This window comes from Rhinolophus ferrumequinum, chromosome 2 (assembly GCF_004115265.2).
Source record: "Rhinolophus ferrumequinum isolate MPI-CBG mRhiFer1 chromosome 2, mRhiFer1_v1.p, whole genome shotgun sequence".
Classification (NCBI taxonomy): Eukaryota; Metazoa; Chordata; class Mammalia; order Chiroptera; family Rhinolophidae; genus Rhinolophus; species Rhinolophus ferrumequinum.
In genome coordinates, this window is record NC_046285.1 from 70,233,142 (window position 1) to 70,809,857 (window position 576,716).

At 39.4% G+C, this 576,716-nt stretch overlaps 4 protein-coding genes and 1 non-coding gene across 6 annotated transcripts; 2 read left to right on the forward strand and 3 right to left on the reverse strand.

The window, feature by feature from the left end:
* The first annotated feature begins 3,978 nt into the window (after positions 1-3,978).
* On the forward strand, positions 3,979-20,096 carry TNFSF10 (TNF superfamily member 10). The gene is made up of 6 exons (XM_033088690.1): positions 3,979-4,120; positions 4,350-4,525; positions 7,590-7,715; positions 10,526-10,568; positions 16,365-16,466; positions 18,089-20,096. The coding sequence occupies exons 2-6, from the start codon at positions 4,394-4,396 to the stop codon at positions 18,538-18,540; spliced, it is 855 nt and encodes a 284-aa protein (XP_032944581.1). The 5' UTR covers positions 3,979-4,120; positions 4,350-4,393; the 3' UTR covers positions 18,541-20,096.
* A 37,287-nt stretch (positions 20,097-57,383) lies between these two features.
* Positions 57,384-60,766, forward strand: GHSR (growth hormone secretagogue receptor). Its single transcript, XM_033089514.1, has 2 exons — positions 57,384-58,222; positions 60,437-60,766. Exons 1-2 carry the CDS (start codon positions 57,427-57,429, stop codon positions 60,739-60,741), a joined length of 1,101 nt encoding a protein of 366 aa, XP_032945405.1. The 5' UTR covers positions 57,384-57,426; the 3' UTR covers positions 60,742-60,766.
* Positions 60,767-85,278: 24,512 nt separating this feature from the next.
* Positions 85,279-405,815, reverse strand: FNDC3B (fibronectin type III domain containing 3B). Of its 2 annotated transcripts, none has more exons than XM_033130828.1 (26): positions 405,607-405,815; positions 338,240-338,378; positions 314,766-314,841; positions 235,504-235,580; positions 218,956-219,202; positions 215,615-215,905; positions 182,366-182,424; positions 173,569-173,720; positions 170,819-170,878; positions 162,815-162,953; positions 159,413-159,466; positions 145,134-145,258; positions 143,763-143,937; positions 141,826-141,912; positions 140,526-140,664; positions 138,559-138,630; positions 136,457-136,575; positions 134,597-134,702; positions 133,510-133,682; positions 131,216-131,329; positions 130,736-130,885; positions 125,815-126,095; positions 114,223-114,435; positions 100,984-101,150; positions 98,252-98,379; positions 85,279-88,835 (listed from the first exon to the last, which is right to left on the reverse strand). In XM_033130828.1, the coding sequence occupies exons 2-26, from the start codon at positions 338,348-338,350 to the stop codon at positions 88,524-88,526; spliced, it is 3,627 nt and encodes a 1,208-aa protein (XP_032986719.1). In that variant the 5' UTR covers positions 338,351-338,378; positions 405,607-405,815; the 3' UTR covers positions 85,279-88,523. The 2 variants fall into 2 exon arrangements, with proteins under 2 accessions (XP_032986719.1, XP_032986728.1); XM_033130837.1 differs by lacking the exon at positions 405,607-405,815 and adding an exon at positions 404,739-404,923.
* Positions 307,033-307,137, reverse strand: LOC117014853 (U6 spliceosomal RNA). The gene has a single exon (XR_004421626.1). It is a non-coding gene; the product is annotated as a U6 spliceosomal RNA (small nuclear RNA).
* A 129,797-nt stretch (positions 405,816-535,612) lies between the features above and the next one.
* TMEM212 (transmembrane protein 212) lies at positions 535,613-548,704 on the reverse strand. Its single transcript, XM_033121494.1, is given in 4 exon segments — positions 535,613-538,198; positions 539,657-539,716; positions 548,547-548,602; positions 548,605-548,704. Coding segments are annotated over 4 exon segments (621 nt in total). The 3' UTR covers positions 535,613-537,793.
* Positions 548,705-576,716: the final 28,012 nt, after the last annotated feature.

Sequence of the window (576,716 nt, forward strand, 5' to 3'; positions counted from 1 at the left end):
GGGACACATATACATTCAGACCTTAGCAATGACTTTGAGGGAGCCGCCTTCAGGTGAAACCAAACTGAGGCAGAGTGTTTAAAAGAAAGCCTGAGCGGATGACACTGTGGATTTCCAGGGTCAAGCACCGAGGACACCTGCCTTACATCCAGTCTAGATGTACTGATATGTGAGCTAATCACCCCCTGTTTGAAGTGGACATTGATCTTTCACTTTGGATGGCCAGCATGCAACCTCTTTCCTATGTTAGGAGTTCCCCACTTTGTGAACAGCCCACTTCTCACCAGAGAAGCTGAAAATATTAGATGTTCACGTTCCCATTCTCCATTGAAGTTAAGGTACAACATAATCTAGGCTCCATCAAACAGATATTTAAACACACACATAAATGAGAATCTAATAATAAATCATGAAGTTCCCCGAAGTGGCAAGAGAGGTTGATCATTTCTGTTCTGCAGGTTTTGGCCAGTGACCACTGTGTTCAGTTCTCAGAAACAGCAATGTAAGGGGTTCTCAGTAGTAGCATCCAACATCAGGTGTGAGTGACGCCTGTGGTGTGTGTATCCGGTGGTAGCAGCAGTTATGTTGCTAGAAGAAAAAGTCTTTACAGATCTTCATAGGACCCTGGCAGTAGCAATAGCTTCTGCTTTCCCATTAAAGGCAAATGGAACCAACCCTTTGCAAAATTAAATGTGGAAAACAATGGATCTTTAAAAGAAATTCCCAGGTAGGCAGGTAAGACCTTATAGACCATGGTAAAGGACTGAGATTTTGTTTGAGGACAAAGGGGAGATTTTGGCAAGTGTTAAGCAATGGAGGGTAATGATCTTATTCATATCTAGTACAGCTTGGCAAGTTCTCCCTAGCACAGGGGAACAAGATTCCTCCTTCCCAGACCTATGAGAGGGCTACGGAGGCCTGGAGAGCTGTTTCTCTTGGACTTCACATTCACAAAGGACCTCAAGTGGAACATTTCAAGTCATCTCCATATAAAGTTAGACATTCAGTCCTTTGATTTCTTCTATGTTAAAAGCATTAATTTACTACAATTATCATTTAAAATATATTACAATTTGTGAAACCCTATTTGTAGCCTTTTCTTCATATTTTAGTACATTTGGAACCTCAAAAGATAGAGATGGCAGGACCTCCCCTGACTTCTGCAACCCTGTAAGCACCCTTACCCCTCACCTTCTCTGCTGATCTGATCACAAGTTAGGCCTCTTCATCCTTCATATTCCAGACTCTCATTTTTCTCCTGACCCTCACGGTCTCAATGTTGACTTCCTGCACATTTCACAGTGCTTTGTAAGTATTTCCTTTACCTGAAGACCCAGAATGGGTTGGCTCCCCACCCGAGTATGGCAGTTGAGAAGTGGGAAGGATATCTCAACTTCAGGGGTCACTCCTGCGGAGCAAGTGGTCCCAGCCAAACACCAATCTCTGCAGCCTGGCGCACCAGAGCCAGAAATAGGAGCCCCTCCAACATCTGGCTGTGAAAACCAGCAGGGATGCCATCAGTCCTGGTGAGACAGAAGGCTGTTGGAAAACCCAGGCATCCTCTTAAAGGCCCATGTGCAGACTCACTCACTCACTGGCACTTACACTGGGCTCCCACAGAGAGACAGCAGCTCAGGAGGTGCCAGAGACATATAGGGAGAAACTGAATTGTGTGGCTTAGGGAGAGGACTGGAGGGACAGCTGCCATTTTCCCTGCATTGAGCCCTCTTCCCACACAGATGGCAGGCAAGCACCATCTCTCCTGTGTTGAGCTTTCACCCCGACACGGGAAAATATAAAAGTGCATCAGCTTCGTGAACTCTACTTGCTCCACCCTGATGACTTCCTGAGACCCTGCTGCACCCAACTCATGCGTCACCAGAGGCTCTTTCAGCAGCAGGCAGCCAGCCTTGGCCCAGGCTGCAGTCTTTCTTAAAAAACACTCAAAGGTCCACAGCCCCAGGCAGGCAGCTGCTGGCATCGGAGTGCCCTGTGACTTTTGCTAACTGGCCCCACACTCAGCACTGGTGCCAAATCTGAATCTGCATTTACCTGGTGAATACCACTCACTCCACCTTGGTGACTCCCTGAGATGCCACCTCACCCAATTCGTGTGTGGCTCTTTCAACAGCTGAGTGTTACGGGTAGCTGATAGGCTGTGGCAGGCCTTGGGGTGCCCTGTGCCTTTTGCTGAGCCCTGGCCTGGCACTGGTGGCAGCCAGCCTCAGTTTGCAACATGACATCTCCCACGCACCTCCAGATCCAGCACAGGGAGCTATGAACCATGGATCACTTTATATCTCTTACCAGGTCATCTCTGGCGGGTCACAGGCAGCAGCTGATTATGGCCAGCAACAGAGCCCCTCCCACGAGGCTCCAGAACCAAAACACTCAATGGCCAGCTTCAGACCACAACAAGTGACTAGCCCCACAAGTGGCACACCCAAAGGGTGGTATTGGCAGGCACCAGAGCCTAATGGGGCAAATCCTGCTCTGTGGGATCAGCCCCTGCACAGCAGCTCACACATTGTGGTCATGGTCAATCCTCACAGCAAGTCAGCCTGAGGGTCAATCTGACCCCCGATGTGCTAACAGTTCAAGGCTCAACTACAACAGGAGGGCACACACAACCCACACAAGGGACACTCTTGAAGCACCCAAATCAGGTGATCAGAGAGAAGGTGCCACTGGGCCCCACAGGACACCTACTACATAAGGCCACCCTGCCGGGACTGGGAGATGCAGCAGATGTATCTAATACATAGAAACAAACACAGGGAAGCAGACAAAATGAGGAAACGAAGAAATGTGTCCCAAATGGAAAAACAGGAGAAAACTCCAGAAAAAGAACTAAACAACATGGAAGCAAGCAATCTATAAGATTCAGAATTCAAAACCCTGGTTATAAGGAACTTAGTGAGAACTTCAACAAAAGGATAGTAAGCATAAAAAAGGACATAAAACCATAACTATACTACAAGGCTATAGTAATCCATACAGCATGGTGCTGGCATCACAACAGACACATAGATCAATGGAACAGAATGGAGAGCCCAGAAATGAACCCACAACTATATGGTCATCTAATCTATGACAAAAGAGGCAAGAATACACAATGGAGTAAAAACTAAAAAAAAATCTATTACATAAATGGTGTTGGGGAAACATGGAGATACATGCAAAAAAATGAAACTGGACTACCTTCTTACACCATATACAGCAATAAACTAAAAATGCATTAAAGACTTAAATGTAAGACCCAAAAGCATAAAACTCCTAGAAGAAAACAAAGGCAGTAAACTCTCTGACATTGCCCTTAGTAATATTTTTACTGGTATATATCCTCGGACAGGGGAAACAAAGGAAAAACAAACAAATAGGGCTACATCAAACTAAAAAGGTTTTGCACAGCAAAGGAATTCATCGACAAAACGAAAAGACAACCTACTGAATGGGAAAAGATATTCAGCAATGATATCCAATAAGGGGTTAATATCCAAAATTTATTTTAAAAACTCAATACAACTCAACACCAAAAAAACAAACAATCGAATTAAAAAGATGGGTAGAGGACCTAAAGACACATTTCTCCAAAGAGGAATTACAGATGGCCAATAGACATATGAAAAGATGATCAATGTCACTAATCATCAGAGAAATGCAAATAAAAACCACAATGAGATATCACCTCATACGTGTCAGAATGGCTATCATCAATAAATCAACAAACAACAAGAGCTGGCAAGGATGTGGAGAAAAGGCAACCCTTGTGCATTGTTGGTGGGATTGGAAATTGGTGCAGCGCCTATGGAAATTAGTATGGAGGTTCCTTAAAAAATTAAAAATAGAAGTACCATATGATGCAGCAATTTCACTTCTGCACTTGAGACTCACTAGAGCACTATTTACAATAGCCAATACATGGAAACATAATTATCCGTTTGCACTGAGCTGCTGAGTGTGAGTCATGGAGCGATGACAAGGCATGAGTTTTCAATGAAGACTGCATAGATCTGCAGTCTGTCCAGCTTGCTGGAAAGAGATACCCCACGGGAGCCTAAGAATTGGCAGTCCCTGGGCAAAGGACCATCCACAGGACCCAACAGTCCCTAAGCCACGGGTAAGGAGCTGTTTGATTTAAACCTCACATAGCCCTTCAGGTTTCAAAGACTTTTTCAAGGTGTGTTTACCTCCTTTTACTGTGACATTGGTGTAGAAGGGGGCAGGGTTTCTTTTAGCACTTCTGCTAGTGATCGCCTGGCTGCTCCAGCCTATTTCACTTTCATGTTTGCTGAAATGAAATTAACATTGAGCTCCTCCTCCCTTCTAATCGTGTGATTTCCGAGCAGTAACTTGCTGCCTGGCAGACTGCAGCAGCTGACCAGACAGGACCATGGCTTCAATGCTGTCCTCGGGGGGTCCCAGTCTCGGGCTGACCTGCGTGCTCATGCTGATCTTCACAGTGCTGCTGCAGTCCCTCGGCATGGCCGTGACTTACGTGTACTTAACCAACGAGCTGAAGCAGGTCGGTACAATGCTCGCAGGGAAGACAGAGGCTGTCAGCACCCCCAGGATTAACTGCTTCTCCTTTGCCTCTCTATTTGCTCCTCTTTCAAGACTTTATGGAGGAAGAAAACGTTCCTTTTCTCTGCCTGTGGACCCTAACTGCTAATGCATATGGTTACTGAGGACTTTACAAAAGTGTAAGTGCCAGGGATTGTGTGAACAAAGGGCAGTTACAGAACTGGTCCCACTAGTTACTAGCAGATCCAGGAAGCAAAACTCCTGAGATAGTTTTTTGTCTTCAACAGTATATGTATTTTGTAATATTAGCAATTGCTGCCATTCATTGAGTACTTTCTGCTAAATACTTTCTAAGTCTTACTTAACTCTAATTCTTAGGGGTGAGAGTAGTTGCATTAGGCAGAACTGTGTCTGCTTTTGCTCACCAGTTCACCTATGGGGCTGGCCCATGGCTCCCACATAGTAGGTGTTCACTAAATACTTGTTGAATGAAGTATGTTGGCTAACCTTCATAAATGTGGTGGTACCACTAGCACACAGGGAGCAGGGTAGAGTCGGAGCTCAACACAAAGCCAGGCTCTTAAACACTGACAACAATGCTCTTGTTTTATGTTTCAAATGTGGGCAATCCCAGTGGATTTCCAGACAGATATTGCAGGAAACTAGATTTGGTCTTTGCACAGACAGAAATGCTCTTTACACACTGCTTGCCTATCCTCAGGCTTCAGGGCTCTTCCTCCCATCTTCCTTTTAAGTATGTAAATTATTAGGTAGAACACCTTTGCATAGACACGTCAGACTTTCAAAAGTTAGCAGGTAGAATTTTACAATATGAACTAAAATCCGACAGCAATTCTTGGAATATCATCAGGTTTCTTTTTCCTCTAAGACATGGGCTGGGGACAAATCAGATCTTTGAAATATGGTTTGGTTTTAGGTCTGTGACATTTCTGTGTTGACAATAGTGAGAATATAAAGGACTAGCATTCTGTCTATTCCTTGGACACAGGCAGGTAATGGGGAAAGTCTGTAGTATAGTGCTTATCAGGTGGACTCAGAATCTTACTGTTCATTATAAAATAATTGAAAATAAAACTACCCTTCTATGCCTGTGGATGATCTAGGTACGAATCCAGGCACATTGGACAGAAAAAAAACTTAGTGCCATTTTAGCTTGTGTGTTTCTCAACCATACAAAACCTTTGGAACTATGAATACGAAATTGCTGAAAATAAACCAACTCAGCTTTTGGCTTCTCATATATATTTTGACTAATTGCATATTATAGAGAACTGTGAGCTGGATAGAACTTTGGACAACGCCCCTTTTATAGATAAGGAGACTAGAGACCTTCAGGGAAATGCCTTAGCTCACACAGGGCTTTGGAAACAGAGTGGGAGCCACGTCTTTACCTGGCACCTGGGTAACGCTCATAGCTCTACAGCAGGGTGTCCTTAGCATTAATCATATTTGCACTTTATAATTCACACTGCTTCCTGCTACATTAGGATAAGGCAATGTCAAATCTGCCAGCTGGCTAAGAAATGCAAGACTAAAAGCCTCAGAAAAATATGATTGCACAAGAGCCACAGCACGTTTGCTAGATAAGTTCTCATATTTCTAAATCATATGCAATCGAGTTTCTTCTTTGGAAAGCCTTTCCAGCTCCCATGTAAACTACAGATGCAAATAGATGTCTGTAATAGAAGGATATAGGGTGGACAGGCGCAAAGAAATGCTGTTTAATTTCATTGCCAGTGATATCTCAACTCAGGTGGCCCAGCTGTCACCCCCACTATATCTACGAGGAGAATATTTTAGTCTTCTAATTAAATAAAGAAAATAAACGTATAAAAGTAAATGAATGTTCTATCCAGAGTGTGTGGAGTTAATTAACCCAGGTTTATATTTTTGTACTTGAGGGACCTTGATCAAATGTCCCAGGGGCACATGCTGAATACAGAACCATATGACTCTGGCTGAGATTGTCTTTCTACAAGAAACTGCAGGTCGTATTTCAGTTTCATTCTTCTTTTGTGCTTTGGCATTTCCCTAAGTTCAAATAGCACATAAACATGTGCCATTTTTCCACTTATTTTCCCCAGGGGAAGGCAATTAAGTAGGTTTGTCCAATGGAACAATCCATCTTCTTAACCCTAGTTATTTAACAATGAAAACAAAAAAAAAATATAAATTTTGACCTTGCATTGCCTTCCTGTTTTTCTTTGTAAGAATAACTTTTCTGGATGGGGTGTGTGTGTGTGTGTGTGTGTGTGTTTAAAATTAGCAAGAACTTTGTTGACAATACAATGGTCTGTCCGTTATAAATATTTGTTCTCAGTCAGGAGGAGTTAGCCAAACTTCAAATGGTCTTTCAAATCACTGCAGGTAAATCCCTAGCTAGTGTGGACATTTAATGAGGCAGTGTTCAGATTTCTAGTGGCAAGGGGTCCAGACTTTGCCATCCAAGAGAAGTAGAGATCATAGCAGTAACTAAAGTGTCCTCAGGCAGCCAAAGCTCAGATCAAGGAATTACCCGGACCCCAAAGGGTTTGGCTATTTTCTTTTATTTAGGATCCTTAAATTTAGTTTTTAATTTAATTTTTATTAAAATATATTGGGGTTAGGATCCTTAAATTTAAACAGACTCTGCTGCCTACTTTGTATCTAGATGGGTTTCCAGCTTTCAAATGGGATCCACACTGTGTCAAAACTAGATCACCTCAACAATCACAGTGAACCAGCTCAAAACTCAAATGAAGAACAGACACAGAAGAGAAGCAGCAACTTGTTGAGAGACACACAGCTGGTTAATGGCAGAGGCCGTCAAGGGCATTGTGACTCAGGTGCCTGGCTCATACATGTAACATTTCCACCATATCCAACCGTTTACTTTTATTCAGAGGACAAAGGACAGCCTGCTTACTTCTATTGCAGCCATGAGCTTATCCAAGTTGCCAAAATTTCTCTGAATCTGTCATCAGTTTCTGTAGTTTTAACTTCTAAATAAACAAATATAAAAAGCGCTTGTGCATAATATTGTGTTCTATTCCATCTTATCTTAGCTGCGCGACAAGTACTCCAAAAATGGCATTGCTTGTCTCTTAAATGAAGATGTCAGCTCTTGGGACCCCAATGATGAAGAGAATCTAAACAACCTCTGCTTGCAAATAAAGTGGCAACTACGAAAGGTAGGTGGTCTACAGGGGACTTCCCCAGCCAGCTTAGAAGGTAGGAGGAAAAGGAATATTTAAGATCATCAGGTCTAGACTCCTTATTTTGCAAAAGAGGAAACTGAGGCCCAGAATGTTTAAGTGATTTTCACCAAATTCACACAACTAGAAAAAGGTAAAACAGCACCAAAAAGTGGGTCATAGTTGAGTCCTGGTCTAGAGTCCGTGCCTCTGCTATAGAGAGCCTCCCGATCTAGTCTAACCTTTTATTTTACATTGTGGAAACTGAGGCACAGACAGAGCAATATGTTTCAAGGTCACACAACAATAAAGGATGTGTGTGACGTTTTTTTATTCTGAAGACAAAAGAGGTTAACTAATAGTGTTTTATATTCTTCCCACATGTTGATCTCTGTAAATATATATTTATTTTTGTATGCATATAGAGATGAAGAAAGAGGAAAGGAAGAGGGAAGAGATACTTTGAGAAATTGAAGGTGATGACATCTCAATTTATAGTTAGTAAATTATAATATTTACTAACAAATTATAATATTGTCTGTTTATGGAAGGTGCTTTAAAAGGATCTCTAGCAGAAACATTACATTAGCTCACAGTTTATTTCACTAAATATGATTATATAATTTAACTTTCAGCAATGTGACATGTCAAATTAAATTTTCTCTCTCGGGCTGCTTCCTTCTTTGTAAGATGGCACTTAATAATATTTACCTTCTGCCTACCCAGAAAGGTTAGATGAGAACACAGACATGAAAATGTTCTGTAAACAAGGAAGTCCCATCAGGCTTTGTAAAAACATTGAGGACATTCCCAGGATAAGAGGAAGATGTGTTTATAAAGATACGATAGTAAGTCCACTGTTTGGTGCTCAGTCTCATTTTCCATTAAAACAGTGTTACATTGGTTAGGGACCTGATTAATAAGCCTAAACAGTCCTCACAGTACAGCCCAGATGTCACCTATGATGCTATTTCTATGAGAAATGAAACCAGACTTCTATGTGGGAGTCCTAGACACACATCTGCACCATGGCCACCCTGGAAGCATGGCCTGGGCAGGGCACCCACTGCGCATATGCTGTACTTAAGCAGCTGTGACTCCATCACTCCAAGTGACAAGGACCGCAGGAAGGGTCCTAAAGAACCTAAGGAACAGGACTCCACAGTCCCTGGGGTTAAGGGGGTGGCAAACCTGCAGGTGGCAGGAGAAACTCAGAACGAGGGTAGACATCTGGAGACTGAGCAGCTGGGTGGGAGGCTGGGGCTGGGGGTGGGGAGATAAGGCAAGTAGTGGGGACGGAATTTGTATCGCTCTTTCCTGTGATTCTTCCTCTCCCTCCCATTCTCACATCCTGCCACTAACTACACAGAGCAGCTGGGAGAGGATACAGACGGGTGGGCGAGAGTATAGTGGGAAAAGAATTCCCCATTTTTTCCGGTCACCATTAACTGAAGAGACCATTTTCAGTAAACATCTTATACTCATTGCATGTATTATCTCATTTAATTCTTACAACAGCTCTGTGAGGAAGGAATCATTATCTTCCTCCTTTTTTATTTTTACATAGATGAAGAAGTTAAAGTTCACATTAGTTAAGTAACTTGAGAAAAGTTTCCCAGAGCTAATAAATGACAGATTTGAATACAGGCCATCTGATTATACTGTAATTATTCTTATATTCTTCCTCCCACACTGTAGGAATTACCCTTCTCTCTTTCCTGCTGATTCTCCTTCCTTCTTTTCTGCCCAAGAATGAGAGAGAGAGAAAAAGAGAGAAAAAGAGAAAAAGAGAGAAAAAGAGAGAGAGAGAGAGAGAGAATGCTGAGTCCATCTCTTGCTTTCCCTCCCCATACACCAATGCTCATTGGACTACAGTTCAGTTATCTGGAATCAGGACTTGAAGTGGGTGGAGAAGCAGAGAGCTTATGCTTTGGGATGGGAGTACAGAAGAAGGGAGTTTCTGGTACAGAAGAAGGGAGTTTCTGGTAGATGCAAAATTAACAACAGTGACAGGAAAGGAAGGCAGTGATAGTCAAAGCCCCTGGGGGTGACAGAACTGAATGGAGAGGAGTTTAGAAGCCCTGGATGAACCAAGACAGGGTCTGCCCATTTAATAGAAAGGCTCAGTTTTCACTCCTTCTTTTGTTTTTTACCGCTGGTTCATACAAAGAGGGTGATACTAGATGTTTAGTAAAGATATGGGAACTTGGTACAATAGCTTCATGTTAAGAATGCCTCAGCCACATTTTCAGAAATACGAAAATGACAGGGTATGGCCAGGTCACACCGTGACGGGCTGTGTGTGTCTGTGGACATCACGAGATAGAGGAAATGAGTCTTACATCTTGAGGCTTGGGTCTGCCCAATAATTTAAAACCCCTGGAGTCTATTACACAGTGCACTTATCTACACACTTGCATGCAGACACACACACACCCCAGACAGAGAAAGTGAAGTGACATGTCTGACACATCCATCAGCCCAAGGATGCCTGGGGAACATTAGGCTGACGGCTCCTTCCTTCTGTGCGGTTCCACGTGTGATCTTTTAGACGTTATCCAGAAACAGAACTTTCTCAGACAGAGGACCATTCTTTGGTCACCATGTGGGGATGGTTGCCTCAGTTTTCACCCTCACTCTCAACCTGTCCTACACAAACTCTGTGTTTGAACAACTCAAAGCTTCCTAGGTTGATATCTTACATAGACATTTTCTATTAGACATCAGCAAAAAAGAGCCATAGACATTCTACAGTCAGTTTACAAATCTTAGGAAAATTAACAAACTTTATTCAATACTATTTGCAGATGATTTTGAGAACCTTTGAGGAAACCATTTCTACAGTTCCAGGTAGTATTTTTGTTGTTGTTATTTTAATTTTCTACTATCAACTTCATGACAGGGTGAATAATCTTCCGTCTCTTTCTCTCTGCTCCCATCCACACAACCTACCTACCTCTGACCTCCTTTCTGCTCAGTGTCTTAAGCTACTTGGTTCTATTTCCCTCTTTGCATTGGTAGCTAGAAAGCTCAGAACCAAGTCTGTGGCCCACCTATGGCCAGGACTTTATTTCAGCTGAATCTTATTTTTCCAATATGGATTTTCCTTTTATTTTTTTATTTCCTTTTATTTCAATTTCTTCAATTAGTTATTTTTCACCGAGAGTTGTGAATAAACCAGCTAAACCCTTTTTAGAACATGGCTGGAAGTAAGATAAGTAAGGGCTCCGAGGTTACCTGCCTTCTCTGCTTCTGACCACCAGCGGGGTCTATGCCTGTCTTTACGCAGAAGCCCCTTGCCCCATCCTCCCTTTCCTAAGAACGCTTCTACACATAATGATGCTCATCCTGTGGTCCCCGTGCCACACGCATCTTCCTGTTCTCGGTCAGCAGCCTGTTCTTGACCCACATCTGCCTTCGGTGCTGTTGCCCAGGCTGGCTTCTTTGGGCCTCCATCTGGCTTCTTTCATTTCTGCCTTTTCACATAACTGGCTCCTTCTCATCCAACATCCTCATTACCTAGTTGTCAGAGCTTCATTGGATACCTTTCTAAGTAAGTTCCCCCACACCCTGTTATTTCTATCACACTTACCATGTTCATTTCCATATATACATATACATATATATATATATATATATGTATATGCACACACACATATATGTAAAATCTGTGTTGTCTGATGCCTTACTGGATTAGACATCCACAAGGACAGAAAACATATCTGCTTCTCTCACCTCTCTAGACCTAGCACCTAACCCTATGCCTCAAGCCCAGGAGAACCCCCAGCCTTATCTGCACCACCTTCAGGGTATATGTGTTCGTGTGCATGTGTGGATGTATGTATTTTGATTGATTGAGATGAAATTCACTTAACATACAATTAGCCATTTTAAAGTGCACAATTCAGTGACAATTGGTACACTTACAATGTTGTGTCAACACCTTCTATCTCTACATAGAAGGGTCTTAACGCATACTTCTGATTGAATCAACAAGTAAATAAAATTACTGAATTAAATTGGCTACTTCTTTGCGTTTGTTTCACAAGAGCCCCATTTTTCCATACCAAAGGCCATACAGTCCTGAGTACATATACCGGAGACTTACAGTCCTGAGGCACACCAGCCGCAGAGAGGAAACAGTTTTATATATGGGGGTGCCAAAAAAATGTGTACACATTTTAAGAGATGCTATCTATGTATTACTTTTCAAAGTTGAATTGAATTACGGTAGCAATGTGTAGTACGACAGTCACTCAAAAGATGGCATTAATCAAATGGATGCTAGCGTCACCATGAGACAGGCAGGACAAAGAAAATGGTGGAAGCTTGGTTGTCTGAGGAACGCAAGACCATTTTGAAGGTATTTGAAATTCGAGAACATTCTCCTGACGTAACACCCCTTGCCTTCTACCGGTGGGAAACCTTAAAGGATGTGGTGTACAGTAGAAAACCCGTTACAATGGCGGTACCTCAGGATAAAATTGAAATGGTATGCGCAGCAATACAAGTGGACACTTTGGTCAATGTTGCTTAAGCAGTAGTTTGCTGTAATCAAAAGTGTCTGGACGCTGACGGCAATCACTTTGAGCACCTCTTGTAACTGCAGAAGTCAAACGTGACTTGTATCCATCTTTTGTTGTCAATATATATTGAGTATTAAAATTTTAATACAGTTCTTTTCTTTCTTAAAATATGTATACATTTTTTTTAGGCATCCTCTGTATATGATTAGTGATGTCTTCTTCCTACTTCTCAGCTATCCTTTTCCAACACAATAAGCTTTCTCATTACTTACAACTCCCATTTTCCTTTATTAAATATGAAAGACAGAGTCTAAGCATTCTTTCTGATCATTTTCTGAAATGCAAATTGGTAGTGAGAGTGGTAAACACGCCACTTCTTCTGATGAGATACACCAGATCCATAGTCCACAGGAGATGCATATACTAGCTTCAGTGTTGGGAAAACCGTCTTTTTTATTCACCCCAACAAGGTGTATAAGTCATGTACTTCTCAGTACCAAGATGCATCCATGATACACAAATATGTATTTTTGCAAGTTTCTTTTCTGGGAAGTGTTTGCTACAGTCATTTGGAAATTTCCTCTCTTGAGAATTTGCTTCCAAATCTAGATTTTCCCATATCCTTGCAATGACTTGAAATGCAAGACATTTATAATTGGATTTCATTATTGAAATTCAAGAAAAAACAAAGTGCTAAGGTCTGGGGCACACAAGGCATTATGAATTATTTAACAATGGAGGTTAAAAGTAAATGGACACATCGACCTTGAAAGCAGAGCATCTGAGAGTAATATGTAATTGACAATGCATCCCCATGCCATGTTTGGTCTTCAGTACCATATAAATGCCCATCCATCCTGAATAAGTCACAATTAATACCAGATTAGGAGAGATGGGAAGAGATTCTCATTTCCCATTCAATTTTCCCCTATGGAATTTTATCACCTCCTTTTAGCTCTGTCTACTATTAGCCTAGATTAGGGCCTACTGTTCTCAGTCCTGATCAATTATAAGAGCCTGGTAACTTGCAGGTCTCCAGGCCTCTCACCTACTATCCAACAAACCTTACTGTGAAAGATAGGTTAGCCTAAAGCACAAAACATATCTCTTTGCTTCCCTGACCACACCTTTCAGAGTCTTTGCGCATCCTGTAAAATCCATATCTCTTAGCATAATATTCAAATCCTCTATATTTTGTCTCATTATTCAAGCCTGAAACAGAATTCTACTCATGCCTGTGTCCCAGGAATGCTTTGTGCATCCTACGTTGGTCCTTTGCCCATCTCTTCTCTCCCCGAGCCAGCCCAATCTCATCCTGTTCGGATAATTATCCTTGCACCTCAAACACTCTCTTGCATTTATTTCTTTATAATTCTTTTTCCTTGCCCCTAGAAGAGTGTCTGGCATAGATGTGATGGGCACTTTGGTTTATTGGAGTAAGTGATGAAAGGGCCTTAGCACAAACTCTCCCCTGACCTCAGTCCTCCAATGAATGAGAAGCTTTCGCTCCTTTGATTAGCCAGCACCCTTTGCTTCTATTTCTCATAGGTAAATTTTCACTTTCTAATTCATATCTTTCCTAAAAGACCATTTAAGTCCCTTGAGGACTCGGTATAACCAGTGATTACTCTTTGCTGCCCCCGTAGATGTAGTGCAGTGCCTTGTCCATGGCAATATTTGTTTGAGGAAACAATATAATTTATCTTAAAAACTAATGTAAGGATACTTGGGAAGTTTGAGCTATTTTTTTAAATTCAAATTTATTGGGGTAACAAGTGTTAGTAAAGTTAAATAGATTTCAGGTGTACGATTCTGTAACACATCATCTGTATATCACATTGTGTGTTCACCACCCAGAGTCAGCTCTCCTTCCATCACCATATATTTGATCCCCCTTACCCTCACCTCCTACCCCTTTCCCCCTTAACCCTCTGGTAACCACTAAACTATTGTCTGTGTCTATGAGTTTTTGTTTCTCATTTGTTTGTCTTGTTCTTTTGTTTTCAGTTTTATGTACTACGTATCAGTGAAATCATATGGTTCTCTGCTTTTTCTGTCTGACTTATTTCGCTTAGCATAATTATCTCAAGATCCATCCATGTTGTCACAAATGGTACTATTTCATCTGTTCTTATGGCCGAATAGTATTCCATTGTGTATATGTACCACAACTTCTTTATCCATTCATTTATCGAAGGACACTTTGGTTGTTTCCATGTCTTGGCCACCGTAAATAAAGCTGCAATGAACATTGGAGCACATATGTCTTTATGGATAAATGTTTTTAGATTTTTTTAGGTAGATACCCAGGAGAGGGATTGCTGGGTCATATGGTAATTCTATTCTTAATTTTTTGAGGAACCTCCACACTGCCTTCCATAACAGCTGCACCAATCTGCATTCCCACCAACAGTGGATGAGGGTTCCTTTTTCTCCACAGCCTCTCCAATGCTTGTTACTATTTGTCTTGTTGATGATAGCCATTCTGACTGGGGTGAGGTGATATCTCATTGTGGTTTTTATTTGCATTTCTCTGATGATTAGTGATGTTGAGCATTTTTTCATATGTCTATTTGCCATTTGTATGTCCTCTTTGGAGAAATGTCTCTTCAGGTCCTCTGCCCAGTTTTTAATTGGATTCTTTATTTTTATGTTTTTGAGGTGTATGTGATCCTTATATATTTTGGATATTAGCCCCTTATCGGAGGTGTTGTTTGCAAAAATCTTCTCCTATTGGTTGGTTGTCTCTTTATTTTGTCGATGGTTTCTTTTGCTGTGCAGAAGCCTTTTAGCTTGATATAGTGCCATTCTTTTATTTCAGCTTTTATTTCCCTTGCCTTTGGAGTCAAATTCATAAAATGCTCTTTGAACCCAAGGTCCATAAGTTTGTTTTCTTCTATGCAGTTTATTGTTTCAGGTCTTATGTTTAGGTCTTTGATCCATTTTGAATTAATTTTGGTACATGGTGACAGCAGTCCAGTTTCATTCTTTTGCACATGGCTTTCCAATTCTCCCAGCACCACTTATTGAAGAGGCTGTCTTTTCTCCATTGTATGTTTTTTGGTTTCTTTGTCAAAAATTACCTATCCATATTTATGTGGATTTATTTCTGGGTTCTCAATTCTACTCCATTGGTCTGTGTGTTTGTTTTTCTGTCAATACCATACTGTTTTGATTATTGTTGCCCTGTGGTACAAGCTGAAGTCAGGGAGTGTGATACCTCCAACATTGTTCTTTTTTCTCAGGATTGTTTTGGCTATTAGGGGTCTTTTATGGTTCCATACAAATCTGATGATTTTTTGTTCTATTTATTTAAAAAATGCCATTGGGACTTTGATGGGAATGCATTAAATCTGTATATTGCTTTGGGTAAAATGTCCACTTTAACTATTTTGATTCTTCCAATCCATGTACTGAGCTAATTTTTTTAAAAGAGTAATTTATTGAATTTGTATTTTTAAAGGTTGCTCCAAAATACTTTGATGGAGGTCAATAAATGTTATTTATTCTGATCTAGTGAATCAGTGATTTATATGCTCATATACTGATTATTGTGATCAGCATGTCAATTTGTGTTCCTTTTGGGAAGTGGGAGGGAATGACTGATGGATACGTTTGTAGCGTCTATGGACAATGTTATCACTGCTACTCCTTTAGAATCAGCAGTAGCTTGCAAAAAGAACAATTGAGATGATGAAATTGGTATCACTGTTTCTATATATATAACTCAAAGTGGAAATTTGCCAATACCTGGTTATTTGTTCACTTTAAATGACTCAGCAAAATTATTAGAAGTCCACAGTTTTGTTTGTTTGTTTGGGTATTTTTGGAAAGGGCCAAAATTTTTACTTTGTTATATTTACCATAATTACCTCTGAGATGCTGATAAATTATAACCCAAGTGACTCCTTAGTCTTCCCATCTAAAGTACTTTTCAAATTAAACATAAATTGAAGTAGACTGATCATCATACTAAAATGTAGGCTGCTTTTATGAAAACCCAAATAATCAACTTTCAAAGCCCAATGTGCTCACAATGCCTGACTGACAACAGCTGAGAACAGCAAAATATTTGATCGGTAGTTTAAGTGCTGATGATTCTTTGTGATTTCTCGTTTAGAAAAACAGCGAAATCTTCTCCACACAATAGACAAAGTACCTCAGAGAGTAGCAGCTCACATAACGGGGACCAGTCGAAGAAGAGGCCTATTACCAACTCCAAGTAAGAAAAACGACAAATATATATATGGTTTAAAGGCAATGGAAGAATTTGTTCCAAATAATTTATTCTTTTAATTTGTACCTGAAATGTTTATACAGCTCTCTACAAAATGCAGAGTGGTAATCAGATCTCAGACTGACTCTTTCCAGAAGCAAGATTACAAGGCAAATAGCTCAATTACTGCCCTGGCATAATAGGCCTGAGGAAAATTATAAAGTGGGAGAACTTTGTCTTTGAGTTTCCCATGCCCCTATTTTTGCATTTTTCTTCTTCTTTAAGGTGATTTCACTCTCTCACTTCTATCAAATCTTCCTCCCCATTCAAAGATTCTAAATCATTTACTTTCACCAAAAGTCACTAAGCACTCCTTGTGGCATTTATATTAGGTTGAACCAGAGGAAGTTGCCAATATTTGACTATTTTTTACTTATAGAAATGTCAGTTTCAAATAGTTTAACCAAATATGTTAAACCTGATTTTTAACTGTAGAACAGCTGTCCATAGAGTGCTGTTGTTAAGTGCCTGGGTCTTACAGTCTAAATACCCAGTTGGAATCCCAGCTCCTCCTTAACTAGATATATGTTTTGAACAAATTACTTAACCAAATCAAGCTTCAGTTTCTTCATATGAAAAGTAGAGATAATTTTTAACTCATAAAACGGTAAATATTAACACATGCAAAATTCCTAGTATCTTGTAAGCACTCAATAAGTAGTCACTTCTATTATTATGAAAGATTTTATCTGAAGTTAAAAAGTTTCAGTTAACGGATGAAAAGGTTACTGGAGGTTTTCTTGGAGAGGGGGCACTGTTTTGTTTCTGGGCAGTTGCCTCCTGGTATTCCTGAGCTCATGTTTTACAAATGATTAACATGTCTGCCTATGAATGAGACTATTATTATGATATTACTGTTCACAAATCATCAACAAATATGATAGTTGTTTTAAACTCTTGCAAAACAAAATTTTGTTTCAATCATGGAGATGAGCCCAACGTTTAAAAAGAATATAGTTTGGTAGGGCCCTTTCTCATTCAGTCTCTAGGAGTTAAAGATCTAAGGATCTTAAGATCCTTAAATCTGGGATCTCTTTGCCAAACCAGGTTCCCCGTTCTACTATTGTGAACCAGAGATGCCTTGTGTTTGGATGATGCCTTTGACTCCGGATTGCTGAGAAAGACCAAGAGGGGACTCAAAGAGACCCAAAGGAATGGAAAGGAGTTCTGAGCTCTGGGCTTAAGAAAGTAGATATGTTTCTTTTGGTTTCTTTATACATTTTTCATTTGAGCTCACCAGCCGGGAAGGGAGGCCAGGGTTCCGGACAGAAGTTCTGCACAGGAGTAAAGATTGCCATCTGAGTGCGAGTATGACAGATGTGGCATTAAGTGGTGGACAAAGTACAGAAAGATAAGGAACTCCCAGCAGGTCACAGTAATACAGAAGCCTTCAGATTTCTATGTGACCAGAATTTAGAACCCTTGTAAGATTAAAGGAACAAGAAGTTTTATATTTGATTGAAATCCTTAGTAATCCCAACCAAAAACTAGGCTAGCAACAGCTACTGGGAAAATCCTTGTTTGCTACCAACTCACTTCTGTTCATTTTCTCTTGAAACTTCATTTAGGCTCCAAAAGTGGAAAAGCTTTGGGCCAGAAAATAAACACCTGGGAGTCATCACGAAAAGGACATTCATTCTTGAATAATTTGCACCTGAGGAATGGAGAGCTGATTATCCAAAAAAACGGGCTTTATTACATCTATTCCCAAACATACTTTCGCTTTCAGGAACCTGAGGACATTCTCGAAAGAGTTTCAAGAGAAGAGAACAGAAGGAGAAACAAACAAATGGTACAATATATTTACAAAGTCACAAGCTATCCTGACCCTATACTGCTGATGAAAAGTGCTAGAAATAGTTGTTGGTCGAAAGATTCAGAATATGGACTCTATTCCATCTATCAAGGTGGAATATTTGAGCTTAAAGAAGATGACAAAATTTTTGTATCCGTAACTAATGAGAGAATGATTGACATGGACCAAGAAGCCAGTTTTTTCGGGGCCTTTTTAATTGGCTAAATGATCTGCAAAGAAAAAAACAGTTCCCTCAAAGTGACCTGTCACTTCAGGGTCATCTGCTCGTAAGGCAACACGGGCAAAGCCGCGGTGAACACATTTTTGTTCACCTTTTTTGTTGCATTTTGTTCTGCAACACACATTTTTAAAATATCTCTGAAAAGTAACCAACTTATTCCCCAAAAATGAAATTGCTAAAAGACCTTTCAGGGTTCTACCTGATAAAAGTTTGCTAACAGAAATCAAGATTCTCACTTTTCAAATGCTTGTGTAGCAATTAACATCTTCTGTATCATCCATTCTTATGGGGATTCCAGAAGAAAGAGGAAAAATCCATCTCTTAGGTAGTCACAAATCACATTGGTAGCTCCCAGATTGCCATAAGGCACAACGTTCCCAAAGTTGAAAGAAAGGGACACCACGAAAAGGTCATGGTCTTGGGAGGCAACTCTCTGTCGATATGTGCAGTGTGAAAAGGAAGTTTGCATTGTGTAGGACTTCACAGGAGTTGCCTCATACAACTGGATTTGGTGGAAATAAGAAAATTCCACTAGAAATAATATCATTTTGTTAAAAAAAAAAAAAAAAAGTTGCAGTTATGTTCCGTTAAAAAGGCACTGTTTCTAATGGTTTGTGCTACCAAAAGTCAAGCTGCCCAAAAGCACTGAAGATATATATATATGTATATATGTATATAGATAAATATATATTGTTGTTGTTGTTTTTTACTGAAGCTATTTTTGATTAAGGACTTTATAACTAGTGATTTGTTAATCAGAAATCAGGGAATGTGGTCTCAGGTGAGGGGGAGAAATGGAAAAGTGTAAATAACAAATATGGGTAAATCAGCAGAAAAGAGCCAAATAAAGTCCCAGCCCACGTCCACTGCCAAATGTCAATATCTAGAATATTGGCTTAAGGTTGTACCATTTATTTGCTCCTGCCAGAAGAACAGTAATTACTTTTACCTTCCAAAATCATGACATAAAACATTTCATGTCATCATTTAATCTAAGAAGTTGGAGAAAAATATCATGTTTCCCGAAAAATAAGACCTAACCAGAAAATAAACCCTAGCATGGTTTTTTTCAGGATGACATCCCCTGACTATAAGCCCTAATGAGTCTTTTGGAGCAAAAATTAATATAAGAACCGATCTTATTTTTGGAGAAATATGGTAGTAGTTGGATTATTTGTCTAATCTCTTTTAATCTTTATTCCTAAACACAGCATAATTTATACTCTTTCGTTGTATGCTCAAATTTTCATTTAAATGTGTTCTGATCAAATAGGTTTTTTTCAAAAAAGCTCATTCAAATTTAAATTTACAACACTCTATTTTTTCCATAACTGTAATCAAGTACTTACATATGAACAAATTGACTTGTTATTCTGTTTTTTTAAAGCCTGTCTTCTCTCACTAGAATATAAATCCTGTGATAGAGAGAACATTTAGTCCTGTTACATCTGTATCCCCAGTACCTGGAATAATACCTGCACATAGTACTGATACAAAATATATTTGTAAATAAATAACTGAATGAAAGAAAAAAATGGAATGAAGGGAGGGAGGGAAGGGGAGGAGAGGGAGGGAGGGAGGGAGGGAGGGGGAGAGAGAGAGAGAGAGAGAGAAAAGGAAGGAAGGAAGGAAGGAAGGAAGGAAGGAAGGAAGGAAGGAAGGAAGGAAGGAAGGAAAGAAAGAAAGAAAGAAAGAAAGAAAGAAAGAAAGAAAGAAAGAAAGAAAGAAAGAAAGAAAGAAAGAAAGAAAAGAAAGAAAGGACACCTAGTTACATGGAAAAAACAAATATCCTGCCTTACTCCTTACCATGAAGACACTGGAGAATTTCAAAAACAATCTCAAAGTGTCTGAGAAGACCTTTTAAATCAAGATTTAAAACCCAAAGAAAAAGATTGAAATGTTTGATGAAATATAACTTACGGATCTAAGAGAGAATTAAATTTCACTCTATACTCTTTTATTAAAAATTGTAAATGTTACTTTTTCAATAAAATGACAGTATGTTAAAATATGTAAGCTTTGTTTAGCTAGTACTCACATTTGTTTTATTGTATCAAGATTGGTAAAAATGGGAAAAATGACTTCTAATCTCTTTTTCACAATATCTTTTATCTGACATATCTTACAGAAAGAAGAAATAAATTGTTCACTTTTTATTTCATATGATAAAAATACCACTCCTTTCTCTTAATGTTAATGCCTTTTTTATGGGTTGAACTGTGTCCTCCAAAAAAGTGTGCTGAAATCCCACTTCCTGGTACCTCAAAATGTGACCTCATTTGGAAATAGGGCTGTTGCAGATGTAATTAGTTAAGATGAAGCCATAGTGGAATAGGGTGGGCCTTTCCCACAACATGACTGCTATTCTTATCAAAAGACGCCAAATTAGAGACAGAGACACACAGTAGCACTGGGGGGGGGGGGGCTAATACAGCTTTTCATACCATGTTCAAGAAGTCTTTTTTTTTTTTTACTGATATCATGTAAATGTCACCATATATAGTTTTACTAACAGCTTTAAAGATTGACCTTTCATAGTTTGATAGTGTTATTCAACTGTAATTTAATTCATGTGTCATGTAAGATAGGCATGTAATTTTAGTTTTACTAAATCAGTAGCCAGTTGTCCAACATTGTTCATTGGACAGTCCGCTTTTCCCCCCACTGATCTGAATATCTCTTTTATCATATACCAAGCTCCCATGGGTATGTTTCTGTACTCACTTTTTTCCCCCTATTGATATAGTTGTCCATCCTTGCACCCATACCATCCATTTTCTTTTTCTTAAATTCTAGTGTAATACACATAACATAAAACTTGCCATTTTAACCATTTTGAACGTACAATTTTGTGGCATTAACTACATTTACATTGTTGTGCAACCAATCACTACTATCAAACTCCAGAACTTTTTCATCTCCCCAAACTAAACCTTCATACCCAGTGAACAGTTACTCCTCATTTTCTTCTCTTCCCCCAGCCCCTAGTAGCCATCGTTACTTTGTTTCTCTGTAAATTTGTCTAGGGAAATGCTCAGTGCAGCCATGAAGGCATGGCTACCCCCTTGATTCCAGACGAGTAGAGCCACTGGTATGTGATTTCAGACCAGGAGAGCTGCAGGCACGCAAATGCAACCCATGAGAACTGCTGTCTGGACTGCCCCCAGCAAAGCTATGGGGGTGGAGGTACCCCACTGTGCCTAGAAGGTGAAACGCTCACTCCAGTGGGCCTGGCAGGCAGGATCCAGTTAAATATTATTCTCAAGCCTTAAGAATTGATGTTTGTCCTGTTGGGTTTGGGCTTGCTGGGAAACTATTGCCCATTTTTTCTTATTTCTCCCTTATGGAATGGGAGGATTTACCTTATGCCTGTCCCACCAGTGTATTTTGGAAGTACATAATTTGTTTGATTTCACAGGTTCACAGGTGAAGAGCAATTTGTCTCACAATGATTGGTAGCTGGAGTCTCACCCATATTTGATTTAGATATTTACATGAGACTTTGGATTTTAGACTTTTGAGTTGATGCTGGGACAAGTTGAGCTTTTGAGGACTATTGGGATGAATGAATGTATTTTGCATGCAAGAAGGACACGAATTTGGGGGGAGGGGAATAATGCGATGGTTTGAATATTTGTGTTCCCCCAAAATTTATATATTGAAATCCTAATGTCCTTTGTGATGGTATCAGGAGGTGGGGCCTTTGAGAAGTGATTAGATCATGATGGCTCCACCCTCATGAATGAGATTATGCCCTTATAAAAGAGGTTCAGGAAAGCTTTCATGCCCCTTTTGCCCTGTGAGGGTCTTCAAGCCAAAAATAGGGGTCTCACTTGATTATGCTTGTACCCTGATTTTGATTTCCAGCCTCCAGAATTGTGAGAAATAAATTTATGTTATTTGTAAGCCATCCAGTCTATGGTGTTTTGTTATAGTAGCCTGAATGGACTAAGACACTCTCTAATCAAAAGGCATAGAGTGGTTGAATGGATTTAAAAAAATAAGTCCCAGAAATATGTTGTGTATAAGACTCACTTTAGATTTAAAGACACACATAGACTGAAAGTAAAGGGGTAGAAAAAGATATTCCATGCAAATGGTAACCAAAAAACAGCAGGCATGGCTATACATATATCAGATAAAATAGACTTTAAGTGGAAAACTGTGTCTAGAGACAAACAAGGTCATATATAATGATAAAAGAGTTGATTCAACAGGAAGATATAACAATTATAAATATGTATGTGCCCAACATCAGAGCACTTAAATATATAAAGCAAATATCTACAGATCTAAAGAGAAAAATTAACAGCAATACAATAATAATATGGACTTTAATATCCCACTTACAATAATGGAGAGAACACCTAGATAGATATCAATAAAGAAACAACTGAGTTGAACAGCACTATCTACCAAAAAGACCTAACTGACATAAGTAGAACTTTCCACCCAACAGCAGAAGAATACACATTCTTCTCAAGTGCACATGGAACATTTTCCAGGATGGATCACGTTTGATAACAAAACAAGTCTTTAATTTTTAAAAATTGAAATCATGTCAATTATGTTTTTTCTAATCACAACAGAATGAAACTAGAAATGAATAACAGCAAGAGAATGAGATAATTCACAAATATGTGGAAACGAAGCAACATAGTCTTGAACAACTACTGAGTTAAAGAGGAAATCAAAAGGAAATTTAAAAAGTACTTTTAGACAAGTTAAAATGAAAACACAAGATACCAAAAACAAAAATGGAGTTTGGAAGCACCTCCAACCTCATTTTATGAGGCCAGCATCACCCTAATAACAAAACCAGACAAAGATACCATAAGAAAAGAAAACCATAGGGCAATATTCCTGATGAACATAGATGCAAAATCCTCAGTAAATTACTAGGAAATTGAATCCAACTGTGTATTAAAAGTATTAGACACCCTGACTAAGTACCATTTATCCCAGGAACGCGAGGGCAGTTCAACATAAAAAAAATCCATCAACATAATATACCACATTAATCGAAGGGAAAGCCTACATGATTATTTCACTTGTCACAGAAAAAGCATTTGACAAAACCAATGCTCTCTAACAATAAAAATATCCAGAAAACTGGAAATAGGAGTAAATTTCCTTAATATAATAAAGGACATGCATGAAAAATCTACAGCTCATGTGATACTCAAAGCTGAAAAACTACAAACTTTCCCCTTAAACTCAGGAACGTGGTGAGGGTGCCCACTTTCATCCCTGCAATTCAACGTTGTACAGGAAGCTCTAGCTGGAGCAATAAAAGGAGAAAAAAGACATCCAAATTAGAAAGGAAGAAGTAAAACTACCTCTATTTACAGATGACATGATTCTATATTTAGAAAATCCTAAAGAATCTGCCCCAAATAAACCTATTAGAGCTATTTAACAAATTCAGCAAAGTTGCAGGTGTCATGCAAGGTGTCCGGCGGGGTCTCTGCTCCCACTCCCCACATAAGAACGCATGGTATGGTGATGCCAAAAAGGAACACCCATGGAGCCATAAGCAGGGGAGTCATATCTCTGTACTCTCGCTGGCGGCTGGGTTGGAGAAACAGGAAACAGGAGCCGCACAATTCTCAACCCTCACTGCGCCGCTTGCAGGCTCAGCCACCATCTTCTTGCTAGTCCCCACTTTCTGCTAGCCTAGCCACGGCAGTTATATTAGTGCCCAATGGCTCACTGGTTACAGCTGACGGCCAACTAGCCACAGCTGATGGCCATGCAATCACAGTTGATGGCCATTTACTACCTGAGCCAGCACCTTTCTATGTGAGGCCGAGAGCCTGGAAACTGCTTTCTGGGGCTCTGTCCCCACAGCAGGGTACAAGATCAACAAACAAAAATCAGTTGTTTGTGTACACCAGCAAAGATCAATCTGTAAAGAAAATTCATGTTGTTCATGACGAGTAAAATGTAGAAATGTATAAAGAAAAATTTAAAAATCAATAATCCTTCCATTCTCCTCCCACCGTGAAGTATCCAATGTTAAAATGAGGTGTCCTTTTACATTTTTCTTCCTGCTCATACAAACATATATACTCCAGCTTCATTAACTTTCCTTCTTTTCTTCTTATAAATGAAAATATATATTATAATCATGTATGTATACATTACATATTATATATATACACACACTCATGTGTGTGTATTTGTATGCGTATATGTGTATAAAATTCAGCAACTCATTGATTTAATAGCATGTAGACCTTTTTCCAGGTCAAAACATTCAGGTCTAATTGATTCTTTTTAAATACTGCATAGTATCTTATTGAATGACTAGATCCTAATTTATTACACCATTAGTTTGTTCCCACTTGTTTGTCCTACAAATAATACTACAATAAATAGTACTTAGTCTTTCATCCTTATATTCTAAATTGGGCCCTAAATTGGGATTTCTGGGCCAATTTAACATTTTTGATGTTAAAAATAACTGTTTATGTCTTGCACCAGACCACTCCATTCATGTGTATTACCCCAGTAGTTTGTGATCCTGAATAAAAAAACTTAAAATGTGAAAAAAAAAAATAAAAAAAAAAACTGTTTACTTTCTTAACCTTTTGCAGCAGCTCACACTATCAGCAACAGGGAAAAAGAAAACCCTGTTCTCGTATCATTTCCGGAAGGGGATATTTACTTTTCTTCTTGTTTTCCAACCTGATATGTGAAAACACTATGTAATTGGTGTGTTCACCATCGACATTCATTATTGTGGTCAGGAAAGGGGGTGTAGACACAGTGGTTCCTTAAGCTCTATGCTTATCGGTATCTGCTGAGGAGCATTTAGAAACGCTCAGGCCTTGGCTTCACCACAGATCTACTAAATCAGAATCTTTGGAGTAGGGCCCAGGAATCTTTTTGTGTTTGTGTTGTGATTTTCCCAAGTGATTCTGATACAGCTAGCTGGGCACAGACCCACTGCCAGGCAACTGAAAATCATGGAAAGAGCCTATCTAGAATTGAGAAAACTAAATTTCAAAAACTATGATTTATGAATTGTTTGAGAAAGCAGTGTACCCAGATCATCATTATAGTTAGAAATTCAAAAATACAATTCACATGCAACATTGTAACTGCATGAATTGTTTAAAACAAGGGATGCCTGTGTGTTCCTTTCTCTGCTTTGGAGATGAACTTCAAGATACAGGAGGCAACTATGAAGTGGATATGTCAGAAGGACAATTTTCTGGCCAACTGTGAATCCCTTCTGAAAGGGCACAAATACTAAATATCTGGCTTTTTAAAAATGAAATAAGATCAAGGGAGTTCTGGCCCATCATTGCTGGACCGTGTTTCATGAGACCTCCTCGCTTAAAGAATAGAGAAAAAAAACAACTCGGCTATTTCAGTTTTTATTAGGATGGATCTAGGCAGAGCAAGGGATTTTTGATGACAATGACCCCTGAGGAGAGGCCAACTCAGCCATTTGACAGGTGCCTTGGCAGGCTTGAGAAGCAAGGTGGAAGGCAATGCTGTTCTCCTTGAGGCCAGAAGTGGCTGTCTTATTGTCATATACCGCGAGCAGCCACCAGGTGGCGAAGCGCCCTTACTTTCCTCAGAGCCCAGAGTGCTTTAAAGGTGGAAGAGAATAAATTACTTCAAATTCTCATTCTCTATCTGGATAAAGCAAGAGTGAGGGGGAATGATTTACATCTGGAGTAGCCAGAGCTTCAGACCGAAGATAATCAAGGTCTTGTATCAAATATATGTCCTGACTGAGCTCTTATGAGCTCCACCGCTGAGGTGGGGTGCAGGGGGCAAGGATAACTTCAGTGGTTATGCTGTAGCCTCTCTGTGTCTCAGACAATAGCACCCACCTTGCAGGGGGTTAGGGAGTTGTAAGGAAATGCTTAATATATGTGAAGTGCTGAGACATTCCCTGGAAAGTTCTACATACTCAGTACGCTTCTTTTTTTAAATGAAAAATCAAAATTAAGAAAACTCTGGTGTTATAACCTCAGTTTAATTGCTTTTATGCTGAGTTCTATTTCCAATTCCTGTTTGTTCTTATAATTCCCTACAAAGTCATATCTATGTCAAAACTGAAAATGGCTAGTTAAAATAGATATGTAAGTACAACACAGGGTTCAAACACTTCCTGTTTTGAGAAAAAAATCATTGCTCACCCGCTCCCCAAGTTTATAAAACAGATAAATTCAGAGATTGCAAAAGAGTCTTTATTGTAAAACTAGATTCATCACAGACTTCCTTAAAATGTGTTTCCTTTTTTCCCTAAGAATTTGATTCACATTATTAAATTCAATTTGCTCCTGACTGCTCTGTGAAGTGAGATGAGATAACTTGGGGTCTTTGGGATAAATTGTGAAGCTGACTTGGCTTCTGCATCATTTGGTTCCCTTTTTTGTAGGTTTTCCCCTTCTCTACAAGCTCCCTATACTGCCTGCTGTCCACCCTGTGTGTGTGTGTATATGGTGTGTGGTGTGTTTGTGTGTGTGTGTGTGTGTGTGTGTGTGTGTGTCAGTCTCCTCCAGGAGGGGTACCAGCAATGGATGAAAATTGAGAGGAAATAAAATACATCCTCTCCCCCACCCCAAGATGCTCATCGCAGGACTGGGAAGTGAGAAGTGACCTGGATTTGGCATTGTTTACACTTGGGCAGGCTTCCGGCTGGGGAAAACTTTCACTCTAGGGAGATAACAATATGGAACGGCAAGAGTAACCGTTTGTTGAAAACTTCCTCTCTTGCATGTTCACTTAATCCCCACAAAAACTTCTAAGGATGGGGATAACCATCCATTTATATATGAAAAAAACTGACGTCACTGGGGCCGAACTTTACGCTTGTCTGATTCCACAGCTCAAATGTGGAGCCACTGCTGGGTGGAATTCGTCAGAACAGAAATAAGGGGTTAGGTGACAACAAGCATTTCAATGTCTTTTGGGTACAGGGAACAACATAAACTCTACCAGCTCAGCTACAAATAGAACCTACTTCCACAATACTCGTCCCCCTAATCATAAAAAAGTCCTTTAATATTATCTCTTAGAAAACAGGCAGTACGATGTACAAGCGTATACATTGGCATCAGATAGATCTGTATTAGAAGTTTTTTTCACCATTTATAACAAGAGGGATTTGGGGAAAATACTGCCTCTCTGAGCCTCGATTTCCTAACTTATAAAATGAGGATGTTAATTAGGTACTTAAGAGTTTTCATAAGGAATCAATGAGTTAACATGTGTCACCCAAATTTACAGCAGGGGCCTCATGGCCCAGTCTCAGCCTCCATATCATATTCAACTGAGAACGATTCAATATCCAAACGTAAACAGAAGTGATTTCAATTTTTATACGCATCTCTCACAGAATACTATGCCGGAACTAACTCCAAACCCATGGCAACATCTCTCAAAATCCTTTTCCTTTGCTATTTTGCCCATCCCAGAGCTCTCCCAAAGCACTGCTCCCATTCCCAAAACAAACTTTCCCTGGAAACCTGAGCTTATTTTCTTCCTTGCACTCCTTTTTCCTCCCATCTCTAGTCTTTCTTCTCTATCCAAAGGAAAATTTAGCATTTTTACCACGTACCCATTTCCAACTCTATCCCTTTCTGCTCTTTGCCACGATTCTGAATCATAAAAGCCAGCAAAGGGATGGAGAAGGACTGAGACCTAATGGCCAAAACCAGAATGTTCTTACTAGTATCATTTTAAAATAGTTGTAATGCATATGACAGCTACTTGCATATTACCTAATATAAGAGCAAGTATTCACATAATAAGTTTTCTTTCCTCTTATGTTACTGATTTGTAAATTTTGGATACCCTTCTCTCAGCAACGTACCTATAGAAATGTTTGTTTTCCCTTAAGATTCCATTAGGAGCAATCTTCTATAAAATCATATTCCTTCATGTGACACCGCGGAAAAAAAAGTCCAGACTAGAAAGCAAACAGAAGGACTCCTGGACAACTCACTAGTTTGTCCTTGACCTGTCGGCACATTCTTGGTCATGTAGTACTGTCCATCTTATTGCAAGACACTTAGCATCCTCAGCCTTCAGGCACTGGGTACCTGCGGTTATTGCTTCCTCGGATGACTTTGTTCCATAAGAGTGGGCTTTTGTCCATCATAGGCCTCTTGCCTTAGTGAGTAATTTAAGGATATGTTTATCTGCACAGAATCTGCTACTCTTTGGAATGTTTCTTATTTTAGAGATTGCCTTTTTTCTTAAATAACAGTAAGGGTCATGGTTTTTGTTGACAATCTAAAATATCTTGGAAGTGATGGCAACTGTCTTAGCCCATTTTTGTTGCTGTGACAAAATACACAGATTGAGTAGCTTATAAACAACAGAAATTTATATCTCACAGTCTGAAGGCTGAGAAGTCCCAGATCAAAGTGTCAGCAGGTCACGTTCTTGTGAGGGCCCTCGTTCTGGTGAACACAGGACCTTCTCTCTATGTCCTAAATGGTGGAAGGGATCTTTCTGGGCCTCTTTTTTATGAAAGCCCCCCACCTCTTAATACCATATCTCTGGAGGTTAGAATTTCAACATAAGAATTTGGGCAGGGGGTGGGGGCACATGCAAATATTCAGACCATAGCAGCTAGATACAGAGAGCCTTGGTGAAAAGCTTTACATGTGAAACTTATTTTCCTCACAAAGCACATAACCAGACCCTGCAGTCTTTAGACTTACTAACTTTTATCATTAACTAAACATTTGAGATTAACAGAATTTTGTGTATTTGCATCTTCTCTCATTTTGCTTTGTTTGTTTTTGTCACAGATTTTTCTGTCTCATTAGTCATTTTCGAGACAAGACTTTGGTTCTATTAATCATTCCAATTGTTTTTCTTTTAATTCTCTATTTCATCGTTTCTTCCCTAATCTATACATTTTCTGTCCTTTGCTTTTTTTTTTTATGACTTTTTCCACCTTTTGAATTGAATAGTTAGCTCATTTCCTTTCAATATTACTCTTTAGGGAGATGAATTCAATTCTGTAATTTTCCTTTAAATGTTATTTTAACTGTTTACCATACATTTTGAACATATAGTAATGTCTTTATCAATGAGTGCTAAATTTTATATTACCTGCTTTATGATTTACTCTTAAAATGAAGGGTTAGATCAGAGGTTATTTATGAAATACATGAAAGTTTTAAGTGATTCTTTTTCTATTGACTTGTAAATAGATTGCAGTGAATGAAAAAAATTCCCTATGATTTTTATTATTTCAAATTTATTGATGCCTCTTTTGTGGGATGGTATCAAATTAAATTTTGTGAATGCTCAAAAATTTAAAACGTACTTAGAGTTATGTGTGTATACAAATTTTATTATGTAGGTATATGAATTTCACCTCAATTTTTAGAAGTATGTATATTCATTATGCTTTCTTGATCTTTTATTCCTTTAACGAATATATAACAACCCTGCTCGTCCTTTACATTCCCTTTAGTTTGGTAAGTTTGATGCCTCAGATTTGTTTTGTTTCATATTTTCCTGTTACATTTTCCTTTCCCTTATTTTCAGCTTTTCTTTATGTACTTATTTTTAATACTTTTTTATAAATTATATATTACTGAAACTTGTTTTGCTATTAATCTGAGAATCTCTTTTAATTAGTTAAACCAATTTATATTTATTGTAACCACTCTAATATTGAGACCTATTTATGTATATTTAATTCTTGATTTCTTTCTACCATGCTTTGTTTTGTTCCTTTTTTTGGATAGTTAACTTCCATTCAATGGTTAAAATTATTTTCTAATAGTTTTAGAGCTATAAACTCTATCTTTTTTATGTCTGGTGGTTAGCTCTAATTTATAAGACCAATAATTATGTTTATTTCTCAATCTAAGTTTAAATGTTATTAATCCCTAAATCTTATCCACCCACTCCCCAATAAGTTAAGAATTTTAGTCAGATTTTCTCATTTTCCACTGCACCATCTCTATATTGATACCATCTGGAGTTTCAGTACTAGATTATTTGATTTTGTTGTTGCTGTCATTGGGCCATTACTTATTTAGACTTTGAAAAATTTTTTAATTCAGTTTTTAATTATAGTTGACATATAATATTAGTTTTAGGTGTACAACATAGTGATTATACTTTTATATTAAACTTTAATAAATTGTTTATTCCTGCCAGCCCGAACAATGGATTTCTCCAGCTAAACTCCTGCCCTGATCATACACAAATGCCTTGGGCTGGCACTCTGATTTCTTACCCTGCAGTATTGAGGGGGTGCAAGGTAAATGGCCCTATGAGAGAGCTATTTTCCAAATCGGTCCATCATCTGTGGTCCCTTGCCCTATCCTGCTCCAGATCACATTCTCTGATTGTATTCGCCCACCTCAGATACAACACCGTCCTATAACTGTAAGAGTGTTTCACCTGAACATGGCTGATATCCAATTCTCTATCACCCCGGTGACACCACCAGTTGTTGGCATCAGAACTGAATCAGAAGGGAGGGTCCAATGGCCTGTGTTAGTTGCCATCTTATCTAAAAGCAGAAATTGTAAACCTGTGTTATGTTCGTCACAGGGTTATTAGTGGAAGCAAAAGAGATTTTATGTGTATATATATATATATGAAAGTTCTTTAAGACTGTTACATAAATGCTCATTATGTATTATTATGGAATATTTTTCTCTAAGGTTTTAAATGGACAAACTTGGAGAAAAGAAAAAAGTTAACTAGGTTATTATGACAATGTGGCATTATTTTCAGCTGGCAGACTTTGAGGTGAGTGGCATACTCATTATTGGAATAGAAAAAGCCTTTTCACTTCCTTCCTCCCCTATTTAAAATTCTGATATGAATTTTTCAAACACAATGGACTAAAAACATAAAATGTTTGAAGGAATGGGGACCAGTGGAAGGATCAAAAGTCAATGTGAATTCATTTTTCTCTCCTACATTGCACTGACAACAAACTTAATATAAAAAATTAGTATACATATTACTTGTACTTAAAGATGAATATTGAGTTCATTAGGAAGATGATAGCTAAGTCTTCCTCTCATTATTATGCTGGTCCTTTCTGGTAGAGGTTTTCCTTAAACCTGAAAATACAGGGACTAGCTGCAAAAGAGTCTGAGGAGAATAACGTCCTCACAGATCCAAGATGGCAGGGTAGATAAACGTTGTGCTTGCCTCATCCTGTGAATATATCGAAATTACAACCAAATTACAGAACAATCAACCTGGAGAACGATCTGAAGTCTAGCTGAACAGAAATTTTATAACTAAGAATATAAAGAAGAAGCCACGTCGAGACTGGTAGGAGGGGCAGAGATGCAAAACAGACCAGACCCAAACCTCCATGTGGGAGAAAAAAATTGGGAGATATCTCAGCTGTGGAAGTTCCCCTCCCCCACCCTCACCTCCCACCTCCCCGTAGGAGTGAGGAACCTAGCCCCACACCAGGCTCCCCAGCCTAGAGTACTGGTGCTGGGGAGAGGAGCCCCCACAACATCTGGCTGTGGAAAACAGTGGGGATTCTGACCATCCAGGTGGGACGGAAGGCTGAAGGAAACCCAGACATCCCCTTAAAGGGCCTGCACTTGCTTCCAGGCACTCACCCTGAGCTCTAATGCAGGGAGAGTCACTTGGGGAGGTGTTGGAAGCATACAGGAGGCAGACTGAGGTGTATGGCTTCTATGCAAAGGCTGGAAGACGGTCGTTATTTCCCGTGTGTGAGATCCTGCTCCCATGCAGCCAGCAGGCAGGTGCCGTCTTTCCTGTGTTGAGCCCACCCCCAATGGCAAAATCTGATTTTGATTGGCTGGTGATCTTCATTCTGACCCACCCACCCAATTCCCCTAATGCTGGAGGCACTTTCTCACAAGCAGCCAGTCCCATCCACATTGTACTCTTTCTTGGAAAACTATCAGTCTGTGGGCCCCAGGAAGGCAGCAACTGGCCTCAGTGTGCTCTGAGAATCTTGCTGAGAGCTTCTGGCTCAGCATTGGCACCAAACCAGAATCTATATTAACCTAGTGATCACAACTTTTCCCACTTGTGATTCCCTGAAACTGTCTCACCCAATTTGCATACTGAATGAGGCTTTATCAGTAATTGAAACTTAAGGAAGCTGGCAGGTGGCAGCAAGTCTTGGGATGTCCTGGCTTTTTGCAGAGCTACCCCAGGCCTGGTACTGGTGGCAGCCATCCTTGCTTAGCATCATGGCCTCTTCCATTTGCCTCCAGGATTGCTTTGTAGCTCCTACCAGGTAGTTCCTGGCTGGTTATACTGAGTGGGTGACCTGGTCCTGCACCAGAGCCCCACTGAAGAGGTCTCAGAACTAACATACTTGGAGGTTGGCTTCAGACCACAGCAGAACACCACCCAATTAGACCCACAAGCAGTACACACAAATGGTGGTCTCAATGGGCACCAGAGCCCACTAGGGTAAATACCACTCAGTGGGGTAAGCCCTCCACACAGCAGCCTGTAAGCTGTGGATGAGGTCAAACCCCACAGCCAATCAACCTGAAGGTCAATCCCACCCACTGACATGCAAATAGTAATCAAAGCTCAACTATAACAGGAGGGCACACACAATCCATACAAGGGACAATCCTGGAGCACCTGGAACAGCTGACCAAGAACTGTCCCACTGGGCTGCACAGGGCACCTAGTACATAAGGTGACCTGGCCAAGACTGGGAGACAAAGCAGACCTACCTAATACATAGAAACAAACAGAGAGACAGCCAAAATGAGGAAACAAAGAAACACATCCCAAATGAGAGAACAGGAGAAAACTCCATAAAAACAACTAAATGAAATGGAGGTAAGCAACCTACCAGATACAGAGTTCAAAACACCAGTTATAAGGATGCTCAAGGAACTTAGTGAGAACTTCAACAAAGAGATAGCAAGCATAAAAAAAGACATAGAAACTATAAAACAGAATCATTCAGAAGTGAAAAATACAGTAACTGAAATGAAGAATGCACTAGAAGAAATCACCAGCAGACTAGAGGAAGCAGAGGATTAAATCAGCGATTTGGAAGATGAGGTAGCAGAAAACATGCAATCAGAACAGCAAAAAGAAAAAAAGAACCCCCCCCTTCAAAAAATGAGGAGAGTTTAAGAGACCTCTGGGACAACATCAAACATCATAGAGGTACCAGAAAAAGAAGAGAAGAAGCAAGGAATTGAAAACCTATTTGAAGCAATAATGACTGAAAACTTCCCTAACCTGCAAAGGAAATAAACATACAAGTCCAGGAAGTACAGAGAGTCCCAAACAGGATGAATCCAAATAGGCCCACATCTAGACACATTATAATTAAAATAGCAAGGGTTAACAAAGACAGAATCCTAAAAGCAGCAAGAGAACTTATAGCTGCAAGTACCTAGTAACTTAATAAGGGAGCTTCCATAAGATTGTCAGATAATTTCCCAACAGAAAGTTTGCAGGCCAGAAGGGATTGGCAGGAAATATTCAACACAATGAAAAAGCATGGACCCACAACCAAAAGTACTCTACCCAGCAAGGATATCACTTTGAATCACAGGATAAAGAGCTTCCCAGAGAAGAAAAAGCTGAAGGAGTTCATCATCACCAAACCAGTAGTACAAGGAATGTTAGAGGAACTTCTTTAAGATGAAAAAAAAATTAAAATATGAATAATAAAATGGAAATAGCTACATATTTATCAACAATTACTTTCAAATCAAAGGATTAAATGCTCCAATCAAAAACATAAGGTAGCTGAATGGATAAGAAAACAAGACCCTTACATATGCTGCCTACAAGAGACTCACTTCAGATTGAAAGACACATACAATGTCTTCAGAAAGACTGAAAGTAAAGGGATAAAAAAAAAATTCATGAATATGGAAATAAACAAACAAAAAACCAAAATAAAGCTGGGGTAGCAATACTTATACCAGACAAAGTAGACTTTAATACAAAGGCTATAGCAAGAGACAAAGAAGGATCCAGTAATCCCACTTCTGAGTATTTATCCAAAGAAACTCAAGGGAATGTATGCATCAATATGTTCCTTGCAGCATTATTTACAATGACCAATATATGGAGGCAGCCTGGGTATCCATCAGTGGATGAATGGATAAAGAGTATATGGTATATATATACAATGGAATATTGCTCAGCCATGGATGGGAGAGGGTTCTTGCCATCTGTGGACCTAGATGGTCCTGAAGGGTATTGTGCTGAGTGGAGTATGACAGAAAGACAGATGCAATGTAATTTTGCTTATATGTGTGTGGAATCTAAAGAACAAAATAAACAAGCAAAACAGAAACAAACTCATAGATACAGAGATTTGATGGTTGCCAGATGGGAGGGGCTGTGAGGGGCAGGGTAAAAAGTGGAAGAGATTAAGAAGCACATATTAGTTGTTACAAAGTAGTCATAGGAATGTAGGGTATCATGTAAGGAATACAGTCAATAATATTGTAATAACTATGTATGGTGTCAGATGGGTCCTAGATTTATGAGGGTAACAGAGGGGAGAGGAGTTGGGGGACAGGGTAAAAAAAGTGAAGGGATTAAGAAGTACAAATTGATAGTTACAAAATAGTCATGGGAATGTAAAGTAAAGCATAGGAAATACAGTCAATGATATGGTAATAACTCCAATAAGATGGTTACTAGACTAGTCAGGGGGATCACTTCTTAAACTACATAACTGTCTAACCACTATGCTGTACACCTGAAGTTAATACAAAATAACACTGAATGTCAACTTTAATTAAAATTTTTAAAAAGGGTCAAAGGGAATAAGAGGTTCAAATTTCCAGGTATAAAACAAGTAAGTCATTGGGGATGTTATGTAGAGCATGGGGAATATAGTCAAATATTGTGATAGCATGGTACAGTGTCAGATGGCTGCTGGACTTATCATGGTGATCACTTCTTTAAGTATATAAATATTGATTAACTATGGTATATACATGGAAGTGATATGTTGCATGTCAGCTATATTTTTTAATAAAAATCTTTTTAAAATAGTAATGGGGGATATAAACTATAACATAAAAAATATAGTCAATAATATTGTAATGACTAGATACAGTGTCAGATGAGTACTAGATTTATTGGGGTGATCACTTTGTAAGTTATATAAATGTCTAATCACTATGTTGTATACTGGAAACTAAATAATATGTCAACTGTAACTGAAAAATAAAATAATTTTAAAAATAAAAATAAAACAATTTTTAAAAAGCTGAGCAATGGTTTGTTTATATCTACCTTTTTGGTAATAATTATTGTACTTAACTTTTAAAATATATGATTATATGTTTCATTCTGCAGATTATTTCACTAAATAAATAAAAGAACATACTATATTCTCTTTAATTTTTCATGAATTACCACTAAAAGAAATACAGGCACTCTATCATTCCTTGGGGTATTATACAGCATGATTTTCTGTATTCTTTATACCAAGGAGATAATTATTTTTATTATTCTTTGTGACAATACAATATGAAGTCATAATCACTACAGTTGGGGGACTCTAAAATGTGTCCAAACAAAAAGGAACAAAAACAAGAATTTGATACACACAGCATTAGAGAAGAGGTTTTAAAACAATTTAAAATATTTCTGCTGTTGAAGATGGGGCATTAAGAGCAGAACTGCTTTACATAAAACTTGTTCTCATGTTTTGCTTTGATAATTAAAGAATGCTGAATTAAATAACAACAAAATGCCTGAAAATCTGAGTGAAACAATCACAAAAACTCAAATTGTCTCATAATAATTTTTCTAAATTTATTAAGAACCTGATGATTTTAATACAATCTTTGGTGTAAATTTTTAGAGATTGTACTTTAGATCATAGGCAGTTAAATCAATCTAAATTCTAATTTGTCCAGGATATGTGAAACATCCTGGCTTATTCATTAACTTTTTTGATATTTTAAAATAAGTCTGCACCCGTACAGTCATCATAGATTCCATAATATCATTTACCAATGCCTAGTATATATACTATCTCAGAGCGAGATCAGTGCAGTAGAAACATCATGCTGTTTTTTCTTAACCTGTTTAGACTAGTGGAGACACCCAGATGCAACCTGCCTAAGGCAATTTATTAGTGAGTCTTCCAGTTGGTGATTTCAGCAGCATTTTACAGATCAATTCAATTGGCACCAATAACAAAATGCTTGCGGTAGGGTGATTCCAGACTTGGTTAAGTTAGTGGCTGACTGCCATCATTGAGGACCTAGGTTCTCTTCATTCCTCTGCTGTGCTTTGCTCCTAACACTGGCTTTTGACCTCAGGTTTGCAGGACGGCTGCCACAGCCTCACGCTCTCCCTAAAGGCTCCCTTACATCCCTTTGTAAGACAGAAAAAGTCCACACTCAACTGTTCAGGGAGATAGACATGCCTATTCCTAAATCATTTGCTGGCAAGGAAAATGGAATTTCTATCATTAGCTTAGATTAATTAAGATTATCCTCCCTAGGGCTGGGGAAAGATCCAACCTTTTCCAAAGTATGCAGTCTCTTGATAGCTGAACAGATTCAAGGTTCTGTTCACAGAAAGATGAGTGGATGGAACGGCTGCAAGGTGGGTGGTCAACAGTGCTATATTGCGTCAGAGGAAGAGCCTGAAAGGAATTAGCTCCCAAAGCAAGGCTGTTGCCTGGTGGTAGGAGAATAAATGTTAAAGAATAACTGGGCAATACTATTCTTTTTTCTCTGATCTAGTATGGCAGTCTCAGTGCCTTTACACGGAAAGGTTAATGACTGTGATTATATCTCTTAAACGAGACAAGAAATTTGCTACATGGATGAGCCAGTGGTTCAGTGTTACATTTGTAACTAAAAAAAATTGGGGAGGAAACATAATTAAATCAATTAGGATACTTGCAGCTCCATTTACAAAAACTCTGTGACAGGCTTACCCTGTCACAGATGAATAGGAAAATTCATCTTTCATCATAGGAAGCCCAGAGGTGAGGCAGGCTCCAGGGCTGGTTAATTTAGCTTTTTCCATCTCTTGGCCCTGCCTTCCCTAGTGTTGGCTTCACCCTCAGGTTGGTGGCTGTAGTCATTCCAGGTGTCACAGCTAGTCAAGGCCAGGCCAAAGGGGGCAGAACAACCGCGGCACACTGGGAACCGGAAGACTTTCACCAGATGCCTCTCAGTATGCTTCCTCTCCTGTTTCCCTGGTGAGAGTTAGGTCAGGTGTGCATTCCTGAGTCCATCACTGCCTGGATGACTGACTTAATAAACATCTAATGAGAACTCTGATTGCAAGTTTGTTTTCATTGTGATTGGGATAATCACTATCCCCTTACCTCTACAATTTCAGTTAATTTAGATCAGAGGTAAGCAAATTAATCTGGCTCAATACATGTTTTTGTAAATAAAGTTTTATTGGAACACAGCCTTTTCCATTTCTTTATGTATTGCTAATGGCTGCTTTCATGCTACAATGACAGATTTGAATAGTTGTGACAGAAACCATATAGCTTGCAAAGCCTAAAATATTTTCTATCTGATTCTTTACAGAAAAAGTTTGCCCACTCTGATCTGCAGTACTTTTTTTTATTTGCTTTAAACTATCTTCTGAAAATGGCAGCTTTTAATTTTATTATTCTAGGAAGGAATGTGTGAAGATTAATTTTGTATGTCAACTTGACTGGCCACAGAGTGCCCAGATAAACATTTTTTCTGAGTATGTCTGTGAGGGTGTTTCCAGATGAGATTAACATTTGCATTGGTGGACTCAGTCAAGCCAATTGCCTTCCCCAATGTGGGTGGGTAACATCCAATCCATTCAGGGTCTGAATAGAACAAAAGGCAGAGGAAAGAGGAATTCACCCCTTTTTCCCTGTCTCACTGTTGAACTGGAACATCTCATCTCCTCTTCTCCTTCCCTCAGACCCAGACTGGGGTTTATAACATTAGCTCCCCTGGTTCTCAGGAATATGTATATTGGCTCTTTGGAGAATCTATTACAGAGCAAAACCTATGGACATCATGTCCATGTTTGTACGATTAGATATGTTCTACACATTTCCCTTGTGATTTTCCAAAAGTGAAGAAACCTAATCTATACATGAGATACCTATATAAAGTCACTGCCTTTCCCAACAGATTCATTGTGTTTATACAGTGTTCAGCCAGCAGTGTGCCGGACAGTTTGTACTGATTTACAAGAGCTAACTGCTGATGTTGCTTTCAAACTCTTGTCTTCAGTGACCTTAGTAGTGTGAAATTGACCACGGTGGGAGAAGTTACACCACAGAAAGTGGCAACATTACAAATAGAGGTCGTTGGGTTTTGGGTTTTTTTTCCCCCTGAAGATCTAGATGTTAAACATTTACCAGCCCACCATGGCTTCAGCAATTATTAGTACATTTTACATACCTATCTCTGTTATATAACCAAATGACAGAGCATGTCCATGTGTGGTCAGAGCATTTCAAGAGATCCTGGAAACACATGTAAGCCATTGTGGGCCTAAAATCAACGGAGGACCATTTGAAGGGTTTTAAGCAAGGGAGTGGTCAGGATGATATTTGCATTTTCAAAGGATCACTGGCTGCAGATGACACATGGATTGGGGAATGGGAAGAATAAACGGAACAGTCCTTTGGCTATTGCAGCAGTTCTGGTGGTAGATTATGGAGGCTTGGACAAGGGCATTAGCAGAGGAAATGGTATCTGGAACCACATCTGAACCAACTGGATTTCCCATGAAACACTTAAACTGCCTTCAAGAAGCGTATAATGTAATTGAAGAGGCAGCTCACAGGTATAAAAATCACAAAAACTGTGTATAATTAGGTAGTAAACTGAAAAGTTCAAACTCTGAGGGACATAGGAATAGAGAGCACGGAATGGGTCAGAACTCGAAGGGTTAAGATTTGAGAGAGAGGCCAGAGACAAGAGGTGGCAAGAGGGAGGACAGTGAGGGGAGGGGCCTACACAGCAGAGATGGCACATGGGGGATAAGAACCAATCTTGTTGGATATGCAAGGCAGGTATGCCAAATTATGAAAACTCAAGAAGACCAGCGTTTGAAAGACTCGGTGTAAGATTAAATGAGATTTAAATGATTTAATGAGCCATTGAAAATGGCTTCACACAGGAAGGATACAAGATGAAAGCAAGATTTAAAGAAGTTTAGTTTTACTAAACTCTTGTGGTTAATTAGACTGAGGAGGACTTGCTGCCTGTGTGGTGGTTGAGTGGGGACTGAACTTAGATGGTGGCCATTAGTAATGGAGATAAGGGACAATATTAGGAATATCCAACAGGTTGAAGACGATGAGTTTGCTTTAGACATACAATGAACTTGGAATGATGATGACTTCTCCAATAATAAACGTTCAGTAGGCAATAGAAACTGGATGGTTTTATTTGTATTCCTCTGCATTGTCTGCAATCCCATATTGCCTTTCTTTATTAGTGTTCCCCAAAGAAATGCTCATGATTTGTACAAAGGAAAAATTCTGCTTTCTAAAGAACCTGGCAAGACTTTGCAGAATGAAAGAATTTGGTACATTATCTTAACCTCGTATTAAATAATAATTTGACATAATAAAACTGAATTGCCCAAACAGTCAGATTTGTTTGTACTCTTTACCAGTTTTGATAAGTAATTACTGATTTTTAGGAAATGTGAAGTGTAAGGAGAACCCTACTTTCATGAGCTTGGTGAGATAAAACATAATTTACAGTATCCAGTCTCCATTAAATTTATATTATAATCTATAACAAAACAGCTTGAGGGTGTATTGTTCATTTTCATAGAGAAATTCACACACTCGTCTCTCATTTATAAATCTTCTCTATTTAATGACTCACCCTCCACTGTGCCTTTTCATCAGAGATGTAAGTAGTCTTTATCACTCCATTCTCCTACCTCTCAACTCACCTGAAATAAACTACCACCAAAATACCAATACAATATTTTGTAGAATAATCTCATATTTCAATGAGCCAAACACACTACAAGTGGCAAACACCACAAAAACAATGTCTTTGCTACAGAGATTAGCTTCAGAGAGGACAACTGCTGAAGGCATCTGCTAAGTGGGATTTTTAATTTATTGGAATGTGTTTTAACTTTATCAATAAAGTGCAATTGCTGTGTACCATCTGTTGAAGTTTTGAAACTGCCTTACATATGTAGAACAGGATTTAACAATCATATCCATTAAAATGGATAACTACTTTTTACTAACTTTTCTTCTTTCCATTTATTTTCCAAGGCTTTCAGAATCATTACAAGATAAATTGGCAAGAAAAAACACAATCTCAATGTCAAAGGAATAACTCAAGAACAACAACCAAACACCCCGATTAAAAAATGGGGAATAGACATTTCTCCAAAGAAGATGTACAAACAGCCAATAAACACATGAAAAGATGTTCATCATCACTAATCTTTAGGGAAATGCACATCAAAACCACAATGAGATACCACTTCATACTCATTAGGATAGCTATTACAAAACAGAAAAACAAACAAACAAAAAGAGTAAGTGTTGGCAAGGAAGTAGAGAAGTTGGCAACCTTGTGCACTGCTGGTGGGAATGTAAAATAGTGCAACTGCCATGGAAAACCATATGGCAGTTTCTCAAAAAATTAAAAATAGAATTACCATGTGATCCAGCAATTCCTCTTCTGGGCATACTCCTAAAAGAATTGAAACCAGGGACTCTAACAGACATTTCTATACCAATGTTCAGAGCGGCATTATTTACAATAGCTAAAAAGGTAGAAGTAACTAAAGTGTCCATTGATGGATGAACAAATCAGCAAAATGTGGTATATACATACAATGGAATATTATTCAGACTTAAAGAGAAAGGAAATTCTAGCACATGTTACAACAGAGATGAACCTTGAGGATATTATGCTAAATGAAATAACCTAGTCATAAAAGAACAAATTTGGATGAATGATTACACTGATGTGAGGTACCTAAAGTAGAGTAGTCAGATTCATAGGGACAGAAAGCAGATGATGGCTGCCAGTAAGTGGGGGAGTGGAGTGAGCAGTCATTATTTAATGGGTATGGAGTTTTAGTTTAGGAAGATGAAAACATTGCTGGAGATGGATGATGGTGATGTTTACACAACAGTAAGAATGCACTTAATGCCGCTGAACTGGACACTCAAAATGGTTCTATTTTACCAAAATAAAAAAAAAGAGTCAAAGAGACCCAGAGGAGAAGTCTGATGACTGGAAGAACCTAATTAATGGCTTAAACTTGATCCAAATTAGTTGAATTCTGCATCACTGTGTATGTTCACCTCACCAGAGCTTTCCTTCCAGTCAAGATTCAGATAGGGTGCAATTCCCCAAATGTGGAAGGGAGTTCAGATAATATATAAACAAACAAACAAAATGAAATAACAATAAGGGAAATAGTAAATAAACTATGTTTGAATAATACAAAGAAATATTAAGCAACAGTTAAAATACTTTTGATTAGTGCTTAATGAGAAAGACTGTGATACTTGATTTAAAATGATATACAAATGCATATGCAACATGAATTCCATTTATTTTTCATATACATATATATGAAAAATAATATATCTATGAGTATGTGTGGCTGGGCAAGGATTCTGGGCTCTTCTTCAGCCCTTTGTTTTTCTTCTCTCTATGCCTGGTCAGATGGGTAGCTAAAATCACACTGTGAGAATGATTCAACATTAGAGACAGAAATAGAAATGATTTCTGCTAGATATCCACACTGAAAGATCTGAAAGACCCAAGCCCAAGATCCTTAGTCACCTTTCTAGAATAAAGCAAGGGAAAAAAGGTTTCCCTGTTTTAAACACAAAATGGTTGCATGGAAAGTACATACTTGGAACAATTGACTCTGAGAAAGAAGACTACTTTCCTTGAGAAAGTAGTGACTACAATAAGATCTGAGTGACACAGAGGGGTTAACCTGGTAGAACAATGGGGGCTGTAGTAGGACTTTCCAGAGAAAGGAATCAGCTGTGGCCCAGAGCCAAGAACAAGTGTATGCCAGTTCTTTTCAAGAAACTACATGGTGTGCATGCAGTGTGATGAAGCCAGAAATATAAGTAGGGCCAAGCCAGTGGCCTTTTAAGTCGTCTTTTATAGGTCATCTTAAGATTGTGTGTCTTTTTTTCTCTAAAAGCAGGGAGAGCCACTGAATCGTTTTAGTGGGCTGGTGGGGGCATTGGGCAGTGTGACCTGATCAAATTGCTTAATGCAAAGATTACTCTGCCTGCAATGTCAAGTATAGATTGTTAAGGTTCAGAGTGGAAAGGACACCAGTTAAAAGATGGTGGTGACAAATTTGATATGGGTAGTGAAAAAGAATGAGAGGGAGGTAGGAAAGATAACATCTTGGTCTTTTGCTTGCACAGCTGGCTCGGTGTTGGTGTCATTACTGAGGCAGGGAACACATCATAAGATCATAGTTTAGTTTGGAATATGGTGATTTTTATGATCCACCCAGATCACAACTTTAGTTTAAGGTGATTTTTAGGTGCTTTAGAGACATACAAATGAAGATGGTAAATAGTTTCTAATCATTTTAGAGCTCAGAGGAGACATCATGTTTAGACTTATCTGTGGAGAGGTGGAAAAGGAATTCAAAGGCATATAAATGAGATCACCTAATGAGATTATAGGGTGAGGAAAAGAGGACTTGGGACTGAGTCAGAAGGAACTCGAATGTTTAAAGTCTAGGTCGGGAGTGGGGGGAGCCTTTAAACGAGAAGACAAGGATTCATCAGAGAAGTAGGAAATTAAAATAAAAAAGCAGAACAATGCTATGTCACAAAAGCCAAGGGAAGAAAGAGTGTCTCAGAAAAGAAAACAAAGTCCACCGTGCTGAATACTTCTGAGAAGTGAAGTGAGATGAAGACTGAAAAGAATTTAGCAACATGAGAGTCACTGGTGACTTGAGCAAGAGTTGTTTTGGTCAAGGGATGGAGATGGAAGTAACATTAGAATGGGCTGAAGGTTCAGTAGGTTTTGCAATGAGAAGGAAGAGACAAAGAAAGGGAATAGATGTCGACTGAATAAGGGAACAGAGCTTTTTGTTTATTTTCTAATTGGAGAATCTTGAGTATACTTAAAAGCAGAGGGGAAGGATCCAGCCATTTGAGGGAGAGTGTAGGTATACAGAGCAGGCATAATAGATAATGTAAGCGTTCTAAAAAGTGGGAGAAGGTGGGTTCCACACAAAAGTAAAGGAATTGGCCTCAGAAAGGGAAAAGAACACCTCTAGTGAAGTGACAGGGAGAGAGGATAGCATAGAACGCAGTAAAGGTAACAAATTTTAGTTTGGGAAGCTGAGAGTTCATGTCTTGTGGCTTCTATTTTCCAAGAATAACAGGCTAAGTTTTCGATTGGTTATGAAGAGGAAGATGGGAAGTATGATTGAAAGTTTGAGAAATGTGAAATTCATTTACAGTTGTTGCCAAGAATGGCAGAGAGGAAATTGACTGAGGAAATGTAGTAAGATTTCTAAACAGTGTTGTTGGAGTCCTGCTTGAAACCAGTGATTATACATGTAGGGAGGAACCAATCTTTCCTCTGTCTGGATGTTCTTCAACAACCTTAGGTTGCTTGGATATAAGCAAAGGAGAGAGGATTTCTGAGTTCATTCAGCATTGGCATTTTACCAGACGGGTGAGAGGAGAAAATAAAGGAGTAAGAAGGGGGTTTAGGATATTGATGAGAGTGTTATTGAAATAATCATGCATAAAATTCAAGCTGCAAAGGCAGGAAAATGAAAACGCCTGGTGGATTAGGAGAAAGTAAGAGGTCAATGGACGGGAAGTACCAAATTTACCCTCAAAAGTTAGAGAATGTGTATATCAAAATACTATAATTGAAACTGAAGTCCAAAATAATGTATTAAAAGATATATATGTAAAAGTTGATGTAATAGATAAAACAAAATTGGCACAATGTTTGTAACAGTTGAAGCTGGAGGATGGGTGAATACGGTTTCATTATATAAGAAGAACTTACAAAAAACAGAGACAGTGCAAGGAACAAAAGAAACTTCCCCTAAAATTATAATTAATATTTCCAGAGCACTATGAGATGATATTGCATCCATGAAATAAGAATGGGAACCAGAAAAAAAAAAGAAAAAAAAAACCAAAGGCTCTGTTATGAGGTCCAATATATGAATTATAAAAGTTTCAAAGAGGAGAACAGAGAAAGTGGAGAGGTAGGTAAACAACAAAGAAATAATTCAATAAAATTTCCCAGAATGGATGCACATAAATTAAAAAGCCAAAATATCATGAAGCACAATGAAGGAAGACCCACACCAAGGCACATGTTGGGAAATTTTGATATACTGGAAACAAAGAGAAGATCCATTGATCTAACCATCTTTTCTCAATCCTTTAGCTTCTTCGTATCCTCTCTTCTCTCAGCTTAAACTATTTAATTAATTCCTTGGATAGAACCTCCATATCTTTGCCCCTCTCACGCTTTCTCATTTGTTCTGAGCAAAATCATAACCTTGGTTAATTTAAATTTTCCTTCCACTCCATTTCTGCAGTAGTGTAGCTGAAAATAAAGATGGGAAAACAAACAGTTGTGTTGACTGGTGTCATTTCAGATTCATGATCATTAAACTCAAGTGGGCCCTTACTGCTGCCCAGTCATCAGACGATATTACCCTCATGCATTTACTTTCCCACTTTCCTAGATAATTATTTCATACTTGCATCTCTCTCCTCCATCCTCCAACACCTCCTCATCCACCCATTCTCAGTTGTTGCCCTTGCTTTCTATATTGCTGAATAAACTAAAAGAATTTCCACAAGCCTGACCCACCACACCAAAGCACCCTCCTAAATCTGTGCTCACATATTCTGCATTCTCTCCTATTACTGGGAATGAACTAGCCAAGCGCCCCCTAAGTCTATCCCTTTTGCTTCAGCACTAGATCCGATCCTTTTTAGGAACAGTTTCAGTTATTCTCTACCACACTTTCAAGTTTTCCCCTTTAAGCTGTAGTATTCCCCACAGCACACAACCTACCGTTATTTCTCACACCTTTTAAAAGAAACTCTTTGGACTCCATACCCTCCTCTAGCTACCACCCCATTGGTCTTCTTTCCTTTATAATAAAACTCTGAAAAGTTGTCTGTAAATTTTCTTTCATGCTCACTTGAGCTAAATGGATTTACCCCCAACACGCCACCAGGATCATTAATTAACAATTGCTACCATGTTGCTAAATACAACGGTCAATTCTCATCTTCTCACATGGAAATACCTGATATAGTTGATCACTCTTTCTTCCTTGATATATACTTTTGTTACTTATCTTTTAGAACATCATACTCTCCTAGTTGTAATTCTACTCCCCTGACTGCCTATGCGTATCTGTTGCTGGTTTTTTTCTCATGACTATGACCTCCAAATGTTGGAGGGCTCCAAATCACAGGGCCCTTGGACCTCTTCTCTTTTCTAGCTACACTCACTTTTTGGTTTTCTCAACTGGCGTCCTGATTTTAGATGCTACTTATTGCTGACCACTCCGAAATTTTTATCTCTAGCCTTGACTCCATATCAGTATATCCAACTGCCTTCTTAAGATATCTGCATAAATTACTAACAAGTTTCTCTAATTTAACACATCTAAACCTAAGCTCTTAATCTGCATGTTAAAACTGTTCCACTTCTAATCTTTCCTATATATGTTAATGGAAAACCCATACTTTTCAGTTGCATAAGCCAAATGATATGTATACCTGGTACATAAACATAATCTATAGGCTCTACTTTCCACAAGTCCACATTCAATTATTTCTTACCTCTTCCATGTACACTATGGTCCAAGCCACCAACATCTCTTGTCACCATAATCTCTTGCCTAGATTTTAAAATAGCTTCCTAAATGGCCTCCGTGCCTCTGCCCTTGCCTCCCTTAAGTCTATTGTCTAAACAACAATCAAACTGATAATATTACAACAAAAGTCAGATCATGTGTCTCTTCTTCCCCAAAACTGCAGTGACTTTCCAACTCCATCAGAGTGAAAGCAAAATCATAACTGTGATCTTTAAGACCCTTCACAATTTGGTTCCTTTATCTCTCTCCTAACTCACCTCCTACAATTCTCCCACTCAATCGCTCCACCCCACCACACTGGCCTCCTTTCTGTCCCTTCAATGAGCCAGGCACTATTCTGCTGTATGAGGAAGGGTTTGATCAAAAAAGAACCACTGGAATATGCGATGTATTTTAGGAATTTGACTTTATGCATTATAGGTCCCCGGATAAACATTTACAAATGTTTGTTGCTTCTGGTGCAAGTTCTGCAGTCAGCAGGGCAGGAAATTGGGAAGAAAATACAGACATAAAGTGGGGAAGACTAAGTACAATATAGACCCTTGAGAAGGATCTGGAATCAATGAGGTAGTGGAACCCATTCATCTGTCTTCAGAAGCTGAGCTGTCTCTCACCACTTCCACATTCCACCTTCAATGCTATAAGTGACCTGCAGAAATAAATGCTCTTTCTCATATAGCTAAACATGCACCTGGCCTAGAAATTGGATAAATTGAAGGATATCCAGCAGGAGTTGGAAAAACTACGGTCTTGGTTGTTGCCCCGTGTCAACAAAGGTGAGCCAACAGATCTGTGACAACTGCATGAGCTGCAAAGCACCTAACCCTACAACAACTTTCTGAGAATAAAAATGGCTGCTGAGAAAAAGATCCAAAATGGCACAGTAGATAAGCACTGTGCCTGCTTCCTTCTGTGAATGCATTACCACATAATAGACACTCAATAAATATTTGTGGATAACTTAATGAATCTTAAAAGCCTTAGGATAAAAATAAATAAATAATATACAAGTGACCAGGAATTAGAATAGTATTGCATTTAAAAAATTCAATGGAAGAATTGTTTTAAAATTCTGAGGGTAAATAATATCTAAATTAGAAGTGCATAGATAAACTCTCAACAAATTGTCATGGTAGTGGGCCGGCCCAGTGGCTCAGGCGGTTGGAGCTCCATGCTCCTAACTCCGAAGGCTGCCGGTTCGATTCCCACATGGGCCAGTGGGCTGTCAACCACAAGGTTGCCAGTTCAATTCCTCGAGTCCCGCGAGGGATGGTGGGCAGCGCCCCCTGCAACTAAAGATTGAACATGGCACCTTGCGCTGAGCTGCCACTGAGCTCCCAGATGGCTCAGTTTGTTGGAGCATGTCCTTTCAACCACAAGGTTGCCGGTTCGACTTCCGCAAGGGATGGTGGGCTGCGCCCCCTGCAACTAGCAATGGCAAATGGACATGGAGCTGAGCTGCGCCCTCCACAACTAAGACTGAAAGGACAACAACTTGAAGCTGAACAGCACCCTCCACAACTAAGATTGAAAGGACAACAGCTTGACTTGGAAAAAAGTCCTGGAAGTACATACTGTTGCCCAATAAAGTCCTGTTCCCCTTCCCCAATAAAAAAAAATCTTAAAAAAAAAAATTGTCACGGTTGAATAAAGATAGTTTAGATATAAAAGGTTCTTAATAATTTACCTGTCATATATCTTTTCTCAGAAAGTTACTGGAGAATGTACTCCTTTCAAACAAAAACAAACTAAGAAAGAGGGAAACTCAGGATAATAATGGAGAACCAGGACAACAATCTGTGCTGTCCCAGACAGCAGTAGTCCAGATGGAAGCAGGAGAGTGGAAGACTTCAGAAAAGATGTCTCCAAGAAAGAGATGAAATTCATAAAATAACCTGTTGTGTTAGGAGAACTCGTAGTATTTATATAGACACTAGGGAAACCATCCAATGAGGTGGTTATAACACAAAGGAAAACAGAAAGTGGTCCAATAAAGGAGAATGTTATCACAGTATACTACATGGTTTGGATTAAATAATATCTACATCAGCATTAAATGTGAGTCCTTGATGAGAGATCAAATCCAAAATTACAGTATATTTGCAAGATGAAAAAGGTGTGTGTGTGTGTGTGTGTCCCTGCATAAAGATGACGCATGGGTTGAGAGTATAAGGAGCTAAATACTTTTCTTTCATAACAGTGTGTCAATAGATAACACATAAACCAGTATGAACATGGCTTAATAAACTTTGTATAACTATTTAAAGTTATAAACGTATATGTAACTTTGACAAATTTTAATAAATTTTGGTGTTACTCAGATTTGAAATGACTAAGCTGAAAGTAATAATGTTTAACATCAGATGTAAAACTAATTGTATGAGTACCAATGGAAAATATGGAAATTTCCAGTGGACTATCTATGGTGAAAAATTGGAAGAGATGGATATCAGGGAAATAATGTTTGAGTTTTAAAGAAATACATATCACTTCTATAATCACAAAAGCATAAAGATTTTTAAATGAGTTTCTAAACTGTATAATTATTTAATTATTCATAGTGATTACTTGTGATAAAAGCCCATTTGCTAATTAGAAAAAGATTTTTAGGTGCCTGAATGCTAAAGACTAACTTTTTTCTAGAAATATAATTTTTCTCCTCCTCTCTTGATGTACTTAATATTAAATCTGGATTCTTACAGCCTGCTCATCTGGAAAGAGTGAAACATATTCCTTAGTGTGAAATATGTGCACAATATTATTTAAATGAGGCTACATGATGTGGCAGAAAGAGTACAAACGATGAAGCCAAATACATTAGTACATTATGTACAAAGCTTGAATAGAACATTAAAATAAATGATTTGGGTTTTTTTAAAGGCACACTGTAGCACTCAAATTTTCTTATGAGCCTTCTTATGTGTCCTATGTTTACATATGTGATTTTAAATGCAAAATAAATATAATCAAATAAGTAAATTTTTTATTTTTTTTAAGTACTCTAATACTTGCAAGACTCTGCACTAGTTTTTATGGGTTATTTAAAGAAAAAAATATTCCTGCTCTCAAATTACTTAGTCTAGATAGGAAATATGGCTGAGATGGCAAATTGTTTACCCAAATCTAGAACTATGGGAGTGATAATTTGCCCTGCTACAAAAGCGTATTTCTAGTAGAGATCCAAGATGGCAAAGTAGATAAACACTGGGCCTGCATCCTTCCATGAACAGATTAAAATTATAACTAAATAATAGAACAGTCAACCTAGAGAACGATCTGAAGTTTAGCCGAACAGAAGTTCTACGACTAAAAATATAAAGAAGCCACGTCCAGACTGGTAGGAGCAGAGGAGATGTGGAAGAGGCCCCAATTCTCCATCTGCCACTTGAAAATCAGGAGGGATATCTCAGCTGTGGATGTTCCCCCCGGAGGAGCGAGGGACCCCGGCCCCCTCACACCAGGCTCCCCAGCCCAGAGTACTGGTGCCAGGAAGAGGAGCCCCCACAATATATGGCGGTGAGAAAGAGTGAGCATTCCACTGTCCGGGGGGGACGGAAGGCTGCGGCAAACCCAGACATGCTGTGAAATGGCCGGCGCACAGACTTACTCGCTTGCAGGCACTCACCTTGGGCTCCAGCGTAGGGACAATGACTCGGGAGGCATCGAAGACATTCAGGGCTTGTGGGCAGACTGAGGTATGTGGCCTCTGACAGAGGACAGTTGGCATCATCCAAGTGTGAGGCCTTCCTCCGTGCAGCCAGGAGGCGGGCGCCATATTTCCTGTGTTGAGCCCACCCCCCCACGTCCTAATCTGAATCTGGTTGGTCTGATTAGCCCTGCTGCTCCACCTTGCTGACTCATTAGGGCCCCACCTGACCCAACTCCCACACCGCTGGAGGCACTTTCTTCCCTAGCAGCTAGCCCAACCCACATTGCACTCTTTCTTGAAAAACTATCAGAGTTTGGCAGGCCCCTGGTGGGCGGTGAGTAGCCTAGGTGTGCTCTGAGACTTCTGCTGAGTAGCTCCAGGCTCAGCACCAAATCAGAATTTACATTAACCTGGTGACCACAACTTTTCCCACTCTATTGACTTCCTGAGACCTTTGCATACCACAAGGTTCTATCAGAGGTTCAACCTGAAGGGAGCAGGCAGGTGGCTGCAGGCCTTGGGGTGTCCAGGCCCAGTACTGGTGACAGCCATCCTCGGTTAACACCATGGCCTTTCCCACATCCTCCAGGTTTAGCACAGGTAGCGAACAACTGTGGATTGTTTGGTAGCTCTTACCAGGTAGTCCCTGAACAGTCACAGGCAGTGGTTGACCTGGGCCTGCACTGAAGCCCTTCCCAAGCAGCCTCAGAACCAACACACTGGGAGGGTGCTTTCAGACGACAGCAGAACATCACCCAATTAGCCCCACAATGAGCACACACAAAGGGCACCAGAGCCTGCTGGGGCGAATCCCACTTAGTGGGGTTTAAAAAGGGGGGAGGAGGGAAAGTGAAGGTGAATAAGAGGTCCAAATTTCTAGGTATAAAACAAATTAGTCATGCAGATGTAATGTACAGCATGGGGAATATAGTCAATAATATTGTGATAGCATAGTATGGTGTCAGATGGCTGCTGGACTTATGTGATTACCTCTTTAGGTACATAAATGTTGAATAACTATGGTGTACCCCTGAAACTAACATAATGTTATCTATATTTTTATTTTTTTAAAAGATTTTATTGGGGAAGGGGAACAGTACTTTATTGGAGAATAGTGTGTACTTCCAGGATTTTTTCCAAGTCAAGTTGTTGTACTTTCAATCATAGTTGTGGAGGGCGCAGTTCAGCTCCAGGTCCAGTTGCCGTTGTTAGTTGCAGGGGGCGCTGCCCACCATCCCTTGTGGGACTTGAGGAATTGATATAGTCAAATGAAAAGTTTAAGAATAATATAAAAATATCATTACAGTTTAATAAAAGAATAAATGGCACATAGTATAAAATTCATTGAAAGGCACAACTAAAGCATGGCAAGACAGTATATAGTGAGTGATAAAGTGTTGAGTTTGGATTCTGAAAATACATACAGAAATTTTATGTAAGACAAAGGAGTCACCTCAAATTAGGGAAAAAGTGAAGTTTATAATAAATGAGGTTGAAACAACTGCATAACTATTCAGAAAAATATAAAATTGGATTCATGTACCACGATAAATTGCAAATGGATCAGAAATATAAATGTTAAAAAAAAAAATAAAAGCACAAAATAATAGAACAAAACATGGACGAATTCCTTCATAACTCAGCAATGAATAAAGCCTTTATAAACATCACTAAAAACCCAGGCATAATAACAAAAAAGACTGACAAATTTGATGACACAAATTTTTTTTAACTTTTGCACACCAAAAATGAACTCATAAGCAATATTTAAAAGACAAATGAACAGCTGGGGAAAATATTTTAAATTTATATTATTTAAAAGAGAGATCTCCCCAACAATAAAACAGCTCCTGAAAATCAATTTTAAATAGAACAATAACCCAATAGAAAAATGGGCAAAAATCATAGCCCAGTAGTTTACACAAAAAGGCCCTTAAACATATGTAAAAATGTGCAATCTCACCCTGATAAAAGAATATAATTGTAAAGCATACTGAAAAACCATTTTCACCTAACAAATTGGCTTATATTCAAGAATTGACAACACTGTTGAAGAGGTTGGAAGAACCAGGCACTCTCATCCTTTGTTAATGGAGATACAATTTGGTACAACGTTATAGAGAGGATTGTGGCAATAGGACAAAACTACAGATACTTTTACCCTGTGATTCAACAATCCCACTTCTAAGAAAATAATGTAATGTTATGCCTGTCATTTTATACTACATTTTTATATGTATTTTCAGAGCCCAGAATCAACACTCAGGCACTACACTGGTATGTGGCCTCTTCATATATAGCTTTCTTTGCGTCATTCAGTGAATTGTATGTATCATGTTCCATTTCTTCTTTTGTTAAACAGTAATTTTATTTACATGTTATTCTGTAATATACCTGTAGATATCTAAAGTGACATATGCAGCATGACATAGAACAGTAAAAGATTATTAAAACACACAAACAAATAAAAGCAATAAAACATTGATCGAATGAAACTAAGGTACATGTCCATAATGGAAACTGTGGAACTTTCTCAAGGTGGAGTACTATAAAACCACTTAAGAAAAGAATGTTGATATGGGAAAATTCCAGGATATAATGTTATGCTGAAAAATGAAGGTAATGGACAGTGTATATAGTATACTATTTTTTATACTATTTTTTATCTCTCCTCTCCTCTCCTCCCTTCCCTTCCCCTCCCCCTCCCCCTCCCCCTCCCTCCCTCCTCTCTCTCTCTCTCTTTTCTCTCTCTCTCTCTTTCTCTCTCTCTCTCTCTCTCTCTCTCTCTCTCTCTCTCTCTCTCTCTCTCTCTCTCTCTCTCTCTCGACAGAAACATACAGATGAAGGATAAACCGGGAGCTAATTTTTAAAAATGGTATCTACTGGGGAATATGAAAAAGGAGTAACATTTTCCTGAATATTATTTGGTTTAAAGTTTTAAATTTAGGACCTTGCTTTATTTTAAAGTTTTAACTATCAAATCATATAAATGTTTTATATACAGTTGACCCCTGAAAAAGACGGGGGTCAGGGGTGTCAACCGCCCCTCCCCCCAAGTCGAAAACGCCCTGTAACTTAAGTGGGCCCAGGGCATATGCACATTCCCACTGGTCAGATGACCCTTGAACACCGCAGGTTTGGACTGGACCAGGTCAGGTGAAAAAAATCCCATGTATAAGTGGTCCCGTGCAGTTCGAATCCCCATTGTTGAAGGGTCAGCTGTATTCGAAAATAAATTTAAAATAATCCCTAAAATTGGAAGTAGCTGAAATAAATCTAACCATACATCATTGGTAACATAACCACACATAAAAAAAAAAAAAGCATTATTTCAAGTAATTTTAGAACACAGTAGTTGCACACACTTAGTGGGACTAACAAGAACTGCAAGAAAAATCTCAAACTTTGTCAAGTTTACTATTAGTGGTAATGCTGATGTTATGAATTTGAAGTCATTTAATGTATATTATAATTTGAATAATTATGTTTATATTGTTAGATGGATGTTCAGTATAAATTTAAAATCAAATAATTGGAAAATGAATTCCAGTATCTATATAAATGTATGACTTCCTGTTTGATATGGAAATAATTTCAAACTTAAAGAAAAGTTGGAAGAATAGTACAAAAAAATCATTTCACCTTTTTCCTAGGTTCACTTATTATTAACATTTTACTCCAATTGCTTTTATCATTTGTTCTATTTATCTACCCATAAACAGCGTAATTTTCCTGAAACGGGTGTATAAATCTTCATTGAGTATGTATTTTTAAGAATAAGAATACTTTCTTTCACATAGTTACCAACTTCAGTAAACTTAACATTGATTCAATACTACTACCTAATCTTCCATCCATATTCTAATTTTGTCAATTGACTCAGTACTGCCCTTTATAGAAGTTTTTCTCCTCCAGTTCGCGGTCCAGTCTAGGATCAGGAATTACAGTTAATTGTTATGTCTCTTCATTCTCCTTTAGTCTGGAACATTTTCTCAGTCTTTGACATTTTTTGAAGAATTTAAAAATAGATTATTCGTCATTTTGAGTTTGTCTGATGGTTCCTTGTGATTAGGTTGGGGTTCTACGTTGCTAACTAGAATACTAGCTAAGTGACGTGTGTCCTTCCCAGAGTATCACATTGGTGATGTTAATTTTGATCACTTGCTGAGGATGTGTTTGATCTATCTACTGTACTGTCGTCGTCGTCATCATCATCGTCATCAGATTTAAAAAAGAACATGTATCCTGGCTCTGGCCACAGGATCTAGTCCATGACGTTCCAGGGGCAATAACCACCTCTACCGCCCAAATTAGGTGTCTGAACGCTACAAGATACCAGAGATTCTTGGGGAAAATGGCTGTTCTCCCATCTAGAGTAGAGAATTTACAAGATGAGCTAGGGGTATCTTATTGTGCCACAAAGCAAAGACGTTCTCAGTATCTAATTGAGTCATGTCAAAAGACTCTGGCGCCAGCTTGAAGGAGATCCCTGTAGCCAAAGGTAGGACAATTCGGGCATGAAAAAGAAAAGATGATCATAATTGGCTGGTATACATTGACTATGTAAAAATCTATGAATCCGTAATACTCCCTACACCATACTACTCCCTACACCAAGGACAGGCCGAGCTGGGTTCTTTGATTCCAATGTGCTTTGTGCCCTTTTTCTGAACAGTGAGCATGTTTTGCTGCATCTGACAGAACTCAGCTTCCGAGATCCAGCTCAGATGCCACTCCCTCTAAGAAACCTTCCCCCAAACCTCTATGTAATTCATTGTTTTTCCACATTTCAGCAGAACTCATTGTACATGCCTCCTACTGTACTGCAATGGCTAGTTTAACCGTAGTTTTCTTTCTAGACTAAGTTTATATATATAGGAACTGTCTGGGTGTCGTCTATTTCCAGTGCCTCGCACATACTTATACACCGTTTTATAGATTATATAATATCATGTGTTTTGAATAAATGGATCAATTTCAATAGTATTCCCTGTTTCTTCTTCATCACACAATACAGATTTGTCTATATTTTAGAAAATTTTGAAGGCAGTTCAAATAGCTGGCTATTTTAGTCAGTATGCCACATATTTATCACACTAGGTATTTAAAAAAGATTTTTTCCCTCACCTATCAGCCATTGCTTTGCCTCTGAGTAGACTCCAATTATGTCGCACCATCTTTTCCTGATTCTTATTAAACAATAGCTTCCTACAATATTTTTACTTATTCCAGTCTGTTTTCTCCTCCTAAAGATCTTTCTGCATACATAAATCTACTGATAACGTAGGATGGGAAGTGTTAAAATCAAAATTTGTTAGTAACTCATGGCTTGACTTAGTTGTAATCTTTTTAAAAATAGTAGTTTGAAGTACATTTTCTTTTAAAGTCGGTTTCTTCCAACATCTGCAACACACCAGTGGTCACCTATGTAGCATGTTGCCCAGTAGGTTGTCTGTATCAAACCTCCCTCAGGCAGTCTCTCATTAGGTGTGGAGTATTCCATGCACGTGTGCATACTTCCAGCCTTGTGTCTTTGTGAAGTTTTAAGTATTAGCAATTCTGATGGTAGACATGATGTAAGCCATCTGTCAAAGGCATGTGCAAACCCACTAAAATGCTTCCGGAAAGTCCTCTGTCATACACAGTGAATGGATTCTCATTTAGGCCAGGGGCAGGTGAGCGCGGATAGGCGCGGTCAGCGCAGCCGCTTATCGCGGGTCTGTGCGTGAGAGGAATCTCCCAGGCTTCCTCGTGGAGCAGAATTCACCGGCCGAGGCGCAAGTGGAAAAAGTTCAGAACCGCGGCACCGCAGCTCCGGGAGAGCTGCGCGGCGCGGTAGCGGGTCGCTGGCCGCGGTGCTGAACGCTCTCCCGAGCTGCCCCCAGGTTGACCGTCCGGTGGCCAGGAGGGTTGGAGCGCTCGCCGGCAGCCGCCAGTCTCACGTATTCGGTCGTCGACTACTGGTTCCGGGCAGGGTACGCACAGGATACATGCAGGGGAGTCACCTGGCGAGTATACGGACGACCTCCGACCAATTCCCAGCAGGCGCAGCTCCTGCCACTCAACAGAAAGCCAATAACAGCAACGCGGCCTATATTTATTTATTGAGTGCTCACTCTATCCCCGACCCTTGACAACCACTCCCACTGGTCCTCACAACATCGTTGAAATTTAAAGCAAGAAGGTTGATAACCTTGCCCAAATGAACACAGCTACCGAATGGGTGATCTCCCTCAATCATGCCTCAAAAAATGTTTACTGTGCACCCTCGACGTGCCAGCCTAACAGCCTCTGCTCCTCCTCCTCTGCGGCTCCACCCTCCTCCCACCACGCTCCTTGCCTTGTGCCACTCCTTCCTTTCTCCGTCCAGGTTTGCATCGGAAAAAGTAATCTACACAGCTCACCCCTACCACCGCGGCGCTGGGGCTGTACAAAGGGCTGGGGTTCAGAGCAGAGTTAGGTACACATTTTGCCTTTTCGGGCTCAAAAGTCAAAATTGGTGGGAGATCCGAGTCAAGTCCCAGACTCCCCAATTGCTGTGTGACCTTGAACAAGTGGCCACAAGTCTCTGAATCTGTTTCTCCTCCCAACACATTGATAGGTAATACCGTTAAGACCGCGTGCAGCTCTTCCCAGATGTGCACCACTCTCCTCTCCCGTCAAAACACAAACACTAGGTCTCTCTTTTTTTTTTTACTTCGTACCCCCCATTTCCAAGCCCGGTTGGGCACGCTCGCTTCTTCTCCCCACCAGGTCCATAGCCAACTCTACCCCTTGTTGAGAAAAAACTCAGGTCCCATCAACTGAAGGCGTTCTCCTCGCCTCCCCCACCGTCCCCGCCCCCACCCGGGTGTGACCTGCGCTTCTGGGCCACACAAGCCAGTCAGCGTCCAACGCTGGGGAGAGAGAGCTCCACGCGCTCCCGCTTCTCAGTGCCGGGTGTTCGTGGTCCCCATGAGTCGGGACGCTTTGGGAAGAGCAAGATGCTGCTGGAGTGAGAACGCGAAGGTGAGGCACGGCAGCTTCGGTGACAGGTACGTGTGTAGGGGCTGCCTAGAGGCTGGGTTGGGAAGGAGACTTTGGGGGAGAGGATGAGGGGAAGGGGGGATTCCAGAAAAAGCGGTGGATCACTCTGTTGTTCTCACCGTGTGTGTGTGTGTGTGTGTGTGTGTGTCCCTGCTTTCCTCTCTCCCCTCCCCAGTCTCTCAATGTCACCTTCTACCTCGGCTTCTGCTTCTCACTTCCCTCTTTCCTCTCCAAGCATCTTCCCTACGCACCCGCGCCCGCTCCTCCCTCGCACTCTCTCGGCGCCTAAGGAGACCATCTCGGGGACCAGCCCTGTCCATCTTTCAGCGCGATCGCATCACAGAGCTAGTTAAGTTGAACCTGCAGCATGTGGAACGCGACGCCGAGTGACGAGCCAGGGCTCAACCTCACGCTGCCGGACCTGGACTGGGACGCTCCCGCCGACAACGACTCTCTGGTGGACGAGCTGCTGCCTCTCTTTCCTGCGCCGCTGCTGGCGGGCGTCACCGCCACCTGCGTGGCGCTCTTCGTGGTGGGCATCGCGGGCAACCTGCTCACCATGCTAGTGGTGTCGCGTTTCCGCGAACTGCGCACCACCACAAACCTCTATCTATCCAGCATGGCCTTCTCCGACCTCCTCATCTTCCTCTGCATGCCCCTGGACCTCGTCCGCCTCTGGCAGTACCGGCCCTGGAACTTCGGCGACCTGCTCTGCAAACTCTTCCAGTTCGTCAGCGAGAGTTGCACCTACGCCACGGTGCTCTCCATCACCGCACTGAGCGTCGAGCGCTACTTCGCCATCTGCTTCCCGCTGCGGGCCAAGGTGGTGGTCACCAAAGGCCGGGTGAAGCTGGTTATCCTGGTCATCTGGGCGGTGGCCTTCTGCAGCGCCGGGCCCATCTTCGTGCTGGTCGGCGTGGAGCACGAGAACGGCACTGACCCTCGGGACACCAACGAGTGCCGCGCCACCGAGTTCGCCGTGCGCTCCGGACTGCTCACCGTCATGGTGTGGGTGTCCAGCGTCTTTTTCTTCCTGCCTGTCTTCTGCCTCACTGTGCTCTACAGCCTAATCGGCAGGAAGCTGTGGCGCAGGAAACGCGGCGAGGCGGCGGTGGGCGCCTCGCTCAGAGACCAGAACCACAAACAAACCGTCAAAATGCTGGGTGGGTCTCCGCGCGCCCTCGAGCTTTAGCTCCCCGGTGCCCTCCTCTCCCCATGCATTTCCACCTTCTCCCTGAGTCTCTACCTCTCTTTCCTGTTTCTCTCGGTCTCTGTCTCTCTGTACATCTGTCTCTCAATCATTCTCTCCTGTTTCTGTCTTGAGGTCTCCCTTTGGTCTCCAAGTTCTCTGTCCTGTGCGCGTCCCTGTCCTCTAGTTTCTTTCTTTCTTTCTTTTTTCTTTTTACTTTTTTTGCTTTCTTGTTTATCTATCTGTTTCTCTCCCTCCTCCCTCCCTTCCCGCCCCCCCCCCCCCCCCCCCCCCGTCTCTCACACCCCCAACTTAGTCACAGTCTTGACTCTCTCTTTTGGTGTCTGTCTCTTTGTGTCTCTTTCTTCCTATCTTGCCTTTCTCTCTTTCATGGAAAAAAGCCCGGCTTGTGTATTTCCCTAAAATGAATTTTATGTCAGCCCAGAAACTTTGCTTCAAAACTGGAATATTTCATAAAAATTTATTGTGGTCTTTACATGTTAAAGGTGAGGTTAAGCTTCCTGCCTCAAGTAGAATTTGTGGATAGCTAAGTTACACTAAGAAAAGCAAGCATTACATCTAGAAAGTATTCCGTGGTAAATTTTACCAAAAACATGATCAATTTGGATAATTCTGCCAGAAATGAGTTATTTTTCTTCCACTGTTGTGATTTGCTTTATGCCCTGCATTTTTTCAAATAATTGAATCAATTCTGTTTGTACAGTTGCTGCTGTTTGTACAGCTTTACGAGGAAGTCAGTGACAAATCAATGCTGGAGTCTCCATTTGTTTTCATGATTACGTATCTCTCCAGGTAGAAAAGACTAACACAATCTAGGATAAGGTAGGATAGGCATGCTTCCAGCATGAGAGAGGGAGACTTTGGGGAAGCTGACAAGACTTACCGTCTCCCCCAAATGGCCCTTCAGAGAACATTTGGGTGCAGTGTCATGACTAGAGTGTCCTGAATATGTACTGCATGAATTCAACTTCTTTAAGTATTCGTTCGTGTTTGGTACAAGTGAAACAATACAAGCAAAATTTTAACTCTACTTGCTTTTTCAAAAAGAAAGTCTGTGCTTTTTGTTATTTGGATATTATAGTCAACATTGTATGCTTATTTGCATATTTAATGCTCTTAGAAAGCATTCCAAGATGATTTTGTATTTGTAATTTTACAATTTCTAGAATTCTGTATATTAAAGTGATAGTTTATTCAAGGAGTGCCAAAATTTTTCAATTTTTAGACCAGTGATTCTCACAATATGATTCATAGAGTGTAAACCTTCAGAGAACTCTAATAATCACGTGGCTACTGTGGCAGTCAGTTGCTACTATGCAACTTAGTTTTGAAAATAAGTTTAATAATTTCGCCTAACTTTATTTTTAAGCCATTAATTATCCTCATTAGTGCCTTAACATTACTATTAATTTTCTTTTGCTTTGACAGTTTGAAGGGCATCACTAAAGTAGTACAAGGACTAAAATATTTTCTGTTATTTTTCCTCTGATTTCTGAATTTTAAAAACTGAATCTAGAATTTCAGAAGTCTTGAAAAAAATTACTTCACGTGCACGCAATGAAGGCTTAGATAGATGATAATTAATTTTAGTTGTTTTTATACTTTACTGTGTCCATTGTAAGTGGCAAAGATCATCCACCTCATTGTCTCAATCCTGCTTGCATATTCAATCCTCTGTGAAATTTTAAAAAGGAAAAAAGAAAAGAGAAAAGCAGGTGTCCTGGTTTCCTTCCTAGAGATTTTAGTTTAGTGAATTTATATCACATTCAAGGAATCTGTACCCCAGGGAATGCTGACACCTAGCTATGGTTGAGTATAACCACTTTATCTCATATGTGTTTGGTTGTGTCTAACACATGCTATAAAACAGTAGACAATTGTGAATAAATGGCCTAGTCACTTGAGTCAATATGTCAATCCAATCTCAAAATAAGTCAAATAGTTATTAAATAGAAATGACTGGAAGCTCAGTAAAAATGGTTGAACTGTTGATCCAGACAGACTCAATCTTGGTGAAAATGTAGGAATGGAAAAGAGCAGAACATAATGTTTCTCTGAAGTGACTGGTCACACCACACATAATCAAAACAAAACTGCATCTCCAAATAGAATGTGATTTGCTATGACATTCCTTGAACTGATGCTCTCTCTCCCATTGTTCTTTCAGCTGTAGTGGTGTTTGCTTTCATCCTCTGCTGGCTGCCTTTCCACGTTGGGCGATACTTATTTTCCAAGTCCTTCGAGCCTGGCTCCCTGGAGATTGCTCAGATCAGCCAATACTGCAACCTCGTGTCCTTCGTCCTCTTCTACCTCAGTGCTGCCATCAACCCTATTCTGTACAACATCATGTCCAAGAAGTACCGGGTGGCGGTGTTCAAACTTCTGGGATTTGAACCCTTCCCCCAGAGGAAGCTCTCCACTCTGAAGGATGAAAGTTCTCGGGCCTGGACAGAATCTAGCATTAATACATGACCAAGCACATTGCTGAGCAAAGTCATCACTTATTGTTCAAAAATGGAAGCCATAGCACAGCAGAACTTGGGAGGACGTTGAAGGTTAATTTTGGAATTGGGGACACATAGGTCTGGAAAGAGTTGGGGGGGAAGAAAAGAGAAATTGTAGTGTGTGAGAAGTTTAATTTGATTGAACACTCATGAGTGCTCTCATACACTCGTTCTGCGTATTCATTGCCTGTAATTTTGTATTCTGCTGTTGGTGCTAGCAAGAGCTTTGCAATTCAGAGAAAGGAGGAGATGCAGAGAGGGCAATTAGGGCACTTCTTACTGGATAAATACTTAATCTGACTTACTTTTTCATAATGATAAGAAACTTTGATTAAAAGAATGACATTAACATTAAAAATTTTAAACATGACTTTTAAAAACTAGAAGTTTTCATATAGCTCTAGATCAAGAGATCTCTATCTGTCCAAGAGAAATATGATGCAACATAAGTGATCAAGAAAAGTATTAATGAGAATTATTTTATATTCTTTGTTCCTAAAAAGTCTTTGAAATTTTGTTCTTTTTTTACCTTAACAGTGCACCTTAATTTGGACATTGTTTTCATCAGTAATACTTGATGAATTTAGATTTCATAAAATTTGCAGATGAAAAAGTAGATTCATAAATCTAAGTTGTTCAAACACACTTAAGAGTTTTTTGAAAACCAAAGCTACAAGTTTTAAAATTTTAAATGAATTGAAATTACAAATTTAGTTCAAGTTGCACTAGTCACTAGTCATTTCAAATATTCAATGGCCAAATGTGGCTAGTCATTACTATTTTGACAGTGCAGCTCTAGAGTATATGTAAAATTATTGTTAATCTTATAAAACTGTTTAAAAATAAACACTTATTCCCGCAAATGTTTTTATAGCAAAATAAGCTTCATAGAGTTTTAGCGTGGTAAATCCCCCAAATCACACCTAAATGCCCTATTTCTTCAAACTTGTAAGAAAATCGATATTGAAAATAAAATGCATTTTTAAATTAGATTGAATGACATGCAATATTATTCAGGAAATGAAACTTTATACAAATTATAGAAAAATCACTGACTGCCTTATCTGGCTTAACAAAAACACTTAAGCCAACCATAAGGCTTGATTTGTGGATAAAGGAATAATTGATAACTTACTCTGAAAAGCTTATAGGAATTTATGAACATAGAAATTTTTCAAATGGTGAAGAATTCAGAATCTCTTAAATGCTACTGCTTGTTGATATTCAAAACTTCTTTTAATCTTACAACCATTTATTTCAAAGTGCCTATGCCATGTCCTATCTCCAAATTAGATTTTCTGTTTACATTCCACTGCTCATCTTATAGATGTTTACTTGGATTTCCAGTCTCCCTCTTAATCATAATAATGAATGATTACATAACTTCAACTGAATATTGTATGTTTTGGTTACAAATCTAAAGTTTTCACTTATATTGACATTGCTCCCTGTATAGTAAAGTTATTGCATATCGAATATGTTATTCCAAAAGTGATTTCTTCATAGTTCTATGCAATACTAAGTCATATAAGCAATTGCTACATGATGTTACTGGTTCACCTATGGAACTGATTGAGTCATTTAGGGAAATTACGACCATGACTGATTTCTTTCCCCCACCAAAAGTAAAAAATATTATGCTGAAGTAATTGATTATTCATCTTAGAAACATGAAAACATAATCATAATTAGAATGGTTTCTCTAGAGAAATATTTCCAAAATCCATTCTGACACTAAAACTGTCCTACCAATTTAGTCTAAATGCAGAACTTTAGCAAATTGATCATTCAGTTAATTCTTGGGAGTGCATCAATATTTCATAAAAATACACTGATTTATTTAAACCCATGGGACACTAATTAGGTCAGTCAGCATTATTGTCCTAAATAGATCCCAGTAAATCCCAAAGAGTATTTCAGTTTCCTGATACCTTTAAGTTTTCGTCTACAAATATATTTTACTTGAGAGAAAACAAGCAAAAAAGGGTTGACTTCCATCACACAGTTGATTGCCTTGAAGAAAAACAAACCTAACTTTTAATTAGCTGCTTACCTAGTTCAATGGTCCCCCTTTTCTTGTGGGTTCATGTCTGTAGTCTCAGCCTAAGTCACAGGGAAGAGTTTATATATCAAGGACCACCATTGTCCTTCGCTGCTGTTAATCTGGGACGCAGAATATATGTTCGGAGAAAGGGACTTTTAATTTGTCTTCTTATACCATTGCATTTTTATTGTTTGTAACTTCATTGTATCATCGTACTCCATAAATTATTTAAGACTCAGGGAAAAGAAGAACTTACCCTAAGGAAAATAGTTTCTAAAAGCCCACCATTTCACAAACATTTAATGCCTGATATGTTCTAAACTCCAGAGATTAAAAAGACCAAGGATTTTATCCATAGGGAGCTTCTGGTCACTTATGTGTTGTGCTGCAGGAAGTGATTAATAAATATAGTAAGTTATGAAGTTAACCTCTCCAGGCATCACTGCATCCAACTGTCCTCCAGCATTTTAGGGGCGGTTCATCTCCCTGTAGTCCTGTGAATTTGGCTAAAAAATAGATTTAAAATGGGCTGTCTGTACACAAACCAGTCAAATGTGTAGATGCAATTAGTGGGTCTGTCAGTGGTCAGTACATTCACGGCATTCTTCGTTCTTCGTTAATGTAAGGAAAGTCAATGACTTGGCTTCATTTTCAGTCTGTGTTTCCATTTTCCTGGTTATCCAGCTTTGAGATTTCTGTCCTCACACCTTACAATAAGTCACAGAATCAAGGGTTGTATCATTTTCATTATAGGAAGTGATGATTGTATGAGTAACAACTTTTAAATAATTGTTTAAAGAAAACGTTCATTTCCATGAATTATTTAAAATTGGCAGTTTTGTGGCAAGGATACTTAGAAACATTTCTAGTGTCTGGCCAGACCTGGGAAATCTTTCTTTATAGTCAACTCTTTATTTCAATGAAAGTTGTTGTGATGAGATTTGAATTGAAATTTCAGCTTTTTCACGCTAATGCTTTTATTAAGAAACTGAAATCAGTACACATAATTATGAGTTCAACGTTGACAATTTTAGCCATATTTTTTTTTTTTTTGCTGTTTTTCACTTATTCACATACTTGAATTTAACATTTGAAAAAACAACTGTTAGACTTTTTGCAAGACTGGTGACAACACTCTCTTTTCTTTTAAAAAACTGTGTACACCTTTGAAATGTGACACACATATTTACGTGTATCAAAATTTCTTGTCACAGTGTCTAAGTGAATAGAATAGAGCTTTCTTCCATCAGAAACACTGTATGGAGTATAAATAATGTTGTTAAAAGAAAGATAATGTAGTTCATGGTTCATTATCTAATGATCCTCCTATGATCCCATTACAATTCAAATTGCAACACTAGCCAGGAAATACACGACTGAAAATTAACTAGGTAATTAGTGATGGTATTAATTCAGTGAATTGAAATTATATATATATATGTATATTTATCCAGAGAATGAACTGCAAGTCAAAATCAACAAAAGGCAATGTGCTGGTGATAAACACCAACTGCTTTAAACCCACATCTTTTATTCATTCACATTAAATAAATTCAGTCATGTTAATTCTTGGCAATAATATAAGTTAGAAGCAGGTAATGGAAAGAGTTTGGATGAGGCTTATTTTGTGTTTTCCCTTTTGAATGCAAATTCTTGCAGGGTATCAGAGGCTAGACATTTTGTTTGAGAGAATCATCAACCTTAAAAAAAAAAGCTGTCATGCCTATGTCCCTCCCAATTAATTCCGATTAATATTTTATGCTGCTGGAATTCCAATTAATATTTTATGCTGTGACACAGTATACCCTTTGCTCAAGGGATTACTGACTTCCCTCAAAACTGGCAAACCATTAAAGAAAGCCCTCCAAAAGCATGCCTCACGTAAATCCACCAAAATGTTTACCAATGTCCTTTCCAGAAGAATTCCTCTTCCCTTAACCCCACTCCAGAGAAAGTATTTGGAAAGAATAGTTTGGAAGATTTTCTGTGATTTTAACATCTCAAATCCAAACATTTCTCTGGCTCAAACAACAAAAATATTTTTTTTTTCACTTTTGGCGTTATAGGTTTAGTGTACTAGAGAGCATTTGCTCATATAAATATATCCAAACAGCACAGTTTCCTATTTTACTGATACCTGCTGTATTCTAAGTCTGTGTAGAATTTACTACTTGGTTGATTTGTGTTGTTACAATGTGTCATAAATGTCAGTAAAGATATTCTGATATGTGATTTGTTTTTAAAGGTTTTTGTGAACATCAGAGAGTTTACTGTAGCTCTCCTGTACCTGTCCTATGAAATCAGGCATTAGTTTTCTTTCCTGTGTGTGTCCTTAACCAAACAATTGCTTAATAAATACCTTTTTAAAGCCTGTATCCAATTTCTTCCACTTACAGTTATAAATCTTGGTATCTGGGATATTTTACTTCTACTTCTGTCTTAATTTCAGTTGTATTTTGTCCTTTTACTTTTGGAAACACATATTTTGCAACTATACGGAGGTGTTTGTTGTAGTGGATTTTATTTCCCCAAGGGCTCCAATGTTTAATAATGATTAAGCCATTTCTATAAGTATTAAGAAGAGTTAGGGACCCTACCATGGGCTGTGATCCCACACTCTCTGTCTCTTACAGCCTGCTGCCCTCAGAGCCCAGACTGTTGCAGTCTCCATGGTGTTACACTCATGTGTGTCCCAAAGACCACAAGCTGTTTGAGTCAAGGGAAGGATTCCTATGCTTCTTGAAGTAGCAGCCACTCACTGAAGTTGGTGGGACAAAATGAAAGTTTGAAGACAGGATTATGCATCCCCTGGGTATTAGCTTCCAGACATATGGACTACAGGGGCCAATGAAATTTAAAGCGAAAATTGGAGGACCACTATAGGTGTTCAACTTTTATTGGCTAATTAAGGGACTTTAAAATACCCTACTATCTATGATCATCAACATTTCAACTTACAAAGAACATTAAACTAAAAAAAAAGTAGTAAAGACATAATCTTGTAAAAAGGATTGTCACGGTGTGAAAGTGCAATGTATTCTACATACCACAAAATCATAGGTTGTTAACATGAGTTAATTACCATTGGGAAGGAGTACCTAAAAATGTATCCTTGGCAATTAATAATTAGCATTACACTAAAGTAATCCGAAGAAGCAAGTTCTGGGATTTGTTTTCATTGATCTGCTGAGGCCCTTTCCAACATCTTCTGATCCTTTCTCTCTCCTTCAACTCTGCGCCCACGAGTGCCCATCACATTCTTTCAGCACCCCCCTTCCCCCCCACACACACACTCACATGGCAGACTCCGGGTCTGACTCTAAGGTCAAAAGAGAAGAGGCCCGCAGGTCTGCCTGGGACTTGGTGAGTCTCGCATTCTGAGGTCAGTGTAAAAATGTTGGTTGCTCTTAACTTCCTGGCTCATAATTCATCATCAGTTCCTGATTGTCATTCAAGGTATTTTCGCTGTAAGCATCTTAGCATAAACATCTTTGCTGCAAGCAGTCTCATCGCAAACACTTCCAGTAGTTACTAACGGGTCCTAACGATGCTTTCGCTGTTAGATAAAGTAACTGGTTGACAGTTTGGTTTACACTTGGCAAACTTAATATATTTCAACTAGTTGTCAGTTGGTTTCGTTTCTGCATTGATGAGCTTCTCACAGTACCCACATTTTTATATAATACAAATCTTAGTCTTATAATGGTCTAGATCAGGGGTGTCAAAACTGTGGCCTGCGGGCCAACTGCGGTCCACAATCCATTGTTAATTGGCCCACAGCAAATTCCAAAAATATATTTAGTTTACTTAAATAAACCAGGTGAGGCACTACGTACTTCACCTCGAGTGACTGGCCCGGCTGTTTGTGTATTTTACCGCAGATGGCCCTTGGTAAAAAACGTTGAAAAAAGTTTGGACACCCCTGGTCTAGATAGTGATGAGTAGGCGTGGTTGCCTTAAAATAATGGATGATAACAACTATGTTTGTAAAGCCAGATTGTAAAGCTACGTGTAAAGCCAGATTGCATACTACACTAGAAAATGACAACTATCAGTTTTTGCAAATCTTTCCTTGAGCACAGTCATCCCTCCCACGTGTCAAAATCAAAAGTTTACCAAGCTATGGTGAATATAATCAAGACAGCTACTACTTCTCAACAGTCTTCAAGACCATTAATGATCAATTCTTAATTGGAAACTCAAACCGCTTTGAATGAAGGAAAACATTGTAGTGAAAAAGTGCAATGTTGAATGAGGAGACCAATTAACAGCAAAAAGTGTATAATAATGTGAACAAAAGACTTTGAAACAATGTATTTTCATGTTTCAAGATAGTTTTTCAAATTTTGTTATTAGTTTTTCATGTTTCAGTATGTCTTCCTTAATGTCCCTCTTTTTGTTGTTATTATTTTATCTCTTTTACGGTGAAATTGCCTATGGCCAATTAGTTGTGTGGTGAAAATGTTTGCAGGGAAAATGGTTACATCAAAAATATTGGACATGCCTGCCTTCATAGTCTGCTTCCTTCAGGGGGCAATCAAATTAATTCTAAATCAGTACACATCTCCTAAGGAAGAGTTTGGCAATATGCATTAAACGCACATGAACTGCGTTTATGAACTACATATCCTTTGCTCCAGTAATTTCACATCAAGACTTAATTATGGAGTAACACAAAGATTTATCTGTAATGGTGCTCATTGCATCTTATTTATAATTGTGAAAACTTGAAAAACCCAAATATTGCTGAATAGGGAATTAGTTACATAAATTCCACAAAAGATAATAGTTACGCAGCACTGTGATAAGGGTTTTCACCTCATTTTCTCATATAGTTTTCCCAGCACACCTAGAAGGAGGTTCTATTCTTATCCCTATGGGGATGGGGGCGGGGGGAGTAACAGAGATGAGAGTTTTGTCACATGGTCAGTCAATGGCAGAGCTGGAATTTGACCTCAGACCAGTTAGGTTCCGTTGCTCTCACTTTCCCTATTCTAGAGCATGCAGGCATTAAAATTGATATTGTAGGAAAATTTTAACAGTGAGAGTAAATGCTTACCTGATATTAGTAAGTTAAAAAAAAGCATAATATCCCATCTTATAAAGAAAAAAATATTGTTCACAGAGCAAAAGAACTGAAAAGATAGAGCATATACAAGTATTAACACTATTTCTCTGGTCTGTGGAAATGTTTTCCTCTATTTTCTGTCTCGGGAGATTTCCATTTAGTCTCGGGAGACAGGAGCAAGAGTTGCATATCAGATAAACGTCAATGTCACCTGAATTCTGTGGTTTCAACGGCTTGTGTGACACCCTCCACCCCCCTTTATCAGTTTCTTGCTTCCCCTATCTTTTTCTATCTCTGTATCTGTCCCAAAGAGCTTCAAGATGTGAAGCGCTGATAGGTAAAACTAGGGAGGCGGAGAGGGTGAGGGAGAGGGAGAGGTCAGCAGTGTGACACTATGTAGGGAGTCAGTGGTGTGGCACGTACAGCCCTTCTGCAGCGAAACCAGCCTTTTAAAGATGGAATTTTGTAAGGGAGGCTGTATACCGGTCTTGGCCCGCTCTGAGCACTAGATTCTTGACTCCGATGGACTCATCTTCAGTCTTGGTCGTCTCAGTTTCTGGGCACTTGACCACTTCAGCCACTCAGTCTATGCTTACAAGCTAGACAGCAGTATGGCCAGGAATTGCTCCTCCTCCGAAATCTTGCATTTAAACATCCCATTCTGTGACCACAACTTCTACCATTCAGGTCTCTCAGTCGTTATTCCCTTCACGTAGAAGTTCTTCAGCCTTTTTACTTTCTCCCTGTCAACCAGTCCCCACCCATCTCCAATCCGTGCTCCTCACATCAGCAACTTTCTAGTGAATGTTCTCAAGTTATATGCCTGCTTTCCACCATGTCCCCGGCTCTGGGTCAATGCCGTTATCCTCCTTCCTGGCTTCCTGCCCAGGTGCTGGAGGATGATGGAGAAACATCTCATAGCAATAAGCACTCAGTGACTCCAAATATTTAAGGTGAACAAACTCTCCTGATCGGTCACACTCTGCGGCAATGTGTCCTGAGCTCTCTTATTCTCCAAAGAATCTATTCCAAACTTTCTTCTCAAACCATGTCAGCGCCTCAGCAGATACCCTTACTTCAGAAAGGAAGAAACCATTATTGAGAAGCGTCTGAGCTTGTTGCTCCATATGGAAAAGGTCCCATGGAGCTGCGTACATCCCGCCCCGTTGCTCCTCCTCTCATGTCACAGCGGGAGAAGTGCCCTCCTGAACAAAACCATTGTCTCCACCAGTGCTCGGCTTCCTTTCTCTTCCCACCTCCTATGATTACCCTCTCTCTCCTGAAGCTTCATTTCCTCCCCTTCCTGCCATGAGCATTTAAGCCTGCTCAGGACTTTCCACCATAATAAGTCTTAACTCCTGCTATGGACTGAATTGTGTTTCCTTAAAATTTATGTTGAATCTCTAACCCCCAGTGTGATGTATTGGAGATAGGGACTTTACGATAGGATTAGTGCCCTTATTACACCAGAGTGCTCTCTCTCTCTCTCTCTCTCTCTCTCTCTCTCTCTCTCTCTCTCTCTCTCTCTCTCCCCCACCTCCCTCCCTCCCTCCGCCCACCACATGGGGACACAGACAGAAGGCAGTCATCTACAAACCAGAAAGAGAGCTCTTACCAGAAATCAACCATGCTGCACCTTGATCTTAGACTTCCGGCTTCTATAACTATGAGAAATAAATTGCTGTGGTTTAAGTTACTCAGCCTACTGTGTTTTGTATGGCAGCGTGGGCGGACCAAGACAACCCCACAGTGCCCTCCAGCTGCCACCCTAGCTCTCTCTTCCCTTTACAGCCAACCCTATTGAAGTGTGCAGTTTCCACTTTCTCGCATTCCCCTTCTTGACTAACCCACTGACATCAAACGAGTATCACACTCATAGTGCTGAAAAAGTCTCAGTAAGGTTACGCGGCCAGCACTGCACTAGGACCAACTCGGTCTGTGCAATGGGAAAACAAATGCTGAATGAGTAAGTGCCTGATACTACTTAACTCGGAGGTGTGCGCTAGGGTGGAGAAGTGCTGGCGGGTGCTGTGAGAGCCCCTTTCATTTACCCAGCCTGGTCTTGGGCATGAGACTGATAATGACGCCCTTGCAGAATGACATTTACACCATAATATGAAGGATGAGTGGGGAGCTGATCAGATTGCTGAAGAGAGGAGTGCAATTCCGTGTATAAAGAAGCAAAGGGAAAAGGTCTGAGTTAGGAAGGAGCATGATGTATTTGAGGAGGTGAAAGGAGGTCACTGGGCTGGAGCCGAGTGGACAGGAGAAAGAGTGGCCCAAGGTGGACACTGCCTGAGACGTAAGCAGAGCCTCACAAGCCCTGCCAGGGACTTTGATCATTATCCTTAGAGCAATGTAGAGGCAGTGAAGTGTTTGGCATGGAAGAACAATGAGGTAGCATTTGCATTTAAAGAAGACCACTCAGTCTGCTGGTGGAGAGGGAGCAGGGTTGAAGGAGATGGAGTGAATATCAGGAAACTTATCTTCAATATAATTAAGTATTTCTCAAAGGGAGAAACATCTTTGAGATGATGTGCAGTATTTTTTTTCCCACACACGTTGAGACTGACAGCTTGGGCAATGGAGCCGATTCAGTGGCCTGTGCTTGGCTACACAAGGCCTTAGTATAGAAAGGGCCACGTCCTAGCATGCTGAAGACAAACTGGCAGAAGGAAGATGCCGCCTGACCTCCGGGCTGCGAGTCTATCTTGTGTTGGCATCGTCGAGTCTCTGGCCATCCATATTCCATCCCCACCATGGCAACTACCCTGGGAATCAGCACAACAGATGGTGGGGCACAGATTGGAATATGGAAATAAACGCATTTGCACTTTGTTTTCAGGGCCTCCATCAGCCAGCACGTGAATGTCAAGCCCTAGAGTCTTAGCTGACTCCAGATCCTCCATCAATTAGGAGCCCTGAAGGAGACATCTGAATGCCTTGTTTATTCATGGAGAGTATTTCTTCTCTCTCTCTCTCTCTCTCTCTCTCTCTCTCTCTCTCTCTCTCTCTCTCTCTCTCTGTCTCTCTTCCCCCCTGTTTAAGACGAGCTGGAGAAGGACATCCTTCAGGCTATGGGCTGGTACCAAATCACATAATATCCATCCTCCATCCTTCATCTCAATGAGCAAGTGCTACTCGCCTCCTTAAGAATGAAGTCCAAACTTTTGTGCTGGGATTCAAGACTGCTCAGTCAGATCTGCTCAGATGTCTACAGTATCTTCATTGTTCTCCTACATGCCTCAGAACTGCTGTATGGTCCCTCTATAGGCTCTTCATTTACTTCTTTCTTTTTTTTTTTTCATGCTTTCATTCAACAAATATTTATTGAGCACCTACTATGTACCTAGATAATAGGGATAAAGTAGTGAACAGAGCAAAACTCCTGCCTTCATAGCATTTACATTCTGGTGAGAGAGAGAGATAATAAATATAATTTTGATCATCTTTATGTTTGTGTATTTTTGAAAAAACTATTTAAAATTCACTGTAAATTGTACCATTTGAAAAACCACCATGATGAACATTTTGTGACCAATTTCCTAGACATTGCTCTATACATACATTGAGTATGTATGTATGGGCTATACATTTCTCTATACCTCTCCCCCACACAAGCAAAAACACACATTTATATCAATAGGATAAAATATACACTGGCTTGTTTTGAACTTAAGAAAGTATTAAGGAAATCTTTCCATGCTACTGAGTAGTCATAGAGATCATCTTTTTAATGTTTGCATATTATTTTATTAAATGTGTTGACTATAATTTATTTACCCTTCTCTAATGGCCTTCGTGTTATTTTCCTTCCTTCTCTGTTTTTCCAGCCTGAAAGGCCCTTTCATTCATTAACAGATATTCCCTTACATGAGTTGAACACTCAGTTGCTTCAGCGGTCTGCTCAAACATCAGAAAATCTTCCCTGAACAGCCTATGCAATCAATACAGCCCTGATCCCCCTTACCCTATTCTATTTCCCTTCAAAGCACTGACCTGAAGCAACTGACGGTTCAAGTTATATATGACTCTGGTAATGAACGAAAAAGGCCATTTCAGACTAGGAAAATATGAAAGACCACAGATCTGGTTGTGGACGAGCTGAGAGAAAACAGAGGAGCTCTGATTCTCAGCCTGGAGTTTCTTCTGCCACATCCTTCTTGCTAAAAGGAGAAAATTTGTCTCCATCCGTAATAGTTTGCTGTCTTTCAATTCGGATCTAGATAGTATTTCTCAACATGCAATGTGCATATGAATCACCTGGGGGGATCTTGCTAAAACTTGCTAAAACACCTGGGGGGATCTTGCAGACTTCTCATTCAGTGGATCTGGAGTGAGGTCGGAGAGTCTGCATTTCTAGCAAGACCCCAGATGCTGCCGATGCTTCCAACGCTGCCAGGCCATGGGTCACTGTCGGAGTTGCAAGAATCTAGAAGTTCATAGATAGCTAAAGTTTTAGAAAGATATCCCAAACTACAATTGCATTGCCTGCTCTGAGCAAATTACTTGTTCTACCATCAAAATTCTACCAAGAAAACATTTCCTTTAGTTTCTATTGTCTTCCCATCCTCGGAGCCAAGGCCAGCACCACGCTCTACTTTCATCCTTTCTACCTTCCCCACTGCCTCTTGGTCTGCATCACCGCGTCTATACCCAAGCCTGCTCTCTCTCTGCTGAAGTGATTCTTTGGGCTTCTATCCCTGCATCGGGGTGTTGCCCCTCTGTGTCCTCTGCAAGGTGCTCACTGACAATGACATCTTTATCTAAAGCCATGGGTCTCAATCCGGGGCTCACGGTAGATTACCTGGGAAGACTGTAAAAAACAGGGAGGGCAGGGTCACATACCAGACCAATTAAATAAAAGTTTCTATAGGGAGTGCCCAAGCACTTTCCCCGGTGATTCTAATATGCAGCCAGGATTGAGAACCACCAAGTTCTAGATGGATCACAAACCTCTCACCTTAGTTCCCTACATGAGCTTGTTTATATTTTTAACAGCTTTATTGAGAGGTATGAGAAATACACAATCAACTGCACATAAAAGTTTGATAAATATTGATATATGTATATGCTCATGAAATCTTCATCACAAAGACAATGAACATAAGTGTCACTCCCAAAAGTTTCATCAGGGTCCTTTGTTATCCCCTTCCTCCTTTGCCCCACACCCCTGGCCCCAGGTGACCATTGATCTACTCTCTGTTACTATTGAGTTGTTTGGATTTTTCTAGAATATTCTGTAAATGGGTTTAATAGAAATTTAAGTTTTCCATAGATGGAATCATATAGTATCTACTTTTTGTCCTGCCTCCTTTCAATAAGCATAATCATTTTGAGATTCATCTGTTTTGCTGTGTGTATCTACAGTTCATTTTTTTTTTATTGCTGCATAATTCTCCACTGCATGTATCTAATTCAATTTGTATCTCTCTTCATCTGTTCATGGATGTTTGGGTTGTGTCCAGTTTGGGTTATTCCAAATAAGGCCACTTTGAGCATCAGGTACAAGTCTTTGTATGGACATATGCTTTCATTACTCATGGGTAAATATCTAGCAGTGGAATGGCTGGGTGGTAAGACAGGTATGCTTATCTTTTTAAGCAACTGCCAAACTGTTTTCTAAAGTAGTTGCAATGTTTTCTATTCCTGAGCAGTGCACAAGAGTCCTTGCCTGACTTGGCATGATCAGTCTTAGGGGTAGCGTGTGAGACCAAGAGAGGCATGAAGGAGGAATCTGGGGCTCAGAGACATGCAATAATTGTCTTCCAATCAAACCGCTGGTAAGTGGTCAAGTCCACGGATATAGGTGTGTGCAAACCCAGAGCCAGTGCTCATAAGACCCTTTGTGCCCCTCCGCCAGCTTTGTAGTATGAGACAAACTCCGGAGGTACCCAACAGAGCTCATCAAAGCCACGCTTCTCCATGAGGTGCTTTTCCATGAGTGCCAAAGACAAGGAAGTCTTGGTCTCTTGTACACTCTAGCTCTTACTGGAAGAGACCAAAGGCCAGAAACCAGCTTTGTGTCCCTGAGTTCCTATTGTCATCTCTTGGCGCCATTCCCTCCAATCACCAGAGGTAAAACGTTTTCCATGCAACTTACCAATGGCCACAACCTCTGGGAGACAGTCCAGAGCAGAGGTGAGCACAGCACCTCACTCAGGGGGCCCTTTCAGGAGAAAGGGTTGCCACTCTGGCAGGAAGTATAATTGTGAGTAGTCATGATGAGAACAGAGACGTTTGGCCCTGTATATTTTCTATCAAAAAAGCTACTTTCAAAAAATAGAGAAGTGCTCCTTTCTGCCTCCTACTTTTTCTTCCAAAAATGAAAGTAAATTACTCCATTTGCCACTGTATTTAGGACCATTTCCACAGCAAGAATTCATGCATAACAGTCAGATTAATTGACTTTGCTACATATTTTGAGAGTATATCGATTACTTAATTGTTAAGGAAAAAAGAAAATTCAAGAATTGGAAAATCTGCATGCTACCTGTTTACAAAAGGCTTACCATATAACACCATGAATGTACTAATTTCCATTGAATTATACACTTAATTAATTTTATGTTATGTGAATTTTACCTCCATGAAAAAATGCTTACCAATACGTAATACTTTTCCTAGGAGATAACTGCAAAATTCTCAACATACAAGAAGATGGCTATAATTCAATCTGCATAGAAGACATGTTTTAGGGCATCCCCTATGCCTTGAGCAGAGGGGGGACTATTCCCACCAAAGACCCTTCTCAAAAAACTGGCCTCAGGCCGGCCCGGTGGCTCAGGCGGTTAGAGCTCCGTGCTCCTCACTCCGAAGGCTGCCAGTTCGATTCCCACATGGGCCAGTGGGCTCTGAACCACAAGGTTGCCAGTTCAATCCCTCAAGTCCCGCAAGGGATGGTGGGCTCCGCCCCCTGCAACTAAGATTGAACACGGCACCTTGAGCTGAGCTGCCGCTGAGCTCCCGGATGGCTCAGTTGGTTGGAGTGCATCCTCTCAACCACAAGGTTGCCAGTTCGATTCCCGCAAGGGATGGTGGGCTGTGCCCCTGCAATTAGCAATGGCAACTGGACCTGGAGCTGAGCTGCGCCCAACACAACTAAGACTGAAAGGACAACAACTTGACTTGGAAAACAGGCCTGGAAGGACACACTGTTCCCCAACAAAGTCCTGTTCCCCTTCCCCAATAAAATCTTAAAAAAAAAAAAAAAAACTGGCCTAGGTAGCCCCATTTTTATACTATGGGAATCAGTTTTTTTCTAGCCACAGGTGATTGAACCAGAGATAATTATTTGACCCAAGCATAGTACATTCATAGGAAGATGAGTTGGGCCAATCTCTTGAGATTTTGAACTAATACACTCGGAAACCAAGATGAGTTGGTATTGAGCACTGGACTTTTCATATGATATGGAGTCAGGGCTAATTTTAAAGCAAATTAAACTATATACAAGCCAAGTCACGAGGGGCCAGAGTTATGAGTAAGCAGAGAAACTGGGGCGGGTGGAAGAGAGAGAGAGAGAGAGAGAGAGAGAGAGAGAGAGAGAGAGAGGAGAAGAAAAAGAAGAAGGAAGGAAGAGGAGGGGTGTGGGGGCGGGGCAAGGGATGCCCTCCTTCGGATGAGTTCCGTAGTTCTATTTTGTGGGAGTCCTGGCTGCACTGAAGTTCCTGTGCCCATGAGATTGCCCACTGCATTGTTATTGTGCAATGCAAGAGGGTATATCTGATTCTAAAAGCCAAAACACATTCATAAAGATAGGTTGGAGTTTTCCTTCGTGTCTTCTAAAATTGGGTTCATTTCTATACGAGCACTTGCATTTCTCGTGCACTTTAAGGGGACATTAAACAATCCTAAAGTCATGTCTCGTGCTCGCTTTGGAAGGCCAAAGAGAGCTAGCCTTGGCTCTGAGTATACTGTAAAAGCGCTGGGTTCTACTGTTGGTTCTGCCACTGAATGCCTCAATTTTCTGGTTTGTTAAATGGGATTGATAAGACCAGATTTAATGTTTCTCAGGATTCATATGATGATCCAATGAAATGATGGGTAAAAGCATCTCATAAATTATAATTTGGAATGACAACATAGAGGAATTGTAGAATATGACCAGAGGAACGGGTGTATGGTGAGGGGTGGGTGGATTTCTCTGAGCAAACGACGGAGTCATTAAAGTTCACCTTTTGTCAAAGTCAGTGACGTAGTTGTCATTTTCCTTCGTGAATCTCCCAGGAGTACTACGTTGGGATCGACTTCATTTTTCTGGTCCCCTCAGTGTCTAGCAAGATGCCTTGTACCTCAAGATACATTTGCTTAAGCAAATGTATCGAATGAAGTTGATCAGCAATGCCTGTGAGACTCAGCAGGTCTACTTGTGCAGCACGATAGTAACCCTAGGAGAAAGGTTGATCGTAACTAGCAGCAGAATCCAGGTTCCATACAGAAAACATGGACTGACTTGGGTCATCCTTCCCGAGAACCACGATGGGTGGTACTGAGAATGGGGCATGGAGAACAGGTGAATCACAAGTTTGTCTGCAGTGATTTCTATGACTGCAAAGAAAAAGCGTCAACCAGAATGACCCGTTTAAACCAAGGTATGCCCAGGTCAGTTTTTTCCCCCATGACTCCCCAGCCCTGCAGGATAATGTCTGCATTCCTCAACGAAGTGTAGTCTCCCATGACCTGAAGACTCTTAATCAATTCTTGTGCTGCATTTTCTCCCTTCCAGTCTCCTATTTGCCACCCTCAAAATTGAATGCTGGTAATTTCTCTATGAATATCTCCTTCCTTTGAGAGAAGCTCTCCTTCCCTTGCTGGGCTCTGCCTTTCAAGAACTTTAATGCCAAAGAGAATGGGATAAACACCATTTATTAATCCACTCACTCACTCACTCACTCACTCACTCATTCAATGTTTGCTGAGTGTTCACTTATTCTTTAAAACACATCTCTGATACTACTTATTAATTCATCACTGACACCACCTCCTCAACTCCAATGACGGGTCCTTTCTCTAGGCTACTAGAGTACAAATATCCCGCTCATTTCTCTCTCACTATATTTATCACACATGTTAAATATATGTTAAATATTAGAGTATAAACCCACATGGTCAGGGCCTTTCCTCTCTAACTTTTTCTCTGTACTTAAAACAGTGTTTGACAGAATGAAAGTGCTCCATACATATTTGTGGAATGATTTAGGGAACACATAATAGAGAAATCATGATTTTTAAATGGTGTAATAGTGCTAGAAGTATCTCTGTTGAGGTTTGTGTGGCACAATCTTACAACAGACTGACTGACTTACAGTGGCTTGTCATGACTATTACATCCTAAATCTCATAGAGAAGGGAGGCTCCAGTTTCATCTCTTAATTAAAAAATATCATTGCTACCTACGTCATCCCTTTCACAGTGCTCTCACGCTGTATCTCTTATCTGTCCCACAATAAGTAGGATTTCTCCTTACAATGCTAGTGAAGCCTGACCGTTCTACAAGATGACGTGACTTGTTGAGGGTAATACTTGTTGAGGGTAACAAAAGAATCAGGATTAGAACCTGGGATTAGTGCCTGATTGTTATGAAAGATGCTTGTCATTTACGGATCAGTTTTATTGATTTTCACCCCTAAGGAAGGTACTTAGGAAAAATATGTCTGGGTACCAGCCCACAGGAGCAAAATCCAAGGAGAAAAGAGCTAGAGTTGATGTCAGTCTGCCATGCCATCCTTTTCTCTTTATTCCCTGTAACCCCTCTCCTGTCCACCAGGAAGGAACAGAAAGCTGCTTCAATTGTGCAGTGATGTGTTTCCGTTCAAATGCACTCAAATTTATAAATGTTGATGGATACTTCAATCCAAAACCCTGGGCTAGGTGCTGTGGGAAACAAAAAGATGAGTGGGGCATTCTCTGTCGTAGTGGATAATTAGATAAACTAAAAGAATTCATATGGCAAGCATTATTCATATATTTTTACATAAATTTACTTATTCAGTAAAGATTTACTTAGTGACCACTATTATCCAGGCAGTGTTCAAAGTACTAGAGATACAGTGGACAAAGTTTGCGCTCTGTGGTACTTCCATGTTATTGAAGAAGAATTAGTATAGATAAACCTTTATCTGTCTTGAGGAAGCTACCCAAGAAACAGCCAGCGATGGCCGAGCAGGATTCAAACCTCAGCAGTATGATTCCAGACCCTAGTTCTTAGCCACCATCCTACTCTACGCAAAACCCGCAGTTCCTGAAACTGGAAACCTGGTGTCCAGGACCCAAGGACATCTTTGCAGAATTGGAAACAAAACATGACTGACATCATCATCAATAAAATAGATCAATCAGAACTAACCTCCAGAATTCACAGTATTTGTGACAGTCTGTACCCCAATTTTCAGCTGGTGAAGTAATAAACGTCAAATAATAAAATATGAGACTTGCAATAGTGTGTGACAGTTCCCCAGAACCTATTCCTTGTATGATTAGCAAATGATGTATGTTTGCTATTTCACAATAACATCTCACTACTCTAACAGCCTGTTTGTAAATCTGCTGTCATCTTGGGAGGCACAGGACAGCAAGTGACAGATTGGAGAAGGAGAGAGAAACAATAAGATTTGGAAACGTGGTGAGAAGGAACTAGATGCCTTGTTTTCTTAATTCAGTAGTAACAACTCAGCTCTTTAGAATGCGAGAGGAAAACAGGTCGCAGCACAGGCCCCGTGATCGTGGCGTGGCTTAGATTTCAATTCGGACAGGATTTGTGACTTCACTGAATGGTGCTAATGAAACACAGGGCACACTGACTCATTTCTGCTTGACATTTAATTTGCTGTATGATTCCTAGCCATGTTATGCTGCCTGTTGATAGCTGTTTGCAGGATGGAGAGATCATTCAAAAAGATTCCTTACTGTTTAAAGAAGTGGTGATACTGCGGGGGGAAAAAAGAAAAAGAACTACGCTCTGTACACGTTTAAACTTTCAATTCTATTTAATTCATGATTCAATCATTATAGTCATGTATGTGCCCAATGTCTACTGTGATGTTGGCTTTTTTAAGTTTAATACGCCTGGCAAAAATCCAGACGAGAAATATGAAGACGGGTAAGTCCTGGTTAATACGTATAAAAGGAAGACTTCCCCTGCCCCTCAAAGCCTAGAAATGGAAGGATTTTTGACTTGCCCAAGCATAAAAAGTATAGGTTGTGATTGGCTGATTGTATTGAAGATTTACTTGGCAATAATGTGATAAAAGTTTTAATAACCATTGCTATGTTTTAGCAATGTTGGACAATAATACATTAGGTATATTTACTAGAAAGTGGAAGAGAGAACACAGAGCTGAGAAGACGGCATCAATCTAAGAAGTAGGTAAAATATTTGTTCAGCATATGCTCTGAGGTAGAAACTGCGTTAGGTATAGGGGATATACAAAGAGAAATATCAGGGAGAATGCAGCAGGTAAGAGCTGGGCTCCAGAGTCTGCCAAACTAGGCGTTTGAAGCCTACTTCTTTTGCTCTGTGATGCTGTACTGATTATAGTTGCTGCATAACAAAATATCCTAAAACTTGTTGTAAAGCAACAGCCATTTCATTTTGCTATTGATCTTGTAGGTCAGAACTTCAGGAAGGGCTGAGCTGGGCAGTTCTTGCTTGGAGTCTCTCAGGAGTTTGCAGTCAAATGTTGGCTGGGGCTGCAAGCATCTGAAGTTCCATTAGGTTGAGCCAGATATGAGAGCAAGATGGCTCTCTTGCACAGATGGCCGCTGATGCTCCAGCATGACGGTCTTTGGGATGGCAAAATTCTTACATGGTGGTTGTCTTCTGCCAGAGCAAATGTTCCAATGGAAGCTGGAGGTAGATTCACGGCATTTTATAACAAAGCCTTGGAAGTCACACAGTCATTTCAGCCATACTCTATTGGTAGAAGCAGTCATGACCCAATGAGGAGTATTCCATTGGGAAATTAGACTCTGTCCTTTGACGGGGCAGTGGCAAAGCCACATTGTAGATGGGAGATATGGTTGCAGCCATCTTTCTAAAATAAAACCTGTCACAGTGGCCTTGGGAAAGTCACCTTTTTAAAGCTCAGCTTCCCTGTCTGTTAAATAAAAATTACAATATCCTATAAAGGATTGTTGTGATGATTAAAATAAATAGTGCTTATAAGAGGCTTAGTCCCATGCTGGAACTCAGAAAGTGCTTAATCAATGTTTGCTATTAACACAGAGTCCTGGAACCTACTCTAGCTTCCACTTTGCAGGATTAGGATACAAAATCATGTCACATCCCTTTGTAACCTTCAAATTTTAAGTGCTTCTAACCCCCTCCTGCATATCCTTGAGAGATCCTCTCCTCTGGGTCTGATCTCCTGTGATAATATCAAAATTCTCATTAAGTTCTGGTCATTCACGTCCTTGGGTCATTTTTTTTGCTAGAGAAAATTACTTATTGGGCATCTCTACAAGGCTGCTCAGCCCTTCTTAAGGCATTTTCTCCATTCTACACCTTGTCTTCTCTACTTACGTTCCAAGCCATCCCCCCAGGCCTTTCATTCTCTAAAGATGACTCACTCCTTCTCTTACTGAAGGAATAGGGGCCCCTCCAAACAGCAAGTTTACCATCGCCTGTCCTTCATTCCCACACTTAGCTCCATCTGCACTTCCTTCTCATCTTATGTCTCAAACTAAAGACACATGTCTTCTGGTTTCTAAGGCTAGGTCCTAGAGTTGTGCACACTCAGTCCTCAGTTCTCATTCTGTGCATCTCCTATGGAACCTCGCCAACACTGATTACACCTTTTGTCTCTTCAATTGCTTCCTCTAGATTAGCACCGCCCTTTGAGTCTATCAACTGCCAAAACCTTCCTTAATTTTCTAAATCAAAAACCAACCCACCAACAACACCCTTCCTTCAATCTTGCTGCCCTGTCAAGCTACCGTACTCTCCTTTTCTTCACCATGGCCTCATTAGGTCCTCAGCAGTGGTCATGCTTCATCCCTTGTAATCTGTCTACTGCTCCATCTTTGTAGAAACTATTCTTTCATAGGCCTCCTGATTGTTATAAGCCACTGAGTTTTGAGGTGGCTTGTTACACAGTACTAGCTGACTAATACGGTGGTGAAACCAGGCTCTTGACCGTGTATGACTGCATGGCTGAGTCTTCCCATGTGAGCAGGTCATGAAGAGTAAGCCAAGTGCATTACTGCAGGAACTTTGACTTTCAAGTGAAGGAGTCTAACAGAATATTTAGAAGAGTTTTGTTGTTGCTTTTATTCTGAGCCTTACATTGTGGAGTATTGTGGTTAGAGAGAATGGGGCAGGATTTTAAAAGAGAATTAATCACTTAGGAAGCTTCTTCAAAACACACGTGCTCATCTTCTCCTTTCTCCCAGCTCCTTCTCATTTGTTTCCTGGCATGAACTTAGTTAGGGATGTTTGAAGTCTCTCTCTGCATCCTTGTTGAGATCCAGAAAAATCTTCAATTTTTCACAGGAAGAAACCGAGGCCTGGAGGGGCCAAAATCCCCTGGAGTTGACTTGCTTAAGGTTTCAAACCTGCTAAATGCCAGGATTTTGTACTCACTTGCATGCCTTGCCCAAGTTACTTTAGCACCTCGTGCTTCAAGGGGATCCTATATTCACCTCAAAGGGTTGTTATGAGGCATAAATGAGATAACACATGTCGAGTGCTTGACATGCTGCAAGGGCTCACTAGTAAGTGCTTTAATTCTGCACCAGTTTTGATTTTAATAATAATTTAAAAAACTATAGCTTTTCTCAGCTCAGTGTATATTGCTTGAAAGGTAAAAAACAAAAACACACAAAGAAACAGGCCAAATCTGAATGAATTCCCAGCACAAAAATCTTTGAGGTTGTTGTGCATTTTGCACCTTGTATATCCTACTTTAAATTTGCCCCCTTTGCAACATAAAATAGGTCTTAAGTGCTAACCTTCTGGTCTCTGGTGTTAGAAGCCCGAGTGCAACTAGCTTAAACACAAAGGGGCGTAAGGAAACCAGGGAAGGGGTCTCAGAGAACCTAAGGACAAAAAAACTGGGCCTCGGTGGCCAAGACATGGAAACCAAAGTGTCCTTTGATAGATGAATGGATAAAGATGATGTAGTATATATACACAATGGAATACTAGTCTGTCATAAGAAAAGATGGAATAGTGCCATTTGCGACAACATGGATGGATCTGGAGATTATTATGTTAAGCGAAATAAATCAGACAGAAAAAGTCAAGAATCATGATATGTAGTCTATAAAACTGAATGCAAACGCCCCAGCCAACAAGGACAGCTACTATTCATGTCTGTTGAAAACCACCATTCCACAACAAGACCTACAGTTGCCAGGTCTTTCAAATTTCAGTAGACTCTGGATTTCCAGTACAGGGGTACCTCGGTTTTCGAACGTAATCCACGAGTTCTAAAATGTTCGAAAACAGCCGACAGGTAGGCCTCAGGATCTTGCACTCAACAGAAGCCGTGTGACATGTTCCACTTCTGAGTCGTGTTCGAAAACCAAAGCATTTACTTCCGGATTTACGATGTTCATAAACCAAAATGTTCGTCAACGAAGACGTTCGAAAACCGAGGTAATACTGTATTTTGTGTGCAAATTCCACATTGTAAACTATTATTTCAATTTTAAAAAAATCACAAAAACACCAAAATAACACACCTATGGCAAAAGACCATGGTTTGTAACAGCAAGAGTATTATGGATCATGTCACTGCTATTGTGAACTTTTCCTACCAAGTCAGTCAAACGAGTTCAATGCAACAAACTCTTATTTTAGCTTCTAGTCTGTGCCAGATGCTATATGCTGCAGTTGCAGAGATGCTATATACTGCAGAGTTGAATGAAACTCGTTGCACAGGCGTACATTACTTCCCCCCAATGGGGGAGGTGGGAAATTTTTTTAGTCACCACCCTGAATAAATGGTACCTGTACACAGATTTGTTAGTTTTAATTAGCCCAAGTCAGGATATGCTGAGAGGTGTTTAAAAGGATGGTTTTGCAGTCTGTATGTTTAGGGAAGTGTGTGTGTATGCATAGTGACTAGGGGTAGGAAGGAGAGAAAGTAAAAGTTGTATAAATCCTTCTGGGGCAGAGTGACGGTCAACTTCTGACCTATAGAAAAGCACTGGAGATGGAATCCCGTGGAAGCTTCTTTTCTAGTTTATTCATTCGTACGGGAGAGCACGGCCTCTAGTTGCTTCCTGAGAGAAGGTGCATGGGAAGCAAATTTGGGACATCTCACATTTTGAAAAATGTCTTCATAATCCTTTACACTTGCTTGAGAGTAAGCAGGTGAGAAATCTTTTTTTTTTCAAAATCTTGATGTACTTGCCTCACTGATTTCTAGCTTCCAGTATTGCTATTGAGAAGTAGAAAGCTATTCTGATTTCTAATCCTTCCACGTAACCAGTTTTTCTATGGTTTCAGGAACCTCTCTTGATCCTATTGTTTTGAAATCTTAAGATGGTGTGTACCTTAGCAGAGGTCCTAGTTTCATCCACTGTTTTGAGCACCTTCATGCCCTTTTATTCTGCAAACTCATGTTTGATGATTTCCTCTCCTACATTTTCTGTTCTTTCTGGAGATCCTATTACTTGGATATTGAATATCCTGGTCTGATCCTAGTCTTTATCTTTTTTTCCCGTTGTTTTGGGTTCTTCTCTTAATTCCATCTTCCAACCCTTCTACTGAGTTTTTAATTTCTGAGAATATTTCCATTTTTCAAGTGTTCCATTTCAATAGCATTCTATCCTAGTCTACAGATGACTTGTCTTTTCTCATCTTTCTGGAGATAAGATAGTTTTCCGAAGTTTCTTTCCCCTTAGCCTCTGATTTTCCCAAGTTGTTGGCTTTGGACTTTTCATGAGTTGTCAGGTGACCCTTGGTAAAGACGGAGGACGAACAGCTGACAGAGGTTGTTGACTGAGAGTTTCACTTAGGGCAGCGGTTGTACAATGAAACCACTTGGGGAGCTTGAAAAAACACTGATGCTGCAGTTTTTTATTTTGCAGTTATCCATTTTATTGTCGTAGGGTGGTGTGATCTGGGTATAGAGAGTTTGAAAAGCTCCCCAGGTGGTATCACTGTGCAGCGAAGGCTGAGAAGTCCTACCAAAGAAAGGGTGCTCTGGCCGAACCACTTCATTGAAGGTCTTTAGATCTTTCTTTTTGGCCCATGAGGCTCTTCAGGTAAGACTCTTCCTAATATCCTCTCGTATCTTATGTTCCCTTAAATCCTTTTTTGATATCGTACTTTCACTCTCAACTGTGGGTAGTATCTCCCAGTCCCGGACTTTCTATTTTACCCTCTCCTGAGGATAAATGTGTACCTTCTGCGGGAGTGAAGGGGTAGTTGTCCAGCTGAAAAAAAATGGGGAGGTATTTTATGGATTTAACAGCATTTTAAACAGCTTTCAACCGATGCTATTTCAGGGTCCTCTCCTCCTTCACCATCACTTCGAAATGACATGCTTACGTTCGTTTTTGAGTCTTCCAAGTATTCTGCATGTAAATCGTGCTGGTGCTTACTTCCCCCTGATAAATGAGAATAATTAGAATTCGGCTTTCTTCAGTTAGGTTTCCAAAATTCTGCTGCTAATAACTTCTCTCTCATTCTTCCTAGTGTTGAGGGGAGTTGTAACTTAAAACAAAAATTTCTTCACTATATTTTAGATGGAGTGTCAGGAGCATGAAAAATTTGATGTGTTCAATTTGTCATTTTTACCCATAAGAATGGTTATCATTCTTTATATAAGAAAGTGAGCTCTGAATTATACACAATTAGTTTCTCCATACATTTTCCCCCCAGAAATAAAAAATTGAAGCTAGGAGGGATTCCTAGCAAAACAATCTAAACATAATGATGAAACGATAGCCACAGTAGGAACACGACGCTTTATTGCTGTTGTTGTTGAATGAGACCTGAAAGAGGGAAGAAGGTCAAAACTGTGAATTCGTCATCCGGAGAATCCAGATGCTGGGTAACCAGACGTATAGACCTGGGCTCCTGAGATTTGGCATAGTAGATAAAATTTAGGCAGAGGTACATTATTTACACAGACTCTGACAGAAAAAACTAGCAGCCTGTGTGTCTATATGGTCCAGAATCACATTTCAATTGGTCTATATGGGGAAATCTCGATTTTTCGCTTCTTTTGAAACACAGTGATTGTAGAACCTCAATTGGCAGGACCTGGGCTATAGCTGCCCCTCTCGATGGCACAGCAACCATCGTGTACTATGCCACCTGCCTGGTCTCTAAATGCATTTGAATTTGCAATTTCTGGCATGTGGTTTAAGTTTTAAATTTAAAAAGTAACAACAACAACAACAAGCAATCCGTTCGTTCCATGGCAGAAGAACCCTACTTAAGTCAGAAAGAATTAAAACATTTATTGGGCATAAATATATTACATATACACTACAGATACAGTTAGGTATTACATATAGCATAGTATTTGCAAAATCTATACATTAAAATTGATATGGCAGTTTTAATACAATGTATATGAAATAGTCTAAAATTTACAATACAGGAAAACATGATTATTTTTTTTTTTCTCCTAAAGTTGAAAAGCTTGGAATGTATGTCCAACAGTGAGGTAAAACATTTTGTCTTTCAATTTAAAGAATTGTGCAAGGATAACATTCAAACACATTCAATTAGGGCACTTTTCAATTTGACAGGAATACTGAATTACTGTAGCCAACAAAACACAGTTAGAAAATACCAACATTTCAAGTTGATAAGAACAAGGCAGATAATATGAAAAAAATCTTTTAAAAAAGTTTTCTTTTTGAATTTCGTTAAGGACAAAGGGCAGTTTGTTTCATACGACTGGAATTTCTTGTGCTAGGGATGAGTCTGACATACAGAGCATCAGAAAGCCACTCACTCATTCCTACATACCGCAACAGGGAAAAGAGATAAGGTTAATATAACACTTTATTTTATTGTTCACGTGTAATGGCGATTTATAGAGTTATATGTCAATATCACATATACATATTTGTGATAGAAAACAGTGCCAGATAGAGTAATAATTTGACTGAAGGGATTATAATGAATACCAAATAAAGGAGAGCAATAAAATAAAGTGCCACCAGCTAGTGCTTTGCACACTTCAGCTTCCTGGTGCTTAAATCTGGTCGTACGAAAAATCTCAGAAAGATCAAATATTCATAGCAATTTTGGCCTAAACTATTACTTCATTTAAAAAACCTCAACCAATTCAGAGAATTTCTTTATAGCAGCAGTTCTAAAGTGTTTCCAAAAGGGACTTCCTTTTTTCTACAAACAGGGTTCTTATACTCAGTTGAATCCTCATTGCTTAAAAAAATGCCTTTTCCCCAAAACACCTGCATGCAATTGTATCAGAAAATGCAGATGCAACGTTCGAGTGGGTCATAATACACATTTAAATAGAGGGATAAGTTTTGGGAGGCCGGAACTTTGGCAAAAATATATTTACCTTGATGCCATCAGTTTGCAAGACTAATTAAACTAATTATTATAGTCAGTAACAAAATACAGAACTCTCTAGTATTTACTACGTCAATATAGGCACACAGAATGATTCATTGATCTTAGCACTTTCTTTAAGAGATGATTATGGTTTTTTGGGTACATGTAAACGTTTCAATCACTGATAATGGATTTTTTATTTTTTTGGCATTTAATGCACTAGATGCTCTTATCTTTTAAAAACACAAGAAAATGTCAAAAGATTGATAATACTACAGATGTTGCAAAGAAACAAGACTGACCTAAAATTACAAAAGTATAAAACACAAAAAAATAACATGCTACAAGGGAAAATTAGTACATAAGTACATTTAAAAAAATTTTACAATAAATAAAGATTGCACTGTAATTGGCATTTAAAGTACTGTATGCAGAATATAGTATAAATAAACCCAAAACAAAATAATGTTGGTTTCCCCATGACTTTGGTATGGGAATATTGTAAGCTAGTACAGGATACTGCATCTTAAGACAACATAGACCAAGCACAAAATAGCTATGATCAAGAAAAACCAAGTAGCAAAAATATACAAAAACAGAAGCAGGGGGATACACTGTGTCTGTTGCACCCTTTTGGAATATATTTGCACCTCCAACTCTTAAATGTCCCTGAGGTACGCGAACATTATGGACTTCATATAAATAATCCAATGACTTTGGGTTAAAATTGATTATCTCATATGACTCAAAATAAACATGCGAGAGTAACACTTTACACTCCAATAGCACCTGTTAATCAAGGATCTCAAAGCACTTACGAACATTAGAATCCCCATTTTATTTTATTTTATTTTTAATGCATGGGAAAACTGAGGCACAGAGAGGTAAAGTGACGTGTCCAGGTCACGCAGCAAGTTAGTGACAGATCCAGGGAAAGAATCTACGCTCCTTGACCCCCCAAACACTGTACTTCCCACCAAATACCACCCCCTCTCCACACATGGCCAAGGCAACCCCACAAAAATAGGAACTACAAATTTAGATGTTTCTCTTTTGGGTTTTACCAATTTTCATCTGCTGTTAGAGTAGTATTATGTGCACTGAGTTAAGGTATTGAAATTCAATCACTTCATAGATACCTCAAAGAACAGCCTAAAGGCAAATCTTTCAAAAATAATGAGCTGACGTATAAGAAGATTGCTCACAATTAGGGAAATTATGGACAATGGGCAGAGGCACTAAACTGTCACCAGTTCTCGTCATATAATTCTGGTCAAACATAACAGAATATAATAACAATAGTGATTAGATTAGAAGTAGTTATTTACAAAGACAAACAAACAAGTTAAAGCAGCTTTTAAAATAGCTGAACAAAGAAACAACTAACTATTGCACAATGCCCTCTTAAAGTTACTGCTATGAATTGACGTGGTAAAATCTACAATGCTCCATAATTTATAGGTGCATTTTGGTTACTTGATTTCTTAGACAGGCAGCTCATAGTGTTAAAATCATAAGAAATACAGATCATTAAAACATTTTATATTAAAGTACACATGTTGATTTAAAGGAGCTAAATGTTACATAACTGAGTGACAGTATGGTTGTTTAGGGCAGCCTTATCTGAGTGAACACATCTTCTGGATGTTGTTGTCGTCGTGTGGTACGTAATACTCTGAACAAAACTGAAATCCTCGCCCTGTAACTACACACACTGTGATTCATGTTCACAGGAATAGATAGATGGTCAAGACGTAAGAAGTGACTGGTGAATATAAATTATTAATGTGTAGCATGGAAAAAAAAATCAAAGGCTTGCAAAAGACATCAGTGAAAACAGAATAAAGGCAGATCTGAAAACGTAAAAATAAAAAAAAAACACAAGTAAGCTATATTTTGGTATCTGGTTTGCTTTTCTTCTTTTTTTCTTTTTTCTTTTAAAAAAAAAAATCCAGTTTAATCTCTTCCTAGTTTTGCATTTCAAAAAGGTGCACCAAAACACTGATATTTTTTTCCTAGCTAAATCTGTAAAACAAAGTATATAAATCAAAGAACAAAAGGGCTTAAAAAGGGGATTATCTGAATAAATGTGTGTATTAAAATGTGTAGCATTAATTAAATTCATACCTCTAGTCTTGTTGGGTTTGTTTACTTCATTAAGAAGTACTGTAATATAAAGGCAAATAAAATGGACAAAGTCGCAAAGCCAACCACAATGAGGGCTGCAAACTGTTCATCAGTAGGCATCATGCTCTTCATTTTGGGATCATGTAATGTCCCCATGTCCCCTGTAAGCATGACGTCACTTCGTTGTAACACAAAAGCTGCAGAGGGGCTGAAAGCTCCGCATAGCTCCTGAGAGGTGTCTAAACAGCGACGACACGCACACACGCGGAACCTGTAGTCTGTGTTGGTCTGGAGGCCTGAGATTTGGAATGTGGCTTCTTCTCCCTTGTACACCTTCAAGAGGAGGAAAAGTCCTGGTCAATTACTTTATAATACTGCTGTCTCTAAAGTAATAATCATAGAGCATCAGGAGACTTGTGGATCTGGCTTGCTTTAAACCAACTCCATCACATCAAAAATTACACAGGAACGCATTTCTCTGAATCTGTATTTCATCCATGGAAAAGGTATTCCAACCCACTCTGAATAAAACATAATACAAAATTCAGTACCTTTGGCACTGACAGAAGACAGAAAGCACTGACTAGCATTGCAGTTGACGTAAGTAATCAAGATGCATCTAGCTAAATTTTAATAATAATTTAGGCTATAAATCAGAAGATGATAGAATCCTTACAAAGGGCTCTATGATCTTGGTTCACAGAACAAATTAAGATTTTTTAATTGAAACAATTAAAAACAATATATTGCAAAGTTTCAGTTGATTTTTTTTGACAATTGGATATACCATGTAACAGTACTCCATCAAGATATCACACTTCTACCCCTAATAAGAAACACTATTCTAACTTCTAATTCTGTTTTAATTAGTTTTGCCTGTTCTAGAAGTTCATGTAAATGGAATAAAAGAGTATGTACTCTCTTGCGCCTATGAGATTCATCCATGTTATTGATTCAGTAGTTTCTACTTGTATTGTGGAGTGGTATTCCATTATATGCCTATATCTCAGTTTATCAATTTTCTTTTTGATAGGTATTTGTGTTGTTTCCAGTTTGGAGCTTTAAAAAGACTGTTACGAAAACTTTTATACAAATTTTTCAGGACATAAGTTTTATGCTTCTTGGGCAATGCCTTGGAGTAGAAGTGCTGGGCCATAAGGAAAGTCTGTATTTAACTTCATGAGAAACAGTTTTCCCAAGAGATTGAATCACTCTGAAATCCTGCCAGCAAAGTTTTAGAGTTCCAGTTGCTCCACACATTGTCACCAACATTTGTTATTGTCAAGTCTTTTATAGTGGAACCATTCTAGTAGGTGAAAATGGTACCTCATTTGCATTTCGTTGATGTCTGACGATGTTTCTCACCTTTTCATGTGCTTATTGGTCATTAATACACCTTCTTTTGTGAAGAATATGTTCAAGTCTTTTGCCTATTTTTAATTTGTTTGCTTTTATTAATTTGTAGGAGCTCTTTATATAATCTGGATATAAGTCCTTTGTCAGATAGAGGTTGTGAATACTTTCTCCCAGTTTTATGGCTTGACTAATCATTTCTTGAGAAATTGTTGATGTAGTCCAATGTATCATAAATTATTACTTGAGTAATTCAATGGTCTATCTTAAGTGTTTCCTCCCTTTATGATCAATCTGTTTTTTTCCACTAAGGATCTGGGATGTTTTCTTCCCCTTTGTTAATTCTAATATAATTACCATGAGGCTTACTATTATAGGTACTTGAGAACTACCAGTTTACTCAGACAGAGATTACTACCCCTGAGTTGACTGAAGCTAATATGAGTCTTTGAGGGAGGGGAGGTCTCACAGATTCTTCTATCAAAGTGATACTGATCCTCAAAACTTAGAGGAAATGATACTTAGATTAAAATTACATAAACATTTATAGCTTACATTAGAGTCAGTGAATAGCGATAGGAAAAAACTAGCTGGAATTCAAACAAATCAGTTCGGAGATTGGCTGATAAGAAAACAAGAAAGTAAGTGAACCCTTTCTGTTTCTGGCATTGAGTTAGCACCTGTAAAGGTCTCAAAACATGTCTACGTAATAATTGCACAGTAGAAGTTGGCTATAATTATTACAACTTAGAACTTAAAACAACTCCAAATATATTCTTAAAATACAGCAATTAAAAGTGATAAATATGGCCATTGTCAACCTAGCAATAGGCCACCTTAGTAAAGCTGTCAATTTTGCCCATTAATACAAATCCCACAGAAAATAAAAAGAATATTTCCAACAATCTCAACTTTGTCTGAAACACTAACCAGCTATAGAGAATTAGTGGGATGTAAAGCCTGGTGTGTCAACTTCTACCAAGAAGCAGGGCATTCCACCAGTGAATGGAAGTGCACTGGCCACACATTTAGTGTTCGGCAAATTGACAGACAGCAAAAGGATCTCGTAGCTTAGAAAAGGGACCAGACTTCCAATGTTTACCCGAACCATAGCCTTTTTCTTAAGATTTTTCCTCCCTCATTTTCAAAACTTATAAGAAGACTTTAAGTGTTTTATTTATTGTACTTTTGTTTATTGACTAAACCCCAAGAAAATAATTCTGTTTCTCATACTTTTCCAGATTCATCTTGCTTCTGTTATTCCCCTTTGTACGATTTTAATAAGCACATTCCTCTTGGCGAGTTACCCGTTTCTTTAAAGATTGTGGCATGTGCCTTAGCAACTGGAGTCACAGACAGAACTGGGCAGGAGCAACGAAGAATGAAAGAAACTAAGAATGAAAGAAAATCCCTGGCACTACGGAGAAGCCACTCCTTTCTCACTTCCCACTGTTCCAACAATGACTTACATGAATATTTTTAAGATGAGCTCCGTTGTCATGTTGCTGGCCCTGACCCACACATTCAAGAGTTCAGACTATATGATCATGGAACAGTCTGAATTATTTCCCAACATGGGGGTGGTCTCAGGAAAGCAAAGGCATACATTTTTAAAAAAGATATCTTTTAATTGTGACTATTCTTTACTTCCTTAATTTCTTCAATTTAAATGCTCAAGTCGGTATTTTCTGAGACAAGCCTTTTCTTGGAACCCACTGGGACCATTTATGGAGCAATGATTTGCACCCCATGCAACCAGTATGCCAGTTTGATAATGCAGATCCCTCCACAGTTGCCATGTGAGCTTTGGTTTCGCGATCTGCAGTGCTCCTTGTATACAATTCATTCTGATTCTGTGGTAGTGATTAATATTGGGATGTTTATCGAACTGGAGAAAAGCTGCCATCTAAGCTTTAGCTGCAAGGTTTTCTGATACTCCTTTCATTGATTCTTTTGGGTTCCTCACCTCTGGAAATATTTGTTTACGCTTATCAAAGTGTGATCTATTATAGCTGTCGGAGCTCTTCTTTTCCTTTCTGTAACCCGAGGAACCGGGTCTGGTCTGAGTGGCCATTGAGAAGCAGTGGGCAGCTTCTTCTCAAGCACAGGAACTGGAATCAGAATCCCAGGTCTAAGTCCTTGCTCTGCCATTTCCTAGGTTTATGAACTTGGGCGACTAACAGCTTTGTGCCCTACTTTTCTCATCTTTAACATGGATGGCACAATAACAGCACCTAACCTAACTCCAAGGACAATTGAGGATTAAAGAAGAAATGTGGAAAACGCTGTGTGAAAGGAATATAAAGTTGAGATAAATCAACTTTACCAAATTTAATCCTCCTGATTACTCTGTCAGGGGATGTTTACTTCCATTGTAGAGATGAAGAAACTGAGGATCAGAGAAGTTGTTCATTTCTGAAGGTCTCATAACAACTAAGGGGAGTGGTGGACCACAGAGGAGATCCCACTGTTAACCCCAACACCTGTGCTCACCACCGGGGTTGCCCCAGCTCTGCTCGCGTCATCCCTATGGGTAGGGAGTAATGCCACCACCACCCGTCCTCCATTTCAGTCCTCATAGAATGAGTACAGCCTGACACGGGGTCCAGTTTTCTTGGCTTCTGACTTTGTCTTTCTACATAGCCCCAGGATTTCTCTGGTGTGTTCATTAAACACCTTTCAGATCACCCCACCTTGGGTTCTGCTGCCCCAGAAGGAAAGCACTGCCCACCCCACCCCACCCCCCGCCCCACCCACTCAGTTTGTGCCAAGACAAGACCTGGGCAGCATTTTTGTGATGTGGCCTCTGAATGTCTGCCAGCAAAACAATGACCTCGCAGCAGAAAACCATTTAATAACCTATCCCCACGCGTTTTAGAGACTTTGGGATACAAATACTCATTCAATATCTATTTAAATGATTTCTATAGTTTCCATAGTTTGCATGACTAGATCCCTTTAAAAAAGTTGGCCCAACAGTATATTTAATTTCCCAGAGTTCCAATTCATGGAATCTTGAACAGAGACTTTCCATATTAATTTTGATGGCATTTGTCAACTCTAACTCCTTAGAGTGAAGATCTCTGAACATGTACTGTGAAAGCAATGGAATGGTACTTTGCTTGTACCATTTGGCAAAAGGTTAGTGAAGGAAAATGAGTATCTAGCTGAAGGGAACTTCCTTAATGATAACTCCAATCAAAAGTGAGGCTTTAATGTGTAAATGTTTTTCTTTTGGCCATTCTTTTGTTTTAATTAGAACAGCTTCCGTCTTTTATGAACATTGCCAATACAATGTCAACATTACTTTTTCAAAAGAAATATTTATGATAAATATGTTGTGTGTGGGGCTGTGGTATTATCTCCACAGCAACTATGGCCCAAACAAAGCAGATGTTCAGCGAATGTGCTCTAATTAGAACCCTCACACGCTCCACAGCAGATACTCTTACACCATCCACACTGTCCGAAAAGAACGTTAAGTATTAGAACACACAAACCACCGAGGTGACAGAATTCAGTACAGGCACAGCCATCATTGTAAGAAATGGAATCATTATGTTGTTTTCAATGTATTGATAGAAACTACGGCGTTTCTAACCTATTTTAGAAATAGTCATGCTTACTACGCCCTTTGGATTAATTCTTAGCTAAGGAAAAATGGAAACAATCCCAGTATCCCATGTCCTGAGGATTCTCATTCCTGAGGTTTGAGACACTGATGTGTTTTTGTGTAAATGGTCACAGATGGGATCCCGTCACAAGGTCAGCAGGCCTGCAGCACCGCTATGCGTGCACCGCGGCGCCTGTCCACAGAACTGCGCAGCTCTCCGCAGCAGGGCAGCGGCAGGGCCTCCGCGCCCTCTGTTTTCACTCATTTTGACACAGGCACCATTATAGGCTTTTCCTCCTGTGTCAACCCAATTTAAAAGGCACAGCTCTATGTAAGATTTTCCTTATTGAAGTCACCCATCATAATATCGCAATAAGTATATAAGCAATATTATTTTCGCAAAGACTATTTCTGTGCTTGATTTGATATACAATATATTTCAAAGTAATTTTGACATGTTTATTCCAAATGGGAGGATTTAAAGTAATACCCGATAACTGAACGGAAGACTCCGTGACCCTGAATTCAGAATCACATGCTGTGTGGTTGAAATCCTTCAAACCGAGAGCCTCCTGGGGCAGGTCGCTAGAGGCTTGTATCTGGACAGTGCCTGCCGGGCTTTACTGCTGCCGCTCCACTCCCAACCCACAAAGGCAACCAGAACTGCACGGTGCTATCATTCACACAGCGCTTTCTCATGACTAAAGGATCATGATATAGGGTGATGTTCACAGTAACCCTGAGTTAGAAGATTAGTGTCCCCACTTTTACAAGACAGCCGAAGCTCAGCTAGGTGAATGAATTCCTTCAATATCATGTGACGATGCAGGGCAGACCTGACCCCTCACCTCTTCACCCCACCCCTGGCTCAGGAGGGAATCCACGAACCTGCAGGCCTCATCTGCAGAGGGGCCAAGGCTGGGCAGGCATCGTGTCTCTGAGCCAAAGAGCACAAGCAAGGGTAGTTACTGAAGTGCTTCTTGGGGGTGTGCTGTTTTCACCCCAAGGGCCCTAAGCACTGAGAGCACTGCCCACGCCATTCTGTTATATGCAGGCATCCCTCACAGTGCAAACTAAGTACATAACAGCTTCTCCATAAACCCGGGGCCCTATACCTGGACTCCATGACATTGAATAAAAATTTGTTTCATAAGAAATTTTAAATAAAATTTGCATGAGGATTTTTCTGGTGGAAGGGGTCATGACCTTTGCCAGACACTTAAAGGGACCTGTAAACCTAAAGAAAAATTAATAATCAATAAAATAAATGATGGCTTTTAAATATCATCTATTCTTATTTTGCTTTGGGTTTGACCCTTTAATCATGGAGAAAGAAAAAACTGTGCAATGAGACAGTCATCGCCTCACTGTTTAATTTCGTTAGGGAACTGAATGGAAAGCCATTAAAAATAGGTTGGCGCCAAGACTTTAAAATAGTTCTGTCAAGAGAAGGTCTTTCCTCACAGCACCTTATGTGATACCATGAAGAACAATACACATCCAGTACGATATTCTAAAAATGATACTAAATAAAAAAATACTTATAGAGATGCCATCAAATTAAATATGGAGGTCTATAAATTTTTCAGATGCTTCAAAGGTCTTAATGTAACAAATATGAACACCAAGAATATTAACAATTTGTCACAAATTCTGACTCCTAATAGGTAATAATTTTTTGCAATTTGTTACCTCTTTCTCATCTTCAATGTTTATATATTTTTTATAAAAATTACTGCTTTCTGAACAGGGAGATGAATATGAATCATTTCACTTTACATTCTTATACATGTAATTTTTTTGTATAAAAAAATTGGTCACCCACATATTCATACAATTCTCATTCTTTTCAAGAATACTTTACAATTAATACGGATTCAAAAGAAGTTTTAAGCTTCTTGAAAAAAGCTTGTGCTTGGAATGTCTATTAAGTGGCAGAAAAGCCAAATCAATATATGCATGCATCCTAATGCAAAGTATAATTTTAGGTGAGGATTTAATATGAGTTAATAGATCGTTTCATAATTAAAACCAGCTGCTCACCCTATATCATGATACCTGATCGAAAGAAAGCTAATTAGCTAGAACCAAGGCAAAGCTAACGTCAATGTTGCAAGTAAAACATCAGAAAAGGCTTTGGGCCATGCTATAGGCTGCTGTAAAAATAAGCTTGGGAAGCAGAATGCCACACCCTCCTATTATCGGTGATTTTTTTTCACCCAAGTAACAAACATCACTTCTAAATCCACCCAATGCTGAAGTTTACTCCTATCTTGTCTTACTGCAAGTAGAAATAACCCTGTTCCTTTTCAACAGCCTCTTTCATGCAACAAGAAACATTTCCTGAGTGCCTAGCTATGTGCCAGTCCTGGGAAAATAAAGACGAGTAACCCAAGCTCACACACGAGTGGGTTCTGCCTGATTAGTGCTGTGACTGAGCTCGCTAAGAGCCTGTAACCCTGCAGTGGGCTATGCTCAGTGATGATTACCTCTCATTTTCTTTTGCTTTGCCTCTATGACAAAGCCTATGCCTGGACTATAATTATTTCAACCATTACTCCGCACACATAATATAAATAGCTTTCATTCCCTCTCTTGTGTCCAGAACAAGTGAATGAAATACTCAAAACATCATGTTTAACTTAATGTTTACTGAATAGAGGGAAGCAAAAAACTCAGTACAAATTGTCCCTGACTCAACAGTGGCTTTTCATGTACCACTACGCACCTTAATCATTTCTTGGTAAATGTTGGAAAGACCTGGTTATGTGAAGAATGTTGACCCCTATCTACCCTGCCTGCCCCGCAGTACTGTGTTTTCACCTATTTTTAACAAGAAACTCTTGTTTGCAACTTTTTACAATAAGAAATATATTCTGGGGCACATATGGGGTTACATATGGGGTTATGTATTATATTAGCATTTATATTTTCATGGGTCTGAATATACAACATTAAACAAACACTTGATTCAAAACAGCCCACTTTTCAATAAAATCTAGATTACTGAATGGACTGACCTATATTTTGGCAATGCCTGACATGTATAGATACTGACCAAATAATGCTGCTTTTTAAATGTAAAACAGCAATCACTGTGCTTTGACAAGCTTAACATTTTTTCCAAGAATAAGTGGAAAAGCATGAGACGTGGAAAAAAAGGATTTTAAGAATACAATGATGAATATGCAATAGATGTACTGTTTGGAAATGAATTATTGTTAAGTGTCAAGTAATATGTTGTGAAATTTTGTAACATTTCATCTTTTAACCATTTTTACATTGCTATGGAACAGGACAATGCTACTGGTGTTGAAGATGACGAAATCTAGTGGGAAAATCCTCCGCTCTCTGAGCTGAGACCCTGAAGCCAATCATCTCTTTCTAATAAGCTGGAACAATTATATATGTTAAATTATTTACTTTGAAATGGGATATATTGCATAAGATGAGATTGGAAAGTGAAAGAAAACAATATTTTTTTACTCTTATTTAAGAGGAATGATGGAAACTTTGGTGACATCATCCAGTGATGTTAATCAAAAATGATAGATGTCATAGGTGAAATACAGTTTTTGCAAAGTGAGCTTAAAACCATTCATTCTTTTATCTGACACTTCATATTAAAGTACGGTGAAACGTACCAAAATTTCCTTTGATTCATTTTATACATTCTTATTTGGAAGTATTCGTTATTATTATATAAGGAACATCAACCAGCAATTTGTCAAAAACTCTGAATCACATTATTTTCTACTTGTTTTCTGTATCTGGAGACTCAAGAGCTGAATAAAGAGTCATGAATTAGGCTAATGTTTCGGAAGACAGGTGGCCATTTATCTTCAACCTTCTAAGTTTGATATAAATGGATGCCTCTATTAAAAGTGCTGACACGGAATGGGCCTCAGTCTTCCTAACAGAGTAACAGTGTCATATCCTGATGTCACATAAACAGTTATTAAGTTCCTGGGAACATTACAGAAACCTACAGAGTATCTGAATCTTTAATCGCCAGTGATTGATACTGTGTGGCTTTGGAAAAAAATCAAGGATCAAAAGGGGTATGGAAAATGATTAAAACCAAATTCTTTATCGGACTGTCTTCTGATTACATTCTCTTTTGCATGGGTTTATCATGTGCTCTGCACAGCCTTGCTACTCAAATTATGGTCCATGAACTGGCAACACCATCTTCACCTGGGAGCCTGAACCCTCACCCCAGACGTACTGAGTCAGAATCTGCATTTTAACAGATTGCCATGTACATTAAAGCAGGACAAGCAGTGACCTGGAGCTTCTGAATCACAGGCCTCAAGAGCTGACAGGTCATACATATCCTTCTTGATCCTTCCATTATCACGTCCATTAAAAAAGCTGACAGGACATTAGGCTTTAGTAGTTGGGTCAAGACTACGTCCCTTCTATAGTAAAACCACTGGCACTCCACTTTTCAATTACATACATACAGAGTTTGATATCTGCAAACATCACTGCCACTATCAAATACAAATACAGAACTTAGAAACTCTTTATAAGACAAGATTATGCTTGAAATCTGAAAATTTAAGATGAACACCAACCACCAAGTAACAAAATAAAATGTACACTAGGGCTTACATACCCTAAAGAACTAGGTAATGGGTGCATGTTAGGCAGTTTCCACGACTGATTTTAAGAAAAAATTTAGCTCCCTGGTCACTAAATCGTTCATGGCAACAGGCAGAGGCGAGGAGACAGCCTGATTCTGATAAGCCAGGCACGTGTCATGCACGCTGGTTCTCACCTGTTTGTACTCAGATTCTCTTCCAACCAATACCTGGAGGATGTAGTTGACAGGGTCGCCTTTCATTGGTGGTACCGTCTCCCATAAAATTTCACATGAATTTCCTTCCATCTGTGTTACTCGGGGTGCTGAAATACAAATCCACACATCTAAGGTCAAAATGGAAAGTATCACATTAACAGTCGATATTTTAGTGATATTAGAGAGAGTGACAGAGTGCCTGAGCCTGCCCTGAGAGGGGCGTTTATTTGCCTCGCCTCCTATTAAACCAGCAGGGTGCCCTCCCTACACACAGAGAACACTCCATGACTAGAATGTCATTGCTGAAAAATCCTTTGTTCATTATCCTATTAATAACTGCTTGGCCTGGATCGAGTTTTTGTCGTATTTTCAATGGCTACTGAGCACCTTCTATGATTAGGCCCAGAGCTAGGTACTTTGGGGAATGCAAAAATAGGTATAATACACCCAGCTTTCAAGGAAATTAAGATCTAACTGAAGGAAGGGGAGAGTAAAGTATGAGACAAACACAAAAAATAATGGAAGGCAGATTAAGATGAGAGGTACAAATAAAATGTTTTGGAGTTCCAGGGGAGTAAAACTCACACTGTGTCAGAGTTTAAGGAAAGTTTTAGGAGCAGGTGACATTTGAAGTAAGTCCCAGAGAATGGGCAGCACTGAAAGCCTTTAAAATTAAGTTATCGTATATTTGTATTTTTTAGTGTATTTTTCACCTATGAGACTCATCATTCTGATTTGAAGTTAAATTGTATTAGTTTGTAGCAAAGCACCTAACAGAATTTTAAAATATTTTCTCATAGCTTATGCTACATCTCTACAGCTTAATTCAAGATTTATTTTTCTATTTTGTAACTAGAATATGTAACTGCTCTCTCTGAACCCCCTTATTCTTTAGTTGCTAGCTACATGAAATTAATTCTTTAGAGAAAATTGTTTCTACTTGTAATTCTGTACAATACTGCTTCAGAGAAACAAAGATTTTCTTTAAAAAAAAAAAAGTTGGAATTAGTTGGCCAAAATGCCAAATAATTTATGGAAAAAGTAAATAAGAAATCTAATCAGACGAAACAGTCCTCCAGCTAAGACAACACTTTCCTGAATCTGAGAGGAAGACTTGATCATGTGGCCACGTGAGGAAACTGTCCTGAAGTAAATGTACATGAAACGCAAGAGCCATCACTCAGTGTTCTGCTTTCCACAATATGAATTTTCCCAACAATCACTTTGAGAGGCAAAATTAGTGCCGGAAACACCCTTGAGGTTTGCTAACTGGTAAAGTGGCACACTTCCCTGTCACCACACACCTGTAGATCACAGAGTGCTCGGGAATCCCTTGTGTTACAGCTGAAAGGCAAAGCGGGACCAAAGAACTGGGGTATTTACTTCCCATGTGACCCAGCAGGACTTCGCACGTATCCATCCATTTATACTAGTTTCTTAGTCACAAGAAGAAGCAACTGCCAAAGAGAAGCTCTGGACTGCTGAGGGGCAGGGCAGTGGGGAATGTACTTACCATAAAATGCCCTACAAGGAACTATGGGAAACTTTCACGGCATCCAAGCTAGACTCAGCCCCAGGTCCTGGAGTCCCCTCACCGTGACTCCTATAATGAATGAATTCTGTGCTCTGGTGGGAGCGACATAGCTCCTCCACGTGGAAGCAGGGAGTCAGGTGGCCTTGCTCCTGGGGCCGCACACATATAGGGCCTTTTTTTACAGGTTGTGCTCACAGCCCTAGCCACCCAAATAACATAGCAAACCCTCACTTTTACCCACGTAAAACCTGGTTCAGGCGGGCTACTTGTCTATCCATCAGCCTCAGCGTCATTCTGGGCAGCAGCTGTCCAGCCCCTCAAGGGCAGTGGTAGGGACCCACACAAGAATCACACTGCTGGGGAGAGTGGGGGCAGGCTCAGGAGTCCGTGCTGGGGCTGGGCCTAGGCCAGAGGCTGGGTGGGAAGGGCCGAGCCAGCGTCAGCCTGTGGCTGTCTGCTCTGCCTCATGAGCCGGCTGTGCAGAAGGCATGATGCTGTGGCTGGAAACGGGAGAGATGAGGGCTCAGCAGACCCATCCACTGGAGTGGCTTTTGCTTACTGCCTGATCCCAGGAAGGAGGCAGAGAATAAACTGGTCACTGACAAACCACAAGATGAATTCTCAGGGAGAGAAGAACAGGCCACTGCTGCAGCTCGCCCCAGGGCTCTCTCCACGGTGAGAGCTGAGGCCAGGGGAACAGGCTGCTGCAGGGGCCGACATCAGCCTCGAATCTCTAGGCACCAAGGGCATTCAGAGATGAATGCCAACCTCTGCTCCTCCTGAATGTGTTTGAGAAGGAATGTTTGCAAAACTCCTGTGGTAAACTGTCATTAAGTGCTGCATCAGGAATTCACCCTCATTTCTCACCAAAGTTTGTCACTCTGGTCTGTTTCTTTTCCTTGTCCATCTACCTGCTGGTTTTTACAAATTATTTGTAATAATCCTTTATACATACTTGAGAAAAGTCTTTATTGTCGGCCCTCTCCGTGAAGGCCCCTCTTTTCCTCCCAACATCCGTCTTCCAACTTTCCCTTTTAGAAAGTTCTTTTGATTCTATCTTGCTGATATTACAGCTACTAGAAGAGTATAGTCAGAGTGAGCACTGTACTTTCTCTTCTAAGTTCCAACATCTCCTTACTCTCACAGAAAACTATGCCAGCATACGCTGTCTACAAACCTTTGATAGTGGGAGGGACACTCTTAGTTGTGCTGAAGGTATAGGTTTCTGAGAAGGGCCCTTCCCCAGCCTCGCTCGCTGCCTGGATTCGGAAAGAGTAGCATGTGAATTCAGTCAGTCTCTGGACCTTGTAGGTGTGGCTGGGTCCTCTGTAGATGGAGATAAACCTAGAGGAAGGAGCAGAATCCATTAGCCACCTGCCTTTGTATTACTGACAAGAAATTATTATGATACAAACTAGTGGAGCAGATCAGGCCAATGTGGTAAATGCTTTTCATACAGTCTGAATTAATAGTCAACCAGTTGCTATGTTATAGTTAAGCTTAATGTCTAATATATTGTTACATAAAAGGCAAACACAAATTTAAGCACATATAAAGCTTACAATAAGATCCCTTTAATTATGCTCTAGATTCTAGAATTATCAGTTGTTCATGCTTTTATTTACTAATAAAAAAAGAAATTTCAAGTTTTTCATAATGATAATATCTATCGAATATGATCCTGTTAACCTACCTTCTACTACTGCGTTTCCCCGAAAATAAGACCTAGCCGGACAATCAGCTCTAATGTGGCTTTTGGAGCAAAAATTAAGACCCGGTCTTATAGTAAAGTAAGACTGGGTATTATATTATATTATATTATAATTATATTATACTATACCCAGTCTTACAGTAAAATAAGACCAGACTTATATTAATTTTTGCTCCAAAAGACGCTTTAGAGCTGACTGTCCAGTTAGGTCTTATTTTTGGGGAAACACGGTATGTACTAGGCAATAAAGTTAATGTTAACTGGGCACCTGAGAAATACAATATCCTCTTTATTTGATTTTTTAAATTACTGAGGTTTAGCTAGAAAATTCTTAAATTTTAACCTTCATCTTCCCAAGAGCTTTCAAAGCTCCTTTCCCAAACCAGTACGACGACATTTAGGATTATAAATTTTGACAAAATATGTAAAAAGAAAAAAAGACTTTGCTCAGAATCATCTATCAGGTTAATCAAAATAAGAGGAAAAATAACACAGATGGGCTATTTCAGTTCAGACGAGTGGCTTCTGGATCCTTCTCTCATCTGAACCAAGACAAAATATTTGTACTTCTCTAATTAATATTTCCATGAGACATAAGCATAGAAGGCATGAGATTAAAAAATAAGGCCTTACATTTCAACTCTTTCCCCCCAGGATCTTGAAAAATCAATATTTTCACAATGAAACTAGATTAGGTATAACTATAATATACTGCCATTATTTGTCTTTTCTTGGTTAATCGTAAAATTTTGGAAATAATTTTCCGTAAGTTATCCAGGATCTTTAGTAGATTCAGGAGATGCATACTGTTGGTCCAGGAACACTTTGTGTAGTTGGTCCAGAACCACTACACAAGTGAATCCAACCACTGCCTTGTTCCTAGAAAGGCCACACGGTTCTTCCAGTTTCCACTGCTTTGTCACAGTATTTGAGGACAATTCACTGTCGTTAGCTATGGTGCGAAGTAGATCAGTGACAGAAAAAAAAATCAAAATGTCTGACTCTTAGGCTGCTTTGGCCTAAGGGGTAGGCAGAAGTCATGAATTCATTTAGCAGACATTTCTTGAACATCTGCTGTGTGCTAGGCTCTGTGGATTCAAAGCTGAATAAGATCTAATCCCTGTGGGTTAGTTGGTCCCGTGTGTGGGCAGCTCCTCCATGTGCTAGAGAACAGTCTGGATGGACAGATATAGATTAAACAACCTGTGTTTTTTTTTAAACAAACCCTGTCAGAGTCAATACTTATTTTAAAATATCCATGCATTCATCAGCCTTTGCTATCAAGTTCCTGAGCCACAGCCATTTCACCTATTAAATGTTCCTCTGCTTTGCTGTATAAGGAAGCACGTTTTATTAAAGGCTGAACATTCTTAATTTCAGGGAAAGCCAGAGTCCATGCTGAAACCCACAAATACCATGGCAACCTATTTAGCGCTCTAGACACATCACTACCTTAATGAAAATACCCTTGCCAATGCTAAAGGCAAACAGTTATTTATTAACTCAGCCTCACCTGAGCCAGAATCTCTAACTGGAGTAATTGCCCTTCATTAGACCACAAAACGGAAGTCATGGTGTGAGAAGTAAAACTTCCCCACAAACTTACAATAAAGCCCGGTTTTTATAGGAGTTTGGAGAGGACGACTAGCAACAGCACGGTCGCCCTGCCATGCCCTGCTGTAAGGAGAGTTATGTCCTTCCGAAACTAAGCTCAGTGTATCTGTGGTGGGCAGTGGGACACGCATGTCTCTGACTGGTGTCGTTTAGCCCACTGTCTGCTCCGGAAATAATAAATCATGACCGGCTTGCTGCTCTGATGGACGCCATCACCGCTTAGCCTGACCTTCCTACCCCCGGAAAAAGAATGGGAAGAAATTCTGAAGGGGAAGGACAGTTCTCTCTTCTTTTGTTCTCAACCTGTGTATGGAAGTAGCTAAAACAGATGGTGGCTCATTCCTGTGTCACATCATTTAACAGGTACAGAGAAACAAGTGCAGGGAAGATGAAGATGACGGGTATGACAGGCTCTCTCCTGAGTGCCAGGGTGTGGGGCTGGGGAGGCGAGACACCAGGAATCCCAAGAGTGTGGGGATTCACATTCCAAGATAGCCAAGGATCAACACTGTCAATCTCACACTAACGGCCCTCCCAGAGAAACAGAGGTGCTGTCATCGTGGGCCTATGTCCTAAGGGAGACACACGGATTAGAAGGAGCAGAGCAATGAAGCAAGACGGTTGTACCCACTGCCTTCTCACCCCACGGGGAGCCATGACAGGCAGAGGTAGCAAGCTTGCACTTTGTTTAAAAGTTCATACTTTTCTCACTTTAAAAGTTTCCCTTAGCCTCGTTCGTCTTAAGGAAATAAAGAGCTAACAGCGGAAAGAGAACTGCAAGAATGACATTGTGGGATATAAGAGATGAGAAAGACTTGGTATGAATACGGTTTAATATGGAAATGACTTACTGTATTATTTCTAATTTCATGCTATTTTAATGTTTTAACAAAGAAATTTATTAAACGCAATAGTAGAAAGATTCTAGCTAAACTCTACCAATAAGTCAGTTTATCAAATAAAATCCTCCATAAAATCTCACCCGACAACTTTAGGCTTCTGAAAATATGATCTTCATATGATTACCAGCCAGTTTGGCACTTTCAGTCTAATTTTAAGGGTTTTATTTTTGAAAAATTGTACGAGGTAACACTGGTGGGATGTTTCTCCCACACCCATCTAGGTACTGGGTACGTTCTCCGTAATGCAGGTTCTGTGACCGGCATGGGCACTGCAGACTAGGAGGTACCAGCAACTTACTTAGCTAGTCTCTTTGGGCCTCTTTTCTCCTCTGTGAGATGAGGAAAATGACAGAACTTATCTCACTGAGCTGTGGTGAAGTTGAAATGGGTTAATAAAAGGAAAGCGCTTAGAACAGTCCTGACCTGTAATAGTCACTCACTACGTGTTAGTTATAATCATTTTTACAATGCTGAGAAGATGGGATTTTAAAAAAGAAACTCGACTCTCCCTCCTGAGAGAGCTTCTACATCACTGTCTTTTCTCCTAGGTAGAGGGTCAGCTGTGTGCTGAGAGCCGGCCTCTCTTCATTCGCTGTGGGTTCCATCTCACACTGGGCACCGTCAGTGAAGGCTGGGCTTCTTGTTCAGTAGCCTGGTGGAATTCAGTGAGCTAGCTCATGAAACATTCCCTCCACAGAGTAGGCCTCAGATAAATATCCTGGATCCTAAATTTCCTTCTGCATATGTTGACAGTAACTTCTGGTTCAAACAATAAAGGCCAATCAAAACAAAATAAAACGCAGGTGAGTCAACACCAAAAGAATACAATCCCTCTTTTACCCTAATTTTGTAATTATTTTCCATCACTCCAAGAAGCAGGAGAAGAAAGAAATCTTTTTTTCAAAGCCACTGATTTATGCCAGTTGCACGGTGGCCTCTCCTGGAGGCATCACAGGCTAACATACCCTGTGGCTAGAAGCACTCGGGGACAGATTAAAAATATTCATCAAATATTTGTTTTACAAATTTGTTTAATTTTTTTCTCTCTCTTAAACCTTTTTCTTTCTTTTTTTTTTAAGACCAACTTCATTTTAAAATTCATTAATAAGTAAGCCAGAGGCTTTTGGTGATAGAATTAAACACGCTACAGGTCCTAAGACACAATGATTGAAGACTCATTTCAAATGGAACCAAGGATTCAGAGCTTAAAGCATGGTTTTGCCCTGCAGCCCTGCAGCTTTTCTGACACCTCTCTCCCCCTCCTATCTGGAGTACCCAGGCTCAGCGCTTGGACCACGGGCTCATGCATCACAGACCCTGGGACAGCAGTCACCTCCAGAGGCTGGCAGGAATGCTGTCGTCCTGAGGTCCTGACCCACGCTTACTACCTTGGTGTTCACTGCCCAAGCCTGGGAAGGGACAAGATCCGGAGTAAGAAAAAATCCACTGGAAATGTGGAACACACAGAACAGGTGGGTGCCTAACCCGCAAAAGATGGTAACCAACAACTCTCAAAGAGACATCTAACCCTTGAATTCTGAAGGTGGGTGTGGCCCAGCCAACAAGGGATACACTAATGGGGAGAGATCAGCTTTCCTCCGAGGCCACTCCCATCTGTGCCTCCTGGGAGACAGGACCACCCTGCCCTTCTCCCCCCACCTCCCTCCAGACACCACTGGTGGGAAGTGGTGGGGCACAGGGACCTGGACCCAGGAAGACAGGGCATAAATCTCAGCTCTGCCCCTTACTGCCAAATCACTCGCCCTTGCTAAATGTCAGTTTCTTCCATTTGCAAAACAGAAAGTGTCCACGTCATGGGTTGTTTCAAGAGTCAAATCTGGAAATGTGGGTAAAAACCCCAGAACTGAGCCCAACACATAGTACGAGTTCGATACAGGGTATCCAATGCCTCCAGACTGTCCCACCAGTGGCACAGGTCACCTCTCAGGGATTCCAGGCAGGCCACCTTGCCCTGAGGACCCCTGTGGTTCTCAACTCCTGCCTCAGTAGGCCTCTCTCCAGGTTACTGGGCCATTACCGGCTCACATCCAGCAGGAACAGGTCCATCTGAATTTATTCTGCCACATCTGCTGTGGCCTGTGGTAGACATACAGCTCACTCCAAAATAAGTTAATCTAATTTGGTGACTTGGGAGTAAAAAAGGAAATGTTCACTCTGTTATTTTTATTATATTAATGTTTCTGTGTTATAAAAACGCAAAGAAGGAATATGTGTGTAACAGGTGGCATGGTTCCTAGAATGAAGTACGTGCGCAATAAAGTCACCAAGTAATTTCTCAGTTCAGGCTGAGGCATTATGTAGCCACAGCTGGTATCACAGCTCTTTGGCAGTGCCTCTAAGGGGTCTTCTATTCCATCCACAATCCCTGCTGCCCATGACCCAGGGCTCTGGTGAAGGCCAAGTAAGAGGACAGGTCTGGAAACATCTGTGGGTCTCCACTGTGGTGCTGCCCCCTTGGCGTGGGGACCAAAGGGTCAGTGGGTAATAACAATCTTTCAGTCAGCAGACTTGAGTTTGAGTTCAGGTTCAACTGCCTGGTCATCCTGGGCTCTGTAGCCAGGGAAGCTGTACCCTCCTCTGTAAATGGGATGATAATGGTCCCTACCCTTCAGGAGGTTATTGTGATCAAATGGGATAATGCAGGGAGAACCCATGACAAGATGCCTAGCACTTGTTATGAGTAAGACAGCACCAAGGTTCATGAATGATTTACCCTGTTTCTCAATGCTGGAGAGGCCTGAAGGCGGTCCCCAGAATGCATCCTCACTTACAATCCCTGAGGCTTTCCTGCGTTGGGGAGGAAGCCTCCCCATCCACCCTGTCTTGGTGAGCCCAGGCCAGGAACTGCTGCTCAAAACAGATGGAAATGAGAGCAGCTGGTTCTATGCAAGTGCTGCTCATTAAGGGAAATTTGGGCATTTTTACTTAGGGAAAGGAAAAATGGAGAGAAGAGCTCTCTGGTACAAAAAAATATTTTCTTGGAAGGAAAAACATAAACAAGGCAGAAGGTTGGCTGGGTCATCGAAAGTTTACAGTGTAAATGAATTCTTTTGTGGCTCTGTCTCTGACTTGCCTCAGTGTTGACTATAATGTCTTCTTGAAACTAAATACTCGGATGGTGACAAGCACACAAGGGTTTTAATGTTGGCAATTTATCAGTGATTTTAAAAAAGGCGTTCTATGTATCTGTGAATAGAAAATGATTCTGCTTATTCTGCTTGCCTGTCAGAGTACTTACTCCATGAGGGGTGCAAAGACCTTGGCCACAATGCAGAGTCCGTTACCTTCACCGTGAACTTGGACAAGCTGATAACTCCACAGGCTGAGTTTCCACACACCTAGGATAATACTGTCTTGTTCATCTGGCAGAAATTTTTATGGGACCCAAAGGGAAGGACCAATTCTACGACTTCTTATTAAATATATATTCCAAGGGCAAAACAACAGATTCTTGACACTTTCAAGAAATCGAGGGGGTGGCTATACTTTTAACCTCAGTATGTGAGGCTTTATCATTCTGAAAGATGACTTTTTTGCACTGAAGTGCAACTGAAGGAAGAAATCCAGACATGTTACATCTTTAAACGTTTCTTTATTTTAAATCATTTTAGAGGAAAATGATGATGTATAAAGAATTTTAAAATGTGTTTCTTCAAAAACAGTTTTGTTTCAAAAGATATATATCCAAGCATGCTCTGGACAGCTTACATCTTAAATTTGCAGTGGAAAATACGAGATAATGTTAACAGTGTTTTCTGTTTGCTACCTTACGATCCCTAGGCCATTACAGGCTAACGACAGCCCATTAATATCAACTCAAAACGATCCAACCTGCTGACCTAAAATGGCCTGTAGTGAACTAAAAGCTGCAAGTGGCACGCTTCAAAACACGTTTCACAACAACCGCTGTTAGTCAGCTCAGCTCAGCTCTACTCCTTGACATGTCATTGCCTTTATTTTTCTTCTCAGTTTCCCTGGGCTCCTCCATGGACTCTGCGTGTGTGTGTGTGTGTGTGTGTGTGTGTGTGTGTGTGAATTTCCTACGTTAGTAATGTTTGGGAATGGAGGCTGTTCAAAACAGGAACGAATGGGATGTGCCTCAATCCCCCAGGAACACCGAGTCCTGTCATGTCTATGCAGAGGCAGATGGCATCCTGTGGGGACGCCCGAGGCAGGGACGGCGCATTTCCTAAACTGGTTGTCATGTTAATGAGAGTCCCTGGTTGAAGACTGAGCACAAACGTGCCCAGAGCGATTTCAAAAGGCCAATGAGAAAAGGAGTTAAGTTCCTCCGCCACGTCCACAGTGGCATGTGGACCTTTTGGCTCCTGAGTGATCAGGCTACAATACTTGGTCGTTATGTTCCTTTCTAAGAAATAAAATATCACAGTAGCTACTGATGAATCTCTTTACGTAGACTAAAAGAAAATGCCTATTTTCAATTTCATTTTTGTTCAAACTGTACTTAAGTTATTGATATATTAAAATGAGATTTATTTATATTCAAAGAAAGGATGACCAGAACCTCTGAAGGCTGCCTAAGAACCTTGAAACCTCCGATTCTCCTTCTTTGTTTCAAATACATGCAATGAGTCTCATCTTCTTAGATGCTCTTCCTAGTCTTCCAAATTTGTTTGCCTATCTCTATTTTAGTAGCCTTGCCTCTATCTGACCCGGTTCGGGAAAAATGGTGAGGAAAATGCAATCACATTTCTTCTGGTTATTTATTTTTAGATAGATAGAAATTCCATTTTCAAACAGAAGAGGAACCTGTAATCTGAATTCTACTTCTGGTCCAATTAAGATGTCAAATAGTTCATTCACTACCCCTCTCCTCTGCCTGTGCCTAGATGTTTCATCCTGAAATTGATTAAGCTGGCTATACTCTTTATTTTGTAGGCTGAATTTTTATGCTCCTTTTTCTAAGAAATAAAAATGCTTTCCCCCCATTAATCAGGAACTGGAGACAGACATCATTAGCTCCATTTTGCAGAGGGAGAAACTAAGGCAAAAAGAAATGATGGGACATGAGACCCTGGTTGAAAATGACAATTGCCTTCTGGTGACTGGTGACTGAAGGTAATATAAAAATGCCATTTATCCAACAAGGGTGATTATGTGAATGAGGGACGATTCCAGAGAAGCAAAGGAAATCCATCCTGAGGGTCTCCTGTGGGCCCTGAGCCAGCTGCCTTACATCTGTTTCATGTAATTCAGCACCAAGCCCTGAGAAACAGAAGCAGGAGTCTGTTCTGTAATAGGTGCACCTTAAGAAAGTTCACTCCTCCCATCGTGCTCTCACACACCCGGGCCACTTTTATTAGTTGCCTCGTGTTTATTTTTTCGGGGTTTATTTATGCAGATTGTGTCTGTCCCTCTCTAACAGGCAGTCATGTACACGTTACAAAGGCCCTGCAATTTCGCTGGCTGAAGGGAAAAGTGTCACGGCACAAGGGCCGAGTTAAATGAGAGCATGTGGTAATTATCCACTCTATTAAAGCTCTCTTCCCTCGCCCCGTTTTGCTGGAGCCTTATTTTAAAATACATGGTCTGTCTGACTAACCCTGAACAACAGATTAACCATAAATGCATTCCTGGAACTTAAGTTCCTCTTGCCTCAGTGCTGTGTACTATTATCGGGAACATGGACCATGGGGGTCAGGACGAGAATCAGCATCAGCTCAAATTTTGTTAGGGCAGCACAACATTTCATTTCAATCACACACACACATGCATCTTCAAAACCATCAGGACAGCCTTACAACCTTCAAATCCATGAGCCGACCTTGTTATTCTCATCCCTATATTAGGTTAACGCGGCATTATGCGGCATTATGAAAATGTTTACTTTGGGAATATATTTTCCTTGCATACACAGAAACTGAAGACGTTCAGATCTGTCTTAGAGCTGCTAAAAGTAACACCCGTAATCTCTCTGTGGCCAAACTCATATAATTTTTGTTTTTCTGTTGAGGTTAAACATTCTCTTGTGCTGTGTGCTCATTGTTTCATGTTAATTTATTTTCTCAGAAAGATGAGCTCCTTATAGGCAGGCCACATACCCATAAGACCTAGCACACTGTAGTAATTCCAGAAAAAATTATGATTGAGTGATTAGAATCTAATTGCTAGGGATAAACTTAATCCTGTAAATATAAAGCTTTGAGGCTGCTGCATAAATATACAGTCAGTTACTAGGAATCTGAACGTCTGCGAAACAAATGTCCTGCTCAAGGGGGAAAAATGTTCAACAAAGGAAGCCCAGGTGATCTGTTTGAATTCTAGGCTGATTTCGTTTGAGGCAGGGATTTGGACAAGATGGCCTTTGGGATCCTTACTATTGCTGTGAAACAGTCCCAAACTTAAAAAAGAGCCATGTGTGTAAAAAAAGTACCAGGACAGAAAGAGGCATCATTTACTTGGATAAAGACCTAGACCCGTTTCTGTGCTTCAGAGATCGCATCCTTGATTTCCATCCATTTCTGAGTCCCCATCACTCATCTCCATCCTGAGGCTCTCTTGCGTGAGATTGTTAAAATTAGGACCCTAAATTTTAAGACTCACCCAACCTGTTACCTTCTCTCAGAAGCCTTCTCTGTTCATTGAATTTTAAGCGTACAATAGATGCCATTCTTCTTTCCTTCCTCCTTTGCTGTGACTCTGTGCACAGCGTCAATCTTTAAGCCTTCCACATCATGATGTGCTTGAATGTATCTGTGTCTTCCACTCATATCCCACCATGTGAGCTCCTTAAAGGCAGGGATTTACCTTGGACATCTTTGCCTATCCAAGACTTAAGCATCGCTTTTCTTTGCATATATAAAACTCCTAATAATCATACGTTGAAATCAAGTCAATTGATCAAAAACAATGTTTTTTTTCACCTAATTGGTGGAAGGCTTTAAAAGTAGAAATCCTATCATCACTGAAAATATTTCATTTTTTATTTAAGAACTAAATAACGTTGATAAAAGCTCTCGATGCCTGGCGCTTTGTAGGGGCTCAATAAATAGAAGTTTCCTTTAGAACGTTTGAAAATGTATTATTTGCCAAACATTATACTTAGAAATCTCTGAGTCATTTCAGCTTTTTCATCGAGGGGTATATAAATAAACATAATAAAGCAGGACATCACAGATGCAAAACCCTAGGTTGTTTTGGATGCTTAAGGAAATTTAGTAATTTTCTTATTGTTTTTTCACTTGTAAAAAGCAGAAGAAAATATGAAAGAGAAAAGAGATAATACGTCATAATCATTTACAAGAGATTATTTTTTTGGTAAAGGATTTAACTCACAGTCTTTTGCATACATTGTTTCTTTAAGGTAAAAAAAAAGTTGGGAAGGACCTGAGTTCACATACTCAATACCTGAGTGGCCAAAATTGACTCAACTCTTTAACAATTACCAAATGTGGAGTTACTAATCTTCATTGTGCTTCTGTTGCAAAATATGTTTTAAGACTCAGATTACTTGCATAGCTGGCTAAGACAGCTGTATAACTCAGACATCAGCAGCTCTACTTTTAAATGCCCACAGTAACTGGGGGTTGGATCAATTCAAACTACAATTAAATCTTTCTCTGGTTCTCACCTTGACCACAAGCAGGACATATAATATTTGTGCCATTCCATAATAAAAACTTATTAGTGGTTAATGAAATCAACGCATATGCTAAAGAGTATGTGCACTTGTTCCAAAACCCACAACCAGAAACCACTCTAGCACAACAAGTTCAATGAAAAAGACAAGTGCCACTTTGGAAGAAGACATTGTTCCTTTCAACTGAACAGGATGGGTTCAAGTCCTAAAGAACCTCCAGGCGATTAGAATTGGCAAAGACTACGCTAATAATCAGTATTTTGATGTACCCAACTCAAATGATCTCTGCCTGATCCTCATGAGTCAAGACCCAAAGTTAAAGGCTTGGATTCATAGGGCCACTCACCACAAGAGTTGTTTTAAGATGCTAAGGAAGGTCATCTTCAACTCAAATTAGGCCACGTTTCATTGTATTAAATCCCAGGAAAATTATGCCACAAATAGAATGAGAATTTATTATGCTCTGTATTTCCATCACGTTAATAACATTCTGAGAGCACTGACAAATCTAATTTTAAAAAGATAAATTTGGACTCTCACTTGTAAAATTAAGAGAAATACTGTTCCTAATGGTAAGTTTTCTTAAATTGCCACTGAAATTTAGGCAAGTCATTTATTTGATTAACAAGGGCAGCCTTGAGTGCTTTTTTTGGAGGAAAGAGCACATATTGATTACTAGATTCTGCACTATTTTCTGTCTGGCATATTTAAATGTCTCAGGACAGTATACTCATTTGGAGCTTTTGTCTGACTATTGGCACAGCTCTCCTGTGCCAATACAGGTGGAGGCCCCGCCCAGGGCAGGGCTAGAGCAAGATGGAGAGGGCTGGTTTGGGGCAGAGCTGTCACTCTCCCCACATTCCTGGAGGGAACAGTGGACGCAGCTGCACAGGCAGTCAGGAGGCACCAGTTCTGATCCCAATTCTGCCACCAACGCCAACGTTTCTGGGCTTCATTTTTTCTAAAACATACAACTAGAAGACATTCTTTAAGAAAGGTTCTCTCTACCACCAATGGAAGCCAAAAGCCCAGGAGAAAAACATAAAGGCTTGTTTACAAGTTTCTCCCATGCTAGCTTTACGTATTATCATGATTTCTGTTAGTCCATAATCCCTATTCTTGCTAGCCCAGAGGAGTCCCCGGCCAGTCAAACGAGGGTGTGAATATACATCCAAAGGCACAAAGTACAGCACGATGAACAATCTTATTATCTGTGGGTATACAGTTATCTCCAATGAACCTACCAAAAGAAGCCTTGATTTTTCTGTGCTTTCTATTCCAGGACTAGTTTCCAACAGGACAATCAGTTTTTGCTCTTTTGTAGTCAAACTACTGGGTTTGACAGGTCCTTCAATATCAGGTTCAAATGTCACTTGTTTCAAAAAGCCATTCTTGATCTTTGCAACCAGATAGGTCTCTGTTTCCTTCAAACTCCTAAAGCACTTTTCTTCTATGTCTGCCTTCTCCATACTCCCACCAGAGCTCTTTTATCCAACGGCACAAATGTTCTGTGACAATTTGTGGGTTGATATTATGCTCCTGGAGGCAGGGCCTTGTTTTTTTCTTGATCCACTGAAGGCCCACCTCAAACAGTGCCATCTACACAGCAGGATCTCACTGCACAGGAATGAATCAAAGCACTCGAGTACAGAGAGGGGGATGGACATTAGACTGGGCTTTCTGCGCTACCTAAAACCAGTTCTGTGTGTAAAGGCACAGGATACCACAATGCATAAGGGGGAAATGACAGAAATACTCCTACACTAACATTGGTTTGTGTCTGAGCAGGGATGTCACAGGGAAGTAGTAGCATGTGTCTGTTCCAACGGGCTGTTCTGCTTTTATGGTGAGTTCCACCTCCTTCACCTGATTCTCTGATTTACACTTCTGTAACAACATTCTGTCATCATTAACTTTTGCTCCACATCTGAATTATTCTTAAATACAGTTCAGCTGCCCATCATATGATTGGCTAGTTTCAGAAGAAATGAATCTAGGTTGAATAAATACTACGTGAAAGTCAGGATTTGATTTCTGTGGCCAAGAGTGTTTTCCTGGGCATGGAGTCTTATGAAGAATCACCTATTCGCTCTGGTTAATTTGGTACTGCATTGCCCACAGTTACAAAGTACAGTCCTCGTCCGTGTATTACTACAGCTATTTCAGACTGGTAAACATGTTTGTCCTGATGGTTACTGAATATTTAAAGAGATAACATCTCTTTCTGAGTCTTATTTCCCTCTGCACTCGGGACTAATATAATGCTATTACATCGTGTAGATTTGAGTTTAGCAGTTTTCGTTTTAGACAATTTCTCTGTATTATCTGGCTTTATGAAAGAAAAAAAACAAACACATACATTATTATCACATGTAGGGAAATCAGGATCTTTAGAATGTTTAAAGTTTAGATATTCCAAATGAAAAATAAAGGCTTACAACTTTGGGCATAAAAATGCAGGAAATCTTTCAACAAAGAAGAGTGTTTTAGAGGATAAATAAACACGTAGGATTCCATCCCAAAGCCAAAGGCAGAGCGTTTCCCTGTGCACCCTCACCCCCATCGTACCTCTTGTTTCTGTCCTCCAGCTGTAGCGTGTATACCATGTCATCAGCAGCATGTGTCTTAGCATTACTGTCTCCCCATTTCAGCTTCAGGCTCTGAGGCCCGGCTGCAGCACATTCAAGCCTAGGAGGCAAGGGTGGTAATGGCCGAGTTTTTGTTTTAATGAACTGACTAAATGGTCCAGCTCCAATTTCATTTATGGCCTGAATTCTGATCCTGGAAAAAAATACAAACACTACAGGTTAAAGAAGCAGTGATTCCTCAATTGAAATAAACATTGTGTGGAATCTGTCTTACTTACCCCTAAAGCAATAGCATGGACTAAAGAAAAACAAAATATTCAAGACAAATAGAGAACTTGGCATCTCAGAGGACAGATTATATTCTACGTCCAAAAAAAATAAAATAGCAAAAATAAAGCACATTAGCAATATATCACTTAGATATCCTAAGATATCTTTAATTAAAAAAAAAAAAGCTATTGTCTGCAGGAAGACATCCTAACGATAGGCTTTTATATTTTATTCTAGCCATCCTTTAGCTGCCTCAAAGTCAGTTGTGGAAGTAAGTAGGCTATAAAGAATAAATGAAACAGAGAACAAACGAGTCTTCTTCAGAATTCAAAAACAAAGGATATCAGCTCTTCAGCAGGGCATTTCTCCTTCCCCTTTCTCCCACCTCACCCGACAATCTCTGCTAATCCTTAACCAGAGCTGGGTGCAGACACTGCTGGTAACAGGATATGATGCAGATGTGCAGTAATCTTCACTGGATGTTTTTTTATGTGCAGTGTTGGGGTAAGAACAATTCATCCTCATCCTCAACACCTTTTCCCGTAGTGACTGAATATTCTTGAAACTCGTTTCCTCCTGTCATTCCGTGGCCTGCACATGTTTGCTGAGGCCTTCCTCCTTACTTCTCATATAACATAAGCAGTTCTCTCCATAGCCTCAGACATTTCCACACCTTCACTTGTTGTAAGACCAAGCCCAGGTCTACATCTCCTCCATCTTTTCATGTCCCGTTACTAGACCTCCGGGGGACCCTCCACCCAGACCCCTTGCTAGGGGTCTTACCTCACAGGCATCTTACCAAGATGACTGGGCAGTGGGGTGTCACATTTAAAACTTGATTTGAATTTGAAACAGTGTCTTAAAACACATGATAATAAATATTCAAAGAGATAAATTCTTAGGAAACATCAGCTTAAAATATTCTAATAATTTAGGTTTATACACTTCTCATTTACAACACTTATTGCTTACACTTAAAAAGAAAATATCATTTAAATATTATGTAGCTAAATTCATCTGTAGCCTCAAATTAGCCTTAATTCTTCAAATTTAAATATTACATAATTAAGCAAGCCAACATAATATGCTTGTAGATTAAGAAGAAGAAGAAAGAACCCTGATTAACTGCAGGTGAGATGGAGGGAGCACACTTCACCCTGTCTTTCCCACTGAATGAAGCTATTAAACCTGGACGAAACAAATGGAGCAGCTATTCAAGAACCCTGAAAAGTAAGTGCTGGGGAAGAATTTAAACTATCACCAAGCTAGCAGTGAGTTTACCTTTTCCCTCCATTGTCCCCCAGACTGGACTCAATGTAGCCTGAAATCCAGGAGCAGATCTCTGCATAAACAGAGTTCTAGGAGAAGCCTGGCTCAAAGGTAGAGAAAGTGGTATCTAATGCTCAGAATGAACAGGGAAAATCCTCATTCCTCTTTTTCTTTTCTGCATTCTCATTCCCTAGCCCTTAGCCAATTTCATCCTATTAACAGCCTAAAAAAGAAGAAAAAAATCATATAATTGTACCAATTGATACAGAAAAAGCATCTGATGAAATCTAACATATATTCATATAAAAATTCTCAGCAACTAGGGATAGATGGGAAAATTCTCAACATGAAAAGTGCATCGAAGGAAATACCTACCGCTGTATTATACATTATACTTAATGATGAAAGACTAAAGGATTTCTTTTTAATTGGTAACAAGGCAAGGATGTCTATTCTCACCAACTCTTCTTCAATATTATGTACTAGAAGTCCTAGACAGTGGGGGCGGGGGGAAGTATAGAGATAGGAAAAAAAGAAATAAAACAGACTACAAGACACTGCTGAAAACATTAAAGACCCAAATAAAAAGAGATATACTGTACTCATGAATTAGAAGACTATATGCAGAAAAAAAAAATCAATTCTCCCCTAATTAAGATATAGATATAAAATGATTCTAATAAAATTCCAGCAAGATTCTTTGAGTAGATATACATAAGTTGATTCTAAATCTTATATGGAAAGGCAAAGGAACTAAAATTGCTAAAATGAATTTGAAAAATAAGAATAAAGTTGGAAGAATCACACTACCTGATTTAGGACTTAACTATAAAGCTACAGTAATCAAGACAGTGTGGTAACTGGTAGAGAGACAGACACATAGATCAATAGAACAGAATAGAACTCCAGAAATAGATCCACACAAATATGGCCAATTGATTTTTGACAAATGTGCAAAAGTAATTCAATGGAGAAAGAATAGTCTTTTTAACACATTGTGTTAAAACAATTGGACATCAATAGGGAAAAAAATAAATCTCAACCTAAACCTCCTATCTTATTCTAAACTTAGAATGGATCACAGATCTAAATGTAAAATATAAAACTTTTAAGAAGAAAACAGGAGAAAATACTTGTTACCTAAAATTAGGTAAAGCGTTTTTAGATAGGATATAAAAAACATGATTCATAAAAGAAAAAAACTGAAAAATTGGACTTCATAAAAATTAAAAACTTTCACACTGTTAGGAGAAGGAAGACAAGCTACAGACTGGGAGAAAATATGTGCAAATTATAAACCTGACAAAATGAATTGTATCCAGAATGTATAAAGACCTCTATAACTCAACAGTAAGAAAACAAACAACACAATTTAAAAATGGGCAAAAGACTGAAACAGACATTCCACTAAAGAGGATATACATATGGCAAGTAAGCACACAAACAGATATTCAACATCACTAGCCATTAGAAAATACAAATTGAAACTACAGTGAGACACTACTATATCTTTATTCAAATGGCTAAAATAAAAAATACTTATTACCATACTGGCTGGGATAAGGAGCAACTAAAACTCTCATGTTTTGCTGATGGGAATACAAAGTGGTATAGATGCATTGGAAAACAGTTTTCTTATAAAGTGTCTTACAAAATTTGGCATACACTTATCATAAGACCTAACAATCGCACCTCTTGGTCTTTATTCTAGAGAAATTAAAATTATGTTCCCACAAAACCTGCACACTCCTGTTTACAACAGCTCTAGTCACAACCATCTATACAACTGGATGAGTATCTGCCTCCTAGTTTAGAATAGAGCAAATACTCATCTCTGATAAACTACAGCAAAATTCCATTAAAGAGCCTTACTTTTCCCAGACTCTATTATTCTAGAGGCTACATCAGGTCTCTTGCAGACAATGCAAGTCTCTCAGTATGATACGGAAAGACTAGAATAAACTCATTCCCTATCTCCTAACATGAGTCTTATAAAATATGTTTATGGTACTAACACAAGAACATTTTCCTATGGTTGGAAAATAAGACATTTTTCTGCAACTGGAGAAGAAAAATCTTTTTAAAAGGTAGAAATTACAACCCTTTTTGCCTTCTTAGGAAAAGGGGATTAAGCCAGACAGTAAGTCTCAGTCTTCCTTCAATGGTCTAACAAGCTTCCTCACCTACAAGGTTTACATTTACGTCTTTCTAGTGTCCAGACTGCCATTCCCTCCCTTTACTCTATGCACAGGTAGTGCTTCCATCTGCTCGTCCAGAGTCCTCCAGAGTCAAGCTCACCGTGCATCCAGGTTTTGCTCTGTGCAGCCCAAACACCCTTAGCTACTTTATAAACAAAAGGAAGTGAGGCAATGGGTTGCTTGAGATTGTTGTTCTGTTCAAGGAAAAAACAAACAAACAAAGATCTAAATCATAAGAATTAAAAAATATTTTATGAAATCTAAGTATTGAAACGCAAAAATAAATACAGATTTAGTATTTGATTTCTTTTGTCATTCCATTTATTTCCTCAAAGCCTCTACAGTACTTTGATAAGTACTGGGTTCCTTCCATTTGTAGCTCCCGGGCTCTCTGACCTGTTGCCGAGAAGTATTTGGGAGGCACAGTCTTTGCCTTAAATACACACGGCAAGAACACCATAGCAGCGTTTTCACTTCCTGTACAGTGAAGCTTCTTTGGGAATACTGTTCATCACTTTGGTGACCTTGGGGAAATTATGGAATACCTTTAAGTCACAGTTTTCTTAACTATGAAATGGGGATAGTAGTCTCTTTGCTGCATTTACGAACAGGATTACTTAATTAAGGAATGTGGAAAGCACGTTCTATTTTTTTAAATGTTTTATACTCCACCATACAACCAGAAAAGAATTCAAGGTAGCCAAAAGCACAGCGGTGAACTTTAAAGGGCTCATTTATGGCCATATTATTCTCTTGGCTTCTTTCGAGGCCATCATTCCTCTCTCACAGTGAAGAACACGTGCTGGGCATACACACACACACGAATGTCTCTGTTTTAGTTGCACCATTACCACCACCTCACTTTATAACTTGAATTAATTTGCTGATACCAGCTATGCTTTCCCTTCCTTGAAATTATGGCCAGGGACCCAGCAATGGCATCAAGGACTGGCTGGCTTCTTTTTAAACCATCCACAGTAGGTGAGGATGAGAGAAAGAGCTCTGCAACAGACGAAAAGGCCAACAGTGACGACCAATGACCATCGCAACAAATAGCAAGGAAAACTTGCTCTGGCCAAGAACCTGTGCTATGGAGTAGGGACCTGTATTGTCTCTTGCCTTTGGATATGAGGAACCGGCAGTTCAACTCAGAGAGAGGTTAAATAACTCAACCTAACTGATACAGTGGCTATGAGGTGTTGAAGTCTAGGTTTGATATGAACAACCTTATCTCTAATTTCTAACCTGACTCCATGAGGTAGGAATTACTTGTTTTATAAGTGAAAGGACTATGGCCGGCTGAGTTCCGTCATTTACACTGATCTACATAGTGGATTCAGGGCAGATCTGGGTGTGAATCTCATCATTTTAGGCTCCAAGTCTTTGTGCATTCTGGCATACCATACTCTCCGAACATAACTTGGACCACACATGGCTTTTACTCCAACCAAAAGATAATTTTAATTCTAACCACACTTTCAGTTCAATAACGATTACCTTTTGCCAGTGAAATAGACATTTAAAACAGTCACAAATTTATTTTCACATTATTTAACTTTTGGCCTTGAAATCATTATCCAGATTTTAAAATACTCACTTCAACTTAGCCTTCATTTTTACAAAAACCCATTTTGTTTCAGTAAAAATGCATGGAAAACAGTTTCCATGTAGCTAATGCACTGAACTAATGTTATTAGGTGGGTGCAAAAGTAATTGTGGTTTTTGCAATTATTTTTAACCTTTTAAGTCGCAATTACTTTTGTACCAACCTAATAATTAGTTCCAATGATGAAGTAATACTCAAAACTGAAATAGAACTGAGGAACTCATAAGATGCAAATAGGCCATGTCTTCCTGCATTCTGGTAAACATATTAGGAAGTCTGAACATAGAAGGCTGAGCAAACTGAACAAGGACTAAGGTCATTACTATTTGTTTTATTTTGGGGAGAAAAATGCAGTGTGTGAAAATAATTTAATTCCAGTGAGAGCTCACCTGGGAATAATGAACAAAACAAACGCTAACCTGAAGAACACGTCTAAGAATTCACCTCAGAAAAAACTGCTTTTCAAGTTTGATTAAGTTAATTAATGTCTATCCACATCCAAACTTGAGAAGTTTTCTCTTGGCCGAAGTAACATGTTAATCTTCAAATTTAAATAGGATCTGCAGGGCATTTCTGTTTGTTTGTTTGTTTTTAACATGCATTGCATACCAGTTTCTGAAATCTTAAGCTCTACAAATTAAGTATAAGGGAAATGGAATTTTGCTTTCCAGTTTAGGGAAGTGCTGTAACTCTGGGAAACTATCTTGGTCAGACTGATGTGCAAACTCTCTGTAAGTGCCCAGGAGTCTGCAATATCCATCAATACACTGATAATACTGATTAAATAAATCAAATTGAGAAACATATTCTTTATTAGTTTTTATTGAAAACCGACTATTAAAATATCTACTGTCTAGGGGCCGGCTCAGTGGCTCAAGCGGTTGGAGCTCCACGCTCCTACCTCCGAAGGCTGCCGGTTCGATTCCCACATGGACCAGTGGGCTCTCAACCACAAGGTTGCCAGTTCGATTCCTCCAGTCCCGCAAGGGATGGGGGGCAGTGCCCCCTGCAACTAAGATTGAAGACGGCACCTTGACCTGAGCTGCTGCTGAGCTCCTGGATGGCTTAGTTGGTTGGAGCACGCGTCCTCTCAACCACAAGGTTGCCGGTTCGACTCCCACGAGGGATGGTGGACTGCGCCCCCTGCAACTAGCAACGGCAACTGGACCTGGAGCTGAGCTGCGCCCTCCACAACTAAGACTGAAAGGACAACTTGATGCTGAATGGCACCCTCCACATCTAAGACTGAAAGGACAACAACTTGACTTGGAAAAAAGTCTTGGAAGTACACACTGTTCCCCAATAAAGTCCCGTTCCCCTTCTCCAATAAAAATCTCTACTGTCTAATTCCAAATGCCAAATACATTCCTGCTTCAGAAGATCATAGGCTGCCATAATGCGCCTTAGACACACACACACAAGATCAAATTTCTGACATTATATGTATTAAAAAAAGCATGACTTTTAAAACAAACCTTCCTCAAGTGGGGAAGGTGACTTCTCTGTCAGGATTAGCCATTCAAGTACTCAGGATGTCTCAAATGTAGGTTTGGGGTCGGGGGAGATAGCGTTCCTTCCCCCATGAAGGGTTGCGTAGGAGAGGCCTAAGCAGCAAAAGATGGGCTTTTTGTACCCCTCACCCACCACCAATCTACCATCTAATTAAGAAGAACATGAAGAAAGAGAATAATCACTATATAAATTCTGAAGGAATATAAAACCGTAGCTTTAACCCAGACATCTCTTTGGGGGAAAAGAATATGTTCAGAGTGAAGTTACTCAGGGAAGGCTCCTAGACGGGTAACCTGAGCTGGCTGACGTTCAGCCCCACCACCAACCAAGCTGCTTCTCCTGACAGCTCCTTGGATACTGTGTCACCACGCTGTTTCCAGGCACTTAGACTTGCTATTATTTTTTACATGCCCTGCTCTGACAAGGAAAAAAACCTTAAATGTCTCCCATTGCTTAAAGGATAATGCCAGATTTCTAGACACTTCCACCTATAATCTGGTCACAACCCAATGTCCAGCTCACGTCTTCCCTACCCAACAATTTACTGAGTGCTTACTTATAGTGTGCCAGGTTCCATACTTAGTGCCTGAAATCTTATCTGAAACACACAATAACCCTACTAGATAGTTGAAGTTCTTATCCTCATTTTACAGATCAGAAAACTAAGGCACACAGAGCCTAATTGACTTGCAGAGGTCACAGAGATAAGTGAGGGAGCCAGGATTGAAGTCAAGGCTGTTGGACTCCAGTGTGCTACTTCGGAACTACTCAGAATTTGTCTAATAAAGCCTGCCTCATCTTGTTAGGATGAAATGATTGATGACTCACTTGACAGGCTAATGTAGTGCTTGACATAGAGTCAGGACTCAATAAATGTTATTTTCATCCTCATTTTACCTAGCAAAAAGAGTATAAAGGAGCATAACAAATAAATCTACCTTTAGTTGTTTGCCAGCTCAGTATGAGTCAGACATATAATGAGGTTGCCAAAAAAAAAAAAAGTAATCTAAGGCAACCTTACTAAACTAACTGCTCCCTTTGGAGAACAAGTAAGGTGACAGCTTTGCTCTTCTCTGAGCCAGCCAGCCAGCCAGACCATTCCTGGAGGTTTGGGCACCATTCATCAAAGAGGCCATCAGGAAAGAGAATCCACCCAATGAAGAGGGTGAAGGAGGTTACAGAAAACCCATGCTACTGAGGACATATCTGAACGAAGTGAGGATGCTTAAGTAGGAGACAGCCAACACTGGAAGATACTGATGACCAGGTACCCTCTGGGGCCCTCTACACCACAGGCTGCAGGAGTGGGGCTCAGACTTCTTTATTTCACAAAAGCGTTCCTTCCAGGTGATTCTTATATAATTAACATTCAAGAATCAATGCGCTAGGCCAGAGGCTCTCAGACTTCAACATGCACCACCATCTCCTGCAGGGCTACTTAAAGCACAGAATGCCACTCCACCTCTTCGAGTTTCTGTCTCGGTAGGTCTAGAGTAGGGCCTATTATTTTGCATTTTAGCAAGTTGCTAGGTGCTGCTGGCGTTGCTGGCCCAGGAATCATTTGACAACCACTGCTGTAGAGGAAGGCCCAGGATCAACTGTATAGATTTTAGATACACAGAGGTTTTCACAAAATAGTTATTCACAGGTGGAATGCCTAGTGATGAGAGACTGGGACCACTGCCCCAGGACTGGAGATGCTCAAGCCAGGGCACTGGGAAGGGACAACACCATGTGACCTAGTTTCTCTCAGCTTGCAAAGACTACACGACCCTGTGTGGCTGGAAGCATGGAAAGGAGAGCTATGTCTGTTATCAATAACATTGTTCTCCCTCCTCAAACCAAAACATAAACTCAGTTTCAAACTCAGTTCTAAGCGTAAAGGTAATGCCTTTAAAAAGAGCATTGGCATTCCAAATTCCATACAGGGCGTCAGAAGCCAATGGGTATGTTTGCAAGCACCGATGGCGATGCAATGGATCCATTAAAAAACCCTCTTGCATCGGTAGGTTTGCTAGAGAGCCAAACACATTTCTGTTCCCACAAGACAGAGAAAGAAAATACTCAGTGTGAGAATAATTTGTAACTGCTGAAAGTTCAACAAAAAAATTCACCAAAGAAACAAGTCCTTTATCGGAGCCCCGAGGACTGCTTAAAATACTGCATTCCATATTTTTATTTAGAACATCATGATCTGTTCTCTGTATGTTTTAACCAACTTAGGGGTCAGAAAAACGTGAGGTAAAGGTTGACTGCACCCAAATTATACCTTTAGTTCCTTGAAATATTCATCTTGTGTTTCACTATAATTATTGCAATTGTGTTTTGGAAACAAAAGAACAAGCCTGTGGTTGACCAGAGTTCTACTACAGAGCACCCAATCATAGAAACTAGTATAAAGTTGCATAAAGATGATCTTAAACATGAATATTAATCTTAGTATCTTAACTATGAAACATCTGATTTATTTACTGATTGATCAGCAAAGACTTAGGCTAACTTTTTTTTTTCTGGGGGGCGGGCAAGAACACACAATATGACTAGAGCCAAAAAATCTGTCTTTTCTAAAGGTGTGCAATTTTCATTTGACTGTATGTTGACTGATAAAAGTCAGCATTCCTCCAATATCATCCTCCTGTTATCCTTCAAGTTGACAATCATGTAAGCCACCTTTATGGTAGGCACAATGTCAGGAAGAAGTGAAATTCCTCAGCGAACACCTTTCCCTAAGAGCCCTTTGATGATTTCTGATCCGAGTGTTCAGAGGACTGAGCTGAGAATCTGAGTCCACTCTGGGGTAGACATGGGTGTGAATCAGTGTGGACACAAAGCCTTTCAGTGAGTCTCTGAACCAGTGTGGCTTCTTCAGAGGTTTTCTAGCCTGAGAGATCAAGGTCAGGCAAAATTCAGGGCATCTGGTCCTTTGGAAACAGCTGGGGGATGCTGGTCATCCGTCATTTCCGCCCAGAGATGAGACCTCATGGTCAGGTTTCCTTAGAGTTTCAGGACTGCGGAAATTCCCTGAGGTCAAGGTCTGGGTTCAATAATCTCTGGATTTCCTCAGCACCTGACTGAGTGCTCTGGAACAATGGGCACTGAGCATTTGGGTAGCCCAAGAGCGAAGACTGCCTTTCTGAGATTGACTTAAAAGGCTAAAACGGAGAGAATGCCCTTGGCCTGCCTCCTCATCTATTTAAGTTATGCTCCTCTTTATTCTGCTTCTATTTCAAATCCCACTTAGAACCCTCTTTCCCGTTCGGAACCCCAAGTCTTCTCTGAAACGTCAACAGGACTGCGTACAGTGTTATTTTCAGCCTGTGATGTTACAATAACGTATCATCTTAGGTTCCTGTGTAAATGTCCCTCAACTCTGTGAGTGCTCTCAGGGCAAGAATAGTGTTTGTCACTGTTTTATAGACCCACAGTGTCCAGAACTGTGCCCCGAAGAGATTTCTTAAAAGAATAAAAGATTAGAAAACACAAAAACATTGTCATTGTTTTGAAAAGCAAAATGAATATACTTATATAAATTATTCACAAAAGATCTGGTGAGAGAAGAAAATAGTCGAGATAATATGATATGGCAGGATGGAACTTTTGTATTTTGTAACTGATTAGTGGATTCTTTCTTCAGCTTCTGGGGATAAAAATGGTAGCATACCAGACCACCCAACTAGAAAGCACTGCAGAGAAAAAATAAGTGAAGTAATGACTCTTTTTCCAGTAGCAAGTTATCTGCGTGCCCTTCACTCTGCCCCCACCCCCCGCCCCACCCCAGGAAGAACTCGTTTTGTTGGATGGTTGTCTTGATGATGATGAAAATTACAACACATGTTTACTGTGCACTTGATATATACTGCTGGGCTCTATGTAAGCATTTCATGTTAATTGGTTTACTGTTTACAACAATCTCCTGAGGCGAGCAATCTTGTTCTCCCCACTTACGGAAGAGGACACTGAGACAAAGAGAAGTTCAGTAACTTGCCTAAAGACACAGCTGATGACCTGAATGTGAATCTATGCTCTCCTTCACCTGCTCAAGAAACCATTCAATCCGACCAAGGGAGATGCCTGGACTGGGAACCCCTGAATAACCACAGGCGGTTCCTCTACTTCTCGAATGCTGAGTGTAATCGTTATTTTGAGCGAATTATGGCAATGTGGGGACAGAGCTAAATGATTTGAAATTTTAAAAGGCCATGGTGAAGAAAACGATGTGTGAGAAGAGGAAGGGGAGGTGGCTGGCTCCCCACAGGCACACTGGGAAAGAAAGAACACAGACGTTAATGGAGGTTTGCTTGGTGGTGTGTGAAACTTCTTTTCTGGCCCCTTGTGAAATCCTGAGTAAAAGCAACATCACCATTTTTTTTGTAACACTGTGTTTGCTTTTGGGGCATCAGAAAAATAGCAGAGGTGGGCAAGGACAAGGTGAGGACATAGGCTGTACACAGAAGGATGAGTCACAGTAAAAAAACAAAGAAAAGTGGTTACCAAGAAGGAGCAACTGATTTACAGGGGGAGGTGAAATTGTATAAATTTCTAACCGACTCAAAGTATAAAGCAATACAAGTCTTAAAGCTATATTTGCATTTAGCACTCTTAAATATGTTAATTAAAAATGGCTAGAAATCACTCATCTGCCCTCCAGAACCGAAAGGGTGTGTAGCCGCAGTGCTGATATGTCCACCCAGCTTTATTTCTCTTTCCCTTTACTCACCGGTAGGTGGTTTCTGGAAGGAGCTCTTTCAGAATGTGGGTGGTGGTATTGCCCACGGTGATGCTAGCGTCTCCAAGATCAATATTGTAAGCAAGGATTTCAGATCCATTATTGCACGGCTCTTCCCAGTTCAATACAAGGCACACAGAAGGTGAGTCAGGGTGGGCATGGAGGGTCTCCTCTTCCAGGACACAGAGAGTGGAGACAGGGTCTGGGGCAGATGCTGGCGTCTGGCAAAGGACAAGATCACTGTACGGTCCTGCTCCAGCTTGATTGACAGCCTAAAGGACAACAGTAAGACAAAGGACACATGACCCCATTGTATATTCTAATGCCTCCATGTTAGGTGTTGTTAAATAAATCTAAACTAATATACAATTTACTCTAGAAACAGGTAGAAATAAATCCTAGAAAAATGTTCACTTTAATCTAATGACCACTTTCCAAAATTGACCACTTGCCAATCACATCTTGTCCGTTAATAAAGTCAAAGACAATAACATTGCCATCATCACCTTTTATGGCAAACAATTGTACAATAACTCTATTTATATTGGCATGACCCACTGCAGGTTACATACTGTCTCATGCGATCTTCCCAATAACCCTGTGAGGCAGACAGTAAATAGCAAGATTTCTTATCTGCCTCTCACAGATGAGGGGACTCCAAGTCAGATTAAATAACTCATGCCCCAGGTGTAGAGGCAAAGCAGGGACTGGAATTCAGTAATCTGACTTTTAACTCTAGTGCTGCCCTGGACAAGCAATAGGAATCTTTTCTCTTTTAGAAAAGATCTCTAGTGTTTTCCATGGGAATGATGAACTCATATCTGAAATCAATTCTCAGTCCTGTCTTGACTTTACCTGAGGGCAATAGCTGACACCTTCATCACTCATCGCTCTTTCAAATGCTCCTTCACTTGGTCTCCAGGAGCCATACTCTTGTTTCTACTTACCTGCTGCTTCTTCTCAATCACCTTTGCTGGTTGCTACTCATCACCCACATCTCTCAACACTGGAGGGCACCCAGAGCTTGGACATCTCTTCTTTTCTGTCTCTTCTAAACTCTTGAAGACCTCATCTGGTCTCAGGAGGTAAACAACATTTATATCCTGCTTCCAAATTTATTTGTGTAGCTTGGACCTCTGCCTTGAATGTCAGCCTAATGTATCCAGCTGCCTTTTGGGTGTCTCCACTTGCGAGTCAAACAGGCATCTCAAACTCAAGTGTCCACACAGCTCCTCACCTCCACCCCATCTCTCTTCACCAAAAACCTCACTGTACTTCCTGTAGTTGTCCCCATTCTTCAGGTTGTTCAAATCATATCCCTGCATCATCACTGGACATCTTCCCTTCACACCTCTATCCAGGCCATTACCCTATCCTGTACCACCCTCGTCTAATTACACTCACTGTCGTCTAGTCACTGTAATGATCTCCTAACTGGTGTCTATGTTAGTCCTCGCCCCATTGTCGCTATTCACAGCAAGTGATTGAGAGTGACTCTCCTCAAATCCCTTCAATGGCCTCCAACCGTATTCAGAATAAACTCTGAAGTCCTTACAACAGCTCACAAGATCCTGTCTGATCTGCTCACCACCACCACCCTCCCCAAAAACCCATCACCATTCTGACTTCATCACCCACTTGTCTTCCCCACTGACTCTGCTCCAGCCACACAGGTTTCTTTGACATTCCACAGGGACACAAAGTTTGCTCCTATCTCAGAGCCTTTGCACTTGCTGCCCCTTCTGTTCAGAAAGCTTTTCCCCAGACTTCTGCACAGCTCACTCGAGCAGCTCCTACAGGCCTTCTTTCAAGTGCTACCTTTTCAGTGAGCTCTCTCTGAACACCAGATTAAAACTTGCAGTCACCCACCTCTAGCCCCCTCTAACTCTCATTTCCTATTTCCCTTCTTTGTTTTATTAGTCACCATAGCATTTGTCACCAACACAGTATAAATTTCATTTAATTACTGTCCTGATTAAAATGTAAGTCCCATAAGGGCAAATTCCATATCTGTTTGGTTCATGGTTGTAGTCCTAAAAAATAGAATACCTGATACAGAGTACATATTCAATAAATGTTATTAAAAAATTTTTTCCTTATAAAGAGAAAAACATTTGTGAATGGTACCAAAGTGAATGTATTCTAAAACTTAGTTCTCATTTACTTCATAGGAGAGCTTATGAGGACAAATTAAAACAAAAACAAAAACAAACAAAAAAAACTTGTTCAAAACAAAAAACAAAACTTGCAATATCTGTGCATTACTCTTAATTTCAAAGAAACAAACTAATAGCATTCATTTGCTATTAAATCACTTTTGAAACTTTACTTAATATTCTGTCATATCTAGTCCCATTTCATGATAATACTTCAACTTTCTGATAGGTAAAATTTTAATGCTACAATTTATTTTAACAGCATATATTTAGAGATTTTATTTCTGGACAGAAATTTATCATGGAGCAGAAAAGTAAGACCTAGTGGAGCTCAATGTTCATATTGACTAAGGCTTTCTATCACCATAAAATAGAAGAAAAAGAACAGCTTTTAGAGTTGGAGCTTAGTTCAAACCTTGATTCCTTTATTACTACCTGTGGTCTTAGGCAAATTAATATCTCAGAACCTGTTTCCTAGATGTAAAATGGGGACAGTAACACCTAATTTATAGGATTATTGTAAAGATTAAATTGATTAACATGTAAAATCCTGGCAGAGTATCAGTTCAACAGTCAGTGTTTCACGTCTCTCCTTCCCATAGGGAAAAGCAAGAACAAAATAGCATTTTCCCCAACTGAAAAAACAAAAACCAAGACTTGTAAAATTTTGAATTAATTTTAGATTTACAGAAAAGTTGCAAAAATAGTACAGAGAAATTTCTGTACATCTCTTACCTTGCTTTCCCTAATATTAACACTTTACAAAACGAAACAATGATCAAAACCAGGGAATTAACATTAGTACAACTGTACTAATTAATTATATAGAGACCTGATTAAAATCTTACCAATTTCTCCAATAATGCTGTTTTTCTATTGTACGATCCCACTTTCTTTTATTAGCTTCATTCTATGGGAATTGTTTTCTTGATCTATACCACTTATTATTACCAGTTTTCAAAGTAAACAACTCAGAAGCATCTTTTGCTAAATAAAAGTATGCCTACAACATACAATATGCCTCATGTGAACAGAATTACTTTGGCATTTGTTAATTAAAATATTCCTAAGGAAGAATATAAAACTTCAAAAATTCCTGAGTAAAACAAGCTATGTTTCGCCCAATTTTTATAAAACGTAGCATAGCTATGATAGTGTTTAATCTTTAAGGCACCAGTATTCAAAAGAATATTTGGGTTTAACCTGACTCTGTAGTAATGTCAAATGAAAATAATTCATATTTGGCTCACAGGTACCAAGAAATCAATGTAGGCTGAGGAGACACTTTTCCAGCAGTACTTCTTTAGCATAGCGATGGTGGCTTTGAAAATACTATCCCCTTCACAGAGTCTGACTCATTTTAAGACAAAGAATTATAGACATTTGAAAATGTTTTCTACTTCTTGTCAAAACAGGGAGGCAGGTTCTATTTTTACCAATGCAGCTTTTAAAATGCAGTTTGGAGAAGTCAATGCTAAGTGACAACATATACTCCGAAAGAAAAAGAGCAAGAACGTTTTAAGGAGAGACCAAAACTCGAAAAGCCTAAGTTCTTTCCTGTGGTGGCAGACAGTTCTTTATTTATATCCTGCCTGGTTCCAAAAACAGGAGAGTGGCATATAATTTAACCTTTTCCCCATGACTCAGCATCTCTATTATAAAGATCAGATAACGTGCTGTGACCCTGACTCATTGACAAAGGGTTAATTATGTCCTAGGTGCTCCACTCAAGAAGGAAGTGTATAATAAAAAAGAGTTTATTCAGAAATGGTTACGATAAAGTAGGCTTCAGAATTTAACAGACAAGCTTCAATTGATCTGGAAAATTAACTTATGAAGGGAATGTTTTCTCCAAAGAGGCCAGAGACACTGATTTTGCTGGACTTGTCATAAGCAATTCGATCTGACTTAAATCAGGTGAAAACCTAAATCTGGCATCTTTGCTTCTTTGTCTATTTAAATCTAATGTGTGTGACGCCAGAATTGTTCTTCAAGGTCAAGAATCACATCTCACTAATCTTTGTATCTCTCCTCTTGATCGTCCCCGGTCATGCTTTGATTCTGGCACAGTAGCGCTCAAGAAAACCGTTACTGAACAAAAGGAAAGAAATGGACGAAGAACCCTGTTTCTCAGGACAATAAAAAGGAGAAAAAATAATTTACCCAAGCCAACAAAGTAAAAGTAAACCCACAACTGTTGTCACTCTCAGGGTTGGGCTAGAAGCCAACTGTTCTTGACGTTATTCTATTTGGACTCCCAAGTGGAAGCTCACAGATAACCAGCCTCGTTAACCGTCACTGCGAAGCGGGAGATGGGTCCAGGAATCTAATGCAGACTAGTCCAAATTAATGTTTCTTCCTGGCCCCACTTAAAGGCGGGCATATAAGCTTTCTGTCTTTTGCCAGTGCTAAGTGGCTTTCCCACTGCAAGGTGCATCTCAGAGGAATTCAGACAGAAAGAATCTTCCCTAAGGAGCTGTGACACCTTTGCCTTGGAGTCAGTCATTTAGTTAGTGAATTGATAAACAAGCAAGATGTAAGGGTGGTGAGCAGGAGAATTTCTTGTATTTCAGGGCCTGCTCGAGAAGCAGAAATTAACTGTAAAATACCACAGCAATTACATTTATTTTTCTTTAGAAGGACTCTTTTCCCACATCATCTTTCTTAGTGGCATCCATCATGAGCCTGTGAGTGAGTTTGCCCAAAAGTCTTCCATGGGACACCAGTGTTTGTAAGTCTGAGTAACGCCAACCTACCTGTAGTCTACAGCAATACTGGGCAGCAGGCAACAGAGCCCTGATTTCAAAGCCGGTGTCGGTCCCATGATAAATGAGTTCTAAGGACTCTTCATCTTCTCCCCATTCCAACCTGTACTCTGAGATGTCAGCACCGGAGCTTTCAGGACTCTGGAAAGCACAGATTCGGGTAGTTAATTTCACTGAGAAGAAAATACTCTGATGTTTGTGTTCAACCAACCAAACTGGAAAAGAGAACACCATGCCCCAGGAAATTTCAAATAGATTAAAAAAAAAAAAAATGCATGAAAGAGATACTCAATTTTGACTAGTGGTAAAAATTTCCACAACTCTGAATGATATAAGCCAGTGCCAAGGGAGATTAATGTGTAAAAATCACCCATCTGTGAATTGTGGCTTTGTAGGTTCCTCCTGACTTGCACTGAGTGGCAGATAAAGCAGAAGGAACAGAAATCGATGCAGAACATGTGCCTGACTTACCTCCCAGCTCACCAGGACACATCCATCAGGTGAAAAAGAAATACAAGGTGCTTTGCATTGTCCAGGAGGCCCGGCAGCAGTGGTGATTTCTGAGACATCAGAATAGGGGCCATACTGAAAGAGAAGAACATGCACATCCTCGTATGTATGTGGACACACACGTGTGTATGTGATCGTGCGTATACAAGCTTATAACCAATAAGGGCTAGGCTAACACCATCGTCAATGCAACAGATGCAAAAATATTACCTAGTGGCATTTTCACTTTCACATGAATGTGCGTAAGGTTTTCTTCCTACACAATTTCCCCGAGTGGTAAATGTCTACTATATATGTATATTCTTTTTATTCAAATGGATTAGAAAGCTGGTTTACTAAAACATTTTTCCTGTACTGTGACATCAGAAAACAAAAATATGCTGAGTCTTAACACAACAGGCATTCTGTTTTAACATTTCGCATAGGACATCAAAGAACACTAAGTCTGAGGTACACTGCAGTTTAATTTGCCATACATAAAAATACACTCAAAATTGTTGATTATCAAATTCTGAGCATTTCTTCTAGTTATTGCAAGTTGACATTTTGAAAATTAATGCTCCTGTTAATGTGTTCTCAGCATGTCCCACCATCTCAACTTTCTGAAGGTTTATACTGTACTCCTGTTTTCTTTACATTATTACCATCAGTGACCGCACCACTGAGGGCCAACTGCAACTGGAGAATGAAAACATTTCGAGAGAATCATAATCACCCATTTCACACAGGAATATGTGATACTTCAGTGTTGGGGCAAAGAGTAAAATAAAATAAATTCCAGGCTAATGAAGTACATGACTATGTTTTTCAAAAATGGGGAAAAAAACATTAAAAAAACCCCCAACCTCTCACATTTTTCCAACACAACTTGTAAATATGCTGGGGCGGGGGTGGGAGGTTGGGATGGGAGAGAAACTCTCTGAAATGAAACTCTCTGAAGGTGGCTAAAAGTCAAATAAATGGTTAACTTCCAACATAACAGGAATAAACCAAGACTAAAGCTAGTTCTTTACATCATAAATTAGTTAAAGGTGAGACAAAGTAAAACTCAAATCAGCACAGTTACATCATTTTATGGCAGAGATCCCTTGAAAAGCTGATGGGGAAAAGGCCAAAACAAAAGTACGATCAAGTTTCTGCAGCATCTGCAGCCGTCACCATCCATCCTCTTTTTATTTATATAGTTATATTTGGATGCATAGGCCTCCTTATCTTCTCATCAATACATTTTTACTGTTTACTTTCACGTTGTTGATTTTTGGTAATGTAGATAGTTGTGTTGTGTCTGAAATGCCTTCCTAATGGGGAATGAGAAGAAATCCAGCTCCCGCTAAAAGCTGGCGATCCTACTTCAGGCCAGATGTTTTCAGTCAGTGGTGGCTAGCATGAAATGGACTAAAGCACATTTCACTTCTGAAAGACTTTAACAAGTCTACCGAGAATGAGAAAAAGGTCACCGTCAACATCGTGTCATTGTTAGTTGCGCTTTCTTATTTTAAAATTTTTCATCAATTAATTACACATATTTATTTGCATGGAATTTATCTATATAAATCACTAGCACTTTGCGGGGACTTGAGCAGCAGTCTGCTGTACCGATACCCTTCTGCCTTCTTTTATATTTCTGCCCATCTGTGACACACCAAAAAGCCCTACAGTTTCTGGGTCACCTTGTTCTCATTATGAATCTCTCCCAAATCCACAGCACTCTGCAATTTAAAATAACAATAACAGCAGCAACAACTAACACCTTTGTGGATATCATACAGACACATACTTTCACTCTCTGATAACCCACCATGACAACTCTAAATGGAGCAGTAGAAGGGTCAGAGAGTTCTAGTCTTCACTTGAAATAAAACAAAAATAACGTGGCCTCACTAGCCATTATCCCACTTCAGTTTTAAAAACTGATCTAAGACATTACGGGGTAATTTAGACAATATGAGAAAAGAATATTATTGTAGTCCTAATTTCCTATAGCTGATAAAAGAGTCAATGAGTGAATAGGAAATTATTTTGAAAACCACCAAAACTATCTAAAGGGTGATGCTCTTATTAATCTTGAACTCTATCTTAACAGAATGATATGAGGACATAAGAAACAAAGTTTTCAGTGCTGGGAACATAAAATCACAATATATCAATTCAGAAAGAAGATTTTATGTACATTCTTTAATGCCTGTCAAGGTTGGCCAGAGACTGCTGAGGATTTTCAGGAGGGTGGAAAGGAAGTGCTAGGAGCTTATACTCACCCCTCCATCGTTCAGAGCCCTCACTCTGAAGCGATACACAGTTCCGGGAAGCAGGTTGCCCACAGTGCACTGGAGCTCTGGCCCGTGGTACACTTCTGAGGCTACGTCCTCGGGTTCTGTCATCTCCACGCTGTACTCCGAGACCTCACAGCCGCTTTCTGAGGCAGGGACATCTAGGAGTGGAGAACGTTTGTCAGCACATCATGTTTGTGTTTCCAGATGACAAAAATCACAGCTGACTTTCCACAAGGTTTGCAAAACACCATGTAGGTGGCCCCTCTTCTGTATCTTTCTTATAAAAGAACCCACACCCCACCCCCAAAAAGAAAAGAGATACAAAAGAAGTTTCTGAATGATGTTCCCCATACTTTCCAAAGCAAGTACATTTAAGTACATTTAATCATGTTAATGATTTAAAAACAATAGAACCACTAAGGCAAATTTCTTTACAATCTAAGACAAGGGAAGGGAAGAAACTGAGGGAAATCTCTTTAACTTGAAACCAAAGGTCAGGATAAATCAAGATAAATGACCCAAAGTTGGCACAGTATTTTATTATATTTTAGACACAGTGGTGGGGGAAAAAGTCTAATAGAGTTCTGCAGGTTTACATTTGCAATTTTACATGCTGGGAATTGCTGACACAAGAAATGCTAATACACCTTGAATCAATGCTGTAAAGCACCGGAACCCACAGAGGACAAAGCAGCAAAGACGAGGGGGAATTAGATGTTACCTCACAAACCATTTTCTCGGTTTAATCTCTAAACTGAGCACAACTTTCATGAGTCAAGTTGAAAATTTCTTGAAAAAGACTTGCTGCTCTGGCACATTTTGTAGAAAAGTGCCCTCCAGAGGGTAGGGCTGAGCCACATGTGTGGCCCTGCCAGGAACAGGAGGAAGAGCAACAGCGAGTGGGAGAACACAAACCCAAGCCAACGTACATTAAAAAGAACACGGACATTTTCAACAGGAAAAACAACGGTTTTCAGAAGGAAGACTTCCAACTTAATTACAAAGCATTACATCTTCAACTCCATCTCCAATTGTCCAAACTGTCCATGTCAATGGGAAGATGTACACTCACCCCACTCTAAGTGGACTTCTTTGTGCCTTGGTCTACCCAGGACCCTCGGTGGCCGACATGCACCTGGCGCAATGCTTAGTGTGCGGACAGGGAGACTCTCGGAGCACTGCGGAAGAAACACCGGAAAGAACCAGCTCAGTTATGGGAATTTATTAGACCTCTACATACCAGACTAATTCTACCACGTTACCGTAAATGCTACCAAAAGGGGGTTACACATTGCATGTGCACACATGATTTCTTATGCAATGAGGTAGAGGTGTAGGTGTAGGTGTGTGTGTGTGTGTGTGTGTGTGTGTGTGTAAGTGTGGACATATAATGCATATGGCACTGGTAAAAATAATTATATCTGAAATCAGACTTGTAGACATGAGTGTTCTGTATCCTAAGCACACAGTTATTTTCCTTTACACCACAATTAGACCCTTCATGAGGACAGAAGAGGACACAAAACAACAGCTGGATGAAAATTTTAAATGGTATCATAAATAGCCAACCATCCACATACAGAGCAGAAAAAGCAAATAAAGTCAATATTAATCAACCGAGTCTGACATTAACCAGCAGGTTCAATTAATGCTAAAATAAGCAGGCCTTCTTTTTGCAGGAACTGGTTGTATAAAGCTGGTGGTTTGGAAGTTGAACCCCTTTGGAGTCAGGAGACAACCAGGCTGAGCGATGCAGCGCCACTGAACTCATTCTCCCCGAGGAGAGGTGCTACGGAGACGTGCTCTGAGCAGCACTGTCTGTGTCGCCGCGAGCAGCGCCTCACGCACAAGAGGTATCGCTGACATTCTGTGGCGTTGGTGTGGATATACCCACCCTGGGAGGCGCTCCCGAGAGCTCCGGCCTGCATAAAGATGGTCAACTGGACCTCCTGTCCACAAGGAGTCTATCCGTATGGGCAGTGCAAACACCACAGTACCACTTATTTTAAGACAATGCTGGCAGTGGCCTGACTGGCAAAATTCAGCACCAAATGGCAGGCATTTGCTTGAAAAGTCAACTCAGCACAGAGTTACGAGCCAGCATATCTCTCAATCTCTCTCGCTCAATATTATGGTTTCAAATGCTAATGTTAAACATCTATACAATGAAAATGTCTTTTTGCTATCTTGGCCCTCACTCAGTTTCTGAACATAAGTTAAAGTCATTTAGATAACACTATCTCACTTCTAGAGCACTTCTTGTGTATTTACGAGGTTATTTTGAGCCTCTGAGACAACTGTGTGGCTGAAACCAAGGCTCTTAACATGTTAACTGGCTGATCTAAGGTCACATAAATAGAAAACAAGAAATCGGCTGCTGCTCACAGATGTGCTAGTTGGGCACTGCACAACTGCAGGAGGTACCACTCAGCTCAGTCAACATAAATGCATACGATTTTTACAATGACTTCCCAGCAGGTGGCAGTAAAGTAACTTGCGTAAAGTGTGTCTCAAAGTTGCCAGATGTGGTAACGGCAGAGCTCTGCAGGAAATCCTATCTTTTTTACTCTGAATGTTATGCTTTTCTATCACTGCAGTAACTGACGTTCCTCTCATTTAGCTAATACAGATTCCAGACAACACTCATTTTCAAATGTCATGTATGATCACACCAAAGTCTTCTAATAAAATAACAAGGGACAAATGTACCTGAAAATACCACAGTTCAGTTGAGAATCATTCTGGGTCTATCTCTATCTTTTATGCCCCCTAAAGCACAATTCAAAAAATGCTAGTTTTCATTTCCTGGTGTATACCATGGCAAGTGTCATTGTCGTGATACATTTTGAAACAGCAATGTTACTCTCATGTTATAGATAGGTTGTCTGAATTTGACCAAAGCTGTTTACTTTTACACCAAAATCAAACCAACCTGACTGTGTCCACCAGTACTGATGCAGCATGCTCGGAGTTTGTACAAAGTGCCTGGTTTCAAGTGGCTGAAAGTGTGTTCTGTAGCCGATCCACTGTATGCCACTTCCCACTGACTAGCTGTTAAAACAAGACAGACCAGTGTATGAGTTTATGCCTTTTGTAAAAACGCAACAGTATCCACCACTGATTAAAAAAAGCTCTAAGTGGTTTCCATGAAAACCAGCATCTCCTGTTCTTTTTCTTTTTAAATAGCCAAAGGGCTCTCTTTCCATTTCCTGTACAAAGTTAAATATTAAAATAACATGGAGTCATTTTTAATACTTAGTACTTCTGCTGGCTAGACTACTTAATGTCACTATTATTACATTTTCTGACTACGAGGCGGGGATGCTATAAACCACACAAAATCTGTAGTTGGCATAGGGAGAATGTTGAAACGAGACAGAGGACAGAGTCGGGCAATGGTGAAATGGTTCTAGTATGAGGAGGCCTCAGGGGCCAGCCGGGCATGGGGACGCTGCTCAACCATGAGGTTTCTGGTCAGTCTTGGGCTCTACTGAAGAGGCTTGTCCTGCTATTATCTGCCTGGAGGTTGCAGTGAGTAAAACCCTCCCATTACTGAGTCCTTTGGGTAAAGGCCTTCTGTCTTCATGGAGCCCCGCATAAAAGACAGAAGTGCCTGGGAATGTAACAGATTAAAGGTGAAACACTCGGTGTGTGACCCAGTTATCTGACGACTTCTTGGGATTAAAGAAAGTACACTGGGCCACTGGAGGGGTCTGAGTGCGGAATGAAACTGATGCCACCAGGGGAAAAGCATGTAGGCTGCTTCAACCCACTGGTTACCTCACAAATCTGGGCTGCTAGGATGTTTCTTCCTCCTGTTTTGCTCTCACTAATACTATGCTTCCAGTTGACTATTTTACAAAAGTCTTTTACTCCATGAAGTTATTTTAGGGAAAATATTTTTACCTATTCCATAACATTTTACTAAAGTAACTGCCACAAATTCCTTCAGCTGCTTATAAGTTAGATTTACAATTAAGTTACATGTACGAGGGCCATGGGAGAAAGGATTTATTATAGACAGTCATCCTGACATTAATGAATAGAAAGTCATGAAAATTCAAAATATACTTAGGTTTTCACAATGAGCCACTACACAAACATGCCTTCTTTCCTGGGTAGGTTTTCTAGTGCAGTAAAAACCTATGTTTTATGTTAAGAACAGCTGTGCCCATCTCAAAGAATTCTCATGTTTTTAGCTTTAAAAAAGACCTGATTGACATGAAAAACAAAATATCACAGGTGGCCATTGTGGTACAAAATAAAAGGCAAGCCACACACCTGCACTGCTAGTTTGTAAAGTTACTATTAACTCTTTCTTTACCATATGTATGTATCATTTTATATTAAGTTAATGATTACAAGGATTATTAAAATAATGAGATAAGTCATTTTAAAAATTCTGATGACTACACTTTTTTCTATTAAAGCCTAATGAATTTTATTAGAAAGATCTAAGAATTTTTGAAAAGGCATTCTTTAACAAATTTGATATCCAACATGTGTCCTACTTTAATCCACAATATGGCAAGTAATGAATAAATAATCTGACTCAGAACTCACAACAAAGATGGAAACATTTTCTAAACTTGTTGTAAGAGTGTGACGCTTGTCACTAGCCCATATAAATACATTTTGTTTGTCAACACTGTTCATGTGAATTTGTAAATTACCAAACATCTGCTACCTCCACCTTATCCTTTCTGCTGATTGCTTTTGACATTCTCTTTGCTTACAAGAATTTCCAGAAAAAGTGTGCCAAGAGAGAAGAAAAACTTAATCATTCTATTAATTAGGACCTCTGGTTTAAAGAAATAACAAAAAATTTAAAAACACAGTAAAAATGTACATTGCAAGCACACTCTGTCCCTGATGCTGTATTTGAAAAAACTGTCACTATGTGAGGAAGGTTTGTTTATTGTGACAGCTCTATCATTAGAATTAATGATTGCCTACTATTACGATACAGATGTTTATCATATTAGAAAATGGGCTTGCTACTGGATTTGAATAAACAATGTCCAAAAACTTTACCTTCAGAATTTCCATCAGTAATCTCCAGCAAGTATTTGAGTATTTCCGAACCACCATTGTCCTTTGGAGGATCTAGAAAATAAGCAGATGTCATATTAATTATAAAAAGGTATTGATTTTTATTGGTAAATATCACTGGAACACATGAAATCATATAACATTATACTATCTGCATTCTGGATTTAACCAAAAGGCATAATAATATAGTATTTCACCCAATTCCTTTGTTGAAAAACAAAAGAAACAAACAGAAACACCAAAAAACCTCAACACTATCAAATTATTCAAAGTTCTTAGAGACTGAAATGTCAGAGTTAGCATTTATTTACTGAAACATGAGGAAAAACTCAAAATATAAATTGATTTTTCTAACAGTTATATTAATAAATTTACTTTGAGAATTCTGAAACCTGGTCTTTAATATTTCGTGATTTTTTTTCTATATAAGATGAAATATTTATATATTCCTTTTTAAATTTCACTTATATAATCACTGACCAGATTCTTTTGAGAGATGGTGAATGAAGGAAAGAGAAATGCAAAATTTGACAAAATAAATAATACCTCCAAATGCAATACATCTGATTCATCACAGTTTGCTACTAAGCGAACGCTACATCCCCAGTGAAACACAGAACACTGGAGTTGTGGATCAAAGAGAACATGCACTAAAGAGGGTCTGAGGAGGAGGTTCCAGCTAATGACCAGAGTCCTGCGGCATGCTGGGGATTTAGTCACTGGTAACTCTGTGCCGGCAGGAGTTTTCTGAGCAGAAAAATATCTTGGTTTATAATTTTGCAAGACTTCGCAGAATTTCCCTCTATTATCAGTGAGCCACCTCTGTTATTTTCTATATACCCTCAGATGACTCGTATAGATTTAGGAACTTCCCCCCTCTCCTTTCACCTGGTATTTCCATTAATGTATATATACTTCAGTAAGAAATTTAAAACAATAATTATAAAGTTAAACATTACAGCATATGGCTAATGAAAGTAAATATTCAGTGTTAAGAGAACTTTCTAGGATTTTTCTGAGAAAAAAGCTTTACAGTCTGGCAAAAAGCACATCTAGATTGCATAGTTTCTCTTAATCATATCCATCTTCCAGGGAAATACATGTCCTAACAATTCTGTCTCAAAATTAGGTAACTTGAAACAGTTATATGTCTCAGTGGTTGGTGTCTCCAATAATTATTCAACAGTGTTTTAAATTCCCTTTACCTTACTTGGCTGCCAGGTAAAATCTTATTTTGAATTTCTACTTTTATTTTTGCTTTTTGGGTAGCTAATATTATTATATGATATTAGTGATGATTGTATACATAACAGTTTTACATATAATCACCGATGTTTACTAACATTCTAATGGCATTCACTTCATTGAAATAATACACGTGGCAGAGTGAGACACAATATCCTTCTATCAGATACCTCCAAACACCATATGCTGAACTTCAGTATGAAACATTTCTCAAGTTCAAGACTTCTGGTTATACACAAACAATAACAAAAACTAAAGTGTTTCTAATTCATTTTAATTTAAACAGTCTATATGCCAAAATTTACTTAGGATGACGTACCTAAATTTTTAAATTTATTTTCAATATTAACCTTATGAGTCAATTTTCTTACATTAAATATGACTACTTTCCTTAAAGGAAAGCGATTGAAGAATGAAATATACATTCAGAGATTATTACCTTCAAATCAACAACACGTTAAAAATATAGGAGGAAAACCATGTAATACAGGAAAATCATAAAATGAGATGGTCTTAAAATTGTCCATTTTATCTATATGTAGAATTCTCTGGATGTTTCTCAGATGTATATTCCAAATGTATAAAACCCTCGCAAATAATACTGTTCTTTTATTTTTTATTTTGGTTTGTCATTACTGAATTTAATACATTTTAAAAATCTGTCAAAAAAAAAAAAAAAAAGAAGCAACAGTAGCAAAACATACCCCATTTGACGCTAAAGCCATGAGACGTCACTGGTCCTTTAATGAGGGGTCTTGTAGGAGGTCCAGGCCTGTCAGGACTTGTTGTACACACCAAAACTTCACTCGGACAACTTTTCCCTTCCATATTAGAAGCAGTCAGCTGTAACACAACCGGGAAAACATTAACATGCTATAGACCTTAGGTATTAAATCAATGCTGACTTTTTAACACGGCAAGATCAAGGCATGCATCAACTCACACAGACAGACACACATACACACTTTATCTTGAATTGCTGATTTATGCGTTTCTTTATTAAGTATTAATTTTCTGTATTGTTGGCTATTAACAATTAATAAAAAAATGAAGTGGGTTTTAGCTAAGGACATTTTTACCCTTTCAAGAAGACATAAAACAAAACCAGTATATTACCACCTTGTTCTTACTATTTTGTGAAAGGAAAACATGGAAGATTAAAAGAACTTCATTCATTTAAGAGTAGGATAATGCCACCTGGTGGAGAAATGCTAGCAGTATAGCTGTGTTCTCATAGCCAGGGTAGAATAACAAGGGTTTTTTAAAAAATACTGAAAAACTATCATTTTCCTCAAAAAGTCACCAACTCCACTTGATAATTTGACAGCTGTTCATGGAGTGACTACTACATGCCAAGTAACACCATCTGGCCCCTAAATCAGAGACGGGAGGGTGGAACCTTCTCTCCCCAAATGCACGCCATCCCACTGGAAAACGCAGGGCAGTGCACAGGATCAGAAGCAGTGCTGCAGCATACTGTTTTTTCTCTCTTAATGATTGCCAAGCACTGCTTTTGGCTACACCATGAAGTCTACGGTGACATTATGGTGGTGGTTAATGACCAAAGCAAAGCCTAAGTGGGGAGGGAGTGGTAACCAAAGAAAAGCAAAAATGGCCGAGGGAAAAATAAATGGGCACAAGAGCAAAGGAACATGGAGAGTAAAAGAGAAATCTGATTAAAAGGAGAAGCATCAAAGAGAAAGGTGTGAAATGCAGATGAAGGACAGGTGAACTAGGCGTTTTGGTTTGGGTCTTCCCAGGAGAGGCCATCTGGCCATGCTGTAATACAATTTATTACAGCACATTACGACAGTTTTCTCTCTCAAAAGTGGATTTTAAAATTAAAGAATGGTGTGCATTTTATAAATGTTACTTTAAAAATGTAAATGCATTGAACTTAAAAGTAATTTTTTTAACCTGCCGAGTCAATCTGAAACAGCAAATGGGTGAAACATAAAACAGCTTCTTTTTAAAGCAGTTCTGGTACCCAAATGGCTGACTCACCCTGAATTTATACTGTGTGCTTCTTTTGAGATTTTTCACAGTACAGGTTAAATCCTCTCCAGTGTATTTTGGGTGGAAAAGGTTATCCTGAAAAGGCAAAGCCAGAAAGAAATATCAGTACCACAAAGTCTGGGCATTAAATACCTTTGTATGTAGGATTTTTATATTGCTTCTTTCCATCATCACCAGTGGGCCAGAGGTCTGGCAGCTACTGCAAAAAAGAGTGTCAGAAGCCCATGGTGCTGAAGATAGCACGCTAGCTTTCAATAAGAATTTAACTCGATTACACTGTAACTTCTCCTGGGTCTGTTCAACCTTTCTGTGAAGCTAATACTAATTTAAATGAGAACAATGCTCTCTGAGAGAATGTAAATTTACTTTGGAATAGACGCCACCATATGCTTTTCTCAAGAGCAAACTTTTCCTGATTACTCAGTAAGCATTTTAAACAAAGAACTTAACCAGCCAGTAGTACTATGTGACGAAGCAGTACATACTTATAAAAAATTGTATATAATATTGTCATGACAAAAGCTTCTTGCACGGAGGTCTTCACTGTCAAGCTGCAATGTGCTCTGCAATAAACTGGGGCTGAGATTTCTGACCAACAGTGTCCTCTTCTGGCCAAGGGAGGAAGGGCAGCTTGGATAGGGAAGGCATGATCCTCTAAGAGGATAAATGTCCACTAAAAGCTGAATGTACAGAATTCATTCAGTAGTATTCCCATCCATCCGTCCGTCCATCCATCCAACATCCAATATTACCGAGCACCTTCCATATATCAAGCTCTCTTTTCTACACCCCACGTGTCCAACACTGCCTGAGAACCAAGTCTTACCCAAAGAAATTTACATGCCAGTTGGAGGAAGTGATTAAAAATAAATAAATAAAACCACCTGTGTGTAAATATGAAGCATGTCATATGTTGTTAAGTGTTATGACAAAAAAATTAAGCTAGGTAAAAGGATAGGATTGCGGACCTAGTAAGGTGCTGCTTTCTGTAGCCGTGCAGATTAAATAAAGCAGCCAATGTGGCTTTTTAAATTAAATACTATGAAAAATTCAGTTCATTGGGCCCACAGCCATATTTCAAGTGCTCAACAGTCATGTGTGATTAGGCACCACAATGTGTATTGGACAGCACAAACGATAGAACATTTCCATCATCACGGAAAGTTCGATCAGACAGCGCTGTTTTCCTGTGGTCAGGGAGAGGTGCTCCAAAGAGGTGACCTTTGAGAAAAGACCTGAAGGAAGCAAGGGAAGTGAGTCAAAGAAACATGGAAATCCAGGTGCAAGGCTTAGGAACTGCAAAGGCCCTGAGGCCAGGGAATGCCTGGTGTGTTCGGCAGACTTCAGGGGCAGGAACAGAGGCAGCAAAGACTCAAATACCGTGGGACCTCGTAGGCATTGTAAGAGCTCAGGCTTCTACTGTGGGAGAGAGGAAGGCACCGAGGTGGGAAGGGTGAGCACAGCACTAACACGATCATGTTTTATCTAACAGGACCACTCAGGCTCTGTGTGGAGAACAGACTCTAGTGTAATAAGGGTGTAGGCAGGGGAAATAATTAAGACACCCTCACGATAATCCAGGGGCAAGATGACGGTGGCTTGTGAAAGCGTAGTCGCTAGGGAGCTGCTGAGAAGCAGGGCAGTTTCTGAATACTTTCAGAAGGAAGATGTAAAAGGATTCGCTGACTGTTTATACATGGGGTCAAGGATGACTCCAACAGTTTCTGGTTCCCCAAATGACAAGTTTGGGATGGCATTTAGTGGGACGGGAAAGACTGGGAAGGACAGGTGATTGCTGGTGGCAGTGGCTGAAATGACGAGTTTGGTTTTGAATTTATGTAGCGAATCTAATTTGCTGTCTTGTAGTTATGACAATACTGATTTATACAGAAGACACGCAAGAGTAGAAAACCAGCAGAACTTACGTTTTCGTCCTCCTGGATTTCCAAGGTGTAGGTGACCACTTCCTCAGGGGAACAGCCTTCTGGTTTATTCCACTGCAACGTGACCCATGTGACCCCAGCTCGAACAAGTCTTGGGGCAGAGGGCATTTGCGGAATGTTTCCTAATGTGTAGCACACCACCTCTTGGCTATAACCGCTGTGGAGGAATAAATGCAGTGAGGCATATGTTTAGGAGCACGTGAGTAGCCTCAGCGTTTTAAAACAGGAAGAATAACCCTGCCTACTGCACAGCTTGCTTGGGTTGGAAAGTCTGGGGCCTGACAGGTTCAGATAGTCTCTACAATCTTCGATTTGCAATGCCCGCCTTTAGTCTGCTACTAAAAAAAAGCATACCACGTCACAGGACAATATATTTAAGAATTAATTTTACCCCAAAGACCCAGCATAAAGCTAAACATGGTGCAATGTTTACCAAGTTATGAGCCACAGCCACTAAGGAGCCTTCATATAAATGTAAGCACAAGTGATGTCTGTCAATAAAATAAACATTTTACAAATATGTATAGTGCAATTCTTCAAAAGTTTGGGGGAGCTTCCAATCATTTACAAATCCTTGAATCATAGAAGCCTCTAACATCATGACTTTTTCAACCAGTGGACTCTCAAAATACAATGGCTACCATGAGTGGGGAGGGAGCGCTGTAAAACCTTACAATGCTAAGGATCGTTTAGGACGGAAGAACAGTTGGGGACCAATGAATGATGTGCTGAACCTTTACGAAGATTTCAATAAGCAGTGATAAAAGAAAAAAAATGTTCCCCTTAATCAAGTTACCCAGGAAGTGTAAATGCAAATAAATACAGTCTTTTCAAAGCACCTTTAATCCACTGACACTTCACTGTACACCTGATCTTGTCTTTCTCCTGCGACCCCCAAGCTATGGAGTCCTAGACAGGCCAGATTTCCTCCAATCCTGGGAGTATCTGCCCTCAGCTTGACAACCATGGCTGGCCCAGCACCCCTTTCTTTGTATCAGGAAATACATATAATTGAAAAAGGCAACAGAAAAAGTAGTTTGCTAAAGTGATGAAAGAAAAAGGCACATGATCTGAGAAAATAAAGCTCCAAAAGGGATTCCTTTCAAAGTCTCACTGTCACCTTCATCTTGGTTCTCAGAGACCCTTGGTGGGGTCTCTGCATTACAGCTTGCAACACTGCAGAGAGGCCACATGGCAGCACATGTCCCCATCAGAGGGGGCACCCTACCCTCTGATTAAGATTCCCTCGGAAAATCTCAAATTGGTTCAGTGTGGAGGCAGCAGGCGTCCTCTCACCTTCCAGCAACATGAGAGAAAAACTCAGAATCGCCACACAACTGAGAACCATCATACCTGGTGCCGATGTCATTCCGAGCAGCCAGCCTGAACGTGTACCCCATTGCCGGACAAAGCTTTGTCAACTTGCAGTGCTTCTGGCTCCCAAAGAAGCACTGTCTGAAACCACTGTTTCTTTTTCCCTAAAAGAAAAGTGAAACAATGCACATAATTTTTTTTTAATAACCATAAAAAAATGAAGGGGCATTTTGAATAATTGCTTAATTTCCCAATTTGGATGAACAAAACCAAGAGAAGGAAAGCTTCTAGGGAAGTGTTCGTGTTGCACGTAACAGTGCTCTACAATGATGACGTGTCACCCGTAACGTACTGAATAATATTCTGTAACCGAGACAAGTAATGCACTGAACCTGTGGTTTTGCTAAAGTGGTTTCAGTTAACAAAATCAAAAAGGTCCTCTCAGGCACAAGGCAATGCACAATTTCTAAGATCTTCCTCACTTGGGCTGATCAAACTGCCTAATCTGATCAACTGAGAATAAGTCTGCAGCCAGGGGGATGCTGGCTCTGGAAATGCACAGCCTTTTCTAAGCACCCGAGGGCCAGTCCGCGCGGCTTAGCGTGCCATAGAAAGCCCTCCCCAGCCTTGTCGCTCCTCTCCTGCCTTGCAGCAGCCACCAATCCCCACATATGTACATTCCAGCGATGGTGAGCTGTTTGTTCACTGATCCCTAAATATTGGTCACATGCCTTTGAATCATCTTGTCCCCATCTGCTTTCCTCATAACAGTGCTCGGGATAGTCTGGGAGCTCAATCAATGCTTGCAGAGTTGAAATGAATGTCTGATAAGCACTTGGAACATCGGTTGAATTCATTTATATGTATTACAGCTACTCTTAAGTGTCTTATGAGACTGGAAATATATTTTTAATGCCTTCGTAGCCTTACATGATGCTTCAAATTCCTTGAAGTAATAAGTAAACACTCTGGTGGGTTCTCTCAATAGACCTATGAGTGAGAAAAAACTTAACTGTGCTGTGCCATGCTCAGAGGCATGAAATACTCTCATCAGCAGTGTGCCAGAACGAATATTTCATATCCATAATCCACAGTATTTTATCTATTTTCATGCAAAGAAAACCACATGCTAACACTGAATGTATCCTAGCATTCTAATCAGATGGTTGTGCCCAGGGCCCTGAGAAGTATGTTTGAAGTTCTCGATTTATTTTATAAAGAAAGAAGAAAGCACATTTTTTTCTCCTAAGCGAAATTAAACATTTCCTTCCTTTAAGCAGGCCTCCAAACGCTTACCACTAAAACACGTTCCAGGTGAAGTTTAATTAAAACTAAAATAAACACACAACTAGCCTGAAGCATCACTAGGGTGAACAGATGAAAAACAATCGTGCCACTTTCATCCTCAAACTAACCCTTTCCCACCCTCTCCGCCCAAGCAAGGTGGTGCCCTTTGCAGGAAGGGAACAAAGTGCTAATAGTATTTAAGATTCAAAGATCATTTTATCAAGAATTCAGGGTAATTCAGGTGTAAACAGTAAAGCATAACATTTCTCAGCTGCTACTGGAGTGAAGTCATTATGCCCTTCTGCTTACTTTAACCTTGAGTATTAAGGGTGCTGCAGACAATTTATTCATAGAAACGCCGTTTATACATACATTTGCATAATTACATCCAGTGTCTGATTACACTCTATGCACGCCCTGGTATGTTTTGTATCCATTTCAGGCTGTAGCGTGATCTACCTTCTTCCTCCTCTATTTCTGAGCTCAGAGTAAACAGAGCAAGAAAGGCACATCCTGCCGCCACGGAAGCCTCATCCCTTCCAAACCCGAGGTTGGCTCCCCTTCAATGCCTCATTTTTCCTATTTCTTTGTTTGGTCTCCTTTGCCCATTTCTGGTGCTTAGAACTACAGCCAGTAAATAAAAGTCAGTCTGTTCCTTACTAGGTTGATTTGCTTTAATATGGTGAAAACCAGACTGTCTGATTTAAATGAGAAAAAAGAGTGGGGAGGCATCAGTGATGAGAACTAGACTTTTCTTTTCAAAGGCCATAGCAATTGGGTTCACTAAAGAATTGGGGGAAAAGGCACTCTGTAACCTTTTAAGACACTTTCCTATGTTGCTAACATTTTTATTTTAATTTCTACTTCAGTATCAATAACACTTGCTAAGCATGCCAAATTTTCCATCGTAACACCTTCCAAGAGGTACTATTTTGTGCATGGTCCTTAACATGAAGAAAGACCCAAAGTTGCTGGAACCTTAGACTCAAGTTTTCGAAACAGTATCTATAGAGTCAGAAGAGGTAAGAGTACAAATCATTCACAAAGTTAAAGAAGTATAGGCTTATTAGTGAATTTTTAGAAGTCACTGAGAATAAAGCAAAAACAAGGGAAAGGAGGTTACAATATTTCAGACATGAGAGAAGTTTTTGAGTAAAAGGAAATATTCATGTATGACATGGAGTTTAACATAAAAGGGTCATCTAGGAGGAAGACAATAACATTTATAAAAGTCACTGCAAGGCAAAGTGATCTACAGCTGAGAAGTAAGCAAATGAGGAAGGAGAATGCCGTGGCTCCAGCTATCGCGGCTCACAAGTCACCCTGGTCTCCTACGACAGACTTCCAGGCTCTCGAATGGCCTGGAGCTTAGGCATCAGAACACGGGCATGTTCAAAGGTACAGAGGATATGGAGAATCTCTTGTAAAGCAAGAGGGAGCCAGGTTGCAAACAGCATTTATAAATAAAATATCCAGTTCTTGTTGACAGAAATGGACAGGATTACAAAAAAAAAAAAAAAGACAATGCTTTAGAAGATCGGAAGAGTCAGACAAACTGACAGACAAATGTTTTGTCATTGCTTATAAGAAATTAAATATGTCCAAGCCGTTACTGTCGGTAGAGTTTTACAGGTGGCAAATCGTAGCTTCCGTATTTTATAGGTAGCATGGCTCCAAATGATTCTGAGAGGTTATAATCTGTGGCAGGTTCTCTCTTCTAATAAAATCTAATTTAAACTACACAGGATTACTGAGTTATACTAGCTTTACTTGGAAAGGAAACTTACTTGCCACTTGTGGTGTGTCACACAGAGGAGAGTTAAGAGTGAGGGTCTCCAAAGACCTATGAATTGGCTGGTCCCCCAGGGAAGAGCTGGGGCATGGAGGCCCAGTAGCACCCTGATTCTCTGTCCATCGGCAGATCAGGTGTGCAGCGTGAGAGCAATCAGGACAGACCCTCCCTAAGATGAGCACCTGAGTGCCTGTTCTCCAGGGGAAGAAAACTTCACCCCAATTACAGAAAGAGGTGAAAGGAGGCTCCAAGCCCACCACCTTGATCATTCTGGAGCAGACACAGCCACTCGGCTATATCTGACATGAAGCAATATTAACACCCAGCCATGTTCTGCCAGGATCCACCAGCCAAAAAAGGGCAGACTTTCAGGGTTCCATGGCTTGTTTCCATTTCATAACCTTGGGCACGCCCAAGCACATCAAGTTCATTCAAGGACAAAGCTAATCTTTACTAGAATGTGAAGAAATCTCAGAGGACAAATTCACTGTGTGTTGATAAACCTCATGGTATTCACTCTGGCGTGAGGTGAGGCATTACAAACCTGGGTTGCTTCCCTCTTCAGTGGAGTGTTCCTCTTCTCACTGGACTGAATTCATGGTTCTAGTTAATCTACTGTCCTCCCATACCCAGACCGAGCCTGAGAAGCCCAGGTCAGCACCCTGGGCCTTAAGACTAATGGAACTGTTTTCCAACCAGGGCCCAGGGTGCTTGGCCCGTCTCCACTTCGGGTCAAAACTGCTCTCCAGGAAAGCACTGGATTTGCCAGCAAGCTGGCTCGTGTACATAGAATATATTAGATGAGTCCTTTTTCAGTGCCGGGCTCCCCAGTTTTGCCTCTGTCTCTTCTTACCACTGAACAAAAACACACGGCATGTTACCTACATTGTAGACCCCACTGGGTCAGTTATTCTCCACTCCCTTCAGCATGCCTACGGCAGCCCAGTCCCCTGTGCCACTGAAACGCCATTCATTTACCACAGAGTTCACCTGGCCTAGGCTGGACATCACATTTAGCTGATCCTTGGTGAGCGAGCACCTCTTTTCAGTTCTAGATTCACATACTAAAGGGAGTTACCGTCTTTGGGGGTAGAGTCCTAGCCTTCTAACACTTAGAAGACTGCACACTGTATCAGCATTTGCCTCTCTGTTGCTCCATTTTCATCCTCACTCACTTAGAAGGGTCACTCATTTGGTTACAAGTCTAATAATAATGAGTCCAGATGTTCTTCTGCGTCCTACAAGGTTCCTGCTCAATTCTGAAGAATGTCAATAATCTCCAACTTTTGCCAGATTGTGAAAGGGCCCAATCTTGGAAATGTGGGGTTAGAGAAGGAAGCTTGGAGGATTATGTACAAAATGTAGACTTATGTAGCTACATAGCAGGAATGACTCAGTCTTGGAAACATTTTTCAAGATGTATCAGTAACCTCACAGAAAAAGACATTAACTTTATCAATCATTATTTCATTACTTAAAATGATATTTGGAGTTCAATTATAACTATAAAAGGTCTTAAATATTTTGAGGAACATAGACTCTATTTTCCTATTTAATTTTCTGCCCTTTTATTACCTACCTGAATACAGTAGAACCTCAGTTTTCAAACGTCTCCATTGACAAACATTTCGGTTTACGAACACTGTAAATTTTATGGATCTATGGTACAATTAGATAGCAAAATTCACGCTAAATTTGCAGTTTTAGGGGTTGATTTTAAAGGTCTAGAAAGGATAAATCCATTTTGCATTACTTTCTATGGGAAAACCGTGCCTCGGTTTTCAAACGTTTCAGAACTCAAACGGAATTCCGGAACGGATTATTTTCGAAAACCGAGGTACCACTGTATTTTCCCATTTCTTTCTAAGCTATAGTTCAATGAAAACTAGCTATTAAATAAAATTATAACATATTTCTTAATTATCCTCCCCATCCCAAATTAAATACTTTGCTGACCTCCTATGAGTCACCCAAAGGAGTAGGACACATGATCCCACTTTTCAAGTGCAACATGAGGCGAAGGCATTAGTTGGCAGGAATACTGTTTATTTCATGGGTTCCCTCCTCTATCACTAAGGGAGCAGGTCATGATCTCTTCCATCTGTTAACTGAGGAGCACAGTGCCAAACAGCATGCCCTGCTGGCTGGTGGAGCTGCACTGGGTACAAGGTCTGACTTCTGCCTGACCACTGCATTTCTGGGTACACATCTGTCTTCCTTCTCCCTCTACCCAGAACACTGAGCAGAGAAGCAAGTAGGAAAAAGAGTTATGCTGTACTTTCAAAGTCCATGACCTCGTTATCTAACAATCTTATGGCACAGTCCCTCAAACACACCACATGTGCTATACAAAGATAAAGGCAAAAAGATTTATTAGTGGTTTCTTATGACTAAGAGAGTCAAGAGAAGCCTTATGACACATGGTGGTGACTTGAAACACATCCAAAAATTCTTTGATCCCCTACCACCGAGGAGCAAAATCTATGGCCCTTTCCCTTGAATGTGGTGTGCTTGTGACTCACCTGTAACTCACTGAACGGGTGGAAATTAAGCTGACTTCCAAGGCCAGGTCTACAATGGTGATGAAGCTTCTGTTTCTCCCACCCCACTCCCCACCCCCCGCAACACTCCCTTTTGTATTTCTGACCCCCTAATGGCCGCCATGCTGTGAGGGAGGCCCGGTGATACCCCCCCAGGCTGCCGGTGAACCCTACACTTGTGAGTGAGACCCCATCAGAAGATTTGAACCCTCAATGAGCCCTCCCCGCTGAAGCTCCAGCAATCGTGGAACCCAGACAAGCCACCACTCCCCCAGGATCCTGTTCAAATTTTCACCCAGAATCCAGGAGCATAAGAAATGGACTATATTAAGCTATTAAGTTTTGAAGTAATTTGTTATGAAATATTACTCTCATCTATTTTGATGTCCACATATGTCTACAGTATAAAGTTTTCCAGTAAGCTTTTAAATACCTCCACCAGGACGTAAGGAAATGGAAGTGGGCATTCTCGTACACCAATGTTTGACGTACACCTGAATAAAGACTTCTATTTTATACATGCACTGACTTAGTACATGCCTTTCCTCTAAAAGCCATCCAACTAAGGCCTCTCTGCAGAGATTTTTAAAACTTATTTTTGTAGAAGATAAAAATGGAACCAGATTCCTCGATGACAAAGATCAACCAAAATTGTAAACCAACAGCAATACTGTTACTTCATCTTACAGAGATACATTTTCAATGGAATTAAGATTTTTAATAATGCTATCCCCCAAATTGTAGAGAACAGTGGGGAGATTTTTAAATACAAACATGCAACAGTCTTTTGGAGGTGGTGTAGGTACGGCATAGCTTAAAGCCCCAGGAGTGAACAAATTGAAAAACCTTTCAAAGTACCTCCACTTGTCACTCTCTTTTCGGTATCTATCTATAAACACATAATGGAATCAAGTTCCAGGGGAGAAATCAAGTTACAGGTAGGTATGACTATTTGAACACTGGTATCTAGTATATAAAAGGAATTTGATTTGCTTCATACAACCCAACTAATTTTTAATGTTAAAATATGTTTAAAAGTAACTGTTAATTTGTAAAACTACGTAACCAAAAAGACTGAAAACAGTTGTGTGTTTTTTTTTCAAGTCAGTTTTCCTTCTTTATTAACTTGTATATCTTTATAAAGCTGCCCTTAGGTACTTGGGTACATGAATCAACTAAATGGGTTGCTTCCCTGTTAAGGAACTTCACACATCCATGGCCACCTGTACACATGAGTTACACCTCCTCTAATTAATTCAGACTACAGTATTTTTCTGCCAGGAGTAATTCTGGAGACTGTGGGGAATGTGGTTGCTCCAGCTAATATTTCCAATTACCCTGGCATTAACAACCCTGGAAGCTGGTATTTCCAAAACTGGCACGAATAGATGAAGTTGGCTGATATTTCAATTGCCTTCAAATTAACAGATTGGAAACAATCCTTCCTGTTCCTCTTCCTGTTTCAAGAAAACGAGAATGGCCAACACAAGGGTGCCAGAATTCACGGTGAACTGGCTTGGTTCCCTTTGGTCATGTGCTTTGTACTCAGTTCCTGACTTTTCCTTGTTCTAGGTTGACCTCCTTCTCGTCTAGGTTCTTTCACAGCCACACCTGCTGCTTTCCCGATCTGCTCTTACTAGGCTTGATCACCGCCTACTAAGTAAGTTACATGAATGTGGTTATCAGTTGTTATGTGCTTATGGCCCTTGGCTGCTGGATCCAGACATGCGCTGAGCAATTCTGGGCAGGGCACTCTCTGTAACAACATAGTTCAACCTGTCAGAAATGGCAACGATAAATCAAATAAAAAAATAAAGTTGCACTGGCCAACTGAACTACTGCCAGGCTCAAAGATTTAGTCTGCTAGTACGTCTATATTTAGAAGTTGTTCCAGCACTGGCCGACCCTCGGCAACATCAAAGATAAATGTTGGCTTGAGAAATAAAAGAGCATGTATGTGCAGCACAACCATATATAAGGGGCTCATAACAGGGAGGTGGAGACACTCCACATCTGGGTGGATTCGAAAGTTCCTTGTGCCAAACTTCACTTTCTCTGCAGTGATGCCTCTTTCATTTTACTGAGCACTTGGGCACAGAGGAACTTTCAAAGGTAAGAAAAGGGGGTGGGATAGTTTGTGGTCACGGGTTACTAAATACTGCATGCATTTTAGTACACTTGTTTTGTCTATTAGTGGGCGAGGCTTAACTACCTGAAATAGCTAAGGATGATCATTAGATCTTCTGACTTAAAACAAACATAATTTCCCCATATATACCTCCAAATATGGAGGTGCATTGGATGTCAAGTGCTTTGATAAGATCATCGTGTTGAGACTGTCCCAGGGAAGGGAAAGGAAAGGAGCAAGGTGGTGATTTTAGAACAGGCAGCCTGTGCTGTTCACAAGTGAACCAGGAGATGGATGGGCTCAGTTCATCCAGACAGTCAAGGCCCAAGGCTGCTGCCTTCCAGCTGGTAACCAACAAGCAGGACACACGTGAGGTGATAAATTGGGTACCAAGGATCAAGGCGAGTATTTGTAATTTAGCCTCAGCTGGAAGCTCTCCACAAAGTCTGCTGCCCAAACACATAGCTCCATCCTGCCCACATGTGACAAATGGTAAAATGCAGGGAGAGAACGTGCTTCAGTTGTGCAGATGTCTGGGGCTGAGGTCCCTTAGAGAGAGGGCTCCTTTTAACTCAGCTCTGCCTTTGGTACCTATGGACATCTCTGAGTTATTAAATCCTTCCTGGCCTTGATTCCTTCAAAAGGAGCTATAGCCGAGGAAGCTATTCCCATTGCTCTCTGAAAACACTCTTGGACATGGCAATCTGTGAGGTGGCAACACACTGCCACTGTCTGGTCACTAATTCAACTTAAGGCGCTTGTATGTATGAAAGATGGTTTCAGACAGACAGAGAGTCACACGAACCTGAGACCCCCCCACGCCCTGCTCTCCAATCTCCATGAAGGCACTCCTTGAGAATAACCAAAAGAGCACGTGGCCTGGGCAGGGGGCACCTTTCCCCTACGATTTTAGCCAGGCATTGGCGATGGGCTGGAGAATGGAAACTGGCCTCCCTGGTATTCTCCACTGGAAAAGCATACTATGCCACCTAAGGTGGCGTGGCACCTCAGAGAAAACGTCAGCTCCATTGTCAGAGAGGCTCTCCTCCGCCATCCTATGAGACCCTGTCAGTCACTCTGCTTGCTGATGCTCCAGTTCTCTCCAAAAACAGTGGCTGTCTAACTAGAAAAGCCATGTGCAAATTCACTTGGGCAGAAAGCATTCCGAAAGACATCAACACTAACTATTCAATACCTAAGTTAAACAGTTATCTGATTAGCAAACTAGTTACCAAGTAGCTCCTCAATCCCTAAAATGAGCCAGGTTGGCTCCTCCTGAACTAGATGGCGAGGAGGTTTCTGCAACAGCGCTGTCGAGCATGGCCAGGGGCTCATGGCTTCTACCTGCTGCTGGTCTGTGCTGCTCTCTCTAGTTCAAATGATGCTCCCCTTGATTTCTGTAGCATTTATTTTATTCTTAGTCCACTGTGTTTTACAGTTGTGTTGGCTCATTAGTCACCAGGAAAGCGAGATGTGAAATTGCTTTGTGGGCTAGCTGAGTCAGATGTGAGGCAGATTCTTAGGAACTCCACGAGTCACATTCCCACAAAGCTATTTTTCTGGTTCTTTCCTATGTTCCCAACGTGTCATGTCGGGAAACTAAGCTAATGGCAAAGGAACATCTATATATAGCACTGACGTCCGTTTTTGTTTGGCCCAAACCAGAGACACTAATCCCAGGGTTCCTGTTTAAGCTCCTGACAGAAGAATGTCATATTCCTTGCATACAACGCTTCTAATCGTTAGCTTTTTCTACCCCAGATCTTAATGTGTTTAGGTGACACGAAGTAATCATTACACGGCATCATCTATTGCCCAAGTTATTTCATTCAATCTTAACATACCTGTGAGACAGATGACACTATTTTTCAAGAGGAGAAGCTGAGGCTTGGGGGTTAAATTACTTGCTGGACTAGAGACCAGAGACTACCAATCCAGGTGTCTCTAGGGGAGCACCATGTCACTGATACACATCATCCGTATGAAGCCATGCCAGATACACAGCAAGACCTCAGGACACGTGCATGTCCCGAGTAACTAGGTGACCAGCACCAGTCACTATTTCTATACACCACAATTCAAAGCCGTATCGAAGAGTAGAGCTCACCAAGTTTCCATAAAACCTTCCTTTATGGAATTTATGTTTTCTAAAATGGAAAAGAAAATTCCTATTTGACAATGAAGTTGGCTCTTTTACTCCAGTTTTCAAAGAAAAGGCCAGCTCACCATCCCTTAAAACAGACTGGGCAAGCATTTACATGTAAGTCAATCCAAGGTTTCCTAATCCTTTTCCGTAGAAGCCTATCTCTACCCTAGAGACCGCTATATCCTTAATCCTTCCTTCTTAGCTTCTTCTAGAGAAACATTCCCATGTCTACTAGATAACCTCTGTGTCATCAAGCAGAGAAGCAAGAGGGGTCAGCTTAGCTCAGAAGGGTGACCAAGAGTGGGACAGAGCAGGCCAAAGAGAGTGGCTCAGGGTGGCACCCGGGTTAATGAATTTAAGCACTATCCCCACAAGAAATCAAACATCTCAGCATTGCTATTAAAATGTTAACAAGATTTTTTCCTATTCATAATTCTGGATTAAACTAAACTCAATTCATGAAAGTTTGTTTTTTTTTTTTAATCAGCATGAGGTGTAACACTCAAATCTCACAGAAGAAAGAAACCATTACAAGACTTCAGACCTGCTTTCTGCCAGCCATCAGAACAACTATGATTTGTAAATTAAACATGGGGGCAAGGGCACATGGCGATCAGAAAGGCATTAAAATGTAATGATGACTCAGCCGACAGTTGAGTAGAAAACTGCCTTAAAAATGCCCCCTGTGTTGCTGCTCATAATGGGAGTTTCCTGGAGGAGCAAACAGTGGCTGAAGAGCTGCAAAATGCAAGACCAGTTTGCGGCTCCAAGGTTCTACACACTACAACTCATGTGAGTCACCACAACAAGGGGACACGGCCAGCAAAGGCCACACCTGATCTGTTTGAGGGGAAAATTGAAACTGACAGTCACAGCTGAAAAGCGAGTGACACTGGTGCCTCCCGTTTTTAGATGCGCGTTAGCATCCGTCACCGTTACTTCCCGCACTGATTTACACAGTAAGGGACTGCCTAGTTACAATTATGAACAGAGAAAAGCAGGCAGCCAACGCTCTTGAAGAACTGTCAGTGAATGACTTGCAAGTGAATTCTATGAAGTGGATGTGACATCAGTGACAATGAATTTAGGACAGATAGTGTATCAACTTCCCACTGTGCTGGAACGTTTCTGTTTTCTGTTCCCCATTAGGGTCACCTCTGCCTTCCAAGACCTTAGCTATTGATTAAGAGGGCGCTCCCCAAGGTCATCTCAGCAGAGCACTGCCAATCACTGCAGCAACAAAGCCAGGTACCTACTGGCCTCTGCTGCTGCTCTTTCATTCATGCAGTTCTCCTTCTAAGGGGTTTGACAGCTGGATTTGATGCCTATGCTTTTATTTTACCGACACTTGCAAAATTTTACACTAATTGTTTTATTGGAATGGTGATTAAACACTGAACAAAAGAATAAAGGATCCCAGAAACACTAAGCAGTGCTCTTATACTGTATTTAAAAAAAAAAAAATGGAGACACTCAGACCTGAGTAGTGGCATACAGATGGAGGGCATCACCTTGCCCAAGCTGTAATTCTCAGACCAGGTGTCAGAGCAGAAACAGGCAGAGTGCTACTCACGAACACAACCTCCTCTGAGACTCTGAGTGGTACATGTCTCCCTCTCAGGGAACGATCTGCTCTTCTGTGCACCCCACAATCTTGACGCCCTTTAAGTTTGTTTCTACAGCCTCCTGGACAACAGAGCGGCTATGGGCGTATGGCTGGCACAGATGTCCTGGGAGAGGAGAGCTCTGGCTCTGGAGACGGTAGGGAGTGTGGGAGTGTGATCCCAGCGAAACACCCCCTCCCATTCTCCACTAGGACAGGTCTGGAAACAGTCCCCGGTACCAGGTACACCTGGCTTCTGAAAACAGCCAGCAGTAGGTTAAAGGAATAGCCAGAGAAGCTCATGTGCTCACATGTCCTGCAGGTCTGATGTTCTCTGTTCATACATTTGTTTTTCTTCCATGAAAATAAGGTCTGAATAGCATGGGAATATGAGATCAAAAACCACCCCAAGTGAGCAGCCCCCACGAGGCCTGCTGATCCCCAATTAAGCCCCAAATTTAGAAATGCAGACTGCCAGACTGTATTGTCAGGAACCCTACTTCTGAAATGATAGGATGGGCAGAAATGAATTAATTACAAGCGTATTCTCATTGCCAGGAAACCCAATGGTACCATTTTAAAAATCTTTTTAGGGAGACTGGAAAGGAGGGAGGTGAAACATAAATCAAAGGAGCTACTGGATGGAACAATCTGAGAAGCACATAGCTAAGTTTGTTTCATTTATGTCTATTCAAAAGTATAAAAGGATAGCAAGACATTAGCTATTTATGGTGTTCTTTCAATTGTCCCTGCTTGCACAGGGCACTTCACAGAGTTTGGGGTTCAGAAGTTTCTCTAGAAGGAGAATATTATGCCATAGAATGTAAAAGATTCCTGTGTCAGCAAAAGGCCTATGGTAAGTGAGCGTCAATTAAATCTGGAATCTCCAGTAAAGCTCATCAGAGCTAATACCAACCGGAATTAGAAGGTGGGAGAGAAAAAAGTGGAGAGGGGAAGGCAGAGGAATTATGGGAACAAGGAAAACACGGAAGAAGAGCAGGGGAAAGACAGAGGAAAGCCAAAAACAGACCATGTAATATTTTGTGGTCAGTAGTCCATACTGGGTCCTCTGGATTATAACTGCTCATCAGACATAACTTCTCCATTTCATCTGAGGGTGTAGTGTATTTTCTCCCAGCATCATGCCAGGCAGGACACTTCCAATTCAGATTCAAAAGGAAAGGAGGCCAAACACTGAGTCACCATCACCGTTTCCTGTAGCACCTGGGTTTTCCTTGGAGGTTTCCCATTCAAGTACTCAATTTCTCTGACCTTACTTATGAGGCACAGGGGACACACACACACACACACACACACACACACACACACACACACACAGCTTGAGAGGATACCTGACATGAAAATAAGCTTCCTCATTACTGGTAAACTATCTCGATAGAAAACCTCAAGATATGAGAAAAAAACATCAGGTCAGTGCAACAAAGCCACACACTTATAAACAGACCTCCATTCAACTTGCACTCATCCTTAGGGAGGAAGAGGAGATGGGAAGATCTTAACTATGTGCTCACAGGTCGGCCAGGTTCCTTTCCAACTTTCTTGACTGCCTATAAAAATCTCTTTCCACAAGGGCCATCGAGGTGGTTTCACTTTCCAATCAACCCACCTTAAAATGAAATTCACCTAATCTGTAAAATGTACTGGTTATGTCTGCGATTTCAGCAATCCATACATAAGAACTATTCATGGGGATCCTAAGAACAAAAGATCGTTGTCTGTGGTTAACTTGCAACTCTAGCTGTTCAGATGCAACCCAGATGGGAAAACATGCTTCTGCAGAAAGTGACGAAGGCCCCCTTTTTCACATCAAAATTTCATCATGAGAGTTTCATCAATTTTCATTTTATATTTGGTTAAAATATGTTTTCCACACTTGACAAGTTATTTTACGCCAAAGCCTATGTTCCGAATCTTTCAGTCTCCCTGAATTTAAGTCGCAAAAACTAGGTAACTTGCATTTCTCTCAAATTCCACCTTTCCTATTCTTAAAATCCTTAGTCTGTTTGTTCAGTCACAGAAAGATAGAATAAAGCAGGGGTAAATGAATGAACAGAATTAAGATCTATTAGGTACAAAAAGTACAATTGCTTTGAGCAACAAAAGACCTCTGCATTAAGTGTTTCCTGCCTGAGATTCAGTTTGCAGCATGAGCAAAACCCCAAAATGCACTGGGTCACATTCAGCAGCGTCACCTTGAGATAATGAGAGTCCACCATGGATAACGTTCCAAGGGTCTCTGCTGACAAAAACCACAAAGGGGACACTGCTATAGGATGTTCTAACCCACAGGGCAATCACACATGAATAGAGTGAGACCTCAGGTACTGCTCTACTCCCCCACAGAGAATACCCAACTACACAACACCAAAGTGCATGCGTAGCATCCAAAAAGGAAAAACAAATTGTGCCTCCCAAGCCACAGAGTGGTTTACCTTATCAAAACCCTCTACACAAGATGGCCCTGGGCAGTCAAGATGATAAAGCAATCTATCTTTAATACTAATTTAATGGCTGGCTAGACACTAGGGACTCTAAAAATTTAAGACCCTGTTTTTTCTTTCAGTAGTATTTCTTGCAAATAAGTCAAGCAAATATGTTTTAATGTACAATTCATTAAACTACTTTAATCCATCTTCATTTTTCAAAGTCAATAGCTATTGGTTTAAATTTTTCTCTACTTACATTCTTTTTTCCATATGCTTAGCACATCTTAAAAAAGAATAAAAGAATAACATGGTATTTGCTCAGGAATTTTATTTGGAAATAATGTTTTAGATGGATGAATATGAAAATATGCTTACCTCATCCCATTCTAAAAGGTAGTTGGTGATTTTTGAACCATTGTCAATTGGTGCCTAAAAAATAATAATGAAAAGAGATTAGAGAAAGTTGTTCACAGACCAAAGTTAGGAGCTACTCACTTGGTTCAAATATGCTTATGCCAATGCTATGCAATATATAACCCTGGATAGCTCCTGCATTTCCTTGGTCAAACATTATCACAAACAATTTTAATACAATTCAACTGTAAAGAGAGCCCCCACTATTAATAAATCATCTCCACCAACAGCCAAACCTGCCTTCCACACCACCTCTACCTTTACACACACATGGTCCCCTACTTCCTCTGGGGATAAAACTTTTAAGAGGTAATTTTAAGTTCAAAAGTAGAGGAGAAAAAAAGGCAGCTGAGAAATACAGGCACTGCTTGGGGTCTGGTGGGAGAGAGCTAACCCAGCTAGGTTCAGTCAAGAATCTTTATTTTTGTGGGGCCGGCCTGGTGGCTCAGGTGGTTAGAGCTCCATGTTCCTAACTCCAAAGGCTGCCAGTTCGATTCCCACATGGGTCAGTAGGCTCTCAACCACAAGGTTGCCAGCTTGACTCCCGCAAGGGATGGTGGGCTCTGCCCCCTGCAACTAGCAATGGCAACTGGACCTGGAGCTGAGCTGCGCCCTCCACAATTAAGACTGAAAGGACAACAACTTGAAGCTGAACGGCACCCTCCACAACTGAGATTGAAAGTACAATACTTGACTTGGAAAAAAGTCCTGGAAGTACACACTGTTCCCCAATAAAGTCCTGTTCTCCTTCCCCAGTAAAATCTTTTTTTTTTTTTAAAAGAATCTTTATTTTTGTAACTTGTCCCATCAGTTTTTTTTTTAAGTTCTTAAAATTAGAAAGTCTTCCGTGGTGTTAAGAGTCCCCCTTTTAAACAAAAATGAAGAAAAATGGGATCCTCTGGCTAGATTACCAGGGACTGTTAGCTCTTTACACGTTAGCAAAAAAGAAGTTTCGTTTGCTTTCTTTATAAAAGCATGCTGAGATGTTTCACTGAGAAAAAAGGCTCTGGACAATGGGTAGGGGAGTGAAGAACTTTGGAGAAGAGTGCTCTGCAGGATTAGAGCTCTCAGAAGGGAGGAAAGCAGTGTGGTCCCTCACAGACTACTGCAGTAAGATTGGGGGAGACACAGAGATGGAGGGGGAATGTAAGGGAGAGGGAGAGCAAGAGGAACATATGCAAATCAACTACTGAACTATGAATTATTACTCCTCCCTGGCCTTATAGGAAGCATTCAGTAAATAGCAGCTGTTGTTTTATTACTGTTAATAAAATGTATCATCAGGGGCTCAGACAATATTAGTTAAATTCATAAAGAAACTCTTTTTCTTCTCCTTTCCTTCCATCTTCCTTCTGAGTCATATAATCTTGAGTCCCCAGACCCAGATTTCAGGTGAATGTTATATGTTCTACAGAACTGTAATTTCAGACTTCTGTGGGCTCAATTGGAGAGACAGGATAGGGACACATTTAAAGTTCTAAATAAGAGATACAGGCAAAGTTTTAGATAAGAACTCACTTCTAAGAAAAGAATGACCTTTCCAATGGCTCAGAAACCTCTAGAGAAATTGTTCTTCAGTAGTTTCTTCTACGATATCCCGTCCTACCACCAAGCCCCTAATTCCCTGAAGGTGGAAACAGTGCCATTGGCTTTTGTTTCCCCCTGTCTACTGCTGTTGACGCACAAGAAGACTTCAGGAGAGCCTGAGCTCTGTCTGGGTCTCTGCAGATTCAGGGACAAGTGGCAGCCAGAGAGAGCATGGTCCCCTGTCCTCATGCCCAGCTGGAGCACTGTGATCAGCAAATCTAGTCTTAGGACAGTTACATAAAAACTCATCTAAATTCAGAACTTTCAAGTTTGTGCATGATTGAATGAAACGAGTATGTTTCTGATTCACAATTAAATAAAAGGAGAAAGAAAATGTGAAACATTTTCCTCCTAATAAAAAAACGTGTTTGTCCCCCACCCCACCCCCCGGCCCCAAGTTGCTGGTCTGCCTGAGACCTGAACTTCATTTAAGTTCTAAGTAGAGTATGTATCAGTGATTCCCAACTTTAGGTTTATAAGACCCCGGGGTCCTGCTGGTATTCTTTAGAAGATTTCTGATATTTTCCAAACAAAATAAATTTTAATTCTTTCCTTAATTAGAGGTATATTTACATATACATATATGTAAATATAGAACACATTTAAAAATGGATGCATACGCTTGAAGGAATTTACAATGATGACCAGTTGGGTGTTAAAACTCTGAAAAGGTGGGGAATCACTGACCTGGATTATCCCTGGAAGCCAGGAAGGAAAATAAAATAGTTCAGATTCTAAGCCAGTTCAAACTTTGCCTTTGTCCAAACAGCCCACTTAGTGTCGGCATTGGCCATGAGAAGGCAGCTGCCCACAGGAGAGGGTCTTTCAGAGAAGCCCATGCCTTGTTGCTAACCACTATTCCCAATTGTTTTTATCAACTTCCTAGATAAATTTGACCCTCTGATACAGGAACAAAAAGACAAAATACTTCTTCACCAATAATGGATCTCCCTGGCCATCTTATTTCGTTCACACATCAGTGTTTACCCCAAATGCCATAAATGTTTATTATCTCTATTTCTACAAATTTTACATTTTAAACTGTATTTTAAAATATCCATATACATAAGTAATTACTATAGAGATTGATAACATAATCTACTATTTCTTTGCACAACTCACACACAAGTATGACTAATAAGCTAATAATACTAAGAAGCGAATAATAATAATAATGTTAAGGATCTCTCTTTGGCAAGAGTTATTTGTAGCCAGTAAATTATATTTCATGAAAACTACTATATAATTCAGACTTTTAAAAGTAATTAGAAATCCTGACTGATCTAAGGCCTAAATAGTAAAAATTAATGAAATAGTAAAAATTAATGAATTAATGAATGTTTGAGAACACCAAACATTCTAGGCAGTTTTAAAATGTTAAACATTTCAGAGGCACCACAAAAAGAAGCCAACAGAGGCATGAACCTACTCTATCCCTAACTTTTAATAAAAACTTTTTTACAAATTTTTGTTGAAATGAATTAAACCATTAGAAAGCGACGAAATTCAAGTATCTTAAGTATTTATATCATTTATGAGGTTTTGCACATGATCCTTTGAGATTTACCCAATTCCCCTGCAAAGTGAGCTAAGACTTGGTTTGCAGTTCCCTCTCCCACCCCTTTTTATAGACATGATAACTTTTGATAACGTAACACTTGCTTCGCATAGTTACTATGTAGAAAACCAAACACCACTGACAAACTGAAATAGTGCTGAATAAATGTTTCAATGGCTACAGACTGCAGACCATTCCAGATGAGCTGAGCTACTCACCTTCCACTGCAAGGTTAGTGAACTTTTGCTCCTGTGTGCCAGCTTCGGTGGGAAAGGGCTGTCGGGTGCGCAGCTGTGGGTGGTGAAGCTAACTGGCTCAGAGCAGGATCCCTTTACGGAATTGTACATAGCATACACCCTGAAAACAAAATAACAAGCACAGTCAATGGCAGAGGCCCATGACAGAGACAGGGTTTCTATCTCAGCTTTCCTCCAGGGCTTTCCCGAGAGGAACACAATCCCATCGGCAGTACATACCACGACTCTTGTTCTCTGCTGGTCTTGTCTTGACCTAACTATGGAGAATCATCCCAGCACGGAATGTGTTTTCTCCTTCTGTTCACAGTAAGAACCACCCAGCCCCATTCAAGACAGGCAGGGTCTACGTAGATGACTGAAAAAGACTATGCTAAATAAGAAAGTATCCTTAATCCCCAGAAAGGTCTCCAAATATGCATTCTAAAAACCAACAAAACACTCTCCAGTTGACTTTGTCTGGAGAAAGGCTACAAGTAAAGAGTTGGGTGAAAAGGGACAAGAAGCAGTGATGGGCTTCAGAGACTGGAGAGGCAGCACTGATGTACAAACAACAGGGACGTCTTTGAACGGTTATAATATAGGTGGAAATATGGATGTTTCATACAGAGAGACATGGTTGCTACTGCCGACTGCATCTCTCTCCAATTCAACAAAAACAATATTCAGGTACCGTTTCTCCATGTGAACATTTAATTCTAGCACCTGTGTCAAGATTAGATATGTACTCTGCACATTAAAACGCCTGGCTCGACGCTGAACATATGTGCCCGGTATCTCCAGAGAAGCTGTGAAGAAAAAGCACGTAACGTGCTACTATAAAACTACTCTCCTTTCAAACAGCATAAAATAGGATTATGCTGATTTTTATCATCTCCTTTCTACTTTTCCCTTTTTTTTTTTTACATTGGGCATTTAAAAAATTTTTAAACATACTCTTTTAAAATGATAAAGAAATTTTTACTGCCTAAAAAAAGATGCAAGGATTAAGCTATTCAGAGTTGGAAAATACTTATCAAGCCCTTAATTCTTATAACAAACTTTTATGAATTCCCATTAAAGACGGACGAAAACTCAGACCAGAGAGGTGAATTAAATTTCCCAATGTTACACAGCTAGAAAGTTGGATCCACTGCACTCAGCTGTGGAAGTCTAACTGTACTGCCTGCTCTGCTTTACTGATCTGGCAATCAGTGTTTCTCTAAACACTCACAATCCATTTCCCCTCACCCAATGAACCTAAACAACACCTAAAGATAACATTATGGAAAATAGGTTCTAATTAGGTGTGTGATTTGCAAAGTCTTTTTCTCCTCAAAGTCCGTTACAAAAGATTTACAGAGGCCACGCAAGTCAAAAGTACTAATAGACGTTATTAGTAAAATCCTAAAAGGTAAAATACTACATGTTTACTAGATATTTGACTTATTTGCCTTATGGGAGGACAGACACCGTGACACTGGTCCAAACAAAGGATGCTTTTCATAAGGATGCTCTCCACCCACGCTGATAAAATAAGTGCTCCTTTTGCACTCACTATAAGTAGACACATGATAATAGAAAACTGAATGGTAAATTTGACAAGATCATTTCCATGTATCAGGATCGGTTCCCTGGGAGTAAGTTACTGAAAATGAATCACACAGAATGTTCCAGACAAGGATAGGGTTCCAGCCTGAACTTTAGTAAGATCAGAATTCTCCAACTGTTGGCTGATAGGTTGCATCTGACACAAGATATTAGGGAGCCGAGGGACACAATATATAGTGTTTTTAAATATTAGAGCCAAATTAAACGATATAGGCAATGATCATCATAAAAGAGACAAGTAGAAAATATGCACTCCTCATGAAAGGCCATGCCGCTATCTATGAAATCCTTGCACGTAAAAACTGAACATGTATCTGATGAAGCCTCTTCACAACTTTACAATAAACACAGAGAACATGTAAAGCAACACTTCAGGGATGCAATCAGCCTAATTCACAGTGCAGAAAATTCTACAGGAACCCCCTCAAAAAAAGAAAGAAAAAAGAGATGGAGGGGAAACCTATAGATTAAAAGAAATTTGCAAGATATCAGCCAGACAGAACATTCACACCATAGTTGAATTCCAATTACAACAAACTGAAAAAACAAAACCTTCATTTTTAGGACAGCTGAAGAAATGAGAACAGTCTCTGGGTTTTAAAAAAGAAATTCATCATTTTTGTTTGTTCTGGATGGGCATGTGTTAATAGTAATGTGGCTTACAGGTGAAATAATATGATGTCTAGACTTAATTTCACAGTAACTGTGGGGTGGTGGAGGGGAGGACACCAAGGAAATAAGAAGTTGGGTAATGGGTATATGACAGTTCATTGAATCACTGTCTGTTTTTGACTACATCCGAAATAAAAAGTTAAAATAAAAATTAAGCCAATGCTGAAAACAATCCCGGAAATATCTCATTTAAAAAAAAGAACCTCTTGCTTCTCTTATAACTAGAAGTCCTAGAAACACCCAGCTGCATATCTGCTTGGTAGTGATCATAAAAAGTCAAGAGCAGCTCCCCCTGTAGATGGGAGCAGCTCACCATGCCCTGCTATCTCCTAGGCACTGAGTGAGATAGCTTTTCGGCTGCCTTTTACCTAAGGAACTTTACTCACTTAGGTTCCCAGTAGGTATTTCAGTTTGCATCACGAGGCATTTGATTACACTCTTGCAGACCAGTTCCTAAACGTTCACAAAAACAGGTGACACCCCAAATCCATGAAATCATAAAGCAGAGGGAAGGGAGGCAGGGAAAGGGCCTGCAGAGTACTATCCGAATGCCGTTAGTTATCTGGGGAGATTTAGACTCAGTCAAGTTTGTCCTTTCTTGAGATTCTCGGAGTCAGAAAGCCATACTTATTAGGCCAGAGAAACGCGATGATGGAAGCTCCTGGCAGTCAGGTTGGGAGGATGCCAGGAGAGATAAAAAAACCTTCTGGCAAAAGTAAAACCGTGAGGTAGTTGAAGATGGACAGTTACATGGGCCACAAGGAGTAATTTTCCTTGTCATTAAACTCAAAGTATGTTATAGTTCATTTAAATCAGGAGTCAGTGTTTTGCCCTTGTAAATGTCTGTCCGCAAAGGAAACAAGATCCATTTTATATGACAACAAAAATGTGCTGCATACAGTACCTAACATTTGACATATTTAACTATCTCATGATTACATCTGTCAATTAAAACTGTTCAGTAAACACACAGCAACTAATGGTAACAATCAGCTCCGTTTTTACCAATAACTTTTCCATAAAAGAAAATTCTGGTTGATGTTGTATTTTCAAGAATGTTGCAATCATGTTTTCACATGATGGTCATGTGTTTTCCCTAAATAGCATCAGCGGATAGAAAGATTTGTGGAGCAGGATCAGTTTCTTAAGTGAAATAAATCTGCAAGCAGTTCAGTTCTTTTTACATTTACCCGAGGAAAGAATACATTTTTCTAACAATATAATCAGTCTTGTGTTGCGTTTTCACATTTGTTTCCGTTTAAATACCAACTAAATTCTTATGAAACAGGTGCTCTCAGAATTTCAGAAATTTGCTCCCAACTTTTGCCAGCACATCTGTAACAGACTAGGAACTACAATTGCTGGTCAGTAATATCTTTTTCATAACTCTGCACTGAGCTGGTCAACCATATTTTTGGAAATGCTTCATCACATAATTTTTCTGGGAAATGTTATTACATGATATCATCTCTGGGCAACTTCTTTGCCAATTGTTTATGCCAACGACTGGAAAACTGCTTCAAATTTTATCATGAACTTGCCATCCATTCCACTCAAATTCCTGATTATCCTATCATTGATAAAAATGTAACTTCTTGACTCCCACAGGAAAATGGCTATTTCAATGCCCGTATTAATTATAAAATCAGCAATTAAAAAAGGAATATGATTTTCTTTGCGTATTTCTGTAAGTATTTATTGGTATAAATAAGTGAATGTATATGTTTATATATATAAACTTACATACTTTTGGGTATTATAAAATAATGTTTACTTATTTATATATACGTAAGTATTAGATTTTTCTCATTTTTTTCTTCTCAACATAGACACACATATACATACAATCTCTCGTGTACATGCGCGTGCACACCCGCGAGATTTTGTATTGGTGGTTTTATGCAATACGTAACACAATGCCCTATATGAAAGCACTAAAAAAATATACTTTGAAAATCTCAATTGATTCCTTTTAAAAATTCAAACATTAAACCAAAAAGAGCAATCTGTGTAAGGAGTGAGTAACAAATATAAAAGTAATGACTTTAATAAAAAATCTAACCCAAGACCCAACACCTAAATTTTGCAAATCAACCTAATAGAGGAGTATTATTTTCCTCAATCACTAGGAGAAAAAAAACACAACAATAATGTTTGAATAGATGTGTAAGCTATGGCACACAAAAATTCATAGCAAAAAGTAAGGAAAAAATTTCTTTAAACCTGTAATGTCTCAGGGTATAATTTTCCATGTGGAATTTGGCCTAAATGACATGGCAAGTGCCAATCTAAACAGCCACAGGCACACACATGACCTGTAGCACTATATCAAAAATGCCACTGGTCTCTTACTAAATTATTCCCATAACAATGAGGTGATGGCAAGAAGAAGTCAAGAGCTGTTCTTGCCTAGAAACGGATGTCAAGCACCAGACAGCTCAATGACAGGACTCCATGATTAAGAGCCAGCTGCTTTTAAAAAACGGTTTACACATATGATTTGTAAACTCAGACAATACTCATTAACATGAGGGAGGTAAAAGTTGAAAATGAAGAAAAACATTATATAAAGGTATCAAGAAATCAGTGTGAAGGGGATGGAATCAGAACAGCAAAATCAAAAGCAACAAGAAATGTTAAGAACAGAAGGCTCAATTGAGACTCCAGTAGATGATTTGAGAAAGAAACCTTTCACTATACTGGAGAGAGATTTGAACAGAGACTTCTGCAGGTCTTAATCAAAATGTGCAACATTAAGAACTGGAAAGAAAATGTAGCCTGTTTGACACTGCTAAAATAAATATGTCCATTTTCATCATTGGCTCTACAAACATCCACTGGGCAACACTTTCTAACTTGGTAATTCATAAACAAATGGAAATGGCAACGAACATAACTGCTCATTTTGCACCTGTACAGTAATAGAATTTTTTGTAGCTTCTGTTATGGATATTTAGTGAGGAAATTATTTCCACACAGCCTTTTGAGGCCTTATAGGTGACTATTACATTTAAAACTGTATTTGAAACTACTGTGTTTGATAAAAGCTTACATTCCTGGAACTAAGGTTTGAGAATATTAATCCAACTGCATCATAAAAAGAGATGTTGCTTTTTTTCCCCCAGCACCAAATATGGTATAACTTTATCCCAATAAGAAAGTGAGTGATATGATCAAACTATACACAGGTTCAAAGAACCTGCATCATGAAATGCTTTTTTTTTATTTTCCAAGTGTGGAAAACTTGCAATAGCATTGGAAAAATAAAACTAAACAAACAAAAATAACGTTTATACCCTTTACAGGTTTATACTAGATTTGCACATATTTCATTTGCTCTCCTCCCATCTTTCCGAGGCTGGCATCATCATCATCTTCATTTTATGAACGAGACAACAGCCTTCAGATGTTCAAATGGCTTGCCTGAGCAGCTTTACTAAGTGACCGAGCCATTAGCCCCAAGTTCCAAGCTCTTTCCATTATGTACCATGGTGTCTTGCCAAAGCAATTCAAGGCAGAGAAAGCTAAATTTAAGTATGAGTTGGAAGTGTTAAGATTCTTCTCTACTTTGAGAAATGAAAGACTGTAGAGAAAAAGAGAATGAATGATCTATATGTACTGTGGAATAGGCAGGGCGAAAAAAACTACAATTTAGACTGTAGACGTTTTTCTTACGAGAGACTTTTTTAAAATACTAGAAGAGATCACAGATTTTCTATCTTTCTGGCAGGCAGAAAGCTAGACCACATAATCGCTGGTGGTGCCTCAGGCTATGTAGGTGTGGTACTGCACGTGTCCTACATGCCACAGTGTGGGGTCCCAGATGTGTCAGGAGAGAATCTGGATCCAAGGCCTCTAGATGGTAACCACCTAATGCTTCTATTCCTTTTGAGGAATCCATTAATTTTTTTCTTTTATGTGCCCAGAAGTTTGGGGTATTCATAAGACATCGCAGTAAAAAAAAATGATAAGTAGTTGTTCTCAAGATTTACCCCTCCCACGAAGGGTTAAAAGGAAATGAAGGGAAACAGCAGACGAGATGGTAAATAAAGGGCCAACTCTTTATGACATTTAAATTTGTTTAAGAAGATATTGTCAGCTCATGAATGAGCAGGAAATTAATAAAGTAAACCTTCAGTAAAGCAATAACAATAAACCGTTAAAAGATGTTGAAAAAAGGAAACATATGTTAACAATGATTAATGGAGAACATTTGCATGGGTCCCTATATAGTGTTACATTTTCTGGTTCCTTGTTAAAACGACAATTTGACAGAATGATTAAACTATTTATTTCTATTTTCATCTCAGCTTCACAAATTATACAAACTTTTTGTATACGAAAAGTTCAATATGTTTGGGGTAAAGCTAATTGACTCAAAATCCAAAAGTTTTGATTTAAACAGGAAGAGATAGTTGCAAAGAGTTCATCTAAAAACTATAATAGCTACGCAGATGTACCCTTTATGACTGAATATAAAACACCTTGCTCTTTTACGCATTGCTTTCAACTTAGTATTAAGCACTTGAGCAGCAAAAAAGATACTATAACCTGAGCACATCCCTACATTCCTACGTTTCTTACTGAGAAAATTGTGGCATAAGGATTCTGCCGTTGACCAAAGTTAAAACAGTCAGTTCATGGCAAAACCACACTAGAACTCAAGCCTCCTGATAATTAATATATACTCTTCCTGTTAGGCAAGCCTGATTCCACCCCATCACAAAGAAACATGTGGTGTGAATTAACCTTTGGAAAGTATAATAAAGGATGTGTGCTTAATGCGTGTAACTTTATTACATAATTATTATGTACACATATATAACTGAAGAAAGGAGAGAGAATGCTGCTGTGTATCCTATTAGACAAATTTATGGTCAATTTAAAAATTAAGTAAAATAAAATACTTAATATTAAGGTTTTTTAAATGTTATGGATCACATTCACATAGCTGCTTATTTGCGAAATGGACGGATGGATGTATCTTTAAATAACCAAATAAGCTCGGTAAATATCCAGATAATATTGTCTTCTTCACAGGTCTGTTGTTGGCTGGGTTTCTTCCTAAGATTAGCTCTACATTCCAGAGTAGTCACAGTAGAGATTCCAAAAAATTACAGTAAGATTTCAGACTACATATCAGACTGTACAGGTTCATTGTTTTGCTAAATTGGGTTATGCTTATCAGAGATCATTTGGTATCCGTATTTCTTTATTTCAAAACCAATTGTTTTTTAAGGTCCAAAGGTGTTCTTGCAAGATGGGAAGGACTTAGTCATTTGGGCTGAACATACAGTTTCCACTTATGGTCTAGAATAAACACCTGACATACCCAGGGTAAAAAATTCATTTGTTTTATAGAAAGAAAATATTACATACTAAACCACACAATCAAGTAGATCTTAGAAGACTATATAAAATAAAAATTACTAATTAAAAATAATTTTTTAAAATATCGTTCAGTGTACTGTCTACGTTTCTATTACCAAAAGCACTTCTGTGTCCTCCCAACCACTGTGCTCTTGAGTGCAGAACAGAACTGCCTTCAAGAATAAATGAATGGCCAATGAGCCAATGGACCATGATATCGCAACTTAAAGTTAGGCAAACGCCATTAACCAAAAACTTTTAAAAGGGGCACATGATTTATTTTTAGGAACCTGAATTCTCCACTACAGGGTAGCTAGCTCTCATATCCCAACTCACCTCACATGATAATCGGTTGCTGGTCTAAGATCTTTCACGTTACATTCTAATTCTTCTCCACTGCAAAGAAAAATCATTCATTAGTCAATGGTACCAGTTTCAAAAGTAAAACAGGATTTTGATTTGGGTCTCACTGTCATGTACCAACAATAACTCAAGAACTATTACGTCCGATTTCACAGTAAGACAGAAATAAACTTTCCTATTTGACCTTTCTGGACTAGAAAATTAGATTCCTTTTAGTTATGCCATCGTAAATCTGGAAAATGGGAAGGTTAACTTACTAATAAAACTCCATAGGGTCTTATCACTTCTTCAAAGTAAATACATAAAAATACAGAAGTAAATAAGCAAGAAAATTAAATAGATGGGTAAATGTAAATGTAAGTAACTAATTGTACCAGCTGTCAACTGACGGTAACTCCCAGACTTACCTTGGCAGGAACCCCAATTATCTTAACTTCTCAGTTCTCTTGCAGAAATCTCAATTTGCTTCCCTCACATAACAATAACAACAAATAGCTCTCTTATATAAAATGCAAACATTAATATGATCAGAAATTGCAACTGAACCTCAACTTAATCGTAAGGAAAGAACTAACATAAAATAAGGAATGTTCCATTAAATTTGTTTAAAGGAAAGGGGGTGTGGGGACATGACTGTGTTCTTAAAAAATGTCCGTGTTATAAAAGACAAGAATACTGTGGAAGTGTTTCAAATTGAGAAGGCTACAGAGACCTGAAAACTAAAGGCAATATTTGACCCTGGACAGGCTCAGATCCTAGAGGGTAAGGAAAATGCTGTAACAGATATTATTTTGATCAACTGACAAAACCAGAATATGGATGATGTAGTAGATAAAAGTATTCTATTAATGTCAATTTATGAAGTTGGTACTCAATTGTGGCTATTTAAGAAAATATCCTTATTCTTAGGAAATACACTGAAGTATAATAGTTAGTGGTAAAGGGCCATTATACACAAAACTAGTGGGAAAAATACAGATTGAAAAGAGAAAAAGGAAGAAAGAAGAGCTCAAACAGTAAAGCTTATAGAGTAAAAAGTTAACAGGAGAATCTGGGGAAAGGGTACATACACATGTCCTTGATCTTTTCATTTTTGCAAAGTTTTATAAGTTTAAAACTATTTCAAATAAAAAAAAAATTTTTTTAAGTTGTGATCTGGAGGCCCATATCCACACCTTGTCGGCAGCGCTGTTGTTTGTTTACCTGCACTGCATCTTTAAAGGTTTTTTAATTTGCTAAATTAGTTTTACTATTAGGAAACTTTATATAATCTAGATTTCCAGCATTTCTTGAAAAAAAATCCAAAGAATCAGCAAATCGAGGCCTGCATGCCCTTCTGGCAACAACCCATTTTAGGTGAGCACAGATCCCTTTCAGATGGAGACGGGGACTTTCCCATTTACCTCACTCCCAACTTTTGCTTTTCTCACTGATGTTACCTGCCTGGCCCCCTGGCACTTGAGACTCTAGCTCTTGTCCCCAGCAGTTACCTGGCATTGATAGAATCCATTTGTTTCTTGGTGGGTCTGGAGGAAATGGCGCTCTGTATTTCTTTAAAGTCTCTATCAATTCTGACTTTTCAAAATAGAACCAAATGGCTGTGAGCCAGAGTATGGAGTTAAGCTTTTATTATAAGTCCAGTGGGGAATCACTGGAGTGACACAGTCTGACTTATATTTGCATGGCGTGACGGCTCGACTGTAGGAGAGCAAGAGTGGATGCTGGAAGGCCCTGAGAGAAGGGACAACAGAAGCACTACAGGCAGGGGCCGCGAGAGGAGTGAGCGGCTAACAGACTTCTTCCCCATCTCTTTCCCTTTTTCTTTGTCAAGAAGGCATGTCTCCGGAGCAAATTAAGAATAAGCAACAGGGCTGGGGAGATAGAAAGTCTGCCGTGCTGATGCAGCAGCGGAATGGGGCAGAAAACTAGCCTCTCTGGCAGAGGAAGAGGTGGGATTTGTGTGACCACATTATGTTGGGCTTCATAGTCCCAGGGGCCCTTCACAGTCGGGGGGAGGGGGTGAAACAAGTAGTTAAAACAAGGCTGACTCTGATTTCCTGCTCTGAAAATCTGAGCACTCACCACAATTACAAAGAAGAAAAGACTTGACCCTAAAATTTTTTAAATCACATTTAGAACCTGGCTATAAATCATTTGAAGAGTTAATACCTAGGAGTCCATAAAGCAGAAGGGATAATCCCTTACTTTGTGTGTTAAACTTCTGACCATTTAAGAAAGCCTTGGCAAGAAATGCGTTAGTAATCTTTACTACAGGCTGGAAAACTATTGTAGAGAATTAGAGTGAAACTCTTATTTCGTGTAACTATGAAACCATATTGTAAAATTTTTAAAAATAAGACTAGTAGAAAGTCTGAATCTAAAAAGGGGTAATCACATGAGGGCATAATGTATGCAGAAACTAACACTCATGCTCATATTTTGCCCCGATAGACATTAATGGAAAATTTTCACTAAACTGACAAGCTAACAAAACAAAGTGACATATTTCACCAACACTGAGCAGCCCTATAATAGTCATTTCTGATTGATTAATTACTCTGGACAAAATTAACTCTTGACATTCTAATTATCACTAATTCTTAAAATGAACAACTTTAAGGAAAATTTGCAAAGCCTTTAAATTTTCTTTCTTTTCTATTTTCCTTAATGACTCCAATTTCCCAGTGTAGAAGCAGAGAAAGACATATGAAAATATACACAACCTGTAAATTATCTTGTATTTTCCATCTCGTCCTTTGTCTGATAAGGCAACCTCATAACTGTAGGGGAAGGAAAGACCACTGTGGGGTCCGCATGAAAGTCCAACAGGGGGAGCCCAGGACAACACAACTGCTCTTGCCTGAATATTGGAAACCTGAGGAAGAAAAAGATGGACAAAGTATTCAAATCCATTCCACATAGGTCAAACACTACTTGTTCCAATAACATTTTTGTGATTATTAGCAGTGGCATAAAAGTCAGAGTTAATTCAAGGTAAGCAATTTTATTTTAATTACAGTAAACAAAAGCATCCTATATGGCGCTCTTTTGTCAAGTCCTAATGTCCAAAATATAACTCCTGCAACATCTGTCCTCATAACACAAACTTTCATCCAAGTCCCGTACAATTCAGACCCAGTCCGACAATCTGTCATGTATGGCAGTTTTTTTTAAAGGTACAAAGTTGAATGTGACATTTCAATGCTCAAGAGGCCCATCACATTATGGAAGGAGTCGTACCCACAGGTAATTTCTGGTAGCCTCCAAGCCTTGCTTTGCGTAGAATTATCCTGTAAAGCTAATACAGTAAGTCCTCACTTAACATCATGAATAGGTTCTGAGACTTGAAGTGAACCGACATAAAATGAAACAAATTTTACCATACGCTAATTGATATGTAAATAAGAATTAAGTTCCTAAGGCATTTCATCAACGTTATAAAGGAATAATGTTGAGTGAACCAATGTTATTTAAGGACCTGCTGTACCTTACATATCACGCTCCTTTTAAGTCCTGTGGGCTTCCAGGAAACTCCAGCGATGGGGGAGTGGAACCAAGGCCCAGGCTGATGGGGTAGAAACATGTGTGGAGGTGAACAGTCTCACCTCTCCAAGCTCTGCTTTTTATCTTTTCAGTTTAACCTCCACTTCAAACTTCATTTGAACACAGCGCTCTGGAACTCTTAGGATCTCTCTGAGGCATGTTCTGCACTATCGTCCAGCCATCCTCCGCCCCAGCTGCACACAGCTGTCACCACTCACTCACAGACCTAAGCGGGCTTCCTTTCCTTCCATCTCAAGTCCTCACTCTAATGGTGTTTCCTGGGGCACCTGCCCACATCACACCATTTGCTCCCAAATCTTTTAGAGTATGTTTCTCGAGAAACCCAACCTACTGTAGGACCTAATTCATTAAAATATCTCTATGAACAGAGTTTTAATGTTCCAATTTTCTAAATGTTATTTTGTTGCTCTCTGGATAACATATTAAAAACTAAGAGTTAATATAGACACTAAAGCTTAATGTTCATAAAGACTTTATAGCTACAGAGTGTTAGGCTGGCGATGGCGATATGTAAACTGTTCAGTCTTTATCTTTTTTTTTCCTCCCGTTTTTGTCACTACCTGATTTATATAAAGAGTATTAACATGTAATATAAAATCATTCAAAAGCATGAACAATACATATGAACATGAATGTTGAGTCTCCGTTTTGTCTGTCATTCATTCCATTTTTAGCCAGAGAATCTTCCTGTCTTTTCTGCTTTGTATAGATACAGCATCATGATATATTTACCCAACCATTTAATCAAACTTCTACTCATCCTTCAAGACCACAGCCAGCCTCACTATCCCCAAGTAGCCTTCCCTGAAATATTCCACCCGTCATCATCCCTCTGTTCTACAGAAACTTGCTCATATCGCTAACATTGCTAATCATGTTTATGGCATTTTCCTACCGCCCCACTGAACTGTGGGACTTCCCAAGGACAGGGCCCAAATCATAGTCAACTGTGAGTAGTGGTTGCTTAGGAAATGTTTGTTAAATAAAAAACAAAAAATCAAAGGGAATAAGATAGTCTGAGTTTCTGACACAGGTGACAGTGGAGGGTGCCAAGCATTACACGTCTTTGAGACACTGCTACAGAATCAAACTGGACCCTTCTGGCTACGGCTCTAGACTAGCAGTCACTCGTCTACTGTACACCTCCTGTGCCACACGGCTATGACACCCCTTCAGGACGCCGTCCCCTCTCACACCCATGACGTTGCTTTTGACTTTCCTGCTTCCTTGGCTTTAACCCACTTCTTTTAGACCCAGTTCAAATGCTGCCTTTGCATATTATTTTAATCATCATACCTCACCCTGTGAGGGGCTGTGAACAGAGAAGATTAAGACATGGTCTCTACCTCAAGGAGCAGCAGCCTGGTGGAGACAGGCAGATGCGTGAGGCACTGCACAGAGAGGCACTGAGCACGTAGGGCCCCCATGGCGGTAGACACGCTGAGCACGTAGGGCCCCACAGTGCTGGAGACCAGGCAAGGTTTCTGTGCCGTCCTGCCCGAGCCCTGCTCAGAATCAATCGCTATTTTCTTCGTGCTCTGCCTACATTTTGCTAGTACCTGCATTTGGCGCTTTTTTCACTATACTGTGCTTTTCTTGGTTATTGGTGTGTTCCTCTGACTACATTTTAAGACAGCATTTCTATCACACACACTGGTGTTATCTGCTGAATTCCTTCACACACCATCCATGTGCAATCTTGAGGCACTAGGTATTATCTTTGATTTTTAACTTAAAAAGAGATATTTTGCAATGCAGAGTTCAGTTTCTAGTTTTAAAGGAGGCTGTCTAGGTACGGGGAAACATTCAGCTGAGGTGATAAATGGCTGCTTTGCACAATTCCATAAACACAGTGTGTAGTAATACCGATTCTATGAATGATGGTGTGAAATAACATCACGTCTCAAAATAGCTCAGTCAATGCTAACACTTTAGATACTGACAAAGTATCCACAAATGCACAATCCATTAACCTATCTTTTTCATCAGCTATTAAAAATTTACCTTTATCTTTTCGGACTTGGTTAAATGATTACTTAACTGAATAAGTGACGTGGAACATTTAAAGCATCAACTAAAATAATGTTTACTTTTTCCTTAGATTCCCTGAGCAAGCCTTAAGGAGGCAAACTGTCACCTGAACACCGATCTCTGCAAATGCATTCTTCTGATAGGACAGCCTACCAGAACTGCACTTGGGAGAACTCAGCATCGTTTTCAAAGGACAGCGGCTTCTGGGAATTCTGTCCTCAAGCTGAGCAGCCAGACTGCTACCTAGATTACTACCATGCTTATGGGGCCAAACCCCTTCCTGTGCTCCCTCCCTGCCTCTCTTTCACTGATTCCTGGGCCTCAGGTTTCCTTGCTTTATTGGAAGCCTGAGAGAAAGAGGGCTTTGTCTCTGTTAGAACTTGGAACTCACTCCCATTTCAAGGCTGATGCCAGGAAATTACATGGTGCTTTTCAAGAGAATGTCATGACAAAGGGAATCCTCAGAACTTGATGCTTTTCCTCTAAGTGTCCAGGGAGGTGATACCCTTAAGGAGAGATTCAGAACTCGAGGAACTCTGGCTCGATTCACGCCGATTTCAGAGCAACAGCCGTCTTACACAAACTTCACCTTGCAAGGCTCTCTCTCTCCATGGTGAAACTTTCTCACCAGCAGTGACCAATGCACTGAACTGGGGCACAGCTAATCTGATCATCACAATGTGTGCCATAGCTGATACCCAAAAAAGACATCTAGAAGCCATAAAACGAACTGATTTGCTGATGTTTCATTTTTCTACCGTAAATAGAAATCAGTCTCCTTTGTAATGGTGATTAACTGGTAATTTCTAATTACAGAATTATAGGACAAGACCCAATTTGACATTTGTCTTGGAACTAGTGATATGAGTCTGTTGTGTAGGTTACTAGTGTAAACCTGCATAGAAATTGCTTAAATTAAACTGCTTTGAAGTATCTTTTTTTCCTTTTCTTTTGTTTTTAAAGATTTTATTGGGGAAGGGGAACAGGACTTTTATTGGGGAATAGTGTGTACTTCCAGGACTTTTTTCCAAGTCAAATTGTTGTCCTTTCAATCTTAGTTGTGGAGGGTGATGTTCAGCTTCAAGTTGCTGTCCTTTCAGTCTTAGTTGTGGAGGGTGCAGCTCAGCTCCAGGGCCAGTTGCCATTGCTAGTTGCAGGGGGCACAGCCCACCATCCCTCGTGGGAGTCGAACCAGCAACCTTGTGGTTGAGAGCCCACGCTCCAACCAACTGAGCCATCCGGGAGCTCAGTGGCAGCTCAGCTCAAGGTGCTGTGTTCAATCTTAGTTGCAGAGGGGAGCCCACCATCCCTTGCGGGACTCGTGGAATTGAACTGGCAACCTTGTGGTTGAGAGCCCACTGGCCCATGTGGGAATCGAACAGACAGCCTTCGGAGTTAGGAGCATGGAGCTCTAACCGCCTGAGCCACCGGGCCAGCCCTGCTTTGACGTATCTTGAAGGACTCATAAAACCACTGTCTACTTCTAAATGATTACATACTGATTAGAAATCATTCTTGTCTATGTTTTATTAAATATAGATTCCAACTTGAGAACAGTTATTACTTAAATGCATATACACATATCCAGAGAGTGCCAAAAAATGTATACATGTTTTAAGAAAGGAAAAATCTGTATAAAATTGTAGTGTTCAATATATACCGATAACAAAAGATGAATACAAGTCACGTTTGACTTCTGCAATTATAAGAGATGCTCTATGTGGTTACCATCAGCATAATTTTAATAGCTTTTTTCCTTTCTTAAAATGTGTATACATTTCTTTTTGTCACCCTCTGTATGTGTGTATATATATATGTGTGTGTGTGTATATATATGTATATATATATACATCTATATATATCTATCTATATATATATATTTAAAAATGATAGGACTGCCTTATCTTGTAGCTATTTGATATATAATCCTCAGCTCTCTTTCTCCTTGTCCCCTCTCTCCTGTTCATCCCAGACTACATTATATGCAAATGATATTATATGGATCAAAACCACCATTTACTCTCATTAAGTTAGTAAATTGTTAGTCTCATGCTTAAAAATATTTCTATGCAAGTTAGCATCTAAATTTGGTCTGCTCTTTGGATTTAACTATGTGGGTGGCCTGCTGATCTAATTAGGAAGTACGTTAAGGAAATATTACCATAAAAATACTGGCTTCACTTCAAAAGTATCATGAAAAATAACACAAGGCAATATTAAAAAGGAAAAGGTCAAAGACATCATTATTCAAATAAAATGGATACTCAAATCTAGGAACTTCACAATCGTCTGTTTCTATAATTCTTTAAGTGCAAACCTTTTTCCAGACACACTGCTGTTTATCTTTCAAGGAATCACTTCTTGCAGGGACAGTTGTTGCTCTTAGGTCAGTTTCCTCACTTCTGGAACCGACAAATCAATTGTTTCTACAAGCTAAACATTAGCAGATGGAAACAATGCAGAACCACAATTCCAGGTTTCATTTATTTACATCCTGAAAATAAACAGCCCAGCAGTACGGGGGAGACTTCACCTAGCACCACCATCAGAGCAGATGAAACCACATTAGGTTGGAGGTGGCTAGTACTAATAGAGGTTAATTCCTACACCACTTAAAATAATATCAAGTTTATATCTCTGATACAGTGGCAGCTGCATGAGTACAGACCAAGGCACCTAATTTTTATAGAGTCCCAGAAGAAATACCTAGTATATTTGATCCTGTTTACTCAGTGACTACGTACTTAGATCCTTATAGTTATCTAGGTTTCTGAAAAGTAAATGAATTGCTTAATTCTGGATGCCCAAAGTTCTAGAAAGATGACTGAAATCTATGAGTCCTCAATATTGTTTCTTCACCTAAAACACATCCACTGTAAAATCTCAAAGAAAAACATATGCGTTTTATTTAGAGGTGTTACCAGATGTGGCTGAAAGAAAAAAAAAGAAGAAGAACAATAATCCTTTATACAATTGTGTGAACTTTCTGCAGCTCTTCTTTCCCTGTAAGATGGCTGAACAACACTCGTTCTCATTTCAGAATGCCGCAGGGAGTTTCACTTGTGCCTTATGATACATTACAAACTATAGAGATATTCCATTCCAAGTACTCAATATATAGTACATAAGTTACCTGTTGGTCCCATGTGGTATTTATTGTCCTATCTTTCAAAGATGAGGATACCTAGGTTCCGGAAGGTTATGTAACTTAGGTCACACAGACCGTTAATGGCCACTCTGGGTCCCAGGCCAGGGAACCAGATTGCAAAGCCGGGGCCCTCCCCTCGGGCCGCTGCCTTGCACTCTGGCACCTGGCTGTCTCCACATTCCAACCTGGCTGAGCCTCAGCTGCTGCTGGCCAGCCTTTGGGCACTTTTCTCACCTGCCAGAAGCCAGTTGCGGCCACTGCAGTCTGAGACACACGTATTTAGCAAATATTTGTTAAGGGTTCACGAAGTGCCAAGGACAGTACTAGGTGTGAGGGGCACAAAGATAAATAAGACACAATCATGAATAAGTACTTCAGACAGAGAAAGGTGAGGAAAGTAAGGAAGAGGAAAGAAGGGAGGAAGGAAGGGAGGAAGGAAGGGAGAAAAAACTACCTGGACCAGGAAGGATGAGTGGACTGTCCCCATGCCGAGAAGATGTATGTGGGGACCAGGGGACAGTTTGGTGAGCAGAATAATGACCACCCACCCCCACCCCCGCAAGGTGTCCACATCCTATCCCTGTAACCTGTGCATATGTAACCTGTATGTAACCTGTAAGGTAAAAGGGGCTCTGCAGGTGTGACTAAGGTAAGGGTCTCTGCAGGTGGAGCAGAGAGTAACCTGGAGCCCCTTGGCAGGCCCCATGGAATAACAAGGGTCTTTATAAGTGAAAGAGGGGGGCAAGACAGCCAGAGAAGGAGACATGAGGCGGAAAGGGACCACGAGCCAAGGAAGGCAGGCAGCCTTTACAAAATACTGGCAAAGGCCAGGGATCAGGCTCACCCCCGAGCCTCCAGGAAGCCTTGATTTTAGTCGAGTGACACAGACCCATTTGGGACTTTCTGACCTCTTAGATGACAATCTTGCCACATTTCACCTAACATCACCCTTGTTTACTCTGGTCTGAAAATTATAAAGAATAAGTGCTTAATAAATGCTGGATCAAGGAAAGGACCAACGCATTTCAACATTGCTTTTATCTTGCTAGAGCCACAAGGTCCTCAGAAACATACCTGAGTAAAGAAATGACTAGGAATAACTCAAGACAAACGCGTGTGTGTGTGTGTGTGTGTGTGTGTGTGTGTGTGTGTGTGTGTGTGGTAACTACATCTGGGACAGTCAGCTAAACCTGTTCCTCTGCCTTCTCTCTCTGATTATGACCTCAGGGATTTTTGTTCTTTCTGCTGTACTGTAAATGTAAGCATTTCCTATGATTCTGCCCTCAAGTCCTGTCTAATCTCACCCTATGCTGCCCCGCCCAAAGCTATCATCCACTCCTAAGACTTGAACTGTCATTCCCATGCACTCACTCATCCCCAGCCCCTCTCTCCACAGCAACGATCTACCAGACACTTGCAACGGCCCACTGTGTTTATCCTGGATGCCCTGATAGTAAAACAAACTCCTCATGTCTAAGAATCTCACCGAAGATACAAAAAGGACACAGACATGAACCTATTCTAGAGGAACTCACAGATTACTGGGAAAGACACAAAAACAAGTAAATGGAGTATGGTGTATTAAACGCATGCAGGGCACCCTGCAGCTGGGGGGAGTACAAGTGGTACCAAGGACTGCGCAGAGTTTCCCACCTGATGGGCGGGGACAGCACATGGAGCCATCTTAGAGGAATCGACTTCTGAAAGGACCCATCTAGGCCTGAAGGCCCAGTTATCATGACACCCGATTCTAATAGGTTATAACTAGAATGGCTCTAGTAGCCACTCTCTCCTTGCCACACCTGATGCCCCCACCCTAATTCTGATTCCCATAGCCCTTCTCCACCGTTACAGTAACAGATTCCTGACACGTGTCTCCCTGGGTCCATCCTCTTACTGCAACGCATTTGCCAACTGTTTGATCATCCCGAAAGCACGGCTACGATTACCTAACTTCTTTGCTCAAAAACTCTCAATGGCAACCTGCTCCGTAGCAGATTAAGCACAGACTCCCCAACCCAACAGCAACACCCGACTTCTTTACAAGGGCCCTATTGTGCCCCTCGACCAACACACCTCATGCTTTCAGGTTTTGTCAAACTCAACTATGTACCCTGAGGTATGTTTGGACTCTTCTGTTAAAAAGCCTCAGTATTTCAAACACATGAAGAATCAAGGTTTTCCAATTCAGCTAGAAAACACTCCCAAGAACTTGGCTCTCTAATCTCAGATGAAAGGCTGAATCAACATTTCGAATTTTTTCACTTGAATTTCAAAGCACCTGGCAAAATGAAGCTTAAAAACCTCGTAACATCACCACTCCAACCAATTTTTTTTCTCCCCGATACACTCAATATTTTGGACTTATTTTTTCTCAGCTAATATTTAAGTATGTTTTTTTCTTTGAAATTTACATGGAAAAAATACTTGGAATTATTGAGGTTTTCAAAAAATATTACTACATTTACACAGGTAAAAGAAAACCATTCTGTAGACCTTGGCGGAGGGGTAGGGGGGTATGTATCCTTGGAAGTTGTGAAGAATACGTAATTGCATTCAGAATATCTAAATACAGAGGACATTTCAGAGGATTATGACTAAACAGAAGACTATTGTTCTATATTTTCATACTCCATTAATAGCAGTACGATTTCACAGTTTATGAATAATCTGCAATGGGAAGGGGCCCTTTTGCTTACCTACTATGTAGTGAAAGAAAAGCACACTTGAAATACTTAAGAAAGTGTCATTTATGCGGAGAAATCCAGAAGACATACCTGTGGTTTCTCTATTCCCGAAAGAATGTCTTGCACCCTCTTTATTTCCAACTCATACTCTGCATGGAAAAAATGGGGGAGGGGGAAGAAAAACAGTTAATACCATTAGAAGCCAGTAAGACCATCAAGTGTCTCTCCCAAGACTGTTCACAAGGGCTGTCATTCAGTCACTTACTTGCCTGCTACCATGAACTTCCGGTACCACAAACATGAGAATGAAAATCAGGAAAGAGATTCGTTGGGGCAGGGATTTCACCGTGATTGCGCTAAGTTGCCACTTTATTGATTTACACAGTCACAAGGTTGTCCAGGTGAACCCTGAGTTCCACCTAACAATTCAACTCACACCAGGGAACAGCAGGCCCTAAGGAGGAGATGGGGAGACCAGTGCAGTTAGAAGCTGAGAGCCGTGAGCGATGAGGGTGAAGAGATGGGGGTTCCATTCACGCAGGGCTGTGCAGTCAGGCTTTCGAGAGCCGTGTTCATCCTCAGTTCTGTGCACAAGCACGGGAGTGTTTAAGTGGACGGACTGACACGATATCATTTTGAATTTAAAAGGATCTGCATGGCTTCTGCATGAAGGAAGAGCAAAAGCAGAGAGACCACTCAGCACACTACTGCAGCGCTTCAGGTGAAGGGTAGAGCTGGCCGGGGCTAGGAATGGCAGTCAACATGGTGAGAAGAGGACTGGCACAGATGCTGAAGCGCTGGACAGGACAGGCATTGGTGAGGAATAAGGATCAAGGATCGAGGCTCAGCCTTCGTTTTGGGCTTGATCAACTGCATAGATGATGGTGTCTTTTAATAAGATGGGGAAAGGGGCAGGTTTGGGGGCGGGGCAAGAATTGTTGTAAGACATGAAAAGTGCTTGGAGTAGGGAGGATGGGGTGGGAAGTGTGGCTAAAAAAAAAAAGATAAATGACAGAACTTAAATTTAGGCATCTGTTCTGTTAGAAGAAACGTGTGACTATCACAACCTGCTTGATGGAATCTAATTTTCAGTTTACAGATTTAACTGTTAAACCTAATTTATAAGCTAAATGCGAGAGATAATGTGATTATCGAGACATATGTCCTTGCCCTCAAGGTAGTTCATGTCTAGTGGGAGGAAAAGGAAAGCAAACGGGCAGTGACAATGCGGTTGGTGCTGCGGTCACGGCAAGGCAAAAGACAGGAGTCTGTAAGCTCCCCAGGAGCCGCCATCTAGCTGAGCTCTGTGGACAGACAGGCATTTGGAGGTGAAGGGAGAAGCAGAACTTGGCAGTGAGAGGTCTTACACCCAGCTCGTCACAGGGCTGATCATTCTCATTGCTCAGGTCTAATCTTAGCCACCTTTTCAAAGAATCCCACCTCTACCCCCACCCCGTGAACCAGCCTCACTCCAGTCATTCTCACATCCTACTTATTTCCCATCAGTTATCAAAATCTCAAAGTTAATTCTCTTATTTATTGGTTCCCTTGTTTATTACTTGTCTTTCCTACTCAAATGCAAGCTTCAAGGAAGGCCGAGTTACTACAGGTCTGGAGTAGGCACATTTGCCTGTAAATCACCAGAATAAGTATTTTATTTAATTATTTTTATTAAAGTGGAGTTGACATTTTAATTTCAGATACATAATATAGTGATTCCACATTTATATACTTTACGAAGTATCACCACGATAAGTCTACTACCCATCTCTGTTACTGCACAAAGTTATTATATCATTATCTGCATTCCCGGTGCTGTGTATTACATCCCCGTGACTTATTTATCACTTGAAGTCTGTACCTCTTAATCCCCTTCACCTTTTCTGCCTAGATAGTAAATATTGTAAACTTTGCAGGCTAAAAGTCTTTGTTTTTATAGCCATTTAAAAATGTAACAACCATCTTTGCTTGTGGAGCATCCAGGGACAGGCCGCAGAGCGGGCTGCAGGCTGCTGAGCGCTACTTTCTGTAGGACACGCTCACCACTCAGCCCAGCGCACCCAGCACAGTTCCTTCATTATTAGAGCTCAACAGATACCGGTTGTCTAAATAAATAAACCAAGCCCATAGACCTTAAACTTTAAGATCAGTTTTGCATTTTTTCCCATTACATTGTTTAGTAGAACAGTTTACCTTTATTTTGATGAGGAAAAGAAATAAGCTGGTGGCAACATCACATTTTTTTTAAATAACAACTAAAAAAATCATTTACATTTAAAAGATCAAATGCCACACACTCATATATAATCGTATTTATGTTAAGAAATAGATAATGGGGTATACCCAAAAGTCAAAAGTGTACATACCCTTACATTTTTGGGAAGCTCCTACTAAGAAAACCATAAATACTGTGTGTATATCTTAGAAGTTAATTGTCAGTAAAAACAAGCAAACAAACTAACAAAAAGAAAACCATAAGTTGCAATAAATGAACTGGCTCAGTTATTAAAGACAAAACTTTCTCAATTCCCCATTTCCAGAATATGAAAGAGCCTACAGTTTCACACACCCACACAGCTAGATACATTCAAACAGCTAGAGGAGGTCACTGTTTCCTTCTGCCATAACGGATACACGGCAAGTGTCTTAGAAGGACAAGAAGCCAGACTCTGTCTTTGACATAATAAAGGTTTGGATGAGGTTTAGATTATCACCAATTTAACAAAGACAGAAGGGAAAACTTAAAGAGCTCTGCAAAGGAAGAATCCTCAGGATATGTACTAAAGAGAGGGCATGAAAGGAGGGGAAAAAAATCAGAGACGCCTTCCCCTAGCCAGCTTTCAAACACAGATGACAGAAGAAATGGCTATGCATTTGACATAAAAAATGAAAGAAAAAAAAAATAGGAAAGGAGGCTGGATTAGGAGGGGGGAAAAATCTGTTTAAAACTGAAAAGAATGGGTTTCAGGTAAGAGCCAGAAATACAAGTGAAAGGTCCTGACTGAGATAAGAAGAACTTCCAAAGAGGGCATGACCGTCCTTGTCTGTCTGTCTTACTGTAATAATGACACTTTCTGAGCACCTAGGTATATGCTAGTTAATGCTCCATTGTCTTGCTAATTTTTTGCCACTTCCCTTGCGAGATGGACATTCTCTGCTCCATTTTCCAGTACTAGGCAAGACTGAAGTCTATTGTACATCACAGTTATCCTCTCTGGTACTGAGCACAACATCTGCTGTTGTCTTTGTTGACAGGAAGGAAACAAATAAGGAAACTGAGGCTCAGAAAACTGATGTGTTTTCCCCAGGACCACACGCCTAGGACATGGTCCCAAAGCAAGTGGAACCGTTGACGGCATCATGAAAAACAAGGCGAGACCTGGGAGTCACAAGGGAGAGAATGTGGAGACAGAAGAGCAGAGGGTTGGGACCCGTGGGCTCTTTGATGGAGGTGGATGGGAGAAAGCGAAGGCAGCAGCACAGACCCTCTCAGTCCCATGACAGGGTTTGTGTTGTTGGCTTTTTTCCCTAACCTCTGAAAAAGCTGTCAAATTGATGCAGCAAGGGCCTTTGGATCTGGGGAAATGGAATGTAAGAAAAGGAAGAATAAGAAAATTGGGTCACAAATGGAGCCAAACAAAGGATTCTGAGACATCAAAGGTAAAAAGGGCAGGGTGTGGGGAGAGGAAAGGTAGTAACAGGAAAATCACTACCCTATTATCTCAGGAGAAATGCCGTAGCAAAGCCAGACTGGATTCATTTTCTTCTTGCAAGGTTCAAAATTGTGAATATGGAAAGAGAAGAGAAAAATGTATTCACATCACATTTATTCATTAATGCTTTTCCATTTGTGCTGCCACAGACTAAGGAAAAAAAACGTAAATAAATGCCAGGCACACGAATTGCACACACAAGAGTGAAAATAAAATCTGCTTGAGCTAAAGTGACTTACCACACATAAAGTAAACTCTGGTATGAAAGCTAACAGTCTGGTATGAAAATGCCAAATTTCACAAGTCTGCTACCTAAATAACTAAGTTAACTCACACATTGGCCTACCTCTCCTCACACAAGATTTCATTGCCTCGGAGTAGTATATGAATTATGAGCCCCCTTTTCATAAAACTGCTTTGGAGCCCTACTATACAGATGAATTTTCTACTTGCTCACATACTTTTTTATTCTCTGTCTCTCTCACACTCATATACACACATACCATATTGTGAGAGAGGAGAAAAATAATAGCTAATCCCCTCACAAAAATTAACAAAACAAAAAAGAACAGTTCGGATCATTTGCCTTTTGGATAGCTCTTATATCAAGTTAAAAAGGAAACTGTTTGTTTTTGTTTCCCCTCCCTTTAAGAAATTGGTGTGTGACAACTGAATAAGAGATTGTCCTAAAAAAGGCAGAAACGCAAGGTTCAGGTGCAAGGTGGTAGGGCAGGGTTCTCTTCCTTCGTTATCAGGCCTGCCTTCTCCCCTCTGGACTGCAGCACGTCAATTAATCCAGAGGCAAATCTTACAGCAGGCCAACTGTGCATTTTCTTCACGGACCGAAGCTGCCATAGGGTAAGCACACAGATTAAAACCCTGTTTCCACCTTCTTTAATTTTGTTTGCGCCTACCGCTGAAGTGGATGGACGTGACACCCCACCTTTTACATCGCTACCTTCTTATTAATAACATTTAAAGCCCCCCCCCCCCCCGCAGTGAAGATTGTGCTGATCAGTAAAAAGGGATTACAGGGCACTCTCTGGACAGCGCTCCAGAGAAGGGCATTTTGTTTTGCAGAGAGCAGCACATTTGGGGGTAGGTAATTTCTTGAAAAGGAGTTAAGGAAGCCTCTAGTTTCAACATGCCCCAGTGGGTTGAGAACCACCCTATTTGGAAATGCTAAAAATGGGGAACAGGTTATTCAGCTCAGGGACTTATGCCTTTCTTTCCCCTAAAAGCAAATCCCCTCCTAAGAACTAAAGCATTTTTTGCAAAGGAAAGGTTAAAATAAAAATACACAAGCAAATACATTTTCTTGTTAAAATAACAAAACAAAACAAAACAAAAAACCATACCCATAGAGGGAATATGTGTCATGTGGAATTTAAACTTTCCACAAATAATGGTTTTGATGTTTGCTCCAAAAAGAACCGTTACGTTCAAACTGTTTGAATAACTGTAAGATCTAAACTAATTAGAATATCCCCCTTTATAAACACAATTTACTTCTTTGGTTTGTTTCACATTTTTTCCTTCTTAGAAAAGAAATACAGCTAGATACTTAGCTGCTAGCTATAGAATGTATTTACGGCTGTAACAGCCCCTTCATTCCAGTGGGATGACATCAGCATTATTTCTCTGTAAACCTTCTGTCTAGTTCTCATCCACAGGGCTCATTTACAGATATGCCCGGCATAACATAATATGCTTCCTCAGATTTGCCAAGGAGCTGACTTAGCTAATCTCTTTAACAAATTATGTATAATAAACTAGGGGCGTGCAGAATATGCACCTTCTAGTCATGCCCATTCTGGGGATAACAGGCTTAAAATCAATAGCAAACACTCGATATAAAAATGAAATAGACAGAAATAAATACTTTGGGATGAAAAAGAAAAATATGACTCAATAATAACCTAGAGAGCTAGTCAGTGCCTACAAATGCTGATAAGTATGAACAGGGATGAAGGGAGACAGCTTAAGATTGCTTGTTGAATTGCTCTTCCAATCAAAACAGTAAATCAGCTATCTTCAAGTATTAGGTATGCTGGGGAAAAAAGAGGAATGAATACATACATACAAAGGTAGGATTAATTACCTAAGAACCTCCATTTAGTGATTATGATCCACAGTTGATTACGTTAATATTTAATAAAATATTAAAAATGTATAAAATCACAAGGAATAAATGTGCAAAATATAAGAGCAATGCAGTTCTTCCCGAAGATACATATTGCAAAAACATCTTTAGATGTGAATCATCCTGATGTTAAAAATGCAAAGACAAACACCTCTAGCCATTGAGCTTGTGGTCCATTTAGCTTGTGGTAAGTGGTCACTCTATTTGAAATTCTGAAAAACAGCCAAGGGAATACCAGGCTCTCAACACTAACAAGAAAGGAGCAGGCAGGTGAACATATGTTGTGGGAGGCTGCCTTCCAGGCTAGGAAAATATTTTCAAGAGCAGCTTGGATTCCACACAAATTCTGGAAGCTTAAAGAAAAAAGAGGAGAGATGAATTCCTTTTGCAGGTGGAGCGCAGGGCTGGACAGGAGGGATGGCCAGAGAATGTAAATGGCATAAGGGGGCCTGATTTCCTCTGAGCTTTTGTTGCTATTTCTGGAATTCAATAGAAAGAATGCTCTTCTTTCCTGACCCAAGATTTGAGCAAAGTCCTACCAGGAACTTCACATTCATCCACCCACAGGCAAAATGGGTCCCTTTAGGCAGAAGCTATACAGCACTCTAGGTAATAAGAGGGACAAAACAGCAGTGCTAGGTCTGGATTCGTAAGGAAAAGGGAAGGCGCCAGATATGATACCCTTGTTTACTGCCAGGTCAACTCCGAGTTTCCGTCCCAGCCACCTTCTGTGATGCCAACTAAACTAGATCCTACCTGAAATGCTAGGAGATTCTCTATTCATTTCCGTCAAATTCCCTAAGAAAAATACTTATGTTTACTTCATAAGACAAAAATCATATATGTGCATGAAACTGGACAAAAAGCAGCTAGTATTTTTAAGAACATCAAATTAAACAGGGATGAAAAACCCACAAAAACGGATAAAGTATTAGGTAGATATGCTTGCCTGGCAAGCTTGACTCTAGCACCAGTCTTTCCTTTCCTGCCTTCTGCACGTTTGAACCACTTTACTGGCTAGCTGAGCCCTAACCTGTGCCAGATATAGCTCTTTTATTTTCGGGGAAGGCTCAACTCCATGATTATGCAGCAAAAGCTGGTACCCTCCCTGGGTGTGTAACAGGAAGGCAATCGTTTTAAACACAGGATAGAACGACTTACAAAGGTAATTCAAGTTTATACATTTCTTTCTGCACTGGCATCTATAAACATTTCCACAAAATGTTTTTTCATTAAGACTTGGCATGTCACAACGAAAACTTTTCAAGTAGCACAGTCAACATTTTTGCAAGACTGTGTCAACTGACAGGCAGAATCTAGAGAGTACAATTTTGTAACACATGAAGACTGAAAGACAATTTTAATATCTATACCACCTAGACAGCAAGGTTTGAATAGTTTTTACACCCACACTTTCTTAAGCGATAGCTCATATGACTAAATTACATGCACTTGGGGATGATTATAGCCAAATAATCTACGTCTATGGCCAAAGAACCCAGTGAAACTCATCAGCTGATATGGGGATCAAATCCAGAGCTCACTTCATGTGTTCCAAATAACTCACCTCAGTCCTAGCATATGTAAAAGTCGTTACTATACACGATCCAACCTACCTCTCCCAGGAAATCTGCAAAGGTTAATGTGAGGAAAGACTCAAATGCATATGGCCGACAGGCAGGTAATGTCAATGAGTAAAAGAAGGCGGGCATATCAGGCAAAAGGGAAGGGTAAGGACTGTGGAAAACTGAAAAAGCCCTCACCCTATCTAAAGAGAACAGCTGCTATGTAGTCAATCCATTATTGATAGGCAGGATCATGGATCTAAGGTTTACAGGTATTGCTATTTTTCCAGAGAATTTGGAAATGAAAGTTTTTTTTGGAATTTCCTGATTTGTAATTATTTTTATACCTATAGAAAAGTGAAGTAGTACCATGAACACCCATATGCCATTCACCTGGAATGACCTATGGTTAACGCTTTGCTATACTTGCACGCTTGCATTTTCTCTCTATATAAACACACACACTTCTTTTCAGAACCATTTGAAAGGAAATTGTTGACCTTATGACACTTCACCCCAAAACTACAGCACGCCTTTTCCTAAGAATAAGGACCTTCTTGTTCATAGCCACAATAACATCACAACCACGAGATTTAACACTGATAGAAAAACATCTAATCTACATGCCATATTCAAATTTCCCCATATTCCAATGCCTTTGCTTTTCCCCCCAATCCAGGAGCCAAGTAAGGAACACATGTTGCATTAGTTGTCAGGTTTCATTAGTCTCCTTTAATCTAGAACAGAAATCTCCTATATTTTTTGTCTTCTAAGGTTGCTATTTTTGAAGAGTCTGGACCAGTTTTCTCACAACATATACCGCTCTCTGGATTGTGGGGCTATTTCCTCATAATTAAACTCAGGCTACAAATTTTTGGCAAGGATTCTCTACAGCCGTACTTCCCATTCCGTGACACGAGGAAGTGCGTAGGGCCAGTTTGAACCTTTTGGTGCTGCTTAGCACTTAAGACCACTGGTTGCAGTGTTCTGTAACATACTTCTCTGTTGTCAGAGTACCTTCTCTCCCTTTCGCCTCGCGGTAATAGTAAACAGTGATGATCTTTGCCAGAAGATACTATTATAGTACTGGTTGCAAGGTGGTGATGTTCCTAATTCTATCATTCCTTCTATGTTAACCAGTCCTTCTCCCACTTTATTAACTCATGGATTTTCATTTTTAAGTTCAATAAAATTTGTAATACTCCAGTCCGTCATTCTCTGGGATGCTAACATAGTCCCAAATGTAGCCATTGAGAAGCCCTTTAAGTTGTTTTCTGTGCCCCTTTGTCTACTTCCTTGAGACTTCTATTTTAAACAGCCGTTAAATATTCTGGTTTAAGATAACTTGGCCAACAGTGAGAAGATGTGCAGCCCACGGGTGAGAGATTTTAGTAACATACAGTAGAATTTATCCAAAATTTTTGGATTTGTCAAAGCCACAATTACCCAAGGATTTTCTTATTTAAGTATGACTAGAGGAAAACAAAACATCTAAATAGTTCTGGTTTCTATATCTTTTAGAAATTAAAAGTTAAAACAAAGCAAACCAATAACCCAAGAGCCATCTTAAATGACATTTTAAAACATAGCAAACCTGAACTCTAGAAACTTAAACATGAACCATGGTAAACTTTAAGTAGAAAAACATAAAACACATTTGGCTCTTCTTGGATTGTGTAATTTCTGCTCACAATTTAATCTGGCCATGTTTCATTTCTTATTCTTCCTAATCAACATTTCTCTTTTAAAAAACAACAACAGATAATCAAAAGAGACAGCACCATCTGCTGCTCCAATCCAGAAAAGAAAATGGACTGTATGCTAAATGCATCAAACTGAGAAATAAACTAAAATGAAAAGTTAAATTGGGCCACCGAGCAGGAAATGTTTACATGGAGATGCTATCTATGAGAGATTTTTCTCCAGAATTGGGACCACTCTCTGAGGACCAGAAGCCCTCTACTCTCTTAAAGTTTTTTCATTTTATTCTCCTAAATATCTGTGGTAGAACAGACATCCCACAAAGCCAGAGTAAAAGTGAAAGAAGTCATGAGCTGTTTTCAAGCAAACTATATCACAGTCATATGCACTGATCTTGCTGTCTCATTCAAAGCCTTTTATAAAACTAAATTATTTGGAATTTAAATTACTCAGTTTTCTGCATAAAATAAAGGACTCTTTTGAGCCATGTAGTTGGCATCTCTGTTGTCCAAATGGGCTGCCCATGTTGTTCAAAATATGACAGTCATAGGTCTGAAGTCTTTGCGTGTGTATTTTAAAAATGCAGTTACCAGCTCTATACCTTACCAGCCACATTTCAAAGTCTGCAGGTGACAAATCAGTCTCACCTGGTCTCATTCTCCTAACAGCTGAGGTACACAACCACTGGGCTAAGGCAAGCTCATGGCGGGGTAAGAACAGGAACATGAGCAAAAGCAGCCATTCAGATCATGAACCAAACTGGACAAGAAATAAAAATGCACAAGAGAAAGTATCAAAGATGGCAAAGGAAAAAATAGAAGAGATGCGCCCCCTGCCAAGGGAGGAATGAATGACAGATAAAAAGATTCAAAATATGGCTCTTAGCAGTTACATTGACAACTTCTCATCTAGGTAACTGACTCTTAAAATAATCTTAGAGATTATAACGATAACATTTATATTATGAAAATAAAATGTAGAAGAATAATCTGTGACAGACAAAGCTGAAGTGACCCAAAGGTGGAAGAACTATACAAAGTGTATACACACAAGCCTTTCCCTCCCGTCCTGGTCTGGCTGACTCTTCTCAGCCTTCGTGCCTCTCATGGGAGACGGATCCTTCCAGGCCGGGTTGCCTCTATCACCCACATGAAACGGTGCTCTTTGTAGGATCTCCCCTAATAGCCCATCCTCTTCTCTATATTTAAGTATTTATCCCACTGCATGTTCCTGTTCACATCCTCCACCTCTCCCCAAATGCTCAAGGTCGGCTTCAGGAGTACAGAAATCGTGTTTGTGCTGAGGGTCTTTGATTTCCCAGTGCCAAGCGCAATGCTCGGCACTGGAACATTTACTGGGTCAATGACGGAATCATTGCTCAGAGAAACACTACCCACAAACGTACACATTTTGCTTTCATGTTCTGAATATGACCAGAACACGATCGACACCGTGGTGGAGAGAGTTATAAGGCAAGACACCTGGATTGATCACAATACTACATTTCAAACACATGATGATAAAACTGTGTTCAAAATCTATAGATCTATGTTTTGCGTAGGAAACCAGTATATACGTAAAATAAATAAATTCAGTAAGAATCCTAACTTTGGTGTGGATTAGAAGTATTTCTGCAGCCAAAGCTAACAGTCTGCCTTGCAAAAACTCAGTAAAGACATCACACTTGCTGTGATGATAAAAATGCAACTAGTAAGCACGTTACTAATTAAGCAATTGAGAATTCCTGATCTTACTCTGGACAGTATCCTGGAGAAAATGGAGCATTTTTACCTACTAGTGGTTACTTTTTAATGCGCCCCGTACTAATCTTATTTTAGAACATGAAATCAGAATGCACAAAGTTGTTTTTAGAGGCTAAAACGCCTTGCTTTTGTTTAGCCAAGTTACTGGTAGCTGTTTTCCAGCTTTCCTGTTCCACAATAGGTTTTTTGTGTGCACAAATCATGCATCTCTAAAGAACCATTTGAGATGACTCTATTATGCCTTGTTAGCAATTAATTACTCAGCCAAGTAGGAAAGTTTGACCTGCAATAGTATTTGCAAGTGTCCCTTTTTGCAATCCTAATTCATACTTCCAATTGCCCTGACTACCCTTTCTCCTTTCTGCCGTGGAGGATGTGACCGTCTGTTGCCTTTCTTCCCATAATTAACAGTCCTCCAACTGCAACCCCACTGAACGAAAAGGTCAGCATTTTCCATTGAGGAATCTCATTCTCTGCATCGCTCTCTATCCCAGGCCCACAAAGTCCTACTTGGCTCCATTGGGGACGCAGTCTTTATGGCTCGCCACCTGTGTAACCAGCAGGCTACTAGCAGTTTGGTGCTCTGAGAGAAACACTGCCATTGGCCCCAACTTTAACTTCCAAGCAAGAGTCTATTGACTCTTGAGCAAAAGATTCATATAGATTTCTTTGATCCTGCTGGCAATAAGCAATTCAACTCACTCATTCCTGCTGAAACTTTCCCAATAAACTCCCAAACAATCCTCTACAAGGAACAGTTGAACAAAAAGATGTTCTAAGAGATAGAAACCGGAATAGAAATAGAAACAGTTCCATCTTATTCCTCGGCAGTAAAGGAAGTTATCTTTTCACTTGCAAATTCACTGTAAGGAATGAAAACAGGTGAATTTCAGGTTTTAAAGAAGGAAGGTATGATTTTTTTTTTATTAATGTGTCCATTACGACACGATTTTATTGAAATATTTTGAATACCCAGAGCAATTCAAAGAATTATAAACTATAAGAATATCATTTATCATTAGGTAGCCTCTAAAAATCCATGTATTGAAGCCCGAATCCCCTCAGAATCTGACTGTCTTTCATAAGGTCTTTTCAGAGGTAATTAAGTTAAAATGAGGTCATCAGGGTGGGCCTAGCCCAATATGACTAATTTATTTTTTAAAAGGATGAAATTTGGGCACAGACACATACAGAGGGAAGATGATGTGAAGACACAGGGAAAAGACAGCGATTTACATACAGGTCAAGGAGAGAGACCTGGAATGGATCCTTCCCTCACAGCCCTCAGAAGGAACCGAACCTGCAGACACTTTGATCCCAGACTTCTGGTCTCCAGAACTGTGAGACAATAAATATGTGTTTAAGCCATGCAGCTTATGGTACTTTGTTATAGCAGCCCTAGTAATCTAATACGTGTATCATACATATGCAAATATATATTTGGTTATTATTTTACCCGTTTACTAGATATGGATCCTGCAAACTGAAGGCTTTAAGAATTTGGTCAAGATCACATGGGCAAATCTAAAAGAACCCAGTATTTACCCGAAGGCTTCTGATTCCCACTCTATTTATTTTTGGAGGACTTTGAAAACCTTCTCTCATCCTGCCATCTCCTATGTCTAAGAGGAACAAGGAAAGGGTGAGGAGAACAATTTTATTTATGAGAGATAAACAAATCTATCAGCTTGAAGGGCTAGCTAGATCACTTGGTTCAGTACAAAATAATTACACTGGAAGTTAAAATGTGTTTATACTACTGCTTCCCTAAGAGGTCGTATCCAATTACAGAAGGCCAATTTAGAAGTACAAAAAGAAGCTACTGAAAATCATTTGAAAAGCTGATCCAAAAAAAGACCGTTTCCTATGATAATTCTACAGACTATTTTGTGCCAATGCATCAGTAACACAATTTCTCCTCCCGCCCCACGTATAGAAATATATCATTCAGGATGTTTTGAGACTAGAACACTATTATGCAGTAATTGTTTCCAAAACACATGTTATGGTATTTTTGCAGCTGACTGTGGCTTCAGAGAAGCAGCACATTGATAGTTCCAAAAGAACAGAGACTATGTTGGCCCATAATCTACAGCTGTTTGCTGTGCGGCACCACCTGAAATATCTGTGTGTTGTTTTCTTCCCCGTCAGCTAGGACAGAGTGTATCCACACTACTCAACTTATTTATGGCTCCAGCTGTTTTGCTATATTTTCAGACACTCCGCATTCGCTCGAAGTAGAGCAGCCATTTTTCTGAAGTCTTTCAGGAAGAATGAAGAAGTGCTTGTCTGTAGAGTGGACACCAATTCTGTCCTTAGATAAACTAACATCCACTCAAGTCTAAATCAATATCTTTGTATTGGTAGAATGAAGTTCCTAATTTGACCTTCTTAATAGCCACTGAGCAAAAGTCTCACAAATATGTTCCTTTGTGGAGGAAACAGCAATCTACCAAAGAATGTGTGGCCCAGGGCTGTGTTTCTAAGGAGGCTAACAGTTGCTCTGTGCGCCCTGAAGGCCCTCAGAGAAGAGGGCCTGGAGGGTGGGGGCTGTGATTAGGTAGCAGAGCAGGTGAAGGCAGCTGGTCTAGGTGACTTGTCTGGCAGCATGCACGACACAGGACTTTCTAACAGAATGGACACAGAAAGAGCTGAGGAAACTGATTCAAGAGTTTCGTTAAAGCAGCAAGGGGTTGAACTATTTAGTTGTAATTACTGTGCACTAGTCTTCAACGTAATGAAATTACACTGCATCATTAGTATTACTGCGAACTAGTCTTCATTTCAATATTTGGAATGAAATGTAAGTCTTATTCTCTCTTCCGCATCTACTGAGATTCTCGTAAGTATATTATTAAATAGTGGTTACTAAAACACAATTGAGTAAGAATATGCATGACCAGAATTATAAATGATGCCATCTGAGTGAGTGGCCACTCACCACGTACAACAATTAGAGTGTCACATTTGACCAATGGTATATTCCAGCAGGATAAAGTGAAATAAACTAGAGAAAAGGCAAATCGGCTTTGTACAGATTGGGGTTTATAGCTACCTAAGATTGTGAAATTATAAGCATTCCATCTGCTCACCAGCTGTGGTCCCTAATCCTCTTTAATAACTTCAGCCTGCATGACTCCATGAGAATCCCGGCTTCTTCCAAATTTCACTTTACATTAGTTGCCAGGATTGATTTTTAGACACCAGTCTCCAGTAAAAGCAGCATAAAGTTGATTTCACTGGCAGGTGTTAATTTTCAGACGAGTGAAAGGAAGTGGGGAGGGAGACTAAGAATGGGAAGAAAGAAGTTAAAGAGGTTCCAATATCATCATATTGAGGTTTTAGGATTCTATTGTCTCTAGCAAAATCCAAAGGCTCAAATAAAGAACATTCACCTGAAATGTGAAATTAAAAATTCCTGAAAACAAATTATGTCAAGTGTGTCTAGAATGAGGTTATGTCTTCTGCAGTCGTCAGTCCTTTTCCCCACTGTAATCCACAACCTCTGCCTTTTAGTCACCAACCAGACACAGCGTCCTGGTGCTGTGAACTGTTCCCCATTGTCACAGAGCTCAGCCACTTTTTCCTTAAGGTACTTAAGAGGCAGTTTCTAGGTAGGTTCCATACAGGTGGTCACGATAGGTGAGGTCAGCAGTAGAAAAGATGTTCTACCAAAAAAAATACCCAAATTTTATTCAAGTTACAAGCAGGACTCATGGAACTATGTTTTTTTACTTTTAAACTCTGAAATATCTTTCCATTCCCCCACCCCACTCTCATATAGTCGTTATGTAGAAAGAGAAAAAATGATTCCTTTAGGACTCTTGAGCTTGATGACAACATGATTTCCAAGCAATCACAGGCTTATAATATCTCCTGTATCATATCTTTATAATATTTCTAGTTCAGACTGCTGAAATCTTTTGAGAAAACACTGGAATCAGAGGTCTCTGCTTAAACCTAGTGGTGATCTGGACCCAAGGGACAATATCCTAACGGCTAGGATTGGTTTCCTATTCAGATGTCTTCTAGTAGCAGAACAGTCTTACCTCCTAGGCTACATATCACATAGACTTCCTTTCCTAGAATGCTATTATTAAAGTGCTCTCTGAGCTAAGAAGGTGGAGTCCATCCTTATTTCAATATACTATCTGGTGGAGAAATGCTTTCATATGTAGAAGGAGTCTCCATTACAAGTTCTCAAAGTAGAACCTGTTGTTCTCTCATTCTGTTAACACTTGGAAGGCGATGAATCCCCATTTTTATTTCGAGCACAGATGAAGTTTAGTTAACTTAAGAACTCCCTCCTAAGAACATGGTGGATGACCAGTGGATGTGGCCCTGACTGAAAAAGCCAAGAGGGGACAACAAGCCAACAGTCCCCTGTGCCAGTACAAAGGGGTCAGAAAGTCAGGTTCCACGACATTTCCCTACAATCAGAAAAGAATATGCTCAGTCATCTTTCAACCGAATAAGAGCATAGAAACTACTCTGAATGCCAAAAGTGCTGAGTAATACAAAAGTTATTTTATGATTTTTTTTAAAGATGCTTTAATAAAAGTGCTGTTGTCTGAAAAACATCCCCAAAGTATAGGAGAAATCAATAGTTTAAAACAAAAGGTAGAATCAGTTTCCATATTAAAATCCTGTTTTAGTAGCCGAAAACGTTTTTATTGCCATGCAGTCAAGAGTACCTGAGTGAAGTTTTAATTCCTGTAAATTACATGAAACTCAATGTGAATTAGACAGCGGAAAATATGAAGTCCAGGGTCTAAGAGTGAGAGCTAAAGGTAGCAGAAATAATAACGACTGCCAAAAGGGACGCTACAATGACCAAAAGAGGCTAATTCTTACTGACTAAAAATGGGGGTAGCAGTGATGACAGTTTATTACATTTATTGGACTTCAGTTAGAGGGAAAGGCCTTGATCTGTGGGGACAAAATAGGCTTATCATAAAATTCTTACCTGGCTGTTCAGTTTCTCAAAAAAGCATTTTTGTGCTATGTGCTATGCAATTCTGGCATACAAACCCCACAATAAACTATCTGGCAACTCTTTCCGACTGCAATTGGAATTCTGCATTTTAACCCAAGCCTTATAAAATGAAAATTTTAAATAAAAAACAAAATTCAGCAACTCTTATCTAAAAAAGATGTTTGGAAGTCCCTTTGAATGAGCTCTGCACTTGAACTTCTGACTCCAATCTGTTTCCAACACATTCAAGGGGTGAATTCTGGTGGGAAAATATAGACAACATACTCATGCATGAACAAACGTGATGAAGTTAGCTAGTGGTGAGTGCCATGAAGCATGGTTTTTAAAGGTGATGTGATGGAATGGTTGGGGAAGGCGTTTCTGACTCTGAAGCATTTGGGCTACTCTAGGAAGGATGAGGAGCGAGAGGGCTTCAGAGGCAGAGGAAACAGAAAGAGAAAAGCCCCTTGGGCCGGAAAGGCCTGGGATGTTAGAACACTGCAAAGGAAGCCCATGTGTCTAGAGGCCAAAGAGCTGGAGCAGGGCTGGAAGGAGCTGAGACAGCAGCCAGTGGATGCAGAATGCTGAAAGCTGGGTAGAACCTGCACTTTATACTGTTGGAAAGGAAAACACAGAGGGTTTTAACAAGATCCCCTGGCTGTTGTGTGGAGAATTAACTGTAAGGGAACCAAAGTTAAAGCAAAGGAAATAGCTCAGGGAATAAAATCTCTATGAAAGTGCGTGCGCGCACGCACACACACACACACACATACAGAGAGAGAGAGAGAGAGAGAGAGAGAGAGATTAAGAAACACTGTATAAGAAAAAGTTCTGTACCTTCTCAATTTTGCTGTGAACCTAAAATTGCTCTAATAAAAAAGATTTAAAAAAACATAAGCACTACACTAATACTGGAAATTTAGGAAGAGAGTCACATTTAATGAAATATGTTTTTGATACACAGAAACTTACTTGTTTCACAATAATCAATGTGATTTTCTAGACCTATAGAAAAGCAAAGACCTGGAGTTTACTTGCTGCACAATCTAAAGAACCCAGAACAGGAAGAAAGTTGTGAATCACAAAATGCACACTTCATTGTAGTCTGAAGTTATCCTTGTTTTGGATGCTGATCAAAGATATACTGTAGTGTAGACTGTAACATCATTCTAGACAGCAGGTAATACCAAAAACATTAAGTCATATTCTCTACATTTAAGATTTCAACATATTTCCATAAATGTTGTGGCTCACCAAAAAAAAAAAAAAAAAAAAAATTCTAAGTGGAAAACGTATTTCAGTCTCTAGAGCTGTCCTCAAATAGTAAAACAATTTACCAGACATACTTAAATAGTTGCTCCCAAAGTCCTTTATTTTTCTCATTTAAAACTGGTTCCAAAAGGAACTGGCAGGGCATAGTATATGCTGTAAGTGATTGATACTATTATGGAAAAAAACACGTAAGATGCTAAAACTAAAAGCTCATGACGACCGTATGCGTTAAAGTTAAATGGCTTAGACAGACTTAATGTTTTAAATTCACTGAAAATAAGATCGGAGAAGCTATTCTAGAGAAGTAACATAGTGTGATCCCCTCACACTATGAGTTGAGTTTTGTACCTCAACTTCATTACAGGTTCTCTTCCCCCTTAGTAAGGTCCTAGCAATACTGCAAGAGTTGACTATATGACTGAACTGGCACACCTGATACAGCTTGAATCTGGCTACTGGGAAGACTGACCCGCTGGACTGGCACTTTATCCTCCATTTCTCAATTTCCCGTTTACATACTTATCATGGCATCTGTACCTGCTGCCTTCTGTCCTGTATCATCTTGTATCATTTTTTTAAAAATAAATTTTATTGGGGAATGTTGGGGAACAGTGCGTTTCTCCAGGGCCCATCAGCTCCAAGTCATTGTCCTTCAATCTAGTTGTGGACAGCGCAGCTCAGCTCCAAGAGCTCGCGCTCTAACCAACTGAGCCATCCAGGCGCCCATCTGGAAGCTCAGGGGCAGCTCATTGTCTTCAATCTAGTTGAGGAGGGTGCATCTCACTGGCCCATGTGGGAATCGAACCAGCAACCCTGTTGTTCAGAGCTCCTGCTCTAACCAACTGAGCCATCCAGCTGCCCTCATCTTGTATCATCTTGGTTCATACTGTATAATTCAGCTGAGTTCTGATGTATGGCCAAACTTTTCTGTCCCCTTTATTTTCTTTCTTCATTTACACATTCTGGGCTTTGTACCTCAACTTCATTACTCTCATCAACTTCATGTCTTATGACTCCTTATAACTCTGTAATTACAGTCCAAGGAAACTTTTGACACCCACAGCAGATACAGAGTTCTGACTACTTTGTTCATCCAAGCAATGATTTGTTGACGTTTAAACTATAAAGTTACATATAGTTAACTTTGAAACATATTTCCTACCAAGTTTCATAGAATCATAGAATTCTGGAGGAGGAAGAATTAAACTGATTTCAAGTCCTATGTGTATGTAGCTATACTGTTTTTCTATTTTAGGCAAAACACCCACCCAAGGGTAAAGAAAAAAAATCTGTAAGACACCATTTCATTACATCTGGCAATAATTATTAAAAACATAGCAAAGCAGATAACAAGGCTTTAGAATTTATCATCCTATGACACCTTGGGGTCAATATACCTCATCTGCAAAATTAAACCAATCATTGGACCCCATCTAGATAACAGCCATCAAGGAAAGGACATATATAATCAATCTATAGCATTAGCTACCCAGTCATCAAGCATTAGCTTTTATGGAATTTTCTTTTAGTATTTCTATAACAATTAACTAGTCATTATAGAATCATTTGATTCATTAAGAATTAATTATTTTGAAAGGTTTCTGAGTCTTATCTCATGCTAGGGGAAAACTATCTTAGTTTCCTTTTTGAAGAAATATGTTACAAATTAGATGGGTTCCTTTCACTTCTTCTTGGAAAATGCCATTAACTCTATTATTCGTCTCTTAAAAGGAATTACACAGATCTTGGTATTCCATTATATATGTCCTGAAAACACATATCCATCATTTTACATGTGCATACACACACAAATCCACGAGACAACTCAATTCTATTTCCAGAATTAAAGTGAACGATTGATACAGCATTCAGCAGACTTGCCTCAATTACCCGAATTTACTGTGTAGAGATTTCCCTGATGGGAACTGCCACCATAAGGAGAGGAGATACCGTGTTTCCCCGAAAATAAGACCTAGCCAGACAATCAGTTCTAATGCATCTTTTGGAGCAAAAATTAATATAAGACCCAGTATTATATTATATTATACCCAGTCTTATATTATAGTAAAATAAGACCGGGTGTTATGTTATGTTATATAAGACCTGGTCTTATATTATAGTAAAATAAGGCCAGGTCTTATATTAATTTTTGCTCCAAAAGACACATTAGAGCTGATTGTCCAGCTATGTCTTATTTTCGGAGAAACACGGTAGCTCTGCTAAATGACTACTGGCTCGTGTTACTAGAGACAGGTACTCGGTGCTGCTACTATACATTTATATTAACTGTAACTCACTGAAAAGCCTGTGGTGGATGCAGGGTAGTGGGCTGGCTCTGGCCAGGTTTCTACACTGGGGACACTGGAAGTAGCCAGTGGTAGGCTGATGATGGTCCCCAACCCCTGAAACCTGTGAATGTTATCTTAGATGGCCAAGTCTTTGGAGATGCGATTAAGAATTCTGAGATGGGAAAATGATCCTGGATTATCTGAGTAGCCTGACACAAAATCACAGGTATTCTTATAATAAGAAGGTAGATTTGACATGCACAAAGGAGAAAGCAGTGTAAAGATGGAGCACACAGAGATTTGAAGTTGCTGGTCTTGAAGATGGAATGATGCAGCCACAAGCAAAGGCTGGAAGAAGTAAGGAACAGATTCTTCCCTAGAGCTCTGGAGGGAACTCAATCCTGTCAACACCTTGATTCCAGCCCAGGGACACTGATTTTGGACTTCTGACCCCCCAAAATTATATTCTCCAGATTCTCTCCAGAACTGTGAAAGAATAACTTTCTGTTGTTTAAATCACTGACTCTGTGGCAATTTGTTAGTCACAGGAAACCAATATCACAGCCTATCAGAGGCACGCTCCATTGTGCTAACCTCCTCATGGGCAGCAGTGATACCAATATTAGAGACAGCAAGAAAAGTCAAGCCAAATTAAATGAACTGAGTTCATTCTATGTGCCAGAACTGTGCTATAGTTTGTCACAAATTTTTATTTTTAACTCATTCTCCTACTAATACATAACTGAAATTTTTACTGAATTTTTCGGTTCTGACAACATGTGACTAGGTCACCACACTATATCATCCCAAATTTAGCACAGGGATAATAAGATTGAGAATACAGACATTTATCCCTGCTCAACTGCAGTTTTCTAGTCACAGAAATTAATGCCGGTCTTTTTCTTTCAATTTTGTTTTTTTTCCATCTTGTGCATTAAAATGATTCAAAAATGCTTAGGGAACATCTGCTCAGAACAGTGTAACAGAAAAACAGATAATATGCTTTCCAATAAGCCTGATGAGAGAATGTTCTTTTGGTAGCAGATACCATGTACAGCATCCATTAATCTAGGCCTGGAAATATTCCCTGAAGACAAATGAAATAGGATAAAACTGAAAAAATTACACACAAGGGTGTCCACTAAATATCCAATTCTCAAATGCCTCAAATTTCTATTTTTTTAAAAAAGTAATTTTCCAGGAAGAAAACTACCACCTAAATAAAGTATAATTAACATAATTACCACCTGTCTAGGGATGGTTTATTTTCCGTTTTGGTGTCTCATTCATCTCATTCACCAACATTAATCAAGAGGACTCTAGCCGTCATTTCAGGTAAACATCTTGGATACTGTGACCTTATTCCATTTTATTCCTTGGTAACTTTATAAAACCCTATGGCTTACCTTACACAGATAACTAACTGATCCACTGGTTCCCAAAAATATCACTTTTGATATGCTGCCTGCAGAAATAACCCCTCAGTGAATGAATCATCTGTCCCTGGTGTTCACTGTTTTCTCTTATTCTTTCCTAACATTGAAAGGGGGAACATTATCTCTGGCATAGCAACCGGTGAAAAACAGAGATGTACATTGTATAGATACTTTTCAATATCAATCACACTGGGGGTCTTGAATATTAGATTGAATCATATAAAATGTCTAATATTCAACTGTTCTGACCTAAAAAAAACCCAAAACAGTAGTTTTCCATTGGACCTACTTGATTTTATGAATTAACCTTACAGGTAATTTCTGAGCATCATTGAAAGTTTCAGGTTTCCTTATACACCAAATTTTTATCAGAGCTATTATGAACAATAATCTGGATAAACCTCCCTTTTGCTCTTATTCAGGGCCGGTTACCAGCTGGTAAGGAGATTACTGAAGGTAAACATGGACAAAAGGGGTGAGCAGGAAGGAACTGGAAAACAGAGGACACAGATAATTACCAAAGAGGACACAGATAATTACCAAGTGGATTATGTTCCTTTACAGAAGTGCCATGAACTTACCAGAAGTACTGTCTTTTTCCTCAGATGTGCTCAATGAGCTTGTAACAGTTTTAAAGTAAGAGCAAGTCTTGAACCTTTTCTCTTCAAAAGCTATGATAAAAATCTACTACTAAACACATTCTTGTCATCTACCATTTCCTACTTCCTTTCCCACTCCAAAAAGCAAAACAAAATAAAAATATCTCAGTAGCAAATGAATGAATAAAAAATTCTGGATTTGAAAAGTCCATTCATAGTATTAGCAATGATAAATACGGCAGATCATGGAAATCAGGTATACAGAGTGCAGGGGGTGGGGGAGAGATGTCACAGAATTTAAAAATATAAAGAATAAAAAAAAGTATAAAATAGGAGAAAAGGGGAAGAATGGGTGCGAATCCTAATTTCTGGGTACAAAACATCCCACACACCAAAGAAAACATCCCATACACCAAAGTTCTGAAACCTTATGTACAGAGGCTAATGTATAAAAATATTATTTTCTTTCCCAAACTATGTGTAGTATGACCACAGAATGGTAACCAACTGGCCCTGAAATTATTTAAAAAGATATGATGGAGAAAACAGACATGTATGCTCCACAGAAGCAGGCAAATCAGTAGGAGTCTTGCAGATTCTATACTGCATGTATCTTTCCTACCTAAAAGACAGGCTTTCTTTTGTAAGATACTAATGCATTAGTGCCTTATCAAACTTCAAAGACAGGTCTGCCCTTATGCATGATACGCTAGATGGTGCTGAGTCCACTAAATCCAAATACTGAAATCTATGGAGAACAATACTTCACAAACATGGTCATCTTCAATGAAATCAAAATACAGTTTCAAATTAAAAAGAGTCTGTAATCAAATTCAAGCCATCCTCTGATGGATTATAGTGTAAGTAAATAATATTAACAATGTCAACTGTTTCAAGAGATCGAAACAAACAAACAAAAAAACGATAGCTGAAGAATTAATGCACCAATAACCATTTTTCACTTAAGTAACACTTGATTTTTAACCCGAGTTTCCAAGAGATGCTGATATCTTACGGAGTTCCTTGGAGCAACATTCCACCAAAAGATAAATCTTCCTGAAAGACTAAATATTATTTTTTTAATGTACTTGGCAAGATACTTAAATAGTTTTAAGGAACTCAGTGAACTTAAAATATGGCATTTTCTCCATCCCTCTTGGTTTTAAGGATCTTACCGTTCCACATAATAATTTGTGTCTTTTCAAATAATAGGGGAAAAGAGGTCGATGTAAGTTCACCATGAGAATTAAGGGTAGCAGTAACAAATGCATTTCTGAAATTTGTAAAACATTCTTGGTAGACCTAGTTCTTTCCTCTCAGTTTCTCATGTTGCTCTGATAGGGTGTTCTACTAAGTGTAGAAAGCAGAGCTTGGGCATATACTAGAAATGCCATCAATGTTCCTTTTTGTTATGTGTAAAGTTAAAGAGTGAACTTCCTTTTTTCTCTTCAGAAAGAACTGACTGCTATTGAAAGTAACCTCTGTTTGTAAAAGGACCTAAAAATAATCATGGCATCTTCAATAAAAAGAGCCTGCTTTAAACAAAAGCACACTAACCCAAGGGTAAAGGTAAATCCCTTTCCTATTCGTAATGTTTAACTAAAAACAAAAAAGGGGAAAGAATTTATAAATTTCCAGTGTTTAAGCATATCAAACTCTAACACATCACTTTAACAACTACAGATCAAAAACCCAATACCTCACTAGTGTGTACTGCTAACCCCTTTCAAAACTCTACATGACTTCATTTTTAATTAGCTTATCAAATCAACTGTCAGTGGACGCTCTAATCCAGCACAAGAGGAAGCCCTAAGTGTTGGGAAAGTCCAAATAGGAAGAGGAAGAGATTTATTTACATAGAGATTAGCTCAAAGTGGAACCGCCACCAAAAGGGCTCATGGACCCCTGTAGGCAAGAAGGCTTTCCCCTCCCCACCCCATTCCTCTCTCTGGAAAATGTCAACCTAGTGGGAGGAATGGAATATATAGAAATGGAACATGAAACCTCTCTTATTTTCAGCCTCTTGATTTTTCCAAATTATCTTTATTCCACAGTCCATCTAATCTCCCCTGTCCACTGTTTGCTCCTTTCATTCTACTTGTTTTTCTCTTTTGCCACTTCCTTTTATTTCAGTGTGCCATTCCTCTGAGACCCTTCTCATTTCTTTCCCGCCTCCTTATTTTCCAGTCTCCCTGAACCATCACAATTCCCTTTTGTGCTTGGAGCAAATCATCCCCACCACGATCACCTAGTCTTTCCTGTCCTTTTCTAAGCACACCACCTACATGGAAAGCCCCATTCTTCTGATGCAGTTGGAAAGAAGCAGATATGATGAGGAAGGGAGTTTTAAAAATGTAAATTCTACACCAGAGAAAAAAAGAACTTCTATAGTCATCTACAGGGACACTTATACTCTTTACTTTGTAAACTGTAAATCACAAACAATGAACTACTATCACTATTGTTTCCAATGGGCCTTCCCATTTCACACTTGTGTTCGCCATTAAATTTATAATAGAATTTCAAGGTCTTATTACAGCACCAAAAATTGTAACAGGATAATATAGTCTGCTATACTGTAGTGTGTTTGGTTAGGCAAATTAAATTTAAAATAAAAGCCAAGGCTGGTCATCTGGTTCATTCAACACCCTGCCTCTACATATAGCAGTTATATGTAGGGATCCTAAAGGACCGTTTCCCCAGAAGGAAGTCCAGTGACAAATCAATGCTGACATACAGCTGGAAAGTTCCCAAAATTCTACCACAATTACTGAGGCTATTTCAAATAGACTATTAATAGAAATGGTTTCTGATTGGTCTGGTGAACTCTGTTCCTCCATCCACATGCTCCACCCTGGTGACCACCCCACCCAATATGCTCAAAGCCTGAGGCACTTTCTCACAAATTTAAAAATTACAAAACAAGAAAAACAAAACAAATGGTTTCTGCCTCTACATACTGTGTATGCCACCCTCCCCGCCCTCCCCATCCCTTGATCTTCCTCTCCTGGTATTCACACCTCTGTGTAGCCTCCTTCCATGATGTATCAATAGACACAGTATGTGACTGAGAAACTGTGACCAACAGAAAGTGGAAGTGAGGTACAAAAAAAAACTGCTGAACTTTGAAAGTTAATGGGTTTCCTAGTCAGCTTCTCCACCTGGGTTAACTAACTGTCCCTATAGAAAGTAATAAGAGTATTAGCAAAATAAGTATCAAGAAGCTGTTGTTCGCCCAAGTCACCTCCAGCTAGCCATCCCCTCGCTTCCCCACCAGCACATCTAATATCTACACAAGTAATTTAAAGCAGTCACTGTGTTGAGCAGGTGCAAACATAGAAAGAAGCTTCGCTCCTGAGACTCACAAGAATCCAGCCCACAGAGGAATCAGAGAAAAGATGAAGAAAGAGGGCTAAATTTTATTATTGCCCAGAATTCATCGGTTGTTTGTGGGTGGCCATAGCCAAGAGAGTTTTGGGGAGACTGGATGCCCCTCAGCATCCCTTCATATCTCAAGTCATTGGCACTCCAGTTTCCTCAGCACTGACCCAGCTTGCAGGACGCCCTCCCTGCCTCTCGGCACTCTGAGGAGTGCTTCATAGGCTGGGTGTTCCCCAATGATCCACGGGAGGCAGTTCTCATGAGCAGAAAATGTTATGACTGTTCTTCACTCATACTCCGTAACATTTTAAAAGTACTTAGTAAGTGCTTAGTAAGTACTTAGTAAGAAACTGTATTAAGAGCTCATGCCAGTCCTCTGAAATCGGGGCTATTAATTACCTCCATTTATACAGACATGAAGAAACTGAAGTTTTGAGAGACTAACTATCTTGCCCAAAGGCACACAGCTCACAAGTGGCAGAGCTGGGACTAAACCGAGGTCTGCAAGGTCCCAACTAGTAAGTTATTTTGCTTCTAACTATGGCACATTTATGATGATGACCTCAGACCCAGTTCAATTCAGAATTCAACTTAGCTAAATGAGAGAATAACTTAGTTTCAATTCAATAAAATTGAAGGTTATATATGTACCAGAAACAAACCATGTCATCACTTATATCTGCTGTATAAAGGGTTTGTTGGGATGATATATATTTTACCAACATGGGTTCTGATGTCATCTAAATGCCTCTATGATCAGTTCCCAAGAAAGCAAAAAGGCCAAGAAAATAATATGGGTTCACGGAGTTAAGTACTACATATGGCAGAAGCTAACCAAAATTCTGCCCTCAATCTCCTAGTGAACATTCATTTCAAAAGAAAATACAAAGAATTTTTTCACATTGTTTGTCTTTTTATATGTAAATGAAAAATGTGACACTTCAAATATGATTTAATGAGGTAAGATGTTTTAAATTGACGACAAAAATGTCTTATCCTGCCTGCTCAAAGAACCATGGAGATAACATCTTTAAAACATTCCAGATTGGGGAAGAAAAAAAACAAAAAAAAAGATGGGGGAAAAGGGCAAAAGGCAAAAAGATAGAATAAGTGATTTAACTTGATAAAGACAACTACACACTCTACTCATTACCAACAATTTGGGCCCTCCCAGTTTCCTCTTTCTTGAGCTGCAGATTTGCCTATGCACCAATCAAGTCAACACCTCTGTAAGGAAAATAATCATCAGAATAATGGAGTCTTACAAAAAAGTTAGTCCTGGTTTGACTTCTCCAATTCTGGCCCTCAGAGAGGAATGCACAGGTGAGAAGGCACATGTCACTGAGCAGTACGCTCCGCCAGCAACAGCTTTCTGTCCTCAAGCCTGTCTCCTTTTCCATCCCACGTGTAGGCAGCTGTCACAAGGCCTGAAGTCACTCGGAGGCCTCCAAGTCTGGCGATGGATCTGGCAGCCCACCTTGCAAATGGAGGTGAGGGTGTTAACTGCCCAGTTTCTTGCCAGAAAGAATGTCTCTTATATTTTGGTCCAGAGGTCTACATTGTCCTTTTAAAAAATAAGTTATTTGGGCTTGTTTGGACTATTTGCACCTTTCAGACTGTACTTGGCAGAAAGATGGGGGAATTCCACCGACCTGAGCTCATTTAAAATTTTTTTTATGTTTTCTTGATATTTCTGCCATGCTTAGGATTCATCCACAGCTGCAGACAGGTGAAAATGTACAGGATTTACCCTCACCAAAGACTTGAGGGATGGAACAATAAAAAAAATCCTTTTAGAAACTGTAATTTTCAAATGCAGTGAGGAAGGCACACAACACACTCCAGGAGAAAAGGAACGCTGTCCCCTCCATAATCAAACTCTCTTCAAAACACCCTGTCTGAGCACGCCTAGAAGGAATACACTCGTGAGACAGAAAAGGATGCAAGTGAAAGAAGAGATCAGCCCCTCGTGGAGTCTGAAAGCCCCACTAAATATCTTATTTTAAGCAGAAAAGCACCAGTGTTCTTTCTTAGAGGGAGCCAAGCCCAAAAGAGATTCCAAAAGAAAATCTGCCTTGACTCCCAACATTCCAGACCTTATTAACAGCAGGCTCGTCCTCCTAAACAAAGGAAACTACTGTCAGCCCTGCACAGGTGGATGTGGCACCCCTGCCCAGAGCCCACACGTCCAACCAGAGGACAGGCTCCAAGGACCCACAACTTTTCACAATCTCAGACTTCCAAAGGAAAATGCCATTCCAACCTCAGTACAGTAATGCTTATCTGCATAATGAATAAATTTTCACGGGAATTTTTAGTAAATACTGGGGTCAGATTCTGGTTTCTGAGCAATGATAGCAAAATATAGGAAGGGCAAAAAAATGTGAGGGAGGACCTTCTGAGAAGGAATTAGAATACAAACGCCTGATAATGAGAAATACTGCTCGGGTCAGAGGCAATTTGTGGTCTCTGAAGGAGAAAAGCACAAGAATGCTTTTGTCACTGGCTTTCAGTATTACAATAAGAAATTATGACTCTATGTGATGGAATTTCATTTGAAGTATAACTGAATCTTTGGATTGTCAACAATTCCAAAGGTCAAATGCCAAAAGAATGCTGTATCCTCATGTCTTCTATATTTGGAATTCTTACCATTTTGTCCCAGTTTTTCAACACCACATGGCACTAAATTCTAGAGGTCTTCATATAAGCTACTATTTGTATGTCAGCAACACGGAAGGGATTCTCCCATTGCCAGTGGGTCCTCGCCCAAGTTTTCATTTTTCACTCTGGCTTCAAATAATCCTTTCTAAAGAAGTTCAAGCAGTTAACCTTTCTCTCCTTTCTCCAGATATATGACAAAGGGACATCCCAGGCTGAAAATTGGGGAATTTCAGTTACAAACCTGTATCCCACTGGGTGACTTCCTTAACATCATATACTTTGGTTTTTACCGAGGATAAAATGGAAGGAATATAATTTCCCTCTCACTCAAGAAGGAGCAATGAAAACTTCTGTAGTCTCTGTGATGAAAGGCAATCGCACAATTTTAACTGGGTTTTGGACACAACACAGGATGAAGGCCCAGCTCTTGCACAACAGTCTGCACACAAAGACAAAATTTTCCATTCCTGTCCCTGAACAACTACAGATTTGGTGCCCAAGGACTGATCTAAAATCAAACGCTGGGAAAGGGAGAAAAAACAGGGACAAATTCTTAAAGTAATTTCCCCTAACTAATCTGCATTATTATGTCTTGGGGACACGGTGGAGGGTGTATTTGAGCTGGTTCTTGAAGAACTGAGTTGGAGTTTGCTAGGCAGAGGGCCTGGTAGGACACGCCAAAAAGAGAGAATGAGCAGTCTTCACAGAGCGGGACAAAACTCCGGGCACCTGGGCGTGAAATCTGAAGTACTTTGGGAGGCGGACAAGTGCCACGTTTTGACTTCATTCTCTGGACCATGGGGACGACCATGGAGGTTCCTTAAGTTGGGGAATGGCATGTTCGAATCTCATGCAGACGAAGCCATAATACATAGGACAGAAGGGAGAGAAAAATGGATAATCACACACCTGAAAACATGAGGTAGTCCTCTGGAAGGTCCACTAAGGCTCATACTGAGCAAAGGGAATCTTAACTTGAGCTTATAAGAAATGTATGAGGAGACACCAAAGACAGGGTCCATGATAAAGGATGCCCCCAAGAGGATACCCAGAGTGCTCTCTCACGCAGAGCTCCAAGTGTCCCATAATGAGATGACGAGAAGATAGGCAAAATCTGGAACCTGACTTGAGGTGCCAGGTTTCGGCCCCAGGAGCAACCACTCCCAGAGAACCCGAATGTGGACTTTCAGAGGTAGTATTCCAAGAGTGTAGTGTTTAGCTTTCAAAACGTTTCAGATGAGTTGAAGCAGAAGGAAGGCACTTCTGGCTTATAAGGGAAGGAGCTGCAGGGAAAGGTCATCAGACGGGAGGGCAGAAAGACACCTGTTTTGAGAAGGGGATCACTTGGATGAGAGTTGAGCCTAAGATTACAGGAGGGAGATGATAAGAATGTTCAAAGAACAGGGGTGACCATTACACTGAGGTGTTCAGAACTGAGCTAGGCTATTTTAATAATATTTAATAATGGGAATCAAAATACCTATTTTACAGATGAAGACACAGAGATGCAGGGAATATTAAAAGCAAATAGTTAGCAAGTGACAAAGCCACATGTCTGATACCAAAACCAGTTCCAATTGTTCTCCACCCACATCACACCATTTACTCCAAGAATCCTTCATTTCTCTGGGGTACCATGGGAGTTTGTCCTGCCAAGGCTGTTTTCCTGAAGGTAACAGTCAATGAAAAAAAGGGGCTGGCTGCAGAGCACTACCCTTGAGCAGTGCAGCAATTTGTTCTAGAAGAGGAAATGGTACAATAGCTACGTGTTCAAACAGAAGGCTTATTCTGGAAAACAAAGCAATTAAGAATACAGGATTCATTCCACAAATATTTACTGAGTACCTACTATATGCCAGGCATAGTTCTAGGAGGTGGGGAGATAATGGTTAAAGTAACTTCCTACCTCATATTGGGCACAAGTGCGTGAACCACACCTTCTGTAAGCATCCTTGATATTAGACAGTAGTTCTCTTGGTTGACCATTATTCCCAGTGGAGGTTTGATAACAAACATGAAGCCAGATCAGGCGAAGAGACTCTGATTTTTAGTAGGTCTGAAAAGAGGTTTTGGGATCTGTATTTTTTTTGAAGCTCCACCAGTGTTTCTGATGCACAGTCAACTGAGAGAACCAGGGTGCAAAAAGAGTACCTAATCCATCTCCATCTTTTTAACATGTTTATTTGTCTAGATTAACATGTTTGCTTCTTTACGTGTACTTAGTTTTATCACAGGACCATGTACAAATTTAAAGTTTGCCCTTTTTGTGTTTACATTTGTCTTTCGTAAATAGTAAAATGGTAATGAACTCCAATAGATTCCCTCAAAAGCTATGGAATTCAGAGGTAAAAAGGTTGGCCTCCTGTGGAAATAGGGACATCTTAAGCAGAATGTAGAAAATACAGCAAGCCACACGTCATGGTTAAGTACATATGCTATTCTTGTGCAAACTACATATGACTGTAAACAGATCAATCATATTAGAATTAACTACAGTTGAGTATTAATCAGATGACGTTGTACACTTGAGAATTATGTAAGAGTCTTGTTTTCTGGGTATACAAGTCAGCTGCAGTAAATTCAAGCAAAAAGATACCCTGGGAGAATGTTCCCACTTACAAGAAGACAGAAAGAAGTCTTTTGGGATCTTTTTAGCCAACAACCCCATTCTGAGCGGACAAGACTGAAACGTTAGAAGCAACATAATGGACTCCATGACTAAGACGTGCTTCTGTTTACCTACTCCACATAATTCATGTGTCCCTCTTTGCTTTGACAACCAGGAGCTAAAAACAAAAACATGGCCTACAACAAGCAACTCTACAAGATTCTTTTATGTACAACCTTACTATGTCTTCATTATATTTGTCCTCATTTCCTCAGATATTCATTTCATAGAATGTTTTTAGAACAGTTTTAGGTTCATAACAAAATTGAGCAGCAGGTGCACAGAGTACATATATGCATGTGTGTATACACATACACATACACACACACACACACACCATCCCCACATACACACAGCCTGCACCACCTATCAATATCCCACACCATAGTACATTTGTTACAACTGGTGAACCAACATGGACATATCACCCTCACCCAAAGTCCACAGTTTACATTAAGGTTCACTCTTGGTGTTGTACATTCTGTGTGTTTGGACAGATTTATAATGACATGTATCCACCATTAGTGTCAGAAAATACAGAGTATTTTCTAAAAATCCTCCATCCTCCGCCTATTCATCCCTCCCTTTTTCCTAACCCTGAGCAATAATGGATCTCTTTATTGTCTCCATAGTTTTGCCTTTTCCAGAATGTAATATAGCTGGAATCATACAGTATTGTAACCTTTCCAGATTGCCTTGTTTCACGTACTAATATGCATTTAAGGGTGCTTTCATGTCTTCTCATGGCTTGAGAGCTCATTTCTTTTTAGCGCTGAGTAATGCTCCACTGTCTGGATGTACCACAATTTATTTATCCATTTACTTACTAAGGACTTCTTGGTTGCTTCTAAGTTTTAGCAATTATGAATAAAGCTGATATAAATATTTGTGTGCAGTTTTCTGTCAGGATGTAAGTTTTCAATTCATTTGGATAAATGGATACTTATTTCTTTATCCAACATGTAAACCCCTTCAGATTCTTATTGACATGAGCTAGGATTCACAAAATAATACTCCTTCTGATTCTTTATTTCATGGTTAACCCATGTGGAGAGTAGCACTTTGATTTTTAGGAAGCGAATAATGTGATGAGAAAAGGAGCATTAGACCAAGTTCAAACTAGAGTTGAGATAAAAATATTTTCCAGCTCTTTTCATTGTGAAACACACACTCCCAGAAGCTCATAGCAAAAGTGAACTCACTGTTACCAACACAATAATGTGTTTTCTACATAAGAACAAAGAGCTTAAGATGCTCAAAATAATTATACTCTCTCATATGCCAAAATGTTTGTAAATATATATATGTATATGAAAATATTTCAGCACAGATTTCAATGCAAATCCCATTTCCTCTCTTATTAGCTATGAGAATATTAAAATATAAAGCAGCTTATACAGTTAGGCATATGTGATATGAAATAACTGCATATATATAAAAAAGGTATTTCCTTTTGCCATAGTTAATCCATAACTACATTAATTTTATATGCTAACTTCAACCCTGCTTCATCTTATTTTTCTTCCCTTATTATCTCTTTTCCCCTTAGATCTTACTCAAATTTATTTTATCTGCCTCTATAAGTATCTACGTTATCTTTCTTAAATCTTTTTTTGGTGTAAGGCAGAGCAAAAATTATTAAAGAATAAATCCAGAAATCAAGGTATTTCAAACCTCATAAGCTCTCTAAAGACAGTTTATACATTCTTTTTCTCTTTTCTATGGACTAAAATTCTCCTTAGGAAAACCTATTTCTAATTTTTTGTTTGTGAATTTTCTTATATGCCCATAGTTAAAAATGATACTCCTAGTAATCTAATTTCAAACTTAGAGATTCCAGTATCATTTGACTAAAAATTATTCTATACTATATGGCAGACATAGCACTTTGCTCTAAGAGCTATTTAATGGCCTCTTGAACCTTGGGGTCTCTTTTACATACTTGTTTATGTTTTAATAATTGTAAGAATAATGCTTCATAATAATTATAAGAATAATGCATAAAACTTGGAAAATGAAGAAAATAAAGAGCAAAATTAGAAGGACCTGTAATACATTTCACTCAGAGAAATTACAGTTCACTTTTCACTGTATCTTACTAATGTTTCTCATGCTACAATTCACTCACAGAAACAACATGTGGGCAAATGAGGATGCCAACATCTGGTTTTACCTAGTTTTCCTCTGCCCTGACGGAGGCCAGTCACCCCTATACAATCAAACATACATAACCTCTATCTTCTTCATTCGCACACACATTCTCACATACACAGTCCCTGTTTCTACCTGGATACGGTCCAATAAAAACAGGGTATATTTAATGAGCCTTATAACCAGTCCCTATCCTATCTTTTACAGTTGTTCATGTCTTTGTTTATCTATATCTGTAAATTCACCTAACTTATCAAACTGTTACCTTCTTTTGCTTCACTTAAGTCAGTCTTCTCTATATGCCTATAGAAAAAGCCTGTTTTCAACTCCTGTGACATCAAAATCGATTCTCTAAATCTTACTTAAAAACTTTATTTTAAAACACATATACCTTCTTCCCCAAATTAACTGATCTACAACCACAAGATTAATCTCCCAAAAACATCTGCCCTTTTGAGTGGATGTCTGTCTCTCTAGACGTGGTGACCCTAATTCTTCCATCTCATTCCTGGTCTATGCATATACTTCCTTCAGGATGCCAAAGGCGGCATTAACAATAACTGATGCCTGTAACTAAATGGAAAATATATTCCTGTTACGCAATGATAAGTTTCAGGACAGCAAGAAAATAGTTACATCTGGTTTTTATGAGGTATAATTGTTTTGAGATTTAAACTAGCCCATACCTCTTAGAAAGATTATTTTACTTTGGATCTCTTCCACATCTATCTACTTAAGAGTGAAATAATTGGAGTAGGGTAATGCAAAAACACTTTCGGATACTTTTTATGGAGATTAAATAGAACGTTCCCTGGCACATGTGACCAAAAAAATTCCATTTCTGCCATGAAGTGTTAATAAAAGAGAGAAGATGCAATATTTCGTCCTAAGAAAAAGATCAAAAGTGTATCTAATCATTCCTTGTAGAAACAGCAACCACCATGAAATAACATTCTTATATAAAAGATATTCCTTCCCTGTCTCAAGTCACGGCTTAGGATAAACATCTGTGTGCGTTACCTTGCAATTCTGAATCATTGGCCTTTGGACTACTTCGTGCTCGCCGCTCTGTTTTCTTAATTCCCGGCCCACCTCCGCTGCCGCCTCCCCCGCCGCCGCTGCCTCCTCCGCTGTGGCCTTTCCCGTAGCCATTGTACACGGTGGTGCAGTTGCTTTTGTAGATGGAAGAGGGAGGGCTATTGAGGCGATTCTGGCGGTCAATCTGGCGGTCTTTCAGTTTTTTGTGTGGAGGCTTGCTGTACTGGTCTTCTCGGGTGATGTAGCTTGACATTCCGTAGAGTGGTATAATTTCTAAAATGGATGATTATGACAAATACAAGTTGTCTACATTTTCAATAATAAATCATTCATGGTTAAATGACCTGACTCCTAAAGAAAGACATTTAAAATATTACTAAATATAGTATAAAAATATTTATAAGAAAGTGATATACATGTTATGCACGCTTAAAATATTCCCATTTGTTTCTAATCAGTCAAGGACTAATTATTCATTAAAAATCATATTGTGTGTTCAGGAATGTTCCAGAAATTATGGAGAATACTGAAGAAAACAAGATTACTGTCCACAAAGAGTTCACATTCTGGTTGAACTTATAATAAGTTTGAGTCAGTAGTTGCAGTATCCAAAAAGTTAGAACAAACAAAATACCTCCTTAAATATATACTTAGAATCAAGATACTTAAAAGTATACTTATCCTTGTAGACAGAATAGCATTTCTATTGGAAAGTATATAGCAAACAGAATATAAGGAGTTATTTATGGCATCTACAAGAGCCAACAATTGAAGAAAACTTACTAAAATGATGAGATAACAAATTCCCATCGAAAATCATCAAAGCTCACAGAATGAGGGAAAATATTCAAATAGAAACTGTAGAGGGAAACATAAGCCATCTCTGCAACCTGGTGCCACACATTGTAAGCTGTGGTCTCAAACTTCTATGTTGGAATAATTAGAACGCAAGGCAAACTGACTAAGAGAATGTCACCTAGCTTCACTATGCATATTTTTAAGTGACTCAAAGAAAATGGGAGCCTGCAAAATAATCTTATGATCTTACAGGGGAAAATTTATTTTAAATTTAAAATTTTAAATCAATTTAAAATTATATTTATAGACATTAATACAAATTCAATACATAACAGAAAGAATGGGACCTTACATGTCTATAGGAAAAAAGGGCCCCATGTGCACAGGGTGACCATATAAATTATCATCCAAACCTGAATACTTCTGCGTATTCAGGAGGATCTCTCAATCATATCTCTGGACAAGAGAACTCAACCAAGACTGTCCTAGGCACACCGGGAATATATGATCACTGTAGGTATCTTAACAATTGATGTTCCGTTGTTCAATGGTAAAGGTCCCCTTTTCATTTTCTTTCTGTTCACATAGCTTAAGGAAGATCTTTAAAAAGCGAATCTTCATAAGATAACCAATTTGTACCAGAGAATGTGAAAAAACAAATATAATTCCATTCAAAGAGAATATACCCAAATAGATTATGTGTAAATATACAAAAAGGATGGTAAATATTTTAAATATCACAATGCATTACACTTGAGATTTAAAATATTCACCATGGGCACTAATACAATAATTTTTTAAAACATGTCAAGAAATTTTTAAGCTCCTATGGTTTGGGAAATTAAATGTTTAAATTTCTTATAGGTATGCACATTGAGAACTAAGGTAAGAATATAAGGAATTTTGTTTTACTGCTTTCTTAATTTGAAATCAATGAAGGCACTGTTATTTGTACATTATTACTCTGTTAATTTAATGAAATTAAACCAAAATACCCGATGAAATAAAGACACAGATTTTTTTGTTTGTTTGTTTAATTCTAATGATTTAAATCATGCTGCTGTCTAAAATTGCAAAGTATACCATTTACAAAATAGTAACTGTGGCATCCGGCTAGCAAACTGCTTTATCCTACTAACAGTCACTCTTTATCAAGAAATGAGCTGGTAGCCAAGACTTTTCAGTGTCATTAAGTTCAGACCCAAAGAGAAAACTCTAACAAATGCTCAAATAGCACTGAATACTTTTTTAAAAATTACATTTAACTGAATTTTTTTCATTTTTTATCCAAATGTTTTCATGGACTACGCCTACTTACCTGATGTTTTTGGGTGTTACGTCACTAGACAACAAGATTATATTAATAGGAAGTTACTGATGCCTTCATGAAATCAAAGTATCAATTTTATCTTTTCCTATCATCTCTCCATACCCCATTATGATAGCAACTGATTCTTTTGAATTATACTAAATTTCTTTTGAACTACTACAAATAACAATCAAATTCTATTCCTAAGTTACATACAACAGGCTATTTCACTTAAAATATCCATCTCAAATATTTTTCTTGTTAATGACAGAAAATTATAATGTGTGATGAACATACAGGGAAAAATATGTATGTGAAATTGTTAAGAGAAAGTGAGGTGATAATTTGCTCCAAAACTCTATGGTGTAACAGGCACTTCTCATATAATTTATCTGAACCAACGTAATAAATGTTTGAAGTAAGAAAATGCTTCAGTTCATACTCAGACTCAGAAGAAAATCATTTTGCAAAGTCCTGAAGGTTAAAGTGTAATTTTTACCCTCACTTATCTGGTTTCTTAGTATCCATTTTGATAGAAAAGGGCTCCAGACTAAACCAAAACCAAGGTAAAAACTAAAAAAATATGATGTCGTTATCTCTGTGACTATTTTTCATTTCAAGGTAAGTATTTGCCTAACAACCAGTGAAATTGTGGCTATTCTTAAACTAAAACTAGGGTCAGGAGGACCGCGTCAACAGCGAGGGGGATCTCAGTTCCACCAAGACTGCATCATGGAAGCCCAGAGGTTACTGAGAACGAACAGCCTTCTGTCACTGGAAATGAGGCACAAAAACCCTTTTGAATTTCTCTTCTACAGCTAGAGTATAGGATGTCTAAGAAATAATGTGTTGTAGTTCTGCTTCAGGCCACTCTCACATAAAAATATGTTAACAGGACACGGGGACGTATGATAGATCACTGCTGCTTTTTACAAGTAAGTGGCTATCCCACTCCCTGCTCTTTGTGGGGTGGGATAGGTGGCAGAATTTGGGAAAATATAAAGAAAAAAAGACCTGCAACCCGCAAAGGATTAATAATTTTTGCAAGACACAAATCAGGACAAAAGAAGGTAGGCATTTCCCATGAGCTTTATAGATCAGATAGACCCTTTTCTACCATGCTTATTACAGCAGAAACAAAGGGCTGACTCTCTCAAGCTACTTAAGTGCTATAACCAGTTTCAACAGCTGCCAGTGCCAGCAATGACTTACTCACCTTGCTCACTGTATAATGTAGGGGGAAGATGATGCTGAGGGAAAAACTGAGGCGGCATATCTCCAGGTCCAGTAACAGGTGGGTAGTAAGCCGTGTGTGAGTTATGAATAAAATGCGGGTGGTGGTGAGTCAAGTAGGGGGGTAGGTGATGGGTTGGAGACATGGCTGAGGGGTAGCTTGGGGGGTAACACTCAGGAGACTGGGGTGTGACCACAACACGGCGGACTCCAGTATTATCTTCAATCACCTAAAGAAAATAGCAAAAAGAAAGAGTGTAGTGGGTATTAGCAGCCAATGTCTAAGAATTATATGCAGTATTTAATTAATTCCCCCTTATTTTTAAATTTCTCTCCTCTACTGGAAAAAAATTAGTGCATGTTGAATTCTGGTTCTCTAATTCAACCAGTTAAATGAATTTTAGAAGTAATAAGACTGAACCATTAAAATTTATGAAATTTTCACCAACCACCTAATTCTGATAACACAAAACATTTTGAAGGGATCAAGAGCTTGATAATAAATTTTGTTTCTCATAAAATTTTCACAGATGAAGTCTTCTTCCAAGATTTCAAAAACAGTTGGAAGAAGATTTCATCCAAGACAAGTGAATTGAATGTGTGCTTAGGGTGATTTTAGGAATGACTTTGAATATAACTATCAGTTCAGTGATTTTTCCAGAAAGAAGAGACTTTCTGGGGCACCTAAGTGCTGAGCTCCCACTTCTGCCTGATAACACTTGACTCCACTCCTACATTAGCATGCAAAGTTCCATCATCATGAAAACATTAAATTCAGAAGCCATAAAAGTACCAAAAAGTCATTTAATCTGGGACCGAGGATGTAAATGAAATGAGGGGATTCCAAACAATGAAAAACTTGAGCAATCCCAAATCAAGATGGACACCTCTGCGCCCATCCTGATGATGCAATGCGTGTTGTGAAGGAGACGTTATGCTACAGAACCTGCTATAGCAGAGTAAACGCCAACAAACATTTGATCTATAATTTCTTCAAATGTCTTTTAATTCACCCAAGGAAGATAATTAACTAAAGTAGTACAGTATCAGTATTTATTTGCCTCTGTGGCCAACTTCATGCTACCTGCTTCAAGACCTAACAGCTGTGTTGAGACACAAGGTAAGAAATAACAAGAGAACAGATACCATAATCAAAAGGGAAGGCTGTGGGGTACAGAGAAGAGCATGGAATGGCAGAATCAGGAGGGCTTCAGGGACCTCAAAGAATTGGTAGCTGAGACAATGGCCTCTGGATCAGGGCCCTGCAAGGAAGGGGACAACGAGGGCATAAGAGTAAACTTGGAAGCTAGGACCAGGTTGCCAAAGAGACCAGCTGGTCTAATCAAGTATTTAAGGCAATCAGGCACACACAAGGTAGAAAGTTTTGTGTTTAAGGAAAAAAAAAAAAGCACTGAAAATTAAACTTATATGTGGCAGTGCATTTCTCATTACACCTCAGGAGGCTGATTACAGGCCACAATCAAATGACTTAATGCTATCTAAAACATTCTTAATGGTATCTAAAAAAAAAAAAAAAAATGTACAATAAGCTTTGTTTTTAAAAATCTTGCTGGATACAAGTTGGCATGTTTAGTCCGTACTTTAGTGTACAAGGTAAATTTAGTTTGAATTAATAGCCACTAATAGTTACAATAAGAAAATAAAAACTTTGTTTATTAATGAATCAATTAACATATCAGGATCAGAATTAACTATTATGTTAATAATTCCTTAATAAAGCAATATTAACTCTGGAGAATTAAGATTCTGAGTCATACTCCCTAGTAAAGCTCAAAACGTAGCTTTTTATGTATTCTTTAATAAATGTAACCTCTTGACCTAAGCAAGCTAATCACATTGACCTCATTTATAGATGCATGGCTGTCAATTTACAGGTATATGTGAAATGGTGCTAAACCATGCTATTGGCAATTCTAATGATTGTGCTAATAATTATCGCCAAAATATCTACATTGTCTAAAACACAGAGCATAAACATATTCGGTAGCACACTATGTATAATTTTAGGATAAATATGGATCTTTCTTTCCATCTAATACAAACATGCATCATTCTACAGTATCTTCTATTCCTCCCACCCCCTACTTTGCCACTGGCTATTAAGAAAAAACTAAGAAAAATTCCCGATATTCCTCTTTCATAGAACCTTCATTCAGTCCTGTGCTAGGCACTGGAAGGTCCACAGAAGCAAAATACTTGTTTTCTAGAAACTTACAACCTTCATTATTTCAGGTCAACCAGCTACGTGAACTTGACAATGTTGTAAAATAAGAACAGGACTCTCACTAAACATGAAGAAGAACTCTTTGGGCTTGTAAACAACAGCAGTCATAATGAAGTTATTTTCATCATTGTATCATATAATTTCTGGCTTATTGAAACAAAGCACCTTTTTAAAAAGTTGGGCAAAAAGCCCTAACAAAGATAAGAATGCTAGTCCAGGAAAAGAAACAAAAAAGATAAAGAGCTGAATGAAACATTATCTTTTTCCTACTCTATTTTGTAAAATTAAGTATTTCCACTACTTAAAAAATTAATAAATCTAAAGTATAAATTATTCTTCACATCACAAAAAACAAGGTTTCCAGTTAGAAAACCAAGTTGCTTTTTGAAACTACCTGCATATATAAATTGTTTGACAGCCCCATTTTTAATTATCTCGAATTATTCTGTAGTATTTGTAAGAGACACCTATAACGGGACACGTTGAGAAACCTGCACCCTTACCAACCAAGGCCCACTTTGTCAATAATAACATTTAAGAAGTGAAATATTAGTTCTGAAATAATCAAAACCAAAAATATGTGCTAAGTATTTTGTTTATTATTCTTCCATAACACAAATTACAACATATTTAATTATAAATCAAGTTTTGATCTATGTCTAAGGAAATTATGCCTATGTTCCCCAAAGAATAAGTCTGAGGAGCAAGAACAGTGCACAAAATAATGAGCAACTCAGGAAATGGTGGCAATAACATACTTTGTTTAAAAAATACATAGTTCAGAAAGAAATATATTACTGTAGCAAAAGAATTTAAAAATCAGAAAGAGTTCAGTCCAAAAACTCTCAGACAATAAAATATACCTTCAGTGTGTTCACAAATAACCATGGAAAAGACAGGTTCATTTCCTTTTGCAGTGAATGAAATTGCGACAATGTCCAGAGGCAGACAAATTGCTAGTACTCAACTCAACAATTATTTCCTGACACATACTATGAGCTAAGCACTGGATATTCAAAGGTGGGGAAAAGAAAAAATAGGGGGGGGGAAGAAAAAAACAGGTGCTAAGCAGTAAGATTTACCTAAGAATAATATAAAGAGAAAAATTAGACTAACTCCTAGTAAGTGCTTCTCAAGAAATCAGAATCAAGTATTATGTTGTCTAGAATTTTTTCCTAGCTCTGTGACACAACAGAATCGTCATTCAGATATCTTCTGCAGAGCACCACTGGAGAAGACAATTGTGCTAGGTTATCAGATTGCCACCTGTTATGGGCTGAATTATGTCCCCCAGCCCCACTACCAATTTATAAATTGAAGTCCTAACCCACGGTATTTGGAGATAGGGCCTTTCAAGTTGTGTAATTATGGTAAAAAATGAGGTCATGTAGGCGGGCCCTAATCCAATATGACAGGCGTCCTTCTAAAAGGAGGAAAGCAGGACACAGACACATGGAAAGAAGACTATGTGAAGACCCAAAGGAAGAATACCATCGACAAGCCAATGAGAGAGGCCTTAGAAGAAACCAAACCTACAGCCTCCAGAATGGTGAGTCATTTCTGTTGCTTAAGCCACTCACTCGGTGGGCACTTTGTTATGGTAGCCCTAGCAATCTAATACACCACCTAGCAGAGACTCCCAAGATTCCTCTATCTAAAGTTCTACCAGCCTTGTCTGCTTAAACAAACAAACAAAAACCCTCTATAAAAAGAAAAGATTTATCCCCTATGAACAAATACTCAGTCACCTTCCTCAGGCCAAGGAAGAAAGACAGCCTGATGGCAGCTGGTTTGATTCCTTATCATGTCTTTTTATTCTGCTCAGAAGTATTTACTGAGAAACTTCTCTGTGCCTAGTATTCTTGCTATCCTGTGGCCTAGATACAGGGATGAGAGGCTTGAGAATACAGCACCAAAGGTTAAACAGGGAGAGTGTTTGTCTTATTTGCATGAGTGTTTTTAGAAGTATTAGCAAGAGAACTATTAAAACAAAATGAAATAACTTGGAGGCAACAGAAAGAAGTAGCAGCACGGGAAGACAGATGAGAAACTCAGAGCCAGTCCCTGGGACCTGCCAGCTGCTGGACATGGGTTATCTCACTTACTGTCCTTAACTACTGAAGAATTAGGTATTAGTATCCCTGTTAGACATGAAGGAAACCAAGGTACAGCATGATAAAAATGTACAACTAACTCAGTTGCAGGACCAGATTTTCATTCTAGTCTGTACTGCAAAGTTTTCATTACATGGAGAATTATACATAAGTTAGATATGCTGAGAAATAAGTATGTAACGTGAACTGTGAGAAACAGGATAGCTGGGTTGTCAAAGAGATGTGAAAGGATTCAAGAGATAACCAGTATCTACTGAATACCTGCCGCTCTGCTTTATACCCTGTACTGAAATAAGGCAACACATGTTAAGGTACTGGGACAGTAACTGACACATAATAGAAAAACCTTACCTAGCAATTACTACTATTAGTATCAGCACCTCATTAAATCCTCCCAGCAGTCCTGTGAGGAATATCCAGTTGTCCCCACTTTGCAGATAAGAGGAATGAAGTTCAGGGAAGTCAAGCTAATTCGCCTAAGGTCAGACAGCTATCGGGATGAAGGGGGCAATTCGGAGTCCAAGAATTAAATAAAATGCATCTCTTAAAGACAATTATAGTTTGAATGTCCTTTATTGTGGATGACAGAGAAGGAAGCTAGTTCCCCTTGCTGAACTGAAATGCCTCACAGAAATTTTAATAAACTCCTCAGTTCCTAAAACTCTGTCCCTGTACTTCTGGGCTCTAAATGACAAAAATCAAAAGAAGGGCTTTAAAAGGCAGGAGGCAAAATAAAAAATTTTAAAAGCTGCCCTAGACAGCCAGGAATGAGCCAGGAAGTGGGCAGAGCAGACTGCACGTGGACGTACATGAACCCGCCTGCACGCAGGCAGTGTGCAGGGCCTGGCAGCCGGTTTGCTGCGGTGGCAAGGAACACTGAGCGAGCTGCCTGCACACTGAAAGCTGGGACCAAATGTGTGTGAAAGCCAGGCTCAAGCTCAATTCCTAACTGCTGCCAACATATTTGTAGGGGGCTCCCAGACCACTCCAGGAAGGGACGAAATGTCAGTTAAAACTGAGCACACAACCAATGGACAAGCAGAAGAAAAGGCCGGGCAATACGAAACAGCTGCATGGACAGAGGGATGAGCAGGCAGAGTCTAGGCTCCATCCAGCCAGACCGGTGTGTACCCCTCCACCAGCATCTCTATTCTACAGTGTGAATTACAGATCTGTCTCTCCCCCGTAGCTGCCAGTCCCTCAGGGGTATCTGGGAACACAGGAGGCTTTCAATAAGAGTTGGCTAAGTGAACAAATGATGAAAAAAAAATGTATCTGCTTATATTTGATGTCGTCTAAGAATTAACACATTCATTACCAAATTCCTCCCCACAATGCAGGTAAATATCTGACATTCTACTCTAAAATTTCAGAAATCTAAACTCAGCTAATCGCATCTGTCGTGCCTAACCATTGTATTTAAAATATTAAATATAATTTAATATTATCAAAATTATTTTACTATTTTACTTCACAAGAAAGACACTGAAAAATTATACATTTCCTATTTAAGTTCTACTGCAATCCAAAAAGCAGCTGAACAGTCTTATTTTATTTACCACTAACGAGAGTACAAAAGCATCAGCTCTTACTTTTCCTTTTTGCACTAACTTCTCAATCTGCATTTTCTAATACAGTGAATATAAAAAAAAGAAAAGCAAGTTTGTAGGTAGATACATGCAAAAAAATAAAACTGGACCACTTTCTTAAACCATATACAAGAATAAACTCAAAATGGATTAAAAGACTTAAATGTAAGACCCGAAACCATAAAACTCCTAGAAGAAAATATATGAAGTCGCAGACGTTACGCTTAGTAGTATTTTTACTGATATATCTCATTGGGCAAAGGAAACAAAAGAAAAAAATAAACAAATGGGACTATGTCAAACTAAAAAGTTTTTTCACAGCAAAGGAAATCATCAACAAAGCAAAAAGACATCCTACTAAATGGGAGATGATATTTGCCAATGATACATCTGATAAGGGGTTAATATCCAAAATTTATAAAAACCTCATACAACTCAACACCAAAGAAACAAACAGCCCAATTAAAAAATGGACAGAGGACCTGAACTGACACTTCTCCAAAGAGGATATACAGATGACCAATAGACATATGAAAAGATTCTCAACGTCACTAATCATTACAGAAATGCAAGTAAAAACTACAAGGAGATACCACCTCACTCTCCTCAGAATGGCTATCATCAATGAATCAACAAACAAGTATTGGCAAGGATGAGGAGAAAAGGGAACACTTGTGCACTGTTGGTGGGATTGCAGATTGGTGCAGCCACTATGAAAAACAGTATGGAGATCCCTCAAAAAATTAAAAATAGAACTAACTACCTTATGACCCAGCAATTTCACTCCTGGGTATTTATCCAAAGAAATCCAAAACACTAATTCAAAAAAATATATGTTTACTGTAGCACTATTTACAATAGCCAAGATATGGAAATAACAAAATGCCCCTCAACAGACAATTGGATAAAGAAATTGTGGTACATTTATATAATGGAGTAGTACTCGGCCATAAACAAGAATGAAATCTGAATATTTGCAACAACATGGATGGACCTAGAGGATATTATGCTAAGTGAAATAAGTCAGACTGAGAAATATAAATAACGTATGATCTCACTTATATGTGGACTCTAAAGAACAAAATAAATAAAGGAAACAGAAACAGACTCATAGATACAGAAAATAAACTGATGGTTGCTAGATAGGAGGGGGTTTGGAGGATGGGTGAAAAAAGTGAAGGGATTAGGAAGTACAAATTGGCAGTCACAAAATAGTCATGGGGATGTGAAATACAATATGGGGAATATAGTCAATAATGTTGTAAAAACTGTGTACGGTATCAGATGGGTACTAGACATTGGGGAGGAGTATCACTTCATAAATTATAGAAATGCCCAACCACTGCACTGTACACCTGAAACTAATAAAATAATACTAAATGTCGACTATAATTAAATATATATGTATATAGGTATATATTCGGCTATATAGTCACGGGATGTAAAGTACAGCATAGGGAATATAGCCAATGGTACTGCAATAGCTATGTATAGTGTCAGATGGGTAGTAGACTTGGGGGGTTATCACTTTGCGAGAGGAGGTGTAAATGTCTAATCATTATGTTGTTTTGTACACCTGAAACTAATGGAAAAAAGTTTTTTAAAAACAGAAAAGCAAGTTTGTTCTTCATGGAGTACAGAGATTTGAAACATACGGAATTTACTTTCCCTGGCCCGTCTCCTTTTTGCTACTATGGATGAAACTCCCATCACCATCTCCCAAGTACCATTAGAACACAGTGAAAGTTGGAATAAAGGAACATTCAAAGTAACCAGACTTACAGAAGCAAGTGGTCTTTCTATTTTACAGATAAAGTTAATTAATTTAAAATGGTGGCAGAATTGAATGTATTTTCCAAATCTCCTGACTTCTCGGTCTTTTCAAATTTAATGATTACATCTATGGTCAAAAACACCAAGCATACTTCTCAACCTCTTTTCTCTTCATATCTGTCATAGCTAACACTGATGAAATAATATTTGCTGTTTCCAACGTTTCATTATCAATAATGTCCTGAGACAATAGACGCTCTAGGTTTAAGATCAGCTACTTTTGCCTTACAACATGGTAGTTTTGTAGCCAAATGGAAAAACACATTATTGGTGATGCTTCTAGGTATCCAAAAGCCCTGTAAATAACATCAAAGGATTATCCTGCAAAGAGGTTACAGCTTGATAATAGCTATCATGTCCAGAATTAAAAAAAAAAAAAAATTCCTTGAAAATTCCAATTACTTTTCTCAAACAGTTAATGCCGATGGTTAAGTAAACAACCAATTATCTGCTTTATAGGTAGTTGAGTCGAAGGTTTTAAATAAGGTGATTCATGACTGAAGAAAAATTCCCCAAACATTTTTATCTACACACTCATTTTTACATATCTAGAAATGTTGAATGTTCTATGGTGCTTAATTTTTAACCCACATGCCAAATCGAGGTAATGGCTAAGGTACAGACTGAGGCGGGAATGGTTAGATCCAGATAAAGTCAAGCGAGGTCGATATATAGGGGATCACAAGCTGACGGTATTGATATGGCACATGTCTTCTGGGTATGAATCTTACAGACAGGCTAGTTTGGAACGTGACCCGTATAAGGAGATACTCCATAAATGGCAATTTCCCCCTCTTTGGCTTTATATGTGCCAACATTTTTATACACACAGAAATAAGCCAAGCTACTCATAGTTATGTAAATCAATAATCTGGAAAAAGGAGCACGACTAGGGCATATGTACATGAAACCAACTGTTAGAATTTTCCTGGACATACTCACCTGGATCTTTCCAGGTGGGTACCTGATGACTTATAATTAAAAATACTGAGGGTTGGAGAGGAGGCTGCAAACAAGTCCATCCTCTGCGGTATCCCTTTAATCCAACTGCTTCAGTAAAGCATGTAAGGCTATATAGTTGAGGGGACACAGGCAGTAATTTCTAAAGACCTTCCAAATTAAGAAGGAAACCTAGCAAGGATAAGAAACACACCTTATAAACTGCAGAACCAAGGTTAGGTCCTCAGCTGGCTCCAGCTCTGTCTTACCACACCCCTGGCTGCCCCAACTTGAGGACCCATGGGAAGAGAGAGGTCCCTGTTTAGACAGAGCTAAGTTACTCAAGACACTGCTGAGAGCCAAGTGGTCTCTTCTGCAAGTAGAAATTCCACATTGGGCAGTGATGCTGAAGGCAAATGGAAATTGATTAATTTGGTGTGACAATTAAAGGGGACAATAACAACTCCGATAATTTCTGTATCACTTAACAGTTTATTAAAATGCTTGACACAGAACTTTACTTGCATAATACTCAGAAGATTCTCTAACGTGGGCAACATCATAGTCCTAATTTCTAGATGAAGAATTTCAGGAACAATTAAGTAACTTAACCTAAGATCATCTAAGTGGGTGACAAGATTCACACTCAAGTACTAGTGGCGAGAAATGCTGTGTCTTTTCTATCATATTTTATTCTATATCTCCGACCTAAATATCAGAAAGAACCACATTTGAAGATCAAAAATTTAATCTAATCTTCCCTAATACCTGTGTGGCACATAAGAACACCAGACAAGTGAGAAGTTATATCCATAGAGGTTTGAGCAGTAAAATGGGCCAAACAAGTATTCTAGACTAAAAGGAAATGTTTTAAGGAACAGAATATTTGTCAGAAGAAAAACAGTAAGTAGAGATCTGATGGCGTAATTTGTGCCAAACCGAGGTGCCTTTAAGATATTAATAAAGCCGTCAACAGGAGGAACCTGTGGGTGGTAACTGTTCCTGGGACGCGAGGAGCTTCCCATCGACAGCACAGAAGGGATGGTTAATTACGAGATGATTTCAGTTCAGCTTCTCAAGCTCATTCATGTTCCTGGAAACACAGGCAGACTGTTCTAGACAGTATCTAGGAATTTCCTATTTTACATCTGAAAATGCTTCACCAGCCTGCTAATGGGCTCCATGGCACACGAAAAGGATTAAGAATCCATGCTGATGATACTGAGATCGTGTTTATCACACAGCAAAATATAACTGCAAGTTTATAAGCCTGATGGGTTCAAAGAAGGTGTAAGAATATAAAACCCATCTGACCTTCATAAAGTTTTGAAGCTAATAGGTTGAGCAAAGGTGTTTCTCTAAGAAAAGTTTTTATATATGACACATAAGTCAATAATTTAGAAAGACAGACTAAACACGTACTAACCGTGCAATAGAATCAAATATGTTACGTGCATGATTTAATCCTTATTAATGATTCAGAAGTCATTTCTAGATGTGACACTGTCTTGATATTATTGTTATTATGAAAATCAACTATCATTTTTCCATAGAAGGGAAGACTAGCATTCTAGTCCATACAATGCTAAATACCAACGGAGTGTGCCACAGTTTTGGTAATGACTGCTTATGGAAACTTACTCATATTCTCACTTGGTCTCCTTTTTAAGGAACAGTATGAACAGTAGAGGAGAATCACCTGATTTTAGACTAGAAAATAATCTCAGAGATCCTCAAACCCTTTCCTCTCCCTTCCTCCCTCCACAAGATAACGGATGACTCCAGCCAGCCAACCAGCCACATTTTGGCAAGTGCCAATTATGTGCTGAGCACCCTTCTGGAGATCCAGTGATGACAGGGCACACAGGGTCCCTGACCTTACAGGGCTTAAACGCTAAAAGTGAGGAAGATCCACAATGACCAAGTAAACCAACAAGAGAAACACCCAAGTAAATAACTTCAAAATAGTCCTAAAAATCACACAGGGAGTTGGACCCAGAGCCCGACCTGGGCTCCTGTTTTCTCCTGCGAATCTTGTATTCTATTATACCACAATGCCAGGATCTCAGAAACAGAAATACAGGAGAAAATGCAGAACAGGGAGAAAGAAAGCTTGGAAAGAGGAAACTTGCACAATGTTTTGAGGGGAGGATATGTCCTTGGTACAATAATTTTGCGATGCCAACCATGTCTACAATCATTCCTCAGACAAAATAAGCCATAAAATGAAAAGGTTGCTGCAAAGCTGCTGATAAAGGAAACTACAACAGAATAGACACAGAAGTCCTCTCCTCTTCCCGCAGAAGCTTCCAAGCTCCGTGCACACACACTGCTCATTGTGGAATACTTTCCTAACTTTCTATAGAAAAATCAGGTCCTCCAGAGGACTTAACATCCTGAAAGAGATTCCAATTCTCTTTCTTCTTGGCTGCCAAACAGGTCTGATTCTCAGCTTGTCAGGGCACAGGGCAATCCCCCATTGCTACTCTCTGTTCATTGTTTTCAAATGTTGAAGGTGACACACAGCATTGTTTTAATCTCACATTGAAATGACCACAGGGAAGCAGCTGAAGCTAATGTTTATAGCTCCACTGGCTTGGCTAGAGGCAAAACAGGGAAAAGTATTCCATGGGTCCCACCAAACAGGCGCCATTATTTCCCCACAGGGGCTCTCATTTCTGGCCAACTCTTTAAACACTCTTCAGGAGAATGACCAACCATACCAAAATGTAAACCCATTTTTAAATAGACTTCTTGTCTCTCCCTGGTCAAGAGAAATGGAATATATATAATTTTAACAGGTATTTATTTACCCATTAACAAATCCCCAAAACAAGGGAATGAGGTAAAGTGTGTACTTGTGCTACAATAACAAAATACTTATTTTGACTACTATTCAGTTTTTAGGTTACATCAATTAATCTCGAAAAATAAGAGTAGTTTCCCAAATGACAGAGCATTTAACATGGATATTTCACTGTTTCTTTTCATATGCTTTTTAAATTTTGGGGTCTACATGAAGATTTTTCTGTAACATTTGAAAAATGTTTTATAAATTACTATAAAAGCATGGAAAATAAAACTGAAGGAATCTGCATAAGATATTTATATATATTTAAATTTATATATATGTGTGTATATTTATATATATAAACTTTTATATATAGATTTATATACATATATATATTTAAATTTATATTTAAATTATTCAGAAAGTTAATGATGAGGTTAAAAATTGAAAAGATGAGAACAACCATGGCCAGTATACAACGAAAGGAAAAATTTGCTTCATGCTGTGTGATCTCAGTATGTATTCAGAATGGTACACTGCCAGACTTTCTGTGAAATTATTCTAACAGTCTTCTTCATTATAACAGCTACCACTTACTGAATGCCCACTGTGGACTACACACCTCACACAACATTTCCCTTAATTCTTACCTCTACCAGTTCAGGTAGGTATTCGCGTATGTGGTGAAAGAATCTGTAAAGGTTACATCGGAAGCAGCCATGGTGGAATTTGAAGGTTGGCCTCTCCTAGAAATGTCCACGCTCTTCCCAACGTTAGTATTCACCCTGTTCGCTCCCACAGCCTCAACCCTGATCATACACCATGGAAATGATGGTGATGAGTGTGACAAGACTAAATTCCCTCTTACTGAAATCCACTTGCTCACAGTTGAAAGAAAACTTAGACTGTATTTTCTCTTAAGTTGAAAAGGTCAGGCTGTTTTTCCCTCAAACCTTTCCCAGCCTCCCACCAAAAAGTAAAGCACAACACACACACACTACAATACACACAAGCCTACTATATTATCAGGGACTACTGAGTTCAAATGACAAGATTCCACTGTTCTCCTAAGTCCACACTATCTTTAAAGCCCACTGGTTCAGTCCTCAACCTAAGAAAACGAAGATTGTTACAGTAACTGTACCTCACAGCAGACCACAGCTGACGCTTCAACTGTAGGTGCTTGGCTTACTATATATACATTACCTCTGCTCACTACTGACATTTTCAGTTTGTCAAATTTATTTGACCCATTTATCTTTAAAGCACTCTGAACTACTTAATTATGTAATGAATCTTCTATAATCGAGAATTTCTCCATTGACTCAACTTAGAGTTACTAACGTAACACTGTTAATCATTCACTGGCCTCCCTCTTCAATTCTCTCACAATAACGAACCATCTCATCCATGAGAAGCTGGTGTTTTAGGACTAGAGATGCACCAGTAGGCACCCCACACGTCCACACTCCATTGTCAGAAAGGGATGTAACGTAAAGCAAATACAACCATCAAGGCGGCCTCTGCTGCTGACTTCAAGATCACATCAGAATAGGAGATAGGCCAGTAAAATCAGAAATGCCTGGGTTGCAATCAGGTTTCAACTCTGAGCCTCAGCTTTCTCATAGGTAAAGTTAGGATGATGAAAACTAGAAACATAAATAAAGCATTTACCACACAACACACAGTAGTTATCACCATCATCACCACCTGCACCAAGATAGTCTGGGCCATTTTCCCAGCTGCCCCCCCCCCCCCCCGTTTGCTGACTAATAATGAGGACCAAGCACTATCTTCCCCTCATGTCTGTAATCCACTTAGAGTACATATGTGGTCTGAGGTAGAGGTCCAACTTCATTGTTTTGCATTTGGATACCCAACTGCCCCTGCACTATTTGTTGAAGAAATTATTCTTTCCTCTACAGAATTGTCTTGGCACTCGTCTCTCAAATCCACATTCAGAGCATTTCATTCCTTGCAGGTATATGTCACTTTGATCTTGCTAAATTTCTAACTACGAGGTGTTTTATTACTCTAATTGAACCTGCAAATCTATGAACATCTCCTATATTTACTTTATTTCAGTTTGGCTAATCACTTACATTTAAAAACACTTATCAAGTACAGTCATCTCAGAGATATTGCAGGTTCTGTTTCAGACTACCGCAATATGGTAGGTATCGGAATAAAGTGGGTATGGTAATAAAGCAAGCCATAATCTTTGGCTGGTGGAGAGTCTTGCCTTTAATTTGTAAAAAACGAAACATCTTTGAGGCACAATAAAGTGCTATAGATCGAGCAATGTCTGTACCTACTATACACCAGACAATTTTCTGAATTCTCAAATACAATTCCAATGAGGCACTAAGAGAGCTCATTGTATTTCATGACAGAGATGGGCCAAAGTACCAAAGATGCTGAAAAAAAAACAGAACAGCCATTTCTGGGTTGGAGGTTCTAAAAGGGTCATACCGAGGAGGGGCATTTGAATGAGAAGAATGTTGAACTGTCAGACAAAGAAGGGCTCTCAAGTATCCCAAGAAGAGAGAATGAATAGGCACAAAAAGTATGTAGTTGAGAAAAGGCCCAGATGTACCGAGGGGACAGACATTGAAGGTAGTGGCGATGCAGGGCAACAGGTCATGGTGACCCTCAAAAGGAGAGCAGGGCTGGGTATGGAGGATGCCACACACTACGGTACAGAGCTTTGCTTCCATGCAGCGCACACCCAACTCTAGATCTGAACAAGAGATACATTTGAGGGAAAAGACTGTGGGGATAAGATGTAGAATTGACTCATCCGGAGACAGACTACTATTGGGCATTTCTCACAAATGTCCAGAGGGGATTTTTTTTTTTTTAATTTTGTGACTATTTTCACAACTACTTAAGCATAACGTATTTTGCTCCTTAGATCTCTTGGTGATGACAAGTCTCCTAAGACATTTTATACTTGGTTCTACCCTCCTTATTTCTTTGAAGTGTGTACGTAGTCAGCCTTAAGATGTACAAGCATCCGGTCGATTTCTCAATTTTCTCCATATTAATCATCTGTTTTAGCCAGACACTTCATTGTCAAATATCATTAAAGTGGTACTAGTGAACACCATTTAACTCTGGGCCCATCTTCTGATCAGGGAACCCAATCTAAACATAGTGGAATGTACGTCTTACAGACTGCTGCTGCTTCTTCTTTTTTTTTTTTTGCAATTCAGAATCCAAACTATTCCGTTTTTTCTATTCTTCCAGTATGTCCTAGCACTTTCTGCCATAATCCTCAGTTGAGAAAGTGTTTCACTATGCTTCCGCCATCAGTTTTATGAAACTGAATTTGCAGCTCTGCTCTTAATCTTTGTATACGATCTATAGAAGATTTTCAGAATCAGAAATAAACCACGGTCCAAAATTCTATGTTTTCCCTAGGACTCCCAATAATTGTTTTTGCAGTTTGTACAATCACAGCAACCCCCATGGCAAGACAAAGTACATTGCAGCTTCTCTCCACTAAATGTTCAACTCTTAACTGGTATTCCGTCAACAGAACTTTAGCCTAAAAGGAGGTGTTATTTCTGCCGTCACAATGGTGAGAACTGTACTCTGTTCAATGGAATGAAACACTTCCTCAAAATAAAAGCGCAGAAGACATAATGGAATTCTACATTCCTTGTTCTTTTCTGCTACTTGACTGGCAACGTGAATGTGATCCATCATCCCATGTCCTGGCTGGACAGGCCTGCTCTGCACCTTTCTCTCCCTCCAGTGATTGTTATTTACAAAGAATTGTGTAAAATAAGTCATTTATTTGCAACAGGGGGAAGACTGGCCAACATTCTGGCTACACAAAACAAAACAAAGATGCCAAATTAGCTCATGTGAAAGTAAGGATGGGAAAAAAATGAAATTATAGTGGCTGCTTTATGGCTTAGACGGCAAAGATATGGGTGAGATTTTACATCAAGAGAAGGATAAGGCTTCTTTGATTCCTGCCTGCACTTCAGCAATTTTCCCTTATAGTTGCCAATTTTTTTCACCCTAGCAAAATCATTAAAAACGTAAAATTACAGATTTTAAACCACTGTAAAATCCAACAGAGACAGAGAAAGAATAGAAAGGGAAAAAAAAAAAAACATCTGGAAGAATGTAATCCAAAAACCGTTAACACGATGATTATCTTCTGTAGGTAAATATGTTTTTAAGACGCTTCTGTCTTTTCTGATTATTTTCCAATGAGTGTAGGATGTTCTTACAATGAGAGAAACAGAACAAGAGAAGCAAAGAGAAAGAAAAACAGTTGGTTGTCAGGTATTTGGAAAGGAAGACGTGCAGGGAGGCACTTCTATTACGCTGAGCCCAGGACAAAAACTAAAGTATATACAGACATCCACACTCCAGGCACCTGAACATTTTAAACGTTATCCAGGTTTAGGAGTATAACTTTATCTTTTAACATTTTTTTATACTTCCAACATACCTCTGATATCACTGTTCTTTTTAAATTGCTATTTTACTTAAAAGAAAATCAAATTTTAGAGAAACTTACGTACAAACAGGTAAGTTCTCACATTCTCACACCATATCCAGTAACTCACCAAGCCAAGAACGTGCCACATTAAGGGGAAATGGGACTCCCATGACGGAGGGCAGGCCCGGTTTATGTTAACAGTGCGTCCTTTGATATTTTGACTAATTAAATCTACAATCCCCTTTCCCGTCTCAGCAAACTGTGGAAGGACATCTCTAAGGCAGTAGACTCTATGAAGGAATCACAACCAAATGGTCAAGTGTGAAACCCACGTTGGCCGAGGGCAGCCTAGTAGCCGCGCTGTGTGTTCCTCTCACTAACTCTCTGGCACATGAAGAGGCAAGACTCAGGGATGGCCACGTGGTGCCACAAAGATGATGACAACTCTAGTATCATCATAACTAAACATCTGGGGATACGTTTTGAGGCCTCAGTATAAATTCTCTTGGGACAATGACAATGGCCATAGTGAATGGAGAAGTCCACCAAATGGTTTACCTGTGAGATGTAACCTGGAGGCACATGGATGGGAGGAATGGATCCATTGGGTGACATCATGGGAACTTCAGCAGGTCCTAAAAGAAGGAAGGGTAAGATGTTAATTAACAGTTGAAGAAATATACAGAATTCAAACGAATCATCGGTATTTTCAAAATTTTGCCGAAACTAAAGAGAATGTATCACAAACGATTTTCTTTTCAGTAACTGACACACTGTGCCTCGTCTCAGACATGAAATCGTGGATGAAAAGCAATTCTCCAGCTGTACACGTCAAGGGGGATGGAGACAAAATGATGAGCATTGTTATAAATATTTACTGATTCTCAAAGCCGCAAGTTCCACAAAGCAAGGCTGCTTAGTTACAAGGAGTCTAAAAAAGCGGGGCAAAAGGGTTTTTGGTTTTGTTTTTTTGCCTTTAAAAGAATGCACTGTTAATAACTAGTTAAATCAATTTTTAAATGAGTTTGTCTCCTCTGGTTTAAAAAGTTCCAGTGGAATTGGGTTTATCATTTTCATTTCAAATTTTTATTCTCAGTAAGTTACTATAAGACATCATTAATTTTGAAATAGAAGAAACCATAAAATACTCCAAACCAACTGAATTTGGTATGTCTCTTATGTGATAAGGCAGGGAATAAAGTAGATCGCATTGTAAAACTCGGCACTGGTAGGTATACTCATGCCAAATTTACTTGGGGTTGTTTCAAAGCAAAGCATTCCATTAACAGGTTAGTTTCAAATGCATCGAATGTTAATCACATGTCTAAGGCAAACAACGAACAGCAAGGCAACTCAGTCACCTAAGACAGTTGGAGTTAATATTTAATTACAAAAAAACTGACTTATCATAACATCAAAATCAACGTCTGACGCCCTGCGAAAGATCCTGTGATTAAATGGTTCCCCCAGAACCCTATCCCCGGGTTTCACTTTGGTAGCTGGCACCCCTACTTAGCAGCCCACCTCCCAAATGTCGATCCAAAACTGTGTTCCTAGTCTGAGATGCGACTTCCTGGCTCCAAGTGCCTTGTGTTGTTTATTTACTCTCTACTAATGAGTGTTGTGCTGCCGGCAATGAAAAATGCTGGGCTGTAACAAAAACCAAGAAAAATACATGTTTCTTGGCAAAAGAAGACAGATCCTGCCATCCAATGCTGTATTTACATGTAAGCATAATGCACCTTTCGCCTCACAGTACAATCCAGTGTTACAACGACTTCACAGGAGAGGACGAGTGAGGACTGTGGAGAGAGCAGGATGCTTGGGTGCCCATTAAAAAAGGTCTACAAGTATAGAGAACACACACAAGAGCAGGGCAGAAAAGATGCTAGCATTCATGGAACACTCCAGACGACCAGAGTTCACACTGCAACTTCATGGACAACACACCAAAGCACTAAACTATCTGATAATCTTTAAACACACACAAAACCAGTGGTATCTCACAGACTAACACAGACTTAAAGCAAAAGACAATGTCATGAGAATAGATAATTGCATGCGCCCACTCTATTTTTAAGTACGATTTAAACTAATACATCCACCAATCACTAAAGGCACTTTCCAAATCCATCTGTTTATTATTAGCTTCAACTTTTTGGCCATAGCCATCAAGACATTTATGTATCTACTAAACACTTTTATTTGAATTGCCTCACTTAAAAATCACAGACAATTATTTCAACCTTAGCCTGAATACTCTCTGTGAAATCCAAGGGTCCTCCGCCTGGTTTCATTCCCAGCTCACTAGTCACACTGCTTGTGTGACCTTGGACAACTCACTTCTGAGCCTCACTTCTCAACAGTTATAAATGAGAACTGCCTGCCTCATAGGGTTGGGTTTAAAGATTAAATTCCATAATACATGTAAAAGTGCTTAGAGTTAGTGCATTCACAATAATCACTCATCAAAATGTTAGCAAGCTTTACAATGTTTATAAAAACTTTATTTATAGCTTTTTCTGTACATTTGAAGTATTGATTTATTTCAATAGTCATTGTAACACATAAAACCAACAAGTATAAAATCAACTTTGCACCGTATTGCCTTAAGAGGCAAACCTTCCTCATCAGATAAATATCAAATATTTCACAGTACAGATGTGAACAGCAATGCTACCACCTCAGTAAAGAAACGCTTTTAAATCACCAAAATGTACACCAGGCAAACAGTCTCTTAACCTTAGGCACGACCCCTAAAACTGTTAAAGTCATTTGTATAAAATCCTTTAAAGAATGTAGGACAAGTAGGTGATTTACAGCCAGAAAATATTTTCTTCCCAGCCTCGATTTCAAAAGTAACCAAATGAGTTTACCATGCTTGTTCCCCCTTCCTCTTGTCACTGTCATCAAAACCCTTACAAAGGGCATCGGGAAACATACAGCAATGGCTTCTGAGACTCAAATGTGCCTTGGAGTCCCAAGGTTCCTCTCCTTTCTGAAATACACCATTGCATCCGCAGGGATTCAGGAGTTTAAAAGCTAGCACCCCACCACCACCACCATCACCAAAATCCCATTCACAATGGTGGCATGAGAAGAATGATTGTCTCTCTAAACTCTTACCTCCCAATCAGTGACTTTACTGCCTCTGCATAACTGTCTGTGTTTGCCAACCTCCTAATGTTATTATAACACTTACCTAATCAAAATACAAACTTCTCTCCCTAAACTAGGACTACTAGGTTCCTTTTGATTTTTTTATTCGATACCTTCATGACACCCAAGACCAAGGCTACAGCCCTTAGCATATGGTGAGAAATGGCTCTCCCCTTCTTTAAACCACCAACAATGGCAATAAGGGAAAGGGAGAGGCCACACAATCTTCTCAAACAAACCAACTTCCTCTCTGACTATATTGGGAAATCACTGAACTATTAAACTTTGTGAAAATAATTTTTAAATCTCTTAAGGTATCTGGAACTCCTTTTAATTAAACACTCTGTTACATACAGGTAGGTCTACACAGATACATGTACACAAAGATTAAATAATTTAAAAGAAAACAAACATACACTTCCAAGATACTGTGAGGGTTTGTTTGTTGTTTTTGTTTTTGTTTGAGAAGCTAATTAAGAAGTTCAGCTAGAGACCACATGAACTCTTTCACAGACAGATGAAAAATGTCACATGGACAGTTTCTAGAACTGGAACTAGAATGGTTGCTAAAAGCCAAGTAACTCCATGAAAAAAAATACCTTGGGAATTTTGATCAATTTCAAGTTTTAGGCTGTGACTTCAACAGTTAAGAATTCCTTTTTTTTTTCCCCACTGAACAAGATGTGAGACACAAACAAGAACTATGATTGGTTTATAGTCACTAAAAAATCAAACAGTAATATGAAAGTAGATGGTATAACATCTTAGAAGTCTGTAGGCATTTATCAATGAATTGATTTTTCATTTACTTATACCAAACATTCACCAAGAAAGGTTAGAGAGCAGCTTAATTATTCAATCAACAGTAATTCATGCAATGATCCTATGGCTTTATTCCCACATCAAAGAGACTGAAGGAAAGCCCAGCAAATGGTATTTTTAGGACCACATATGCTCACAGCTTCTGAGCCCCCGCCAAGATAGTGACACTATTCTGCTTTACTCTGTGCTTCTACCCTGGGATCCCTAGAGTTTATACATTTACACAGCCCTTCCTCTGATGCTATGCTCAGAATATTCACTCATTCTGGGAGCTGAAATTGACTCTAAGTGAAAATATAAATGAGGGTCAGAAATCTGAAAGTGGTGGGAAATCAGAATCCAGAGTACAAATTACCATTTAAACCAGGCTTCAAAATAAATCAGCTATAAATAATTAATCACACCACAATTTCAGACATGTGTTAAATGGCATTTTTACAAGCTAAACGTTCACCAACAGGTGAACAAATAGTGAATAAATAGAACTTTCTTATTGTACTTATCTATAAACTGGTATTTGTATGTGTAAACGCTATTTTCAACAATAGCCCTTAATAGCAAGAGATCACATTCTTACTTTATTAACTTAAATATCTTGTTGACAAAGGACATAAAGGGTCGGAGATCACAACATAGGCAAGATAAAATTAACGGGAAAAATAAAGCAAAAGTAAAATAATGGTGTGATAAAATCCAATAAACCCTATAAAATTGATCCTCAAGTCTTTCTAACTGGCCAAAGAAGAGAAATTCTTGCTGGCAGAAGTAGTCATAAGGATAAGGCCACAGCGAGTAGAGGTAAGTAAATAACTACAGTGAAAGTAATTATCAGAACAAAAAGTCTAAATAAAAGTACATTTGTGCTGTTTGCCATGGGTTTAAGATTGAATATAAAACGTAAGGTCTTCAGATAAGCCCTGAATGTCTAATAATGAATCTCCAATTAATCATGGTGACTCAAGACATACAGACAAGCTAAGAGATTATGTAGGCACTTTGGGGAACACTGACATTATTTTTATTTTTTTAATTATTCAACAATGAGTAATCCCACAAGAGAACTAAAAAGAACAGAAAAATTTAAAGCACAGGTCCTAACCTCAAAGAAACTTAAACTCTACCACAGTGATTCTTAAACTTAAGCGTGCATTGGGTTTACCCAGAGCGTTTCTTAAAATCCGAATTGCTGAACTCCACTTCCCATAGTTTCAGCATCAGAAGGTCTGGGATGGGTCCCAAGAGTTAGTATTTTTAACAAGTTGTCAGGTAGTATAGCTGCTGCCATGGGGTTGGATGGGGGGGGGGGGACTTTAATTCATTTTAATTAAACTTCTGACTTAGTGGTTAAAAGACCATAAGCATCCTCAACCTGTATCTACTGTGTTTCCCCAAAAATAAGACCTAACCGGAAAATAAGCCCTAGCATGATTTTTCAGGATGACATCCCCTGAACATAAGCCCTAATGCATCTTTTGGAGCAAACTTTAATATAAGACCCGGTCTTATTTTGGGGGAAACACTGTACTCAATGGTTAAAGACTGAATGAAAGCTTTCTCCCTAACATCAGGAACAAGACGATTTTCACCACCGTTATCCAACACTGTACTGAAAGTTCTAGCCAGGAAAAGAAAGGAGGGAGGGAGGATGCCCAAGTTGGAAAGGAAGAAGTAAAACTATCTGCAGATGACGTGTGTGTGTGTGTGTGTGTGTGTGTGTGTGTGTGTGTATGAAAATATATATATATATTTTATATATATATATATATCCCCAACTATTCCTCCAAAAAGAAAAACTACTAGAATAAAGGAATTCAGTAAATTTTCAGGGTACAACAGCAACACACAAGTCAACTGTGTTTCTATACACCAGCAATGAACAATCTTAAAAGGGAATTAAGAAAACAATTCCATGTATAACAGCATCCAAAAGAATAAAATAACTAGGAATAAATTTAACCAAGGGGGTAAAAAGACTAGTCCACTTTAAACTACAAAACATTGCTAAAGGAAATTAAAGACCTAAATAAATGGAAACAAACAATACCTAAATAAAGACATGAAATGAGTGAAAGACAATATTGCTAAGATGGCAATATTACTCAGAGAGATCTATAGTCAAGGTGATTTCTATCAAAATTCAAATGGCCTTTTTGGCGGAAATTTAAAGGTCAATCCTCAGGTTCATATGGAATTGCAAGATAACCCAAATGCACCCCACCCCCCCAAAAAAATGAATTTGGACCCCTACCTGAGATCAAATACAAAAATTAACTCAAGAATTCTTTATATATTTGGGGTACAGGTCCCTTATCACATATAACATTTGTAAATATTTTTTTCACATTCTATAGCTTATTTGTTAACTTTGTTAATTATGCCCTTTGATACACTAGTTTTTAACTTTTATGAGGTACAGTTTATCTATTTTTTTCTTTTGTTGCTTGTTCTTTTGGTGTCATATCTAAGAACCCATTGTCAAATGCAACACTATAAAAACATACCCATGTTTTCTTCTGAATTTTATAGGTTTCCCCCTTACATTTAGGTCTATTTTTCAATTAATTTTTGTATATGATGGACAACACTTTGAATGTACTAAATGCCAATGAATCAAAACAGTTAATTTTACCTCAATAACAATACTTTTTAAAAAGATGAGAAGGACATAACCAAAGAAATAAGACAGTAAAAACTGAGGTTACTAATAAAACACCCAAAAGCAACTGAGCATAAATCTCCTAGAGCACATCTTCACTACTTATACATTTGTATTGGGGAGGGGGTGCTATTTCTAGACACTGTGCTATGCAAAAACCAGTAGGACACATTCTCTATCCTCAAAGGACTGATAGTCTAATTATGGGGATACAGATATATAAAACAAATAAACAAAAGCAGGCACTTCAGGTATACTGTCTAAATTTAGCAAGGTTTTAAAAGAGTATCATCCTGTGAAGAGGTCAGTAATTACAGAAATGAGCAGTTAAAGGGCCCTAGGGATTTAGTAGAGGACTCACTGTTTTACAAATAAAGAAACTGAGACCCAGAAGCAAACTGTCCAGGAGACAGGTGATGGAACAACAGGGTCTAGAACTCAGTTCTTCCAGTTTTTAGCCCGATTTTGTTTCTAACTTTACTTTCCATTGGGAATAAGAAGTGTTGTTCCTCAAAATGCTGCTGTAAAATCATTTTCTCTCAAGGTGTAGTTGTCATACTGAGCCAGGTAGTAGATGGCACATTTCTCTGGCTCAGAAATATTGGTCTTTCCAACCTTCCCAAAAGCATCTTGCCAGACTGGAAACAGGCTGGAAAGAGCAGAATCTGAGCTCAGCAAAAGCAAAACCCTAGGAGCTAGTGAGGCCTGGGTTTGCAAGGGGGCTACCACTTTCAAGCATGACCTTGGGCTTGAAATCTCGGATTGATCAACACTTTCTGACCTACAAAAAGGGATAGGAAGAGCTATTTCAAGGGTTGTTCTGAATGAAGACTGGAAGATGTAAGGCATGTAAAGTACCTAGCACAGTGCCTTATCAAATAATAGTATTTAAAAAAATAAGTTTAACCTTGTGCCACAAGAAGAATACTGTATGAACAAAGAGGTTAATAGAGTAACCATTTACCACAGAGACAAATGAAGCATTACAGTTCCTCAAATAAGCAAGTTCGTTGTTTGTTTCTTCGCATATTTTCTTTTAAAAAGATGTTCCCATCTTGTAGCTTGGAAACAATATCCTCCTTTAAAAAAATGTAATGCATTCAAGATATATGAATTATGATTATTAAAAAATAAGAACCAAATAAGAAAAAGGGAAGGATGGCTGCTTTCAGATAGTTATTTGCTTCCTCACCCCTAATCCTAGTCCTCTACCTCTCCCCAAATTACCTGTTATCTTTCCTCAATTTCTAGGAAACCTTAGATGGCTGGGTGTGTCTAGTTTTCTAAATGTTCGGAGACAACTCTGAATCAAAGGATCAGCCCTTATTTTCTGAAAGTCAGATCATCTACCTCTCTCTGACACTGACTTTAGGACAAGAATTTCTAGTCTGGCTCAGCCATTGTCCTAAAAAGTAACAAGTGACCATAACAACAAACTTCCCAATCACTAAACATTCCTGCTGAAATTTTCCTGAGATAAACTACTACCAAAAACAAAAACTGAGTGACTGATAGAATTCAGTAAGTAATGGGACACCACCATCTTACTACTTAACCATTTCAAAACACAAGAAGGAAGGACCTGCATTAGTTAACAAATCCATTTTGCCAATTTGAAATGCAAGTCTTTTATTTCCAAATATTCCTCTTTGAACTTGTTTTGCTACTTAGCTGTTATAAGGGCATCTGGAGTAGGGAGACAAGATTTTAACGTTCATGTAAGACTAAACTTCATGATTCCAATTGCCATAAAATTGAGTATCTACCCAAAATACTTTATCAAGTTGCTTTAAGGCTTAGATATTAATAAAATCTATACAATTAATAACTGTGTGATTATAGAGTGGCCTGCTTATATTAGTTAATATTTTATTGAATTCAATTCAATAAACATAGACTGTGCCAAACGCTGTTAAGGAATTAAAAGCCACACAGAGGATTTTACAACAGATACATTACTAACAAACTACTACTTAAATAAGCAGCAATTGTTTTATTAGAGGCCAGGAGCTCTAGAACTGGACAATCAAAAATTACCCATGGGGTGAGTAGAAGGAATATATTTAAAACTCCCAGTGACTGCCCATGAATGGCAAAGGAAGGTGGTGAATCCATTCACCACAGGTATGATGGCCTAACATAGTTTTAAAAAGAACTTGATTCACATTCAGGGCTACAAAAATATAAGCCCTAAGACTGTCAAAGATGTTGAGCGCTAAGAGAGGCCAGTAATACAACTTGCGGCTCTTGCTGTTAGAACTGCTGGTTGCGGCTCAGCTGAACCCGATCTAGTTGCCAGATACTGTGCAGGATGCCAAGGCCACGATGATACTGACGAGAACAAGAATTTCTGTTCTGAATTATGGAGAGAATGGCGTGCAGAATGAGTAATGCACAGGTGCACAGCAGTGCGGGGGCGGGGGGGGAGGACCCAGCTTTGCATCCTGTGTTAGCCTGAGGTTTCTGGGACAGACAGGGTGCATCTCAGCAGGGAGTCAGCCCAGACATCTCAAACAGCATGGACATTTGGTGAAAGTCTAGTCTAGCAAGAGAAATGATTAAAGAATTAGGTAGAAGGGCTATGAGAAATGGTTCACAAAACCAAACAGTGGGTTCACACATGCAGCCTCACGCTGAAGCTGCATCTCCCAAGCTTCCCCTGCTCTTCAACTTACACTAGACCACCCCATCCAAATTCGGAACATAACTTACCCAGTCCACAGATGAAGAACATTCAGTATTACCCTTTCCATTAACTTACCTAAATGAATACTAAGACTCAGTGTGTGGTTTTTTTTATTTTTAATGTCCAGTTTTAAAGGCACATAATCCATGGATTTACTTATTTATACTTAAACCAGGACCATAGAAACTTCAAAGCTCTGAGGAATGATACAAACAGAACTCATATAACACTGAGAAAGGATTTCTGATATTTTACAAAGAGAAGTCCCTGCGAATATTAGCAGCAAAATTAAAAATAAAGACATCAAAAAGGGCATTAAGCAATTCATTTCAAAGCCTTTAAAAGCAAATCTTTCCCAGCATGTTTTCTCTTATGCCTATCAAGGGCATCCAAGAGTCCCTCTCACTTCCTCACACAGAGTAATGAGAACCAACTGGAGGAACTACTACTGGTATTCCAGTTAATAACAAATTCAAGAAGGAGTTGCCAGGAAAACTGAGTTGGAATAGGTTTGTATAACACCAGTGGAACCTTCCAGAGAGTCTTGTTGGGGGAAAACATTTATTAGAACAGAGTATTTAAAATTTTATTTTAAATGTCCCAAGATAAAACGCAAATTCATGTTTTTAAAGAAATACATTAAAGTCTATTAATTTTGTAGGGCAAAGCATCAAAAACAAAGATTGATCATTACAAGCAGATAGCGGGGAGCGCAACTAAGGAATGTGCTGGAAGGAACCAGGCAGGACTTGCTCATTGTGGCCCTGAGTATTTTGAAGGGGGTTGTCTTCATCTTCTCACCAGCTTTCTCTGCTCCCAGGAAGGAAACAGGGATGAATAAAGCCTTGTCCACTCTATCTCCCCATACCCTACTCCCACCCCATTGGCTGATCACAAGGCCTCCCGGGAGGGACAGAACAGCAAGCAAGACGAGACAGCAAATAGATATTTTCATAATGACAACGTGAAGAACTCAGAGACAAATGTGCACTTCCCACTGGCGTCCACTTTACCATTTCAAGGTTATGCTCTAGAAGGACAGGTTTGAAAATAGTATTCAAATGATTAACCACACAACAGTATGATTGCATTCCTCACAAGATCTGTTTTACATTATGCATCTGTTACAAATGAAGGAACATTAGAAACATCACCCACCTGAAAGCTGAATTACAAACAATAATAATAATGTACAGCTTTACCAACAGATCATCACTCAATATATGGAAAGGGAGTTCAATTATCCATTGCTCTAATGAGTTTTTACAAAGCAAACCACAGAGGATCCCTCTTCACTGCTCTGGGGTTGGCTCTTCAGCTGCCCCCGTGAGAGTGCTTGCCATAAAGGAAAGCCTTTGACAACATGCTAAAGGCATTTTATTGACAACATCCCAACACAGTTTACTAGCTTAGTTCTTTTAACTCATGCACCTCAAATCCAAAGGCAAGAGAGAAATGTCTGGGATCCATTGAATAGAAAACCAATAGTTATTATGGGAATGGAAAAAATTAACAAAATGTTCCATAAAACATGTATCAGGGTTTATCTACTTCATGCCATTTTGTTTCCAAACTGGTAGGCTGCTCACTCTCTCATAACCACTCAATGTCAGGTTGAAAGTTGTGTCTCAACCAAAGACCGGCAACCTTCTGAAATCAACTTAATTTTACAAAAGTGTTTTGATAGCCAATAAAAATTCTCTAAATTGTCCAGTGGTTGGGACCTAACAATGGGCTTTGAGATGACTAGTTCAATTTATGGGTCTAGTCTCTGCCTTACCTAAAACCACATAAAGGAAGCCAGGAAAGTAGAGTTCCTATAGATCAGCCAGGATGACACAGCCTGTTGACTTGACACTTTTGTTTGTATGCAGAAAAAAACAAAAGGCAGGCTGAGAACTAACAGTAAACAACTGCGAATAGGTTAGATTCTACCATTTGCAGTCTGATCAAAGGCAGTCACTAAACACCTCCAAGTAACTGTGGGAAAGTTGGGTCACCCTGGCCCAATATTTTCTCAGCTATTAAAGTGAGCTGACAGGGTCATTGTTTAAGGGCAGCAGACTGCTTTACGGCACAGATGCTTTCTAGTCCTGGCACACTGGGAATCTCAGAAACAATTTTACCACAAAACAGGCTACGATTTCACTTTCAAATATTAACCCCACTTATTAAGAGGGCCTGAGACAAATGAAAATGGAGGGTCTACACTTGGGAAACAGGTTACCAAAAAGATCTCCTAGCTGATTCACTACTGTTTTTCCTGCACTGAAAAAACAGAACGCTTTTGAAGAGAATGGATACATTTTAAAGTTGCCTCATCCAGACAACAACCATCCCTCAGTGTGCTAATCAAGAATGACCAATACTAAGTCATATTAGGATAGGTAAGGAGAGAAGGCAAAATTATCACTGTGTTCAATAAAAGCAACTAAAATATATCAAAATGGGAACTTCATAATGATTAGATGAGAGCATAGCCATAAACAGACATACACAACATACAAATGTGAGCAACTCATAAAGCCCTTCAGGGTAAAATGTTCAGATTACACCCCTCTGTTTAGACTAAACTGTCAGCATGAGAAGATGTGATTTTTTGTCTTTTTCATCTCCTTATCTCCATCACTGCCATTGAGAAAGCATTGTTTTGTGACTTCTCCTCCCCCTGATTTTGAGACAGGTTAGTTTAGTATGTTGCTAGGTAGACAGGGGGGGTCCCTGGTGGAGTAACCAAAAAAGCAGCCACATCCCGAAACTCCAGGATCTGGAATGTCTCCTTCACTCCAGGACAAAAATATGAGAATATACCTTGAGGTTAATAAATTATCTCGAATCCCTTTTGGCAGGACAAAGGAGCAGATCTGATAGATAGAAATGGGTTAGTTCCTAATCCCTTCAGGATGGGCAAACAGGACAAACCTGATAGATGAATTCCATCAGAAGGCTCCAGCCCCCTTCCCCAAGCAGCCAAGGGAAGGTATAAAAGTAAGAGCTTTTGCCTCAGTCACGGGGCTTCCCAGTTTCGGGTACCCCCTCCCGCTCAGGAGCTGCAACCTCTTCTCCTGCCTCTAATACACTATCTTCCTTTAGAACTCCTTGCCTCTCCCTGGTCCGTGTGTCCATTCTTTGTCTTCACAAGACACGATCCCGGCCCACAGCCAGAAACTGCCGGCAGATCCTACATCAATTTCACCTGTAAAATATTCCCCATGTGAATATATGCACGTGTTCTGAGGTCCAATAAGACACCGTAGGCCTCATACTTACCAAGTGATCACCTTCACTTTTAGAAGAGTAAAACTATGTCAAAATATCTGATTAAAAATTTCCTGGCCACAGATATGAGGTCAGGCGTTTTAGACGTGCTGCTAGAACAAAGTGAAGAGCAGATAAGAAGGATTTGGGGCAGAAAGCTCACCGCTGTGAAACGAGGAGAGAAACTAGACAGACTGCCTAACATGGAAAAATGAAGGGGGGGAAGAGCAGGAGGAGGAAATCATCTGGTTGATTGGGAGGGCGGGGGGGGGGGGGACCAACAAACCAGGCAGAAAAACCACACCCCACAAATATATGGCCTCAATTAATCTCTGAACTAGAACTTCCTCCAATTCAATGTGATGCATTAAAAAGGCAGTGATGACAACACACTGTAGACGAAAAGGGGGGCACACACTAAACCTGACCAGCTCAGGGAAGCCTGCAGGGCAGGCCCTACTGTAAGGCTTGCGGCAGGCAAGGTTCACCGGTCCCATAGACGGGGACCGGCGAAGTCGCGCCCAGGATAGAGGGAGGGAGGCATATATGCGATTTTGGGGGTGGGGGTTGGCTGAGTGAGGTGGCAGATGAGCAGGCCCCCCTAGCGCAGATCGGGCACAAGTGGTTATGTCCGGATTTGCTTATCGCACCAGCGGTCTGCTGCCTTTTCTGGGAAACGCCGGGGGCCTCAGTCTCTGTCATTCGAGGAGAGGTCTGACTTGGCAGAGGGGCATGACTTGGCTCCCGGCCGCTTTGACCATGCCCGTAGCTGACCTAACACCTAAAAGTCAGAGACAGAAATTAACCACACAGGATGGTCTGAACATAAAAATCCCCAACTAAAAGGGGGTCATGGCTGGTAGACACAGCCTTGGCCCCTTGGCCTGTAGCTTCTTTGACAAAGGTCAATCTTTAGCTCAAGTGAGCCTGTCTATTGTCTTTCCGCATCTAGGATAACATGCCCTTGGAATGTCAGTAATCCATTTTTCTGGACCAGAGCAGGAAACTACAGAATCCCTCATTATTATTTTGTTCCCTGATTACCATCTCTATCTGCTGTAAAATGTGAACCATTAACTATCCTGTATCCACCTATGTAAATAAGTACCTGTCTCTCCAATTTACTTTTATCCAATCCCAGAGATTTGCCCGCTTTGCTTTCTCCCACCTCCCCTTAATCTACCACCAATGAATTTCATGCAACCCTCCTCCTTTGATTCAAATGTATAAAATAAGTTACACAACTGCCATTTTCCGGAGCATTTTCTCAATCCGCTGGGGTTTTGCTTCCCGGCAATTGTCAGTTTGGCTCAAATAAACTCCTAAAAGTTTCCTCAGGCTGGATGCTTTTTCGTCGACAACACACAAGCTCAAAATGGCAACTCAAAAAGCACTGGAATCTAGAGCCTAGTCATTGGTCCATTTCAGCTTTGAAATGGTATTTCAACCCACGCCATCAAAACCAAGTGGAGCTCAGTGGAAATATGGGATCCAATCTGCGGGAATTCAGGCAACTCACTGTCCCTGTTACTTGCCTCAAATGTAAAGTAGAAGAAAAGGAACCTGAAGATGTCTATGCTTCCTTACTGAGCAAGCTGCTGCATGACACTGGTGTCATTCATGTCTAGTTTGCGGAGTCTAGAAAACAGCTTTTAGTTGACAATCCCTAAAAACCTCCCAGCTGTGAGCCTTGATATGTGAGTTACATTAGAATTTCTGAGGCCTTTTGAAAATGTAGATTTTCAGGCTTCTAGAATTTCCTTCCTAACCCCACAAGCTGGCCAACTCTCCCTTCTTTACCCCCAAGCACACACCCCATTAATTTTGATATAGGTGTTCTATGGACCAGTTACAGGAATGTGACGTAGGAAGAACACAAATAAACAAAAGGGAGAAAAAAATAAGTGCATTCAAGACCCTTGAAGCACATTTCATTTGTACTTCCTTTAAGCGAAATTAGCTGAGTCTTAATTTCAACACAATGTTTAAAAGAGAAGAGGGAAAAGGGCAGTCGAGTTAGTTAAATTTTATCCTATTAATGGGTATTTAATCGAATGCATTTCAACAAAGATGACTATAATTTGGCTAAAACTAGTTCTCCAGCTTTAGTCATAATAAAACAACTATTATTATATTTCCATGGCAACAACAAAATGGTTGTAGGATTTTACATAATATAGAATAATGAGCACTCTATTAAGAAGCAGTCTATGCAATTATTGCATTTATTTATATGATTACGGGCCACCAGCGATAGTTTAATATGAAAAACTGTGCATCTAAGAATAGGTAAACAAGTAGAGTGTTGATAAAATCTTCATAAACGTTTTCAGTTGACAGTAGCCAAAATCACAGAATAAGAATTCCCTTGGGGGTGGGAAGGATTTAAAGGTCATCCAGCCCAATTTCCCATAAAAGGCTTGAACTGCTGAACAAAATCTCTAGCAAGTGGCCAGAATACTTCAAATAATGTAGATTTCACTTTCTCAAAATGCAGCAAATTCAATTTTTTAGCAATCTTAGTCAATAGAGGGTTTTCCCTCTTAACAAGCAGAAATCTGAATTCTTTTCCAAAGAGCTATACAGAGTAAATGTACTCTCAATCCCTAAAACAATCCCCTAAGTACTTGGAAAGTTAAATCTCATCAGGTCTTCTCTTCTACAAACAAAACCACTTGGGATTTCTTCACCCTCTTCTCCGATGACATGGCTTACACCCCCATTCCCTTGGATCATTCTAACAATCTACCTTGTCTATGGCCCTTTTTAAAATTAGTTTCTAAAAACATTACACTCCATCACTGTAAGTACAAGGTGTGGAGAATCATCACTGCCCTGGTCTACTCACAGTCAGAAATCAGCCCCTCCCCCACACCATGACCAATTGACCAATGAGGATGAATCACTGAAGCTTCCAGCCTCTGGTGACTCTTGGACCTTTGCAGTTGGGAACTCAACTCACTGCAGAGTTAGGCAGAGACTGAATGAACAACAAGGTCCAGCCAAGATCAAACCTGAAGATAATGATTTCAGTGGGTTTTTTGGTTTGTTTTGTTTTGTTTTCATTCTGAAATGTGCTAGGTTATTGAGATCATTGGTAATTGAATCAGCAGTAGAGTCACTATTTAAATATTTATATTTTTACATTTATATGCTATGAGTAATTTTTATGTATATAAAATATGAAATCATTTAGATATTATAGTTATATGCTTTTAGGGGTGTGTGTGTGTGTGTGTGTGTATCGTCATATGAAATCATATAACATAAAGTTCACTTCAGATGAAATAGTCTCATTATCTATAACTACAACCCAAAGGTTTTTTGAACAGAATAGTCAGGCATTAAACAAGTCTGAGTTAATCAAGCTATTTTTCAGTCCCAAATTGTGCAAATGTGTCAGTGGCAAAATTTCAACTAACAATTTGTATAAAATTAATGAGTTAATGATTCTACATATAACTAACACATCTAAAAAGCAAATTACTTCTCGTTTGCCATTTCTCTCATTATTGCTAGGAAAAAGAATGTTTTCATCCCTAAAACCTTATTCTTCTCAACTTTGACATCCATTTGGCTATTCATAAGCAAATCTTCTCATTTTTTTGCACGTGGCTAAGAAGTTTTCTTTAAAGTGTTACAAAAATGCAGGATCTTAAGAAAAATTAATACTTGGGTCTTCTTAAATCCCCAAACAATCTAATACTGATTGATTTTACTGGAACCCATCAATAACTTTGATCGTCTTTATTCCGCCACTCCCTAACCAGGTCCCCTCCCCAAGAAAAAGAATGACTATAACAGCTTATAACCTAGCGACAAGGTTTGTAAGTATTTCTACCTTAGTTAAATTTCATAAAATTTTTTTTGAAACTGTCAATGTAATTTGTGAAATATCCTGGAACAGTTTTACTCAGAGACGCTTCGATTTGATTTTATTCTTTTTAAAAAACCTTTTTTCCTTTTGTGAACTTCTTCATTTTACCACTGCTGGTTTTTCATGAGGACTGTTCACAGTATAATCACATTGCTATGGGTTTACAGCAACTTCCAGAACTCTCAACTAGTGAGGTTCCCAGACGGATTACCCATTCGAAAAAATAAAATTCATCTACAAGGTGTGAATTCGCGGCCCAAAGTCTAGAATCCCTACTGTGTCCGAGTCAAGTAAGATGAAGGAAAAAAAATGCATCTTTTTATGTGTCGTATAGGAGCATATTTATATAAATATCATATTTCACCAAGTCTAATATATCATCAATAAGATGCAACATAATTTTACATGCTACTAAGAAGAAAATGTTGCCTAACTGCCTTAATCAATTTTAAGATGCATGCCAATTTAAAATGTTAAAATGAGTGGAAATATGCTTTTGAAGATACATGAAACACAATATAATTTGAGGGGAAAAAAACTGAAAGAAAGTAGCAAGGTCACACCCCGGCCTATAGACCTATCCAGTGGTCCAGTGGGTATGTAAGAGTTTTGTGGATTACAAAATTCCCACGAACAATTCAATATGGATCTACCTTAAGGTCCAGCTTTTAGTCTCACGTCCCAGAAACTATCAAAATTCACTTCCTGAACAAAACTTCCAAGATATAATTATAGAACAGGTCATTTAAATAAATGTACCCTACTCCTTTCTCCTTTCATTTCAAATGCAGATCCATTGAACTTCAGTTGGACTCAACATTCCTATAACCAACTCATGTGTTTTACTTCAGCTTAGTTAAATACAAAGCAATTTTTAGATTTTTGTAAATATCCAAAATTTACAAAAAGACAAGATTTCTGTCCCTTTGAAGAAACTGGCGATCTCACTATGCACTAAATCTAAACTGAAGACAGTGTGTTTCTGAGGTCAGCTATGAATCTAGCTTCTTCCTATCCTGAAAGCATATAACCATTGGCTCGGAATGCTTAACGACAACTGTTTAAGTGAAAGAATTTACTTTCAAAAAAGTTTGGTACTGTTGAACAGGCTGAGTGCAAAGCGTGCTAGGAAAGTTCTATCACCCCATGGACTCAGAAATACATCTGATGTGCATTAAAATGCCATGTCACAAACAGATGTTTTCTACAACTCAGTCTCAACATGAAAAATATTGCTTTATTCCACATTTTAAAGAGTTCTGCATTCTCTTTCATCTCATTAATTATTGGAATGTAATAACAAATGAACAATACTTGCTGCTAAAAAATAACAATAAATTACACTCTTTTCCATTTGCTTCCTTCCTACCATCACCACCTTCCACACCCCAATGTCTGGAAAAAGGCTATGTTGAGAGCGACTTAAAATAAATACGTCTATTATTATTCATGTTTTGAAAAAGCCATTTCTGACAGTGGATAATATGTCAATCTATGATTATGGTAACTACATAGTAACTAAACTTCTAACTACTATTGTTCTCCAGCTGTTGGGAGAAATGCCAGATTCATTTAATTTGTGCTTCATCACTCCCTCTGTTTTTCTTGCTCTCAGATGATCAAAATATTCTAATTAATGTCAACCATAGGAAAAGAAGATATAAAGATTCAGATATTAACCGCCAATGTATAGTCCTAACCTGGGCTGTAGAGGATGAGATTTACCAAGAAGTTAAAAAACAAATCTTCTCTCTAAAGACTGGAAAAAGAATCCCTGCCGATGCTCAAGTATTATTTAGTCATCTTTTAATGTCCTAATTTTACTAACTTCACTACTCACAAAATGATTCAATACATCTGGAGAGTCTATCCTAGCAAAACTTACAAACAGAACATAACTGTCTGAAATATATGTTCACAAAATCAAAAAGTGGTCAAATGCGATCCATGGGGTGCTTTGGTCACCATTTCTCCCCGTAAATTCTATTATTTATTTGCTATTTGTCTCTCAATGATTCATTCTTAATGATTGGGGAGCAAGCACTAACAATGTTATAATTTATTTTTACTTCTACTTTTGAGTAGATAGCAGACAAAAACACCACCAAACAACTTTTCCAATTTCTCCAGGTTTTCACACAAATTAACATCTTAGCTATAATTTATGGACCAATCCTAAAACAAGCACAAAAGACTTCTGAAATCCACTGGCTTGCAGTTGCAAGAATATTACCGTGTTTCCCCGAAAATAAGACCTAGCTGGACCATCAGCTCTAATGCGTCCTTTGGAGCAAAAATTAATATAAGACCCGGTTTTATATAGACCCGGTTTTATATTATAGTAAAATAAGATCGGGTCTTATATTAATTTTTGCTCCAAAGGATGCATTAGAGCTGATGGTCCAGCTAGGTCTTATTTTCGGGGAAACATGGTATGGTCGTGATCGTAGGTGTCATTCAGAAAGCTGAGACTGGGAATTCTCTGGATGTGAACTCTCTGGTGGGGCTCCCAAAAGAGCGCCTCAGAAACAGGATCAAATAGGCAAAACAGGCCCAACACATATAAAATAAACAAAACTAACAAGCAAAGGCAACAGAGGCCAACACAAAGATTCCTATAAATAATGAGAGGCTAAAAGCTGAGCTATTCTTTTCTGTCATAATTTCTCTCTCAAAAGAAGGGCAACAAGAACAAACTTCAGTTTTAGAGCAAACTCAATACTAAAACTTCTGGATAGGTTTCAGGTGCTCAACATATTTGCAAAAAAATTTAATTTAGCTACAGTATTTACATAAAATATCACAATATACTGTGATCTACTTTTGTATTTTTGTTTTTAACTGATTTTCTGGAATATAGTATCTAGAATATACTTCTAAACAAACTTTCTTTTTTGATGAGCTCCTAGAAATAAATGACAAAACCTGCCTACCTTATTCACGCAAAATTACTTTGACTCCTATTTATAAGGCATACCACAGGACCGCCTCTCCTTTTCACTTGGTGCAGCATTTCAAATGACCACTAACTACTAAACACAGGATTAATGAGCTGCAATACATACAACTCCTAAGGAAATCATCTCAGACTGGACAGTTTCAATCAGCCCTATAGTCCTTTGATAAAATAGTCATTGCTTCTAGGCTTTGTTACTCGCTCTCCCTCTTTCATTACATCACAATGAAACGTGTGGTTGAATAATTTATTTATCTACTTTTCATTTTGCATAGACTGCTTACAAGTACATATAAATATCCTGATTTTACACCAGGATACCTCCTAATGATTCACTGGCATCAAGTTTAAAATCACAATGCCAATTAAGCACTGAACAAAATACATTTCACAGCCCTACCTATTAAAGCACAACGTAATTCAATCAATGTATAATAACTACCAAGGACGAAATATGGAACTCCTGTCTCTGATGAAAACAGATAGACGAGGGGCAAATTCCTTTACTTATGGAATACATTATCTTTCTCAAGTGATCTCAGGTTCCTAGTAACTGAGTAATTTTACACGCTTCTCCAAAATACACTGCAAGAAATTAAAAAAAAAAACACAACAACGTGAAAACTCTGTAAGGAGAGTGACGGTTTCTTTACTCGCCAACCACAGTGAAGTAGTTATGTCACAGATACTGAGGCCATACTCTTCTACAAGTAGATTCAATTCCAAGCTCCACCAGTTATTAGTTGTGTGATCCTAGGCATATTACCTCTCTGCCTCAGTTTCCTCATCTATAAAATGAAGAAAGTATTAGCACCAATCTCACAAGACTGTCTGAGGAAGGAGTGAGTAGATGCAAAAGGCTCAGAAGAATGCCTGGCATGTGCTTGGATCACCAGATGCATTAGCTGATATCATTACATTACATCACAGCCGCAGCTGCCATTTCCTCTCCTACCCCAACTGTCCCTACTATTCCTAGTATATTCCCATTTTAACCAATAAGGTTAAAGACCCAGATTTTTCTATGAGTATGCATAGTTACAAATAAAAATATCCAGAGAATAAAAATGATTAATACCATAGCTTGGGATGGGATGGTGATTCTGGTTTTTAAGCTTTTTATCAGGGTCAGCCAACTAACCATTTACTCCAGCTAGGTAAACCAACACTGATTTCTCATTGACCAAGGGAAAGCAATATAGTTTATTGCTGCGTGGGAATCTACTTTTCCATTCATAAAAGCATCTGTCCTTCCCATCAACTACAAGAAACCTTCCTTTCCCCCACAATGCCAAGCAAAGTTTGCCTAGTGTTTAACAACTAAGTGATAAATAACCCAGGCCAAAATGGATGTGTCCTCTGCATGCCATGAGCTCATTTTGTTGCATTGCCAGTGTTATTGGTCCTCCCCACCTCCACACAATCAAGGTTTATAAACCTTAAAACAGAACAGTGGGTAATTGCAATAAATATCTAACTTTGTCCAATGAGCTGTGTCTTTAATCCATGCAGCTCATAATACATCTTGTCAAAAAGTAGATTTTAGTATACAAAATGACTGAATAAACCAAAATGACAACCGAAAAAATTCCATGCTACTTTTGCCCTTTAATATAGAATAAATTTGGAACTCTAAAACAGAGTTTGTAAAGCAATCAAAACTCCTTTATATCTATTAATTTTTTAAAAGAATTATTCAGGTGGAATAAAACTCTATTACCCATTCAATAACATATTACGAATATATTGTATGCTTTGGGAGGTGTGTATCCTAGGCATATTACCTCTCAAACTTGTACAGAAAGGAACCAGAAGTTGGAAACTCAGTGCTGAAAGTTTTACGAGTATTTTTCTCAGGAGAAATCAGGAATATTCTCACATCTTTCTATTTACCAAGGCGTCCCGGTTTATTTACGAAAACTTGGCCACAAGTGGCCAGAATAAAGGCATTTCAATGGGGCTGTCTTTTACTTTCTTCCTTTTTCTCATTCTCCTTAAGAAGCGTCTCTGGTGCATGCTTCGTTTCTAAAGGTCTGATGAGACTATGGATGCTACAGTGAATGCTGAAGCCTGAAAGAAATATTTCTCTCTCCCTCTCTTTGAGTCAGAAAATTCTGAACACAAGAGGATCCATTCAAGGCATGATGGAGTGCCTCACAGAAACAGCAACATGTTCACCGTTGGCAAACAGAGATCTGTTTGGACAGTGAGCATAGCCATCTACTCAGCAAACATCAGCTTTCCTGTTAGTTCACAGCAGAAAGAACCAGACACTGGCGGCCCTCCTTTCAGACTCCAACACCACTTTGGGACAAGCCTTCTAAACAGAATGCTTTTGTCCAACAGTCACAATTCATTGGGTCCCCACGGCTTTCCTAGAAGCTATGTCTGTCTATTCACAACTGCATTCGGACCCCCACCCCAAATCATTTGTAAAGGTCTGGAGGAAAAAAGTAATGGGCAAAACCCTAATTTCCATTTGTAATAGACAAGACTGAATGGCTTTATACCAAACAGCAAGAACAGCAGCCGGAAAAGTATTAGGTATACGAGGAATCTAATGGGCGGTCTCGCCCCTTAAGGTGTTTGGGGAGGGGCATGGGTGTTGTTACCAGTGCAATCTGGAAGAACACCATGTACAACCTCTCAAAGGAAGTCAGAGAAAAGATGGAGCAAATCTAACAGCAAACTTCCTGTGGAGTGGATGTGATATCCCTCCCCACCAGGCTTCAACATGCTTATGCAGTTTAAGAATTGGTTAGATGTCCGAATTTTTAGCAAATCCTCCATGTCATCAGTAAAACGAACACAAAGACAGAAGACAAACTCGTGACCTGTCTTGCCTTCTCACAACTTTGGGCGTGAACTTGTTGTATGACCACCTGTTCCTCTACACCTGGTAACAGAATTCTGCCAGAATGGCATTTGCTTAGTATAAACATGAAAGCAAATAAAAATATGAGTATGACATAAAAACATGCGATGGGGAAGGTCGGGGGAGAGGAGGCAGTGTCCAGCAGGATATTATACAGCCCACATCTTAAACCACTAACAAATTGTTGTTACTAAGTATTTATTTGTTACCTTACCTTCCCACCAATATCACCTCTATACATGTCAGAAATGAAGGGTAAATCTCAGAACCCAGAGAACTCTCCATGTAATATATTTCAAAGAGCAAACACCCTTCCTTAAGAAAACTATTAAGGAAAACTGTTGCCAGCCCATGGCCTGGTTCTGTACAGCTTAGGAGCTAAAAAATAGCTTTCACATTTTTAAAGGTTATGAGAGAAATAAAAAAGAATATGCACCAAAGACCATATTAAGATATTTACTAGCTTGCCCTTTACAGAAAGTTTGCCACCCCTACACTAGAAGCCTCAGATATTAACTCTTGATTCTACTTAAGCCAAATCATGAACGTGAAGCCAACTCATGAATATGCTTTCAGATAATCTCTCCGAGGGGTCAAGGACCAGAGACTCAGGAGAATATGGACAAGACCTAGCTGAGGACAGATGGGGCCCTGTCAAGGTTCTACACATTCAACAACAGAGGGTTAAGCAGACAGTGCTAAGACAAACTTTCCCTTGGGGGGGTACTTAATAAATCGTTCAACTTGGAGAATTCCTCAACTTACAAAATTAGCAATAATAGCCACTTGCCCTGACAAGAAGGTGTTAGTTGAATCAAGTGAGTCAAAGAATAGAAAGAAAAAATGGAGGGTGGGAGAGATCTCTGTATTTGTGTCATGTGGGGTTCTCTGGTCTTCTTGAAGAATATGCCAAAGGAAATACCCCCAAAAAAATAAAATAAAATAAAATAAAAAATAAACAAGACAAAGCAAGGCAGAAGGCCCTATGAAATTTGATTTATTTCCTACATGCACAAATACAAGGTTAGATAGCTATTTTTTTCTGTGAATAAAAGAACTTTTTCTTTTATGAAGGGAATGCTTAAAGAGCCCTAATTTCTAATCTATAAGCTGAAGGAAGAGTCATTCGTGAGAGGGAGGAAAAAGAGTAATTAGACATTCTGGATGGTGTAACTTCAAGTTCCTACCTTAAGCTCGCTTACTTAACTTAGTGTGGGAACCCGGCAAATGCGATTTGTCAGTTCAACTGCCATTCAGTTGCCTTTTAATGAGGGTTAAGATCAAGCCTCAAATTTTCATCCACTCCAGGGTTTATTGGAGAAGCCTGCCAATTTTTTAGAAACTGATCATGAGTACATATCATTCTAACTACAACATGTATCCAAGGTATTGTATCATGCAAAAACTCATGAAGTACGATTGCCAGATAAAAGGTACATTCAGGACACAGTCAAATTTGAATCTCAGATACACATTAATTTTTCATGGAAGTATGTTCCAAATACTGCTGGGGACACGCTAACATTAACTAACTAACCAACCAAATATATTTCTATATATGTTGGACATCTGAAATTCAACTTTAACCAAGCATCCTATATTTTTACTTGCTAAATCTGGCAACCTGACCATGCATGAAGACATGAAGGGGACCCTGATATCTGTGAAATAGCTGCCATTTTGCACAACTCCATAGGCTAAAGGGTGAGAAACCAACTCTCCATACATCAGCCACGTGTACAAAGCATGCTATAGAGAAGTGCATAAAGACCCAGCAGGAGATTGCCACTGCCTTACTCAGACAGCCACAGGGAAATAAAATGCCCGTGACAGAGCTAGCCTCCAGAAGTGCAGACTTACCTTACAGGACTGCTACCACTTCCCGTGAGGTCACATTCACAAGAAAATCACTGGCAGGAGAGCTAACTAAAACGCCCCCCACTCCCACCCCCGCGGCCCACACCCCAACGACGTCCAAGTCATAGCAGTGTTACAGTCTTTTTTTTAAAAAGGGAAAAAGAAATGAAACCTCACAGACACTAAAGGGTCTGGAGAACAGCCAGAATCCGGGTGGAAAAACTCCACCCTGTGTTTTCCCTGCTGGGACTGTGGCTTTCTTGAGAGGGGCACTGGGCCAGAACCCAGCCCCGGGATGGGTTTCCAATAGAAGCGCTAACAGAACTTCACTGTAGGAGCCTTTGGAGAGGCTGGCTAGAACAGGGAGCTCCGAAAATATGGCTGGCTTGAATATCCACACAGGAATAAGATCATAAGCATAAAAATTCTGAAGCATTGTTCTAGTAAATCCACTAAGAAGTGCCGTTCAAACTCTAACTTTCTGCCCACATATGCATGTGGCAGCAATTACATAGGCAACAACTGCCACAAAGACAGCCCTTTGATTAAAAATTAAATACAGGCAAAGACACTTAGGTGCTCTTTTGGGAAAATACTCTCCTCTTCAAATGCTCCTTTCCCCAACTACAAGACCCTCTGTGCCCAGTTTTCAGGTATAGTTTCATGCTTCAAACGAAGCCAATGAGCTGAGGGCACATACGCCTTAGCATGCCTTTGTTTAAGCACCAACTCGAACGACAAAAAATTATACATGGAACTTTCTCCTTGATAAGATTAGTACAATAGTATCAAAAATAAAATATTCCTATCAGTTACCACTCTTTCATTTGGCGCGTTAAAAACATGAAAACGTCTCTTCATACACTTCTTCCTCTTCCTGTTCTCTATCCCCAAGGTAGGCATCCCAGGGTTAGTGGGGGTCAGCCTGGTCTGGGGCCTGACGGCCAGAGCGGGGTGAGGAGGATGTCCACGTGTACAGACAGCCCAGCGTGGAGTGTCTGCACAAAAGGGCAGGGCCTGGCACGGGAATCCGGGTGGAGGGAGCATCACTCATGGCGGCAGCCTGGCACTGGGTGTCAGAGCCTGAGAAAGGCAAGGAGGGTATCCATGCAAAGAGACAGTCTGGCATGTGGTATCAGAGCCCAAGGGGTGAGGCAGGGGGTGCACTCACTGCAAGGCTGGTTACACGTACAGGGAGCCAGATTGGTCACCGTCATAGAAGGGGTTTGACAAACATGGAAAGGAGAATTACAACAAACCTTTCAAAGTGTTGGATTGGAATTGGATGTATCAATGTAAAGTCATGGATTTCAACATATACAGTGAGATGTAGAAATAAATATAAACTGTGTACGTGTGTGTTCTTTTATGTGTATATGTGCATGAGTGTGTAAGTATGTACATACCGTATAAACATTCAAATACTCTTTAGCTCTGTTCACCAAGACTCCGGGAGAGGTACAAACCCCATAGTAACAGACACACATTCTACTACACAGATATTGACTTCTAAATATCACCCTCAGTATACTAAGGGAAACCAGGATTTCCTAACGAAATGGTTAATTCAGGATGAAGGCGGGAAAATTTCAAGATGAGCCGGAACATCTTTTTGTACCAGAAAGGAAATGCTCAAAGAACAATGGGAACTTGTTAAAATGATAGGTGAGGTGGCTTGAAGAGATTTTATTTAAGCATAAAAATAAATAATGTTAGCAATGGATTATAACTCACTGAATTAAAACAAAAGAGTCAGTACTAGTACAAGTAAATAAATGAATAAACTGATATTTTGATACTGATTGTTACATCACTTCAAAGTATCCCTCTACAAAATACTTATGACTCACAAAGGGAAAATGAGAGCGTCTACAATGGAGATGACTTGCAGAGACCAACTTAATCAACTGATCCACAAAGTGATCAATAGCAGTGACGGGACAAACCGAAATCATGACCACGTGATAGGATATACGCACACGACGTCACTTCTGCGACGTTTCTGCTAATGATGGAGAACGGAATATAATTATGAGGCTATAGCAACAAACCCAAAGGACATTCTACAAAATAACTGGCCTGTAACTTTCAAAAGTATCAAAGCCACAGACTTTTGAGAAAGAGACGGTATAACTGTCCCAGTGTCAAAATTAAACACACACCAACTAAAGGCTACATGTGATTTCTGAATTGAATCCTTCTGCTATAAAGGATTTTATGGGGACCACTGGTGAAACCTGAATGGGGTCTGAAGCTTAGATGGTAGGTAGGTACGTAGGTTGGTAGATAGATAGATAGATAGATAGACAGATAATCTCCTAATTTTGATGATTGTTGTTATGCAGGAGAATATTCCTATTTATAAGGAAACACAGCTAAAGTGTTCCGGGTTGATGGGCATCAGGAGACCAATTTCCTCTCCAGAGGTTTTTATACTATTTAAATAGAAATTTCTTTGTACTAGTCAAATTATTTCCCCCAAAATAAGTTGATTTTAGCCAACAAGTGTTGTAAGGTATTTTGTATTGTATTTGCAACAATTCTGTAAGTTTGAGGTTGTTTCAAAAATTTTAAAGAATTATTTTTTAAAAAGAGCCAAGCGATAGCTTTAAAGCATTTTTTAACCCAAACATTTAAAAAAAAGTCCACTCACTTACTGCCTCTGCGAGGTCCTGCTGCTTTCTTCGGACAGGGAAAAAAGTGAGCTGCTATCGCTCATGTGGTCCATTCTGGTTTTATCAGACTTTGAGGCTGCCCTTAAACTCTAGACAGACCCCCTTCTTCTGTTCAGAATGGAACCTCTCACCACACACTCCCGCAGTTCAGATCACAGAGCAAGACATGACTGAACAACACATCAACCAAATCCCACCTCCACGCCCTTCCATTTTATAGATAAGAAAACTGAGGCCCCAGAGAGACCAAGAGTTAGGGCCAAAGCCCTAGAATGCTGAACTCCAAACTCAAGGAAAAACGGGGGAAAGGACAAACTATAAAAAGCGAAAACGAAAAATAAAATTTTTAAATCTGAAAACTCTTCCCAGCATTTCAATGCTTTTATGTGGGAGGCCTTGTCAAATACTAACGACCTAAACTTTTCAGATTTGAGGAAACAACTCATAGCTCCCTAAAAATGTCCTCTATTATAATAGTTAACATTGTACATTTACAAAGACTCCCAATTAGTGCCAGAAACGCTAAGCATTTCACATAATCTCACTTAATCCTCACAACTCTTTGAGGTAGAAACTGTTATCACTCCTCTTCTACTATTGAGGAAATGAAGGATTAGAGTCATTACGTAACTCATTTAAGGTCAGAAAGTTTGAGGCAGAAGACCGGACACTGAACCCAGACAGTCTTCTGAGTTCCAAAACCTGGGCTCTTAACGGCTGCGCCCACTGCGGCGTGCCTGAACTGCTCAGCCCAGTTCTGCAGGCCAGCCCGTGATTTAACTGGTACTACTCTACAGAGACTAGTGTCAACTGGGAATGACCCCTTCTGCACCCTCCATGGGGACTAACAGTCAATAACAGGGTTTCTTAAAACGTAATCTGTTAAAAACAAGCACTTCAAAATGTATGTGGGTATTAGAAGAAAATAATATGGAGGGAAACTAAGTTACCAAAAATGATAGACAATTTACAGCACAATTTCTCAGATCCTTTAATATACTAACATGCACTGTGGAACGGTAAGAATTGGCCATGACGCCACAACACTTATCTAAGGCAACCTTTTGCCATAAAGCTAGCAAAAGCAGGTAGGCCCCTGCCTTAACCTAAGAACAAGTCTTGGTGCATTTTAAAAAGGCTACATAGGATAGCATTTGTTTTTGTTTTTTATAGAATGTTGAATCATTTCATAGCACGAGCAATTTATATCAAGTGACTACAATAATCTCACATTTTTTCCCCTCACACTCTCAATTCAAACATTCATCTATATATTGTAAATGCACTACCAAGAAACACTCAAAAGAAAACAAAAAAAAAACGAAATGCAACGTTAACGGGGAAAGGAAATACATACCACGCAATACATAAATTGGTTTAAGCTAATACTAGTAAAAATAGCTTTGTATCTTGGATCACAATTTTTTTAATAACTAGATGTCAAGATTTAATTTACAGTAACTTGAACTTTCTTTTATGTCAGTTTTTACAGACCCAGGTTTGTTTCCCTTCCTGATGAAAAATTAGTTATAACCTGGGAAACAAATTCTACAAAGGTTCTTCATGGCTCTGATTAACTACTCCCAGCAGCGCTGAGATGGCCTAAGAGCCATTGCTTCACCAAGGCAACTTGAGAACACTGCAAGTTTCTTAGCAACATGGTAGTCACAGTAACCGTGCACCATGGTATTAGAATTAGGTTACCCACAGGGGTTGAGGCCAAAAGACTAATTTAAATTCATTAAATCTATAGGTCCAACGTAATAAGAAAAGCACAAATTTTGTTAATGCTACTTGTGATTCACCTATGAAATTAAGTTCTTATGTGACTCTTCAGTGTTAAACTAGATGAACAGATATTTACAGAAACATAATTCCAAATTCTAACCCAATCCTTAGTGCTTTTAATACTTTTAGAAATTTGAAGCTAGGTGTATGATTTATACCACAATTAGATTCTTTTCAACAGAATATGTTCACCAACAAATGTAACAGTGCCATGTATAATTTTGATGACAAGATGATTTTTATACAAGCAGTAAGTCATAATTCAAACACAAAAAAAAGACTTTGGAGCTTGTACAAAAGCATTCTTAGATTCTATTTAACAAGCAAATGACAAAAAACAACAACAACCACCACCACACAAAGATTTCCAATTCATTAAAAACATCTATGAAACAAGTGATAATTTACTGTTAAAGTCAAATGTTTATATAACCATTTGTTCACATATTACAGGTTAATAAATGTCCTATATATTAAAAGAAATAAATTCAGAATTTATAGGGAATACCATCTACCAAAATTTATAGCAGACAATGTTTCTGTTGGGAAAAAAACATTTAAAATTGTAATCAAGAGTTACATGAGCTATTCAGTTTTAACGTACTTGCAACCTCAATCATCTCTACTGTACCCCAGATTACTTATAATTCATGAAAACAGAATGTTTTTCATAAATGCTTAATGCTTTCACATTAGAAACTTTTCAGTCTTATCGCACCCACTGAAAGAATATTCCAAACGAAACATAAGCCTGATTACCGAATGGTAACTATTATCTATAATAGTGACATATAATCTCATTCGTAATTGTATACTATAGATCCTGTTCATGTCTTATTTCACATGACAGGTACGATAAGACAAGAATCCTGCATTTATGTTTTTGTAGCTCTCAGAACCTCTACTGGAGCACCTGGCAAACAGCAGAACCTCACGACGGCTGCTAGTTAAACAAATGCATGAGTCAGTACCACTAACAACAGTGGAACTGTTACTCCAGTTTTATACATTTTGCTTCCTCACCCATAACTAACATATTCTTTTTTCCCATTCATCTTTCAGTCTGAGTGCTTCAAATAGTAAAGATGATGCAATTTTGGAGAAGCTTTATTGATCTTCCTTTTGTGGCGATAGGTTGGAGTTATTAGTTTCCTCACAAAGGCACATTTCTACACATCAAACACATCTTCCTTTCCAACAAACAGGGCCAGCATGAGAAAGATGAAAGACACCAGGCCCGGAAAACCTAGACAAAATCCAGGTGTCCCGAATCCTAAACAATGCCCAGCAGCGATGGAGGAGGACAGAGGTACCACCAGCCAGCAACCAAAATGCAAAGGAGCACGTGGAACAGGAGTAACACCAAGCACCAGGTTACAAATCAACAATGAACTAGGCGCTATGAACCCAAATGAAAAGCCATTCGAAATAATCGGTCTTCCAAAAATTGAGCAGTATGACACATCCCCTGCATTTGAAAAGGATTCTGTAATTACCTTGTAATATATTTAGACTAACAATCCAAATATCAATATCATGAAAAAAAAAAAACGATATTGAGAGTGAGAAAGAAATGAGGTAACAGAAAAAGGAAGAGGACAGACAGAAGAGAGACTGGGGCCTAACATTTAACACAGATAACACAAGACTACAGATTTGGAGAGAGGAGGAAAGAAGGACAGAAATGAGGAATGAACAGACAATCGTAAGCATACATTTCAGACATTCACTTATTTGCAAATCAACTGCATTCTTTTTGATAGTGAGACTTCATCACTTTCAGATAATTGTCTGAGTTTAAGTTTTGAAGACATTGTCTCCAATCTGAAATAAACTGCATTTGATATACCCAATTATGGTGGATAATAATTTATAATTCCAGAGCTTTGCAAGCAAGCCCTTGTTACTAAAGGAAGTCCACTGGAGGTTTCAGGCTCTTCGTAGGGAAAATCACCAAAATTAAGGTGAGGTCAGAAATCACCACGCCCTATCATTGGAGATCATAACAGTCAAAATAGATAAGTTACCTATAGAATTCACCCTCCCTGAATAAATACGTGAGCATACACAACCACAGAAAGGCAAATGACTGAACTGTTACTAGTACTTATTAAAACTGCCTCCTATGAATTTGATTAACATGAATTGGTTTTCCAGCGCCTGATCACCAAACGACCCTACCTCCATCATTCCACGCGAACTTAAAAGTCCATTTGCTATCCGGTGAAGCTAAGAACCAGATTGTTATGTTAGGAGAAACAGTAGGTCTGGAAAGAGAGATGTCACAGGTACCACCTGGGACCCCATTCCAAGGCCATGGCAGACATGTCACACAGGGCTGCAGAGGCCGTTCCTGGATCCTGCACAGGGCACGCCAGTCAGCCACCATGGACTGGGTGAGAGCTGGCAGGAGAGTGAAACCTCACTGTCCTTGCTGCAAAACAGCTGGGACTTGAAAGTTAGACAAGAATGTGAAACCTAGAACCACCACTTAAATAGTCTGCTTGAACTCTGAGAAACGGAGGTCTTCCAGCCTCGCCTGGGGATGATGACGACAACGATGGCAGTAATAACAGCTCTTGTGGCATTAACGGTGAGGACTGGGGGAAAGGGTAAAATGCACCCAGCATGAAATAAATGTTTACTAAATGTTACGTTCTTCTCAGACATTCCCACTGCCCCGAAAATATCCCACCATGTTGAGATCAACAATAGTGCATACAGCAAATACTGAAACAAGAGCGAGTGACTTTGTGAGTTCAATAGTGAAGACAGACCTAATTAAAAACAGAGACTACATAAACGCAGAGACACACGACACACAGAGGAAAACTCAGCGAGATGACACTGAAAGGACTCAGGCTCCAGCCATCATTAGCTATGTGACCCTCGGCAAATTACGTGGCTTCTCTGAGCCTTAGTTTCTTTGCCGGGAAAATAAAGAGTGTGGGTTATGTTCTGTGGTCTCATTTACTTCTAAAACTACATGATCTTACAAGTGAAATAAGATTATATGTAAAGGTAGTTTCAAGGTCAATGTTTTATCATTAAACAAGAGACACAATGGTTATTAAACCACAATCGAATTTTTGAATATTTAATATTTAATCATCAACTTCCCCGCCAGATGTTACACTAAATAAACTTACCCATTATGCTTTAATCTATCCATTAAAGCCTATTAGCATTCACAGGGACCAAAGTTACAAATTGACTACAGAAAGAAAGGAATTTCATGACAAATGCTCTGTGAAGCAGATGCTGCAATCAAATTCCTACCATTTCAAAGAAAAGTGAGCACTTCCACCTCACCCTCCCATATAAGTCCCATAGCTTCTGAGCCATCTGCAGCCTTTACTTAGAAGGTTACATTTGAAACTATACAATTTTCAAAGTCAGTAACAGGATACCTCATACCTGAATTCCAAGCAGTATTGGACTTGCCATCATTCCCAGCCTCAGCTTTGTGCTCCTTGCCCTTCATTCTGCTACCTCAGTCCTGCTTGGGGCCACACACCTTACAAAGCACCTTCATAAGGGGTCGTGCACTCAGAGTAGGCTGGACTCACAGGAGAAAGCTGTTCTAGTAAAGCTCCCGTGGGGCAGAGAAACGGTTTAGAGTGGCAGATCTGAAGTCCTGCTGCCGGGGCTTGCATTCCAATTCCCTCTGTTGCTAGCTCTGCGAACTTAGTCAAGCTACCTAACTTGACTGAGCTTCAATTTCCCCATCTGTACAACAGGAGTAATAAAAGTATGCTGCCAAGGCACAATAAGCAACCAGTAAATGTTAGTTGCTGGTGTTTCAAAATAATAAAAGGTCACAAACTAGTTCCCTGACATTTCCCCATTCCAAACAATATAAGAAACATGACTGTGCGGTGTGATTTTTAAACAAAGCAACTAATCACATTTATTTAAAACACTGGTTTTCTGGGACTATCATTTATTGTTAGATTTAATGAAGGTGCTGCTTCATAGCCCCAGAATGGAGGAGACTACCTCGTTGCCATGGTGAGCACCTTGTCAGAGAAAAACTGAAATGGAAAGCCATTCATTCCCAACCAAGGCTGTTGCAGAGGAGACACCGGCAGGAGGCTGGGGGGGGGGGGGGGGGGGGGCACGTGACGGCTTAGGGCTTCTAACAAACCTGCACTAAGTGGAAGATCGTTTTTATCATTTGTTGAAAAAAGGAGAGCATTTGCAGAACAATATTCTAATTGAACATTTTTTACAGTTTCGCCCTCTAAAATGGGACCATGTTTGAAAACAAATTATGTCTTACAAATAAGAATAATTGTAAATATCCCATTATTGTGACTAAAATGTACTGAGTTGAGGCAAGTTCGCTGTTTCTTGATCATTAAATAAAATTTAAAATACTTCCCGTCTTACTGATACGTTCATTCCTAGGGCCCATATTCCAGTAGTAGGGTAAACACCCTGGCAGTGATAAAACAAGAGCGAACAAAATAAAATGATGTAACTGGGTACAAAATTGTACAAAGTAGTCTAAAGTGCTGCAAGGTAGGTAAGATACCTGGGACGTAGTGAAGGAAGTTGGTGTGATAAGAGCTTCCCATTTTAAGAAGAGTGTACAGAATCTATAGCAAAGGCCAGAAGGCAAAAGGAGCAAGGGTGTGTGTTCAGTCTAGCTCACAGGCTTGACACCTTTTCAACTTAAATTCGGTATAACCACTCTAAATATGAAAAAAGCAAGAGGAAATGTTCTTTGCCTCAATAGTACCACTACTTAGTGGTGCTTACAAAACTTGGCTTAAAAATAAAAATGAGTTTTTAATGATAATTCAATGTATATTCCTACGGCTGAACTCTAATAACAATACAAGTAAAATATTCATTGAAGTTGGTTTAAGAGTCACAGAAATAACTGAAGTAACAACGTCTGCAATTTTTAATATTTCACTTATTCATAGAACCGATCAATGATTCAGGTATTCGAACAGTCAGTCCTCCAACACTTACTCAGTGCCCAAGTGACAGGTACTGCTCTGAATGCCACGCAGGTGAACAAGACACCCAACATCCCTACTCTCACGGAAGCTCACCTGTCTGGCTCAGCTGGTCAGAGTGGTCAAATGGTCAATAACTAATAAAGTAGTTCCATTACATAGTATGACTACCCAATGAATAAGCAGAAGTCATGTTTTCACCTAAAACAATTCCATTTATTTTTCAAAACAAATAGTATTTTTCATAGTAGAACTTTAAGATACTTTTTTATAATAGAACTTTAAAACCTGTAATACAGACATTTAAAAAAGAAGGAAGTTCTACACTTGTAGACAGATGAACATACACAGTTGACTCATAAGATATGGAGGAAAAAAGTCAACCCAGCGTTTCCACTTTTTGCCATACATCTAGAGAAGTAACTATACTTGAAACGCTTTTCAGAGGTAAGCCAAGTTGTGCGACAACCAAGCTTCAATAAACTGGAAAGATTAATTAAGACGGAATAAGAAGGATATGATTCACCTTAAACAATTAAGGGGACAAGATTTTACAACAGTTCCCTACTTCCAGCTACCATTAAAAAAAAAAAAAGTTAAATTATGTTGTCAAAGATAACTCTGACATTGAAACTCAGAGAAACTGGGGGCCATTTAATCCACTTTGGCTGTTGATGATGACATGCAAAGTCAGTGAGGTGTTTGTAATGAAGAAGTATTATTTACATGATAGCCTTAAAAAATACAAAAGAAGATAGGGTAGGGGGAAAAATTGAGATGATAAAATCTTCAGCCTCACCCTCTCCTCACCACCTCATCTGTGGTAAAAGATAAAAAAGAAGACAGAGGAGGTACTAAATGAGGTCGCTTAAAATTTCTATTATTCTCCTCCCATTTACTTCATTTTCTAATGCTGGCATAGAATTTGTACACTAGGACAAAAGTAGCACAGTGCCAAGGCACCAGAAACCAGGAATTTGGGGAAATGGCATGTGCATATTCGCCCTCAGTCAAGTCTATGAGCTTTGTCAGGCCTTTTCAAGTCATCAATGAGTTTGGGGTGGTTTTCTGGGCCTATTAGCTATGTCCTATTAGCTATGTCCTATTAGCTATGACCTATTAGCTATGTCCTACCTATAAATCTTTAACAGAACTAATAAAGAAAGCATTTCAGATTCTTTTAAAAGGACTTGACCACAATGCTCAAGTTCCAAATTGGAGTTTTTATAAAATATTATGGAGGTGAGGAGAAAAGCATATGTAATCCCAAATTCTACTTAGACATCAAAAAGAAACAGATGACAATGTGCGAACTCAATTATTTACTTTTTCCAGTTTCCATAAACTGGAAAACTATAGTAGACAGAGCATCATAGAGAGAAAAACTTCCTTTGTTGGAGAAGGGGAGTGGTGAAAGTTAATTCTAATAAGGCTGAGTTTATGTAAATTCTTTACTCTTCCCAAATTTTGAAAGCTTTACCTCCGCTTTCATTTCTGTCTTCCTCTTCTAACCTCTCACTGGAGATGCTTGTAACACATCCACACTCATCTTTTTTGTCAATTATATTGACTCTCCTTGTCTTTTTGAATCTTAGTCTCCAAAAGGAGTGGTAGGTAATTCCTAAGGCTAGCAATTCAATAAGACTTCGATACACACTTATTGTACTGATTTTTTGAGAAAGGGGAAAAAAAGATACACAATCTAAATTAAATTAGTGCAAAAAGTATTTCCTTGTTATTAAAAACTACAGTGAATACATCAGGCAATTTATTTTCCTTTCTGAGGAACTAAATTACCAATACAAAGTTCACAGAATCCACTGGCCTGTTTTCTGGCAACAGTAGTTAACTTCTCCTGTAACTAATAAACATATTCCAAATAAAATGATATTATAAACAGAAGGGAATTGAGTTTTGTTCATTCGTTTCTAAAATCAAAACATTCCCTTTGAAATCTCAATAAATAGATTTCTGTAGAAGAACTAACATAATCAGTAAACACTTGAAAATAGGGTAAATATATTATGTAGAAGACCTGGCTGTCTCTGGTTTTCCCAAAATCAGAAATGCCCTAGTTTATAGGACAAATAATCTTTTACATATGATGTCTTCCACAAGATTAGGTGTCTTCCGTGTCTATCTGGATTGCTTGTCTCTCTAATCAATTTCTAGGCTATCAGGCCAATCAATAAATACAAAAGGAGGAAGATACAGAGCCAAAAGGAGGCCAGGATATTTTTTAGTCTACGTGGTGGGGGAAAAAAACAGGAAATCCTTTCTCCAATCTTTTATAAATGAGAAAGTTGTATGTCATGTGAAAGACGTTATACACGTGACCTACTAGAGAAGAACCAAACCAAGTGGACGATGAAGCTGAAATCAATGGTCATGACAGTAACCACTGATAAAAACACACTCCTTCAAAATGCTTTTGTCTACTTTCCTGAAAAAAAAAAATTATAGATGATTTTTTAGTGCTTGGATACCAATTTCCAGAACAGCCCCAACATTCATCCTTAATATTTAAATTTTAAGTCTTTCTTTTTCTTTGCTTCTGAATCTAAAAAAAAAAAAAAACACTTTGTTTGTGAGAATCATCAAAAGGGATAAAAGGAAGCCGTCTGCTAATTAGCACTTCCCAGTGAAATACTTTTAAAACAGTACTTCCTGCAAAGGAAAGATGCAGAGGAAAATGCCTCACAACTGTTACCTGAAAGACTGGTACTGTAACAGTAGTAAGTGGAATGTTAGTGCTCCCAACAGTGAAACCTTAACCTCCTTCCCTATACCTTCTGGCTGATCGCATTCCCCTGTGAGGTGTACACACAATTAGCCTTTCCAGTCAAGCCATTTGTCAGTAAAATCACCATTTCCATTAAGACTTGAAACTTTATAGATGCTGGATTTGCTTTGTTTGGCTTTTCGTAAGCCTGATTTATTTTTTTCTCGCCCTTTCTTCATACTGTCCTAGGCTGTTAAACAGAACGAGTAACTAGAAAACTATTGCATATTTTTGTAAGTTTTGCCAGAAAGTATAAGCCCTACATCTCTCTTACCCAGTGTTTTCTTCATAGCTATTACCACCTGTGGTGATATCAGATGCTTATTTGCTTAATTCTTTATTATCTATTTTCTCCCTATTTTGTTTGCTCCATTTGCTGCCATCTACTCAATACACAGAACCACTCGTGACATGGCCAATGCTCATTAATACGAGGTGAATAAAAAAGTAAAAGAAAAATGCAAGAGGCAGCAGAGCAAAGATTACAAATCAGGGCTTCCAAGTCAGCTGAGACCTGGGTTCAAATCTCCACTCCCTCCCTCAATAGTTATTTGACTACTTGCATTTTCCACATTTCTATTTCAGTTGTATTTCAAATAATAGCACCTATCTCAAAAAGTAATTATGGAGATCAGAAGGTTACACACCACCTAGCCATGTACCTAGCATACAGTAAGAATGAAAGTTAGCTAGTAACATTAATGCAAATCACTATGCCAAAACTTTGGAGATGGTAGGGGAACGACAGGAAATCCCTAGTTTCAATACAATTGGTTGAAATATTGAAAAGTTATCAGACTTATCAGATTGACAGGACTTCTAGCCTTACATCTCCAAAATGGAAGGGAGGCTGAGTGAGGAAGAAATCAAGAGTGCAAGCACTAAAAACTTATCTAGAATTTTTTTTTCAGCAGAATAGACAAAAACATTTAGAGGAGTGTGTTTTGATCAGTGGTTACTATCCTAAGCATTGATCTAGCACAGATCCTCTCAGCTCCATCGTCCACTTCGTTTAGTTCTTCTCTACTAGGTCCTGTCCCGTGTACAACATCTTTCACATGACATACAATCTTTTCATTTATAAAAAAGTAGAGAAAGGATTTCCTGGTTTTTTCCCACCAGGTAGACTAAAAAATATCCTGGCCTCTTTTCTGGCCCCGTATTTTCCTCCTACCATACATCTCTTCTACAGTTTAATAATTTTATAATGTAGCTGAGTAAGTAATACTTCATAGCGTTATCAGTCAAAAACGATAGACCAGGCAGATAAACTTCTAAGACTAGCAAAACTTGGATAAGTGAAAACATAAAATGCCACTGAAGATGAAAGGAAATGTAGTATTTTCCAAAGACAAAACCTAGACTGCATTTCCTTATAAAGCAAACAAGCAGTAAGACCAGTAAGCAACTTAACTGTATTTCCAACAACAACCAAAAGTGGGTTAAAATGACAAACATTCTAACAAAGTTCTCTCTAAGAACCATCCTGGACATATAATTAAGCAAATTGCTTTAATGACACAGAGCAAAAGAGAAATAAAAATCAGAGTCTTTTAATGTATTTGCAAAGTAGGAGAAATTCTAGGTTTTAGTACATGATGATTATAAGCCTCTGGAAATAAAATCCAGAGCAAGAGGGCAATTTTCATTTCCTACTTTATCAGAAATTTAAAATTTGTGTAACAAGTTGTGTTTTTAAATAATCAAACATAAAAGCTATCAGACAGAAATTCCGACTCACTAATCAGAAAGTCTCACTTCTTAAAAAGCACAAAGCGCGAGGATGACCTGGATCCGTCCACACACATTCCTAAGAGCAACTGCCCAGGGGCTTCTTATTTCTTATATTTAGAACCTTCATGTCACAGAAAGTGAAAGCAATCTAGGATACCCATCTTTTAGCTTGCTGTATCTTGCTTTGACTTGCCAAATAGACAACACAATCAGCTTTCTGTAATTTCTCTGCAGCTAGTGTGGCAAAAGGGTGGGGTTTTGGGAGCAGAAAGTTTCGTGTAACACTCAAGAGTTCCTTTTGAACCCTTTTTTTAAACTAATAAAATATTTCATCTCTATTTCTCATTCATACCACTGAAATTCATTACATCTTGTCAGCAAATTAAACAGATTCTACTACAAGGACGCTTAAAATTTACTCCAAATATCACTACATTTTTATTTCCATTGGCATTAAAAACATGGATGATAGTCTCAAAGTAGAGAAACTTTCTCAAGATTCCGTGTTAAGAGTCCGCCGCCCTTTAAAGGTTCTTACAGCTTGTATGTGGCTGCAGCTGATGAGCACTGCTGCAAAGGCAAACCACACCCTGACACCGACCGCTCATCCTGCAACCGCCTTGGGTGTAATTGTATCCAGCACAGCTGCCAGGGCTCTGCCTGGGCTGACACACTGGATAGGGAGGGGTGGGCCACAACCCGCAAGGTTCACAAGTAACAGGAAGAGCCCAGGAAGCTCTGAGCCTAAGGAAGTGTCTCTCGGTGGCTGGCACATGTACCTACCCATCCACTGTGCTGCTCAGCCCTCTGGCCATTCGGCTCTGACTCAACCTTCGGCCTCGGCTCTCCAGCTGCTGGTGTGAGAAGACCACAGACAGGCACCAACCTGACTCATACTTCTTCCTGACTCTGTCCTTCCGGTGACCACCGCAGCTCCTTAAATTGTCCTCCACTGAGCCCAGGCTTTGCTTGTTGCTTCCGGTCCTGTTGGCAAAGGATTTCTCCCAACCTACCTTGCTGATTGCGATGGGACAAAAGGAAGTCACTGCCACAAGTGCAAAGACAACTCAATGCTGAACGCAGTCAGGTCATTGAGAAGGGAACACACACTTAAAACTACCTCTGGTGTAGAATCCCAAGACCCTTAGAAAGGCCAACAGTTCACTCTGCGTCACTCTCAGGCTCAAGTGAGGAAAAGGCAGTACTGCACAACCTTCATTTATGAAGCAGTCTGGGAAAGAACTATGCGGCTACCCAAGGAAACCCACTCAGTGGGTGTGCACCCGTCTGCTCTTCATCAGCCTACGGAGGGAGGGTGTACAGGTGGCTGTCTTTAAAGGACACAAGCCGACACCCCATTTGACCACAGAAAGTAAACTCTGAAGGCGTATCTTTTAAACAGCAAAGGTATGTGTCTGTGTAGAATGCCTATATCATTTCAAATCTTATTTCTAGGGCTTATTCTGGTGGAGATTCAAAATCACTTAGAGATTTGCTTTACCAAGAAAACCAGCGCTCTCAAGTGTGAAAGGAAAGGTCATCTTTATACATAATGGCTTCCCTTATTATATTGTTCCCCCCGACCTAAACCATAACGTCCAAATGATACCAGTTTTTCCTATTTCTGAGGAGATTGAAACAGGATCTAAAAGATCCCTCCCAATTCTAAGATACGATGAATCTATAAGCAGTACAGTTGTGTGGCTGGTTCCAGAAACGCAGGCAAATTTTCTCATCCCTCTGTCGGTTCCCATCCACAAAGGCGTCTTCTCCCCCAAAGCTGTCGCTTGCTCGGCCTGTGTGCCCACTTCTCTTAATAGCGCAACCAGATTCCCACCGCGCCTATAAACCTGCTTTGCCCTCTCCCCCCAAAGAGAGGGGGGATGCCTCATATCCCATTATTTTCAGAGAGCTGTTTGTTTTGCCTCCATTCCCACAGCAACCAACACAGGGCTTTGTATACAATAAGCATGCAAAAATTTGCTACATAAATGAATTAACTAGATGATCACGACTTATTCTGAGTTTTATTTATATACACACATACAGTGTGCCCCGCCCCGCCCCCCCGCCCTTTATGGAACTGTATGTTACACCTACAGACAACCAGCACACACTTAGAGGTGAATCATACAAGCTCTCAAACTGTAATGAGCCCAAAGGTCACTTTGGAGCTTTATTAAAATACAGATTCCAGAGCCTTACTTCCAGAGAGCCCACCTCAAAAGGTCTGCAAGAAGTTCGGGATTCTGCATTTTCACCAAACACCCAGGAGACACATATCTGAGAAACATCATCCAGCTGGATGGCCAGCAGAAGCACAGCCAGAGCCAAGAGACAACAGTGCCTGTCCATACCCACTTCTGTGGCCCCACTAAGTCCACGGAACAAGTGCGATCAAAATATGCCGTGGTGAAGAGAGAAAGAAGAGAAATGTTTCCAGGAGTCACTAAGTCAGAATGGGGCCAGTTAGGGTCACCACAAAAATCTAGTCGATTTCTGTGAAATGGAAAACCCAAAAATGGTCATTTAGATGAAGAAACTAAGGCCCTAAGGCACTAAGGAGCTGCGGTGGTCACCGGAAGGACAGAGTCAGGAAGAAGTATGAGTCAGGTTGGTGCCTGTCTGTGGTCTTTCAGCAGGAGGTGAAATTAACCATCCAAACTCTTACAGTCAAGGAGTATATGTATGTTGCTCCCAAGGAAGGTATGGCACAAAATCCAGGTATCCCAGTTCATGCCACCTCCCCTGTATACATGAAATGGATGTTTTGTTTTAATATAGATGTTTTAGTTGCCTCAAAGTAATTTCTGCAACTTACATCCTATATTTACCTTGATCACAATCATTATTTTTCTGCGACTACATGGTCTACTGGTCCTTACAAAACTACAAAATAGAAAGTAAACCAATTCAAAACCATACATTCCAAAGACAACCCAGATTTCTGGCTAAACACTAATATTTATGGCATTCTTATTTAATCACAAGACAGAAATATGAAAATCAAAAATACCAGAGCTTACCCATTGGGTGTGTGAAGGAACAGAACTGCACAGAGCGGCGTGGAAATAAAAGACCCTGGGGTTTTCAGAATATGGCACAGGCTTTTTACCCACAAACTACCTTAGGCTTCTTCCAATTTTCCTTTATCTCTGAACTTCTATAACTTGCATTATTATCCCTTTTGCCATCACTCGCTCCAGATATCTTTGGTTCCAAGACATAATAAAATGACAAGAATGTGGGATTGCAGAGACGTTCCAGTTTACTGGGTCTCCACACACCACATGTCAAGCTTTTGTTGCTTTCCTTTCCCTTCCATTTTCCCTGTTGTTCCCACAGCTGCAGCCCTGACCCCCCTGCAAAACTTTAGACAAGCCCATTTACTCTTACCAGTCTGTGCCTTACTATCTGCCAAGAAAAGGCATGGGAACATTGATTCGAAAAGTCTTATGAAAAGTTCACAGGCAGTTTTAAGGAAAAGCTGTGATCGTCTCTTCCTCCCTGGCTTTAGAAAGTCAACATATGAGCTTTGGGTGACAATGAAGCCAGCTTCTTACGAATGTCTCCTAGGCCTTAAATTCAGGTCGCAGTATATCATGCCTAATGGGTGTGCCAGGGTTTCGGTGGGTCTGGTTCCCATGCGCCAGCATCCTGACTATTTCAGGCCACTGCTGCAGAGGTGCCTTCGCCTCTGCCTGCCTCCCTTCACCCAATCCTGTCCCAAACAGTGACCAAGCACATTTGGCAATCCAGAATGGAAAGAGGCTGAGAGCTTGGGTTTCAGACTCAGAAGATCAGAGTTCAAGTTCAGCTCCTTTGTGACTAGTTCTATGATCCTAGGCAAGTTACTAGCTTTTCTGACCCTCAATTTGCCCCTGTGCAAAACACAGATAAAAATCATAGCTTCCTTAGGGCTATTGGGGAAAATGTATCATATAAATAAAGTATAGCACACTCTCGAGATACATGTCTTTCACCCCTATTTCCCAAATAGAAGGGATGTTTAGGAAGCCCTTCACTTAGTAACATCGTGGTCCGGTCTGACTAAGCTACCAGCCACACCCCCCCCTGCTAGCCAAAAGCAACGTTTCACAGTCTGCAACTTCAAAAGTCAAGCTGCAACTTCTAGTGCACGTAGCTCTAGGGTCAAGTGCAGAAGAAATGCTTGAGCAGTCTGTTCAAGTGCAGAGTCTCAGGGCCCTGTCCTCTGAGATTCTGACTCAGTAGACTAGGATTAGGCCCAGGAAACTGAGTATTTAAAAGCACTGTCAGTCATTCTGAAAAGCAACATCAGCCTCACTTTAATAAATACTGAGCTCCAGTTTCAGATGGACTCATGGTTCCTACAGCACTTTCCAACTGTAAAGCGCTCTCAACACGATCTCGCTTAAACATCATCATCCGGGGGAAGAACTCTAATGAGATGCTCCCAAATCATCTCTCATCACTGGCGCTTTCCTCATCTTCCCCATGAAACCTGCAGTTACAGCAGGACCTGAGTTTTCTAACCCAATTCGGATATTATTTTTATTTGGGTCTTATTTAAAGGCATCTAACAAAAACAGCTCTTGAATAAAAAGAATAAGTTGAGATATTCCTGGAAGGTTGGTACTCTCATAGTACCAACACTTCAAATGGAAATCTCACTGGAAACCACTATTATATTACTATGCCCCCAGAACTCTAGTGTCCACTTCTTGTAGTTTTTCAGTCTTGTTACCATACCTCTCTGCCAGCTCCCCTTCCTTAAAAGTTGCTGGTTTTAATCTCTTTTGGTCTGAGAAACCAAAAGCTTCAGGGGGACCACAAAAAAACTGAAAAACACCCAGCGCTACTGAGGGAAGAAAGGGTTCTTCTATGAATGCAACACACACGTGTTCTAGTGTTGATTTATCTGAAATGATTGGCTAATCAAAGGACTTTTTAACCAATTGCCTGGCTTGCTATTAGTTTGGGAACTAAACATAGGACTCTGTTCCGTTAACCAACATTTCAGCCAAGTAGGGCCTGAGTATCTATATTAAGCTTTCAATTGATGGGGGAAATTTTATATTCTGTGCAGACATTTAATATTCAAAAAAGGAACAAAAACAGGTTTATAAAAATTGTATAAATAGAACCATTTGGAACAGAAGAGTCTTCATTTCTATCCCTTCAGAGCAGACAAGGAGTATTAGGGCAGAATTTTTATATCTCTGCTAACTCTGCCCCCCACCCCAAGGAGAAACTATGCCCGCTCAGGAGAGCCCTAGCACTTCATCTACATTCTACAAGTTTCTCACGTATCACGGTAATTATGTGTTTATGTATCAGCTTGAGATTTATGGTGCTCTGTGTAGATTCCTCTCCTAGATTTATTTAAACCTCTTTAAAGGCAGAATCTAGGTCAAATTCATTTTATATCTTCCACACTACTCAAAATATAAAAAGACCTCAGTAAATTAGATGTTTGCTAAATGAAGAAGCAGTCAAGGTTCTTACTGCTGTACCTGCAACTCCATCCCCAAGTTGAACTTTTCTCAGATACACAGGCTTTCAATGGCCCCTTTCTACTTGCCTTTCAGCAATGGGAAGGAGAAACAAAAAAGAAAACAATGGAAGAAAAGACTATTTAAAAGTTTACCTGTAATACCTCCTCCATAGGACTGCAAAATCCTGAAGAAATCACTTAAAAGAACAGCTTGGAAGTGTGTTGGGGAATGCCCTTTCTCTACTCAGCCTCCAATCCTTCCGGGAAGGAGAAACAAAAAAGAAAACAATGGAAGAAAAGACTATTTAAAAGTTTACCTGTAATACCTCCTCCATAGGACTGCAAAATCCTGAAGAAATCACTTAAAAGAACAGCTTGGAAGTGTGTTGGGGAATGCCCTTTCTCTACTCAGCCTCCAATCCTTCCCTCAACAAAGGACTAAAGATGACAGGAAGAGAGGCAACGAGCAGCAGACGTCGTCCTCCCTGGAGTTTTTCTCTTGACAATTAACTAGTTTCTCCATCACTAATCTGAAGTAACTGAGAAACAAAAGCAATATGGTACAAGAACCTTGGACTGTCCGGTAAATCAAGAGAACACAGTAGAGAAAGCAAAGCAGCAGGGGCCTGATAAGGAAACAAAAATGAAAATGAGGAAAGCAACTGGGAACCCCTCAGAGAGAGGAAATTAGGCTATGGGACTGGATGAACAACAAATGGGGGGGCGGAGGGGCAAAGGTCTGCAAAGTCCACAGAGAATCAGCAATTTGGCCACAGCATGTATGAATAATTGGGAATTAACTGTATACGCAAAAGACTTCACCTCATTTACCACAGCAGCTAGATAAGCACCATATTAAATCCCAAAAGAGGCCGCTGCTCACCCCTAGCCTAACTGAGACCATTTGTCTTCGTTCTCTACAATTTTATAGAAATTTCCCCATGGCTTTGCAGGCACCCTCTCAATCTATGTGAGATTTCTGTTTATTTTGAAGAGGCTGATTCCATTTCTCAAAACTGAGGTTTGAATAGGACTACACCAATCCAGGTGCTCTTTATAAAAAAATCTTTCAAATCCAAAGATTCAAAACATTAACACAAAGATATAAAGATACTCGGGGACCAGCTGTTGCAATGAACAAATTGTTTATATTTTCCCTTCCGTTGGCTTACATGTACTAGAAGGAATTTTAAGCAAGATGAGACAGCCATTCAGATTTGGGAGTTTTAAATAGATGATTTTCATGATTTTCAGACTAAAAATAATTGTATGTTCGACTTCATGTTGTATAAACAGGCTTCAAGTCACAAGACTAAACTAAACTAGGTGGGGGACTCACCATGCAGTACAAAACAAAGCAGTCAGAAACCAAACTACTTCTGGAATAAGGTTCAGTATTCGGAAACTTCTGATCTTTAAGAATTTTCCCACTGGAGACCAAGAGTAGTCTTCCTCAAATATGCTCAAATGCTTTCAGTTGTAACAAGATGAATTCGCCCTTTGGACAGGGAAAATGGCAGTCATTCTGCATCCAGAGGTGTGAAAGTGGCACAGTTTTCACAGCCCGCACCAAGAGCAACCCACATTCCCCCAGTCTGAGGAGGTGTCCACATTCTCCCCAATGGGCATCTTTTACTGCACCCATGAATGGATTCTCAGTTCGCTGATGGACTGAGAGTTTTCCCTGTAAATAACACATTCCTGAGTCATGTTATGTCAACACTGAATGAGTCCCACTGGCAGCTCCTAACTATTCCATTTCAGCACTCCTGCCACAGCAATAGCCTTCCTAAGACACGGTCAGGCTTCAGACATCTTTAACGTAATTCACATAGTAGTTCAAAAATTATACATCAAGTCTTCTCCTAGAAGCAGTGCATTCAAAGAACCCATCAGAATTGTTCACCTCTGGTATATTAATAGGGAAGTCTCTGTTAAGGTGTTTGGTAGCCGTGGAGCTTTCATTTAAAATAGGTATAGTCAAGTTTAAGACTCTTGTGATAGAAGAATCTGTGATACAAGGCTTGGGACCACTACCAGGGAGATGACCAACAGAAGAAATAGATAACCTTATGAAAAGCAGAAAAGGGAATTCTACACACTCCCTTGTCATTTACCCTGAGCAAAAGTCTCATAATATTCCTCCTTCGTTTTACTGGCTTTCTAACACTATACACTAATTCCAGTTTCTTTTCCTCTGACTTAATGAAAAAGGGAAAGGAAAATTCCCTTAGGAAAACTCCTCAGGAAAAGCTAATAATTTAACTTTAAAAGTTTCCTATAAATTATTTTACCGGAATTTTCTCACAACAAATTTAAAGAACCATTTTAATGCCCACATTATATGGATGAGAGGCATTAAGATATAAGATTAAATATAGCTGGAGTAAAACTGACATCACTTAGGATAGAATAAACCCTTAGCAACCCACTCCTGGGCTTTCCTTTCATCTTCCATTGAAGAATTTTTTCAAATCAAAGACAAGAAACGAGCTCCTTATATTTAAATTGTGATAGTTTTTAAAACCATGACTTGATAGAACAAGTGAAAAACAGAAGACCTTGGTGATATAAATGCATATAAAAATAGATATTGAAACATCAAACCAATATGTCTAAACCTGTATTTATATTAAACTATTTGACATGTCAGGTTTAAAAGAATCTCGGAATTCCCCAGGCAAGTTCTTGGAAATGTGTTTTTGCTGCGTTCCCATAGAGATATACCTCTCCAATACCAGTTCTACTTCCTTTCTTCCCCAGGAAACATATTGCTTTGGAACAAAAAAAAAAAGATAAGATCTTTGAATTTTCTCTCATAATTGTATTATTAGACATTCCTTACTTACACACACACACACACACACACACACACACACGGAAATTGAGATCTAGGTTATTCTAGATATTCCTAGTTCTAATCTTAGCTATTCCTTACTTGATCACTATTTTTTTAAAAATTCAGAAATTGAGGTCTAGATAGTTTTTGGTCATGGGTTACATCCACTCAAAAATACAGAAATTCCCACAGGCAATAAAAAGAAAATGTCCATTTCCAGAGATGCTTTCAAAAACACGTTATCAAATTGTAAATCCCTTAATCTACCATTTACCTACAGACAGCACTAAAAGCTGCTAAATGATTTAGACCATTGGGTGTTTGAATCATGGTCAGACAGCATGCATATGTTTGCAGGCACACCATGTTTTCTCTTTATAAGAAGCAAAAAAGGAATGGAATGACTGGCCAGGCAACAATGGCTCTCTTAAAACGATAAATGTTAAAATGTTTCTAGTCAACCCCAACATACCTATTTTGCTACAAACATATCTACTTTCACCACATGTCCACCTCTCAAATGCTTGCTTCCATTTATATCCCTGGTAAAACCACTGTACACATCTGGTGTTTATAGGGGGAAACCACACAATTGGATTTTTTATTTTCAAAGTACTTTCATTAGTGATGTATACAGCTGTTTTCTGTTGGCGAATAATCAGAAGTGTAACACACATGCGCACTGACTCCTGACACAACTACGGATGCTGAGCTGCTTGTGCTCAGCTGTAAGGAGCTGGAATGCTGCATGTCAGGGGAGATGCCCCTGTAATTCACCCCCCAACTTTCTCCTTCCCCCAAAAAAGGTTAATACAGCTGTTTTTTGACATTCCTCTGAGGAATGTCAAAAGAATGTAATTCCTCCCTCCAAACCTCCCCTAAGCCCATCTCCGCCAGTATCGTGTTCCCTGTTCATACTACGTGATGAAGAGCTTTAAAAAGATATCCCATCCTTTAATAAAAAGAATACAGAAAGAAAATGCTGGGCATTCAAGTTTCCAGTAGTCATACGTGCCGTATCTACAACAAGGAAAAAGCAAAAATCAAACAGAATTTTCTACTGAATAAGAAGTGTGAGCAGCAGATCAGACTCACATACAATGGCAGTTAATTTCAGAGAAGATGAATATGTGCTTTTGAACCGTGTGTTTGTAAAGTACATCCTGGGCCTGTCTTAATATAATCACACGAAATGTTTATGTACTTGTCTGGTGTGTCACTTTGTTTCTAAATAAAGGAGCAACTTCATTTTGAAAGAATGGACACAGGAGCTTCGGCTTTGCATTTCTGCGGACTTCCCCTCTCAGCTCAGCTTACCACCTTTGCGGGGCCACACAGACCCGGCACAGAAGGCCTTTGTGTACCAGGGATCTTCATACAGCCACTGGCAGAGGCCTCCAAGGAGTCCCTTTCTCTTTCCAACTAAACACAAAGGTTTTATCTTACAGTAAACAGAGAAGACTTTTAACATTAGTGCAACACTAAAGCAGTGATGCTATAAAAGGGGCTCAGAGATTTGCATAATGAAATTCTATTGTCTTGGTTTGAACTCAAAACTATTTAAAAAAAGAAAAAAAGGTCAATAACCGGAAGGGCATGTTTCATTGCCTGAAAGTTACATTTACAAAATGTGTTTCATCTGAGCTCTTCTCATTTAGCTGGGAAGCTTGGAGAAGACCATGTAAAAGGCATAGAAACTCCACACAGCCCTGTTTCTGTGTAACAGTCCCACTTGTGGCTTGCCTCCTTCATGTCCTCCACCAAGCCCGCCTGGCGCCTGGAGCAAGCAGAAGTAGAACAAATCATTATGTCCCTCTTTTCTCTCTCCCCATTAGTTCTGGGAGTCACACCGCAATGGAGGTGGGGGCGGGGGGCACGGGCAGGCGGGTAAGAAACAATTAATTTGTAAGCCCTGCATCATAACCTTGCTCACCTCGCTCACCTCCAGCGTCACCACCACGAAGGTGAAGTTCTGGTATCTGCCCTCTACTCTGTGGCACTCGTGGTATGTCCACGGGGGGCGGGGGGAGGAGTTGGGTGGAGACACTGACGGGATGGGATGACAAATACAGGATTTGTCCACAATCCTGAATAGTCTACACTTAACTCAAGAGTGACAGAGAAGGTACTGACAGCTCCTTGGAAGGGAAATGCTGCAGGAATCTACAGAATTAGGAAATAATTGTCCCCTCTAGATTTGCATTTCTATTTAGGGTTAGTAGGGGAGAGAAGAACTTGGCTAATGTTTTTAAATACATAAATTAAATACAACGATAATGAAATTTAAACAAAAAAACTGAGATTTGAGTGCTAAGAATTCTACTTGGAGGGTAAATGGCAAACCTTGACAGGAAGCCAGTTCTCTAAAACAGCAGGGGCAGGACAGAAACTGACTGCAGCGGCTTAAACTGAGGTACTGAAGTCAGAGTGGTTCTGAGGTTCCCTCAATTTTTTCAAATCCCATTTTTTAAAGTTTAAGCAATGAATTTCCTTCTTCGTGGTAAGCACACAATGTGAAGATGCTCCGTGAGAATTTTCATCAGGTGCTATTTAAATGGGAACAGTAACAGTAAGCTTTCAGAATAGGGCACAAGGTTACAGTAGAAGTGAATGGACCGAGTGATGTGTTTGGCACATGCTGCTGCTTTCCTCATTCAGTGCTGTTCTCATTCCTAATGAGAACAAGTTAAATTCATCAACGCACTCTTTTCAAAAAGCAGGTGTCCTGAAGTCAGTCCCTGTAGCAGGATTTTTCTGGTTGCATGGCCCTATCCATGAAATGGTGTTTAATTATCTGATAACTGGCTAAGTAGCCAGGAAATGTGTGACTGACTCATCTCCACTGTTCTCCAATGTTGTTTTCCAACAAAAATCACCCAATCCCTGCAGTAAACAAAATTTTCCTGTTTAAGAAACACTCCTTTAGGAAGCATACAACCTCTGCATCTATTTTAATATTTAGTAACTATTTTGTTAGTGCGCACGGGTGGTAGCTCCACCCCCATCCCACCCCACCTCCCGCCCCCAAACGCACCAGCGGGCTTGGTTCTACTGCAGGCCTCGCTCTTGGTAACAAACATTCAGCAGAAAGCTGCACAACAGTCCAGTGCCCTGCTGTCAACCCCTCAGTCTCTCCTCTCAAGGGCTGCTGTGCGCCCCCGGGTTCCGTGTTCTGCAAGTGTTCAGGGCACCCTTGGAACGAAAATGGCCATGAGTGCTGACATAGGCTGGCTGGTGAAGAACCTCAAACGTCAGGGATGCACTCTCAGGTGTCCCTCAAAAAACCATGACTGTCTGGCATCAGCAGAACTTGTACACTGAGGGAGGAGGGGGGCAAACCTTGAGCAACCAGCTGAGATGCTCAACTGCAAGGCCCATGTAGAAGTATCCACATGGGGGCCTCCATTATGAAATGAAGAATTATTAGTTACAACACACACACCACACCCCCCACTACTAGACGGTGATTAAAAATGAGTGAAGGCACTCGAAAGGCAACCTGACTTTCTGAGCTCTGAAAAGTTATGAAATATTCTAGAACTGCTTATATGCAATAATATGTACACACAAAAAAACTGGATAATTATTATAAAAGGCTTTTAGTTCAGAACACGACATTATTCTAATCATTGTTTGTTAAAGCTGCCTCTATCTAAAATTAAAATTTGTAAAAATAACCTGTAATACTAGTAAACACATCAGTGCAGTTTTACCACATACATTATCTGACTTGGTGCTATGCTGGCTTCTAGGCTAAGCCTTGCCTCTGGTAGCTCAACTTTCTTCCTCACTGTTGTCTCCCTATCTTCTAGCTATTTTTTTCCCTCTCTATAAAGATAACTGACTATATATTAAAAAGATAACCAAACAAATAGCACAAAAGATGGCAGTACCAATCTCCTCGTTTCTAGGCATTCCACTGAGTGCATGGTTGTAAATATTTAACACAAATAGTTATCCAAGAAGAAAAAGGGGATGGTATGCCCTGGATTCTAGTGTTTGCCAACTTCCTTGATATAAAGATTCCCGCAGTAGCCAGTATCAACTCACATGACGTCACTGAACGTGGACTTGGAATGACATGTACAGCAACACAGCATTCCCACCGTGTGGATACAACAGATCTAAAAACAAACCTCAAGAGCATAGATAATAGCAACAGGTAGTAAAATAACCAGGAAGTGAGGAGTTTTAAGGCTTTTACTATCTTTATTATTAAATATCATTTAAATTGCAAGCTTGTATATTTTAATGTTTAATAATGGCTATGTTTATTAACCAACTCAGAAAATGTCTGAAAATTTGACTATCAGCTCTTGCAAGATGGGACAAGCCATGTCCAGCACTCCACTCCCATGGTTCTACTCATTTCCACTGCAACATACTAGGCAAAGGTGCAGTAGAACGGTAGGGAAATAGCACACCTTCCCGCGTTCCCACAACTTCAAGATTGCAGGAATCAAAGAGTAAAAGAAAAGCGCTAACCTGATAGAGTCCTTTTATAAGATTAGCAGGAGAGTGGGAGGGACAGGCTACTGCATGGAACTACTGGGCTCAAAAGCAAATCATCACCATATCCTAATATGGTAACATGTAGACTAATGGCCAGTTATCAGGTATACTTTTTTCTTGTTATTTTCACTGAATGTAACAATTTCAAAACATAACAATTTGAAAAAATATATCACTTATAAACTGAGGTTAAATAGTGCATTACATAAGATTTAAAATTAAACAAACACACTATGAGCATCCAATGAATACAGTCATTATTATAGCATGCCCTGTGCAGAGAAAAGACCGATTCAAAAACCTGTCCATGTTGAGAAATTTCAGATAAGCATGCCATTGGAATATGACCACTTTTTCAGAGCGGTGTTAGGTCAAAATGATCTCTTAGGAAACTTGAAAAAACTACAGTGAAAAGAGCTCACAAGCTGCAGAATGAGTGAAAACTACACGCAATCTCTGTTGCTTCCATGAACTAGCCATGTGATCTCAAGCAAAAGTAAAGCCAATTAGTATTTATCCATCATGTGCCAGGCACTAGCCTACATAATAAAAACAAAATGGTGAACAAGACACACAACTGCAGACTTCACAGAGTGTATATTCCAGGGTGTAAATAATGTAACATTTGAGAACCTTAGTTTCCTGATCTATAAAATGAGCTAATCACTAATCCAACCTTGTATGGCTGTTAGGATAATTAAATGAAACAACGCAAATGGCACAAAGGACACTCTTCTTTCAGTCACTATCTAAACGGGCTCCTTTTGAAGAAAAGTAAATTTTGTCCGTTTTTAAGAAAACTTTATTTTTCAATTTTCACCAACATTTTCGATATATTTTTTTTTAATTATCTTCTCTGGGAAAGATCTTAAGAGGAATAGAGATTAATGGACCTCCAATTCTATACTGTTTGAATGAGTACATAAAGAAATGACTAGTGGGACTACCAAGATTTCTTGCAGGTTCTGATTCTTTAGCCATTACCTTAGACAGTCATAATTACTTTTAAAAGAAAAATGAACATAGGAGACCTATGGATGTAGATTCCAGAGTGTCTGGAACAGCAGACCATCACAAGAGCACATGCATTCTTCAAGTGAATTACTTCCGACTGTAATCGTAAGAACTATTTCAATGGGAAGAGATCAAACAACTCAACATACCTTACATGCTCTCAAACAACTGAAGAAGGGCTAATATTAATTCACTCGCTCATTCATTCATTCATCCATACATTCATACATTTCATGAAGTCATTCAACAAAAATTTAGAGGACCTACTCCGTGATAGGTATTAGTTGAAGCATCAGAAATACAGCAGTGATCAAAACAGTCCAAAACATACTGGGAAAAGACAAAGATCCACAAGCTCAGCTATAACATTACAATCCTCCTAATTCAGAATGAATAACTTTGAAATACTGAGCTTTCCCCCCCCCCCAGCCAATGCAGACACACACTCTGATCTAGATTAATAAGTGTAGGATGAAAAATCTGAAATAAACTCCATATAGGTACTTTCTCTGAAATGCACATATTTGAGTCCCTTGATTTGCACAATTTAATCTCTGGTTTCAACTTTAACAGTCTGACAGGTGCCTAGTATCCCTTGCGCCCAGCAAGAAGATGTAGTATATCCTCCTTTGTTGAAATGAATTAAATATAGTTTCCTAAAGTGGTGATATGTTACTATAAATCAGAGCACTTTGGGCCATTCATGTATAAAACAAGACTGAGAAGACTTCTGTCAGGCACCCACCGTCTTAAATTCTCAGTCACTCACCTAGGAAACTGAAATACCCTCCAAAGAATAAAAACAAGCACTTCTTAAAAGAAGAGAATGAAACGATCTCTCCTGATAACCAAGTTATTTTCTGGCACATATAAATGTTGGAATAGTCCTAGATTTCTTAACCTAATGTGATTCATGAAGGTTATAGCAAAATTCAAGACAGTGAACACCCATGTCATATAAGTAAACTATTTCTGGCAATTTCTCTTTTGTACCTACCACCACCACTTATAGACACTGTTCTTCTATAATATGGACATCCTTATGAGACAATTATAAAATGAGATTTTACTTGTAGGAAACGATAAAAATGTATATGACTTAAGAATTGCAATTTAGTGTACTATAAAACAAAGACTCATTTCCATTCTTCATGGTACACAGTATGAAAATTCAATCTAAAGTAAATTTACAAGACACCGCAATTGTGTACACAAAGAAAGAAATTCTAATTTGGTCTAAAACATATTCAACTATAAAAACAAAACAAAAAAATGTAAAACAATTCAAAAGTTCTATTTAGATTTCCAGTACTGATGAGAGCCTGCTTGCTTCACTTTTCCTTGAAACCACCCCTCCGCCCTCCAAAATGCACTGAAACACAGAATTCACTTTTGGGTAAGCTTTTCTTATACCTGAAAGGGTCCAAATATTCCTGGGATATTTTGAAAAATATATAATACCCGAGTAAGACATGCAAATAATTTATGCTACTAACTAAAAAACACAATAAAATCACTTGATGTGATGAGACAGAAAATATTTTCCCCCAAATTAACCATCTTAAATTCATCTATATTCAAGAATTGAAAGTAAAGGCAGTAATTCGTTAACTTTTCTCTCCTAAAGCACTATATAAGCACCCAACAGGCTGATGTATCAACTGTAATTCTTTTTGAAGTTAAAAAAAAAAATCTAAAAACCAAAACCTCAAATAAAGTGTACTGTAATAATACTTTCCTCTTATAGGAGTCATATACTGATTATCTGTAAATTCATTTTTTTATTTCATACAAAAAAAATTCTGCTTTCAGCCTATTTCATCACTTTTGAAGGGACAGCCTCACTTTTCCTCATTAAACTTTGCAAGATTTGCTTTTAGATTACTGTTAAACTTTCAAAATACTAGTTTAACAATAACTTTCTTCCTCTGGCACAAAACAATAGTCAAAAAGAACAAATGCCCCATCTTTTACTTCTTTCCACATATATACACACACACATGTTCACACATTGACACATACACATGAGCACACTTGTTCACATACACATAAACAAGTATTACTCCCAAACATCTAGAATCTTTTAAACGAAATGCTGTGAATTCCTCTGAAGTCTAAGTACTTGATTCATGATAAACAAATGACAACTTATATAATTGGGGTTAGAATCAATATTGGCAAACCACAGACTTAAATCTTTCTAGTTGCCTGCATGTTAGATAACCGAAATAAGCAATTCCATACAATTTTTTATTTTATTACACAAAAGTTGATATGGCAAGAGAAAAATCATTGGATAGGAAAAATCTGACAGCATTCATCTAAGTGATCTATTTCAGTTATAAGAAATACACCATCTCAATGATTTTTCAATATCACAGATAAGATTTTCAGGTAACCCAACACCCATTTTTCTTCGAGGAAATAAAAAATATAACTACACATGGGTGAAATTTTAGAAGTAATAAGACATTGAGAGAAATGCAAATTAAAATCATAACGAGATACCATTACAGAAGCACCCACCAAATTGACAAAATATTTAAAGGCTGAAAATATTAAAGGTTGGTATGGTTGTGGGAGCATTTGAAAAGGAGTTTGGCATTATCTAGTAAAGCTGTAATTCTACTTCTTGGTAAATATTCCAGAGGAACTCCTGCAGACCTAGACACATAGACAAGAATGTTCGCAGCACCAACGGCTCATAATTTCCAAAAAACACTAGGAACCAATCAATGTTCATCAAGAGAGGAATGTAGAAATAAGGAACTGGAATACAAAACAATATGGTAACAAAAATATGAATGAACAGCTACACATAGTGTCTTTGAAACTCAGACTAGTGTTTAGCAAAACTCAGGAAAGAATGCATATAGTATGGTTTCATTTATATAAAGTTTAAAAACAGGCAAACTAAACTACAGTTATCTGTGTGTGAGAGCCCGCTTATATGTATACAGTATGTGCACGCACGCTTATATGTATACAGTAAAAAACTACATAGAAAACCAAGAAAAATGAATACCACAAAAGGTTAGTGGTTGCATCTTCATTACTGTTACCTGGAACTATAAATTTCTATTATACGATATACATGGGTTATATAGGTGTTCATAATTTTTCTTTAACTATATATTTTATGCATTCTAATGTATGTTTGATATAGTGCAAGAGTAAATCAAAAAGATCAAATGTGTGCTTCTAAAAAGAATTATTTTTTATAGTATACTGTGGCTTACTCAATGTTGTAATTTGGAATTCAAGGTCAGAAAAAAGGAAGCATGTTGGTTCCAGCACAGAGTTTCATTATAGTTCATAGCTATACCATAGCTAACCACATCCTACTTCCTTTAATATATAATACCAATCCCCTGAAGGAACAAATGCTAACAATGCAAAGGAAAAAAACCATAGAATTGCATTCTAGTCCCATAAAACAGTTAATAGCAAGCATTGATAAACATGTAAGAAATTGGAAAAGCTCAGACACTGTAAGTGGGAATGTAAAATGGTGTGACCACTTTAGAAAACACTCTGGAAGTTCCTTAAAAAGTTAAATATAGAGTTACCATATGATCCACCAATTCCATTCGTAGGTATATACAGTGTTTCCCCAAAAATAAGACCTAGCTGGATAATCAGCTCTAATGCGTCTTTTGGAGCAAAAATTAAGATAAGACCTGGTATTATATTATATTATACCCAGTCTTATTGTAAAGTAAGACCAGGTGTTATATTAATTTTTGCTCCAAAAGACATATTAGAGCTGATTGTCCAGCTAAGTCTTATTTTTGGGGAAACACAGTACTCAAGAGGAATAAAAACATGTCTACACAAAAACTTGTACATAGATGCTTCTAGCAACATTAATAATTGATAATAAGTGGAAACAACTCAAATGTCCACCAGTTGATGAATGAATGAAATGTATATCTATACAATAGAATGTTATCTTGCAATTTAAAAAAATGAAGTACTGATATTGCTACAAAATAAATGAATCTTAAAAATTATGGTACGTGAAAAAAGCCAATCACCAAAGACCACATGTAAATGATTTCATTTTTATGAAATGTCCAGAATAAGCAGCTCTAGAGTTGGAAAGCAGATTAGTGGTTGCCTGGGGATGGGAGTGTGGGGGTATAGGGCTAACTATTAAGGGTACAGGATTTTTTTCAAGTGATGAAAATGTTCCAAAACTGACTGCAGTGACAGATACACAACTGTGAATATACTAAACCACTGAACTATACACTTTAAATAGGTGAATTGTAAGGTTTGTGAATTATACCTCAACAAAACTGTTATTATAATGAATTACATTACAGATGATCCCTGCCATAAATAACATACAGCAGTCCTCAGAAACTGTGAGGCTTCAGTAAACATATGCTTGTGCCAAATGAACTTTTACATTCAGCCCTAAGTTTGGGAGAAATCTTAACTAGTCATAAATCTAAATGCTACACAAATGGTTTTGTTTCAGATTCAGTAATCAATAGGTTTCGATTTTATCCATCAGAGGTTGGGCAGGACTCCAGGTAACCTGCAGAATGCACTATCTCATATGGATGCAGAGCGTCTCTTCTATAAGTAACCAATAACCTCTTTTCTGAAGTGATTTTCCAGGACTCTCCACAGGAGGAAAATTTGAAACTCACTAAATTTGTTAACCAGAAGGCTTCCTTGTACTTTTTTGACTTCGTATGTAGAGATTTTTTTCCAAACCACATTGGAAAATAACAGGATTGGAAAAGCGATCAGTTACTTCACATTCCACCCCACCAATGTCCAACAGCCTGCCCAAATGTAGACGTGAAAGTAAAACACTGCCAATGTCATTTGATGCCACTTCTAATGAGAGTTCTATGTAACAGTTAAAAATAAACACACCTGAAAATTTACAGAAATGTTGCACCAAGAATAATCATTGACAAAAATAAGAATGAGACTTATTTTAAGAGCTTTCTAAAAGTAAAAGTCAAAAAGCTCTCCTGCTCTCTCTTTAGTAACCTTATTTTCTTTGCATCATTCTTTTCACTTCTCAATATACAGTATACATATTTATAAGTTGCCAACGATTCCTTCAACAGTAAGTTGGGGTTAAAAACAAAATCCCAGTAGGGATTCCTTCTATTGTTCTGGATTTATAATAGAACCAATACAAATATTTATTTAGTAAGTTTACTATTATCGGCTTCCTCATTTAAAAAACCTAATGAAAGGCCAAAAGCCAACATCACAAAAGTTTAATTTTCATTTTTATAGACAATGAGCATAATTTAAAATATACAGTTAAATAGATTTTTCTATTAATCTTCCCCACTATTGGATCATGCTTCCCTAGCCCAGCAAACTGACATTTCTGATTTATAGTTGTCCTTTTTCACTTCTTTGTTCCATGACAACTCTAAAAGGAGCGGACTGCTATTATTTAGAAGATAGTCTTCAAAGTTTTTAATTGTTAGCATCACTTCCATAAGATTTAATATGACTTCCTAGAATTGGAGTCTAAACCCTAAAAGATACTAACATAAACCACAGGAAAGACCAGACTAGATACTGGCTGGTGACAGGGAAGAAAAACAAAGCCACAAAGTCATAGAGAAGGAACCTGAGGAAATGCAAAGTCAAGCCCTGGGGGGTGCCCGCCCCCCAAGAGGCAGCACCTCCCCAGGTGGTGGAAAGCCAAATCCACAACAGGCCAGGCCCAGGGAGCACAGCCAAACTTTAGTCTAAGTCCAGGCAAAGGTCTGTAAACAGAGGGCCCCATTCAAGGAAGTTGGATGGAGGCATAGTGTGTAGTATGTAGTAGTGACACACAAAGCTGTGTACAGATCAATGGAACAGAAACAGAGGACTCAGAACTAGACACACGTAAGTATACCCCTAGGATTTTTAACAAAGGTACAAAAGGAATGCAATGGGAAAAGAGTAATGGAAGAGAAGGGGAGCTTAGTGACAAGACCAAACGCTGACAAGGATGAGGAGACTGCATCACTCACACACTGCTGGCAAGAATGCAAAACGGTGCAGCCTCTCTGGAAGAATCTGACAATTTCTTATTAGGTTGGTGCAAAAGTAACAGCAGGTTTAAAAGGTTAAACACAATTGCAAAAACCGCAATTACTTTTGCACCAACCTAATATAAAACTAAATATGCAATTGTAATACAATGTAGCACTGTACTCTTGGGCATTTATCCCAGAGAAATGAAAAGGCATGTTCACACAAAAACCTGTACACATATGGTCATAGCAGTTTGGGCTGTAATTGCCAAAAACTAGAACCAAATGCCCTTCAACAGGTGAACTGTGCTTCATCTGTATCATGGAATACTACTCAACAATCAAAAGGAACTACTGGTAAATACAACTTGGATGGATCTCACATTATGTTCAGAGAAAAAAGCCAATCTCAAAAAAGTACACACTGTAAGATTTCATTTATATGATCTTCTTTAAATAACAAAATCATAGAGATGGAAAACAATTTAGTGGTTGCTAAGGGTTAGGAATGGATGGTGGGAAAATAGGACAGTGTCTTTAATGAGATAATACAAGGGAGTCTTTAGGTGATACAACAGTTCTTAATTATGATAGTGACTACACAAATCTAGGCACACACACACACTCACACACAGTACATGTAAAGCTGGTGAAATCTGAATCAGCTCTGTGGATTGTACCAATGGTAATTCCTGGTTTTGCATTTTACTGTAGTTATGCAAGATGGTACCATTAAGCAAAACTGAGTCAAAGATACATGGGAATCTCCCTGTACATTTTATTTCCAACTTCCTATGAATTTATAATTATTTTTCGTAAAAAATTTAAATATCAGCAGCTTGGAATCATCTTGAATTCAAATTCTGGTTTTGCGACTCACTACTGTTATTTGGTCCTTCTGAACTTGTGTTTCTTTGTGTTTAAAATAAGGACAATAGTAGTAGCTGGCAGTTTAATGAGAATTAAAAAAAGAAGAAGAAGAAAAGCAGTATGTCATCTAAGATAAATGGGACCAGATGGCAAAGGAGTTTTCAAGAATGGTGCCATACATGGCACTGCTTGTGTAGCTTAAGTTACACACGCTACCTACAACTTTTTACATACAATCCATTTGTAAATGTGACTTTTCTTATTCATAGACAAAATTAGGTTTGCATTTAAATGCGTTTTTAGAATAGCCATGTCATCATGTAGATTAGAATATTGAAGACAAATAAACTTTCTATAGTCCATAATCTGATGAAATACGCCTCAAAAGGTTAAGCAAACATTCTACGAGGGAAAGTTATTTGACTTGGAATTTGATATGGTTCATTTCCACAGCAAGATCAAACAGATTAATTAGCTGCTTCTTCATCAAATAAATTACGGTTGCAAAAATCATCAACAGCCACTTTTCACTATAGATACCTTCCACAGAAAGGCTTTCCAGGTTCGATCAGCAAACACTACAAAGAAGTATTCAAGATCTTGGCTGACAGTGTGACACCCGCGGGCGTCCCCATGCCCTCTAACAGTATATCGGAAATTCCTCGCTGGCAGCAACCCCACCCTCCCACCCCACCCCCAAGACCAGCACACTATAAGCCTCCCAGCCTCTTGGCAATGATTCTAACCCTGAACACTTCCTCTCGGCTTCCTCCAACACCAGGATGAACTGCCACTTGGCAGGTGCCACTCGGACTGGGTGGTTATGGTGGCAAGGACAGCAACTCTTAATCAGACTGGGTCACACTGCGTTCGGGGAGGAGGAGGAGAAAAGACAAGACACCAAAAAGTGATGGCCTAATTTATTTAAAACAATTGCATTCGTTTTTAAATTGGTGACAGCAGAACATATGAAATTAATAAAGACTCTTTTTTAATGAAGCAAACAGACTTGGGAGTGCAGCTTCACAAGGGCTCTGAAGTTCCATTTAAACAAAGAGAGCCCTGAAAATTTGTAATGCAGAAATTCTCTCATCACCATCACACATAAGAATGACCCCTCCCACTGCCCGGGCTTGCTACTCACAGTTGTATTTGAAGAAGAGATTTAACAACAATTTTTTGGAAAAAAGAGTCTTTGGTTATTTTTGTTTTCCAGTATGAGTTGTGGGGGGAGAAGCATATAATTACACATACAGCACGTCTGCCACTGAAACAGGACTAAGATCAAGCTATTTCTCTCCTAGTTCTTCACAAAGCGTAAACCCAGCCTACAACAAAAGCAACAAAACACCATAAATGATGTGATAACTTTCTAATTCCACCCATGCACGGCCTATGAAAAATCAAAGCTTCATTAAAGGAAATCAGATGACTACTGAAAATGTAAGTTGACTTATATTTAATATCCCTTCCTACCCAATCCATTCGTATCTTGCTTGCTTTTCCTGAGAACTCATCTGCTGTGAAAAGAGACTTCTGTTTACTAAGCTGAGGTGGGTAATTTGGGGAGCAACAGAAAAAAAGTGGCTTACAGGAAGGGGACTCGCTGGAAAATATGGCCAATGTCAGTGATTTCCCAAATCTCTAAGTCCAAGTCCACCTACAAGCCAGACGTGAGGGCTATACAGGAAAGCCAACACTGAACCAGCGATGAAATCCATATAACTAGACATGTATCGGCCTTAGTTTTGTTCCATAATCTAGGGTAAACATTTGAAAGGAAGAGCCACCAGTACTTTTTAAGCCTGATTACATTTTTTAAGTTTGATTTAAATTACAGAAATTGGATATGGACAATTACCAAGGGAACTTAGTCAAAGATGAGCCTCAGATCCCCAGCCAAAGCGACAGCGAGAATGTGATGCCACACATTCTGGGGAAACCTTTTCCGTTTTCAGTTTTCATGGTCCTCTTAAGCTCCCTTGAGTCCCTCTCACTGAGGATTCTTCTTTGGAGATGGCCAAGCAGTTTTATCTTCGAACTTCTTTACTGTTGCAGCATCCCTACATGACTGCTGGATGGCTTTTGGTATACGGTGTAACCATTATTCCCGGTGCGTCGTTTATTTATATAATTCCCCTGAATTTGTTTGGAGGCAGAGAGACCAGGGGGAGGCTTTTACAACAGCTGAGAAATTATGAAGGCTCAAAAGCTGGAGGCAGATGGAAGAACTTTTATTCTAAAGCACTTTGAAAGGCATTACAATATTAACTAACAAATTGACCTACCTGAGAGGCAGAATTTCCTCCCTTATAAAATGAGAAGGTGGACCAGATCAGTGGTTTTTCAACATTCCTACGCCAGGGATGCAAGGTGGCCAGGGGGAAGCTTTCAGGGCCATTTGCAGGAGAAAGGTGATGGGGATGCCTCGGGTCTCAAGCAGTCCCCATGCATCTGCTCTGTACAGAAGACTTCCGTGTAAGATCAGCTGAAGAAAAGGTTCTACAATCACTTTTCAAAATAGATGAAGCCACTGAAGTCCCTTCTCACTTTAAAATGCCGTAATAGCTTGACGTTTGGGGCCCTGGGGCCCTATTAGAAGGTAACCAGGAACTGAACTTGGACCTTTTCAAAGAAGCCAATTCAAAGTACCAAGCAGCGGTAGAAATGTAAGCCAATATTGAGCTTCAAATGAGATGCTGACACCACTGATGGGAAAACCATACAACAGGACTGGCTCCTAAACAGTTTCTCAAAAGTTCAGTGTCCAGTTCTCACCGGGCTGAGAGACCCTGTTCCATCAAGACACACACTACGGTTTTGTTTCATTTTGTTTTGTTTTGTTTTGTTGAATGTCTGCCGCAGGATAGGACTGGGTGCTCTTACTCCCACCATCCTCTGCATGAGTGTGGCCCGTGAAGGCTGCAGCCCACTCTGGCCTTCTAAAGCATCCTCTCAGATGTCTACGGCAGCTTGGTCTCACCCCAGAAGTAACGCCTGCTGATAAGAAACCCTTCCTATGGCCAAACAAATCACTGCTTGATTCTCACAGCATTCTTCACTCCTGTTTTTCTTCCTCCTCCTCCCTTCCTATAAAAAGGGTGTCTTTTAAGTATATCTAGAAGGAAACCTGAACAGCTAGGCGCTTTCCTCTCTTAATTTGTTCCTTATCCCGCTGGTGATTCATGCCCTCGCCACTCCTTCCTCAGCACACTGAGGCGGCTCTGTTCTGCTGGCTGTGGGAGGCCACGTCAGCAGGAAACAGCACTGGCTGCCAGGTCACATTCAAGACTGTCTGGAGCAAGTCAGCGTGCAGCACCCGCAGGACAGAGGCCGCTCTATGGCTTCTGCCGAGTGAAGGGAGCGCTCAGCCTAGGAAAAAAAGCCTGGCCTCTGAGCGCCACAGCAACGCGAGCTTCGGGGAGACTCTAAATGCCACAGGTTAGAGTTTCCCCGTTTCTAAATGTTCCCCAAATATTTCCAGCTAGAGTTATTGGTTTCTTCTCTCCTTTTCTTAGAGGACTTACTGTACTGCATCCAAATTCATATTTGGAAAAGGCTGCCACAAGCCAAATCAAACTTCATCGTGGCTTTCTGGCTCCTGAGTCCCACAGAGGAAATTCTGCACACCCAACCAACCAATCTCAGCAGCCCCGACACGTGGAGTCAGGACGGAAAACCTGACCTAAGGGGCTGACAGACAAATGCGGCCACCACGGGTCTTTTCTCTTCTAAACACACAGTAAAAACAGTAAACAAACAAGGCATGCCAGATACCATCAAGTATCTCACCGGATGGATTCATGTCAAGAACCACCCAGCACATAGATACACCCGATAAATGACAAATACCGTATTTTATGTAGCTGGCTCAGTAAGTTCCCACATCGATCCTGCTCATGGACACCAACAAGATTAAGGTTAACATGTTAAAATACCAGGACTCCTCTGCACCAGGATATGGAAGAATTTCTTAATTTGCTGTAAATTTAGAATGGGAAGCCTGTACAAAGAAGAAACATGATGTTTCTCAGACACCTCTTAACTTGAGGGCTTTCCCCTCCACTCTTGGAGGAAGGTCTCCTGACGTGGATAGCCCCAAAGTCCAAGCTTTCTCTCCCAACATGTCAGGTCTCCTAAAGAAAACATCCCTTCCCGTGGAAATATTAGAAGAAGCAGGAGAAAGGAGGTGACAAAGAGTGGTTCAGGACATGAGGGAAGGTGTGTTTAACGAGAGACAAGCGCAGGACAGAGACCAGCACACACACACTGCCAAGACACAGCCACGGCTGTCTGATCCTCACAGTTCTGGGAAGGCACTGAGCTGCTAGGTAGAGAGAAGGCACTAACGACCCCAAGCACACGCTTGCACACACAAACCCAAGTGCAAAAGCGACGATGTGACTTCCAAGGGGAGTCTGTGGCAATAGAGGCATTAGGAGCAAACCAGAAGGAAGAAAGGCACACAAAGCCAAGAGACCACATGAGGCTGTAGCATTAATTTTTCCATGAGAAGGAATTAGAGGCCCAAACAAAAATCAAACGTTATAGGTTCTTAGAGATTGATGTAAAAAGTATCCCTTTTTGTTTTCAACCGTTTATAAAAATCAACATCAACAGCACATCTAATCTGTAACTTCATCAAACCTGGCCTTCACACAAGGATTGAGTATCTGTAAGTGGATTTCTCACCAGCACCTCCTCATGGGAGAGAAAGAAAAGATCAGGTTTGGCTTCCTATTAATTTACTGAAAAGCAAACAAACATTCCAAGTTTAATTGGCTACCACAGGCTCTGCATAAATCCACGAATAAAAATACCCTGATGCTCTGATAAACTAAACTAAAGGTTTCAAAGCGTCTCAAAAAAAAACAAAAACAAAAAAACAGACTACCAAATCTTATATATTGCTCGTATTAGGTTGGTGCAAAAGTAATTGCAGTTTAAAAGGTTAAAAATAATTGCAAAAACCGCAATTACTTTCACACCAACCTAATATATCCCGTGCATAATTAATTATTATGCAAGGGAAGTATTTAGAGGCAGATCCAAAGGTAATATATTTCTTGGTTAACACTGTAGGTGCACGCACACACCCACACACACACATACACACACATGTGGAAGAGAATAAGTCAAGAAAACAAAATATTTTCCATATAAATGTCAGAAGCACATGATAAATTTGCTGACCTGGATTATACTGTTTTTAATAGGATAATAATGCAATAGCCAACACAAAGATGAACAGAAGAGCCTTGAAAAAATTTAAACCCAAAGTTTATATTTTACCAAAGGGGTAGACAAAACAGAGCAGACACAAGTGGCAGTACTGGCAAACACATACACTCACATCCACTACGTGTGTGTGTGTGTGCATGTGCGTGTGTGTGCCTGTGCGCGCACATACACACATATAAAAAAGAGAAGCCTTTTGGCATGAGGAGAGAGACATTTGGTGAGCAGCTAACACTAACAAAGAGCATCACAAGATTATGACATACGTAAATCCTCCGGGGTCTATTTAGAAGAAATACTGTTTACGCAAATTAGTCATATTTCTACAACTGAGAATTAGAATGAGCTATTCCAATTTTTACAGACAAAGACGCACACATGAACTTATTATGCAAACACAAATTAGGAAACATCCAAATTAATTTGTGGTTTTTTCCAGGACGAATTAAGTCTGGAAGAGAAATTAAAAACTAAACTAGTGTTTTCATTAATTCCAATTAACTTTTTTGCTCATTTTAACATTTCCTAAAAAAGGAAAGCACCGTACAGTTCATGTTCAATTGACAGTGTTCTCCCTGCTGTAGAGATACATGAAACAATGACACCTTAAAATCAATGGCACACGAGTTTTGATAAAATGCTAGCAAATTATCCTATGAAATCAATGCAAAAAAGACAATCATGTGTGCTGTTTCATAGATGAGAGACAAACAGCAAGGCAATCTTATCCAGTTCATGGATAAAAGGTGGGCAGGTAGGGATGGCCAGGGCTTACACAGACCCTTCAGCTGAGACAATACACCTAGGATGAGAAAGTACCGCTTTTTGTACTTTCAGGCTTTTTTCCTTTCACAAATCACTCGATGCCCTCAATATTGGAAGACAAAATAAAATCCACCAAATGTTTTACTGAATGCAATGTAAATTAAAAACTTAAGACAACTCTATGTTTAAAAATATACAGGTACCAATTACATCTAAATCTCTGGAATTAGGGACCCAAGAACTGTTGTTTGTTTGTGTAATTCCCAGGAGGTTCAGCTGTGCAGCCAGGGTTGACAACAAGTGGTCTAAAGCACCTGGCATACAATAGATGTACATGTACATTTAAAAATCTGGCAATTACTAAAACAAGGGGGTAAAAATACATACTAGGTAATTTTCTTTCCTTTTTTCTTACTAGTCAAGATTAATTTATGCTAATAAAATTTTTGAGAAATTAATGCAGTACCTAAAGAGTTCTAAATAACTTACCGTGTTTCCCTGAAAATAAGACTGGGTCTTATATTAATTTTTGCTCCATTAGGGCTTATTTTCAGGGGCTGTCTTATTTTTTTCATGTACAACAATCTACATTTTTTCAAATACAGTCATGTCATATTCTTTTGGAACATTGTCATAACGTACTAAATGTGTCTGTCTGGCTGAGATCTTAACTGGGGCTTATTTTCGGGGTAGATCTTATTTCCAGGGAAACATGGTAACACCTCACTTTCAAATAGAAAACCCAGATAATTAAGCTCTTGAAATCTGCCCATACTTGAACCTAGTTAAGTAAAATTCTAGTCTTTTCAAGTGAGAGGGAAAAAAGAAATTAAGGGATAAGAAGGATTTTATAAATGATCTGATCCAATCCCTTTATTCTGAGGTGGGGAGAGTAAGTTCCCGATTAATGGAACTGGACTGAATAGAGAGGAAGTCAAACCTCTATCAGGAGACTCTTCCTCCAATCAGAGCCAGAAAGTTTTGTCAGGTCTTCATTTAAAAGGGAAGAGGAAAATTAACACTATAATCAATTGATTTTTACTGTATGAGTTCAAATGCAATGACTGCTGATGTGAACCTAAGTCAATAAAAAAAAATTGCACAAAACAGAGGGTCTGCGGCAGGTATACAGTTAAGAAGATTTGTATTGACAAAGGGAAATAAGCTTGAAATAAATTTAAAGAGGCCAGATTAGCAAGGCTATTACGCACTTCCTAATGAGCCATTTCCTATGTCTTCTAAATATGTTACCCAGAGTTACTTTTCGGCATTCAGGCTCAAATTCTCAAGACTCTCATTTTCTCCTAAGTCTGTTTTGTGGTTAACTATTTGCCTTCTGACTACTCTGGGGATAGCCAAGAAACAGGTAGAATGCACCTGTTGTTCTTGAGTTCCATCTGAGAAGGAGGCTGACATTCTATTCACCTCTGAGGAATGTTAATTGCTGATACTGGTATGACAGGTGCAATGAGGAGTATGAAAATGATCAATGAACTCAACTCACAGAACAGTGACGGAGATCATCTCGAGATCATGAGAAAACTCCTCAAGAGCTGTAACTTTAATTATTAATAAATCAGTCTGGAATTTAACAATTGACCCTTGAAACAGATTTTTCAAACAGGGCACAAAGTTCTAAATTTCTACAATGGTGCCCTGTCCACTGGAGGAAAAAAAACTATGTATAATCCTGTTTTCCACGTTACTATGGAGTCATTCACTACCCTCCCCACCCTCCCCACAACTGCCTCTCACCGATCACTTCTCCTCTCTTCTGTCGGCAACGTCCCTCTGTTCCAGATCCTTGCTGGTGTCCAGTCCTATCTATTTTGAATTCTGAGTCACTTCCTACCCCTCTACATTTATGCTTTAAAACCTTCCTGTTTCTTTGGAATACTTTAAACAGTGAAGCCAATTTCTATTTGGGCCCACCTACTTTTTATTCTCCCCTTTTGGCTTTTTCTTTTATTATGTCCCAGCTTGAGAGCGGGGAACGATGTACTTGCCTATTATTTGAATACAGTGTATGATATTCTTTTCTCTGTTTAGAATATTTTTAATATTTGCATGTGTTTTCTAACTCAGTGATTGCCCAAATATGACAAATACTATTCATTAAACTTTAAAATAGCCCTAGGATATCCTTGGTGGTCATATTTTTTTCTCATTATGTGGGAACTGAGGCACAGAAAAGAAAAGGTAATTCCTGATAAAATGGCAATTGAATTAGGAGATGTAAACTGAAAGACTGTACAAATTCTTTGAAAACCGAGTCCCTGATTCAAACCTCAATTCATGAAAACTATAGCAGAGGAAGGGAAAAATATTTCAGACAAAGAAAAAATTCTATCTTTGAGCTTATAACTGCAGAATTTAAATCAATTATTCTTTCTTATTTTTCTGCATTTACATGGATTTTTTTCCTTTGCCCATTTTGTGACCACACTTAATCCTGAGAGCTTTCTCTTTTGTTTAAGGGCACTAAGTCCCCTTTTCTTACAAGTGCTCCTCACCCCAACAATCTCCTATCTCAGTTCTCAAAGCCTGCTCCCAGCACCAAGGACCTCAGTATCACCTGGGAACCATCATAGACATCAATTCTCAGGCACCACCCACCCCAGGCCTGAATCAGAAACCCCAGAGGGTGGTCCCAGCAATCTGCTTTAACAAACCCTGCCAGATCCATGCTCAAGTTATTCGCCATTGTCAGCATCTGAAACGGGATGTCATACCCTGGATTCAGGCAAGCTGTGGGGACCACCTGAGCCAAGCACCAAGATGTTTCCTAGGCAGCTACACCATTTAAGTTATTAGGCAAGACCTAGAAAAGAACAAAGAGGGAAGCAATCGTCCCAGCCTAATTATTTCATAAAGTCAAGTGGAAACAGGGCTAAAAGTAGCTTCAGCAAGATGGTGATTTTCTCATCTCACTTTTTCAACCCCATCAGCCCTGCATAGTCTTACCTGTTTTAATCAACTTGGAATTTTATTAGTTTATAATAGGAGCGATTGCGTTTACATCTAAATAAAGGAAAAGTAAATCTGTACTCTGCTGAAAGAAGTAAACTCAAATTTTTGTTTGATGACCCTTGTTTATTGCTTATGGAAATGTGTAACAAAAACTAAAGAGCAATTTTAATTAATAGGGTCAATAAAAACAACCACCACATTAAGGTTACTTAATAAGTATATGAATACGAGACAAAAGATCCCTGAGCACTTTGCAAAATGTCCTAAGGAAGACTCACCTGGGTGAACAGACACAGGTATGTACCATGTGCAGTGTGACGTCCTTGGAAAAGCACACCATGAGAGTTTCTGAAGCTATCCTAAGGCTTAGGTTAACCAGAGATTCTCGGTCTCCACTGCATGTTAGAATTACCTGTGAAGTTTTTCAAAACTAATGTCCAGGGCTTACCCCCTCTACAATCTGACATTTCCCAATAATTAGCCTGGAGAGGGACTTGCGCATTTTTTCAAAGTTCCCCAGGTAATTCTGATGTGCAAAAGATACAAACCACTGTGTTATCACAACCAGCTATATATAAACTTCTGAGATGTTAGAGATGTTCTTTACCTTCAGCACACGATGTAAGAACTACGTCATCCAAAATGCAAATGCCTGACCCACAGAATAAGAACTGTCTTGATCATTAACTAAAAATAAATTACCCAAATTAATCTCACATCTTGATTTCTAACTTATGGGATAATACTCCATGATTTTGCTATATTTTATTAAGATTTTGCAACTATTTCATGCTTACACTCGAAAACATTTTACATATAAAGATTTTATTACACTACCCACAGAGATTGCTCTTCCTCAACAGGAGAAGACAAGTTAAATTCTAGTTGTGCCAAAGTGCTCCTTTTGTCCACACTGCTTATATCCTGGTACAGAAGGCACAGAAAATTGACACTGTTGAATCTGGCATAAGATACACTGACTTGATGTTAAAAGATCCAATCCTGGATAACCAAAAAAATCCAGCCCTGTACAAGTGCTAAAGACTTGGCATTTCAAGAACAAGAAAACAGTTTAATTTCACATTTACATTAGACAAGTGTGTGTGTGTGTGTGTGTGTGTGTGTGTGTCCACTTTACTGAGAACTGCAAAACAAAACAGATAAATTCATCTAGTAGTCCTCTGACAGAGCTTAACATTTTCACTCAAAAATACCACTGTGGATAATGCTTATATTTTAATCTTTTTAAGTTTCTACTCCTATTCCCAAAGACTTTTCTTCCCATGATGTTAAGCCTCCTTTTCTTGTCAGTTGAGAATAAAAACTGTAATTTTCTTTAACTGGAAGCTTTTAAAATTAGGTGAAAATGTGGAAATTCCTATTGCCAGAAAGATACCACAAAACTGTGTTAATTCTGGCTCTACAGTGCAATATATAAAGTGTACATAAAGGAATTATGTTTAAATTATGAAATGCTTCCATTTTAACTCAGACACAAAAAAAGGTGAAAACTTGAAAAACTTCAACTTTTCTCTCCAGATTGCAAAAAGGGTGAGGGGGAAAATTTGGAGAGGGGAGTTACATCCAACCAAGCACAGATGAAATGTGGGTATATTCAAAGAACCCCACACCATAAAGTCATAAAGGAAAATCCCTGATGTGGGCAATTGTGAGGCCAGTTCTCTCCATAGAGCAGGTCCTAAAATAAAGTCTTTTTGTTCAACAACGTTTTGTTATAACTTTGATCAGATGGCACAGGAACTTAACTCTTGTTTATATCAATTATCCTATGGTAAAACTAATTTCATCATACAGCCTTTCACCGCACTTCCAAGAATCTATCGACCACATTAAGTAAGGACTCACTGTCTTTAGATAGGTCCAGAAACAAGTATTAAAACATAAGCCCCTTTTATCCAATTGTCCTCGATGTCTCAAAAATAGTGTGCCGCATACCAAGTCACGGAAAACTCTCCTCAGAGAAGCAATACCCAATTTGACAAGCAGAAAAAAAGCACTTATCTAAAAAAGAAAAAGAAAGTTTGCCTTTTTATCCTTTTTTGTTAATCCCAGTGCTTGTCCAGTTAGGACATAGTGAGCACACAATGTTTACTCACTATCATTTATGTTGTAGGACAAATATTTTCTAAAAGACCAGACAGAGTCCACCTATTTTAGGGAAATGTACAATTCCTCCAGTACCAATCGCTCACTCGCTCTCTGCAGTGTGTGTCCCACTGGTCAGCCAGTCATGACTGTCTCCCTAAACATTTCTAATTTCTGTTCCCATTTCCACATCCCACCACCACTGCCCCTCCCCACTGTTCTCTTCTTCTCCTGCCTGGCCCTCCCTGTCGCCTATCTCACCACCTCCCTTACCCTTTCAATCAACACTGTTGATGAACAAAGAGAAAAAAATTCCTCTGTCGACTCCATTTAATTCAGTAACCAGACTTACTTACAATTTAAAGTGTACTGTGCACATTCCTGGGTCTGGCAGTTTATTGAGAGTTTACTGCTACGGAAATCCTGTAATTTTTAACTGCTTAAAAACATTAATAAAATATTAATGAGTAATCAAAATTAAAATATTTACTAATAATACCAAAGATAAATGTAAAGCTGGTCTACCTTCTAGCATTAAACAGCCTTAAAAATATTTTCTAAGGTGTTCCCAGATTATTCCCTGCAAAAGAAAAAAGTTAACAAAATAATGAATGTAATAATCATCCCCTCATTCTTTTTTACAGGTAAAAGGAGCTAACCCATATGTTGGACTTTTTCAGAATTACTGTGTTTTTGGAAACACACCCATAACTGCATTACCCATCCAAAAGTAAAAAGAACCAAATTTAACTACTTAAGCATAGTGACAAACAAAAAGAGAACCTCTATGTATTAGCTAAGAATTTCTCCATCATTTTGATATGACTTTTTAGCAGTATAAAAGAAACGACTTTCTTTTATTCTCAACGCCTAGTAGGTGCTGGATAGGCACTGGGATACAAAGATCACTAAGATTGACCCCTACCTTTGAAGAAAACTTCACAGTCTTCTTCAAAGACACTTTTAACATGACGTTTTCCATTTCAAGATGTAAGTATATAAAGAAGAGTAAAAAATACAGACAGAATAAAGCAATAACTAAGAGACTACAAGCTGTGAAGTAAAATGTGGCAGATAACTGAGGTAATGTGACATTGTTAGCTCGTCTGAATTATCTGACATGCAAAGATCTGTGACATTTAAGGAACTCCAAGCAGTGGTACCTTCAGAGATATTTTAATCACTGTTTAACAAGACTGAAAGGCAAAAGGGCACAGAAGCTAAATTCCCATTGCATAATTTTTAAACATATTATTTCTGAAGCATTATAACTAAAATGTAAAGCTATCTTAAAAAAAAAAATCCTAACCAATGCCTCAAGTCCATATAGGCTTTCCCGAAATGCTTTAAAATGACAGAAAACAAAATTGAAGGGTGGTTAAATATCTAGCCATAATGGGACTGGAAGCCTAATAATGGTTCCTATTTACTGGACCCTTATAATGACTCAAACTGTTCTAAGTGCTCTCTACATACTTTGTCATTTAATCCTCATAGCAGGCCTTCAATTCCAAAACAATTGGAATTGTTATTCCAATTCTATAGATAAGGCAATTGAGGTGTAGAGAAGAAACGGATTTTATGATACACAACTAATATACGGAGAATTTCTTTTTTAAGATTTTTATTAAAATACAGCTAACATACAATATTATATTAGTGCCAGGGGTACACCATAGTTATTCAACATTTATGTACCTAAAGAAGTGATCACCGTAAGTCCAGCACCCATCTGACACCGTACCACGCTATCACAATATTATTGGCTATATTCCCCATGCTGTACATTACATCCCCATGACTTACTTGTTTTACACCTGGAAATCTGAACGTCTTATTCCCGCTCATCTTTTCCACCCTTTTTTAATTTTTCAATTACAGTTAATATTCAGTGTTATTTTATATTAGTTTCAGGTATACAACATAGGAATTAGACATTTATATAACTTAAGAAGAGACCCCCCGGATTAGTCTAGTACCCACCTAGCACTGTACACATAGTTATTACCATATCATTGACTATATTCTCTATGCTGTACTTTACACCCCCATGACTATTTCATAACTACCAATTTGTACTTCTTACTCCCTTCACCTTTTTCCCCCTGTCCCTCAAGTCCCCTTATGTGTGGCAACCAGCAGCTTATTGTCTGCATCCACAAGTCTGCTTCTGTTTTGTTCATTTATTTTGTTCTAAAATATGGAACACTTCATGAATTTGCACGTCATCTTTGCACAGGGGCCACGCTAACCTTTTCTGAATCGTTCCAATTTTAACATATGTGCTGCCGAAGAGAACACAATGCAGGGAATTTCTAAGCCAAGCAATCTCACTCCAAAACCCATAATGAACTTACCAATATTTCTCACTGCCTTTTACTACTGCCTACGAGCATGATGCATTAAATAGAGATTAACAGAAGTATGGAATTTCATGGAAATTTAATTATAAAAGGCAAGACCTAAAGAAGGGGAGGAATATCCAGAGGAACTCCTTGGTAGGCCTGTCTGAATATGGCCATTCAGGCACAGTGTGAGAGTTTGCTTATCACCCAAAAGAAAACAACTGAAGCTTCAACTACAAGAACTTACTTTAAAGGCATGGAATGGTGGACTCATTGTTTTATCCATAATGCTATATCTGAACAATATATACATTCCCATAAACCTTCATCTGAATTGTCTGAACTGTTGCCATCACCCTCAGTCCCATGAAAACAAGCATATTCTAAGCAGGCAATGAAAGGGAGGCTAGAACTTCAGCTGATTACGAAGTCATCACCCATAAGTGATCATGACATCACTTTAGAATAAAAATAATCAGCAAAACTGTGGACATTACTAGATAATAATAGTACTTAACAATGGATTATCTAACAACCTTAGTAAATAGATATTCTCACTATCCCCATTTTAAGAGAAACAACAGGCTAAAAGGTTAAGCATTAGCTGGCAAACGACCAGGGGATTCACACTACAGTCTTTACACTCTTAAAACGTAATCTTCATAACTTCTAACAAACCAAATCACCAAAACTTTACTTGGAGAAAATGGCCAAAGAAAGTATGACACTATAATACTGGGTGAAGTTTCTGTCCTAATTATGTAAATGTAACAATGGATATAAACAATCAAGATAACTGGGAAGGGCTGAAAAGGAAAGGCAGCAAGGAGCAGACATACTGGGTACTCACCCCAACCCCCGAGAGAGGGACTTCACACCTTCTGGGAAGCAACATAGTTAGGCTCTGATGTAACTCAGTCTTGTAACATGACTCAATACCTGCTGCATGATGACAGCTGCACGGAGGCTCAGGCACGGACTTTCCTCCTATCCTTTCCATAACCTGCACTGTCTGCACTGGTCTATTAGTGTTCACCAGCCCTTGTGGAGACCACCAGCTGATGAACTTCCAGTTACTCAGCAGCAAGTTGTTTGAAAAGGGGCTGATCAGGTCAGCATACAGAATGCCTGAAAAACCAACAGCTGTGCCTGTCCATGTGTGAAAGAAAAGCTAAATCATCATTGTCCAAAATAAAGCCCCCAAACATTTCACAGATCGGGTATACTCCAAAACACTAAAAATGATTTTTCATCAATATTACACACACACACGCGTGCACACACACCCATGATTTGTTCTGAAACTAACATATAAGAGTTACAAAATGAGCTGGCAAGTTGGTGGAGTATTTCAGATTATCCTAGAAACTCAAGACTCTCTCAACTTATAGCCTCACTGGAGGACTGTAAACTAACTCTCACCAAATACAGCCTTCAATCAATCAGAAAGATGGGAAGGGCACTGGGGAGAGCCTGGGGAAAGGACTTAGTATTTTCAGTTCTAAAAGGTTTTTCAAGTGAGGCCAAACTGTTCATAATAACATTTCAAATTAAGTAATCTCTCACAAACCCCCTCCAAATACAAAAGAAATGGGTTTTTAAGGCAGTTTCTTATACAGAAAAGAAGTTCTCCAATTCCTAATCTTGTAATAGGAAAAAAAATATTCCCACTAATAATACATTCTAAAAATAATGAGTCAAATAACAATCAATGACATGTTCAATGTGATGCGAGTCTGCAGAGATTCAGAAAGATTGCAGGCATTTATACTATAAGAATTTCGCTTTCAAACCATCCAAATACTTTTGATGAAAAAATTGTTTGCAAATTTAAGCCTAGGCAAGGGTTCAATAAACCCCAGAAGACAGACTTCATTTGCAACAGGTCCTCTTCCTTGGTTTTAAGACAATAAAACAGGGATTTCTCATTTATATGCTGAGTCTGCTTTAAAGGAATAGACCATATAGAAGCTTTGCTTGTGAAAACATACAAGCAAACATACTTCAGCTTGTACACCCTCGCTATGTCACCACTCGTGTTATTTCTCAATAAACAAAGCAAGAGACAAGGGGAGTTCCCGAGGACCTGTCATAAAAATTCTTAGACAGAATGACAGGTCAGTGTTTCAATGTGCCAAACAAGTCTCATAAATGCACTTAAAGTCCCAAATGGGGGGCTTGGGGCAGAGGGGCGGGGGAGAAAAGCCCATTGAGGTCCCTTTGGCAGTCTGGATGCTGAATCATACAAGGAGGGGCGGGGGGGTGGAAGACAAACGAGGAGACTCAGAGATGTGGAACTGCTCTCAATGGTGTCATTCATTCGGCCCCGGAGCAGAGCGTGGTGTTCATCAATGATATGGTTCCCACACTCACTGGGCCAGGGGGAGAATGAGACACAGAGCTGAGGAAGGCTTAAGGAGAGTAAGTAGGAGAGGGAAAAGAATTTCACATTCTAATGGCATCCAAGCGACAGCCATCTCCAAGTTTCCCTCCCGCCATACATTCTGCTGTCATTTCAAGTTCTCAACCCGCTTAACACAAGTTAGCAGAGTACCCTGTCTTCGTAAAAGATGTCTAAATTATTGTGAGCAAAAAACATTAGCAATTAAGCAATTTTAAACAGTATTCTTTATTAGAATGGTGCTTCCCAAACATTTTACTGCAATCCATGTTTTTTTTAAAGGATCAGCATGGCATTCACCTATTTTCTTTAGGCTCACAACTTTTATGTAACAGTCTTAAAACACAAATAAAAACTGCAGTATTACTACAGGGTCAACATGAAAGTTCATAAATTCTAATCATGTTTCTCTCAAGGAAACAGACTAGCTTCCACTATCAACGCATTAGAAATTTTAAGTTCTTCCAGAGATTTTAGAGATCATTTAAAGCATTTAACTAAACATCTTTAAGCTCCTAGCACAGTAATAAAATTTAAAAGAAAAATCATCACACTTGATGTAAAGCCAGAGCCCGTCAAGGGTCTGGTCTGTATGGCTGGGGCTAGGGAGAAGGATGCTATTCCCTGTCACAACTGAGATCACAGTACAATTCAAGGGCTAAGGAAAGTCTGCGCATATGACCAGACTGTTATGGGTAGTACTACCCCCACCTGCTTCCCCAGGAATGCAGAGAAAGGTCACAATGACATGGAGTGGTCCGGGAGGGCTCCTGCAGGGGACAGACCTAGAGCCTAAAAGGAAGTGTGGTATTTGTTTTGGCTAAAGGAATTTAGTGGGAGCAGAGAAATGGCCCAGATAAAAAGATGGCATGTGTGGGCAGGAAAGAAGGCTCCACTGCCAGCACCTCGGCCCAGACAAGGGTATGAAAATAATGAGCGAGACCCACAGCTGCCCGCTATGAATTCCTGACTTTAAGCAAAGGCCAGGATTCATATTGATTGCTAAGATTCTTTTTTCCCCTTACAATTAGCTCTTTATACACTTTCATCTGGCCTAGGGAAGAAAAATCTTTTGTCTAGGATGCCATAGGTATAGTGTGGCATCCAAGTGAGGAAAAAACTATGACCTTTTGTGGCTCCGTCAAGACCTATGATTCATGTTTCATGGAAAATATTGAGAAATGTTCCATTAGAAATGAATCTGCTTTCACAGCATATTGGATGTTTCCTGTGTTTTTCTTCCTTCATTATCACCAAGGACATTCCCATGAAAACAGAATCTTTTCTTTTCCCCCAGAATGACCATATTACTTATACTGATTTGCTTTGAATATCCAAGCTGCCTTTTCATGGTATCACAATGAGTCTTTCTAGTGATGCGAATGTCCTACAGACAAAAATTATTAGGCTGACAAACTCAACTACAAGCAATGGGGGTTGACCTCATATGGTGTGATTTCAAAGTTTCCAGGAAGGCCCAGCAACCAATTCCACTCCCTGCCCCTATAACACTCCCCCCCCACCCCCGGCAATCCCTAATCTGCTGGCTAGTGTTGAGTGTTGAAATAACAAAGTTATTAAACTGACAGTTTCAACCATGGCGTAAGCAATGGGTATGACTTCAACATTTCCAGGAAAACCACTATCACCAACCGCACTCCCACCAGAAAGAAATTACTTCCCCACCTGCTGGCTGGTGTTGAAAGAGCATAACTAGAGTTTCATTCTCTTAACTTTAACCTCTAGTAAAATGCAAATGTTTCTTTTAGGAGTTTCCATTACAATATACCACAATTTCAGATCCTTTTCTAGTAGGTTTTTTTTGAAGACAAGCAGGAAAAGATTGCCTCCCACTGTACCAGTCCCCTCCCAATGTACGTACCCCTCCTCTGCCAGCAGCTGGAGCTGGAAGCCCCACCTGGCTTTAACCCACCTCAACTCTGGGCCCAACCATGACTTTAGGGTGAAATAATTTAAGGAGTTCTAAATCAACAACCCCTGTGTCACACTGTCTGCTCTTCGTTCTATTAACACGGTGCCTTATTTTACTCCACTAAAGAGCCAGTCTCCACCATTCACTTTTGCTATGCAAGCCATCTCTGTCTCATCCTGGCCATCTGAGTACTCTCATCCTGGTATCCTGCCCAGAATCCTGTTAGTCCAGGAACAGGAACTCACCTGGCTCTTGTCACGTGTTCAGGGAGAATGGAGCCCTGCTATTTGAGTTCATGCTTCCATGTAAAGCCACAGAGCAGCGCAATAAAGAGCTCACGCTCTGGAGTCAGACATACCAGAGAGGAAAACTTGACTCGGCCTCGTTCCAGCTATGTGACTTCAGGTGTGTGAATTAACCTCTATGGGCCTCAGCTTCTTCATGTGTACCCATCACACCCATTAAATATGAGCAAATACATAGCATAGCATAAGAGCGGAATAAATGATTAGCAATGGCAGGGAAGTTAATCAGTGAAAGGATAACAACTTGTGTTGGAATTTGCAAATGTACTGTCTATTCCCACATTCTGTGTCGATATGCTCTACCAACCTGGAGTCAAGCATTCACTAACTCACTTTAGAACTCAAATGAAGGCTTTTGGGGCTGAGGAGTTCAGTGCCTGCCTGTTACGCATTAGCAGCAGTCAATGGCTCTGGACTCAAGGTTCCTTCCATTTCTATCCTGTGGCCCCAGTGCTTCCCAAGCCCTAGCAAACCTTGTGATTGCAGGTCCTAGTCCCTCCCATCCTGTCCTGTGTCATTCAATTAATTGGCCCAGGTACCACTATGCCCCAAACGATGATAACCATAGTATCTAGGTATTCAGAAGGGAACAAAGAATAGGAAGGCTGGGTAAGCCAAAGATAAATGGCTCCACAATTCTGCTTTAATCAAAGGCATTTTTCTAAATCACTGGAAGGGGTGTTAGTGTCACTTATCTCCAAGTATCATCATGAATAAATACAAAGCTCTCATTGTGAACAGAGCAAGATACTTGCAACATTCCCTGCAGAGCCCGCCAGTTACTGACATGGACCGAGGAAAAAAGTGGGGGAGAGGCGAACTAGAGGAACGAACACACACACACACACACACACACACACACACACACACACACTTCTCAGACACAAAAGGTAAAAGCAGGTGGCATGAAAGAGTGGATTTTTATCTATGTTGATCTATCAGCAATTTGCTTTTATAGATTCTATTACACATGCTCGGTTGTAGAGGGACACCATCTACCTGCCAATTCAGGGGGCTCCGATGTTACCAAACCCAGAGGGTCAACTGTTTTCTTACAGAACTGAAAACATCAGCTTCATTCTAATAGGCAAACTGACTTTTCATATAGCTTTTCTGGTGTGACTCATTTTTTTAAAGATGCAGAGTGGATTCTGAGTTTTATTTGTTGACAATATCCATCTATTAAAGTAGTACATGGAGACAGAAGATTCTCTATCCCATACTATTTTAAAATATTCATTTCCTCTCTTTGACCTGAAGTTTCTTCATATGATTTATCAACAAAGACTAGGTTTTAAATGGTTTAGAACACCACAGATTCATTTCAGGGACACAATGGTCAGAGAAATGCAATCACTAAAAACACTAAAGTAATCGTTAAGTCATTTCAGATTAACTGCAATTAAAACTCATTACACTTGACTCTTTGAAAATACATTCCTTTCCCCCAAAAAATTTTTTTTCCTAAATTTTTATTCATATCGGTACAAAACAAGCAGTAAACTTACAAAGTAGCATGCCCTATTATGCAGAACAATAGAAAAATCAACATTTTCCATGTAGCTCATTACGGAAAACTACAGAAAGGGGCATTTTTTCCCATTTGTTAATACACTGGTAAGCAAGTCCAGGTAGTAAAAATAAGCCCTACGGTCAGATTCCAGTCCAATCAATAATCTAGTATTGAATTCAAATACATGCCAAGTTACCATAATCCCAATCATTGCCAAAAACGGCTGTCACAAATAGTGCTCTCCAACACCACAGTGTTCACCGGCTAACACAGATCTGGGTTGATCTTCCTACACAGAATTCCATATGGATCAGAGTACCTAAGGTGCTTCTTTCCAAAGTGAACTACAGAGAAGGGGCACTGGTATTACACAAACTAGAAATTAACCAACATGCCTCAGGAGCTGTACACATATAAAGAACTACTTACTTACACCTAGAACTTATTTAAGTGACACAATTCTGGACTGTGAGCTGATGCTGTAACAGGATAAGACTTCTGAAGATCTTGAGAGGGGGGATTTTGCATACAGGATGGACATAAATTATTGGGGGTGGAAAATGGGCTGTGGTAGGCAGCTTTTTAAGATGGTCCCCCGTGATTCCTGTCTACTGGTATTCATACCTTGTATAAATCCCCTTTCTTGAGTGGGCTGGACCTAGTACACCCAATTGCCCTCTAGTTGCTGCTGAGGCATAATGTAAGCACCTTCATGGAGAGGCCACTTAGCAAGAAACTGAGGAAAGCCATCTGTCAAAAGCCTACAAAAAAACTAAGTCCCGCCAACAAACACTCAAGTGAGCCTTAAAACAGACTGCTCCCCAAACATGCCTTACAATGACAGCAGCTCTAGCCCACACCTGGATTTTAGGGTTTTGAGAGGTCCAGAGCCATAGGACACAGCTAAGCTATGCTGTAGTTATTGACCCACAGAAACTGCAAGATAATAAAAGTTGTTTTAAGCCACTAAACATGGAGATAATCTGTTACTCAGTAATAAATAACTAACAGATACTTATATAGATTTTACCTCTAAAAGCATCATTTGGATAGCATCACAATATATTTTTCAAACTTTAATTTGAAAAGGTACTCGCTGTTCTCAATTGGACTTTTTTAGGGTCTTTTAAAATCTCTGCATTTTTCAGGTTTATCAAATTCCATAATATATGAAGTCTCTGCAAGCTTTCCCAAGTTAAATTAATTCACTTAAGTCAATAGGATACTAGAGGTATTTAAATTTAACTTTGTCCCTTACATGTCAGAGTCCTATAGCCGCACTAAGGAGCCCTTATTTGACAGGGGGGGAAAAAAACACAAGATAAATTCTAGTTCTAAAAATCATATGTAGATACAGAGAAAACCCTTACTTTCTTAAAATAATAGAGGACAAACCTGTTGATTGGAAGACTTACAAGAAACTTCCTTACCTTGAATGCACTGAAGTGTTCCATCCTCCGCTCTTATTGTAAAAGTCTCACCTGGATTAACTTGAACGAGAATAACCTGCCAAAATAACACATTGATTTCAATTTAATACTAGAACATCTGGGATTTCTCTTCAACAGTATTACTACCTAAATTTATATACTAGACAGGAAGTATGTGGCACACTATCTTGTCTAAACACAAAACTTAGGATAAGTCTTAGAACTGTTTCAAATGTGAGAGGGCTAAGTACACGCATTTGAATTTAGCTAAGTGAATTCTCCTGCTTATGATGTTATATAACTAAAAAACTCAATTTTAAGATACTCTTTCTTTCACACAATTGCTTTTGTTCTTTCACTAATTTAGAAACAACAGTAAACGAAGAAAAAAGGGGTAGCCATGTAGCTCAGCTGGTTAGAGCGCAGTGCTGGTAGCACCAAGGTTGCTGGTTTGATCCCCACATGGACCACAGTGAGCTGCGCCCTCCTAAAAAAAAAAAAAGACCTGAGACCATACTTATAAAGGGAAATTTCACAGAGAAATGAGGTTCTGACCTAACACTGTTGCATACTGTCCCTAAATGTCTCTTACTGACCTGAGTTATTTATTCTACTGTGTAACAATAGAAAGCAATTTATAAGAAAAATACTTGGGGTAAAAAAAAGTACCCGTGTATAGGATCTGGAAATAATGAACAGTACAAAATAAATAAATAATATTACAAATAGGCCCCACCAAACAGTCACATTTTTCCAGCACCGCACTCTAACCAACTGAGCTAACCAGCCACCTCAAAGCAAACACTCAAACTTCTAAATCTATTACCTAAATGTCAGTGTTTTAGTCATATGAACATAAATATTTAATATTGGAAGACAACTTCCAAAAGACTGGACCATCCATGGTAATGGCAAAGTAGCTCCTTTCAAAAGCCTCAGAATTTTAATTCTAATCTAATTTAGTTCCTTTAGATTGAAAAAGGGGCACAGGGGGAGGAATCACTCATTTATATCTAAATACAAATTAAAGATGTAATCCAAGCTTAAAAACTGTAGTAAAAAAAAAAAATCAACGTGTGCAAGGTCAACACTATTAAAATAATTACTGTATATTTCTAGAAATTGGAAAGACGTCAGTGTCATTCATCTTACAGTTCTTGGAGCAAGCCTTGTTCCTCCCTGCCATGAAACCATCAACATACTGTTCCCTGTCTGTAACGCTCTTTCCGTGCTCTTTCATCTCTGCCTGCTACCCACCTTACTCTTTCCCCAACCAGCTAACACCCATTCATCCTGTCAGCTTAAGAAATTGCATGATTCTCAGAACAGGTCAGGTCCCCAACTATATGTTCTCAAAAAAATAAAATAAAATAAAATAACCCTCTACTTCTCCTTCTTAGAATTTATAATTGCAATTAATTAAGCAATTATTTTAGTGTCTGTCTTTCCTTCTTTAATCTAGGCTCTATAAGCACAAAATTTGGCAGTGCTCAAAACTGTGCCTAGCATACCACGTTCCATAACTATTTTTACTGAATGAAAGTCGTAAAACAGGTAATCATTGCAAACAATTATTTTAACTTAGAAATTAAGCTTTCTTAACATGCAATTTAAAAGTCATTTTATGTAGTATGTACGATAATATATGTTTTGTAAATATGAGACCAAAACCATTTCATCTTTAAAAACTAAACCTTTAATGTTCATGTATTTTGCTTCTTCTATAATTCACCACCGAAGACACTGCTAGAATATTAAAAAAAATTTTTTTTAAAAAAGCAGGAAATACATTAACTGGAGAAAACAGGATCATTCAGTAAAAAGCAGTTCAAGCTTCATCCCTGATGCTTCTCATTATCTTGAAACATAACAGTTATTTCAAGGCAATCTATTTTTCCTGAACAGTAACTGTGTCAATAATCTTTCAGTCTTAAGTATTCAAAATTCTCACCAATGTAAATACATTGCGCCATTTTAAGAACTCAAAAGGAAATCCCTTGATGTCTACAAAGATTAAAACATTTCAATTTCTTGAAACTGAGCTTTTAAAGTCATTCCCAACATGAAAATAGTTTTAGCTTTATTTTTACATAAACATAGAACATAACTCGACTACAATGGAATAAAACAATACTCCAATAAAGAAAATTACCCATGTCTTTTATTTAAAAGTCCGTAGACCAATTGTAACAACCATCCACTTTGTGTTTATACCTCTAGGTATAGGTCTATAATATACGCCTGTAGAATTAATTAGTTGGAAAATAAATTCATTGGACACCAAGACTATGTTCCAGATATTCTTTGACAATGCCAAATTCATATGCTCTCTTCCTCCACAGTCAAAATTCTCAGAAGAGTCCTGAATGCTGGTTCTGAATGCTGCTGGTTCACCAGTATTATGCAAAGTCCCAGGCAAGAAAAAGGATTTCTGAACTGGCCTATGTGCCAGATTCTGTCACATTATCTGCTTATCATATTGCATGAAAAGTGTCTGTAACGGTTCCTAGTGGTCTCTGACACCAGGCCACAATTCAAAGAAGGGCCCAGTGGCATCCAGCCACCAAAAGCCAATTTATGCCTTCCCCTCTCAGCTTCCGCTGAGGCCAACTCCCATCCCCCAACACTTCTTCAGGGAGAAAGATGATAGGTAAAGGGCTTTTAAGCATCCTACTAAAATACCTCTCTTCAAATGTTTAGTTCCTGTAATTTTCCCTGCTGCTGGGTTGCTATGGCAACTAGATTATGATCTACCGAGTTACCTCAGAAACCAGGCAAATCTCCTGTGTCCCAATATCAATTTTTCTTAGTAAGAGCCAAAGTCATTATTTGAGCAAACCGTATTCATCTTGGCATTGAGCTATTTTCAACGAAAGCATTTTATTTTACTGAGGCAGACTGACCACCTTGCTGTTGTCACTGTCAATAAAGGAGAGATAAAAATAAAGTTTTGACACACAGCAGCCTTGTGATCTATCCCTGACAATAGACATGAATGAGAAGGCAGCCGAAGGCCTTGCATCACGCAGTCCTGAGGAGCATGTCACACCCTGGCAGGCTCCCTGGCACTTAACCTTTTGTGTCATACAAACCAGTCAGTCTCAGTCTCTCTCTGTCTCTCTCGGTCTCTGCCCCCTTCTTCCTCCCTCCCTCCTTTCTCCAGCCACAATGCAGACATGACTGTTACAAGTTCTCTTAAATACAGAATGTGAAACATAACCTCACCATCCAAACCTCATCATTTTTTGTCCACTCACTAAGCATTTCCTGCTTTTCCAAAGTCAGCAGTAAAATAATTCGTGCATTCTGTGTCTTGTCAGAGTAAAAAAAAAAAAAGGCAAAGATTTTAACCACTGATGAGATGTTTTTTGTCCCCAGAGATGTTAAAATAGAACCATGCTAACCAATCCATAAGCGCATACTCCAGGTTCTGTTGCTTCATCAGACCTGTTGGTGCTACATGAACCAAGCAGCCCCAGATAACCAAAGGCAGTTAGTTTATAAGGCTTCATGAAAAGTGACTAATTTTTCCAAAGTCTAAATAAACAAAATAAGAAGTACAATATAGTTGAGCAAAAGGTTAAACACAGCATCCTGGGAAAGCTTTACCCAACAAGACAACTGAGAAGGTGTAACAGATCTTTCCTTAAAAGAAAATCTAAATCTGTTTTTTACTCATTAGAAGAGGATAAGGAAAACTACTTTTGCAATTTAAATGCAGGGTAGCTGATTAACCAGAAGATCAATAGTATCAAGGACTACTCCTGAAGGCAAATTCCTAATGTATGCCTCGAATAAAAAAATTACCTGCCACCTGACTAAACAATCATTGCCAGTATGTGTCTGTCACAGAAGCTTCTGATGGGAGAACAGTAATGACTGACCAAAGATGAAATGTTACATTTGTATCATTCTTAAACGTTAAATCCAATGCCCAGACATTCGAAATATACTGTGCCAGGTAGGGGAGGAGATGCCATTTCCACTAGCCACACTCGGTGAGGCCTGTCTTACTTCTAGCTATTTCATGGATAAATGAACACTTCTCACTTGGAGCCAGCATTTGATCATCCAACAGATATCTTTAAAGGGAAAAATGATACATCCTGAAAGACACAGAAGAGCTCCACGTAAGGAATGATTCTATCCAGGAATGTCTAATAATTTTTAAAAAGTGAACTTTGACTACAAGAGAGGAGCAGTTAACACCTTTTGTCTTCTCTCTCTCTCTCTCTCTCTCTCTCTCTCTCTCTCTCTTTCTCTCTCCTCAAACTCCAGAGAATTTTGGAGAGCTCCACTCAGGCCGTGGAGGACCCAAACCATCCACCAATACACACCTTTAAGACCCTGGTCTTGTATCCACAGACCACAGCTGGCCTCCAGCAAACTAAAAAGTATCATTTGTTTTCTGATCTTCTCTCTTTTCTCAAAATCAGTAAAAGGGAGAGCTGCAAATGACCAATAATTATCTTTGTGGGAATAACACACACAAAGACAATGTCCCAAGATTTAAAACGTGAGCTGGTAAAACAGAAAGGTACAGGAAGATAATGGGAAAATACTGATTGCCTCACCTGTTCACCTGTTCTACTAGAAGCCTGAATCCAAAGCTGGCAGGAAAAGAACATACAAGATACTTACCTCTAAGGATACTTACACACCGGGTAAGGCACAAGGGCGTGCATGGTATATAAAACTCTTCCTTGGTGAATACCACTAATAGGATAAATTGGTTGTTTTGTTTCTTCCTGGGCTTTAGCAATCATTCAATTTAAAGCAAGAAACAAGAACACTCCAATGCTTCAAAATTTTTAATACTCTGACTTCCTCAAAGGACGGGAGGTTCAAAAGCTGTCCCCCCTCCACAGACCATTTCGTGTCTCAAATTAATTCAGTATGATGCAGACTACTTCTCAACTGCTTTAACAGCTGTTTTTTCTACGATGATAATATAAAAAGCTATTAATTATCGAATCTGTACGGTCTGCCAGGAAGCTATTACTAATCAGATTTCACAGATGGGGAAACTGAGGTTTAGAGAGGATAAGTAACTTGAGGTAGCACTGGACTCCGGCCTTGTGTGACCAAAATGCATGCTCTTCTACCATAGAGCTCACCGCCTTTGACAGGCATGGGATTGGCAGAATCAATTCTCTATGGAGATACTTCAATAAATACCTATAAGGAGAGAACGTACTTAACTGAGTCAAAGGTTGTCCCCAAGACTGAGGACAAGTTCTCTTCTAGGAAATCTACGCTCACTCCCTGAGCCAGAGCCCCTAACCCCAACTATGCCCCCTAACCTCCACTATGGTAAAGAATCCCTTAACTAAAAAGAAAAACTTGTTTTTATGTTGGGCAGAATTTATTCTCACCAAGTTTTTGTGAAGTTCTTGAATACCTTAGAATTCTAAGATGAAGCAACGAGCTAACCACTCAATTATCACAATCACTAGATACCATTTCACATGGCCCAATAGTTGACATAAGAAAAATATGATTCCTGGGAAGATTGCATCTTAAGTTTCTATGCTTCCCAAAAGTCACCTGTCATTAACAAACAGGACAGAAATGGGTTAATAGGTAACCAAGAAAAACAAAATTAAGTGACCCAAGGATGACATTTTTATGCCCTAAAATTACACCAGCGCTTGCTGAAAATATGTACATCAAAAGAGTTCAGTAACTTCATTTCATGAAATAAGTATCCTTAGAAGAATTACTACTGTATCTCAGTCTTAAATCAGAAAGTCTTAGTAAGTGCCAAGAATGGGTCAGGCATTCCTACAGGTACTGGGAATACAGCCTTACGTAATACAAAGTCCTCCCCACCTCAAGCTGATAAATGGGATTTGCATGGGATGGAGGGTGAGGGGGAATCATTTAAACAAAAATAAAACATTTACAGATAGTGATGAGGGTTATAAATACAATGGCACCTTGTAAAAGTTGTACATTTCTACTCCCCCTAATTGTATACTGCCTTGAATAAAGAGATTCTTTTACAAAAAAAGCTGCTGTTTGCTGAGAATAAAAATATATCATTAACTTAAATGGAAAAAATGCAAAATGTAATATAGATGGCCAAAGCTAAGCTTAAAGCCTTCTTTTAAGAGAACCACAAATGCCAGAGTCTAAAGTTTCAACTACAGGACTTTCAAGATAAAAACCAAGAACATAAAAGACCAAAATTCCACGTAAGCTTAAAGTGTAGTTTTTCCCTAAGAGTAACAGCTACCATATATCCTTGTGCATTTGGAGCACCATTATGTTTTTTTCAAATCCTTTATTTTTCATTTTATGATTATTTTTTCATTTCAGAGTTGAGTACCAAAAATATACCTCTTCTTCCTTTAACTGAAAATCTGTTCACTGAGAATAAAATTTAGTTCCTGTCATCACCGATTCAGAATGATTCCTTGTCAAAAATGTCCATCAAATGAGGTAGAAGCCCTTTCTACCCCTCATTTCCATCGATGTACACGATGTCCCCAGGCTGGGTTTTGGCCACACCGATGGGCAATCAGCTCATGCCACTTTTCACCTCATCAGCCCTCCCCTGAATGTGCTTTGCACACTGAATCTTGACTGTCTCCCTCCATTTGATTGGCTGAGACAGAGCAACACGATGCACGTGGACGTGCTAATTAATTAATGTCCCACACCTCTGGAAAGCTATACACTGAACCTAAATAAACAACCCTTCTGTTGGAATCTCAAAGCCAGTGAAGAAACATATTTAACTACCTACTCCCAATATTCTATTATTTCAATGTTGGCTACCTCATTCATTGAACAATGTTCTACCCCCTAAGACACAATCAAGAAATACTGCGCCCACGAAGAATGTTCTCATCCTTATAACTGACAGAAAATCAGTTCCCAGTATTTTGCCATTAAATAGGTAATTATTCTAATTAGTATACTTTCTTAATTGCTAAAAATTAACACTACTATTGCCTGATACTTTGTACCCACCAACATAAAATCACAAATAAATACAAACATGTAATATTCTAGGGTTCTGGAAGTATTTTGCAGTAGAGGTAGAAAGATTTCCCACCCTGCCATTTCACTGTATATTATCACTTATTCCAGTCTTAACTTTGGGTTGATTTTAAATTTATTTAAGTCAATATTTAATGCAATTATTGAAACCGTGATTATTCAACAAACATTTGCTGAGTATTTTGTGCCACTTTATTAAGCACTGGTAATTCTAAGATGAGAAATATCTCATGTGTGTTGGTGCAAGTGCAGAAAATACAATTAACTGTAATAAAATATGAGTATTTGCTATTAAGTGCTATAGAGACTGAAGAAACCATACAGAAATGAGGAGAAGTTACAGATAGATGGGAGTGATAAAAGGGTAGTGGAAGACTGCAATTGGATAAGCAAAAGAACAACTACACATGCAAAGGCATGGAGGCCTGAACAGTGTAATGTGGTTAGAATTCCAATGTGGCTTTAATGGCATATGCACGTAACAGAAGCGTAAAGGGGAGACTGCAAAGGCAGCCCAGAACCATCTCAGAAAAGCCTTTGTTTGCCCCACTTAAAAGGCTGGCCTTTATCCTGTGAGCAGAATTTTCCAGGAGGAAAGCAACTGACATTCCTAATATATAACTCTGAGAGCAGTGAGAAACTCAACCTGAGATGGGAAACTCGCACATGGAGACCAGCAAAGATATAATGAAATATCCATCTGTGACATTAATTCAGAGATGATGTGGTTGAACCTTGAAGTGTGGCTCTCCAGATCGCAGGGGTTGCTGCCAACAAGTTCTGCTCCACCTCTCTGCCAACACTGAAGTTTGTTTCTCAGGTGTAGTCATGTGTATGGCTCTCCAAGCCACAGCTGCTTAATTTTTTTCCTACCTCCCGTTGCTCTAATTCTGTTATCTAACTGTGATTCTGCCATTTCCATTTCCACCACTGCTGTCACTGATAGGCGTCCACAAGGCTTCCCTCTCTTGTTCCTCCTCCTCCTCCTCCTCGACATTTCGTCCCTTATTTCTCTAAAAAGCTAACTCCAAGAGCATTCAACAGCCACCCTAGCACTCCTTTCCTCTACTTCTAGGCAACTCATCAAACAGTCACAGTGGATTATGCTGTCCACCTGCTACATTTTTGGTTGGTTTGATGACCAAAAAGAAAGGAGGACTAGTAGGATCAGTAGGATTAAGGGGAAACAAATGTATTTATGAGTCAAAGAAGAATCGTTACTTATTTTCAAGGGTCTCAAGTTGATCATATCCCCAAAACATCTACTTTCTGATTCCTACATTATTCCGTTTCAAATGAGTTAATTCACTTTTTATGTCTTGAGGTTATACTTTGCTTTTTATTGTATCATACACACAACAAAATGTTTTTAAAAATAAGAACTCAGGCAAGAAAAAAACCATACCAACTACAACTCAACCTTTAAACTAGGAAAAGGAAAACAAAAGAATCTTAAGTGCTTTTGATAGAGGACAACGAGTAGCCCCTCCCTTCCACTGAAAAACTTGTCTTTCCTATAGAAATTTTAAGTTTCCTTCTCAAGTTTCCTTCCCTCCAGTTTTTTTAGCTCCTACCCCTGCTTGAGATAATGACCCTAAAACTTGTGATTCCTACTTGTTGGGTGTAATCATTGAAGCCTAGTGTTCCCTCCTACCCGTTCTGGGCCTAACTCCTGGGCAACTCCTGAATGACTGATTGAATGGCCACAGGCTATAGAGCCAACAGATTTATTAATTAAAATCTATTTTTCCTCATTTAGGGGCCTTGAGGATACAGAGGACACCCCAGCAAGATTGCCAGTCGCAACCAAAGAAGCCAGGCAGATCTTGGGACCCCTTCCTCTCGTCTAAGATCAGATAGGGTGAGAGTTCTGTGAATCCCCCAATAGGAAGGGACAGCTCTGTGCCCCTGTCCAGCAGGAAGCAGATACAGAAGAAAAGACCTTCTGTCCCTCAACTTCCCATAGAGATTTTATGGGGATCATGTCTCTCAAGGGGAAAACAAGGCAGGCAGTTGGAGCTAGGCATCAGGGCTCTGCATTCCTGCATAGAATGCAACCACCCAAAAGACCTCCCCTCTCTGCCCCAAACTTCCCGTTTTCATTATCATTATCTACTCCTATGAGGAATAAATGGGTACAAAATACCCAAATAGATTAGACCAGTCACTCACACCAGCGCAGTTAAGGCCACAACGACCTTCATTTCACCTGGGCCTCATTATACCATCATTACAATATCATACATATGCCCAGAAGTTCATTAATATCATTGTAACAGACTGAATTCTGGGAAGGAACATGCGCAGTCTAAAAAGATGAGGTAACAGCCTCTTGTCAATCACAGGTGTCAATCAAGTGGTCCCATGCCCAGAAAGGTACAGCCCATTCTAGAGGAAAAAAAGGATAAAAACTCCAAGTCTTCGCCAGTGCGAGCCCTTTGAGTCTCTTGAGCCTTGCCTTTGCTTAGGGCCCGCTCCAAACCTTTAGAGTGTACTTTTTCCTCCTAATAATGCCACCTTGGACCCTTGAACCATTATCTCCTTCTCGGGTCCACTCCGATTCCTTTGGAGAGGACTCTGTCTTCTAATAAACTACTCTTTCACCACTTTATTTCTGTGTCTCGTTCAAGTCATTGCTCGAGATGCCAATAACCGGGACACCAATCAAAGAACCCACTCTCCAGTAACATTTTAAAGATTAAAAAAAAAAATAAGTCCATAATAGCACATATATCTTCTGCATGTTTAAGTGTCTTTTTCCTGCCATAATATATGCTGAGATAAAATGGGACGGTCAGCTCCGTTGTCTTCTAAGTAACATTATAGTATGTAAATATTGAGTCGTTAAATCACTCCCTGCTCATCTCATTTTAGTTTCAATGCATTTTTGAACTAATCATTTAAAAAACAGCTAAGACACCCAAGAGACAGTGAGAGGAGCAAATCAGACAGATCACAGTTGAGTCCCAGCTCTGCTAGGTAAGACATTGCACCTTTCTAACCCCATTTTTCCTCACCTGAAAAGGGAGACAATATCTACCTCATAGGTGTGCTTAAGAAATAGAGCAGCCAGAGTGCAGCCCTGCTACAAGGCATTACACATGATATGTGCTCAATACGTAACTTTTATTAATACTTCTTTTTCTTCAAATTGCTACCAGTGGCAACTCTCTCAGTTAATAAAAATGTGGCCTCTAATAAGAGCATGTAGAAAGAAAAAAATTTACTGAATCTGCCATGTTTCATGTTCTCAATAAAACCTAAAACCAGCCAATTCTTACCTCTGACCAGATTTTCTGTTTGGGAAACATTCTGGCTTTCCTTAAAGGCTCACGTCCCAACTCATTCACATTCCAGGGTCTGTTCAGCTTCCGTGGATCCAGGCAACAACAGTGACTTTGGAATTCATTCACGAAAATTCTGAAATCTAAGACCTTTACCTCCACAAAATGGTTTGAATTACTTGGAAACACATCTAATTAAGATTATCATAATGAAAGTCAGCAATAAAAATAAAATAACACCACAGTATGTGGAAATTTCCTATTTAACAGTGCTCGGAACTCCAGGAGAGGACCCTTTTCTGACCCATAAGCTGCCTTCTCAAAGCACATAGGAAGATTTAAACTCAGCCAGATTCTCTAAGGAGCAAACACTTAAGCAACTAGTTTGAGAGGTTATCCAACATACAATCCAAGAAAACAGAATTATACAGCTGGGTACTTAAGACCATTAAAAAGTTTAAAGAAAATGTTCAGATTTAGGATTTCAAGGGAAACAGACTGAAAACACTCTTAAAAATGTAATGCCTTAAGACTTTCCTTTCTAAAGTTTAGTACTAGTGCTTTGCAAGCAACTGTTGGAATACTCAGCACATTTATACACTCAGTCTTGGAAGAATCACACATCCCTGAGTGCATACACGTACCGACTTGTACAAATGAACAGATTATTCCAATTCTTCCCTCATTCTGCACCAAGTCCAAATTCAGGACTGACCCTAGTCTCTACAGACAACGAAGGAAAAATGTGACAAAGATTTTCCAGCCAGCCCCTCCCCTGCGCCTCACACGCCCTCAGCACACACAAGCACACAGCTGATTCTGTGCACGTCTCTAATTCGGGCCAGTTTATGCACCATGACATCAGTGCAGGATAATGAGCCAAGTTTAAACTCCATCTGGGACAAATAATGTCCAGGCACACTGTGACTTCTTTTGTTTATATACACTGACTAAATATGTCTTGGTGGTAAATGAACTAACTCTTAAGATTTATTTCTCCAGGCCTCCAAAACAATATTCTGCACCCCTGAAGCAACTCCCTGCCTCCAGTTCTCTTTTCAAGGCTATGCGTAAGTGATTTTTAACAGAACACTTGATTTTGAAACATATAATTAACATCTTGAGGAGAGTCAAAGTCCAAGAAGGCCTTCATCAATCTAAAAAGTAAAAAAAGGAGGCGGTGGGGGGGGCTAGCAAATGGGTGCGGCATCATGGCTCATGGTACAAATACTGCATGACACCATTCTGTATCCCCCGGAGAACAGGAATACACAGAGGTGAGAGATTTAAGAAATGCTCATACAGCTAAGTGGCCATTTTCTTTTGTTTTTGAAAGATAAACCTAGATTTTTTTGTTTTTGGCATTACTTAAGAGAAATAATTATAAATTCAGAATGAAAAACAAACAATTTAATAGGTTCAAGTCTTGCAACAAGTTTTTAGATTTCTTAAGAAACAAAAACTGTGCCTCTGGGGTGATGTAATTTTTGAATGGAAATGAAAGGCAGGGTTTGGGAGGAAAAGAAGACAGACAAAATGGCCCTCTCCTAGCTCCCAGGGTGAGTCTCGGGAAGAGGATTGCCTGCTACCCTTCTCTGGTCGCCACCATCTCTCAGCAGCTGCGGACCCCAGAGGGAACCGCCCCCCTGCGGCTAATTTCAAGGACAGAACCATTCCCTAAGGAAAGAAAGGGACCTGGGCCTCCAATGACTTCACTCCCAACTCCTCCTCCAATCTGAATTCCTGCCTCCAGGCCTCAGAACAGGACCACTGCTGCTTGGTCTGCAATTCTCAGAAGCTCCTGAGTCACAAAATCACTGCCCCGTTCCAGAGGTAATGAGAAGATCACACAAGATAACAAACAGGAGTACTCTTCTTTGTGAACTTCCCCATTTACTATATGCAAAACCCAGTCAGTCCCAAGTCTCTCCAGACTGCTTACTTGAACAAGACAAGAGACATGCCCAACCCAAGCAGCTCCACCCATCCTGTAAGGTAGGATTTAAGTGGATTGAAATCCCAGTGCTGTGATTTGCCAGCTGCAAATACTTAACCTTTCTTGTCTCTGGTTCTGTCGGTAAAAATGATCACCACCTTATAGGGTGTATGATTGCTGGATGAGATGATGTACATAAGTGCTTAGCACCATTTGTAGGACCTCATACGCCCTCAAATAGTTACTATTAGTTCCCTCCACCACTCAAGTAAAAGTTGAGACTAAAAGCCTCCTGGTGATCAGCAAGATTACAAAGTAACATTTAAGTTCAAGATTAATGCCAACAATTTAGTTAGATACTTGGAATTCTTTCCTTCTTTAATTAAATGTATTGGGGTGACATTGGCTAATAACATTATAAGTTTCAACAAGTGTACAATTATTTAATACCTCATGTGTACATTGCATTATGTGTTCACCACCCAAAGTCTATTCTCCCTCCATCACCATATAGTATTTAACCCCTTTAACCTCTTCTACCTCCCCCTACCCTTACCCTCTGGAAACCACCATTCTGTTGTCTGTCTGTAAGTTTGTTTTGTTTGTTCATTTGTTGCTTACTTTTTTAAATTCTTTCATTGTCAAACATCTAAGCTTTAATGTATCTTTTACCCTGTTAAGGCACTGAAATCTCTGGAAGAGTCAACCTCAATTATTAGAAAATGAACTGCTGCTACCCTCCAAAGGAGCACACACCTGGGGTGATGCCGGCCTTCAAGTCTCCTTATTGGAGGCTCTTTAAAGTTCCAAAGCAGCTTGAAGTAGTGCTGTGTAGAGAGGCAGTCAATACCAAGTGGGAAAACTCTCAATGCCTGACTATCAGGTAAACCTCTTTAAAAATGAGAAAACGGATACTCTCAGAAGTAAAATGGATGTGAACGTCCATCTATTAAAGGATAATGTCCTCTATCACCCAACTCCATCCTCAACTGATTCCCAAGGTCTTTCAAACAGGTATTATTCACAGACAGGGTTTATGAGTATATAAACCTAAGGTCTGATTTTCCACTGCAATCATTAAAAGAAAAATATGGATGCCATTCCTTTGAAATTCATATTATATTAGTATTTTACATTATACTCTTATTTTCAGTCATAACTACAGTCATCAAATAAATTATAAAGCAACAGTCATTCCACAAGGGTGCTTTTTATATGGCCTTTTTGCCAAGGTGATGAGAATTAAGATGTGTCTTAAACAGACCCATTCTGTCAATGCAACACAAAAACTTAAATGGTGAAATCAGAAAATACGAATGAGCTGCATAACTCTGGCCAATTTACCAAACAACATCACTTAACTAAAACACATGTTTTGGTGTGTTGTGGTTTCTCCCATGAACTACAATGACAACTCAACATTCTAACATAAAGGCCAAAGAATTTCTTTCTGAGACATGTTTCAGTGCTGAATTTTTCTAACTACTTAGAAAACATAAGAACATTTTAATGACCCCAACATAAAGGCCAAAGAATTTCTTTCTGTAACATGTTTCAGTGAGAAATTTTTCTAACTACTTAGAAAACATAAGAACATTTTAATGACCCCCTCCTAAAAATTGAAAGTCATGCAACATAATTGGATAATAGCACACATCTATTTCTCTCCAAACCTAAAGTGTGACTCACAAAAATTGATGGCCATTTTTTGAAAATAATAGGAATGGAACCCTAATGACAGGTTTACTGATACAAATTCTAGTCAACCTGCCCCCAAAACTAGACCTCTGGCTGTCTGCTGTCTCCACTTAATGGCCCAATTATTTGCAAAGCAAAACCCTTGTAATTTTCTAAATGTCGACTGTCCATTTTTCCCCAAATGCACATCTCCTATACTGCAAGGAGCAAGGAATGGGCCATCAGGAGTGGATCCAGGAAAGGAAGGGTCAATTATTCCGGTTAACGATCCTGCTAAACACACCTGCTACCCATAAAACACATTCCCTCTCAGCAATGATCTGATCTGATGGTCACCTGTTAAGGAAAAATCCCAGGGCTGCGAGGCAGAACCAGTGTAGGCATGAACACGAAAGTGACACATGAATTCTCTTTCTTCTGGAGGCCCAACATGGTCCAGCTTCAATTTGCTTTAACAGTAGAGCTGGCCAAAAAATTACTAAGAGGCACCGAACTCTGGCCAGTCCCAATTTAAATAAAGAAACTAATCTGGAAGTAGCTAAACCCAAATCCTAGATACAATACTGTGGCCCTTCAACAAACGGCTCCTAAGGAGGCTGTTTACTTTTTTCCAACTGCATCTAGAATTTAAGAAATTAATGTTACTAATTGTATGCAGTTTGGTCACTATTGTCATGTTTGGAGTATAATGTATATAATTCATATAGTCATATTTTTAAGTCAATCATTTGAACAAAAAGGAGAAGAGCCTGCCTACATGAAAACAATTATGGGCAAACATATAAGGTCTGACCATTAAGTTCACAAACTCGGTGCAATGATGTTGCTAACCGTTTTTTATATCAGAGGGATTATTCATTATGAATTTGTACCAAATGAACAGTCAGCCAAGTTTACTATTTGGAAGCGCTGAAAAGGGTGCGTAAAGAAGTTAGACGTCCTGAACTTCTCACCAACAATTCATGGCTCTTGCATCACCACAATGCACCAGCTCACACGGCACTGTCTGTGAGGGAGTTTTTAGCCAGTAAACAAATAACTGTATTGGAACACCCTTCCTACTCACCTGATCTGGCCCCCAGTGACTTCTTTCTTTACCCAAAGATAAAGGAAATATTGAACGGAAGACATTTTGATGAGATTCAGGACATCAAGTGTAATATGACGACAGCTCTGATGGCCATTCCAAAAAAAGAGTTCCAAAATTGCTTTGAAGGGAGGACTAGGCACTGGCATTGGTGCATAGCTTCCCAAGGGGAGTGCTTCAAAGGTGATGGTAGTGATATTCAGAAAAGAGGTATGTAGCACTTTTTTTTAGGATGAGTTCGTAAACTTAATTGTCCCATCTTGTATATCTTAATACATTCTGAGTGGACAAAATGTCCCATGTTTTTCTTCCTGTGTGTGTGTATGTATATTTTTACTACATTATGAGATACATCAATTGATGGCTGTCACATCACATTCAACATGACAAATACACATTTTAAACAACAAAAAAATAAAAATTAGAGATTAGAAATCTACCAAATTTAATTTTATTCAAAGAGAAAATTAATACAGAAATGATTTAAATAAAAATGCCTCATCCAGGTAATATCAGGAAAAGACTACTTTAAAAAAATTATATTTCAATAAGTACTTAGAAGACTCAATGCTTGGAAACTTTAAAAAAGATTATAAACATAAGTATTTGCATTTCTGCCTTTGGAACACTAATACCTTGCATCTGTGTTTAATATCCCCTAACTAGTCTATAAACAGTAAAACCAAGGCGCCTGGTTGTTTCTTCTGCCCTTCCTATGCTTTGGTTGGGTCCTCAATGTGGCACTGTTTGGGGACTCAAATATTGTTCACTGAAAAGCAGAGGCCAAAAAAAACAATACATGAGTCCTAACTTGTAAGACGTATTAACTGACACCATTCTGCAAAGCCATGTGGACCAGAGCCACACTAGTTCATTTTACAAATCATAAAGCAGAAAACTAAGAGGCGTAAAAGCATTTCATCAGTGTGGTACACAATGAGTGTGCCAGAAAAATCTTAAATATCTTTGTTATATGTAGAACACAATACGCGTGAGCGCAAGGTGCTATCTAAAGGTGAAAAAATTAACAATTTTCCAAGTTCCAAACTCAGATGACACTGGAGCCCAAAGTGGAAAACTGAGTGACAAGGACAGAGTGGGGACTGACGATGACATTCTCCACCCAAGGTGGGCAGCTGTTACTTTTCGCAGGTCAACTGTGGCAAGTGGGAAGACCAGCCCAGTGTTAGCAGATCTTCCGGGTTTTTCCGATAAAACAGAAAGATCCAGGATTTTATGTAAGTCTTCCAATTTGTAAAACTTGGCACCTAATTTATTTTTTTAACTATAAAGGTTAAAAAAAGATGCCTTATGAAATGCAATGAGTAAACAGTTCTCAAGTTCAAACGAATTTGAATTTGCTCCTTTCATGCATCCTTCATCCATTCTGAAGGACTGACAGGCGCACGGTGAACATGACACCTTCCCTGCTCTCCCAGAGTTTACGATGCACCCAGGTGAACAGTGCACTAAGCTGAAAACAACCATAATGGTAAACCACCACAGAGTTTAAAATTGCCATTATTTTGTGGTGCAACCTTGCCACGCCAGTGTTTTTCCTTAATCCTCTCCTTTTTTGAAGGCAGCTCAGTTTCTACCATTTGAAGGATACTGACTACATCTTGTATCTTATTATTATTGTCTTTGGCTAATTAAATTCTAAACTGTCTCTCAACCTAGACAGCTCAGAGCTGTCATAATTATATGTCATATGTCGTAATTATTGTGGGAGCCACATATAACACCCTCTGATAATATGGCATCAACATTTTCCTTTATGAGACTGAGATTATACATAGGCTATGCCTTTTCGGAATCGTTTGTAGTGAGCAGAATTGGCAAACCTAAGGCAGAAAGGATTGTGAAATGAGACCACAGACCTGGATAAACTCACACCCTTACTGAGAGTTAAAAGGAGGCCTCAGAAGCAGGGTTGGCTGCCAGTGCTGCTGGAAAGTGAGTCTGGTTGAGGGGTGCTCACCATTTGCACCTCTGTACCTCTGCAGACTCTGTGATTCTGAGGAACAGACATTAAGGGGCCAGGGCTGGACACCAGACTGGATGCATCAAAGGACAGACTGACTAACAAGAACACTGAATAATAGCAAAGGTTCCAGAAAAGAGGTCATAGAATGTAGTTTGTTTGGGGTGCCGCTACCCCTAGCTCTCCGCTATCCCCAAAGAGCTTTCTCAGTTCATAAAACAGAAACGGATTACATTATATGCAAAGCTTTCATAGTAGCCCCAGACCTCACTTCAAGTGAGATCTCTGTGCAGACTCAGCCTCCCCAGACACGTTCCTAGCCTGGTCTGTCCTCCTGCTCACCCATCCCCATCCATCCTCTGTGCTCCCAGCACACAGTCCCATTCCCCAACGCAGGCACCACAGATGGGAGAGGTGGGGACAGAAACCACATTTTGCTCCCCAAATAGGATGCTCATTCCTTTAGGACAAGAGCAGTTATCTTTGTGTTGCCAGGACCTATACAATACTGGCAGAGAAGACATTTAATAAATGCTTACTAAAATGAACAGATCTATTATTCAGTCACCCCTTAGTTCAGTCATAAATCCTACCCTCTCGTTCTTCCTTTCTACCCCAAATCTCAAAGAAAAAGAGAGCAACAATATTCTGAAGGCAGTTTGCAATAATAATTTTCTCTAAACATCTGCACAGGATATGCATTTCTCATACACCTTGATGCTGAAGAGTCTGACCCAAGATTGAGCTTCCCCTACTTGGTTTTCCAAACCCAAACATATGACCAGCCTAACTCTTTCAACTTTCAAACCGAGCCCCAACTTCTAAATAGGATTCTATCACACAAGGAGCTGTTATATAACAGTATTCAGCAATGATAGCTACAGCCTCTATTTTAACAGCCAGTCCCATTCTCATCTGAATACGCGTCTTTTTCCTGGGGCAAACTTCCCAAGAAGAACTGTTTATTCATTTTTCTACTCCATACTGATGGTAAAACTCTTTCTGGGTCCCATCCTCTCCCCTTCCCTCCCCCCACCACGGTGGCTATCAGTATATTTAAAGAGTAAACCTGTGTGGTGAGAGGATTTGAACTACTAAATACAAGAAGGGAGCTGTCAGGGGGAAAGTTATTAAAAAGATATCAACCAGAACAGAAAAGGTCACTGGATTAGTAGGAGCAGCACAGCTGATGTAAAAGACATACCGATGACGAGTCCCATCTGAACGTGGAAAGTTTTAATATGTTTAATGTGCTGTCTGGAAAAGTGTACTCAAAGGAATACTCCAGGACAACTCTGGCTGTCTATTCTGTCTAGGAGAAACAAAGGCTTTCAAAAAGGAGAAACAAAAGGGAGGGGAAAAAAACTCCCTCTCAGTAAAATGACATGCTAAATGCTGATCAACAGGAATCGGCAAAGTCAAGAGAACTGGACACGGCTGAGGCAACTACAATCTCTCAACTTCCAGGGCAAGCTTGTTAACATGCTCGCCTGAGCTGGCGGGAGACACACATTTTCTGTTTACGTTTAAGAAGCTCTGTTTCCTAAAGAAGAAGCATTAAGAACACTCATTAGCAATTAATGTTCTGTAAGCTTAAAAGAAGTAAGCAATATGATCAACTAGACATTTGATAGGTGCCCTCTAAGATGTGCTAAGTGCTAGTCAGGACAAAGGCATCTAACTCAATCCCCACCCCACTGGCCCCTAATGAGTACATCCTGAGAAGAGTCACTGAGAACGTAAGAATATAAAGTGCCATACATACCACCCTCATGAAGGTTAGAAGTTTCAGATTAAATCTGCAAATCAGTGATTTCTTATGTTAACGCCTCTGTTCTTAACCTAATAGCTTCCTTATTTAACTGATGGCTTCTATAATTCTTCAGAGATTATTAAAATATTAAATCAATAGAAAAAGTTAGAAATTGGGCTGATGTTTACTCTTTCATGCTCAAAACTAGCGGCTACATTTTTAAATCTCTAAGATGCGCTAAAGGTCCATAACAAAGACAGTTTAATGTACCATTACATTCCAATATTCTGATTACTGCAGGGCATTCTCTGTAATTTATATTGCCACACACAAAACCTCAGGTCAAAATCTGATTTTTGTAACTCAAATAGCATGCAGTTAGGCATACAAAGGGGAGCAAACTTTATTTAGTTAGCTATGTTACCTATTGAGAGTGGAAGAAATTAGAGTTAGAGAAGCAGAGGTATTTTATTAAAAAATAACAGTTCAAAACAAAGCTGTTTAATTTCACTCCTATAGTAAGTATATATCCAAGAGAAATGAAAACATGTATCCATGCAAAACTTTGCATATAAATGTTCACAGAAGCATTATTCATAATAGCCAAAGATTGGAAACAACCCAAATGTCCATCAACTGATGAATGGATAAATAAAATGTGATATATCCATACCATGGAATGTTATTTGGCAATAAATTTGGCATGAAGTACTGATACATGCTATAACATGAACCTTGAAAACATTATGCTAAGTGAAAGAAGCCAGAAACAAAAGACCACATAGTGCATGATTTCATTTACATAAATGTCCAAAATGGGGAAATTACCTACAGAGACAGAAAACTTATTAGTGGTTGCCTAAGAATGGAGGGGGGGAAAGGAGGTGGAAGGGCCGGGAGAGAAGAGAATGGAAAGTGACTGCTACAGAGTATCTAAAATTCACTGCAGTCATGGTTGCACCATTCTGTGCATATAGTAAATTCCATCGACTTGTATACTTTTATTTTACTAAGGGAATTACATAGCATGTAGATTACATCTGTTAAATAAGTGAAGCTGTTAAGTTGCTTCTGTCTACATTGTTACTGTTGCTCTTGTTCATTAAGTAGGTGGCAATTTTGTTTTTTAATCTTCATTTATAATGAGGATGGCTTTTCACTTTAAGAATCATCCTTTTCGTGCTACCTACATAAAATGACAAACCAAGGTTTCAAACTTAACATGACTTCGGATAATGAAAATTAACAGTGCCTCTTATATGGAGAGCCAGAACAGAGCAGAGAATCTTGCCAAGAACTCATACAAATTAAATCCAGAAACCATCAGGACAGAAATCAGGAGGAGAGCGGCTATGGGGACAGAAGAGCTTTCTCATAACTGTGGTGGTTCTTTTGCATGTATAGAAATGTTTAGAATGTACTCGACACAGCTGCAAAGTATTAAGAATACTGTAAACACATACAAGGTAAGCTCCTCACAGAAGTGGAGAGGCAGTGCTCGGCAGCCAGTGGGCGGCTCCTTACAACACTGTATTTTGAGAGGTGGCACAAGTGCTGCCTCCCTTAAAATGTCAGCCCCCATGGGCCTGCGGGACAATGCCTGCAATCTCCGTCACTGAAGTCATTCAACCCTGTGCCTCCCACAGGTCCTTGTAAAGGTGAAAAATTGTTGCCTCAGAGGACTAGCACAGGAAAAGCCTCAGAAAACATCAGTATGGGTAATGTTCTTTGACGTGTCCCTGTGTCCTAATCCTTTAACACAGAACTCCTGAGCACCACATCACAGGCTCCTAAAAGCAAACAGCCAATACCAACAGGTGCCACGGGCAAGCACTCAAAATTCATGCAGCCCCAGACTTCTGGGTCCCTGGGTCCTTACTTTTGGTGCTGGAGCTTTTGGGTCACCCCCATCCCTCCCCTCTTTCCTCTACCTCCTGGAGAAATGATGGCATTTCTCCATCATTTTGGTTTTACGTGCTCCCTGGGTCTGTCTCCCCGCTTGTGCCTTAGCCCCATTTCCACACACAGTCCTCGAGAACATTACCACACTTAACTAGGCCAACAGGAAAGAGCAGAGGCTTGAGAGAATAAGAGAGACACAGGATGGGGACTCTGGGGACAGAAAAATGAAGAAAACTGTCAGGCACATAGACCACTACCTAGGCTAAACCCATGACACCACGGGCAACATCGAGGCATGACAAACCTTGGATCGGTCCTGTGAGAGGGTCATTTCAAACCCACTGTGCCCACTTAACAATTGGGTCCCATTAAGGGAAACTTAGGGTTGACGCCAATCAATAGCTTGGCCCATATAACCTATAAATATTAATGTTTCTGGCACAAACATACAGAGGATGCCAAAAAAAATGTACACATATTTTAAGAAAATAAAAAAACTGTATTAAAGTTGTAATAGTCAATACGTACCAATAACAAAAGATGAATACAGGTCATGTGTATACATGTGTTTTGGCACCCCTGTATTTATTAATTAGAAAGACAAACATTTCCTTCCAGTGAGATTTTTCTTTTTAGAGTTAAGTGTACTCTAGTTTGAGAAAGCTTGATATTTGACTGTTTATAAAACAGATAAATTAATAGATTTTTCCCTTTCTTGGCTTTACAGAAAAATTCCCGGATGAAATGAAAATGCAATTTTATAAAACAAAATTAAGCGGCTTCTATTTAGACTTGAGGTGGGCATACAGGATCGGGGAATGCCACGTGGCCTTCTGAGGAGGTCCAGTCTTTTCAGTCATTTCTAGGAACAAAGAAGTTTACTTCTGAACAGAAAATTGGAAAACTCTGTAACTAAGGGCTCTGTATGCTGGCTCATAATTTATAAAAAGCTGTTCTGTGCAAAATGAATTATAGAAATGAGGAAGAAATCATCAAAACATTAAAACAGTGCACAATAATATGGATGGGGGTTCAGGTCTCCTGGGTACATACGCAAACAGGAATCAGGTGACTACATATGGGAGAGCTAGGATGCTTTCCATGTTTAGTCACATTTGGAATACCTTGTCTCTTATTATCCTTTTAATTAGTGAAGGGAAAGGAGACCAAACGCTGCATCTTGAAATTATTCATGGTACTTTGCGACCTTCCCATGAGTGGCCAGAACCCACAAGTGGAAGAATGATGAAGAGAGGGAAGCACTGAACATGTCAGGCTGACAGGCCGGGTACCACACTTGGATTTTATTCTAGGTGTAATAGGACAGCTTTAAGCAGGACAGTGACATGACGCAAAGTATATTTTTAGAAGACCATTCAGAAGACTACTGTGTGGTATTTACGGGGGGTAGCCTTTCTGGTGGGGCCATCCCACCAGAGGTGAGAGGTGTTGGCCTAGAGTCCAGCAGTGGTAGTGGAAAGGAAACGGATATGGCAAAGTATGGTTTCAGCAAATGTTCCTGAGATACAGCCAACACGACTTGCTGACAGACGGGAATAGAAAGGTGAGAAAATACAAATGAAGACTCTGAAGTTGAAGAGCAATGGGGGTAAGGAAGCAGAGACTCCATCTGGATTCTGCTGCAAAGGGGAGTAGAGATGTGAGGTGGTAACGGGACGGGCACGTGAAGTCAAGGGAGGGGGTTTTGTTTCGCTGGGTAGGGGAGAGGTGTAGCTGTTTATGTGTTTAAGATAAAAGACACTGCAGTGTGTTGGTAGAAATGATCCGGCAGAGAGAGAGACTGAGGAGTCAGGAAGGGAGATCAGTGCATCAGTTGTCAGAGGGATGAAATTTATTCACCTGACAAACATTTATTGAGCACCTATTAATGTTCTTTGTTCTTACAAGGTTTACAGTCTAATGCAGGAGAAAGTAATAGAAATAAATTATTAAGCAGCAAAATGATCCCACAGAGGTATATACAAAGTATTACTGTACTAGGATAGATTGGGGGTGGGGGGCAGGGTCCTGATGCCGCCAAAATGGCTGAGTAACATCTGAAGTATTCATGTGTTTTGGGGAAATATTTTTTAAGCAATTGTTTCCAATTCTACTTTTTATAAGACAAAGACTTTTATTTTTATGCTTCTAAAGAACTGCACAAATACAAACATGGCATTTATTTAAAGACTGAGCAAATCCAGTTTTCGTAGTCAATAAAAAAAAATTAATGTTATCCGAGATAATACTTCAGTCTCTAATAATTTTTAAAAGTTTTGCTTACTGTTTAAAATGTTTCCCAAATGCTACATGAATGAGTTCACAAATAACTTGTCTATTCTGTAATGTGAACTAACCACAGGCTCTGCATTTGGAAGGGCTGCTCCAGGAGCCAGGGTGGGTTCACAGGGACCAGTGCCATCTTACCAAGGTCAGTCACCCCGTGTGCGATCACAACCTGACTCACCCTCTCAGTGTCCTGCTCTGGCCAACCAGGCAAACTAGTCAAGCGCAATATATGACATGAGCAAACATTTTATTCCAAAGACTTGTACATATTTTCATAATGACTCATTTCAAAAAATGAGACTTTCGTGATGCTTTAAGAACACTAACTGGATGAGGTAAGATTTGCTATTTTCAAAAACCACAATTTCTGATATTTAAAAAAAAACATATAATAATGCTAAAACAAAAACAATGACCTCTAGAACTACTAATGATCCGAACCACAGATCTTTGATTCTCAAAGTAAAACAATTCCTGGGTTCATGTTTTCCCCTTAGACAATTTGACCTCAATTTCCCTCTTACTGCACCAACCTGCTGAGCTGCATCTCCATTCACCAAGTGAGGCATCATGGCTACCTCTCCGTTCAGCAATGGTGGCAATTCCAGAGGGATTTGGTCGGTCATCATCATTGTGACGTACATTCATGGAGAACTTCCCTCAATTGGCTCCCTGCAAAAGAAACACCATTTTTAAAACAAGAACTCAGGACCACAAAATGTCGCCTATAACAATACTTTAAATGCTCCATCTTGAGATCAGCTGAAATTCAGATTCTTCTGTCATACTGTTGTATCATTGCGTCAGGCCCGAGGAGGGTTAAAGCACAAAGAAGAGCCTGAACTAGAAGATCACAGACTTGAGGCTCCAAGAAGCCATGCAAACCCAACCTCCCATGCCTGGACTTTGTCATTTAGTTATAAATTTTAAAAATATATGAAGAATAGTAACTACCCTACCCCAGGGACCTTTCTGAGGATAAATAAGATAATAATTTTGAGAAAGTAAAGTGTCAAACAAAAACTGGTGGTATCACCCTTAAAGTAATTACAGAAAATAAAAGTCAAAGAGAATGACCTGTAAAAGCAGTTGTTCTCTTTTATTAGGATCAAAATAAGCCGTTAATCCAAGGAAGTAAATAAAGGTTAACTACCTATACTCGAACTGTTGCAATTTCTGACCTTGCCATTAATTTGGTAATTAATTATGTTCTAATTATCTGTCTCCCACGATTTTCTTGGATGGAATTTAACTGTCGTATATTTACAACTTTATTACTTGGGCACTTCTTGAGCTTCCCTGTATTTCAGAGAATACACATGGCCCCTATGGACCCTTGCGCAGAGTAGGGCTGAAAGGTAGATTCCATTGTTTCCACACAATAAATGACTTTCATACAAGTATTCAAAACAACACAAAGCCCACTTTTGTTCCGTAATAGTACTTGGTCACCAATATCTAGTTTTTGAATACAACAGCAGGAAAATAACAATAAATTCCTATTTAAAATCATTTAACTTATTCTTTAAGAAGTATAATATTTACATATCCTTCACTTATGTCTAAAATTTGTAGCACATAAAGTTTTAATAGCATGGACAGAAAAACAATAAATAAATATATACACACACTCTTTTAAGTCAGTTCAAAAACCAATTGCCATATAATTCAGTTAGATTTTTTATCATTCCTAATAAGTCCCCCAAAATTTCAAATTCAAGGGTATTTGGTCAATGAACCTTTAATACTCAATATCTAAATCAGGCAAAACAAGGGGGCAAATCTTTTCATGACTGTCTCAAACGTGTCTCACACAATTGTGATAGAAATAAAATATTTCTTCTCATTTGTAACCACCTCCATTCTGATTAAATATACCTTCCACCCCCAATCTCACTGAAGAGAAACTCCTTCCATGGAAGTATGAAATGATGCATAAAAGCCACCCAAGAGATTGTAAACTTTTTTATTCTGAATAGGTAAAATTTTACACTATTTATTATAACCCCATTTGGAGAAACTAATTATTTTAAGCACCAAACAACGAAGTCTTTTCCCAACTAGGAAAGCACGTTCTATAATAACAGGTCTTATAATTCAGTGTTAATAGTACCATCATGCTGTTTTATGAGGCAATTACTCAGTTCCTAAGCAAATAAAATTACAAAACCCAAAGCCCAAGTTTATCCTGATGTAGGAAACTGATCCTTCCACAATAAAACTCAGACAATTCCAGTGACACTGTCATGGCATCACTTTGGTTTAGAGTAGGTCAAATGATGGAGTACTGATGTCCATTTCAACTTTATTTCTAATCTGCTGCATCCTACTAGTGCATGAGGAAAGAATAGCCACTTTTCCTCAGACTGATGAAATTACAAAGGCTTGTTTCCTCTTAAGTATAATGTCTTATTTAATGTCGCTTCAAAAGTGCAGGCTGAACATAACAGGGCAGTAGTTTACATTAGGGGTGTGAGGGGTCCAGACACTCCATGCCCGTGTCCATTTTTTCCTCACTCCTCCCCAGGAAGAGCTCCAAGGCACTTGCTGGTGAGGTTATGGTGTGGATTACGGTTCTGTCTTCTCTCCCTTCTCTGCTGCTATGCAGTGAGTGCCACAGCCCTCATCCATGTGGGACAGTCCTGGTAGCTCACAAATAAGCAAAGATGGAACCTGCTTTCCCTTTTTTCACTCGATGAAGCAGCAGGAGTAAACTAACTCCAAGGCCTGCCCCTAGATCCTTTCAGCCTCTAGGTCCTTCCATTTCGCCAGAGGACAGGAAATGATACAAGTTTGGGGGTAGGGGTGGGGGTGGGATGGAGGTCCTTAGTCAGAATCTGCTTTGAGAAGAAGCTATTTAGGCTCCACATGGTCCAACCCAGATAACTGAAGCTGTCAATATTGGGGTTTGAGATTCAAATTGAATTCACAATGCTATTTTGTTCCAACTTCTCATTGTTTCTTGGTGCGGAAGGGGGAACCACAGGTATTGGGAAGGAGGAGATAACTGTGATCTGGTACATAATTCAGGCATTCCTGGTCCTCTGTCCCTAACACCAAAGACTGTCTCAACACCAATATTATGTCTAACAATGGCAGTTCCAATTTAAAAAACCTTCTGGTTGGAATCCTGTTAAATAACGGCACTTGCTATTAACAAGTGCCATTACAGCAATCTAGCCCCCGTTAGTACTCTGCAGCACAGGTGTCGAGTCCAAACGAGGGAGTCAGAGTCCAGGTATGCCCCTACCCGCCCACGAGGTCTTACAGACATAGGTGGCAGAGCACGGAGACCCACATGGAGTTGCAAAAATCCCCAAAGAAACCCAGTCCACTGGTACAAAGAGATAATTGTATTTGCTTTTGAATACTATACAGGCAACTTTGGGTAATGCAATTATGCCATAAAGAACAAGATGCCTGAATCCTTTTTTTCCCCCCTAGTAGATCATGGCTATTTATCTCAGATGTGCAAAACTTATTGCAGATTACTAGGAGGCAACCATGGGAGGGAAAGCCACGAGGAATTGTACATTTTTAAAAAGTCAACTGTATGTTGTCACTCCTTAGACAGCATATAGTGGGAACTTATAAACATCATACACTCCTAATGACTCAACTCGACCACCCAAACACTGTACCGTTTCATCACGGAGAAAAATGGAAGGATGAGTGCAGTGAACAAAAGCCACTGAGAACCCCGCCATGAGCCTTACTTCTCATAACCAAAGTTGTTGATCCTCTTTTCCCGAGGCCACCAGCCGTTTGCTAAAATCCAAGGCTTGTTTTCTAAGCCCTAAGAGTTTCACCAAAGGTAAACCAGACTTTATTCTGACTGGAAGGCCAGGTAAGAGACTCATCTAGATGGGGCGGTTCACACAGCCGACAATGTTTAAATACCCATTTCTACACTCCACACACATACACAGGATACTTTCATTGGCCTAGAATGCAAGGGACCTACGGAAAGAAGAATAAATTATCTCTAGGCAAGAAAATGACCCGCTATTAACAAGACACTGACTGCCAACCTGTCCTTGAATGATCATGAACAGAAACAATTCAGTGACATGGATGGTAGAAAGGACAAGAGAAAAGGCAGGGACGATTAGGAAAGAATGAAAGTCCACAGATGCAAAACATAAAACTTAAGATACACAGTAGTGTCTTTTTGATTATTTCCTAGTGATGAAGAGAGAAAAAGTAATTAGTTTTCCCAATGCAAACAGAGAGTCAAATATTCAGGTTGTAAATTGGGACAACCATTCGGCCTTCACATTGACTGTCAAAGAAGGTTAAGTCAGACCAGGAGACTTGGGGAAGCTTGCCGTGCATCACTCACTCAATGGTGACAGCTCCCCCCAAAGTGAGTCTCCTCTCTGTTTTGGCTGGTGACCCAGATAAAACTACAAGTGTACTCACTTCAACAGGTATGCCTCAAGCCCACTGCTTTGAGGAGACCTAGAGGAGGTGACATGCCTGACAGAATTGACGAAACTTTTTAAGTGAAATTAAAAGATGAAGCAATCAATGTGGAAGGCCAACTATCCAAACACTGAGTTCCGAGACCAAAACTTGCTTCATTTGCAATGACTGTGGTGGAAGTTACACATTTTCTTACTTTGTTATAGAACAAGCTAGCCAAAAATGTATTTTCTTCTTTGGGATGGAGGGTCATTGTTTACACCGATGTGTTCAGCCCTCAGATGAGGTACTAAGGAGGTACTGAAGCAGCGTGGTCTCACAGAGGCAGAGAAATTCACCCGTCCTTGGAGCTATGTTTCGCTTGTATGGTTTTTCTCCTCTCTTCCTCATTAGGCAGTGCCACAAACTGCTCCCCCTGCAATCTGAGGCCATATCCTGAACGGGCTTTCACATCTTCCTCGGGCTGGGAAGCCAGACTGTCAGTTGTGCCCATACAGAGAGAGGAACGGTCTCTGTGGGGTCCCACAAGCTCCCCAGAGGCCTGCCCCATCTCCTTGACCACCTGAATTATCAGCTCAGAGGGAAGCTCAGGGGCCAAACTGTGATCTCTAGATAACTGAGCTGTAACTGTTTTTCTTTTCAGTCAAAACATCTCTTGAAAAACCACACTGAAAAAATACGTTCCTGGTCTGAGGTCCTTCTTCCCTGGACAGATGTGTATCTGAGCTGGCCAAGTCTGTCACACAACTCATGTGTTTTATTCAAGGCAATACCACATCCACACCCTTGCCCTCACACAACACAGTTCTTATAATGAATGAATCCATTCTTTAAACCACTACACTTTACAAATGAAGAATAAATGTACTATGAAACTAATCAGAACAAATATATGATAGATTATCTCTACTAGAAGGCTTTTTTCTAATCCTCTGAACTTTTCTCTTTTTTTTCACACAGAGCTCCAAGATTTCGCTCCTATTCTTTTTGTCTTACCCATACTCCCATTTCAAAGAATTTGGTAACAACCACAGGCCCTCACAACTTCTCCCCCTAACCACACATCCTAACACTAAAACCACAAGTGCTTCGTGCCCGGCCAGTTCTGCTCTTTAGATTGACAGGGCAAGGATGCCACGTGAGCATTTGTGGTTACCCCCCCACCACCCCAAGAGAGCAAGTCATTTGTTAGCTTCATTACCTGCAAGCAAGGCCCCGTATTACTAAATGAACTCCCGCACTAATGGCAGGGGTGGAGGCTGGGCACTCTGAAAACAAAATGAACAGATCCTCACTGTTAGTAAGACATTTAATTCCATCCAAATATGCCCCCAAAGCTTTTAAAGAACACCTTACTTTAAAAGAATATTACAAAGGGTCTTCAGTTTTTACATTACTCTAGGCAACTGGCTTATTACTTTTTCCTCTTACTTTCCTTCCCCCACTCCAAGATTGAAAGGTTTTCCATGGTATTTTGGCCCCAGCCTATACTAAGAAACATACTGGCCAAATTCATGAAAAACCTGATTCTCCGGAGAGAACCACTGATCCATTTCCAAAGGCCAGAGAAAGCAATTATCTACTAGGAAGAATTCTAACTTGAAAAAAACTAAAGGCCTAATCACTGCTGGGAAGGATTTAAGTCTGTGAACCTGGCCTTCAAATTACTAACAACATGTCCTGGTCCTCACTTCACAGGCCAATGACCCAAATTTCCTTACATTAATTCAAGATGTGTTACAGTACAGTACGCAAATTAGTTTCAGATGACGAAAGGAAAAGAAACGTAACAACACTAGAAGGAACAAAGTATAACCATCAGAAGAACCAAATGCGTTGACCCAGCAGGATGAAACAATGATGCCTGAGTTAAATCTCAAGTCAAGGCTGAAGCACAGACTCCCAAAGGACTTCACCTAATCCGATGTGGCTTCTGACTGACTCCTACTCTATGCGAGGGGAAGTGTTTGAAAAGGAGATGTGATAAGGGAACCAAGAAGTAGAATGCACATGATCAGTTTTAACTTTTTGCTTCCGATCTGCAATTCAAAGTGCATTTCTAGAAAGCAAATGGGTTCCTTGATGAATGGGAATTGTTGGGAAATCATCAATTACAGAGACATGGAAAGCAATTAAGTCAATTAAAAAAATCTAATAAATATTAATAAATCATCTTCAGAATTCCTACCACTAAAGTTAATTCCATAAAGCTTGTGTCTTTCCCAATAAAATATCAATTAACCAATCACCTTCACATAGTCTAAACAGCATCTAAACATTTTGCTTGCTACATGCTTACTTGGTAGCCTGAGAAAAATATTGTCATGGGCACATTAGTAAAATCAGAGCTTGATTCATACTTCAAGAAAGTTTCCTTCTCTATTAAAAATACCGATTGACCTAAGCTGTACTTTACATCCCTGTCACTGTTTTTATAACTGGCAATTTGTACTTAATCCCTTCCTCTTTTTTAACCCCACACCCCTTCCCATCTGGCAACCATTAAAATGTTCTCTGTAACTATGAGTTTATTTCTGTTTTGTTTGTTTGTTTGTTTTGTTTTTTCTAGATTCCACATGTGAGATCATAAAAAAATGAATAAATAAAAATAAAAAATACCAACTGACTTCTACTAGTGAAAATCTATTGGGGGGCCAAGTTTCAGAAAACTGTCAAAAACATAACCAGAGAAATGTCCAAGCCATTAGTATGTAGTAATAAGGAAAACAAACTTTTTCTCCTGATTCAATAAGGCAAGAAAAATCCCATCCATAGTCAAAATGACAGTCTGACAAACTTACTGAACCACCGAAAACAGAGGTTTTGTTTTGCTGTATTGTGTTTGGGGCAGAGGGGTTTGAGAGGTTACTAAGAAATCACTGTAGTCCCTTTGAAAACAATGTAACTACCAGACAGCTTATGTTTTATAAGTGATTACAAGTTTCTAAATGGCTTCTAATATAAAACCTAAGCCTAATAAAACTTAATTTTTTATGACAAACATTTGTGCAGTTGATTTACACTTGTTTCTGCCATGGTTGTCGTAAAAAAGAAAAGTCTAGGCAAGTCAAAATTTGACAATCACTGTAACATAGAAAAAAGAAACAAAACCTGCTTTCATGAACCTCCCCTCATACAGGTGGCCTTTATGTATTTATGTCATCAGTCACAAGGACCGACAACTTCCTAATGTGTGCAGTCATCATTTCTAAGCTTTATTAGCAAGATTTAGAAAGACATGAAGGAGGGAAAGAGAAAGAGGTATGTAAAGAGAGGGAAGGGAGAAAACAATAAGAAAAAAGTCAGTTGTACACATTCCTACAACTCATGGGACGTCTAAGTATCATTTTCTATTTAATTTCCTCAACATCAAAACCTCTATCCTTTCTGCTCCACGCTGGTTTTGAAAGGCAAACCCCTTGGCTGATTATTTCAAAATTGAGAAACTCTGAAAACAGTTGTCATTTCTAGTCTTTCTTCTAAGCAAACGTAAAAACAATGTTCTGATCATTGCTTTGGAAACACCAACAGCACCAACAGAAAAAAAAACAAAAAAAAGATTAAAACAAAACAGAAACCCTGTGCATCTTCTTCACCTCTGAAACTGAGAAAAGTCTGTTCATCTATCAACACACGGCTGCCCATTTCTGCCACTTCCCCGCTACGATGAGGGAGCTTTTCGTTCCCTTCCCAGTAACACTAACCCCGGGCCGGTGGCCCTGTCTCAGACTACGTGGGATTAGCACGTGGACATGTATGACCCTGATGTGGGGCACGGCCCCTGGGCACAAGAAAGCTGGGGTGGGTGCCGGGCTTTTCCTTGCTTTGCACTCGCCCGTTCCTGTACACGTTGGGTAACCATGAGGAAACGTACTTGAGACACACTCAACTTTGCTTTTTTGAAAATTAAAGTGTGCCCCCCCTCACAAAAGGGGGATATGAAAAGGGTCTAAGGATTTTTATTAGAATTTTTCACAGTCCCTCCACAAAAACTGGTCAAAGGACCAGTGTGTTATGGATCCCAGGACTGAGTATTGGAAAATCTGAGTTCTAATCAGGGGTTGCCAATAATTAGCTCTGAACTTGAGCCATTAATTAGTTTCTTTTATAAAATGACAACATTGCAGATTAGCCTTTAAGGTTCCTTTCTGCTCTTACCAGACTAGGTTTCAAACTTCACTGTCTACCGTGCTTACTTAACACAGATTAAATTAAAGCTTAAACTCTTTTTAAAGAGAGGTTTACACCAACTCTAAAAACCTGTTTGTTAGTTTCTCTTACATGTATGAATATAACCTGAGCCTTCTGCATAAGAGAGAAAGAATCTACATAAAATGTTGAGAAAAAAGAATGTCCTGAGCAGAGTGTAGTACTGGTATAATCACTGTGTTTTCATGCCAGTGAAATCTAATTTTACAGCTGAGTTCTATACAGCTGGAAGAAAGACTCTTGCCATGGCTTGCCACTTGAATGAAAGACGGAGTGGTGTGATAGCTGTTCATGCAGAAAAACCTCTCGAGACATGAGCAGTACCTGGAGGTATGCACCCAGCTGGTTGGTTGAGGCACAAATAGTCTGGAATTTGTCTTCTTGTCTGATATGGGTTCATTAGTGAAGTTAAACCACAGTTGTCTGAGAAAGTTCTTAACCTTAAAAACAGTCGTGCGTTTTTGAATCCAATTATAAACACAGGAGATTTCGGTGGCAACATTGAAATCCACACAGAAATCTTGTGAAATCCAGTTTTTAAATTAAAAAACACCATCACTGCTCTGGACTAAAATAATGACAAATGGTTCAAGCAACAAATAAAAACAGAATTGCCCACTGTGCTCCAGAGAGCAAGCAGGAATGCCAAGTAGTCTAATGGACAAGGCCATTAGACTGCCTTCAAGAATCCATAGATGCCTCTTTTTTTCAATTACAGTTGACACTTTAGTTTCAGGTGTACAACACAGTGAACAGACATTTACATACCTTATGAAGTGATCACCCCGGTAAGTCTAGTACCCGTCTGGCACCATGCACAGTTATTACACTATTAATGACTATATTCCTTGTGCTACAATTTTTTTTTAAATGCTTTTCTATAATTTGACTTTGCTTAAACAGCAAAGCATAGTCATGTCTGAAAAGTACTCAAAACTCCCATATTAGCAAGGCATTATTTTCTGAAGGGGGCGGGGGGGGGGCAGATCTACATATCTAAGGATTATATGTAAACATTGTAAGTAATCTGAGACCTCTTTCATGATTTTCCATGAATATACAGAGGTTGCTTCCAAAGCCTCCCAATATCCCCCAAATCTTTAAGGAAACATAAAAACTAAAGGAAAAAAATTACATCACTGTATATACATAATCTCTGAACCTCAGATCCACATCCACACATAAATAACTGCTCAGTTTTGCAAATACTATCAGCTAAAAGGGAAAGGGCTCTGTCCACACAAATAAGTTTACCAACCAAAGATTCATTTTCTTTGTTCACTGTTTTTAAATGGCATTTAAAAAAGTTTGCAGACATGATTGGATATTTTTATTAGAACACATAAGACTCCAGATACACTCAGCACAATAAATCTCACACCCCTCACTGACACCCAAGGATGAAAGTCTAGCATCTAACAAGGAAACATTCCAAAACCATGAGTCCTTATTTTCACACATATCCAAGCTAACTTTGCCACATACTTTATCTATGGATGGGAATAACTGAAAATGTGTTCTCAGTGAAATTTAGAATTGTATGGCTGTTTCTTTATATCTTTTTCTACAGAATATTAAAGAAAAGGCCTAGAAACCCGTAGTCTGAAAAGGGAAAAAGTCACTTCTGAAGCCCTCTCCAGGACGAGGTCTTCCCACCTCCTGACCGACTCCAAACTGCATTGGAGGTAGAAAGAGATGAGATGGGAAGTCAGAAGACATGCTCTCCTTCCTGTCACCAGCCTTCCTGCACTCCCACCTGCCTGGAACCCCCACAGCACTTTGACAGGTCCCACTGCATGTCAGGGCTGTGGTTCAAGGTATCCCTGCACAGGCTCTGTGTCTCAGTTTCTTCGTTTATCATGGGGTGTTTTAACATGACTTCTAGATTCCCCCTTAATAAAATATAAAATGCATTTTATTACTGTTTTTGGAGATCTATTATGAATTAAATTCCCACAGGTGCAACCACTGGGGTCCCTAACAGCCACATAGCACCCTTTATTGGGAGGAAGGATGTGTTGCAAGCAGCACACTGCTTCCTGGGAAAGGTCTGGAGGAGCTCCAAGCTGCTCCTTGAGCCTGGTGGCTAAGGCACAGTATGAAGCACCAGGACACTCACTCTTGGCTAAGGCACGGTGTGAAGCACCAGGACTCTCACTCTTGGCTAAGGCACGGTGTGAAGCACCAGGACACTCACTCTTGGCTAAGGCACGGTGTGAAGCACCAGGACTCTCACTCTTGGCTAAGGCATGGTGTGAAGCACCAGGACTCTCACTCTTGGCTAAGGCACGGTGTGAAGCACCAGGACACTCATTCTTACCCAGCCCCACAACACTCATGTGAAGGAGGCGGCATTCCCCTGTCACAGGGGCAGCAACCAGGGGTGAGAGAGGTTAAGCAATTTGGCCAAGGAGCCTGACAGAAAGAGATGGTAAGAAGTCAGTGCTCTCTCAGCTAGTTATAACGTCTAATCATCTGGCAACGAAAACACAGAAGTGGAAGGGCTGATGAAAAATGCAAAGGTTGGTGAGTTTTTAAAAATTAGGTGAAACAAGCACATGGGACAAAATTCAAAAGATAACTTTCAAGACACCCAGTGAAGGTCCATTTCCCTTCTTGCAATTCCCCGTCCCCCTACACAACGGCAATAACTGTTGAGTTTCTGGTGCATCCTTCCCAAGATACAGAATTAATGATTTTTAAAACTTTTTAAAACAGTGTAAGGAACGTTATCATGTATTATCATGTAGTCCAGATGGTTAAAAGTTAGGGAGAAAAAAAGAAAAACAAAAAAACAGAAAACACCAAATTATAAACAACTGGAGTTACATCCCTCCATGGTGATTTTTCATGACATGTGCCATGATTAAACACAAAAGCAAAATTACTTCCCAAAGGAGGGCAGCTTAGCAAGTTACTGATGAAGAGACTTGTGAGAACAAGGTCTTTGGTACAAAAGGTTTCAAGGTTCTATTATGTTAAATCTCTCAAATGAAGGACTTAGCTGAAAGGTACCTTCTAAAACGGCATCAAACCAAAAGACCTGAACAAAAGATAATCATGCATTGTTTTAACAAATATTTATTCAATGTCCATGATGTGCCAGACACTGTATGAAAATTCTAAGATTCTAGAAATAAAGACATGAGGTTAAATAGCATCACAGTAAAATGTTATACTTGATAACTAAAACAGAATCCACACAGGACACTTCTGAGGAAACCACACCAACTCAGCAGACCTCCATGCTCTATGAAACCTTTCATCTCGGATAAGCCCCAATGGCTAAATTTGGCTTCCCAGCTGTGGTCTCTTTTCTAGTCTTAAGTGTTCCAGAAGATAAATTTGTCTTCCAAACATACTCCCTCCCTCAATCTTCCTTTCTGATTAGCCACGAAGATACTAAAATTGTTTCTTTCATCAGCTCGTATAGAATTCAATCATGTTTATTTTACAAACGCAGTTTTGTTTAACTGAATAGATGTTATAAAACACTCATCATAAGGAAAATCTGTACCATTAAGCATCACTAATGTTTTATCTTATTTATACTAAAATATGTATTTCAAAGACTTCTGACATCTCGTTACTAATTTTGTACGTTGCTTCAAATATTTTTTTTCAAAAAGAAAATCTGATTCTTTCCTACACCCCTCTGCAGAGGTGGGGAGGGTCAATGAGAACAGTATACACTGAAAATCAGTTTATAAGTATGTTTTTTTAAAAAAGTTATTTCTTGAAGAATCATTACAATTGATGACATTCTTATAAGCAGCTTTGTATTTTACTAAGTGTGACTGCACACAAAGCAAATACCAGGTGTTCTTTAGGGCCTACAAGGTACTGAAACAGAAAATTCACATGAAATGACAACACTTATAGAGAAACAAATAACAGGTGCAAAGATACATCACGTGAGGGAACATCTATTTACTGTTTCATATGAACCCATTACAATAAAACTTTAATGAGATATGTATGAAAACACATTACCAATTAAGACTAACATTTTTGAAAACACAAAAACAGAATTCTTTAGAAAAAAAATATTTTCCTTCTTTCAAGGAAAAAAATCTCTCATATGCCACAGAGCATTAAGGAAGGAGATTTAATAGATGAAAATGATAATTGGCGTATACATGATTTATATGCAAATGAATAAATCTAAGTGTTTGAAAGCATGGTGCTTGCCTGTATTCTAAACACTCCCTGTGAATATTAATAGCATTATTAATTACACTAATATAATATGTAAAGAAAATGTAAGAGGCAGATTTATTTACTTATTTAGTAAATACTTATTTAGGTTCTGCTCTGTGCAAGACACTCTTTTGTGCTGAAATCATACAAATTCTAAATTTAAGGCTTTAAAATCTTTCCAGAAAAATAATTTTAAATTTCAACTGCTACAAAATGCATGTTCTTCCCTTCAATTTTCTTATTTCTCCTTATGTTGAAGCATGAAAGACGCAAAAAATATTCTTCAGTTAATGTTATTGAAGAACTCTGAAGCATGAGAATGAAAAAGACCAATAATATGTTAGGACTATTAATAGTTATGAACTCATGAACCCCACAATAGGGTCTCAGGAATACCCAGGGGTCCTGCACCACAAACCAAGCAGCTTAGATGTAAAAATACAAGAAAAATTTAAATTCATTCTCTAGTAGACAAAGATTGCTGTCCCCACACTTTATACTCCGTACATCCACAATTCAACTGACAGAGGCTGAACAAAGAACAAATTAATCCAAGTGAAGAGGTATCCAAATTCTAGCATGGATTTCTGCAGGATTTTATGTTACACTCTCTAAGGCACTATGGTGAAACAAATTCATTTGGTAAAATTTTGAGGGCAGTAGGAGCCGCAGGGTGGAGAGAGGGGCACATGAACGTTGAGGGGTTGAGGTCCAGGTGCCCTCCTGCTAGGACTGTGAGCAGCACTCAGGGACAGGGTGGAACCTGACCCCAAATAAATCCAGGCTCTTTAGATGGAGATCCTGTTCAATCTCTCCTGTAATCAGACTCATGCCATGGATTCAAAGCAAATGATCAATACCAAGGAAATACAAACAAATAATTTTGTGTTGCCTTTCTCTAGTAAGAATCTTATCTGATTGGATCTGCAGACCTTCATTTACTGCTCAATGAGCCCATTCTAAATCCAGAGATGACTTGATTTAGTATTTTCTAGGGTCATTAATTCATTTTCTTTTGCCAAAGCCTATTATGTCTTTCATCAAAGAACCAAAAAAAGTTTTCTGAGGCATAAGGAGAGCTCATAAAAGGAGAACCTCAAGTGTCAAATACAGGCAGAACTATTAGTATGACAGTGAAATCCATTTCCTAGAGCAACAAAGTAGCAAAATCATAGATTTAACCAGCATATTAATTTTCCACTGGCCACTATAAATAAATGGAACTCCAAAATCTTGATTGCAAGAGCGCCCTGGCCAGTCACTATTAGCCTGACCCCGAGAGGAATGTGTATTTACATTGCCGAGAGGCGGCATTGTGTGCCGGTGGGAAACCACTTCTCACAAACCTCCCATTCAGTGGAGGGCTCCACAATAGGTACTCAGACAGGAAGCAGGCCTTGCTAAGAGCACCTCTGGCTGTTTCAGAAAGAACTTTCCAAGGCAGCAGGATGGTGCACCACTCACTGTAAATGCCACGTTCACAGGTCCTAACTGCCTCCACTTCAGCGTCAACAAAGCTCCTGTTGTCCCCAACCATTCCCCACCAGTTCTTCTCAAGGTGAAAGGGAAACTGTCAACAATTCCATTGCATTTTTCTAGCTAATCTCTCAGGGCATCACTGTGTTAAAAAAAAAAAAATCACAAAGCCATGACATTTTTTTCTCAAATAAACTAAAAATACCCCATATAAGCTATTGCTTTTCAAAACTAAATGAAAGGTGGTAGTGTTGAATGTGTAATGTTGAATGTGTAATTTAAAAAATCAAAACTTCAATGATCACTATTATCTTCACTGAAAACTTTGGTCCCTTCAATACTGACCTTTTTGTTTAACGGTAAAGCAAAAAAATAATTACTTTAACTCCTCAAATAAAAAAGCAGGCATTTGTCAGCATCATATAATAATGACTTCTGCACAAATATCTGAGGAAATAGATAATGGTGACTGCTCACATATCAAATCAATCAACTGGTGATTGAAAAATGCAGTTAATAAATAGGTTTAGTCAATTCTATACTAAACCACGGATTTCACTTTTTCCTCCCTACTTGGAAAAAACACAACCTGGTTCTTTGAAAAAAGTGATTAAATTCTCAGCCTGCAAAAAAAAGGGATAATAGCTGCTTCTTATGATAACATTTTTTGGGACATTAAATAATTTAATGATATTGGGCAAAAGGTAACTCCTCTGGCTTATTTGTTCTCATTTCTCTAATTAAAGGACTAGTCTCCATGGTCCGCGTCCCTGTCAGCTCTAAGAATCTACCAGTCTGGGTGTGGCAGCAAAGAACATCACAATTAACACATAAATCTCCAGGGTTAACTGGAAGTCTAATACTTAAGACAGCCTCCGTGAAATAAAAGCTATCAGCACCCATGCCAACAATAAATAATACCACTTCCTACCTTTCAGGAAATCTCTTCTGTAATACAGAAAAAGTCAACCAGAAATACCACAAGGAAAGGCTCACAACACAATGTGTAGTGAAATGTACTCAGAGCATATATGTATATATCGTTCAAAAAGACTAAAAGGAAATAGAACCAAAATGTTAACAATGGTTAATCTATGGATAATGAAATGATGAGTGAATTACATTTTTTCCTTTGTACTTAACCGTGTTTCCTTGAAAATAAGACCTAGCCAGACTGTCAGCTATAATGTTTTTTGGAGCAAAAATTAACATAAGACCTGGTATTGTATTATATTATATTATATTATACCCAGTCATATTAAAATAAGACTGATCTCATATTAATTTTTGCTCCAAAAGACACATTAGAGCTGATGGTCTTATTTTCGGGGAAACACGGTATATGTTTAAATTTCCCTACACAGAGCATCTATAATTTTTATAATGATACAAGTTGACTTTTAAAAACTCATGTAATTCAATTTACTTTGCATCATGTGTTTAAATTTTTGTGATGGAATACTTTAAACCACTGTACAACACAGAGATCTAAAGAATATGAGTTTATTCAAGTCTCAGAACTAGTTTCCACCATTCAACCTTGCCCGTGGGATGTAACAATGAAAGAACATCTGTGGTTAAGTAATAGAGGTGGTAACATTAAAAAAACCAGCCCTCAGGTTATGCTTGCTGAGTAATCCCTTGATTAGGCACACTAGGACCAACCCAAACAGTTTTTTTTGTTGTTGTTATTGTTTTAAAAAAAAAAAAAAAAAACAAAGAAGAGAAAAAAGGCAGGTTCCCCAGCCTTACTTATTTTAGATAACAAGCACTCCAGGGAATCCTCTTTCAACTGCCAAAATAAATCAAACTTTCTGAGTGAAGAACTCCCTGTCAATCAAATGAAACTTGACAAAGATAAACTAATAATAGAAATCTGTTACATACTTACTTAGCTGTGCTAACTATGCTAGTCCCTAACTTGCACAAAGGCCTTCAAAAACCTTGGCTATGGAAAGTACAGGGTGTGGTCAGAGAGTTCCCTCCGGGCTGGCCGGCCTCATTCTCAGCAGAAGAGTAACTACCCACTCTTATCTGTGTGGTTTCTCTCCACCTCACCCCTCCCTCAACCGAAACCTTCTGAAAATATCTGTCCCGTATTTTTATTCCCACATCCCCATTTGTTATAATATATAATACGTGTTCATTCTAGGAATCTGGAAATACAGAAAAGCAGGAAGTTTCAATTATTCATAATCACATCACCCAGAAACCTCCACCATTAAAGAGGTGATGTGTTTCATTTCATTTTTTCTATCCATATTAAATCTCTAAAGAGCTACAGTTTACACAGTACAGATCAATCTGCCTTGTGTTTTTTTTATATATATTTCATGTTTATAACGATACTGACAACGTTAAAAAATAAGCAAGAACTGGGTCCTCAAAGTCACATTTTCAGAGACGGTGGGAAAAATCTTCTTCCAGAGCCCTGGGCCTCGGCAGAAAAACAGGGGACCGGGGAAATAGGACAATCAACCAACATGCCCAGTGTACACCAGGAGGCATAATTATTTTCCATGATATCAGGTTATAATGATGTAACACTCTTAGATGGTGTACCAGTATTTAAACAGAATTAGAAGTGAATGGTCCCTATAAATTACTGTCAATTCAATTCTTTGTTTCTGTGTTTCTACGTATCTAAGTTTCTAAAAAGTAAAGTTTTATTCTCTACCTCCTAAAAGCTATACGATGGCATTATGTTAACTATTCATACCAATTCCTTCACAACTATTTAACTTGCCCTATCCTCTCAGCAGAATGTCTGTACCAGGATCACGGCACTTTGTCACGAAATACTTAACCCTGAGCATCTAGGTGTATTGCTGTCGGTAAAATTATTAAGAGAACCAGACTGGCAAAGTGTATGATGGGACTTAAAATATCTTAGTGTCAAGTACGAAGACATACAACACAGCATAAAGCAGTGAAAAGTTGGAAGCTATCTTACCCATACAATTGGGGGCATTTAAGCAGCCAATTTTAAAAACTGTAGAAATCAATCTGCTAACAAAGGAAGATGTTCACAACACACTGTTTATAGAGAAATAACAAAAGGGGAATAATAACAGGTTAACAAGTACCAAGGACTACACTGTGGTCTTATTTGTGCAAAACTAAAAAAAAAAAAAAAGTATGTTTATTTTTCACACAGAAATAAAACTGAATAGACACCAAAGTGTTCACAGTGATTAATTATGGTGAGGTAGGTAGGGTGAAGAATTTTCCATCAACACATTCTGATTTTTTAAATGATGCTTTTGTTGGGGAAAAAGTACATAGAACACAAAGCATCTTAAAGACAATCTCATCATATTTGTCAAATAATCTAATGGAAAAATGAGAAACAAACAATGGATATCTGGCCAATGACAATCCTATTATACAAAACACACCCCTATGATTTTCTGGTGTGATTCACTGCCTGTGACAGCCCACAGCTGTCAATAAAGCTGTGCAATAGCTCACAGGTGTGGTTTCCCCTCCATTCAATCGAGGCACAGCTGGGCTTTCCAGCAGCCATGGTGAGGACGATGAACCTCCACCGCCTAGAAGCTATTTTCAGTTTCAAGACATCATAGAATCCTAAGTTTAAAGAGGAACCTTGAAAAGTTTAGTTATGACTCAGACTTACACAATATCTAAACATCCCTAATAGATCAGAGACTTCAAAATATCATAACCCAGCATTTTTTATTATACTATATCCTTCAGTTAGTTATCCCAGGATTTCCTCTCTCAAACAGTCAGTAAAAATACATTTACTTGGAATAACAGGATGATATGAATAGATATGGTCAGAATTAGACATAACTGTGTCTGAGTCAGTGGAAACTATAAATTGTTGAATATTTTTAAATCACCGCGATTTAAAGAAATTGAAAGATTTCTTCCTTTGACAAAATTTGTTACCTCTGACCCTTCCTTTCCATCACCACCAGCAGCATCAGCAACAGCATCTTAGTTCAGGAATTAAATCAAATCACTTCTTGATTCTGAAGACACCTGGAACCAACTTAGCGCACCTACTGTCTCTAGGTATGATCTAACTTCCGTCCGCTCAAGCTTGCACATGCAGACCATTTCTGGAACATCGCTTCCGCTAAGCCACGATGCACTTGCTCACAAACCAGCAATTCTTCAAGGAGAGGCTAGAGAGGTCCTCACAGGAGACATGGAATGAGGGACATGGTCCTGGGGGAGAAGTACTTCACCACCACCAACCTCTCAGGTTAGTGTTTCTCCAGGTACAGTGCAGGAACTACTGCACGGGCATCAAGTGGGGAGCTGGTTTAGAAATGTACCATTCCTCACAAATGTTCACAGCAGCTTTATTTACAAATGCCAGAAAAAGGAGAAACAGCCCCAAACATCTCTCAACGTTAGAATAAAATGGGGTGTGTCCATACAATGCAATATTATTTGGCCATAAAAAGGAATGAGGATACACGCTACAACATGGATAAGCCTTGAATACATTATGGTACATGATAAAGCTAGTCATAAAAGGTCACGTATTGTATAGCTTCCTTTATTTGAAATGTCTAGAATAGGCAAATTTTTAGAGACAGAAGGTAGATTGGTGGTTGCCTGGGGGCTGGATGGGTGTGGGGGTGGGGGGGGAAGTGACTGCTAATAGGTTGTAGAGTTTCTTTCCGAAGGTACAAAAATGTCCTCGAATTTGAAAGTGGTGATGGCTGAACGACACTGAATATGCTAAAAAAAAAAATGAATTTTACATCTTAAATGAGTAAACTGTAGCATATGTGAATTATATCTCAAAAAACTTCAAAAAACAGATTCCTCTATTCTACCTCAAATCTACTAAATCAAAATCTCTGCAAAGAGGTCTGGATAGGTTCTCTCTGAACAAGGCCAGGTGATATGCATTTTCACTAAGTACCCCCATAAAAGTCGTCAGTATACTAACGCTCACACTGCCTTATAGCTTTCCCAGCATTACATACAGACTACGCAGTTGACCACTGAACAACACAGGTTTCAGGTGCATGGGTCCATTTATACGTGAATTTTTTCAATAAATACACACTGGGCCCCCCTTATCCCTGGGTTTCACACGCATGTATTCAACCAACTAGGGATTGAAAATAGTATTTTCCATCCACGGCTGGGAAATGACAAAACCAACTGTATGCATTGTTCTATGCCATTTTATATAAGGGACCTGAGCATCCACAGGTGTTGGTATCCATAGGGATCCTGGGACCAATCCCCGAAGGGTATCAAGGGACAACTGAAGTTTCTGGGAGAACCCTAAGTTATACAGGATTTTTGACTGTGGGGGGTTGGCACCCTTAACCCCTGTGTTGTTCAAGGGTAAACTGGGTATTATATTCTGTACCTCACAAATATTTCTCAAGCCAAACAGATCCTCTGTCGTCACCCTCCCCATATAAATATACTTCCTATTCTGCCCACACAACTCTCCCTTCTAACCAGTGTCAGACTCTCCAGGGAGCACACAAATGCCGACCCTTTGCTCTTGTTACTCTCGCCTCTTCTTTCCTAGAACTTCCACCCATTCTGTCCAGGCCTTCTCTTCTGCTTAAAGCTTCTTCAGCATCACTCCAGGTCACAGTGACCTCTACTGAGAACCCTTTGGGCCTTCCTATCCTCGAGTGAGAAACAAGAGTGATGAACTGCTAGACTTTCTTCCGTATCTGATAGTTGAGCCTCCCCAAAGACAGACTCAAAAGAAACTCTAGGCAAGCAGTCTTTCCTCCATTCAATTCACTTATTAAACCCAAATAATGAGTCTTATGCAACTTTCTCCCCTACTTAGTGTATGGGGAAGTTAAATAACTTGAAGAATGTTAAAGGCTGGAGAACGTGTACCTGTTAAAAGGTCCTCAGGATACTGGTATAGAGTCTGGCATATACAGAGGGTGCTAAAAACATGTATACACATTTTAAGGTGCCAAAAACATGCAAACACATTTTTAAAAAGGAAAAACTATTAAAATTGTAATACTCAATATATGCCGATAACAAAAGATGAATACAAGTCACATCTGACTCCTGCAATTAGAAGAGGTGCTCAAAGTGGTTACCATCAGTGTCCAGACACTTCTGATTACGGCAAACTACTGCTTGAGCAGTGTTGACCAAAGTGTCCACTTGCATACATTTTTTTGGCAGCCCCGACATATGGTGGGGGCTCAGGTATTTGATGAATTCCTTGACACTTAACAAGCCGCTCCTTTAGCTTCCGACTATGCACGACTTCGGGTTTGTTGCCCTATCTATACCGATCTTTTGTGTGAGGAGACCTGTCATTTCTGTACTGCTTCTTCTTTTCCAAGATAACACTACCAGCCCCTGTCAAAGAGACCAGTAATGTGTGTCGGTTCTTCTGTCAGTATTGGTGGCTTTATGATAGCATTTGAGAGAACAGTTGTTCAGGTTAGAGGTACATTCCATGGTTATGAAATGAATAAAAGTAAATGGCCCATCTTGTGACTAATCTGCAATTTTATTGTCTGAGGCAATCTAAAGACAGTCACCAAAGCCTCCCCTCCCCATGTCCCACCCACACACACAGAACACCAGGTCAGGAAAATCCCACAGCATGCGAAGTAATATTACTGGAAGCAACACAATTTTGAAAATTGTTCTTCAGTGATTACAGTTGTCAAGCTGAATAAATATGAATTCCACATGAAAATTTGTGTTAAAAGGTATTTATTACCAATAAAAGCCAACTTTTTGAAGAAGCTAATAACTTTTGTGTCATATTTTATAGGTACAAATATGCATTCTTATATTTCCAGCAACTCGAGTGACAAAGTTAACTTCATAAAGTTGAAATTAAGTTGTTCCAAAACAAAGAAACACATCTATATACATACACGCACACATATACACTCTTTAAACTAATAAGAAATTACAAAGTGCTTGATGCTACCTTGCCTATTTCTAAATCTATAAAATATCTGACTTCTGTAATTCCTAATATTTTTGAGATGTTTGCAAATTAAGGGAAAATATCCACCTCTTCTTCAGACTGTACTGTCTTACTTTTCACACATTAATATTACATATAGAGTAAAACCTTAGTAATTCGAATTAGTTGAGAAAAGCCCTTTGTAAATACATGAAAAGAAGTACCTGCCACAACAAACTGTGGCTAAAACTTTCAACAGCATTGCCAAGTGGAACTCCTACCTGCTCTATTTAACAGATAAGACATACTTAGACCTCTAACAATTGCTACTTTAAAAAGGTATTTTCCCAAGTACTTCTGAAGAGTTTTATAATATTCTACTCCCTCTCCCTGGTTGCCCAATCCCAGCCTTATTTTGCTAAATTACTTCCCAAACTCTTCAGTGCCAGCCGATGAAGAGATCAGTGTGATGTGATGAAAAATTAAATTAGCTATATTATCATCAGTACCCAGATCAAGCCAGGTAAAGAATGATTTAGTTTTAGTTTTGTGAGCTGGACCCTAAGTAAGGATATCATTTCAGTTTATTTTTCACAACCCTATCCTGCTAAATGAGAAAGCAAAATGATAATGGATAGTACACTGGAGAATCAAGAAACCTGGATTATTCTGATCCCACCACCAAGAACTATTTCTGTGTTCCTGAACTCAAATTTGTCTCCAGTTCCCTAACGTGGCCTGTCTGGTGAGGGCCCTAGGTTTTCACTCACACACCCACTCCCATCGATTCAGTGCCTGCCTGGAGTGCAATATTGAGGAAGATCCACTGTCCTAGTTCAGTGAAAATTAGAGATGGCTGCCAAGGATGTGAGATTAAGGAGTGAGGAGACCCACGTCACATATGTGCCATCCATTGGTTAAAAAAACCACCAAGGACCCTCCCACTCAAATGTTCCCAATCAAGAACTGCAGTAGCAGAAGAGGCAAGTTTGATGTTGGACAAGTGGTAGAGACAACGTCTCTGATCTGCACCTCTAATTCATTCAACATTTCAGAGACAATATTAATGTCTGGATTCAAAACTGACTAAAAAAATTTTAAGCAACATCTAATAATATATGAGGATGAAGTATGGCTACCCAACTCAATTTAACAGACATCACATCTGACATATGACAACCACAGCACCACTATTAGACAAATGAATAGTAATACATGTTGAAACCATGCATGACTGAAGTCATGAGGAGTTGAATTGACACATCTGGAAATTCTTCCCCTCAGTTGTGCCTGACACTGTGCAGACACTGGAAATCCAGTTTTGCACATTTGGTAAAGTGTGTAATCGAGCTAAGATTTCAAGAGACCTTTAAGTAATAGAGAGTTAAGTTCTTCAAATCTCGACATCCTTCATCTTCACATGACAGCCTCTTGGAATCTTTTTTTTCCCCCTTATGTTCCAAGATCCTTCTGTCAAAGATACTAAGGTATTCCCACAATTGAAGTTATGATCTAAAATCATCCTACTGCTGAGGGCTTAATAAACCTGACATTCCACATGTGTGTGTGGCCACCGACCCCTACTTCCATCAACTGATGACTCAGTACTGACTGTTCGGAGGGAAATCCTCCGTCTGTAGACACCTGTACCACATCGCATCCTGTTTCCAAATTCACTAAGGAAATTTCCTCACCCCTAGTGAATTCTTACTGTTCTTTTCCAGGGTTTAAGAAAATCCTGTGGTAAAACACCTTGCCCCTAATCTTATATTGTATTCCTATAGCACACGTTCTGAAAGATGTTTTCGTACATTCTTGATATGTCTAATTCAGAAACAAGAATTAGTAAAAGAAATAATTTGTTCTGAACTAATTTTTACTTTGCAAAGTCCTACGGGTATTAGTTACTGTGAATTTAAAAAGCTCACAGCACATTGAAAATCCTATTTATTCAAAGCTAATTCTGTGAAATTCAACACCATGACAAGTCAGTTCTCTCTCAATGCCTTTTCTGTCCATAAGAAAGCTAATTTCCCTATCACTTAAACCAGAACCTTGAATATTATTTGGCCATTGTCTATATATCTTGAAAGCTCTTACTGCTGGATAAGTGAGTAAAAATAATTTTTTTATGCCTTCTGTACAAGCTAATTATTTTAAGCACCATATTATTTCCTAGGAGAATTCTGTCAACACAAATGAGATCATACTCTCACAGCAGCTACCTTTTGTAGAGTTTATTTTTTAAACAGTTTTTAAATGATTCAAATTTTAAATATACTTGTGAAGATGCAGAAATGTGGAATTTGCTGTATGTAAATATTTCAATTTACAAATATTTCACAAGGAATTCTAGCACTGGACAAATGGCCTGAAATCTATATATGCTATCAGGAAAGAGGATTTCAGTGGCAACCTGCAAGTTTGGATTTAATTTAAGTTCCATTATATATACCAGCTGTGTGGCTTAGATTTCTCAGAGCCTATATTTATCTGCAACATGATGTAGTTGGACTAGATTACTGCAAATTCCCTTCTAATTCTAAATTCCGTGATCCCAATATAGCAGTTTCACTAATTTGGGATTAGAATCACAACTAAAGATCAAGTTAAATTTTCCCTAGAAAGTACCTTGTTTAGCCACATATGTTTAAATAAAAATTACAATAGCTGTACAACACTCATGCAAGTCACACCTTGAAAGATAAGCATTTTTAGCCTGCCAGCTTTTCCAGGAACAAGATGTATCAAGCACTTTCCTGGTTCTAAGCTTCTCATTACTTACTCTGAAGTAATGTGAATGGCTGCGGTGATGAATGGGAAAAACTTCAAGATCCAAATATAGAAGTATATACTGCACTGTAATTTCTTGCTAACGTGGACTGTGTCCTACAGATTTCTGAATGAGGTCAGCCGAGGCCTCTCAAATTCTCCTGCAAGCCTTCATGTGGTACAAGATGATCACAAATGGAAAACCATTGCATTTTTGTAGTCCTTGGCAAATACCAAAGATTCCAAGTCATATTTTTACATCAGCATTAACTTTTCTACCATGAGGATTTGGGTTCCCTTCCAGCGTGCTACAACCTATATTAATTTCAAAAACATAACCTCAGCATTTAAAATTTTCAACGCAATTTAAGTTTTTTGTTTGTTTAAATCAATAGTACCTTCAAGATTATCTAATCTATCTCGTATTTTTGAGATGTCACACCACTAATTAATGGAAGGGCAAGGTCTCTTTGCCTCTCAAATCACTTCATACTTTTGAACATATTTTCTACCTAAATTTATAAAGGAAACCTAACCAAGTTATAAGCTCTTTACAACATCCACATAAGTACATCCACTCTTACCAATTTCCAAAATGTTAATTATCCCACTGCCTTTCCCCCAGTCCATCAGCTCCTATCTGCAAAGTCCCAAACCTGGGAACTACTGAGGCTCTCGGAGAAAATAAGTTGTATCTACATTAATAAGTCTCCAAAAGAGCAAGAGCAGCAGGAAAAGATGACGACACCTAAGATGATAGTTTACAATAGAGGCATGGTAAGTTATATGCCTTAACTAGAAGCACATTAACTAAAAATAGGAAATCAATATAGTAGATATATTTGTTTTCTAAACAAAAGAAAGACAACTCAAAATTACCCTCCAGATTCTATCTGGATTCTACACTATGCCTGACATCCCTGGGAGCTGCCTGGAAGAAATGTAACTGCAAACCCAGGTAAAGTTGAGGAAAAACAGATAAACCCATGAGGAAACAGGAAACGACTATATGTGGTCTCCTTGTTTTTTCTAAATTCATCCAGGTGTGAATTTCCAAAGTACATGCCACAAAACAAATACTCTGCTTTGTGCTGATATATCTTATGTGAAAAAGGAATTTTACTATCAAATAAGCTTGAAGACTTTGGGTTGAACAGCTAGAGGTTCATTAATGCTGAACTTCAAAGAACTAATAATATGCACTGAGAATCTTCCCCAGGTCAAATGTTTTTGAACACAAACTTCTCAAGAGCTAATGTTTACCAGTTACGGTCTTTGCATGATACTACTCTCACTACTCAATTATTTTTAACTCTCCTAATAAAATTATGTGAAAACTCTACTCTATAGCAATTATCTAATGATATAAAATGTTATTAGCATTTCACTTACAAACAGTTCCTTCACATAGGAACTTAACCCAATTTTTAGGTAAAGAGTCAAAGAAAACTGGATCTATTGGTTAATTCCATAATCAAATAAGCAATTCATGGCTCTAGAGGGCTGATTGCACAATCTTATTCACCCATATATTCTCAAAGTATGAGACACATTTCCACATTAAACATGGTTTAAAATGTCTAGTTATTCAAATTTCTCGTAGGAATAGTATGCCATTTGTTCTATCAAAAGGGATCCAAAGCTTAATTTTTCAAGTCTTTAAGGCAACAACAAATCTAAAACATTCACTCTTCCTGGATAAAGTATCACTTTTTCCAAACAATAAAATGTTTTCTAAATCTTTTGCAGTTAGAAACAGAGAAAAAGAAAATTACAAATAGAGAAAAAACTTAAATCTCTATAGTAAACAGGAAAGAGTAGAAATAGACTATACACCTTTAGGTCTCTTCTAATGGTGTACCTGACTGAGCACTAAGCAATGTGACCATGTACTTTCAACATCTAAACCAATTATGCATTCATAGTTCAACAAAGGAAGCATTTTTTCCCAGACTCACATTCCAAGCTACCACTTAGAGTCAAAGCACTGAAGTTCATTCCTGTAAGTCTGAGCCGCTATCTCTTCCCTTGTGCATACCGTCAGCAATCATAACTACAATCATAAAAAGTCTAGACCTAAAAGAGATAGAAGTCTTAGATAATCATCACATCATGTTCAAATGCCTGCCAAGAGCCAAGGATGTACTGTAATGCAAATGAGTGAAGTGGTCTACCTTTCCTTTTTTCCTCTTTTGGAAAACATGGCTACAAAGAAACATTTCTTCACATTTAAAATTTTAAGTATGTACAAGATGGCAAAAAAATGACAGTCAGCTTCAGTGTCTAGGAGTCCACGGAGAACAGCGGAGCCTGCTGCTAACTGGAGAGCAAACGCTCCTTCTAAACTCAGTGGACTGATACTCAGCTCACGACCTTCACTGCCATGAGGAACACAGGCCCACGCTGCCAGACTTCAAGAATAAACACAAATCTCACTTTATGTGAAATCGCTTGATTTTTAAATGTTGCTTCCAATTTTTTAAAAAAACACTGTGCAAAGCTGAAAACAAAATCTGCAGGCCACACCCCCCTGCCCAGTTTACAAATTCAATCTCATCAAATCAGATGAGGCAATAGTGGCACCCAGAGATGTATGCTCACTTGGCCAAAGCTGGAAACATAATCTAAGACCTCAACTTATAGCACCATGTATATAACCACAAGTTGGTTCATTTAATCAGGAAATTTACCGAGCACCTACTATGTGGGGTACAGGCTGCTCCAGACATTGGAAATTGACCAATGCAGAAGAGAGGAGAAAAAGTAAAAAACCCTCGTTCTCCTGGAGTTGACATTCTAATAAGGTGGAGACAAACAATGAAAGTAGTAAGTCAGCTACGCAGTGTGTAAGAAAGTGATACTTAACGTTAAAAAGCAAAGCAGGGTAAGTGGAATATGGAGTACTAATACATACTTAGTCTTGTGTCTTACGAAGGTTCCATCTGGGGCCAAAATTTTTTCTAAGCAGTTAAGAAGCCTAACATGGCTAACATATAACAAAGCAAATTAACTTTCATATGCCTCAGACTCCTTATCCATAAAATAAAGCTATTGTTACTTATCCTACTTAACACCTACTAGTGTAAGACAATCTTTACCCTCAGAGAAAAGTGAATATATAATATTTTAGTGACTACTAGTATCATGTTGCCTCATAAATCTTTCTAGACATTTAGTACACCTCTTAATGTACCAAGCACTTATTAGATTCTGATCCTTCAGAAGCAACAAATAGTCATTAACATCATTAACAGTTCCCCTCCTTTCTCATGTTGACTGATCCAAAGGCCACAGAACTACAGCAACTTCTACGAACTTTGGGGCAGGAGGGTGAGTGTAGTGAAAAGGAGAAGGCTGTTTCTTTTTCATACCTCCCTACTGTTGTTCCTTTAAAAAAAAAAAAAAAAAAAAGAGCACAAATAACTATTGTAATAAACAACAACCAAAAAAAAACCCCTAAGGCCACAATGCAATGGAGGAACAGAGCTAAACCTATAACTAAGTGCACATTTCACAAAAGATATATGGATTTAATATTGTAAAAACAAGATTTATAATCCCTGATGTTTTGGTTGTGATCATTTTTAATATGATCTGACCAAATCCCTCAAGTATCGTAATAAGATGTCAATTTACAAAAGAAACACAACTAAGTGTTTCATATTGTCCTCCCGTTTTCATTCCCCCATTATCCAGCACCTACCATTTTCTTTTACAATGAATTTGCTTCCTAACAGCTACGTAATGTCTTTAACTGTGAAGTTGCTAGCACCGTGTTTTATTTAATCATCTCTTTCTTACAGTACACATAAATGGACATACGTTATTATAGGACATTATCGTTATGAGACACCCTCCATTGGTCTCTCACCCTGCCCGGTATGCTAAAAATGCAAGGCCCTAACCGTTTTGTATCCAGACTATGTCAGAGTTCTGTTTGCAGAGAACAACCCTGACAGATGGGGTAATGTCTCTCCTCTGGACAAACAGCAAGTTCGTTTACTGCATGCTACAAAAGCAGCGGAGTCCCCAAGTTTAGTGTTCCTCAGCAGAAACACCATCCCACAGTGTGCAGCTCCATCTGGACAGTCGTATCACCCTGTGGGATCTGGGGGAAAGGAGGAAACAATACAAACATGCTGATAGTCATACTGTTGGGTACGCCCCTGTCTGTGATGCAGGAGTCCCTTGTCCTGCCAGCATCGAGGAAACAATAACAGGGTAACTAACTATTAGCTTAGGGTTAAAATCAAGCCCCACATTCAATAATGTCAAATCACACATTTATTCAGAGATGTCAGTCTTGGCAAGCTTACATACAACACTTGCAAACCCTCTTGTCCGAAATGCATGCCTCATTTCTCTTGTACTTTATCACTAATGTATACAAACACGTACACATACTATAATGGAACACCTCACTCTACATAGGTTTCAGAAATAGTTAATCAACTCCAATGGAATCCAGCTATCACTAATTCATTACCTCTTACTTCTACATGAAGTAACTAGAGTGTTACATCTGGACCTTAACCTAGATTTCCAGTCAATCCTTCCATCCTTCCTCCCTCAGAACAGGCCACTTAAGAAGAAAGCATTGTAATTCTAGGCAGAGTCCTAAAAGTCCAGATTGAGTCAAACTTCTCTGGGCCTGAATCTGTTTACCCATAAAACAAGAGGGCTGGACCAAAGGGACTCATCTCTTTTCCCAGTTATAATTCTGATGATTCTACATTCAGCCTATACATGGGTGGAACATTCTTTGCTGCTGTATTCAGTGCTGGAGTGGTTTATGAAGCATAGTCCTGCTGAAAAGCTGGGGAATGAACTAGATGTCCTCTTAAGATGCCTCCTGGCCCTATAATCCCATGATGTGCTTATAATGGAATTTGGCTATCCTTATAATTAGAAATGTAGCTTGCTGGTCACACATCTGGATCAGATAAATCTGCACAAATAGCATTTCATCAGAAGCAGAAATGCCAAGCATATAACAGCTGTGTTGTTACATCAGCCTAGCAAATAACAAGGAATAGTATTTATCCATAGAAAGTAAATGACTACAGCCGACAGGACTAAAGCTGACTTTCTTCAAATTCTGTTGGGGTGGGAGAAATGTTTATAAAGGAAAAAATATACATTGCTTAGACTTCCACATTAATTTACAAGACTGATAGAGAAAAGGATTCCCATACATTAAAAAAAAAAAATCCTCAAATACCAATATACTATTTCCTTATTTCCTGCAATCCTAGTTAATGATGAGTTACTTATTATTGAACATTTCTAAATGTAACAGGCTCCTCCGACTTGCATGTCAATATATCACATGGAACCGTGAACCTAACCCACAATTAAGGATTAAAGTGTCAGATGTACTCTGGGAATAATCACATCCATAGAAAATAAATGTGTTTCATGTTAACAATTAATTTCACTCAGTCAGTGCTGGGTAATTATAAAACAAGAGGAAATTATTTCCCTAAAAAGAAATAAAAGCTCTTCTTAGCCAATTAGGTAAGCATTAACTACCTTACACTTTGAAGCACGTTTCTTAAACCCAAAACCTTAATGTGCTAATCTAGTTGCTCTGAGACTGACAAAAGGTGTAACTAATGGCAAGCAGGTACGGTTACAAAATCTGTCACCTATTACTACTGTTACCCACACAGCCACTCAATCTCCTAATTTACAATACCGTTCAGAACCTTATTTTCCACATTCAAAAGTGTAATCAGACACTGAGTGATAATGAGGTGCCAACATAGGTTCATCAGTTCTGAAAAATGTACCCACTCTGCTGGGGGACACTGATAATGGGGGAGGCTACGCATGTTATGGGGGCAAATGGAATACGGGAAAATCTCTATGCCGTCTTCTCAACTTTGCTGTGAGCCTAAAACTGCTCTGATAAGAGTAAAGTCTTCAAAACAATGTGTTCAGCATGTTATAAATTTGTATCAAGTCAATGCCCTATGTTGAAATGTATGCATGGAATAAGATCCTAAGATTTTAACCTATAAAACGTAAGGCTTAACATAAGTCACTTTAGATATAAAGCACAGAGACAGAAAATCCCAACACATGTTAACATAATTACAATTACCTTAAAATTCCAAACGCAAGTCAATCATTTTTGTGCCATGTGAAGAAAATAAACAAAGAAAACAAAGACCTGAGGTAAAGTAAGACAGAAGCAAATTTCTGTGGCGCTGAGCTGAACGGAAGAATCCAAAGAGCTATGTGACTTGTACTTCACATTTTCTAATATTTACTGAAAACTAATAGTAACAATCAATGTCTTTGAATCAATCCTGAAAGGAGAACAGGGATAAAAAAAAAAAAATTGACCAGACAGATGAATCTTTGGAAAAACAGTTAATAAATCACAACTTTCAATGTTTAGATATCAAATTTTAAACTAAAACCTTAGACTAAACCCTAATGATCAGTTAATGAATTAACAGAAGAGCATTGATCAACTATTTCCAAACACTGACGAACAACTTACCCACTGAAGTTCTTAACTGATTCTAATTCCTAAGGCAGTTACTCTGCGGAAAATGAATTAGTGCTTCAAAACAGCTAACAGCTAGATTCAGACAATATACATTTTACGTGTAATCATGGGGTGTCCTTAATAAACACAATCAACAGGAGACTCTTAGTCTAACCTCCGTTAGGGGCATGGGAAGTTTTTACTAAGTAAACATCAACTTGGAACCCGTGATGGGCAGAATAGGGAACGAACCACCGTCAAACTATAGGTGAGAGCAGCGCTTCCTGGCTTCATGCCAAAGTGAAACATCAGAGGAGCAGTTTCCATCCCTTTAACAGTACTGCCAAAAGTTCCACGATTTGAAAGAATGTCTTCAACCTGAAGGGCAAGAACTCTCAGGATAAGGTAATAACGGAACCACACTCAACTTCAACAGTTCACTCTGAGACATCCACTCTCAGATTCACTCTGAGATTGGATGAGGCATCCAATCTCCTTACACAGCCCTGGGTGCAAGGCAATTAGTGAAACTAGGTAGTGTACCCCCCTTTTTATAAATAATTCTTTCAGTTAATTGAATGTCATTAGCAACTAGGCCTAAGAGTGAAGTATAAACTTTTTAAAAGATAAACCTTATTTTTCTGTTCTGAGTTTTTTTCATAGCTGTTTTCTTAAGGGGTTTAAACAAACTCCTAATTCACATTTAAAAAATAATAATAACCGGCTTATTTATTAATCTTTTTTTTTCACCCTCTATTATTTTAAAGTCATTCTTTTGTTTTGGAACGCTGTTTGTGATTTCAGACTTGAGACCACGCATTTGCGATTTTGCACAGCACACAGGCAGGATTGCAGTTACCAAGGCTGCCAAATCAAGAGCTACCAGCAGTGCACAAATCCACTCACCCCTTCTCTATCGTTTTTTTTTAAGAAATAGATTTTCTGCTTGCATTCTTTTCATTTCCAGGGATAATAATTCTCTCAAGGCTAGCAGAGGCCCAAAAAACAAGGAGAGCACTAATCAGATCCCTTCCCTCACCCAACACCACACTTTAAATAATGCTCTAGGTCCCATCTCTCCTTACTAGAAACGGAATTTCATCATCTTAAAAGATATTGACAATTTCCCAGATTGTGGCTATCTATATATTATTTACCATCTCCACAAATTTCAGCGTAAACAGAATTGAGTGCTAAAGTAAGGCCTCAACAATGGTAACAAAGGAATAATCCCCAAATACCTGTGCTTTGGTGATAAAAATGTTGATTGCAAAATTTCTTTCCATTACTTTTTGTGTCAATATCTGCCCAATCCACTTGCCGATTTGTTCTTCCTGGTCTCTCCTCCCATTAAACTAGCAAGAGGACTTAGAGCTGTAGCTGCCAACACAAAATCCCACTAAGGACATACAACCGCTTTGGAGGAAAGCAGGGACAAAATCGACTGAACTGGCATGAGGACCTCGCAGACTCCTGCAACTCAGTACAGATTTATTCTTTTACCCAATCAGCACAGGGCAGAAGATACTGGTATCTGATTCTGTGTAGTCTAATACATGACACTTAGGGTACTTAATGTAAGAAAGATGTCGTGTCTTCTAAATCTGGGGAGAGGCCAATTTATACAAATATCAATCCCTCCCAAGGCCCTACAACACATAATTTCTGTAGGGTTTGGGTTCCATTATCTCAAAGGTAGCTAAAATACATCAGAGCTTAGCAAAAAAAGAGGTCAGTGTGTTACCTCTCCTGTATCAGAATGTCAACAGGTAGTCCAGTAAACACGTTCCCACGGCAATCATGGGACACTTGAGGAGAACTTCCTGTTGAAAGGCTGCCCTGGACAGGAACCTCCAAAACCTATCTGAGTTGCCTCCCTCATTTTAGGGAATGCCCCTCAAACCAATAAGCACACAAAAGACACCTGGGTGACAGCAGGCAGAAAGCTATCCTCAAGTCAAAAGCATTTTGTACTGACTGCCCTCAACCAAAGAGGCCAGGTTTTCATCTGCCACAATCTCATGTTTCAGTATATTGTCATATCTACCTCAGTCAACCCACTGCTCCTTTCAGAGAAGCTAGGATGAAAAGACTTCTTTGCAATCTGAAATTTACCCTTTCCAAACAAATGAAAATGAACACTGTCTACACGCATTGTCATATTGGTCAAGTGCCTCCTCTTGCCTTCTTCTGATGCAAAGAGATCCGCATTCCTTTGGACATGGACACCGAGGCTGCCCTCCCAAACCCTAAGGTCCATTTACATGACAATATTAGGAAATAGCTATTTCACATATTTTAAATGAGGAGGGTGCGTTTTAAGAATTAGTACAGAGTGTCTCCTCATTTTAAAGAATGTCAAAGATCACAGAAAGTTTAAAACACCAGATCTAATCTGGATATTTGCCTGAAATCATAGAATTAGGCGTGTCTCTTTTTCTGTGTATTTTATTTGGGTTACTATGTTTTGTTTTGTGGTATCATTCTACTATGAAGACAAAAATTTGACTTTTTTTAAAAGTTACTTTAATACTATTTGCCCAAATACTTTTCCAGTCTACCTTTGTGAACTTAAATTACTAGGCAACTTAAAAGTATTCAAGCTTTATTCTTTGGGGGGGGGGGGGGGGGAGTCAAATATTTCCATAGTGGAAGCCTTTCTACATGAGATCACAGAAAAGAATTCCTTAATTCTCACAATCACACTGGAGGCCAAAATCTTTGTTCAGAGAAGGGCGAAAGCATTCATCAATTCAGTGCAGTGATGTTCTAGGGCTTTGTTTCTAAGTCCAGCATAAATCGCCATCTGTTAACTTGGACTGGAAAGCTTTAATTGATGTTTATGTAGTTCAGAATAAAGTTAAAGAAGAGGCCTGTGTGAAAATGTCACCCTATAAAGATTTTCACACCCCTGGATCAACACAATCTCATTGTGACTGAATAATGTCATAGGTAAGGTTTGCTTCCCATGCTCTTTTATTCTAAACATTAGAAATATTTCCATCTTCTAGGAAAATTTCCTAATGTGTCAACTTTTCAAATAGAAAGAAGAAATTCTATTTTTAAAAAGGTAAATAAATTGCAACTTCACCTAAGCAGATTTTTAAATGCTTCGGATTCCTTAAATCACAATTTAAAACAATCTTTTTTACCACTCCATTCCTTTCTACTTCAAATGCTAGGTCTCCAGTTATTCTCTCTTGATTAATTCGACTTACTATAATCATATTTGAGTTGTTCTTATGTAGCTTGATCACTGATTTACATAGTTTCACGTATGCAGATTTTATTTTCTAACTTGACAGCAAACTTTGAAGGGACCATATCTTTTTTTTGTTCCTCAAACCTCTTCCCCCCAATATATTACTTTATATACAACAGTTTAAAAAATTTATATCATCCCTTAAACTATTAACATTGGTCCAAATTTACCCATGTCAAAGTCACTCTAGTAAGTTATAATTTTAAAAGTACACTTCATTGTCCCAAAAAGTTAAAGAAATACCCCCTCTTGATGCCCTTGTGACCTAAACAGAATTCACAGGTTTCATCACACGTAATGGAAATTTCCAACCTTCCCTTAACCACTCTGAAAATCATGAAAAATAATGTAGTATGTTTGAAGTTTGATAGTGTTTTTAACTCTAATTTCCACTTAATTTTTTTTTAAAGAATTAAAGGAAAACTTCATACATACACTCTCTCCCTTGAAGTTGACATTTCATCTTTTCTGAGATGTTCACTCAAGTGGAAATGCAGGAAGAGCTCACAATTCAGAAGGGAAATGCCTAACAAGCATACAGCACAGAGCCATAAAGGACCACGTGCAACCAAGCGCTAACCCAGAGCTCTAGGGGCAAGGGCCGGGGTCTGATTCATCATCGCACTCCTAGCAGCTAGTACAAACCTGTACAACGCACACTTCAGAAAGCAGAGATTTCTGCATTGCTCACTGCTGTATTCCCCAAACACCAAGAACAGTCCTCACACATAGCAGTGCTCAGGAAATATGGGTGGAATAAGTATGTGCAGGAGAAATGTGCAACACATAGTAGATATTAGTAGGAAAGTAGGTGGAAGAAAGGCCTGGCACTAGTGAAATTTTACTCTGACGTTATTTTTCTTCTGGTCACCATTAGCCTCTAGAAGACAAGGTCTAAAGGCAAACAAGCTAGCTATAGTTGAATTTAAGGGTTTGTCATGTGAAAGAAGAAAACTTGTTCTAGGTTGTTATGGAATAGTGTTTTTTGAACTACAGGTCAAGACCCCATTCTTGGGTCATATAATCAATTTAGTGGGTCACTGACCGGCATTCTTTTAAATAAAATAGAATAGTATAGAATTGTATCACAAAGACTAAAGGCCAGTATTGATTTATGAAACTTCTGATTCACTTATATATATATATATATATATATATAAATATTTCTGTGTATGTGTTTTTACTGGGCTTCAAGGTAAAACATGTATGTGTGTCCCAGTCAAAATATGTAGGAAAAAAGTGCTATAGAAAGCCTATCTTTAACCATGACAATGTGGGCTAAATAAAAAAATGAGTCATGTCAAAAAGCATTCACTGATTACTTCTTCAAGTCTCTTTGTCCGTGGATATTCACAGAGATCAAGAACTAATAGAAATCTTAGTTACCACCTGGTCCACTTATTTCATTTCATTAATCATAAAGGTGAAGATACCTAAAACCAAAAGCTAGGGGCAGAACCAGGCCTGGAAGCTGGTCTCCAGGCTTCTAATCCAATTGTTTTGGTAGTGGCCCACAAGGACTCCAGCATAGGCTGCCGACCACGTGTCAAGATGTCATCCAGGGGATCTGGGCACTAGTTGGAATGGCCTCTCTGGTGCCTATGGATTAGAATTCTTTGATATAAAATTACAACGAAGTATTATACTTATCTTTTGCAGATCAGATCGATAAATTTTCAGGATAAAAAGATAATGGGGACTTCATTTACCTATGTATCAAATTAAAGTCAGTAAGGAAAAATTAAAATAAAAGACCTTCCGGGGGCAGCCAGATGGCTTAGTTGGTTAGAACTCAACAAGGTTGCCGGTTCAATTGCTGAATGGGATGGTGGGCTGCGCCCCCTGCAACTAAGATTGAAAACTATGATTGGACTTGGAGCTGAGCTGCGCCCTCCACAATTAGATTTAAGGACAACTACTTGGTGCTGATGGGCCCTGGAGAAACACACTGTTCCCCCATATTCCCCAATAAAATTAAAAATAATAATCTTTAAAAGAAAAATATCCTTTTGACACAAAAAAAAAGTATTAGATAACACTTAACTAAAAAGAAGAAATCCCACCTTGAGATAGTTTGCAAAACTTAAAAAGTCTTTGAAATTGCAACACTTCTTGCCATGTTTCCCCCGCAAAAAGCTAACCCCTAATCTTTAAGTATAAGTAGCAAAGTAGAAAGGAAGCATTAATAAGACCTGCTCACTCCATTCCCTACCAGTCCAATCCCACCCACGTTTTCACCACTCTCTACCTCCTTTCATAAGAGAACAAAATGACTCCTTATAGCAAACCCCTCAGAGAACAACCCACTAACTTTCCATGAAAAATCAGAAGCAAAGATTTAAAATGTACCTTAATTCAGGTTTTTAACTCACTGTCCCAGTTGTGGAGGCCATTCTGTCCTTCTGTTTCTTTTAGGCCCTGAGTACAAGATAACACAGTTTGGGCCAATCTTTTCCCTCCACTTAACTTGGTAACAAGAAACTCACAGGTTTCCCAAGCACAAGGTGTGGAGAAGTGATGGAATCTCCAATTTTTCTAATGTTTTATGAAAATCAAGAAGTTCAAAGAGCTGTGATTGGATCATGGTTAAAACTCTCTAATTCTATACACGTACATACAGTCACACAAACATTCACACATGCAAAGCAAGAAACTTTTGTGATTGGAAGGCAGTTGGCAGAACAGGGTGAGTAGTCTGACACTGATGACATTAATTATGCCAGATGTAGGTCTGGAATAAGCTAACCAGCTCCCCAACGGGTCATCAATCATGGGGCTGTGGCCACCGATGGACAGGGGTCCTGCCAAGTTTCACGTGCCTAATAGTTACACAACAGCTTCCTTTCTGTGTGTCTAAAAACAGACTTCAATTACCTTGTTTTTCCTGCCCTCAAAGCATAACCATTGCTATAAAGTAGTAAACTAAGATAACTGAGACAGCCTCCATCACAAAATACATCATCCTCTGCAAACAGAAGGCAAGATCCTATAGTCAAAAGCAACAACTCTTCACTGATTTTAAGTTACTAACATGAAAAACCATGAAGGGCTGCTCTTAAACAGAACGAATCTGACGTCTTGAAGTCAGTAAACTTTTAACTTTGAGCTAATTTTTCCTTCTTAAGAAGAGTTCAATACTCAGTTGTCATTCCAAGCCTTTGGTACATGCTGCTGTGTGTGCAATGCAGGCTGATTTGATGTGTGTGAGCACACAACATGTGTATGGTTTCTAAGTTAGGGAACACGTAAGGTTTATAAATAAAGAACTAGATCTGAATACTGGCCTAGTGGAATTTTGGAACTGCAACCCCTAGTTGCACAGCACAGCAAAATGGGCCACCTCAGGGGCGTCACCATAGTCACAGACTATAGTTTAGCAGCACAAGTGTCATCAACTGCACAAAAACATCTCTTAGGGCACAGGCATACCTTTAATTAAGTGACTGAAAAAACAGGGTCCAACATATGTCAATTCATTTGCAGGCAACTATATTTCAATACATCTTTTGCAAGCTCATAACCAGATAAAGTTTTCCTCTAGAGTTATCATCCTGTGAGTCAACCCTTGCTTGATACACCACAACGCTGTCCTAAATTCATGATGGAAGGCTGGGCTCCCAAAAAGAGAACACTTCCTCAGGGCCATGTGGTAAGGAAAGGGGCCGGTGGGGTGGGGGTGGGGGGGGAGCACAGCACAAAAGAAAGGTGATTTTATTTTTCTGGCTAAAATGATGAGAGTTTCACAGTGAATAGAAGGACATAAAATAAAGTAAGGTCAGTTAGTAAACCTGTACTACAGAATCATTGACCCATCATAAAGCTAACTTTGTTCTCAAGCTTCAGTAAAAGGCAACTACAGAATGTATAGTGACCTGCATGAGAAAAATTCATCACAAATGCCTTTAAATAATGCTCATCTGCTCTTCAATCATCATTAAAAGTAAATGGAGTTTATTGGCAATAAAGCAAACATGGCAACTTATTCATCGTAGCTACCTTTCATTCTGCAAGTAAACAAACCATTATTCTCTTTTGAAGAAGTCACATCACTTTCTAATGATTTTTCCCATCCCAAAAGAAGTTTTACCAAGTAGAGAAGTCAAAGTCCCCAGTAACTAAATGATTTACCCAACTTCAAAGAGTTAGAAGCTGGTACCGGAGCCAGGAACAGGTTATGTTTCACCTGCCATTCAATACTTTTTTGTCTTCAAGTCCCAATCCACTTTCACATCCAGTCCTGGCTAACTTCAAAACCTTTGAGAATTACAAGTAGGAACTGAGCAAATAGGACCTGTTGAAAACACCCCACAGCTACTACTACACTAACTCTCAATGTTTGACGGAAACTTCTCTTCATACAAACCTTTTAAAGCAGAGTTCCAGACCCAGTACTGAACGCAGTAGCTGAATTATAGCACCTGGCTATAGTACTTCAAGCCCTTCACTTAAATGCTGATGATAACAGCTCAATCATATAAACAAAGAAAATGTCTGTTTCAGAACAGCTAACTGTGGGGACTGCAGACATGTTTAATTACGTCTGCGGAGTGGCTAAGGTCCAAACCCCGCCACCATCTGGAGGCTTTGCTTGCCTGCATTTTAGATCCCCACCGCTGCGGATGGAAACAACCACTCTGGCCCTTTTCATCAACATAAAGAAAAGATTAAAATAATTAGGTTTAAATGCCTCATAAAAGCTTAGATGAAAGCACATTATAGGAGGCATCAATACTATAGTTTATATGGTCTCATTTGAAATGAAACCTAGCTTCATTACCAATAAGTTTTCTTGCTGTATTTTCATACATGGGAGCTAGCTCTGTCAACACAATCCTACTGAGGCAGGATGTAGGAGGAAGACGAAAAGCTGAACACTTCTTAAGAGCTGCTTTTGGCCCACAAAGTCCATTTTACTATCTTATCATCACCAAGGAGCTGGACTCTTTACAAAGTAAGAACTCCCCTCCAAGGCTGAAAAGCTTATGGGATTGTTAAAGCAATTTTTGCTCAGCTACAGCGGAATTGACAAGGGGATGCCTCCAGATGTGGCAGACTGACGATCTTATGTTGGTGATCAAACAGGATTTTGTTGTTAGGCATTATGGTTCTAAGCATTCGATTATCCAATCTGTAAAAATATTTTGCTTATGAAAATCATTACTCTTTAATGATATGACCATTGACTACCCTACAGCTATAAAATGTCAAAATGTTATTACCCCCAGAAAACTGCAAACGATAAATTCTCCCAGGTCTCTTAAATTTCAGTGTCCAATACTAGAGCCACTGTGGCAACAGGTGCCTATTTAAACTTAAATTAAAATTAAACAGAATTTAAATTTTTGTTCTACGTTAGCCATATTTCAAGTGTTCAATGTGATTAGTGGTTATCCTATTGGATAATGCAGGCAGAGTATTTCCATCATTTCAGAATTCTATTGGACAGCACTGCTCCAAAATGCCATATTCTCACGGATGAAAATGCGAGGGAAAATTTTTCATTATAGAAACTCTTAGTATTTCACCTTATAAACGAAGTGTGGCTCTCTGTCAGTGTTGTTAAGCACCAAACACCCTGGAGCCCAACTGCTGAATTCTAACCAACCACAGCTCTGGGGCTGGGACCAGTGACTTAGCGTCTCTGTGACTCAGTTTCCTACTGGTAAAACAGGGATAATTACAACACCTATCCTCATACGTGCTCAGAACAGCAAGCACGAAGCAAAGATTTGCTGTTATTATTACTAAGCTCCACAGTACGCTTCAGAGCCTTAAAAATGTTCATAGCTTTTTCTAGTTAATGAGTATTTTATTCCTTTTCGTGTATGTGACTGCCTGTAACAACCACTCTCCATGCTATCTTGGGACACTTAAGAGAAAAGATAAGAAATGATAAATGTCTAACTATGACATTGTTTTGTGCACCTGAAACTAATAAAGAAAAGAGAGAGAGAAAAGATAAGATTCATTAGCCAAAATCTGCCTTTTAAGTTTGACCACCTTTCACAAAGTAAGCTCTTCATCTAGACAGAATAAAGATTAATTCTGACTTTGTTTATTACTTATAATAAAATTTAAATTTCAATGAATCAATTAGTTATCTGTATATATAAACTAGGTTAGTTTTTCCAAGTCAGGTTAAATTCGTAGCATATAAATATATATTTAACTATATACATATAAATAAAGAGCCTATAAATCCATTTACTTATTCTATAAAACTTGAGAATTCTAATAACCATCTGCAATTAGCAAACACATTCCTTGAATGGAAACCTGCTATTAAAGTTATATCTAACTTACTGAAAATTCCAAATCAGCACAGTCTAAATTAATGATTGCATAAACTTAAGGTACACTCTGTTTAACCTGTTTGAAAGAGCTGGGAAATGTAAAGATTGAAAACATGCAAAGCTGAAGAACATTATGGTCCTATACAATAGTTTAAAAGTTTATAGTTTAAAAGAAACAGCTTATTTTTTTTTTTGAAAAAAAATCAAGTCTGGAAAATAAGCCAATTTTCAACACTACCAAAATACACATTTGTTACAGTGAATAACTTTTCTCCTCACCCCCATTGCAGGAAAAAAAAGAAAAGTTTGTCACCCAAAATCGAAGTCACCTTGAAAAGTGCTGATTAGTTAGAAACTGCATAATCTAACCAATTTATATAGCAAAAATTCCAGTATGTCCTTTGGGAAAATCTCTTTAAATTAGAAGAAAATATACTTCTGAAAGACCTTATCTGAAAAACTAAGGGATGCAAAGATAAGCGGTCTGGGAATGGCTTCAAAATATTACAGCGGGGGTAGGAAACAAACTGGGATACAGTGAAACAAGACTGACCATGAGTTGATGGTTGCTGAGACTAGATGACAAGAACATGGGGGGACCTACTACTATGCTCTATTTTCGTATGTTTAAAATTTGTCATAATTTCAATCTTAAAGAAAAAACTCACCTAACTATAGGGTTTAGGGTTTTTGTTTTGTTTTTTTTGTTTTGGGCTTAAAGTAAAAGGTGAAGGTTAAAAGTCATAACAAATGTGCATAGCTGCACAGTCAACAGGCAAAGTGCTACAATTCTATTCCCCATCCCCAATCGGCAGAATTTATGATTATCCCAAACCGCGGTATGCCCAAAGAGCGTTAATTCTTTCATGTGACTTGGTTTTGGATTTTGTTTGTCTCTTCACCAATTCCACAGAAAGAAAACCACAAGGTAAATTAGCTAACACGCTCCAGAAATTTCCAAGGTTCTTACTTTAATATCATAATTCTTGACTCCAATATGTGCCCTTTTTTAGGCTATCAAGAGGACACATTATGTTGATGGATCCCAGTTTAGTACCAGAACATCTAAAATTACACAATTATGGTAACTTGAGTGATTTCTAACTCCACTGTCCATTTATAAAAACAAATGTCAAAGTAGTCTAATAACAATTTGGGAAAATGTTATCATGATGAAAATATTTTAATGTTCATATCATGAAAAGTACAGAAGACACGTGCCTGCAGATTTTCAGTAGAGATTTTTAGCCAATTTTGAGACAATGTAATGCATTAGAGAGCAAAGGGGCAGAGGGATCTGGAATCAGGAGATTGGAATTGCTACTTGATTTTTCCATTTGCTGAGGTGCCCTTAAGAAAGGCACACATTCTCAGGTCAAGTTTTCTTATTTGTAAACTGGGACAATACTCACTTTTGTTTACTTCACAGGGTCCTGTGAAAATGCCAAATAGATTCGTATATAGAAAACTGCTTTGGAAATAACGCGTTTAAAAAGACATCAGCTTGTAAACTGCTTTAGTAGCCCCTCTAAAAATGATTTCAGACTACTCCCCCACTAGAATAGGAAAGGGGAAAAGAGCCAATTAAATAAAGAGGACTAAATGAATCGTCAGCCAGATTCCACAACTCCCTTCCAGGGATGAAACATGAGCCACCTGATCGCAGCATCGAGGCACAGCTAGGCCTCCAGGGTAACCTGAAAAGTGAGTGCAGCAGCCTGAAGATTTCAGAAACTGAGGCAGGCCCATCAGATCAAAGACACATAACGACTTAGAAAAGTTTCCAATTCTATGAAGACGCCGATATGTGCTTTCAAGTGCCACCCCTGTATTTGCTTGCTCTAGCCATATAAAAGCCAGCAAAAATTTTACAAAAAAATTTTGCTTAGCAAAGTAAAAGGCATAAATACGAAGGAAACTGATTCAATCTCATTAAGATACACAACTGTCTACTTCACCTGGAGTAGCCAATAGCAAGACCTCTCCTGAGGCTTAAATGTCATTACCCTCCTGCGTGGCAAATCTCAACAGGCAGTTAACAGGTCACAAAAATTGACAGTGACATTTCTCAGCAAAAGCACAAAAGGTTGACCCAAATAACTACACAAGGAACAACGTGATATGTAACACAGAAAGCATTTACAAAGCAATGTGCAGTTGCAGGGAGAGGATGCTGTTATTTTGCCCTCTCCTATCCCACACAACTTAGCTAAAGACCACAACTGCCTGGGTTCAAATCCTGACTCCACAACTTACTAGCTTTTAACTTAGGGCAAGTCGTTTGCCCTCTCAGTCCTTCAGTTTCTTCAATTACAAAATGGACATGACAAAGTACCTACCTCATGAAGTTGTGAGGATTGAATGAAGAAAGGCACATAAAGCACTTAAAACCGTGTCTGGCATAAAGCAAGCACTCTATTATTATCATTATTATTATTATTATTATTATTATTATTAAATTTCCTTAAAAAACATTCTCACTCTGGCTATAAACGAGTACTCCTCAAAAACTGTTGTGGCCCAAATAGCTGATCAGTGGTTCAGAAGGGGAGAAAACCACATACTCATTCCAGTACAGTGTTTAGAAAACAGAAGGGATGAGTAGTGACAGTATGGGAGCCAGGTTCAGGCCAGTCTATCACTAATTTCTTATTTTCTTCTTCCCTGTCCTTTCCCAGTCAGTACCGCCACCAGCTCTGACACTGGAGATGTGAAAGGTGAACCTACAATCCCTCCCAAGGAGCCCAGCATGGCTAGAGACAGGTAGCTAATGATGACAGTGTGAAAGACAAAACAGAAGCACCTGGAAAGGGCTATGGGGGCTGTCGGATGGGTTTCACTAGGACAGGCCCACGTGTTAGGAAACGTAAAGCTAAAGTTAAAGCTGTTGCCCTATGACGAAGGGGCACAGGAAGAGTGGGGAAGACGCTCCAGGCAATGGGGACAGGTAGGTGCGTCTCCTGAGCAGCAAGCTGACCTGCGTTCCCGGAGCACAGCGGCACAGACGCCGTGGGAGAAGATGCCCTCAACATTCTCTGCTCGCAGGAGCCTTCGGGTAATGCCACAATGTGCAGCCTGGAACGGTGACAATACCACGCCCTTGTGTAAAGGATATCTTCATACAAGTATTCTACCATTAATTCTCAGATGAAGTCTCTTCAAAACGAACAAGAGGGGGACACCCCTAAAATGTGTTAAATAAGTCATGAGGATAAGTAGTAAGAAAAATTGCTAGTAACCAAGGTCTATGAAAGAGTCTGTTCTGTAGTACTAACTACTCCTGGACCACAGGCCCCTAAGACACAAACTTCTATTGACTCTGAATCTGAATAGGCCTCTTAAGTCATTTTTTTCAAGGGTGATGACATCTCACTCCCTTGACACAAGTACAAAGACTGCACCAAAATCCACTAAAGACTCTTTCATGTAAGAAACTCTTGATGTAGTTGTAGCTTTATAACTCTTGGTGATTTTTTTTTTAACATATAAAACACTAAGAAAATGTACCTTATTTTATGATCTTTTATAAAACAATAGCATTAATGTTTCATTAATAATTGCAACAAAGTAACAACAATAACAGACAGCCCCACTCTGGTGCCTTGTGAACGTGGAAAAGCCTCAGAGATCAAGATATACGTGAAGCCAGACTAACCCACCGGCACTCTACTTTGATCCTTTTCATTAAAAAGGTAGCAAGATGCCGGCAGTTTAGGACACCACCCCAAAAGGATTCATGCATTACAGTGTCACACAATATATACAGAAAAATAATACACTGCCTGAACAATATCTAAACAGTAAAGAGTTTAAAAGAAGACAAAATTAGGCACCAGAGTAACAGCCTAGAGGAGGATTCTAGTAGTTCATAGAAGACAGGGGAGGAGAGTGCTGACCACATAGTAGGTCTGCACAGGAAAGCACCAATTTAGAAATTATGGCATCTAAAGCAGGGACTCAGCAGGAGCTACAATCTGAGAAGAAGGGCAAGCTGGCACAAGTCCCAGGAGCCTACGATAAAGAAACCCTGTATGTTTGCTAGCTGAAGCACACGTCTTTAAGCTTTTCAATAAAAGTGCTTCAAAAGAGCTAAGCTGTGTCAAACACCCGGACAATCAACCAAGAGTACAATAATCAAAATTATGGATTTTTTCATTGTTTTCAACTTATATACCAACATCTCATAACAGATCGATTCCTCTTTGCGGTATGCAGCTTCATGTCTCTTCCTCATATGGAGCAATTTCTTCGAAGACATAAAATGTTGTAAATGTTATTCAAACTCACCAAGTTACTCAATAACCACAAGGGTAACGGAAAGCAGTGTGGGAGCAGCAGCGGTAGGTTCAAGCTTTAGCCTGCACCTTGTGACCAAGCTTTACTAAAAGGCTCAGTTCAGACAAGCCCAAGTTTCCCAGAGAAAAATGAGCTTTATTTCCTGAAGCCTGAAGTGACCTCTGACCTGAAGGGGCAGAAAACTTATAACATTTTCTCCAAAATTATACGAGTATGTAAGCAGGCAACAAAAGAGTGTTAGTGACCTAGTTATTACCTTGGGCAGATTATTATCGCACAAAATCTGTTTTCTTATCTAGAAAAATAGAATCCCATCATTCCCTTTCCAGGGTTGGCAGGAAGGTTCATAAGATCATGTGTGGAACTTAAGCTCTAGCGCCCGGAACAGCAAAGCCTGGTAATTATTGGTAAAAACCATGCCTCCTCACTGCTCGACTCCCCAGGTCCCACCTCCCACCTGGAGACCCATACTTCATCGTCATGCTGTTGACCACAGAATCACGAGGAAAGATGAGAAGAGATGCAGTAATGCCTAACACCCATTAGACATGGGCCAAATGACTAAGGAAAGCCCCGAAGTAACAGTTGTGGGCTAACAGCCAGTTTATCAGATAAGCACATGCAACCCAAATGAAGTTCTGGTCCCCAATTTCCAAATCAGCTAGCATGGTCTTGGCATATCTTCACAGCCCAATTCTTCGCGAATCCTTTGTAAGTACTAAGTATCAGGGGTACTGAGATTGACAGAGCGAGTGTGTGGCCCACACATCATACCTCTACATCCCTATCACCAGGAACAAAGGTACTCCAATATTAGATTCCATAACTCTGAAGTGACATTTTCTTCCCCTTATGCCCTCAGGAACAAAAAAGAAAAAAGAACTTTGCAGAGGGATAAAGGAGGAAGTGAATGTTCTAATATAAACATGACAAGCCCAATTCTATCACTGCAATATACTCTTTGACTTCAGTACAAAAATCTTCTCTGACCATCTGGAGCTACTCCAGGCATGAGGCCAAAACTTGGTAATTCCTTTTCAAAGTAAATGACAGATCAGTAACTGCCACGTTGCTAATGCGCAGCCCAAAGGGAGCACCTCATATCCTAGTCAGTGCTCCCTGGAGTTTTACACATGTAGTAAAAACAAAGTGCTTCCATATAAATCTGCCCACGTATCAATATTCCAAACTGAACAGCAATCGTGTGACTTCTGAACACTGCGGACATTTATTCGGGTGTGATCCTACTATCCTATTTCACAGGCAGAAAGTAGGACCTTCTGCCAAGTTGTACTAAAAAGAGCCATCTCTAAACTGGAAAGGCACCTCTATGTGTCAATTAATATTTCAGTTCTCCAGCAATGACACATGGGAGCCCACCAGGAATTGCAAGAGTTCGTCCCCTGCCGTGACTGAGACGTCTCTAAGGCTGCAGGAAATGTGGAGTCACATAACATACCAGGCAACAGGAGGATCGGTGGCGATCTGTACAGTGGGTGGAGCCTTCTTTAGAAACCCACAGGACCACTTTCTTCATCCAATAAACCAAACGGAGAGCCGACTATGTGCCAACTACATACAGCGATGATGAATGAAAATTGAAGTTTTCAACATCTCTCCCAAAAATATACATCTGAAAAGTTCAAAGACAATTGCATGTTCTACGCCGCTGATAATAAGAGCAACTTGAAAGCTCCAAGGCTTAAATTTGATAATCCTCCCTTCTGCATACTGAGTAGAAGAACGTGAACCAGCAGTGCCCATGGACTTTCCTGCAAATCGTTTTTTTCCCAGATTTCAAAGACATGAAAGTTATCTCAGAAGGTATACTTTCCACTGGTGAACTATCTTATCCTTTCAAGTAAAACATTTTAAAACTGAACAATCTGAAATTTTATCTGAGAGCAGCAGGCTGCTTCTTACAAAGATAAGTTACAAGGAATTTTACAGATGAGTAAAAAGTAGCTAACCACTGATTACAAAATTAAACTGAAGATTACAAATATAAAATAGGCAAGAATGGGTCTCTCCCTTCTGATGAACAAACTCGTACTTGAAGATAAATTAACCGATTCCGAATAAGAGAGCAGGAAAAGTCATTAGAGACCGTCCCACCCTGATTTACACAGCTCATTTCTTAGAGAAGCTATTTCGTTCGTTTGCCTTCAAAGCCTCCTGTAATCATTACAGAATGAATGGTATCTGAGTGTCCAGAGCCAATTCCAAATGGAACCCTTGTGTACCACCCTGAGAACCGGGAAGAGATGGACAATCTTATCAGGTACCATCTGCAGAGACTTTCAGACCCTGGTAAGAAAATAAGAACAGAAACCTTACAGCAGATTCCTCAGCAGAGGAATGCAGAAGGAGGATTCTTTGTCCTCAGTCTTTTGGAATGAAAAGAGAAAGAGAAGTGAATGCTGACAGAATTACCTTTCCCAAAGGGTTTAACAGGCTCAGTGGAAATTCCAAGGCGAGTATCACCATCAAAGGAAACTGCTGGAGGAATGGAGCAGGAGGACACGGCACCAAAAGACTACAAGATTCTGAACAGGAGGAAGACATACAAGGAAAAACTGAACTTTCTAAAGGCATTTGAGGGCGGGGGTGGGGGTAGGGGTGGGGGTGGGGGTGAGGGTGGTGAATCTGGCAAATGGCAAAAAATAGAATGCAAGAAAAGACCAAGAATGCTATGTAATTTTAAGGAACTATGGAACACTTGAAGAAAAATGGGCAAAATATACAAAAATCAAGGCTTGCTTTGAAAGTATTTAAGGAGTTAGAAAAAAAAAATCTAAGACTTGTTTTGAAAGTATTTAATGAGTTAGAAATGCAGCAAAAGATACAAGAAAGGAATAGCAATGGATCCTTCAAAAGAGAAATCTTAGCGACCTATGAGAATAAACACGATTTTGCGGCAATAGCTCATGTAGCAAATTCCACTTCTTTCAAAGGAGCCACCAAAAGCTAACGTTTTAAAGAAGGACACTTTTTTCTGACTCCACCTAAATTTACTTATTTCTTCATTCATTGTCCTATCATTTTGACCTCTATTAATTATTCACTTACTTAAAATTATATTATATTAAGTTTATACCTCGGTGATACACAAGCTTCAGGAAATAATTAATAGATGTCAAAATGAGAGGAGAATGAATGAATGAACAGCTAGGCAGAATTAGAAAAGTACTTAGAAACACTATATACCAGGGTGCCAAAAAAATGTATACAAGTGGACGGTTTGGTCAACATTGCTCAAGAAGCAGTTCACCATAATCAGAAGTGTCTGGACGCTGATGGTAACCACTTTGAGCACCTCTTGTAATTGCAGAAGTCAAACGTGACTTGTATTCATCTTTTGTTATCAGTATATATTATTACAATTTTAATAGTTTTTTCCTTTCTTAAAATGTGTCTACATTTTTTGCACCCTCTGTATAAAATCAGCTCTGCTCAAATTGCAAAATGTTGATCATAACGCTTGAAGATTCATCAAACAGTGAAAAGAGAAAAAGCCCCCTTTTAGGAAGGAGAAAAGCAGCAGATGATTGGGGTACTAGAGACAGGTAACAAGCATGGGTGAGGGGGTGGGGGCAAGGAGGCAACTGGCCAACCCCAGAAAAGAAAAAGACTAACTTAATCAATAGCCTGCAAGGAGGAGGAATCAAGTAGGGACTGACTCACGGTAATGCCAGCCATGCATGAGCTTCAGGACATCTTTCCTGCATGCATAAGAAACATTTAAAAAGGAAGTAAAACTGCACAGACATAACCTCAGTACCAACATGATCAGCTCATGCAACCACTTTTCTCAGTATCCCTAAACAGGCAGCCATTCTGATAAGTAAAATAAATTATGATTCTTGGTAACTGTCTCCCACTAACCTGATTCGTGCATCGTGCAGAAGGTTGTTGAACCAAACGGTTAATTCTGGGGGAAAAAAAGATCAGAGACCTCTTTGGTTCCTTGCTCCAACTTAGTGAAGATTGTGTAACTTGCACAAACATAACCATTTCCTGCGCACTGAAAAAAAGCAATTAATGGATTGGGCACAGTTTCTGAGATGATCAACCTTGCTATGTCTCACTGTTGTTCATTTGGAGAAGGAAAAAAAAAAAAAACAAGAGACAGGAACAAATAGATTATCATTATTTTGTTGAGTAGTGGTCATTTTTTCTTTATATAAGTTTCCTCCCACAAACAGAATGTTAAGTGACGCACTGGTAAAAGAATTTGCTTCAAAATGCCTCTAAGACAATGTATCTAAAATATCTTTTAATTCGTTAAGAAAAAGTCATGTGTAGGCTCTGCCATTTTGGAAGGAAAAAAATAAAAACTGATAAAGCTTTATGAGTTCAGAAGCATCTAGCATTCACACAGGATGAACACTATGGAAGAAGCATCAAAGAAAACAGGAAGGAGAAAAAGAGGAAGAAAAGCAACCGTGGCTCCCGATGACTCCCCAGGACTGGTTCCAAGACTCACGAGGTCCAGTGACACTTGCCCTCACTTCCTGTCCAAGGAATCCAACTTTTATTGCTTAAGCTAGTTTGAGTAAGTTTCTGTTATTTGCAAGACCAATAGTTCATGACTATTACTAAACACCAAAAATCTTTTCAATCTTCACATATTTTCAGGCATCTCAGTTATTTTAAATAAAAAAAAATCCATACACTTCCACGAATTAGAATTAGAACACAGCTTTAAAATTAAAACCAAACAAGTTTTCTCCTGGTTCAAACACAGGGATTCTCAAAGTCAAAACGACATTATGTCTTACTCCATCAAGTCATTTATTAAGTCAATAAACACTACTTAGCACATTGTCTGACACTATAAGATGAGAAAAGGAAAGACATGGTCCCTGCCCTCAAGGAATTTCTGTATTAGTGGAGGAGACAAAGAGGAATTATAATAGCAGGCTCCCTGTTCCTGTCCTTGCAGCACCTTCAGTTAGACGCAAACAAATACTACTTCTGATTGAACAGAAGACTCCCTCAGTTTCAGGTACTGGTTCATACAACCCACTGGTTCCCACAATCTTCTATTTCTAAAGGGAAAATGAAAAGTAGGAAGTGGAACACTAGGGTTTTCTCTCACCTCATGACCTAGGGGACACAGAGGAAAGCCTGGGTGTTGAGTCCAGTTCCTAAATGTGCCTAATCCTGAGCCTGTCCTTCACCACCACCTATTCTCATCTGAGGGCCACCTACATCTGTGAACACGCCACTACCACCCCCACTCCAGAGTAACGGAAGTGACTGACACCTAAAGAATCTATCATTTCAAGTCGAAACCCACCATCTTTCCTTACTTGTACCGGGGGTGCCAAAAAATTGTTTACAAATGGACACTTTGGTCAATGTTGCTCAAGCAGTAGTTCTCCGTAATCAGAAGTGTCTAGACGCTGATGGTAACCACTTTGAGCACCTCTTGTAATTGCAGAAGTCAAACGTGACTTGTATTCATCTTTTGTTATCGGTATATACTATTACAATTTTAATACAGTTTTTTTTTTCTTCAAGTGTGCATACATTTTTTTGGCACCCTCTGTACTTATTCAGAGGTTCGCTACAAGACTGAATCATAAAAGTCCTAAGAGAGAACAACAGAGTGTCACCTAGTTCAATATGAGGGTTTACTATGAAGCATCCGCTCTTCATGATGGAAGCACATTCTGCAAAAAAAACCCAGCTATTTAATTAAGCACCAGCCAATTAAGGCAGACACCTCACCACAGCTAAGCTAACAAAAACTGACTACCTGGCTAAATCTTCACATTCTTGCAAATCCAAATACGTAGTCCCTAAAGCTGAAAGATTTAGGTCAACAGATAACTAATTGGTTTGAAACATTTCAAAATGAAGGCTCTTACTAACCAAATCGTTCAAAAGAGTAACGTTAGGAGTAAGTGATACATGTCCTCTTACTTATCTAAAAGTTTTAATTCCAAAGACTATAGATAACCATCCTTGTGCGCAATCATCCCGCCAGCCTCCTGGAAAAAAGATCATTACGCTAAAGGTTAACCAAGCTTACATAGGCTATCAGGTATGTTTTCAATGATTACTTTTCCATGGCAAAATATGAATTGCGTTACTAGCTGAGAAAAATAAATAATAACACCTAACTTGTATTTTGCTCTGATTTTTTGCCAAACTTAAATACACCAGATATACTTCAATAGGTTAAACAATGTATAATAGATTCCAGCGAGGAGGTTAATACTCCATACAATCATTTCAAGCCGAAACTCCCAATCAAGGAAACAACTGTATCAGATCAAACTGTTTGACTCCCAAACACTCTGAATATCACGTGGAATTTTTCCAAGCCCTTTAACTCTGTTTCTATATATAAGTTCCAAATTCCCCACGCCATGGGGTACAATCAGTGTCAGGCGTCCTGGGAGGACTAATCTCAGAGGTGTCAGAAAAACCACTGGGACCCTTATTATGGAAAAGACTACTAAGAAGCTCCATTTCATTTATAAATGAAAGATACATTTGGATAAAAAAAAAATGTCCCCTCAGCTGTGTACTGTCATGTACTCAAAATGTATTTTACAAAACACACATATATATTAACATAGTTATAATATTACCTTGGTGCAAACGTAAGTGCAGTTTAAAAGGTTAAAAATAATTGCAAAAACCACAATTACTTTTGCACCAACCTAATACTACAGTTACTCCAACAGTTGAGAATCTCATGCTTTGTTTCTTCTCAGAAGCACTTATAGTGACAAATAAATGAGGAAAATAAACATTATGAATAACGTGCATATTGATGACAACTAGAAGCAGAATGTCAGAGGCAAAATGGTCACCACTATAGATAAACTGCTAAAGGTTTTAGTAATTAAGACAAAGAGAAAGAACAGTGTTCATAAAAACTCCCTTGGTTTACCGTTCTTCCCTGTGAAGATGTCAGAAACTCCTTTCCAACCTGTTTCCGAAGCAAACAAAAAGCTCTAGGTGTCTAGTCAATGCAAAACGAATACAAAGACCTGAAGTTATGGTGCTAACACAGGAGGTGCTAACATGAGGAACTACAGACCACTAAAATAGGATGATTTCTTTTATCTCCTCGGGACACAACATGTGCTCCTTCTAGCGCTGGCTACTTCTACAATTCCAAGCAAATCCCTTCAACTTAAGGTCTTCCTCTCATTATGTAGTTCATGGAAAAATCTGACATTCAGTGTCTTAAAAGAATAAATTATATGCCAACTGAAAAATCTGTATTAGAACCTCCCAATTAACCAAATATCAAAATGGCAATAAAAATATTTTGTCTTACTAAAAAAAGTAAAGATATAGGAGCAATATATCAACCTCCTAAAAAAATCATTTTTCAAAAGTCTCATTCTTAAACAAAGGACACAAAAGCAGCAGTAAAATCCAAATTAAGTGAGATTAGGAAATGTAACTGAAAGGCAGTGATTACAATATGCAAGGACAGGCTACATATTTTCTCTGTAACATTACTACCAATTTTTTCTTCTCGTTATTGAAACCACAAAGTAATTGATTGCCCTACTGAATAAACCCATTTTCTTCAACATGAATGTTGCTTTTGAAAAGCAAATTTATCTTCTGAGACAAAACTGTGAGAGAACTTCCCTTCAAGCAAATTTCCAGCATCCGGTGGTATAGTATGTGAGAAACTGGGCAGTTTGCAAATATGTGTTAAAAAGTCCAGAACTGGGCCAGTTCTGGCAATATTCAAAAAGGTTTTCTACACACCTAACTTGCATATACGTCCATTCGTGAGTGCAATGTGGGTAAGAGCCAAATGTCCCTATAACTGCAATTAAGAACAAGTTTTTTTTTTTATTAGTTTCAGGTGCACACAACAACATAGTGATTAGATATTTATAAAGCTCACAAAATAATAGCCCCAATAAGTCTATTACCCATCTGACACTGTACATAGTTATTATGCTGTACTATATAACTCCGTGAAAAACATCAACTTTTTTTAAATGCCACTTTTTATTCCAGTCCAAGAATCAACCTCTATGCAGCACTGTATAATTTTTTTCTTCTCCTTGCAAGTTAGAAAATTAAATTTTCTTCATTTCCAGCCAGGGGCCACTCAAACAAATCTAATGGGTGTAGACAGCATTTCCTGCCTAATGCAAGAAAATAATAGGATTGCCATTATTACCGTGGCCCAAGGCATGCACGGAGGTGGGGCACTGAAGAAATTGACCTTTAATTTTCATCAACTGACTGCCTGCTTTTTGTGTTATTTTTTAAAAAGGTGAATGTTATTTTTTTTCTCCTCCAACATTAACATCTAACACTGGCTCATTCACTCTCATGGAGCAAGACAGGCTCCCCTTCCTATTATCCTTTCCATTCAACTGTGTTTATGTCTAGAACAACCCTGCCAGTAAACAAGCGGCAAAAGTCCAGTTTTCTTTTTCTTTTTTTCTTTTTGGGGGCTTCTAACTTACAAGAAGCTGGTGAGACGTAGGCACCGCCAAAGAGAATGATTCTAGTCACGGTCACCTCTGTAAAACATTCGATGTCACTCTAAAGAAATGAGTATCCGGACAACAATGATCAGCAAAGGTAGCTGAGATTTCTAGAACTACTTCCAGGTCTTCACCCGCCGCACACTGTTCCCCAGCAGCTGTGTCCTGACGCCATTATCGAGATGAAGAACACGGTCTGCGGTGGTGACCTGGAGATGAAAGGCAGGCCCTGGGAGTCCCATGGTTCCGCCCACTAATGTCCAGGCCTGATCTCTCTTAAAAACAGAACAACATCCACAAGAAAGGGAAAGGGAATGGGAGGGAGTGACTTTCCTTTATTACAACTTTCCTTTGATCCTAGACTTAGGAGAGGAAGCAGAGCTGTCATATATCTACTTAAAAAGGGACGAGCTCTCCGTGAGGGGCAGGGCAGAAGAGCAATATTGGTAGAAGTAGCACTTGTAATAGTTAAGTATTGCATGGCATTCAGACATGCTTTTTGTTTCTCCAAAGTGCTTCTTACGTATATTCTTTCATTTTATTTATGCCCATGCTTCCTTACTAAGGTAAACACCTCTATTAAGACTTTAGGGACGAGCTGTGCAAAGCTGTCGCTTGAACAAGGACACTTAGGAGTGAATGCAAAACTGACGGCTAGTATTCATACGCACTTTTAAAGTTACTGGGAAATGCTTTTAAATAATTACCATCCCATTATGAAGTATACCTAACAATTACAGCTATCTATAGCCAATGAATAAGATGATAAAATAGCAGCTTGTGCAAAGCACTTGCTCAGCCAAATAGTCCTAACAATTGCTTTCAACAGACAAAGCCACTGAGACTGAGTAACTTAACCAAAGTCAGAACTAGAAATCTGCACAGTGGGATCTCAAAGTCAGGTCTCAGTTTCCAGAGCACAAAGGCTTAATCATCCCACTATAAATGATGACTAAGGATTTATCTTCTCACCAAAAATACAAAGTCCAAGTTAAGTGAGCAGTGTCCCATGCCCCCCAAATATGAAAACCGTGATAATCTGCTATTATGTATAGACAAGAGCTAAGGAATTCCCAAAAAGAATGGTTTCTCTGAAAAGATGTTTCCTTTTTAATTTCACATATCTTGTGATTAAACTTTCTAGAAAATCATTCTATGCCTTTTCATGTTATTTCTTGGCTAAAATTGAACTTATTGAAGATGTACAAATACAGCAATCTGTATTAAGACACTTAAAAAAAAAAAAGGTTCTTCATTAATGTGCCAAGCAGAACATCTGATGGCAGACTAGGGCTGTCCCTCTATTGAACTCACGGATGACTCAGTGGAAACTAGAATTTGGAAAGCTTACCATCCCATGTGAAACATAATAGGAACAAACTCGCTCACCTTCGTTGATGCTACATCCTTCCTAAGCCTTGGCCCACTCTCCTCTATTCACTCCTACAGCCCCTGCTCCTCCCAACAGCTAGGAAGGAAAACTAGCAAAATTAGAAAGCTAATGGCAAACACTTGAGGCCCTAAATTACTCCAAAGGAAATGAAGCTAAGGTAATTTGAGAGAGAAATTTACCTGAATCCTCAATTCCTTCTCTTTTCAGCCAGCTACTATGCCCTGATAGGTCTGAACAAACTCCTGAGAACCCTGAACTAATTTAAGAGCATCGAAAAGAGCAACATAGATAGGAAGTGACATTGTTTCCATGTTTAAATTAACATAACCAGCAAGTGGCAAAATCTAAAAAGTTACATTTTAAAATTATTCAGGCTGTCAGAGGTATCATTAAGATCCTGTTAATGACACAGTAACCACATAGCAGGATTACAATATGTCAAAATCAAATAACCCTAGAAATAACTATGTTTCTTCATTAATAAAGAAATGTGATGGTAAATTAAGATACCTGTTGCTAATTAAAGCTTGAAAGAAAATATTAGCCTTCTCCCTCCTCCCGTAACTCTCTAAAAAAAAAAGACAGCATTTTAAAAATTAAACTTCCTTCTTAAGAGGCTCAAAGGTAGTGATTTTATAATTTCCTGGAACATAACTGTACATACATGTGCAAGTTTTAGCGTCCCTTATCCAAAATTATAAGTAAACATCTACCTTTAGGTAAGAGTGGTGAAAGTCTGTGAAGGGTTAGCTAGAAGAGTGTCCAACCAATATAAAATAAATATAAGCAAATAAAATGCCCAAATCCTAAAGTTAAAACATATTCCGTCCTTTATAGACGCTTAAAACTTGTTTTCTTTACATCTTTCGGTGTCAAACAGAATTATAAAAACCAAGTACACGTAAAAGTTAGTCCTGTCCTCTGGTGATCTGCGTGGTGGGGACGCCCCCAAAACCTAAAGAGGTGACAGGGCAAAGGCCTCGCGGACATGGTCAGCCCTGCTGCTGAGGAGCACTTTTCTGGGGTGCTGCTCTCTCATGGGAAGCTTTACCACGTCTATAACCTCCCTCCTGGACGAGAAACAAGAGAATGTGGTTCTAACAGCCCTCACCATTCTGTGGAAACACAATCCCCAGAGAAGGAGCCGGCTCCTTCTGGGCCCTGAGGAGCAGCAAGAAACATTTAGGGAAGACAGCCTCGGGGCTGCATCTTCAGGAGTCTCTTCGTCCACACCGCCCCACACAAACACAAATAAAGAAAGCAAGTCAAGTCCCACTTCAGAGCTTGTCCTTAGCTCACCTTCAGTGAACTCACTTTCTAAAGATGGAGCAGAGAGCTACATGATTTCTAACAAAGGAAGCATTTAGGGTTGCCAGCTCCCCAGGTTTAGCCTGGGCTGTCTGGGAAAGCACAGGGCTCCTCTGAATCCTGAGGTCACCTTTTATTAACCACAGGAGCTGCTCTTTGAGCTCCGAGATGAGGCAGTTCTAGTCAGTTCTGTGCTGTGCCATCCCTGTGGCTGTCTTTAGTGCAAACCCAATACCTTAGAGGAGAGAAAGGGTTAGTATTAGGCATAGGAGGACTTGCTTTTCCAGGTGCAAATTATAAGTACAGGATCTTTATATAAATTAATTTAAATGAAAGGCATTGAGGTGAGGAATGCAAGATGGATAAAACTGTATTGCCACAGAATGAAAAGAACTCTCAGAGTTTTTCAAATGTCTGAATAAAGTAAAACACTACTACCAGTTCTTAACCAACTGCGCTAAACTTTTCCCATTCACTATAATGAGTTTCTTATATACATATTACTTTCTATGAAGTATACTTTTATTCTCCGGTTTCTCTAATTCCAAGGTTAAGCTGCTATTACAGAAAACAATCTAGAAAAATCTCCCTCTTGGGAGATGTACAGAATATTATTATTGTTTCGAAAGTAAAGTCTAGGCAATAGACAGGTTGAACACATGGAAGGCACTCAAACTAATACTTAGCCTTAGCATTCAGCTACCTGGGAACACAAATAGTCACTGTTCCAAGTCTGGAGGTACAAATAAGATATTAATATAAACTACTGAGACGCAGTGTGATACAGCTGAAAAAAGTTCTGCAATCAGTCTAGGTAATCTTTTTAACCATTTGGAGCATGTTTTCTGATCTTAATTCACTCCACAAACAGAGGGCACCTGGTGTGTACCAGTTTCTGCTGTGGATATGGCAAACATACCTAGAAAAGCAAATAATATGTATCTTCCGGAGTTAGTTTAATGAATATAAGACTATATGTATATATATATACATACATGGAAGCACCTGGCAAGTCGTGGGTGCTCAACAATTGTTGGTCATCATTATTATATTTTACATCTAACTTGTAGTGAGTGTTTGGAAGTTTAGTGCACAAATGACAAGTATCTTCATTTCTATATACTAAAACTGCCAGGAGCTGGTTATCATCTTACCCTAGAGAATAGGACGACAAAATCCTTCTGAGGAACCCTCCAATTCTGCCTTAGTTCCTAACTGAAGTCTTCTCGTCTCCTATGTACTCCTCCCACCTTACTTTCTAGCCATTGGGTCAAAAAACTTAAAAGGACAGATTATCCAGAGAGTCAATTTCCCAAGCCTGGTTTTCCCAAACTTGTCTAATCTTCTCATTCACCTGAAACACGTGATTAAAATTTCCAGATCCTGCCGCCCAGATATAATCAATAAGAGCCCTCTGGACTCTCCACCCCACATATATATCTCTATAATGACCCGAGAACTTCTTTAACTCAGGTATGCTTTAACTTCACCTTCAAATAGCTGAGGCCGGTCTCCTCAGGTGCCCATGACATGCTCTGTGACCCTTTCTCCAAGGCTTAGTTTAGCACTAAACACTCTGGCCACTAGTCTACAGAATCAGCTCCCGCAGCTGGGCCCCCAACATCTCAGCAAGTCACATTTCGGGGATTTTTGGTTTGTTTTTCTGTCCCTTAATGTCTCTCTTCTAGAATTTCCCTACAAAAGGATCATTTTGCACTACCATAAATCTCTGAAAAATTGCTGTTATGCAGGGTCTCAACTCCTGCTCCCCACACAAGAATGCAGAATATGGTGAGGCCAAAAAGGAACCCCAATGGAGCCACAGGTAGGGGGTTTCCACCCCTATATTCTCCATGGTGGCTGGTTGAGACACAAAAGCAAACATCTGCCAGTACCCCAACAAGGGGTCTTCCTGCACCCCAGTCTCACTGGTGGCTGGGGGAGACACAGGAAGTAGGATCAACACGATCCTCAATCCACAATCCAATTGCTAACCGCACTTGCTAGACGCAATCCGCTTGCGCAGCCACAGCAGTTATATTAACGGCTAATGGCAAACTGGTTACAGCTGATGGCTATCTGATCGCAGCTGATGGCATCTATTGCCCGAGCCAGCAGCTTTCCATGTGAGGTCGAGAGCCTGGACTGCTCTCTGGGATTCCATCCCTACAGTTACTGTTTTCAAAAATTAATTTTCTTAATTTATCATTCCCAACTGACTGCAATAGACAAGCAGAGTAGACAAAAGCAAGGGCCACATTCTTAATGGAATAGAAATAGAAGCTATAATATTTGTTCGAATTCTCAAAATCGATTAGCAATCTAATATAGACATGAAAAAAAGCCCATGTATTTTCTGCAGAACTGTCTTTAACATAGCAGTACATGAAAGGCTAGGTTTGCACCGAAGGTGACCCATGCCTTCGTTTTAATGTGTTTAATATTTATTAGATTCCTACAATGAGAAGAAATATATGTCAGAAAAACTATGGAAACAAAAATGTCTACAACAAGGCCCATGCTTCAAAGAGATCAACTTCAGCAGAAATGCCTCAGGAGACGTAGTAAGTTTAAATGGCACCTTCAGCTTAGTTCATCCATGTACCCATCCACCTACTGAACATTTACTATACACTCACCATTAAAGACCCTAAGTTAAACCGGTAATCATCCCTACACTCAAGTAAGAGTGAGAAGAAGACAATCAAACAACACTGAAAAGGGCAAGTGTTCTGAAAAGCACAGATAAATTGCCAGAACTTAAAGAAAATGATAATTACCTAAAATGATGTTTTTAGAACATCATGTGGATATGCAAAATAGAATGTGACATTCTTTTCTCTTGAACAGGCTAAAAGTGAAGATTACTCTGTGAACATGATGTAATTCTTCATCTCTCTCTGCTAGATCTAAAGAGACCTTGGCTCTCAGTAACTTTTGATATTAGTTGCTAACGATGCTACCGCTAGAATAAGTAGATGACAAAAATGGCCGCTATGGTCTGAAAGCCACTGACACGTACAGCAAAGGAAATAGCAGGCACACATACTAGCACCACGCCCTTGCAACTTCAAACTGTTTTCCAGGAGTGCAGGAATTAATAACCTATTATGGATGGCAAATACTTTATAGTCCAAAGTATGTAATATTCCCTATAACTGGTTCTTTGTATATGAACTTAAATTTTTCCCTTTGAAGTTTTATATATTTTCAGTATTCCGAACATGCACTTTAATGTTTAAGCTTTATATCTAATTACTTAACAAAAAGCCTGCCATCTTTTCAAAAGTCATCTACCCAAACTCAATAGCTCAGAAGGCAAAAGACAAAAGAAAAAAAAAAAAAAACCACTCTGAGAACAGTAACTTCTAAGCAATTATTAGATACAAGAGACAAGTTCAGGTGAATAAAGCAGACTACTACGTGCTTCCTTTCTTCACTCTCTCCACTTCCAACTGGTTTTAGTGTAAGGATTTGAAGAATGTTAGCATCTAATGCATTTCTAACATGAGTACTAGCTGAGATGACAGACCATTTCTCTAAGTGGAAATCAAAGTTTTTCCTAAAGTACTGAAGATTACAAAATTGAATAAGATGTTAAAAAGGCTAGAAAAAAATGACAGATCTAATTGTACATCCTACTCTCTCCCTGGTTTTTAGATGACTCAGTGAAATTCGGGAAAGATTATTTTACCTTTATGTGCCTATACAGTCTATGGATATAAATAAAATACCTGGTTTATCTAGATATTAAAATGCCCCCTCCCAGAGATCTACTTCTTTTAAATAGTCTCCTCTTAACTTCAAGTCAGTGAATAAAATAAAGAAACTTTGTCTCCAAAAACGGCCTAGGGGAACCTCCTTTTACCCTGCAATAGAAGGAGGAGAGAGGGAAAAAAAACTTATGTAGACACCAGCATGGAAAAGACCAACGGGAAGCAAACAGAGGCAAACAGATCATGTGGAACAAATCTCCTTCAATCTTTTTCCCACTTTTTGTTGTAGTAAAATGTAACAAAATGTAACATGTAACAAAATGTTTACCATCTTAACCATTTGTAAGCTCACAATTCAGCAACATTAGGTACATTCACAATATGATGCACCAATCACCACTATTCACTTCCAGAACTTTTTCATTTCCCCAAAAAGAAATTCTGTACCCATTAACCGGTAACTCCTACTCCCTTTTCCCCTGGTAATCGCTATTCTACTTTCTGCCTCTATGAAGTCTACCTATTCCAAGTATACATAAAATTGGAACTATTACAAATGTGTCCTTTTGTGTCTGGCTTATTTCACGTAGCGTATTTTCAAGGTTCATCCACGTTGTAGCATATGTCAGTATTTCCTTCTTTCTTAAGGTTGAATAATATTCCACAAATGTATATATCACATTTTGTTCATCCATTCATCTGTGAATGGACACTTGGGTTGTTTCCACATTTGGGATATTCTAAATAATGCTGCTGTAAACACTGGTGTACAAGGACCTGTTTGAGTTCCTGCTTTCAATTATTTGGAATAAATACCTAGGAAGGGAATTGCTAGGTAATTCTATGTTTAACTTTCTGAGGAACCACAAAACTGTTTTCTACAGCAGCTGTACCTTTCACATTTCCAAAAGCAATACACTAGGGTTCCAACTCAATATACTTCTAAGTATTTTCTGATTCACTAATTCAGAACGTTTACCTCTATTACTCTAAATCGGAATTATTTTTCCTAAGGAAAACCACAATAGAAAAGTCAGAAACAGCAATATCTCAAGTCTTTTAGTATTTTACTCTTAAATGACTTAAACAATAAAGGTTGAGGAATGTGTTGAAAAGTACTTTAAAATGTAATATAAAAAAGAGCATTATATCCTAAAAATATACAAAGTATCCTACACATACAACTTGCACTGTAAAACCTAATCAATCTAACCCCTAAAAAGATACATGCTAGAAAACCTCATGTCTGATTAACTGGATGTAAATATTTTGAAATATTTTAAAAGAAACTTACTCCTTACTGGTCAGTTCACATCTGGAACTAACCAGCCCAGGAAGGTCTGCCCTTTAGCGAAAGTGGAGAATGGGTAATGAATGAGCTTGCCTAAATACTATTCCCAGGACTTTCTACAACTTTGCCCTAACCTGGAGGCAGGAGAAAAGACATAGGCAGCTCAAAGCAATAACGATGTTCTTAAATCTTTAACACCTGCTCTCACCAATCTGCCATCAAGTGCTTACAGGTGATAGAAGAAATTAACAAGTAGCATAAAAAAAAAAAAAAACAATAGAAAATCTCCAAAACAAACTCGTAGGCATAGATGGAGTTTCTTGGTGGAGGCGGGCTGAGATGGGGGAGGTTGATATTTGCTTATTATGATTTACTTCGCATTCAAAAACACAGTTCTAATTTTTGCTGGTAAACTGTTCCTAGTTCATGTGATGACATTCAGTAAATCAACATTTATTTCATGGCGATCCAACCACTTCCAAGGGCTCCTGCGAAAAGCCCAGCAGTAGAACTAGCTTCAATACTGCAGTTTTACATGGGTTTAAGTAAATTGATTTTTCCAAGGTGCTTAAAAGTGGCTTGTTCTAATTAGGTAAATATTCCCTTTATGATCTATTTAAACTTCTGTTACAGTAAAGCCTTTTCATATAGAATAGGAAGCCAACCTTTATGCTAGACTTGCCTGGATAACTACAAATTCCTAATTAGCTACATCCAGAACAATGGAGTTATTTTTAATAGAGACCCCCTCTTTCACCAGCTGTGAAGAATCTGAGTCCCTTAAGAATAAATTAAGTCATGTTATTTCCTGGGATTTTAGAATCTTCAATTATTTCTCAGGCATTAAAAAAAAATTTTTTTGCTCTTGTATAAAGAACAATTTTCTAGACAATTATTTCAACTGAGAGCTTTTTATAATTGAACACTAATAGTATTATATCAACTTATTTTTCTGATTGGTTGCCTTTATAAAAATCTTTATTTCCCAGAGACAAAACCAGGATGTATCAGAAGCCTTAAATTCTAATAAAAACTTAGTTTTAAACATAGCCTGTAGATGCTCCAATTTTAACATTTCTCAAATTTCAGAAAGGAGCAAAGAACTAAAGTTGCCACCATGCTGCCCCAGGAATTAGTGGTAGACAAAGTTCTCTACACAACATTCCAAAAATATGAGCAAAATACCCCTGTAAGTAAACAGAAAAATGCCTTGCATTTGCCAAAAAAAAGTCAGAACAGAGTAAAACATTCCATTAACAAAGAACCTAGTCTAGAACTCAATAAATGCCCTGTAAGTCAGTAAGCAAGTGAATGAAATAGAATTACATTTTAAACTCAAATATAATCATTTAATACAAGGGACATTTTAAACACTGATACTTACTAGAATCTCAAATAATGCTAACTTTGGCTCAACAGCATCTCACTAAAATCTTCTCCCTCCTGTTATTTAAAAACTGACAAGCAGCTGTGATGTTATCGACACAAAACATATTAGGAGCCAATGCCAAAACCAACAGTGAGTATTGCCAAGGGCACCTCATCACTTAAGGGTATCGAAATTACAATCCCAGGGTTACAGAATGCTAAACTTGCATATCTCAACGAGGGACAGAAAAGTTATTCAAGGATTGCTCCAACTCCGAACTAAGAAACACGCCACCTGTAATGGATGATCACCATAGTCTACCTCTACCTTACTTGATTTATACTTAGGGGTTTAAAATCCTCCCAAGCCCATCTCCTCCCGGCCCCCCACATACCTTTGGTCACCAAAGGCTGATGGTTGACACTAAACCTGCACCATAAACAACTCCCCTCTGAATAAGCTTGTGATGAGGGACTGGACTCTTATTGTGGCTGTTATCTTGCAAAGAGCTTCCACACCAACCATCGTATCCTAGTAGGCCTGTGCTTGGCTGCTACAGGGGCCTGCCTCTGTCTAGCTGCAACGATTCAAGCACTCTCTGCCTTTCTAAAACTCATAATGGCATACCTCACTGTACAGTTTAAGGCATATATATATATATACACACACACACACACACACACACACACACACACACACATGCTTATGAATAGTTTCCTATATTCAAAGGCATTCAGAGTAAACTAAAAAAATAAAAAATAAAGCTTCTCCTCAACCATGTAAACGCATTGCCAGCAGCTTGAAGGATGAGAATTAAGGTTTACTCAAAAATAATGTCTTAGCACCAAAAAATTCATTTAACGAATTAACTTCATTAACGTGAAGAAAGGCAATTGTGATTTCTACAGTAGAAACAGGTAGGCTGCAGGTTCCCTAGACTGAAAATGATTCTTTCCCCCATTCTCAGCTATAATTATTGAAAGCTCAAATAATAGGCTTACTAAGGTTATATACAAGGACTAAAGCCAAAGCTTTAGTCTTTCAATATTGGCATTTCCTCTAAGAGGTTGTACTTTTTGCCCTCTAGCTCAAAAATGACCCTGAATCAAGCAGACCATCTTGTCCACTTAAGCAATGCTAGCCAGCTACCGGTCAAATCTAAGGAAAAACTTCCCAAAAATGTGAAGCTGGGACTTATTATGTACAGAACTTTTGAGTGGTCACAAATCAACTATTGCATTAGGAGTGGGGACAAAATGAAACACAGCAATCTAAAACTTGAAACTTTATTTATTCATCAGAAAGGAAAAAAATAAATCACTTTTCAAACTGTCCAAACACAATCTGGAGGTCTTTGAAAACACTCAAAGTAATACCGTAGGTACAGCTCAGTTTTAAACTTTGAAATATATTAAATATGGAGTTTGTATAAGGCTTTGCCAAACACTTTTCAATTCACTCATTGATCCCATGACAACCACTTAAAAAATTGTATGCGTGAGATGTTTTCTCCTTACGTTAATAGTAAGGAGGAAACCTAGACTAAGAGTGTTTTAGAAGTTTATCCAGGACACACAGCTAACAAGTAAAGTAAGTCCTTGATAGACTAGATACTCTGATTTCAAAGTGATGCACAGCTATGGCCCAACGGTGTAAGATTTCCAATCACTGTCCATCCTTTCAACATCTTTATCTTTTAAATTTCACTCTGTCATTTCTATCAAGCACCTGGATGTCCTACATCATGAGTTAAATCATGTTTTCTGTATCTGTCACTCATGAGAACACTATATTCCTATTTATAACATATTTATAACATGGGTCTCATCCAAATTCCTTGAAAATAACTATGCTCCCAATAACTGTGGTCAAGACTGGGTATAAACAGGCTGTTTCAGCAATCTGAACAGTCTCTCACTGCCTGACGCCTTCCTTACCTACAGCTAAATTTACAAAGCTCAAAGAGCTGCAGGCCACACAATTCACACAATTCACACAATTCACACAATTCACACAATTCAATTCTGTATTCTAAGATACAGAATATTTAAAGCTGATTTACTAGGGTAGGTCTTCAGGATCACATAACGCTGAGGGTGGCAATTATGAACGTGATTATCCCTGGGCAACACAATAACTAACGGTATGGAAGGTACAGCAGATTCAGATCTATTTATACTGAACCTGGAAGTTACAGCTTTAAAAATCCTAATAAAAAGAGATTACAGAATCATTTGTCTTTCCCCGAAAGTAGTATGGAGGAAAAAAAAGAGAAAAAATATTGGGTTATTGGATATTTATGGATGGTATCTAGATAAATGAATGCTTACTTTAACGTGACTTAGAATTTTCTCTATTTCTTACAAAATCAGAAAAGTTGTTGAAATTCCTTCTACCAAATGAATTCTAAAATGCAACATGTTAAAATTAAATTCACTAATCAGAAAACTATCTGTTGTTGTTGCTTGTTTTAATCATTTGAATTTTATTCCTTGATAGTAAAGCAATGATTTTAATGCTTCAGATTAATTGTGCAGCAACATAAGGAAAACTGAATGATGGTTTGCCTATATTATTTACCTGACACTTATCAAGTCACTTGAAAAGAATCATCCAATGAACAAGTAAACATGAGTATTAGGCGTCATTTTTTTCAACTCTCCATTAGTGATTTTTCATATTGCCTCCTATTTATACTCCTTTAGTACACTAAAATAACCAACAACCTAACTGACTTTACAGCAATTCCTATATATAATTATTTCAACCAAACAAGAAAATGTCATTTAAAGTTTTGTCCATCAGTTTTTACTATGATGTGCAAGCATTTAAAAAAATAATAATATGCTTATTTTAACCACTCAAAGTGTGAAAGAAAAATTCAACTATAGCTAATGCAACATTTCAATTCCATTTAAAAGTTGAATCTAATCATCTCCTGGTGGTGCGGAAGAAAGAAAACTAAACTAGGAGATCTAAAAACCAATACAAGCCAGTTAAAAGTTAATAGATTTGGAGTCAGAAATTTCTACATTGTGATCTCTACTACAGCCACAAATAGCAGTTTAAAATAATTAAAAGTAAATAAAATGTAAGATGTAGTTCCTCAGTCCCACTCGTCACATTTTAAACCTACAAGAGCTACAATGTACAATATGGTGGCTGCCATACTGGACAGCACAGAGATAAAACCATTTCCATCATCGAAGAAAATTCTAGTAGCTGTAGATAGCTATGTAATCTCACGCAAGTTACTTAATTTTTGTGAACCTCAACCCCCTTGTCTGTAAAATGTCCTTAACATCACCTAAATTGAAACTATTATTAGAATTTTAATGAGATAATATACTTAAAGCACAACACAAAGTGCTTAGTACACACTTGATATCCGAGAAAGAGTAGCTATTAATACAATCCCATATTGGACTTTCATCCATGATGGTAACCCTGAACAAGTCACTTCCCCTCCCTGGGCCTCATTTTCCTAAAACTGAAAACTTTGGGAAGTTCTTCTCGTTAACTTCTAAGGATGCTATTAAATTCCACAGTGTTAATTGAAGTGTTAGGCAAAAGGGGCCCAAACTCCTACTGAGTAAACTACTACCTAGATTCCTAGAGCTTCCTAACAGATCAGATCCCAAGCATTCTTCCGGAAACCCCAGAAGACTGGCTTTGCAATATAGCTATGGTCTGACGTGAGCTATTTATAAAGTCTGTCTTAAAAGGTTACCGGAATATCTTTCTGAAATCGTATATACTGTAATTAGAAGCTACAACCCCCTATTCCATGATGATATCTTACAGTTTTAACATCTCATCTCGTTTAAATGAACACTATCTTTACAGATGAATTTTTTCTTAGAAGCACTTAAACCAAAGCACTTTAAAAGTACATGGAAGTTTATGTACGATTTTTAATGACTTTTTTTTAACCAGTTATGCCTCATTCTTAGTCAGCTTGTGGGTGACCCTCTAGTGTCTAAACAAAGTGAGAATTATACCCTCCTGGGTGAAGTCCCCTGAGAGCGCCAGAAACATTCCCAAAGACTTTACCCTCGCTAACATCTGTTCCCAGAGAGCCAGGAAATTTACTGAACGCTGGGTCCACAGAGTCCACCTACAATGAGGGGGGACCAAGGGTCCCCGCACAAGGCACAAAAAACCAGGGCCTCTTCCCCCAACTCTGACTAGGCCCCCCCAGTCACAGCTTTAAGTTGTGAGTGGAAGAGCCATTCACGCAGTAGAAATCAGAACACACAGTGTTCTTTAGCCCAAGGCCTGAAGCCTCAAAAAAAGTGTTATTCCAGAGCAGATTCCTTTTCTTCCGGGTCTGTCTGCTCCCTCTCTTTGCCCATAACCACCATGCCTCCCCGTTCCCAATGCCCCACCTCTCTCCAAACTGAAAAAAAAAAAAAAAAGTAGCTTATTCCCTCTCCCTTTGCTTTCCCTAGCACGGCCTGGAAACTGGAGGAAATTCAAAGCAAATTAACTGCACATTAAAAAATAAACAGACAAGCAATCAGGGGGTGCCCACCCAACAAAAGACGTCGCCGGTTCCAAAAAACGATTAAGCTTGGGTGGAAGAGGGGGAGGGAGACTAGAAACCAACAGGGATGGAGAGATAAACGTGTGGATTTGGGGCCCGAGCGTCGGCCCATCCTGGCAAAATTCCAAATTTTGTTTCAAGAAAATGCTGGGCTAAAGAGAAAAGAAAATAAAAAGTAACTTTTAAGGAAGTCCGCAAACGGCACAGTCTTGGGTAAAATATCATCGCTTCCCTAAGTCAGGGATGGCAGGGAGCTGAGATTCGAAAAGCTCCAATTCCATCCGCGCACTACTGGAAGCCTCCCCGCCAACGGCGCCTCGGGACAACCCAACCCCGTCTCCGGGGACACCGAGCTCAGATACTCAGGCTCCCACGGGGGGCCGGGACCGGACCTTTGGGAAAGTTCGCGGGCACAGCCCGAGGCCCCACTTTCCGCCCAGAGTGACAGGCCCTCCCCACGCCGAACGGCCCCCACCCCGCCGCGGGCACCAGACGGTCCGCGCGGCCCCTCCCTGCTGCCTCGGGGCACGATTTCTGCCGCCGCCCCACCCCCGGCCGGGGCGCCCCTCCGATGACCGACTGACCGGAGCAACGCTGGCCCACACACCGGGTCGCTCGCTCCTTCCCGCCGCGCCCCGCTTCCCCGCCCAAGCTTCCAGCCGCCTGGCTCGCCGAGTCCCGCCGCGGCCGCCGGTTACCGCCCCCAGCCCGGGGGGAACCCGGGGGGCAGGACGGGGAGGGAGGACGTGGCGCGCCCGGAGGTGGCCAGCGGCGAGGCGGGGAGTGTCCCGGAGGCCCGGCCGGGGGCGGGGAACCGGCGCGGGCTCGCGACCCTCCCTGCGAGCATCTGCGGGTCCGAGGTCCCGGCCCGCCCCCGCCGGGCGCGGAGAGGTGGCCCCAACTTCCAGCCCAGTTCGCACGCCCGCCCTCCTCCCTCCTAGACCATATGGAAATCTACAGCCTCAGAAAGTGACACGTCGAAGATTCCTCGGCCTCTCCACCCGCCCTCCCCCTCCCGGGCAGCGTTCCTGCCGCGGAGATTCCGGGAGGGGGAGCGGATTCCTCGGACAAAATTTGCTGGGAGGGCTGGGGGGAGGGAGAGCCCGGGAGCCACTGCCCAGATTTTTTTTTCATCAAGAAGAATCTACCCGTTTCTTTCCCTCCTCCAAACCCTGGCAAGGCGGGGGACCGGAGCCCCGCCATACGCGGCCCCAAAGCGGAGGCCGACCCCCTCCCGGGGCCGTGTTCCCGGGGCACCCAGGTGATCGCGGGGTGCCCCAGCCTTCTCGCGCCAAGTTTTCCCTGGGAAGCCCGGCGCGCCGGGAGCGCTCCAGGACAGGAATGCACTTTGGCGGAGTCGGCGTCCGGCCGGGGCTTTCCAGCGCGCCGGGACCCAGCGGCCGAGGCGCGCGGTCCAGGTCCCCTCCAGTCTCCCGCTCCTGCACGACTTACCTCCCCCCGGGATGAAAAGCAGGGCTCCGGGCGCGCCACACACCGGGTCGCCCACGCCTTCCCAACCCGCAGTCCCGAGGATCCCTGCTGCCCCCTTCGCTGCTCCCTCCGCCGCCGCCGCCGCCGCCGCCGCTCTCCTCCTCCTCCGGCCGCCGCCGCCGCTCAAATAACTACCAGGAGGGTTTGATGGGGGATTCCGCCATGTCAATGATGTCGAGACCACATGGGGATTTAGGCCCCGCCCACTACCGTAAACTACCGAGTATAAATGCCATCACAGCCCTCAGCTTCGCTGGAGCTGTGGGAGCCTCCTTTGCCCCATAGACCTGCATAACTAACTAGAAACTCATTTGGGTTCACCCAGACTAAAGAAATCTGAGGCTCAGGGGAACTACTGAAAGATGAGGGCTGCACGTTCTGCAAAAGATCGCCAAGTACCAATGTGCATGCAGTGTTTGCCGAGTAATAATTAGAGCTAAGCCTCTGACTTTATTTGCACGTATATTAACTATTTTTAAATCCCCCCAACAACCTTGTGAGCTATTTTTGTCACTCCTTTCTCTATTTCCCACAGCACTTTGTACATAAAGCTAACATAGCGTGAACAGATTTTATTATATAAAAGTAAAAATGTCTATTTCTCCCTTTCAGTAGCCAGTGTGCACTCACAAGGGCATACTGTTCCTTACTCGTATCCGTATCCGTATTTCTGTATCTGTCAAACAGCACAATGCATAGGCCACAATAGGACTCATCAGATAATTGTTGAGTTTACATTGATTAATGTATCCTATTACACAGTATCAAAATGGTTAACCAATTGCATCCCATCCCACCCCACAAATTTTCCAGGAGACAGGAGAATAAAAGACATCCCAGGACGGCCCCTTTCCTCCTTACCTTCCCAGGTATTCTGAATAATTACATTCAGCCTCAACTATTAGGCTGCAAAGCTGTACTCAGTAGTGACCAGAGGCAACAAATTACTTTCACTGATCTAAAAAAATAAGAACCATTTATCAAATAAAGTTATTGTGCATGGTACCATATTAAAGCCCCAAGAACATAAATAAAATGCTGAGAAATAGCTCCTTTCCTTGTGGAATTTGCAATTCTTTTTTGGAGATGTGGGGGATAATGATGAATCCAAGTAAATGGGGCCCTCCCTCCTAACTGGCTTCTTTCCCCAAATGTACCCAAAGGGGCTCTTGAAGACATTTTTGTAAAACATGGTTCCAGCCTAGGTCGTAGTTCTGCATGAGAAGAAAAAATAAAAACAAAAAACAGTGGTTCCCCAGCTCCAGCCTCAGCTTCTCCCGCTTCCCCTGAGCCATGCCCTTCCATGACTTCAAAGCACATCTCTGTCCCTTTGTACATGCTTTCACTCTGCCTGGAGCATACTTGCTTCTCTACCCTAACTTAAGATCATTTGCTCATCTTTGAGCTCCAGCTAAAATCACTCCCTCCCTCCCCACAGTCTCATAGCTCTTTTCCCCACAATCTCATAATTATTTTCAGTTCTTCTCACATTGCTCTGAAGGTATTGTTTATCTCTTTCATTTAACTGTTTCATTTTTGTATCCTTAGCACCAACCTACTATTGTGGTTTGAATACAGTACCCCCTTTATAAATGTTTGTTGAATAAATTACCGTGTTTTCCTAAAAGTAAGACCTAACCAGACCATCACCTCTAATGTGTCTTTTGGAGCAAAAATTAACATAAGACTGGGTATAATATAATATAATATAATACCGGGTCTCATATTAATTTTTGCTCCAAAAGACACATTAGAGCTGATGGTCTGGCTAGGTCTTATTTTCAGGGAAACACAGTACAAGTGGTACCTCGGTTTTCGAACACAATCTATTCTGGAAGATCATTCGAGTTCTGAAACATTCGAGGCATGGTTTCCCATAGAAAGTAATGCAAAATGGATTAATCTGTTCCAGACTTTTAAAATCAACCCCTAAAACAACAATTTAGCATGAATTTTACTATTTAATGATACCATAGAGCCATAAAATGATACACAATGAAAGCAATAAACACAATATACTGTAAAAGCAACAATAAATAAACACAATGTAAAAACAGTACTGTAGATGATAAAAATGAAAATGTAATATTTTTTTTTATCTGCAATGATGATAGTCATTGTTTGGATAGGGGAGTCCCCTACAATAATCACAATAGGTGACTATTGTTCAGGTGTTCTGTGGTCCTTTTCCATAATCACAATAGGTGAGTGTTATTCAGGTGTTCTGTAGCCCACTTCCAGAATCACTGTAGGTGACTCCTCTCCTGCCATTCCTTCCTTTGATTTTTTTTTACACCACTGACACCTGGTTTAGACTCACTGGATCTTTTCCTCACTAAAAATTTTTCAATTGACATTTGCTTTTTCCGACGTTTTAAAATTTGTCTAAAGTGAAACACAGCATTATCATTGAAAGTGTTCGTAGCATGACTTACAGCAGCTTTAGCAGGGTGACATTTTTCAACAAAAATTTGCACTTCAACCCATTTTGCACACATTTCTTTGATGAGCACAGTAGAAACACTTTCTTTTCCCTCCTCCTCCGAAGACAGTTCCTCAATTGCCACCTGTTGCTGCTCTGTCAAATGTGCTGAAGTTCTTCTGTGCTGAGTTCAGTCCTCTGATCCTGCACTAACTCCTCCACATCATCACGACTCACTTCCAAGCCCATGGACTTTCCCAGACACACAACATCCTCAACACCAGGAGCGTCCTCTTGAACATCCTCAAATACACGTTCAGGGACAGCGGCTGGCCACAATTTCTTCCATGCTGACCTCATTGTTCTATGAGACACATCCCTCCATGCTTTGTCTATGAGATGTAAGCAATGTAGGATATTGAAATGATTCTTCCAGAACTCTCTGAGGGTTAGCTCTTTGTCTGAGGTCACCTCCAAGTACCTTTGGAACAGTGCTTTGGTGTAAAGCTTCTTACAATTAGTTATGACCTGCTGGCCCATAGGCTGGATGAGAGGAGTCGTGTTGGGAGGCAAACACTTTACGTTAATAAAACTGAATTTTTCCATCAACTCATCCTCCAAGCCTGGGGGAGAGCTGGAGCATTATCCATAACAAGCAGGCACTTCATTGGAAGGTTTTTGTCTTGAAGGCATTTTTTTACACTTGTCCCAAACACTTCATGAACCCACTCAATAAAAAATTGCCTGGTTACCCAAGCTTTGCTGTTTGCCCCCCACATCACATGCAATTTGCTTTTTATGACATTGTTTTTCTTAAATACCCTGGGGTTCTCAGAATGGCAGACTAGCAAAGGCTTCAACTTAAAATCCCCACTTGCATTCCCACAAAACAAAAGGGTTAGCCTGTCTTTCATGGGCTTATGTCCTGGCAATGATTTCTCCTCCTTTGTTATGTAGGTCCTCTTTGGCATTTTCTTCCAAAAGAGGCCTATCTCATCACAGTTGAAAACTTGTTGGAGAAGGAAACCCTCTGCCTCTACATAATCTTTAAATTCCAAAACAAATTGATCGGCGTCTTCTTTGTTGGCACTGGCAGCCTCACCATGTCTCACCACATTGTGTATGCCACTTCTCCTCTTAAACTTGTCAAAGCACCCTCTACTTGCCTTGAAAATATCACACTCAGCACTTGTTCCAGGGGTGTTTTTCATTAGGTCAGCATGCAAATGTAAAGCTTTTTCACAAATTATGCTCTCAGAAATGCTGTCACCGGCCAACTGTTTTTCATGTATCCATATGAAAAGCAATTTTTCCACTTCTTCAATTGTCTGTGTTCTTTGTCTTGTAAATGTTTTAACACCTCTTGCAACATTGGCTCCTTTAATGGCTTCTTTATTTTTTAAGATGGTACAAATTGTAGATTTGGGAATACCAAACTGTGTTGCCAGATCACATACACGGACACCACTTTCATATTTGGAAAGAATTTCCTTTTTCACTTCTATTGTTGTTCTGTTAATGATTCTCTTGACTTTGCAGCTTTTATCCATTTCTCACAGCAAGGGGTGATTGGCAGAGGGTTCCTGAGATGACATGAACACAGATTGATTGCACACAATCACAAAAACAAATTGGTTGCAAGAGGGCTACCTAGATTAGATGAACACAGATTTATGCACTGGGTTCCACACAGATACAAAAACAAATTGGTTGCAAGAGCGCTCCTGAGATGAGATGAGCACAGACTGATTGCACACAGTCACCAAATAAGCCCAAATATCACCTCCGTGTTGTGCAGGTGTTCAGGACTCAATAGCCAACAGCTAGGCCTCAGGATCTTGCACTCAGCAGAAGCCGCATGACATGTTTGACTTCCGAGGCCTGTTCGAAAACCAAAGCATTTACTTCTGGGTTTACGATGTTCGTAAACCGAAATAGTTTCGAACGGAGACGTTCGAAAACCGAGGTACTACTGTATTAGGTTGGTACCAAGGTAATTGCAGTTTAAAAGATTAAAAATAATTGCAAAAAACGCAATTACTTTGGCACCAACCTAATAATTGTAAAGTATGTGGAGGAATCTGAATGACTAGTTAAATGGACAATCTTCAAAGGGTAGAAGGTTAAATTCAAGTGTTGAAGGATAGGTTTGGCAAGGAAGGTAAAAGTAGGCAAGAGAAACTCAGAAGACAAAATTATTTCTGCCTATTTCTTTCCCTAGACTGAATTTGTTCTGATTAAGAATAATCAATGTGTACAAAATGCCTTAAAATTAAATTTTTTGTGTGTTCATATGCATTATCTCAGTGTGTCATTTTTCTCATCTTAACACCCAACACCAGTTTTGGCACAGAATAGAAACCCAACAAATGTTTGCGAAAAGAAAGGAAGTATGTGCAGTAGAAAGAATATGTATATTGTAATCAGACAAAAGCCAGTGATTTGGGGCAAGTTATTGAAGTTCTCTGTCCCTGGGTGTTCTTATTTATTAAATGACCATATTGCCTTTCTACTGGAATCTGAGAAAGAAGATACCTACCAAACCTATTAAGAAGGCCTCCTGGTGGCTAACCAGCCTTTCACACAAGCCAAACTTCAGGGAGCAGCCTGCGTTGAACTGCCAGCCTGCACTGTGTTCCTGACACCTGAGTCAATCCTTATAAAGAAGTTCCTGGAATTTTATTTCAACCAATAGGACTGAAGCCTTTCCCCCATTCAATCTGAGTTGGGCAGCTATACCTCATCAACATCTTGACTTATCAATTCAATTGGTCAGAGCAGCTCTACTCTGACCAATCAGGACAGTGCTTTTTGGACCAATCAAACTTTGTGGATTTGGAGTCCGCATTTGCAGGAGGACAGACCAATCAGGGACCAGCCGCACTTCTGTCTATGATAAGTCAGCTCCCTTCTAGCTCAGCGAGTACACTTTCCCTTTTTGCCAAGGACTTTCTCCCTGGCTGGAGCTGAAACACAGAAGATGTCTCACCTGAACAGGGTGGTCTGGCAAGAGAGGGGCCCCACCCCAGGTGGCCTAGCTCCAGGGCCACCCCATCTCACAGCTGAACCATCTCTTAATTGAGCTGTAACACGATTGAGTTGTTCTTCTAACAGTGCTGTATCACAATTGAGCTGTTTGCAGTGAATAAAGCTTCCTTCTTCACCTCACCCAAAATTGGGGATTCCTGACACTGAAGCTGACACTAAAGTGGCACCAACCGTCGGTTGACACTACTAAGGTTGTTGCGAGGATTAAAAACCTCCAACATCTGACTCCCAAACAAATATTGGTTCCTTCTTGAGTGAATGAATGAATTAATGAAGATGTTTTTCCTGGAGGGTATTAATAGAACAGAAAATTGGAAACTTCAAGAAAAAAAAGATGAGACTTTTGAGAGGGTTCTCAATTACACATTGAGGGATTTAAATTTAATACAATGAGAAAACCCAGAGGCAGGAAGTGATTGAAATAGGTTTCAAGGTTAATTATTCTGGCAGCTGGGTGTAGAACAAGGCTCAGCTCGCATCAGAGGCATGCTCTGGCCCTACTTAGGAGAGACTTAGACAACAGTGATGATTCCGGAAAAGGGAAGAGGGGCCTCCACCTGAGGCAATGAGTATTACTATCTGGTATTGACAACCGAAGCCACCCGCCACCCTAAGTCCCAAATTACGGAACCATAGTCATCACATAAACTTTATTCCAAAACACCATAGGATTTGCTCAAATACAAACATTAATATCCAAGTGAATATGCCTGGAAGTTAAGACCTATAACAAAATATACTGACTTATAAACCCATCACCCATGCAATGTAGGCTGAGTTGTATAAAAAACAGTTTCAGTCATACTACCTGATCTCAAACAACTTACATTATAACAAAAGAAAGGCAACTTCAACACAGAGAAAAACGAGTTTTGAAACTAGCATTGTAAAGGTCTCAAAACATTAAACCTCTGAACACTTCCATATGCTTAAAATTTTTACATTGGAACCTCTTTCTCAAAGATCTCTATGGCGAGTAATATATATCTAGGAGACCCAGCCAGGTTCTCAGTCTCAATATCCTTCCTCTGCCATTAGCTGGGGTTGCTAGATTCTCACAGCAGGCTCAGTCTTGCCTCTAATCTTGAAACCCAATCTTGACCTTAGATAGAGGGCATTAACTCTTTGCATCTGCTTTTTGTTCCAATGTCCTAAGCCAGATCTGATACCAGTTTCAATATGAACATTGACAAAAAGCCAATTAATCCTGTTTTGAAGAGTGTTCAGAATTTACTGGAGTATTAATTAGAGTAAAGGACAGCCAGCTCAGCTCAGTCAATAATACAATCTGAGAGCAATATTATAACTTCAGTTAAACACATTTCTCCAGAACAATTTTAACCAAAGCTGTATGAGTAGTTTCATCTTCTTTTCTATTGTTCAGAACAAGACAAGGGCAAATTGTAGCCCAATGTGTGTGTGTGTATATATATATATATATATATATATATATATATATATATATATATATATAGGTCATTTCAAACAAGAATATCTGTCCCACAGCTATTAGAACTATTCAGGTAAAAGGTGAATGATTGTCAGGGCTCATAAAATCACAGGGTTGATAGGGAGCTAAAGGTTTTCAGCCCTCTCTCCCTCCCAAAGCAGAATCTTTACTCCCATGTGCATGACAGCTAAGCACCCAGTCACATCCTGGACACCACCAAGAAAAGGCAAAAATGCTTCTCACCAAGACAGCCTTTTATCAACAACTCTAGATCTAAACTGAGTCTCCTGAAACCCACCTCCTTGATCTTTCCCCCACTGGTCCTGTTTCTGCCCTCTGGAGGCAGACAAAATAACAACAGTCACCTTCCACGTGACTTCCCTTCCAATGAATTAACCATACCTGTCATAGGCTCCCTAAAGATTTTCTTTTCCTGGAGAAAGTCTCTGACATGTTGAACTCTACATCTCCTCACAAGCTGCCAGATGTCTCTCCATCCTTTTCTTCCACCACTTTTGGGGGCCTACTTGTTCAACATTTCTGAAAGTTTGGTATCCAGATTCTGCTCATAATATTATAGGCATGATCAGAACACAACCAGAGTGGTACCCTTTCCTGCTTTAATTTGGACAAAACACTTGTGTCACTGCAGTTTAATATTGTATTAATTTTTTAGCAGCTTCCTCATGCTATTAACTCATGCTTCTTCCACAGAATGTTGTTACACTGGGCATACATTAGGATACTTTGTATGTAGCCATCCAAGGAACTGATAAAAACATGAAACAAGACAAGACCAATGTGGGGACAGAGCCCCAAAAAGCAGTTTCCAGGCTCTCGGCCTCACATAGAAAGGTGCTGGCTCAGGTAGTAAATGGCCATCGACTGATCAAATGGCCATCAGCTGTGGCTAGTTGGCCGTCAGCTGTAACCAGTGAGCCATTAGCCATGAATATAACTGCCGTGGCTGGGCTAGCAGAGAGAAGAAGAAGGGGGAGCTAGCGGGAAGATGGTGGCTGAGCCTGTAAGCGGCGCAGTGAGGGTTGAGAATTGTGTTGCTCCTGGTTCCTGTGTCTCCAACCCAGCCGCCAGTGAGAGTATAGTGGTGTGACTCCCCTACCTATGGCTCCGTGGGTGTTCCTTTTTGGCCTCACCATGTCCTGCGTTCTTGTGTGGGGGGGCGGGACCGGAGACCCCGCCGGACGCCCCGCACGACACATGGCAAAGTCGGCAGGATACCCCGCCTGGATCCCCTGTACTACAACCAAGGACTACCACTAGTAATTTTTCTCCAATTGGAGGCAAATTTGAGACACAGTTATTTAAAAAGGTATAAATCTGTCTACCACACTGACTTATCCTGAACCACAGGACCATAGGGGAGCAGGTTGGGTCTGACTTTTTTTGCAGTCATTGTTACCACTCTTACCCACTCTCATACCTTTTTTACTCCTATGGAAATTTTATCTTCCTTAGAGGTCAAGACCTCCGTATTCTACCTGGGTCTCTTCACAACCTGTATGCTAAATATTGTCTTCCTAAAACAAATTCAATTTTTATTTTCTGGATACATATATTATAGGTATAGATACAGATACAGATATATAGATGATAGATGTGTCTCTCACAGAGAAATAAAGCAATGTCTTTAGCTCACACTCTATGCTTCAGATACGAACCATTTTAGTCAAGAAAAGATTCTGAGATTCTGAGAAAGCAATGAATTAAAAACCAGGTAAAATTACTACCGAGGTAACTGGGTCCATTCTGTTTGTAAAGGGTCTGATATACTTGAAATTATTCCTCGTCTTTTGTGTAGTTACCACAATATTTCTTTTAGTTCTTGGAAGCATACTCTTTGGTATTTCACCTATAATCTGTGTGTCTCAGACCTCACTAGCCAGGGGTTAAATTCTGATTACACTCACATGAATAAGCACCCTTTCTCTGACTCTGGCAGTCACCATTATTGTAGGACTTCTCACTCCCCTTGTTCTCTTCCCAGTTCTTTCTAGGAGTTTCCTGAGTTTATGAGCAAGTTTTTCCAGCTTGCTTCAGTAACTTGTTAACCCAGCCAGAGCAGCTAATGTGGCACCTCTGTCTGTGCTGAGACTCCTGAAGTTGGTAGAACCATAGAAAGGCCACCCTGGCTACCTAATAAGGCCAGTACCACCTTAGGACAGATTCAGTTTGCCCTCTCTCTGGACAAACTCTGTTATATTGAGCACCAAATAGAGGGTCCTTGGCTCCCAGTATCTCATGGTCTTTAAATAATACTCTCTGTTTCCATGTGTCGTGCGGGGCGTCCGGCGGGGTCTCTGGTCCCGCTCCCCAAACAAGAACGCAGGATATGGCTAGGCCAAAAAGGAACACCCACGGAGCCATAGGTAGGGGAGTCACACCACTATACTCTCGCTGGAGGCTGGGTTGGAGACACAGGAAACAGGAGCAACACAATTCTCAACCCTCACTGCGCCGCTTGCAGACTCAGCCACCATCTTCTTGCTAGCTCCCCCTTTTTTCTTTTCTGCTAGCCTCTTCTCCTAGCCTAGCCACGGCAGTTATATTCATGGCTAATGGCTCACTGGTTACAGCTGACGGCCAACTAGCCACAGCTGATGGCCATTTGATCAGTCGATGGCCATTTACTACCTGAGCCAGCACCTTTCTATGTGAGGCCGAGAGCCTGGAAACTGCTTTTTGGGGCTCTGTCCCCACACTCCACCCCTACAGGCTCTCGCCTCACAATCTACGCGACAAGCGTCTTCCGCGAGGGGCCCTGTGCGAGGAACCTGGAGGTGAATACTATTTCCTGGACACAGCCAAGCTCTCTGGTCACAGTCAGGGTTTCTCAGGGCACCACCAGTACTCCTGGGCACAGCCAGACTTCCTGGACTTCTTAGGGTACCACTAGTCTACCCGGGCACACGAGGGCCTCTCAGGGCACCGCCACTCTCTCTGGGCACAGCCCGGCTTCCTGGACACAGCCAGGGCCTCTCAGGGCACCGCCACTCTATCTGGGCACAGCCCGGCTTCCTGGACACAGCCAGGGCCTCTCAGGGCACCGCCACTCTCTCTGGGCACAGCCCGGCTTCCTGGACACAGCCAGGGCCTCTCAGGGCACCGCCACTCTCTCTGGGCACAGCCCGGCTTCCTGGACACAGCCAGGGCCTCTCAGGGCACCGCCACTCTCTCTGGCCACTCTCTCTGGGCACAGCCCGGCTTCCTGGACACAGCCAGGGCCTCTCAGGGCACCGCCACTCTCTCTGGGCCTCTCAGGGTACCGTGCTGGAACAATAGTGGCTCACAGTCAAGGTGCTTACATATTCTCAATGGTGGCCGGTCAAGACACAATAGCAAACATCCGCCAGTTCCACTACATGATGGTATGTTCCCAAACAAACAGTCAAGCTGTCCATTAAATTCGGGATGGAAGGCAATTCCCCATAGTCCATAGTCATTTTCCAGGGCTGTCCTGGGGGTGAGGGATGACCTTGACCTCACCCTCAGCTCCCACGGAGGACTCAGCAAGCCTTTCCTCCTGGGACTACAAGTCCTGCATCCGGGCTGCCTCAGCAAGCACTTCCCAGCCCACAGGGCCGCAACAACCTTCGCTTTCTCAGGCCTCTGCTGGCTGGGGAACCGTGGATGTCTTCCCACCCCTCCACGGGGTTCCAGCTCTCAGGCAGCTGCTCATCCTGGTCTTCCTCAGATTCACGCACAAACTGCTCCACTGCCCTTCGGAGAGCTTTGGCCGACACCGTACCCTGCTCGCTGCGCCAAGTGTCGTGCGGGGATCCTGCCGACTACGCCAAGTGTCACGCGGGGTGTCAGGCGGGGTCTCCGGTCCCGCTCCCCACATAAGAATGCAGGACATGGTTAGGCCAAAGAGGAACACCCACGGAGCCATAGGTAGGGGAGTCATACCACTATATTCTCGCTGGCGGCTGGGTTGGAGACACAGGAACCAGGAGCAACACAATTCTCAACCCTCACTGCGCCGCTTGCAGGCTCAGCCACTATCTTCTTGCTAGCTCCCCCTTTTTCTGCTAGCCTAGCCACAGCAGTTATATTCATGACTAATGGCTCACTGGTTACAGCTGACGGCCAACCAGCCACAGCTGCTGGCCATTTGATCACAGTCGATGGCCATTTACTACCTGAGCCAGCACCTTTCTATGTGAGGCCGAGAGCCTGGAAACTGCTTTTTGGGGCTCTGTCCCCACACCATGAGTTTGGCTTTTTTAGATTCCACATATAAGTGATATCATTCAGTATTTGTCTTTCTCTGTCTGACTTATTTCACTTACCATAATGCCCTTAAGATCCATCCATTTTGTTGAAAATGGCAGAATTTCCTTCTTTCTCATGGTTGATTAATATTCCTGTGCGTGCGTGCGTGTGTGTGTGTGTGACACGTCTTCTTTATCTATTCATCTGTAAACAGCCACTTAGATTGTTTCCATATCTTGGCTATTGTGCATAGTGCTACAGTGAACATGGGAGTGCAAACATCTCTTTGAGATCCTGATTTTGTTTCCTTTAGACATATACCCCAAAGTGGGATTTCTGGCTACGGTAGTTCTATTTTTAATTTTTTGAGTAAGCTGCATACTGTTTTCCAATTTACATTCCCACCAACAGTGCACAAGGGTTCCCTTTTCTCTGCATTCTCACTTGTCTTTTTGATAATAGTCATTCCAACAGGTGTGAGGTAATATCTTATTATGGTTTTGATTTGCATTTCCCTATGATTAGGGATACTGATCACCTGTTCATGTACCTGTTGCCCAACTGTATGTATTCTTTGGAAAAATATCTATTCAGTTCCTCTGCCCATTTTTTAATCAGATTGCTTGGGGGTTTGTTTGTGTGTTTGTTTGTTATTGAGTTGTATGAGTTCCTTGTAGTTTTTGGATATTCATCCCTAGTAACTGTACCCTAGCACCTCATTGACTCTGATGAGATTATGTGTCGATCCCCAGACCAATTACGGTGGCCCAGGCAAAGGGATATAGTAATTGCTTTAAACCAATCTGGTCCTACATTTAGAGCTCAGAGTGGAGTTAATCCCATGAAACTAGTGACAAACAATAGGGGAGGAGGCTTTTCAATGGAAATTTGGTGAAATATTCCCAGAAGCAGAGGTGGGGATGTTTGGTAGCAGTGGACATTAGGTAAGCAGAGAGGATGGGGAGAGCGGCCCAGTAATCGATAAGCAAAGGAAAAGTGTGCAGCGAGCATGATAGAAAGTTAAAAAAAAAAAAAAAGCATGCAGTAAATCTTTTTTTGTTATAATACAGGAACATTTTCCATGTAGAGAGCCAAGCTAAAATTTTTTCTGATTATTTTTTTTCTCTCTAAAGAGAACGTAGTTTGCTCTTAGACCAAAGAATGTGCTTTAGAGCCACAGTCTTTCGGATCACAATCATTCCTCATCCTCAATTTACTGCAATCAGACTCTCCTCTCAGCACTCCATGGAAATAGATGGTTTCTCTTAATCAAGGCTTCCCAGAGGTCAAGAGACGTTCAAGCACCACAACCTTAGCCAAGGGGGAGCAGGAACAGTGGGTCACCCCCTAAAAACCTCCCCAAGTGGCATTCTTCAATAAAAGTTCTTGGTAGGAGCAGCGTAAAAGGAAAGCCAGTCTGTTCATTGTCTTTACAACAGTGTTCAGAGCATATGCCAAATGGCAAAAAGGGAGTCAGCTGAGGGGCCTTTTTAATGCAGTGATTTCCCCACCAACTAACGGAGCAGCTCCAGCCCCTAGCACAGGCTTGTCTGCAGACTTCCACCATCTGATGGCAGAATCTAATTAAATGTGGGAGCGTTTTCATCTGCCGGTGAGCTGGGTATATTCAAAAATAAAGGAATAGCAAAACCGGTTACAAAAGTTGTGGGATATTGTGTATACTTACACTGAACAAATTAATGCTTTTCATACAAATGATTACGTCTGTGTGACGGGGTAGGAAACCCCTGCCTTTACTGCTTCCATCCACAGCCCCCTTCTCAAAACTCTCCTCCCTCGACCCCAGTATCTAATACTACACACTCTCCTAGTTTCCTGTCGTTCATGACTAGTGCCTTTTTATCATCTTGGTTTCAAGTCATTAAAGAAATGAAAATGAGTTGAATCCATGTACGATTCAAAGGATTGTTAACACTTATCCATTTGTCATGGTGTATGTTGTACTCCATCTAAAGATAAAATTTAAATTCAGTATTGAAAGTTACAAACTACTAAGGGAAATACTATTCATAATTATTAAGTATGATTTGAAGTAGTATCAAGGCTTACTTATATCTTCTCTTAAATTTTTATTAAATAGTCCTTTAAAATGATCCACTTTTGTCTGTATAATAATACATCCTCAAAGTAAAACATTCAAACAACATAGAAGTATATAAAATGTAAAGTGTTCCTTATCTATGCCCCAACCAAACTTCCATATCTTCTCCTCAGAAGGAGCCATATAGATTTTTTTCTGGCTGCTTCCAGAAGTTTTCTGTGTATGCAAGAATATATAACATATAATCAATTTATTACATAAATGGGATCATATGGTATTGTTTATTCTCAGAATTAAACTTAGTCTAATGTTTTAATCCACTCCAAAGCAATTTTATTCTTGACCTAAATCAATCAATTCTTTTTCTTTCCAGATGTCACTCTCAAAGCCAAATCTATGTTTAAAAAACATTTGTACCACTTCGGTCTTCTCTATGTCTTATATGTCTGTGTTCCTAACCTGACCTTGTCTCTCTCGATGCTTTACAATGCACAGGTTAAAAAAAATAAAATAAAAAAAAGGCAAGAGAGATTGTTTTGACTAAAATATCTGAAAAATGGATTTAATTCTTTGTTGTTTATCAGCAAACTCTTAGTTTGTCTCTTTATACCTCTATAATTTGGTTCAAGCCCTTCCCCTTCTATATTCACATCTCCGTTTCTGTTATGTAAGTTTACCTTTTGTCATATTAGAAGTATATTTTGAACTCTGTTTTATTAAATTTTACAAACCTCTTACTGAGTGTATCTTTCTAACCAGATAGTTGGTCTTGCCATATCTGGGCTTACAAGTCATTTTCATTTTGTATTTGTTCTATAATATTTCTTTAATTTAGTTTACATCTATCTAAAAAATATTTTGGCAAATCCATACTAGTGGGATAATTTTACCCAGAGTAAACAGATACTTATTTTGGGCAACTGAGACTTCTCCCACCATCCACATGCCATACTGACTAGAATTTCACCAGTAGAGACTCACTGCTTCCAGCTAAGTATGGCCCAGTTTTGCTGTTTCCTCTTAAAATGTAAATAACCCACAGACATGAAGCACATCGAGAAACAAAATTATGATGAGAACATTTATATGACTTAAGGTAAATTAATAGCTGCATCAGAAAAATTCTGAATGGAATAAGGGATATAGAGTGGGAGTTTTCCCTGATGAAGGATAGAAATAGAAAAGGAGACATGAAGAACAAGTATTACGTAACTCCTGGTTTTGCCTAAGGTCAGCCTTGCTTTCAAATTGTTTAGATTTTTTTTTCAGTGAAGTTAGTTGTGTCCACTTGGTGTAGGCAACATGAGGTACTCCAGTTACCATATGTCTAGGGAACAGGAGACCTGTCCTCTCTCTCTCTTTCTTCCTTTCTTTCTTGCCATAAATATTTATTGAATGCTTACTTTGTGCCAGGCATTCTTCTGGTCACCAGGGATACGATGATAAAACAGACAAAGATCCCTGACCCTGTGGGGCTTACATTATAACAGGGAGGAGACCGACAATAAATGATAAACATAATGAACAGGTAAATGATATGCTACATTAGAAGGTGATATGTTTCAAAAGAAAACTAGAACAGGGTAAGAAAGAGCTGCTGTTACTGGAAAGTTCGCGTTTTCAACAAGAAGTTTGATATAGACTCATTGAGACGTCTTTTGAACAAAGGAAGTGGAGTTAACCATGAGGAGATCTAGAGGAAGAGTACTGCAGACATAGGAGAGAGCTAGTGAAAGACCGTATGTGTGATGGGAACCTGCCTGGCTTGTTTAGGGAACAGCAAGGAGATCACTCTATTTAGAGTGCAGTGAACAAGGTTAGAGAAGTAGAAGATAAGGTCGGGGAAAATGGGAAGCCAAATGGTGGAGGGTTCTGTAGGCACTACCTGAGTGAAATGGGAAGCTATTATAGGATTTGGAAAGAGCACAGAAATGACATGAACTGATTTAGGTTTAAAGGGATCACTCTGGCTATTGCTTGAGAATGGACTGATAGGGTCAAAAACAGAGAAGCAGGGAAACCTCCTTCTCCATTTGGGGGACCTGCAGTAATTTAGAAGTGAGATGATGGCAGCTTGGACAGGCATAGTAGATGTAGAAGTGATAGAACGTGATAGGATTCCGTCTCTATATTGAAGGTACAGCAAACAGGACTGGTTGACAGATGAGATACGGAAGCGTAAAACAAAGGGATATAAGGTTAATTCTAAGTTTTGGGCCTGAGCAACTGGAAGGATGGTGTTGCCGTCAACCAAGACAAGGAAGGCTGTGGGAGGAGCAGGATTTGGGGGACAACAGGAGTTTGGGGCATGTTAAGTATGAAATGCCTATTAGATACAACTATTTCTGAATTTCACTGGTTGTCTGAGCTGCGGGAAGTCACTTAACCTCTTTAGGCTTCATCTGTAACATGAGACATTTGAACTAGAAGAACTTCAAGTTTTCTCTAACTTTTTTTTGATTTTAAGTTTAACTTGGCTAAGTTGTTTTTGTGCCAATTTACACAATTACTTGTGCGTGTTGTCATAGATTGAATTTCATTTTTGTAATTTTAAATAGGGTAGGCCTCATTGAAAAGGTGACTTTTAGATAAAGGAAATAAATAAGTTAAGCATGAAGGTATCTAAGAAAGAGGGATCCAGACAGAGAAAAGCATGAGTGCAAGGACCCAGTTCAAACAATAGCTCATTTTGACAAGTATGGGTTAAATATAAGGCACACACTTGACTGATACAACCCACAAAAAGAGAAAAATCTTTAATGGGTGGAAAAAAAGACATTAAAAAGTTTTAAAGGATTCAAAAGCTAGTAGAACATCAAATAGCTTTTAGAAAAATAACAATTTGATGACTCAAGCCCCTGAATCAAAAACATAAGAATTACTTTTTCCCTTAAATTATTATGTAAAAAATTGCAGACATAAAATTCTTAACAAATGTGCTTTAGATAGTCTTTCTAAACTCTTTTCTTCTCTCCAAAAAAGAGTCCAAATTTCAAATTTTCAAATTGCAGTTCTTGTAAACAATCTCTAATTTAGCAAGAATGAATTATTTTGGTTTTTAAAGAAATAATCAAATCAATGAATGGAATAGCTACAGAAAAATAATACAAATCAGAAAAGAACCAACTTTCCAATTGTATAAGATCCTTTTTGATGAAGTTAGGAGTTTAAAAATTACATACAAGCAAGGGAGATTTTCTCATGAAACAGGCAAAATCTTTTTTGGTCTTGGTATTTTGCTGGATTCTTACATTTCCTAATATTTTGAATAGGCCAAATATATTCTTTTTTCTCTTTTTTTCCCCCCTGCTCCCCTAATAGAAATTTGAGGATATCTAACACAAACCTGGCAAATGGGAGATACACTCTGTTAATTTAGACAGAATATGAGGCCCTTCCTGGCTTCCTGGGGCTGGAATAATTGAAATGTAAGTGGGAAAGGACAAAGAGGAGGATGGTTCAGGTGAAGGGGTGTAAGTGGATGGTGGTATGTGGAACGCAAATGTAAAATAGTTGCAATCCAGGATGGTAGATTAGAAGGCTCAGATTGTGGCCCTATGTAGTAACAATCACAACAGAAAACCCTTACAGAATGCTTACTATATGGTGGGGAATGCATTTTACATACATGTAATAATACCTTTCATTCTGACAAGTGAAATATATAGCAACTGGTCATAAGATTTTCAATCTGAAAATTCATTCCACTGCTTTTCACCTTCTAATGTTGCAAAGTAGAATTTCACGCCAGCCTGTTTCCTTTACAGATAACTTTTTCATTTTATGTGGATGCTTGTAAGATGTTTCTCTTTATCCTTGGGTACATAGTAAAGTACTTAAAGAGTACTTACTATATGCCAGGAGTCAAAGCATTTCACATATATTAATACATTTAATCATCACAGCAACACTTTGAAACTATTACAATTGCAATCCTCATTTTACAGGTGAGAAAACAAAAGATAAATACATATAGTATTTATATCCACATAGGCTAGCCAGGATTTCTGGGAAAGAGGAGAGAGCACAGGAGACAAAACAAAACAGAAAAGCTGTTTGAAAGCCACTGTGCTTCTCAGAGTGAAATTTAAGAAGAGGAAATTTAAGAAGAGAAGTTGTGTCATGGATGATGGAGCTACTGAGATAGTGGAACCCTGATGTGTGCAGCAGGGGAAACTAACTGAAGGACATTCTCTGGGCCCAATGCAGGAAGACTGCCCTGGGGTAGATCACGTAACTTCCGTTCTAAAACCTGCCTAGGAAGAAACAAAATCTTGACTGTGGCTTACGTGGCCTTGCATGATTTGGGCCCCTCTCCACCTCTCCACTATAAACACTTACATTTTTGTTTGTTTTGTTTGGCTGCCCAGCTCTTTGAATACCCTCTCTATGTTTGGGGAATTCACCACCCTTCCAGATCTTGCCTCCCTGAGCAAGCCACACACTTTTACCAGCTCCACTTTTATGAAGAGTAGAAACTACATCAAATGTGAATGGCTGGAGAACTGGCAATGTTTAACCCAGAGGAGAGATACTTTGATAGAGGTGGATGGGTGAAAGAAACCATTGATAGAGACCTGTCCAAATATTTGGAGAGCCGGCAAATGAAAGAAGGCCATGGCTTTAGAGTAGAATAAGCTGGGGGTGGGGCTGGGGGAGGAGGAATCCAGGGAGATAGAGATAGCAAAGCAGGTGGGGAGAATAACTCCAAACATTTTTTCCAAAATGGTAGCCTTCTGTACAATTCTTTTAAAAAACTTTCTTAAGGTGTAATTTATAGTCAATAAAAATGCATCTATTTTAGCTGTACATTTTCATGAATTTTGCCAAATGAGCTTTACCTACGTAACTACTCTAAATCAAGGTACAGCATATTTCTGTTACCCTGCAAAGTTCTATTTTCTCCTTCCAGTCAGCCACTCCCACTCCCAGACCCATGCGACCACTAATCTGACTTTGGTTACTAAATTTAGATTACTCTGGTCTTTTCTAGAATTTCATATAAATGTAGCCATGCATTGTATAGCCTGGCTTCTTCTGCTCAGCATGATGTTTTTGAGATTCATCACTGTTATAGCATGTTTTAGTTGTGTGTTTCTATTTACTATTCAGTAGTAGTCTGTTGAATAGATATATCAAATTTGTTTATCTATTCATTTGTTGATGGACATTTGACTTTTTTCAAATTTTTGTTATCTTTAAGCTGTTATGACCATTCGTGTAGAAATGTTTTTGGGAACATTTGTTTTCATTTCTCTTGGGTAAATACTTAGTGAAATTGCTGGGTTAAATGGTCAGTGCATATTAAACTTTTTAAGAAATCGCCAAGCTCTTTGACAAAATGGGTGTACCATTTTACATTCCTACCAGCAATTTATGAGATTTCCAGTTGCTCCACACCCTTGCCAACATTTAGTGTTGTTCTCATAAGTCTTCAAACGAGCTCTTCTCATAGGCAAATAGTGATATATCATCATATTTTAACCAGCACTTCCTTAATGACTAGGTAATGATTTTGGATGTTGAGCATTTTTTTCATGTGCTTATTTGTTGTTCATACAGCTTCTCTGATGAAATGTCTGTTGAAATCTGTTGCCCATTTTTCATGAGTTGTTTATGAGTTGTAACATTCTTTATATTTTCTGGATAGAAGTCCTTTATCAGGATTATGCTTTGCAAATATTTAACAAAAATCCTTGGCTTGAATTTGATTTTCTTAACAGTATAATTTTAAGAGAAAAAGTTTTAAATATACTGAAGTCCAGTGTCGGTTTTTTCTCTTCTGGTTCACACTTTTTGCATCTCACCTTAAAAAAAAACAAAAAAAACAAACAAACAAAAAAAAACTTTGTCTGACTGAAGGTGACAAAGATTTTCTTTTAGAAGTCTTATTATTTTAGCTCTTACATGTAGGACTAGATCCATTTAAAAGTAAGTTTTGAATATAGTGTAAGATCAGAGGTCAAGGCTTATATTTTTGCAACTGGAAATACAATTGTTCCATTATCATTTATTGAAAATACAATTATTTCATTATTGAGTTATCACGGTATGTGGGTCTATCTTTGGACTCTTATTCTGTCCTATTGATCTCTATTTCTATTCTTATACTGGCACAATAATCTTGATTAATGTAGCTTTGTAGTAAATCTTGAAACAGGTAGAGCATCTCCCCCAACTTTGTTCTTTTTCAAAATTGTATTTCCTATTTTACTTTTTGCATTTCCATATAAATTTATAATCAGCGTGGCAACTTTAATACTGATACAAAATATTGAACATAGTATATCTCTCCGGTTATGGAGGCCTTCTTTGAATTTTCTCAGTAGTCTTGTAGTTTTCAGTATACAAATCAAGAACATTTCTTGTTAAAATTTTCCTTACGTACATTATGTTTTTAATGCTGTTGTAAGTGGTATTTAACATTTTTAATTTCTAATTGTTTGTTGCTTGTGTAAGAATGGATTTCTGTATACTGACAGTGTTTCCTGTTTTTTTTTTTTTTTTTTTAAGACTTTACTGGGGAAGGGGAACAGGACTTTATTGGGGAACAGTGTGTACTTCCAGGACGTTTTTCCAAGTCAAGTTGTTGTCCTTTCAATCTTAGTTGTGGAGGGTGCCATTCAGCTTCAAGTTGCTGTCCTTTCAGTCTTAGTTGTGGAGGGCACAGCTCAGCTCCAGGTCCAGTTGCCGTTTCTAGTTGCAGGGGGCGCAGCCCACCATCCCTTGTGGGAGTCGAACCCGCAACCTTGTGGTTGAGAGGATGCGCTCCAACCAACTGAGCCATCCAGGAGCTCAGCAGCAGCTCAGCTCAAGGTATCGTGTTCAACCTTAGTTGCCGGGGACGGAGTCCACCATCCCTTGCGGGACTCGAGGAATTGAACTGGCAACCTTGTGGTTGAGAGCCCACTGGACCATGTGGGAATCGAACCGGCAGCCTTCGGAGTTAGGAGAATGGAGCTCTAACCGCCTGAGCCACTAGGCCGGCCCTCCTGTAATTTTTCTAAACCTACTTATTAGATCTTGTAGTGTTCTTGGAGATTTCTTAAACTTTTCCATGTACATGTTTTCTGTGAGTAAATACAGTGTTACTTCTTCCTTTGCAATCTGTATGCCTTTTACTTCTTTTTCTTACTTTATTCAACTGATTAGGACTCCCAGTACAATGTTGAATAGAAGTAAAAGGAGTATACATCCTTGCTTTTTACCTAATCTTAAGGGACAAGAATTCAGTCTTTCACCATTAAGTGTGATGTCAGCTATCGGGATGCTCTTTATTAAGTTGCGGAAGTTTCTATTTGTAATTTGCTGAGAGTTTTTTTTTAATAAAGAATAGATATTGAATTTTGTCAAATGCTTTTCCTCCATTTATTGAGATGATCGTACAGTTTTTCTTTTTAAATCTATTAATATGATTGATTTTCAAATATTAACCCAATCTTACTTTTATTTTTATTTTAATTAAAAAGATAGACAATCACAAGTGTCAGTGAGGATGTGGACAGAAAGGAACCCTCATACATTGCTGAGGGGAATGTAAAATGACAGCCACTATGGAAAACAGTTTGAAAATTAAACATAGAGTTACCATATGACCCAGTCATTCTACTCCTGGTATACACTAAAAAGAAATGAAAATATATGTCCACATAAAATCTTGTATGGGAATATTCATAACACCATTATTCATAATAATCAGAAAAGTGCAAACAACCCAAACGTCCATCAACTAATGAATAGATAAGTAAAATGTGGTATATCCATACAATGGAATAATATTCAGCTGTACAAAGGAATTAAGAACTGATATACTGTAGTGTTGTTAGTGTTGTCTCCCTGAGCTATCAATTACTGAAAGAGAAGTGTTGAACCCTCCAATGATAATTGTACATTTGTCTATTTTTCCCCTGCATTTTATCAATTTTTGCTTCTTGTATTTTGAATCTCTGTTTATAAGTGCATGAATATTCAAGATCATTATATCTTCCTGATGAATTGACCCCATAATAATTATGAAATATATTTTTCCCCTTGTTCTGAATTTGTATTTTCTGATATAGAGCCATTTCAACTATCTTTTGGTTAGTATTTGCATGGTATATTACTATATTACTATTTTATTTATCTGTGCCATGATAATTATAATGGGTTTATTGTAGATGGCATAAAGTTTGGTCTTGCTTATTTTTTACATTTTTTAATGTAAAATATAAATCATATATTATGGTTTTATGTGGTAAAATATACATAACATAAAATTGACCATTTTTACTATTTTTAGTGTACATTTTAGTGTCACTAACTATATTTACATTGTTGTGCAACCATCACCACTATCCATTTCCATAATTTAAAAATCAATCCAAACAGAAACTCTGTACCTGTTAAACAATAACTTCTCACTATCCCCAAATCTCCAGCCCCTGGTAACCTCTACTCTATGAATTTGTTTATTCTAGGTACTTCATATAAGTAGAATATTTGTCCTTTTGTGTCTGCTTTTTTCACTTAGTATAATGTTTTCACAGTCTATCCATGTTGTAGCATGTATCAGAATTTCATTATTTATTATAGCTAAATAATATTCTATGCCATATATTATATATATTATATATTACATATTATATATAATATAGACATATTATATATGCATACAAAGGGTGCTAAAAATGTATACACATTTTAAGAAAGGAAAAAACTGTATTAAAACTGTAATACTCAATATATGCTGATAACAAAAGATGAATACAAGTCACGTGTGACTTCTGCAATTACAAGAGGTGCTCAAAGGGGTTCCCATCAGCGTCCAGACACTTCTGATTACGGCGAACTACTGTTTGAGCATAGATAACATCTCTTAAAATGTGTATGCATTTTTTTGGCACCCCCAGCATATACTACATTTTAAACAGTTGGGTTTTGCTTTTTTATCCTGTCTGAAAATCTCTGCTTTGTATTTGGAATGTTGAGACTGTTTATCTTTAACGTAATTTTTTATATAGTCATGTTTAAATCTACTACCATTTTGCTATTGGTTTTCTACTTGTTTCATTCTTTTTTCCTTTTTTCTACTTCTTCAGGATTCTTTTTTTCAGTAATAATTTTATTTAAAATTTTAAAATGTTCATCTCTGGAGTTCTATTTGAGACTCTTCATATCTTTCTTTTCTTACATCCTCATATTTCTGTTGTCTTATAGTTTTGTGAGCGTACACCGTGTGTGTATAACAGGTATTTTAGCACACACACGCGTGTGCTAATTTTATTCTCTCTGTTATTTCAGTAGCTGTTTCATTTACTAGTTTTTTGCCTGGTTATGAGTCACATTTTCCTATGTCCTCAATGTATGGTGATTTTTTTAATTGGATAATGAAGGTTATGAATTTTATATTATAATATTTAGTGCTAGATTTTGTTGTATTCCTTTAAAGAATGTTTGGCTTTTTCTGGTAGGCAGTCAGGTTCCTTGCAGTTTTACTGTATTGAAGATTGTTTTTCAGCTGTTTTAGGGAGCTTAAAGAATAGCCTTATTTCTAGAGTTCATTTAGCTTCACATCTAAAGCATGGCCCTTCTCAGATCTCTACTAAATGGCTAAGTATTCAGCCAGATTTCTCCACACTAACAGTAAGAAATTCAAACATTTTTCAGTCCTATGCGATTTCTGGGAATTGTTCACTTTATAATTTCTCAGTAATGAGTCCTTCCTCAGAAGATAGTCACGCCCAACAATAAGGGGGTTCACATTATGCATACACAGATTGATATTCAGCAAAAACTTAAGGGTATTCTTATGCAGACTTCTAGACCTCTTTCTCTGCTTAGCTCTCTCTTTCAATTCTGTTTGTAAGACTACAGCTGCCAAACTAACTGATCGGTTTCCACAACTCAACAAGATGCTGGCTTCCTTTTCCCTGTGCTGTGCCTTGAAAATCACCTCAAGGCAGTTATCTTGGATAGATATAGGGATTCTCTCAGAGATCCAGTTCTACACTGCCTGACGTCTCATGTCTGAAAATTGGCATTTCTTATATTTTGCCTGATTTTCCAGTTGTTTATGGTGGGAAGGCAATTTCTGTAGCAGTTAATTCTTCATAGGTGGACATGGAAATTCCCCTCTCAAAAATTGTAAAGCCTTTAAATTGACATGGCAGATAAGACGGACGAAAAGACATTAGAGGAAGCACTGTGAAAGATGAGACTGAAACATCAGAAGTTAGTTTATGACACATTGAAAACCTAAAGTCAAAAGACAGTAAGCACTTTTTGGAGTACCACCCGCCCTTCCTCACCAATAGCCCAGGCTTTCTTTTTCCTTTCTTTCTTTCTTTTTTTTTTTCAAATATACAATAGTAGCAATTTTAATCACCTGCATTACATATTATATACATGAAAACTTTTGTCAGGTAGCGGGAAAATGCCCAACACCAGAGGGCCACAGTTAAATGTACTTTTATCATATTGTCAAGCCCCATACCTACCTGAGGAAAAGTAGGGCTATCAGTTTTTATAATGGTAAACTGGGGAGTCTGAGAGAGGAGGGTCACAGAAATGCTCGGTCAGGCCAAGACCAGACTTGGGCCAGGAGTCCAGAGTTCTGGATCAGAGGCTGGCCTAGGCTTTCTTACCCTGCCTGATCTCCATCACTTATGAGGCCCTTTATGGCCTACAGATTCTATTTTTTTAAAAATGCCTTTGGATTAAAAAGTTGTTTGATGTCTAAATAATATCTGGTGATTCACAAAGTTTAAAGTGGTCCTCCAAATTTGTTTATCTTCATTTTTTTTCCCTTCATGGAATGGCACATCCTGTAGAATTTATGCTGCTAAGCACTTAGTGAAGATATTTAATTACTTTGAAATTCAAGAGCCCATAGCTAAAAGCAATTAAAAATTGATCTGAACAAAATGACAGTAGAATCTATAAGGATTTTTGGCTTTCCCTTTCGTGTATCATGTTGCCTAAGTTTTTCGAATCTCTGGTTCAACAATTATCCATTTGGACCTCTTGGTGAAAGACAGTATGCATTAAGCATAAATTCCCTTATTATATCAGAGGTATCATTCTTCGTTAAGTATAAACTAGAAAACAGCGAGATTTTTTTCCCTCAGTCTTTTCCCTCAGTGCTGATGCAAGTACTGTGGTTTTTGCTATCTTCACAGGCTGACCAACTGGACAGTACATTTTTCACGTTGTTTCAGCCCATGTACATTTTTCTAAATAAATGGTTCCTGCTTTCCAAGCCTCAGTGAATAACACTGACTTTTTCTCAGTCCACGAAGCTTACCACATGGATTACATATATGCATTACTCACACAACACAATCATTGGCCCACATGCCAGAATGAAATGTGATTTTACAGTTGCCTCTAGAACACATATTTTCAGCTTTGGTTCCACATATAAGGAGACAGATTTGCAGTTGTTATTTTCTTAACACAGACTCAAACACATTCACCTCAAGGAAAAGTATATACTCCATACGATAGTTCTTTGATTGAAGGAAACTCTTGGCTCTTCTTATACAATCTGTCACCTATTAAAAAAAAAAGAAAAAAAAAAAACAAAAACAGCAACACTGCACTTTAGCATTGTTAAAACTTAAAACAGGTCCAAAGGAAAATGTGCCTTGGAAATCCTTCACTGATTTGTTTTTGCAGAACAGCTGGTGGTGAGGCTCACTGTACTAATCACGTCCAGTTGCTGCTGGTCAAGTTGCACATTCAGGAAATTCATAATTAGGTGGTTATATCCCCTGAGTTTCCCCTGAAGCACTCTTTACAACTCTGGATTTGTCTTCTTCCTTGTCATTCAAAACAACCAAAAAAAAGAAAAAAAAAAAAAAAGAAAGAAAAAAAAGGAGATAGACACACAAAAGAAAAAGCAAACTTGAAATAGAATTTAAAATAATGATGTCTCTAAAATAAACAAAATTTTGTTAGGACTGCTGGCTTTCCCTTAAAAAGAAAAACAGACACAACATTGTGTGTGTGTGTGTGTGTGTATGTGTGTGTGTTCCCAGAAACTTTAGAAAGGGTTAAAAACATTTTAAAAGTGTGTTCTTAAAAATTGTGCTCTGGAAGGTTCATTTGCTTACATTTTGATTTTAAAGAGTGTGGATTTAAGATCAACTGGTACTCTCTGGACTTCAAGGATTAAAGTTTAACATTTCATGTAAACTGTATACATTTCCTTTTCTGTCTTCTTTCCTCCCCATCCCCCCACTTGGAGTTATTTGATAATTAAAACAGTGCTGGAATTTGTAGCTTGGGTGTTTGTCAGTCCCTTGCTGATTATTAGCAGTTTTTCAGTTCTGTATCAGAAGATCTGGCTTCTAATGTGTACCCTGGAATAGCAGAGTTTCTTAGGATTTTTAATTCTTTATTAGGCAGTTCTAGTGAAAATGAGGAAAGAGAAAATGTTCCATGAGTTGAATCATGGTGAGGAATATGTATCATTATTTTCCTAATAATTCACAGATCTAATTAAATAGCAGAGGTTCAAGTTAAGTGCCACGTACTAGTTAAGCAAAATTAAAACCAAATACAATTCCTCAGAAAGTCAAACATAGAATTACCACATGATTCAGAAATTCCACGTCTAGATACCCAACAATATTAAAAGCAGGTGCTCAGATCAATACTTGTACACAAATTTTCACAGCGGCACAATTTTCAATAGCCCAAAGGTGGAAAAAACCTAAATGTCCAGCAGTGGGTGAAAAGATGCACAAATTGTGATATATACACACCATAGGATATTATTCATCCGTAAAAAGGAATAAAGTACTGACACACGCTACAACATCGATGAATCTTAAAAACATGCTAAGTGAAAGAAACTAGACACAAAGTTACATGTTGCATGATTCTCCTTAAATGAAGTATACAGAATAGGTAAATCTATAGAGACAAAGCAGATTGGTGGTTGCCAAGGGCTGAGGGGAGGGGAATAACTGCTGAATGGAGACAGGGTTTTATTTTGGGTGATAAAAATATTTGGAACAAGATAGAGGTGGAGGTGACAAAACATAGTGAATGTACTTATGTCACTGAATTGTTCATTTTAAAATAATTTTATGTTGTGTGAATTTCACCTCAATAAAACAAGTTCAAGTTAAAAAACAAACCATAGAACAAACAATAAACCTTGTTTTCTGTGAGGGCCTGATACTTCTTAGAGGCTATGGAACTTGAGGCTCTTAACAGAGTTGTAGGTAGGACCACAGTCTAGAAAAACAATTTAGCTGTGCTTCCTTTTTTCCAAAAGCTAACGTAAAATGTTAATTCATATGTTAAAAACAATACTTGTAAACATGGCGATGATCATTTCCCCATGTTTTCTTCTAAAAATAGATGAATTACAGGTGCATTTTGGGCTCCACTTTCAAATTCTACATCCGAACTTTCTTTAGTGTTCATGTTAAACCAATATACTCCTGAGTCTTCATGTAAACTCAACAGTTCTCACTTATTAAGTGCTATCCCCTCATATCAAGTAAAACTCCTCCTCTTCCAGGAACCCTTTCTCCACTCCTTAATTTCTCTAAATGCAAACTGGTAATAGAGGAATTCTAGTATAGTTTGTTCTTATCTTAAGGAAAAAATACAGCTTGGAAGCAGAAAGAAAAGGGCAGTTGCATTTCAGATTATATTATTTTTTTCAAGAAATATACAAATGAAATTGTAGAAAAAATAAGAAAATACACAAAAGCAAGAGGACAAAATGGGAGAGGTTAGGCATGAGAGATTGCCCTCAGCCTACGTGAGTGTGCGTGTCCTGGCGCCTAGGAGGGGTAGACAAGTAGCCTGAGTCCTCTTTCTCCTGGGGGAGCATGAGAAGATGGAGCAGGCAGAGCCTTCCTCCTGCTCCCTTAACAGGGCACTGACCGCCTGCCCCATGTCACCATGTGGGTCCGCAGGGCAGCGACTTCCAGGCAGCCACCATTCACTGAACTGTCAATGCTTGACATACCCCAGCAGCTAGAGCTGAGCCCTGGTGAGCAAATCACTCACGACCAAGCAGCCAGAGAGAGGAAGTACAAGCTGAACATTCAGAACAGGCTCTCTATGAATTAGAGTTGTTGGAGGATAGAGAACATAACATATGCTTGGTCAGAAAAGGTAATGGAGTATCTAAGGAGATACAAGGGATACACAATAGAGACCTTCTGGACTTAAGAGAAATAAAATAAGACGATGATTTTTAAATTGAAAATTCACTAGTGAAGAAACTGGTTACTGTTGAAATCCAATTCGTAGGCTGGACACTGAATGCAAGACATATTCTAAAGCTCAGAGGAAAAAAAAAAGTAAATCGTGAGTGGAGAGATAAAAAGAGGTTTAAGAAAGCTGATATGAGAATAATTGGAATTCCAGAAGGATAAAATGATGCACATGAAGGAGAGGACATATTTAAACAGAACTAAATGAAGCACGCAAACAAAGGAATAAAACTTTCCTGGATTGAAGAAATACAAAGTTTCAGGGAGGAATGATGAGAAAAGATATACATGTATATAAACATGTATGGATAGATATATAGACATGCATACATATTTAAATCTGTCTATCTATGAATATATGTGTGTATATACACATATATGTATGGCTAGACATAGCCTATAAAAATTTTGAACTCCAAAGATAGAGAGAAAAATCTTATTCCTTCTGTGTAGAAGCTTGCAAGTTATTTATAAAGGGATATAATTAGACTGTCACTGAAATTCTCCTTTGCAAAACTGGAAGCTAGAATACAATGGAATACATTTTTCAACTTAAAAACATATTTCACCTATTAGGGTATAAGAAAGATGTTTGCTGATATGTGAGGATTCAAAGAAGTCATACACTGCATTACTCATCTGAGGAAAATACTAGAAAAAGACTTCATTAATAAAATACAAAGAAAAAAAAACAAAAATAAAACAGAGACCTGAGGAGGAAAGAAAGCCAGAGTGAGCAATGAACTTGTGATACCGAATTAAAAATAAGTGGACAGCGATAGACTAGGAATGTGTAAGTACTAAATAAAGATGACAGAAATAGAGAAGTATACCAAAAAGGAAAATTTGAATAATAAACTGGAATTGAAAGAACTAAACCACCTCAGCAAAACTGAAGAGTTGCGATGAGAAGGGGTATGAGAAGGAAGGAAGCAAAAACGTTCTGACGGCTTCATCACTTGGGAGGAGAGCAAGGAGGAAATTGTAGTAGAAGAGGAAGCTCTTCCTTACAGTGGAAATGTAGAAGAAATTATGGAATTGGAAGTTCTCCATTGAAATTGTAATAGAAGTCTTCTTCAAGCTGTATTTCATGGGTGGGAAGGGACAATGTAGTAATAAAACTTTACTGGGGAAAATTTGGTGTCTTTATGTAATACTAGGGAAATACCTGTTTGATTATATGCGAGAACTGGAAAGGGCAGGTAACAATTATAAAATGTAAAAGGAAAGCAAAATCTCAAAGCAGGTGTTGTGTTGTTATCACAGAGCATAGAATTTGTCTCAAATTCCTAAACAGAGAAAAAGGAGGGACACTATGTAATAATAAAAAGCATCATTTACGAAGGAAATAAGACATTCCTATGTCTGTACGTCTACATGAAACAACATAACAGCTAAGCAAATTAAAAAATGATTAGAAATACAACAGTTCAATAAAATATTATAGGAAAGACTTAAATATCTGTTTATCTGTTAGATAAACAGATAGATTTAAGTAGGTAGACAGACAAAGACATGGAGGAATTAAATAATACAATCATGAAACTTGTTTCACATGATGCAGTTATCCTCGTTATTTGTGGATTCCATATTTGTGAATTTGTCCACTCATTAAATTGTATTTGTAACCCCCAAATTAATATTTGGAGCACTTTTGCAGTCATTTGCAGCAGACGTGCAAAGCAATGAAAAACTTGAGTTGCCTGATGGGCACATTCCCAGATGAGGTCAAACAAGGTGACACTCCCCCTTCTTGTTTCAGCTCTCATAAACAAGTGTACTTTTTGCAATCTGTATAGTGAGTGCCACGTTTTTCTCGTTTTTGTGCCTTTTGTTGGTGAACTTGCTGTTTAAAATGGCTCCCAAGCACAATGCTGAAGTGTGATCTAACATTCGTAAGTGCAAGAAGGCTGTGACGTGCTTTATGGAGACACTATACTTGGTAGATAAACTTCATTCAGCATGAGTTATACTGATGGCTGTGGATTCAGTATTAACAAATCACCAATACTTAAATAAGGTGTCTTTAAACAGAAACAGACATCAAGAAAGGTTATGTATTGATTGGTTGATGAAAATGTTGTATCTAGAGGTTCGTAGGCACCTAATCCTGTATTCTCTTAGGAGCAATAGTTCAGCGTTCACAGTGACTTTACAGGACATAACTACTGTGTATAATGAAAATCAACTATGTAGAGATTTAGACAGAACTGTAAGTTCCTCAACTATAGAATATACATTTTCTATATTTCATGGAAGATTTCTAAAAATTGCTTATGTGTTTTTCCTTAAAGAACACCTTCTTATAATTTTCTAATCATAATCCAGTAAACTTACAAATAATAAAAATAATATAAAAACTTAACTACATTGGAATCAAGAAGTGCATATTTCAATATGCCCTGAATTCAAAGAAATATTAAAAACTGTCAAAAAAGGCAATAAAAAATTTTAAATTATCTAGAAAGCAGTGAAAATAATATTGCTTACCAAAGCTTATGGTATACTTATAGAAAAAAATGATAACCTTAAATTATTTATTTTTAAAGAATAAAGATGTTAAAATCTATAAATTGTATAAATATATAAATTTATATACATTAGAAAAAAGAACAACAAAAGAAGTAAAAACAAATTAGGAAGGAAAGAATGAGAAATAAAAGTTGAAATTAAAGCAATAGGGAACAAAAACAGTACAAAGAATAAAAAGCTCAAAATCAGGTTATTTGAATGACATACAAAATAAAACAAAAAAACATTTTATTTGAGATTAAGGAAAACAGAGAGAGCAAAAAAATATACAAAATTGTGAATGAGAATGAGCAGATAATGACAAATACCAAAGAGAAACAAATAAATCATTATGTACAACTCTATAATAAATTTTAAATTTGAAACCTACATGATTTCTTAGCAATCAATATGATATAACAATTAACCCAAGAAAGGAAACTTGAATAATCAAGTTGTTTTTAAGTGATTTAAGATCTAGCATTTGCAAAGGCAACAAGATCAAGTATCTTCATATCTGAAGTCTAGCAAAACTTTAAAGTAAATAATTGAAAGATTATCTAAACTATCCCAGATCTTAGAAAAAACATAGAAAACACCTCAATTCATTTGATAAAGCCAGGAGAATATTAGTATCAAAACTCAATAAAAAGAGTATCAAATAATAATCCATGTGATCAGCTAGGGTTTATTCCAATAGTACAATCACTCTCAAGAACTCTAACAACATAATTGTTATTCTTTTTCATTTGAAATTATGTTAAATTCATAAAACAGTACGTAAACAATATAAAGAACTCCCATGTACCCTTCACCCAGAGACACTATTCAAGTTTTGCCAACTCTCTGGTAATGTCCTTTACAGTAAAAGGATCCATCTAGGATCATGTGTTTACACTCCAGTCTCCTTTCGATCGGGAACAGGGCCATAGCCCTTCCTTTCCTCTCATGACCTTATTCAAAGGATCACAGGCTAGTTATTTTGTAGACTCCCACAATTTGGGCTTGTCTGATGTGTCTTCACAATTACATGAAGATTATGTATCTTTGGCAGGAACTGCCCAGATTGAGGTGTGGTGTTCATCTTCTTGAATGGCACTCGATGTTGATTTGCTCCATGCCTGGTAGTTTGCTCACTAGAGTAAGGTGATATTGCACAGGTTTCTGCACTATAAAATTTATCTTTTTCCTTTTGTAATTAATAAGTATTTTTGTGGGAAAATACTTTGACACTAGTAAATAACTTCTTCCCTGTCCAACGATCACTCACTAGTTTGTTGTAACACTTTTGCCTAAATTGTTTATTGCCATGATGGTTGTTCAATGGAGAATTTCCAATTCCATAATTTCTTCTACATTTCCACTGTAAGGAAGAGCTTTCTCTTCTGATTTATTTATTTATTTAATCAGCATAAACTAAAGGATTTCATTTTATTCTATGGAAATAAATACAATCATTTTCTGTTTATTGTAATTTAGTAAATAAGTTACAATCCTTTACTATTATGATTTATTTTGATCAAATTGTTCTATATTTTGCCAGTCACTTGCAACGCTGTTTCTATGTCCTTTTTTTTTTTTTAAGATTTTTTATTGGGGAAGGGGTACAGGACTTTATTGGGGGAACAGTGTACTTCCAGGATTTTTTCCAAGTCAAGTCGTTGTCCTTTTAGTCTTAGTTGTGGAGGCTCAGCTCCAGGTCCAGTTGCTGTTGCTAGTTGCAGGGGGCGCAGCCCACCATCCCTTGCGGGAGTCGAACTGGCAACCTTGTGGTTGAGAGGACGCGTTCCAACCAACTGAGCCATCCAGGAGCACAGCAGCAGCTCAGCTTAAGGTGCCGTGTTCAATCTTAGTTGCAGGGGGTGCTGCCCACCATCCCTTGAGGGACTCGAGGAATTGAACCGGCAACCTTGTGGTTGAGAGCCCACTGGACCATGTGGGAATCGAACCGGCAGCCTTCGGAGTTAAGAGCATGGAGCTCTAACCGCCTGAGCCACCGGGCTGGCCCTGTTTCTATGTCCTTTTGATAGATCTCTATCTTTCTGTAATCATGTCCTTATACTTGCTGTACTTTCTGTCACAGCAAGATGTCCCAGGTGTATCTTTCACTTTCCCTACCATAGTTTTGAGATGACCCATTTCCAAAGGAAGGTTTGGTTCATTTTAAAAGAAAATGTGTTTAGAAATCAAGGTCTGAGTACTAGGTATGCTTATTGCTATTGAGAGCTCACTGCTCCCAGTCTCTCTAAATGGATAGAGCTAGGAAATATGCAAATTAAAATCACGACAAGGGGATACCACTTCAGACCAAGTAAAACGACTAATATAAAAAACAGCCAATATCAAATGTTGGAGAATATGGAGAAACTGGAATTCTCATGTACTGATGATGGGAGCGTACAACAGTACAGTCACTGTAGGAAACAATTTGGCAGCATCTGAAATGTTTAAACATCGAGTAACTACATGACTGAGAAATTCTACTCCTAAATGTACACCAAAGAGAATTAAAAACATGTCCACACAAAAACTTGCACATGAATGTGTATAACAGCATTGTTCATAATAGTCAAAAAGTAGAAAGAACTTGCCTGACCACTGCAGTGTACACCTGAAGATGAAGCTGAATAATAATGATTGTCAGCGACATACATATATATATATATATATATATATATATATATAGTCACAGGATGTGGAGTATAGCATAAGGAATCGAGTCAGTGGAACTGAAAACAGAAAAAAAAGTAGAAAAACCCCAATGTCCATCAATTAAAGAGTGGATAGAAAAAATATGGTTTATCTGTATGTACAAAGGAATGTTACTTGGCAATAAAAAGTTGTGAAGCACTGATACAGATGGATGAATCAATGCAGTGGATTGAATGGTGGCCTCCAAAAAGATTGCTCATGTCTTTATTTCTGGAATCTGTGAGTTTTACCTTATTTGGAAAAAGGATCTTTACAGATGTAATTCAGTCAAGAATCTGGAAATAAAGAGAGCATCCTGGTTTATGCCGGTGGGCCCTGAATCCAATGACAAGTGTCCTTTTAAGAAGAAGGCAGAAGTATGTGAGACAGAAAAGAAAAAGACACAGTCACACACAGGAATAGGTGATAGAAAGATTGAGGCAGCGATTGTAGACACGTGGCCATAAGCCAAGAGTGCCAAGGAATGCCAACAGCCACAGAAGCAAGACTCCCAGAGAGCCTCCAGAAGGAAAAACAGGGCTGCCAATAACACCTTGATTTGGGACTCTGGCTTCCAGGAATGTGAGACAATACATTTCTGTTGTTTTCAGCTACCCAGTTTGTGGCAATTTGTTATGGCAGCCTCAGGAAACTAATACAACATCAAAAACATAAAGCTACAAACAAAAGACCACATATTACATTGTTCCATTTATATGAAAATTTCAGAAAAGACTAATCTAATAGTCAGACAGCAGAGCAGTGGCTGCCAGGGGCTTTGATGGGAGAAGGAACTGACTCAGTGGCTATGAGGAAATGTTCTGGTGTGATGGGAATGTTGTAAAAATGGATTTTGTGGTGAGGGATGCACAGTTATATAACTTTACTAAAAACACTGACTTGTACATTTACATTGGAATATTTTATGATATGTATGTTATAGGTCAATAAACTATTAAAAAATAAAAAGCTAAAACATAAAAAATTTAGAAATAAATTTGACAAGGAAAGCAAAGAACTTATACAAAGAAAACTGGTAAATCATTTTTCTCCCTCTATGGGTATGGGAGGCATTCTGAACTAGGGTGAGAAATTCTAGGGTATATTTCTATAGATACATTTTTTTAAACTTTTATAGCCAAAGATGTCATAAATAAGATCAACTGAGAAAATCACACATTTGAAGAAAATTTTCAGCAGATGACAAAGCATGAATATTTCTAGTAATACAAGGTAATCTTAAACGTTAACAAAATGCAAACAACCCAGTAGAAAAATAGGCAAAGAATATAAAGAGCAAAGCCAAGTGATCAATAAATATGTATTTAAAATGCATAAACTGAAGCGTGATAAGAGAATGCAAATTAAAGCATTATTGAAGTATCATATTTGAAAGTTGCTAAGAGAGTAGATCTTAAAAGTTGTCATCACAAGAAAAAAAGTTTTTTTGTAATAATGTATGGTGACAAATGTTAACTAGATTTATTGCAGTGATCATTTTTCAATATATACACAAACATCAAATCATTCTTGTACACTGAAGCTAATATGTTATAAGTATGTTTCAATTATACCTCAAAAAAAGACAAGCAAGTTGCAGAAAAGTGTGTAAATTTTTTAAAAGTTATGTATTTATAAATACATGTGTACACATGTGTGTCTACTGCATCTTTCCATTATAAAAGTACCATTTCCCATTGTAATTAATAAGTAATATGTGGGATGCTTCCCTGAAGCCAGATGGACATCCTGTTCCCCAACTACCTTTCCTCCAGTGGGTTTACGTGCTTGCCTAAGTGAATTATTACATTGGGTGACTGCAAATGAATCTTTTTTATTATTTAAACTAAACTTTATCGAAGGACATTGAATCATCTTTAAAATCCTGTTGTTGTTTCATAGCAGGTTTTGAAGGCTGAATGATCTGCGTAATGGCTTCCTTTCTCTTTAACTTGGCCTGTGTAGACCCAAAATAAATAGGCTTCCTTCATGCTTGCTCATTGTCTCCCTGACCAAACTGAGCACAGCTGATACTCTGTTTTCTCTTAGACTATCTGATACTTTAGGGGAAAAACGTAACATATTCACCAATGAGATAAGTAAAATATACTTTTGATGTTGGCATCTGCATCGAAGTATTGATTAATAAAACTTACCAGACTAAAATTTTATTAATTTAGTCTCTATTTTTCTGCATTTGACAGTTGCCTTTTGAAGTTTCTGCCAAAGGCTTGTAGAATGAGATTACCCACAAGTAGTATTTTTCTGAGTATGACATTCAAAATCTGTCTCTACAAAATAAATTAGGAAATTTCACAATACTGCATTTTTTACTGTCTGGTTTTTGATGTTAAATACTTAGATTCTTTGAAAATAAACTAGATTCTTTTGAGTAGTGTGACTAGCACAATGTAAATTTATTGCAGCTCAAATTGCATCATCTGAAATCATTTTTTCAAAAGAATCACCATGTACATGAAAGAGCTTTAAAGTTTGTTCAAATGATAAGGTTTATGTTTTATTGCTTTATTAAAGACAACTGAAAAATATCAAGAAAGGAAACTCTTCGCTTGGGATGGATGAAAATAAGAACCTAAATTCCATGCTGTTCTATTTCAAATAGTTACATCATAAATAAGATGGCAACCTTTAGCACAATCTAGACTCCTTAGTATTTTATCAGTGAAAATGCAGAATTAAAAACTAAAATGTTATCTGAAACTTTCATACAATTTAATCTATTTAGAAGCATTGAGAGATCTCACTGAGGGATTAGGTAAATAACCATTTTAACATCATGAAAAATATTTTTGATTTTTCTCTGCTTTCAACCGAAGGTGATTTCAGGTTTGTCGAGTTACATAGAGCAAAAGTTTTAACATGTTCAGTTTTCATTTACTTGATCTGTCCATGTTCAGTTTTCACCTACTTGACCCAGTTGATCATCCCCTTCTCCTTGAAGCATTTGTCACTCTTGGTTATCATGGTTCTGCTATCACAATGGCTGCTTCTTTTCAACTTTCTTTCCTAACTCTTTTCATCCCTCCTGATGTCTAAATGTTGGAGGGCTCCAAAATTCACCCTTGGACCACTTTTATTCTCTATTTACACTTACTGCCTAGGTGATTTCTATCTAGCCTTATGAGAGTTGTCAACACAACTCCCAAATTCATATCCCCAGCTCCACTTCTTCCCAGAATCACATATCAAGTGTCTATTTGACGACTCTGCTTGGAATAAAATCTAAATGTCATTCTCTCCTTTGTTCACTCTAAGACTCTGAGATTTACCTGAGATTTATTGGGGGAGTATATTTGGGAACAGCATCTGTGATGGATGAGGATGAAGGAAGAAGCATGGAAAAGTGAGAGAAGCTGAACTGTTGCAATTACAACGGAGGCCTCTGCTGATCCTACAGGGAGTTCTGGAGCTGGGATAGACACTCAAAATTGTTCCAGTTGAGGCAAGAGAGACCTTTACCCTGCGTGAAACAGTTATTGGATGCAGGCTGTCCCCAGCAAGGCAGCTTCCTCCTGCCAAGAGCAGGTCCTGGAGAGGACTCAGCTGTGAGCCCTCAGCAGTCAATATACATGGCAGCTGGGAGAATGTCTGGTCCTGCAGGAGCATCTAGGTGGCACGGCTTCTGCTATAGCCACCCAATACTAGTAGCATCTCATACTCATCACTTTCCATCTTTATGCAGCTTATTTTTTTTCAAAGTATATACTATGTGGTTTACTTGTTTGTTTCCTTGTTATTTCCTACTAGAATAAAACACCATGAGATCAGAAACTTTGTTTTCCTCTTTCATCCTATATCCCCAGTATCTAGAAACAGGGCCTGGAACATAGTAGGTGCTCAATAAAGTTTAGTCAATGAGTAAATAAATGAATTACTCTATGCTAGAAACTGTGGGAATTACGCTCTGGGAATACAGAAGTGAAAAAGCAGACTCATTCACCACCCTCACAGAGCTTACAATATAGTAGAAATTATACAGTTGTATATAGCACATGTAGACAAAATATGTATATATATATTGTATAATATATGTAAATATGTATAATATATATACACATACATGTGTGTGTGTGTGTATATATATACATATACACACACACACACTATATTTTAAAAAGTGTAATCACAGCCAGACTCTGTTATCTAGTATTTTACTAACCTATCTGAATTCAGCACATCTGATAGTCCATCACACAAAACGTTTTATTGAATGACAGTGTCAGAAGACTATAAAAATGGTAGAAACGTTAGAGAGTTATTTATTGTTCCTGCTAACTTTAGGAAAGAAAAGTTAGATCACTGGAACACATAATTTTTGTCCAGTTTAGGAGGGAAGAATACGGGACAAAATAAGAAAGAGAATAACTCAGAGAAAATGAATACTTAACTGGAATTTTTATTAACCAACATCCTGTTTTCTAAAATGCTGGACAGCAAAGCTATAATTGTATCTAAATAGATAAGGGATAAAATGTTTTATAATGAATGGATAATTCATAGTCACTTTATACATACAAGTGTAATGTTTCCATTACTTTAGTTTCAGTGACAGCTAAAATATAATGAGGATTATGAAATAATACTTCAGCTTTTATGTTGGTGTGGAATCACAGGCTCATCTTTCAAAAAGCAGCCGATCTCCCTAAAAGCTATGTTTTCTGCTTTCTGTAGCATATTTTATTTCCATTCACAGCTAAGTAAAATTTTTGCCTTATGGAGTTTCAGCAAGAATCCCATTCCCTTCTCTGTTTATTTAAAATGTGAAAGCTCTTTGCTCTGTGTTTTCTGTGTGGTAGTGAACATGACAACCAACATTTCAATTCTTGGTTTGTCATAAACAAGATACTTGACATTTCTAGAATAACTTGTATGGGAAGTCACAAATTGCTCTATATTTATGAATTCACTGGTTTCTTTGCTTCCATGAGCATTACTGTTGCAGCGCATGAAATGTGAGCTGGGTCTGAGTGAGTTTATGCACATATCTTCTGTGCCCCACTTCATCCTAGGAGCCACGGGGAGATTCTAGCCCATAAAATTTTCTGCCTCAAAAATGAAAAAGAACAAGCAATATTTTTTATGCTCATGGGATAATAAAACCACTGGGTCCCACTATTCTTTACTTTAGCCAGCTGGATGAATACCTTAAGATTTTTGATGAATACTTTAATTTAATACTTTAAATTAATACGTTTCTATGAATTTACTGACATGTCACCTCTTTATAAAAGATTCCTGGATATCTTTTCTATACATAAAATAGATGACTAGTAGCCTGGTGTTGTAGTGTGCACATCCAATTTAATTATATCCTTGCTTTGATGACTAACGGTTAGATGACAAGGTCGTTACAGCAGAGCACAATAAATATTGTGAATATTTGGAAATAATTAGAATTCTACAAATTATCCTTGTTGATAATTAATTAAACTTCCTCTTACAACTGGAGGTGAGACTTGAGTACCTCTAACCACCAAAGGGCTGCTGCAGCTGCTCAATTTTAGAACCAACCACATTTGATAAGAGTAGGTGAAGAGCTATGCGCAGTTAGGTGACACAGAAGTTTACAAAGGACATGATCTCTTACTATAAATGCAAATGAATGTCAGCTATGGCAGAAGCAGTGCTAACTTGCCTGATACTTTACACACAATTGCACCTGTGTCTGCCTCACTCTATTGGAATCTCTGTCTTCTGTACGTCTCTCACTATCTCATCCTTCATCCACTTGCCTTGAGCCTCCCTGCTTCTTCTTTTATTTGTAGATCTCTCTTTCTTTCCTGAACTCAGGTTGTTCATGTAAACTGACAAGAAAGTATATTTCAAGAGTATATTTCCATTTTCCCTAAGAACAATTTTTTTGTTGGAAGTTTAAAAAAACAGAAGAATAAATTTCTTTAAATTTCCTTAATTTAAAAGCTTTCAAGTAGATCTTGATTTTTATGGGGAGATGTAGTTTAAGTTAAAAGAAAAGAAAAGAAAAGAAAGAATATAGGGGTGGCCGGTTGCTAGTTGGTTAGAGCACAGTGCTAATAACACCAAGGTTGCCGGTTCAATCCCCGCATGGGCCACTGTGAGCTGCTCCCTCCTTAAAAAATAATAATAAAATAAAATAAAATCGTGTGGAGCTGTCCCTTAAAAAACAAAAAAAGAGTATATACTCATACTCAAGTTTTGGTTATTCTTCTAATAGAGCCACACACATAGCACATGTCCAATAAGTGATATTTGGATGAATGCTCAACATGTGCACATTCAAGTCTTACCAGGATATTTAATAGGTACGTTGGTAGCATGCAGACACAGATAGACCTTCATTAAGACTTAAATCTCCAGAGGGTGCTGCTTATTTGTTTTAGCTCATCTGTGCATCAGAATCTTGAAGTAATGGTCAGGTAGAAAGTCATTTGGATGAGATTTCTATGTGTAACAATGCCTAGAAGGGTTTTTGTTTGTTTGTTTTTAGTTAGAAATCTTACGAACACTCAATAGCACATGTTGAGAACTATATATGCTTTATCTTACATGCTTCTCTTCAATGAACTCCAAAATAGCACTTCTCAAACTGTAATGTGCAAATGATTCATGAGGGATCTCATTAAAATGTGGGTTCTGGTTCAGCATGTTTGAGGCAGAGCCTAAGATGCTGCATTTCCAACAAACTCCCAGGTGATGCTGCTTTGCCTGGTCCATGGACCACACTTGGAGCAGCAAGGGTCTAAAGGTAACAGGATTTTGTAACAAAACTTTTATCATCACCCCTCAGGTCCATCTCATTAAGGAACTGTTGATAAGCCTCAGCTCGTGGGGAGTCTGGCCTGTATTGTCTCCTGTGATCTGGCCAGTCCTGGGGTGTCTGCGTTTGCTGCAAGGCTTTGTTTCTGAGAATCAACTTTGGTCCTAAGTATCGACTCGTTCACCCTGGGAACAGCTGCTGGTTGCTAATTTGTGCACCATTTGGATGCTGGTTTGGCAACTGTGTTCTCTGAAGCTTCAGGTTTTTGTTTGTTTGTTTGTTTTGCTGGGGAGATAAGCGGTGGGGGGGAGGGCAAGAATAACTATTTCTTGCTTTCTCTGTGAATGGCATAGCACTGTAATACCTTCTGTGTGATATCAGTGGTGGTTTGGAGCATTCCTCTCAAACAGTGTGAGTCTCATATATGTTATCTCATTGAATTCTCACAGCAACTCGGTGATGTAGGTAGTATTAAAGTTATAATTTTCAACTTATAGATGACAAAGCTGAGATTCAAAGAAGTTCAAGAACTCCTACAAGGTCACAAAGGAAGTAAAGGGCAGAACTGGGGTCCACAACATTGTACTGTGACTCGAAGTCCCGTAGGAAGACAGAAGACAGACTATTCATTTTTGGAGGGTCTTTTTGGGTCCCTAAACATCCATACATTTATTTTTCTTTGATTGTTCATTGGCCCACTATAATACTGCCTCTCCATCTCTAAAAAGTCAGCACCAAGAACAACTTGAAAATCTAGACAATCTGGTGACTTTAGTTTGAGAAAGATTACTTTTTTGGCTTTAAGATAAAGTGGGAGAATATGATGTATAAATGGAGAAAGAGGAGGCAAAATTAAAATGAGGATAAATGCTAAGAAGTAGGATTACCCTCCTCCCCAGTATTCCACTTCCTTTCTCTTTGTTGCATTTTCCTTGGAAAGGAAGACAATTTTGCAGGCACTTAGAGCCTCAACTTCTACAGCTTAGGTACATTGATTAATCTTTTAAATCTTTTCCACATTTTATTAAGAAACAATAATTTTTCTAGAGATCCACAACAGTCAATGGTCAAGCTATTTGAAGTCTAGGGTATACAATGTTGCTCATATTCACATTAAATTAATATGCTTTGGGGTTACTGAATGCATTGGGGATTCGATTTCAAGGCAAACGAATGGTGCATTTGCATTTAGTGTTTCCCCCTTTTTTTTTAAATTTCAGGGAGAAAAGAATCAGGCACTTTGCTATAATTACTGCATACTTCTACCTCATCCTGACCCTCAGATGACCTTGGTTGCTACCTCACAAAAACAGAACCACAGATAAGAATTCCCACACTTTCCTGCCACCCCATCTGTCCCTTATACCTACGCCCACCTTTCCTAAGACTAACTCTCTACCCGAACGTAGGCTCTTGTCACCTTGGGTCCCCTCAAGCACTTCCTTCCAACAAAAATCATCTCTCTTCTATATTTCAATATTAACATTTTCACTGAATCCTTTTCATTTACATATTCTCAGATCTCTTTCATCTTAAAAAACCAAATCCTCCCTCTGACTCTTCTTTTCCCTCCCCTACTCCATACTTTTTTTTGTCTCTCTCCTCCTCTTCACAGCCCAAGTTCTTGAAATAACTGCTCCTATTCTCCATAGTGTCACTGACTGCAGTCTGCTTCTGCCAGCACTTCTCAGAAACTGCTCCCACCCAGGTCACAAAGCACCACCTGATAGCTAAATCTCATGAAGGTTCTCCTTCCTTATCTGGCTTGACCTCTCAGCCTTTGACTCTGTCCACCACTTCCTTCTCTGTTAGGACACTCTCTTCCCATACCATCTGTTCAACCACATCCTCCTGATTTCCCTCCTGTCTCTCTGGCTGCCCTTTCTCAGGCTTGTTTTTGACACACCTTCCTCTGCGCTTCTCTATAACTCAGTGTCCTCAAGTCTCTGACCTGGGTTCTCTCCCCTTCTCCTGCTACATGCTTTCTCTTGGTCATCTCATGCACTCTCATAGCTACAATGTATATTTACATGCCAATGGCCCAGAAGGCTGTTCTAAGTTTCAGACCTATAGCTTAAAAGGTCTTCTGGATGTTGACACCTGGATGTTCTGTAGGCATCTCCACTTAATCAGGCCACAACTGAGCTCTTCATTTCCCCTCTAAAACCTCCTCCATCTTCTGGGCATCATCCTTGATTCTCCTCTTTCCCTGACTCCTACCTCCAAATCAGTAGTAGCCAGATCCGGAACATTCTATCTCCCCGAAACATTTCTCAGCTCTGAGGGCTCCTCTCCACGTGTACAGTCACTAGTTGAGTTTAGGTAAACTTTTCTCTTTGGATTACCACCATAACCTACCAACAGGTTTCTTGGTTTTGGTCTTCATGTTGAACCCACAGTGATCTTTCTGAATCTTCAATCACGTCCCTTTCCTGGCTTGACCTCTCAGTGACACTCAGTGACACTTTAAACAGTGACACTATGTTTAAAATTCTTCATCAACTCCCTCTTGTTTACAGGATGTAAAGCTTTTTCATAGCCTGGTCTCTCCTACACTGTGTCTTACCACTGCCATCCCCAACTTATCTTTCGGCTACCCTGAAATACTCACGGTTCTATAAGCTTGCTTGCTGTGTCTAGCCTTTGGACTGTTGCACATCCACTTCCCTATTCTTTCCCTCTTTACAGGTTAACTCCTATTCATCACTTTTCCCATGATGCCTTCTATGGCCTCCTCGGAACAGAGTTAGATGTTCCTCCCATCTTCCATCGTGTTACTCTGTGTTTGCCTCTATCATAACACCAATAAAGCTTTAATTGTCCATGCACCCTTAAACTTTAGGGAAGAGACCCTTCTTTGTGGTTTTAATCTTCAAGTCTGGAGAGTGCATGGTGCATATTAAGAGTTCAGTAAATAGTTATTGAATAAAGAAATAAATCACTCTACTAACATGTATCACATGAATGGCATATGATGGACACTTATAAATATTAGTTGAATGTGAACTTTAGGTGAGTGGAACATTAGGGAGATGAGAGATGAGTTTAATAGTGACAAAGAACCAAAGAGGCTTTCTTCCATATACCATGTGTTGGGGCCAGAAAGCCAGATGTTCCTTTATCTTTACCCTTTATTTCCTTTAGCAAGGAGACAGCATCTGTCACTTAGTGAACCCACTGCTGACTTTGGTGTTGCCATTTTTTTCAAAGATGATATTAGAAAGAAAAGATGGGCCAGGGTGGGAGAAATAATTGTTTTCTGGTTTTCTTTTCACAGTTCAGGTGGAAAAGAAGTAAAGACTCAAATGGAAGAGGAGAAAATACTCTAAAAAATGCAGCCATTACCTGGGCTGAAGCTTAAGAAAATTTACTGTTTAGAATTTTTAATGTTTATTTAGGTGGGTATATTGAAATAAACAGGCTTGTTATTTGTCTGTCCTACAAGTTAAAAAAAAAAAGGCAAATCAATATATTTTCTAATGACAATGTCCCTCCTGCCTTATTTGTTGAAGAGAAGAGTGTGCCGTTGCTAGTAACACCCACCTATAAGTAAATGAAACATTATTATGCAAGAATCTAAGGAACACTAACTAAAGAACAGCCTGGTATTAAAAAATAAATAGAAAGGACTCCTCTTAGTTGTAGCCATATGTACTTTCCTTTGCACTTCAGATCTCCAACAAATTTAATTTCTCTCTGGTTTGTCTTCAGAATTGGGGAGGACAAACCCTGGATTTGGCAGGCGCCGAGCTTGGAACCCACACTCACACAAGCAGTGCTGTTGGTTTAGATGATCCTTGTGGCCTGTAACACTTCTAGCCCCAGGGAAACCTCTGTTCCAAATTTTTCCATCATTCCGCAAGGGAGTTCTTTTGCAGAAGGCTTTGGCTGTTCCTAAAGCTTTCTCTCATTTTGCCTTTGAAACAGCATTTTGTAGGGTTGGAACATTGCAGGGTTTCCTCCTCCTTCTTTACCCAGATGTTTCTGGTTCTCAGGATGTACACCTGTGAAGCTGGGTCACTTGGGAGAAATGCTTGAGTTTTATTTACAGCAGAGGAGAATGGGATCTTCACATGCAAATGTTAAAAATGGTCATTTTGTTCTCGGAGATCAACTGCAATACTGCTAGGATAGAACTTGTAGGGATATGAAATAAAATTAAGGTCTGTTCATTAAATATTTTTGAATGCCTACTCTGTCTCGCCTGCACTATTCTAAGTGTTGGGGATATAGCAGTGGGAAAAAAGGGGAAGAAGAAAGAAAGAGACAAATATCTGCTCTAGTTAGGGAAGAAGATAGAGGAAGATGGGCAATATATATTATATATATATAAAGATGGGCCATATACATATTATATATTTTATATATTATACATATGTTATATATATAATATTATATATATATATATGAAATAAACAAATAAATATATAGTTCGTTAAATGAAACTGTCCTGAACTTTGAAAGATAAATTTACACACGGAGAGGCCTGCTGTTTGCAATGTAGGTGGTCTCCTTGCTTGGATGAGAGATGATGTGTGGGAAGTGCCCATCATAATATCTGACACATCATAGGTGCTCAACAATATTAGTTCCTGTTATTTTTCTAGCTTGAGCTACCAATCAAAAAGTATTTTTGCACACTAAGTGTTATAAGGCTCACTTCTAGCCAAATGCATCCCTTAACTTCAATCTAGAGGGACTTTAGGTACAGCTGTGATGGAATAATTCATATCATCAAAACTTACTGTTAGTCACTCAATTCATTCTAAATCATTTTCATAATAAATATTATCAAGACTCTACTGTTTATGAGACATAGCGACAGGCAATAGGAATCCAGAAAGCATAAAGCTACAGTTCCAACTCTCAGGAGTGATTAGATAGGGCAGCAGCAACTCTAAAATAGGGTAGTATAAGATCAGGTCTGACAGATAAATACAAATGAAGCCTTTGGGGAACCTAAAGAAGGGAAAGCTCCATTTGTATTTTGGGAGAGACAGGAAGAAGAGCATCAGGAGGGGCTTCCAGACATAGACGAGCTCAGAGATGAACCGTGCAGAACTGAATGGTTTGTGCGACAGGGGAGGCAGCCAGGAAAGCCTGGGAAGGGTCTAGGCCCTGAGTTTGCCTAAAACACTGAATGCACCAGGGATGTGGGGAGACGGGCCTAGAAGGGGGCTTGAAATCACAACATGAGAGTCTTCAATGGCAGGGTGAGGGCAGATATTCCATGTGGCTAGCACTGTGGCACATTTTGAGATTTTTGAGGCAAGAAAAAACATGACTGCCTATACAGCAGGCAGGAAATGGGGGGACCAGTAGGAAGTGTTTATCGTCAGCCAGCTAAGCAGGAATGAGGGCCAAAAGTAGGGTCATTTACAAAAGGCTGGATCAAGGTATCCGATGATCGTGTTTGACTGTCTTTGTGCACCTGTCACAGTTTGAAATTACCGTATTCGTATGATCACATGGCTATGGGCTTTCTCCCTCACTAGATTATGAACCTCACATAAACAGGGACCTTGGTTCTCCCTTCTTTGCTGCCTCCCTGATGCCTACAATGGTTCCTGGCACACAGCAGGGACTCAACAAACGTGTTGAATCAAAGAATAGCTAGTGTGGAAATAGAATTGATATGACTTGACAAACCACTGATGCAGAACAGGTGGGAGACACAAGCATTGAGATACTGTGAGGAGAGTTTCCAGAGTGGTCCCGGAAGAATGTTTAACACATGGATGGGATGGTTTCTCACATATCAACTTACTTCCTTTTGCACTTGCATTGTGTATCTTTAAGACATAACTGTTTCTTTACATGACTCTTTTTGTTGTTGTTGTCCATTTGTTGCTTTATTATTTTTTTGTTGTTCAGAAGTTTAGCAATGAAGTTTGTCTTGCATTTTTTATTAAGAGTATTTTCAAGGGAGGAGGCCCCTTCCCTCTTCTATTGGTAAATGCTCAGGACCCTTGGAGGTATGTACAGTCAATTGGAAAGGTTTATCTGTAATAAATAAGAAAGAATCTAGGACTTAGTTGGCTACAAATTTCTACATGGAAAGAAACTCTCTAGTTTTGATAAATATTGCTTCCAAGACTTAAAATATTTTTTTTTTTAAAGAGGCAGTACATTTTCTGAGTTACATTAAAATCAGAGAAGAAGGATGGATTTTCATATCTGATGTGATGGAGTGGACAGGTCAAAGAAGAAACTGCATCAGAGAACTGGAAAGGATTGAAGGATATGTGACTGGACGTTGATTTTTGAGAATGAATTTGTAACTTCTAGGAAAGTGAGGAATGCAAGGGTTTCTACGAGGAGTAGGGATTAAGGAGCCAGGAATTAGGTAGAAATACTTGGACACCATCTGCTGTGAGAAGTGGCCTTGTTCCACCTGGGGGTGGAGCTAAATGAGCCTCCATAGGGAAGGCGGTACCTGCATTGTGAGGATTCAGGGAAAGGAGAGTGTGGGGGAACCTTCTCTTATAGGCATTTCATGGAAAATGGGAGTGGTGGTAGCAGGAATAGCAGTACTAGGCATGACGTTCTAGAAAAAGTTGGTTTAGCCAAGCCTAAGCAGCACGAGGTGTGTGGAGAAATTGATGGAGCTGATGGGTACAACCAGGAGAGTTTATGGTCCCCTCCATACATCACATTGCACAATTCTGGGGGCACCACTCACATGTAGCTCATATAAATGGGGTTGTGCTCCAGGGGATGGCAGTCACATAGACACTGCTCCAGTCACCTAGACAGTATTCTCCGTTGCACTATTCCTGACTGGCCTCCTTGGAATATTGCAATGAGCCGTACTGTCTGTGAGGGAGATGAAAATCTTGGGTTTGGATGTTAGAATTCTTTTGGTTGCAAGCAGCAGTAACTCAGCTCAAATACGAGTAGCTTAAACAATAGAGGTGATATGTTGGCTCACTCCTGTGCATTCCAGGGATAGAGTTGGCCTCTGTTTCCATCTCTTGGTATTGCCTTTCTCTGTGTGTTAGCATCCTATTTCTGGGTTTCTCCTATATTGTGTGTGTGTGTGTGTGTGTGTGTGTGTGTGTGTGTGTGTGTGTAATATGTTCCTTGGCAGCCCCCTCCCAGCACCACATGAAAAAGTGGAGAAAAGCAGTTTCTTCTAGGGAAGGAATATTACTGTCTTCTGGATTACGGAGGATGTGACGAACACAAATGAAATATCTGTGAGCAGGCTTAAGTAAGGTTGCTGGGAGGCCATTCATTATTCCATCTGTTAAATTGTATGCTAAAAATTACTTCCTTAAAACATTCTTTTCTTCCTTGTTGAAGTAATGCCAATACATTCTTAAAGAAACCTGACATGAAAAATTCTGTTTAAAAAACTCTTCTTTCGGGGTGAATTTCCAACCTTAATTAGTAATGGATTGGTGAATACTTATGCAATTTTCTTAGAAATGAATATTACTGGGTTAGAGTGTAATGAGCATTTGATGGAGAAGGTCAATACATGGCGTGTGTTTTCAGTCTTTGTCATCTGGTTCTAGTTCCGTTTGGCAACAGGATTTTATACGTGGCTCTGTCAGTGCAGCCAAAAAACCTTGTGTACTTCACAACTTGCCACTCTTTTGAAAGCTTTAGTTAGAGACTGAAACTTATAGCACATGCTGCTGGATTAAGTGTCTAAAGTGAGAGTTTCATGGGCCTAAAATATCTCTTGTACCCACACACTTCCTGGTAGGCCAAACTTCACAAAATAAACATAGATGACCTCTCATCCATCTAGTCTTCCGGAAAGTTTAGAAATGATGCAACCTTTTGGCAATATGACATGACACATTGCTTTACTTGTACAGACTATGAACTTCCTTCATTCTGCACAAGCCGAACAAACAAGCATTTACATTAGCACTGCCCCGGATTCTGAAACAAAATCTCATTGACTTTAACAGAACTAGGCATTAAATAAATGGCCTTGGCTTGGGGAAGAATGCGTCAACATGTGACAACAGGGGAAGTCTCGTGGTTGCTTCACAGAGAAACCCCAGACAGTTGAGAAAGTAGAAGCTGATTTTTCTGTCAATACCTTGGTTTCCTTTCCTTTCTTCGTCCCCCCTGCTTGCAGGAATAACAATGTCTGGAATCAATATAGGACTCTTCTTCCAGGAGGTTGACTGTTTTCCCACACGTGGAGCTGGCTGGCTTTGCTCTTTCCCTTTGCGGGAGAGCGTGAGCTGTGAGATTTCCTACTGCTCCCCTGCCTGCCCCGTTTATCTCTCTACCACTAACCTAGCTCTCAACTCAGTTTCTCTTCCTGGGTTGGCTTATTCTGTTTTTTTTTTTTCTTATCCAATAAATATAAATAAATCTTTGCATATCGATTAGTGCTATGTGCGTCTTTTAACCCTTTTGATTATTCCATCTACTTTTTGCTGCCTCCAAGATGGAATAGATATGGCCTTACTTGTTTCCCAAGAGTTTTTTGTTTCGTTTTTAAAGATTTTCTTTCCCTTACAATTGCCTGATGACTGTTTTCTCTACTCCTAAGAGATAATCCATGCTTAGAAGTGTCTCAATGTCACAATTATGGTGCATCACTAGGCACAAGAGTTAAAGAATTCTAGACAAAGAGGTGATCCCAAACTTATAAAGCCCTTCGCACTCTGTTTCCAACCTTTTCTCCAGGCTCTTACTCCTTATAATGTATCCCATATGACAGTGCTTCTCAAACTATACTAAGTGAAGAACCGGCTGTTTTTCATCCTGTCAAAGGTCAGATATGTGGTCCTACTGTGCAAGACTAGTGTGCAGCTTGGGCGAAATGCCAGTCACCACACGGACTCGACCATGCCTGGTCTACATCCTGTCCAAAGAGAGAAGGCCACTGACCATGCAGTGTCAAGTTGCTAACGTTTCTACAGTGTACGCTCGATTTCTTTCCTTATATAGTCACAGACTGTAACAAACAATTCACAGTCCACAGGCCATATTTGGAGTAGTCCGGCCATATGGCTCTATCCTCACCAGATTCTTAGCATTTTTTGGACAAATCTCGGTGGTTACTGCTTTTGAACTTTGACCCTAGGTGTTGCCTTAGCCTGGCTGCCTCTGTTCCCCTAGCTTTGCCTGGTCTATCTCTACTTATCTTTGAAGGCCCACCTTACATTTTTTTAATTGAGAAATAATTCACATAATATAATATTCACCATTTTCATGTGTAAAGTTCGGTGGTTTTCAGTATATCTACAATGTTGTGTAACCATCACCACTAACGAATTCCAGAACATTCCTGTTATCCAAAACAGAAACCCTGTACCCATTAGCAGTCACTCCTGTTCCCCATTTCCCCATCCCCTGACAACCACCACTTTCTGTCATTATGGGTTTTCCTATTCTGGACATTTCGTATCAATGCAACCATATGACATGTAGCCTTTTGTGACTGATGTGTTTCATTTAATATAATTTTTTTCAAGGTGCATCCATGTTATAGAATATATCAGTTCTTCATTTATTCATTCCTTTTTATGGCCAAACAATATTCTATTGTATGAATATACCATATTTTGTTTACATTTTCAGCAATTAATGGACACTTGGGTTGTTTCTACTTTTTGGCTATTATATGTAATACTGCTACTAACATGCACTAGCTTTATTGTAGATATGTTTTCATTTCTCTTGGGATTATACCTCAGAATGGAATTGTTGGGTCATATGGTACCTCTATGTTTAACTTTGTGAGGAACTGCCAAACTGTTTTTCAAAGTGGCTACACCATTTTACATTCCTTCCAATAATATATGAGGGTTCCAAATTCTCCACATTCTTGCCAGTATCTTGACTTTTTTCTTTAAAAAATATTATAGCCATCCTAATAGGTACCATAAATATTTTTCTTCTGTGAACTTGTCTATTTCCTCCCAGGAAGAAGAAACCCTTTCCTTCTCTCTGCTCTCACAAGAATGCATAGTACAGTAATAATAAGAGGAGTGAAAATTTTGAGACTTTGTGGGTACTGGGTATTATGCTAAGTGCTTTACATGTGTGAGCTCATGAAATCCTCATGTGAAATCAGTTTTATTTCCATTTTACAGAGAAGGTTCACAGGCAAAATTAATAAATTGTCTAAAATCATGTACCTATAGGAGTGAAAGCGGGATTTGAACTCCTGGGTCTATCTGACCCCAAGCCAATGCTCCAACTGTTAGTGGAAACTATTAACATAAAAATCTCTCTTTTAGAGCAGGTTCATGCTGTCCTAGTAGAACCAGCAACATTTCATTTCCAAAGATTTGGTGGAATTTTATCCTTGGATTACTCAAGAGTATTTCTGCAAAGTATCGTCAACAGTTCTCATTTTTCCATTCAGGGTGTTACAAAATAAAAAAATAAATTGTCCCAGTCTTAAAGCTTACATCATACCCAGCATCTAAGACCCTGCAAAGTGTCATTTGTTTATCCCCAGTCACCTATGATTCTATCATACAAATGGAGGCATTTATTGACATTATCTTTGAATTCGATCTTGAAGAAGACTATTGGGAATTCATTCAACACATATTTAATGACATTTCTTTTCCAATTGACGTACGCCACACAGATATTCTTTTCTTTTGACGTACGCCACACAGATATTATTTTCTTTTCTTTCCTCTGATTTCCTCTTTCCCTCTGGGAAATGAGAGGATTCAAGATACCATTTCACTGTTAGGAAAGCCTTTGTCATCTTTTGTTCTTATACTTTGTTTTCATCACAAATAAGCCCTAATTATTATGTTATGAGGTGTCTCCTGGTGTGTGAGCATGGGCTCTATCGCTTATTGGAGCTGTGTGTGTGTGTGTGTGTGTGTGTGTGTGTGTGTGCACATGCATATGTGTGTGCGCACATGCATATGTGTATCTATATATATATAGATATAGCTTACAATTATCAAAATAACGATGTAAGGTGTGTTTTGCTATCACCAGTCTATATAGATAAGGCAATGAAGATATGGAGACATTAAGAAACTTGTCTAAGATCACACCTTTAAAAGCAAATGTTACAGTAAAGGCTCTGTTTAAATTACTTGATCATAAAACTCTCCCCTTCCTATATTTTAAAAAACAACACTTGTATAAATAATTCAAGAGACTGTGTAATATAATCTCCCTTTCTCTCATCTTTTGTCACTCCTGTGAAGCCTTCCCAGAAGGAGTTAATCACTTCCTCCTCCTTCCTGCCCTGGCTATATTGTGTGTGCACATTTAGGACTCTGTGTTGTAATTTATTTGTTTGCCCTCTTTCTGAGGGCAGAGGCCATGTCTTATTTTTTCTTTGTATCTCCTAGTGATGCCTAAAACCTAAAAAGTGTCTAATTGATATTTATCGATTCGAATATCGGTCACTGTCATATTTGACATGTGACATTACTCCAAACCCCAGGTAAGAACTGTCATATACATTGCTCTGAAAAAGGGAAGAAGGAAAACAAGCTCATCCCTCTCGGTGTTTCTTGGGATGAAAATCCAACATACATAAGTATCTTTAGTTAAAGGGGCCCTACAGGTTAGTGTGGACCATGGATTGGCACGTTCTCACCAGATTAATCTGCCAAATAAGATGGAAACATCAACTTATTTCAGTGAGCATGAATCAATATGTCTTAAAAAGAGATGCTATTAAGCCATTCTGCTGGGTCCTTTTTTTTTTCTTTTTAAATTCATTTCTGTCTAAAAAAGGCTTTGTTTTCTTCTCATGCTTTGATGCCACAACAGAAGAAGATTGCTTATTCTGGTCTGGTTAAAGCTGGGGTAAAACACTGTCAGACTTCCAACTTTTGGTTCTGGGCTGACGGTTCCTTTTCCTGTCCATACACTTCTTGTGTACATTGGTACATGACCTGATTTTCTTCTGCCCCCAACCTTTGCTTTCTCCTAGTCCATTTCTGTATTTGGTATCAAAAATATGTTTAAGTTACCCTTCTCTTTTTATTATACATATCAATTATGCATATCCCTGTGGATTACCGAACCATCCCCATGAAGAAGGATATTTCACTGTGGTCAACTGATGCTCCTTAGGTTACATGGGAAGGTGGAAAACTAAACCCAGAATGTAGATATCCTGACCAATGTTTCCTGCTAGTTTTCACTGTCACTGTATATTTTTAGTTACTGTAAAAGCTTCGTATGTTAACACTGCTCCCCCCACTCAAAGTTTTAGAGAGAGAGAGAGACATGAAAAGTTCTTTTTTTTGAAAGACATTAAGGGAATGGAAACTGTGAAGAGAGCTGTAAAGAAGCTCCAAATTACATTCATCATTTTCCCAAAGGGCTAGGTTAAGTACACAGGAAAGGGTAGTCTTCCTACCTCCTGAGGGTGGACCCAGTTCATCTGAGGAGGCCATTCTCTGGCCACCCATGAAATGCATGCAGGTGGTGATCTCATCTTTCCCTGAGCAAGTGTGGCCATTACTGAAAGGGCAGACACCCCCCAGGGAGCAGGCGGGGGGGGGGGGGGGGGGGGCCGGATGTGGGAGGGTGATTCAGCAGGTAACAGCAGTTTCTCTCAAGCCACCCTGCAAAAATGCTGAAGAGACTCACCGTCTCAGACAAGTTTCAGAGGAGAGAGAACATACTCCTAATTGCCCATACTATTTTTCCCTCAAGATGAATTTTCTGTTTTCCCCGTTAGGAGAAAAATTTCATTATCTTGAGTCACATAAATCAGAAAAATCTCTTATGAATTCGATCACTGCAATATGGCTTCCTTTCCTTTTATTATGAGAAGGATTGACAGTGAGCAAGGCCCAACTTTATTTCTGCTCCTGAGAAGATGTTGGTCGGGGTGCTGCAACTTCAGGAGCCCCAGTATTCAGCACAATCGGGGGCCCATAGCAAGTAGTTGAGATGTTTGTTGAAAAAGGAAGAAGAATGGAAAATTCTGAAAGAATCTCTTCTTGAACTTCCTTAATCTGAGTTTAATAAGCATATAAATATGATGTTTTACCGAAACTCTAAATATAACTATTGATATCTGAAAGCTAGTGATAAAATTAATTTGAAAGGAGTTGATGTCTTTTTCCTAACTTCTAGGCACTTGGGTCATAAGAATTGAAAGGTTGTTGTTCCCTTGAAGCATATTTTAAAGTGTGTTTTTTCTTTTCTCAGAGAATATTTTTAGAACAAACATTTACATGCAAATTATATGGGTATCCTCCCCTCCCCCCAATAGCCTGTGAAAAGTCAGACCACAGAGGCACAAAGAAAGTCTTATTACTTTTAACCTTTGGGGAAAGCGGCTTCATCGACCGCTCAGAGTTTACTTGGGCAGCAAACTCAAAACATACCTATGGCTCTAAAGGGCTCTGCCAGATAACACCCACAACACATACCGGGTGCTCCTCAGACTCTGCTATGGAGACGGCCTGGAAATGAATGACAAAGATCGGGAAGGACAAAGAGAGGGGAAAAGGGATTTCTGAAATGTCAGGGACTCCCTCCTGCTGACTCTTTCCCAACAACTTGTCAGGGGCTTTTCTCTGTGGCACTGGAACTGGATTTTCCCACAGGTAAACTGGGTATCCAACACTCAGCAGGGGCTCCTGCTTTTCTGGGGAGCCCTCGAGTATGAACTGAAACCCAGCTGGGGGTAGGGGTGTAACTGATGTCAGGTACTCCAGATTGAAGGTCCTGGGCTGATGGGAGGCATTGATGAAGAAGGTGAGGTTTAGTGGTTTGGGGTTCCTTGGTCCCTGCCACACCTTCTCCCTGACTCCTAACGGAAAAATCTGATTCCCATCACTCCCCTGCTTTACAGAGGAATGGGCCTTTATTACCCATAGATAAAGCCTAAATTATTTAGTATAACACACAAGAATCTTAAAAAACTGGCTCTAACTACCTTTCCTCTCTTCTTTCTTGACATTCGTGACTTCTTCACCCCAAGGACCCTACATTGCAACCATCACAAACCTTTGCCTGTCTCCAGCACACTGGCTGCCACAGCACAGGCTCTCCTCCTGGACCCACCTGTTCCATTGATAATGGCTTGTAAACGCATCCTTGAAACCCAGCCAACTGCCAGCAATCACCAAACTCCCTCCCATACTTGTTTCAAATCCCTAGTATGATGCTTATTCCATTAGAGCAGAACTGATTTCTTACATCTCTGTATCTCCACGAGACTTTGAGGGCAGGTGCTGTGCCGACTTCCCTCTGCATTCCCATCTTTCACACAGGCCGTGGTAAGGGCCGAGTTAATTCTGTGCAAGATCCACATGTTATATTCTGGTCATGTGCAATCTGCTCCTGTCCCTGGGGCAAATAACTAAGATGTAGCATGAGCCCAGGGAGAGGTGCAGGCAGCATCTGTCAGACCTCCTACCCACTCTGCTTGGGATTTTATCTCCCTCAAAGGTTAGGAGTTAACTGAGGTTGAATTTATTTCCTGTCTGCAAATAAAATCAAGTCAAGAAGAAGGCAACCTTGACACAAAGACGGCTGGGATGGGAGTCAGTAAAACTGGACTCTAGTCCTAGCTTGGACACTAACTGGTTCAGCATCTTTGGAGGCATTACTTGGCCTCTCTGACCTTCAGTTTCTTCATCTATAAAATTAAGAATTTGGTCTAGATGATGTAATTTTCTAGGGACTTTTCATTGTCTCCTATGGGGCCAAAATTTCTGAGGAGGCATTCGAGGAAAAGGCAGAGTGAAAAGGACCTGGGTGATCCAGCTTTTTAGACACAAGACGATTGTGCAAGTATCTGGCATAGGCCTGGTGCACAGTGAGTCCACAAGAGATGAGGGGTCCTTTCATCCCTGATTCCTTTGTCTCTATATCTCTGGGTACTAGAGAAACCAGTCTTACCGTGTTTATTCTACTGCCCTAACCCAGAGCAACACCTCCCTTTTCCACTCTTCTTTCTCTTCTTGCCTTGCTGCTACTAGCAAACGCTCCCTCACCTCCTTTCTCCAGCCTGCATTGCCTCCTTTAAAAGGGACATTTTATTCTGATGTTTACTTAGAAATGTTAGTACTACAAAATCTGGCATGGCTGAAGAGGCCTCAGAGTGAAGGAGAGAGACTGAGGCCTCCTGCTTGAAGGATGTTTGAGGCAGCTGGGACCCTGGAGCCACCAGTCAAAGGAAGCCAACTAAGGTAAACTTTTTTTTTTTCCCCCAGTTTGTAAATCCTTCTTGTGAAACTGGTATAATAGATGCTGTATAAGACCGCTGCTGAATTCTCCCCACTGGAATCTTCGGGGCGCCTGACATAACCTCACCCTCCGCACGGTGGAAGGCAGAGAGGCCTTCTCTGTGTGTTCCAGCACAACTTTCCACTGGTGCTGGGTTGAGGCTGCTGGATTTGAATGGGGGATTGTTCAGTGCAGCCAGTGAGCGGTGGAGCTGCCAGTTCCAACACTTAAAAAATACAGTACTGCTTTTAAAGTAGAGTAGAAGGGCGTTGAAGCAAGGATGCAGGGGTTCCTTGTCAAATACACTGCCCATCTGTCCTGGCTCTCGTTGCAGCAGAGGACCGGGGCTTCCCGAAGTCAGAGCAGTAGTCCCCGTAACTTTCCCTCCAAACCATCAAAGATGGGGAATGAGGCCTGCTCCAGTTCTGTGCTCTCCAACAGACCGTTTTATTGGGCAGATTCAAATGATAGTTCCTTTCCCATTAGCTCACTCTCAAAGGCGGTATTTATAGACTAACCACGGCCTCCACGTAGGCCATAGACATCTGGTATATGATCCAAGGGAAGTGCTGTGAAAGGTATCATGTCGGAGGCTGCAAAGAGGGTCCCATACACTGAAAATCAATGTCGAAATTATATACCTCATCTCTCTACTGAGATGAAATATAATTATGTGGTTAAATGTTCATATTTTAATTATTGGAAAGAAATACATAATGAACAGTTATTGAAATAGTTTCCATATACAGTCAAGTAGGAAAACCTAAAGAGTCTTTTCTGTCCTTGCAATAAAATAATTTCATTGTTGGCTGTAGCAGGACCATTTTTATACAATAACTGAAATTATTCAGCTGCCCGAGTGATTTGACCGTTACTGAAGAAAACCGTTGCTAGGAAGCCAAATGGCCACTATAGGTCATCTTCAAAATTCCTTGGGAGTGTTAGTGTACAAAGGAATTGGGGATTCCCTGAAAAGGACCACTTTTATTTTTCTGGTGATGGGTAGAGGGCTGACTAGGATGGTCTCTGACTATTCTCTGTGATTCGGACAATTCATTTAAAAATCAAAACGTAACAAATCTAACACAGTTCTCTATGCGCGTCCTCATGGAGTGCTGGGGAAGGGGTTCTCACACATGCAGAATGTACCTTTCCCAGGCACTGATAACACCTGTCCTTCTTGAAATGGATTAAAGCATTTAGGAATGTGTTTTCTGCCAGTCTTCGGAGCAAAAGAAACAGAATATAGAAATAATAACCATATTGACTTTCTAGGTGAACCCCAGTGGGCATTGAAGCAACAGTCCTATGAAAGAACACATTGTGAATGGGTCTTGTAAAGGCAAAAATTACAAGACCACAAATACACCTCATTGAAAAAGAAGGGCACTTTCCCATTATTCTAAATATTCTGTAGGGCAAGAAGATGGAGAAAAATATTCAAGGCAAAGGAAATATTCATCCTTTGCAGAAATATTCATCTGCAAAGGAAATGAACCCCAAATCACCTTACTGGATGCTTTAGTCAAAAAGGACACCTGCCTCCTTCACCAAATAAGCAGTTGTTTTTCAGCCTTTTTACAAAATCAAGCCCTGCTGCTCTAAGGAATGAATCAGAAGCATTACATTTACCACAAAAATAACTAATTGAAGGAAGTGATTTACCTCTTTCTTATTTAAAATTAGAAAGAGCAAAGAGTTCAAGTAAGATTTAATTCTTAGTGCCTCATTGATTATGTCTGAATGCTGACCATATTTTTACTAAAGAAACAATGCTATATTCTCAAATTCTCAAAGTGAGTAGGCCAGAATTACTTCATTAAATCTATAGTAGGAAGTGGAGAGCTGAACAATGCACTTAGCTGGTATGTTTTGCTTCACTGTCTCCTTGGTAACATGCACCAACAAATTAAGAAAAATATGAACAATTTGTCTTTAGGGTAGGAATTTACCAAATCTCATTTAGTCTAATTAGTTTTTAAATTAATGATATTTTAGGTGGTTAAAATGTTTTCCCAGGAATTCTCATGCAAAAAAAACCTATTGTATTTACTGATTTTGGCGTAATTAAATATCTGTATTTTCAGAGTAAACCAGTTGTGGAGTGAGAATTACTAACTCACAAACTTTAAAGTGGTAAGCATTTCAACAAAGGCTGTGTTGGTAAGAAGCCAAAACAATGGTTAAAAAGTGAACATTTTAGTTCAGCTAATTATGTGATATCATTTAAATTGCATTTTCTAAAACTATGGAAATACATTTTTAATTAAAACTTTACCTGATTTTTTTAGACAAATCATACGAATCTACACAGGCTGTGTACTCAGGAAATTAAGTGGAATACAATGAGGGACAAAGCCCTGTCATCAAGCGGGTGTTAAAAATCAACATATATACAGGAGTCCAAGGACTCTCTTAAACCACATTCAGTCTGGAATATCTAGAAACTGTCTTCTATCAAAAGCCAAAGTGAGGAACATAACACTTCCCACTGCCATACATTAAGAAAATAAGCAGAAAGCTACATAATAGCTCAAGAACCTACCAGCTGTTCTGGGGCTAAAAAAACAATCAGTGTCAGGAATTATATGGAATGTGCTACAGGCAAAGGGAAACTCCTTTTGTTCTATAAGATTAGCACAAGGTTAGCTGGAGTGATGGAAAAAGAGGTTGGTGAAGAGTCAAAAAAAAAAAAAAAGTGAAAAACCTGAGCTTTACACACCTGCACCGAACAGCCAGAAACCTCTCTGCAATTGGTGTTAAATGACTGAACACAAGGAAGCAATTGTTCCTGCAAAAAACTAGTGCTTGATCCTGAGAAAAGGATCAAAAGACAATGCAAGACTGGTGTGATGGGAAAGGAAAAAAATCTGCCTGAGAGAGAGAATTCCCTCTCGAAGGTCTTTCATAGTTTGTCAATGAGGAAGGACGGGGAGGCCTTGTTGAAGAAACATTCTGTGTATTTTATTGTGAACACACACACACTCTGTTTACTACACATATTCCGTAGTGTACTGTCATTCTCAGTTAATGAAACTTCATAGAGTTCTTAATTTTAAGACAATATTTTTAAGGATCCACGGCTGATCCAGGAGTCTTTGAGTGACAATTTTAGTCAAGATTCTGCTACTCAGACTGAGCAAACTAGTCATGCAACACTTTTTACAGCACTGTGCCAGTCTTGTATCTGCGTGTACTGCATGTTCGTTGCCCTGGGCTCTGTGAGCAGTCCAGAGAGGACACCTCCTGCCAGTCAGCTCACAAGCCAGTAAACATTCATTTAACAGATCGGCAAGATTACAAAATGGGTTTCCTTCTGATGTTAGAATAAGGAGAAACTAATTCCTTCGTGTCATTTACAACAACAAAAGTTTGAGTAAAGTTTAGAAATATAGACAAAGAGTTCAAGAGAGAAGGGAGACGCTTTAAAATTCAGATAAAAAAGTCAGTTGTTCTCACTTTTGTATGGTACCAATGCTTATATTAACAGTGTTTTCTGGACTTCAGAAAGTGCTTTGAAAATTATAGTGCTAAATGTAAAAGCTAAAACTATAGTGCTTCCAGAGGAAAACAGAATATCTTTGCAAATTACCAAAGGTTTCTTAAACACAACATAGAAAGCGTTAGCCATAAAAAGGTAATAAATTGGACTCCACCAAAATGAAAACTGTGCTCATCAAAGAAACTTAAGATAATAAAAAGGCAAGCCATAGACTGGGAGAAAATATTTAAATATATATGTTTGACAGAGTATATATAGAATTTGTGCAATCCAACCATAAAAATACAACTCAATTTTCAAAATGAGCAAAAGACACAAACAAATACTTCATAAAGGAAGATAAACGGATGGCCAAAAATGACATGAAAAAATGTTCAATATCATCAGTCATGAGGAAAACGTAAATAAAAACCACAATGAGATACCATTTCACATCCACTAGAATAACTAAATTTTAAAAGACTGATTATACCAAATGTTGGTGAGGATATGGAGCAACTAGGATTCTCATACATTGCTAGTAGGAACACAAAATGGAGCAACCAGTCTGAAATTTCTGACAGTCTGACAATTTCTCGTAAAACTAAGCATGCACTTACGCTATGACCTAGCAACTCTATTCATAGGCATTTACCCAAGAGAAATGAAAACAAGAAGATTTGTAGAAGAATCCTTACAGCAGCTTTATTCATAATGGCCAAAGCCCGTAAACAGCTCAGATGTCCATGAACAGAATGGCTAAACAATTGTGGCGTAGCTATTCAATGAAATGCCTCTCAGCAATAAAAAGTAACAAACTTCTTATATATGCAACCATGTGGGTTCGTGTGAGAAACATGCTCAGTCAAAGAAGGCTTACACCAAAGAGTAAATACTATATGTTTCTATTTATATGAAGTTCTAGAACGGACAAAATTAATTTGTGGTAAAAGAAAAGTATAACAGTGGTTGTATACGGTGAGTGGGGTTTGGGATTGACTGGAAAGGAGCTTGAGGGAAATTTCTGGAACGATGGAAATGTTCTATATCTTGGTAGGACTTTGGATTACATTCACTCATATTCATCAAAAGTATACTTAACATTTGTGCATGTTGCTGTATAGAAATTTTACCTAAAAAAATCTGTAAACCAACACTGCACTCTAATTAGGGATATGCATGTTGAAGTGTTTAGGAGTAAAGTGTATCGATGTCTGCAACTTACTTTGAAATGCATTAAAAAATACGATGGATTGGGCCGGCCCGGTGGCTCAGGCGGTTAGAGCTCCATGCTCCTAACTCCGAAGGCTGCCGGTTCGATTCCCACATGGGCCAGTGGGCTCTCAACCACAAGGTTGCCAGTTCAACTCCTCCAGTCCCGCAAGGGATGGTGGGCAGCACCCCCTGCATTTAAGATTGAACACGGCACCTTGAGCTGAGCTGCCGCTGAGCTCCCGGATGGCTCAGTTGGCTGGAGCGCATCCTCTCAACCACAAGGTTGCCGGTTTGACTCCCGCAAGGGATGGTGGGCTGCGCCCCCTGCAACTAGCAACGGCAACTGGACCTGGAGCTGAGCTGCACCCTCCACAACTAAGATTATAAAGGACAACAACTTGACTTGGGAAAAAGTCCTGGAAGTACACACCATTTCCCAATAAAGTCCTGTTCCCCTTCCCCAATAAAATCTAAAAAAAAAAATAAATAAATAAAAAAAAAAAAATACGATGGATTGATAGATGAATGGAGGAATAGACATATGATAGAAGCAAATTAGCAAAATGCTGCTTGTACAAATTAGGTGGTGGGTATTGGGACAATGGTTGTCCATTACATCATTCTTTCCATTTTTTTCCTGTACATATGAAAAATTTCATAGAAAATGTTGAGGAAAAAATAGTTAAATATGAGGCCTGACAATTAAGTTCATGAACTCATCCTAGAAAAAGTTCTACATATCCCATTGTTGAATATCACTATGGTCACCTTCAAAGTACTCCCCTTGGGAAGCTATGCACTGACACCAGCTCCTAGTCCACCCTTCAAAGCAATTTTGGAACTCTATTTTCTGGAATGGCCATCAGAGCTGTCATCTTGATGTCCTGAATGTCATCAAAATGTCTTCCTTTCAATATTTCCTTTATCTTCGGGTAAAGAAAGAAGTCATTGGGGGCCAGATCAGGTGAGTAGGGAGGGTGTTCCAATACAGTTATTTGTTTACTGGCTAAAAACTCCCTCACAGACAGTGCTCTGTGAGTTGGTGAATTGTTGTGATGCAACAGCCATGGATTGCTGGCGAAAAGTTCAGATCATATTCATCTAACATTTTCACACAGTCTTTTCAGCACTTCCAAATAGTAAACTTGGTTAACTGTTTGTCCAGTTGGTACAAATTCATAATGAACAATCCCTCTGATATCAAAAAAGTTTAGCAACATCGGTGCAACAAAGTTCGCGAACTTAATTGTCAGACCTCGTACTTAGAACAGTTTCTGAGTCATTGTAAGGGTGCTACTCAATAATAAAAAGAAATTAACCACTGATAAATGCAACAAGATGGCAAAACTTCCCAAATTATATGTCGAGCCAAAGAAGTCAGAGATAAAATTCAGGAACAGGCAAATCAGAACAGGGATTGCCTCTGAGGGGTAGGAATTAATTGGAAGGGGCTTGACACAAGTCTCTGGGGTGATGGAATGTTTATATCGTGATTGGGGTGATGGATATTTAGGTATATGTGTGGGTCAAAACTCATTGTATTGCACGCTAAAGATCTGTGCATTTCTGTATGTAAACTTTACTTAAGGTGCGGGAGGGGAACGCCTAGGAAAGAAATCTCAAATTGTAAGCAGAGGCTAATTAAGAGGCAGTAGAGAACTCTGAATAGGAGACAAAGGTAACAGATTTGATATGAGGAATCCAATCTGATTAGTAGGACAGGTCTATTCTTTGAGATGTCCTGAGATAGGAAAATCTTTCCCTCTTAATATTTCAAGGTATTGTAAGATGAGAGACAATAGTAATAATATCTTAGTCAATTTGTGGACAATATAGATCTCAGCCCCAGTTTCAATTGTACAGGATAGTGGCCACACTAGTACCTTTTTTCCTTGTTTTAGGAAATGTACAGATTAAGCTCTCGCAGGGAAACTAGATGTATTGAAATCACTGCCCTTTAAGCTCCTCAGGCCCTCTTAAGGTGTCTATTTTGTCCATAAGGCAAAGCAGGTGGGCTAGCTGCTTTGTTTCCTAGGCTCGGCAGGTTAGATGCAGCAAATTAGAAATGGGGAAGAGGCAGTGAAATAGCCACAGGCCGTAACTCAGACAGCAAGTGACAGCTCACAGCAGGCAGAAAGGATGAAATGAAGGAAGAAATATAAAAAGCTAACCTAAATACTCGAGCGCACAACAGTAAGTGGGGGACCCCTGCAGCTCAATTTATTTAAATAACTCCTCAGTACTGCAGTGCTTTACAGATCAGCTGAAAGTCTTTTTTAATATCCTAAAAGAAAGACCAGGAATGTAATGGCATTCTTTACACATTTTCTAAGAAGTCAGAGAATTGCTATAGTTTCCCAAAATTTTTCAGCAATTTGATTAGGGCAATATTTAAACAAGTTTGACTAGAAGGATAAACTTCAGTTATTAAAAAAATTGCTCCTGTAAAGTACTTATTCCCTGACACCAATGAATGCTATACTTTTTACTTCTTTAGATTTCTCGTGAAGGTTGACCCATCAAAATCATACATAATGTCTTGAAAAAGAAAAATAATGATTACATTTACCATAGCTGCTGTCTTGAACTTTTTATTTTCCAAGTCTGTGAAATGTCATCCCTATTATTCTGTAAGGGCTTTATGTATTTAGACATGTCTTGAAATGCCTTTCTTCTGAATGTCAATCATTATATCTGATGAGATCTTCAAACATTTTCTAGCAGTTTTGTGAAAAGCCGATCCCATTTTGTGCGTTTTATACTGAATAATGTGATGGAGACAGCTCCTACTGAGTCTTGAGAGCTAACTGTGGCATCTCTTCCCAATTCCGAGTTCAATGACTTCATGTTGTCAGCTTGAAAACGGCCATGGGGGGAGTATTTATACCATGAAATCAACACTGTAAATCAGGGCTATTTTCTTTTCAGAGAGGTGGTTGTTAAACTTTTACCAGCACACCACTAGTTATACCAGATTCTTCAGACACATTGGATGGCCTTAGATTCAACTGCCACCATCTGTGGCTCTTTCCCTAATAAGAAATGTAGATTGTTACAGCTGGTCAGTGCTAAGCACCATTGGCGAGGCTAGAAAGCTTGTTTTGTTACTTACAGTTAATTATTAAATTATTTGAGCAGTGGTGACAAAATAGATGAGAGAAAAATGCTGAGTAAAAGAGAAAATAAAGTTTCTATAAGGTCACTCCTGTTGTAAAATATGAACCTAATAACACTTGCTTCAAGAAATCACATCATTTGTCAGACACTTACAGGTCTTGGAAGAAGTAGACAAGTAACTGAAGCAAATATTGGACTGCATGCTTTGAATTTAGAACAGAAGTGGATCACAAGCCTCCACAGAGAGTTGTTTCTATCAAGGAAGGCATAAGCCCTCCCATTATGTGGATATTTGATGCTCTTGAATAGGCAAGTTTAAAGCATTCACTCTACCAGTAATACTTGTGATTATAGGGAATTCTGAAATCTAATTACTTAACGTGAATTCAACCTAATGACTCTTATAACCTCTTTAGGATTTGAGCTTTGGCATGTACTGACCTGTAGGCAACTACCGTATTTTCCCAAAAATAAGACTGGGTCTTATATTGATTTTTGCTCCAAAAGACGCATTAGGGCATACAGTGGTACCTCGGTTTTCGAACGTCTCCATTGACAAACATTTTGGTTTAGGAACGCTGTAAATTTTATGGATCTATGGTATCATTAGATAGTAAAATTCATGCTAAATTTGCAGTTTTAGGAGTTGATTTTAAAGGTCTGGAACAGATTAATCCATTTTGAATTACTTTGTATAGGGAAATGGTGCCTCAGTTTTCGAACATTTCAGAACTCAAATGGTCTTCCGGAATGGATTATGTTCGAAAACCGAGGTACCACTGTATTTTCAGGGAATGTCTTATTTTTTCATAAGACATTTATAAGACACAATCTACATTTATTCAAATACAGTCACATCATCTTCTTCTGGAACATCATCATAATATATTAAATGCGTCCGTCTGGCTGACGATCTTAACTGGGGCTTATTTTTGAGGTAGGTCTTATTTTCAGGGAAACATGGTACATATTTTGGCCCACGTTTATTGCTTTGTAACCATCATGAACTATTGACCAGAGCCAGAGCTGTCATTGTAAGAAAAAACACTTCAAGTAACGTTTTTCTTTCCTCTTTAAAGCTAGGCAAGGTCTATTCACAAGTTTTCAAAGAGATTGATTGGCTATTCATTTCAATCTCATGTTTGATCCTGCAAAGCAACAAATTTAGGTTGAAAAAATATGTTTGTCTAATAAATTCTACTTAGTGCAGTCAGTTCACCAAATTCTCTGAACAATTCCATCCAAAGCTTGAATTCACAAATATTAATATTGAGTGTCTATTATAAGCAAAGCACTCTGCTGGTCATTCAGAAATATAAAAGGATGGCTGAGATATGGTTCCTGCCTTCAGGGAGTTTAATACATAGTGAAGGATAAACATTTACCATGTTATAATCAATTGCTAGTTTAAAGAAATACAATAAAATATTAAACTCCAAAGATACAAACAGACCATTTCAAGATCAGAAAATATTTGAGAAAGTTCTGGGATGTCAACTCCTCAAGGGCAGGACTTTCTCTATCATGTTTTCAGCTGTGCCCAGTGAACATTTATCACAAGAGCATTTATTGAACGAACGTTATTATCCCTTCAAGTCATTTTTATAAACATCTACGATCACTGAGTGTAAGAGTAATAATTAAACATCCCTGGGTAGTAGAATGTCAGTAACTAGTGTTTTCTAGTGGTTTATGCTATTAGGGTTTCTAAAATATTGCATATACTTTTTTCAATTTAGTTCATCTTTCAGTTTCAGCAGGACATTTAAATTTCATCTGAAGAAAAGCCCATCAAAATGACTTATCATACTGTAAAAACAGTAATTCTCCTTAAAATATAAAGTGCTAGTTCCACGATGTAAATGTTCTTCATTAAAATATCTTCGGGCTTCCCAGGTGTTAATAAATATTAAAATATATAAAGGAAAAAGGAAATCTGAATTCATATAAATGTTTTAGTAATTTGCCAACTTCCTTAAATTGAAATGTTATCAGGGAAAAAAAAGAGAAAACAGGACAAAAATTAGCCAAAAAGAAAGGCATATTGAAATCAAGAAAATTGGGTGAATCCCAAAAATGCTACTTGTGAATCTGCCAAAACATTGTAAAATCTCATGTGAGATTTTGTTCCCTCTTCGATGTGATTTACTTAACCCTAGCCCAACAAATGTCGCTGCCAGCACAAGCACTAAATCTCTGAAGCTACGGTTGACCAGAAGGCAAAACAAGCATTCTGCTCTCGGGAATCCTTGCTGCCCACTGACTACCCCCAACACAAACCCCCCTCATTCACATTTCCCTCCCCACCCTCACCTCCCACCCCTGGTAAAACAAAACAGCACATAGATTACTTGGAGACAAACCGTCTGGGCCAGGCCTTTTTGTTGCTTAACAACTTGCAATTGAGTGAGGCAGTCACTTCATCTATCTGAGACTCAGTTTCCTCATTTGTACAATAGAGGTGAAAATATCTGACAGATGTTCTGATGCTCAACAGGATCGATGTATGAGAATAAGAAACACTAAAACCCTTTGCAAATATGGTTACTGTTTATTTCAGATTATCTATTTCCAAGTACATTAAAGAAAGCTTAGATTTATGAAACCACATTATTGCAGGTCCTTTTCCCTTGGCTGTATTGGGAAGTTCCAAAATTTCCCATGTTTCACCCATCAATTACATTACTTCATTTAAGGACAAGGTTGAGTGGGTTAGTGGTTGCTTATGGGACTAGGCATAATACTTCCTGTATTCTTATCTGACTTGGCCATTGTTTTGTGATTGCCTCAGGGAAAATCTTAATGCCTTAATTTGCTGTAAAAACAAATACATATCAGGGATATTTACTTTGAAAGGGGTTATGAGACTGAATGGATTTAGATGAGAGGCTTTCTAAGTAATTTTGTTCTTTGAGCCAAATTTATTTCTAAAGCAATTATATATTGTATATTCAAGATCCATGAAAAAGGAAGTAATTGTAATTGAGCTTTTACTTTGTCTTGAGCATTGAGCTTACACTCTCATTCAATCTTTACAAGCTGTAAGATACGTATATATATAACATGATGGCCATTTTTACAGATAAAGCTGAGACTCAGTATTTACCCAAAGCTTATGAACTACAGACAATGGAATGAGGAGTAAAACTTACTTTTTCTCTGATGCGAAATCCTTGCTCATCTCATTTTACTAGACCTCTGCTCCTCACAGTATGGTCTGTGGAAAAGCAGACAGGGAATCACCTGGACCTCGTTAGAAATGCAGGACCTCAGTCTCCAACCCTCTGCCTGCCTAAACCGCAATCTGCATTCTAGGAGGATTCCCACATTAAAATTTGAGAATCTTTTACTAGACCACTGGCCCTCTCAAAGAGACTGCTGACATAAGTGGTCAATTTCACAGCTGACTGGGTTCCTGGACGAGCCCCCACACACACACACACACACACACACACACACACACCCCTACACCAGTTCAAGCCCCAGGCAGAATAATCACCGCTTCTCTTTATATATGGCACTGCTTTAGTCTACCCCTATATCTTCCTAATATCGCATCACAATTAATTGTATATATGTTCTTTTTCTGTGCTACAGTATACACTTTATGAGAGCAGGATTCGTCTTGTCCGTCTTTGTATCCTGCGTACCTGTAACTTAAATGATGGTGGATTACATGAATAAATTACGTAGTACGTCCTGAGTGCCTCAAAATTTCCCCTTTGTTATCTCTCTCCAAAGGTAGCCAGCAGCCCTGATACTCCCCACTCTGAGAGGCACAATTAGTATCACTTGGAAGAATTGCTAATGAAGCTGAGCCATCCTCGGAGAAATGGTACTACAGAGGGAAGTCTCAGCACCGGGAGGCTTCCTGGGCGTTTGCCAGGAGCGAAGCCTTATGACTTTTGGCAAGACCCTTCAACTCCTGAATTCCCATTTCCATCAAGACAGATGAAGTTTGAGTTCTGAAATACGGGAATTTTTCAGCTGTCCTGATCTGCTCTTTGTATTTCTCTCACCCACAAACCTTCAAAAACCCAAGCCTGCTCATTATCCGTCCTAAACCTACACAGGAGGAAAAAAGAACCAGAAGACGCGTTTGTTCCATAACTGATCTTCATCCATAAAAGAAAAAACCCTTGAGGAAAAGTCATTCACACTGATTAAATTTTAGGAGATTTTCTTTATCATGCTCGCTGCCTGTTCTGGCAGCTCTTAGGGACTTGCTTGGGCACACTGCCTTGTTCGTACCTGGATGTCTTCTGCAAAGGACACTGCATTGGCCAGTGTATGGAAAATCGTGTGAAGTTCTGGAAGGTAGAGAAAGAGAGATATATATGAATATGTTCTCAGCTCTCTATGCTATCTCAACTATATTGTCTCAATGGCACAGTTGTCAGGTATGTCTCAAGTCTTTGTTATTAATAAGAGTTATAATAGATTGAAGTTTGCAATGAGTGGATCCAAGTTCATCTTGTGGATGAAAAACCGAGGGTTCTGTGGAAAGTAACCTCTCAGGATGATCTGATCATGAATTCCTAACTGGGCAGGCCATGGTGGGTAGTCACGTCCCAGTCTCAGGCATATAACTTTATAGTAAAAGATTTATCTTTGCCTTAGGAAAGCCCTGTCCATTGTTTCTGTGCATCTGGCTTAACAACATCTTTGAAATGCCAGAAGTAATACCCTGAAGGTGTAACAGTCCTCAAGAGAGCACGTGATCTTAAGTATCCTGTAATCCAACCTCTCCCCAGCCCCCATTGCTTCCTCCCACCTCCATCTAATCTTCCTTACGTTCCCTCCTTAATTTCAAATGCATAAAGAAATTGCAAAACTATTATTTTCAGAGCATTTAAGATCTTGCTTCCTGGCATATGTCATCAGTTGGCTCAATAAACTATAAAATTCTCTGTAAATGTGGACATTTCTTACGTGGACAATCCTGACCATGTCACTAATTTTTATCACTTTGTGCTTTCCTGAGTGAGGGAGATGAAGTTACAGAGTGTGCTCAAGGAATTTCACAGAACCAAAGCCTTATCTTATCTCTGCCACAGCCCTGAATCTAGGTATGGACAAAGGGTTGCGTGTTTCAGACGCAAGTGAACGTCACTTCTCTCCTGTGTTCTAGGGGTAAACGGGTTGAGACATGTTGCTTCTGGGGATGTTGACATCACAGCTTTGCAGACAGAGAGTTTCCTTGTGAGGTTTTCATGGCCTGTTGAGGAAAGTGATATATTGGGCAGGCAATTCAAGGCTGAACAAAGGGAATAGTTGGTATTTATTTAAAATGCTTTCCATTGGTTAGAGAAAAATCTGATGTTTGTGGTTTCTCCTACTGCCATTAGAACTGGCTTTTAAATTATTTTGACTGACATACAGAGAGAAATACATTATTCAAAGTAACCATGGCTTTTATATACACATATAATGGTTTATATATCAAGATATATATATATATATGTATACATACATAATGACATATATGAGTATATACATAATAAAACTTAAAAGTTTCACAAACGATGCTTACTCTTACTGTGTTTCTAATCTTTTTTTACTCTATTTTGGTTTGTAAAAAATGCTAGATACAATCCACTAAATTGTTTTTATGACCATTAATGGATTGCTACTCAGCGTTTAAAGACATTACTTTAGAAAGATCTTCATTTTTCAGCCTGAAGAGTTGCTTACTGTCAATTAGCTGAAAATGATCAATTCAGTGTCCTCTTTCACAGACAGTGGCTAGAGTTCTGGCCAACAAACCATGACAGCTGCCTTAGCAGCACTAGATGACTGGTTTGGCCATGATAAACAAAATAAAAACACTGCTTTCCATTTAATGGAACTCAATGAATTCTATAAGACATTTAGCCAAGCAGCTGTTGTTAAGCCATTCATAAACATATTGTCCTATTTTATCCCACATTTATAAACCCCTGTGCAGTTGTGTTAATCAAGTCAGTTGAAAAGAAAGCATCCTCAATATAGCATTGCAACATTACGTCAACATACATTGTTACTAATAAGACAGTGGCTAGAAATTTAGTGCTGTTTTCCTCTAGCATATGTAAACATCCAATTTAAAAGGATTTAATCCCATTCCGAAATAAAGGGTAAAAGTTTTGTTTTTCAAGTTTTAAAAGTTTCAAATTCTGCATCATCAAGACAGGTTTTTACGTGTAACCTATTTTTTATTCTACTCATAAAATGTCTCTATACTAAAAAAACTTCCCAGATTTTGGTCATTGGTGTTAATGAACTGTTTGGTCTCATTGTGATTTTCTAAAAACCAAACCAAACAAAAAGAGTTGTTGCTTTTCCTTTATTTGAAATAAATGTTTCTTTTCCAGCAGTTCCTTTAAAATCCATTCTGAGATACAGACTCTGTAGCCATACACCAATTCTGACCAGTGGAATTTAGGAAGCAACCAGTACTGAATATTAGAGAAACCTTGAATAACTTTAAATAAGTGCAGCGAGAAACTCAGAGGGGACAGGACCTTCAGTTTTTGAGGTAGCTAAGGTGTTGTTTGGGAGGTGGCATGTGGTTTCTGCATAATGGGGTAAAAACTGGATTTTGTGATCCTTTTTAATCAAGCCGATTTTGGCCCTTGGGTAAGAACTGAATGCAGAAGGTAACCCAGTGCAGGTGCCTGAGCAGGAACAGTTTAATGTTTGGCTTTGGATTGTAAATTGGGTGTTATCAGTAAGACTATCCTGTGTAATCTGAGGTTTCTTAAAACCAACATCTAATGAAGACTCTCCTATCTCGGAAAGATAAATGTTTATTCATCAATTATTATTTTCTTATTTTAGCAATGACTGGAAATATGGAACCAAGATTGGGCCATGCCAGGAAGCTGAACAGACCTAATCTCATTCTGGAGATAGCCCAAAGTGAAAAGGAATGGAAATAGGCTTGGATCAGCCCATGCGATGGACTTGGGGAGATATCCTAATAACTCTGTGATTGAGCTCCCGGGCCAATAAGCTGGTCCACACCCAGAAATAGGATGTTCATTCTCCTGAGGATAATTTGCATCCACTGTCATTCATCCTGGAGTGAGGTCAATCCTGAGGCAGATAATGGGGAAGGTGTTGGAGGGAACAACACCCTTTTATGGGGTTGAGGGGTCTGCATTTCCACTGGTAGAGGTTCAGTTATTCTGCACCACATGGGGATTGCTGGGAGGTAGAGACTCTGATGTGGGATTTGGGTCTCTGAGTTTGAACACTAGCAGACCTAATGGTTCTGTAAGTTATGTACCTGGTTTTGGTACTGCACTTCTATGAACCACAAACCTTCTACAGGGTCTCTCCAAAAGTTATAATCTGGTCTCATTGGTGCTGTGGGCACTGGCGAGCCAGCATAGCGGGGATGGGGGGGATAGTAGTAGCATGTTAACAATAGGTAAATCTAGGTTTCAGTTTGTTCATTATATTAGTCTTTCAGCTTCCCTGTAGGTTTGAAAATTTCAAAACATAAAGTTGGGGGAAAAACATCAATGAGAGTTTTTTTTCCTTAAAGATGATAATCAGGCACAGGTGTTAACTTAAATGCAGTTATTATGCTTATGTTATTAAGTATTAAGTTATATTATACAGTAGCTAGCCCAGGGCTTTGAACTTATGAGGGATTCACTTATGTTTTTGGATAGCACAGATTGAACTACTTTCATCCCACTGCGAGAACATACCAAGGGAACCTGCAGAGCGGGGGTGTCCAAACTGCGGCCCGCGGGCCAACTGTGGCCCATGATCCATTGTTAATTGGCCTGCAGCAAATTCCAAAAATATATTTAGTTTACTTAAATAAACCAGGTGAGGCAATGCGTACTTCACCTCGAGTGAGCGGCCCGGCTGTTTGTGTATTTTACCGCATAGGGCCCTTGGTGAAAACGTTGAAAAAAGTTTGGACACCCCTGCTGTAGAGGATTCAGTCCTACCCACTCCAGTATTCTTGGGGCTGTGTGACACCAGTATCCACATATCTCACCCTGAGTGGGAAGCTCAGGGAAAGGAAGATGTACTGTCCTCTACATCCTCTGTATGTAGTGTGCTCTATGAACCAGCAGCAGCTGCATACACGGAAACTTGTTAGAGAGTCGGAATATCGCTTTAGCCCAGATCCACTGAAGCAGAACCTGATTCACAAGCACAGAATGAAACAGCAGAATCTGTTTCATCCCTGGTAGACTAAAATGGCAAGAAGCCATTTACCTGCATTGAATGTCTCCATGCTTGTTTGTAAGTAAATGTAGCTCTATGACCAAAAAGATTTCTTGGGATTTGGTCTATTCTTTGCTAACATTTAAAAGAGATATGTTTTTCTAATCGAACACACATAGCATGTTTCTTCAAAACTTCTTTTTTTTTATTGTGGGTGATTTTCCACATGTGACCTACAGATCTTCCACAATTATTCTGATCGCAGTGAGAGAAAATTTTTAGATTCTAGGTCTGGTAAACTTGAAGTTCATTTTTAGTCCTGAAAAAGACTTCTGAAATAGAAAACGACACCAATTCAAATGCTTTAATTAGTTTTTAAAGTACAAAATATGCTGTGGGTTGTAAAACTTTGAAAGATCTTGACATTTATGTTTCTCTGTAGCCCTTTAACTAGAAACAATTTAAAAGTAGTTCGCTAACGGTTCAAGAGTTGGAAATGGTTTTCTTTTCCTTTTATTATTCTGCAGTCTGTGCCACCATAGCTAAGGAAAATGAGAGGAAATCCTATCTTCTTCAGTCTCTAGACAGAGCTGAAACTCAAGGTCTCCTTGGTGAGTGCTTTAAGAAAGACTTCAGTGTCCTGCAGCCCAAGCAACAGAGATGCAAATGCATTTGTGAGTTGGAGATTTTAGCGAAGTCCTTGTTACAATGAAAATTGTGGGCCTTCTTCTGGATAAATATGTCCAGTGTAATTATTAAACTTAAAAAATGCCAAGGAAAAAGAAAAAAAGAAACCCTCACATTTGGAGCCCTGCATCTGGAAGCTTTTTTCTCCCCTTAGGAAACATTTGTGGCTCTTTGTTCCTGTCAAGGAGGAAAATGTGCTTGTAAATTCCACCCAAGAGAAAGCATATCCTTGCATCCACTGCATCAGGAAGGAATAGATACAACCCCACAAACGCATGCCAAAATCCCAGAAACTTGACCAAAGGCTGAGGGGGTGGGGTTGGAGTAGGGGGTGGAATTATGCAAGAAAAGCAACCCAGCCTGGCAGAAAATTTCAGTAAGGAAGTTCTCTGTGCCAACCTTGGCCTCAAATAAAAATACTCCACCCTCTTAAAGTTGCGAAGATGTCGAAGGAGGCAGTGCCTTCCAACACTGGCCTTCCAGACCCCCCTAGACAGATGGATCCCTCCAAGGCCCGCCGGAGGAAACCTCCCGCTATACATTAGATGTACATCTACATGCACAGTCCAGTCTTGCGTGTCAGGCAGTTGCTTGTGGTGCGGAAGGAGCCACAAAAAGCATCCCAGAGTTGTTTAGACTGCCAGTCTAGTTGCCTAAGATTCAACCATTATTGGCTCTTGTTTTTTTATAGCCAGGATTTTACTCACCCTGAAGTTTCCCTAAAATGTTAGCTAATTCTGGGAGGGTGGGGTCCTTGTAGAGTTTCATCCAAAGCTCTTTTTATTTAAAACCCGAGGTCTAGCTCCTACATACAGGGACCTCTAAGGTAATGATTCAAATAAAAAAGGATGACATGCAGGCATGCAAGTGGGTAGTGCTCTTTATTGCTGCTACCCACCCTTCCTTATTTCTACTTCTGACAGGGGGTGTGAAATATTTTTACCAACACAAAGTAAATTAAAGTCAGGTTAGGCTATTTATTCTCTGTATTGTCTGCTTTCAGACTGTGAGAATGGGCTCACCTGGAATTCCTTTGAGCTACACCACCGGGACTGGTGGGGATTTGGGGGGCAAAACCACTTCTTGTGGAGGGGCTTCCACATACCAATGCTTGCCTTATCTGTTAGGGACAGGGTTGCACCAGGGGTTCGGGAAGGTGCAAATGACTGCATACTTTAAATGGCCCCTCTTGCAACCTATACAAATAAACACTTTATACCCTTAAATGCTTCCTGAGGTGAGGCCCAGTGCTTCAACCGGAAACCTCAACAGAAGCCGGTACTGCATCCATTATCTTAAAATTAATTAAATCAGTTACCTTGAATATGCAATTGCTACCAATACATAATTTTAACCATCCCTTCAAAACAATAATTTGTTTTCATTACCAGGCTTGATGATCTCCTCAGACTATTACCTGGGTTTCTTGCTATCACTCTGGCTCTTGGAAAAGGAATTTTTAGTATTTCCCCAGCAATACTGAAAAGAGCTCAGCAGTTAGGGGTGAACTAGGGGGACTTCACTTTGTCAATTTTGTCTAGTTCAGATTTGTGGTTGAGGCTTACACATCTGAGATAGGTGCACACACACCCCACAGAGTTTCAAGCTAGGAAGTCTGAGTGGCACTGATTCATACATCTGGATTGTATTTCAGCTTATAAGGCTCCCGACCTCAGGTTTCTGCAGTGTGCCAGGCAGGAACTACCTCTCCTATCAAGCCTCAGATGGCAGTGGAACATTTGAAAGAGCGTCTAGGACTCTTAAGAAAATCTAAGTCTACATAGACAGTGTCGTTGGCCCTTTTTGTCGGCTTCAGTCTTGTTTCCTGTCTCCTGGAACTTCCTCTTCCCTGTGGTATCTCACCTGGCCTGTCTTGCATGACCCCAGGCCTGCTAAACCCAACATGTCCCATAATCTTTCTCCACCCTTGCCCCCATTTAATCTTCTGCTCCAGTGCTTCCTTGCAAGCACTATTATGACAACTAATATTTTTTGGTGCTTGCAATTTATAAAATATAATTATGTTAAACCCAAGCAACCCTGTCAGGATGGTATAATTATCCCCATTTTAGCATCAAAACAAATGTGAGGCTCAGAGGTTCAGTGGCTTGTTCAGGTTATGGGGTAATTGATGGAATTGTGTATTCCTGTCTACGTGTTGGGCTTCCACAATCAACGCTGCAGGCTCTGTGACTACCTGGGCCATGGTATCTTCTATATTTCAGTCTACTAGTATCCCAGCATGGGCCAAAGGCTCCAAGAAAACACGAGAAAGTTTCTTTCTTGCTCCTACTCGAGATAATCTAGTATCGCCTCAATAATTTTTTTTCACCTTTTTTTTAAATGACCAGATCTCTCTGTTTTTTGTTGTTGCTGTTTTTTTTTTTTTTTTCATTTATTGGGGAATGTTGGGGAACAGTGTGTTTCACCAAGACCCATCAGCTCTAAGTCAAGTCGCTGTCCTTCAGTCTAGTTGTGGAGGGCGCAGCTCAGTCACTGTTTTCAATCTTTAGTTGCAGGAGACGCAGCCCACCATCCCATGTGGGAATCAAACTGGCAACCTTGTTGATCAGAGCTCATGCTCTAACCAACTGAGCCATCTGGCCGCCCTCTCCTCAATAATTTTTATGTGACTGTTTATTAAAGAAGGTATTAATAGCATCTGGGGTAAGACTAGTGTTTAGATTGGGTGGTGTGCGTGGCGGGCTGGGTTCCCCCTTTGAGAAAGGCCACTTTGGGCTAATTTGTAGGAATGACGGCTAAAGAATCTCCTCAGTGCAGGTGCCTGGGAGGGAGGTCGGGGGGGGAGGATGGGGAAGGAATCCTGGGATCTCTTCCCAGTGTAAGCCCCATGGAGAAAAGGCTGCGAGCAGATGTGAAGGCGTTATTTTCCTAAGTGACTCCCTGAGATACAAGCATGCAGGTTCAGGGTCCAGCTGGAAAGGTGTCAGGGAGAGGTGTGGAGACAGGCAGCTCCTAATTTTGGTGGAAAAAAGCCAGCCCTTTTTGCAGAGGGAGATTGAGAGGGAGCCCAGCTTATTTGTGCCTGGGAGGGAAGAGAAGGAAGGGACATGACAGCAGTTCTCCCCCAGGGGAGCAGGAAGTAGTAGTAGTTCTGAATTCTGGAGGTCTGAGAGGAAAAAAAACTGCAGGAGACTAGGTGAGACACTCAGACGCCCACAAAACTAATCCGGGGCCCCTTTGGGTGGGGAACGGACCTAGGTCTTGCAGTTATACAGGAGGGAGCTGGTGAGACATGGTTGTCAATGTATTATGACCTCTATTACCATCATGAGCAGACTCTTGGGATGCTGAGGTACAGATATTGAAGAATCTCAACGTAAATTTTGGCTAACCTTCCAGTTTTCCATAAACAATGTAACAACTGCCCATTTCCAATGATTGTTTTTGAAAATAAAGGATTTAGTACTCCAAATAACATAGCAGTTACAGGCAAATGTTAATGGAGAAGGACTGCTCCTCGGGGATTACCAGCTTTCCCAATACCCTTTGGGCAACGGTGTAAGTTGTGTGTGAAGGTGAGGTAGCCCCACCAGCCCACCTCTCCTGCCCCAGGCCTTGTAACTTCTGACAAAGTCCCCGGTGGAAGCGAAGGACTTAGGCAGGAAGTAGGGCTTTGCTCGTCCTTCGAGAATTGAAACAAAGAAGAAAATGAGGTGAACGTGCGTTTCTTACTAGCATATTTCCCCTTTCTTTTTTTTTTTTTCAGTAAAGACTCTGAGTTCAATGTGAAGACATGACTGTGTGAAAGAAGAGAAGCATTGGAGCTCAGCCGACTAGATTGAATTCTCCACACACACTGTGTGGGACTGTGGGCAAATCTCTGAAATGCTGTGGAGGATTGATGGGTAGACCAATTGCTCCCACTGTGAGGGCAGGGCCGCATCCCAATTAGGAAGTCTGATGCATGCCCCCAGGTAAGAATCCCAACTCTGCCACTATTGTGTGACCTGGGGCCAAGTACTTAAACTTTCTGAACCTCAGCTTTCTCACCTGTAAAATGAGAGAAGTGTTAACAAACCTCCTACGGGTGGTATGAGGATGAAATGAGAAAAAAATATGTAAGATCCATAGCTCTTGGCACATTTCATGCACTCAATAAATATCACTTACTATTATTATTAACCGTGGATGTTTTTGATGACTTGTGTTTATTTGTGCCTGGGCTTACTTTATTTTTTTAATGAGGTATTTATCTTCCTTCGTTAGAAGTTGTTTTTCTTTTTGAGGAGCCGTTCTTCTCTCTACGGATCTAAGATTCCCGCTCCGAAACTCATTTTTGGCTTTGGGGTCCCTGTTTTGTGCTTTTTATGTAGGACTTCTACTGCAGTACTTATCACCGTGCATTTTAGTTGTCTTTTCGTTTGTCTCCTTCCCTAAATTATAGGTTGTTTGAGGGCAGGGGCTTTGTTCCCAGAAGCCAGCATATAGTAAGCCTTCACCAAATACTTCTTAGATAAGTATAGATGTGAATAGATATGCTTATCTAAAAGAGATTTTAATCAGCCAGGAGGTAGAAGCTTATGAAATCCTACCCCACCATATATAGCAGAATATAAGTGGCCCACCGGAAGCTGACCTGAGGGCCAAAACAAAGAGTCCTGGGTAGTATGATTTCTGCCTCCAGCAGGACTCGTTGACCACTAAGGCTGTCTTCCTGGACCACGAGATCTGGAAGGTGTACCCCAGTTTCAGCATAGTCTGCAACGGACAGGGCTGCAGCCCGGGAATGGCTTTATAGAAAAAGGAGAACCGGGCTGAGGAAGTATAGCTACCTGATCAATAGAACCTGACTCCTCCTCTGCTATTGATTTTACTTCAGATGGTCTCCCCAGGCTCTCCCCCTCTGCTCTGTTTCCATAACCCCTGGTTTTAGCTCAATTCTTCATCATTTCTTGCCTGAATTACTGAATTGCCTGGCTCACTGGTCTCTTCCGTTTCATTCTCCACAAGGCTTCCAAGGTGAGCATTTTCAAGACAGATCTGTCCCTATTTCCTTTCTTCTTCCCCATCCCCCTCCACCACCTGCCATTGTTCATGGTCTGCCTGCTCCCCACTGCCTTCTGAATAAAGGCTGAATTCCCTAATGAAGCTCACTAAACCCTTCGGGGTGGGTCCTGCTTTCTGCCCATTTTCTCCTTTTCTAACTCTTCCGCTCACTCCCCACCTCCTTTTATTTCCAGACACACTGAGAAACATGAAGTTCCAGACCAGGCCCCTCTCTCAAGTTCATACTTTCATATCCTCTAGGACGTAATCCTTGTGTCTTTCTAGGATGGTTTAATACTCTTCCATTTGTTAGATACAAGGAGGTACCCAGACCTTTCCTCCACCATAGCAATAATTGTATTGGATTGTAATGAGTTAATTGCTACATTCATTCATTCAGCTTCCATTCACCCATTCCCATATTCAGTACTGTTATAATATTGCACTACTAGGTACTCTGTGTGATGCTAAAGATATATGTACCCATTGATAAGCCAGGAAAAAATCCTGCTCTCATGGAGCTTGAATTCTAGTGGAAGGAGACAAACAATAAATATATGAACAATTTATTTTCCACTAAAAATGCAACACGAATCTTGGAAGAATGTAAATAGGGTAAAATGTTGATTAGTGTTGGGGGTATGTGAGTGAATGGGAATCAGGGAAGGTCCCTCTAAAGTAGGTGATACTTGAGTGAAATCCAAAAGTATGATGATAGGAAAACTACCCAAAACTGGGGATGGATAATAGGTCCCCAAAGAGGGACTGATGTTGACATGCCGGAGGAAGGAAAGAGTCCACTCTCCCTGGAGGACATGATGAGCCCCAATGGACTGGGAGCTCCCTGAGACCCTGGGAAGTATCTCTTAGCTTACTATATTCATGGGCTCTAGCCCAGTGCCCAAAAATTCATAAGTGTTAATAAGTATTTGAATGTGTAAATATAATTTCAAAATCACTTGTTGGTATTTCACTCTAAAATCTAAAAAGGTCTTATAATTTTAACAGCTTTGATCCTAGGATCTATTGTAAAATATCCTTTTTTTCCAGATTTATTGAGATATAATTGACATATAACATTGTATAAATTTCAGATGTACAATGTGATAATATGTCTATATATTGTGAAATGATTACCACAACAAGGTTTGTTAACACATCCATCACTTCACGTAGTTACCATTGTGTGTGTGTGATAAGAACATTTAAGATCTATCCTCTAAGCAAATTTCAAGAATACAATATTGTTAACTATAGTCGCCATGCTGTACATTAGATTCTCAGAACTTATTCATCTTATAATTAAAAATTTTGCCCTTTGACCAACATTTATATTTCCCCCAACCCCCAGCCCCTGGCAACCACCATTCTCCTCCCTGTTTCTATGAGTTTAACTTTTCTAGATTCCACATATGGGAGATCATACAGTATTTGTCTCTCTCTAGCTGACTTAATTCACCTAGCATAATGTCCTTAAAGTTCATTCATGGTGTTGCAAATGGCAGGATTTCCTTCTTTTTTATGGCTGAATAATATTCATTGAATATATATATATATATATATATATATATATATATATATGTATATATATATATTGTTGTTGTTTGTTTGTTTGTTTGTTTGTTTTTCTTTCTTATCCATTGGTGGACATTTCAGTTATTTCCATGTTTTGGCTATTGTATATAATGCCACAATGAACATGGGGGTGCAGGTATCTCTTTGAGATAATGATTTGTGTCCTTTGGATATATACCCAGGAATGGGATTGCTGGATCACATGGAAGTTCTGGTTTTAATGTTGTGAGGAACTTTTGTACTTTTTTTCATGGTGGTTACACCAATTTACATTCCTACTACCAATGTACCAGTGTTCCATTTTCTTCACATCCTCACCAATATTGGTTACTTTTGTCTTTTTGGTAATAGCCATTCTAAGAGGCATGTGGTGATATCTCATTGTGGTTACAGTAAACTATTCCTGGGAGTTGGTTGTGGTTTCTTTTCTGGACTCTGTTCTCTGTTGGCTGCCATTTTGGAGAACATTGTTATCTGCTCTAGTACTTCAAGACCAGCATAGCAGGGAATAAAGTCACACTGGGGTTAAAGTGTATTTTAGTGAACTGAATAGTTTGGTATTTTGGTATTATCAATATAAATAGATGCATTGCCAAAATAGAGAAATAAACAAAAACTCCTGGAAAGGGTGAAGGAAGTTTTTGGCCCTCAAATACCTTAAACAAACAAACATAAAATGTACTGTGAAGCATGTGGATTTTAAAAAATAATTGGTTCTATTCTCTCTTAAACATTTCCTTTTTCAGTTGTCTTCTAATTAATAAAAATCTCCATGATCTTTCCATATTAAGATGTTAATTTTGCATCATTGCTCACTGCTGTATAGAGATTCACTGGTTCTCCTTACACCCTGTTCCCATCCTCCAGCCTCATAAGGTCATGAACTTTGTGGCTTATTTATTCCTTAAATTCCTTGGAAGCCAATGTTTTTATTGCCTGAAGGAACCCTCCTCCTGAAGCAAAACTTTTCTAGAAGAAACAAATTTCTCCCTCCAATTCCATGATTTTTATTTGAAAGAATTTTTTCCCACTGAGCATCTTTCTGGAACAGTTTTCAAAATTGTTCCTCAATAATAACTTTTTCCTCCTTGATTCTCAAAGGGAATTTCTTCTGCATTACTCTAATATAAAAGCGACCTATGGTGATGTCAATAACCTCAGATGATTCTACTTAACCTCTTCAGACTGACAATGGCTGAATCAATGGTTCAGTAATGCGCTATTTTTAAAAAGACCAGATTTTCTTTATTCATGACAAATTCATTAAAATAAACTTAATCCAACACCAAGGTTATTAAACATTTCTTTATATGAAGTATACATCCCCTTTGGAGTATGAATGCAACAGGAGTCCCAGCTTGAGTCTAAGTAGACATTGTCTGGCCAACTTGTAAAAAGAACCCACTAGAAACCCACTTGGATGTGGGCTGAGAAGCATCCTGGGAGGGACTTCACCATAAAAGAAGGAAGGTGCTGGGCAATAAGAAACTTTAGACTTTGGAAGGGAGGGACGTTTCTGAGTTTAGCGTGGTGGTTGTAACTCCAGGCCCAAACCCCGCTGGAATGATATCTGAGCCCCATGGAGAGAGAGCGGGGTTATCAGAAATAAAAACCAAGAGCAGCTTTGTTTAAAGATGACGCTGGGGCAGGAGCAGAATTGACTGGCTGCACAATGGTAAGAAAGCAATGAAACATTCTTGCCTATTTCCCCACACTACACTCTGAAACTTTAAGCCTTGGATACAAAGGGCTTTGTTGCCTCCACTATGGCAGAAGACAATGGAACCCACAGACATGGTAGCATGTGGTTGTTGCCAAGTGGGTGATAACACAGCAGGAAATGTAACCAGCAGAGGCAGACCTCTCTAGGAGCACCTGCAGTATACCTCCAGGGTCATCTAGAAATACTTGAGAAATAGAGGCAAACTTCCTGCAGAAGGTACCTGTGGAAGGAGGGTAGGGGCCAGTGGAATTTGTGTTATCATTAATATAACTCCCTCAGTACTCTGGAAGTATAGAGGCCTGGGGGAACGTGCATTAAGTAAAATCCTGAGTTCTGTGCTGGGGCAGAAGTAAGAAATGCCTCAAGTGAAACTAAGGAACAACATTATTTTATGTCGTGTTCTTCATATCAAAACTGGATAGTTGGATGGAAAATATATTTAGACCACAAGCTGGCCACAACTAATGTATGCTTTTGTATGTTTTGACTGAATAAAAAGCAAATCCAAGATGTCAACTGGTGACCTGGCACCTCCAAAAAACTTGTAAAGCAAATTAATTACAGAATTTATAGTTGCCAGCACATTTTCTTGACTTCTTCTGGTTTCATGTTTTTTACTTCCTAATCTTGTTAACTTCTAATGTACTTATGATGTGGATTCCTTTTTAATGCAGAACACATTTTAATATTCTTGTTTTTGGCAAGATTTTACACAAATATGTTACTTCCAGAAAGTGAGTTAGTAAGAAATGTTAATAGAAACACCTTTATAATATTCATAGGTGTTTAGTCTTTAAAAATATGTGTGATCAGACTTTTAAAATCTTGTAATTGCTAAAATTATCACATTAAGAAACTTAACTTTTATCCTTTGTAATAAGTAACCACCATGGAAATGCATAGAAGATAAGAAATAAATATTAATTAAAAATGTTAATGTTTATCGATCTTTTTTGAATTACAAAACAAAGTGTTCTAATTGTAGAACATTTAGAAGAAGTTGAAACACATTAATAAGAAAATAAACCACAAACCCCATAATTCAACCTGTTGGAGACAACCACTATTATAATTTGGGGGTGTTTCTTTTTTGTATTTTTCTATACATATATTACATTCATGTATAGTAAAATAAAATCATAATACTGTATAATAGTTTTTATATCCTATTATGCTTTCACCAACTATATTTTCTTCGCACTTATTTCTCTAGTCATTTGGAAGGAATAATGACATTTTTTCCTATCTGTAATTATCTTTTTGTTATTAAAAGCAGTTTGAAATACATGTATTGTATGAAATACGAGTATCTCTGCTTATCAAGTTTAAGAATATAATTGTACCTCTTAATTATCATCTAAAAAACGAGAGAATTTTCAGGTTTTCCCTGTCTTTCCCAGTTTCACAATTTTGATTGATGTAATCTGGAATTTAGATCTAAATTGTTATTGTTATTTTATATTACTAATGTTTCTTTGGAGACTTATTGTGAGATTTCTTTTGTTCTGTAACCATATTAATTCAAGATGTTACTCTAGGTTTAGCTATGTAGTTTCCACGGCTTCCTACCACCTCTTTTTATTATGGCACCCTTGTTCTGAATTCTTTATCTTGATCCCTCCCTAGGTTGGCTGGAGCATTTATATATATATATATATAAATGATGTTTCTTGCCATATGTATATACACATACATATTATATATATCCTCTTCTTCATCCATTCATCTATTGATGGACATTTAGGTTGCTTCCATATCTTCACTATTATAAATAATGCTGCAAAGAACATAGATATGTATATGTGCTTTCAAATTAGTGTTTTGGGTTTCTTCGGGTAAATACCCAAAGTGGAATTGCTGGGTCCTTCTTTGTCTCTTGGTATAGCCTTTGTTTTAAAGGCTATTTTGTCCAATATAAGTATTGCTAATCCAACTTTTTTTTCCATTTCTATTTGCACGAAATATCTTTTTCCATCCTTTTAGTCTGTGTGTGTTTTTCAATCTGAAGTGGGTCTCTTGTTGGCAGCATGTATATGGGTTTTGTCTTCTTATCTATTTGGTCACCCTATGTCATTTGATTAGAGCATTTAATCCATTTACATTTAAATAATAATTGATAAGTTTGTAGTCATTGCCATTTTATTATTCATATATTTTTTTTTTTTCTGTCTTCTTAAAGAATTCCCTTTAACATTTCTTACAATACTGGTTTGGTGGTGATAAACTCCTTTAGCTTTTTCTTGTCTGGGAAGCTCTTTATCTGTCTTTGATTCTAAATGACAACCTTTCTGGGTTGAGTAATCTTGGATGTAGGCCTTTACTTTTCATCACTTTGAATACTTTGTGCCAATCCCTTCTGGCCTACAAAGTTTCTGTTGAGAAATCAGCTAACAATCTCATGGGAGCTCCCTTGTAGGTAACTAACTGTGTTTCTCTTGCTCTTTTTAAGATTCTCTCTTGATAACCTTTGGCACTTTGATTTTGATGTGTCTTGATGTGGCCTCTTTGGGTTCATTTTGTTTGGGACTCTCTCCATCCCAGAATAATGAAATCAGAATGTCGAAGAAGGTAGCCCAGACACTTTATTTTTAAAAGCCTCACCCAATAATTTAATTCATTGCTGGGGTTGAGAGAACCCCTGCTTAAAAAATAAGCTGATGTTTCTTGCCAAGATGCTCATAGAAGATTCTTTCTTCTCCTTAAATCTTGGTGCATTCAACAGGATATGTCTAGGTTCCCATGTCTCTTCATTACCTCCTGGTAATCTTTAATTCTATAAACTCAGCAATTCCCCCCTATTATTCCTTTAAATATTGCTTCCACATATCCATTCTATTTTCTCTTTCTAGGATTCTTAGGACATGTTGATTGTGTTTCCTTGATCTCTTCTTCATATTTCCCTTATTTTCTCTCATCATTTTACCACTTTATCCTTGTTATGTCACTGTGGATTTCTTCTTTATATTCTAATTTATTAATTTTATTTTGTATAATATTCAATACACTGTGTATTGCTTTTGACATTTGTAATTATGTGGTTGTATTTCTCGTTTCCACAAAATCTGCATTGTCCAATTTTAGAAATAATTCTAAAATGATTTTCAAAAATCAGTTTACACTCCTGCCAATAATTTATGAGAGTTCCAGTTGCTCTACATCTTTGCCAACACTTAGTTTTGTTAGCTGTTTGCCTTTTCCTGTGACTGATAGTGTTCACACTTATTCTCATGCATCTATCAACTTTTCTAAAGTGACTGTTAGAGTATTTTATCCATTTTTAGTTGATTTTTCAGGTTTCTTTTTCTTGATAGGTGGGAATTCTTTATATAATCCTTCATTAGATATATCTATTGCAAATATCTTTCAGTCTGTGGCTTGTCTTATCACTCTCTTAATGTTGTCTATTGATAAACAAATTCTTCATTTTAATAGTTCATTTTTTTCAATGTTTCATTTTCTGGCTAGTGCTTTTGGTGTTCTATTTAAGAAATTTTGCCTAAACAAATCATGAAGACATTAAGTTTTTGTCTAGATGCTTATATTGGCGTGCATTTCACATTTATGTCTATGAGCCATTTCAAAGTAATTCTTACGTATCGTGTGAGGGTGAAGTCAACTGTTTAAAAAAATGCGGTTATCCAAACTTTAACTTACAAAGTTTCTTGATTGCATTTGGTGAAAGGGCTGTGCTGTTTGGCAGATTTTGTGGTGGGCTTCCTATCTAGGACTTCTTCCATAGGCACCCCAACCTCACTGCTGAGTTGTCATATAGCTGCCCTGATCCTAGCTCCCAAGCCAAGATTTCTAGCTAGGGTGCCCACTGCATCATCAAAGAATGTTACCTGCTAGTGACAGCCTGCTGCTTAGGGGAGCCACTTAGGCCTTGCCTTTATACCTAGCTCCGCAGAGGCGGTGAGGGTCCCCAAAGCTAGGGACAAACCATCCAGTAACACTACTGTTGTGACCATCCATAGGCTTTCTGCTTGAAACATTTAACCGTTGCTTGCCTCCTCTGCTATCCTCAGACTCACACAATTTTCAAGAGCCAAGAGAATCACTGATGGGGATGTGTAGGTCAGCCTCCTGGTGAAGCTGCTCTTTTTGTGATTGGCAAATTGGACCTGGATGTCCTTTTTAAATCTGGTCCCAACTGCACAGGATTTAGAAGACATTCTTTGAAGTTTTCTGGCATTTGTTCGGTTTCCTTCCCTAGCTTCCAGTACTGATTTTGGGTTTTACATATTTTAAAATTTTCTAGGTCATTTTGGAGGGGACTGGGAAACAGGGGGTTGAAATATGTGTTCTCAGCCACCCATGTTTTCCCTGAAATGTAATAAGATGTTTTTCTTACTTTCAACCTTGTGGGGATTGTGGAGAAAACTCTGTATTAGTTCTAGGAAAATATTAGTTACATCAATAGTAAACAGTTTTTGTTAGTATTGGCAATTAGTATGAATATTTATTTATTTACACATTTGTTTATGTACTTCACTCCAGTTTTTTTTTTCCCTAGGCACTTTTTGAAATGTAATTAAGATCTTGCTTTATTCAAATTTTATATATTACTTTATAAAGCTTTTTATTGCACTGTGAGCATTTCTCCGTGTTACTGATAATTTAAATTTTATATATGTACTTTAATCTATTTTTTTAAAAAGGCTTGTATATGTGAACACATCTGTATTTATTTGTATAGACAAAGAAAAAATTATGGAAAGATACACACTAGACTATAAAGTAGCAGAGGGAGAGTATTACTTTTACTTCATAAACTTCTCTATTGTCTAAATTGAACATTTTTAAAATAAAAATGTTCTTTGTTCTAGTTTTTTAAAACATATTTTACTTCTAGTTTTATTTTCCCAATTTATTTTTAAACTCTAATTTTGCTTACTGTAACCTCAGGTAAAAGAATGATTTGCTGGTCCCCTATATGCCCTGTGTTTCCTTCATTTATTTGTTCACTTTCTTTCCTTTGCCTAGAATGTGGTTCCCCTCCATCAGTGCTTAGCAGGGGTGTCCAAACTTTTTTCACCCATATGTGGTAAAATACACAAACAGCCGGGCCAATCACTCGAGGTGAAGTACGTATTGCCTCAGCTGGTTTATTTAAGTAAACTATTTTTGGAATTCGCTGCGGGCCAATTAACAATGGATTGCGAGCCGCAGTTGGCCCGCGGGCCGCAGTTTGGACATCCCTGGCTTAAAGAGTCAGTTCAGATGTCATCTCCTTTGAAAGGGCTATCTCGTTCCTGGACATTGGACATGAACTGCTTCTGAATTCCAGAGCATACCATCTAGGCAGCTCTTCTGGCACTTGAACTTTTTCTTTACACCTTAATTCTTGATAAAGATGATTTATCTCCCTACACTGTGAGCATTATAAGGGCAGCATTTTTTGGTTGTTTGGTTTGTTTTTTGGTCTCATTTCTGTTGTATCATTGTATTACTTAACATAATTCTGTATCAGGAATGTGTTAAGCTGACTGACAATGGCCAAGAGACAATGAGGTTTTCTTCTTTCTTATATAATAAGTTCAGAGAAGGCGTTACTTATGTTTGGTTCAGCTGCCCCACAATGCCATAAGAACCAGGTCTTCCAATTTTTACACTGTCATCTTTAGCATATTGGCTTTCATTGTTATGCTTTTTGTCTCAGGCACTTAAAATGGCTACTCTAACTCCAGAAATCTTGTTTCAGGTAGGAAAAAAGGAGACAGAACAAGGGGATTTTGTACCCCTTTCCCTCATCAAACTACTATTTACTTGTCTTACACAGACACATAGCTATCCCTAACCATGAGGGAGATGGGATTGAGAGTATTAGCTTTTCAGTCTCTACAGGAAAAAGTCAAGGGGTTTCTTGAAAGTCAGAAATGGGTTTTAGAGAGGTAAACAAGATTTCGACAAGAGTGCTTGCATATATTTGGCATTCAACAAAATTGTGTAGAATCAAAATGAAAGCTCTTCGGCGCAGCAAAAGAATAACCAACAAACAGAAGACTACAAAACTGACCAAATGGGAAAAGATATTTGCAAATGAGATTCTGATAAGGGTGAATATTCAATTTTATTAAGAACTCATAAAATAATAAAACAATCCAATTAAAAAATGGGCAAAGGACCTGAATAGACATTTTTCCAGGGAAGACACACACATGGCCAACAGACATGTGAAAAGATGTTCAACATCACTAGTTATTAGGGAAATGAAAATCAAAACTACAGTGGGATAACCGTCTCACCTGTTAGACAGGCTGTAAGGCAAGAAATAACAAATATCAGAGAGGATGTAGTGCAAAAGGAACCCTCATACACTGCTGGTGAGAATGTAAATTGGTACAGCCACTATGGAAACAGCATGGAGGTTCCTTAAAAGTTAAGAATAGAACTACCATACAAGCTAGCAATTCCTTTTCTGTGTTACCCTACAAATATGCAAACACTAATTTGTAAAGATATATGCACCCCTATATTCACTGCAGTATTATTACAATAGCCAAGACTTGGAAGCAACATAAGTATCCATCAACAGTGCCATCATACTTTTCCTTTCTTCCACCTCCTACTCCAGACTGCAACCCAAGGGCTTACAGGTGACAAAGACACTGCCCATCACAAGTCCTGCTCAAGCAGAAGATCCATTCGCCCCCATCTTCATCCTTAACTACATTAAACAAACAAACAACTGGCAGACACTTTGGATTCACAGGTTTATACTTAGGCCAATTTGAATTTTTAGGCATGGATTTTTATCACACCAACTGTCTCTACAAGTAGAATGGGGTCTGTAAAATATTTACTTACCCTTCTCACTCCCCAGGGAAAGCTCCTGACAACCACTTTGTGGAGTTTTAGGTTTGTGTTTTCATTTTTATTTTTCCATTTCCTTACATGGTATGTAATGTCAGATTATTGTCAGGATTCAGTTTGTACTGAGACCATGAGTTCCTGGCTGCTGGCTTGGGACCTCTTCAATTCTCTCCTACGGGGCCTCGGCATAGGGGAACTCAAATCACTGGCACTTGATCTCTGAAGTCCAGAGGAGAGAGAGAGAGAGAGAGAGAGAGAGAGAGAGAGAGAGAGAGAGAGGAACAGAAGGAGAGAGAAAGTGAAGAAACTGAAGAATGCAAGTAAGACAGAAGTGACAGATTTTATGTAATTAAATTTGGGTGTGACATCCCATCACCTCGGCTGCATTCTGTTGTTCAGAAGCCAGTAACTAACCACTTAGGGAATACAAAAGGATATTCATACCAGGAAGCTGGAATCCACAGTATTGTGGATGCCGCTTACCACATGGACTGACATGGGGCGATTTGGTCTGATTCTAAGTTTAAACAGGAGACCATTAGAAGGCTACATAGGCCAGTGGATGATGGCTGATTTTCTCCAGTTTCAACCCCTTAAAAGTGCTGACCTGAAAATGAGGCCAAGATGGGCTATGACTTTCCCAATCACACGACAGGAATCTAGATCTGTATGGGTGGTGTCTGTCACGCGGGTTGTCACGCGGGTCTCTGCTCCCGCTCCCCTCACAAGAACGCAGGACATGGTGAGGCCCAAAAGGAACACCCACAGAGCCATAGATAGGGGAGTCATACCACTATATTCTGCTGGCGGCTGGGTTGGAGATACAAGAAACAGCAGCCACATGATACGCAATCCGCCGCCTGTTCCTCTGCCACTGACCGCACTTGCTAACTGCTCTCCGCCCTTACTAGCTCAGCCACCGCAGTTATATCGGTAGCTAATTGGCTAACTGGTTACAGCTGATGGCCAACTAGTCACAGCTGACGGCCATCTACTACCCGAGCCAGCACCTTTCCACGTGAGGCCGAGAGCCTGGAAACTGCTCTCTGGGGCTCTGTCCCCACAGTATCCCATGCTAGGACTCACTCATTCTTCTCAGCCCTCCATCTCTATGTCTGTCCATCAGATTTCTGTGACACCAGCCCACGGGTGTTACAGGTTTTATCTCATCTACATCTGATGTTGTTCATAGCAGATGGTTTCTAGCAACATCCGCATTGTGCAGGTTGGGGGACTGGGAGGCCCTGAAAGGCACGAAGCCTTTTTTGAAAAAACAAAACTGGTCAGAGAAAAGGGGGTCTGAATTCAGTTCTCTTCTCAAAGATGAGAACCCGATGCACTCACAGGGAACTGCAGGGAGGATTGTGTGTACAGTTATGGGGAAGAAATGGGCAAGGAGGGAGAGCAGATAAAAGCCCAGAGGGGGCTTTGGCTGAGTGTGATTGGAGGAAGGGGCCCAGGTAATGGAACCTAGAAGAAGTGACCTTACTTCCTTGGTCACCCAATAGAACCCAACAGAACTTAGAACTTGGTTACCCAGGCACCCACATTCTAAAGATGGCCCCTATACAATTAACTTGACTAGAGACATTCAAGGGAACAGGATGTTTTCTCGTAGTTCCCCAACTTTCTGAGGCTCTGCTCTGAGAAAAGACCAGAGTGAGAGACGGTTCTGTGGATGAAGATACTGACTCTTTCCTCACCTACAATGCGACAGGCAACTTGGCATAAGGAACTCTCAGGTAACACAGGGAAGCTCAGGGCAGGCCGGTCTAGGTCAGGCTACAAGTGTGACCCCACCTGGGCAGCCCCACACCCACTACCTCTCATTGAGAGAGAGAGAGAGAGAGAGAGAGTGTGTGTGTGTGTGTGTGTGTGTGTGTTGGAGAGTGGCGAGTGGTGAGGAAAAGCTTAGGGTGTGGAGGGCCATCTTGTGTAGGACCAGGTTGTTCAGGTGTGGGATGTCCGGAGGGTCTGTCATGTTCATATCTCAGGTGATGCCTGGCAGGATGGAAAAGTGAGCCCTGGAGACCAAGTTCCTCTACCCACTCATTAATTCTGAGCCCGTGAAGTGCCATCTTATTCCTTCCATGGCGGGAAGTCTATGCAGATTCCCGTCTGTTCCTGATCCGGGCAGCAGAATTTGTGGTGGACATAACCCCATGTAGTCCGCTGATGCCTCCTGGACCAGCTACTGTGCATTGTCTTTGCAGAGCTTCACCCCAGAGATCGTGGAGATGCTGGTAGATGGGAACAACTGCTCCATGTCCTGAGACATAGTGTAGGTGCAAAAGCAACTAACAATGACCAGGACTGGTCCGAGGTGAGCACTGCTCAAAGGAGTCTCCACACCCAGGACCTTGATGACCAGCGTCAGCCCAGAACCCAGGCTCAAATCTGGGGACTCCCTGAGGGTCTCTGTAGGGATGGAGTCCCCGAGAGCAATTTCCAGGCTCTCGGCCTCATGTGGAAAGGTGCTGGCTCAGTTATTAGATGGCCATCAGCTGTAACTAGTTGCCCATCAGCTGTAAACGGTTAGCCATTAGCCACTAATACAACTACCGTGGCTACGCTGGCAAGGCGGTTGCAGAGAAGCGGCCGGTGGGGCTGCTGATCATGTGGATCCTGCTTCTTGTATCTCCAACCCAGCCACTGGTGAGAATATAGTGGTATGAACCCCCCTCCATGGCTCCGCTGGTGCTCCTTTTCAGCCTCACCATATCATGTGTCCACCCTCAGAGACGCTGCGTGACAGTGTCTCAGGGCTTTCCCCCTACATTGACCCACAGTCCCACTCCCGAATGAATCTGGACCTACGCTCCTCTCCACTCATCACGTTTCTTGGACTATGAGGGAAATGATTATGTTCTTCTCACTTCACAGTAGGCCATGAGCTTCTTTGTGTTTTGCTGTTTTTATTGTTTCAACTAAGTACCCCATGTATCCTGTGCCCCAGTAGCTTGACTGTCCTGAAGACTTTCTCCAAGCCGTACACATCATCACACTTGATAGCGTAGTTTATACACAGAAAGAGGGATAATGGTATCAAGCTATTCTATACATTTCTCTGTGACTTCTCATCTCAAAGATGATTATCACCGGGACCAGTCATGTCAGAAGCTGTGGCTTCACTTGTATTCAGAATACACATACTCCGTAAGGGAGGCCTTTAGTGACAGTGAATACAGCCTTTCAATGCTATTGGACCTTGATATAATTCAATTCAGGCGCATTTCAGCAGTGCCATCAGGAGCATTTAAGTGTGTTCTATGGGGCTGTATTAGTTTGTTTGGACTGACATAACATATTACCACTTTGAGTGGTGTAAACTGTAGAGATTGATTTTTCTCACATTCTAGAGGCTAGAAGTTTGAGATGAGGGTGTCAGCAAGGTTGGTTCCTCCTGAGAGGTTTCTCTTGGCTTCTAGATGGTCATCTTCTATCTCTGTTCACAGAGACTTCCCTCTGTGCTTCCATGTGTCTGCCCTTTCTCTTTTGAGGATGCCGTTCGTAATGGATAATGACCCACCCAAAGGATTCACTTAACCTTAAAGACGTCCTCATAGACCCCAAATCCAAATATAGGCATATTCTGAAGTTCTAGGGGTTAAAAAGTCAACATGGGAATTTGGGTGAGGCAATTCAGTTCTATATACACACACACACACACACACACACACACACACACACACACACATATATATATTACTCTGATATATATATATTGAGCCCCTGCTGGAGATAGACTGGGGACTGCTGGTGAAAGAAAATGCATATAAAAGTTTAATAACTACAGCCGGATTCAAAATTGAAAAGGCTGCATCAGTGATACTGCCAACAGCAGTTTCTTATAGTGGCTGTTTTCTTGGATCCAACCTGACCCAGCGATTTCTCATTTCTTTAAAATTGTACCAATCTGATGTCAGATTGTTTGTATAATGCAATCACAATGTTTCTTGATTTGCAATTGTCTCTCAGGTGCATTGAGTCACCAGATAGCTTTTTACCAATCCCATGGATTTTCCCCCTTCCTGCATCATCTGCTGTGATTCCTACCCAGTGATCAGATTTCTACACTCTGCAATTTTCAGACATTGGTCCCTTTGCTGAATCTGAGATCTCCATAATGAGGTCTGAAAACATCCTGGTGCCTGGCTCTCCAGAAAGGGCTGCTGGACATGCTGTGGTTGTTCAAGGTAATCATTTCTCTCTCCCCAATGAAAAGTTAGATGTCTGCCTTACCATCACTGGCCTGTGGTATTTCTTCAGACTTTATCTACACCATCAGTGTCCCAGGTCTCTAGGATGCCAGCCTTCAGACTGGAATTGCAATATCAAAATCTCCTGAAGATTTTGAACTCAACAGCCTCCATAATTTGGGAAGCAATTCCTTATAATAAATATTTTTCTTTCTGGTGGCTATTTCTCCATGGCAGTGCATATGACTGAGAGGAGGTCAGAGGAAGCAGCCGAGAACCTCCTGAGCCACTGGAGAAAGAGTCCAGATCCTGAATGTCTAGAATTAAAGTACCTAATCTGCCCAAGCTGAGGGGGCTTCTGCGAGTTGGAATTATTATTTTTATTTTTTAATTAAAGTTTATTAGGGTGACAATTGTTAGCAAAGTTACATAGATTTCAGGTGTGCAATTCTGTAATACATCATCTATATATCACATTGTGTGCTCACCACGCAGGGTCGGTTCTCCTTTCATCACCATATATTTGATCCCCTTTACCCTCATTTACCACCCTCCTGCCCCCTTACGCTCCGGTAACCACTAAACTATTGTCTGGGTCTAAGAGTTTTGTTTCTTCATTTGTTTTTCTTGTTTTTTGTGGTTTTCAGTATTACATACTGGAATTATTTTCTGAATTTCACTTTCAGATTCTCCATTGCCAGTGCACAGAAATAAACAGATGTTTGTATATTGATCTTCTATCCTACAGCATTAACACTAATAGGTTTTTTAGTGAATTCTGTAGAATTTTCTACGTACAAGTTTATGTCGTCTGTAAATAGAGATGGCTTTGCTTCTTTCATCCACTCTGGGTAGTTTTTTTTTTCTTAATTGTCCTGGCTACAATGTTAAGCACAATGTTGAATAGAAGTGGCAAGAGCAGACATCCTTATCTTGTTCCTAACCTTAAGAAAATAGTTTTCAGGCTTTCACAATTAAGTATGATGTTAGCTGTGGGTATTTTGCAAATTCTCTTTATCAGGTTGTGGCAGTTCTTGTCTATTACTAGTTTGTCCAATGTTTTAATCATGAAATGTGTTGGGATTTTTTAAAAAATGCTTTTTCTCATCTATTGTGATGCCTGTGGGTTTGTTTTGTTTTGTTTTGTTTTTTGTCCTATATTCTATTCATGTGGAATGTTGCATTCATGGATTTTCACATGGTAAGCCAACCTTGCATTCCTGGGATAAAACTGACTTGGTCATGTTGCATAATCCTTTTCATGTGTTTCTGGATTTGTTTTGTTAGTATTTTGTTGGTGTTTTTACATCTATATTCATAAAGGATATTGGTCTTTAGTTTTCTTTCCTTGCGATATCATTGTCTAGTTTTGGTATTAGGACAATACTGTCCTCATAGAATGACTTAGGAAGTATTCCCTCCTATTCTAGTTTTTGAAAGAGTTATTGATGTATTTATGTTAATTCTTCTCTAAACATTTGGTAAAATTTACCAATAAAGCCATCTGGGCCTGAGATTTTTTTGTAGGAAGTTTTTTTGTTAAATTACAAATGGCTTTATTGGTGGCTTCTTTGCTGGCTACAAGTCTACTTAAATTTTCTATTTCTTCTTGAGTCAGTTTTAGTAGATTGTGTCTTTCTATGAATTTGGCAATTTCATCTAGGCTGTCTAATTTGTTGGCATGTAAGTGTTCATTGTATTCTCTCGTAATCCGTTTTCACTTATGGTTAGGACAGCAGTAATGTTCCCTCTTTCATTCCTGATTTAGTAATTTGAGTCTTTTGTCTTCTTTTCTTGGTCATAGACCCTTGCTTTTTAACAAATATAGAACAATTTATGCCACCCCACCCCAGAACTCCACCTTACCCCTGTTTCTCTTGGTCTTGTCTTTCAGAAGTGTGTGTGTGTGTGTGTGTGTGTGTGTGTGTGTGTGTTTTGCCCAGAGGGCATCCAGAGTCAAGATTATAAAACCACAAAGAGAATAAGGAGTCATGTTTCCATTTGACCCTGGCAGAGGGACCCTAAAAATATTGGGAAATGGACAAGCAAAGGCCATCCTGGATTATTGTGTTCTAGATTATAATTCTGCAATGATTATTCTAGTTTAAATTATTCAGATTTTTAGAACTAGACTCTTATCAATCATTGTGTCCTATGGATTGTTGTTGTTATTGAGACAGATTGTAGGGCAAGGCATAAAATTGTGGCCAGGAGGTTGGGGTTTCTTTGAATGAATGAAGATTCTCATTGTAAAGAACTGAAATGTGACTCTTATTCGGAGAGAGAAATAGTAGAGAAATGATCCCAAAACAAATAAGCCAGACCCAGAAATGAGGTATTCCCATGAGTGGAACGCTATAAGAGGTTTCCTTTATGTACTTGAACTCTGGAAACAGTTATATATCGCATTCATGGCTTTACCTTAATTTTTATTTTTGAGTAGGTAATAAACAAACTGAGGACAAAATTTAAAAGCTACATAAGGGTAAACAAGGAAAGGAAGTCTCCCCCCACTTCCCCTTCAGTCACCCAGAGACATTTCCTCTGATCAGTCTCAAACCTTGACCAGAGCATGTCATACCCTACAGCCTTGTTCATTGGTGCTATGAGGAACTGAGGGTTGAGACAGTGAAGGAAATTGTGGTCTTCCAAACTCATCCTTTCCTCCGAGGCCAGCTTTGTAGTGGCTGCATGATTTGAAGGGGGGTGAGGGGGTAAATAGTTGTCTAGGAATTTGAGGTAGTACCGAGCACCAGGGTGAGCAGAAGACCACAGCATGACCTGGAGAAGCCATGAAGAACACAGTGAAAGTATAGGTTGCGGTGTACACTGACATGAATCTGATGTGAAGCTAAAACACCAAGACTCCAAATGTATAACTGAAAAGTGACCCTTGAAGGAGAGAAGCCGGGGGAAGGCTCCATCCTACTCTTACAAGAATAGAGATGAGCCAATGGACAAATGTGTGGATCAGATCAGGAACCACCATGACCCTGCTGACCCCCAAACACACACAAACAATAAGCATTTCTAAGCCAGTAGTTCTACGAAATTGTTTTTTGGCTTTTGTTGTTGGATTTCTCTGGGCTCTTCCACTCTCCTTTCACCTCATTCTCTCTGCTGTTTTGCCCCTCCGTCCCCCTGCCCCCCACAGTTAGACCAACTTATATACCGTCTTTATTATAGTATCGTTTACCTATACCCTAAGAGCCTAATTCTGATAGAATTAGGATATAGTCTAATGATGTAAATTTGTGCCTAGTTAAGGCAAGTCAGTTAACCTTTCTGATCCTTAATTCCCACCTCTGTAAATAGATGGCTACTTACATATTTCCCAGGCTTGCTGAGTAAAGCAATTATAAAACATTTAGCAATGTTAAAATAAATAAAGAAGTAAAGAAAGAAAGAAAGAAAGCAGAAAGATGTGTGCATCAGTCTGTTCTCCACACTTCAGATTTTTGCTGTTAGGAACTCTGTCAACTCCTGCTTTGAGCATTATGGATGCTGCAGACTGGGTGCTCCCAGGCAAGTTCTCAACACAATACATAGGCCTGGCGAGGACATGTTATTGAGAGTCTGCTGGTCTCATAAAAGGGGCGGAAGTCTATAAGAACCTGTTTCTTCCAAAGAAAGAAAGAAAAGAGACTAAGGGAAAAGAGCTGTGGTTTGGAGGACCAGGCCACAGGGAGGACAGGGCTGCCGCAGGGTGGCAGCTTGTGGCAGGAGTGCTATCTAGAAACTGAGATTTGAGCTGGCCTCAAAGTGGAGGAAAGCCTGGGACTTTGTGCTGAGCCAAGGTCCTCAGGGGGGTCAAATGACTTACAGTAATCTTAGAACATATTTCCTGTATGAGGAATAACCATTTAAAGTGAAATCCTTATAACCGTATAAGCCATATAACCATGTAAGGCTAAAGGAAATGGAAAAAGTAGACATCAAGTCTGTACCTCTGTATATCATAATTTCATCTATAGGTAATTTTTATTATTTTCTTCATATTCCAATTTTTTCTACAATTGGTGTCTTCATATAATCAGAAAAAATGATTTAATAATTTTATAGTAGAAGCAATCTAATAGTCCTAAATATAGAAGTGATACTATAATTATGGAATTTTAGAGATCATTTAAAAAGATAAAATAAAGCATATGAAAATCAATATGAAAACATGACTATGATATAGTAAATATAACAAAAGCAGGTATATGTATATATACTATCATTAAAACTACATATAAACATAGATAAACACTAAAAGGGAATATATGAAAACATGAATAGTTAACGTTTTCTGAAGGCTTTTTAAATGTGTAAGCAGTTTTTAATTTTTTTCTAAATGTTAACCTTTTTTGAGGTTGTCTTATTACTTCAAAACTTAAAATATAATAAAAAACGATGCAACTGTTTTTTTCAGGATTCTCAGGGAACAAGAATAGCTCTGAATAAAGCAATAAATCCAGAATACAAATCATTCATGCAAAATGCTCCGACCCTGGGGTGGTGGGAGTTGGCCTCTGCCAAGAGGAAGGCTTTTGAGGCCAAGGATGGAGGGTGCAGGGGCCTCCTGCTTCTTCCTTGGGACTCGTGAGGAGGAGCTGGTCTGTATCTTGGAGAGTGAGCTGTATCGTATGAATTTGGGGATTCATGTTGTTCTTTGAATGTGTTTACTTTTTGTAATCCCCAATCCTTCAATACAGTCTTGTTCAAATACATGAACCAATGTCTTCAGCAATAGAAATGTCTCTCACTCTGGTCTTTTCTCAGCGAAGAGCCACAGAAAGTTGGGGAACTACAAGAAAACGTCCTACAAGAAAATAGTTTCCTTGAATGGCTCTGGTCAAGTGAGTTGTATAGACCCCATCTCTAGAAGGGGGGCGTTTCCCATCAGTTGTCAGGCAGCTTGGAATAGTGGAAGAGTAGGAGACCACGAGCCCCAGGGTAGCACATCTGTAGCTGTGGTCTGAAGGGGCCAACTCTGCAGCTGCTAACTAAGTGACCAGCATTCCTTAGCAATCTTTAGTTCTGTCCAGTTTCAAAATGACACCCTCCTCCTAAAAGCCCAGCTCCTTGAAGATGAGATTGAAAAGTCAATATCTCAGTGTCATTCTCAGCAATGATCTTTTTCCACCCCTAGAACCAGTTCACTGCAATGACACCTCCTAAGTAGCACTTTCATCCACCCCCTGCTTCTCCGTTCCTACTACAACTGCCTGAGCTGCTCCATGATTTCCTGTCGAGGTTACTGCAATAGCCTGGGAATCGCTTTCCCTTCCCTTAGAAACCCCACCCCCAAGCTACCAGAGTGGTGTTTTTAAACAGATTTAACCATGTTATTCCCATATTTTAAACTTTTTGTGGCTCTTCACTGATTACGGAATACAGTCTAAATGTCTTAAGTCTGAGATTTAACTCTGTAAAATTTCTCCCCCACCACATTTCCCACTTTATCTTTTACCATTGACTGCAGGTTCAAGGTACGTGTTAATGGTCCTCCTTTTCTTAATTCTTTCTTCTTTCTTCTTTCTTTCTTTCTTTCTTTCTTTCTTTCTTTCTTTCTTTCTTTCTTTCTTTCTTTCTTTCTTTCTTTCTTTCTTCTCTCTCTCTCTCTCTCTCTCTCTCTCTCTCTCTCTCTCTCTCTCTTTCTCTCTGTCTCTCTCTCTGTCTCTCTCTCTCTCTCTCTCTCCCCCTCCCTTCCTTTCTTTCTCTTTTCTCCCTCTCCCTCTCTCTCTCCTCATTCTCTTTTCATCTGTATTTCTTAAAACAGTAGGCTCAGCCACAACAAACCCCATAATCATGGGAAATAAAAGTGAAAGGAAAGAAAAATTCACAATCCAACCACACCAACAAATAATTACTTCAATATCATTTAATAGTAATTTATTATTTCTTTATGTGCATACTAATTCTGGGTTACAGACATTTTTATTACTCCCCCTTTGAAGATGAACAAGCAAAGTTCAGAGAAATCATGACAAGTTTCCTCATTTTTTTGTCACTTCACTGATCTCACTTATGGTTTTAATCACAGGTTAAAAGGAATGAAATTTAGTCCTTAAATTCAGAGGAGTAAGATACCTAACTTTATTTTTCTCTGACTCTGTATATTAATTTCTGTTTCAAACTCCATTCCTCTCGGTGTGGTGAAACATAATATCAGTCAGTTTTCCATACCTCTCCCCTTCCTCTTAGGCCACATCTATGTTCTAGGGGGCTTGCATCAGTTTCTCAATGTCATCTAACCATACTGGCTTTCGCTGAAATCTAGATACCCTGACTGTTCCTTGAGCACTATTTAATGCCAGCCTCTGAAGAGAGCCCCATTGTAACAACCCACGTGGTGCCCCTGCGCCAGTTTTGAGTAAGGGGAGCTCATAATTTAACTTTCACACGATGGCAGCGTTGGGGATCTCCAGGAAATTACCTATTCTGACCTCAGAGCCTTCATTTATATTCTTTTGTTTAACAAATTTTTGTATTGTGCCTACCAGCCAGGTATCATGATAAATCCTGATGATAAAATGGAGAACAAGAGAGACTTTATGAAGCTTATTCCATAGTGGAAGTAGACCAAAACCAAACAACTGAAATAATTCCAAATGATGGTGGGTCCAACTAAGAAGTGAAGAAAGAGCATTCAGGCCAAAGCAGCTTAAGGGATACTGAGAGACCCTGAGGCTGGCAGGACAGGTGATCATGAAGCCTGACAGCAGAGGGAAGGCTGGGGACAGTGGAGGGAGGTGAAGTGGGAGAGGCTACTCTATTGGGCAATGCTGCAGGGACACGTAGACATGGGGAGGCCAGGCCATGTGTTCCACTGGAAGAGCAGGAAGCCCCTGAAGGATTTTAAGCAGAGAAGAAATGAACCACGTGTGGTATATGAATATTTCTATATTCTTATCAGTTTGAAATTCTGTTGTTCTGATGGTCCCTTCCAAGTACTTATGGCCCAAGTAGTTCCTTTAATAAAAGAGAAAATTCTCCAGTCTGAAGAATAGTCCTGGGATTATTTGAGGCGTTCTGCAGGGCTCTCAGCCATTTACCATGCCACCATTTCTTCTCTGGGGTCTCTCCTCCTCTCCAGAGCTTAGCCTGTGGAGGGAAGCGTAGGTCCCTCTCTCTGATGTCTAGCAGTGTCTCCGCTCTCTGTGCTTCTGCAACACTCCTTTCTGAATCTTTTCCTAGTCTGGGAACTAGACTCAGACATCTAAAAAGCCTCCTTTTCTCCGCTTCATTCTATCCTGACCTTTCCTCAGATGATGATGGTCTAATCTGGTGTTTGAACAGAGTGAAGGTCAAGGCAGAAAAGGAAATACTGGGGAAAATTGTTAATATTTCAAAACTACTCTTGTGACCCAAGAGCATAGCTAAAATTTTGTTTCCTACTGTTTTAAATGGATTGTAAGCATACCAAATATTATTACATAGTCTTTAAAATTCTAAGTTTTAATACTTGCCTAACATATTGGATTAGAAAACCTCTTTCTAAAGGTACCTGCTGACTTTTCCTCCCATTACTCTTCCCATTTATCTGGAATGTTTATCCTGTGCTAGTATAACCCAGCCCCACATCTGAAATGCTTTGGCATCTCTCTGCAAGTCCCAAGCGAGGTATCCGATCTGAACCTTCCTGACTTTTGATAAACTATGTTCCAACTTGCTTTCAGTTCCCTGTGCACCTAGAGAGTCAACTGACTGAAGCCTCTAGCTTCAGAATTCTGAACCACGATAACTCTTCTCCATGAAATCATTTACTTTCCTAACAATTTGCTTGAGGACGTTTTGATAAGTTCCTTGTCAACGAAGAGAGAAGGAATCCAACAAATACTTGTATGTGTACTGCGTCACTCACAAAGATAAAGTTGTTTTCCAAATGATGGCCTCCAATGACATCCTAAACCCTTTAGGCTTAAGTGTGTTTTAGGAGACGCAGCGAGAACTCAGCAAACAGCATATGGCAGGAACCCATAACCACAATGTCTGCTTTTAAGCAGTTGAACTCATGAGATCTGAGCAAAGAACTGGTCTTTCAAAACTCCCTTTCTCATAGAAAAAGTACATGTTATTTCTTCCTCATGCCTTAATTTAGTTGGGCAGTGTATTGCAGCTATTGTGCCTCTTTTGTGTTTTACAGTTTGCCATGAGAAAAGGAGAAGAGACGGTGCTAATACCTTTGGATTTTGTAGGGATTGTTGGTGCCCAAGGCTGAACTTTTCCAGCAGCTGGTAAACAGCTTTAAGCTTCAGAATCTCCTCTTTTTGCTCTCATTTGCCTGGAGACCCGCAGACGTCAGTCTTGTAACTTCCTCACAAACAAAGCCCGTTGGGGAGGAAAAGCAGGCGGGATGTACGCCCCTGATGAGCAGGTTAAGACACTTCATTACCTTTTTTCCTGGTGGCAATGCAAGGACAGAGCACAGAAAAGAGCCTGCATCGCTTACAGACGAACTGTGTTTTTAAAGCTTGGCTGAAAGATATACTTACCATTCAACTGAAGCAGGCAAGTCAGATGAAAAGGGCTATTTTCACCAGGTTTTCCTATAGTTTGAACTATTTGGATTAATAAGATCGAACTATTAAGCCAGAAATGAGGGCAATTACAAGGCACAGGCCATCTTCTGAGCATGCGTGTACTCATTGAGAAGGACTTAAAAAACAGAACCTCTTTCTTTGTCTTTTACCTTTAGTCTCATCTTTTCTAAAAACTCCCACGCTACACCTTTTTCTGTAGGATTATGTCTAGGTTGAAGTTATTTTACAATTCCAGTCTCTTCAGAATTATCTGTAAGGTTTTATTTATTTATTTATTTATTTATTTATTTCTAGTAGGCTAAGTCCTCCAGGCAAAGTCTGACAATCTGTTTTCCTTGAAACTGTAAGAACCTTGTTAACTACGTGATATGGAGTAAACCAAACATTTGTGTAGTGTCTGTCTGCCTAGGAGATAAAGCTGTTCTTGCAATTAAAGTCCTGGAAGGCATCAATAACCCCCTTTTGCTTTAGGCATTTCACAAGGGTTGCCTCAAAAAAACAAAAAGAAAGAAAGAAAGGAAAAGAAAAGACGGTTTTACAAACACTTTGGATGTATGGAGAATCTTGATCTTTTGCAGTAAGATAATGAGTATACTCAGGCAAATAAATGGAATGAAGAAAAGATTGACGCAGACATGAACATGACTTTTTATTCTTTAGTAGTAACATAACAATAAAAATTCTTCAAAATAAATTATTTTGACCCGGCTTTAAAAATAAAAAGTACTGCTTGATCTAATGCAGCAATCTCTTGATTTTTTAAATTTTAGTTTCGGGTGTTGAATTTTTCTAAAAGAATAAAATTGCGAATTCCAGTAAATTAATAGTTAGAAACATCAATTTACAATAATGTCCTTAGTTTTTGCCAAAAATTATGGAAGCTACTTCTAGCTTTTAATTGACTATTTTTTTCAAATGTCCCAAATCCAAATGACTAAAATTAAATTTTAAGGGCTTCTATACATGGCTGAGTTTTGTTCCGAACTTTTCCCCAGGGTTATGCCAGTTTGTAAACTGTCCTCAAAGCCACAGTGACCCACAAATTCCCTTTGAGGATTGAAATGCTTTGCTTAAGGAACAAAGATAGCTTTTGTGAAGACCTCTTACGTTAAAGAACACAATTGTTATAACAGAATGACTATAAGAAGTGACTTATCTATTGTTTGGTGAATTCTAGTGTTCTGTTATTCTAGGAGTGAGTCTCAATTTCTTCATTTTCTGAATTTCCCATACATGTGTGGTGTTGGTGTGGGGGGGGGGGCGGGGGGGGAGGAGACAGAGCCCCAGAGAGCAGTTTCCAGGCTCTCGGCCTCACGTGGAAAGGTGCTGGCTTGGTTATTAGATGACCATCAGCTGTAATCAGATGACCATCTACTGTGGCTGGTTGGCCATCAGCTGTTACCGGTTAGCCATTAGCCACTAATATAACTGCCGTGGCTCTGCTAGGGGGTTGGTTGGTTGGTAGAGAAGCGGCGGCGGATTGTGGCTAGCAAGTGGGGTCAGCAAGCGTGGATGGCGGATGGTGCATCGTATGGAGCCTGCTTCCTGTATCTCCAACCCAGCAGCCAGCGAGACTATAGTGGTATGAACCCCCTATCCATGGCTCTGTTGGTGTTCCTTTTTGGCCTCACCATATCCTGCGTTCTTGTGCGGGGAGCGGGAGCTGAGTCTCTGCATTACAGTGTGTATGTGTTGGGGGTGGTGGTTAGATAAAATATGATATGGTCAGTCAAGTCTAAGTAATTTGCTTTATTTCAAATGAAGAGAGCACATTACAACTTGTGAGATAGTAAAACCTGGAAAAGCCAAACTACTACTGTTCCCATAAAATAAAGGCCCAGCAAGTTAATTGGCTGTTATATGTAAGCATAAGAAAACATGAATCTACAATAACCAACATGGATGCTTTGGCACCTCAATTTACCTGTTGGGTAATTTCTCAGGGGAGCCCTTACTTAAAGGCGTTCCTTTCCGCCCTTTTCCCTCCTCTCCTGTTCTTCCTTGCTCCACTGGGCAGGATCAGGGAAGACACTACAATGGACGTAGCTAGTTTCTGTAGACCAGCCCACTCTTGAATTGAAACCGGTGCTATCAGCATTTTACCAAAATACTTTACTGGTGTGTAAAACTCATTTAATACAAGCAACGAATGGCAAAAAAAAAAAAAAAAAAGTATCGATCACAAGCTGAGATCTAATTTCTGAACAGAGTGAGTTGAAGGATCCCAGGGGTATTTTCTTCTAATAGCATAGAACCATGCTAGGAGTGGGCCAGAAAGTCAGGCTAGATGTTCCGCAAGGGTTTAGTGTCAGGCTTGTTTAAGGGGAGCATAAACGAAGTGTTTTTGGAGCTCCTTTGTTGACAAGATTCTGTGATTCTGAGACCGAGAAGCCTTGGAATTCTTCAGAAACGCCACAGAGAAGTTCTGCATTTTTCGCAGGTGCCTCAGGACAGTTGAAAGTGACCAGGACTCAGCCAGTGATCACTAGTTAACCCTCAAAATCATGCTCTTTGGTTCTGTTTACAGATTCTTAAAGAGATAAAGCATAGCAAATATCTTCCTTTAAGGGAAGGGAACTATTACTGAAAATAATTTCAAAAGGAAATGAAAGACAGTTTACAATGTGACCCAAAACTTAAGAAAATGTTAAAATAATGATCTACATTTGTGACAATTAAAAAATATGCTCTTCAATCCTTAAAAAAAAAAAAAAAAGTGACCAGTACTCCAATTCCTAAACAAATGAGGGTTAAAGGAAAGAAGGAAGGAATAGGAGGAGGGAGGGAGAAATGGGAGGGAGGGAAAGAACGGGATAGGGAAAACAAGGGCAACAGAAATTTGTTTAATATTTAAAGGCCAAAAAGTACAGCATACTTATCTCTCTGAGTAGTTTCTCCCATTACATTTGACGTGCATGTGTGTGTGTGTGTTCTCGTGTGAGAGAGGAGAAGAGGGAAAAGGATGGGGGAGGAGAGGGGAGAAGCTAACGGGTACAATTGACTGATATTTTAATCTTTGTTTCATTTACTTCACACAGGCATCCTTAAATTAGTTCTTCCCACCCCAGTGCACTAAGGGCCGGTGCTTATCCTGCTTGTCCTTGGGAGCCTTCCCTGACCGCTTGGCCCAGGGCAGTTTGCCCCCTTGGTCTCTCACTGTTTGAATTAGCCATTTGACCCATATCTATGACAGCTTGGTGGTGCCGCTTATCTCATAGCAGGTATATGTCTTATCTGTCCAATTAAATGCAGAGCTCTTAAGAGCAAGAGCTACTATCTTTTGTTTTTGGTTTTTGGTTTTTAAATTGTATCCTACGTGGGAGCTTAGCACAGTGCTTTAAACATAGTAGGTGGTCAGTAACTATTTTTGGTTAATTAAAGAGTTGAGAAAAACAACATGGTTTTTAGGATTATGTTGTTGGCTTAAAAGAACAAGGTTTAACAATCTTCATGAGCAGGAAATTTTTCTTTATGGAAAACTGAACTCCGTCGTTTCAAATTTGTGTGACTTGAGTTTGAGGAAAATTCCACTTCTGCTCCTCTACTAATGCCTTCCCTTAATAGACAAAATATCCACCCTTGCTATAGTATCCATGTCAATTATATGTTTTAACAAAAGATAACTTTTGAGGAGATCTGTGTTGAACTGGTTAGAAGGAGAGAAAGGAATCAGTTGCTGAAGTAGCCTTATTTGTGCTTTCACATCCGCCCTCAATATATCAAAATTTCTTTCAAATTTCTCTCCAGAAGCACCATTTTTCATGGTAGCAAAGGTCTACTTAGAACTAATTTTCCTTCCTGCTGTATTTTTGTCCAGACCATACTGTTCGGCTGAGATTAGCAATCAGAGGGTATTTTTTGGTATCCTGGACAGGTCTGAAAATAGAGTTTGTCACAACAAGCAGTAATTACAGAGCACTTAATATTTGTAAAGGGCTTTTCAACCTTTTACCAGTTTGCCTTTGAAACAGTATTGTTGATGTGGGCTATTTATCTTCTGAATTTCCAGATGGAGAAAGGGCAAAGAGGTTAAGTGGTTTGCCTGAAATTTAATAGTATGTTGCTAGTAGTGCTCCAGTATTAATGCTCCACAATTCCTGAGTGAAAAATGTTATCCATGTTTCCTTTCTAATTTTGAAGGAAAATATAATCCTAGACCTACCCATTAGTCACTGATTTGTAGGATGGTAGAAGTATTTGATTCGTGGTTTTTATTTGTTAAGAGATTAGAAGGAACTTGAACAAAAAAAAGACCAATTAAAGAAGTTTTAAGTCACTTAGCGAATAAAGAAAATAATTTTGTGTTGTAGAGGTGCTTATACAGCTACAATAGGACTTTGTTTTTTTTTGTTTTGTTTTGTTTTCATTACCACAGTAGCCAATAGTCAAAACCTCAAATTAAAAGCTAACAATAAAGGTCTTTGCTAAATGTTTTTTAGGCATATGCTTTCTGTTTTATTTGAGATAATTTTGTTCGTTGAGAGAAGTGGGGTGGGGGGTGGGAGGGTGGAGGCTTTTGGTAAAGGTGACCAGCTCTTACCTGATCTCAGCTTCCAGAGGCCAACACCATCCTATAGACTTAGCATTCCTGAACTCAGTGAGTGACCTGAAATGACCCGGAGCCTTAGATTTTTTTTCTTCTCTAGACCCATCTAACTGAATCATAGATGCTTCTTTGCACACAACCAAAGAAAGTCATCTTGGGTGCTATTTTGCTCTGAGTAGGACTCTTGTGCTGAGATTGGTTTCCCTTGTGGACTGCAACAGGAGAGGTGTACCTGTCAATGAAATGGATTTTTATCCAACTTAATTGCTAACCTCTCCTCATAGATGCCTGGTTTTCAGTATGTGGCTTGCCTGCAGGTGGTACAGGGTTATATGCCTCTAACTTCAACCTCATTGATTAAGCATTATATTGGGCCCCTCTCTTTATTTAAATTCTAGTTGCACAAGCCAAACAGACCCAAAGAATCCCATACTTTTACAAGCCCACTAGCCAAGAATCACCTTGATCAGGCTTTAAAGGAATCCCCTCTATGGTGGGGCTCGGGAAAGCTGGATGGAGAGTTACTCTAATGCTTCCTCTGATTCTCAAGAAATGTTTTAGAAGGAAGAGAGATTAGCACACCTAGTAAGGTCTCCACAGCTCAGATATTCTTGGCCTCATCTTTGAAACTCATCAAGTAGGTGTTGGGAACCCTGATGTATTTGGGAAGAAAAAGAGCAAAACAAGCAAGCCACAGTCATTCAAAGTTACTGCTAAGGAAGAGATAAGTGTTCTTATTTGAAATAGCCAGTCTTCATTTTCTGAGAAAAGACTTTTGTGTTACCTTAGTTAAATAAATTCACAATAATTCCTAGAATTTAGGTAGAATAAAAAGTAAAAGGAGTTGTCTTTAGTCCTTCTGATAGCTACATTCATCTTACATCTGCATATAGCCTAGTCTTTAGAAATATGTATGGCTTTTAGTCTCTTATTATGTCAATGAAGTCTAAAAGACTTTAAAATCTTACTATTGACTTATTTTTGATAACTATAGTTATTTTCCCCCCTACATATCATTAAGGGCCTATTGAGTTAAAGAAGGCTTTCCTGTGCCACGAGATGTAGAGTCAAATGAAAAAGTCGTTTTGAAAGTGATACCTCAAAGCAATGTCTCTGCGATAATCCAAGGAGAATGTAACCATAGAGTACATTTCTGTTTCATTTCCTGGCTGGCATGTTCATTACCTATTTATTTCACTCTGTCTATCTCTGGAAAAAGCTTGATATGAAAGATATTTTTTTTGTTTTATCACAGTATGTCTTTGGACTGTGAGGAAGAAAACAGAACTTCTGATGGGGCATTTGGCTATGTCTACACTAATGAAAACCACTAATTTCACTTCCTTGTATCAGGTTTTTAAACTTCTTTTTGTAGAGGGCCCCTAGGATAATGATTAATTAGTTGGTCTTTTGCACTAATAGCAGAAAATAATAATAGGTGACATTTATTAGGTGCGGTCTATATGAGGGGCAGTGAGACAATGACTTTACATGTAATATTCTGCATGACAACCCTGTGAAATACTAATACAGAGCTCATGATAACACTAGGGTAACATTATCCTGAATGAGCAAATGCATGAGACTGAGCTCAGGATGGTTACGGGAATTACATGTGGTCACACTACTCATGGGAAATAAAACTGGAGCCAGAACCCGGGCAGTTTTATCCACAGGCAGGTCCTTGGCCCTTCCATGAGCTGCATCTAGATGCTTTTTTGGGTCAGGGAAGTAGGAGAACATCTTCCCATAGTTCCTAGGCTGTTGTCCACTATTTGCTGAGTGCTCACTCACTCTATGTCCAGTGTAAGAAAAAGAAACATGTCCACAAAATACTGTAGAATAGAATGAAATTTAAATGATGATAAAGAATGTATGGGGGTGGCCGGTTAGCTCAGTTGGTTAGAGCGCAATGCTCTTAACAACAAGGTTGCTAGTTCGATCCCGGCATGAGACGCTCTCCACAACTAGATTGAAACAACTACTTGACTTGAAGCCGATGGGTCCTGGAAGAACACACTTAAAAAATAAATTAAAAAGGTTTTTTTTGTTTTTTTTAAAGAATGTATTTATGCTGGTGGGCTGAAAGGATGAAAGAGGAGGGCAGAGGTTCTTTATTTTGGTGAAAAAAAATTATTATTTACTCAAAGCCTTGAAATTGTTGGTAAGGGAGGAAGTGCCAGCTTTCCAGTCTATAGGATAAGGAGGCATAATGGTCTCTCCCCAACCTCTACCAGTAAAATGGTTTCAGGAAACCATAATGAATTTTTAACAGGTTGCTGCCTTATAGTCAGTAAGTGGTTAAGGAACCTCAAGAATTATATAATAACCTTGAGGAAGTTGAGATTTGAGAAATAATATAGTTAATGAGTCTTCACGTAATAAAAGGTCTGACTCCATTTTTTGATGTTGGACTGCTGACATCTTTTAAGCCTCACCTCTCAAAGCTAGTCACATGACTCTGCTGGATGCAAGGAGTAAGAAGAGTGCAATCTGTTTAGCAGGAAGAGAATTAGAAATACTTGATGAGCTCCACTGTTGTCTACCATGTGTGGATCTGAAAGGACAAGTATTGATAGGTAAAGAAAGAGCATTGTAGAAACTGAAGAAATAGCATGAGCAGAGATGTAAAAGGTGGGTGGTGTGGCTCAATTAGAGAATGCCTAAAGTGAACATGAGGGTGATGAGGTTAGAAAGAAGGATCGAATTTAGTAATAGAAGCTTTGAAAATTATGAATTTTTGACTTACAGTATGGGATAAAATAAATAATTTTGAGAGTATTGGATGTGTATGTTCAGTAAGATGGTTTAGATAAAATAAATAAGAACTTGGGAAGTTATTGTAATAGGGAAGAGTGGATGAAGGTCTGAACTAGGACAGTGGCAGTTGGGATTGAAAAGGGGAGGCTGGGCTCTTTGGAGGTCCAGTTGGATATGAGGTGAGAATGAATAGTGAAAATTTTCCATTTTCTTCTATTTTGGATGACTGGAAGAATGGTGGGGACATTTAATAGGGCACAGAGGACAACATGGGTTAAATTAATAAATTTGCTTCTGAAAATGCCAAGTTGAAGATGATGGAAGGACATTACCATTGAATGAATGTTTGTGTCCTCCTTCAAATTCATATATAAAAATTCTAATGCCCAAGGTAATGGTAGAGGAGGTGAGGCCTTTGGGAGATGATTAGGTCATGAATGTGGAACTCTCATAAATGAGGTTAGTACCTGTCTAAAAGAGACCCCAGAGAGCTCCTTCACCCCTTCTGTCATGTGAGAATACAATAAAAAGATGGCTTTGTATGAACCCAGAAGAGGGTCTTCACCAGACACTGAATCTGCTGGAGCTTTGATCTGGGAACTCCCAGCCTCCAGAACTGTTGTTTATAAGCCACTAAGTCTATGGTTATATATTCTGTGATAGTAGCCTAAACAGGCTACAATAGACATCCAAGTGTAGAGGAACACTCAAAATTATTGTCTAGCAGAGAGAAGACTGGATTTGTAGATCCTAAAGTCAACATCAGATAGGGGACAGTTGAGGCCGCGGAACTGGATGGAGTTGCTCAATGAGAGACTATAAAGTTAGAAGAAAAGAAGAATAAAGACCAAACTTTGAAGAACATTTACCTTTAGGGAGCATGCCAAACATAACAGAAGCTAGTAAAGGAAACCAAGAAGAATCTATCAGACAAGGAAGGAGCACACGTTTCAGGAATAAAGAGATCCAAGAAAGGGGGGAGTGGCTCCCAGTGTCTAATGCTGCCAGGAGAACAAACAGGGAGAGTACCAAAAAAAGCACCATTGGATTTGGCTGTTGAGAGGTGACGAGTGATATTTGGGAAAGCCATTTTAGTACAGACGTGGGATTAGATGTCAAGAGAACTATGGCAAGAAAGGAGAATAAGCAAATATAGATTATGTTTTTGGTAAATTTGGGAATGAAAAGAAGGTGAAATACTATGAATGGGAAAAGAGCTTCAAAGAAAGGCAGGATTTCTGGAAAGCTTAGTTGTATAACTTAGCATGCCACCTTATTTTCTTTAGGGCAAGGTTTTAATTAAAATAAATTATGTCAAAATCTAACTGCAACTCTTGGTAAATTCTACATCGTCAGTACCTTATAGGTGTGGCCAAGAAGAATTCCACAAGGGTGGGCACGTGACTCAAGAGGGACAAGACAGAATCAGCCTCAGGACATGTCTGCAGCGATCCAGAGTTGTTCTACTGGGCTTCGAAGCTGGCCAAATGTAAGCAGAGAGCTGCCAGTGGCCATTTTCCATTACACGGGTTAAGCCTGCCTGAGAAAGATGCCAACACTGAGGAAAACAGACTGAGAGAGGGAGAGTCTGAAGGTAGAAGCCTCGCCCCAATGCGCTCCCTCTTCTAGCTGCGCCTGAAGTAAGTTCTAAGTCTGTACGTTTCTGTTCTGTAAGCCAATCAATCTCACTTTTTGTTAAAACTAGATTGAGCTGGGTGTTCCACTACTTGCAACTGGGAGAGTCGTAATACCTAACATCACCTAAAACCATGTACACACATCCTCCACAAGTAGCTTCTGTATCGTGAGTGAAATTTTAAAGACATTAACATTTATTAAAATCTGTGAAGCTGTGCTTATGAGAAATTCTGAGTAGAATTTAACATTTGTCTTTCCTTAGATTTTTGGTGGGTTTCACCCATAGGAATAGGAAAAATGTAATAAGATAATCATTAACTTTTGAGTCATCAGTGTTCATAGTTTTCTTTGCGATACAGTTAGGAAAAATACATCAGATTATCTAGTTGTTTTCCTCAAATGGAGTCTTTAAAAAAAGGACATTGCCATTAACAAAAGGATAATTAATATCTTTGATCTTTTTATGGGAGAAAATTTCCATCTTTATGATACAATTGCAAAGTCCCAAAATCTAAAAGAATCTTTTCTCACTCATGCTGCATGAGCTGGTCTTCCTTATTTGTTTTTGGATTAGTTCCCAATTGACATCAGACACAGCAGCAAGACCCTTTTTTCTTTTGTGTGGTATCAGGCCGCATCAATTTGTGAGTTGTAAATACCCAACTTTCTCCTGGAGATTAGCCTTAAATTGCCCTGGGGACAATTGCAGAATTAAAAAAAAAAAACATCTAACTTTCAAAAGGAGCAGGAAGCAGCTTGTCCATAATAAATCACCAGTAAGCAAGTGTTCTGAGGAGGAAAAAGTTGATATTATAGAGATAGCATTTTTCTTTCAGCAGAAAAGATCTTTTAGTGAATTTGGAACTGACAGCCTTGAAAACCTAGTCAGCTAAGACTCTGAATGTCACAAACTTAAGAAATGTTATTGTGTTTTACATACGTGAGCATGCTTTTTCCTCTAATTGGGAGGTAGTTGCAAACAAATGTTCAAATTATCTACAGCATTTGTAAACTCCACACATGTAAGGCCACAGTTTACTTCTTGTTTATATGACAAGGAGTTTGACTAATCCATTTAATTATCAATGGGAATAAAGCTTCAATGGGGATAAAACTGTGGGAAGACAAAGAGTTATTCTTTGGACACTGTGTATAATTATACAGAAATTTTCTTAATGCATTATCGTATGTCAGAAAGGAAAAGGCAATGGCCTGGGGGTAAGAAGACTGGTCCTAAGTGGTGCTTTACTGCTACCAGTTTAGAACCCTGGATAAATTAGCTAATCTCTCTGAATCTCAGTTTCCTCAGCTGTTATTGGGGAGGATTGTACTGAGACTTCTGTTAATGTCCATTACTACTGCTATGTAACAAATCATCCCAAATTTACTGACGTAAAACAGCCACCATTTTACTGTGCCAACAGATTCTATGGGTTACATATGCAGGAATGGTTCAGCTGGGCAATTCTTTTGCTTCTTAAGGCAATTGCTAAGGTCACTCAAAGGTACTCAACTGACAGATGAGATGGTCTGGAAGGTTGAAGACAGTTTGATTCACATTACTTGGCAGAGATGAGCTCACTCTGATGACTGGAACGCCTGCCCCTGACTTGTCCAGCCTGGTGACTTCCAGCCTGGTATCCCAAGGCAGTCAAAGTTCTAATGGTAACTGGCTTTTCCCAGAGCGAGCATACCAAGAGAACAAAGTGGTTCCAACCTAGTCTGGGAGATCACACACCATCATCTTCACTGCATTCTATTTGTCATAAGTCTACCCAGATTCAAGAGCAAAGGATTGAGATCCCACCTTTTGATGAGAGTAATGTCAAAGAATTTTGTAGCCATATTTTAAAACCACTACACACCTATTTATAATACTATTTCTTATCATTCTTTTCCAACAGTGTGTCAATTCCCTTCCTCCTTCCTTCCTTTCTTCTTCCTCCTTCCCTCCTTGTCTTTCTTCTTTCTTTCTTTCTTTCTTTCTTTCTTTCTTTCTTTCTTTCTTTCTTTCTTTCTTTCTTTCTTTCTTTCTTTCTTTCTTTCTTTCTTACTCTTTCTTTCTCTTTCTTTCTCTTTCTTTCTCTTTCTTTCTTTCTTTCTTTCTTTCTTTCTTTCTTTCTTTCTTTCTTTCTTTCCTTCCTTCCTTCCTTCCTTCCTTCCTTCCTTCCTTCCTTCCTTCCTTCCTTCCTTTCTTTCTCCCTCTCCCTCTCCCTCTCCCTCTCCCTTTCCCTCTCCCGCCTCCTTCTCTCTCTTAATCTCTCTCGCTCTCTCGCTCTCTCGCTCTCTCGCTCTCTCTATCTATCTTTCTTCTCTCTCTTTCTCTCTTTCTTCAAATATTTAAATATTTTAGTCCCTACTCTGGTCAGGCATATTGGGTAGCATACAGTAAAATAAAAGGACAAAACAGAAACATAATCTCTGTCCTTATGGAGCTTATAGTCCAATGAAGGACACACATGTTAATCAAATGAGGGTAAGTGCATAATTACAAACTCTGGCAAGTGCTGCCAAGGAAAGGTATAAGGCTCTCTTCCACAGCAGAGAGACATGCTTCAATCAAGGTACAGGGAGATTTTCTGGTCAGGATGGCAGAGTAGGTAAATGCCATGCTTACTTTCCCTTACGTCACATCAAAATTACAGCTAAACCACAAAACAAGCATCATTGAGAATCACCTGAAGTCTTGCTGAACCAAAGCCCTACCACTAAGGACATATAGAAGAAACCACCTCGAGAGGGGCAGAAACACGGAATGGGCTGGTCCCATTAAAAATCGGGAGGGATATCATGGCTGCAGAGGTCACCTCCTGGAGGAGTGAGGGGTCCCAGCACCATGCCAGGCTCCCTAGCCCAGGGCTCCAGGGCTGGGGAGAGAAGGCACCATCTTTTCTGGTTGTGAAAACCAGCAGAGATTGTGGCTGAGTGGGACAGAGGGTGGCTACACTCTGAGGTGCTCCTCTTGGAGGGCCCGCACATGGACTTACTTGTTGATGGACTCTCTCACTCTGAGCTCCAGCTCTGGAGCAGCAGCTCGAGGGGCAAGAGGGACATGTAGAGAGGAACTGAGTTGTCTGGCTTCAGGGTGAAGGATGAAGGGGTAACTTTCTCCTGGCGGGAGGAGCTGGCGGAAGCCATTGTTTGCTTGCTGAGACCTCCCCTCTCCCTACGTGCAGATGCAGTAGCCACCATATCTGAATCTCCATCAGTTTGGCTAACACCATTCATTAGCCTGGTCCTAGTGATTCTGAGACCATGCCACACCCAAATCTGGGGCACACCCAAGCCATTTCCAGTGGCTTTTTTTGTTTTTACAAACCACTGTCTTGTCTCATGCAGCAGACTTTCCTAAAGTCTCTCAAAGTTTCATAAAACACAAAGAAGCAGCATCTGGTGTCAGCATGCCCCATATCTCTTGCTGAGCTTGCCTAAGTCCAGCACTAGCAGCAGCCAGCCTTGGTTCATGGCTTGACCTCTCAAGACACCTCTAAGCACAGTGCAGGCAGCAGCCATCTCTGGATTGCTTTGTGGCTCCTGCCAGGTGGCCCCAGGCAGGGCACAGGCTGTGGCTGAAATTGGCCTGCAGTGGGTCTCCTCCCAGGTGGCCCTGGGGCTGGCGCATGCAGTGGCCAGCTTTGAACTGAGCTGGAGCATCACCTGGCCACCTCCAAGGATGACACACACAAAGGGCAGACTGGGCAGGCACCAGCGCCCTGCTAAAGCAAATCCTGCTCCATAGCGTCAGCCCCTCCACAATAACTCCTTCACTGTAGTAACAGCCAGTGCTCACAACCAATGAGCATCTTTCCACTAGGATGCAAACAGCAACCAAGTCTCAACAACAACAGGGAGACACACACAACCCATGCAAGGGACACACGTGATGCACCCGGCTCCGGTGAACAGAGAGACTGCACCACTGGGTCACACAGGACACCTACTACATAAGGACACTCTACTAAGCCCAGTAGATATAATAGCCCTACCTAATACATAGAAACAAACACAGGGAGGCACCCAAAATGGAGAGACAAACGTGTCCTAAATAAAAGAACAGAACAAAGCTCCAGAAAAAGAACTAAACAAAATGAAGACAAGTAATCTACCAGATGCAGAGTTCAAAACACTGGTTATAAGGATGCTCACTGATCACATGGAGAACTTCAACAGAGATAAAAAACATAAAAATGGAGATAGAAAACCTGGAAAAGAGCCTGTCAGAAATAAAAAATACAATAACTTAAATGAAAAATACATTACAGGAATGAACAGTAGATTAGATGAAGCAGAGGATCAAATCAGTGATTTAGAAGATTAAGTCCAGAAAACACCCAAACAGAACAGCAATAAATAAATAATCCAAAAAAATGAAGGCAGTTTAAGGGGCCTCTGGGATAATATCAAGCATGCCAACATTTGCATCCGAGGGGGACCAGAAGGAGGAGAGAGAGAGCAAGGAATTGAAACCTATTTGAAGAAATGATGGAAAAGTTCCCTAACCTGGTGAAGAAAATGGATATTCAAGCCCAGGAAGTGCAGAGAGTTCCAAAGAAGATGAATGCAAAGAGGCCCACACCAAGACACATAACTAAAATTCCAAAGTTTAAAGACAAAGGAAGAATCTCAAAAGCAGCAAGAGAAAAGTTAGTTACCTACAAGGGAGTTCCCATAAGACTGTCAGCTGATTTCTCAACAGACACTTTGCAAGCTAGAAGGGAATGGCAGAAAATATTCAAAGTGATGAAAAGCAAGGACCTACAACCAAGATTACTCTACCCAGCAAAGCTATCATTTAGAATCAAAGGACAGATAAAGAGCTTCCCAGATAAGAAAAAGCTAAAGGATATCATTGCTACCAATATTATAAGAAATCTTAGAGGGACTTCTTTATGATGAAAAAAAGATAAAAATATGAATAATAAAATGGCAATAACTACATATCTATCAATAATTACTTTAAACGTAAATGGATTAAATGCTCCAATAAAAAGACATAGGATGGCTGGCTGAATGGATAAAAGAACAAGACCCATGTATATGCTGTCTATAAGAGACTCACTTCAGATCAAAAGACACACACAGACTGAAAGTGAAAGGATGAAAAAAGTTATTTTATGAAAATGGAAAAAAAGAAAGAAAGAAAAAGAGAGGTAGCAATATTTATACCAGACAAAATAGACTTTAAAACAAAGGCTATAACAAGAGACAAGAATCCAGTAATCCCACTTCTGGGTGTTTATCAGAACAAACCCCAAATGCTACTTCGAGGAGATGTGCTCATCTAACATTCACTACAGCATTATTTACAACAGCCAAGATATGAAGGCAACCTGGATGTCCCTAAATGGATGAATGGATAAAGAGGTGGTACATATATACAATGGAATATTACTCAGCCACTGGAAAGAATGAAATCTTGCCATCTGCGACAACATGGATGGACCTAGAGGGTATTGTGCTGAGTGTAGTAAGTCAGACAGCGAAAGACAAATGTTATATGATTTTACTTGTAAGTAGTATTCCATGGTATATATGTACCACCTCTAAAGAACAAAATAAACAAATGAAACAGAAACAAACTCATAGATACAGAGAACATTTTGATGGTTGCCAGATGGGAGGGGGTTGGGGGTGGGTGAAAAAAGAGAAGGGATTAAGAAGTACACATTGGTTGTTACACAGTAGTCATGAGGATGTAGAGTATAGCGTAAGTAATATAGTTAATAATATTGTAATAACTATATGTGGTCTCAGATGGGTACTAGATCTGTCAGGGTGATAGATGGGAGGGGGGTTAGGGGCAGGGTGAAAAAGGCGAAGGGATTAAAAATACAAAGTGGAAGTTACAAAATCATCAATAGGATATAAAGTAAAGCATAGAGAATACAATCAATGATATGGTAATAACTATGTATAGTGCCAGGGGAGTACTAGACTAGCCAGGGGGATCACTTTTTATATAAATGTCTAACCACCATGCTGTACACCTGATGTAATGTACAGCATAGGGAATATAGTCAAGAATATTGTGATAGCATAGAACGGTATCAGACGGTTGCTGGACTTATGGTGATCACTTCTTTAGGTATATAAATGTTGAATAACTATGGTGTACACTGAAGCTAATATAATACTGTATGTTAGCTGTATTTTAATAAAAATCTTTTAAAACAATTTATCCCACCCCCCCAAAAAAAATATCAAGGTGCAGGGAGGCTTCCCCAAGGAAGAAATGTGTACTTTGTAATCTAAAGAATGTGTTGGAGTTGGCTAGGTGAAAGGTATCAATATATCTCTAGTCAAGATTCCCTTTGGTTGCCCCACGGCCCGTAAATCTCATAATGTAGACGTTACATGTTCGATGTTGAATATGTACCCAGCCTGCTATTTGTTCTTCCTCTCATGAACCTCTGCTGGCTCCCTACTGTTAGCTGAATAGAATCACTAGATTGAATATGGCATTGGAAGCCCTCTGTGCGCTGGCTCCATCCTAACTTCTTGGCCTCTTCTCCCCTTACCCTTTTCGGATTCCATGCTCCAGCCACACCAGTCTACTTGATACTCCCAGGGCATGCATTGATTTTCCGGCCTCTGCTCTTTTGTTCTCACTGATTTCTCTTTCTGAGATGACCTCCCCCTTTGTCTCCCGCCTCCCTTAAAATGCTTTTCATTTTTCCAGGTCACCATCAAGGGCCACCTCCATTATGAATTCTTTCCTAATCCCTGGGCATAATTACTCTATCCTTTAAGTGTTCTCATAGCCCTTTACTGATACTTCCTTTCCATTGTGCTTCGTTAGATGTTTACTCACGCCTACTAAATTTTAAGATCCTTGAAGGCAGGAACCAAGGCTCTGTTCTCAAAAGTGCCTATCTCAGTATTTTCCCCATAGCAAGCATGCAATAATTGTTTGGGTAATGAATGAATAAGTAAACATAACTTTATAGGGCTATAAAGTGCAGGGACTTTTGCCACCTTTTTGTATTCTGTGCATTTAGCATAGGGGGTAGTACCTAATATTGATTTTTCACTGTAAAAAAGCTTGTAGCTTTCATATGTACATATTTTAAATACCACTGACTCTATTAAAATGTTTTGTACACAGTGTTGGTTACACTTTTAAACACTTCCACTAAATTATAAATTCTGTGGGGAAGGAACTGTGACTTCCCTATATTTGTGTATTTTATACTCCCACATATTTATTTTATATATAAGTCACTGATATAAAATAAAAATGCTTATAAACTATTTCCTAAGTACAAAAGTTGTTCAGATTCTTTGCACGTTTATGATACACATATCACTGTGCTAAGCAATATGTAAATATGGGTGCATATATACATATATATTAAAACTCTGTGTAAACACAGTTTGCCGTGGGTTGGGATGTGCTATAAAGGAAGTGATCTAGGCTGAAAAGTAACCACATCTAGCAAGTCTTTACTATAACTCAATAATCCTTAAGTAGGTCTGAATCTTGTTCTTCAGCATTGCCGTCATACACATGTTTCCATGGTACTTGTTTGCATATTGATTTTTGTTATTTTTGGTGACGATGAGAATGATGACTTTGTGTGTGGAGTGATGGAGCCACAAGACTGGAGGTAGAATTGATAGTTATAAAATGACAAATGATTAGCGCTAGACGACCAGTGAGTCCAGCTCCTTTATTCTACAGATGGAGAAACTGAGGCTCAGGTTCACATTCTTGCCTTCATACCTCATGATGCTCATGACTGACATAAAACGAGACTGCACAAATTAAAGGAAGCGCAAAGTTTATTGGCTGATTTTCCTCAGAGGGTCTCTTCCAACCAGCATGGTTCTGGGACACATGTATTTTATCCCAGTCAGAGCTTAGCAAGTGCACTTATTTCTACCACAAACGACATCATCCATTCCACCTTGGAAGCCACAGTGCTCACCCCCACCCGTTCTCAGCGGTTGCTAAGAAGTCCTCTGATTTCATTGACCTCTCTGTGTCCTGGAGCCTTGACCTGTAAGGCTCCCTGGTGCCAGAATGTCTGCAGCTGTAGGATCAAAGACCCTCAGGGGGAAAATCCGCTCTTAACTGAGATGAAAATGGGGTGAGTTATTAGGAAGACCAACTATATGCCCCAGAACCCTGCTCATCTGGAAAATGCTTGAACTGTATCCCAAATATAAACATCAAGCTCTACGACTTTAACACAGCACAAGGCAGAGACAGAGTCTCCTGCCGGCCACGCTTGGCCACATTCCACCTGCCCTCTGAAGGGACTTGATATGGTTGGTACATAGTAAATGCTTAATAAATAATCTGGGAAATAAGTGAATGAGTGAGGTGGCATGTAATGAAAGATAAATATAGCAAAATTGTTAAGAGCAAAAGATAAGTAAGAAGTTAAAAATTAAAAAATGGGGGTTAGTATTTAAAAGTAAGCCTTAAATTGAATCTAAAGTCTCTTTCCAGATTCCTGGTAAGCAAGGTAAAAAGGGCAACGCAGTGGGCTTTACTTAGTGCTCATTGGGGAAGAGAACACAGCATTCCAAGGCATCTCATGTTTTCCTATTTCTGAGAGGTATGAGTTGTGTGGGAAATCTTTCTACTACAACAAAGTATCATTTATGTCTTGAGGACATGTGAAGATTCTTCCTTGGTTTACAGCCACAGAGGTTGTTTGCAACAGGTTGGTAATACCCCTCCCAAGTGGCGGTTGTTCCAAGTCTCTGCTTAAAGAGAATAAATGCATTTTGGTGACCACCCCCCGGCTGCCTGTAAGTGCTTTTTCTTCACAATCCTCAGTCAGGACCCACTGTTTGAAGCTGAACCTCAGAGCATTCTTAAAATATTTTCTAAGAAGCCCTCTCTACTTACAGATACCCTTTCTCCACTAGTTTTATAGAGCTAGATGCTAGGATATTTTTGCAGTACGCTATACTTAGCATGGTTTATAATCCTTGGCCGTGTTATCTCAGACACCCCTTAAGAATCCCTTAACAAATAAAGTAACCTGAGTAGAATAAAATCCTTGGTGATTGATTGATCTGAGATTGCAGTGCACTACAGCTCTCTGCTCTGGCTCCCTCCTGCCTAGTCTGTCCATTCCACTTAGATATTTTCTCCTATTTACGGCCAAGCGCCATAGTTTTCCTCCTGTTGTTTGCTATGTCTATAATAGCATGCATCTCCCTATCAGTGGTCATAATTCAAATTCTAGCTTATCTTCCTCATGATATTTGCCAAACAAAACTTGTGAGGGGTTGTGCACTTTAAATTCGCTTTTAACACTGGCATGTATTTCTTTTAGTCCCAGAATTTTAAAGCTAAAGGGATCTTACTATTAACTTTGGCTCCTTCATTTTACGGATGAAAAAACTATTATGAAACCCCCAAAAGGGAAATGATTTGCTTTGCAGTCTTTAGTCTGTTAAGCATGGAACCCATTCAAACGTTTTCGTGGTGTTTATTTCTGTATCATCACGGTTTTTTTTAACTAGATTTCATTTCCCAATACATTGTACCTTGTCCCCCAGCAGGCACTCTACATATTTTTAATTGATAATAAATTAATGGACTTAGTAAAAATAATATCATCATCATTTGTTTTATATTCTACTTCAATCCCCAAAGGATTAATGAATTAATAAATAAATTAGGGTCACTTTGAAGAAAAATAAAATAAAATCTTTCAGTCACGTTATTTTATAGCAGAATTGATAACAGATGAGTATTTTCATTGTTCTGTATCAGTCTTATCTGCATAGCATATCAATTACAAATACCTTTAAAAAATCTAATTCTGACAATTATTTCTACTAAAAAAATACCTGTTTTAATACTGTGAATTTTGAAAACCATCACTAGATAAAAATTCTACCCACATAGGTACATCCCCTCTTCTAGGATGCCAAATAGTCAATGAGGGTCTCGTGTACAAGCAGTAGATTTATAGAATGGAAAAACAATTCAGTCTTTGCAGAAGCTTCTACAAACAGGAGATGGGAGAAATGTTCAGAACAAAGAAGGGGTCATCTCTAAAAAATACAGGAAGCTTTGATCCTTTTCCCTGCCTAGAGCAAGGTGAAAGGGTAAAGTCTTAAACAAGTCTGATCTGTGTATTTAAGTTAAATGACACTTTCAACATGTATGGGCAAGCGGAGGGGTTACTCAAATGGCGAAAAATACAGGCTCCAGATCTTGTGACTATACAAATATACCAAATGTAAAATAAATCCCTTTTTAGACTAGGTTTAACTATAGGAAATAATGAGTCCTTAAAAGGGAGTGATTAGATAGTATAAGAATGCAAATTTGACAGAGTACTCAAACCTCAGTAATTTTGGGCAGTTTATATTTTTGCTCATAATTTAGAGTTTGATCTTTCTTTCTAGGCTCGTTATGCTTCCTAGAGTTGTTATTACTGATACTTTTGACTGACCTGGGAAACAGTGACTCATTTATAAAAACCTACACATTTGAGAGACACCTACAGATAACGAACGAAAGGGGCGACAACTATGCTTGTGTTTTGACTCATCCCAGGGAAATATTAAGCCCTCCAGATATTAGCTAATTTTTCCAGAGATAGCATATTTGTCACTGAAGGTCCATCCGGTTAGTGTGTAATGATTTGTAGGCACACTCTTGATTTGTGAGCACTGTGTAAACAGTGCCTGGAAGCACCCCTGGTACCCATCCACTCACTTGCCAAAGAGGGCTTAAATCTGTTTGGCAAACCTAGTACAATAGCTGGAAACATTGCTTCTATTATATAAATCCATCGCGATACTAGGATTTTACCTTTCTGAAGTCATTGTTGTTGGATTTTTTTTTTGTAGTAGAAACGTCTCATTCTTACTCTCTCTCCTCCACTGACAGAAGAGTGACTTAGTATTAATTTTGTTTTGAAATGAACAAAAGATGCATCAGGAAGCTGTTTTCTTCTGTCACATCTGCAGTCACAGTCATTGCTTGGCAGATTCTGCTCACTCCCAGGAGAATACAAGCAGGGAGTCAAGAAGAAGAAAAATGACAGAAGATTTTAAGGCTGGACCCCTCATCCCGTTGTTTATGAGACAGACGTTCAGTCTGTAGATGGGGCATGGTAACAGTAACTCAAGGGAATAAACACTTAGTCCCAGGCAGCACTCACCTGGTACCCAGCCCCTGGAAACGCACTTGTGAGGCAGAAGCCCAGTTATCCGAACCGAGTCACAAGGCCACAGATGGAGAAGCAAGTGCTATTTGATGTGGAATCACAGCGTGTTGACCCAAGGCCCTAAATTCTTCTTGCATTGATGTAGGTCTCTCAGTTGATCTGGAGCAGGTCTGCCCCTGTGTGGAATCCGGAGCAGGATCCACCATATGGGTGACCAGTGGTGTCATTACAAGTTATGCAATTTATGCACAAAATCACCTGACCAGGCTGAAACCTAGCCCAGAGCTCTTACTCACCAAGCCACATGTTGGCTCATTGGCAGCACGTGTTTGTAAATCCCAAAAAGTCTCTCTACGTGTGATCTCTACGTGTCTCTCTGGGGTGATCGTGCCAGGAAGCTCTTTTGGCTCAGAACTCACAATCAGGCAGGTCCTCAAATTACGCTTGTGGAGATATCCTCAAAAGATATTATATCTACAGTTATAGAAACACCCAGGATCAGAAGCAGAAGACTGGCTCATCATTTCTCTTAAACCATGTACCATTACAAGACCACCTATCTTTTATTGTGAGACATTCATGTGAATCTGAAAAAGGCAGATACAGCCCTGAACCTGCAAGGATGGTTTGGCAGTTGGAGGGTGAGCCAGACTTTAGTCTCCCCTCTTTCCTTTAGCTGAAATGTACAGTCATCCCTGTTGGCTCAGCCAAATGTCTCTTGTGAATATAGTCAATACTATTGTGATAAGTTTGCACAGTGACAGATGATTACTAGAATTAGTGGGGTGAGCACATGTTAAGGTATAAAAATGTTGTATCGCTATATTGTACACCTGAAACTAACATAACTAATATAATGTTGTATACCAACTGTACTTAAGTTAAAAAAATTAAAAATAAATCTGAAAACTATTTTGTAAGCGGCAAAACTACATATTTTTATCTTAAAGTGTTAATTGCCTTAAAACTAAAAAAATCCACATTTTTTGGTAACGAAGTTTTAGCATCCCTTCATTTTAAATATATCAGGACTGTCATAAAATGAAAGTGGCCTGGGTCTCTGTGACCTCTGAGGAGACTCAGCCAAGGAACAGGAGGGAAGAGGCAGGAGCTGGAGTGAGGCAGGCTGCCACCTTTCTCTGCAAACACTGCAGCTCACATAGGCTGCCTGTCTGCTCTCATCATTTTTCCTACAGGAAATGTCATTGCTTCATTGCATTGCAAGAAAATGATGTCATAGTGTGGGGCCCTGATCCATTTCCTGACTTTTAACCTGAGTCTTGTAACCTTTTTCAGCTGTGCTGCACCCAGAGAAAATGAAACACATTGAAATGTAAAGGCCAGCATGTCTCATAAAGGCCTTTGAGGCCCCAGGGTGGGGTTAACTTTTGCGTATATATTAATGATCAAAATACAGTTTTGTTTGGGTGTCACATCCTGGATATGGCATAGACCCAGTACCTAGAAAAGTAAAGGGAAAGGAAATAGTTTTCAGGATGTGTCTGTAATTTCTTGGCAGAAACCCTGCCTTTTCCTATATTGAGTTTAATTAGTGGGGACAACATTCAACTTAATTAGGATGCCTTGCTTAGTTTTTGTCGTGGTGGTGGTTTTTGTTCGATTCTCTGTGAAAATAAGTAATAGTCTCCAAACTGGTATTTTAAATCTTACATATTGCATTTGTGTCTCTTTGTCTTAGGATTGGTTACAACCCCAGCCTAAATGACATTATTAAGCTATTTCCTGGAATGTCAAGGGCTGAAATTGCCCTGTCAAGAACGACTCTGTTCTTTTAGGGATTTTAGAGAGCAAGGGCTCAGATTGCATTCTTGCTCTGTTATTATAAGTTTTTCCCTGGCAGGAAACCACTGCGTCTCAGAAAATTTGCATATATCCAATGAGAGTGTTCTATTGGAGGTTTTCAAGATTGCATGACAACACCGTGGAAGAATCTCATACGGGGAAAGGGGATTTTTTTCCCCTTTCCCTAAGCCCCATTTTAAATAGTTTCCTTTCCACAAGCTGATGTGTCCACATTCAAAGAATTACAAGTAACCCAGCCTATTTTCCTGCGTTGGCCTCTGTCACTAGTTCAGTAATATCAACAGCCACACAAAACTGGAAACAGGCTGTTTAAAGTAAAGGTACCTTATTCCTTCCGGCCTGTAAAGCAGACTTGGACACGTGATGGTGAGTGTTAACCATTTAGTTCTCCCAGGCAAGGGCACTGTAAAAGGTCAGCTCATTTCTTTGTGAATGCAAGGGCAAGAAATAACCATGTTTCTTGAGATCCGAATATAATTTTGAGCATGTTACATATGGGATTCCGGTTAACCTAAAGCATTTGGTATTGGACTACTTCACTTAGTATCCATCTGAGATGCTTAGAATTTTGCACATTTTGCTGGGAAGCAACTACTGGACTTCACTGGCCCTATAGTTGGTGCCATAGCAGCTGGAACTCTAACTCTTGATAAAATGACCAACAGTCACCTTAAATCCTTTCAGAACAGAGTCAAATATAAATAAGAAAGTAAAATGTAAGTAAGTAATAAGTAGTAGGGTGCCCAGTACTGGATGGCAATGCTCAATATTAAAATTAATTCAGACAATACATTAATAAATTTGAAGTCCCTACTTGTGTAATCCTGAGGCCCAGGACTAGATATCTTATTGCTGCATTAAATGACAGATAAATGAGAAGAACTAAAAACTGGGAGACACCGATAAGACTGCCAAACACCAAGAGTTGTGTTGTGTGTTCTTGAACTTAGCCTCTCTGAATATCATATTTTTCATGATATGTCTAAAGTTTTTATTCTGTACTTTTCCATTCTCATGAATGGACTCTATACAGACTAACGTTCAGAGGCATCTAGTGTGTTGAATGAATGTACAATAGTAGACACTATTTTTGAGTGCTTAAAGTGTGTTAGATTGTCTGGTATATATTTTACCTATATGTTATCGCTGAATTCTCTCTGCAAGTCTGGAAATAAGCTACCTCCATCAGCTCCATTGGGCCAGGGAGAAACAGGCCATTGCCTAAAACGACAGAGGGCCAGGATCTGAATCCAGGGACTTCTCAATCCGAAGTCCTACCCACTGTCTGCTACACTACACCCGTGCTTCTCAAATTGTAGTGTGCTTCAGAACCACCTGGAAGAGGGCTTCCGGAAACAGATGGTTGGGACCCAGCCCCAGAGTTTCCAGATATTCCAAGTTCCAAGGTGAGGCTAATGCTGTTGGTCTGGGAATCACACTTGAAAATCACTCCACTGTGCTATTCAGAGCCACAGGTGGGACCGAGACCGAGAGAGGATAAGAAGCAGCTCTCTGGCCAAGTTAAGAGAAACCTTTACATTTATAGCCACTCAACAGCTGGATGGGGCTGCCTCTTGGGAATGGGTGAGCTGTCAGGGGCATATAGATCTTGGGACAGTTGATGAGAAGTTGGCCTAAGGGGCCTCTCAGGTCCCTTTCAACTATTGAACTGTTTGTCGTGAGCGCCAAAGATAAGATACTGAGAGGCCGAGGCCCGGATGGAGGATCATCACCTCCCTTCAGGGAACGCTTTTTATTATGGCTGCTGTTCAATGTTTTGTGTTGGAAGATCTAGAGTGACTTTGGTAAGGGCAATAAAGAAATACTGAGAAAAGTGTTTCCTTAATTTAGGTAATATGGAATTACAGTTTAATGAAACATCACACAGGGAACAAGAGGAATTTAAAGAAAACATTCATTCACTGAAAATCTGTATTTCAAATTTTAAGATTTCTATGCCAACCGTGATAGAATTTCAATTTTTTTTATCATAACATGTAAATCAGAGAAAAACAAGATTAGCAATCAAAAAATGGCTAAATGTACAATTATTTCCATTTTTATTTTGTAAGAACATAGTGGAAAAGTATTTAAAGATCAAAATTATTTGGCAAATATTTCAAAATAATGGCCACAAATATAACACATTTAAAAGGAACATTGCTTCAAATTTATTGTCCATTCTTTCGACCCTAGAAGAAAAGGAAAAATAAAGTAGTGTTTATTTCTACAATTTATCAAAGAAAGTAGAGTGACACTTCTGACATTTAATTTAGCCTTTTTTATGTCACAGGGACTCAATGAAGGATGACTCAAGTAACAGCATCATGGTACCACTTAAGGATTTAAGAGGAATCACCAGAGAGAACAAAATTGGTGATACTGGTGAAAGGGGAATGGCAGAAAGATATAAAAAAGAAATATATGTGTAATAAAATATCTGGTATAAGCATAAAATAGTCAGGAAGAACCATTACTTTTGTGGGCTGGGGCTAGGGAAGTGAGGGATCTCTTTGTTGAATATCTCTTTTGGTCATTTGCTGTTTGTTTTGTCTGGTTTGGATCGGTTTGAGGCTTTTCAAAAATTAACAGAAGGGTACAGAGCATTTTGTGAAATCTTTGAGTGAGAGCCAAGAATTCAAATTTGATTAGAAGGAAGGGGAAGACAGCAAACATTTCTTGAGCACTTATCAAGTGCCATGCCCAGCTTAAGGCTCTTAGTAGTAATTACGTCATTTTATTTTGCAATATGTGAGGTAGGTGTTATCTCCATTTTACAAATGAGGGACTGTACGCTCAGAGAGGATCAATACTGATTTGCTCAAGGCCACTCAGATAGTAGGTGATAGAGGAAACAAGTACACCTCAACTTGTCTAACTTCAAAAGGACCACGGCACATCAGGTTTTCCATGTGTCCTAAATAATGCTGAAAGCAATTCTTCTTCGATAAATCACTGCTCCTTGGTATGGAAATTCAAATCTACTTTTTTTTTTCCTCTATTCCTTCCTGGAGATTCTTCTTGGATTCCATGATCATAGAACATTCCTTCATGACATGTGAATTGCTTTTAAATTTGAAATTCTCTTGCTGTAGGTTTAGGTAAGATGTTAGCTATGGCTGGAAAGACAAAAAAAAAAAAAAAAAAGACATTTAGTATTGCAACCTGCTGCTCTTGACTTCCATACTCCCAGTCCCACCTTTCCTGCTTACCTTACCTTAGAGGGTCCCTATCCTGAAGTATCTCATATTCTTGGAGAACAGCTGAATACACATGGATGTTACATGAAGGCTGGCTGTGACCTGTGTGTGAAGGGGAGCTACAGAAGGGTGTAAAGCAGGGGAATGATAAAAGCAGATATGAACTTGAGAGAGCTCATTTTAGAGCTTGTGTGGAGAATACTTCTTAAGAAAGACAAGACTGCAAGCTTAGAAGCAAAAAAGTATCAGTGAGAGAAGTTGGAGTGCTGAACCAGGGCCATCATAGTCAGTACAGAGAAAGGGGGACACAGTGGAGAAATATTTAAGAGGTGCAGTTGTCAGGATATGGTGATCAATTTAGCAGTGAGGAGTCAAGGATGACTCCAGGTCTTAGGCTCAACTTGAGTGTCCCGGGTGGCAACTGAGCAAGACATTCAGGAAGAAGAGCTGGTGTTGGGGACAAGATGATCAGCTCCATTGTGATCATCTTGAGTTTGATGTGCCTGAGGGACACCCAGGAGAGTGCCCAAAAATAGTCAGATGTAGAACTCATTAGAGCAGGAGAGGGAACTGGGCTGCAGGTATGCATGTGTGAGACATCAGCCCAAAGTGGTAACTGAGGCCACCAGCCTTTACGCAGTGAACAGAGCAAAAGAGCCTTCAGAGGAAACTGAGGAGAAACAATCATGGAGAAGGAAGAGAAACCAAAGAGAAAGGTGCGTGGAAGTCAAATGGGAAAGGATTTCATGGAGAAAGTGGTCAATAGTTTCAAAGCCCACGGAGAGGTCAAGGAAGACGTGGCTGGAGAAAGAGTCCATTGGGCTTGGCTACCTACGGGTCATTTGTGGGTAATCTGCCGAGGGAGACTCAGTAGAAGAAAAGAAGTGTTGTTAAATAAATATGGCCTAGATTGAAACTGTCTTACAGCCCCCGCCCTTTAGCACTAGGTGTATTATGAACTCAAAGCAAGACATCATTTGTATTGCTATGTGACCAGTGCTAACCACGGAGTGTCCAATAGCAAGCTCCAGTAGCTCATTAGCTAGAATCTCAAACAGAAGTCCTCTGATTTCTTCTACGTTCTTACAATGGCTTTTTATTAGTGACGAGATGTGAAACTGAATATTTACCCTAAGTGACAAGAGTAGAACTCACACATTAAATCCAGTCACTCTGTCTTGTCTCTCATGGTCAAGAAACCCCTTTCCATCTTCCTGGGCTTCTCCCTTGTCACACATGCTAACTAAGTCCTGTTGTCTGTACCTTCTGAATAACTCTCACATGTATCACCTCTTCTCCATGCTCACCATTACTTCCTAATTCAGATTTTGTTTTTCCTCCACTGGGCCCTTGGTCCTCCTGGCTTAAGTTTCATTTCCTCTCAGTCCCTGTAAGTCAATGGAAGATCAAAATGTGTCTCACTCACCTTTCTGTCTCTACACTTTAGCCTTTAGTATAATATTTGGCACATAATATACGCTCAAAAAATGTTGAGGAGCAAGTATAAATAATGAATATTGTATTTAAGGCTTTGGGTTCATATTCCTTTATACACAAGAGAAATATCATATACAGTACTAGTGGACAGAAAATATTCCTCTTGTCAGATGGGTACTAATCACCATCCAGCATCTAGTAATTCTACTGCTTTAACTAGCAACTTTCCTTTTTATCCACGACACTAGATTAGTTATGTGATGTAAGAGATGAAAAACATTTTAAAATAATCTTTCCACAAATAAACTGGAGTTATAAGTTTCTTACGTATTTTGCTTACTTATTAATATAATGGTAAATGTTAAAAAATACAGGATAATTCTGGTTAGTTTGACAGGACACATTGAATATTGCGTAAAGAAAGATGTTTCTCTAAAGTGGTTAAAGTGACCTGTGAATCTGTGACAACTCATACCATCTCTTCTGGGGAATGTTGCTGGCATGTTTGAGTTCTTGAGCTAGCATCGCAAGTCCACATTGTACCCCAGCGACACATCAGTGTGGAATAGGACAGGTAAAGAGCCAGCCATTGCTGCTCACATTCCTCCTTTCTGAATGTTAATCTTCTCAAATGGAATAAAGTTTTATTTAAAAATCACAGACTGGAAGATCTGGAAAGGTCCTAGAAGGCTGGGTGGCCAAGCCCTGAGGTCTTAGAGATGAAGAAGCTCAAGTCCACAAATACTCATATGTGCAGGTGTGAACTGCTGCCCTGTTCACAGTCCCCACTGGCTCCCAGAGCCAGACTGGGAGGGGAAGTGTCATTGTTTCATTCCCCACTCCACACAACCCCCATTGTGTTTCACCCTTATTACTTCCTCTGTTTCTCTCCCTTCTTTCCTATGGGGCCTGAATTCAGGCATCCAATAATAGCCATCAAGTATTCTCCTTTTTAATTATAACATTTAAAGTAACCAACCAACATTGTTACATTTCTAAATGGTTTTGTACTCACATGTTAGCACTGTTATAATCATTCTGAAATATTCACTAGTATAAATTCAATTACACGATTATAGAGAATGGAGGCTTCTGATTTCTACTCAAATTTCTTCCTTTCCATAAAACAAAAATTTCTTCTTTGTCTTACATATATTTCTTATTTGTTTTAAACGTAACATTTAAAATATGTTCTCAAATATAATATAATATAATAATGATAACATTTAGATTAAGAGTAAGGGTAAGGGGGAAGAAACCCCACTACGACATTTTATATTAAAAGACTAAATTGACTGCATGTCAAAAAGGAAACTATGTGGACAGTAATTTATAAAGTAAAAATTGACAAAAAGCTGTTGTCAGGTAACCAACTCCTTCCCACTTATTGCCCCCTCTTTTACAAAATATCAAGCTTATTTTAATATGCTGTAAGAGACACTTTAGTCTCATCTCCTCTCTTACCCTTGACATGCTCCCACTGATTAAATAAAATGAAAACAGCTTTCATTTCTAAAATATGAGTCAGTTTTTGTCTGTGGAAACATTAGAAAGAGTGTCCATTAGAAAGCATGACTATGGCAGGTCACTTGGACTAGGTAAGACTGAAGATACACTACCTAAGAGGTGTGACCCAGCCGTGAGGAGCCTGGGCTCCGGACCCTGGGAGACCTGGGAGCGAATTCTGGCTCCACATGGTCACCGCAACATCCTCGACTGTGAAATGGGGATAATGAGATTCAGAGTGTTGTGAGGAATAAAGGGGATAAAGCACCTGAGAGATAGTTACTGCCCAATACCTACAACTATAACACCTACAACTATTCTTCTATGGCCCAGCTTTATGTCACTGCTATTATTACTCCAGAGAAAATAAGGCGATAACAGGAATGAGAATGCCCTGAAGTGTGACTATTTTTCTAGATTCTGCTTTTTCTACTGACCTGTTTGAAGAGACCACGTAATGGAATTTATGAGACAGATATACAGTGGATTCATACTGTTCTGTGGTCCTACTTGCGTTTAAACTTAGGGAAGCGCCAGAAAGATCTTATTGTAGCCCAACAGGAGGCCTCAGACCTTTAGGATGAGAGTCACAGGTAAATATTTTTCCAAACATATTTCTCTTGGTAATGGTGCAATGTAGGTCCACTGGAAGATTTGGAGTCAGTATATCGCTGCTTTCTAATTTGTCTTCAGTTTCGGGGAAGCGGGTCCTCCCTTTATGAATATTCTGTCCCATATCTTTTAGACCCGCATTTGAAGGGTTTATCTACATCTTTTAATAAACATGCTGCTTATTAAATTTATCTTTTATGGGAAGCAAATAATTCTCAATTTGTTGGGAAAAACAACAACACTGTATCACATGATAAGAGGGAAATATTTTCTTTCCCCCTTTCATTAAAAAAAAAAAAGCAAGACCAAACATAATAATGAATAATGAAAGGAAAACAAATTGAGTCATTCCATTCCATGGAGGAGGGGCAGAGTAGCTGCCAGGGACAGCTGCAGTGCGTCTGATGTCCCAATTCTTTTATTTCCCATCACTTTATTATTTACTGAACCAAGAATGTAGACAATTCTGGTGATGGTTGTCTTGCATTTTAGTTTCTCGACTTAAATTCTGTATTGTGCTCATTTGCCTCGTGCACTCTGTCCTAAGCCAAGAGGGTCACTTCAGCCTGTATGCATGGAGTGGCAGAAGCAGGGGGCTCTTATTCCTTTCCCAGCTCCACCCCTTCCCTGGAGGCCCTTGAAATTTGGAAGGGCTCACTGTTTTAGTCAGCTCAGGCTGCTATAACAGACTACCCTAGACTAGGTGGCTTAAACAACAAATATTTGTTTCTCACAGTTCTGGAGGCTTGAAGCCCAAGATGAAGGTGCCAGCAGATTCAGGATTTAGTGAGAGCCCTCTTCCTAATTTGCACATGACACCTTCTTGGGGTAACCTCACACGAGGGGCAGAGAGAGATCTCTGGTCTCTCCATCTTCTTTAAGGGCACTAATCCCATCGTGTGGGCTCTACCCTCATCACCTCATATCTAAAACCTCATCACTTCCCAAGGCCCCACCTTCTAATACCATAACACTGAGGGTTAGAGCTTCAACATGATTTGGGGGAGGGGAGGACATAGACATTTACAGTAGTACCTCGGTTTTCAAACATCTCCGTTGACGAACATTTTGGTTTATGAACATCGTAAACCTGGAAGTAAATGCTTCGGTTTTCGAACATGACTCAGACATGGAACATGTCACACGGCTTCTGCTGAGTGCAAGATCCTGAGGCCTAGCTGTCGGCTGTTTTCGAACATTTTAGAACTCGTGGATTACGTTCGAAAACCGAGGTACCACTGTACTTTGTAGCACTGACGCCATGCCTTTGTGAGTATTTCTCAAAATAATCAAACTCTTTGTGACTCTTTCTCGCTGTGGTTTTGGGTGAGTTCCAACTGACTGCAGGCTCACACCATCACTGTGTGGCTATCAACTGTGTCGCTCCTCCCAAATCTGTATGTTGCAACCCTAATTCCCCTAATCCCCACTGTGATGATGTTTGGAGGTGAATCACTTGAGAGGTATTAAGGTTTGGATGAGGTCATGAGGATGGAGCCCCCATGCTGGCATTAGTGCCCTTATAGGAACACAGAGCTCTTCCCCGAGAACAGGCACGAGGGCGGCCGTGTGAGCACACAGTGAGAAGGCGGCCGTCCACAAGCTAGGAAGAGAGGCTTCACCCAAAATCAACCATGCTGGCACCTTGATCTTGGACTTCCAGCCTTCAGAAGTGTGAGAGTACATGTGTGCTGGTTAAACCGTGCCATCTATGGTGCTTTTTTTTTATAGCAGCCTAAGCTGACTGGAACACCAGATGACTTCAATTGTATGAAACCGAAAGGCACAGGGATGAGAACAAGATAATGAATGTGGTGATTCCTAAGGGGGTGCTTGATTTGTTTCTGAAAAACATGTTTTTGAACTTACAGAAGTTAGAAGTGAGTATTTTCCATCATGATATTGACTGTTGCATATGTATCTCAAAAAAATTGATTTTATTCTACAATAAAATAAAGTACAACTACAATTTCCCCCAAACTTTCCTTCAAACCATTTGTAAAAAGAAAAAAACCACTTTTTTCTTTTTATAAATTTTCTTAGCTCTTGAATTTCCTGATATATACTATATTTACATAAGAGAACTTTAATTTTCAGGCAGATACTTAAAAGGGCAGCTTTTAAAAGCATTTTTAGTGTTGTATTTATATATAAAACAAGTGAGTCAGCAGCATATTTTACAATATTTATTATAGGTTTTAATAAAAATTTAAAATGTTACTTATCCCTTTTAGCATGTGGGGACTCTAACAGTATCGTTATATGGAGATTCATTAAATGTAGAATCACTGTGTAGAATTCTGTATCCCATCAAATGATCCAACCTTTCTTTCTAAGAAGGTTGTGTGTTCTCTAGAGTTTTGATAAATAATACATTTATTTCACTGTTGGAAATTGTGCCTAATAGAGCTGAGATTTCTACCTGGTATCAAAGGTTTGCTCAGGCTGCATGTGTTCCTTGTGGGCTTGGGGCAGCAATATATTTATTAATACAGAACATCATATCCCATTATGTCAGCCACTCCTCCTCCACAATGAAACACTAAGTGGTGTCAAGTCATCCAAAAACACTCACCAAAGACATGCTGCTTATTAAATTTATCTGGAACTCTCACCCATACTAGTGCTGCATTCTACGCAGATGGGAAAACTGAGATTCTGTCTGGAAGTGACACTAAAATAATCTCACTCTGGGAAGAGAACTTTCATCAGAATCTCTTGGGTTATGTGTTAACAACACACATTCTCTGCCTCCAATCTGAGTTTCTGACATAGTAGGAATGGTCTTCGACTAGATCTGGAAATCTGGTTTAACAAGAATCCCGGGTGATTCTGATTTCACTGGTCCATTTTGAGAAACATGTAGTGGTGTTGGATACTGTACCTCGCCTAGAAATCACACAGCAGAAACTGTATTCTGAGCAAGATGGGCAAAGGCAAGACTCTGTAGCTGAGGAACTACTCTGTTTTCAATTAATTTTCTCTCTCCCCACGTACTTTAGGTGGCCCCACTCTTAGCTCTCCATGGGACTAGCTTACCAAGTTCTGCATATATTTAAAAATTTTTTTCTCCCTGCCTTCTATCCTATGTTAAACCTATTAAAGATGTTGTGAGTATCATGCCTAAGATGACAGCCAGGTATCTGATTAACTACCCCTGCAGAGGGGTTATGGCTGCCAACAGTGTAATGTGTGGTTCCCCTAGGCATATGCCCCTTTTAACAAAGGGCTCTAGGAATTAGGGATGTTCACCACAAGGGAGAAATCTCATGTACTAAACTCCTAGATGCCCTGGCAACACAATGGGGTAGGTAATTTTGGTCTGCTTGCCTCAACTCTTGGTGACTTTCCTTGTAAAATCAACTCTGTTCCTAACAATGTCCAGGATTTCCTTTGCAGACTTATGTAGAAGTTCAAGAGCACAAGATGGATCACAAAAGGCATTGAAAGTGTCATATCTTGTCTTCCAGCTTTGCTGGTTGGTGTTGATAGGATCAAATTGGAAAAAAATTGGCTAACGTCACCCCAATTCACCTGACCCTAATATAATACGGACTTGAGTCATAAAGCCAGCATGAGGATTTGCAGTGGGAAATATCTCTTTCCAGAGGGAAGCTGTTCAACCCACAGAGCAGTGACCCAGACTCAACACTTGCAGGATTTAGAATAAGAAACCACTAGTACTCTTTTCCCGGTGACCCAGCTCTCATCCTCCTGGAGGCCAGCACCATGCATATTAATTGTCTAGTAGAGCAGGAGGGATTGCAGAGTGGGTGACAAGGAGACCCAGAATAAATCTGGCCTGATTAAAAGAAATGGCTCTGCGCTCTGAATCTGGACCTACTACTCATTCGCTATGTGATCTCAGGCAAGTTATATCAACTCTTTAGCCTTAGTTTACTGTCTGTAAAACGGGAAGTACACTGACACATAGTAAACACTGTTCGTATTTCTATTATTATCATATCATCAATATTATTAGCTCTCCTGGAAAACGTTAAAAAACTAAATTTTGATGTTAGCCTACATCAGCCTCTCGTCTGGAGTAGAGGTAGAGTGGGAGAATTTCATGTATGTCTTTTTTAGCCAAGGAACATTCATACCTTTCTGAATTGGATAGAAGCTAAATTAAGGTATCTGTATTTGACTAATATGAAACATACTAAGGGTGATGCTTCCAATTTCCACAAAAAGCTCTTTGTATTTTTGTCTATTAGTCATTTTTAAAAAAAATTGTAGGTTAAGAGAAAAGTTAGCTGGTGCTACCTGCCACTATACCTTCAGTTATCACATCAACAGATTTCCATTCATTCACACAAAAACAATTATTGAACACTTATTATGTGCCAGGCACTGACTAGCATAGTTATACAGAATACAGTGGTGAATAAGAGAGACTGATTAAATATCTATATACCGAAAGGCACCAGACTTTCCGTTTTAGAATTCAGGACAGGACGAGAACTGGCTACCCCTGCCTCTAAACTTACATGTACGTGTCCATTCCAGATAAGTCTTACACAAAGCTTGAGGAACACTGTCAGGGATGCACAGAGCATGGCAAAGCTCAAGCACAGGTCAAAAGCTTGAAGTGTCAGGTGGTATTCTTCATAGTGTGGCGGGTCCACACAAACTGATGGGAATTTTGCATACGGAAAAGGAAAGGCAACTGCATAGCCAAGATAACTTGTCCCTGCAACTCCTGATAACGAGTAGAAGCAATATGGGCCGAGGAGAGCGGATTCCAAGGCTACTGCAAAATGAAGTGGACATCCCATAAGGTTCAGAATCACAAAGGTGAAACTAGCTTCCCACTGAAAAATAAAGCAGAAAAAAAGTGTTGTTACGTTGAGACCTACATTTTCCAAAAGCTTCTAGCAATATGAAGAAGGAAAGAGATGCCAGGTATTAATCTCTCCTCCTGGGAAATAAAGGAGAAATGGGTGACAACTTTTTCCATAGATCCTTGTGTTCTCCAGTCTACACTGTGGGAGAATAACATCAGCCAACTGGGGCAAAAATGAAATCAATTCTATTCAACAAATATTTATTTCTCTCCTATCACATGTTGAGAACAGTCTGGGACGGGAAAAGAGATGAGTAAACAGAATCCCAGCCTTATCCTAGGACCTTGCTAACAGGGTAGAGTCCATGGTCCACAGACATACCTGGCACATTGTTAGAAGTGTAGAAACTCAGGCCTCACCCAGATCTACTGAATCAGAATCTGCATTGTAACCAGATGCCCAGGTAATTCACACTTACTTTAACGTTTGAGGAGCACTGCTGTAGCCATGGGAGAAAGTTCTATAATCAAATCAAGGTATCATCCCATATTGTGGGATTACCTAGCTCAATACTATTGAAATTCAAGATATCATGACTTTTCATTTTTTAAGGGAAGAGATAACATTGGAAGGAGTTTCCAAATGAAGGAATTGAGACTTGAAAAACGCATCTGCTTATTAAAAGCAGAGGAGCCTATAGATCCATTTTTTTCAAGATGAGATCCAGGAGCACTAACACTGGCTCTGTTCCCTCACACACACTCCCCCGTTACCCCCCAAAAGTGACTTACAATAATCACAGGAACTTGTAGAAAATGTTTGGAGAGGGAATCAGATAAAAAATTTTCATTGAAAACAGTTTATTACTGAAATCCATCATAGTAAGGTATCAATTAGAAAGAATTCCGTTATAATTGGAAATTGTATTCTCTATGTTTCATCCTTAGCTAGTAGAGATTTGATCTTCAAACCCCCTCTACCATTCTCCTTGATTTTGTGGACAAAAAAAAGGGGGGGGGTTCTCTAATAAAACTGATAAGTCCAGTGACAGAAAGTAACCTCACAGGTTGCTCTGATCATAAATGCCTAACTGGGCAGGCCAATAGTCCCACCCTAGGCATCTTTAATAAAAGGTTTATCTTTGCCTTAAGCAAGTCTCGTCCATTGTTCTTGTGCATCTAGGTTAACACAGCTTTGAAATGCCTCTTTTCAGACCCCTCCTTCTAAATCATAACCATCCTCAAGAGAGCAAATAATCTTTATCCTGTAATCGAACCTCTGCCTTGCTTTCTCCCACCTCCATATAATCTTCCTTATATTCCCTCCTCGATTTCAAATGCCTAAACGAAACTGCAACACTGTTGCTCTGCAGCATTTGAGATCTTGCTTCCCAGCAATTGTCATCAGTTTTGGCTCAAACAAAATCTTACAAAAATTCTTTATAGGTTTGGGCGTTTCTTGCGGCGACAATGTCTACATATTTACCAAGTATCTCTGGGTCCAGTCTTTGTGAGCCAACAGTAGGAGTACACCAGCTGTGATGGCCTGTGAAAGGAAAATGGAAAAATAACATCCATGATAGAATGTAGCTCTGGAAAGAGTTCACTCTGTCTCGCAGTTTGACAACTTTATCATGAACTAGAAGAAACAGCAAATGGCTAAATAGATTTATGGCTCCATCTCCTCCGCTGTGATGACAATGAGGAAAAGAGGCCATCAGTGTCATAAAGGCATGATTTATACAAGCTTATTTTTTTATTTTTGGTGTCGTCTTTGCCATCACAATTATAACGTTCGCTACAGTAAGGTGTCACTGCAGTAAAGGTTTGGTTTTATAAACTTTGCCATATGTTTTATTTTGATTAAGTGTCTATTGTTCATCTTTCTTACAAATTGCTAAAATTGCACATGGGAGGAACTGGAATGGAAATGTGTCACAGAACCCTGAAAACCCGCCCGGCTGCAGCACTATCTTTTACGATTTGCTTTCTCTTGAAAAGCCTGCTGGTGGGATACAAATACGTGATCCCTGTTTCTCAAGTAACGAAGATTATCATTAGAATGAAGGCATGAGGGGGAGTTTATTGTCCTGGGTGCAGTGGTGTCCAGCTTTTGAAAAGAGAGTTCTTTATAGTCTCCGTTGAAGGAAAAAGGCCCAAAGTGCAGAATAAAAATAGTTAAACAAAGCAGGGAATGGTGTCACCAGAATTGAGCAACAGATAATGGGGGAAAAAAAATTCTGGGCTCATCTTTGATTCAGAACCGGGTCTGATAAAGGAGTGTGGCTATTGAGCCTGGGAATCACTTGTTCTCAACCCATAAATCATTTGTTCACAGTCAACAAATGTTCTGAGATTGAGAGAGAAAACCAGGAAGGGACCTGCCTGAAATAAGATATAGAATGAGGACAGGACTAAAGATAGGAGTACCGTTTAGGTTTCTGACAGAGAAATAAACATTTATTGTATGTGTAGAATCAACAAATTTAAGGGGGAAAAAAATCAGAGCTTTTACCAAGGTGGTTTTGTGGTATGCTGCTTTTGTAGCTGTGGGTCTGGCATATTTATTGTTTTGAGACCTAGCTTTTCATTTTCCTAGCACATTTTATGTTGAATGTTGGGTTTAGAGAATTTGTGAGAGAGGGGAAAAAGGGCGCGCACACGCACGCACACACGCACGCACACAACCACACACACGCACGCACGCACACGCACGCACGCACGCACGCACACACGCACGCACACACGCACGCACGCACACACGCACACACGCGCACACACGCACACACGCACACACGCACGCACGCACACAACCGCACGCACGCACGCACACACGCACGCACGCACGCACGCACGCACGCACACACGCACACACGCACACACACACGCACACACGCACGCACGCACACACACACGCACACACGCACGCACGCACGCACACACGCACGCACGCACACAACCACACACACGCACACGCACACACGCACGCACGCACGCACGCACACACGCACACACGCACACACACACGCACACACGCACGCACGCACACAACCACACACACGCACACGCACACACACACGCACGCACGCACACATGCACACACACTCATACAGAACTTCTCATGTAGCTAAGCCTGAAACTCCAGACTTGGCATCACCATACCATAAAACTCCCATGGATAAAAACAGAACCATCTGTAGTCAAGGGGTTGGCTTGATTCTGCAAGAAGAAAGTTTCCAAGGGACCCTCTGGAGGTTGAGCCAGCATAAATAGTACAACAAAACAGGAGAATTATTAACAGCAACTGTAACACTGCTGACTAAGCCTGGGGCCAGTCTACGCTTTCAGAGGCAAGGCGCTCAAATGACACGTCACTCCTGTATGAGAGAGAAACACCGAAGCAAAGGAGAAGCAAAGGAGATAAAAGCAGAGGAGACGCCCCTCTGCTGGTTTCACTCCAAGTAGATATCTAAGCTGACATTATCAGATGCTTAGATTCCAGGTTGCTGTAACTACTTTGGCATGAACTGTTTCTTTCCTTTCAAAAGTTGAAAAATGCTGCAGAATTGCAGTTGCCTGTTATTTCTGTTGAAGCTGCCAGCTTGAATTTTGCTTTGTTTACACAAAACTTTGAAAAAGAGGTTTCATGGAGCAGGCTGGCATATGAATGCCAGTAACTTGCTAAATCCACCCAGCATGATGGTGGCTCAGGAGCCCAGCACACCCCTCTTTACTGGTGCCCCCTCGCTGTGCATGGGAGACAGAGTGGGAGGTATTCCCCCAGGAGTCACAGTCTTCCCCTTCTCTTTCTTTGTAAAATTTTTGTTTTTAGATAGAGAGGGGAAAAGAATAAAAAAGGAGGAGATTTGAGGCTAGGAAAGAAAGGTCAAGTGGGTAAAAGGAAATTAGAGGGACGGATGTCTGAGAGGTACAAAGTTGGGCACAGCAGGGCAGTTGGGCTGGGAGGAAGGACAGAGAGGGGTGTGGGCTTGGGAAGGGTCTGAGTGTGGCAGGACGAGGCTCATTCCTGCTCTCCCCTCCCTCCGCTCTTCTGGACAGGCTGTCGACTGGCTGGCTCGATGGGCAGTTCCAGGGACAGTACTCGACTTTTGCAACAGTTGCTGCTAACACTCTGATTGCATGATAATTGTGAGCCCTCCCACTAAATCTTTAAATTGCTCAAGTAAAGGATGCAGTTCCCAGAAGCAGATGAATTGAAGGAAGCAGGGAGTAGTCACAACAGAAATAGAACCGTTTAGAGAAATCATTTTAATATGGGCTAATTTATTCAGTTGCAAACGTCTACTATGTGGGCCTACTATGAACAAGTGTGGGCCTACTATGAGCAAGGCGTGTAATAGTAGGCATTGTGAAGCTGGAAGAATGACAATACCAGTGAACGTTTATTGAGCACTTACTCTATGCCAGGTACTGTACTAAACACTTCACCTGTGTTCACTCACTATGACCCTCAGATGTAGATCTTCTGCTTTTAAAAATGAGGCACAGAGAGGTTAAATAAGATGAGTGAGCTCACCAAGTAATAATTATACAAATAATGGTTCCAACTCTCAATGGAATTTACAGTCCAGATATGAAAGCAATGCACGTATAAGAAAGTCCACAAAATTAGGCAAGAAGAATGAGTGCTTTCTGTGTGAGAAGAGCTCAGTGACAAGGTATCACCTCCAGGGGTAGCAATCACTGATGAAGGCACCATGGAGGAGAGTGGACCTGAAGTGGGTTTGAAGGATACATGTGATTTCAGTGGGCGATGGCTGAGGGAAGGGCGGTCTGCGCAGCAGAGCAGCAGGTGCAAAGGCGGGAAAGTAGTAGTCAGGCTTGGCAGACAGTGAGCGACGAGCCCATTGTAGGTTCTTGGCGAAGAAGAAGAGGAAATCAGGCTTGAAAGCCATGTGAGGCCAGGTTGCAGAAGGCCTCAAGATTCAGGCTAATATATCTGGGCTTTGGATAATGAAGCAACACTAAAGGTTTTTGAAGAAGGAGCTAGACTGACATAGCAGAGGTTTAGAAAGATGAGCCGGTGGTTGCATGCCTGCTGGATTGGAACGCAGGGAGGCCTAGAGGTCTCTGTGGGATCTTGGTCTTCAGACTTTTTTTTTTTAACCTCTACCCACCGTAAGAAATATAGTTTGCATCATGGTCAAGTTACATTTTTATATCTAAACAAAATAATAATATTACCCTTATTATGTGTGAGACACTCTAGTATTCTCTGTTCTATTCTATTCTTCTATTCTGATGCGATTCACGTTTTATACATGCTGTTAGCTATCCAGTAGATTGATTTTAGGACCCACTAATGGAGAGATTCCCACAGTTGGTCTAGGCGTAAAACCTGGGCAGCGGTGGGAAGACGTAAGGAGTTGGGTGGTGTGTACAATGATAATAAGAGAGAGGAAAGCAGAAGGATATGCCTCATAGGGAAAAGAAAACTTCCTTGGCAACTGATTATGAAACCAAGGATCCTCATAATTCTGATTTGATTGAAACTGTCATTTTAAAACAATCATTTTTTTCCTCCTTCTTCTCTCGGCATACTTTACTGACCTGCCCTTAGTCTCTCTTACCCTGATGGTCATTGACCCCTGAGGTGGCAGAAGACAATAGCCTGGTTCTGACTAATGGTCATAAGGTGTAAGCCTCTGGCAGGCTAACGATAACATCTAACATCGTGAAAATCTAAGTTATCTTTCAGCTCCTGGGCCATAAAGCGGGAGGACCCCTTGGCTACCTCTCCTTGAAACCAGTTCTGGACTCCAGAACTGACCTTAATACCTGAAGAAATGACGTGGAATCTAAAGAACAATATAAACAAACAAACAAAACAGAAGTAGAGTGGGATACAGAGAACAAACTGATGGTTGCCAGATGGGAGGGGGTTTGAGGGGCTTGGTGAAAAATGTGAAGGGATGAGGAAGTACAGATTGGTAGTTTCAAAATAGTCACAGGGATGTAAAGTACAGCATAGGGAATCTAGCTGGTGATATTGTAATAACTATGTATGGTGCCAGGTGGGTACCAGATTAATTGGGGGATCACTTCTTAAATTATATACATGTCTAACCACTATACTGTACACCTGAAACTAATATACAATAATATTGAATGTCAACTGTAATTGAAAAAAAAAAAAGACTTACAGAAATGATTTATTAACCTTATATCACCTCTGACCCACCAGCTCCTAACACAGCCCTGAACCCCTAATCCATGGTATCTTGTGATTTTGCTCTAAATAATCTGTAACCTACGTGCCATCAGAGAGTTGTGTCTTTCAGGACACAAGCTCACCCATCTCTGGATTGGCCAAGTCTAATAAACTAATTCCTTTCTTTACTTGAAATCCCTGATCATGCAAAATGTTTTTGGCCAGAGTGCTCAGGCAGAATGAACTTAATTGCTGGGCTTCAGTACCAATTGGCTGTGGTGGGGTGGGAGTGGTGCTGCGAGTGGGCTGGTTTAGGGCAGTGCAGCCCGAAGCTCAATCCTGGGACCAGCAGCAGTGGCGCCCTTGGGGACTTGTCAGACATGCTGTACCCCAGATTGACTGAATGAGAGTCTTCATTTCAACAAGATCCCCAGATGATTCGTATGCACATTCCGGTTTGAGAAGTCCTAACTAAGAGGAAAGGATTAAGTCAAATATCACTCCAAGGTTTGAAATTGGATTTAAAGACAAGAAAATCAGGAGAATACATTGTTGCTTTTGGTGGTAAGGTGATGAAGACGATGACATTGATGATGATGGTTCTTTGACAAGCTGAGCTTAAAGATGCTTAGGCTATCTAAGTAGAAAATTGACGATGAGGTGGTTGGAAATCACAGGACTGTGGAAGCTGTAAGAGGCTTGAGTGATGGTGAAATCAAGTCCCTTCTCTGACAGAGGAGAAACCGGGGGCTACACGGGTAGGTCTAGCCCCACCTTCCTCCCAGCTTCCAGTCTCTAAGCAGGGTTCTGGGCACAGCACTTTTGCTCACCATTGGTCACGTCACTGGACCCCTCCAGGCTTCAGATGTTGTGCAACTCACTGGACTTCAGTGTCTTCATCAGAGTTTGATCTACAAGCCAAGTTTTCCAGGATTAAAGTAGAGCTCAGTCCTTAAGGCGCTATAATCTCCATGCCGCATAGTTTCTGGCAGCTGATGCCTTTAAATAACTAGTTCAGAAATTCTAGGAAAAGTGCTTATCGTGTGGCTGGTAGAATAGGAGAGTCTGAGGATCAATATTTGTGAAGAATGTAGAAAGCCTTGAATGAAAGACACTGAACAAATACACAGCACTGTGCCACTTGTGAAAATCTATATCTTACAAGTCTCCAAAGAGATGTGGAGTCATTTGCACAAGGCAAGGTCAATATGATTGAAGTCTACAAATGATCTTTCCACCAGAGGAAGATACACTTTGCAGGCAAGTTGAGAAATGACTGGTAAGGAAGGTTGTGAAATGAGTCAGAGACCTTTTGAAGTTGACCCTGATCAGACAGAGCTGTGGTTCACTAGGAAACTCAGTAGGAAAAAAAAAAAAATCACATTTCAAATTTAAACTTGATCGAAAGAGTGAGCATTCTTATCGCTTTCCTCTTCTTGAGGATTTTTTTCCTGCTTTAGTATAAATACCAGCTTGACCTTCAGTCTTTGCAACCTAATCAGAGTTCAGCTATATAAGGAATTCTGTCCCACCAGCATGGAGAACATGGGATTTATTCACTTATTCAATGATGTTTATTGAACAATATTTATTGAACACCTAGTATGAGACTCACTCTGTTCCACAGTGCTGGAAATGTAGCTGTAAACAAAATAGGAAAAATCCCTGCCCTTGTACAATATACTTTAGAGGGAAAAACAAACAATAAATAAGTAAATTATACAGTATATTAGATGGTGATAAGGGCTACGGAGGGAAGAAAACAGAGCAGGGTATGAGAGACTGGCAATGCCAATTGTAGGGGAGGTTTGCAATTTTAAATAGGATAACGACGGAAAGCATCAGTGAGAAAACATTTGTTCAAAGAATTAAAGATGTTAGAGAATGAGCCATGTGTGGGAAGAGGCTTCAGGCAGAGAACAGGCAGTACAAAGGCACTGAGGCAGAAACACCTTGGCATATTTGAAAACAACAAGGAGTCAGCGTGATGGGAAAGAAATGAGCTAAGGGTGAGTTGTAGGAGATGAAGTCCAGGCGGTAACAGGATGGGGAACTCAGCAAGTCATCAGGGACTGGAATGGGAGAGTGTGTTAGGAGTGAAGGGATTAGGAACAGGAGTTTTGGACAGAGAGAGAGGGTGCCGACCAAAGGCATCCTACTAACTAGCACTTGTATAGGGCTTTAAAATCGCCAAAGCTCTATATCGCACAATGTTTATTCAAATAGTTTGCATTCTCTCTGAGCATCTTAGGGTTAGACAGTTTCACACGGGCTCTTTTTACCTGTAAAAGCCCCCATTTTATAGGCAAAGCAGTGGGGAACTGGCTGAGTGGGGGTCCTGCTCCTGACTACATACCAAGAACGTCCAAGTCGGGACCTAAACAAGGGCCCACCTCCCCAAGTCCCACCTCTCCGACTCCACTCCCCTACGCTGTCACTCTCAAAGTAAAACAGCCACCAACGAGCTACATGCTGGAGACATAGCGTATTATTTCTCTGGGTCTAATTGGAAAACAGATGTTTGTTCTACAACAAGCATACAAGTATTCAAATAATTTGTGAGGCTAATCAAACCACCAATATATCTGTTGACTATATTATGATAAACTTTGTGGGATAGGCAAAACATAAGAAGAAAGGGACACAAGTTTGGGTTATAATCATGGTTTTGTTAAACTTTGGATCAGTTTTGAAGTCAGAATTTTAAAAATTAAATAGCATAGAAAATATCAGTATTCATTTCATGTAGAAAGGTGTGGATTTGCGAAATTTTTGTTATATACATCTAGTTATTTGTATATATCCATATCTATTTGTTTATCTAGAGAAAAATATATGGATGTAATTATGTACATTCCAGATATAAAATGTTTTTCTTACTTTGGGTCGTCAACAGAAGGTTTAGGAGCTGCTCAACTAAGTGTAACTGCCATTTTTGCATTCTGGTAGATGTTAATAAACATTTCTTTGAATGAACAAACATATCGTTTTGGGTAGGTGTTGCGGAAAAGAGCAAAGGGCCAAGACTGGGGTGGTAGATATAAAAGAATGTATTTAAAAAGACAAGAAGAAAGAAAAACACCATCAAACGGTCTCCCAGTCAGATCCACAACCCCACCATCCAACTTGCTCCAATCTGCACACCAGCATTCAGACCCCATTGCACCGAGTTCTATTAATATCGAGAACTTGCTTTATTCTCCATTGTAACTCAAGCATGTAGTAGGCAATCAATACATATTTATTAAATAAATAAATTTAAATTATATTTCCGAGGGTGTCACTCTTAGGTAACATCTCAGTTAAAGTGTGATTTTTTTAAAAAGACTTAAAACGTTGCCCTTCCCGAGAGTGGTTACATTTTAATAGGAAATTCCTTAAAATCAAAAGGCTTCACAATTGAATTCTCTAGTCTTCAGTGGTGAATGTCAGGTAATAGCGGAAACAATGAGAGAAAGATTTATTGCATTTGCGGGACTCTAACTCCTCTTAAGTCATACCACCCCCAAGTCACCTATTCACAGGGCTAGCTGTGCTCACTTTTTTGATCCATGGAACTGAGGTACCAGTCAGAACCTTCACCTGTGCAAGCAGTCAATGAGCAGACATCGAGCACCTACTTGGTGCTGACTTGTGCTTGGCACATGAACACTTTCCTAGGGAACTGCGAAGTTAGTGAAGTCCATCACCCAGCTTCTTGAATTATTTTCAGGTCAAACAGTTGTGTGCAAACAAAAAGGAGGGAGAACTAAGATTTGGAGCTTGCAAATCTGGGTTGTGTAGAACACGTCAGCATTTCCAATGAAAGCGTTAGCCTGAGAATTATTTTACTTTGTTTTCCATTTTTAAATTATTTTTCATGGTTGATATTTTTTTTTTCTAAATTCAGATTTCAAGAGATTCTAATTTCTCAAACTATCAAGGTAACAAGATTAACATTAAATAACTTTAAAAGAATTTCTTGAATATTTCATTTCATTATAGAATACATAATATAAGAGGTACACACGATTAAATGATTTTTTTAATCCTATATTTAAAACACAACTGATAGAAATCAGTGTCTAAGGTAAATTCTGACTTTCTGTAGAATTTTGACTTTTTCATATTGTTGGAAAACTTTAGAAGGATATGTTATTCTGTTTCTTTTTTCTCTTCCTCCTTTCTGGATTCTCTCAACAAATGTAATAAAATATTTTCCTACCAAAGCTCCATTCCAGATGGGACAAGCATCCAGACACTCCAATCCCGTGAACCAAGCTTGTAAGAAAAGACTGGGAAGAAAGCAACAACTCCAGATAAAACACTGAGAGCCCCCAGAGTAATGAGAATCCGGCCAGCAGCCTGGTATAGGCCCTGCATTTTCCTCTGTGCCTTGGGTCCTTCCTTGGTCTCAACGATGTTCTGTTACCAAAACATGAGGGGATGTCAGGCCTCAACAAACAGAAGTTTCTTAGAGACAGTAGCCATGACACATGTGGACTGTTGATCTTCTTGGAAACAAGATTCTAATTTGTTTGACCTACGATAATAATGTGTAATGCAATAATCCTTGACATAGATTTGACAAAATAAATTCTCAGACTGATTTACTTCAGAGAGAGAGAGAAAGAAAGAGAGAGAGAGAGACAGAGAGAGAGAGAGAAATCATGCCTCGTTTTGGATTACGGCCTTCATTCCCTTCATTCTACCCTGTTGTGGGCAGTGACCACTTCCTGGTTTAATTAGATTCAAAGGCTTGCTGACTGAGCTAATTGTTTCTCAGCTCAACCTGCTTGGTGGTTCCAGCATAAAGCCAACATCCTTTGTGCACAATAGACCTACATTCCCAGCACAATTTCCCACAAAACAAAGAAAAATAAGCACTCTGATCACTTTTTATTACATTTCATTTAAATGGTTCAAAGCAAAATAAGGCCTCTCCCCCTTCAAGCTGAACTCTACTACAATTATTTTTGCATTTTTATAAAGATCTTTGATATGACTTATCCCCAAATAAGCATAAGGTTCATTTTGGAGTTCTGCATTATTTTCATTAAATCACCTTCACCTGAGTGATTTTATTAGTAACTCAATTATCATGTAAAATGAAAAGATCGAAATGTATGCAGTTGTAAAATAAACTTTAAGGGATAATTTATTAGCTGAATAAAATACTGATCTCCATTTATTCTTGAATGGTAATTCAAATTTTAGACGTCTCATGTACATTTAAGCAATTGCAAATTCATCTCTTAATCGCCCATGCATTTGAGAAAGCAGTGCATATTTGCTTTTGACTGATAGGACATGTTTCTTCCAAGATAATATCTTGAAAACACAGACTACTTCCTGAAGCTATCCGAATAATTTTCCTATTCAATATTAATATCTTTTTCCATTTATAAAATGATGAAAACTAATTTTTATGGATGAAAATGCAGTGGTTTAGAACATAGATTTTGATATTAGACACAGTTAAAAACCTGTTCTTGTTTCACTATCTACCACATTTGAGTCCTGGGACAAAATCAAGTTATTTATCTTTCTGGGTTTGTTTCTTCATATGAGAAATGGAAATAAAATTAGTGTTTATCTTACCAGGTTGTGATTGAGAGGATTAAATGAGACAATACAAGTAAATTCCTTGGCATTGAGCTCCGCCTGGCAAAGACCATAGTTACCAGTTCTTATGTTGGAATATTTCATCTTTGGCGTTGTTTCAGCATGGGACAGAGGCACAGTCATTATTGTTGCTTGTATCCCGTTATCTTAAAAACATTAGGTTTGACTCTTCCTGATCAATTTGGCAAAAGCTCCCAAAGGATCCTCCCATGTGTGGTGAGGAGAGAAGCTTCTTTATGATTCTCTGCTTTTTTTCTCTTTGTTTTCTTGTCTTTCATAGCCATTCTACAGTGTGACCAGATTTTGAAGCAGTTGCATTCCTGGATATACAGAATCTTGGAAACCAGCTCAGGTTTTCTGCTGTAGCTGTTATTTCTCATCTTCTCTTAACACTGTGGGAAGATATTGTCTGATTTTTTCCCTAATGCCACTAGATAGGTTCCACAAGGGCGGAAACCTTCCAAGCCTTATACATCCCCTAGACGTATAAGACATTTCCAACACCTAGAATTGTGTGTCTGACCCAGGGTAGTATACATTTGTTGAATTAGTTAATTAATGCATCAGACTTTCCAGCTATACATTTGGGTCCCCAGGGGTCTGCCAAGCACGGATCTATCTTTGTATGTTCCCCATTGCCAGGGTGTGCTAAAGCTAGTATGTTCCCCTGTTACAGAGGGAAGGGGTCTGGACTGAAGAAAGACTCATTTATGTTAGTGTTTGGTTTGAGCTGTTTTGACTTTTTCCTTTACTTTTATCTCAAGGTTATAGCTACATGGTATGTCAATATACTGTGGGTCAGATCATTCTGTTTGCATGTTTGGAAAATAAAGGCTGTTGAAATCCTCGTGTTAAACAGTACAGAGATGGCAAACAAAGAGAATATTTTTTGTTTTAATTTGGGGGCACTTTTTAGTGTTTGCAACACTGACAGGCTAACACTGGCACTGCCACTATGACTTGTAACCTGAATTTATTAGTGATTAGAAGAGCTATTGCCACTTAATACGACAAAGAGAAGGGACAGGTAGAACAAGGGATTTCTCTCTGTGTGTTTTCCCAGCTGCACCTTTCTGCAGGAATCTTTTCATACAAATTTCCTTAAAGCAAGGAGAGTTTCAGGAAGGGCAGTTATGGGAAAGAAGAGAAAATAGAATTCTACTCCTGGCCCGGGCTTCCTCTCACATCTCTGTGTCTCCAGTGTCCAGCAGCCCACAAGGTTCACAGCGCACCCCCCTCCACTCTGCCCCTTTCAGGGCCCTTCCCTCCCATTTGGCACTAATTTACTGGAAGGCTGGTCTGTAATCCTGGGGAGTCAAGGTCTCTGCAGCCTGCTTTGCAGACTCCACCTTCTACCTTATCCAAGGGGGATCCCACAATCTCAGCTCAGAGGAGAATGGTAGAAGTTCCACCAAAGTCTTTAATCTAGCTTTCACACACACACACACACACACACACACACACACACAAAAGCACCTCAAACAAACTGACATTTTGATTCTAACACTCACTCACCCATTCACCCCCTGCAAAAACATGTAACCTGTCCCCCCAGAGGTGGGACAATGTCAGTGATGCAGACAATCAGGGAGAGAAGCTGATTTGGACGATCTCTACCTCTTTAGATACTTTCCTTCACATGTGAGCTGTAGAAATAACAGTTGTGTGTGCTATGGGCTTGGGTATTTTTAAAAAGTAGCTTTCAAAGCTACACAAGGGGTCCATTTTTCACCAGGATAAAAGAAAATAAAGCTCTAAACAAGAGATAAAGTTAAGATGCTTTATTTTCCCAGCAGCTTCAGGAGCTAGCTTTATTTGTTTCCACATCAGAAAGGGTAGCGCCTGTAGCAGAAAGAACACGAGCTTTGGCATCAGAAAGACCTGGGTTTGATACTGAAGATGCTATCCGATATATACAAAAAGAGTGAAAAAATGAGAAAGCCAACACTCTGCTAACCTCAGTGCAGGAATTGATTCAAGCACAGTGGAAAAGGATGCCTTTGCAATGGAAAATATGGCAATTACCACCTGAACCAAGGGACGAAACTTTATGTCACCAATACCAGGACAAACTGACATCACCACCCATGATGTCAGTTTATCCTGATATATGAAGTAATGGAAGTACACACCATCACCTGTGTAGTGTTTTTGGCAAAAATGTTTATCTTAAATCCAATCACAAGGAAACAGGCAAATTCAGATCAGAGGGACATTTTACAAAGCACTGAATTGGACTCCTCAAAATTGTCCATGTCATGAAAGATAATGAAAAGATTACTGGGACAATCGGATATTTAAAAGGTGGCATTTATCTTAGATAACACTAGTGTATCAATGGCAATTATCTTGGGAATATGAATGGCATCAGAGTTCTGTAAGAGAAAGTCCTATTTGCAGAACAAGAAAAGTTAGTGTTCTTTATGCTTTCTTTCAACTTTTCTGTAGGTTTGAAAACTTCAAATTAAAGGTGGGACAACAAAAGGAAAAAAAAGATTTCGCTTTATTAACTGCATAAAATGAATGGTCTTTTACTCAGACATACAGCCATCCTGGCTCAATAATCCTTGAGAATATTGACGAATGTAGGTCACAGTACAAGGAATATAAGGCAAAAGCTGCTCTGCCCTTCAGCATGGGACAGAAATTGTTTCCCAAGAAGAGAGATGATGGAGCAGGTGCATTAGGTTATACTGTGCAGATATACCACTTAGGCAGACACAAAGATATTTTTTTGCCTTTCCAAATATTCCAGTTTCTTTAATGGATGAAAAACCTTTTCAATGTTATTCATTAAAAAGCTTCCCTGAGCTTTTTACTAGCCATTCGACTTTAACTTTGAGTGAACCCTCTCTTCTCATGATGGCTTGGGGTTTAAAGAGAGCAGAGTTCAATTTTTATCATCCTTAACTGGGAATTGTCAAATTTAAAGCCTTCCAATCTGCAAGATGTTTGGGCCTAAGTAGAGATTTGTGCATCAACTTGGAATTACCTAATTCAGATTTTATCTGCCTTTTGTATATCTGACCCTCAAATGTGTTTTGAAATCATCTGGAATTTATCAGAATTTTCCCATGTTTTTGCGAAGCAAAACAACTTAAGTGTGTCACCGGCAAACTTGTGCAGCTAGCTGTCGGTTCAGTCTCCCAAGCCTGCAGCTGCAAGGAAATGCTCCTATTGGCAGACCTGACTGCACCAGGGAGCCTCCCACAGGCTACTGTGGAAACTGACTGTCTTTTGGAAGGACTGCTCACTCCTATCTTGTTTTATCCTGGAGATAGAGGAGCCACAGACAGAGCTGTGATTGTGACAGTAGCTGTGATTGATTGGTGCTTTGGCCACCAAGGAGAAGGGAAGAAACTAAGAAAACAGGAAGAGAGAAACAGTGGGGGTGTCTGGGGAAGAGAAGTGGAGAAAAGATGGAGAGAAAAGAAGGACAACAAGAGACGAGTCAGAGCATAGAGGAAAACATTTCTGAAGCCAAAAACAGCTTCTTGCGTCACTCACAGCTCCAAAGCTGGGGTCTGGACAGAGTTGATTCCAGGACAGAGGAGCTATGGAAGTTATGGGGTGTTCGTGTACATTTTGCAAATAACGTATGTAGGGAGGACAAAAAGGAAACAAGTAAAAGGGAAGGGGGGGAAAAGGCAGAATGAGAAAGAAGCTCTAACTATCCTGAAAAGTTCTCAGATTGTCGCTTCTAGGGACACTGATTTAAGTCTTCTTAAACAGGAAATGTGTATTCATTTAGTTCTTTCTCTGGGCAGTTTTGAAAAAGAAAAGAACCAAAAGTTGCTTCCTTTCACTTTTTTATGGGTTTGAAAATTTCAAATTAAAAGGTGGGAGGAACAAAAGGAAAAAAAAAGATTTAGCTTTATTAACTGCATAAAGTGAAAGGCCTAACTTTTACTCAGACATACAGCCATGCTGACTCAATAATCCTTGAGAATTATTGAGAACAATGGAGGCTGCCATTGTTCAGTGAGAAACTAAACACACTTTTTGATCCAATTATTAAAAGGCAAAGAGAAGGAGGGATGGTGGGGATATGTTCACTAAAGCCCTCCACAGGCGTCATTATTACTCCCATTTTACAGATGACAAAACTGAGGTTTTAAGGTAAGTTAAATCACAAAGGTAATGCAACTAATTAGTGTCAAATCCTGGTTTTGAACCTAAGAATGCTTGACTCCAAAGTTTGTAATTTCTGTTTCTGTATGAGATCAGTATACAGGTGTACTACGTCTTTTTAAACGTATGTACATCTGAAAATTGAACCGTGAAGTAAGTATACCAAAGCATATAGCGCAGTACTCAAACCAAGGACATAATAGGAATGGAGATGATGCTGCATATGCACAAAGAAGACATTACTAGAACTGCTTACTCTACTCCCAGTTACAAAACAACAACACAAAGCAAAACTGAACAGAGATTTCTTCCGATTTCTTTTTCAAAATTAGAACAAAGGCGAGAACTAAACCCAAAATTTCGTTTCTGTGTATTGGTGTAAAAATCCCAGAATTCCCGTTTAGATAGAGCATAGCAGTGGCTAGTTTTCCAGTTTTCAGTGCTTTCTCTGTGGGCTCTTGCCTTTAATGTGGAGCTGGACCAGGATGGATGGTGCTGAATGGCTGTTTCAGGAGGTGGCCTAAAACAAAATGAATAGGATGAGGAACAGCCTGGTGCAATAGAAAGAGACCAAGGCTCTTTCTCAAGGTGTGACCTTGAGTAAATCAAAACCTCTTATAATCTTGCTGTCCTTCTCAGCCACATGTGGAGGTTAGACTCCATAATTTCTAAGGCTCCTTCCATATCTATGATTCCATGACTTAAAATAAATCCCCGAAGAGCAAAAGTCCCTATGTGGCCAAAATGCATGCTCCTAAGAAAACGTTACCAGTAAGAATGCTATCTCTTTGAAGGCTGGGGACCGCCAGCTACATCCCCCTCTATCTGGTATGAGCAATAGGTACATAGTAAGCACTGCACACTGTGCACTGGCCAGTTGGGCTCTCACTGGACAGATTTCACCTAGACTTCCTCGAAGAAGGCCTCATTTTGACCCCCGTTTCACACAAATAGGCAGTAATTGGGAGCCAGAATCCACCAGCCGGATAATTAACAGCCTCTGAATAACAAATTGGTGATCTCAGTCCAGCTCTGGTGACTGTGTCATAAAATCATTAAAATTTGTCAACAAACACAGCAGAGGCCAAGGAGGGCAAGGTTTGAAGGAACATAAAAATGAATCACTCTTATTTCCCAGCTTCTTGAAAAGGGATGAAAGCCTGGGAGGGAACTGGTTAACATTTACAGACATGGAGCTCCTGGTGTAGCTGAATGGAGAGATGAGAATTCAGTGAGGATCTGGACAAGGCAGAGAACTCACAGGCAAGTAAGTCCCACCCATTGGCAAGGAGTGACTAGATAGGGTGAACCTCTCTAAACCAATTTCTGATTGGTCAGGAAACGAAGTCCTTACTCTGTGTTTTCCAAGCAACGGTTAAAATATCAAGAGCCTCAATTTTCTATATATTTTAAAATATAAGAAAGCAAGTTGGGCTAAGGGTGGTACAAACAACTGATTCACTCCCTCACTTCATCCAGGTCTCTGCTCAAAGGGCCCTTCATCCCGGACCTACCCTCATCAATCCCTTTCTCCATCTCTTTATTGACTTTATTCCTGACTTGATTCTTCATTGCTCTTGGCTTATTTGTTTACAATGTGTCTTCCCAACTAGAATGAAACCTCCAAAGAAGACAAAGGCTTTGTTTTGTTTACAGCTACATCCCAGAGCCAAGGACAATACCTGGCCTATAGTAGATGCTTAGAAGTATTGATGAATAAATTAATGCATTTATGAGGTCACTGCTTATCATAATCTCTAGTTCTTCCAGACCATATTGCTTTGAAAGCTCGCTCCTCAGGCCTTCACTTACAAGCATTTAATATGTTGGTGCCTCTCCATCTCCTCTCTGTGAAAACCATACAGAAACACAAGGAAGATTTTTCCAGGTTAGTGTACCAGTGAGACTGCGCTGTAAATATATGTGCATTGTATGTAGACATATGGGAGAGGTACCCTGAAATCACCCATTCTATGATTATTGTGGCCTTGCTATACCCGGCATGTGACATACTGCCATGTGACTCTGTTAAATAGAGGAAGGCACCAGGTCACAGACTAACTGCATGGGTCCTGCAAGAACTTTTGCCTCTGGAAGGAAACTCTGATGTGCACCGTTTTAATCCACTTGTGATGCCAGCTTTCAAAGTGGTTCATGTTCATGGCGAGCTATCTAATTTAATAGTTTTTTTTTTTTTTTATGACTCTCTAGATATCCAAAGGTTTTCTTTATCTGACCACTCTCCATGGATAGTATTTTCCCCTAATCTGTACAAAAATGAAATAATAAAGATATTGAAAATTTTACTTGCGAGAACTTGACTATGCAAACTGTGTTCCTATTGTGTTTCCCTACAGATATTGTGACCTTTTCTGAGACAGGACAACTACTAAACTAAATGTATCCTTGTGACATAAGGATTTGGGTAACATCGTGTAAACATCACCAACTGTTAGCAGATCAATGGTATAATTTTGTATATAAAGGCCCACACTTACCTTTCCCTTTTCTACAAGGCAGATATCCTGACTCAGTTTTTATTTACTCATTTTTTAAAAGAGGCACAAGAGGAGAAAAGGGGCTTATTGGGACTTCCCATCACATTTTCCCAGGACATAAGCCTTTGTATTTCTTCCTCACAATCCACAGAAAGCTAATTGACATACAAGATAAAAGCTAGGCCTAAACAAGTTTCCTTTACCTAATGGACAAGTTCACTAAAAAGAATGTGGGACAATGAGAATGCAAAGTACATAGTAATAACCCAATTGGAGGGTTACAGACAAACAGAGACGAAAAGGACCTTCGAGATCAGCCAGTCCATGCCTGTCATTTCAGAGAATAATTCCATGGCTAAAATACCAAGGGAAAAAAAGCCATTTGATTGTAACATTAACCTGAAATTTAATAAGCCAGTTGTAACAGATGATCCTTCTGCTATATCCGCATTTAGCACTAGGCGCTGCTCTACTGCTATTCATAGACCCGCTTTTCTTTGATATGCAACAGGAGCTGAACCTCCTAATTCTGCCAATGCTGAGTTTTTAAGATTATATTCTGCGAGTATATTATATGTTACAGTGAACTAGCTTCATTTAAATGGTGCAGGCGTGGCATACTGAACCCACTGAAACAGCCACTCTGGAAAGAAGTGATCAATACATGACCAGGGAAAGGCGACTCCAAAGTTAAATTTTTCAAATTGTCCTAATTCAAATATTTACTTAAACTCTGTTTTTATATTATGTGCAATACAAGGGGAATGACATTGTTAGCTGTGTGTTTCCTGGAACTGACTGACTGCTGCAAGGCCACAGATAAAGTTTGTTTATAGAAAAACAAAATATGAAAAAAATTTTAGCGCTGTTCTATTAGGGTTTTAATACTCCCACACAGACCAAGTGGGAGAAAGGACAACTTTCTAGAACCTTTGTTTCCCCATGGCAACAGAGGATGTTAATATTTTACCCCCTCTAGTGACAGACGAGTCATTACTTAGATAAGTTTAGTTGTTCACAATTTGAATGATAATGCCATAGAGAGAAATGGATCATGCTTCAAGAAGTTTATATTTTAGAACGAGGGCACATTTTCAATTCACCTTTAAGTTTATAGGGTATGAAAGTCAGCCAGTAAGTAAATCTTTAACATCGTGACTCAGTTCTTTCAACTTGGATAAAATTTGGTATAGGCTCAGCATAAATGTTTAAGTTCTACAAAATCACATGTGTTATAATCATCTATTGTTGTGTTTAAAATCTTCTGGAGAGATGTAACAAAACAATATCTATTATTGCGAAACATGCTATTTTTTTCAGTTTTGGTTATTTACCAATAACTATGTGTAATGCCAATAAGCAGGCTCATTACAGTCTTAGGCTTTTAGCAGAAAGGAAAGTGGAAGACTGAAGCCAAGAATGGAAGCATCGTAATCACATTGCAGAGCTTAGAGTGAAGGGAGAGAGTTCATGCAAAGTTAGTTGCTAGGATCCATAATATAAACCCTTCAATCTGGTCCTAAAGACAAGTTTTCTTCTAATTTTTATAGTTTTTGCCTTAGGCTGAAAAAGCTAAGTACTTGGCCGAAGTTTGACTTTCTTACAAAATGTTCTTTTCAGCTCTCTCCTCAGCACAAACACAGCCCTCCTTTTCTGAAGATTCTATTTCCCTTACATCCTCTGAGGATAAAACTATGCTTTGTGGTTTTTATACCATATTCACTTAGGATATTTAAAAACAGAGTGAACTCTACTCTTTCTCCCAAGTCTCTCTTCACAGAGGCTCTCTTTTCCCCGCCCCTTCTAGCCTCAATGATTATAGGAAGTGATAGCCACTATTGTTTTGGCACTTCTTTTGTTAGACTCCATATTAAAGAAGGGCAACTTTTCAAAAGTGATAGGTCAAATTCCTGATCCATGTTCTTGTAAACTTGGGATAAGGCGTTTATGTGTTAAGAGAACTGTCTCTTTCTATAAAGGAGAGAGAGAAAAATTCTTGTTCGACACCATTTTGGAAATCAATGTTTCTCGAATGTCAGGAAGGAGAGGGACAGCATGATAAGGTAGCGCTGAGGAAGTTTCTGCCACCTTTAGTCAGCCCCACTTCTATATGGACCATTTGTAGGTAAGTCTATCGGCATGTGTGTAGGGGGTAAAACAGAGGAAGAGTTTTGGAAATAGACTTACCATTTACACACACACACAGACATGTGTACACAAATCATGAGATGCTTACCGTTTGTTTTCCTTAATGATAAATTGACTACAGTGTTTTTTTTAAAAATGCTGTTGTATGGGCTCTCCCAATGTCACCTACTAATCTTTTCTATCCTCCAAGCAGGTTTCATGTGCATAGTCCCAAAAAGTTGAATATGGGTCCTGCTCTTGCTTGAAAAGTGTTTCCAGCCTAGCTTAACAGCCTCTATTTTTCAAGTTCATTCCAGAATCGAGACAAAATCACTCCACCAAAGGCAAAATAAAACCCATATTCCCACCCTCTTGCCTCATTTCATGTTTTATTATTCTATGTTTCCTAATAATACATTTTGTAGATATTGAAATGGGCACATGTTCTGCGTACCAGAGACAAAGCCATGCACAGTTAATGCAAGTCACGATCCCCAGAAGACATCCATGTTATACCATATACAATTTACATTTTTTTCTCTTGTTTGGATATAGGAAAAAAAACAACAACAAACAAACCTGGAAAACATTATAGAACCCAGTGACACGCATTTTGAGGGTTACTAATAAACCATAGGTTTTTAATGCCCACAGCAGGGTGAGAGAGGCCCAGAGCTGAAGTCTGGGCCTGTGCTCACTGATATATACATGTTATATCCCCAAATTGGAAAATGTAGCAATGAAGGCAGACCATGTAGTTACAAGGTGCTACTAAAAAACTTATTAAAGTCTAGCATCATTAAAGTACTAGAAATGTTTGCCTATGACCAGCTAAGTCCACACACACTGTGAAGAATGAATTTTACGTGTTTGTAATAATAATAATGGCAATAAAAATTTCCCCAGATCTGCTTACTTTTTTCTTGTTAATTCTGGGTTAGAGAAGACAGTAATTATAAGAAAGACATTTCAAACAACACACACACTTTTGTCAAATACAGGAAATATTTGCAATATAGACTTACTTATGTTTTGAAAAATGTAATTATTTCCATTAGGCAAACCTTGTGCTCTATATCCTTAGAGGAGAGATTTGCAAAATTTTTTGGTGCACTTTCAGTGAGCAAAAGTCTTCCTTCTGAACACCCATATTAGAGTAACTTTAGAATGTGCAATCAGTAGGTTCTCTCTCATCTACACATGGTGTTTGTAAACAGGACATTCCTACAGTACAGGTGAGTTGCCTTTTATCAGCATTTCCTCAGGATGAATGATAAGGAAATATGCTCTTTGAAGTACGTCAGTTTTCTATTCAGATTTTTCATAATAGCTCAAAACACTGATTCGCTAGGCCTCACCATTTTCCTTTGACTTTACTTCCATCTGCAGAATTACAGAACTCTGTCCCTATTTCCCAGGAGAATGTCTCCTGTGTCCCTCTGGGAGTCTAGCTAATTCTGCAGTTCGGGCTACCATCCTCATTTCCTCTCGCTGCCTCTAGGTGGCCCTGTGCCCTGTGCCTTCCGCCAGCTGCTGAGGCAATCCTCTCACTGCTGTGTGTCCTTGGCAGAGGTCACAGTCTGGTCCAGTACATTATCTTTGGACCAAGCCTCTGGCCTTGACTCTCCTTCCTTGGGACTTTTCTTCCCCATGGGACTCCTGCCTCATAAAATACAGCTAGCCTTGGAACCTCCCTTGGCTGAATTTGCAACAGTTTAGGCTGGCCTGGGGGCCTCAGTTATATAAAGATTGGGGCTATCATTGACAAGTCACCAACTATTTTGTGCTAAGCACTATTTGACTCTATAGAAGGATAGGAAGATAGGAAGGGAAGGAGGGAGAGAGGGACGGAGGGAGGAGAAAGGATGAGAGAGAGGAAAGGAGAGGGGCTGGGAGGGGAGTGGAGGGAGGAGGGAAGGAAGAAAAAGAAGAAAGAAATGTTAAAAGGATTCAAGAAAAGGAAATACTCTTCTAAATGGTAGATGTCTCCTAATGGTGGATGTTGCCTAATGGTGGATGTTTCCTACCAGGAAGAAGCTTTTATCTACTTGGTTATAATTACTCATAGCTAAATACATTGTAAATTTTATAATGAGATGACTAAATCAGAGAGTATTATCTAGATGTCAGCTGAAAGACTTTTTGGCAAACAGTCAATCAACATCAATCAAGCCAGCCTTCAAACTCCTCTCTTGTAGGAGATGTCATTACGAAAAACACCTTCTCTGCCTAGGACCAAATCCAAGCTCATGGTTTTAGAAAACAAAAGTAGAAAACTTCTATCCGTTAATCTCAAATTCAGTTGTGGCCTGACTTCAGAAGCAAACTTAGCTCTGCCAATTTTGAAAGTTTTTATGATATATATATATATATATATATATATATATATATATATATATATTACAAATACTCTCATGGGGAGAAAATTACAAGTTAGGGAAATTGCATAAGGTTCCTGCTCTTTAGCCAACATACGTATTGGGTCCAAAGAAGTGTGTGAATTTTGAGAACACCAGCAGCCATAGTATTGTTTTACTGGTGCTGAAGAATTTCTCCAAAATTCTCTGGGATTAAAAACATCTCTCCTTCCTCCTCCCCTACTCATACAACTGGGCCAATAAGGGCACAAATAGACATGTAATAAAGAGTGTCATCTAATCAGAGAATGAATGGGGAAATATTCTTTACCTTGTTCTAGGTGTGGCGTTTTTATTAAACTGCCTAACATCCCAGGAGCTGTGAGCCAGGCCGGCCATGCTGTTAGATCTTAACTGAGCTCGCAGTCAGCTGACGCCCTCAGGTCCTTTACTCCTTCAGCTCTCCGGTCAGTCGAATCCCACACACACTTGCAGAGTTAATTTGTGGAACTGTACTCTTATCACTGCTTAACTTCTTGGGTAAAACTTGCATTCCTGTTCTATTGAAACCATTGTGGATCTTGATTCTGATATTTTCCCTCAGTTTCCATCTGCAAATTTAATAAACACAAATTTGTCGTTTATAGCTAAGTAAATAGGTGAAGCTGCCTAACTCCTGTGACAATTCACTAAAAGCATTGCTCCAGGTTGGTGATCACCCATTGTAATAAACAGTTTTTTGATATGAGTATTCAATCAATTTTGGTTCCACACAATAAAATAATCAGGAAAACCATGTACATGTATTCTTCTGATTTACCAGCCCAGTAGCTCTATGCAAATGTTATGTCAGGCTTGTTTATGATAACTAATTATTAGGGCACTCTTGCTGGTTCATGGTCATTCTTCCTCATCTGAGAAAAATAATAATACTCCTATTCATGCGTTATTTTCTGTTTATAAAAGTGAGAAGTGGCTCTTTGTAAACAGGTTCTCAAAATAAATGCATAAAGAAGAAACAAAAGCCACACAAAATCTCACCGTCTGCCACTGTAAACAGTTTGGTCAATTTCCTTCATCCGTCTTCTTCTCTAAATCCACTCCTCTCTCTCCGTCCCCTCCCACACATACACCTTACTCAATCCCCTCCACTGTTCACTCTATGCCTTCCCTTCCCCCAGCTCAAATAATTGGAAACTAATCACCTGGAACATTGAGGGAATATGGACACAACACAACTATAAAAAAAAGGTGAGAGAATTTTAACCTTTAAGGTCAAGAGCAGCAAGACTACCATAAAATAGAAATGTCTGCATACATACTTGCAGAATGATTTTCTTGAAACAGGTCAGAGGAAACAAAGGAAGGGTGAGGTATAGACTTGGAGTTATCACTGGCAGGAGCAGCTCAAGGTCAAGAGACTACAGCCTCAGCCGGTTATCTGCAACCAGGGAGCCACATGGTGCCAAGTCAGTGCCTAGGTATTCTTGTTTATGTCCAATAGAAGCCACCAGTCAAAAGGGGCCAGCCAATTGTCTTGCAAGTTATACCCTTTGATGGCCAAAGCATTGCCCCACTTGACACAGCCCTCTCTTCAATTGCCCCAAATAATAGCGGAAGAACAGAGAACTCAACTTTCATTAGCTTTAAGCCATACCTGTTTTGAATGAATTTTAGGCCCAAGCGAAAGCATTGCCATCTGCCTTCCAACATAACCCCTTCAAAACATACACATCTAGCTATACATATACCAAGGTTTTGCCAAGGCAGCTGCCTGGTTTCTGCCAAAGTGAGGTGCTGTCACCATCCCCAATAGCTGGAAATCTACCGAAGCCCATCTCACTCCACCCCTAAAGATCAACCTCTCCCACTGTCCTGAGTCTTGAGGCTCTCAGCCCTCCCAGTACCTGGCAGCTCAACGTCTGCTCAAACAGTGTCGAGTTAGAGTGCTGTTTTGTTCTGTATAGCTTTTCCTCCTCAGGTGCACACAAGCTTTGATATCTTATTGTACTTTATTTTTATATTTTAAATTCCCAATGAGGTAAAAAACTTTTTCATTATTTATTTATTTATTTATTTTTACACTGACTCTGTCGCTCAGTTTTCTGTTTTTTTTTCTTTTATGGGCTGCTAAATTATAAGCAAACCCTTTTCTCAGCTATTTGGGGAATAATCTCATTAGAGGTCAGATGCCCTGAAGTCATTGAAGAGTCTTACTAATTACCACAAGGAATAAAAAACATATATATATGTCTAACTTATGCCTTCCCCTTGACTACCTATGGAATTCCCACTTTATTAACTGTTTCACCAAACTTATGAAACACTAGTAAATCCTGGGGCTCTTTGTGGCTCAGTTTTCACAGTCATGGTCAAAGTATCACAGTCCAACAACCACAAATAGTAATTTTACAAGGATTTTGATATTTACATATCACAAAGACCGTAAAAGGAGATCCAATTCATACCACTAGAAACACATGGCTCAAGCCCCTTCATGCAGCCACAACCAGACCCTTTTGGCCCCCTGCTGTAACACTTTCCCTCTACCGTCCCTGTTCCCCACACAGATTTTCTTTTTCTCTCTTCCCCACTCTTCTTCTAGATACGCATCATATAGATTAGGTTAGCCTCTCTAAGTACTCTCCCCTTTTTTATCTAACTTTTCTGCCCAGTTCCTTTCTATGCAGTCTCCTGATTACCTATCACAAACAACAAGGGAAAGGAAGTTGACTAGGTATAGTCACACCTTGGTCAATTTTGTTCTTGTAACATTTGGAACATTTAACAAAGCCCACTATAACCTGCTAGCATCCATAGGCTTGTGCTACCACCAGGAACCACAGTTTACTCCTTCATGGAAACAACTTTACACCAGCAAGCTAGTAACACTCTAACCAATTAACTCCAACCTCACCAATCATCCCTGTTGATGTTGGCCCGCTACCCAATTGCAAAGGCAGATCATTCATCCTATCCTGTGCTCTGTTTTGTCTCCTTTGCTTAATCAGCTTCCAGCACTAACCTACCTCTGGAGCTTTCTTACTGTGCTCTGTGGCCCTCTAAACAACTTCTCACCCTGAAATGCTCACAGGACAATACTATGTGTCTTGCACTCTTGTGATGCTACTCCATTCAGTGCAGACTGCTGGAAGAAGGCCACGGTGGGATTTGGGGGAAAATATTCAGATTATCAAAGTTTACCCCTTTTTTGGCCAATACCTCTTTGAAATAATTTCATCTTCAGTTTAGAAATGTTTGTGGCCCTCCCGTTTCTGAGTTTGGATTACATGCAAAAGTTACGAGGTAATAAAAAAAAATGGAAACACTAAGTACATATTTGTTAAGTTAATAGAAATATTTGTATGGGCTGGTTGCAGATATTCTAAAAATGTTAAGAATAGTTTGTGAGCTTAGGTAGACCCATATCTATAATGCCAAGTGTAATCAGTAGGCTAAGGCAGGGCCCAGAGTATGCAGAAAGTGGGATGGGAGAGTTCTCTGATGTGTGAAGAGGAAAGACCACCTCCAGAATGAAGAAGCTTCTGACACCAGGCACCTTAAGCTGGGCTTCTCACCTATATGTCAGATTAGACCCAACAGAGGGATCAAAAACCTTGAGCAAGCCCCTTCAAGTACCCCAATCTTCTGCTTTGGAACACAATCTATTACTGTCTGTTCTCCTACTGTCTGCTCATCTGTTGGTAACTCCAGGAAAGTTGTCCAGATTGTTCTTTCTCCCTTGAGTGTTCCTTAACACCCACCACACAAAGTGAGCTGCTTGTCCTTCCCCATCTCCTTCCTCTTCTGAGGCTAAGAAGAGATGGGGGTGCTATGTCTCAGCTTTTAGTTCTTAAAAAAGCTTCATGGGGAAACTGGCTTAGCATTTAATATTCACTTAGCATATTAAAGAGGAAGCAATAGAGGGATCCAAGATGGCGGAGTAGATAAACACTGTGTATGTACACTTCTGCGAACACATTAAAATTACAACTAAATTATAGAACAATCAACCTGGAGAACCATCTGAAGTATAGCCAAACAGAAGTCCTATAATTAAAAATACAAAGAAGAAACCACATAGAGACTGGTAGGAGGCGCAGCGATGTGGAACGGGCCCCCAAAGGAGCAAGAGACTCCAACCCCCACACCAGCCTCACCAGCGTGGAGTGCCGGTGCCAGGAAGAAGAGCCACCACAACATCTGGCTGTGAAAAACAGTGGGGATTCTGACTGTTCTGGTGGGATGGAAGGCTGCGGGAAACCCAGATGTCCTCTTAAGCGTCCTACACACAGACTCATTTGCTCACAGGCACTCACCTTGGGCTACAGTGGAGGGACGGTGACTCGAGGGGCCTCGGAAACATGCAGGAATCGGGGGGAAAGACTGAGGTGTGTGGCTTCAGAGGGAGGACTGGAAGACAGTTGGCATTTTCCTGATGAGGTGTACCTTCCATGCAGCCAGCACGCAGGCACCATCTTTCCTATGTTGAGCCCACCCCCACAAGCCAAATCTGAATCCGATTGGTCTGGTGAGCTTTGCTGCTCCACCTTGTTGACTTAGCTGGGATCCGATTCCACCCAACTCCTCCAATGCCAGAGGCACTTTCTCAGCGAACAGCCAATCCCTCCTGCATTGCACTCTTTCTTGGAAAACTATTGGAGTCCATGGACCCCGGCAGTTGGCGACTGGCTTCAGTGTGCTCTGACACTTTTGCTGAGTCACTCCAGGCTCAGCACTAGCACCAAATCAGAGTCTACATTAACCTGTCAACCACAATTCTTCCCACTCTGGTGACTCCTTGAGACCTTGTCTCACCCAATTTGCATAATGCATGAGGCTTTATCTGTGGCTGAAACTTAAGGGAGCTGGCAGGTGGCAGCAGGCCTCTGGGTGTCCTGGCTTTTTGCAGAGCTACCCCAGGCCTGGTACTGGTGGCAACCCTCCTTGGTTTGCAGTATGGCCTCTCCCATGCACCTCTAGATTTAGCACAGGCAGTGAACAACAGTGGATAACTTCGTAGCTCCTACCAGGTAGCCCCCAGCCAGTCACAGGCAGTGGCTAGGCTTGTATTGGATCACCCCCCAACCCCCAAAGGTCCCAGAACCAACATACTTGGAGGTTGGCTTCAGACCATAGCAGAGCACCACTCAATTAGTCCCACAAGTGGCAAACACAACGAATGTTTTCAATAGGCACCAGAGCCTGCTGGGGCAAATGTCATCCACTGGGGTAAGCCTCCCACACCGCAGCCCATAAGCTATGGATGTGGTCAAACCCCACAGCCAATCAGCCTGAGGGTCAATCCTACCCACTGATATAACTACTAAACTGTTATCTATGTCTGAGTTTTTGTTTCTTTGTTTGTTAGTCTTATTCCTTTGTTGCCTTCAGTTTTATATCCAACAGATGAGTGAAGTCATATGGTTGTCAACTTTTTCTGTCTGACTTATTTCACTTAGCATAATAATCTCAAGATCCATCCATCTCGTTGCAAATGGCAATATTTTATATTTTCTTGTGGCAGATTAGTATTCCATTTTTTTAAAAAAACTTTTATTTATTTAAGTGTGTTTTCTGGGACCCATTGGCTCCAAATCAAGTAGTTGTTTCAATCTAGTTGTGGAGGGTGCAGCTCACAGTGGCCCATGTAAGGATCGAATTGGCAGCCTTGTTGTTAAGAGCACCGTGCTCTAACCACCTGAGCTAACCAGCTGCCCGAGAATTCCATTTTTTTTTAAAATATTTTATTGGGGAGGGGGAACAGGACTTTACTGGGGAACAGTGTGTACTTCCAGGACTTTTTTCCACGTCCAGTTGTTGACCCTTCAATCTTAGTTGTGGAAAGTACAGCTCAGCTCCAGGTCCAGTTGCTGTTGCTAGTTGCAGGGGGCGCAGCCCACCATCCCTTGTGGGAGTTGAGGAATCGAACTGGCAACCTTGTGGTTGAGAGCCAGCCCTCCAACCAACTGAGCCATCCGGGAGGCAGCATAGCTCAAGGTGCCGTGTTCAATCTTAGTTGCAAGGGGCGGAACCCACCATCCCTTGCAGGACTCGAGGAGTTGAACTAGCAACCTTGTGGTTGAGAGCCCATTAGGCCATATGGGAATGGAACCAGCAGCCTTTGGATTTAGGAGCACGGAGCTCCAACCGCCTGAGCCACCAGGCCGGCCCATCCATTTTTTCACTTAAGGTTTATTCCCTTTGATAAAGACAAGGCTAAAACAGAAATTAAATACTTCTGCTTTTTTTTTTACTCTATCTGACCCAGGAATGGTTCCATCTCTTCTTTCTCCCATTTCTAGCTCCAACTGTTGCTTTATGAAATAGTACTTTAAATCTGAACTTAGTATTTATCATGAGTCTCCCTTTATTCAGAGCTTGAGACTTTCTAATAAAATTCTTACTCTTTGGAATTTTGGATCCCTCTACCTATCTTTTCTATCTGTACTTCAGAGGACGAGGAAACTCCAAGAACATTCCTTGAAGAGTCTCTTGCTGTGCAATCAAAGTCAAAATTTCCCTAAGTGATTTTTGAAATCTGCTTTTCTAATGTTTAGAGTGAGTTTGTGAGTAAGCTCAGGGTTCCTATTTTGGGCTGTTACAAATTTTAAGAAAAAATAGACACTTTCTGATCTCAAATCAACAACCTAACTTTACAACTTAAGGAACTAGAAAAAGAAGAACAAACTAAACCCAAATTTAGCAGAAGGAATGAAATAATAAAGACTAGAGCCTCGATAACTGAAATAGAGACTAGAAAACCAACAGAGAAAACTCAATGAAACTAAGTTTGTTTTTTGAAAACATCAACAAAATTGACAAATGTTTAGCTAGATGGACTAATTAAAAAGAGAGAGAAGACTAAATTACTAACATGGGAGATAAAAGTGGAAACATTATTGATTCTACAGAAAAAAATTTTTAAAAGAGTACTACAAAAAATTGTATGCCCAAAATATTAGATAACCTAGACAAAATGGACAAATTGCTAGAAATTAAACCTGGTATCAGGCCAGCATAACCCTGATACCAATGCCAGACAAGACACTACAAGAAAATTATGGACCAATATCCCTTATGAACATTGTTAGAAAAACCTTCAATGAAATACTATAATAGCAGACAGAATTCAATAGTGTCTTAAAAGGATTATGACCAAGTGTGGTCTCAAACTAGACAGAGATATACAATGTCAAATAAGCATATGAAAAGATGCACAATGTCACTAATCATTAGGGAAATGCAAATCAAAACTACAATGGGCTACCACCTCACACACATTAGGATGGCTACTATCAAACAAACAAACAAACAGACAGACAGACAATAACAAGAGTTGGTTAAGATGTCGAGAAATGGAACCCTTGTGCTCTGTTGGTGGGAATGTAAAATGGTATAGCTGTTGTGGAAAACAGTATTGTGGTTCCTCAACATATTAAAAATACAACTACCATATGATCCAGCAATTCCACCTCTGAGTCTATACCCAGAAGAAGTAAAAGCAGGGTCTCAAAGAGATATTCGTACGACCAGGTTCACAGCAACATTATTCATAACAGTTAAAAAGTGGAAGCAAACCCACTGTCCACCCACTGATGAATGAATAAGCAAAATCTGGTATATACATACAATGGAATATTAGTCAGTCTTAAAGACGAAGGAAATTCTGCAATATGCTGTAATATGGATGAAACTTCAGCACATTATGTTAAGTGAAATAAGTCAGACACAAAAAGACCAAACTATATGATTCTACTTATCCGAGTTACTCAGAATAGTCAAAATCACAAAGTCAGAGAGTGGAATGGTGGTTACCAAGGACTGGGGGGAGGAGAGAAAGGGGAGTTATTTTTTAATAGGTATAGAGTTTCATAAGATAAAAAGAGTTATAGGGGTGGATGGTGGTGATAGCTGCACAACAGTGCGAATGTATTTAATACTACTGAATTGTACACACAAAAATAGTTAGATGGTAAATTTTGTGTTATGTGTATTTCACCACAGTAACAAAAGAAAGAAAATAGACACTTTCTGCCAATATTTTTCTCATTGCTATTTTACCAACCAGTTCTTCTCATGGGTCAGAAGTAAATCCCAAATAACAGATTTTTTAATTGCAAATAAATTATGAAGGAGGCAAATTAACAATTTGTTTCCTGTCACAGGTGACCAACTGTGGCCCACAACAAGCAAGACAGAATGGTGACATATAATGTTTTTATTAGAATGAGAATTGCCAGGGATGTTGCCATTTTGTCTTGTTGTGGACCAAAATTTGGTCATCTGTGACACAAAAACATTATCCAGAGTCTCTAGCTAGCCAGGTAATTTATAATTTACTCCTAAAATTGTGGTCATTACTTTACCTTTCTCTCCTTTTACCCTCATCCCCTCCCTTTGGCTCATGTGCTCCATACCATACAAGTATATGGCTTCCTAATTTAGAGAATTCAAGATTTAGTCTTTCTAGTCTCTTTATTTTTGGAACGGATTTTAACCCATTCATTATTGTCTTCAACATTTATATGCAAAATTTTGGTGATACGTCTGAGTATGTAATTTATATAAAACTACAAATGTACATTGCTTGCTATCCATATGCTGCAACTGGTGTACGGCTAGCTGAATTGCTTGAAAACAAAACTCAAAGGGCAAAAAAGAAAATAAATTAGTATATTCCTCATTTATAACCATTGAACCCAAATTGTGTTTCAACCAACCTTCATGAGAAAAGTCAATCTCTCTCTCTCTCTCTCTCTCTCTCTCTCTCTCTCTCTCTCTCTCTCTCGCTCTCTCTCTCTCATATTATTAGTTTCAGGTGTACAAAACAACATAAGGACTATACATTTATACCCCTCACAAAGTGATAACCCCAACAAGTCTACTACCCCTCTGACATTGTACATAGCTATTACAGTGCCATTGACTATACTTTTTAAAAAAAGTATACTATGCTTTACTTTTTGTATCCTGTGACTGTATCTACAATAAAAGTCAGTCTCTCTGAAGTGCTAGCCTAACAGATTCTTTCAAGTTGTGGATATAAACAAAGTTATGAGAAAAGACTCTTTGGTTAGTATATATTATAATCAACCTATTTTCATAAGGTGCATGTCTATAGAAATTATTTTGTAGTCGTAGACCAAAAGAATAGAATTAATGTAGGATACACAGTGATCAGCGTCAGAATCACAAGCTTGCTAGAAATGTCCCACTGCAGACCTGTGAAACCACAATTCACATTTTAACAAGAGCAGGTGACTTGCATGCACTTGAAATTTGAGAAGCAATGGTGTAGACAATAATTAGATGGAAATTTGTCTTTAGAAAAAACTGTACTCATTATAAGTAGTACTACCATCTGACCCCTTTATATCTTTTAGTGTGGTTTGTTTGAGAATTTTACATATTGAGAGGTATTCTATTTTGTTATAATTTACTTTCTCTTATTTCTCTTTTATTGTCAATATGTTATATGTAAGTTTTGAAATCATGAATTAATTCCTATTCAACATAATAAAGGGGATGTTTATTATATGTTCACAGTAAAAAGTATGTGTTGCTCTGATAGGGCCAAAAGCTACTAAATAAAGAAAGATGTATTGAAGAAGAAAAATATATTCCTAGCATATGTGAATTTCATGACAAAAACAATGTTTATGGAAAAACTGTGTCAATGTAACCACTGATGGAAGAGCTGTTTTGGCTGGAATAAAATTTGAATTTTGGGATTAAGACACAGAGATAGATTTAAAAATAAATTTATTCAGGGCATCATCCAGAGTCAAGAAGCTTTTACAGCAAAGAAGGTGAAGCTAGAAGTGTACCAATTGCTACAAGATGCCATTGATAAAGATAATAGTATAAAAGCCAGACTTTTAAACTACAGTGAACTATATTCACTGTTCTGGTAGAGATGATGAGTAATGATGAAAACATTTGGCATCATGGACAACATCTGTGATACACGGACACGGACTGGTTTCACCATGACTGAGTACCTTGCAGAGTTGTCAAATTTAACGGAACTATACATACTTATTGTCTAAAAGCACTAGTGTTCCATATTCTGTCTTTTCCATCATAATAAGTGCCTATCGATTCTGAGATAGTAAAGCTGAATTTTAAAATAAAACTGTCTCTATTATATAAAAGTGTCTCTTTCATAACAAGTGGGAGAATTTCTGCTTTTGAAGGAAACTTGGGTTATAACAAGAGCATTGTGAAGTAGACCTTTGGAAGTGCTTCCTTCTTAGCTTCCTTTCTTAGACTTGGGAAAACGTGTCATCTATAAAAATTCTGCCCATTTATAAAAAGATCTGCCCACTTTAAAAAACTTGGAAATAGATATTTCTAATTCATTTAAAAAATCTTTCCCCAACTGACTGTCAAATGGGTTTTGAATTTGTTTGTTCAATATAATTGTTAAGAATATAAAAATGCAACACTTCTGATTGGTTGGCAAAAAATATTTTTTCCTAAGATTTTGAACAAATTAGTAGAGGTAGGAAAAGGTGTTTAAAGTGTCCTTCTTTGTGTGCAGGGTCTGCTCAATTCTGTTTTAATTCAGGTCCATGATGCCCTATCCGCAATTCTAAAATCCCCAAAGCTCTGAAAATCAAGAAGTTTTGTTTGTAACTCACTTGGCAGCAAAACCTGACCTGAATTAATTTAAGGCTATTTATAATCTTTATTTTGCAATGCACTGTGCCTATTCAGGACTTTTGTAATAGAAACATGAGCGTGTTTAATTATGGGGTGCTGCCCCAGGCCTCCGTGGGGGTATTATAATATAAGATGTATGAATTTTCCAAAATTCATAAAATTCTGAATATCCTAAATTCATCTGGTGCTAAGTGTTTTGGAGCTTGTGGACATACGTAGATTCTAAGCAGTGAGTATGAGATGAGTAAAGAATTGCAAAAAATTATTGCTGATATACAGAGGTCTTTTTCATTGTATTTTAATATTAAGGATCTATAATTCTGAAATTTGTTCCCTGAGTTTTTGTTGTTATAAGACTAGTGGAGTTACATCTTTGGGCAGAGGATCTGTAATTCAAAGTTGGCATGGAAGGCAAATAGATTGTCCCACCAAAGAAATAATATATATATGCATATGTAAATCATATATAACATATATAAAGTTTATATATAAATATATAATATATAAATGTAATATATAATATAAATATTATATAAAAATATAATGTATATGTTTTATATATGTTATAAAATATAAATATACACATATAAATATATAAAATATATAAATATATAAAATACAAATATATATACTTTTGTTTTTTCTGTTTTCTACTTTGTCCTGAAAGGGGTTTTGACTCCTGGGAACACTGAGCTCAACTGAAGCTGAGAGGAGAGAGGTTTCTGAGAAATGCTTTTGCTATGTCTAGGACGTGAGGGTAGTAGTATTTCGACTAGCCTTACAAATAGGCTAAGGCACGAGTTTGAAAGTGCACCTTTAGTATGCCAGATTGTACAAGTGTGAAAACCTATACCAGCAACAATTTAGTGTCTATAGGGTTACATTTCTACTGGAAAATGAATAATGATGCAGGGAGATGAAAATGTTTTCCAAACCCCTTAGCTGTTAGCAAATGTTTGCCAAGAAAACACTTCCATAATTCTCTGGAGGTTCTAAAAGATTAGAAGACATATGGGCAGGGATCCAAGTGGTTCTCACCCTGGGAAGTTTTGCCGTTCTCACTATCATTAAAGAAACCTTTTATAACAAGTCCTTCTATTTCTATTCTAAGTATAAACATTCGCTGGTATAACAAATGTAACTTTCTAAATCTAAACTGAAATAGGAAAGTGTAAAACCAAACAAATATTTCGAAACATTTTACTTGGAAAATACAAAGAATGCTAACGTATAATGGAGTCTGAAGCTATATGATTTTGAGACTAATGTGTAATATCTGATTTCACCCATAACTACCGTTACGAACTAAAACACTGAATTGGTTGTATGTTTATTTAGGTGAAGGCTGAGTCAAAATTGGATGGGAAAGAAGTTTGTCTTTAATTTTGAAATAAGGATATATGTGTCTAGGTCTAAAGGTGGTAGCAAAGAGTTCTACGGGTAAAATTGCAAGAGCTCAAACTAATATTTCATCAACAAATAGAATATTTGCCTAGCTGAAGAGTAAAAAAAAAAAATGCAACAGATGTCTTCACTAATTCATCTCCCCCTGAACTTTATATTGTCAGGGAGTAACTGATGCGCTTGCCAAATGAGGCTCATCCTGAATATTTGGTTCCCCTGCCTTGGGTTTCCTGAATATTGGCTTCTTTTTATCTATAAACCAAGACACAGAATCCAACCACCTCTAATACCTGTATGACTATCACTCCAGCCTATCCTTGTTGCTTTGTCTTCATGTTTCTACCCTCACTTCCATCCAGTTTATTCTCCATATAGCTGTCAGCGTGGTCCTTCTAAAACGAAAGTTAGATTATGTCACTCTTTCCATATCAATTAACATTAAATCCAAACTTCTTAGGAATTTGCTCCCTGTCTCTCCTCTGACCCATTTTCTATCACTTTTTCCTTTCTCACCTCTGTACTTCCTAGTCCCGCTACCTGATGCTCTCTCCCCAGGCATCTATCTGCAGGGCTTGCTCTTTTTCTTCTGCTCCAATGTCACCTTTTCATAGAAAGGGTCTTGGTCAGTCTCACCCGATTCTACCCCAGGAGCCCTTGTCTTTTCCTTTACCATGGTTTTTATTTCTTCTTAGTACTCATCATCTCCTGACATAGTTCAGGCCTCTCATCCTACAAAAAAACAGAGGTTTCATCTGTGTTGTTTGTGCAGTGCCCTCAACTACTAAAAGAGTGCTTGCAATATAGTGGACTTTCATGATGTATGAATGAGTTGAGTGAATACTTATACTATACTTGACGTTTAGTCTAAAATCGATAATACATAAATGCAGTTGAATAAAACACTTTAGCTTTGAAAACAATATTAATTTTTCTTTATTATGTGTTTATTATGTGTTCCTAGAGCCATTGCATTCTTAAGATCGTTTTTCCTGTAATTTATGGATTCTTTTGGAAACGAGTACAATTGCTTTTATAGTTACTTTAATATAATTATAGTAAGCAGTTTGTTGTGGCTGCTCGCTTGCAGGTTGTGAAAGAATTCATGACGCAGGTAGAAATATAGAAGGAAAGAATTATTAAAGTAAGGGGAGGGTCGGCTGGGCAGAGTCTGCTGTAGACTACTGCCCCGAGTCTTTGTTTCATCTGAAGTTTTATATTTTCTAATCAGGATATAAATTGCTTCGGCCTGTAGTGGAATATTCTATTATGTTTGGGTTTGTCTGTTGGGATGGGGGAAAGTGCAGTTAAACTTGTTATCGCGACCTTTGCATATGTTATGTAAATTTAAGCTGGCGCCAGGAGTGAATCCCCTACAAATACAAAAACCTCTCTCAAGTCACCTGGCCAGGCATGCAAGACTGAAGTAAATAGAAACACTGAAACTGGGATACACAGTAAATGTATAGTAAACAGAATCATTAAGTTTTGGAGGAAAGAAGGAAAAGAAAAGAAAGGATAGTTTTCAAAAAGTCCCAAGCAAAGTTACACTTGTTAAATTGAATTATACCAGAGGTCCAAATCTCAAAATAGAAGATTGAGTGCCACTGTTACAATCTCCCTGTCTTCCCACAATTGATATACAATTACTTTATTCTAAACAAATATTTACTCTTTTAAATGGTTTTGCATGTTTTCTTATTTAATCATCATGCTGCTTTGTATATATGTACACATCCATGAAAATAAATACAACTTTAAAAGGTTTGTAAACATTGAAAATATGGAGATATTCTAAGTTTTTAGACTTGTTTAATGAATGTCGGGAGAGTTGGACCCCTTTGGGCCTGTTGAATATGAAAAGGTTTCAAAGAAACTGGCTGAGGGTAACGGAGAAGATTCATCTCGGGTGTTCAGTTGGGGCTCTAGGTGTCAGGGCAGCCCCTTTTTACAGAGTCACGTCGTAAACAGCCCATAACCTGAGCATTAGTGGGAGAAATTATGTAATACATGAATGGTCCACAGGAAGCTAAAATGAAGATACGGAGGTATAATGCTTCTGTATACCTGGGCAATACACACTCTGTTCTTCATTCTCTTTTGAGATTTTTGGTCCTAGCCACTGTCATGTATTTAAACCTCATTAACCACACTGTTCTCATCTTCCATTCAGTCACTATTATGATTGATGGCTGAAGTGATTTATGTCAGCAGGTGACCAAGGATAAAATATCTTGCCCTGTATTCTGTTTTCAGAGTAGCATGGGTGCCATGGTTAGTTAATTAATATTAATAATGAAATGTTTCTGAACAAATAAATGAAGTGAATGGTTGCTAATCAGGGGACTGTCCAGTGGACAGAATGACACAGAAGTCCCACAGGTTACATCAGTGAGGATTACTGGGGGCTAGCAATGGATGCAGGCTCCTGTTATCTAGATGGCCCCAAGGGGCCACAGACTCAGGGCAAGGCTGGGAGACAAGGCTGGGCACGGCAGATACCTAACACGCACCAGAAGTTAAAAAACAAACAAAGCAGGAAGTGGGAAACTGTCTCTGACTGGGTCCCACTGGTCAGGGCAAAGCTACTGCTGGGGCTGCTACTGCCTCTGCTCAGGGACCCCACCACCAAACGCCGCCGAATCCCTCATTCCTTGAGAACCAGTGCATCTAGCCCCTGAGGTAAATGGAGTGGTAGTGGGAACGCATAGGAAGGAGCTGCCCTTTGCCTTGGAGATCGCTACCCAAAATTGCTCTCTTGCCAAGATTATTCATATTTGGGGAGAGGCAATTCTCTATAAGAGAATGGAACTACCCCCCCCCCAAAAAAAAAAAGATGGATCCTGAGCATCTCCAAATGGCCTAGCTGATTTGGACAGCAGTGTACACATAAAAAATATCATGAGGGAAAATTTGGGGGAGCACATTGGTATGCAAATTTTATAGAGTATTCTAAAAGTAATAAGTATATTATTTTTATTATATTTTACAGATTATTCCATGATTATTCCATGTAATATGTATATGTACACATAAATAATATGGTTCCATTAAAAGCATTAATACAAATTAACAAGAGCAATAATATCACATAGGAAAAAAACATGCAATGGATATGAATAGATCATTCCAGTAAATGGTACAAATAATCAATAAACATGAAAAAATAATGTTCATCATTATTGATTATTGAGGAAATGCTGATTAAAACAAGATATGATTTTGATCCGGCCCATTTTCAAATTACAAGCAAGATAACACAACATTGGAAAGTATTTTGCAGAGTTATAGAGTTTCAAAAATATTTATAGATGTTGATCCAAGTAGTTGCACTTTTAGAACTCTATCCTAAGAATTTAGGATCTCAACAAAGATTGACATCCATGGTGATATCGTGCATGATTTATAAACCACCCAAAAGTCTGGAAACATCCTAAAAGCCATCAGTAGATGAATAGATAAATAAATGATTGGAATATTCTTCACCCATTAAAACATATATTTAAAAAAATTTAGTGGAAGTAAACAATACTCAGTTTATAAATATTCAGTGAGATAAGACGGATTCTAGATTGTTTGTACAGCATG

Bases quoted from the DNA above. Each gene is read 5' to 3' on its own strand.
- GHSR (XM_033089514.1), top strand. From the start codon at position 57,427: ATGTGGAACGCGACGCCGAGTGACGAGCCAGGGCTCAACCTCACGCTG. The intron at 58,223-60,436 runs GTGGGTCTCCGC...TTGTTCTTTCAG, and splicing joins ACAAACCGTCAAAATGCTGG to CTGTAGTGGTGTTTGCTTTC.
- FNDC3B (XM_033130828.1), bottom strand. From the start codon at position 338,350: ATGTACGTCACAATGATGATGACCGACCAAATCCCTCTGGAATTGCCA. The intron at 219,203-235,503 runs GTAAACCATTTG...TATTTTCTTTAG, and splicing joins CTCCAGGTTACATCTCACAG to GTGATTGAAGATAATACTGG. The intron at 138,631-140,525 runs GTATGTTTTGCT...CTTATTTTCTAG, and splicing joins TGGCTTTAGCGTCAAATGGG to ATCCTCCAAAGGACAATGGT.
- TNFSF10 (XM_033088690.1), top strand. From the start codon at position 4,394: ATGGCTTCAATGCTGTCCTCGGGGGGTCCCAGTCTCGGGCTGACCTGC. The intron at 10,569-16,364 runs GTAGTATTTTTG...TTTCTCGTTTAG, and splicing joins AACCATTTCTACAGTTCCAG to AAAAACAGCGAAATCTTCTC. The intron at 16,467-18,088 runs GTAAGAAAAACG...AACTTCATTTAG, and splicing joins AGGCCTATTACCAACTCCAA to GCTCCAAAAGTGGAAAAGCT.